Here is a 518,994-nt window from a genome sequence, read left to right as displayed (position 1 = left end):
ATTTCATCTAAAATGTTTTAACTATGTGTAAACATTTGAAATTAAGTATTCTTTTTTCATATTGTTTAATGTAGATAGCAGAAAAGTACACAGAACGGCAATAAAAGTGAAGGGGAAGTGACTGTGTCGCTTTCCAAATCCGTTTAGTAGATCTTGTCCGTCCTCCGTGTGCCCGATCATAATAAAGAAAATTAAAACTGGGACAGAACAGAAAAAAGATTTTCAATTATTTTAGGATGACAATATCCGCTTTTGACGAACTGCACCGACGTCTAAAGGATTCCCTTCAGCGCCAAGACACATTCATGAGAGAACGCATCCAGCCTATCCAAATGTTGGCCGTTGCAATTACTGTTTAATGAATAGAAAGTTTCAATAGTTTTACTTATGATATACAAAGTACAAGAAACGCGTAGGGGATTATAATCTCCAACTATTATTAGCGTAGAAATTTATAATTGCTTGTAATACAAAAAAGGGGCACAGAAAAAGACCAATACAAGAAATATTTAGAAACATTTCGTGAAGTGAAGTCATCAGAGGTTTCTGATGCTGGTGAGAGATGTGGACCAACATTTTCTTAGTTCTGGCTCGCTGTTCTAGCTGGCAAACTTCTCTGCTGGATCGTACCCATCGCATGAACCAGTTGAAGTACTCGGACGCACGTTCTGATAGAGATGGCCTTCAGTTGATGTTGTCGCCTGCCGACTAGTGTTTATGCGCGTAGGATGAATTTCAGCAGAGTACTGATTGTAGGAAACCATTTTTTTCTGTTGTTTCATGGATGCTATTTTTTGTAGCACCGACATTTGGAATTCTAATATCTCGCCGTCATCAAAAGTGTTCAGTGAAGGAATTATCCCTCTGAAAAAAGACAAATGACAATCCGATTGATCCTTAGGAGCTTGAATCATTTCTAGTTCAACATTGTCTAGTGTTTTGAAATCCTTGGCGATTGCTTGAGTAACTTCGTTTTCATGGGTGTTTTGAGGTGTTTGCTTGTTCGCCGCTTCGGGCTGTCCAATATCGGCTGATCGGGTGACTTCTGTTTTCCGTTCCTGGAACAATATCCTTAGGAATGGTAAATGTGCTTTGTAATTGTGCGTTTTTTTAGTTGGCTTTCCAGCTCCCGATCTTGCAGCCTCTTTTCGTTTTTTATTGAATTCTTTAATAGCATCTCGAACATTCACCTGTCTCCGTCTCTTCATCACTTCTTTAGCTGAAAAAAACAACAACACAAGAATAAACCAATGTTCCACATGCTAGATTCATACCAATCAACTAGAATATGCTACAACTATTATTGTCATTATTCTAAGCTTTTTACGTTATTAATGTTTTTGTTTCAGATATCTGGCGAGCGGTTGTACTTTCACAGATATACATTACTCGGCATTTCTACAGCGAGCAAGATTGTCAGAGATGTAAGTTGCAGTATTTGGAATGTATTCCCGTTCCCACTAACAGCACTAGGAAACGATCGCTTCAGATTATGAAAGAAGGGCGAATTTTTCGCACTATTTAGGAGCAGTTGACGGGAAACATATTAGAATAGTCAGCCCATTTGGCTCGATGTACTTCAACTACAAAGGTTATTCTTCCGTTTTGTCTATGTTGATGTTGAAAGTTACGGAAGAGATTGCGATTCTAAAATATTTAAGAACTCCTCGCTGTGGACATCATTAAGACATGAAAAACTGGAGATTCCTCAAGAGAAATGTCTTCAGGATCAATAACTCCTAAAGTACCTTCTCTTTTTGTGGGAGATGAAGCATTTGGGCTACACAAACACCTACTTCGTCCGTGTGGTGGACATTACTTGACAGTAAAACAAAAAGTTTTCAATTGTCGTCTCTTTAGAGCCCGAAGGCACATAGAACGCTCGTTTGGAATATTAAGTAATAAATGGAGGATCTTTCATCGAGCTATAAACTTGCAACCTGATTTTGCTGTAGCCATCGTCAAGGCTTGTGTTGTTTTACACAACTTTGTTCGGGAGAGAGGACTTGATAAAATACGTGGTGAAGACGTAGTGCGCGGGGGAATATCAGCAAACAACGTAAGGAATCTTTTAGCTGATCTCTGAAATGGCAGCTTTCAAATATTTAATTTCATGAACGTTAATCATATCTTTATAGCTATATAGGGGAGTAAGTGGCGGATTTTCTAACAATCAGCGGAGAATTTTCATACAACTAGAGGAGGGCGCTCCTAGGGGATGTTGGTCAAGGTTGTAAAACGCAACCAACCTTGGTTAGTCTCGAAGGGGAGTTAGTTTAGTGTCTCATTCAAGTGTTTTTACCCTTGAGTAAGAAACTAAACTAACCCCCCCCCCCGAATGGGGGGTTTAAACACTTGACCAACCCCCCGAAGGGGGTTGGTTGCGTCTTAAAATCTTCAGTAAGACACTAAACTAACCCCCGTGTATAAACAAATATAAGGTGATATTTTTGATGACGTCATTTTTTGACAACGATGGCTAATCCTTTCGGAGCGCTTCCTGTAACCTGATATTTTACGTCGCTGTTCAGAGGCCAACTGTTCTTGGTCAGTCAACTTTTTACGTCCAGCCCCACCCCTGCAAATCTTCGTCTTAAAATCGATCATAAAGTCAGTTTTCATAATCGTAATATATCGAATGAGTATCAGTTTACCTTGTTGAAGTTGTTGGAGTTGGTACTTCAAATACTTGATAACGTCTTCTTTCACTTTTCTGATGTTTTAGGCCAACTGTCAGTCAATATTCAAGAATACGAATTGCTCCTTCTGGAGCAGTGATCATGCGACTGGCTTGATACTTTTTGATTTCTTTGTTGTGAAGCGTTATATTTGTTTACTCGACATTGTTGTGTTCCACAACAATGCCGAGTAAACAAATATCTGTTGACATTGTTGATGACGTAATTTTTTGACGACGAATTGGTTGACGACGACAAAATCAGAAATTTTTATAGTAAAAAAGATTCTACGATTAAATGGCTGTAACGGTATTATGTTAATGCTGCTATTATGAAGTACTTCATCTAAAGTTTTCCCAGAACTTTGTTCTTTAATACCCTCAAACTATGCCTAAATATTTTTCTACAGAATGGGAAACCAAGCGTTATTGACACACACAAGAAGGAAATATTATTTTATTCTTAGCCTAGTATAGTGTTTATATTTTACTAGAGCAGGGCGCTCCTTTTGGAGCTCCTAGAGAGGGTTGGACAAGTTTGTAAAACGCCACCGACCTTGTGTAAGAAACTGAACTAACCCCCCTTCTGAAGGGTTAGTTTATGTCTCATTCAAGTGTTTTAACCCTTGAGTAAGAAACTAAACTAACTCTCACTTGACCAACTCCCCTTCGGGGGTTGGTTGCATTTTAAAATCTTGAGTAAGACACTAAACTAACCCCCCTTCGGAAGGGTTAATTTAGTGTCTTACTCAAGTGTTTTAACCCTTGAAGAGCAGTATGACTTGTATGAATATTATTATTAGTATCAGATTACCTTTTTGGTGTTGGTATCGTCTTCTTTCACTTTTCTTCATTTCTTAAATAGTTTTATGTCGCTGTTCGGTGACGTTGTGCTGCTTGTAGAGCAGTGATAATGCGACTGGCTTGGAACTAAGCGTTATTTATTTACTCGGCATTGTTGTGGAACAACAATGCCGTGTATAAACAAATATAAGGTGATATTGTTGATGACGTCATTTTTTGACGACAACGACGACTAATCCTTTCGGAGCGCTTCCTGTAATCTGATATTTTACTTCTTTACGTCGCTGTTCAGAGGCCAACAGTTCTTGGTTGGTCAACTACCTACGTCCAACCCCACCCTTGCAAATTTTCGTCTGATTTTTTCCCCTTCTGTTTTTGTTGAATTAGTTTTTTTACGTTTATCAATGTAAATTTACCTTCGCTTTTCTTTATTTGTTAGTTATAGTGATAATGCGACTGGCTTGATATTTTTTGATTTCTTTGTTGTGAAGCGTTATATTTGTTTACTCGACATTGTTGTGTTCCACAACAATGCCGAGTAAACAAATATCTGTTGACATTGTTGATGACGTCATTTTTTGACGACAAATTGGTTGACGACGACGAAATCAGAAATTTTTATAGTATAAGATAACGTGTTTCTTTCAAAACAGATTTTCATAATTCTATTTTTGACGTAAATACTTCTATACGGAAGGTCCATTCGGCAAACACGTGAAAGGAAAACGTGCAAGATCCATATCAACAATGTGTTAATATGGATCGACAACAATGGCCAGCTTGCGTGCATTGTTATGTTACCTAGAAACATCATCTGTTTACTCGGCATTGTTGTTAATATTGTTGTATATTGTATAGACGTACTTACGTCAGATTCTCAGGAACCGTGGTTCCACTGTCAATTTTTAAGCCAAGTTAAGAAATTTCTTCTTATACACAAGTTTTTCATGAAATTTTTAGTAACTTTTTTCAAATCATGCTTGAAAACAAAATTATTTATCTGAACTTTCAATATATTTATTGTTAAGGGTAGGTCATTAAAGAAGTTATTTGACAAAGCATCTGATGTTCCAAGAAACAGTTGAGTAGGTATCTCCAATAGAAGTTGTTTTCTAATTTCCTTTACCTGGTCCAAAAAAGAATGTATCTTTTAGATCTGGTTACGATGGTGGGCTGATCCAGATGGATCATACAGTACAAATGATCCATAGTGCTTAGTTGTAATTCATAAATATGACACCTGGTGACAATTTGAAGAAAGGCTCTTTCTTTATATTGTGAAATGTGAAAGTTGGTTTACATGTGTTGTGTTATATTATAAACAAGTTAAGAAAGTATGCATAATATAACGAGTCTGGCCCCTTTTGCTCTAGTATTGCCTCTAGATGGCTTTACATGCATTTCCTATCAAAAGTAGGTTAACTTCCATGATTTATTACTGAGTTTTACGTTTAAGATTTAACTTCAAGTGTTTGAAACATGTTTTGCTCTCATAACAATGAGTCATGACTGAGATGTAAAGAGTTCATTGTGACTCTTATTTTAACCAAAACTGAATTCTGTCAACAAACTTCAGTAAAAATTCCTCAATATCAAATTTAACTAAAATCAGTTCAGTGGTTCTCCAATTACATGCAGACAAATGGAGAGACAGACATGGAAAAGCTAATAGGCATATTTTTGCAACATTTCGTTGTGAGTATGCCAAATGTCACCTGCAACACTGGTGTTACGGGGAAATATGTCCTTTATCACAAAAATAGTCTCGAAACCCACTTTAAAATCCTACTCTGGAACCATGTCAGCCAATTTTCTGGTTATGATTTGAACTCTCGACCTCTTAAGTATGAAAGAGTAGTAGTTGAGCTGTTGATTCATAGTTATCGGACTTTTAATAAATGTCAGTTTGTCCTTGAACAACAACATGGAAGGACTGCTAGACAGCTTTAATTTTTTTTTGTTATGTTATAGTAATTGGGATGAAGGTCATTTGTAAAGATAAATTAAAACTTGCAGAATCATATGTACATAAAATTGGCATCTCGTAAAGCCCATGTCCTAGGAATGTGGGAGTGATCATCTCCTCGAGCAAAGAGAATGAGACGGGCAATGCATTAGCATGCACGGCAGAGATGAGAAATACATACAGAAATTTAGTCTGTAAAGCTAAAGGCAAATCTATACATGAATGGTAGGATATTATAAAGAAAACTATCACGGAAGGAATTAGTGTAAATGACATTCTAACATCCACGCTCTTCAAATTATATTCGTATTGAAACAACCAATGTGGATGTAGTTCTGGAGGTTATTTATTTTAGAAAAATATAAAATTAATCAATAAATAATTGAGACTCCACAGAGAACATCATTATCATTATACATGAAAAATTACACCCTCGCAATGTTGTAACCACAATATTTCACATAACGGGGAAATGAATTATGAGTCATGGAAAAATCACTCAGGGCGTTAACATCGTCCTACAAATCCTTCTTTGGAATATTTAACCAAATCACATGTTTCTATTTCCTGCTTCAAACATATGTTCAAAATTTTATGGGTTGGCAATTTCTCTGACGTGCGTAATGTATATAGTCTAAAGGGATTTCTGTATTTAGGTACAAATTAAGTCGCCCACAGAAACCTTTTCACCAAGCACATTCACAGTATAAAAAGTAATTTGAATTCTGGTCTGTAGCTCACGTCGTCTGTCCTGCTTTACAAACTAACACAAACTGATGTTGACTTTTCTTTACCCTTTGTAAGAATTTAAAGTACAAATGAATCAGACTATGTTGCAGGAATATCTACAAGTTAGCAAGTTTTCTTCGTAGTGTCTAAGTCGAGTAATCTCCAATTTAAAATTCTCTATTTTGCTAGAGGCCTCTTTCAGGGCAGCAACTTTCGCTGCTAGTTCCTGCTCCTTTACAAGTAATTGTAATAAAATAAAGGGAACAAACATGATAGCAGATTAGCTGATGACTGACAATAATACCTGGAAAAGAAAATCACGTGTAGAATACGGAGTGTTCCTATCGAAGAGGAAAATTAAGTCGACAAAGGCAACGGCGGCGAAATCAAGTCTGCAACAGAAGAAGGTCGCTATCGTAGATGCATTCGATGATGATGTCATCGAAACAGTCATTCATCATTTTCACGTGTCACCTCGCGGCCAAGTGCTGAAAATGCTCTACAGCGTTCTCAGGGGTGACGGCACGCATTTCGTCAGGCGATAAATACAACCACGGCCGTAGGTTTAATTGGCTGCAACGAGAAAACTTTGCCAGACGGAATATTTGTGCTAGATTTCTTTCGCACTTTTGTTTTGCCACATTGAGCAGTAAAAACAATGCAATTAATTAACACGCGTTAGTTTGATCACTGAAAGAGCGCGAATTAAGCACTCGGGGTCGGTCACATCGAAACTCAACGACGAATCAAAAAGTGTCAGTGGAACCACGGTTCCGGAGAATTAGACGTAAATACGTCTATACGGAAAGGAAGTTTATATATTGGCTTTATTCTAAATATTTCCTTTATACATGCTTTACAATTGAGTAAAGTTTGATTAAGACATTGCTTATTTAACTTGAATTAGTAAGGCTTCAGATGGCTCTGTGGTAGATGAATGTAACGTAAGGTAAGTTAATGTAATGTAAGGTAATGTAAGGTAAGGTAATGTAAAGTAAGGTAATGTAAGTTAATGTAATGTAAAGTAATGTAATGTAAGGTAATGTAATGTAATGAAATGTAATGTAACGTAAGGTAAGTTAATGTAAAGTAAGTTAATGTAATGTAAAGTAATGTAATGTAAGGTAATGTAATGTAATGAAATGTAATGTAACGTAAGGTAAGGTAATGTAAAGTAAGGTAATGCAAGGTAATGTAATGTAAGTTAATGTAAGGTAACTATGTAGGTAACCATTGTTGTTTATTTGTTGATAAACAGATGACGTTTCCAAGGTAACATAACAATGAAGTTACACTTTTCGTTACATTTTTGCCGAATGACACTGACCCTAAAATATAGACGTATTTACGTCAAAAAGTTGCTTGAAAGATGTGACGTAATCAACAACGAACGAAAAGTCAAACATGGCCGGGAGAAGAATCATTCATTACTTTTAGTTTAATGCACTCTCCATTTTAAACGGCGTCCAGATGCGTGCATGAAGTCAGCCACGACCCTTGTAATGAAAAGGCTCAACTCCGCTCTGTTCTTGTGCACACAGGAAATTCTGCAAGCCTTTGCTTTCGTCTGTTCACTCAGCTTCCTCCAGGGCGCCTAAGCCATCGCTGTGCACATCGCAACGTCGAAGGCGGATCTGGTTCTAACCAAGTGCTCAGTTAAATGAAACAAGCCCAACTTATGCAATGTCTTCGGTAAAAAAAACAAAACATAAACTGGACTCTGAATGTACAGATTTCATTATAAATGGACAGAGAATATTTGCTAGCACATGTAGTCTGCATGCGACAGAGACTCTCGAATTGCGAAACATACAAATCAAAGTTCCTTTCAAGAATTAACGACGTGGACTTGGGTTTTTTTCGGATTTCTGGAATGTTCTGCCAGCACTCGCTTGTTAAGCAGTGAAAATGCATTGGAGCGAGAAATGACTATTGTACACCCCTGAAACAGAAAGGAACTGAGACCTAGCGTTTTTCAGGAAGTCTAACTAAAAACCATCTGTTCACATCGCTTACAAAAGCCATGTAGTTGATTTGTTTGGACACAGATTCAATGCTTAAAAAGACACTACATCACAATACAAATGAAAGCCATACAATTGCATCTTCGCATTAACACGATTTCCAGCTCAAGTTATGACTCAGACAGGAAATCTCTGGTCCAGATTCCAAGACATCGTTCGAAGGAAACATTAATCATCTTCATTCCCGCGTTTTGAAGTGGGTACTGACACACAGGCGGCAATGCTTCTGGACGTGGCCGATTTAAACCTGTCGCCTACTCCTAGCTGATGGGTTTCATAGTGGGTCTGCCTCGCAGTTCGTAGCCCGCCTTGAAAAGGTCAACGAAGGGACGATTTAAGTCAAAGCCTTTCAATTTCAACGAACGAGATAATGCTCTCTTATTACACGATGTTAAGTAGCTGATTCAGTTGGTACAGGATCGTTATCCCCCTACGACAATACATACCTTGGTGAGAAAACTGATTATTGGAAGAGTAAACAGCGAGACATGACGTCAGAGCATTGTTGTACTACGTTGACTGTTTGTCTCATTGTCGACCGTCTCTTAGTGACTTCCTGTTGACGTCTTGTGTGGCGAGAAACGTGAACAAGCGCTTAATCGTAGACCGTGAATATTTTACTCAGATAAAATAGTTTAACCACCAGGAATAATTTGGTTATAAAGTCTTCGTCGGGATGAACAAGTTTATTCGCCGTATCAAGTCAAAACTTCGTGGCAACGAAAGGCCGGATAAAGTTGGAGCCCACATTCAAGAAGAACTGAAACCCTCTGGACTGCACATCACGGACTTGCCGCCAGAGGCGCTGGCTCGCATTTTCGAAAACTGCTCTTACGATTTCTTGGCTAGACGAGTGAGGCTCGTGTGCAGACGATTCTGCGAAGTCGCCACTTTACTTCTCAATCGGGGGTTCTTGACCTTGGGGCCCAAGATAGATCGAGCTATGGTGGATGCCGTGTCTCGTTTTGAAGAAGGTCGAACACAGGGAGAACTTCTGGTAACGACTCGTCCTTTCAGTTCAGCAATGGTGGATGACTTGCCCCGTATAGGACAAGGTCGTCCAACTGAACAACAACTGCTAATGGATCAACATTGCAACGCGCTGTTGCTTATGAAGCGTCGGGTAAGAGAGCGGGGAAGAACCGAATCTTTGTAACAACTCGCAGGAATGAGACGCGCGCTGTGTCACGAACAAACCCTTAATAGTGTTGACGGGGGTTTAACATTTCTGCTTCAAAAACAAACGCGTAACTCCTGTTCTTTGACGCGGACTGAAAACTTCTGTAGGCCGAGGACTGCTCGTCACATTAGCAACTCGAAGCTAAGAGTGCACGTGGTTTACGACAGCAATCGAAGCGACGTCGTGCGTTTAATCGACCAGAGTAAATTGTCAGCGACCTAGAAACTGGTCGACAATCAGGTTACAGTTCTATTGCTGTTACTACATGCGCGTCTTTACGGAACAGTCAAAAAACAATATTCATGTTTGAGAATTGGGTGTTGAGGAGGATATTTGGGCCTGGGAGAGAAGACGATAGGGTCTGGAGAAAACTACGTAAGGACAAGGTTAAAAATGTGTGTAATATGCCCGGAATATTGTCAGGGTGATGAAGTCGAGAAGAATGAGATGGGTGGGGCACGTAGCGCGCATGGATGGGACAAGAGGTGTGCACCGGGTATTGGTTGGGAAACCTGAGGGCGAAGAGACCTCTGGCGAGACCTAGACGTAGATGGGAGGATAATGTCAGGGGGGATCTATGGGAGATAGGAGTTGAAGGAGACTGGATTTTGTTGGCCCAGAACAGGGACCGGTGGAGGGCTTTGGTTAATTCGGTGATGAACCTTCGAGTTCCGTTAGGCATCTAGTTAGTTAGTTAGCTAGTAAGGAACAGCTAAAGCAAATCACTGATGAAACGGAAGTGATATTTCTCATATTCATCCTCCGAGTTTCCAGATCATCTGCCTAAAAGTGCAACCCAGTTCTAACTAAACAGATGGCTTAAGTAACCCGAAGGTTCGTTACCGAATTAACCAAAGCCCTCCTCCGGTTTCGGTTCTCCTTTCTTTTTCTTGTAAATGAGAGTCGGCTACAAATAGCATAAACAGCAAAACCATCCAAAATAACATCGACTGTTCATTCGGCAATGATTTAAACGACGACATACCAACTGCAGTGTTTGTAAACAGCTACTCATAACTTGAATAGAGGAATCAGAATTTCACACGTGTTAAAATAGTTAAGTTGACAGCCGATGAGGTTACCTGCCCGTCTGATAGTTGCCCCTTTGTTTTGCAGTACCGCGTGTTGAGAGCCGTCACCTGGAGACACATTTACAGCCCTCACTCCGGCTCTGGACATCGGGCGTGCTTCTACGCCGGCAGTTTGCTGGACGGGTTCATCAGGTTCCTGCGACTGGCCCGCCATTCGCCAACCCTCTTGGGGTTCTTCATGCTTAATCCAACTAAGGGAAACGAAGTCATCAAAATGTTTGTTCTGTGCTCGAAATTCATGTACCACTTCTACCAAAGAACTTATAATTTTAGACGCAATTATTCCATCTCTGGGGCAAATCTTATTTACCTTTGCTATCTCTTGACACGGCATCCTTACAGGATGACCCCACATGAAGAGGCGGTGACAGTCAATGGAACGGAATGCCACATCGAGGCTCATTATGGGTAAGGAATTGCACATTAACTTGGGGCCCCGCGATAGGGGAATCCTTTTATCAATAAATATCACGTCACCTCGCCATCTTCAGTTTCTACTGTGAATTAACAGCACTCTGGGTCACCAGACAAGCATGGGGATGGGGGGGCGGGGGACGAACTTGGCGCAGGATCGTGGCCGGTTTCGGACTTTTGTGTCTTCGGCGTTGGACTTGCGGGTTCTCCTACCAGGGAGTTGGGTTAGTTTGTCGGTCTCCAGAGAGCGCAGTGGTGGTGTGTTCTTCTGACAGCGCTCGCAAAATAGGTCCAACGCACTAAGGCTGTGCGATTGTATTCGTACGCTTTCAGTTTGGAATGATTTTGTGAAAAACTTTATGGAAGGCCTCGTTTAAGCATCAGGTCCAATGGCGAAGTCAGAATATTGAAGTTACTCAGAGTCGCTTGTAAAATGCTCGGCTACAAAACTGGAGCCCCTAAACAGATCTGAAGTATAATTATGATATTTTTGGGTGCTTGATATCGTCTTTTGTGTTCAAGGCGGAATGAAAGCATAAACACGAAGTCTTAAATATTTTACAGTATAAATGCGTCTTTCTCGCCGTGCTATAAATTATTGTTCAACTTGAAACTGATGCCGTCAGTCACAGTGACTTCTTTAGTTAGAGTAATCCGGAAACTTAGCACGGAGACTTGATCGAAAATTACGTAAATGCAGATTACTAAAACCTACGTTTATCTCAGCCATACGCCATCGTCTGTTCACTCCCCTGAATCGAGCAATTTTTCCTGTTTGTTCTGAATCAACTTGCTCGTTGCTGAGCGTGAATTTGCATAAGCAAGAAGAAATATCAAATCTGAAACCCGGAGACGGTTATCTTGGTCGACTCTGAATTTCACGTGAGACTCCATGAATGACTGTCCACTGTTTTATGACTTTTGTTTCTTTGTTCGAAGAATCCCAGGCGATTGCTGAGAGGCATAAAGCATAGAACTTCAACGTGAAAACAGGATAAGTTATTGGCAGCGCGTTCCTTTACGTCTGTCTGTCTGTCTGTCGTACGTGATGTTCCGGAAAAATTGAAAAGCGATGTTTGTGTCCCTGTCTAAAACCGTGTGAGGTAAACGGTTGTCAAAATGGGCCGCTGTCCAGCCCCCCCCCCCCCCCCCCCCATTTAAGAGACCAACCCACTGGTCGATAAATTCGAAAGTCTTTAACGGGTACTTCATTTTGTAAATCTGATTCCCCGAAAGGACTTTGGAACATTTGGCATATTAAAAATGTGTCGGAGTGAAAATAACAGAGCACATGGCGCCTTCGCCCCCTTTGACCCCTTCGTGTGACGTAGACGAAAGTCCCTGGAATTTTGCACCCAGTTCAATTCCCTTCAATGAACACGACACAATTGTTTAATCTGTGTTTATGTTTCTTACAGGACGCCTTATACGTGGTTCAATCGCCTGCCTTCATCTCATGCTCAACCTAATCAGTGGAGCGAAGAGCCGAGGCCGATATACCTGCGCATGCGCCAACTAATCGATGGCAGGAACCATTTCTTTCTCGAGAAGATTCACCACGGAAAAGATCTGCAAGTTCGGAAAGGTCCCTCTATGTTAGCATTAAAATACATTGTACCTTCCGTTTATAATCCGATTGATCAGAATTATGGCTATTTATTTTTTTATGGAAGAATGAGTCGGTCTGCAAATGACTTCAATTTCGACATGGAAAGTTCTCCAACTGTTCAGCTTTTCGATTTCTTCAAACTGGATTTCTTTACTTCACGTAACGAAACTGATTCTTCTGACGGCGTAGTTAATGTTCCAGAATCCTCTAACATGGACCTGAATATTGACATAGAAAATCACTCACCGTTGAGACTGGCACCAATAAGATTTTCTGATAACTCTCTAGCATACATTTGGACGCTCCATGTATTCGTGAGCGGTTATCGCCAGATCCACTTCAGGTGAATCAAGGAACTAAATTCCTTTTGAAACTTCATATAAATTGCTCTGCGTCTCTTTCAAAAGGCCTAAATTCTACGTATCAACATTTTACAAGCTACAACAAATATTATTAATACAGAAGATGGATGTCTTCTGGGTTATTGCGCCGTGTAGTCTGGTAGATTGCCACCGACGTTTCAGAGGTCCTTGCTGCCTCCGTCATCAGGGCAATGAATGTGCTAATCGAGCGAAAATGCCCTGGTTTATAGGGACCGGAGAGTAACCGGAGTAGCCTGATGCTAGCCAATGAGAGCAAATCAGGCGTCGTTGTCGGCCGATAGGAGAGCGTGGGCGTGTCTAGCTGTGTAGATTAATCGCTCTGATGATGGAGGCAGCATGGACCTCTGAAACGTCGGTGGAAATCTACCAGACTGCACAGCGCAACAACCCAGAAGACGGCAATGTTGAGACTCACCGCTATGAAAACCTCAAATCCTACAAGATTAATACAGTTTCTTTGCATACATGTATCTCATTACCGATTTCTTTGTTTGATACAAATTTCTGTATGTAACTAGAATTTAAGCAGAGAGCAAATAAACACAAAACATGTTTACAAAAATTTACATTCCATTTTCATTTGTCAGTTTGAATGTATTCCACGAACAGACTTAAATTCCCGTTCTACGTTCATGCAGTGGCCATGGGTGACCTTTTGAAATGTGTCAGCCATATTGTAGTGTTTCTACTTATTTTTGTACAGAGTATGCCTGTATTAGATGCAGTGAGATGCACGTGAATATTAGGCAGTTCTTATGTATCACCCAGTGCTTTGTTTCCATGAGGAATAGGGTTCATTTCCTGGCTCGCCTACCTAATCATCCACGTGTCATTCTTTTCTGAGGCAACCTGGAGCCACTGTTAGCTACGAGGACCAAACTTTGCTGGTGGACGGACGAAGATTTGACCTCGTAGGTACATCGAACTCAGAAGAAGGATTTGTGGAGCATTTGAGGGACGCCTATGATTTTCGACCCCGGTGTATACCTCGGAGATGACGGTCACACCGCCTCTAAGCAAATGCATAGAGAGAGAGGAAAATTATCTGGCCCCATGGACATTCCCCATTGAGAACGTGTAGACCCAGTAGTCTGCAGACGGGAGGTCTCTGTGCCGCGTGTTCTAACTTAAGTTAGACGCACTTTGAAAAACCAAGTACGCACAGACGAAACAAGTCCCCCTGCCCTCGGTTCATCTGCTTGATTGGATGTTATTGTGTTACAGTCTCCACAGAAGAATAACATGTACACCGTGATTTATATGAAATGCAATAATTAACAAGCCTGTGAATTTCGATCTCCGCTTTTATCCATTGTAAACAGATGATAAAGATACGTGTGTGATGACTGTGTTTGTTAAACATCGAATGTCATGTTTATTAGTGTATGTGAAAGCATTATGACTTAATTAGTGTGTTGTTTCCTTAAACTTCTCTCTTTATAGGACGTTTTCTTTTTTAATTTGCAGTTTTGCTGTAAGGAAAATAACACTTCTTTCACGTTGGGTACCTTTTGAGGGGTTTAGACCTCTAGGTCAATCGTTGTACAGTGAAACGTTAGATTGGAGTGTTGGTGAGTCTTTGCTTTATTTTGCCCAGCTTCAGTGTGTAACACTGAGGTTGCAGTTTAATATGGTTAGTACACTACCGTCAGGATTACTTGACGTAGACAGATCACAGTGTCGAAGACCACATCAACGTAGTACAATTCAACAGCTGCTCTGATGCCTACACCAATAGGTGAGACAACCTTCTTTTCTTTAGCAAATCATCAGAATCAATTCATTACACCTTCTCTCATTCCACTTAATTATCTTATGATTCCACTTGGCAGGCTAGACATCGAATTCGTTAAATTAGTTTGGTCATTATTATTTCCATTTCGACCACAAGTGACTTACGTACGACAGTTTGGTTATGTCCGTGGCCTTTTGTTACCTGTGCTTAAGGATTAAGGCTCAGAATCTTTTCTCTCCATTCTGATTAATCTTTGTGTGTTCTATAATCTGTGCTGTGTACATAACGGAAGGTTCTGGTAGTGTGTGCCATTTTTGAGTATGAAACTTGACTTTTCATCAAACGGGAAGCACGAAGATGAAATGCTACGAAAATAATCAGACCTAAACGAGAGGAAGTAGCAGGATGACGGAGAATATTTTTTTCGCACAGTGAAGAACTTTTTGTTGCTGCCTCCATCATCTGCCCTGATGAAGGTAGACTTTTAATGGTTCGCATTTCTGCTTCGTATTCGGGAGGTCTTGGGTTAAAGTCTGGGCCCGGAGACCGGCTATCCTGACTCGGATTTTTCGTGATTTTTCTCAGTCCTTCCATGCAAGTGGCAGAATAGTACTTTTAAATTGTGCCTTGACCACTTCCCTTTCTAACACATTGTTCACTGTCATCTTCAGGATGTAATCTGATATACTGAAAAAGCGCCTTCAAATGGCACTGCAATGTAGAATAGAGCCTTTTTGCTACTTTGAGAACATCAGGTAGTACTTCATACTGTTATATTTTATTCGATATAATCTATTATAAACTTCACAGTTTGTTCACTTCTCCATATGCTCCTAGGGTTGACCAAATGAAGGTCATGTAGTATGAATACGGAAGGTCAAGTAATCTGTAGTAAATTTTAGTTGGGGAAAATTTAAAGAATAGAACACCTGAGAGAGAGGCAGTGATAGAATGATAATAGTAAGGTTAGGTGTCATTAAATATGCTGCAAAGCTGTAATTATCTTATTGATTTTCTAGGAATGTGTTTTGAATATGTAAAGTTCACCCATAAGGATATTTGTGGATTTCACATTTTTTTACCATGTTTTGGTCTGTGGATATGAAATCACTTCTGAGAGTATGTTTTGTTATTGGTTCAGCAAGTACCTTTCCAGTGTGCTTATGTAATGCTCCATAGTAAACCCCCTTATCACTTCAGTTTGTGAGCAACTATAATTTTGTGTTACTTATTCACTGTTATTTTATGGAAGCGGTCTGACTGACCAGACTTCGGTAGTAACATTATTGGTGGTGTCCATGATACAGAATTTTTAAAGGAGAAAGGAAAAAGAAAAGGATCTTCAAATGACTAGATGGTGATATAGGAAGTGGTACAGGTAAATGTGAAGAATATTTTGTTTTAATGACAATGCTTACGTTTCTGAAGCACATGCACCAAATGCTTGTATTTTAAGTTAAGCAATTGGAGATATTTATTTAATATAGGCAGTATTTTTTTCCTTTGTACAGCGTTGTGCAATATTTTTTAAAATATGTGTTGGCCATGAAAGACATGTTGATATGCCACATTGGCCTGTAGATTGAGAACTCTGTTTATAGAGAAACTAGTTATTGCTGGAGATTACAGTGCAGAACTGCTTAATCACATATGAACTTCAGGGATAAATGGAGATCCTGAATCAGGATAAAAAAACTGCAGAGAGAAAAGCACATGACTCACAAGTGAATGGAATAACTTCATACTTGTTTCGTTCAATGAGAGAACCAAAAATTATGGTTTTGAGGGTTGAAGGAATGTTACCTCTGAAGGGTTGAGTGTTCTGTGCTAATGTGCACAGAAATGTGTGTAATTAGCTTGTTCACTTTACAAGTCAAAGAAAGGAAATATTTTGTTACAAACATGTTATTTTTCATTTTCCATCCTCAGAAGTCTGCATGCACATTACAGAGATTCTATTTACATGTTGTGAATTTCATTGAATGTGACAATGCATAAAAAAAGATTTAAATATTTTGCCTTTCTTTGTGATAATTGATTGAATTGGGATTGAATGGGGGCTAATTATGTGTCAGTAATGTTAGTCTAGGTTATGTACTTTCTGCATATGAAGAGTAATTGTAATTGAGGTTATGTGAAACTAATTTTTTTCTCAGTGGCCTTACATTTGTGAAAGAAACTTAGCTGCCTCATTATGTGAGATTTCAGAGCTGTTCTTAAACAGTTGTTAGGTCTCCTTGGATGAGGGGTTAGCCCATTGCAAGGCCTATACCTACACAGGGCTGCACAACATGGAGCGATGAAGACAAACATCAATGCTTTGAGCAGGCTTTGAACCCATGATCCCAGTATCCAAACAATGAAGACCCATGCCTTGAATTACAGTTACTGAGATTGGCTGTATAAACCTGATACCTACCCATAAATTACCTGATTTAGAATTCCATTCAGTATCCAGTTTGTAAATTTTGTGTTCCTGTCTTCCTTAATTACTTGTGGCGAAATCAAAGATTAATGAAGCAAAAGTATCATATGAAGCACTACACAACCTGAGAATTGGCTATTCTATCATAAAAATTCTCATATACATATAAACCCATCAAGAAGTTTGAATACTGAGCATTTTTATATGTGATTCAAAACTTTTAAGACCTGTGAATGCAATTATTCTGGGGTAACCAACCATAGGAGTGTGAAAATAATTTTCAATGTTTCAGACAGTCTCTTCCATCATAATTGGAGTGATGTGATAAGTGAGGTAACAGATATTTATGCATATTCTTGACTTTTCGAGCACAGCGAATGTCGACAGGAATACAGGATTAATTGTTTCATTCCTGAAATTCAGCTACAAAGACACCTTATTGAAGTAGGACCATGAACAAACAGCCATCACCCATGGAAGGAAGTGGGGAATGATAGAACGCACCCCTCTTTGGCCAGGACTTCAGTGACAGAGCACGTGACTGTCTGCTGTTTTCTGTTGGTCATGTCTCAGACAAGGACACTGTCTTGAGTCTTCTTCCAGCACATGACATTGCCACATTTCTTGACTCTAAGTAAGAACTTTTGATGTCAAAATGGTTGCCAGGTGTAGTTTTATCCTAAAAGTATTTGGTGTTAGTGTGTGGACACCATGTGCTCTTTTCTGAAGCCCCGCATTTATGTTTATAATGTTGAATGTGGAATCTGTTTATTCATATTCTGTGTCCTGTCTTGCATTTTTATTTCACATAAGAAATAAACCCATTGGAATTTGTTGTAATGTGTCCTTTGTACAAGGTGCATAGTAAGAACAAATTTTGTTTTTTTAATGTTCTCCATTGTTACTATGGTAATCGTGGTTCCTACTGATTTAAGTAGGAATTACCAAGAGTGTTTGTGTATATGAAGATTGTTTTTTGTTGTGACAGGTTAGTTAGAACAGATATGACACGTTAGGGTAGGCTGTCAGATCCATTTGGGTAAGTGAAGTTATGTTAGGTTATATTTCTTTAATTTCGGTTAAGTAAATTTTAGGTTGGGAAAGGTTTATAAAAGTTTATTTTAAATGTTGGAATTTATAATGTATACACTATAAAATATTCAGACTCACTGCTGTGAAAACCTCAGATCCTACATTTTTAATTCTGGATTTTGAAATTCCAAAAAAGTTTTCAAGTTTTAAAAGTTTAGAAGATTTAGAAACTTTAGAATTTTCAAAATTTGTAAAATATCTTGCGGAAAGACAGACTTAATACCTCTGAATGCATGCTGCAAAGAATTTGTGAAGATAATGTGTGTATTCTGTTACAGAATACACTTTCCTGACTTATTTACAATGTAGAACATGATGTGGGTGTTCCGAGTGAAGAAGGTTCCTCTGGCATGAAAACTGACGAACTTTACGTACCATTACTATTTTTCATAGAAATGGCCGAATCTGAAGTAAGCATTGTTTTTGTATGAGTTTCGTGGTTGGTTGTGTAGCACTCACATGTGTGTTCTTACAGCTCAAGTAATTTGTAATGTAATAGGTATTGGTTGAATTCTGGACATCAGTTCAAGCTGGAAGTAATACATCGTGTTGTGAGCATTCCAGGACTCTGTACTTCCTTCTTCAGGAGCTCTGCCTAGCTGGTCTTTTTATTCTGTTGTTTACTGTCACGGCTTCCATCATGATGGCCTAGACCAGTGTTTTGTTCCTGTGTGCTGGAAATTTTTATAAATAATTGGATATTTTGACATAAAAGTTCAAAAATGTAATATATTATGTTTTGCATTTGGAGAGAGAGACACACACGTGCACAAACACACACACACAAGTTCAAACTGATCAGTGAAGTTAGTTTAGTTATAAATTTAAGGATTTTTCTAGCCATATGTTTCACATGCATACTTTGTGCTATGATTTCATTCTGAATTAATTTTTATGTGTTAATGGTAAATGTTTACCATTAACACATAAAAATAATAAAATTAGGCTATTTAACTTGCTTGAATTATGTAGTTTTCCAAAGTAGGATTTGAGGTTTTCACAACAGTGAGTCTCAAGATGGCTGTCTTCTGGGTTGTAGTGCCATTAGTCTGGTAGAAGTTTACCAATGTAAGGGTGATGATCACATTACTCTGATGATGGAGTCAGCAAGGTCCTCTGAAACAGCAAACTTCTACCAGACTACACGGAGCTACAACCCAGAAGACAGCCATCATGTAACTTTCCTGTTATAAAAATAATGTAATGTTGTGTGTTATATTAAATTGTACATTGAAATTGCATTTTTAAAATGAAGTGTATGTTTTTGAAATTTAATTTATTAGTAATAATTATGATTCATATAAAGAATATAATCTGTATGAAACTGTTGTTATAACTTTGATACTGTGCAAAATTGTTGCATTGAAAATGTATTGTGTGTCGTAATGAGAGTGCACAGTTATTATTGTTTGGTATGTGGTACGTTGTTTTACAGAAGTGCATTGATTATTTGAAAGTTGTACCTGATTTGTGTAGTGAGACATGTCTCACACCTTCTCATGATGGAAATCAGGTCATCAGTATAAAAGCTGAAGATTTCACAGATACAGAAAATGAGGAGGATGATCCTCTGCTAATACAATTTCCAGTAATAAAGCCTGAATTTGAGGTAAGTTGTGTGTCTATGTGTACATAGTTATATTCTAGTTACTTACTGTCTTTCACATCTGCATCTCTCTGTAGTAATTCCACTCTGGTGAATGGATTTTGAAAAATCCTTTCAAAATGTGTCGACTCGATTGTATTTTGTTTCAGATTGTTTTTGGAGTACCATATCTATTTTATCTGAAGTCAGTTTTTAGTCATGGCACAGTGCATTCACCGATAAACTGGAATGCAGCTGTCACTTCGTGGCTTCTGCCTGGAACTGCTGTAAAATCAGTAATTTGATTTTATTGTTCAACTGTAGTGATACTCGACTTATATTAACAAACTTTGTAGTGCTTGGCTGCAAATTGTGTGGTTCCAGCCTGGAGCCAGGAAGAGACGGTTATGTTCTGGTTTATAAATGAACGTACCTTATAAATGTTGTGTAAATTAAAAATATTGTAGCTGTTGGGTAGTTTGTCCAACATTTCTAGTTATCCTCATTTTGATACCACTACCTGTCATTGAATACATTATAAGTTTTCCCATGAACTGTGAATTTTTTAAGGTTGAAGGTTGTCATTTGTTACTTGTGTAATTTTTGTAAAATCTGTATCCATAATATGTGGGGAAGAGTTGTCATTACTGCTAAGGATCTGGAACATTGATGTGAGCATAATGTGTAATTTTTGTCATGTTGGAAATGACGTGTTTCCACATCATGCCTTATCTATAATTACAAAACTGTGGCACTGCAAATGAAAAAAAAAAATCCAGTTCTGAGTAGACATGCTTTCTTATTTGCGTATCTTGTGAACCATTCATTTCCACTTCAAGGAATAGGCCTATTGACCCATTCTGGGATAGTTGCTCAAGGCAACGTGTCCTTATAAGTCTTGTAGGGTGCATTTGAGTAATGAGTGACAAGCCCACTGCCTGTGCACAACTTCTACACAATCCTGATTTGTGTTCTAGAGCCATCTAGTAGAGAATCAGGACAGACATGGGTCAGAAATGGCAGCTGAATTTTGCTTACAGAACATCTCATTCTTGCTTGTAAGATTCTTTTACACGCCTTAAATCTACGACATGGGACCACCGGCTTTACCTCCCCTTCGAAGGAAGTTCTGCTACAGATGTTTATCACCCTTAAAAATCCATTGACCTCAGCCGGGTTTGAACCCGCGAACCTTGGGTCAATTTTGTTTATTGTTTCACTATGGGTCGTTAAAGCACCTCAGAAAATGTTAACCCTTGAATTGAACTATTATAAGGAAAAGTTCACAGTTTCACATAAATAATGACGGATGTTGTTTGTATTTACTGGAACGTTGTGGAGTCAAATGAAAAAGATTTTCGTTAAATCTGATGTTGGGAAGCCGTAACTAAATTATGTCAACACATTGCTATTGTAGTTAAAATTATGCAACAATTGTAGCAATGCTACATGAAGTCCTGCTTGTGTTTCTGTGTGCCAGAATTACTGGGTGGGGTGTCTCCATGCTTGTTTGGTTACCATGGATAATGTGGGTTTCCTTAGTTAAAAATCAAAGATCAAACTCCAATGAATGCTTCCCCCATGTTGTCAGTGTGATTAAGTCAAGAAGAATGAGATGGGCAGGGCATGTGGTGCACATGGATGGGGCAAGAGGTGTACACTGGGTATTAGAAAGCCTGAGTTGGAAGAGACTGTTGGGGAGACCTTGATGTAGATGGGAGGATAATATCAAGCAGGGTCTATGGGAGATAGAGTTGAAGGCGATTGCTGGCCCAGGACAGAGACTGGTGGAGGGCTTTGGTTAATTCGGTGATGAATCTTTGGGTTCCTTAAGCCATGTAGTTTGTTAGTTCACTTCATAACTTTTTTAATGACCATGTTACAAGTTAATGCCAGCACTCTATGTAATAACTGGACTACTGCACATTTTTACAGGCTAATTTATTGATAGAATTATAGCATTTTGCACTGTAATGGCAGCAGATGCATTCACTAAAATACTGTTTTAATTATTCAGCTTTCTACACTGCAGTGTTAAAATATTAATTTAGAGTCAGCTCCACAACAGGCAGTTGTGTTGTAAAAGTAAACATGCAAGGTAGTATGAGAATTCTGCACTGAGTTTGTACTAAAAGCAAGTATTCACCAAAGGAATGGAAAAAAAAATACTGAACATTTTGAAGTATCCCTCACTGTATGTTTATAATTGCATATTCTTATAATTTATCATCAGATGCTGAACTTCTTCAGGAGAAGGGTCTCAAAAGGTTTTATTAAGACAGTGTGCTTTTTCACCCGTAAATATGAAAGGAATATAAATGTCTGAAAATTTATGTTGCGGGTGAGATTTTATAAGATTTGATTCTTCCCAATTCTCTTTAATCTGTCACATTCTGATCCAAAATATGCTGCCACAATGCAGTACAACACAGCACAGGAATGAAATCGATGTTAGTGAGTTGTTTAAGACAGAAAAACTGGAATGGTGCATGCACTATTCCTTTATTCAAAAGGAGGCATGTCTGACTCAAGTCTAACTGGCGTGCGTTTCCCCATAAATGGCAAAGTGTGTACGTGTGAATAAGACTGTCTTGTCTTGACAAAGCAGTGTGCATCCAGCGTAACACAAACTTTATCAATTTTCTTTCCACACAGGATTTTTCCACATTTCTCAACTGCCACAACAATATATGTTTAAATAGGTTGTTGGATACCATCTTGACCTGAAAATGTTTGATGTTAAGACGACGACAGTCTTCTGATATGTTGCACCATTCAATCTGGTAGAAGTTTACTGATGTTTCAGAAGTGCTTGCTGCCCTTGATTATGATATTAGAATTTTAGTAGTGCCAATGTGATGTCTGCTTTTTTACATTCTTTGTTGTTTTGCATTTGTATTTGGCATATGTGCATTGGTTAACAGAATTATCTTTTATTTATAACTTTACAGCAGAACATAGATTTAATCAAAGTAGAAAATGATGTGGATATTCTGAGCGAAGAAGATTCTGTTGGCCTGGGAACTGATGAGGTGTATGTACCATCAGTATATTCCATAAAGAAGCCTGAACTTGAGGTAGGTCTTCTGTTCAGTTTTGTGACCCTCTGTCCGTGTGCCATCTTGTGCGTTCATCTTTACAATTAAAGTCACTTATAATATGACATCCAATTCAGAACATGTTAACAATACGCCTGCCATGCCACTGTAATGATCAAGTCCTGTAAGAACACAATTAAAATACATGATCTGAATTGAATAGCATTTTTTCATTCTGTACCTTTACTCAACATGAGATATATATGTGATTCAGAGTAACAGACTTCCTGTTGCAAGCAGGTAAGGTGCCCCCAAGTTTAAATGTCCAAAAGTATGACAATTTGAAAATCAGCTATGTAATCATAACAGTAGTGATGATGTTCTTTCAAAGGGTGTCTTGTATACAGTAAAATCTTACTATAATGAATTCCAGTTTTCATTGTGATGGAAATATTTTTGTCCACTACCAGAGTACATTAGCAGTAACGGATGTTGGTATAACAGAATTCTTTTGTAGTGCAGCAACAAGTTGGCCATGTTAAGAAAAAAAAAGTTCAGTTGAATGAAATATTGTGTATTGTGTGATTTTGAATGTATTAACACTTCCCGAGTTATATCTGAATATATATATATTCAACCCTGAAATGGTGAACAGAATTGTTCATTTCAGAATTGAGAAACACCATTCTTTCTTTCAAATAGTTTGTTAAATGTGTGCTAGATATTGAGAACATACAGATATGTACATGTCTTCATTGTCTGTTTAATAAACTATAGAATGAACATGTTCTGATGACGATATTTCCTGGGAATGAAGTTTGTCCCAAGAATCTTCCAAATTCTGTAATTTCCCTAGTCTGCAGTGTAGTGCAGAATAGATTGATTAATGATACAATATTGTGTCAGTGATAGTAGAATCTATTGATAAAGAAGCTTATGATTCCAAAAGATAAGTGGCATATCAAACACTGAAGAAACTGATGTGCAAATGGCTTGATTTGAAATGGCTAGTGAAACTATGGCTCTGTGTGTCCCCCGTGGCATAATGTGTAGACTAAATATTATTGAAGTACTTTGGGGTCTGTGTACTTTTCAGAGAATGCACAATAACCTTTATCATAGGGGAATAGGGGATTTAAACCTGCATACAACATGATTTTAACTTTGGAATTACATGTTTACAAGTTTCCTACTGCATTGTGCTGCCATCTGGACTGTGCATAAGTGTTGACACATAGCTATTAAAAAGATCATATATAAAACTGGCTGATAAAGGATAATTACCTCATCACATAAATGTTAAAAAGGTCGTTTTAGTAACAGCAAGGGGTTATTTGTTTTTATGCTCACAAGTATCTGTACAAACCGTTAGTGTGCCACCTATTCAAGACAAGAATTCATTGAACATCATAAAAACAATAAAATTTACTTTATTACTTTGGTTTATTGCTTTTAAGTATTATAAATACAGTTTATAAGTGCATAAAGTTCATTATACTGAAATTTTTGGTGTTCTTAATGCGGTACTGTAAGTGAAGTACGCGTGAACACTTAATGAGTGCTCCCATATCTGACTATTATCTTTTGCGTTTTTCGTAGAAACTATTTAACGTGCTAACGTGAACGGCTCTCCCAAGGGATGAAGCGAGCACAAAGGGGCTACACTCGTAATGGTTCCTCCCACCCCCACTTTTCCCAGGTGGTGGCTTCCACCCCAGCTCTGGTTCTTTCGCCCCAGACTTTCCCTGTATTTGGCCTGCCTTGTTATGGGCGTTACATAACCATGTGCCCACCTTTGCTTTGTTAGAAACCCCTGTGCTGCTACACTCTCTCTTTAGATCACCCAGGCCTTGGATGAATCGGGGCTGCTCCCAAGGTTTTGGTCACCCTCAGGATTAGGCTACTTCTGGGGGTCACATACACTGGAGATAACACCAAATAATACCCACTATGAAGATTGCGGTCTTCAATTGGCATGTTCATCGCCCTGATGACAGAGGCAGTATGACCTCTGAAACATTGGTGGAAATCTACCAGACTACATGGCACAATAACCCAGAAGACAGCAATCTTCAGACTCACCACTGTGAAAACCTCAAATCCTAAATACCCACTGTGCCTGCACAAGCTGGGCTTTTAACTCCTGGGTCTTTAACACCTAGGACTTTCCCAAGTATGCTTGTTCACTGTAGCCTGATCACCTTTGCTTGCTTTCCCAGGGGCTTTGTCCTCTAGATTCCTCTGTGAGTCTCACCTATTATGGCTTTTGAAATTCACTGCTTTGCTTCACCACAACTGCCCACTCTACAGAGGGCTAGGCCACCACCTAAAGGGCCCTCCATTCCCTTCAATAAATCCCAGGGATTTACCCCCTACAATAAGGCAGGCCTCAGAACAACCAGGACAGGTTTCAATCCTCCCATATCCGGTTATGAAATTGTTTTGCATAAGAATAATGTAGCATAGTTGCATGCATGTCTTGCTGTAAATTATGCATTGAAATTTGGGTTTTAATGTTAAATATATATTTCCACGGTTTCTTTTCTTTGTTAAGATTTTGATAGTTGTAAAGAAGAAAATGTGTACATATATTGTCAGTTTGCTGAGTATACAGTGATCCTAAAGGATGTGTACCCTGTTTTGTGCATGAGAGAGCATGTTCATGGTTGGTAATTGTCTGGTGTCTTGCAGAACTGCGTTGAAGTACCTAGTTCGTGCAGTGAGACACGTCTCCCATCTTCTCATGATGGTAATGAGGTCATTGATATAAAAGTTGAAGGTACCACATATGTACAAGAACAGGAGGATAGCTTGCTAAAGAATTTTCCAGCAGTACAGACTGATCACGAGGTGAGTTGTATGTCTGTCTGTACATTGTTAGACATGTTTCTTAGATATATAGAATTGTGCATTATCTTCTCGAGTGTGATGAGCATTACCTGGAACAGAAGTGGCATTGCTGTCAATTCTCTTAAGAACAGTTGTGATCCTCTTGAGGCATTGGATATTTAACCTAAGATTGTAGAATCCCAGGGGTTTGAAACCCAGCAAAAGCAGGGCCAGTGAGGCATTGTCCCTGTGTGTTTGTTAAGGGGGTAGATCCCCACTGAGGTGGCCCAGCTTATGATACGCAGACCTGTTTGTGGACTAGTAACCCGTCATAGTGGAAATCCTGCAAGAGCAAAGCAGTGCAACCTAATATTTTTCTATTTCTATTTACCAGAGTCTTCTGAATGAAGGTAATCTGATACATGGTGAGGAGCGTGCATATTCCTGCAATGTGTGTAATAAATCGTTCAGTTGGAGGAGTCATTTGATGATTCACCAGCGCATACATAGTGGTGAGCGGCCATATACCTGTGATGTGTGTAATAAGTCTTTTGGTCGGAGAAATCATCTGAAGATACATCAAAGCACACACAGTGGGGAGCAGCCATATTCTTGTGATGTGTGTAATAAATCTTTCAGTCGTAGGAGTCTCCTGAAGAGGCATCTACATGTACATAGTGGGGAGCGGCCCTATTCCTGTCATTTATGTAATAAATCATTCAGTCAGAGGAGTCATCTCAAGGTACATCAACGCATACATAGTGGGGAGCGGCCATATTCTTGCAATAAATGTGATAAGTCCTTCAGTAGGAAGAGTATTCTGAAGGGACATATGCTTATACATAGTGGGGAGCGGCCATATACCTGTGATATGTGTAATAAATCATTTGGTAGAAAGAATCAACTGAAGATACATCAACACATACATAGTTGAGTTCATCCATATGCCTGTAAAGTGTGTAATTATAATTACACACTTTACAGGCATAATGATTAAGAAGTGAAAGTATTCAATAGAAGATACATCAGCACATACACGGTGGAGTGTGGACAGTTTCCTGTGTGATGTTTTTAATAAATCATTCAGTAATCACCTGTATATGCAGGCACGTAAATTCCTTAACTTACAGCCATATTGCTTCCTGTTCATATAGCGAGACACTGGCCAGTGGATGGCTTGTTTCATGTAAGACCATAGCAGGCTACCACATGATGTGGTTAGAGGCTCCATCTGCAGTTCAGAAACATTTTTATTAAAGCCACTTACATTATTACAGTAGCTCCCAGAATTCATGTTTAAATTCATTAAAGTATATGGATTATTTCTGCAAACTTCTGTTTCAAGTTTCTTCACACACAGAAGTCATGTATAGATTTGGATCCAGGAAGTGCAGTGTCAGCAGTACTGTATTGATTCATTGAAAACCATCTGTGGAGCCTGGTGCATTGTAATTGGGTATGTTGCACTGTGGCTGCTGTCTTCCTACTGGTTACACATTCATTTTCGTGCAACTTTTTATATTTTTTAACTTTAAAATATACACTTTCTTGGGTTTAGGTGACTACAGATACTACTCATGAAATGTACAAAGATGTTTGTTGTAAGATTTGCATTTTCTGATTAAATTCTTTACGGTAAACATGTTTAGTGCTTTATATCGCCCTGATATGACAAACACAAAGGAAGCTCACATCCACGTGGTCACGAGAACAGATGTGGAACTGTTGATACGTGAATTGTTAATTTCTTTTGATTGTTTATTAACATAATATTGTTACTAACTTACTGTTATGAACAGGTTCAGAAAATACTAGAAAGTTAGAAAATGAAGTTGAATTAATTTTCACACAGAGCTTGACTAGACTACAGTGCAATATCTTCTGAACTGTAATGGAGAGATTTCTAGCTACAGATTTACCCCTTTTTGACTTCCAAATGGGTCCAAGGTGCTTCTCTACTGAGTAATGGACAGTACAAATACTTTGCTTAAGCATTGAAACATGGAGACAGATAGAAGCATTGAAATTAAACTATACACAGTTGAGCCTTAATACCAAACTCATGTCATTGCCCTGATGATGGAGGCAGCAAGGACCTCTGAAACGTTGGTAAACTTCTACCAGACTACATGGCGTTACAACCCAGAAGACAGCCATCTTCACATGTGTCTTAGGTTTTTCTGTTGATTAGGTATGGGCGTCCTGCCAAATGTTCATCAGTAAAATGATTCTTATGTGTTAATTTGACCAATTATGTTATTAATCAGTGACACAGAACTATAAAATGACAAATGTTTCATCAAATTCATATTGCCACCTTCAGGCCTGTGTATAGTTCTATTCTGAAAATGGATCCTTTTTTTTTACATAAATGTCACATTTATTAAAATTTATAGAAAGATATAATTACTCTGGAAAACTAATTTTAACTATTTTCTATAGCTTCCTGAATGATGTTTAATTTTCTGTATAGATGTTGGCCTACTGATTCCAAATCTGACAACAAAAATTCTGTATCTCACAGGGTTTCTGAGAAAGAACCAAATAAATTTTCTAATCTTTAGGAATTCAGTCACTTTTATTTCCTATAATGTTACGCTCATATAAAAAATGTAATAGTAAATATTTATTTACTTTTATTCAGAATATATCAAAGATTTTGAAGGAAAAAATAAACCTATAAAAAGTTGATTCCACTTTTACTTTAGTGTAATTTACTACTCGTATGTAATAGAAATCCAAAATGTGAATGCACATTTTTAGAGAAACTTAATTTTTATCTTATGAGCGACCCATATGTTGGGCTGTAAATTGTGGTTTCTCATCCTACGAGTGAACCATATGCTGAGCTTCACACATTTTGCTACTGTTGCTTTTCAATCAGTGGAACACATTGCAAAATACATTTAATTTTCTTTTACGTCTTTGAAAGCCATCAACACTCCACAATATGCCACATTTAGTCTTTCTTGTACTCTTTAAAATGCCAGTACACCGTCTGACACAACTCTCCTTGCATTTTACTTGCACTTTCTTTCATACTAAATGGTAAGGTATGTAGTTCAACTGTATTGTTTCATTAATGGTGTAAACATGCAAAATCAGCTTTGTTTGAGGAAATGAAGGAATATGAAAACCGAAGATGGATTAGAGCCCTTGTTTATGCCATATTCTGTACTTTGCCAGCTGTGTCCATGGGTTCTTCCCATTCGGACTCACCATGGAATGCAAATGGGGGTGATACCATCATGTTATCATCCTAATCACATTTATCAAGTGGGATATTGATCATATTTTAGACTAACTGATTAGGTCTACAATTAACTTGTAAGCCTTCTTGTCAACTTGCTGCAGATTTCATGAAATTTGCTTCCGGTGATAGAAACAAAGTCTTTCATTCATATTTGTTCTGGCCTCCGACACCAACCAGAGCAGACTGATTCACAGATGAAACAAACTTTTGATGAAGCCTGCACTTCGTGTGATGTGTGCTAAAGGGGTTTATTCCAAATATGGATCTGTATGCCTTTGGCCATTTTTACTTTTCATATTTGAAACTACTCATTGTTGATGAACAAGTCTGTAATCAAATTACCACCAAAGAGAAAGTTTGTATTCATTTCACTATGAGGGTTGGCAAACCAAACAAAATGCTTGTAGTAGTTCAAAGACAAGTACAGTCAACTCCAAGATTTTCTACCATTCTAAATATGCAGTGAGAGGTTAGATTCAAAGAATGATTTATTGAAATATGGAAATAAATCTGAATAACAAAATAAATATAATGTAAGTATGTGTATAAAGACTGATTATTATGAAACCTATGTTATGTACATGGGTTCATTCTAAATAACAGAGTTTTATTGAGTTTTTAGCTAAATAAATGCAATAAATATAGTGTATTTTGTAACATGCAGCAGTCTGAGATCATTCAAATTCCAGTTAAATCCAGAAATGTGCAAAGACCACAGTAATTTAAATGCTGTACCTAAAAGGTCAAGTCATACAAAATCTTTTAATTCTTCTTGGGTTGTAAGACATATTCATTGCCATGATGATGGAGGCAGTATGACCTCTGAAACGTTGGTTAACATCAACCAGACTACACAGCGCAACAACCCAGAAGACGGAAATCTTCTCTTCTTGGGTTGTTTAATAGTTTTTTTAATGTGGTAGTACATACTCTGCGACAATTTCTCTGTTGTCCAAAGCCACCTTGGCATCATTCTCAAGGTGGCAGGGCTCTGGTTTTTCAACTCCTGACAGTGTGGCACCAGTCTCATAGCTAAGGGCAGATTTGGGTATTTGATGGAACACTTGCTTTTAGATGTGTGCCTGGCAACATCAATCATGCAGAAGTAGCAGTCGGAGGTATCGTCTTCTGGTTCTTTCCAAACCACAGGCAGAGCAAATTGTGTAGTGTATTATTTTCCATTAAACCACCCACTGAGATGCATAGCACACGTTCAACGACAAATATGAAGAGCCCAATATCTGTCCTGGTCACTGATTCTGCATCTGAACTATAGTTCATTTACCTTATATATGACAGGCATTATTGTTCCCTTTTAAGACCTGAGAATGAACTGATCACTAATGCACCAAAACACAACAGTAACTTGAGCCAGTCAGATAAACTTAATAACTGAACTACCTCCACCATTCACTCCTGTTTGTGACTTTAATGCAAAGAATATTGTGTTTGTAAAACCCAGTAGCTTGTGGTAAACTCCCAACTTATCTTGATCCTGGAGAGCAAAAATCTTCCTTTGAACGCCCACTGTACCTCTTGGACCCTTTGCAGAAGAGGTCTTGCTTTCCGAGTCTTCTTAGTTACCACTGTGTCATTCATCAGCAGCTCTATAAGAGTGATCAGATTTAAACGTGATGAATATCAAATATCTGTAAGACAAAACCGATGCACATTATGGAGACTTGATATTACTCGTACATACTGACGTCCATTAAGGAGGCCAAGGCTCGACTTCGGGCTGTTGCGTCATAGAAGAAACACAAGAAGATACTGAAGTCCATTTGCTATATAGAGGAAAGTTTTATTCAGGTTCCAAGAGCTGCTTGTAGCAATTGTGGAGTTTCTTTGGGACAGAGGTGATTTACTTACAGAATTAAAAGTTTCTTTGTCGTTGCTAGATCTTGCTTTCCTTACAGAGCTTACTGCTAAGCAAAATGAGGTGGATACTGAGCTACATGGCAAGAATCAACAAAATGATGTCATAGTTCATTCTTTCATTCATGAAAGGTGTGTTAACCCTCTTTCCAAGTGTTCAGAGTTGCACGGATGTGTACATTTGATGCATCTGTCTACGTTCTGTGTATTGATAAACTATTAAGAGTTTGAAAGAAGATTTAAGTACTTTGATTGTATGAAGTTCACAGTGTCCTTTAATTACTGATCATTTCAAGACTCATAAAAATGAGAATCTGAGAATGCTGAACTTATTTTTTCCGTGTTCAAAGAAAATGTGAGCGAACTAGAACTTGGGATTATTAGATCAGAAACAGATGTATGATTGAAAACAAGAGTGAATAACAAATTATTTGAATTTAGTGCCATCTGCACAGTATCCAGTTATAAAATGAGTGCTTTAAAAGTGAATGCATATTTTGGTTCTACAGTTTTCTCAACAGTAAAGATACCGAAGTCAAAATACAGATCATTGTTAATTGATAAACATTCGAATGGCTATAAACAAATACACTCAAAACTAATGAGCTAGCTGAAGAGATGCAGTGTCAAATATTATATTGAATTCAATATTTTTGTTAGGATGGACTCTTTTCCCAAGAAAACATTACATATACTCATATTGCATATTCTTTAAAAAACAAAGTAAACTACATGATTTATTAAATGGATTTGATATCTGTTTATCTGCTATTTTTCATGGGTATTCTGTAGAATTACATTACTAACTCATTTTGTAAAAGTGTTCTAAAAATAAGAACACCCAATCCTAGATTGCGATTTTTTTATAAATTTATCATGTTAATCATAGATTTTATTGTTTAATGTATAGAAAATGTGCTTATTCCACATTTTAATTGTTGAACATTATGTTGCCAGAATACAGACTAAATTTTGCCAAAGTTGCCCACACGACAAAATATTTTGGGCAGGCCTGCAGGGAGGAAGTTGAGGAGTGCATTGGGTATAACAAGGAGAGATAGAGTACGGAATGAGGAAGTTAGGAAACGAATGGTTGTGAGGGGTCTGCTAGAGAGAGTGGAAGAAGCAACAATGAGTTGCTATGGACTACAGATGAGTTAATTTTGTCTAGTGACTAATAGATATTTCCATGGTTTCTGGAAACCAGTGCGGAACATTTTAAGGACACAATTTTTTCTTAAGTCAAGACACACATAAATGGGTAATTGGCATGTGACACTTCTGTTTCACACATCATGTTTCTAGAAATGAATTTGATGTTGTGCATCCCATGTATATCACAGATGCTGTGCTTAAAATGCAGCATCATCTTAATGTAGTGGAATGTGCTTTCTTGGCAACTAATCTGCCTATGTTGGACACCCTTTGATATTGCTGTTTTATTTAGTTTAATTTGAACTTTCATTGCTTTTTTCTGTGTTGTATATCATACTGTCATTTATTATACAAAAATAAAGTCTGGTAGCAAATTGCCAGTTTACTCATCATTAGAGATTTACATGAAAACTAATGATTGTTCAGAATCACATCTTATGTATCTACCATAAATTTTTATTTAGTGTCATCAGTTGAAATCCAAATGATTATTAAAACAGAAAACTGAAGTAAATTAAAAGCATGAGTGAACATAATTATTATCGGTATTCAAACAGCCTCCTTACATGAAGTCTGAATGTTTCTGACAATGGTACATTGGAATCCTTAAAAATTTGTTTTGGTCTTTATCCATTGTCTAGATAATGTTCCAGGTCTGAGGATACCTTAACCAGGGTACCTAACAGGGTGGTTGCCCTCTTCCTGTTTATGTGTTCTTTGAATGAAGCGCAAAAAGAATTTGGTGTAGAGACTGTGCTAATCAGCACAACCTCAAAATCATACTTCTCTACATCATATGAGTGGTGATAACAAAATGATGGACAACAAAAGTTTTGAGGTTGACATTTACTATGCTGCAATCTGGTGTCCATAGTAGGAATTTGTTTTCAATGGTCATCATGGTTACCAGTGATGACCACTGTTATTCATTCAATGAGTGTTTACCAAAGTTACTATGTTAATTATAGTGTATATAGATGTAAGTAGGAATCAGCCAAAGTGTCTGTATATGTTAAGATTGTTCGTGTTGGGACAGGTTACGTTTAAATAGGTTAAGACACGTTAGTCTCAGTTAAGTTAGGTTATGTCATGTCCTTAAGGTTAAATGCTTCATTTTACTCTTTAATACTGGCCTCATTTTTGCTGTTTCGTTGTTTCGAAATTTCTTCGCAATTTCCGTTTCCGTTAACTTCGTTAATTAGAGATTCTGATATCGTCACGTGCTTCGGAATTTCAAGAGGCCCCCGACTTCCATTTGTTAGTTGCAACAATATGTGCCCTGAATTTGCCTTCGTTTCAGTTACTATAGCATTTTCTCTAGCCTGTTGTTGGAAACCCAAACGTGCACTGACACCGCACATAGGCGCAGGGGGACTTGTTTCGTCTGTGCGTACTTGGTTTTTCAATGTGCGTCTAACTTAAGTTAGAACACGCGGCACAGAGACCTCCCGTCTGCAGATCTACTGGGTCTACACGTTCTCAATGGGGAATGTACATGGGGCCAAATCATTTTCCTCTCTCTATGCATTTGCTTAGAGGCGGTGTGACCGTCATCTCCGAGGTATACACCGGGGTCGAAAATCATAGGCGTCCCTCAAATGCTCCACAAATCCTTCTTCTGAGTTCGATGTACCTACGAGGTCAAATCTTCGTCCGTCCACCAGCAAAGTTTGGTCCTCGTAGCTAACAGTGGCTCCAGGTTGCCTCAGAAAATCGCTTGCCCCCACGTCAGTAATTAATTTCTTTTAATTTCGTAGAATATTCGATTCGAGCTGACTTCAAGGGGTTCATCTGATGTCATCGGTTACAAATTGTACGTTTATTAACGACGACTCGCGGTTGTCGATCTTTGCTTTCCCGACTGTACCTCTGTTTGTTGCACTAAATTTTGGGGGTTGCTCCTTTGGTACCAATTCTGTCTCTGCGAGGGCACCCTATTTTCATGTCGATTACGCGAATAGCGACCACGTGTGTTACAATCGTCTGCTCGTGGCTGCCTTCAGTCCCTTGCAAAATGATCGAAACTTCCAGTTACAGCAACCACCAGCGGATGGGGGTTGGTGCTATAGGTGCGCGAGGAAACGCCTGGAAATTACGGGTTTGAAGACTGTGGTTAGCGGACCTCTTGTTATATCCAGCTGTTCGATTGTTATTACAGGCCTTATTTATCGCTGCTCTGACTGTAGGTACCAAAAATATTATCCGACTTATTCTCTGCATTGAAATGTCTGGACGCAAACCAAAGACAAACTTCGACAACTGTCGCTATTCGAGTTCTTTGTTGAACCGCTGGGATACTCGAGGAGGGTAGTGCTTTCTTTGCCAAAGTACGGACACTATTTGAAGAAGTTTGGAGATCCTCGTCTATCTTTTGTTTGACTGTCACTATTTATTGGTAGTGAAACTGATCTGACATTATGTCCTGAAATCTTTGTTTGAAAATTTCACTAAAACGTTCCCACGTTGTATTTTCCACATGGAACTCTGTACTCCCTGTGCAAAATATCTTGGCCACCGCTGTGAGTTTTATCTTTGCTGCATAAATTTTGTCATCTTCTGCCATGACGTCAATAGCTGTGTCCTGCATCCACTCACTTTGGATGTAAACGATCAACTGCCGGTCCTCTAACTTTTGTCGCATCATGATTTTAATTGCAACATTGGTATTAGCTAGCTTTCTAAAGAGAGAAACGCCACGAACTCCAAGCACAGATGTGTCAAAAATGACACGTGTATGATTAGGCAGTGTCAAAATGACACGTGCATAATTAGGCAGTGTCAGAATGACACGTGCATGATTAGGCAGTGTCACAATGACACGTGCATGATTAGGCAGTGTCCGAATGACACGTGCATGATTAGGCAGTGTCAAAATGACACGTGCATGATTAGGCAGTGTCAAAATGACACTGCATGATTAGGCAGTGTCAAAATGACACGTGCATGATTAGGCAGTGTCAAAATGACACGTGCATGATTAGGCAGTGTCAAAATGACACGTGCATGATTATGCAGTGTCAGAATGACACGTGCATGATTAGGCAGTGTCACAATGACACGTGCATGATTAGGCAGTGTCAAAATGACACGTGCATGATTAGGCAGTGCCAAAATGACACGTGCATGATTAGGCAGTGTCAAAATGACACGTGCATGATTATGCAGTGTCAAAATGACACGTGCATGATTATGCAGTGTCAAAATGACACGTGCATGATTATGCAGTGTCAAAATGACACGTGCATGATTATGCAGTGCCAAAATGACACGTGCATGATTAGGCAGTGTCAAAATGACACGTGCATGATTAGACAGTGTCAAAATGACACGTGCATGATTAGGCAGTGTCAAAATGACACGTGCATGATTAGGCAGTGTCAAAATGACACGTGCATGATTAGGCAGTGTCAAAATGACACGTGCATGATTAGGCAGTGTCAAAATGACACGTGCATGATTAGGCAGTGTCAAAATGACACGTGCATGATTATGCAGTGTCAAAATGACACGTGAATGATTAGGCAGTGTCAAAATGACACGTGCATGATTAGGCAGTGCCAAAATGACACGTGCATGATTAGGCAGTGTCAAAATGACACGTGCATGATTAGGCAGTGTCAAAATGACATATGCATGATTAGGCAGTGTCAAAATGACACGTGCATGATTAGGCAGTGTCAAAATGACATGTGAATGATTAGGCAGTGTCAAAATGACACGTGAATGATTAGGCAGTGTCAAAATGACACGTGCATGATTAGGCAGGCGAGCTAGGATATTAACTCTGTTCCACGTGAAAACAAAGCATCGGGTGATACATAGGAAATGCCTAATATTCACGTGCATCTCACTGCATCTAATACGGGCATACTCAGTACAAAAATAAATATAAATACTACAATATGGCTGACACATTTCAAAAGGTCACACATCGCCACTGCATGCACTTATAACGGGAATTTAAGTCTGTTCGTGGAATACATTCAAACTGACAAATGAAAATGGAATGTAAATTTTTGTAAACATGTTTTGTGTTTATTTCCTCTCTGCTTAAATTCTAGTTACATACAGAAATTTGTATCAAACAAAGCAATCGGTAATGAGATACATTTATGCAAAGAAACTGTATTAATCTTGTAGGATTGAGGTTTTCACAGCGGTGAGTCTCAACCTTGCCGTCTTCTGGGTTGTTGCGCTGTGCAGTCTGGTAGATTTCCACCGACGTTTCAGAGGTCCATGCTGCCTCCATCATCAGAGCGATAAATCTACACAGCTAGACCCTCCCACGCTCTCCTATTGGTCCCCACCCACACCTGATTTGCTCTCATTTTCTAGGATCAGGCTACTCCGGTTACTCTCCGGTCCCTATAAACCAGGGCATTTTCGCTCGATTAGCACATTCATTGCCCTGATGACGGAGGCAGCAAGGACCTCTGAAACGTCGGTGGCAATCTACCAGACTACACGGCGCAATAAATCAGAAGACAGCCATCTTCTGTATTAATCATGTTCGTTGTAGCTTATAAAATGTTGAGACGTAGAATTTAGGCCTTTTGAAAGAGACGGAGAGCAATTTATAGAATTTTTCAAAAGGAATTTAGTTCCTTGATTCACCTGAAGTGGATCTGGCGATAACCGCTCACGAATACATTGAGCGTCCAAATGTATGTTAGAGAGTTATCAGAAAATCTTATTGGTGCCAGTCTCAACGATGAGTGAATTTCTATGTCAATATTCAGGTTCATGTTAGAGGATTCTGGAACATTAACTACGCCGTCAGAAGAATCAGTTTCGTTATGTGAAGTAAAGAAATCCAGTTTAAAGAAATCGAAGAGCTGAACGGTTGGAGATCTTTCCTTGTCGAAATTGAAGTCGCCTTTAGACCGTTTCATTCTTCCACAAAAAAATAAATATCCATAATTCTGATCAATCAGATTGTAAAGGGAAGGTACAATGTAATTTAATGTTAAGAAATCACGTCCTTTCTGAATTAGCAGTTATTTTCCGTGGTGAATCTTCTCGAGAAAGAAATGGTTCCTGCCATCGATTAGTTGGCGCATGCGCAGGTATATCGACCTCGGCTCTTCGCTCCACTGATTAGGTTGAGCATGAGATGAAGGCAGGCAATTGAACCACGTGTAAGGCGTCCTGTAAAAATCATTGTGCCGTGTTCAGTGCAGGGAATTGAACTGGGTGTAAGTTTAAAGCGACCTTGGGCTACGTCACACGAAGGGGTCAAAGGGGGCGAAGGCGCCATGTGCTCTGATATTTTCACTCCGACACATTCTTAATATGCCAAATGTTCCAAAGTCCTTTCGGGGAATCAGATTTACAAAATGAAGTACCCGTTAAAGACTTTCGAATTTATCGACCAGTGGGTTGGGCTCTTAAATGGGGGGGGGGGGGGGGCGGCTGGACAGCGGCCCATTTTGACAACCGTTTACCTCACACGGTTTTCGACACGGACACAAACATCGCTTTTCAATTTTTCCGGAACATCACGTACGACAGACAGACAGACGTAAAGGAAGGCGCTGCCAATAACTTATCCTGTTTTCACGTTGAAGTGCTGTGCTTTATGCCTGTCAGCAATCGCCTGGGATTCTTCGAACAAAGAAACAAAAGTCATAAAACAGTGGACAGTCGTTCATGGAGGTGGCGCTTTTTCGGAGTCTCACGAGAAAGTAAGCGAGGAAAACCTCGATCAAGATAACCGTCTCCGGTTTCAGATTTGATATTTCTTCTTGCTTATGCAAATTCACGCTCAGCAACGAGCAAGTTGATTCAGAACAAACAGGAAAAATTGTTGTATTCAGGGAAGTGAACAGACGATGGCGTTCGGCTGGGATAAACGTAGGTTTTAGTAATGTGCGTTTACGTAATTTGCGATCAAGCCTCCGTGATAAGTTTCCGGATTACTCTGTCTAAAGAAGTCGCTGTGACTGACGGCATCAGTTTCAAGTTGAACAATAATTTATAGCACGGCTAGAAAGACGCATTTATACTGTAAAATATTTAAGACTTCGTGTTTATGCTTTCATTCCGCCTTGAACACAGAAGATTTTACAAAGCACCCAAAAATATCATAATTGTACTTCTGATCTCTTTAGGGGCTCCAGTTTTGTAGCTGAGCATTTTACAAGCGACTCTGAGTAACTTCAATATTCTGTCTTCGCCATTGGACCTGACACTTAAACGATGCCTTCCAGAAAGTGTTTTGCAAAATCATTCCAAATTGAAAGCGTACGAATACAATCGCACAGCCTCAGTGCGTTGGACCTATTTTGCGAGCGCTGTCAGAAGAACACACCACCAGTGCGCTCTCTGGAGACCGACAAACTAACCCAACTCCCTGGTAGGAGAACCCGCAAGTCCAACGCCGAAGACACAAAAGTCCGAAACTGGCCACGATCCTGCGCCAAGTTCGTCCCCCCCCCCCCCCACCCATGCGTGTCTGGTGACCCAGAGTGCTGTTAATTCACAGTAGAAACTGAAGATGGCGAGGTGACGTGATATTTATTGATAAAAGGATTTCCCTATCGCGGGGCCAAAAGTTAATGTGCAATTCCTTACCCATAATGAGCCCCGATGTGGCATTCCATTCCATTGACTGTCACCGCCTCTTCATGTGGGGTCATCCTGAAAGGATTCGATGTCAAGAGATAGCAAAGGTCATTAAGCTTTGCCCCAGAGATGGAATAATTGCGTCTAAAATTATAAGTTCTTTGGTAGAAGTGGTACATGAATTTCGAGCAGAGAACACAGTCTGTTCTTTTGGACTTGATGAAACGTGCCAAATCCGTTGAATTATAAAAATTGTCCATCCACACTGTGTGTCCACGACCAAGAAGAGGTTCTAGCAGTTTGACTACAATTGCTGCAGTTTTGTTTGTTTCTGCAGTCGCAAACTGATTCGTCAGTTCCATGTCTTTTCCAGTATAAACCAGAAAAGACCACACATAGCCAGAGCTAGACTCGCAGAGTTCATACGTTTTTATTCCAAATTTTGCAGCCTTGAGGGGTATGTAAAGACAAACGACCTTTCCATAGAGTCAAGGACTCGTCTATCGAAATGATCTGGGATGGAAGATACAAATTTTGAAACTTGTTATTCAGGTGCTGAATAACTGGATAAATTTTTAAAAGTTTCAGAGGTCCTTGATATTCATTTTGCTTACTGTTATCTGTTACTTTACGTGCCAACAGGAAGAATGTACCTCCTTCAGTGAAGAATATGAAATTGAAGAAAGGAGAGCACTGTGGTCAACACTCTGGCGATGTGTCAGTTCTCGCGTGGCAAGATAAGAAGAGAGTCACGATGATTTCTACATACCACAAAGATGATATGTGTGTGACTGTCAACAGAGCCAAGCGAGAAGAGAAAAAGCCTCTGGTAGTTCTTGACTACAATAAACACATGCTGGGAGTTGATCTGAAAGATCAGATGCTCCAGCCGTACTTGCTTGAACGAAAACGAGGGACAAAGTGGTACATGACATTGTTCAAGAGACTGCTGAATGTATCGATACATAACGCGATGGTCATGTATCGGTCTGTTCCACATACCAAAACCTTAGACACCTTGAAATTCAGACTTTCATTAGCCCAAGGCCTCGTAGAAAAACACGGTTCTGGTGTTCCTCGTCCTGTACACGGCCGTCCGACAATTGAGCCGCCACCTAAAAGACTGACAGAAAGACATTTTCCGGAGCGTATTCCTGCCACCGGAAGGAAGGCAAAACCTCAAAGGAAATGTGTGGTGTGCAGGAAACGCGGAAGAAGGAAAGATTCGACTTATTGGTGTAGTGAGTGTGAGGCAGGGTTGTGTATGGATGGCTGTTCCAAGGACTACCACACAAAACTCAACTTCTGATCCACTTGCTCCCATTGGTCACACACAGGGTGCTCATCTTATAAGGTAAGATTACAAAACCATCTTTAAAGAGGATTTCAGTGAAGAATTCATAATTATATCTCATATAGTTCAAAAGTTATAAAAAAAAGTATTTTACAGCAAAATTTAAATGGACATTTAAAAAAACTACCGCCATCACAGCACAACAGCGGTAAATGCGGGGTATTTAAACTTTCCGCGTTAACAGGTTAAGGACCATTACTCTTACTAGATGTCAGCGAATAGTAGTGTATTGCATATTAAATTCGACAAAATGTAAATTTAAAGTGTAGCTCTAAACGTAGTTACAGACTTCAGTTCCTTGCGATTCAGGACCCAAACACCCAGTCGCGGTTCTGTCCCGAATATGAGAGCAGTTCTTTATGTACTCACCCATCACAAGGTTCAGATCAGATTCCGTCTGGAAGGTGTAGTGCGACTTAACCAAGAACGTGCTGTCGCCTACCTCCGCTGACACGCGGCACTCCGTCATCGTGTGCCACAAAGATCCTCTGTCGGCAGTGATTTTCTTCATTTTCATTGTCTTCATCGCGTAATATTGTCCCACATTCAAGCCTCTAATCTGCTTAACCAAGTGAACCTTCCCGAAGCCTGTAAAGTTTCATGTGTTACTAATTGACGCCCTTTCAACAAACGGTTCTCACGTAGAAAACAATCTCCTCATACAGATTAGGATTCAGTACAATTTATATGCAGCGCCTAAACTTCTTGAGTGAAAAAGAATTTTTCAGTATATTCTGTAGTCAGTTTAAAAAAACACTAGAATCACTTGCTGTAAGTGCGAAAGGTTTTGTAGTTTCTAATTATTGGAGCACATAATTTCAAGTAAGGGATATGAATAGCCCTACTAATTGAGAGTAACATAATCAAACTTTAGTTAATCTTATTACAGGTATTCCATAATTAAACTTTTCCTGTTATAATACTTCTGTGCTAAATCTCTTCGAAGGGTTGATTGACCAAGTCACACGAGCTCAATGCCCGAATTCATTACTTGCCATCTTGATTTGAATCTACCCACAAATAAACTTTTATAGGCCATAGGTTGAAAATTATCTAAGTCAGAACAGGCTCTACATAATTCTCAGTTTGTTAAAGCAGTTAAATTAGGCCTAGTTTGAAAATAACTAGATATATCACTCATGCATTAAAATGGTGGTGGCGGGACAGTCAGCAGTGTTACACTCAGCAAGAGCACGTAACAAACACCAAAAGGAAACAAGACACATCGAGCTGTTACCGTTACTTTAATTCTGATTGTGGACAAAACAATGTAATTACGGTAAGACTTGTTTACACCGAGTAGGTGCGATGGCTGAACCTGATGATGACCATATAATGTCGAAACAATACGAACACTCTCAAAACAGTGTAAATTGGCGCGTGTAAAGAACAACATACCGAGAAACTACACTTCAGAATGTTGTCCTGTCACCCTCTAAACGCAAATTTCACTCTCGATTGAGTTGCAGTGCCCGGAGGTAGCGGTGAGATGCTCGTCTCCTCATTGTCTGCTGCTTAAGAATTGCGTTTGTAAAAGTCCGCGGAGATGGCAAAAGATTCATTGCGGTTCCGTCGATGTTAAGAATTCTTCTACCCTGTTATGAAGTAGACCTAGCGTCACATAGAGGATCAGTAAGGAGATGTGATGACAACGAGGAAGCATTAGTAACAGCTCCGATTAGCCAATGTACTTTGCTAGGAAGGCGTTCAATAACTTGTCAGCCATCAGAGAAAAACGTAAAAAGAAATCAGTTTTGTTGCTGATACATTTCCATTGTCTTACAGAAGGGATGAATAAATCGTGAGTTATTTTAAATTATCTGCCGCTTCTAGAAACAAGGAAATATCGCAGATGATTAAGATGCGTTGTTAATTCCGTGGTCCTCGGAACTTTGATAGCGACAGGGATCTGAGTGGAGAAAGAAGGTTGTGCTCAGACAGTTGTTAATAATTGCAATTTTTATATAGTGAAATATTTTGTAACTGATGTTCAGTATCTTTAAATATTCTGTAGTCACGTGCCTATAAAAGTTGTGACTGATTGAAAACTGGGGATGGGCTCCACTTTCCTTGCTTCTGCTGATACTACTACTACTACTACTACTACTACTGCTAATCTGTCCATGAAAGTTCGGGTAATCAGGTTCGCGTTCTATAAGCAGAAAAATCGTCTCAGAATTAACAGAAAGCTGCACTTACCTCCTTTTCCTATCAACTCAGGGGTTCAAAATCGTCTACACTGATATCGCCGGTCCGTGGTTGTTGCTCTGTAACAGAGCATAAGAAGTACAGGTTTAACCGTAGGGAATGAGTCTCTTTGGAAATCTCTTCTGCGACACGAGGGTGCCGCGTTCCTCCCAAAACCCTTTAAATTCAAGAAGCTCTACCCCTTTGCTGACCATAAAGTCATTTCCTAGGTAAGCCAACGTACCTCTGGCACGGGGTAAGGATTACTCATCCCCCGGGCGCAGTAAGAAATTCGACTGAGGTCCCATTGTCAAAAGCACGTCCCAGGCTCCAGCCTGTCGCTGGCCAGACACAAGCCCGCATAGTATCTACGTTACGCTACAATCCTAAAATATAAATCTAACAAATTTCCAATATATTATAGTTATAACTTTTGATTTAGAAAGGTACTATCAAAGGCAAAACCTAACTTAAGCCCCTTTCTTTGCATACTAACCGGATTGACTGCCGGAAGTCAAGTTCCTGTCCATCTTTGGTTGCTTGTCCGGAATAGAACTCATCTCTGGTAGCTTAACAGAGCCACAACATGCGAGGAATTTCTTTATTCGCCGAGTAAATATTAGCTTTCTAAGGAGTCATAACTGACACTGGAATAAAACGAAGGGCACAGAACAGGATATTACTCTATTTTGTATTTAAGTATTGTTACTAACCTAGACTAAACCTTATTACACGCCAATTTCTCTTGTATATAATGTCAGTAGTGTATTTAATAGTGTAACCGAGTATGAGCCTTAATACTGTGGAGGCTAGATCACGTAAAATGTGCCAATTTCAATAACATAGGGCCACATATACAATCAGGAATTCGACTGTTTTCTAGCAAACTGACCGTTCTTAATAATGTAGTACACATAGCAGATAATACAACAATATTAGCTGAAGCGACCACTGAAATGTACGACAAAAGTCCTTATTATTAAATCCATTGGGGTCATAATTGTAATTTGTGTGTTTATTAGGACAATTATAAAATAACTCAAAGTAATGCCCGAATACTCACACCTCCTTTACGTCCGATTCGCTGCCATGCAAAATTCAATGTTGCATAACATCAACAGTTGAAACAGGATGTTGTCTCGGGATAATACTACCACACTGCAAAAATCTTTATTGAAAGTAATTTTACGTAAGCAGAATTGCAATACACAGCTAGAAGCTTATTGTTTGCTTTATCACAGTGACACTACTAACATGTTTGATGACCACTACAGTATTCTGCTATTAATGAGCTATAAATAAAATACAAAATAATCAAAAAGAATGTGGTAACATTATTCTGGAATACTCTCTATTCTAAAAATTCATAAACGATCAATTTCTCAGTCATTTGTGAACGTAGCTTTCACCGATCTTCGCTTACTGGTGATTTAGAGTTACCAAGAAGAGCATCACTACCGAGTAACTACGTACAGTAAAGTAAAGTTTGTCCCACTATACACCATGTAAGCGTTTGGGGGGAGTGGAGGTATAGCTCCTCTCTTCCTTGACATCGGCACTAGATGGAGGTGAGTGGTCAGCATCACGCCCCGGCCGGCTTAACCCCCGGGAAAGAACCCCGGTACCCATTGTAGAGGAGGCTGGGTGGGCCCCAGAGCCGGTCTGGACGCAGAGGCTAGAGGAAAAATCCTCTTCCCCCGTCGGGGATCGAACCCCGGTCGTCCAGCCCGTAGCTAGTCACTATACTGACTGAGCTATCCCGGCTCATGGATTGGTTGGTACTAGCATCGCCGTAGGAAGATTCTCGTTCACACGAAATCTATAAATCACCAGGTCGAAAAGCGATCCAATTAATTTGAAATTCCATGCCGTTTGTAACGTCCTGGAAGATTTTCAACTAACAGAAACCACTGAAATGGTTATACCAACAAACCAGATAAAGTCAACGGTACATTACGAGAGAGAGAGATCGTCTCAATTGAACGTACGATTGTGAAAATGCTAATTTGATACATAATACGACGAAGAAATAGAAGTAGTTCAGACCACTGGAAACTGGAAATGTATCATACAAATATGTATATATGCGGACTATAACAATAAAACGCCCTGATAATGGAGGCAGCAAGCACCATTTACATATATATGACATTTTATTTACTCCTCAAACGATGCAACGTTCAACACATGTTCTAAAGAGATGTGACCTTTGTAAGTAAGTTTTAATTATAATGATACATTAAAATTAAGACATATAATTAGTTTATCTTATCTCTTCACACTTAACAATTTCATACATCAAATAAGCCCACGGGCCTATTTCATTTAATAAGCACTGTTTATAAAGTCTTAAGTTTATTTCAACCACAGAACAAGGTGTTGTTTAAATTGTCTCAATTAAAAATCCTGTTAATGGCTGTAAAGTTTATGAAATTAGTTTACCACACAAGTATCAAATTCAGAGCAACATTCCTTCACTATTTATTGCTATAAACGCTTTAGAACTTTGAAAGAATAATTTGGTACGTCCATTCATTTCAAAATTAAAAATAAGAGATTATTAAACTGAGGCCAGCGTGCTTAGAGTTTTTAATAACCAACCTAACATTTTCTTTTTTAATTTTTAAATATTAAGACAGGGCCTGATGGTGTAGACTGGAGTCACAAGGTGAAGGAACTTTCAGGTTATATGAAAGACGAAATTATTCACCAGCTGAGCTTTACAACGTCTACGCTCCTTGGACTTGCTAAATCTTTTGAAACGTGAAGGACCGTTTCACACACACACTGTGAAACTATTATTTTTCTCCCTTGTTTACAACACATAGAACAATATATATAAACACACCAATTTATCAATAACATTAATAATAAATCATTATCATAAAAGTGTTTTTTCCGACTTACGTAGTATTCTTATACTGAGAACATTTACAGTTCCAAGCACAGAACACAAAATTTGAGACACTTTACAGATTATACTGACTCTGAAGCGTCTATAATAACATCTGACCATGTTGCAACTCATTGGATCACATGACAAAGACAAATACAAACATCCTAATTAGAACCAGCTGTCTCCTACCATTACACAGATTTTTAACTGAGGCGCAGAATGAGAGTGGATGATATTAAGTTTCACTGGCGAATAAAACTGGTGACATTTCAAGATCGACAACTTGACAGATTTATCAAGCGTGAATCAAAACGACACAAGTAGACATTTCTCTTTAGAAATGTTCTTACATGAATAGGTGTTTGCCCATCTTGCATTAAAAGAATTGTATGATACATCCATTAGCTTGGTTGACGACTAAAACCTGCTAAGAAAAGTATTTGGATGTATTTTATAATTTTTTTCTACGTAAGATGGTGTGTGCAGCTTATGGGGATGTCTTCTTGATTGAACTGGAAATGAAGGGATATGATTTTTTTAGATAAAATATGTCGGAGGGACAGAATATACAAGAAAGTTTAAGGGCGAATTTCCTGTATTAGGAGCATTATGATTGAATTAAGGGTAGAGTCGAGAATTTTAAAGAATACATTTTTCACACGACAGTTTAATAAAATCGTATTTTATTAAATCCTAGAAACTCTTAATACAAAAAAGAGAATAATTGAAGTAAATATGATATACACAAATCAATGGGAGCTGTTTAATTGTCATAATTCTCTTAGCTGCAGTAACAGATTCTAGACGATTATTCGCTGATAACTGTCCAATATATTCTAATTAAATTTTCTGAAACACTTTATCTTCACTCACTAGAAACTTTTTCGTAGTAAGAATATATTCAGCAAGGCAGTGCCGAATATCGGTGCCTTATTCCCATATTTGGTACTCAGCACTTAAATTTGAAATTACGAGGTGCGATCGGAAAGTTTCTAGACTGTGTCAATAGAGGGCGAACCAGATGCAGTACGAGCTTCTCGTATGTTAACAGGAAACGTTCTGATAGGAAACAGCAAAACAGAGTTGAGTCATCAAGAAGTGAACTAAGTTACGATTCATTCACGTTTTATAATTACAAAAGGGCAGAATTCATTTACCGTAATACGAGGTGCGATCGGAAAGTTTCTAGACTGCGAACCGGATGTACTACGAGCCTCTGCCGCTAGGGGGTGCGGCCTACATTCATAGTGAATCAGTGTGCCAGCCGGCATCATCGAATTAGCATTTGTTTCTTAGTTTCGGGCGTTTTGGTAGTGCATTACACCGACCCTCCTGCGATTTCGGAATGGCGTGTGCATCAAATTTTGTCAAAGACTCGCCAAAACGGCTACGGAAACCTATGAAATGCTAAAGCAAGCATTTGGGGAGTCCGCAATGGGTCGTGCACAAACATTTGTGTGGAATTCACGTTTTAAAAATGGCCGAACCTCTGTCGATGATGACGAGCGTTCTGGACGACCATCTTCGAGCACAATGCCCGAAAATGTTACGAAGATTCGGCAGGCCATTCACGAAGATCGACGTCGTACCATCAACGACTTGTGCGACATTGTTGGGATAGGTTATGGGACCTGTCAGATGATTCTAAAGGAAGAACTCCACATGCGACGCATCATGACAACGCGCCAGCGCACACCGCCCTCAAAGTTCGGCAGTTTTTGGCCTCAAACACCATGGCCGTCATCCTGCACCCTCCTTATTCGCCGTGTGACTTCTTCCTCTTCCCAAAGATGAAAATTCAGCTAAAGGGAAGGAGATTTGAGATGATAGAAGAGATTCAGGCAGAATCGCAAATGGTGCTTGACAGGCTGACAAAGAAAGATTTCCAGGGATGCTTGCAGGCTTGGCAGCGGCGCTGGGATCGTTGTGTTCACTCCCAGGGGAACTACTTTGAGAGTGATGGATGAATTTAATACCTGAGATAAGTGTACGGGTTTTTATACGCGCAGTCTGGAAACTTTCCGATCGCACCTCGTACAGAACGTTCCGGTTAACTACTACATTCGAACACTTCTTGCACTGGGACAATGGATTGAATGTCAATATTGAATTCCTGTAGCCATATCTCGTTGTTGCACCTAATGTACCGCTTGAAATCGACCTAATTTCATCCGCGTCGCCCCTCGAAAAGCGCTAATAGATTAGCATGCCCTTTCTCCAGAAATGTTAATACCAATGAGGGTATTGCTCATATTCGTTCCTTCCTTATCGGTATACGCATTGATAAATGCTTCACGAACACACGATCTGCTCGTGAACACAAAATGTTTGCTCCTGTTAAGTTCGACACGATGCTGGATGGAAAACGGACGCCAAAATCCAAGAATCCTATCGCCCCAACACCGACAAAAGATTCAATGCCGAAGACCAGTCTCAGGACGTCATGCGACATGACACCAACCAACCGACGACGAGCCTGATTTTTCGCATTTCATCCATTACCTTCGTTTCGTTCGTCTGTTCCTCTGTTTCATAACAACCTAAGCGATCTATTTCGTATTAGTAATACACTTTAAACGTTATTGATATCACTTTCCCACGTACACGGCCCAACCTCCGCGGTCAGTCCATAGAGCTGAACTCTCTTAAATTGGTTTTTAACGTGGTTGTCGCTTAGCAAATCAAAATCACTGTAACAAGCTTGTTTCGAAGCTTTCCACAAAGCGACAGGTTCTGCGCGCACACACACACACAGTTGCCCGATTATCCTTTGACATGCAGAACTGCCTGAAACAGCAACACGTTCCAATCCTTCCTGTCTGAAACTGCAGCTATCGGCCCCGAGAAACTTTCTTCCACCTTACAGAGCAGGTAGCAAACAGGTGACGCGTATGAACACACAAAATTGTAGTAATGGCACGAGGGACTGGCCAATTCAAATTCAATCTGGAAAGATTTCTTCATCCCCTATCCTCAGTCTTTCCCTTCACCCCAATCCTCTCCCAACCCACTGAACGCAGAACAACAAACAAATAGCAGCCCTGCTACATAATATGTTATTTGGACGCATATCAGAAGTACCTTTACCATGAAGTTCGTTCAAATATTACTGCGTTAGTGCTGTATAATTTACATACCAAGGCAATGCGTCTGGAGATATGGTCTTCGGCTATACGTATCTTAGAAAATGAAACACAAACCTGTGCATGCTGTAATTTACAATTTCTGAGTTAAATAAAAATGTGTTATGCACAACACACATATCCCTCCATTATCGCATTCGGTAGAATGTTACACAGTTCAGCCTGATTAATACGCGTTTCGTTAGTCGCATTTATAACATAAACCTCTTTTTTCAACTTAATTTAATACAATCTATAGTTATTGTGATTCCGTAAATATATAACTCAGAGTTATTGGAAATCTCGCAGAAACTTAATCGTGCCGTAAGGTTTCCGAGTGGCTGACCAGTTCAGGACAATCAAATTGGTCACGAAGGGTTTCGTGTGCTTAATGCCTGCTAGCACCGGACACATGAGTGCCACTACAGCAGGCAAGTATAAATGAAGGCGGCCAATGGCTCATCGTCTTTGGTTCCTCGCCGGTCTGCTTTTCAAAACAACCATCGGACTCAATAACAAACAGAAGCACTGGAAAAGAAGAAATCTAATATCTACTCTCCTTCAAATCATTTAACACATTAAAGCCCTCTATGACTCTGCGTTGTCCACAGACTGTATTCAGGGTACCGCATAATTCTCAGAGCAAATAGCGATTATTTCTTTAAACGGTACTAACAATGTAATAATAATTATGTGTGTGTAATCTTTTCTCTGTGGTAGAAACTAGATTTTAAGCATTATTTACATAAGCTTCGGTGTGTATTACGTACGACTCTAACAAGAACTGTCTATTACTTAGCAATTCTACAATTTAGTAATACATCTCTATGCACAGTTTCCATTGGCAGAGATTTTCACTACGTTAAGCGTTTCAGATAAAACCTCACTCTGCTAGCTACTCGGCCAGTCCATCACTTTCTCAGTCAGCCAGTCCCTCTGTCTGCCAATCAGACAATTAATTACTTAAGCAGGTAGTTTAGTCAAATACGAGGAAATGACAAAATAAGGATCTGCTTGTGAAAGCCTAAACCTTGAACTGTGACTCTATACGGAAGCTAAGCTGAAAACATGATTAGAGCAAATACACGTAGAAAGCAAAGATGCGCTTGGATCTACATAAATATTCGCTACTATTCTGCTGCGGTCAGCCCAAAAGACTATCCAGACACTGGGTAACATGACAATTCCGACGCCAGAGCTGTATAATTAAAGCCATTCTCGTTCAGCCATGGAAAATAATTTCCAACAAGTGAAGAAAGGTGAGGTACATAAGACAAGTTTTCCATATGTGTTCTTAGAAATTTTGTACCTTGATACACACTTATTTTATATTTAAATCCACTGATTGAAAAGTGAGTAATAAAAAATAATTAAAATGCACTTAATACAGCCACATATACTGTTGTTGACAAAGATAATTAACAGTAAAGACCCTCACTGCACACAAGCATGAATTATTTTCCTTTTATTTCGTTAAATATAAATCATATCACAGAATGTTTCAAATATAAGCTGTCCATTTTACTACGCTCAACTTTTTATATCATGCAGAACACGTAATTTATTGTACGATGAAATAATTCTGAAAATTTTATAAAGCACTAATTTAGCTGAATATAACGTACGCATTCTACTGAACTGAACAGGACAAAATTAATTTCGCTCAACTTTCAGTGTAGACCATTCATATCGAACTTCATGAATAGCCAGTAATTTGTTGATCATATAAAACTTTCCGGCTGACAGACACACAGACATTGATACTGTGAGTTCAGACACGTAGTGCAAAGAATTTATAACTCCATTGCGCATAATTCTTATCGAGGAAAGAGAAATTCCCAAACGTTCGCTACAGTTTTAGCAAGTGTCCCCCAGCGGATATCTTCATACACTCATACGTTATTTCCTTACGACCAATTTTAATAATATCTTCCTTTATTATCCTAATTCTTACAATTGGTTCTTCCCTTAAGGGTCGTCACCTAATATTTCGTAAAGACTATGAATTATAGAGTTCCCAATTATGCAATTGGTCCCATCGCAAAAGAAATATAGAATACCAATTCTTCATTTGCTTTAACACAATGGGCGCTGTAAACGTTCTCAGAGTTTTATTAAAATTGTTCATTCATGATGAGAAAATTAACTTGGAGACGGAAAATTTTCTAACGTGCATTTATTGAATTCGACGTATCCAAAGCTGGATTTACTGCCATCTTCGGGCGGTCGGATGCCCATGGTCACAAAGTTTCCTGTAGTAGCAGCCCTGAGATCGAACCCAGTTACGGTTTAAACTCAGGCCGCATTTGTTAAGCGACTGACGAAAACCAAGAAATTTTCTGTTCAATCGAATGGAATAGCTCATGAATGAAAGTCAGAGAGTTTAACTACTTGGCAATTATAATGGCCAATAGAGGTCGTCAATAAACATGATTTTTCTCGTGATTGGTATATAGAAATGTCAGGTTCGTTACAAAACCAACTTCTGAGATTAAATCCACATAGAAAAATTGTGATAGTAGGGATATTTTATTGGCAGGTGACTAGATTAGTTGAAAAGTACAATCAATAAAGTAACTCAAACACAGACAATTCTTAACATTTCTCAAGAAAATAAACGTCAAACCTGTGACCCAAAACACAAGACGTTCTTCAATTTTCCAAATACAACTTTCTTTTCTTTAGATTATCGACACGTAAAATTTCTGGGAACATGGTAGTGTCAAAAGATCATCATGAAGTTTTGTCCATATTCACCGTAGTACCACAGAAGAACGCTTAGAATTTTAGGCAGAGAAAAACTGTTACTCTCTTAGACCAGCACCCAATTGTCAAGACCCCAAAGACCCAAGTCCCGAAGACCACCCATTTTCAGTTCTTTTCGTAAAAAGTCTTATATTTATTCGTAGCCACCGTAAGAAGGCTATATTCTGGATCAATAAAGACGTGTGCATTTGTTAAGATAACATTTTACGGTAAAACGTCTCAAGACGAGACGAAATAAGAAACGTAAACATTAGCATACTGATTTTGCCTCGATTTTATATTACATATGTTTATTTTAGAAAAAGCAGAATACAGAATATTGCATATGGGGCCCCGATGACTGAAACACAAAATGTATGAGGTTTGTGTGACTGTATTCCGGAAACCCGATATAAGAGCTGACGGTATCCTAATAAATCGGCACGTAGTCTTCTGAGTTGTCAAGTCTTACATTTTGTAAAAACGTCTACCCACAAGATTGAAGCTGTAGGCTCATCCGTAATATCAGAATCATCTTCTACAGTCCATCGTGTAATATTGTTGTGCATTCTACACAACAGGGAAAGGAAGTAGCGCGTTTCTCCGAAACGTCGAATGCATCTTTCAAGTACACAGAACATAAAAGTACAGGCGTCAACAGTAAAAGTCCACCTTGAAAACGTTCAATATTAAACGAAATAGGAACATCAATGTTTTGATAATTAATATTGGATTAAACTAGCTCCGGAGCATAATGACACGATATTTTGTTGGCAGAAGTGACCTTCTGGGTCAAACTGCATCATAGGTAGCCACTTGTAATTGACGTCAAAAAACATTTCTTGTGAAAACATAAAATGAGTGCGTTATGTCCCTCTTGCAGTATATGTAATTTTAACGATTACGTACAACTGGCATTTGTCACCTGGAAATGACGGATTGCAATAACATTTTGAACGCGACTGTTTGCATGTATATTCATACAGTATCAGATTAAATCACTCTTATAAAATGCGAGACGTCAGGGCACAAAGAAATCAAAGGACGCTTACTGAAAAATGTCCTCTGAAGACAAGAATCCTCGCATATAATATCTGCATTTTTAAGACAATATCATGCAAGGAGAACTGTGTGTCCAAGCAGTTACAAGTTTTTCGTTGTAATAAACAGGCCAAACATATTTACTCAAGATAATCGCATTCATGAACGCTGCAGATACCACCAACTCGCTCCATTCTGACTTAAAACAGTCTACATTACAAATATCAACTGATTATGACTACTTAAGAAAATAATTGCTGTTTATTCTGATAATCGCACAACATCCATAAATACTCTGTGTGTAAAACGCATGATGAAGAAGGTAATGTCACAGAGTTTCTTTCAAAAGGTTCTGGCATAATGTTACATACTTTATCATCTACTGTACATGTCATCAGTTTATTATATGCTTTGTACTTGTCACAAAAGCCCAACTACTACAACAAATTAATAGTCTCCAAGATCAGACGAGTAAAATAAACTTTGTAAGACTTGAGGTTCTCACAGCGGTGAGTATGAAGATTTCTGTCTTCTGGGTTGTTGCGCTATGTAGTCTGGTCGATGTTAACCAACGTTTCAGAGGTCATACTGCCTCCATCATCAGGGCGATGAGTATGAAGATTTCTGTCTTCTGGGTTGTTGCGCCGTGTAGTCTGGTCGATGTTTACCAACGTTTCAGAGGTCATACTGCCTCCGTCATCAGGGCGATGAATATTCATTAACATCGACCAGACTACACAGCGCAACAATCCAGAAGACAGAAATCTTCAAAATCAACTTTGTTACCATAAAACCAAAAATAAATCTTGCAAATTCAAATTGCGGTACATAAATGGATGTCATTTATCATTGCGAATAAGCAAATATAATGAATCAGTTAGTGTAATTACATAAAGAGACGACGTAATGCATTACGTGTACCAGGAGACATGCCTGCAAGAAATCGATACGTTTTTAGTCAAGGATAAATTTGATGTACTCGACATAACATACAGACAATAATACCAATTTGATAACAACACAATTTATTATATTTATATATCAGGTCACTCTGATGATGGAGGCAGTAAGGATCTCTGAAACGTCGATAAACTACCAGACTACACGACGCATATCGTAGAAGGCATTCTTCAGAACAGATACAGCTCTATGCAAGTATCACGTAAATACTGGTGTTTAATAAACAGCTAGTTCCGTGGTTACCATTCTACAGAAACGCAACATTCTTAGTGTCGATAAGTTAAGAACAGTGACAGCTTCGAAAGCTCAGGAATGACGGGACAGAATTGTTTCACGCAGACACAACTAACGTACTTGCAAAACGCATTCAATCTCTAAATGTCTCCTAAGATGAAGAAAACAACGAACAATATAAATGTGTATATTAAATCTTGTCCGTCTAATCACAATAAATTCTTATTAAATATTAAAATATTACAATAATTAACATTTAAAATATTAAAGAACATCGTTTGATATCTGGTGAAAATCTAATAAAAATGCACGCTAGCATAATGTATGAAAATTGTATTTGAATTATTTATCGTTTTGAAGCTTTATATAATTATATACACCTGAGGATGGTTCTTTTAGGAACTGAAACAAGTCGTGAAACATGAAAAATGATGGTCTAATGTAAATCGAATATTTCGATAAAGAACATCATTTAATATTTTAAATGTTAATTATTGTAATATTTTAATATTAATAAGAATTTATTGTGATTAGACGGACAAGATTTAATATATACTTATTATATCACAATATGACGCAACTTTACCATCTAATGAATATAAATGTTCATGTTACAGACTATTACTAAAAGCTTGGAATTTCTTGGACATGCTGTATATTATTACTTACGAACTCGCTGCTAATGCGAAGATTACAAGAAGTCGAACTGCGATAACTGAGTAGTTGAAATACATCCTGTTACTTGTTGAGGTACCAGTAGCCCTGTCTTCAGGTCCGAGAAGAATTCTCTTACAAAATGGTGGCCGAATCACACTGAACGATTGAATTGCACCCCGTCACAAAAAACACGACAGAATATAAAAAAGATTCTTCCGTTTAATTATATCTTGATATCAACACCGTAGCACATGCAAATTCCACTTTTACATCTGTAGTTACTTGTCTGTAAAAAAAATACAACTCCACTACTGTGCGTAATACGAAACTACAGGGAAAACTCTGTTAGAACAGTTCGGACACTGAGAATTGTTAATTAAAACACGTACATATCTTTGTTACAGAAAGAGTTCACTAATATTTCAGATGCGCTTGGCGAGGGAAAGTTGGTTGTATTATACATCCCGCTTTGCAGTAAAAACCACTCACTTTTTACTTGCAAGTAGGCCTAACCATCAATACAGTTCCTGAGTTGCTGAGTTCACCAGGTACGAATGATGTAACAACGATATTACTGAAACTTCATTTTTAATCACTCAAAACACTTACTTCCTTTTAAATTTCTAGATTAACATTGAGAAATTACGAATTATGCAAAACACGGAATAGTATTCACTTTTATACATTGATAAATATTAAATGTTTAATAAAAGAAAACGATTTAATTTACTTTGAAAGTTTAAATTCAAGTACAGTATCATACAACTTAGCACTGAGACACTGACAGAGTATAATGTCATGTCTGTAATTCAAAATGTATTTCTTTACTTCACATCGACAAAACATAACTATTTCATAAGATAGTGTAGTTGCGTCATAGTGTGACTTATTAAATTAAAATTAAATTATTATTTAGTTATTCCGTCAAATCACAATGTATTTAAATTAAGATAATTGATTCAGCAATAAACCTTGATCGGATACGGTAATACTTCTGGATCACCTCCAGACACAACTGAGTTGTCTACTATTTCATCTCTGGTATGTTTATTTTACTTTCCTTATAATATTATATATTTATTTTTTAATTGTTTTCTATATTCATTAATGTTTCTTTGAATCATTTACTTCACAGACCGATATAAACATCAAAAGCATCACTTCAAACAATAAAGTTGATCCATTATATGAAAATATCTCCAAAAAACTGCACTACGAAAAATTGTAAAAAATTGTAATTGAGTTTTAAATTTAATATAATTTTACACCTGATGATGGTTTAATAAAACCGAAACATGTTGTAACTGTTCCAATTGTAAATCGATTATTCGATATAGAACACAGAATGATATTTTAATTATTTTAATTATCTTATTTTAAATACATTGTGATATGACGGAATAACCAAATAATAATTTAATTTTAATAACTATTTCAGTTGACTGCAACATCTATTTTAGCGTGTAGTACGTAAGAATTTGATTTATCACACCTGTTCCTTCAGTCACTTATACACTCACACATCATTTAACCAGATCAGTTATTTAAATACAAATATAAGGTTCTCAGAGTCACACGTCTTGCGTAAAAATATATCCAAAGGTTGAAACTTGCTCGTCAAATGAAACACAGGTTCACACCAGAATACAACAAGTGACGTCATCACTTGTGCTGGCAGCCTCCTCTCGGCAAACTGAGTGCCTGTCCCAGGCACGTCGCGACGCTAACCGAGGCACAACCACTTAGATAACTGGCCGCGCAGCTTTGCGCATGCGTATTCTGCAAACACAAAATAATACATTTATTGTTACTGCTCCGTTTATGTTCTGTAGTTAAAACATCGAATTCTTTTGACGGTAACACAAAGTTACATTTTTAAATAACCTATATTAGCATAAATATTACAAAACGTTTTCGTATTAGCTTATGTCCTACACGCAGAAAATACGACTCTAAAGAAGTTTTCGTATATATTTATAATGATTAATTCTTACTTTTTTTAAACGTCAAAAAAATTCGGAAAAAACAGCTATGTCAAAACCACTATCGCAGTACTGGATCGGTCATAATGGTGCCTGTTACGTGCCTAGAAATTACCACAGACGGCAGTTAATGTTTCCCATGAATGAGCATTGGATGGGATGATGAATGTCCGACAAGGCAGATCTCTTACAGCGCCTCTTCGTTTAGAAAGAACCCCTTTGCGTGGGGACAGTACAAAACGGAGTGATTGAAGACAAATCTCCCGATCTTGGCGAACAGATCTCTAGGTGCGCAGAACCAGAATAAATGTTTATCTGCCTAATGTCAGCAATCCATCACTGTTACCAGAGCGCACTGAAGGAAGAAAGAGATTGCCTCCAAAGAAGAAAATTAAACGATTAAAGGATTACAATGCGACGTACAAAATTGGAAGCCATTTTAACACTGAAAAGTAATCAGAATTAAATGTATTTGTGCCAAAATTGATGCTAATCGGAAAATGCTTACTGTCACTCATTTGAGAACCTTCTATCTACCCGCGTTCTATCTGAAAGCCAAAATTTTAAACCATTATAGACCTGTGTCGATATTTCCGTTGCTCCATCCATGCTGCGTGTACACTCATCACTGGGAATGAAATCTGACAACATTCCATCAAATTTATCACACTAATTAGTCTGGAAAAGCCGCTGAGACTGACTGTTATTCAGAAACGTAATTTCAGCCAATTCATTACGAGAGAGGTTGCAAATCGCGGACCACCACCGCTAGGTGTCGCGCATGTAGTGCGCGCGCGTATAACGAAGCGCCCTGAATATCACGCTCTGTAGTTAGCCAAAACAAACATAACCCATACCATAATGCATTTGTTGCGGTTGAAGAAAAATTATTATTTCGGGCAGTCTATCACTGCGTTTAAAACGTTAGAATTATGCATACAGCAACATCATTACAGGGGCGCGGAATTCAAAGACACGACAATGATATCAAAATGTAACCTGACCCACAAACCCCAGTAGTATCGTTGAAGAATCCAATTAGGGATGGGAATTGTGTGCATTTTGGCGTAAAATTCTATGGGATTCAAAGGAAAATTCCTAATGCCTATGTAAAGAAGAGGTGTTGTTTAATTATAGATTAAGCTCGCAAAGAAAAAAGATGAAAAATGCATACAAAGTTTTAGTCATTAAACCTGAAGGGCACTTGGGAAATCAAGGCATAGTTGAAATTACGCGTTAAATCCGATTTTAAAGACTGCACTGCATAATATTCGGCGAGGGATAGGGCCCACTGACGAGACTTTCGAGGAATGTGACAAGATTTGCGTTTTTAAAAATGCTGTGCTCGCATCTCGCTTGCCCCCATTGGGCCCTCTTCGGTGTTTAATGCGCCCACCAAGTTCTCAAATTACACGCGATGTGCGACCCAGAATGTAACAAGTTTTAACAAATTTAAAGTTTCAAATACCTACTTCTGTAGGCCCTATGGCAGTTTTATACTTCAATTAAATAAAGCGAAAATGTGATTCAATAATATTCACATTTGTGTCTGCTTGCGGGAAAAAGGACGAACGAAAAATATGTGCAGAGCTTAAGCTTAAAATTAGTAAAAGTAGGCGGTTATGATTTTCACGTAAACACGATGGTTCCCAGGACAGTCGCCTGTTTGCCGAGCGGCCCTTATTAGACAAAGAGTTTGACAATCCTCATACAGAGGGATTGTCTTCGTAAACGAACAGCAGCAGATTGCAGACCTACGGAAACTAGGGACCTGTTAGGGACGGCTGTTGAAGCTACTAGAGACCTAAGTTTGGACGGAAAAGGAATTCTCCACCGTCGGATGACGGCGATAATATGAAACGGTTTTGAATTTTCAAAATTAGTGTTCATGTAAGAAAATTTGGCTTGTATTGTTGAAGTCCTAAGTTATTCTTTCAAATATCTTCAGTTTTAGAACTGATACAAATCCAGTACGTCCTTCAGATTCAGTGGAAAACTAATACTGGCATTTGAAGCTCCGGGATCTTTTGGAAATGAATTCTCATCCGTCCCCTTATGTCATCGAAAATCATAAAATAAATTCGGCTATCTTTCGCGAATAAATATCAAGTTATCCCCTGTTGCTTTCGTCTGTACAGCTTCCAGGTTCAATATACTGTTTTGCCTATGTTCCTGTAGAAGCTTAATAAAATTCATTTCAAATGATTTATTCCATATAAAACACAAACAGTTACTAATTAATTATGTGTTCGTCTCATAGGAAATTTGTTACACAAGCGGTGAATGTTTATTTTAATGAAAGTGAAACACGTATGTATGTTTGACTAAGGATTCATATTATGAAAGCTAGTACAATTACAATATTAAATTAAAATGTATACATTGTTAACATTTCAAAAATACTCCGAACCACGCAGAATATAAGAAATAAGGGATGCGAATTATACAACATGCCATAATTAAAGAGAGCGTCTTTTTAATGTAGCAAGAAATATGGAGAATAGTTGAGATGTTCGTTATGAAATGAAGATGCGAACAAACTCGGGTATTCGGTGAATAACCGGATATCAAACCTATCACATTTAAAAATTAGAAATAGATCAATCATAAACCTCCAAGAGAGGTAAGAAAATGCAGACCCTACAAAGACGGGACAAATGTGAATGAAGGAAAAAAGTTGTCAGTGGAACCACGGTTCCGGAGAATTTGACGTAAATACGTCTATACGGAAAGGAAGTTTATATATTGGCTTTATTCTAAATATTTCCTTTATACATACTTTACAATTGAGTAAAGTTTGATTAAGACTTTGCTTATTTAACTTGAATTAGTTACGCTTAAGATGGGTCTGTGGTAGCTGAATGTAATGTAAAGTAATGTAATGTAATGTAATGTTTCCTAGGTAACAAAAATGCCGAGTAAATAGATGTTTCTTAGGTAACCATCTTACTCATTTTCCTTTCACTTTTTTGCGGAATGACACTGACCCTAAAATATAGAAGTATTTACGTCAAAAAAACGACGTCTTGTTAGACAATCGTGTAAGCGACTGCGAAACGCTTGGAGCGTGTTGAACGCCCGGGGCCGCGAGTCACGGATCTTTAAGTTGGTGTCACTGGTTTCATAAATAACTTCGGAATTTCCTCGTAGCTGAAGACAATAAACGTCATTCGCCTCAGGCAAATTTCCGTCAGCCTTTCCAAATACGTCTTGAGGAAGAATAGAAAACACGCAGAAGAGATGAAGGAACACGCTTCTTAGTTTCGTCTTCTCTTTATAATTCCCTTTCTTCCTCTAATTTCCTCTCCTCTGATTCTTTCCCCCATTTTATCTCTTACTTTCTCATATTCTCTTCATTTTTATCCATCCTTTCCCCCTCCTCCTTTTCAATGCCATCTTAATAATAGTTTAAGATGACAGATTGTACAGGCGATAAATGCGAACACACTGTGGTTGGAAAACCAAAACGCAAGACACCACTTGGGAGACATGAACGAAGACAGGAGGATAGTATTAAAAATACCCTTAAAGAAATAAGGTAGGGGTGGGTGGGAACGTCTGAACTGGGTTCGTGGGCCTCAGAATATGGATCGGTTTTGGGCCTTTGTGAATAATAAGCCGTCAAGCTTCGTAAAACGTTATTTTCCATAGCGACGAATTACGTCAAAAACATTTCGATTCTTTTTCAGAACGTTTGTGCACCCCCAAACACCCGAAAGGGTAGAGATAACTCAGTGAGTAAAGATACAGACGAGCTGTATGACCGGGGTTCGCTTCCCGTCACCAGTAGAGAGTTTTCTCCATAGTGCCTCGTAAACAAGTCAAAATGATTAGGAGTTGATTGAAAATAGTAAAAATAGACAAGAAATACTTCAGGATCACTTCAAATCTACTTTATAACTTGTTACAATCAAAATGTCTGGGTTTAAACCAACTTCCGTCATGTTCAGGAAAACGACACAGCTCTCGTCCTGCCAAGATTTGCGGGAATTCTCTCTAAGATGTGTCTCCTTCCTCAAACGTCTCTCATACTACGAAACATTCAGGAGTGTAAGTGGTCTTCACAATTTCACAGAGCTGTTGAGGCGGGCAGACCGCGCTGCAGACTGGAACTGGGGAAACAAGCCAAACAAAGAGGGACTGTCAGTTCTGTTACCATTTTCACTACCACCCGCTCAACGCTCGTGATGCAAGCTAGATACGTGTATACAAACAAACAAACACGCATATATCCAAGAGGTAGAACAGTGTCTCAAACGAGGCTGCTGCAAGCTCGGTAAAGACATTTTCGTCAGTTGATACACACCATCTTTTTTGGGTACGCAGATGGGAATCAGTGAGCAGGTACCCCCAGAGCACCCAACCAGATCCAGAACACAGTCCTCTTCTCGGCCACAGGACATTGGACATGTCGACCGGAACTCGCAGGAAGCCCACTGCGGACACACTTGAAAAAAAGAAAAGAAAAAAGATCATGAACATAGTCGCTTTCTCGGACGTTGCGCGATGTAATCTGGAATGACCGACGTTTCAGAGGTACTCACTGACCACACAATCACAATGATGACTAGCTGGGCTACAATTAGCTTCTCAAGATAACTCTGACATTTCACAGATGTAAGCGTGCGGAACAGTAACGCAGAGTTCAGCCGCCTGTTTCGTTTTCAGCAGTTTTAAAATTTTCGGATTCTGTTTCCAGGTTCTTAGTGCAAAAATAAACTCAGTAAAACGTGACCTCACGCCGTGACCGCGAAATGACATCGACTTGTTTACTTTACTAGCACCTGAGATAACACGACTGTGACAGGAAAACATTGCCTTGTAACATGCTCTGCCATGCCAGTGACCGCTCTCCCCAATTTCAACCGCAGTCGAAACGGGAAGGAGGTGTCAGTTCTAAATGTCGGAGGGTCGCGTGCCCCACGCCCCAGACAATAATGTACTCAAACACAATAAGATACAATTAACAATAAACCAATTTAATTTCTTAACATAAATGTCAAACATGTACACTACCAGGAGCCACTGATAAAATAATTACAAAACCAAAGGCTCTTAATGAAAATATATAAATACAATCAAGGCCCCACAATACGGTGCCCTCTCGGCCTGGACAACCCCCGAGGGACCCAAAATATCTCAACAAATCAGTTGGGGCCCCGTCCTCCAACAAACAGGACGGGCAGCTACTACAATAAAACACATACAACCTGAGGTCACCTCACAGGGCGTACACCCAGCCGGAGAGAGGTTGCAGACAACTACAGATAACTAGAGAGAGAGTGTCGGACTGAGTTCCTTCTTTCTGTGTTCTGGCGAGAAGGGTTGGTCCGCATCAGTTCCCCCTCCAACAAGCTCACCGCACGCATGCGCACCGTCCGCCGTCTCAAACACAAGAGCCAGCTCTAGCTTGGCTCAATTCAATCTAATATAATACAATTAAATCCCGATTCAGATCACAGATCCATACTTACACAAAACAAGGACAAATGCTGAAAGCACCAAAGAAGCAGCAAGCAACTTCATAGTGGCGGTTGTCGTAGAACTCGGAGTGCTCGTAAGTGGCTTCAGCCTCTGTATATATACACTCCGGTTATCGACTCACTTCCCTTGGACGGACTGGTCTTATCTCCAGACTGACCAAGGTAAAAAGAAAAACCCTCTTAATCCCGAATCGTTATCTTAAAAGTTAACTACGTATTCACGGCATAATTTCAGTTTTGCATAAACAAGTTTGGAGGAACGGAATGCCTCGGGAGCGGACGATCGTGGTACGTCTTCATGCCCCGATGACCGCCAAGGCACACACACACGCCATTAATAAGACACTCGGGCTGTTTGCTGCCACGATAAAATAATATAAACCTTTGCAATGCCGGTCCCTCAGTGCGAAACCGCCTAAAGGGTAGTTCAGTGTCGATATAATCGACTATCGATCCTTCAAATTGTAAATTTACCCTTCTTTCCTGTATCCCTTCTGCTTGCTATGTGTTCGGCCAATCCTATTGTTTTCCACCGTCCCAAGAACTCAATCAATAATCAGAAATATCAAGTTATTTGCTTAAAACGCCCCGAGCAACCAAGGGGGACAGACGAGTTTTACAAGAAAAATGGCAGATTTGAATTCAATTTTCTTTCTCTGAAAAAAATAAGAGGAAACAGGAGTTAGTATGGTTGAAAATAAACACAAAGATTGATGCGATGTCATCACCTGATACAATCAACATATCAATGCTGAAGCCAAGAAAAAATTAGGAGGAGAAAATAAAAGCAATGACAAGGAACACGACAAAGCTTTTGTCCGCAAAATATGCAGGGGGCCGATGGACTGCAGCGCCATCGCTTTATCCCGCTGGTATTGTTGTTGTTGTTGGTGTTGTTGTCGAAGCTAAAGACAAATGCATTTATTCGTTTTAGTAGTAGTAGCATTACCAGTAAAACTGTGAGACTCAAAATTTTTCTAAGTTTAATTTACAGTCTCTCTTCTTGTAATTTTTATTGTAATTACAATGAACTTATGTTTTATTTTGTTGGTTCAAGTCGCAATATTAACGACAGTTGAACCGTGACAGAGGATTGCCCATCGCCAAAGAAGTTGATGACACGAAAGTGGATTGAACCTGTGGTTATAGACACACAAACTGCGAGCCGTCTGCAGTCTCCTCGGAAGCAACGTTCCGGTCCACACACAACATCGTCACACGTGGTGCGTGGTCTACGCTCTGCGGACTTAATTGTGGACGTCGTGTGAACTTCGAACTGTACCACACAACACAACGTTACACGTGTCACGGGGAAGACAAGACAACAGGACAGATAAACAGATCAGTGTACATTTAAGACGGGAATTTACGAACCTGGCTGGCAGGTGGGTAGAGGGTAGCATGGCGCGTGGTGAAGCACTCCACCTTTCGCATTCTGCACACCTCACCTGATGGCGGCTGAATTACGGCGGTACAGGAAAGTCTTTCAGGGGCCACAGATTTAGACAACTGTAACGCTTTGAATCCGTGAAGTTCGTATTAACAACATTTAAGAATTCGATCCGTACCGCGAAGAAAACACAACACTTTACCATTGCTAAGATCGATTGGTTAGTGCTATTTAAGGAAGTTATCTCTGTTTGCCGTGAGAATCACATGACACCGAAAAACAATTTTTCTGAAAAAAAAAGTAGAATTACTTAATGAAAAAGTACGTGGAGGAACGTATTAACTCCTTCTTCAGGCTAAAGATATCAGAGCCGATGTTAAAATGAGAGGAGGTATGAAAAATTACCCTCTACTGTGGACAGGTGTGTACAAACCTTGTGTGTACACTCGGAAACAAAACGGTATAAAAATACCGGGTTGCAATGTGTCCCGTAGCAACGAACATGCTGCATATTGCATACTGTACCCAATGGACACCGCGCAGTAGCCCAAGATGCCGGGTGGGTGAGGACTGACCAAATAAAACGGACTGTAGAAATTTTTAACAAGATGAACAGGCCTATTTGCGTTTATCAGCCGATTGTTGTTGTTACTATTAACGCTTCTGCTACTAATAATACTACTAAATTCTAGTAATTAATGCTAAATCGCAAATCGCTTCACTAATGTACGTAACACTGAACTATCTCCGAGCTGAGGGTTCTAATTCACAACCTGTACCCACACTCACCCATCATCACCAAGACGGCTGATACAAACAGAGAAGCAACGGGAAGCGTCATAGTGACGGATGTTCTAGCACCAGTGCAAAGTTTCCACGAAATTTATGTTTTTAAGTCCGGATTATATATACTTACTGCTGACTTCCTGCCCAGCCTTTTATGGATAGTTAGCCTCATAGAATGGCAACATAAACTCCTTCAGATGACTTTTCTGGAGTTTAGAACGATGGTTTATTCCACTTCATAACATTTAGGCTATTGACAGATAAAGAAACTGAAACAACAGAATGTGAATGCCCTTATTTAGTGAGTCCTCCGAAGCCACAAGGAAATGAGGCCCAGCGTTGTCAAGTCAGTGCAAGGCAAGGCAATTAGAAGAAAGGGAAGGGAAGGCAATGTAATGTAATCTAAGTTAATGTAAGGTAATTTAATGTAAGGCAAGGCAAAGCAAGGCAATCCAAAGCAAGGCAAGGCAAGGTTAGGCAAGGCAAGGCAAGGCAAGACAAGGCAAGGCAAGGCAAACCAAGGCAAGGAAACGCAAGGCAAGGCAAGGCTAGGCAAGGCTAGGCAAGACAAAACAAGGCAAGGCAAAGAAAGCAAGGCAAGGCAACGCAAAGCATGGCAAAGCGAGGCAAGTCAAGACAAGGCAAGGCAACACACGGCAAGGCAAGGAAAGGCAAAGCAAGGCAGGGCAAGGCAAGCCAAACAACCAAGGCAAAACAAGGCAAGGCAAAGTGAGGCAAGGCAAGACAAGGCAAGGCAAGGCACGGCACGGCAAGGAATGGCAAAGAAAGGCAAAGCAAGGCAAGGAAAGGCAAGGCAGTGCAAGGCAAGGCAAGGCGAGGAAAGGGAAGAGAAGGCAATGTAATGAATAGTAAGGTTATGTAATGTAATGTAATGTAAGGCAAGTCAAGATAAGGCAAAGCATGGCAAGTAAAGGCAAGGCAAGGCAAGGCAAGGCAAGGCATAGCTAGCAGGGCAAGGCAGGGCAAGTCAGGGCGAGGCAGCGCGAGGCAGGACGAGGCATGGCGAGGCAGGGTGAGGCAAGCCGAGGCAGGGCGATTCAGAGGGAAGCAGGGCGAAGCAGGGCGAGGCAGAGCGAGGCAAGGAGAGGCAGGGCAGGTAATAAAGCATGATATTACTCGAACAATATTATCTTTTTGAAAATACATATAAACTTTAAAATACTAATAGAATTTAGTGGCACAAAGATCAGAACGCAAAAATCAAAGCATTAGACGATCCGTACATTACAGTTAGTACAAAAACTGATAGTAGTTGTGGTTCATAATGTTGAAGGGAAATGTTTCTAATTATTATAATCATGTATATTTAGGATAGATATTAATTGCTTTAAAGTAGCACTTTTGTTCGATTAATATTATGTAAGTTACAAGCAGATTTCTGTGTTGTCATATTATGCGTTTTCAACTCTTTATAGCACACAATTCTGTATCAACGAACATCGGCGTCCAGCGACCTACAGAATTCGTCGGGTTTATCGCAGAAATCAAGATGTGTGTGAATATATATAATGCAATGTTACCTACAGTCAGACTTGAGTTTTGATGGTTGTTTGAAGACGTCATAACATATACATATTTTACATTAAAAACACAATTCATTTGAGCTAATCAAGCATGATGTACCTCGAACAATGTTATCCTTCCAAAATTACATACAAACGTAAAAATACAAACAGTATTTTGTGTACATAACTCTCAACGGAAAATTCAAAACATTAGTCCACACGTATTTTTCATGTCGTCCTAAGACTGTCAGAAATGGAGTTTCATAAAGTTGACGGGAAGTGTTTCTAATTTTTATATACATACACATTAGGGTTAGATATACATTTATTTACATTTATTTAATGTAATTTTTTTTTAATAATATTTAAGTTACAAGAAAATTAGTCTGTTGTCATTCTACTCGTTTTCAGCTCTTAATAACTCACAATACTGTATAAACGAACACCGCCGATCAGCGACCACCATATTTTAAATGGTATATCACGTTATATTAACTCAAAAGAAATGTGATTTTAATATAAAATAAGTATATAATAAGACGTCACCAAGAAACCATCAAAACTCAAATTTGTCTATAAATTTAATAGCATCGTATATAATCACACATATCTTTGTAACTGGAGTTATTCTCAAACGTTTCAAGTGGTCGCTGTTCGGCGGTGTTCGTTTATACAGTATTGTGAGTTATTAAGAGCTGAAAACGAGTAGAATGACTACAGACTAATTTTCCTGTGACTTAAATATAATAAAAAAAAAATTAATTTAATAAATGTATATCTAACCCTAATGTATATGTATATAAAAATTGGAAACATTTCCCGTCAACTTTATGAAAGTCCATTTCTGACAGTTTTAGGACGACATGAAATATACGTGTGGACTAATGTTTTGAATTTTCCGTTGTGAGCTGTGTCCACAAAATTCTGTTTGTATTGTTACGTTTGTATGTAATTTTGAAAGGATAACATTTTTCGAGGTACATCATGCTTGATTAGCTCAAATGTATAGTGTTTTTAATATAAAATATGTATATGATATGACGTCTTCAAACAACCATCAAAACTGAAGTCTGACTGTAGATAACATTGCATCGTATATATACACACATCTTTATTTCTGCGACAAACCCGACGAATTCTGTGGTCACTGGACGCCGATGTTCGTTGATACAGAATTGTGTGCTATATACAGTTCAAAACGCATAGTATGACAACACAGAAATCTGCTTGTAACTTACATAATATTAATCGAACAAAAGTGCTACTTTAAAGTAATTAATATCTATCCTAAATATACATGATTATAATAATTGGAAACATTTCCCTTCAACATTATAAACCACAACTACTATCAGTTTTTGTACTAACTCTAATGTACGGATCGTCTAATGCTTTGATTTTTGAATTCTGATCTTTGAGCCACTAAATTCTATTAGTATTTTAACGTTTATATGTTTTTTTAAAAAGATAACTTTTTTCGAGGTATATCATGCTTTATTACTTGCCCTGCCTCGCCTTGTCTGGCTCTGCCTCGCCCTGCCTCGACCTGCCTCGCCCTGCCTTGCCCTGCCTTGACTTGCCTTGCCTTGCCTTGCCCCGCCTTGCCCTGCCTTGCCCTGCATTGACCTGCATTGTCCTGCCTTTCCCTGCCATGCCCTGACTTGCCCTTCCTTGCCTTGCCTTGCCTTGCCTTGCCATGCCTAGCCTTGCCATGCCTTGCCTTGCCTTGCCTTCCCTTCCTTTTCCTCGCCTTGCCTTGCCTTGCCTTGCACTGACTTGCCTTTCCTTGCCTTGCGATTCCTTCCCGTGCCGTGCCTTTTCTTGCCTTGCCTTGTCTTGCCTTGCCTCGCAAGAATAACAATGTTCGAGGTACATCATGCTTAAAAACCTCATGAGAATAGTGTTTTTAATATAAAATATTTATATGATAACACGTCTTCAAACAAACATCAAAACTAAAGTCTGTCTGTAAATATCATTGCATCATATATATTCACACACATCTTTGTTGCTGCGATGATACCCGACGAACTCCGTGGTCGCTGCACGCCGATGTTCTTTTATTCAAAATTGCGTGCTATTCAGAGCTGAAAACGCGTAACATGACAACACAAACTGTACACATATTTGGTGTACGCAGAGGCATTATATCGAGTAAACAAATATCTGTTGGCATTGTTGATGACGTCATTTTTTGACGACAAATTGGTTGAAGACAACGACTAATCACAAATTTTTATAGTATAAAAGAAGATACGTTTTTCTACTTTTATCAATGTAAGTCTTACTTCGCTTTCCTTCATTTGTTAAATAGTTCTGATGTTTTAGTTCTTTACCTCGCTGTTCAGAGGCTAACTGATCTTGGTCAGCCAACTTTCTACGTCTAACCCAATCCATACATATCTTCGTTTTTTCTCTTCTACTCTTGGTGAATAAGTTTTTCTACGTTTATCATTGTATGTCTTCCTTAGCTTTTCTTTATTTGTTAAATAGTTCTGATGTTTTAGTTCTTTACGTCGCTGTTCAGAGGTCAACAGTTCTTGGTCAGTCAACTATCTACGTAAAACCCCACCCTTTCAAAACTTCGTCTGATTTTTTGTTCTTGTGTTCTTGTTAAATACATTTTCCTGCGTTTATCAATATAGGTCTCCCTTCGCTTTTCTTTATTTGTTAAATAGTTCTGATGTTTTAGTTCTTTACATCGCTGTTCAGAGGCCAAAAGTTCTTGGTCGGTCAACTATCTACGTCCAACCCCACCCTTGCAAATCATCGTTTGTTAGCTTTTTGCTCTTCTGTTCTTGCTGAATAAGTTTTTCTACGTCTATCAATGTAAATCTCCCTTTGCTTTTCTTTACTTGTTAATAGGTCTGATGTTTAAGTTTTTACGTCCCTATTCAGAGGCCAACTCTTCTTGGCCAGTCAAATTTCTACGTCCAATCCCACCCTTGCAAATCTTCCTCTGTTTTTCTACGTGTGTCGTTAATATGATCTCGTTTATCAATGTAAGCGTTCATACGCTTTTGTTTATTTCTTAAATAGGTTTGATGTTGTAGTTCTTTACGTCGCTGTTCAGAGACCAACAGTTCTTGTTCAGTCAACTTTCCACGTCCAGCCCCACCCCTTCAAATCTTCGTCTTAAAATCGATCAAAAGTCAGTTTTCATAATACTTTCTTAATCGTAATATATCGAATGAGTATCAGTTTACCTTATAGGAGTTGTTGGAGTTGGTACTTCAAATAGTTGATAACGTCTTCTTTCACTTTTATGATGTTTTAGGCCAACTGTCAGTCAATATTCAAGAATGCGACGTGCTGCTTCTAGAGCAGAGATCATGCGACTGGCTTGATAGTTTTTGTTGTGAAGCATTATTTGTTTTCTCGGCATTGTTGTGTTCCACAACAATGCAGAGTATAAACAAATATAAGTTGACATTGTTGATTGATGACGTCATTTTTTGACGACAACGAGGAATCACAAATTTTTATAGTACTAGAGCAGGGCGCTCCTTTCGGAGCTCCTTGGGGGGGGGTTGGTCAAGTTTGTAAAACGCAACCAACCATGGTTAGTCCCGAAGGGGAGTTAGTTTAGTGTCTTATTCAAATGTTTTAACCCCTGAGTAAGAAACTAAACTAACCTCCCCGAATGGGGGGTTTAATCCGACCCCCCGAAAGGGGGTTGGTTGCGTTTTAAAATCTTGAGTAAGACGCTAAACTAACCCCCGTGTATAAACAAATATAAGGTGATATTGTTGATGACGTCATTTTTTGACGACAACGATGGCTAATCCTTTCGGATCGCTTCCTGTAATCTGATATTTTACTTCTTTACGTCGCTGATCAGAGGCCAACAGTTCTTGGTTAGTCAACTATCTACGTCCAACCTCACCCTTGCAAATCTTTTTTTTTTCTCTTCTGTTTTTTGTCGAGTAGTTCTGATGTTTTAGTTCTTTACGTCGCTATTCAGGGGCCATCTGTTCTTGATCAGTCAACTTTCTACGTCCAGCAACACCATTGCTAATCTTCGTCTGTTTTTTCTTTTTTTCTCTTCTGTTCTTGTTGTATACGTTTTTCTATATTTATCAATGTAATTCTCCCTTCGTTTTTCTTTCTTTGTTAAATAGGTCTGATGGATTAGTTCTTTACGTCGCTTTTCAGAGGACAACTGTTCTTGGTTAGTCAGCTATCTACTTCCAACCCCACCCTTGCAAATCTTCGTCTGTTTTTCTACGTGTGTTGTTAATATGGTCTCGTTTAACAATGTTAGTCTTCTTTCGCTTATCTTTATTTGTTAAATAGATCTGATGTCTTAGTCCTTTACATCGATATTCAGAGGCCAACTGTTTTTGGTCAGACAACTTTTTACGTCCAACCCCACCCTTGCAAGTCTTCGTTTGTTTTCTTCTGCTCTTCTGTTCTTGTTCAATAAGTTTATCGCTTTTCTTCATTTGTTAAGTATGTCTGATGTTTTAGTACTTTACGTCGCTGTTCAGAGGCCAACTGTTTTTGGTCAGACAACTTTCTACGTCCAATCCCACCCTTTCAAGTCTTTGTTTGTTTTATTCTGATCTTCTGTTCTTGTTGAATAAGTTTTTCTGCGTTTATCAAAGTAAGTCTTCTTTCGCTTATCCTTATTTGATAATAGGTCTGATGTTTTAATTCTTTACGTCGCTGTTCAGAGGCCAACTGTTCTTGGTTAGTCAACTTTCTACGTCCAATCCCACCCTTTCATGTCTTTGTTTTATTCTGATCCGTTTATCAATGTAAGTCTCCCTTCGCTTTTCTTTTTTGTTAAATGTGTCTGATGTATGAGTTTTTACGTCGTTATTCAGAGGCCAATTGTTCTTGGTCACTCAACTTTCTACGTCCAACCCCACCCTTACAAATCTTCGTCTGCTTTTTTCCCTTCTGTTCTTATTGAATACGTTTTTCTACGTTTATCAATGTGTCTTCCTTCGCTTTTCTTTATTTGTTAAATATGTCTGATGTTGTAGTTCTTTACGTCTCTGTTCAGAGGGCAACTGTTCTTGGTCAGTCAACTATCTACTTGCAACCCCACCCTTGCAAATATTCGTCTGTTTTTCTACGTGTGTCGTTAATATGGTTTCGTTTATCAATGTAAGTCTTCTTTCGCTTTTCTTTATTTCTTAAATATGTCTGATGTTTTAGTTCTTTACGTCTCTGTTCAGAGGCCAATTGTTCTTGGTCACTCAACTTTCTACGTCCAACCCCACCCTTACAAATCTTCGTCTGCTTTTTTCCCTTCTGCTCTTATTGAATACGTTTTTCTACGTTTATCAATGTAAGTCTTCCTTCGCTTTTCTTTATTTGTTACATAGGTCTGATGTTTTAGTTCTTTACTTCGCTGTTCAGAGGTAAACAGTTATGGTTCAGTCAACTTTTTACGTCCAGCCCCACCCCTGCAAATCTTCGTCTTAAAATCGATCATAAAGTCAGTTTTCATAATAGTTTTCGTAATCGTAATATATCGAATGAGTATCAGTTTACCTTGTTGGAGTTGGTACTTCAAATACTTGATAACGTCTTCTTTCACTTTTCTGATGCTTTAGGCCAACTGTCAGTAAATATTCAAGAATGCGATGTGCTGCTTCTGGAGCAGTGATCATGCGACTGGCTTGATATTCTTTGATTTCTTTTGTTGTGAAGCGTTATTTGTTTACTCGGCATTGTTGTGTCAACTTCAACAATGCCAACAGATATTTGTTTGGAACACAACAATGCCGAGTAAACAAATATCTGATGGCATTGTTGATGACGTCTTCGTTTGTTTTCATCTGCTCTTCTGTTCCTGTTGAATAAGTTTTATTCGTTAATCAATGTAAATATCCCTTCGCTTTTCTTTACTAGTTAAGTATGTATGATGTTTTAGTTAATTACGTCGCTGTTCAAGGCCAACTGTTCTTAGTTAGTCAACTATCTACTTCCAACCCCACCCTTGCAAGACATCGTTTGTTTTCTTCTGCTCTTCTGTTCTTGTTATATAAGTTTCTCTTCGTTTATCAATGTAAATGTCCCTTCCCTTTATTTTACTTGTTAAGCATGTCTGATGTTTTAGTTCTTTACGTCGCTTTTCAAGGCCAAGTGTTCTTGGTTAGTCAACTATCTATTTCCAACTCCACCCTTGCAAGACATCGTTTGTTTTTTTCTGCTCTTCTGTTCTTGTTGAATATGTTTTACTGCGTTTATTAATATAAATCTCCCTTCGCTTTTTTTTATTTGTTAAATTGATCTGATGTTTTAGTTCTTTACGTCGCTGATCAGAGGCTAACTGTTCTTGAACAGTTAACTTTCTTCGTCCGACCCTACATTTCAAATCTTCGTTTGTTTGTTTTTTGCTCTTCTGTTTATTTTTTGAATAAGTTTTTCTAGATGTGTTCTTAATATGGTTTCGTCTATAAATGTAAGTCTTCTTTCGCTTTTCTTTTTTTCTGAAATAGGTCTGATGTTGTAGTTCTTTACGTCGCTGTTTAGTTGCCAACAGTTTTTGTTCAGTCAACTTTTTACGTGCAGCCTCACCCTAGCAAATCTTCGTCTTAATATCGATCAAATGTCAGTTTTCATAATACTTTCTTAATCGTAATATATCGAATGAGTATCAGTTTACCTTGTTGAAGTTGTTAGAGTTGATAATTGAAATAGTTGATAACGTCTTCTTTCACTTTCCTGATGTTTTAGGCCAACTTTCAGTCAATATTCAAGAATGCGACGTGCTGCTTCTGATGCAGAGATAATGAGACTGGATTGATAGATTTTGTTGTGAATCATTATTTGTTTTCTAGGCATTGTTGTGTTGTACTTGGCATTGTTGTGTTCTATAACAATGCCGAGTATAAAAAAACATAAGTTGACATTGTTGATGACGTCATTTTTTGATGACGAGGAATCACAAATTTTTATAGTAAAAGATAAGAAGACTAGAGCAGGGCGCTCCTTTCGGAGCTCCTAGGGGGGATTGGTCAAGTTTGTAAAGCTCAACCAACCTTGGTTAGTCCCGAAGAGGAGTTAGTTTAGTGTCTCATTCAAGTGTTTAACCCCTGAGTAAGAAACTAAATTAACCACCCCGAATGGGGGGTTTAAACACTTGACCAATCCCCAGAAGAGTTTTGGTTGCGTTTTAAAATCTTAAGTAAGACACTAAACTAACCTCCGTGTATAAACAAATATACCGACCGACATATCCTTTTAAACCTCCAAGAAGGAACAAAAATTAAGACTGATGAAGATGTTGAAAAATTCATTTGCGCTGAACTACCAGACCCCGAAACACAACCAAATCTTTACGACATTGTTACGCGTAACATGATTCATCAATGTAGTCCGCGTTGCATGAAGGGAAATGAGTGTACTAAAAGTTTTCCCAAACAGTATATTCTCCTTGCACAATAATCGTCGAAGACGGTTATCCAATCTACAAACGACAAAATAATGGACGCACTTACTCCGCAAAAAATGGATTTGTTGCAACAAATCAAGACGTTGTTCCATACTGTCCGTATTTGATGAAGGAATTAAACTGTCACATCAATGTTGAGTCTGTATCATCGTTTACTTCAGTAAAGTACCTATTCAAATATGCTTTTAAAGGTGGTGATTTGACAAACTATACAATCATCGAAGGAGATGTGCTTCACTACGACGAGATCACCAGCTACCAAGACAGTCACATAATCACTGATCCAGAAGCAGCACATCGCATTCTTGAAAATGAAATGCACAGGCGCAGTCATGCAATCATACGTCTACCTGTGCATTTGCCGAACGAACAAACCGTCGAATTTGGAGAAGAAGCAACATACGATGACATTCGAAAAGCAATTGCCGGTTCAACAATGCTCCTTGAATATTTCGAATTGATCAAACGGGACCCAAACGCACGAAAGTATTATTATTTCTAAATTCCAAAGCACTATACGTGGAGAGCAGAAATGAAAGATATCGATGATGAAGAAGAAAAAGGAGCTTCCACTGTTGAATACGAACAAAAGACGAACTTGAAGAAACAGAAGTCATGGTTTCCACGAAGAGATGGTAAACACACAATCGGACGCGTTTATAGTGTAAGCCCTAGAGATCAAGAAACATTCCATCTTCGTGTTCTTGTGATGAATGTGAAATGCGCAGAAAACTATGAGGACTTAAAGACTTACGACACTGTCACTTACCAAACATTCACAGAAGCCTGTTTAGCACGTGGACTGATCGAAGATGACTCTAAATGGAAACGTTGCATGCAAGAAGGTGTGATCTACCAAATGCCTTATCAGCTACATGTGTTATTTGTTAAGATTCTAATCCATTGTCACCCATTGCACCCCGAAGAGCTTTTCAATGATTTCATCGATATAATGGCGCAAGACTTTAAAAAACAAGATAAAATTTCTGACTCTGACGCACGTGACAAAGCTCATGCTAATATTAATGAATTGTTAATTATTGAAGGGAGAAGTTTGAAAGACTTTCCAACACTGCCTCAGGAAATTAAAAAATTACAGACAGTAAGTAACAAAGAATTAACTGTTGAGGAACACATTGTAATTGGTGAAGAAATGTACAAATCATTGAACAAGAAACAAAAGGAAATCGTTGACATAATACTTAATCATATAGACGGAAAACCAACTGTCAAAAACCCGTACTTCTACATTGATGGTCCAGGAGGATGCGGTAAAACTTACACATATAAAACGTTGTTACCATTTGTTAGTAGGACGACAAAAGAAAGTCACTACGATGGCTTATACAGGTATCGCAGCAAGTTTGTTGCCTAAAGGAAACACTGTCCACAGAGTAGCCGGGCTGCACGTTCCTGTTTTGCCTGACTCTAACACCAATATTTTGATAACGGATAACAGAGGAAAAGAATTTATAGATACAGAAGTATTTATTTGGGACGAAGCACCAATGGCACCACGGTATTGTATGGATATACTCGATAGAACTTTGCGAGACTTCACACGTTGTAACTTACCCTTTGGAGGTAAAGTTATGTTGCTCGGTGGAGACTTTAGACAGATTTTACCTGTCTTACGCAATTCAAACAAAACGTCAACACTGTATTCAACAATAAAATATTCGCCTTTGTGGAAACACTTTAAGGTCACGTCATTGTCTGAAAACATGCGCGCCACACCTCAAGCTATAAAATGGACTAAATTCTTACTCGACCTCGGCGAAGGACGCCTCAACGACCACGACGACATGGTAAAAGTGCCTGAAAACATGGTTTGTACGGACGATTTAGTCGAAAAAACAATAAAATAAAAGAAGGAAAGCGAAAACTTGAAATTAATCTTGACGAAATTGAAATTGAAACAGTTGAACATGCAGTTAAACGTGTAAAAGTTGAAGGGAAAAGAAGAACAATAACTCATGAAGAAAATGAACAACATATACAGAGAGTGAAGCGGAATGAAACGACGATTACACGTGAATTTGTACCAACTATCGAACACTTGAAACTCGAGAATGCCAATGGATCAGACTGCTTCTTGATTTCCTCAATAAACATGTTGCATTCAGCTACTGCGTTCGTTGAAAGTCTGAAAGATATGATATTAAATGACTACGAGGGCGACAACAATGGTGCACAAATGATCTCTGAGATTGCAAACGGATACAGTCATCCTCAAAACTTACATAGTGTCATTTCAATACGACAAAAACTGAAAGAACATTTGAGAAGAGGTTTTCAGTGTCCGAAACGATCTACAACATTTTCGAGGAATTACCAATTGAAATGCAAAACATGTTTGAGTATGAGACGGTGAATACAAAACCATGTAGAATTGGTCATCAACTTGAAGAACGTTATATAAACCAAATATTGTTCATGAACTTACCACAAACGAACGTGATAAACTTCAGAGACTTATTGGAGTATCAAACCAAAACAGATGTGAACGGAACGTGTACGGAATGTCAACAACACTACATACGTGGAACGACAGATATTGTTGTTGGTGACCGTCAAAAGTACATGATTTTGGAAATAAATAGATTGACTCTAAATGGACTACGCAAATTTGAAATAATGAGAATGAGACAAAACAACCAATTAATGTATGGAAAACATTGGAAATTGCAAAGTGCGGTAGAATTTGTGGACATCAACGGTACTGGAAACGACGGACATTTTAAGGCGTGGCGACGTTATAACGATGAATGGCTTATCTTCGACGATAATCACATTACAAAATCTAGAAAATTTATCGATAAATGTAAAAGTGTAACACTCTTATTATTCGAAAAAATCATAGAATAAAAAATGTTACGTCATTTGTTTACTCTATTTTGTTGTGTTGGTATATTGCCTTCAAAAATTCCCTTCCGTTATATTCTCATAGTATTTTAACAGAAACAATACGTCTTCATCGAATAATATATCGTAGAAAGTTGACTGACCAAGAACATTTGGCCTTTGAATAGCGAAGTAAAAACTTAAACATCAGACCTATCTAACAATTAAAAAAAATCGAAGGGAAAATATTAACAAAAGAAGGAAAGCTAAGTAAGACTTACATTGATAAACGTAGAAAAACTTATTTAACAAGAACAGTAGAGAAATAAAACAAACGAACATTTGCAAGGGTGGAATTGGACGTAGAAATTTGACTTACCAAGAACATTGAGGTAAAGAAGTAACATATCAGATTAGAGAATGCGCTCCGAAAGGAGCGCGTTGCTCTAGTTCATCAAAAACAGAAGGGAAAAAACTCAGACGAAAATTTGCAAGGGTGGGGTTGGACGTAGAAAGCTGACTGACCAAGAACAGTTGGCCTCTGAACAGCGACATAAAGAAGTAAAAAATCAGATTAGAGGAAGTGCTCCGAATAAGACACTAAATTAACACCCCGAAGGGGGAGTTAGTCAAGTGTTTTAACCCGCCCATTCGGGGGTGAGAGTTACTTTAGTTTCTTACTCAAGGGTTAAAACACTTGAATGAGACACTAAACAAACCCTTCCGAAGGGGGTTAGTTTAGTGTCTTACTCAAGATTTTAAAACGCAACCAACCCCCCCATTCGGGGGGTTAGTTTAGTTTCTTACTGAGGGGTTAAAACACTTGAATGAGACACTAAACTAGCGTGTTACTTAAGATTTCAATTGTTTTAACCCTCAATTCGGGGCGGTTAGATTAGTTTCTTACACAAGGTTGGTGGCGTTTTACAAACTTGACCAACCCCGCCGAGGAGCTCCGAAAGGAGCGCCCTACTCTAGTCTACAAAAATATCCTCAGTGTCGTCTCTGGTTGCTTAAGTCAAGAGATTTCGCATCCTCTTACCACCGCCTACCCCGTATATTCCCTGAGAGTTGGGGGCCCTTGCCAAAATTTCCCTACATCCCCTCCACACCTATGAGAAATATTCACAGTTGTAACCGCACGAGTGTGTTTGACCCGTGGCTAAAATATCGAAGAGCGAGTCGCGTGCGGAGTTACCTATTCATTCGCAGATAACTGTGTTACTGTGAAACCAATTTCTAATTAACATCGGGCTTCAGTAGGTTATACCTTCTGATACATTACCGACCTACAAAATTTTCGTTCCAAACGTTACACATCCACTTCCTTATAACTGAATTTGTATGTCTCGGGCCTTCAGAGAAATGATGTTACGATACGCGCTGTACCATGCCGCTCGCTACTTTTGACAAGTTAGCCGCGCTGAAAAATTCTTGCAGCCAACGTAAGGGGCAATATTAACATAATGATATAGAGGAAACAAAGTGTTACAAATTACATAAACACAAAAAATGATTTTTTCAATTTTTGAAAAATTATACGGAGTGCTGCAGCTCTTATGGACGGGCATAAACGGAATCGGGATAAATTGAAAATCTTTTATAATGTAAATCAACGGGAAGTCAATGAAATGCGTTCCCAGCACCAGATCATTGTCGAGTAATATAATGGAATTACATTTAAAGCCATGAAATAACGTAAATAAAATAAAGGGAATTTAAAAAAAAATTCACTTACAATTGGTAATTCGTTTTCCCCGCGATTGACTGCGATTCTTTCATGTGATTGATGTGTACAGTCATCTCTGCAGTTTTGCTATAGTTGCATTCATGCATATAAAATCGCGTAATAAAAATAACCCCGGTACCTCCACAGAGATTAAATCAGTCATTTGAAAGTTTAAAGCGCCAGGAATGAAATTGCATAAGAGCAAACTCGCATATGCAAATGTTTGCATTTCACAAACAGCTTTTACCGTTTCATCGATCTCATTGGAGCAAATTCGCGTTAACGAAACGAATGTAATTGCAGAGATGACTGTATTTATAATTTTATTCAAAATCAGCGATGTAAGAATTACGATAAGAATCAGTACGAGATACATTGTAAAACGTTATAAATAATAGTAAATTTCTTTTTCACTTTTTGACTTTCTGGTTTCAAAATCGGCGTTATTCTGAATCGGCGCAAATCGAGTCTACCTGTATAAAGTAAAATTATAGAATAAACTAAAAGCTAATTCTGTCTTCTTAGTGTCCGTATTATCATGTGGAACAGTAATACAGACAGGCTAAGCCAATCCTAAGCCCCTGGAGCAAATTATAAATTCTAGGTTCTTTCCTCTAGATAGCTCCTTTATTTTCCATTGCCCAACAGACGTTCCAGAACTGGGTTGACAAGAATGGAGAAGTCATTACAAGGTTGTTTACTTTCATATTCAACATCCAGGCAGATTTGGAGAACCAAAGTATCTGCATGACACGCCTCGGAAATTTTGCAATGCTTCTCTCTGGTCTTGTTGCCTGTATTTCTGAAACAATGTGAATACTTTAACTAATAGCAAAAGTGACGATTTTTTGATATGCGGTAAATATCACAAGCAGCTATTTTTGAAAGCAATTTCATACTTAAAGGGAGTGAAGAACATAATTTTGGGAGATCTGGACATAACTTGGGAAAAAATTATTCAAAAAAAATTAGCAGGAAAATAACACTGTCTACAAGATTTAATAAAATATCTTTCATATGCATCTTGGGAAGTCATGTACTGCATTAGGTCATGCTTGTTCTGATTTCATGTAAACTTTATGGATAATATTTTACAGCATTTAATAATAAGGAGAGCACAGCAGTGAAAAGCAACAGACAGGCGAGAAGTATTTTTTCTGATGACTAATTTTTTCCACTTAGGAATAGGGGATTACACACGCACATCACTCGCCTACTGGACAACCTATGCTGCAAACTCATTGATAGTAAATGTGACCTCAATTGTATAATATGTTACTCTCAGCATGCAAGCATAATGTTATTTTCCTTACTTTGTTGAATGTAATGGTGGGAACAAACCCAAGTCCTGAAGGAGCTAGTTTTAACGTCTCTTCTTGCGCCATTAGCTGCAAGGTTGTGCCAACTGGAGACTTCATGCAACTGTCAACAGCGGCCCAACTGATTCCAAATTTCTCTGAACACTGAAAAATAAGTAGTGGGTTGACATCTCTTAGAATTTTCGTAAAGGTTACCAAGTTTATTGGTGATGAGTAAGACAGGATTACAATGGGGCTATTTAGTCCTTTGCAATTTATGTAGAATAAATTTTATCTGCTTGGGCCAGGCAGGCTTACGACTGCAGCCAGTTCCCATAACAGACATAAAACAATACTTGTCTTTACATTGATTCCTTAGATCAGTGGCATTTAACCTGGGGTACGCGTACCCCCGGGGGTACGCGAAGACATCTTTGGATGTACGTGAAATTTAAAAAAAAAATATTATTTTATGATAAACACTGAATAATCATTAATGTAATTTATTTAACTTATTTTAGATGTAGATTATATACTATGTATAATTTGAATTATACACAAACTTTGGGGGTACAAAGTTGAAGAGAAATTAGATATATCTGGGGGTATTCGAACAAAAAAGGTTGAATACCACTGGTTTAGATGATACAGTAAATCAGAGACATATTTCACATCTGTGTTTTGCAAAAGAGTACTAAATTTTATTGACCAAATTCTCTTCTATAATCAGAAATTTTTCATAGATTTTTAAAAGAAAAGTAATGTAGCCTGAGAACATTTTATGTAATTTTGTTGATATTCAATCATAATCACAAGACTTTTTAATTAATTAATTAATTAATTTCATACATATAGAGGGCTCTAGCAGAAAAATCAGGAATGAGTAGAAATTTTGCGGAGGCAGCAGGCTTATCTACTGCTATTCTGAGGCACTTAAAAAGACTAAAAAGACAAGTTGCCTTGTACAACAGTTTGGAACAGGCCAAGGGTCTAATCCTTGACAGGAGAAGATGATTAATTATACTTTTATTTCATTTGCAGGTATTAGACCTGCTGACGGAGGCAGTATGACCTCTGAAACGTTGGCTAACCTCGACCAGACTACACAGCGCAACAACGCAGAAGACAGAAATCTTCATACTCACCGCTGTGAAAACCTCAAATCTTACAAGTAGTAAATGAGTCTGCTACTAGTTTATGACAAAAACATTATTTATTATTTACCTTTATTAGTGGTTCTTCTTTTTATGGATTTTTTACTTGTTTTGTCTTTTTTCACTTTCTAAACAGTTTTAACTTTATGATCAGATTCTTGTGTCTGTTAGTTTAATTCATACATCTACATAAATATCACTGTTTATTCTGGTAATCCTACAAAACCCGTTAACACAGTTTGTGGGCAAGATGAAGTTATTAAATCAAACACTACGTAGTATATTATGTTGGACCAATGGGCTTAGGAGGTAAAGTCATAAAGTAACATCTACATTTTAAAGTGTTAACCATGTTATACTAACGTATATTGTGCTTTCAATCACATATTGGCCTTATTTTTTTTTTTAGGCTTATGGGGCAGAGGAAGAAGTGAAAATGTTGTACACAGATAGAGATGCATTCCTTATATCCTTGGATATCAGTATAACTGTCAAGACAAGTCAGAATATAGTAGATCATCCTCAGAAAACAGACTTACATAGAAATATTATGCAATGAACAAAGAACAAAACATACTGCAATACTAACCAAACCCAATATCCAGTACAATACATTATCATTAACATTAGTAGCATAAAATTGATTGATAGAATGAAATATGTTTTTGTTTTCTTAGAGTTTCTGCACACAGCTTGCAACATGCTTAGACTTACATTCTATAACAAGAAAAATGGAAACCATATAACAAAATACTAAAAATCTTCTCCTTTTGTTTGCAAATATTATAGGTAGTAGATTTCAAAGGTAAGTTCTGTTGAAAAAAGTGATGGCGTAATATTATATACTATGTATAAGCACAGCTAGAAAGCACAAATATCGTGTGTGAGCCATGCCTCGTGGCTTGGAGACCCTGATCAGACTTGGGGCTTGACAAAGAGCCTTCTTAATGGCTTCATAAGCACGTTGTTGGTTCACCTCCCAAACAAACTTAGCGTTTTTTCGCTTCAGGGAATTTAGCGGTTCAGAAAGCCGAGAGAAGTCAGGGATGAAACGACTGTACAATGCAGCCATCCCAAGAAAACGCCGAACTTTCTTCAAGTTTCTCGGTGGCGGAAACCCTTTTATCACGCTTACCCTCTCGGGGTTAACGCGGACGCCTGTACCCGACAATAAATGGCCGAGGAAGCTGATCTCCTGAACTCCTAACATGACCTTGGATGGGTTTAGAGTGAAACCGGCATTTTGTAGTCTAGAAAAGGCCTCACTTAAGGTGCCTGATGTGTTCGGCCCAAGTGCTGGAATAAACCAACAGATCGTCGAGATAATTAAACAGAAATTTAAAATTGATGTCACCAAAGATTCGATACAACTCACGGCTTAAAATCTGCCCGCCTACACAATTCCCCATGAGCAGTTTAACAAACTCATACAAGCCAAACGGGGTGATAAGAGCGGTATATTTCCGAATCTTATGATCGAGAGGTATCTGATAATACGCGCTATTCATGTCTAAAACACTCAAATACTTAGCTCCGGAGAAATGTTGAAATGCTCTTTCAATAGTGGGCAACGGAAAGGAGTCGTAATTCAACTTCCGATAATCGACCACCAAACGAAATTTTCCTTCCTTTTTGGCGACCAGGAAGGCCGGACTCGCGTAGTTTGAAGTGCTAGGTTTAATTACACCATTATTCAGCAAGTCGTTCAAATGCTGCCGGAGGGCGATCAGTCTAGGCGGTGAAAATTGTGCGAGGTGCGATCGGAAAGTTTCAAGACTGTATCAATAGACGGCGAACCGGATGTAGTACGAGCTTCTGCCGCTAGGGGGTGCGGCCTACATTCATAGTGAATCAGTGTGCCAGCCGGCATCATCGAATTACCATTTGTTTCTTAGTTACGGGCGTTTTGGTAGTGCATTATACCGACCCTCCTGCGATTGCGGTTTTTCATGAACAAAGAGTGTGCATCAAATTTTGCCAAAAACTCGCCAAAACGGCTACGGAAACCTATGAAATGCTGAAGAAAGCATTTGGGGAGTCCGCAATGGGTCGTGCACAAACTTTTGTGTGGCATTCACGTTTTAAAAATGGCCGAACCTTTGTCGATGGTGACGAGCGTTCTGGACGACCATCTTCGAGCACAATGCCCGAAAATGTTACGAAGATTCGGCAGGCCATTCACGAAGATCGACGTCGTACCATCAACGACTTGTGCGACATTGTTGGGATAGGCTATGGGACCTGTCAGCTGATTCTAAAGAAAGAACTCCACATGCGACGCATCTCAGCCAAGTTTGTGCCAAGGCTCCTGTCTGACGACCAGAAGCAGAATCGACTTCTCGTTTGTCAGGAGCTCAAAGATCTTGCAAGAACCGACCCCAACTTCCTTTCTAAGGTTATCACAGGTGATTAAAGCTGGGTTTACGGGTACGATCCGGAAACGAAGCAGCAATCTTCACAGTGGAAGAGCCCATCGTCACCACGACCGAAGACGGCAAGACAGGTCAAGAGCAATGTGAAGTCAATGCTGCTCTGTTTTTTCGACCAGTAGGGGATCGTCCATAGGGAGTTTCTTCCTGCAGGTCAGACGGTCAATGCTGAATTTTACTGTGGGGTCCTGAGGCGGTTGCGTGAAGATGTGAGACGGAAGCGGCCGGCAAAGTGGCGCAACCACAACTGGCTGCTGCATCATGACAACGCGCCAGCGCACACCGCCCTCAAAGTTCGGCAGTTTTTGGCCTCAAACACCATGGCCGTCATCCCGCACCCTCCTTATTCGCCAGATTTAGCTCTGTGTGACTTCTTCCTCTTCCCAAAGATGAAAATTCAGCTAAAGGGAAGGAGATTTGAGACGATAGAAGAGATTCAGGCAGAATCGCAGATGGTGCTTGACAGGCTGACAAAGAAAGATTTCCAGGGATGCTTCCAGGCTTGGCAGCGGCGCTGGGATAGTTGTGTTCACTCCCAGGTGAACTACTTCGAGGGTGATGGATGAATTTAATACCTGAGATAAGTGTACGGGTTTTTATACGCGCAGTCTGGAAACTTTCCGATCACACCTCGTACGGTGGCGATCTTACTGGCACATTGTCAGCTAATTCGATGCCACAAGTGCGTCACCTCACCGTGCCCGGTCTATCAGAAAACAGCGCGGGAAATTCTTTAATGAAAGTGGAAATACTACAAGCCGGCCTCTCAACTACAGGCATAGTTGTCTTCCTGGACGTGCTTGTCGAATAAGAGAGAAATTGATACTTCTGCTGGGATCTGAACTGGAAGTGGTATATCCCCCGAGAAGGATTCAGAACCATACCACTATGGCAGACAAAATCTGCTCCCAGAATTACTGCCACTGATAAGCGTCTCGCCACGAGAAAGTCGAAGTCCCACGAGTAGTCGTGGATTTTAAAATGCAGTTTGATTCTCCAGGAGATTTGAATCTCTTGTGACGCAGCCATAACCAAACTGACGCCAGACGGCATTTTCTGAAACGGGACGCCCGATTTCCGTAAATCCTCAACAAAATCCATAGCGACCAGAGAAAAGACAGAGCCCGTATCTACTAAAACTGGTTGATGGAGACTTCTACAAGATACAGTAACCCATGGGCACAACGATCGATATGGTTTAGCCCTAAATCTCGCGCTCGGGAAGGAAAATATTTGGGCCCGCTCACTCCTATCTACGGGTGGGCGGCCGGACCGTTTCCCTGTCCGCGACCATGGCCACGAGTCCCCCTCTTACACTCTGACCGCCTATGCCCGTACTCTTGACAATTCCAGCATCGGGCTCCCTTAAAGTCCCTTATGTTACGACGGGCGAGTGGATAATCTCTTGAACCACTCGCCGTAGACGCGGCGCCGAGGGCGTCCATCCTTTGCCTCCCGGCTACCAGACAGTTAGATAGGTCACGCCCCAACGCATACAGATCCGCAACTGCCCTCGGCCTTTTAGAAAAAACAAAGTGAGTCCTCTGCCCCGAATCCATATTCTGAAGAATAATATTCACAATCTCAACCTCCTAAGAGAAACCTGGTAGAACCTCGGCAGCATTAACCACGAAGTCTATGAAGTCCAGAAAGCTTTCTCCGACGGACTGAAAGCGACGGGTGACGAATTCAAGCTTAAGGTCCTCCAGCAAGCGAGAAAGCAGAAACTCCTCTACGAGCCTTTGCCGGGTCTGACTCCAAGCAAGATTAAGGCTCAAACAATCGCCCATAGTTCTTGTCACCCGCCCTATTAATTACACACTCCTTTTAATCTGTCGATGAATTTCTAATGTTTATAAGTAAGTCGTAATTTATCTATTGTATATAATGGGTGGGTTTATTTGTAACTTATCTCTACTTTATGTGAACCCTTTGTTTGCATTATGTGTAATTTATATAATAGTATGAATTATACTTTATAATATGTATTGTATTATTATGACTTATCCTACATCCTATTGTCATTTGACTAACTTATGGATCCATGGAATGTAATAAAGATGTATGTATGATGTATTGTTTTGGGAATGAGAGCCCAAAGGATTTTGTCCTCCCTGACTAGGCGCAATTTAACCAGCGAATTGGCCTTGATCAGAAAGGTCACCAATGCCTTTGGCGAACTACCATCCACCACGTCTACGGATTTAACCATCCCTAACATCACATGCATATTAATGTTGTGGATGGAGGACGTAGCGGGTGGATTCAGGGGAACCCCCCTCCCCGTGTCGACAGGACGAGTAAAATTCTCCATGGGCATTAGCCCGTCAGCCGAAGGGAGACCTCCAGTTTGGACCTTAGCCGACTTAACATCAACGGGAACTCCAGGTCCCATTACATCCGTGCGAATCGCCGAGATTTCCCGCTCCTCCTGTGTTCGCAAGAACGCGACGAAGCGTCACGAAGCTCGGCAAGAGGGCCAGTGGCATCCACCCGATACCTCTCACAGAGCTTCGTATGGTTCTCCTTACTGTGGTCGTAGACCCAACCAACTGTCGGAGCCATGAGAGAAAGAACAACACCAAAAATAAATAAATAAATAATTCCACCAAACCGCAACACCTAGTGACCTAAAGCAAGGCCCCACCTGACAAACTTGCCCCCTAGCACGGTCAAATACAAACAAGTGCTAGCACCGGCAAGGTCGGCAGGCCACAACAGAACCTGTCTGTGCCACACGGTGTCCTAATAGCGCGTTCACCACAACACACTTAGGAACTTCAAAACCGTCAAAAACCGTTGGAAACCAAGCCAAATTTTCGTTAACCAATTTCCGTTAACCACGCTCTGCTACCATTTTGAGCCCCCGATTGGGGGACTGCCGGAATATGTTACAGAGGCCAAAATCATCCCAGGCCGGGAGGTGGTACGGCTTGCGGATGGTAAAGCGGTGAAGTAAAAAAGAAACAACCAAAAAACCAAATTAAAGTACTCCGATTAATCAAAATGTAATATTTAATAAACTGCAAATTCCTGATTTTCATCTTCCATTAGTGTTGCAATTCGATGCGTCAGACATCGGGGTATCGAGTGTTCTGAATCAAGAGGTAGGTGGGAAGCCAGCGCCCATCGCCTTCTTTAGTCGCCTTTTCTCTCCCGCGGAAAGAAATTACTCGACCTACAAGAAGGAATGTCTTGCCGTCGTACTAGGATGCGAAAGGTTCCGGACATACTTAGAACATAGGAATTTGTTGTGCATTCGGACAATGAGGAGCTCTCGTGGATGCGTCGCCATCCGCGCCAACTAGTGCGCACAGGAGATGGCTATTACGCCTATCGCCGTTCAAATTTAAGGTGATCCATATCCGGGGGAGCGAGAAGTTGTGGCCGATTGCCTATCAAGGATGTTTGAGCCTCCAGATTCGCCGACAGCACAACCTGCCGTGCAGGTTCTATAACCCCTCCCTGCCTCTTTCGAGACCTTAAAGGACCATCGAAGTAAGAACCCCTATTGTGTTGGTTTACACCAACGCATCGCCGCCGGATACACTTCGTGTAAAGACTGGTGATTGCATCGTGGCCTAGTTGTGTTCCTCCCGCGACAAGCCAGACGACCAAGGGTCCTGGTCCCGGAAGCTCTTAGACCCATGATTTTGGATTATTTCCATGATTCTTCCTTGGTTGCTCACTTAGGATCTCTGAAGACATACTATAGGATAAACAAAGATTTTTATTGTCCGGGGATGAAAGGCGAAATTAGGGACTATGTTCGGCGCTGTCCTAAATGCCAAAGGGTAAAGCCTGCTAGGAGCACTCAGGTCGGATTTCATTCGGCCGACGTTGCTGAATGCCCTATGCAACGCATATACATAGACTATTTTGGGCCTATTGTGCGGTCAAAATCCGGTTACCGAGCTATCTTAGTAGTGATTGACGGAATTTTTTCTAAATTTGTCAACATGTATCCGGTCCATGAAATTACTACTAAAACTACTATCACCATGCTCGAGACCCGATTTTTCGGGAATTTTGGGGTTCCAAAAGAGATCGTGTCGGATAACGCTTCTGTTTTTAAATCTCAGGCGTTCAGGTACATGTGTATTAGGCGGGGCGTTACACATTTTACTACCAGCCCCTACAGACGCTATCCCAATCATGTCGAGCGTTTCAACAGAAATCTTAAGGCCGCGTTATCTATTTTCCACGATTATCTGCAGACGACGTGGGATTACAATCTTCCCTACTTCACCATCGCCTTTAATTCGGCCTGGCACGAATCTACGAAACAAACGCCCGCAAAGCTATTCTTAGGGAGAGATGTTAAGGACTCTTTAAACCTTCGTTGGAAAGTTTCTGAGGTGCTGGGGGATCCTGACGGACCTCCTCTTGAGGAGGTCCGGGGAGAGGCTCTTAGAAGCCTGCGTGTTGCCCGCAAAAGGGTAGCGCAAAGATATGACGAGGGGAGGTCACCCAACCCTTTCAAACCGGGGGATCGGGTGTTGGTCAAAGTTTACCCGGCGAGTTCCGCCACTAATCAGACCTCAGCCAAGTTAATGTTAAGGTGGTCCCAGCCTCTGGTGATCTCTTGGTTCCTGACTCCTGTAACGGTTCAGCTTGTGAACCCTGTGACGGGCGCACCTGTAAGGAAAGCCCACGTTTCTCACTTGAAAAGGAATTTATAAATTGTTCTAGGCGCCTTCCTTCTGCGTGTACACTAGCCGGAGAAGACTGCCTGATCGACACACACAGACACCTCTACCCCTTTGCTATGCAAGGGGATAGGTACCACATGGGAATACATATATGGTATTGTATATTGTAAGTAATATATATAGATTTTAAATAGGATGGCCATCCTAGGTGTAATAGATGTAAAATTAAGTTTGAGTATTGGAAAGTGTTGTAAATATGAAAGGAGATAAAATCAAGTGCGGTATTCGTAATGTCTTGGAGATGCAAACATTTGAAACCTGTGGTGTATGTGTTGATTTGCATCAATGAGCAGTAAAGTTTCAATGTGAAATGTTTGTATAACAGATCTTGTATGATCGAAGTTGGTTATAATGTTAAAAACTTCTCTTTCGATCTGTGTAAATGCTAAATGGAGGTAGTCAGATGTTGGTGAAATGTTGTCACAATGTTTTTGTGAAGTTACATTCATGTCTCTTGTTTATGCAGAATATTATTCAGTTGATTGTTACATGTGCCCTTTGTTGTTCAAATAGAGGCTCACGTTTCGGTTGGGTAAAATACGACAAGTTGATTTGCGGTTGTTTTGTTGGGGGGGGGGGGGGGGGTTCTTCTCGGTCGTGACTCTCTGCGTGTCTCTGTACATGCACTTTCAGTGCCCTGCTGTCTGTTGGAGGGTGCCCACAACGAAGCTGAAAGCCAGGGCTTGGGCTCCGACGTGCTGGGAGTGATGGCGCACCCCTGTTAGCCTCCAAGGAGCTGGAAAGACTGAAGGTTGGGAGTTCTGGTGTTCTGTGTCCCACAGCTAAGCTCGGTATCAATATGGACATTCTGGGGGAGCCCGGGGTGGTCAGGTTGGTTTAGGAGGGCTGGACCGAGCCAGAGAGGAAACTCAGCAGCCAGAAAAGTCCCGTGTGGAGCTGTGATGGGATCGCGCATGAAGAGTGGGAGCTGCTTTAGGGCAGACCGGAAGTCAACTGCGATCAGAGCTACCGGCACATTTACCACAACCCCGGCCCAGGGAGCAGTTCTTTTTGGGAGGGGGGGGATGAGGCATGCCTCATGGCTCGAAGTGACTTATCTCGCCTCTCAAAGTTCTTTGGAGTCGGCGGCTTGGAGACCCTGATCAGACAGCAGAGCAGTTAGGCGGTCTGTGTGTGTGTGTGTTTGTGTGTGTCGGGGAGTGAACGACTCAACGAGGAAGGCTGAAGGCAAGTCTGTTTTCGGGGGTTGAGTTTGACGTCTGAGGTCGCATATCCAACCGGAGATTGAGCCCTCGGAGGCTAGGCTGAAAGATGTCTTTGTTCTGTTTATTTCTATGTTTAAATATTTTTATTAAATATTACCTTTTGATTAATCGGAGTACTTTAATTTGGTTTTTTGGGTTTTTTTTTACTTCGCCGCTTTAACATCCTCAATCCGTACCACCTCCCGGCCTGGGATGATTTTGGCCTCAGTAACATAATCCGGCAGTCCCCCAATCGGGGCTCATGTGTCATACACAACGAATGCCATGAAGTAGAGTCCTTGAGACATTGCTTGTACCATCAGGTTTGTGCATTAATTCTCACCTTAAAATCTCAATTGTTGCTGTACATGAGCAGTGGGAGAACACCACTTTCAGAACGAACTTTTAAATGGTCCATAAATCGTATTTAATCTTAAAATAATGGAATCGCTTTTATTATACTGCTATATTTTTTGTTTCTGTTTCTGTTTCATGGTCTCTGCAACAGAAGTGCATAGAAGATTCAAAACGAAGATTTAAAAATCGGCACGTAGAAACTTACACGCTTCCCTTCTTGGCTTCCGTCCGGCCTGCTCATGACGCAGTGCACAAATTCCATTTGTGGTCCCGAAGGGTTGAGCAAGCTGAGTGCGCATGACTGCATTAGATTTCCCTTGCATTCCTGCTCTCCATGTTGACACCTGAACCCACCAGAACCATCTACCTGCAAATAAACAGTACTAACGCGTAGTCTGATAGAAGTTTATCACAGTTTCAGAGGTCCTTGCTGCTTCATCATCAGGGCGACGAGTAAGCAACTCAGAAGTCACACATCTTCATAGTCGCCGCTGTGAGAACTTTAAACTTCACTCAAAACTGAACTGTTGTAACACTGCTCTACTCAGGTGGTAGAGGGAATGTGTTACGGGCTGTGATGTTAATTACTACACTGCACTATGTCGGTCCTGAGACATAATTTCTCGCTTTGAGAAGACGCAGGTCTAAAAATTATTTTAAAAGAATGTTTAAAGGAAAATTATTTGGACTTTATATTTAGAGGTCCTAGGCCTATCTATGTATGGGTTGGATGATACCAAGTGACGGAGAACTTTGTAACTTACAGAGACAAAATATGTATCGTTAATGTAGTAAAGTTAAAGGCTAGTCTGAGTGTGTAGTTTGCATTGGAAAATTACGGAATGCAAATACCTTTTAAAAACAAATATTTTAGAATGTGACAGATTGCTTTAAAAATAGCGATCGATGTAAGAGTTTAATATTAACCTCAAAAAACTGATCCTGAGATTGTGAACTGGATTGACCTGGATCAGTCTTTTGTAGAATGAGCGTTTTTCTTACAAGCGGTGATAAACTTCGATTTCCAGTGAGTTAATACTGAACAGCATAAATACGATATTTTCATTTATACGAAAGCACGCATCTAATTTTAATGAATACTGTGTTTTGATTTATATAACAAACGGGCAGATTTTCTGTTAATATCTGAAAGGGAATTACATAAGCGTATGTACACATGCCAACAGAACAGCACGGACTTTCTCATTGCTGTAAACAGCTGTTTTCAGAACATCTTGATGTACCAGAAATATCTTTACTGTTGCCTCCTTTTGCGTTACCATTTTGTTTTAATTTCCCGCCAGTTGACTGATATTAATTATATTTCAATGACGGAAAATTGAATTTCACCTAGGGAAATAACTTATTCAACAGAGTATTTTTTTATTTCTACTCAAGAATCCCCTAATTTTATCTACAGTCACTATTTTAGCCTCTTTCCGTGTATACCTAATTCTAACTTCCCCGGTTTCTCCGTGGCATCCCAACAATTAATCCATTCACACACACAGAAGAAGGCAATGGCAAACCACTTTTGAATCATCTGCCAAGAATGTATATGAACAGGTCCGTCCGAGAAAAGGATGGAAGGATCCTGTTCATGTGGACCTGTCGTCAGACAGAACATTAAATAAATTATATATAACCTAATTCTGGAATGTATTATTGCTAAGTATTTAGCCGTATTTCTGTGTCCGTTGCCGAAACTGTTGAGTCTCCTATTCGTCGCATCGCACTTCAAGCGTTGCCAATGTACCCCACCATTTTCGAACTTCCTCCAGGATAAAAATATTTCGTCATTTTATTCCTAACCTCTCCTCTGGGCTGAAGAGTTGGTGTTATTAGATCAATGCTTCAAACTTACCTTCAAATTTGTTGTTAAATCTGGCCAAAAACACACAACGATACTATTCATGACAATATTCTCTATAGATCCATGCGCACTACAAACTAAGCTGCTTAGTTTTCTGGGAGTGCTAACAATACAAAAACCATTTTTAAACACCAATCTGACTTAAACCATTACCCTACACACCACAGCTGGCTGAATTGAATTATCAAAGAAAAATTTCTGTTACAGTTAGGAACGGTTAATCAGACATCACATGCGACATTGTCATACGAAATGCAAAATCTAGATTAGCGCATTCATTGTAATAACACGTCTTATTTATTACCTGTAATCATACCTGGTCATTTAAACTCGAAAGTTTATTGAAACTGTCCCCGGCATGGGCTCACGATGTTGGTCGAATAGCGGCATACAGGAAAGCATAATGACTTATTATTTTGAAAGCGGGCACTTGTAAGACCGAGAAACAGATGGGAAAAACAATATTACACACACGTACAGCATCAAAGGACAGTAGAGTGCAGAACCATAGCAAAAATCGGACATTATTGCAGCATCATATATTAATCTGTTTTCGAATTGGTACAGTGTCAGATTCAGACTGCGTTAAGAACTCACTGTTTACGTCAAAATTGCTGTCAGAAGTGTAAGCATGAATCAGGCATTACGATAAATCATGGACCAATACAAAGTGTTTGACACTATTAACATTGATTCTTCCTTGGATTGTTATCTGTTGCTCCACTAATAGAATTGTTTTCTTCAGCATTCATTGCTGTGGTTGTGCACAATTCAGTTCTCTGATGATGTCTCGCGAGTCAACCTTCACACTTCTTTCTTCTGATTTCACTCCAACACTCATTGTCGCCTGCAACTTTTACTCTGTTAAGCTCAGCGCTGCGACACTGTCTTTTATACGACACAGAATTGTTACTTTGTTACATATAACTAGAGAATCGGAGTTTGTTCTGGGACAGTTCACCAGTTTCTGTGTCTCGTAGAAATGGTATTTTCTGGTGACGAAACACCTAAGACGGGAATAAAGTTCTTGAGCATAGCGACACAACGAAAACCGGATGAGTAGAGACTGGAATGTGGACGTAAATTCAGGCTAGCTGTCCTTCCCGTCGTGTTAGGGGGGGTGGGCTTGTGACAATATTACACTAGAAATTTAGGCATGTGCTTCTCTGAAAAGTTAGTATTTACTTAAAACCGGAACACATGAAAGTAACTTAAATTAACTATGTAACTAAAATTATCAGGGACTTCAATTTATTAAAAACTAAATTGCACACTCCTTGTTATATCTACGTCAGCGAACTCATGTTCCCCAAGAGTTTGCTAATTTGTGTAACCAAAAAATTGGTCTACACTTAATAAAATAAATGCATTACGTTAACCTAGAAGCCACGCATGACACTTAGTAGGTATTAAACGCTTTTAAAACTATAAAGAATGAAACAGTCTTCAGATATAAATAACAACGTTTTCGTATTGGAGACAATGGAAGTTGAAGACACTTACCGACGCTTTGCCAAATGGCACGAACTTTAGAACAAGATGATCCTTCAGATCCTTCCAAGCAGGGTAGAGCTGCTGTGTAATGAATCTCTGGCTGTCAGGACACAGAGTTTCGTAGTAGACTGTGACATGGACATTCTGCAAGATACCAGACATCGCAGTTAGAAGGTCCATCATATAACCTAATTTTGTATTTCAAGATGGCGGTCATGTAGATACTGAATATAACAACAAAATTTGTCCTCATTATTTCATATTTCGAATGATTATGAATTGCGAGAACTTCTGCACAGAATATTTTCATTTTTCGTGCTCATTCTCACATTGTTAAACACACTGTGTACAAGGCAATTCAGAAACCCCACTTACCTATGTACTTAAGTAGTGGGGGTTAAATTTACACACAATTCGTTTCTAGAAACACCTGCCTTAATTATGGTGCGCTTCCTTTCTAAGGGAATGTTCTATTCCTCGCAGAATTATCTGAGAAGATTATTTTCTGTCACACCAGACAATATTTTAAATATCTTTCTAGGGTTCATTGATAATAAGAAATAACTGCAGTGACTGATCTTTCGTTTTATAGGTTGATCGAAAAGTCATGCAACACATTAAAATATTTATTGATAGCTGCAATTTAGTATAATTACATTGGATTTATAAACACACGACATCGCTGTGACTACACAAGAGTCCACTCAGGTCACGTCATGTTGTAACCTGCTCGCGCCTGTCCGTCAACTGTCTTCAGTCAAAGAGAAAGGATTTTTTTTTAAAAGAGCAACGAGTGTCCATTGCCAAACATTACCTGGCAACTCGTTATTAATTGAACAGAACAAGTCTAAGGATATATCTCTCGATCATTCCTTGCCAAACAACTTGATTGTGTATTGTCTTGTTAACCGTTTTCTGTCACTTCAGAAACTTTTCACTGACTTGGACCAACTTTTTTATTTCCTGATTTCAATAAAATTTGTCTTTTAACAAAAACAGTACAGTTGTCAAGAGTAGTTGCGTCACTTTTCGATAACTCTGTATAACACTAATAAGTGTAGACTAAGAGTCGTATGCTACACCTTCTTGAACTCACTATATCGTCAGAATATACGTTATGGGCCACGTTCCAAAGCATTTAAAACTACAAAACTTTCTCTTCTGTTTCCAAAAGTCAACGCAAACATTTTACTGGCATTTTTGCCTTTAGAATCCTTAACAAAGTTTTTTCTTAATGTTTAATGATTTACGAAGTATGAAAGATAATAAAATATTTGTACTATGTTAATTTTACTATTAGATACTTAATGATTGTCTTTCATATGTAGCCTTGCTAGTAGACAGATTTTATCTGAAATAAAGTTTGTCGTTAACCAAAACACTGTTGCAGCTCAACTAATGCACTGTTTATGTCTTCACGACTTTCTCACATACAGAATACACAAAAACTGATCGTGTGCGTTCCTTTCTAACCTGCCCAGGGCCACGCGATTGGTCACGCCACCGATGGCGGCGTATGCAGTAACCAAAATGGTCAAAGTTCTTTGCCAGTCCTGTGGATCTTGATCGTACTTCAGTCAACGACAGCACTAAACGCGGGATGAGGTACTTGCCCATGTGTGCATCATTCGGTTGTCTAAGAGAGTTACAACGAAAGCATTTAAATATTCACACTTTTTAACGCAGAATTTAACCCCAAATAACTAACAGAATGTCCTTCAGCTATGTCACCGATTGTTTCATCCCACTGCCTGCTAAAGAAGTGACTGGGCGTTGCCCATGAACATTCAAGACAGTATCACGGTTCCACCTGGCTAACATCTGAACCACGCAATCAAATACGACCCACCTCGCCTTATATTGTTTTTAGAGGCCGTCATGTCAAACACAGATGGTGTACCATAAACATAAGGAGATTTGAGCTCCCGTTACGGTAGCTCGTCCACAAATTAAAAATTCGTGTTGCTGTGTAGTTGTCAGTTCTGTATTTGAAAGAGTAAAGGCTATATGTAACAATTAGAACGGCCTCCTATGACTGATGCCAGTTCCTTTCGAGAAGTGCATAGCAGAGCGTCCCGGAATATTTTATTTTTCCAGTACTACAACCCTGGCGTTAAGGGTTTTGAGAAAGTTTATAACTTTGTAACTTTTCCCAGAAAATGTATGAGCAACAGAGACAATAAAAAGGAGGCTAAGAGTCAGAAACATTTTCAGGAATCTCAATAAAATTCACTAGGATTTGAAGTTTCCATGGTGGTGAGTCCGAAGATTCTGTGTTCTGGGTTGTAGCGCCATTTAGTCTGTAGAAGTTTATCAACTTTTCAGAGGTACTTGCTGCCTCAATGATCAGGGCGATCTTGTAATAAAACTGTCGGATCCCCGAAAATACAAAAGTCTGTTAATATACACTGTCCCATAATTATCTTTACAACTTTAACACTTAATAACCAAATAATGAGAAGGTGATATCACAATGCGGTTTTTTGCATATGAAAGAGTAACTCTCAAAGTTTCTGCTTGTGTTTACTTGCAGGTGATGACACACTTATTGAAAATGGCTACTTCACAGGAAATTATGCAGTGTGTTTCCTGGTTCATACAGACCAGATCAGATACACAGGTTGAACGAAATTTCCGGACTACATATGGAAGAGAACCACCATCAAGCAGCTCAATTCGTCACTGGCACCGGAAGTTTATGGAAAAGAGCGCTTGCCGGCCAAGCACAAGTGCAAAGGATACTGAACGTGTTCGTCAGGTCCCTTCTTTTTCGCTGAAAAAACTATCACAGCCAACGTTTATTTGGACATGATGACACAATTTGTTTCTCCGCAATTGGAGGACCTACAACCACGTATCATCTTCCAGCAGGTGGTGCACCCCTGCACTGGGCTTTATTTTTGTCCGTGATTTCCTGAAAAATTTCCTCATCGATGGATTGGAAGGGATGGTCCAATTTCTTGGCCACCTCGTTCACCCGACATAACCCCTCTGGACTTTTTTATAGGGATATGTTAAGGATATTGTGTACGGAACAGAGGTTCAATTTGGAAGACCTGAGATGAAGGATTACTGCAGCCATCGGAACAATTGATGAAGGGATGCTAGAGCGAACATGGCAAGAAATCGAATTTCGTCTTGACGTGCTACGTGCAACTAATGGTGAGCACGTAGAGGTATATTAAAGTACGAAAACAACTTACAGAGTTTCTCTTTTACATTCAAAAAACCGCATTGTGATATCTCGTCAAATTTTTTGGTTATTAAATGTTAAAGTTGTAAATAATTATGGGACACGGTGTAGATCTCTTTTGTAATATTCTACCATACGTAATGTATGCTGCAATAATAACGATAATAATAATTCAATTCTTTATTTTAATTTGATACATCAACACCAAAATAGCCAATTATAGAAATCCATTATAACCGAAATAACAATTAACAACACATAATAAGATGAAATAAACCTGCAGAAGGGAGAATTATTAAACAGATGATACTGGCACAAATAATTATTACAAACACGCTTAAGCATAACCAGATATTTGCTAAACATGTCAAGATATTTACACATAGCATTTGCGGATGGTTGGAATCTAGCGGAGTTGGACTGACAGCAAACAAAGGTAACTCTCTGAATACTTTGCGAATGTGAGCAGTTTCGACAAGGGAAAAGAACACATGTAGTGGCGCTTGTACGAAAGTTGTGTGTTCTACTGCGTTGTCCTTACTTAATCAATTTGAAGACAAACGATTGTAACAATGAGTTTAAGTTTTTGAACTTAAGCTGTACGCTCAAGCTAAAGCTTGCTGTTGTCAGCAGACGTTAGTGTACTCCATGAAACAGAAGCATACTCAAGTTAAGAACTGACTAGTTCGAAATTCAACATGAAAAGATTGTCCACAAATTAAAATTAAAATTTTATACCCCGAAAAAGACCCAAAAAACTTGATATTGCATAAAGATGTAAATCCCACGTGACAGTGAAAATAAAATTTATTACCAAGAGTAATATCCACATCCTTAACAGAAACTGTACGATTCATAAGAGATCCATAAAGCTTGGACTCATGAGGAAACATATTAGTTGCCCTAGTAAAGGGAATAGCTCTAGTATTGACTCTCATCTATGTGTCAACCACGTTTGTAACCAAACTGGCAACGGTAAGTTTCTATTTAGTGAAACCGTACTGACAAGGGTTTCATTTATCCTTAAAATAATTAGAAACACTGTCATTTATAATAAATTAAAATACTGCGGAAACATTATTAACAAAAGAGACAAGTCTGTAATTGTTAACCGAGGTAGTTATTTTTTTTAATTAAAACAGCTGTCTGCTTCCATAGAGTATAAACGTTTTGCTGTGATAAGCTAGGATTTGAAATAAACTTAAGAACAGAAAAAAATGCTTTAGAAGAATCCTTAATCACAAAAACTAACTACCATCAAATCCAACAGATTTCGACGGCAATAAACGTTATATTGCATAATGAACACCAGAAGCCGAAGTGGATTCTAAATATAAAACATCCATAAATGAATGTTTGGGGATAAGAAAACCGAGCAGTTTTTGCTGTAAACAGATTGAAAACATCTAGAAAAATTATTAGCAATTTCATAAGGCCCAGTAAAGAAGTCACATTAACTTCCAACTGCATCGAATCATCTTACGTCGATACATGTTTTCAAAAATGCTTTGGATGGGTCTCGAGATTTTCGTCAATATGTTCAAGTCCGTGGGTCTGAATTGTTGCTTTGACAAGTTTACGGTACAAAGTGAATTTATCGTAAACATATTCAGCCTTTAAATCGTTTATAAAAACAGCGTTTCTTTCTAATAAAACCTATTAACTTTCTAGAAAACCAATACGGATACTTATTCGTCCTCATCAACCCAAAAGACACTGTTAAATCTATCCCTTCCTTGTTGGTTATATATATATGATTCAGGATATAAAATCCGTTCAATAGCGAAACATTTAACCACGTTTCAGTTAGGCAAATAATTTTAAAATCAGAAAGTCACAGATTTCAGATATCATGCGAAGATCACTAACATTTTGACAAACAATGTAAACACATTTATTAAGAAGTGTCAGATTTAAGTTCCAGTTCTGTGAAACCGTTCATAGAATGTGGCATTTTTAATATTTGTGTACGTGCAGGCCTACGGATACGACGAAACCATCGAATGAATGAGTAAAAGATAAACCTATTCCAAAGTACGTTCTATCGTTAACTTTCTTGCGTTGTATAAGCCACTCACCTGTTTACTCTCGCTAACTGTTATTGGAAACGAAAAGACGGCTACAAAACACATAAATTTCGCAACTGTATCTATTTTCACTCGTCTTTCATAGCGGCGACAAGAAAAAGTACGTCTCAGCGCATCGGACGCGTGTAGTAGAGATGCCATCGGCCTGGTCAGACACTAGACTCGCTTTGCTGCATGGATTCGCCTAACTCTGCTGTCTCTGTGGAGGAGTGCTCGCTTGCACAACAAGGTGCCGGCCTTGAGTACTAAGTGAGTTGTTCGCTTTCATAAGTACAGTCTGGTGCAGTAGTACGTATATGAGCTTGAAACAACGTGGATCTTTGTTCAGGCATTCGGCTTCACCGTAGGTAAAACTCTATTTTCCTTGACAAAACATACGTTATGATTCATAAATTGTTTGTGTCAGACTGTGAGATAATTGTCAAGTGTCCATTTCTTAATACACATTTTAGGGTGTAAAACTTTTCCATAGCAGCTTTGTTCCTGTGCTGGAGCACCTCTGATGTTGCCAGTCACGGGTGCTGTCTCATTGGACCTGTTATAAAATTCTATAAAAATCAATTGGGAGTGGCGGGGTAAAAATGGAATTTATCGAGAAAAGTAATTCAAAATTTCTGTCCCATCCATTGCCAAGGAACGGTCTCATTAAGAAAATTTCAAATTTCGTGTTGTAATGAGTTGGAGTGTTATGTTGATGGATAAATAAACTTTGTAAAAATCTTAAACTAGGGAAAAGGCTATTCTTGCTTCATGCCCAGGTCAGTCTTCGGTTAAGAAAACGAGTAATATAATTGTCAGGACAAAGCACACGAAACGTTCGGTTTACGAGAACCTCGAATAATTTAAAAGGATGAATGTGGGTTTTTACGTCCCCATATTAGCACATTGTGGTGGCTGAAGCATCAAAGCCGGAGCAATGTCGCCGTATCACAGAAAACCGAACACCGGAAGTCTGTTAAGGTTTCTTCTCTGTCATTATTTGCAACACTGTGGAAAAACTGGAGACGGCACTCTTTATCACTCTCTGCAACGCCTTTAATCTGTAGGAATCACTAATCGGCTCCTCAGAATAGGTCACACCACCCTTAAATAGACTGAAAACTTGGTATTGCATGATTCGTGACACCAAAGCACATATTCTCTGTGCTCTGAGGCCATTTTTCTAGGGATGCGATTTAAGCGTCCCTGGTAGCAGCGGACTGCACTAAAACTGCTTGAGCTTTCCTGTAATATGAAAACAGTAATGTGTATATTGCATATACTCTGTTATGTCCCATTTTACATTTTATATTTATTACTCCATTCTGAAAGGCATTTCAAACACGATCATGCTATTAGGATAGAAACTATGCAGTTACGGTAAATATATCTTGGCGCTCTCTTAAATCCATAGATCCGTGGCTCATTTAACTACGATTTTCAAAATTAACGTCTTACGTAATATTTCACGAATAAAAAATTATGGAAGGGAGTGAGAGTGACATACTTTGCATATCAACGTTTGCCCGGAGGCGTTATCTAGTAGATTCACGCCCTCCCTGCCTACGTATGTAGCAACTAAAGTAGCTCCATGGAGAAGTCTTCTCTGTGCGTTAACATTCACGCAACTACTAAAAGAGTTCTCCACCATTTACGGAACCCGAAGGCTTTTACATCCCACACGTGTCCGCACCTTTTCTTTATCCTCTGCCAAATTTATTCACCCCACCCAACATCTTCCCACGATCTATTTAAATATTATCCTGCCACCTTCTCCAAGCGGTCACCGCGGCTCTCAGCCTCCCTAATAATTACTGAAGAACACTAGTTACGATGCACTTTTGCTTACGTCTTTCGTTTTAAATCTAGCTCCCTATCATGTTCTTCCATTCCTTCAAGAGACCAAATTTCACACCCATAGAAGACAACGGGTGAAACCATAGATTTGCGGGCTATACGTCTTCTTTTGCAACAGACGGGAAACTAAATAGTTCTGAATTAAATGGTAATAGCAAAAAGGATAGTCGACAACTGGGCCGAGATTTGAAACCCCGACCTCTCTCGTAAGCAAAAAAGTTAACCTCTATCGGCACACCGTAAAGCTGACGGTTTCTTAGACTTCATTATTAACATCATATGAGCCGGGATAGCTCAGTCAGTATAGTGACTAGCTACGGGCTGGATAGCCGGGGTTCGATCCCCGACGGGGGCAGAGGATTTTTCCTCTAGCCTCTGCGTCCAGACCGGCTCTGGGGCCCACCCAGCCTCCTATCCAATGGGTACCGGGATCCTATCCCGGGGGTAAAGCCGGCCGAGGCGTGATGCTGACTACTCACCCCCATCTAGTGCCGGGGTCAAGGAAGAGAGGAGCTATAGCTCCACTCCCCCCCCCCAAGCGCCTTTACGGCACGTAGCGAGACAAACGCGTACTTAATATCATGTCGCTTATCTGTGCCCGGTAGTTGTTGGTTCTATTAAAACCCAATGAGCAGTACGATTCCATTTCCACGCGGCTTATCGCCCGAGAAGCGTCCCCATGAAAACCTCGAGTCTTCTTATACAGGCTTGTTATATTTTGTGGCACTTCTATTTTTGTTAAGATGTCTGTTGGTCTTAATTTCGAGTTTTCGCTGCATCCTCTCTTCGAGAACTTCGCCGAAAAAGTGTGTGGGGTCCAAGATCAGGCACACTTGTGCTCTGAATTAATACGGTACCTGTCGAGGTTCGGACTAGGGGCTGCTTCTTAGGCTATAGTACGGTAGAAAAGCAGAGTTAACAGAAATTGGCCTAGATGTATGTGAGCTGTGAACCATAAAAAACTTTATGTTAAAACAGACACATATTTCGGTATTTGAGGTTCTCATGGGCGGTAAGTACGAACATAGCTGTCGTTTGGTTTGTATCGCCACGTAGTCTGGTAGATATTTGCCAGCGTTTCACAGGTCCTTGATGCCTCCGTCATCAGGACGATGAATAAAAATTCATTACCCTGGTAATGGAGGCAGCAAAGTCCTCTGACACGCCGGTAAACTTCTGCCAGACTACACGACGCTACGAGCTAGAAGACATATCAGCTTTATATACGTTGTAACCTCCAGCTTTAGTTTCTGTCGACAAGTAAGCTTATTACCAGTCATTATGGAACGCAATCCAAACGTCCTGTTCACATAAATACTGCAATTTACTGCTCCAGTGGGGAAGAATTGGTCCCTACAGCAGCAGTTACAGTAGTTGCATGCGACACTGTGAAGTGCCTTCAGTACAGAAACCAGATATAATATGGTCCGAAATGTACCTACCACGTTTAAATTGTAATTTTCTCCGCAACAAGTGACTATAATTTGAGGAAAATTTGGTAACATACTGTAGTAATCAAATCGTTTGTATGTCTTTCAGTTCGTTCGATTTTGTACAGTACCACGTAGCGTATATTTATTGTCGAAGAACACATTCGATCATCTGAATTTCTAGAATAGATCAGAAGAAAGTTCCAATTAAGCTATGGCGTAGAATTTGGACTGGATGGGCACGTAATTTCAAACCCCGTGAGGAAGTTTCGCAACACAATATCTATTTTGCACAATCACTTTGAAAGTGAGAGGCCTTCAACAGCCAGGACTGAAAACAATATTCAAAAATTTTGGGGGCAAACACAATAATAAGCACGTCGTGATGTAAATGATTTGATATGTTCATGTGAATGAGATTCTTTTTTCATCGTTCAGGTGAAATAAGGCATTAGAAAAATTTTGGGTCATTCTGTACAATGAAACGCAAAGGACAAGTACTGCAGCGGTCATTACCCCCGAAACTACAGCGTCTGTGTGCATCCATTCACTGCACGGTAGTGGAATCTTGCCTTATATCAATGAATGAGCCTCTTTTGTAATCCAGTACTACTAAACATTGCGTTGTCTTTCTGTATAAATGAACTCTCCGCATAATGCAAGGGTAGTTACAGTTAAAAAATAGTTATATGTAAGCCTGGAACAAATGTAACGACGAGTTCTACACACCAAGACAATTAAGGAAGCCTCCTTTCCGATTTACAAACATTTTTCCTTACTAAAATCTCCGCCGAGGTGGAGATTTTCATTACTTCACCTCAGCTCTCGGAGCGGAAATTTAATCGCAAAAGCTCATGACTCCTGTTTTAAATTTGCTGTTGCAGAAAACTTGCTGGCAGAGGCGTATAGTCTCTTACTGTTGCCACTCCCATGCCCATAATTGAGGTAAATATCCGTCATTTCTAGTAATATTTGGAGTTGATTTTCTGACCTTGCTTGAGCGTAAGATTTTAGGTTATGTTCACGTTCGAAAAAAGGTGCTAATAGGGTTGAATTTCTGGGTTTGTTTCAGCCTTTTAGTAGAATGAATTTATAGGATCCGTAGTATATGTTTTGTCCGACTTGTAAGCAAATATAAAATTTAATGAGTAATATTGTCCCAGTTTTCACCAAATTTGATACGGACCCACTTAACAAAGAGGAACTTGCCTATGTTAGAAAGTGTGAAGGCCATAAACCTAAAACGAGTCCTGCAAGTTTCGAAATACGTTGCGACTGCTTTACTCCATGACGAAGGTGAATCTACTGTTAAGAGGACCTGCAGATCTGCAGCCACCTACTTAGCCGTGTACAAGAATAAAGTGCGAAATACGACAAATATAAATAATTCTATACTACAGATGCAATGGCACCCCAGAAGTGAACTATTCTACGAGTGCTGGATTACGTGCCAGAGTAGACCGCGATCATTGATTCACTCACTGAATACGACTGACGAGTAACCTGCTCGTTTGCGTGCACTATACGCTACATTCAAGTTTTCGACTTCCTCGATAGGTTGTAGCAATCGAATTGACCCTCGCTTTTAAATCGATTGCATCCTTGAGTAACTTCCGAGCAATAAATTACGTCATTTATATTTGATGTATTTTTGTGTGGATTAATTTGTATGAGGACGTAAAATGGGAAAATCTTCACGGGACAAACGTGATGTTTTTTACCGACTTGCAAAAGAGGGTAGTTTCAGGGCAAGAAGCGCATATAAATTGATCCAAATAGACGAAGAATTCGATTTGTTTACCGGTGAGTATTCCACTTCAGGATAAGGAGATTGATGTTGACCACTATTTTCCTCACAGACTTACTTTATAAAATATAGATATTGGTGTGACTTTCCTTTGCTATTACCGTTAACGTTCTTTAAGATGGATTGATTCGTGTCTGTTCTAGTGTCGGCAAATTATACACAAATATCAGTGATAGGTTAGGGCAATTGTCTCCAGAATACGTAGGCTATGTTTAGTAATACCGTTATGTTATAATATTTTCAGTTACACTAATAACCACATTTTATCATTAGATACTACTGATAAAGATTTCTGCTCTGCACTTGACACAAGCTGAAAATAAAAATAGCCAGGTATTAAATGTTAACCTTTTGCAGGCGAAGCTCATCAAAATAATATTTAAACATGTAAACTCCACCTCAGAGAAAATACAACACGTATGCATTACAAAGATCTGTTTGTTTTTATTGTTTAAGGAAATGGTCACTATTTACTCTTGAAACCAATAAGTATACTCAGCATGTAAAATGCAGAACTGGTCATTAAAACAGGTGATGCATATCATTACCAGTGGGTTTGAAATGGTTAACCAACATAAAGACCTATTCAAAACTAAACCAAATTTTACTTATAATGAATTCTTCTTGGCTGGTAGCCCGAGAAAAATTTATTATACTTATCGTCCGTGAATGGTTCAGATCATAAAAATTTTACTTCCTTACCTCACTTCACAACCAACGCAACAATGACAGAAAATTGCACCACTATCTGGAATTTTTTTTTGCACTGTTGGTATGTGTGTTCTGAGGCACATGACAGAAGTGAGCACTGAAAACAATTCGTGGTGAATCTGAAAGCATGATGAGACAGTGGGTAAAGTTAAAGTGTTCGGATGACATCTCTATTTTAATTGCCCTTTTATTCATACTGAACTTAGATGTTATATATTCTCTTTTACCTTCAGCGCTGGCATTTTGCGATATGCTATATATAATTTTAGACGTTAGTTGATACAATAATATGAGGGTTGTCAGTTAAGACTGAATGTTACGATGTAGTCATGATCACTACTATAATTGCTATTATTGTAAATCATTTAGTTCAGTTTCATGACCAGTCATGGTTTGTTGAATTCCTTTTTTCAGAGCTCTCTTAGTCCTCTTCTTTTCCAGTTACCCACTGGAATTCCACTAAAATGTCCTTTTTTATAAAAATAAATTCAAATCATGGCTATTCTTAGCCAAATTCCTACCAGATATTAGTGTGGAATGGTAAAATTGATTTGGTGACCCTGCTATTTTGAGTGAGTAACATTTCTCACTTATCAATATGATTAACACTAATTATAACCCATCCAGTTCCTCAGTGCCTAATTGCCAATTCCACCTCTTAAATCAGTAGTAATGCATGTGACATAAGAATGGAGGTTTGAGGAACCTCCAGAAAAGTTCTGATATAATACAATAAAAGGAGGACAAACCATATCTCTTTTTTAAGTGTATGTCATCTAGAAAGTAGCAGCTAACCAGACCTTTTATAGTCTCCTAGAAATAATTAAAGACAATTTATGAGCATTGATGCTGGACAATTTGGGAAAGTTTGTTTCAGACTGACAAAAATTCATTAACGATTTTCTACTTTATAAACTCAAAGGCCTAAGCAGATGATCGATCCCTGTATATACACCAAGATCAGGTAACCTGTTCACGCTGCTCCAGTTGCACCTTGCCTTCTTTAACCTGCTCAGTCATTACTTTAGTTGGTTTATGAATATTTGATTATTCTATATAAAATGTGCATACAAACAACTGTTCACACTATGTATGATATTAATGCCAAACGCGTTTCAACCTCGACACTTGTTTGTATGCACATTTTATATTCTAATACTCTACACAGTATGCAAGGTTCTAAGATTTGATTATTCATTTGATTATTGATTAGAGCTAGACTGTGGGCACAAACTGTACCTGTACCTTAATCTAAGATTTAACCCGTTTTATGCCAGGAAATAAATATAACTTATTTGAAGTTGTCATCTTTGTACTCTGCACTGTGAGAACTTAAATCCTATAACTTATTTGATCAAGGAATGTATGTGGCATTTTTCATGAACTAATATTTATTGTCAAGTAAAATAAGTTGATAAGCTGTACATACAGCTCTCTCTAACCCTTTCCCCTCCAGTCAACCACCCATATACCATTAAGAATGAACTCTAATACCCCAAAGGAAAAGTGCATCCATGCTCAGACAGGTGATATCTGTCTCAGATATTCCTGGTACATTTGCTATAAACAATTATAATATCAATGATAGTAAATTCTGTTGCTATCTGGTATTGACTGATAATATTTGTGACTTCTTGCACTTGAGTTGCAATTTCTGTGACAGTAACAGACCAAAGTGCAATTTTTGGATAATAATTACTGGAATACTTGGTCTGTTGATAAAGTTTGTCGAGATGGTTCTTGCATTCACTTAGAGCTCTGAAAATAAAATTGGTGGGGCTTTTTATTACATGGAAGTTATGAAGTGTCGTAATGAGAAACAAGTAAAGAAAAGAACAAACAAATCTGTGAAGGTGTTACCCATATTGGAACACAGTTTCCATTTGTATAAAGTGAAGCTTTTGTGGTGACTGAAGTTGATAAAAGACTCCCAGGTTACAAACCATGTCAGATGACTGAATGGTGAATGAACCATATCTTCTGCCAGTGTTTCGAGAACAATCTCTGCTCCTGAGGATGAGGGCAGGTGTTGTTCTCAAAACTTTGGCAGAAGATATGGTTCATTCACTGTCCAGTCACCTAACAAGGCTTGTAACCCAGGAGTCTTTCATCAAAGTACATAGTGAAAACTTGGAATCAGTATTATGCAGCCATGATGTAGATTCAAAATTTAACACATTGCTAAACATCTTAAGAACTTATGAAACAAGTTTTCCCACCAAAACAGAAAGAAGATGGTTTATAATAATGAATGGATAACCAAAGGCATCAAAACATCTTGTAAACATGAACAAAATCTTTACCTAAATATCTGATCTAGTAGCAGCATAATAATGAAAATTCACTACACAAAATATTAACTCAGATCAGATGTATGCATTACAACAGACATAGAAGTCTAATAATGAGTAAAAACAGTCTGGAAAATTGTGAAAAATGAAACAGGTAAACTTTCTACAGAAGAAGAAACCCCATCAATAAAGATAAATGATAATGTAATAAAATGTCCTAAACTCACAGCAAAGTCTTTTAATACAGTCGTAGAAACATTAAGCAATGACGCCAGAAACTCGACAGAGGATGCAACAAAATATCTAGCTGAAGCTAATCCTAAAGCCTTCTCAAATGTTAATCTTAAACCCACAACAGCAATTTAAATTAAAAATATAATAAAGTTTCTCAAATCAAATCATTCCTGAGATTATGATGGAATATCAACAAAGTTACTCAAACGCTGTGCAGACTATATTAGTGCTCCCGTAAGTTACATGTGCAATTAATCAATGGCAATAGGAGCTTTCCCAGAATGCCTTACATGTTCAAAAGTGAGACCTCTATATAAAAAAGGGGAAAAACTTGCATATCCAATTACAGACCAATTTCATTACTGAAGCATTTGTTTATGTAAATTGTTAATTACTACTGACAAAAGTAAAGTTTTCATGGAATTCGAGGTATAGCTGGGCAGTGGTTAAATCATACCTTCATGATAGGAAAGAGCAAGTAGAAATAAAATCATCAGATTCATTCCATACCACCAACTCAAACTGGGGTGTTATAAAACATGGAGTTCATCAAGGTTCAATACTTGGTACTAGTTTTCCTCATATGTCAATGATTTGGCAGCAACCATCAACCCTCAGTCTAAACCTGTACTCTTTGCTTATGTTACTAGTATCATTATTTCACATCTAGAAATTAACTACTTTCAAAATTGCATGAATGATGTCTTTGCTAGCTTGAACAAATGGTTTAAAGCCAATAAACTCACATTAAATTTTGACAAAACAAACTTCATGAAATTTTGTATAAACAACAAAACTTGTAATTTAAACATCAGGTATAACAGTAAACAATTGAAGAATCAGAAGCAATTAAATTTATTTGCTTACAAATTGAAGTTGTCTGTCTTCAGACTCACCGATATGAAAACCTCAAATCCTACACGGCATACAAATTTACAATGAATATATTATCCCAAAATTTAGTTCAGGATGTTTTGCTATTAGAACATTAGTTCCAGTTTGGAAAACAGAAACTTTAAGTTAGTCATTGATCTTAGACATAGTGCTGCAACACAAGAATGCCTCCACCTTGAATAGAACAATGACGCAGCTTAGCGCATGTGGGTGATTCAATGGGATAATACACCAGTTCATGTGCAACATAAACCATAAATTGAATAAAAATTTACTTGGATATTATCCAGCGTCTAGTAAATATAAAACGTAAAACGACGTTTCGGAGATGGGACTCTATCTCTGTCTTCAGGTTCCTACACAGTTGGGCCCACTAGATAGAGCTAATCCCCATCTCCGAAACGTCGTTTTACGTTTTTACGTTTTATATTTACTAGACAATGGATAATATCCAAGTAAATTTTTATTCAATTGACTCTTCACCATCGTCAAGAAGTTTTAGATTTGATATAAACCATAAAGTGTGGTTTATAATCATTACATAAAGGAGCAAGACACCATCTATATACACAGTGTTTTGCAACAACACATTGTTGTATGAACTATGTGGATTTGATGGACTGGTTTTAATACACCTCGCCACTGATGATGACCTCATGGTGTATTGTCTGGCACAGTGTGTTTTAAAGTGTAAACAGTTGGTTTGTATACATGTTTTTATTTGTAGTCTACTTTGCTTACTTCCATTCCATTATGTCACATGGAATAATATTCTGGGGAAATTAAGTAGACAGAGAAAAAATATTTTATGTTCAAAAGCAATCATTAGAATTACTTTATGTAAAATCTTTATTTATTCTATGTGAAAAGTTTATTATAGTTTGAATTTCACTTGTATGTATATATTGTATTTTTATTACTTATTCCACATCCTGTTTTCATTTTACATACCTAGGGATCCAAGGAATGTAATAATTTGTATGTATGTATGCACAAATAATAATAATGAGGGCAAGACCTCACTGGTTAGTGCAAGAATATTAAATTTCTCAAATAGTTCTCTACATGAGGCTGTCCTTTTAATGTCTGCCATCATTCCAATGATTTCCTTTTGGATGTAAAATACGTGTTTGCTGTCTGTCTGTCTGTCTGTTTCTTCAGAAAATAATTCCATTTGCCTAGATGGAATGGACGTGAGTAAAGTAGATTAATTTTAAAGTTACTGTTTTCACGAGTGATGTGACAGTTCTCATAGCAAAGCTTGCTCAGCAGTGGTGACACATTTGTCACCAACTTTTTTGTTTGTAGCTAAATTATATTAGAAAAGTAGTTTTCTATTTTCATGAGTGTTTGTACTTGTTTTACAGTCAGAATGTACATAAATTCATTGCCTTTTAGTCCCTTATGCAGTTATGACTTAATGAGTTGTTTGTTTTGTGCACAGGAATATCTCATGTGGTAGATCTGTGTGCAGCTCCAGGGAGCTGGAGTCAAGTTGTGTCACAGAAATTAGTGTAAGTGTTAATAACATATAGTATAGTGACTACAACACTGGCCTTAAGTAGGAGACCCAGATAAAAGTTTCACTTTGTTGGCTAGGAGTGAGAAATTTTACTCACAATAGAAACAAAAACAACATCTGAGTTAAAAATGGCATTTCATTTATTATGGTATGAAATTGGACTTGTCTTATTTTGTTATTCTGCATTTTTGAAATCCTTTTTTGTTAAAGTGCAGATTACAGTTTAGTCTTGCCTCATGCTATATTGAGCATGTTATGAAAAGGATATTTTTTAGGGAAGTAGACATTGTGCAAATGTTACTCCAATGTTTTGTGATCAGTGGACATGGATCTACTTTAGTGAGGTACTGTGTAATACATTTATAGTCCATTTTATCATATATCTGCCCATCTTGAAGCTTTCCTTTCTGACCATATGGCTGCAGTCAACATTATTCTTATCTGTGGTATTGTTTTTTCATGCAATATTAATATGCCTTAAATTGTTCTTGTGTTTTAATAACAGTGAGCAACTTTCTTGCTCAAGTACTTGGCCCCCAGTGTTTAGAGGTGGTTACTATGTTTATATGGAATTTGTGCAAGCCTGCTTGTTGCCCCTTTAACTTGTTTCACTGCCTACTGAAGAAAAAGGTCTGTCTGTAATTCTTAGAAGGATGGTTTTATTTTATAGATCAGACAAAAATGTGGATGAGAAAGATGTGAAAATTGTGGCTGTGGATTTGCAAGCAATGGCTCCTCTGCCAGGAGTTGTGCAAATTCAGGGTGATATCACGAAGAAGGAGACTGCTCAGGCCATTATAGAACACTTTGAGGGAAAGTCTGCCCAGCTTGTTTTGTGTGATGGAGCACCTGATGGTAACCAGTTTGTTTCAAAATGTTACTATATTGTGTTTTACTGAAGTTCAAATTAAGTCTTAAGTGTTATAGATGCTGATATGTCTTGGTTTTTTTGGTGAAAGTATAGAATACAGAGGTAAGTCAGCCTAATGTAACATAACCTAACTTAGCATAGTCTAATTTAATCTAATCTAACCTAGCTGGGCAGAAACACTGGAATAAATATCACCCTGAAAAGTATTGCTTAGCCATTTTGCTTGTAGGTGCCTTTGATACACTGATTAATATTTATGATCCTCTCACCTGAGACATAACAATTAATTAAATATATATTTTTGCACTACTTCACAATTTTTTGAATGTTACAAAATTTGGAAAACAGCTCTGCATGTTAATTCTTCATTAGCATGAAAGAATTGTTAACAAAGCCTTAAAAAGAATAAAAGCAAATTACTAACTGCTGCACATGACTTTGCATTGATGGTTAACCCCTTCCCTGATTATTTTTTCTTAAAATATGATGCCAATGTAATATTTTTTATTTCATGTTTAGAATATACCCACAATAATTAAATTATCGATACGTGTTTTGATGAAAAGTGTTCATCATACTGTATGAAATGTTCATATTATTGTAATCATTATTATCCCAAATTACATTGGGTCGCCTTCTACTGTTTGTAAAAATTAACTTCTTCACAATCACAGCACACCAATGACAGCCAACCTAGCACAGAAACTTATGACACATGGGTCATTTCATGTGAAGTCAACAAATGAATGTGGTAACACTGTCACAGAATTCAGTGACACTTGTCAGTGTTAATTGTGATTGCTTATGAAGTAGTACACAAGCATACTGCTTCTCTGATATCACCATTTTACAGATATCAATTTTCAGGAACTAAGCACAGAAGAAAAACGTCACACATTCTTTTCTCACAAAGTGAACAAGACAGTAACTGGAACCTTTGTTTAAGAAGATGGCTGTCTTCTGGGTTGTTGTGCCATGCAGTCTGGTAGAAGTTTACCAACATTTTAGATGTCCTTGCTGTTTCCATCATCAGGGAAATCATCAACCCAGAAGACAGCTATCTTCATACTCACCACTGTGAAAACCTCAGATACAACCTTTGATTAGTTTCAGATTATTTTACCCTGATATTGTACATGTATGTGAATACTTTTTAGACATTTACTTGACTTTTGATAGCCTATATGAGTATGTATTTTTATTGTAACTTAAAAATGAACATTTATGATGTCACGTATCTCACGACTGTCAACAGATGCAAGTATGAATCTACTGGCACACACATCATCACCTAAATCGTGACTCTTAAGAGTATTAATATTGAAGTTGCAGCTTAAGGCAGTCCTCAGATAATTGAGGTAAACTAAGATGCAGTTTCATTATATTGTCCATTTCCATACCTCATTTACTCTGGTGTGACAGGTCACAAGTATGTCACTTGTGCCAAAGATATGCTGACATGTAGTAAACATTTTGCAGTCTGCCAGAAAAATCCTAACGCAGGTAAGAATTTACGAAGGAAATTGAAACTTGGCAGAATCACCAGTCATGTCTTTGAATGTTCAATACAGGCACCAGCATCAATGTTGCCAGAGTACACAAAATCCTGGCCCACCTATCACTGCTTCCTACACCACCACATCTATCATCCTCATACACTCTATGGTGCAGGAAATTCTTTGAAAAGTCTATTGTTTACTCGGCTTGCATAAGAATAGCCAACTTTCTTTATGGAACCCAAGGTTTATCTCCGTGTTCCCAAAAGCCTGCCACTGAACTCTATCCTGAGCTGGCTGCATCCAGTTCATGTATCATCCTACAAAATTTAATTTTCTTTTGTGAATTCTTGCCTGGATTAAGATTTTTATGGCAACCTGCAAAACAAGGCTGATGTGCCCACATGTTATATTAGAGATAGGGTTATTTCAAAGTAACATAGGAGTGCAGTGCTGAAGTTTGAGTGTATTATTTACTATATGTCAATACATCTCTGGTGTAAATGGAAAGAATGTGTGAGCTCTCAGAACTGTGTAAATGAAGTATAAACATGTTGTATATGCACACAGGTTGGTACACATGTAGATGTAAGGTGTTTTATTTACTGCAAATTATGATATTTTGAACAGAAATGTGTATTGTGTATTGCTAGGACATTCACTTTAAACACTACATTAGTTTAAGCAACACAAGTGCAAGCCAAAAGCAAGAGACATAAGACTCTTCCACATACCTTACTAGCTTAGATATAAAGCAGACAGGCTGATCCCATGATGCAACCCTTGAAGAAAGAGGGAATATAGTACACCCAACAATAAGTGTGGCAAGAAAAAAATGTATTCAGTGTGCTGAAACATTTTAACCACATACTAATGAACCTATAAGCTGTGCTTGGCTCTTGGAAGGGTTTGTCATCCTCCCCTAATAGAAAAACAGTGATTTCAACTTTTAGATTCAAACTGTGAAAATCAATTAAGCCTACCACTCACAGGTAAGGAGTGCAACTGCCATTTCCATCCAGTGTCTCTTTCTTCAATAAATATTACTTAATGTTATAACTGTTGTCACGCCACACCTACATCCCAGAACATGCTACTGCCTGATACCTCACCTGATTGTATTTGCATTAATTATGGGGTTACAACAAAAATAAACATTTTTCACAGAATCAAAAATTTGTTTCTTATATGACCTCAATTATGTGAGGAATGCCTGAAACTGCAGTTTCGGTTTTTATACTGTTGACAGTCCTCCTTTAGGTGGTAAAGTGTTTAAGTTTTGACCAATAATGCACCACGAAATTGGCTCCCTGTAGCAGTAAGACAAATATTCCCTAAAGGTACCCTTATATTTTATGATGTGAGGGTAAAAGCATGCAGATGCAACTAATCATTTTTGAGTTACAGCAGGGATAAATTACATAGCAACTGTTTCTGTGCAGGTGTATCTTCAAAGATAATTAACAAAATGCTTATGGTAACTCTGAAGAACACTACAATTTTGCATACAAAGTTATACAGAATTTGGTGATAATAACCGCCACTTATTTTTCTGAAATTTTTTTCATTGATCTACATGTTAACAGAAGCGTGAATGTCTTTGTTTTCTTGTTTGTATATAGTCCAGCATACATATATATATATATATATATATATATATAAAAACACATAAAAACACATAAAAACACATGGCTTATGAAATCACAGCAGTCTGTCATACATCTAGGGTCTGATATATTTTTATATATTTTATTCATGACCTGAATTAATTTGGTTTAGTAATAACGGACAGAAGACAAATATATTTCCCTAAAAATCATCAACAGAGATGTCTTAAAAAGATAATGGCATCAGTTAAGGAAGGTTTAGACTTTAAATAGGAAAAGTTTTAGCAATGTGGCAGAATCGGCGGCTTCTAGTGGGAAGTCTTTTGTAGCAGAATTTGAGCTGAGCTTACATTTTAAATTAACTTGTATTGAGATAAATACAGGAAGTTGAGGTGAACTGGCCATGTAGCATGCACAAATGCAATATAATTTTGGTTAAGAAACCTTGGCATAAATGCAGCTTTGGAGATAAACTTTCATGGGAGGGTGAGGGATCTCAGGGATACAGATTTTTATCCATTTTTTTACAAAGTGCACACAGATAAATGCATTATAAGGGAGGTTTCATCTATCTGTATACAACTTTCAAAACTGCTGAACATGTTCTCAAGAAGGACTGTACTAAAAGTTTTATGTTGAAATTTATCAGGCAATTTAATTTTTGGTTTGTGTATAGAGCTGAGATTAAACTTTTTCAGTTTTTCAAAAAATGGCTCATATTTTTAAAAAATTGGTACATGGAATAAAATATGGATACCATTAAAATGTACAATGTTTATTGTAAATATGCTGAATACTTAATGAAATAAAGAATAGCAAGGATAAATATTTTTTGACTACATTGTGATGTTTATAGTGCAGTTAGGTTTGCAACAACGAACTTCACATTACAAACTAACCATGAATTTATTTGGAATGTGTGTGTACTCCTTTGGAGCACCTTTTCATTCTTTGTAATATGTACATCACATTGAAGTGTGCCAGAGTCTTAATGGTATGTTCTTATGATGACAATGATCAGCTTTCAGGTTACATATGAGTGGCATATTTCTTGAAGAGTGAATAATTATTGATTGCTTGTGTTACATGGAATTTGTTTCATAGAATGATAATACCGACAGAAGCTGGCAGTAGTCTGACCTCTGTGTTTTGCAGTAACAGGACTGCCTGACTTTGATGAATACATTCAAGCACAGTTACTGCTGGCTGCTTTCAATATTTCGACAAACGTGCTGGTTCCAGGAGGCACATTCCTAGCAAAGTTGTTTTGTGGCAAGGACGTTCTGGTCCTTTTATCTCACCTTCAGACGTTCTTCAAAGAAGTCATTGTCGTTAAGCCACATACTTCACGCAACTCAAGCATAGGTACTGGAATTAATTTACCTAATTTATTGCAACAAAGTGTCTTGAAGATTCAGTTAAAAATTTATGAGTACATGTAATCTGTTGTATTTGCTTTTTGTGTACTGATAATTGTTGCCCCACAATGCACATACAGATTGTCACAAATTATGATAAACAGTATTATTTTGAAACTTACATTTGTTGTTCACCAATATTTTATGTGCATTTTTTGTATAAAGTGCATAAAATGATTTGGTGCGTACAAGTTAATATGAAACCAAAATTGAAAACCAAATTTTTCAAAAATGGCTGTTGCGCAGAATATAACTATATGGCATAAATAAGCTGATCAGAGCTAAAGTGGTGTGTCTAGAAAGGTGTAGGAGTTTTTTAGGTATATGTTTTCATTTTATTTACTGTAATGACTGAAAATATATTTGTGCTGCATGAAATAAAATATCCTAGCAAGCAATACCTAATTACCCTACATTTTTCATTTGGTATTAATGACATACCAAATTCTGTACATCATGAAATGAATTTGACTTACAGCCTTCTAGGTCTGAGGAGTTCAAATATAGTTTCTCTTTTACCCTGTGTTTTATTTATTTTAAAAATTTCTCAGTATGATGGACACATACTGAAGTGCAAAGAAAAATCAATTCTGCAGTATTGGATACAATAGTTGCAACAGCCAATTTACCTCCATAATAAGTTAATATCAAGAGCTTGGGTAGCTTAGTGAGTATCACTATATAGGCTACAGGCTAGATAACTTGGGTTTGATGCCTAGAAGGGGCATGTCATTTTTCCCTTAGCTACTGTGTCCATCCATACCAGGTTCATTGCCCACTCAGCCTCCTATCCAGTAGATACCAGGGGTTGTTTGGCTGGGGATAAAGTGAATGGGGAATAAAGCACGCTACTCTGCTACATAGTGGGGTGGTGCTTAATTAGTATCAAGGACAGCTTTATCTTTATAAATGAACATCAGATCCAGTGAAGTATGCAAGATAAAGAACAAACTGGGAAAATATGTGTACTCAATTAGAATATCCCTTCTTGCTCCTGTTCATAGAGGTTTGGTGGATTTCATTCCTCATTTTACTCTGTGTTGTTATGTTGGCAAGAGGCAAGTAAAGGCTAGTGAAACCAAAATTCTGTTTGTTAAACTTAAATTTCTATTTATTTTTATTTTATAGTAAATCCACTTATGCAGGGCTTTTGTAATGTAGCTGTACAACTTCAACAATTTGTAATTTCTGTATATTCATGAAAATGAAGCAATACTTCAAGTTATTGATAGGCTACAAATTTTCAGCATGGGTGCCAGAGGTTATTTGGCAAACATCCCTCCAAGATTCTAGCTACTGCCACACTTTCTACAGTGTTTCAGGGGTGACTTATGTTACAGTAGCATTGATCCATTGATCCTGGTTTTCAGTTCATCCACATTCCATGGTAATGGTTTTTGATAGACTTGATCTTCCACAAAACCCAATTCTAGTAACCACAGAGGCCAATGAATGGCATGAGCTAGACCAATTCACTTGTCTGGGAAGTGAAGTACTGATCCAGACAGTCCTTCACTCCCCACCAATAATGTGGAGTTGTGTCATGTTCATCATTGCTGACTTGTGGTAGCAGAAAACTCATGAATATATTGAGATAAATCCAGTGATGGTTTCTTCAAAAAATAAAGGACAAACATCACATACTCAACATCCATTATGCACAAAATTAGTTGCCATTCATACACAGTTGTGTTGGAAGGATTTTTGTTGTAATGTAATGTGTGCAAATCTTCTTTGGATATATTGCTGACCGTGTTTCTGCAAACCAAAATACACATTGTGCTCTCTCTGTATTTGTTAATTCTGTCAGTTTTGTTGATGTTACAGCAGAGCCACTGGTGGGCACAGGCTCAAATACGAATGTTAAACAAGGACTTCAGGATTATGTCTGTGTTTCTGTGCCACTATTTTTCCTTTTTACTTTCTATTCAAACTGCTATCAGCATTAAAGTTGTACAACTACTTTATAATAACCCTTTACATTGATAGGAAGAGGGATGACAATAAATATGAAATTTGAAATTGTTGCTAATTTGATGTTCATTTTATCAATACATTACATGTTTATTTGGATGGAGACTAGATAACGTGATTTTTTGGTTTGTGTGGTTTTTCCTGCCAGCTCTAAAGCTATGTACTTGTATCTGTATCTTTTGTTCACATATAAGGTGAAAAATAGTCATGCAATTTCTATTAAAATATTTATTGGTGGTTGCAATTTGATTGGATAAAAAACACACAGTATTACTGTGACTGTACAGTATCTCACACAGGTGACATCTTGTAACCTGCTCATTCTGGGCTGTCATTTGTTTTCAAACAGTCGAATTGCAAAGATGTCTTTTTTACAAGTGCAGCGAATGTTCATTGTTGAGCACTACCTGGCATCTCGTTCTTACTTAACTTGCCAGGGATACATTTCCTTTTCTCCTGTGCCAAAATATGATGGTATCTCATCTGGTGAACCGTTTCCCTGATGTGGGAAGCATTAAGGACAGAAACTGCTTTGATTGACCTTCACTGTTAATGCATGCATTGTTGAATGTGGTGGACATTTCTAATACTTAATATAACATTATGTTTTGTTTTCTTATTTCCCTGTAGTTTATTTCTTGACTAATAAAACATGTGTTTTAGCTAGTGTAGCTAAATCAGTATAGTGACTGACTATGGCCTGGATGACCGGGGTTCAATCCCTGGCAAGGGTGAGGATTTTTCCTCTAATCTCTGCTTCCATACTGGCTCTGGTGCTCACCCGGCCTTCTGTCCAATGGTTACTGGGGTCTTTTCCCAGGCATAAAGCACAAATGGGGCATGACACTGATCACTCACCCCTGTCTAATACTGAGGTTAAGAATGAGTAGGAGCTATACCTCCTCTCCCCCCCAAGCGCATACATGGCATGTAACTCTTTTTATTGGAACACGTGTTAGGAATGAACTTTCCAATGTACAATCTATAAACAGTCCTAATGTACAGTAATATTATTTTATGCTACATTTGACACAACATTCTTAACATAAACTAATATCTATTATAAAGGCATCATTTGGAAGAAATTTAGGGTTTTTTCTCCTATATTCATTTAACGTATTTGAGGGAAGTGGTGCATTCACGGCTTCCATGTTCTTCATGGCATTAGTTGTGGTAATTGATTACTGGAAAAAGATTATAAAAGCTGAAATATATTAATGCCTCATTTCTTTCAATATTGAAATGTTTTAGTTTCCAGTGGTTTATTTTTATGGGCTGTATCATTTCTCTGTTATTCATTGATAGTTGCTTAATGTAATTAGATACAGTTCTTATGGTTTATTTCAGAGTCATTTGTGCTTTGCAAGACTTACTGCCCTCCACCTCAGTATGTGCCAAGTATGGATAAGCCAGTACTGTATTTGACAGATCTTCCTATACAGAAGTATCCACTCGTCCATTTCAAAGCATGTGGAAATGAAATTGGTTATGACTCAGACACTAATTATCCATTGCAGGTATGTAGTAATCATTTACTTATTAAACATGCATTGGAAATGATTAGGCACCATGTATTAATCAAACCGTGAAGATGTGGGTTGTCATGTTGACATTACTTAGGTCTTCTTCCTTCATTCCATGTTCAGTATGGTGAGTGGTTGTGTTAGTATGCTAGTAACATATTTTGCACAATTTACGTGTTCTTATAAATAAACCAATAGTATTTCTTATTAAATTGACAGCATCTGACTTAAAATTATGTAGTTTTAATCTGTAATGTAGGAAAATTCTTCTGAAAGGTTGAGCTAGAACAGTTACTATCTGCGGTAGAAAATGAAATGAAGATAAATCCAGGTAAAAGTAAAACAGTCAGCTTCAATAGAGCTAGGGTGAAGGATAGGCTGAGGTACTTTTTTGGGGATAAATTAATTCCAGAGGCAAATAGCTTTAAGTACTTAGGAATACTTATTTGCAGTGATCTGAGCTGGGCAGATCATGTAAATTATACACTAATTAAAGCATGGAAGGCTCTCCATTTTGTAATGTGTATACTAAAAAAGGGAAATAACAATACGAAACGTTTAGCTTATACGTCGCTAGTGAGACCGATACTTCAATATGGAGCTGTGTGTTGGGACCCTTACAGGGAAGGGCAGGTAAGAGCCCTAAATCGGGTGCAGAAGAGAGCGGCTAAATTTGCAAAATACACTAACGAATCTGGTTGAGAAACATTGGCACAGCGTAGATTGATAGCCCGAATGTGCGCCCTTTTCAAAGCATACACGGGAGGCCGGGCTTGGAAAACGATAGAGGATAGATTACTAAAGCCATGCTACCTGGGCAGGGACGATCATACTCGGAAAATTAGGACTAGGAAACAGAACGGATGTAGGCAAATATTCCTTTGTAAATAGGACCATAAGAAGCTGGAACCAATTACCTCCAGGCGTGTTAGAGTCTTTCCCCTGTAAATTAGGCACCTTTAGAAAGAGGGTCAGAAAAGTAGTTACAAGCAAGAGGTTATTAGGTGGGGATTAGATGGTGATAAGGGAAGTGAAGTGTCTTAGTCTCCAAGTGATGACGGGCTGAAGTTCTTTGGGATAAAATTTTCATGTACTGAGGGTGGACATATTCTACTCTAAGTATTGTGATTAATTAGTGGATGTGTGTTTTTGTATTGTGTGTCAGTTGTTTTATTTTGAGTGTGGTGTGTTGTATTGTTGTGTCTCAATGTTTTGTTGTGTGAGTGCATCATTTCATGATGTATGTAATTCATTACTGTTATTGTCTTATGTCTAGGTGGTATTAATTTTTAAGTTAAGTACTTTAGGTTAGATGGTTTTGTAATCTTATGAGTTGTTTTATTTTGAGTGGGATGTGTTGTTTTGTTGTGTCTTATGTTGTTTTTTGTGTCTTATGGTTTTGTTGTCTCATTGTTTTGTTGTGTCTCATTGTTCTGTTGTGTCTTATTGTAGGTCACTGCCACCGGGTATAAATCCATTTGCAGTCAATAATAAATAATAATAATAATAATAATAATAATGCTTTGTGTGCTGCTTAGGCAGAGAGATTATTATATATTAGCAGCAGGCCATTATGAATGGAAAGAAAATGGTTGTAACATTGGTAGTTTGTGAGTAATTTTTTTATATCCAAGAGGAACTACAACCCTTCATTATAGTCCAAACCCATGTGTCCAGTGTATTCGAATACTTTGCAGAAGGCTTATGCTATCATCTGGTTCATTTTTGTATCCTTCGGAGATTTCCTTTCTGTTTACTGTTTAATATTTTCTCTGTGGCTTACCCCACACTCAGGTGCCAGTTGTACTACCCACTGCCTGTCCATATGCAGCTGTGACTGAATGAAACCCTTTACTTGCTCAGGGTGGTAGATTCTCCTGTGTGCTATTCATCTGTTGTTTATTTAAGGATGCTGTCAGGAACTCAGATTATACGGTAGCAAATGATGGGATGTCTGACAGAGAAATGCAACTGGTTCTGTCTGATCAGTCTGTGTCTAGGGTCTACAGGCTTCTTGGCAAGAACTACAGAAAACTATTCCCACTATGGACAGACAGTGTTCCATGAATTTGAGGTCCCTGTTGTTCCAACACATTTGTACCAGTTGTGTGGAGGGTACCTGTTCAAGCCTCTGTCCCAAGCTCTGTGCAGTGCTTTATATGTAAAAAGAAATGGATATAATTATCATTGCTGTTTGTCAGTTATTGTGTGTGGCCATTTCAGTTACAGTGGTCATGGTGAAGCCTCATGTCTGAAACCTCCTCACTGTGTCAATTGTGGTGGCACCCATTCTTGAGGTGACAGGAAATGCTGGTGATTATAAATGAGAAAGATACACAAAAATTAAAAGTAAACGAAAGCCTTAGTTACATTTCCAGTAGGCCAAGAGCGATATCTTTAACTCATTTTGATGACCACTAATAAATAATGTCTCTACTTTGGCAACCATCTAATTTTGATACAGTTACTCAACTCATGGACTGAGGCTTACATTGATACTAGCTTTTGAAGCTACACGTCTCCAGTCAAGAAAATGGAAGCATTCTATACACTGGAAACCATGCCAACCACCAAAGCTGGTGTCACCTAGTAAGAAAGTACGTTCCTGGTCTTGCTGAGGTACCAGGAGGTGTTCTAGTTCATCTCCCTGAAGTTTAGTATCCACATTGACACGAGGTGGCTTCCGATCCAACAATTTATATTCACTGCAGGAATCAAAGACCCCCCAGCTACCCACCTCATGGTAAACATAGACCAGTGAAGAAACTGTTACCAGTGAAAGTGCTGTTGCCCAACTTTTCTAACTCACAGCTGGGCTTGCTGCAGCAGAATGCTAATGGACTTCATGCTCTAGTTTAGTATTGTAACACTGCTGTAATCTGTCTCTAGGAAGCTCTGTCCTTCCCATACATTTGACCTTTGTGGTTTTATGGTGTGCTATTATAACCCACTTGACACTGAAAGGGCCATTGGAGGGAAGGCAATGTTATATTTAGTTTAGGACTGCATTTGCTCCTCTGCAGTCCATCTCCGGTCTCAGTTACAGGCCTTTGTGGTCTGCGTACATCTACCCATTGTAACATTTACACTTTCTTACATCTGTATCCCACAGAGTACCAATAGTCCAAGTTGACATGACTTATTCCTTATCACAGTTACCTCCACGTTTATTGTACTTGGGGATTTTAATTCCAAAAATGTGCTATTTGGGTCAGTCCTTGGAGATGGAAACAAGATGGTTTTAGATATCTGAACTGGGTTAAATCTAATTATGCTGAACGCAAGCCACCATAGTCTTGGATTAGGGACTATTTCTACTCTAGACTTTACATTCTGTAATCCACCTCATATGGTCCATTTTTCCTGAAAAACATGATAGTAGCCACTATGCTGTAAATATTCATGCTTCCATTTCATGTCCTAATGCACCCTGGCATCTGAAGTGAGTCATCAAACATGTTAACTGGGTGGATTTCTCTGAGTCAATGATTATTGAGGAACATGAATTCATCAGACCTTGTTGCATGTCTGTTCCTCAGGAGTTTGATCTCATCTGCCACACTGTACTCAGAAAATAACTCTTCAGTCCTTCCAGTCCCACCTCACACTAGCATCCTCCTTGTGGAGGAATATTCTCGTCTATGGTTATACTGTAAAATTGGTGACTCAATAACATCGTGCCTCACATGGTGCTGTATTTTACCCCACCCTCTTCAACTGCTCCAAATGAAAGTCTGGTAGAAACTGAGAGATGATCAGAACTGTGGTGATGCAGGCATTAGGCACATCTTAAATGTCAATCAGTTTCTACCAGACTATGCAGTAGAGCATGCCAGAAGACAGGTCATCTCCATACTTGCCACAATGAGAACCTGAAGTAACACATTTTTACGTTTTATCTGACAGGGTGCCAAAATCTTTTTCATTGGTTTTAGTGTCCCCTGTTAGCACTTATTTCTTTACCAGATTTGCCGCTTTACAGCCTGGCATATTTTTTACATAGAAAAATTAATTTTGTAATGTTCTTAGTTTTGACACCAATCCTTCAGTCACGCCTGTACGCAGCTTGGCCTGTGGTCATTTGTGTTTTATTGAACTGTCCGGCTATGTGTACCTTGGGAGGCTGGTGAATCTGATCTCATTTTGTGGCACAAATGTTCATCTTAAGTAGTAGATTGCCACAAATAGCCTTAGAAAGTTATGCTAGCCTAAACTTACAACATTAACTTCTTTTTAACTCTTGTACATGCAGGAATACTTTCCTTAATGCCAGGTAATTTATTATCTTGCCTTATTTTCCAGTGTTTGTTTCTTGGGAGAGTTGACACTGTCAGTTGTTGTTGTTTTTTGGGTTTTTTTGGTGGGGGGGGGGGGGGTTTGTGGTAAAAGCTTGTTTTGTACTCCCTGGCTGTTACCACATATTATTGTATATATTTGTTCATCACCATATATTACTATACTTTCTGTTATTATATTTATTACATATTCAGAATATATATTTTTTGTTTCTGTTAATCAAGCTTCAACTTATTTTGTGCCTTACTTAATGGAGCTGGCCCTATTAGTTACATGTCCTGCTTCTTTGTAATATGGCAAAGTATAATTTTTGTATTTAAGGAATTAAGTGTTCTCAATTTTGTATTTTGTACTGCTCTTTGGGAGCCGGGATAGCTCAGTCAGTATAGTGACTAGCTACGGGCTGGGCTATCGGGGTTCAATCCCCGATGGGGGCAGTGGATTTTTCCTCTAGCCTCTGCATCCAGACCAACTCTGGGGCCCACCCAGCCTCCTGTCCAATGGGTATCGGGGTCCTTTCCTGGGGGTAAAGCACGGCTGGGGCGTGATGCTGACCACTCACCCCATCTGGTGCCAAGGTCAAGAAAGAGTAGGAGCTATACCTCTCCCCCCCCCCCCCCCCCCCCAAGTGCCTGCATAGGCATGTAGTGGGACGCTTTACTTACTGCTCTTTGAAGTTGTTTAAATGTGGATGAAGTTTTACTATTAAGAAAAAATGGCTTGGTTCTGACATGTGAAATAGGTAGAATGATAGTAGGAATTTCTGGCATGTGACTACTTCTTTGTGTCCTGTTGTGAAACTGTGAATTGTTAAACATTTCTTAATTTTATTTTCAGCTTGAAGATTCAAAGACATATGAATACAGGGAACCAGAACAGGCACCCATATCACCTCCATATGCCCACTACTTGTCTCTACAACATGATCACAAAATCCACACTCTCCATTAACATACTTCTTCCAATCGTGTGTTGTACGTGCATTTGGATGGTGTGAAGGTAATGTATTATAGGAAACATTTCAGATGTTTTCACTCTTTGATGTTGAGTGGTCACACTTGTGCTTTGTGTTTTGGAGGTTCTGAGTTCAAATCATGGCAGCTTTTCATGTGGTTTTTCTCAGTCCCTCCAGGAATATTCTAAAATAGTCCCTCAAATTTTTCCATGACTGCTTCTTTCAGTTCATCATTCACTTAACTTTATCATACCATATAATTTAAGATATTGACAGTCATTAAATAAACATGAATAAAATTGAAATTCACTCTGAACCTTCTGTTCATTAAACAATCAGAATATTCTAACTCTTATTTAAAATTATACATTTCTTCTAAGCGTTTCTCCTGTATATAGTCCCTCTTTCCTTCAAGGCACATATAACATCCTGACACAAAACCAAGTCATAGAGTTTCTGATGACAAGGTAAATTATACTGTGGTTACCTTTGAAGAGAAGTGATCTCTCTCCTCCTCCCCCCCCCCCCTCTCAGAGAGTGTATTTATAGATTTTGTATGATTCTCAGAGTAAACAGCAATTATTTACTTATACATGATTGACCAGACTGGTCTTTGTAATGGTGAAGTGTTGTTTTCTTTGAGGTACAAACTGGATTTCTAAGTAATTGTTAGACACACTCCAGCTTAAAAGGGTTAGTGAATGCTGATAGGAAATGTTTTGAATGAACAGTGGACATTTCTGTGTATAAATATGAAATAGCAGCACACAGGATAGTGTATTCTTAATTACTTTCATGTCTTCTGGGTTGTAGCGCTGTGTAGTCTGTATACCTCAAGGCCATCGAGATTGAGCTACATCCGAATAACATGATCAGGGAGTGTAGCCTTTGCCTGAACTGGTCATAGAATTTTTAATATAATGTTTATAAATTTATTTGGTACACAGTATTGTAAATTCACACTGTTATATTATCCACTTAAAATGATGTAAGTTTTCATTACTAATATCATCAGTGGTGTAATGATGCATGAACTATGGATACAGTTGGCATCAGGTATAGTGATAGCACTTGTAAATTATATTTTCATTCTAGTAAACATTGATTCTAATAAATGAAAGTCATTGGACTATTACATATCTTGTACAGTAATGTATGCATTGAAAATAAATGTACAATTTATTACATAATGTAACAGTATATTTATAATTTAAAGTAGTCACTGGTTTATGTGTGCTTTGTACTAACTCAAAGATCATGATCCATGTCCTCCCAGTCATTAAACTCCTGTCATCAGGCTTGTCCACATGATCAATGTTGTAGTCTTTTGAACACTGTCACAACACATTGAACTTAATTTTTAAAGCAGTTGTAGATACAAGTAGCAGTAACGTTAACCCAAGCATTTATCTTCATGTGCAACACATTAATTTCCCATTGTATTGTCTATAGATTGAATAATTCTTTGTCTCTTGTTTAATCTATATAAGGTCTTAAAAGTTTTTATAATTTCCTGATTGACAGTTTGAAGTACAACTTAGTTTTGGGAGATAGAAAGGTTAATTCGATGTTCTCCATGTTAAGCTTTGGATGTGCCAGACACTTGTCCATATTAGTGATTTCTTTTTCTTGTTTAATTGTCTATCCCAGGAGCAAAGATAATCTTCAAATACAGAAGCTGTCACCCAAGCATTGGCATTATGCACATATTTAACAGAAAGATACACCTTTGAAATTTCTAGGAGATTTACTCTTTCCTATTACTAATGGCTTCATCTCTGTTGTTCATGTCATATTGCAAGTTAATAGGACTGTAATTCTGTTCTTAACTTTCTTCCCTGCAGAAGTTGAGTCATTTGTAAACATCATGCAATGATCTGCAGTAGCTCTGTAGAATAGTCATGTTTCATCTGCATTAAAGATTCTTTTCTGTAGGTATTCACAGCTAGATTTCAGCTTATGACTTTTTCTTTCAGGTGAGGGCCGCTTTCAATATTTGGCATTAACTAAATTTTCAGAAAGCCAAAGTTTTACATTGTATTAAAGATATCTTCTGTTTAATACAGTTTTCCAATCAGTTTTTAGCCAGTTGTCACATTTTGAGCCATCAGAATCTTGTTTTTCTCCATGATTTTGTTTAAACAATACCATCTATCTTGTCAGCCATCCATTGGTTGCTTTAAATACTACTTCTAATTTTTCACCAAAATCATTGGCTTTATTCTAATATAATTCTGCATTATCTACAGCATGACATTTTCCTTAATGCTTTCTTCTGTTTTCAATAGTTCTATTAGAATTTAATGTATCATGATATTTTAAAAATGTTGACAAAGTTGACTGAGGCACTCCCAATTTAGCAGCTGCTGCTCTTTGAAATAGAATTCGTAAATTTTGCTATAAGATGTAACTTCTTTGTTACACTCAAATCTTTTCTCGTCTTCAGTGATATTTTTATAATAAACAATTACAATTTATATAGAAAAATCACTCACCAATCAACGAGGACTAACAGTAACACAGGGAAGTAAATAACTGGCTGAAGACACCAGAAAGATGTAAATTTTCTGCCTACTGTGTTTAATGTATAGCAGTGGAAATAATCTGCTCCAAATTGATTTTACCATTCTTGAACTAAAAACATGTTTATGAAATGGCCTTCTAAGAAACAGTGAAATCTGAGCTTACTGTGCAGGTAGGAAAATCCAGTTTTAACAATCATTAGCTGTTCAGTTATTGTTCTGAAGCTGTTTACTTGATACTTGTCTACTGTGTGTGGAGTGATGTCCCCCACCCATTACTTCTGAAAGAAAATCATTCAAGTAGATGGGTTGAGTGGCATTCATTTCTGTATGATGTCTGTCTGCTGTCTAGGTATGTGGCCTGCATTACAGAGTCATGTACATGGCATGGCAACAATAGTGGTAGTTAAATGAGTGTAGTTGTTGCAAGACACAACATATAACTTATTTTATGAATTTCTACAACTCTTACACAATATATTTTCCTCTCAGGTAAATCTTTGGTGATATTTATTTAAAAATATATTTTGTTTATTAACTAGTAGACTGAATGCATGGAGCAGAGTCCTTGATATGTCAATATTGCACTTGTTTAGTTGAGAAATTCTCCACGTTCTGTGGAACGTGAAGGTTTATTACCATGGTCACAAGAACCTGCCACCAGTAAATAAATATGGAAGTTTTCAGATCTTCAAAGTGGACTGACATTCATATTTCTGGATCATAAGGTAATAGGTTATTTAAAGTTCTCATTAGTGGATGTATGACTAATACGGAAGCAGACTTGAATTAAATTCTCTTCCAGCAACAGTGCCTTGTGCAGACTGAGTAGAGTGCAGTGCCAGATGATGTTGGTGCCCTATCCCGATAAGGGTTCAGGGATTTCTGTAAATTGGGTCGCTCAGAGATAGTGGTTCAGATGCTGGTCCAAGGCCAACATTAACAGCCAGGTAATGATGATCCAGGTGGTACTTTAAGTGAGCACATCTTTAAGAGAAAATTTTCTCTCGATTCTGATTCTGCCTCAGATAATTCGTTGATGCGATAATTGTTCCTGTGCCCAAGCGTTATCTTAACGCTTCGGCCTGCTTGACCCTCGGTTGTCAAGGGATACCAGGCTAGGTGGGCCCCAGAAACAAGACTGGTCACAGAGAGGGAGGGAACTTCGCCCCATAGTCCACATAAAACCAGGATCATGATAGACTATGGCCGCCAGATACGGAGTGTTTCGAATAAGTATTCACGTACAGCCGACAATGGGTGATTCCCGGACTTGTGTGTTGGGCTTGGGTCTAACAATTGCCGACTGTTGGATTAATAAATTGTTCCGAAATGTTGTCCGTGTCTTTTGACTGGGACGGTATATTTGCAACGAACTAAGCGCAATCAAAGGTAAAAGACAAATGACTTGTTCTTATGCTCATCTGCTTTTTAACGCGACGCATGCGATATTATCATTTTTGTATGTTGGCTAATATATGATACGTGAGAATTATATTTTTCATATATGCCTACAATTTGTACTTGACATTTTGTCTTATATTAATCCAAAGTTCGTTCCAGAATCTCTATTTTTTTGAGGGGGAATTTTAATAAAGAATATTGTGAATTCTATGTGAATTAGTATGCCGAATTCCGCTGGGCTGACACAAATCTAATTGCTCCTTAAAAAGGCTTGCAGTGCACTCTGTTCACGCCAGATTTAATGAAGAAATGTTGGCTGATTTGGTTACTGGATCAGAGGGACAGGTTCGTATGCAGCTCGTAAAAGTAATGGGTAAAATAAATTTTACCAGCCGTAAATGATCACTCCCCCCTCCCACTTTGGTTTCACTGCCTCATTTCATTCGTGGTCTTGAACTATGTGTTCCATAGAGCGTTCTTTCACGCAGGCGAAACCTAACCAACTAAAATCAATATTATTGTGCGTTAGCGGGTGCACTCTATGGAGTACTCTTGGTACTATGAACAGAGGAGGGTTCTTACTCGTTGTGCCATCTCTCGGGGAAATAAAGAAGTTCAACCGGTTTTGGTAGCTCTATCAATAATGCGAATCAGCATTATGATCTACTTTAATCACAGTTTCCGAAATTTGACATTTTAGACTCCCAGATTCTTTTGACCGTATAATCAGTGAAGTTTTGCCTAGAATTAGAAAGTTTAATCTTGAAACGATATTTAGGGATAGAATGTGCACGCTGATACTCCAGAGACCAAAGCAAGTTGCTTGTGCTTCTAAATGTCGTACAAGGGAATGGTTCAGTTGGTCAAGTCAAAAGGCGCTTGTAAGGCTGTGAAAGACTTGATAAATCACACACCCAATAAATAAAAAATAGGAACCAAGAAGCATAGGACTTAGATCAACGAAACAAGACAAGCTTGGTATTGGTGTTCCACACTTCTGTGACAGTTATAGTCCACAGATTTGTAGGTAGTTTGATGGGTAAAGATACAGGAAAGATGCAGATGGATCTGAACAGTCTGGGGGAGTGGGCGGTTGAAAATGCCGTGAAAATTAACCCAAGTAAAAGTAAGGCAGTTATTTCACGAGAAGTCAGCTGAAGGAACCACTAAACTATTCGTTATGGGACCAACTAATTCCGGAAGTGAGCAGTTTTAAATACTTGGGAATTATCTTAAGCAGCGATTTAAGCTGGGCTGATCAAGTAAATTATACGGTGACGAAAGCCTGGAAGGCACTTCATTTTACAATGCGTGTTCTCAAAAAGGGAAATAGTAACACTAAAATTCTAGCCTACACATAACTAGAGCGTCCGATTCTGGAATATGGGGCGACGTGCTGGGATCCTTATAGGGAGGGACAGAAAAATGAGTTAGAACGGGTCCAAAAGAAAGCATGTAAATTTATATATCATAGGAGCGATTCGAACTGGGAAACCCTGGCACAGCGTAGAAAGATAGCACGTCTATGTGCTCTCTTCAAAGCGTACACGGGAGAACGGGCATGGAAGGCTGTAGGTGAAAGATTGCAAAGGTCATACTATCTGAGCAGGGTTTATCATATTTGGAAAATTAGGAGCAGAAAGCAAAGGACAGATATCGGAAAATATTCCTTTGTAAATAGGACCACCCAACTCTGGAACCAGCTGCATGCGAATGATTTAGGGACTCTCTCCTGTAAACCAAGTACTTTTAGGAAGAAGGTTACAGAAGTGATAAATGAGATGGAGTGAAGGGAATACAAGGGTGGGTGCAGTGAAGGGAGGTAAATCGGGGTGAGGATGGGAAGGCTTCATAAGTGTAGTGAAGGTCCTGATGAAATGTGAGTGCCATCAGTTCATGACGTATGTAATTCATTACTGTTACTGTCCTATGTCTAGTTGGTATTAATTTTTAAGTTATCTACTTTAGGATATCTGTTGTGTTTAAATAATGGTGCCTTATGGTTTTGTAATTTTATGAGTTGTTTTATTTTGTGTGCTGTGTGTTGTTCTGTTGTGTCTTATTGTAGGACCACTGCCACCAGGTAAAAACCCATTTGCAGTTAATAATAAATAATAATAATGTATCACAAGAACATGCACACCCTGCACATGCATTGGATTATCCTATTAACGAATAGATTTAATGTCACTGAAATACAGAGTAGTCAATAATGAGATTACGCTGGTAAAGGAATCATTTATTATATACATCACATAAATGTGGCTGCTATCTACCATGTATAAGTAGATGTTTCTTCAAAGAATCCTTACGAATGAATGATTTTTTACAGATATCACAGGAATATGGCCTTTCTCCACTGTGCGTACGCTGATGTGTCTTCAGATTACTCTTTCAATTGAATGATTTGTTACATTCATCACAGGAAAATGGCATTTCTCCACTGTGTGTACACTGATGTCTCTTCAGACCACTCTGCTGAGTGAATGATTTGTTACATACATCACAGGAAAATGGCCTTTCTCCACTGTGCATACGCTGATGTGTCTTCAGATTACTCTTTCGATTGAATGATTTGTTACATTCATCACAGGAAAATGGCATTTCTCCACTGTGTGTACACTGATGTCTCTTCAGACCACTCTGCTGAGTGAATGATTTGTTACATACATCACAGGAAAATGGCATTTCTCCACTGTGTGTACGCTGATGTGTCTTCAGACTACTCTGCTGAGTGAATGATTTGTTACATACACCACAGGAAAATGGCCTTTCTCCACTGTGTGTATGCTGATGTGTCTTCAGATTACTCTGTTGATTGAATGATTTGTTACATACATCACAGGAAAATGGCCTTTCTCCACTGTGCGTATGCTGATGTCTCTTCAGATTACTCTGATCAATGAATGATTTGTTACATACATCACAGGAAGACGGTCGCTCACCATCATGTAACAAGTTCTGTTCATTCGGAGGACTCTAGCAAACAAATTGAAAAAAATATTAGGACAAACATTATTAGGAAGAAGAATGAGACTGAAAACAATGCTCAATAAATATTCCATTAGGAAAGTTATGTTCTTTCCAGAACAGATTTACTTTCTCAGTGGGATAGAATTATATTTCCTACTTCATTTAGTTCCTGGCTACCTGTGACAAATAGGTTAATTCACTTGCCAAGACCGTTATTTTATACTTAGCAAACAAACTCTTGACTGAGAGCATGCAGCAATGCAAAAGAGTTATATATTCAAACCACATATTTACATTCCATAACATAATGTCCAAGTTCAAGTTTGCTTCACCCAACCAGATTCGCTGTTAGAAAACCCGAATCAAATTGCTTAGCCTGATGGGGAGAGAAAAAAGAGAAATTATCCAATCTATTTGTTGGTATCTACAGAATCAAAAAGCAGAGATACACTGATGTAGTTATAATGGTAACATATAATTTTATGCATTATAATGAATCTTCTGATAAAAATCTTTCAAACAATATAGTTAACCATTAACTGGGTTCAATCTATGGTCAGATAAGAGTGAAAGGAGAATCTAAAATAAATAAACCTCAAGTCCACTCACATCCAACTAAATCAACAATGATTTTCTATTACTACTTGCATCATCTACTTATTAACCTCTTGTAATCCTTGCATCTCTTTATCCTCAGAACAGAATCTCATAAACACTGAACAAGTCGGCTTGGCAAAGAAAAACAAATGCAAATATTCTGACACATTCACAGCAATTTGGCCTCTGAGAATGCTGCCAGTGCCATTAGAGGTGTTTGGGGCAAGAGACCTTAGCTTGAGTAGGGTGCCTGGCCTCTGTTTGGACGGCTGATGATGTCAATATGAAGAATGACAACTTAAGATTTGCTCAGTGTCGTTGCGTAGCTAGCTGGTGATTCTCCACCACTACAACAAAGTCACTTTCACAAGCAAAAGCACATGTAGGCGACAATGTAAAGTACCAAATTTTGCCAATATGACACTGAAAAAAAACTGAAATGTTTATTCAAATAGAAAAATTCCCTAACATAAAACATCTTGAAAATACAATTAGCTGTTTGGTCTCAAGTTCTTACATATGGACAGAGGAATAGGTATAGCAAAGCTAAGAGGTACATTTCTGTAGCCTTCAGTTTCAAATGTGCTTAAAAATAAATCTGAGAAAAGTCTATATTATGCGGGTCCCTAGTAACTACATCACAGAATGTCTTCTGGCTGTGGATTAAAGAGAAGACCTCATGATGTAGGGGTAACTATTTCATTCTAAATACACCAAAGGAATTATTTGGGAACATCACTCAAGAATTTTATGTAATCAGTCAATACTGATCAGACATTCTGCATCTTTCCGGTACTGGAGAAAAATCAGGAGTGCAATGGAAGACATATCACCTATTTATAGCCTTCATGAAATCCTATGATTCAGTTAGGAGGGAAGCATTATGCATTGAGCATTTATAATGCATGTAAAAAACTTTCAGAGTTTTGCTACACAATAAAACAAGATTGGTATTCCTACCTCAATTGTACTACGTGTAGTGATTTTTTAAAACCCCGACAATCTTTTTGAATAGCCCTGTATACGAGGTGCGATCGGAAAGTTTCAAGACTGCGCCTATAAAAACCCGTACACTTATCTCAGGTATTAAATTCATCCATCACCCTCGAAGTAGTTCCCCTGGGAGTGAACACAACAATCCCAGCGCCACTGCCTAGCCTGGAAATCTTTCTTTGTCAGCCTGTCAAGCACCATCTGCGATTCTGGCTGAATCTCTTCTATCGTCTCAAATCTCCTTCCCTTTATCTGAATTTTCATCTTTGGGAAGAGGAAACCTAGAAAGGAAGTTGGGGTCGGTTCTTGCAAGATCTTTGAGCTCCTGACAAACGAGAAGTCGATTCTGCTTCTGGTCCTCAGACAGGATGCGTCGCATGTGGAGTTCTTCCTTTAGAATCAGCTGACAGGTCCCATAGCCTATCCCAACAATGTCGCACAGGTCGTTGATGGTACGACGTCGATCTTCGTGAATGGCCTGCCGAATCTTCGTAACATTTTCGGGCGTTGTGCTCGAAGATGGTCGTCCAGAACGCTCGTCATCATCGACAGAGGTTCGCCCATTTTTAAAACGTGAATGCCACACAAAAGTTTGTGCACGACCCATTGCGGACTCCCCAAATGCTTGCTTTAGCATTTCATAGGTTTCCGTAGCCGTTTTGGCGAGTCTTTGGCAAAATTTGATGCACACTCTTTGTTCCTGAAAATCCGCAATCGCAGGAGGGTCGGTGTAATGCACTACCAAAACGCCCGTAACTAAGAAACAAATGGTAATTCGATGATGCCGGCTGGTACACTGATTCACTATGAATGTCGGCCCAACCCCTTAGCGGCAGAAGCTCGTACTACATCCGGCTCGCCCTATATTGACACAGTCTTGAAACTTTCTGATCGCACCTCGTAGATGGATGAAACTACAGTGTCATGGTCTGTTAAAGGTACAAAGTCAGTAATTGATTATATATTAGATAAAAAAGCAGGAAAATTAATTAAAGATGTTCAGATGATTGGAGGATATGACACATTACTTGAGATTTGAGTTTCTCAAAGCACCTAGTAAGAAGATGGTCGTCTTCCACGTAATCTGACAGAACTTTCCTGATGTTTGAGGTGCTTGCTGCCTCTATCATCGGGGCAATGACTCAACACCCTGATGATGTTATATTATTCTAGTTTACAATATAACAGTGTGATTGTATGAATGACAGTGTTATGCTCACCAATATCATAATAAATGAGTGATGTATCATGTACTTGACAAAAATTCATATCCTTTATAAAGACAATAAATCTTAGCCTTTTTTTGCATTTCATCACAGAAACATTTAATTGTAATGAATATTATTTGATGTCCACAAGCAAAATAATATTTTTTCAGATGTTATTATACAAAGAAAACAACAGAATTTGTAGGGCTAATTATATATAACTAACTAGATGGCTTACGGAACCCGAAGGTTCATCAGGGAATTAACCAAAGCCCTCCACCAGTCCCTGTCCTGGGACAAAAAAATCCAGTCTCCCTCAACTCCTATCTCCCATAGTTCCCACCTGAGGTTATACTCCCATCTACGTCTAGGTCTCCATAGTGGTCTAAAGCCCTCAGGATTCCCGACCAATACCCGGTGAACATACCCTGCCCCATCCATGTGTGCCACATGCCCCACCTATCTCACGCCCCTTGACTTAATCACTCGGATAATACTGGGGGAGGAGTACAAATTTTTAAGCTCATTTTTATGCAATTTTCTCCATGCCCCATCGTGTTCTCTCCTAGGCCTAAATATCCTCCTCAACACCATATTCTCAAACACCTGCAATCTATGCTCCTCCTTCAGAGTGAGAGACCATGTTTCACATGCATACAAAACAAATATATATATAAAAATCACCTGCCAGCGACACGGTAACAAGTTTAATTAAAAATTGCTTATATCGGAAGATTCAGGAGGATCTGTTCATCATTCAGTAATAACCCTAATTATGAATCATGTGAAGGAAGAAGTTTCAGACAGTAATCCAGAGATTCAGCTCATCTTTTCCTTTAAGAAATGAGTAACGTGCACTTAAACCTAAGTGTGTCGTTTACTGGAGAAGACCTCATTTGATTCAAACTGACGCTAATCTAAAATTGTCAGTAAATCACAATGAATTACCCAAAGACAGGAATACTGACAATGCATTTTACATTTGGGGTCTCGGGTTCGATTCCCGGCAGTGCCCGAATTTATAACTTGTGTTGGGCAAGGCCGTGGTCTAGGCAACACGGAGTTTTCCTCCGGGGCCTTCCCCGGTTTCTCCGTGGCATCCCAACAATTACTCCATTCACACACAGAAGAAGGCAATGGCAAACCACTTCTGGATCATCTGCCAAGAACGTATATGAACAGGTCCCAGTCTGAGAAAAGGATGGAAGGTTCCTGTTCATATGGACCTGTCGTCAGACAGAACACTAAATAAAATAGTGTCTAACAATTGATGTAGCATTCCCCCATAAATACCTACCATTAAATCAAGTGTCTTACATTGATGCAGTCTCAATGTCAAGGCAATATAATACTTCAGAAAATTAACAATGTCCAACATAGTCATATAACAAATCAATTAATATTACAATTTTAGAAGGTCATCAATTATCCTGTTAAAGATGCTTAATGGAAATGGCAGTTCTATGCCACAGTAGTGATACACGCTGCAACAAAGTTAAAGAAAGAAAGAAAGAAAGAAAGGGAAATAAAAGACACCACGAGAAAACCTTCAAACATTCAGATGCACAAAAATGTGCATACAATTCAATGGAAAATAATGTAGAAAACTATCAAAGGCTTGTGTGGCTACATCTGTCTAAAACATTTCTTGTATTTCTCAATATTTAGTATCACATGTCTTAAAATAAAACTAACACAAAACAGAAGGGATATTCCACAAACAGCAGGCAACAAATACAATTCCCTTCAACTAGTTTGCAACGGACCCTTCAAGATCTATTCAGCAGTGCGGAATTGCTTCATGTGGACAGACAAATTGAGATGCAACGTGTCTAAAAATGCTCTCACAATTCACCTCATGCTCTGCCTTTATTACTGGAAATGTTATCATGACAGGATCCTCCTCCACTTTCACACATCCATCATCCTCAACTTTGATATCGATGACTTGATTGTCATCATAAGAAGCCTCAAAACTCGTTTCACTATAAGAATCAGGTACAACTTGCTGTAAATTGATGGAGTCCTGTAAAATAATCATATTTATTATGAGTCTTGACTTTGCGCTCTCACTGCATGAAAAGGAATAATTATCAATACACTTGTACTGAATCAAACTAATAGCAGCTGCGGAACATCTTTAATGGAGCCCGACGATGGTGCATTTTATTTACTATTGTTGTATTTCTTTACATGATCTGTCACTTGATATTTTAAAACAAGATCACTACGATCTGGGAACTAGATTTGCTCTGGTCCCATACAAGGGACTAATCCCAAAGAATTAATAAGACTCTTCTATGGGACAAATCAGAATAGGTATTTTCACCTTAAGACAAGAGCAGATCCAGATCTCAAAATATAGCGGATCTATTTTAGAATACCAAACTATGGACAAAGTCCAAAAAAACACCAACATGCTATCATAGTAGCTGTTTCATAAAGATTTTCTTTCTTATAACTATCAAAACCATTACTATGAAAAGGATTTTTCTAATACAAATATCACTTCAATAGTATTGTCTCCATGTAATATGAAATCAAAGACATCCACATCAGTTTACTTGGCATGTTTAAACCAAAACAGTGACAATGGCTCAGCTCATTAACGCTTGGTTTAAGTAATGAGACAGTAAAGCACATATTAAATGGTCACAAAAATTTTGTTACGGGGTTTATTCGATAGTTACATGTACACACTATGAATAAAGTGCACACAATAATGAAATTACATTTTGTATGTTCTGGACAGAAATACTGAGCAGAGTATCACATTAACGCTCCTCCGTCCAAGCCAACTTTATATATGAAGTCAAGTTAACCTCTTAAATATTTGATTCAATTAAAGCTGTGCCAAAACGACAGAGCAAAGGAGAATATTTGGGTCTACAGAAATAAAGTCAAAAACAAAGCACAAAATGTTATGATACAAATTGCTTCTTCATTAAAAGTCTCCATGGCTGCAAATTTATCTCCTGATCAAAGTTTAATATTACATACTCAACGTCAGCTTCCCACATGGAAAGAGTTAACGATGCTTGTCAGAAATGACAACACTGTTCTAATATATCAGTATAAATTGTATCAAGACACAAAAGAAAGAAATGATAATCTTAAAACATTCATAGTTCCTGTGAATTGTAAAAGAGATTCAATAGGAGGCAGTATTTTGAATACGAAGCCCACAAATTATACAAGATTTATGGGCCACATTTGACTAAAATATTTCTCAGTTTGGTCAATGTTTAATTTCACATGTTTTAAAACTGATCCAACAGAAATTTAAAATGGTATTTCATAAACACTGAGCAACAAAATTCAGTCCTCTGGCACCATTTTCCAAAGGACACTTCAAAATCCATTCACCAGAGTGGAATTGCTTCATGTGGAGATGGACAAGAGAAACACAATAGGTAATCCTACAGATTTCTTAAAAGTTAATTATAATGTACAACTCATCGTATGTTCAGACTGTATTAATGGAAGTTTTGCTATACGATCCTCCTCTTCTTGCGTATCAGCAAAATCCTCAATTTTTATATTCATGATCTGCGAAAGAAGACGTTACACATGTGTCATTCTATGAACCAGGTACAACTTTCAGTAATATGAAGTTATGCGGAACCTGCATACCTGATGCTGATCATGACCACGTTTTGTCCACTTACAATTTTCATGTAAAATGTAATCATAACACAATAAGACATGCTTGCAAAATAAAGGGCAAGCGCAAGGATCAATAATCTTTCTTGGGTGATAGGTAACTTGGAGGAGCTGATAATTATATCGAGCATCATAAAAGAGCGTCTATATATATCTGGACTGAAAGAATTAGATTACAACTGTGGTAATGCATGTGCTGTACGAACAGCCTCAAGAATAACTGAACAAATTAAACGTAAAATCGAATGTTTCATTTCTTTACTGAACTAAGTTTGCTAAATAGACTAGTTCTCAGGCAGTCAAGAAATTATCCGCATATACGGAACTCAAAGGTTTACAGAGTGAGTTCAAAGAGCCTGCCACTGGTTGCTATCCTTAGCCACAAGGATCCAGTCCTTGTGATTATATCCTACTTCTTTAAGAACTATTTTAATATTATCCTCCAATCTATGTCTTCAACCACCAAGGGGTCTTATCTATTCAGGTTTTTGAACTGAATTCTTGTATTCATTTCAAATGTTTACATTCCCCACACATCCTCCTTGATTTGATAACCACGATATTTAATATTTGATGTAGACAAATGATTAAGAAGCTCCACATTAAGCGTCTTCTCCAGTCCTCACTATTTCCTTCATTGTTCCAAATAATGTGCTCTGTACCCCAACTGTCAAAAAGCATCAACGAATGTTCTTCCCTTAACCCTTTACAGCTGAAGTCGTCAAAAAAACATAATAATTCAGTCAATACCTGCCTCAAAAGAAAAACCACACATTCGCATTACAAGATCAATTAACTAACACATACTGAAAGCCATCTCTAATAAGTATGACTGTACATCAAACATGTCGTCATTCTACAGAGCACAAAACAGCGACAATTACCTATTCAATCAAATAACAAACATATCCATCATAAAATTAAGAAAGAAAGTAAGAAATTAAATTCCACTTGGCAAATAACCAAAAAAATAATACAAATATAATTTGGAAGAAATTTAACAGTAAACACATAACATCAACATAAAAACAACATAATAGCACAAATAAACAAACAAAGGACATAAAGATAAATGGTTGTATAAACATGCAAACAAACATGGCATATAACAAAATTAAAAAAAATGCTGATAAAAATAGCTTTGCAAACCACTGATATGTTTTAAAAACCACCAAAAACCTAAATCACAAAAAAAATTGATAATGGAGGTGCAAATATACTAAACTGTAGAGACTGCACACTAATTATATAGCACAAAGAGATCACACACTTCAAATGAGGTTTAAAGAACATGTATGTTCAATATCGAACAATAGAGATCATCAGGTAATGCACATCATATCCCAAATACAGGAGAATCCTATGGCCCCACAGAAGATTCTTGGAAATAATAAAAACAGACAGTAAAGAAAGATGTTTAAACTATTAGAGAAACACCACATATACTGCGCCCAAAACCAAACCAACAGCACACATCTTCCCCCCTAACGAGGGGAGTTTGAAAAGTAATGCGACTACTCGCATTACCCACAATCTGAAGATTCCTGAGGCTTGGGCACTTTCTCTGCCAAAGTTTACAGCCTTCACATGCTATACATCTTTTGCAGCTTCTCACCAACTTCTCAAACACGTGCAGTAGCCCATTTCGACATCTTGTGTAGGGCAGCAGCGGTAGCTCGTTTAACTTCAGTGGCATGTTCAAGCGCTGGAAATGCTCAAAAATCAAATGGAGCAAGGTCTGAACTGTAGGGTGCGTGTTCTACAGGTGGTCCATCGATGTCTTGTAGTGCCTCCGTAGCAACATACAGGGCTGTGGAGTCAGTATTGAAGCCTCCGACTCTGGCCCCTTCATTAAAGCTCAATATGTATTAACGATGGAAAACCTACTAAAATTGTAAATGGTACCACAAGAGATTTCATCACCACCACATGGATCATCAGGCTAATTTTTAGACTTATAACATATACTTAAATACACGTACAATGGTTATTGCAGAAATCCGGTGATTTGTAGACAGTTTGCATTCTTAAGGCGCCAGAGCGAAAGTTACAAAGCATTTTTACCGACCCAGCAGCCCTGGCCACATGTGCAATATGTGGTCCTGCATTGCCTTGAAGCAGACACCACCTTTTCTTCAAGAACTCTGACCACTCCTTTCTGAAGTGCATTCCCCAAATAAGTTTCAAGTATATATCCATAGTAAACACCATTCAAAGTTTGCTTCTGAGGTAGCCATTGTGGAAGAATAGTGCCTTTTGGGTCAAAATATAATATCAGCATCACTTTTCCAGATGATAGTGCTTAATCTCCCTCTTCGAGCACCATCAACCACCCTTTTGTTTCCATTTTTAAAATGTTTCAACACCTGAAACATTGTAGCTCGGCTCATTGTTTCTGTTCCATACACATTCTGTAACACCTTTAAAGTCTCTTCACCGCTTTTTCTGAGCTTCACACAAAATTCTATTGCACATCTCTGCCTTAAAACATGAAATGTCGTTCTGTTCCACTAATGCAAAACAGGATTTTCGTGCCAGAGATTTTACACACACACACACCTTGGAAAATGATTATATCTGTATTAATAGCTAAACACACTTGAGGAAACAAAACAGCACAAGTGCCATCTTGATCAAGGCCACTAACAATGAGCAGTGTTGCCAATCTCATTACTCTTCAAATCCCCCTTGTACATAGATCATATAGCATGACATTATACCATGATACACAGTGCAGTACACTCCTCCTCAACAGACGACAGATGAAAGCCACAAGACCTACTGTAAGTGTTAATGCAGTCTTAAATATATTTAAATATATACACAAATATATGAAATGTTATTTATTACACATATTATTGCAGACCTTAATTACTCCACAGACATCCAATATCACAGAAGATTGTATCAACAGAACACACAGCAAGAAGCAAGATACCAAAATGCAGTAAACATATCTACATAGGAGAAACTGCGCCAACCCAACATCATACGAGCATCCAGCCTTAACACGTAAACACGACAAAGCCACAGAAGTTTGGAGTTCAGTGGACATTAACAGTAACAGAAATGTAATATTGTTGTATCCCGGGGGATTGGCCAGTCCCGCAGGAGTGCAATATTCCCGAGCGGCTAGGAACGATGGTCGGCGATAGTAGGTTCCAATACACAGCTTAAGGTTAATGCCTAGTCTGACGAGAAGACGTTCGAAGGTTGATGATTTATTTCGATAATTGCAATGAGTACAGTTCGTATGAAACACAATGTTGAATATATATAGATAGAAATAATTGAGTAGACCAGCAGAGTTTCCCCCTGACGAGTAACGTGAAATGTCCAATGTGTCTTCGAAATTCACTGGTTATAAGCAAATCTCGATATCACCCTTGTGACGTCAGTGACGGCTTTTTACATGCAAGCTGTAACTTTGTCCCAAGGCGTGGTTCTGGATCCAATTAGAGGACATGATAAACCCCTAGGACCGCGACCCCTTGCCCCGTCAATGTTTGGGTGTCCTGACCTCGGCAGGCCTTCTCTATCTGTGAATATAATTGGAACCCTTTTCAATAAACTTATCTGGAGCAGACACCATAATGGCTTCCTGTCACCCCTGTCTACAACAGCTGGAAATGGAAAGTCTTGCTTTCTGTACAAGGTCGACAATATGACTACTACACTTTATTTAGTAACTTAATGATTCTACCTTATAATTAATTACATATGTGCTCTATGTGGTTATTATGATTCCCATAATTAGATTATTCTACATAGGTATACAACAATACGAATATGGAATTGGAAATATATTTTTCACTTATACTAACTCATACAGTAAGAAGAAACACTCAGGCATTTGTATAAATGGACAGGAAAAAAAAGCTCATCTGAAAGGAAGGCTTACCTCAGTTTCATCTTTTTTTATTGAAGTTCCTGATTGTATATGAACCTCATCTGATACCACACAAATGGAATCTTTTTCACTTTGAACATCAACATCATTTTCCATTTTGATTTTACCCATTTTCTGCTGTAAAATTAAAATTAAATTATAGAATTGTGGAAATCGAGGGAAAGAGTTGTACTCTGAATAATGCATATGAGCAATATTCTAGTAACATGACGGCATTCATGCATGCCTGTCATTACTGCTAAACATAAAAGAATATAAGTAATTTAAAATTAAAATTTTATATTTTAATCCAATTTCTGTAAAATGTCAAAATCAAGCAGAAAATTAGTACATTACATAAAATATTTTAAACATTTTTAGTATGTGACTATTTAACATTCATCATATGGGAATTAGGGACTTCAATTCCCATATTACAGGACAGCAGATTAATGGTTTAGTGCAATTTCAAAGTGATTTGTGGCCTAAGCTGTGTCATGTGGACAATAAAACTATATACTTTCCATATTTTACAGGAACAGTTTTTAAGAGTGAAGATTTACGTGAGTTCTCTAATCCTGGAACCTACTGACAGTTTTAATTAATTTCAGATTGAATGCTCACTGAACCAGATGAACTTCACTGTAGACATGCCTTCTGATGCACAGAGAATGGACAAGGCGGTTTCTCTCAATGCGGCTTGCAAAGAAGCCAGAATTCTTTCAGTCATGATATTAACACCAAACAAAGAATGGTAAGGTTTCCTGGTCTGAAAACCAAAATAACTGCTAGCTTCTGGTTTATAAGACTTTCAGGGCTGTCACAAAGATATGTTGCTCTGGAGTTGACAAATGAGACTCATGTTTTTAATTTTCCAGATCAAATTAGGTGGTCAAAGATATTCACATATTTTGAACATCATCTTACAACAGATGAAGACAAAAGGAATCTCTCGGGTGACACCTGACAAGGTTGCAATACAAAATCACAAAACATGGCTTACTTACAGTCAAAAGCACTCAGTTTCTGAGGACCTAAGAATCTGGTGATGATAGAATTATTCCAATTCGAAAATCCTTTGGAAATTAAGTATCATTTTCTTTATTTCAGCAACAGGTATGAAAGAGAAAGGTAAAAGAACTTATCTCTTCAACCTACACTTACTGTTGCTCACACAAGGCAGTGCAGAAGAAAAAAAATTATGACGCTAGTAGCCATCCTGTTTGAAGTGTTTTCCAGCCTGATCACAGTATGTACTAGAAACCCAGTTTCATTACTACTGTTTGGATCCCATTATTATTATGAATATTTTTCATTACTTAATTTCTTACTCAACAAGAGAATACTCGTATACACAGTGCAATGTTGCGAACATTACAAATAAACAGAATGCTTTCCAAATTTGTATATACAAGTAAATCTTGATAGAATGATAATTTTAATCAGGCCACACTAGAAAGTATACAGCGCTTAAGTTTCATGACATGATGCCGCTACTTGCACGCTTCTACAGTTGAGAACTGAATAAAGTGGAAAATAGAAACAGAAACAGTAGAAGTGAGTCTTCCGAGACGTTTCTGGGGATAACCTCAAAGGCCAACTGACCAATACATTTTTTACAACTCTTAAGGCTCTTTTTACATAAATCAAAGAATCTGAGATTACATAGTTACTTGTAATTAACACATTGTTTCCTTAAACGGTATTACAATTTTGACCTTTGTAATGGTGAAGTGTTCTGTTTGTCTTTGAGGTAAGGACTGAATTATTATTCATTCTTTGAATAAGGTCGATTCATCAAATCATTCAATCCTGTACAGACAGAGATCTAAATAATATGTAACAAATCAGTACGCAACACAACACATTACCATTACAACGATGACCTAGTTAATGTTAAGGAGATAATCGCTACAATGAGAATCATGCAAAACACAAATACTTAAAATACATCGTTACTGGTTATTAAAGGAGATGGTACTTACAGACACCACTCGATTTTAAAAGATTAAGTGTGTGTATGCGCATCACTGATGCTAATCATTCTCGAAGATTTGGGAAAACGTAATGTAGTACAGCATTTAATTAATAATAAACAATATTCAAGTTGTCGTTCACAATCACAACGTAACAAAAACTTCGTGGGGAACGCTAAAAATTGCTTAAGACAGGATTTCTGTAGAGTCACAAATCTAGCCAATCCATAATCGAGAGCAGGACACGGAGACGAGGCAGACTTCCGGCTAAAATTCTGCAAAACCAAAAAAAGAGTTTTATTAATCCGATTCTCTTGATGCAAGCAATTCAAACAATTTTTTTGTTTATAATTTTAATTTAATAATGTTTATATTTTCTTCCTTTACGGTTTGCGACTTTTTGTGACGTCATGTCAATCCTATCTGCAGGATTGCGTCACAGGGACGCCATTCTGATTGAGTACGTGATTTGAATTAGATGTGTGTCACACCATTTCACAAAATTAATCAGAATTTTTAAGAAAGACGCTGGAACAAGTTTTCAGCGGATCATCGCAATAAGGATTATGTTTAATAAAGCCAGCAGAATGAGGACTTGTGTTCTTTGTGCCAGAAGTCGTTTACGGGAAACAGAAGAGCTTAAGATGTGGGGACTGTGAAATTCGTTTTCACTGCTCCTGTCTTAAAATTGGTGAAGCTGAGATAGCTCTTTACATGGCTTCGGGAAAATCATCTTATAAGTGCTCAAATTGTACCAGTACAGGGAAATTTACGAGGACAAACGACACACCTGTTAAACAACGGTCCGTGTCGCTGTCTGACTCAACGAAGAAGATCATTTCTCCTGAGAGGCAGCCTGTACTACCTTGCCCAGATATTAATAGTATCGATACACTCAGTGTTCAACTTGAGACGGTCCGTCTTAACAGGCAGACCACCATTGATATGCTACAGATTCTTGTAGACATGGTGGGTAAACTGTCTGAGGAGGTCACTGTACTTAGAAGCGAAAATTTGGATATGAGAAGACAGATTATGGACCTATAGGTGGCATCAGATAGAACTCCTGTTAGGTCATTGCCCCCAGCAGCAAAGTCCTACAGTGAAGTGGCTGCCGCCCGTTTGCCTGTTCAACATTCCGTGTCTGCTAGTGTTTCTGACATCAGCACCTTTCCTGTTAAGTCTACTGCCGGGAAGAATGCTGATGTTGCTGTTCCTACTATGAATTTGTGACAGTCGTCGGCAAAAAGAAAAAGGTATTGTCCGAGAAAGAAGCCCCAACCAGTGTTACGCAGCCACTGCGTAGAAATAGGGTCCCTTTGATTGGGGTTAGAAGCGTTTCACCCTCCCCATCATTGCCAAAAGACCCCGAACTAAATCACTTTTTGTTTCTCGTTTTTCTCCGGACGTCTCCGAAAAAGATGTTGAAAAATCTCTTCTGGAACAACTTAATATAACTTTACTGGTTTGTACCAGGCTTAAGACCAAATTTACGTCTTATGCCTCTTTTTGTGTTTCTGTAAATGAGGAAGACTTTCCTTTAATTAATAATATCGGGGTGTGGCTTAATTGCTCCGTTTTTTGGGAGGCTCAACTCCAACCAAATTTATTCCCCGGATGACCCCGTCCTTTCTGTAGCTAGTTCACGGGTTTTGCCTCTGGATGCAGCGCCCTCTGATGTTGTGTGGAGGAGGCGCTTCTCCCTGTTTAGTTGACCATCTCTCATTGGGGTATCAGTAGAGCCATGCCTTGTGACGGTGATCTTGATATTTTTTATCAAAATTTGCGTGGCTCAGGACTAAATCATCTGTAGTTTAGATAATGTGTGCTCTTCTGGATTTAAAATTATTTGCCTAACCGAAACCTGGTTAAACGATTCATTTGCTACCCATAATTTGTTTCCTGAAACTTACATAGTTCATCGTGCCGACAGAGTCTATGGCTCCATTTTACGTGGCGGCGGCGCATTAATCGCTATCTCTGACTGTTATGGGAGTGAAGCGTCGAGTCGATCTCGAATTTTGTGAAGAAATTGTATGGGTGGAGATCGCAATGTGTGATGGGCATAATTTACTTATTGGTAATCACTATTTCTAGCCCGACACAAAGGTTGACAAGTTAAATAATTATTTTAGATTTTTGGTAAAATCCTTAGATACTTTCAATTATCGCATCTTGTTACTTGGAGACTTTAATGTCCCTGGTTTTGATTGGAATTGTGGTTTGTCATCCGCAAATTCTCACTATTATGCCAAGTTGAAAGGAGATATGATTTACTCTTTTATTTGTTTCCTTGGCTTAAGTCAATACAATCACTCATATGATGGCATCAACTTACCTGACCTTGTTTTTACAATTTTCAAGCTTAATATACCCACGCATTCCACCTGACAGTCTCTCACCCACTGTTCTGGAGTTCACAGGTAAGCCACTATTTATCTTAACACGCAAACTTAAAGTAATGTTTGGAATGGTATATTCTTTGCTGTACACTGATGTTCAAATGTGATCCAAGGCCACTGTTATGTGATGATTTGTCCCATCATTTTGTTGAACTACATGTTTAAAAATGACAGGTCATTCTTGTACTCATGCTCCAACCAGGATCACGGAAACACGAGTGACCAGGCCTGGTTCTCAATGGGGCAAACCTAGAGCTGTTACCTGGGAATAGGCCCTAACAAAGCCAGTATGCTGGGGAAGGACCTGGGTGGCAAAGCCCCACTGTAACGTTAGTATCATACATCTATTCAAATCATAGCTTCCTGGTTACAACACAAAATGCAATGACCTAAAACAAAGTGTTCTGTGTCACTAAAATCTATCTGAACAAAGAAGTGGTCATGTACCTTCCCTACTCTAAACTTATAAAACTCCTGTTCGGAGTACTCTAGTTAATCCCCAATGAATATTTGGTTACTACGTGAAGTAATGCTCACATTTTGAAGTTATTAGGTTCAAGCCATATTTGGAGATAGCTTTTATCACTTTATTTTTTTTATTTCCAGGAGTATTCAAATTTAAAGTAGGTAACTACAACTTCCATGTATCTTTCTATGCAAACTGTAAAATTCAGGCTGCCACATCTTACTTGGCAATACATAAGCAATGCCTGCACATGATGATTCATGAAACAGACCAATGACCATTTCTGATTTGATTCCAGGCAATCCATACACTGCACAGACAAGACGCTTCACAATTTCCTGGGTTCTCTGTTGTTACTGACCTTCTGTTAGTGGTTGTAGGATTGTAAGTTTTAACATCTGGTTTTCAACATTTTATATTTGAAAACTTTGCTTCCAGGTGAACAGTAACGAACTAAGTACAAATGCAAACTGGTTCATCAGTCTCTCTCTCAATATATGTATATAACACACACACACACAAGATAGAGAGAGTGTGTGCATATATATATGGGATGAAATAGGTTAAGTTGCTCCACATGTGACCATATAAACTGCACTATCATAATTGCTATAAAATGGATCCGATTAACCAGAGGTGAGGGAATGGATTAAAATAGAAGAGAACAGAATAATCACAAGTGATGATCCATGCGAAGAAAAGGGCATATACGTAAGAAATGTATCTATGAGTATCATACAAACCTCAACAAAGTATCTTTACCAAATATACAAGAAACTGCAGTATGAATTCAAAGTAGAACAGAATAGAATTTATTTACATTCCACAGATCCTTTATAGACCTCAGCCAAGGATGTAGAACAGGTCATAGCACAAATACAAATATAAATACAAAGATATTATTACAGCTATTTACAGTTTTTGAAACTACAGTATTACAGCAAAATAATTATGATGAAAAACCATCACCATTGTTGCTTACATGCATTTATAATAGTTAAGACTTTTTAAGTGATGTAAATTCTTCTACTGAGTAGGAGTGAGATAGGAGATACTCTTTTAACTCTGGCTTAAACAATTACTGGGTAGTGGAAGAATATTAAAACTTCTTAAATAATTCCCTACAAGAGGTTCTCCTTTAAGTGCCTGCCATTATTCTAAGTATTCTCTTTTCAATGTAATATACTTTTTTGCTGTTCATTGATATTGCCCAGAAAATTATTTCGTATGACACGATGGAATGGTAGCAAGCAAAATAAACTAATTTTAAAGTTTCTGTTTTCATGAGTGCTGCAATTGTCCTCGTAGCAAAACATGCCGAGCTTAGTTTTGGGATAATGTATTGAATATTTTTTTCGGTCAGGCCAATAAATTTAGTTTCTTCTATTTCGATTATTTTATCATCATACCCTATATTTAGATTTACACAAGTTCTGCTGTTACTTTAAAATTTCGTGAAATTTCTTTTGACAAAATTTAATGAGTTTATTGGCTTTAATCCTCTTGTTCAATCTAGCAGACATCATTTATGAAGTAACCAATAACCTATAATTATCTAATTTGAAGCTATTAATTTATGGCATATCTGAACGAAAACAAGGAACATCATAGAATCAAGCCACGACACACCAAAAGTCAACGTAGGAGAGCATTTAAAATCAAATTAATTACCTTATTTTCACCTGTTAATTTGAAACCGAAAATGCTTCCATTCCCTTCGTGACTACTCTCGGCGCAGAGCATACAATCGTCAATGATATACGAAAGAGAAAACCAAAGCGAACATTAGAAACTGTGGAAGTATTCTCCTGCCATCTAGTCACCATTTTTACATAACACATAGATGTAGAGATCTCGGTAGATTGACGAGGTCTTCATCAAACAGTAGAAACTAATGCATGCTATAGGTATTAAAGTCACATAAATTGCATAGGCCGCATTTCTTAGCTGGCTTTTTCACTATATTGTTTTATTCACCACATGATTAAATGCGCAGGGAGGTACATTTTTCTCTACTTTGGGGGTTTTATTTTTGCATAAAGCATTTCACTTTGAGATATGAGCCCCCAACCAGGAAATAATATTAGAATTTTTTGTTTTCAGGAAAAGAAGCCAGATCCACTGAGAATACAAAAAAAAAGGTCATGGAAAAATTTAAGTAATTGAATTTATAACAAAGGAAAGGACAACTTTTCTGATGATTCTGTTGTCTTCCCATTCTTACAGAGGTGAGAGTTATTGAAGCTTACTTCTTATAGAGATTGCTTTAATAGGGATATTTCACCATATAGTCTGGTATAAATTGATTAACATTTCTGAGGTGCTTACTGCCTCTGAAACTTCAGTGAATTTCTAACAGAATACATGATGCAACACTCCAGAAGATAGCAAATTTATCTATTTACCTCCATGACAGCCTGATATATTATTTTGCTTCTTATGGTTCAAAGTAGGCTATGTAGTGCTGTGTTAAATAAACAAGGATATTAGTCACTTCATCGAAAACCTTAGTGGTATGAATTATCAGTGAAACCTGTAGTGACATGAATCTGTCGTTAAGCTAACCGACTGAAGTAAACAGAGAGGAGAAGTATTGTTATTTCTTATATTCTTGAGGTCTGAAGGTTTTAAATCCCTGTCACAGTTGCATGGCACCTATAAGAAACTGTCAACTGTGACCGCTTATACACACTGCTACTAAAGCTAAACTAAACCACATATGTAATGTGCAACCAGATAAATCAGCTGGTAGCAGGAAACGCCTACGTTGAAGGTCTTCAAAAAAGTATTCATGATAATTGCATTAATTACAGACATTACACACACACACACACAGCAATCTGACATGCAGTCTGTCATAACAATCTCAAGTGAAAGTAGACAACGGAGTACTGAAAGCGATGAATTTGTTAAACTTCCCATTGAGGTAAGGATTCTCAACATCTGCAGTGGCATCTAATCAGTTATGCATAAGATTATGTAGTGTATGATCTTGAATATTTTATTGTGACATGTGCTTTAATTTTTCGTTTTTAAAAGTTGAAGCTTATGTGGTCACCTCTTAAAAACATTCTACTAAAACAAATTTTTTTCGTTGCCTTGTTATATTTTAAATGTTTAATGTTATATGTTTTCATATTCCAAATTATAATATACATCCTGGAGTTCCTGCCTTTGTCACACAGAATAAGTGCCGCGCAAGTGTACCATTTGTGGCATATGGCATCAAAATACCTCGAACTGCATAGCAATAAAGTAGTGGTATTGCAAGATGACCTTACTAGACCACTACAAGTCTTCGAAAATAGTCTTGGAACATTTCTGAATTTTGTGTTCAAAAATGTAGAACTAGGAGGAAAATTAACCAAATTTTGGGATAGATTCTGTCCACAAATGCAGTTTCTTTCCATAGATAGTTGTGATATATCAGAAAAGACCTTCGAAGATATTTTATTAAAGTGCTCACATTTGGAAACTCTCAATGTGAGTGCTTGTCCTGATCTTTTAAAGCCAGGAAGGGTTCTGGAGCAGAAATCTGATGTTATTCTGCTTAGGAACACTCTTGTCAAACTTAAGGAGCTAAGTCATGCTTCAAATAAATATTTGTCAGATGCCCTTTTCAATAGATTTGTGGCAATTGCTTCCAATTTGGAAGATCTGCCATTGACAAGATGTCAGATATGTTTCGATTTTGAAAACCATTAGTAGCCATAAATTGTAAGTGAATGTAGAAGTTTGTATTGTACAATAAACCAGTTTGTATGTATGGGCTTGTACACTTTCTCTGATCCTTACTGTCAAAGCTCCTTAGGTTTCCCATATTTTTCATTCAACATTTCAAGCTTTAAAGCATGGATTGTTTTTATGGAAAGATTAGCTTATGTAGGTTATATGCTGTATGTAGAGGCTCTTTAAGGACTCTCATAGTTTCACAGGTTTGATAATTTTGTTGGTTAGTCAGAGCACTTGAAATAAATTGATTCTGTGTTCTAGTACCATAATGTCAGAAGAGGTATAGTGCATTGATCTGAATCATTCGAACATAATTTCTTTGAAACAGAAGTCAGAATGATGTTCATAAGAACATAACACATGCTGATGATAAGAAACTTAAAACTGTTTGTCCATTTGGGCGCGAGCAGTGGTGTCAGCTGACGTGCCGCTGAGAGAAACGGACTCGTCTCCGGGAGACCTGCGCCTAGATGCTACGTGCTTCGAGGGAGCGGGTCCCGGCTGGGAACCGGGGCCCTTAGCTAAAGGCTTTAGCGCCCCACTTTCCTGGTTCAGCGCGGCGGGGTGATCTTTAGTGGGGAGCAGTGCCGAGGAATCCACCCCAGGGTCGCCCCTTTATCCGGTCGACCGGCGCACGCCACGCTGACCTCAGCATAGCTGAAAGATCTGGTAATCACAATGTCACTAAAACAACACCTCTACTATACGCAAACAACAATAATTACGCTTCTAGCTCCCTGGAGACTAATCTTTCTCTGCCCTCCCAGCGCCTTGCCCAGAAGAGGAATGCCTTCTCGACACCAGCACATGATCAATCTGATTGACCACTCCCATACTTGGTACCTTCCAGGTCCCCTTGTGTTCGAAACAAGTGCTTTTGATGATCAGACTATTCATTAGCCTCTTCTGTGGGTGCATAAGCTGAAACAAAGGACAAGTTTCTGAAGAGTCCTTTGAGCCTTATCTAACACATTCTGTCTCCTAAAGTCTCAAAACCTAAATAGCTTCGTTTTTATTCACCCTGCCATGTCCATTCCACCTCACCACCTCCAATGCCACCACGTCCATCCCATACTTCAGCACCTCCATTTTTCCTGCCTTCTTCATGGTTCTAACATTCCATGTGGCCACAGTCAATGTCGCAGTTCGCTTCCGAGTCCGTGAACGTTTGCCAGTTCCATTACCTAATGATCCATCCATCCGAGGCTCTTTTGAGAGTATCCTAACAATACTTGTTTTCTGGGGTGGGGTTAACCCCAAGCCCAAGCTGGAGGACCAGGGTATCACTCTTAGTCTGGCGCATAGCCTTAGACCTGTCCGGCATGGGTGACCCTACCATGAGCCAAAGCTCCAGCCGGCATAGCCCTTTCACACGTGGCTCATGTGAGCTGAAATGACTGCTAGGGATAGAAATCCCAGCAAAACGCATTGAACCCTTTCAGGCGAGAGCCGGTGAACCTGTGTGAGCGGCTCATGAGCCACTATGCAGCTCTCCCCGCTAGTAGCGGCTTATGGCGGGGAGAGTCTTGCCTGCTTTGACATGGAACCCTTTCACACGAGGCTCACTGAGCTGCAGATCAAGGCAGTCTTGCCAACGCATTTATACGGGAGAGGCATTTGTGGGGAAAGAAACTCCAGTAAGTTGTTTGTAATGGGCACTATTTATTAATCATTTACAATATTTATGCTATAAAATATTATTATTACTTCTCTACGAACAAAACAAAGGAACTTGCATTTGTAGGAAAAGAGGTGGTTAGAGCAAAAATTTTAATTTCAAACACCTACGGAACAAGTCAGCGATTTTAAATACTAAGGCTACTTAATTAGCACAGATAGGTCCAAAGATTTATATCATAAATTAAACAAATTTCGACATTTATGTGGCACCATTAGAAGAACTTTATTAGGCAAAGTCAGTACTGAAACCTTCCTTAAATTTCACAATATAATGGCAGTTCCTTCTCAACTTTATGGCGCAGAATGCTGGACCCTAACCAAACTACAAAAGCAATGAACAGAAGTAGCAGAGATGAAATTTCTAAGACCAATTGCAGGGTATAAAAGAACAGATCATATAAGAAATGACGATATTAGATGCGAACTAGGAAATTTTAACTTGCTGGATAAAATATGTGAACATCAAAGGAATTGGCTAATGCATATAGAGAGAATGGAAGCCAACAGAATTCCACAAAAAATAAATAAATACAAACAAGGCAAAGGCCACCCACAAAAACGTTGGAATGACTAATTTTTACTGCAGAGTACTGTATCCTATTTACTCAGAACAGAAAATTCCTTGGAGACGGAACAGTCTATAATAGGCTAAACCATGGAGGTGGTGGTGATGATGATTTGATGAATGCTGCTAATACAATGAAAATGTGTTGTTGGAGGGACTGATTGAAGTTGGTAACTCTAGCAGAGGGTCATGTGAGCCGAACTCTGAATTGCTTATAGCCTCTGCATGAGCTGCATACCGGCTCAGTTGAGCGGCTCACGTGTGAAAGCAGTCTAAGGGTCATTTAAGTATGCAAACGTCCCCACCCGTCAAAATTTATTTGCCTTCCACAAGGTGGTGATACCTTCGGGAGGTATTAAAGTGCTCAAACTTAGAAACTCTAAATGCGAGTGGGTGTTCTCAACTTTTGATATCAGGAGGTAGCTAAGACTTGCTTCAAATTCAGATTTGTCGGATGCCCTTTTCAATAGATTTATGGCTATTGCTTCCAATTTGGAAGATCTCTCATTGACAGGATGTGATATATCTTTCGATTTTGAGCTGTGTAAGAAATATTACCCTGGTGACATGTTAGAATTTGGCTACACAATGGCATCAGAAAGAGTTCTGACATTCATTAATATATTACAACACATTGTGTCAAAAGCAGGGAAGATTAGAAAGTTGAAATTTTGGTATCATGGACATTGATGATGCAGCATTGTCACAACTTGCAGAAATACCAGAACTACATCTTCATTTTTGTGAACAGCTGAACAATGCAGGCATACTCAGAATCACAGAATACCAACCAAGTCTCACTGAATTAGATTTAAGTCACTGTCCTGGCATTGGTGATCCTCTGTAAATCTGCAGTTGCAATGACTTAATCTTGCTGAACTATCCTTACATGAGAGAACTTTGTGTCTTATAGCAGAGAACCTTCCTAGGCTTATATATCTTGACCTTTGAGACTGTTCTAATGCAGTGACAGACATGTCTATTCAGGCCATTTTCCGACACCAAGTGTGGCTTCGATCCCTCAAACTGACAATGTGTGAGACAGTAACTGATGCTGGACTCACAGGGATGGGGTTGAGAAGAAGAGGATCAGAACAAGCAGAAGAGTGGAAATGGAAAAAAGTTTATTGCAGATGTGTGAAGACCAGGACACAGAAGAAGTTGAAAATGGTGCTGGATTCTTGAGCCAAAAATCCAGGGTTTAAGACTGGTTGGACCCAATGTAGCATTTTGACATGCCTTCCTATTTTTCATTTCTGACCAACTCCGTGAAACAGAGTCTTTACTGTAAAACTTATTGTCACCCTGATAGTAAATTCCGTTTCTCACAGAACTCGAACATTCATTATTGTTTTCACAAGAGCCCATCACTGGACTGCGTCCGGAACCAGATGTTTCCAGTCCATACTTCAACACCCTTAATCCAACCTCAAACAAAGTTTTGTAAATGTTGTAAAATCAAGAACTTTCATCATGAATCATTAAGCTGTAAGCCCTCTCTATTGGTCATTATCTTTGCCATCAACCTATCACTAGAAAAACATTTATATTTCACTGACAAATTTTCATTTTCACTTAATAAATGCGGTTACTAGTGTCGCAATAAAGAACAGAATTTCTCTGGTGGAGGTGGAGGTACTAGATTCGTTCCTTTACACTAGATTTATTAAATTTATTCAAAGCAGGTTCCGCCTGTGTAGTCCGTGCAGGGACTGCAGGCATAATTTCAAATGTTCTGACCTTTCTAGAGACATGCCAGAGCAGTTGGTTGTATCCAGGTACTTCAGATTGCTACATCTCTGTCCAATTGCTGTAAGGCTTGCATCTGTCAGCTTGGAGCATCCCTGCAGAGGAGATCGTACCCATTATTTAGCACTTGCAACAGATAACAATCACACTGCTACGTATCAGTTATCCAGAGAAGTTTGAAGAAAATTGTAAACATATCATATGACAGTTGCTTGTGTACTATCCACGATAAATACAATGCCATCACTGAGCAGTAATGAAATGCAAAATTGTAATATTTCACAGAATAACAATCAATTACATATTGTCTTATGATAAACTCCTTCATTTGGAATTCAATGTCACTGGGGACTTCCCACATCACTTAATGGTAATTATTTTTAAATACTTTATTTTTGGCATATATATATATATGGATTTTATTTGGAAGATACTTTTATGGGGAGATTTGTAATGTATCACTGTGAAACTATTACAGTAAAACTTTAATTTGATAAGCCATTAATGATCTATCACAGATTCTACTCTTAAAATGTTTTATTTATTTTATTTATTATGATTGAAAATATTTCGCTTAGTTTCAGATCTGAAGGACTTCTCTATAAAACATATTTTATTAGGATAATTTGATAATCTAAAGTAATCATGAGGAACCACAGAAATACAATCCTGGGTTCTTGCTTATTAACTTTATCAGCATGTGTTATGTACCAAGTTAACTTGCTTGATATAAAGTGACATATACCCGCAATTCAAGATGTTTCAGTCTTGACAAATGCTTCACAGTTCAATAATGCCACTGTCTGTGATTTTGTTACAAACGTTCATTTTAAGGGTTTCAATGCTTGGGTTCCCTGAGGCCAGATCTGAGATTCCTGCATCTGTTACCTGTAAGCAGAATGTAAATTGTAAAAAGAAAAAATAGCATTGAAAATTTTGTAAATGATCCTCTTTAACAAGCCCCTTGTACTTCTGTACAATTTTATCAAAAGGGAAGGACTTGGTGTTTGAGACTAAATTGTAAGATATCGAGAAACCCAATTAGAATCAAGACATATTAAATTTCCTGATGAAATTAACTTGCCAGCAGAGACTCAGATTTAAATGTTGAAGTTCAAGAAAACTAAAGGTTGACATCTGTGATTCCCTGGCAGCCATACAAATCTAGTTCTTGCAAACCTGGGGGGAAAAATAAATAGATTACAATGAATCAGTTTATCTAATGATATCCTTAAATTATATGATCAAAGAAACGTCTGTGTTATTAACATATTCTGCATACCTTTCAATGTAACAACTGAGAAAATGAAGATTTCTGTATTCTGGGTTGTTGCGCTGTGTAGTCTGGTCGATGTTTACCAACGTTTCAGAGGTATACTGCCTCCGTCATCAGGGCAATGAATATGCCAATAGTGTGTGTGGGGCTAGGTTTATAGGTGCTGGAATGTGAATGGAGTAGCCTGCCCCGAGCCAATGGGAGCAGGCGTGGGAGTGGACCAATAGGAGCGCATGGGCGAGTGTGAGAGAAAGGAAAGAGGGGGGGGGGGGCTCGGGAAGTATGTCGGGTGGGACATCAGGAGTTCAGTTGAATGTGATTGGGGCCCTGAAGAGGGCCATGATAGTGGTTTGTTGGTTCTGGTGGTGCACTCTGGAGATGACAAGGTTCTGATATGCCTGTGTTTGTTATGGCATAGCAGGCCTTATTGAGTATCAAAAGGTTCTTTAGGTTGTGACAGATAGCTATGAAAGAAGGATCACCAATGTGTGAACACTTCTTCTTCATCTTCTATGGCTCTCTGGTCCATATTTGGTCCATGGCCTCCTCAATTCTCCTCTTCCATTCAGTCCTATCCTCCGCTCGGATGTTAGGTCCATCTGTCAGAGGCTTTGATTGAGGTTTCAAAACATCTTCCTTTTTATGGTGCAAGGTTGTTAGCCTTGCAACCAACCCCCAACCTGGAGGACCAGGGTACCTGTCTTAGTCTGACCTCTCCCCCTCAACCAATCTGGCTAGGGAGGCCCTACCAGTAGCCATGCTACCGCCAGCATAGCTCTTGGGGTCACTGAGGTACTCAAGCCCCACCACCATGACAAGGTGCAGGTACCATTAAGTGAGGTGTGAACACTCACTTAAATCTAATTCAGTGAGACTCAGTTGGTATTCTGTGATTCTGAGTATGCCTGCATTGTTCAGTCGTTCGCAAGACTGAAGATGTAGTGTTTCACGATGTAGTTCTGGTACTCCTGCAAGTTGTGAAAATGCTGCAACTTCAATGTCCATGATACCAAAATTTCAACTTTCTAATCTTCCCTGCTTGTGACACAATGTGTTGTAATATATTAATGAATGTCAGAATACTTTCTGATGCCATTATGTAGCCAGATTTTAACATGTCTTCCTCATCTTCTTATAGCGTTATAACCCTGTGTATGTCTTAGCTTGTTCGATGATTTTTTTCCATTCTGTCCTATCATTCACAATTCTTCTCCATCCCCTTACTCCCATCGTCCTCACATCCTCCACCACGTCGTCTATCCATCGTTTCCGTGGTCTCCCTCTCATCCTTCTTCCTATCGGTCTCCATTCCATCACTCTTCTAGTTACCGTTTCCTTCCATTCTTGCAACATGGCCAAGCCAGGCTAACCTTTTGCTTTTGATCAGCCTCACAATACCTGCTCCCTGTATGATACAATCTAGTTCATGATTCATCCTAATTCTCCAGGACCATAGATTTTCCATAATATTTTGTGTTCAAATATTCCAAGTTGTTGCTCATCAAAGCTAGATAATGTCCAGGCTTCACATCCATATGTGACTACTGGTCTTATCAGAACTTTATAGATTCTCAGTTTAAATTGCCTCCCCAGTATTTTAGACTTCATTAAGTTCTGATAGGCATAATAACATCTATTACCATTCACACTACGTGCTTTAATTTCATTAGTTACTGAATTTATAGTATTAATCTGTGAACCCAGGTAATTAAAATTCTGCACATGTTCAAAATTATAATGTCCTATTCTCAATTTATTTGTGACATTTCTTGCTGCTCTTGTAACTTTCATATATTTTGTTTTCGATTCATTTATTTTTAGCCCCCTTAATTGCGTTTCTTCTATCAATTTTAGTACTGTTTCTTCCAGTGCAGCTTTATTTCTGCTAATAATAGCTATATCGTCTGCATACACACTCACTTGTATTGATTTTATGCCTATATATCCTGAGATCTCAAGTTTCCGAGTAGATGCTTCGAGCGTCAGGTTAAAAAGCATTGTTGAGAGAGCATCTCCTTGTCTAACTCCCATTAACTGACATTAAATGGTTAGCTCACCATCTACTCTTACTACTGCCTTGGAGTCTTTCAACGTTGCTCTAATGAGCCTGACGTATTTAGATGGTATCCCTAATAGGAGAATATAATTTAACATTTGAGACTATCAAATGCTTGTCTGAAGTCAACATATAAATGATTTAAGTCAATGTTATATTCATAGGCTTTCTCCTGAATCTGTCTCAATACAAATATCTGGTCTATCGTTGATCCATTTGCTCTAAAGCCACACTGATACTCTCCTAACATCTCTTCTACATACACAACCAATCTATTATATAGAATACTTGACAAGATTTTATATATTATATTCAGAAGTGTAATTCCTCTATAATTGGTACACTCCATTTTATCTCCTTTTTTATGTATAGATTGTATTACTCCTAGGGTCCATTCTTCTGGAATCTTTTCTTCTTTCCAGATTAACAATATCAGATTATGTATTCTCTCCCATAACTTGACTCCCCCTTTTTGAGTAGTTCAGCAGTAACCCCATCACTTCCGGGTGCTTTACCATTTTTCAGACATTTGATTACTTTTTGTACTTCTTTGAACGTAGGATCTTCAATGTAATTATCCACAGTATAATATGTCAGCTGCTCTGTCTCAATTACATTTCCGGTCAGGATACAACTAAAATACTCTTTTCATCTATTAACAATATCACGGTTCTCTGTCAATAAATTTCCTTGACTATCTTTACATGCTACAGCTTTAGGTCTGTATTCTTGTGTTACTTCTTTAAGCTCCTTATGAAATTTTCTACTTTCATTTCTACGATGGTGTTTTATCATACTGTCGATCTTTCTTCCTAACGCTTCTCTTTTCTTCTTTCTACATTGTCTGGTGGCCAATATCAGTTCTTCATTATAAAGATTTCTATTAGCTCTCGTATTTCGTTGAACACATTTCATTCTAGCTTGCTTCTTCTGTTCCACGACCGATCTACATTCATCATCATACCAATCTTCATTTCTTGATCTTCTTGTCTCTCCAACAGTTATATGTGCTGTATTTAAAATGGCATTCTTTATGCAGTTCCATTCATCTTCAATATTAGGCCCTTTTTCTATCTTTTGTAATTCTAAGTTCAAATTATATTGATACTCCTGTACTGTGCCACTATCTTCTAATTTCTCTACATTCCATCTTTTAATTCTTTCCATTTTCCCTTTCATAACCATACATATTTTTTGCTTCAAAAAAACCCAACTAAATAATGGTCCAAATCAGAATTTGCCCCTCGGAATGTGCGCACATTTTCCACATCTGTCACCCATCTCCTAGATACCATTATATGATCTATTTGATTAAAATTATTTGTTGCAGGTATTTTCCAAGTACCCTTATGAATATCTTTCGTTGGGAAGTACGTGCTCATGACCCTTAAATTATTTGCAGCTGTAAATTGTGCTACCAGTAGGCCATTATTATTGGTTTCTTCATGTAGACTATTCCTTCCAAATAGTTTGACATAGACATCTTCTTTCCCAAGCTTCACATTATAATCACCAAGTACTATTATCATGTCATGTTTCGAAATTTTATCACATACAGACTGCAATTCATCATAAAAAACATCTACTGCCACCTCTTCTGTCCCCTCGATTGGTGCACAGACATTAACAAGGGTTTTATTAAGGAATTTCCCTTTTACTCTAAGTGTATATATTCTTTCACTTACTGGCATAAAGGCCAGCACAGCCTTACGCATTTGTCTGGTAACGATAAATCCTACTCCACATTCTCCTTGTCTATCGTGTTTCCCAGAATAATATATGGAGAATTTTGCCTTATTAATTATTCCCTTACTTTTCTATCTAATTTATTGTATAGCGACAATTTCCATTCTATATTTTATTATTTCATCAGCTATACCATTCATCGCTCCCACTTGTAACAGAGTGCACACATTCCACGTTCCAATATTTAGTATCATATTTTTATTCTTGTTCCTTGCTAATGTTCGTCTTCGTGAGGACAGTCCGGTTTCATTCATTAAATTATTATAAACTTTATTCTTTTTTACAAGGCTGGGTTGTTAGCCCTGCGCTCAACCCCCAACCTGGAGGACCAGGGACTCTTCTGTCTGGGTTACCATACCATAGCCAGAAAGACTCAGTTTTGAGGCGCTGGGTACTCGCCCTCATCCCCCCTCCTTGAGGGTAGGATTTGATGGTTGTGCTGAAAAATTATCAGCTTGAGCACTTTTCTAGATTTATTGAGGTAGTCAGTCCAGCACTGGCATCCTCCTAGAAGCTCACCAACCATCCATTCACCCTCCTCCTTTATCCGGGCTTGGGACCGGCACTGTGATATATCAAGATACATCACAGAGGCGGAGTTGATTTTAACATGTCACCAGGGTAAAACTTCTTATACAGTTCAAAATCGAAAGAGATCTAACATCCTGTCAATGACAGATCTGACAAATATGTATTTGAAGCATGACTTAGCTCCCTAAGTTTGAAAATAGTGTTACTAAGCAGAATAACATCAGATTTCTGCTCCAGAACCCTTTCTGACTTTAAAAGTTCAGGAACACCCACTCACATTGAGAGTTTCTAAATGTGAGCACTTTAACTAAATATCTACAAAGGTCTTTTGTGATATATCACAACTATTTATGGAAAGAGACTGCATTTGTGGACAGAATCTATCCCAAAATTTGGTTAACATTCCTCCTAGTTCTACTTCTTTGAACACAAAATTCAGAAATGTTCCAAGACTATTTTCAAAGACTTGTAGTGATCTAGTGAAGTCATCTTGCAATATTACTACTTTATTGCTATGCAGTTTGAGGTCTTTTGACAAATGGCACACTTGAGAGGCTCTAATTCTGTCTGACAAAGGCAGGATGTATATTATAATCTGGAATATGAAAACAATTTAGAATAGAACAAGGCAGCGAAAAAAATTTGTTTTAGTAGAATGTTTTTAAGAGGTGGCCACATAAGCTTCAACTTTGTAAAAACGAAAAATTAAAGCACACGTCACAATAAACTATTCTAGATCATACACTACATAATCTTAAGCATAACCGATTCTATTTCAATTCTGTTCTATAAATCAAGCCTATAAAACTGCACAGAAACTATAAATGAATAAGCAAATAACTATCAATTTAAAATAATCATGTAAGTATGAAGGAGTCAAAGTTGTTTCTTCGGCAGAATCAAATTAAGCAGATTTAGCACATAAGAACCAAACTCTAATATGGATAAACATGTAATTTATTTTAAACAAGCTTCCTCCTCCTCATATCTTCCACAATTTTCAGTTCAATTTCTGGACATCCAGTCCTATTATACAGTGTTATATTATTGCCATTTAACATTTAAATTCACTGCCCCACTCCTAGAGAAACATAAAATAAGAATTTCACAATATGACGCAATTACACTATCTTATGAATGACTGTCAAGTAAAATGCGTATACCAATATATAAACTTAAAACGAAAATTATTAAAATGCAACACTAATATTAGATTCAACAAAATATGCCTAAAAAATAAAATAACACCAAATTATGCAAAAATTAAAATCCATGGAAATAACCCAAATATATCTTTAATAAAATACAAAGCTGAAACACTATACATAAAATCAGAAATTAAACAACTATATAAAAAGAAACACCAATTGAATATACTAGCATACCAAAAACACCTTGAAGTTACTAACATATGGAAAGAATTTTGGGATATCATAGAAAGCAAAATAATATATAAATTACAAATTGAACTTACTAAATTATACCAAAAACAAAACAATAAACTTCAAAAACTTAAAGCCAAAATACAAATAAATAATAATAATGATAATAACTACCAACCAGAAGTACTACCGTATCCTTTCTCTTGCCGCATTAAAAATCTTACAAACACCCAATACACCACGAATACACATTACTCAGCAAAGGATTAAAATACAATCTTCACCACAAACAAAAAACATGGATCGAAAACTTGGCATTAGAAGCTGAAACCGCTGTTAACCTAATACCTATACATAAACAAGATCACCTACGTCACCTAATAGCAAACAACATCGAACACTTAATAAAACAAAATAAACTTAATACACAATATAACAAAATACACATGAATGAATGGAAAACAATAAAAAATATAAAACAAAAATTACAACAAAACGAACTAACAATCACACAAGCAGACAAAGGAAAAACTATTATTATACTTTCTACGGAACAATACCAACAATATATATCACAATTCATCAACAAAAATTCTTTTACAAATTTAACACAGAACCCTACACCACAATATCCAAAGGAAATCCAAAAAATAACCCAAAAATGTAAAAACATTTTTAACCCCCCAAAAACTCAATATTATAATTACAGCGCGACTTCACCCACAATTACAGGACTCATAAAATTACACAAAAATCCCTATTCTATTAGACCATTAATAAACTGGACATCAGCTCCGGCATACAAAATTTCATTAAAAACAGCCACTCTCTTAAAAGAATACTGCAATTTACCAAATACATTCAACATAAAAAAATCTATAAATTTAATTAACGAACTTAATGAAATCAATCTCAATAGAAAGTTACATATGTGTTCATTCGATATTACAAACATGTACACTAATATCCCTACAGATATATTACAAGATATCATCCACAATATACTAAATAAACAAAACCTCGATACACAAATAATAAACGAAATTAAAATAATAACAAATCTTATTATTAATCAAAATTATTTTCAATTTAATGACAAATACTGGCAACAAAATACTGGACTACCTATGGGTGCCCCCACGTCAAGCATATTATCTGAAATATTCCTCCAATACTTAGAACATAATAATATATTAAAACCATATCCAATACTATAGCAGATACGTAGATGACATATTAATAATTTACAATACGGAAAAGACAAATATTCAACAAGTACTTAACGAATTTAACAACATAAATCAAAAAATTCAATTTACAATAGAACTTGAACAAAACAATACAATAAACTACCTAGATTTAACTATAATAAGAAAAACAAAAAGATTTGAATTCAAAATTTATAGAAAACCAACTACAACAAGCACCATAATACATGCCTCTTCTTGCCACCCCTTCGAACATAAACAAATGTCCATCAATTACTTACTAAACAGAAAAAATCTATATCCAATATCTACAAAAAACAAACAAATAGAATTAAACATCATCCAACAAATTCTCAATGAAAACGGATATAATAATCACAAAATAAATATAAAACCTAATAAAACAACAAAACCTAACGAAAATGAAAACATACAAGATAAATGGGCCACTTTTACATACATAGGTAAAGAAACCAAATTCATAACAAAACTATTTAAAGAAAACAAAATAAAAATCGCTTTCAAAACAAAAAACACAATAAAAAACCTCCTCAAACAAAAACCACCAATAAACATAAACAATCAATATAACTTACCAGGTATATACAAATTAAAATGTAAAGACTGTCCATTAACATATATAGGACAAACTGGCCGCACTTTCACACATAGATACAAAGAGCACATTGCAGCCATAAGACACAATAAAGACAGTTCTGCATACGCAAAACATATTCTAAATACAGGACATGCATATAATACAATAAATGAAACAATGGACATATTAAAAATAGTACAAAACAAAAAACATAGGAATACAATAGAAAAATATTACATACAACAAACATATAAACAAAACATTTGTCTAAATGACAATAACATATTCCTTAATAACCCCATCTTCAATGCACTACAGATCATTAACCCCAACCCCGACAGCCACCTTTCACTTACTCCTTCCACAAGCAACCACAGTCAGTATTGACCCACACCTATAAGATGACAGTCGTACTTCTGGACATATCGGAACAATCAATCCTACATCTAGGGTATGTTTATTTTAGATTTACTTTTATTTTATTTTATATTATTTTTATTTTTATATTTATATTTATTTTTATTTATATCTTACTGCTACTTTTGTCCATAATTTATATATTTTGCATTTTATTCTCTAAATTCTTTTATAAATTCTTTCAAATTCTTTAGTGTTTCTTTCAATCTTCTACTTACAGACCGATATGTACATCAGATAAAATTAAGAAAAGACAACACCTCACCCAAAATTGAAAAACAAATGGCATAAAACATCACCAAATGGAATAATATTTGAGTTTTAAGTTCGTAAATCTTATACACCTGAAGATGGTTTTATAAAAACTGAAACATGTTGTGTAAAGGATGTTTCAAAATGTAAATCGATCAATCAATATGGAACATCAATATATTTTATTATCTTAATTATAAGAAATTTTAAATATTGTGATAAGACGGATGAAAATAAATAATTTCACTGAAGTCAGCTCCTGAATATTACTCCTCTGAGCTTTTATCCTCGTTATTGCTGTGAACTTATTTTCACGGCAAAACTTTTACCCAGCAGCCCATGACACCTCACCATTATATGCAGTTCACAATTATAGTGAATGAGACATACCTCATATGAGGCGAGAAGTCAGGAGAGCCTCAATACTTGGAGTCCAGCAGTTCTTCTATCAGTGGTATCTGTCTCACTTGACGAGATGCCAGAGACTGTACTAGCATGATTTCACCTTTCAAAAATTCCTTTACGAACATACTTCTTTACACTTACAACTGTGTACTGTTGGAAGTGTAACAAAAAACTGTGTTTTGTAAAGTGTTTTCAGCCTTCGGAGTTCCTGCAGTTACATGTCCTGACCCAGTGTCACATTCACTGTAAATCTTAGCTGAGGACTCTCTGCTGTACTGGTAAATGTGTTTACCACATTCTTCATTTCAGGGTGATCAGGTGCCATGCCAAAGAGTAGAGGACCAAACTGGACTGGCATCAACTTCCGCATGTGGTAGAGTCTGCAAGACAAGATGACAAATCAGCATTCCTACACCCTATAAAGCAATAATATGAAAGATTAACAGCCTAATCAACTAATGTTTACTTAAGTCCATTCAGTTCCTATGGTTATATGTAAAGCTCTAATGACTAAATACACAAAATATCAGAACATGCAAGTTAAAGGCATTCATAAGAACCATGCTAGAGCAGGGGCCAGGTATAGGAATCCTAAGTCTTAACTTTTTAGTCTTCTATGGAGCATATTATACATGTGTATAATCTAGAAATTGTTTTCCTCTTCTTTAAAACAATTAAAAATTTTGGCATGTATGGCTTATTCTACTGCCTGCACAAACATACAGGTCATTGCAGAACCTCCTATGAAATTTCCATACCGAGCAGTAATTTTGGAAAAGGGGTGCTGTAACTCAGAAAGGCAAATTGTCGAAGGCAATCTGCCGAGTGAGGAGGCTTGCGTGCTCAAATGACCCTTAGGGCTATGCCGGCCTGAGCTTTGGCTCATGGTAGGGTCACCCAAGCCGGACAGGTCTAAGGAGATGCGCTAGACTAAGAGTGATACCCTGGTCCTCCAGGTTGGGGGTTGGGTGTAGGGCTAACAACCTTTCACCTTTAAAAAAATATGTGTTACGAAAAAATCAACCAAGCCTCGGATCAGGACGGACTCTTTGGCACGACCACGGCAATTGAAAAAGGACATGAGATTTGGTACTTGGAACATTAGGAGCCTCTATAGGGCTGGAGCACTGAAATCAGTGTGTAGGGAATTAGGAAATTATAAGTTAGACTTAGTGGCAGTGCAGGAAGTGCGATGGGAGGGGGAGGGCACGATCCCAGTGGACAATTTTACATTTTTCTATGGAAAGGGGAATGACAATCATCAGCTAGGGACGGGTTTTTTTGTTCATAGCAGAATTAGGGCAGCAGTTAAGAGAGTAGAATTTATTAGTGACAAGTTGTCTTACGTAATTTTGGAAGGACGTTGGTGCGACATCATTGTCCTTAATATTCATGCCCCAACTGAAGACAAAAGCGATGATATCAAGGATAGCTTTTATGAAGAATTGGAATCAGTATTTGATACATTTGGCAAGTATCACATGAAAATTCTGCTAGGAGATTTCAATGCAAAAATTGGGAGGGAGGACATCTTCAAACCCACAATAGGCAGCGAGAGTCTCCATGCACTTAGTAATGATAACGGTGTTAGAGCAGTAACCTTTGCTACGTCAAAAGATTTAATTGTAAAAAGTACAAAATTTCCACACCGTGATGTTCATAAATACACTTGGACTTCCCCAGATGGCAGAACACACAATCAAATAGATCATGTTTTAGTAGATAAGAGAAGGCAGACAAATGTAATTGATGTGAGATCATTCAGAGGAGCAGATTGCGACACTGATCATTATCTGGTGGTAGCAAAAGTGAGGGAGCGGCTTTCAGTAAGTAGACGAACTAAACAAAATTTTGACACAGAAAGATTTGATTTGAAAAAATTAAGTGAGGGAGAGGCAAAGGAACAATATCAAGTTGAAATTTCGAATAGGTTTCAAATTTTAGAGACAAATGAGGATAATGAAAGTGTGGACATCAACAGGGAGTGGGAAAATGTCAAAAACTGCATCAAAATTTCAGCAAAAGAGAAACTAGGATACTACAGGAGAAAGCAAAATAAACCGTGGTTTGATGAAGAATGTTCAAAATTAATAGATCGAAGGAAGCAAACAAAATTTCAATGGTTGCAGAACCCAAACAAAACAAATGCGGATAATCTATGTAACGTGAGACGTGAGGCTAGTAGAACCTTTAGGACTAAGAAAAGGAAATACCTGAAGGGAAAAATTGCTGAACTTGAGACAAATAATAAGGAAGAAAACATCAGAGACCTGTACAGAGGCATTAATAACTTTAAGAAAGGATATCAACCCCAGACCAATTTGGTAAAGGATGATAGTGGCAATTTGCTTGCAGATCCAATAAAAATTGTGAATAGGTGGAAAAATTTCTTTAGCGAGCTCTTAAATGTTCATGATACTGGTGATATTAGACAGATTAAAATGCATACAGCTGAGCTGTTGGTGCCAGAACCTAACTTAGATGAAGTGGAACTAGCCATTGGGAAGTTGAAAAGTTATAAATCTCCAGGAATTGATCAGATTCCGGCCGAATTAATTAAACCTGGTGGCAAAGGGTTGCATATGAGGATCCATAAGCTTATTCAGTTAATTTGGGATAAGGAAGAGATGCCACAACAATGGAAGGAATCCATAATTATTCCTATTCATAAGAAGGGGGAAGAGACTGAGTGTGGTAATTACCGAGGAATATCGCTGCTATCAACCTCCTACAAAATTCTATCCAACATTCTTTTGGCAAGATTAACCCCATATGCGAATGAAATTATTGGGGATCATCAGTGTGGGTTCAGACGAAACAGATCAACGATTGATCAGATCTTTTGCATTCGTCAGATACTAGAGAAAAAATGGGAGTTCGGTGGGACCATACATCAGCTATTTATAGATTTCAAAAAAGCCTATGACTCTGTGAAGAGAGAAGTGCTATATAATATTCTTATTGAATTTGGTATACCAAAGAAGCTAGTGGGTCTAATAAAAATGTGCTTAAATGAAACCTGTAGCAAAATTCGAGTAGGTAAATATGTATCTGAGACATTCCTCATCAAGAACGGTCTAAAACAAGGAGATGCTTTGTTTCCCTTGCTCTTTAACTTTGCGCTAGAATACGCCATCAGGAAGGTCCAAGGTAGGCAGGAGGGTTTGCAATTGAATGGGACACATCAGCTATTGGCATATGCTGATGATGTTAATTTATTGGGGGACGATATAAATACAATAAAGAGGAACGCAGAAGTTTTACTAGAGGCTGGTAGACAAGTGGGGCTGGAAGTAAATTCAGAAAAAACTAAGTACATGTTAGTATCTCGTCATCAGAAGACAGGCGGGCAAAATTATCTTAGGGTGGCTAATAAATCCTTTGAAAGGGTTACAAAGTTCAAATATTTGGGAACAACAATAACAAATCAAAATGATACTTGTGAGGAAGTTAGGAGGAGACTAAATTCCGGAAATGCTTCCTACTTCTCAGTCCAAAATATTTTGTCTTCCCGTCTGATTTGTAAGAACCTGAAAATTAAAGTATACAGAACAATAATCTTGCCTGTTGTTTTGTATGGGTGCGAAACATGGTCTCTCACTCAGAGGGAGGAACACAGATTGCAGGTGTTTGAGAATCGGGTGTTGAGGAGGATATTTGGGCCTAAGAGGGAAGACGATGGGGCGTGGAGGAAACTGCACAATGATGAGCTTAAAAATCTGTACTGCTCCCCCAGTATTGTGAAGGTGATTAAGTCGAGAAGAGTGAGATGGGCGGGACATGTAGCGCGCATGGATGGGACAAGAGGTGTGCACCGGGTACTGGTTGGGAAACCTGAAGGGAAGAGACCGCTGGGGAGACCTAGACGTAGATGGGAGGATAATCTCAGGTGGGATCTATGGGAGATAGGAGTTGAAGGAAACTGGATTTTGTTGGCCCAGGACAGGGTCCGGTGGAGGGCTTTGGTTAATTCGGTGATGAACCTTCGGGGTCGGTAAGCCATCTAGTTAGTTAGTTAGTTAGTATGTTGCTGATGCAGTACTTTAACAGTTTATGAGGTATTTGAAGTTTATTACTTGTAGATCTGCATTTGCAGCCAGCATTTACAATTCTCATGGGTTCTAGTCTCTCTTCGAATTATATACTTTTTAAGATTATGTAACAGAATGTTTTTCTTTTTTTGTACTGTCGCCACCAAGTTCTGCACCTGGTGTCTCAATTATTGTTATTAACTGTCTACAGCATACATAAAATGTTTAATTAGTTCCAAGACAAACGTACAGTTCAAAGTACATTACTACCTCCTTCAAATGGGCATTTGGGTTATGGAAGTTATTTGTACTCCCACAGCTAAGATACTTCCAAAATACATGCCTATATATGCAGCAACAAGCAATGCGATAAATACTTGTCAAGAAATTCACATCAAATCAAAACTCACGTTACTTTAAATTTTGGGGCAATTATCAGAAAAAACAACCTACCATCCCTTCAAAACACAATGTTTTATACCAATCAATACTTAGAATCGAGTTCTGACTTGCTGGCGACATCTGTCGGATATAGAGAATACTTCGTTACTACAACTCGACTCACAATCGATACCTGTATCGATTGCGGACAAGTATTGCACAACTACCAATCGTCAAATTTTGAAACGTCAACATAACGGTTTGCAACATTTTTCGAAGTAAACGGTGAAAAAAAAGAATACGATAAAAAAACTAATACAATACTTTTATTTTCCGTCGTTTCACAAGCTTATTGTTAAAATCACATAAAATTTCACATAAAATTGTTTCATTTTTAAAATTGACGACATGTTTCGATATACAATTCTATCATCGTCAGGTCTATCAAAATTAAAATTAAAATCTGGTGTATCTGTTGCTCTGCTTATATTGATTTTGTTTTTACCCGTTTTTGATTTTATTACATCTCCAGGCTTCTTCCATTTAATTTTGGAGACTGCGCCTGGGTGCCTATATCTGTAAAATCAATTTTAATTTTCATATCGTGATTCTGGCTACCGACATAGGAAATGGAATAATTTTACTCTAATTTTATATTTATTTTAAGGAATTACTCAAATATATCGTATTACAAGCAAAAGAAATGCAATCACAAAATATAAAGTATTATAACATACCGGGTTGTGTGTGATGTGCGTGTCCGTTGTTATTGAATGGCAGACAGCAACTGAGTTGTGAGTATCGTGTGTGGCTATATATAGGTGAAAGTTGTTTAGGGGGTTGGGTCAATGGACTGTAGAATGTTAAATATCGGATTGTTCGTGTAAATGTTGCTGTCGTTTAATGCAAGGTTTTGTTTATGTGTTCTTTGTATATGATATTTCTCTATGGTGTCTCTATGTCGTTTGTTTTGTATTATTTTTTTTTTTTATAATGTCCATTGTATGTTCTATTTTGTTGTATGAATGTCCTGTGTTTAATATATGCTTTGCATATGCTGAATGGTCTTTATTATGTTTTATTGCTGTAATATGCTCTTTATATCTTTGATTAAAGGTGCGTCCAGTTTGGCCTATATAGGTTAACGGGCAATCATTGCATTTTAACCTATATATGCCTGGTTTTTCGTATTGATTTGTTGTGTCTATTTGTGGTTTTTGTTTCAAGATGTTTTTTATAGTGTTTTTTGTTCTAAATGCTATTTTTATGTTATTTGTTTTAAATGTTTTTGTTATATATTTGGTTTCTTTTCCTATATATGTGAATGTGGCCCATTTGTTTTGTTTATTTTCGTTTCCGTCTTCATTTATGTTGTTTATATTGTTTATTTTATTTTTGGGTTTTAATTCATAATTATTATATCCGTTTTCTATTAGAATTTGTTTTATTGTGTTACATTCAATTTGTTTGTTTACTGTGGTTATGGGATATGTATTTTTTCTGTTTATTAAGTAGTTAATAGCCATCTGTTTATGTTCATTCGGATGGCATGAAGAGGCATGAATTATGGTGCTTGTATTTGTGGGCTTTCTGTATATTTTGAATTCGAAGTTATTTTCGTTTCGTATTATAGTTAGATCTAAATAATTTAATTTGTTATTTTGTTCTTTTTCTAAAGTGAATTGTATATTTTGATTTATGTTGTTAAATTCATTTAAAACATTTTTTATATCTGTATTTTTTCCATCAAAAATCATGAGTATATCGTCAACATATCTACTATAGTATTTAATTTGATATTTATTTAATATATTTACTATGTAATCATGTTCGAGATATTGTAAGAATATTTCAGATAATATGCTCGAGGTGGGAGCTCCCATAGGTAATCCTGTTTCTTGTTTCCAATATTCATTGTTGAATTGGAAATAATTTTGGTTAATAATAATGTTAGTTATATTTGTAATTTCATTTATTAGATCTGTATTTATATTCTGTCTATTTAGAATATCTCTTAAAATATCTCGTAGCATGCTTGTTGGAATATTTGTATACATATTATTGATGTCAAAAGAACAAATTTGTATATTTTTATTATTATGAAAATTTAATTGTTGGATTTCATTTATTAATTTTATAGAATTTGTTATATTAAAGGTATTTGGTAAATTACAATATTCTTTTAAAATGTTTTGTATTTTTATTGCTATTTTATATGCAGGGGCTGATGTCCAATTTATTAATGGTCTGATAGAATATGGGTTCTTATGTAGTTTAATTTGTCCTGTGATGATTGGTGCGGTGGCGCTATGATTATAGTATTGTGTTTTGGGATGGTTAAAAATGTTATTACACTTTTGGGTTATTTTTTGTATTTCTTTTTGATATTTTAGTGTTGGGTTTTGTGTTAGTTGTGTGAATTCATTTTTGTTTATAAATTGAGTAATGTATTTTTGGTATTGCTCTATAGAGAGTATTATGATGGTTTTTCCTTTATCTGCTTGCGTAATTGTTAGTTTATTTTGTTGTAATTTTTGTTTGATATTTTTTATTAATTTCCATTCATTAATATGTGTTTTATTATATTTATCGTTCTTTTTGTTTTGTTTGATTAGGTGTTCAATTTTGTCAGCTATTAAGTGTCGTATATGATCTTGTTTTTGTATAGGAATTAGATTTATTGCAGTTTCTGCTTCCAGTGCTAGGTTTGTGATCCATGTTTTATGTTTTTGATGTAAATTGTATTTTAAGCCTTTGTTTAGTAAATTATATTCATTTGGTGTGAATTGAATATTTGTTAAGTTTTTTACGCGACATGCGAAATGGTGTGATGGTTCATTTTGTTTGTATTCGTTATTATCTTCGTTTCGTGTTTTTTTTATTAATGTTTTTATTTTATTATTTTGTTTCTGATATATTTTAGTCAATTCGGTTTTTAATTTTTGTATTATTTCATTTTCTATGTCCAACCATACATCCTTCCATATGTTTGCAACTTCTAAATGTTTTTTATAGGTTAATATGTTTAACTGATATTTCTTTTTGTATAATTGTTTAATTTCTGCTTTTATATATAATGTTTCTGCCTTTGTATATTAGGATTATTTCCTTGTATTTTTATTTTTACATATTTCGGTGTTATTCTCTCCTTTAAACATAATTTGTTAAACCTAATATTAGCATTGCACTTCAATACCTTACGTTTTAAATTTAACAATTGATATATGCAATTTATTTGACAATTGTACAGCTTATATCTTAATTGCATCCTGCTTGTGTTCCTCAATACAATACTTTTATTTTCCGTCGTTTCACAAGCTTATTGTTAAAATCACATAAAATTTCACATAAAATTGTTACATTTTTAAAATTGACGACATGTTTCGATATACAATTCTATCATCGTCAGGTCTATCAAAATTAAAATTAAAATCTGGTGTATCTGTTGCTCTGCTTATATTGATTTTGTTTTTACCCGTTTTTGATTTTATTACATCTCCAGGCTTCTTCCATTTAATTTTGGAGACTGCGCCTGGGTGCCTATATCTGTAAAATCAATTTTAATTTTCATATCGTGATTCTGGCTACCGACATAGGAAATGGAATAATTTTACTCTAATTTTATATTTATTTTAAGGAATTACTCAAATATATCGTATTACAAGCAAAAGAAATGCAATCACAAAATATAAAGTATTATAACATTATATTATAAATTAAAATTGATTTTACAGATATAGGCACCCAGGCGCAGTCTCCAAAATTAAATGGAAGAAGCCTGGAGATGTAATAAAATCAAAAACGGGTAAAAACAAAATCAATATAAGCAGAGCAACAGATACACCAGATTTTAATTTTAATTTTGATAGACCTGACGATGATAGAATTGTATATCGAAACATGTCGTCAATTTTAAAAATGTAACAATTTTATGTGAAATTTTATGTGATTTTAACAATAAGCTTGTGAAACGACGGAAAATAAAAGTATTGTATTGAGGAACACAAGCAGGATGCAATTAAGATATAAGCTGTACAATTGTCAAATAAATTGCATATATCAATTGTTAAATTTAAAACGTAAGGTATTGAAGTGCAATGCTAATATTAGGTTTAACAAATTATGTTTAAAGGAGAGAATAACACCGAAATATGTAAAAATAAAAATACAAGGAAATAATCCTAATATACAAAGGCAGAAACATTATATATAAAAGCAGAAATTAAACAATTATACAAAAAGAAATATCAGTTAAACATATTAACCTATAAAAAACATTTAGAAGTTGCAAACATATGGAAGGATGTATGGTTGGACATAGAAAATGAAATAATACAAAAATTAAAAACCGAATTGACTAAAATATATCAGAAACAAAATAATAAAATAAAAACATTAATAAAAAAAACACGAAACGAAGATAATAACGAATACAAACAAAATGAACCATCACACCATTTCGCATGTCGCGTAAAAAACTTAACAAATATTCAATTCACACCAAATGAATATAATTTACTAAAAAAAGGCTTAAAATACAATTTACATCAAAAACATAAAACATGGATCACAAACCTAGCACTGGAAGCAGAAACTGCAATAAATCTAATTCCTATACAAAAACAAGATCATATACGACACATAATAGCTGACAAAATTGAACACCTAATCAAACAAAACAAAAAGAACGATAAATATAATAAAACACATATTAATGAATGGAAATTAATAAAAAATATCAAACAAAAATTACAACAAAATAAACTAACAATTACGCAAGCAGATAAAGGAAAAACCATCATAATACTCTCTATAGAGCAATACCAAAAATACATTACTCAATTTATAAACAAAAATGAATTCACACAACTAACACAAAACCCAACACTAAAATATCAAAAAGAAATACAAAAAATAACCCAAAAGTGTAATAACATTTTTAACCATCCCAAAACACAATACTATAATCATAGCGCCACCGCACCAATCATCACAGGACAAATTAAACTACATAAGAACCCATATTCTATCAGACCATTAATAAATTGGACATCAGCCCCTGCATATAAAATAGCAATAAAAATACAAAACATTTTAAAAGAATATTGTAATTTACCAAATACCTTTAATATAACAAATTCTATAAAATTAATAAATGAAATCCAACAATTAAATTTTCATAATAATAAAAATATACAAATTTGTTCTTTTGACATCAATAATATGTATACAAATATTCCAACAAGCATGCTACGAGATATTGTAAGAGATATTCTAAATAGACAGAATATAAATACAGATCTAATAAATGAAATTACAAATATAACTAACATTATTATTAACCAAAATTATTTCCAATTCAACAATGAATATTGGAAACAAGAAACAGGATTACCTATGGGAGCTCCCACCTCGAGCATATTATCTGAAATATTCTTACAATATCTCGAACATGATTACATAGTAAATATATTAAATAAATATCAAATTAAATACTATAGTAGATATGTTGACGATATACTCATGATTTTTGATGGAAAAAATACAGATATAAAAAATGTTTTAAATGAATTTAACAACATAAATCAAAATATACAATTCACTTTAGAAAAAGAACAAAATAACAAATTAAATTATTTAGATCTAACTATAATACGAAACGAAAATAACTTCGAATTCAAAATATACAGAAAGCCCACAAATACAAGCACCATAATTCATGCCTCTTCATGCCATCCGAATGAACATAAACAGATGGCTATTAACTACTTAATAAACAGAAAAAATACATATCCCATAACCACAGTAAACAAACAAATTGAATGTAACACAATAAAACAAATTCTAATAGAAAACGGATATAATAATTATGAATTAAAACCCAAAAATAAAATAAACAATATAAACAACATAAATGAAGACGGAAACGAAAATAAACAAAACAAATGGGCCACATTCACATATATAGGAAAAGAAACCAAATATATAACAAAAACATTTAAAACAAATAACATAAAAATAGCATTTAGAACAAAAAACACTATAAAAAACATCTTGAAACAAAAACCACAAATAGACACAACAAATCAATACGAAAAACCAGGCATATATAGGTTAAAATGCAATGATTGCCCGTTAACCTATATAGGCCAAACTGGACGCACCTTTAATCAAAGATATAAAGAGCATATTACAGCAATAAAACATAATAAAGACCATTCAGCATATGCAAAGCATATATTAAACACAGGACATTCATACAACAAAATAGAACATACAATGGACATTATAAAAAAAAAAATAATACAAAACAAACGACATAGAGACACCATAGAGAAATATCATATACAAAGAACACATAAACAAAACCTTGCATTAAACGACAGCAACATTTACACGAACAATCCGATATTTAACATTCTACAGTCCATTGACCCAACCCCCTAAACAACTTTCACCTATATATAGCCACACACGATACTCACAACTCAGTTGCTGTCTGCCATTCAATAACAACGGACACGCACATCACACACAACCCGGTATGTTATAATACTTTATATTTTGTGATTGCATTTCTTTTGCTTGTAATACGATATATTTGAGTAATTCCTTAAAATAAATATAAAATTAGAGTAAAATTATTCCATTTCCTATGTCGGTAGCCAGAATCACGATATGAAAATTAAAATTGATTTTACAGATATAGGCACCCAGGCGCAGTCTCCAAAATTAAATGGAAGAAGCCTGGAGATGTAATAAAATCAAAAACGGGTAAAAACAAAATCAATATAAGCAGAGCAACAGATACACCAGATTTTAATTTTAATTTTGATAGACCTGACGATGATAGAATTGTATATCGAAACATGTCGTCAATTTTAAAAATGTAACAATTTTATGTGAAATTTTATGTGATTTTAACAATAAGCTTGTGAAACGACGGAAAATAAAAGTATTGTATTGAGGAACACAAGCAGGATGCAATTAAGATATAAAAAAACTAAGTTCCTCACAAGAAGAACAGAGCTCATTTCAATATGTGCAGCATAAAATTCAACTGGCGAAGAAACTGAAAATTAATGAGCTGCATAATTTGTGCTCTTCAATCAGATAGTATAAGAATGATACACCAAGCAGGATGAGTTGGGCAGGAAATACAGAACACACAGGAGAGATTATATTTGCAATGGAGAGGGAAGAATAATTGTGAGATGTAGCACAGACGAGAGGGAAACATTAAAACACATCTTGTATGTGATGTATGGTTACGGACTGGACTGTTTGAGATTAACTGCTAATTTAATAACGTTATGAACCATAAAATGTAGGAGGAGAGTTTTGTGACTTTGTCAGTTTGACAGCCAGACAGTGACTGATTCGCCTGTCATAACCTATCTTTCAAGTATCATCGTAAAAACAATGAATTGGATCAGAACATGGAGTGCCCCTTCAACCGTGGGGATGAGCGTGGCCAATTCTGGAACAACAAACCTGTCTCGGACTGGGACAGGGAAGATCTTTACGATGGGTACAACCAAAATGTAGAAGATTGGGACAAAGCCCCAGAAAACTGGGACGATGACAGTCTCAAGAACTGGGATAAAGACCACATGGAGGACAGACTCTCAGGTATGTGACCAAACCTGTTATCATTTTGTGTTGCTTGCTATTAACAAGGGGGATATTTGGCTCATAAAAGACAGGCAATACTAAGTTTGATACAGGACAATTTTGCTCCTGATGCGAAGAGAACGAATGCAAATGGTACATATCTTAGTTAATAGTCAGTCAGAAGCTCATACAATGTAGCATAGAATATTCACATTCCTGCTTTAAGTTCATGAACATGCTATGTCTTGCATGGTAAATTTTAGAATGCTTACTTTTGACATAGTATCAACAAAATGTGAATGTGTGGATGAATGGAGTAATGTTTTCATATTTGTTAATTTTAATTTCTAATGCATTAGTTTATTACCAGAATAATGGTTAATTGCAAATGTCTGTAAAGAAACTGCTAAGGAAAATATTGTTGCTAGGAACTACGAATGAAGATTTCAGCTGACAATTATTACTCGTATAGCACAAAATTTCTCTGGTTATGTGCATCTCATGTTACTTTTAGGATAATAAAAGGAAGGAAGGTGGCATTTCAATAATATTGATGCACAAGGCATGCATGTACTGTGTTTGAAAGAATAATTATTGTAATTGGCCACTTCAGTGACGTGGGGGAGGTGGCATGGAAATATTACGATGGATTTTAGGGAAATATGTTGTGAACCGCTGAGGTGACTGGAAGTTGCTTCCCATTAGCAGGCATTATTATTACTATGTAAGACTTGAGGTTCTCACAGCAGTGAGTATGAAGATTTCCGTCTTCTGGATTGCGCTGTGTAGTCTGGTTGATGTTAACCAACGTTTCAGAGGTCATACTGCCTCCGTCATCATGGCGATGAATGTGCCAATCGAGCAGAAAGTTCCAGGTTTATAGGGACCGGACAGTAACCGGAATAGCTTGATCCTAGCCAATGAGAGCAAATCTGGAGTGCATGAGGACCAATAGGAGAGCTTTGGCCAGGTCTAGCGGTCTACATTCATAGCCCTGATGATGGAGGCAGCATGGACCTCTGAAACTTCGGTGGAAATCTACCAGACCACACGGCGCAACAACCCAGGAGACAGCAATCTTCAGACTCACTGCTGTGAAAACCTCAAATCCTACATAATTAATAGTTTCTTTGCTTAAGTGTATCTCATTACTGATTTCTGTCTTTAGCCCAATATGATACAAATTTCTGTATGTAACTAGAATTTAAGCAGAGAGTAAATAAACACAAAACATTTTTATAACGATTTACATTGCATTTCCTTGTGTCAGTTTAAATGTATTCCACCAACAGGCTTAAATTCCCATTGTACGTCCATGGAGTGGCAAAGCGTGGCCTTTTGATAAGTGTCAGCCATATTGTAGTGTTTCTACTTATTTTTGTACAGAGTATACCTGTATTAGATGCAAGTGAATAGTAGGCAGTTATTATGGATCACCCGGTGCTTTGTTTCCATGCGAAATAAAGTTAGTTTCCTGGCTCGCCTACCCAATGGCGGCTCGTGAGTCTGAGGAGTGGTAGTTCTGCGCAAGGGGGAAACTCAGAATTGCTTTTCAACACATGACAATATAAATAAATGAAAAGTAAATTTACATCGACAATGTTTTAGTTATTTCTAAGTCCGGAAGAGGGCGGCCATGATTTTTTACATCACTTTTTTCACTCAAAGAATTTGCAAAAAGTAATGTCATGTATATATCATATACTTCCTTTGCTCATTGTCATTATCAGAACAAAAAATAGTCAGCACACAGGATTACTGAACACTCATTAACAATAACCACGAAACAGATTGCAATACAGAAGCCAGGCTAAAACACGTGGTAACGGGCAAGCATGTTTACTATGAGCCGGATGCAGCAACTGCAGCCCCGATGCGCGCTGTACCAGTGAACGGCCCCTCACTCCACCTCACACTGCTCTCTCAACTTTTGACCGGCCAGCCGCGCTGAAATCCTTGCAGCAGATGATAGCCCCGTTCTGCTTCACACTCCTCGCACGCGGACTTACTGTCAGTTCAGCCGATTGGTTGATAATTACAACGTAAGGGGCAATATTAGAATAATGATATAGAGGAAATAAAGTGTTACGAATTATATAAACACAAAAAATATTTTTTTCAAGTTTTGAAAAATTATAGGGGGGTTCTGTAACTCTGCAGCTCTTATGGATGGGCCGCCACTGCCTACACAGTAATACTTAATACTTTCCTTACATGCATTTGTCATTTCCCTGACTTTTCCTACTAACCGTGAGAATCTACCTGTATCTTTGAAGTCCCACCCGTGGCTCAGTTCATGAAAAAGGTAAAGACGGTGGAGTTATTCATGTACTTTATTGGTGGCTAAGGTATGAGGACATATCCATGTGCTTTAAGTAATCACCCTATGATCAGATATGACAAAATGGAGCTGTAGTTCCATACATTCTTACTATTGGCACTACATGGGGTGAGTGATTACCTTCAAGCCCTCAAACTCAACCAAGACACTTGTTGGAAACAAAACACACTTATGTACTTCACATATTCCTAGCATGTATCATCTGAAGTTTCCTGGACAAGGTTAGTATATTATCCTTTTGATAACAAATAGTGATTAGAATATAAAATAAGCAAACAAACAACTATTAACACTATAAAAAAGACACTATTGCCATACACGTTTCAACCTCAAGAGGTCATCATCAGTGGCATCAGGGAAATAAATTCATTTAATCAAATGATATAAACTATATTTAGAAAATAAATAATGAATAGCCTTTTCTTTGTTACACACAACTCAAGTCCTATATTCTGTATTCCCTGACATCCTCAAATTTCCAGATGACGCTCTTTTATCATTTGCACATCTTCTAGCCCCCTGAGTACATGCTTGTGTGTGTACTTTCCTTTCCCACTACTTTTCAGTTCATTGTAAATTACCAGCGACCTGTTTTCTTTCTTACTAAGTCCCATATTGTCTCTCTCAATAAGCGCACAAATTTTGCTTACACAAAATGTTTTTTACAAATCTAATCCAACACTAAAAGAAACTTTTAACCTTTACCATTTGGGAATAAGATATTTAAACCTCCCATTCTACATGACTGCAGGACAAGCATTGACTCTTCTTCTGCTTCTCCTTAAAGTGCCTATCCTTTCCAGATGTTGGCGATCAGCAGAGCAATTTGAACTTTACTAGCTGCTACTTGAAACAGCCCTCCAGTGGACATTGAGAACCAAGATTTTAGGTTCTGAAGCCAGGAGATTCTTAGCCTGCCAGGTCCCCTCATTCCGAATACTTTTCCCTGGATTATCAGCTGAAGCAGCCTGCATGTGTCACTAATTCTTATGATATGACCAAAATATTCCAGCTTTCTCTTTTTTGTGTTTTTAACAACCTCGACATCTTTGCGGAGTTTCTCGAAAACTTTTTTGTTGGTTACACGGTCAATCCAGGAAATTCTGAGAATACGTCAGTACATACATACATCTTTATTACATTCCATGGATCCATAAGTTAGTCAGATGACAATAGGATGTAGGATAAGTCATAATAATACAATACATATTATAAAGTATAATTCATACTATTATATAAATTACACATAATACAAACAAAGGGTCCACATAAAGTAGAGATAAGTTACAAATAAACCCACCCATTATATACAATAGATAAATTATGACTGACTTGTAAACATTAGAAATTCATCGACAGAGTAAAAGAGGTGTGTAATTAAGTAATTTTTTTTAATGCTAGATTAAATTGTGCCTTTTTATTTACAAGACTTGTGAGATTTGATGGTACTGTTGAAAATTTTGATCCCTGCATAATATGCACTCTTCTGAAATCACGAGAGTTTGGCAACTGGTCTATGAAGCTGATTTTTATTGCTTGTGTTGACACTGTGTATAGCAGAATTAGTTTGAAAATGTTCTTGGTTATTTACAATAAAGTTCATTAATGAGAATATGTATTCACATGGAAGAGCTAAGATCTATAATCTCTTAAACAGACTTCTACATGAATTTCTAGGTTTTACACCAGCCAATAATCTAATAATTTTCTTTTGTAAAGTGAATACAACCACATTATGGAGGCCTCCAACTTTTTTGAAGAAGCTTCGGTCAACGTCCACGATTCAGCGCCGTATAAAAGCACAGAGAGAATATAACATCGGAGTAGTCTTAACTTGGTGTTTAAGTTTAAGTCTCTACTCCTGAACATTGACTCTGGTGTTTAATAAATTATGGCAAGCTGCTATGACATATGGCCAGTTAGACCACATAGATTCCATGCCTGGTGAAGGTTAATAACTCTTAATTAAGACAAATACTGTGTTTTGAAACTCAATGCTGCACCCCATCTTAGAATTCTAGAATAGTCTGTTAGTTAAGATACAAGTTTAATATTAAACGGTATTTTGGTATTGAAAGGGCTTCTAACTGCTGCAGCCAATACCCAGTCATCACAAGAAATGAGTAGAACTAACATTCAAATGTATATATGTCAGGCAATGGACAATGTTCAACATAAGTGTGGTGTTGAATTAAACACAAAGACAGCAAGAACTGGTGACAAATGTAAGAGACTTTAAATTGAATGCTAGAACTACATTCGCTTCAGCAGATACAAACTAATTAATGTAAGTAATGTATCAACATCGGCAAACTTATCTTCTCTATGTATGTCTGTCTCCTGAAATGAGAAGGTAAACATAAATGCTGCTGTGCAGTGTCAAACGTCAAAGTTATTTGGCTTCCCCCCCAAATCATTTTGCCGCTGCTCCATACTTATCTGTCATTGTCATATAAAGGGCGTGACAGATGTGACCAAACAACAAATTTTCATTCCCTTGGTAAGAAGTTTGGGCTGCGACCAAGCATTTGGCTGGGATTGTAAAAAGGTAGCTTTTATCATCAGAAATACACATTAAAACAAAATCATTTCTTAAACCATGTTCCAGGTATGTCTAATACAAATTAATCAATTAAGATGTTCACATTTAAATTGTTAATTTCTTAAATTACTTATTAAGAATCTTTTACTCTGTCTTTCACCTTCACTCTATACAGCTAAGAAAAGAAGGGCGTAAGAGACAACCTTGGAACAGTCTGAAAGCTGCTTTTTATGTTCTAAGCATCCCCACCACAGAAAATGTTTGTACCATGGACTGAGGCACTTGAGTATCCGTTAAATGCAAAAGAAATGACAGGAAGTACAAAGTACAGTTTTTCAGAAAGTCAAGAAATTCTCCACCTTTTGCTAAACCCAAATATTCACTAATATGTTCACAATAACATGCCACCTTTCCTTATTCTGAGCCAGATGAATCCAGTTCACAGGCTACCACCCAATTTTCTTAAACCTTTCAAGCAGAATCTAGTCTTAAACACTTCAACATTCAGTCATAACCTCAAATAAATCACAACTCCTAACCACTGCCATGAGCAAGTGGTCAGTGGCAATTAAGGACATAACAGCTGTTAACTGATAAATACATCTGTGGCAAAACGAAGGTTGCATTTTCAGTGCATGTACCTTGAAGCCAAAGTGTCCTGGGCCCAATATGTTATGTTATTAATATTCATTTCATGGCCTAACCTATTGTACAAATTCTTCTGAAGTGCATCAGGAAACACAGTTACTACTGAAATTGGGTTATTTTTTCACACTAGTTGTATCTCCTTAGTTGATATTACTTAATGGGTGATAAAACAGAGATCAACAAGCTTTCAAAATTTGTCATCTTATTTCATCATAACCTCCTAGGATTGATTTTTGGTAATTCATTTTACCTTATCTCAGCTTCAGTAGATGGGATAATTTTAATAACGGGCATTTAGCGGTACTAGAATCTTTTAAATATCAAACTGCATCTTTCTACCCCTTTTAATGTACTGGAAGCATCATCAACTTTTGCAGACTCTTTAATTACTTATTGTTTCCTTGAACATATTTTTCTTCTCTCCTACATTGAGTGTTCCAAGTTACTCATGTATTATGATTGACTTTTGATCTAAATGTACTATAATGCTGTCCTTAGCCACTTTTGTAACTTCACATTACTTCATGTGCAATACCTATCTTAATGGATCGTTACTCTTCCTGCTATACAACTATACATCCCTTGTTATAAGATTGCCTATTCTTTGTGTAAACAGCTATTCTTTATTTTCCGTATAGTTAGTTACATGTTTAATCGCAAAAACTGGATGGGCATCCACATACCTTATTGGTGGTATCACAGTCTTTAATAACAGATAACATACAAACTTTAGTGGCAGTAACGAACTCTTAAGGAAATTTCCTTGCTTTGATTAAATTGTTACACTTTACTGGCAAATACATAATGCACATAAATACAACACAAATAAAAAATAAGAGAATGGGTGTGTATGCTCTTCCTTAGCACCAGATTATGGAAAGAATCAGGCGCGTTTGCAGGTCGAGCAATTTACTCAGGGTGAGAGCTAGTAAACTAACACGAAGTTCGAATACTGCTCTATCACCACGACACGGGAGGGGGAAAAAAAAGGCGAGAGTTTAGCTGAAGCTGTCTTTTATATTCTCTTCAAATTCAAACAGAGAATTAAAGAAGGCAGAAAGACAGCAGAAAATACCTTAAACTTTAACGGTTAGGTTAGAAATCTTCAAAGCACCGTAATGGCTACAGTGAAGCAGCTAAACTAAACGATTGTGTCAAGCAGCAGCTGATTAAAACTGTTCTTGCCACCAGAGTGCTCTCGGAAACAGCCAGCAGTGTGGCAGAATACTATTGCCAACTTAGTTGAGTATTACGATTTCAAAGCGACAGGTTTACCGAGATGTCATATGTCCTTGCTATCCTTATCAACAAGGCGATGATGAGGGCAGGAGGGACGTCTCGAACCTTGGTAAGCTTCTTCCGCACTGCACGGTGCTACAACTCAGAGGAGAGCAACCAAAGCCACCAAGATTTTCGTCTCTGTCCATTACAAAGTCACTAAATATCTCCATGATAGACTCGTACGGACTCTTGACGTACAAATAAGTATTTAGAGTCCTAGTCGACTCCAAGAACGTGTGGGAAGACTCTACCTGATATAGAATATTGTAATAATGTAATTGTAGAACGCCGTGTTGTACAATTTGATACAAATTTGTCTTAAATTGTTTTTTAGCAATGTACAAAGCACCAACATTTGTTAACAAGTTAAACAGCATTATGTACAACCTTTACAACCCGAAAACGGAATTTGTCATCTGTGGGGATATAAATATTGACTATCTCTTTGAAAGCCGCCGTAAGCAATGTCTAGATTCTCCTTTAGCAACTTTTAATATTACACCTACAGTTAGTTTTCCCACAAGAATTCTAAATAGCTACAACTTTGCCATTGATAATATTTTTGTAGATAGTCACTGGTTAGAACACATTTCAATTAAACCGGTAATAAATTGTCTATCTGATCATGATGCTCAGCTATTAGTTATAAAAAAACATAAACCTAATTTCTAACTTTCACGATGATAATAAGGTAACTTAGAGTGATAAATGAAGTAACTTTATAAATTAATTTATACATCTCAGTAGTGAAGACTGGGAACTTATATCTTAATTGCGTCATGCTTGTGTTCTTCAATACAATAATTTTATTCACCGTCTTTACACAAGCTTATAGATTGTTAAAATCACATAAAATTATAACATTTCAACATATGATATTGTTACATTTTAAAATGACGACATGTTTCGATGTTCATTCCATCATCGTCAGGTCTATCAATTAAAATTAAAAACTGTTGCACTTGCTGCCCTGCGTATACTGATTTGTTCTACCCGTTAGATTTTATTTGTTTAACCTCCAGGCTTCTTCCATTTAATTTTTGAAGACTGCGCCTGGATGTCTTAAATCTGCAAAATCAATTTTAATTTTCATATCCTGATCCTGGTTACTGACATAGGAAATGGAATAATTTTAAAGAATTACTCAATATATCGTAATACAAGCAAAAGAAAAGTTATCACAAAATATTTAAAGTATTATAACATACCGGGTTGTGTGTGAGGTGCGTGTCCGATATTACGGAGCTGTAGACTGCAACTAAGCTGTGAGTATCGTGTATGGCTATATATATTGGGTGAAAGTTGTTTAGGGGGTTGGGTCGATGGACTGTAGAATGTTAAATATCGGATTGTTCGTGTAGATGTTACTGTCGTTTAATGCAAGATTTTGTTTATGTGTTCTTTGTATATGATATTTTTCTATGGTGTCTCTATGTCGCTTGTTTTGTATTATTTTTATAATGTCCATTGTTTGTTCTATTTTGTTGTATGTATGTCCTGTGTTTAATATATGCTTTGCATATGCTGAATGATCTTTATTGTGTTTAATTGCTGTAATATGCTCTTTGTATCTTTGACTAAAGGTGCGTCCGGTTTGGCCTATATAGGTTAACGGGCAATCATTGCATTTTAACCTATATATGCCTGGTTTTTCGTATTGATTTGTCGTGTCTATTTGTGGCTTTTGTTTCAAGATGTTTTTTATTGTGTTTTTTGTTCTAAATGCTATTTTTATGTTATTTGTTTTAAATGTTTTTGTTATATATTTGGTTTCTTTTCCTATATATGTGAATGTGGCCCATTTGTTTTGTTTATTTTCGTTTTCGTCTTCATTTATGTTGTTTACATTGTTTATTTTATTTTTGGGCCAAACCGGACGCACCTTTAGTCAAAGATACAAAGAGCATATTACAGCAATTAAACACAATAAAGATCATTCAGCATATGCAAAGCATATATTAAACACAGGACATACATACAACAAAATAGAACAAACAATGGACATTATAAAAATAATACAAAACAAGCGACATAGAGACACCATAGAAAAATATCATATACAAAGAACACATAAACAAAATCTTGCATTAAACGACAGTAACATCTACACGAACAATCCGATATTTAACATTCTACAGTCCATCGACCCAACCCCCTAAACAACTTTCACCCAATATATATAGCCATACACGATACTCACAGCTTAGTTGCAGTCTACAGCTCCGTAATATCGGACACGCACCTCACACACAACCCGGTATGTTATAATACTTTAAATATTTTGTGATAACTTTTCTTTTGCTTGTATTACGTTATATTGAGTAATTCTTTAAAATTATTCCATTTCCTATGTCAGTAACCAGGTTCAGGATATGAAAATTAAAATTGATTTTGCAGATTTAAGACATCCAGGCGCAGTCTTCAAAAATTAAATGGAAGAAGCCTGGAGGTTAAACAAATAAAATCTAACGGGTAGAACAAATCAGTATACGCAGGGCAGCAAGTGCAACAGTTTTTAATTTTAATTGATAGACCTGACGATGATGGAATGAACATCGAAACATGTCGTCATTTTAAAATGTAACAATATCATATGTTGAAATGTTATAATTTTATGTGATTTTAACAATCTATAAGCTTGTGTAAAGACGGTGAATAAAATTATTGTATTGAAGACTGGGAATTATTACTCAGTGGTTGTGATATGGATTCGAAGTTCAATTCTTTTCTAAACATCTTTTTAAGCATATTTGAAAAAAAGTTTTGTTACTAAGAAAAAAATTGTCTGAAATCAATGTATGGATAACTAAAGGCATCAAAACATGCAAATATAAGCAAGCCCTTTACCTAAATAGCGGGACCAGTAATATCAACACAACTAATTATTTTTAAATCAAAATTAACAAAGTTTTAAGCTAAAACTAACCTGACCTAAATTTTATACCATAATAGCATACAGAACAATAGTTATGTCACTGTAAAGTACTCACTAGAGCATTGCAGTGGACCACGTAAAGATGTGTATTTCCCTTTTCAACTCATTAATGTGATTAAAAGTATAACAGCCTTGCAACGAATATACTATATGCCTCTTGTATGAGTATGACCATCACCATCCTTCATTTGCCTCCTATCACTCGTATCCTGCATTCCCGTTTACTTGTTGGTTTATTCCTTTAGCTTTTGAATTTTGGGTCCAAGACAACTTGTAAATATAAAGGGTATGAAAGAAATATAGGAAATATTCTTACAGTTATGACCTCGTTTACCCGTTGTTTTTGAGGTTTATTTACTTCTTATAAGCCCATGAAACTTTTCCATTGAACTAACTCACCTACCCTGCCATGAAGTTGGAATTTCACACATATTGACTTACTAGTAACACACACCATTTTAAGTTACCTCATGCAATTAGTCACCAAATTGTAACTATTTGTCCTCAGTCGTTGGAAGCATCGGAAGAACAAGACAGGCTTGATGAAAATTAGGAAGTTTTAAGGTTAACAATCCACAACTGTTAACCTTGCTCATTCACAAATACCACCCTGGTATTCAACAGGAACACCAGCTTAAATGCAAATTAAATTAAAACACTGACATTTCATCATTAAAAACCAATCGTATCATTCAGAATCGCATAAATCTGTTATTTATTGGAAGAAAGCATGATGAGGTGTTAAGCAGAACAAAAGAGGAGGGCATGACAAAGACATATGTGTACCAATAAAACACATTTTGAAGGTGTTGTGATAAAGCTCCTTGCAATTTTAGCTGCTGAATAAGACAGTAATGCAACTACATGCATGAACCCCCGTTTCTCAATGTACGAGCCTGGATGGAATGGGCATGATGGATAATTGGGATTCCATTCATGAAAAGAGCAGGAATTTTCTCATCAGCAACATCCAGGCTGGCTCTGCAGTCCACCCAATCTCCTACTCAGTCCTTGAGTTCCTTTTCACAATGTATATCACCTGGAGAATGAAGCTGATCACTCACTTCCATCTACTGCTGAGACAGAGTGGATGGAGTGTTACATCCCTTCTTCCAGACACTTTCAAACCATGATTCTTATGCAAAGAGAAATTTACAGTCATGTTGACCTTATGGGTGGGAATGGAACACCAATGTCTAATGGGTAAAAAGAAAAATCTCAATGTCCCATCATGTATTTAAGTTTCAGACGAAACATTTTAAAATGTCTTCCTGGATAGGGCTTTGATTCTACAAATTTGTTTTTAGAGCTCTCATTGTACTAAAGGCAACATCACAGTACAAAATGTTATTTTAAGGTTGTAGAGAGACGTAAAGTCTCAGTTTTAAACTCTGTGTATTAGAATGCTGATTGTTTCTTCCTACTATAAACATCTTTTGGCAATATTCAACATGATTAGGAAAACAACAAAAGCTGCACCTAGAATGTTTGCCGCAGGTTCCAGTCATGTCCCTATTATTCTCCTAATGTAAATGTGATGGAAACAGGCATGTGGGAATTTTCCTTTTTAATTGTCTGCACAAATGGAGAGGAAGAACATTGATTTCAGTTTTAAAGAATATGTCCTCCACTTTTTTGGCTGGAAATAGTGATTTCTCAAATGCACCTTGTATTCTCCAGCACTTGACTGGTTAAGTGGATATATTAACAGGTGGTATTTTAAACGTCTGTAATCTGCAAAGATGCCTCATGCAAGATAATCTGACTACATGAAAGTGATAGAGAGTAGCTCTTTTACGACACGAATTAATTGGCAAGTGCATCATTCAGCAATTATATAATTCTTCTGAAATATAAAAATAGGATGTCTTCTAGATCAGTATTTTGGGTAACATATGCAGATAATTAGAAATGGCCAAATAGTTGGTTCTTCTTAATTGTATGCATCATTCAAAATGATTGTGTTCTATTCTTAAAGCAAACCCAGAAAATTATTATAAACACAGGGTTGCAACCACCTGATAATTGGAAGCATCAGTAAATCAAATGAGACAAGTAAAACAGCTTATTAGAAGCACATTAATTTTTGTACTTAAGCATAGTTTAACAGAATCTTAACTTTCAAAAAGCCCCCCCCCCCAAAAAAAAAAAAAATTCTCAAAATGCTGCTTCTTCCATTGAGTGCATAAATGACCTCTGATGCACCAAGAATTCCTGATAGTAGTGCAATGAAAAATTCCAGTCCATTCCATCAATGTGTGTGATGAGAGGCCAGAAGCTGCTTTATGTTACAGGTAAAATGAACAGGAGCTTAGCCTTGGGTAAACCACACAGTTTTTTACACTGTCAATGGTACAGCCAACAGTATTCAAGGTAATTCTACTGAAACGTACATAAGACACCCTAAGAGTTTAAACACCATCTCTTAATGTGATCACCAATTATTCCTGTCCAAATATTACTTCTGAACTGATGCTTCATTGCTGCAGCCTCTCACAAGGCACTTGTGACCATTTGATTATAGGAGATTCATCTTGGATTGATTTTAGGAGTAGATCACAATCCTTAAATGAAATACATGCAATTAAGAATCACGCACACATATATTATTTATTGCAGAGGTGTCAGGCAATTAATTTGCATTTATTCTTCATATTATTGGTCATGACACTTTATTAATTTCATCGCCTGGCGTATGAAGGCATCTGGAATATGAAAAACTTGGCATCAAGACAAACTCTTTGTTGCCAGTACGAAGACGCACTTAAGGCTCTCAAGGAGGGAACAATTTCAAAGGCCATGTTCACGTTGAAAAAGCAGCAACACAGAGTTAGAACTCTTAGCTGTAAGAGAGTGTAGACTTTTTTTGTTTAATTAAGCTAAAACAGCAGACACATTGCAGCATTATGACACCATTTGCAATGTCCATTCATTATTACCATCAGCATATCAGTCATAGATTTCAGTGCATTTTAGTATCTAATGACCAGAAAGTCTCCACATAATATCGTTATATCAAGTTCCTCCGTCCAGAGGGTCTGCTTCTACCATCAAGACCTTCCAGGAACTATAAAATTGTAACACTTAAGTAAAGTTAAAATTAATACAGAGAGAGATTTACTGTATACCAATATTAATATAAAAAATACCTGTTTACTTAAAGCATCTAAAAGGTAACCCAGAAAGTGATTTGCTGACAGAATGGTAAGTGAGTAGTTAGCAACAAAAGATCACTGGAACTACTGCCCTCTTAATTACATTTCTGCTGTGTTCTGTTTCAGCAAGTATTGTTTGCTTCTCGAGCATTATTACAAGAAGTGTTGAACTCTGCATTCATTTTATGTACAGTGTTCTTTTGTATTAACTCGCATGTTCCTGAGTGTCAGCCTGTTTCCTTGCAGTTATTCAACCCATCAAGTGTCTGCCTCTGCCTGTCAGCATCAGTGCTTCACTACTTATGATTGACGCGACCCGTGCCCCTTTTGATAATCCTTCATACCACGATATATTGGGAACAATTCCTTTTAAAGAATGATTCCCTTAACATTTTAGTTTTGTTTCCAGGTTTTCCACCCATTCCCTTTATGTTCCTGAGAAAGCCAAAACACGGTGCCATAGAAAATAAAGCATGTTGCCTCAACTACAGTAATTTTCCGACAGTTCGAGTGGATTGAAAATTGCAAAGGAACTGTTTCTGAATGTTTTGCGTCTTTGTCTGATGGATGCAGCAGAATTGCCGAGAATTTCCTCTTCAGTGCGATCCATTAGGCATCAAGACTGGAGCGATGTAAGTGCAAGCTTGTAATACCAATAACAAAATCAAAAAATTAGCAAGTAAATTAAAATGTACTGGAACTTACCTAATATGATGTTGATAAGATAATGAAGTATGTCTTATTAAAAGGAGATGATAAAATGTAAAACGAAAGTAACACTGCTCATCTTTCAAGCGCTTAGTACGTAGATACAGTGCTGCCACTGTATATTTGGTGCATTAACACACTAAGAGCCTTTCTAATAACACTGCAACAAGGCTGTCTCGTTCAAAAATCAGGGTGTGGAATAAGGCATGGGATGAAGGAAACAAGAAAGAAATAAAGAAAGGACACCTCCCCTTGTATTAAATAAAAACTGATGTCTTATTTAAGAGATTATGATAATGGCACTGTGTACCAAAAAATTTTAAGGCAATGAAAATTAATTTTGTACATGCTCTGTTCATCTCATTTTGTATTCTGAGTCATCAACCAGAAATTACGTCTTTGGCATGCTGTGATTCAGAAGCAACTTTCAACTCTGTGAACGATTGACATAAAGGTCTACATCTAAAAATTCTTTGAGTTATCTTACTTCAGTGCATTGCAGATGGTGTGCGAGTCATTCATCTGAATGTCCTGCTACTCTATGTTAAAATTTCCCACTTAACTCTGCAGTGTTTGTTGTTACAAGCCTTAAATAAATTTTTGAAATTTAATTTCTGCTCTTTCCTTCTTTCTTTCTGTAGTTTACTATATTCAAAGACACAAACCACTGAACATTTTGGTTCATTCTGTTAACCAATTTTTGTGATCTGAATTGGTAACAATACATGCACTTATATTTGTTTCTAATTTGGCCCATATTAAACTAACTTCGTGGAACAGTCTCCTTCCTGAGAAACTAATATTAGATCAGCTAATAAAATTGCTTTGCTTTTATGAAACCTGAAAATTCTTCATTCTCTTCGTAAGTCAACCACTGGACCCTATCCTCAGCACATGAATTCAATCCACCCCACCCACCCAAACTAAAAGTGACGGGATGTCAAGAGCAAGGAATGTCTTTTGGGAATGTAAAGATGTCAGTTACAATAAAACAATACACATTCACACACGCAAATACTAGCCAAGGCCTTAGGACAAACACAACATCATTACGTTTTAAGACCGTAAAAGCGTTATAGTTGGTATAGTGCAACATTTGGCACTGCTAATAAACCTTATTGCTATGCAAATCATAACAGAACTTCAGACAAATCACTTTCCCTCACCTCGTTGTTGCCACTCTTATCGCCTGGCGACAGAAATGACACCTCGTCCTCTCCAAGATGTTTCAAGTCACTGACGCCCTCCCACTCAAAATCCAGTGCATGTGGCACCACTAACTGCCTTCTGGACACGTTGCCCCAGTTTATGCCCTGTGGGATGAAGCACAAACATTACTAATATGTACTAGAATACTGATTGCAAAGTAAAACTTGATAAAGTAGAAGTGAGAGCACCACAGTTTAAAAGATTCTTTAGTTGTGAAGAAAGTACAAGGATATTGAAATACATCCTTGAGTTTGGCTACTAATTTTAGTCCGCACTTTAATTTATTCAAAAATAAAGCACTTACTGGGAAAGAGGTTTAACACATAGTCATGCAGTCAAGATTTTAAGTAAATTGTTTGCAATTTTATATAAAGTACTGAGAGAGTCCTTCTAAAATGCTGATGAGACAGCAGTACATTATTCACCATATTGGTAAACCTTTTGCTATGCACTCAGTCTTAGGCATGTGGCATCTGTTACAAGCAAGTTGTTTTGCTCTGGATGTACATCACAATTTGCGCTGACTGAAGATTTGAAGAATCAAATTGTCTAGAAACAGCGTCAATAATCTCAAACTGTAGTTGATTTGCTTAGGCACAGTTTAGAACTTAGAAGTGTACATACAGCCTATTTTATATGATAACAGATATGGTAAAAGAACTCACGTCAAAAAATGGATGTTCCTTGATTTCCTGAGCTCCGCATTTCCCCCCACCTAAGCGAAGTCTTGGATTCTTCTTCAACATTTTTTCCATAAGATCAACTTCACAGTCCGAGAACCACGATGGTATGTCCAGCATGTCATGCAATATTTTGCTGCAAGAGAGAGGTTCATTCTTATATTTGCCTTAAAAGAATGTAATTGTTAAACATACATTCACAATTAATGTTTGTAATGCTTCTCAAAGCTGCCATAAGTGGCCTAGTCAATGTATGATTTTCATGTAAATCTCTGATGTACGTCATGCAAGAGATAAGGAAAATAGTCAATGTTAAACGTTGTAAGCTTTCAGCTTCTGAAACCCTTCCTTCTCTGTACCTTACATTCAGTCGCTGTCTAGCACAAATTTCCTTTGTTAAATATTGTGGTCAGAGTTGCAACTGCATTTGGTTCCTCCGCCTATGGTTAATTCTCCAAATTTTTCAAGAAAAAACACCAATTTTACTCTCATTACAACAGACGGTCATCCGTTAACCATGACCTAATTTGTACTGAAATTTGTTCAAAGGAAAATGATGTTCACAGCAAACACATACATCAGAACTCTTTCCAAATGCAAAATACTTACCAACAGAGTGCTGCATGATTTCTATGTTCATCATAATCAAAGGGTCTGTGCCCAATCATCATTACAAATGCGGTGACTCCAACACACCACGAGTCTACCTCCTGCAACAATTAAAATTACAGGTATTAGCTGCAATCAGACATTTCTATTTCACCACACCCAATGTCTTTAAAAACCCATTCAGAGATTATCAAACTGCTATAGAAGAGGACAGACAAAAATAGCAAAGCAAATAGAAACATTTTTCTATAGTTTTGCGATGAAAGCACCTAGAAATGTTCTATGTTCACTTCATATCTTCTAAACTGCCGTGACTCCAACAATACTGCTTACTGCAACAACTTTTCACAAATATTTCTTTGTGTTTCAAGTCAAGACCTTTTTCCATACAGAGAGTGAGCATGTAATGCATCCCAATTCAATGTGAACCGAGAGGCAGGGGAATATGAACTAATTTCATTTGAGAAGTTTATATGATACAGTTTTTAATTTGTGCTGCTTTACTTTCCATATCTTTGCACAAGATGCGCTACATTCATAGTTGTTAAAATGGCATCTCACGCAGAGGAATCCCTTGCGCCCATCTTGGAGGAAGAGTGTCCTATTGACACGCTGTTGCAACAAGACAGAACGCCTCCACATTTTCAAAAGGAACTGATAGACTCAGAATTTTGTGCATGTGCCAACAGTGGCTTCCACTTTGTTAGAATCAACTTCGAATTCCTTGTTGTGTGGACTGAAACTGAATATATTTGTGTTATCTGCCAGGCCACTCACAGCGCCAACATTGAACATGTGAAATGTAGGCTATGAGAACTTGACCACAAAAACTACTCAAATGCATTTAGTTCTCATTCCTGTGCCTTTTAGTTGTTGAGCAATAATATAGTAAAATGGAATATATCTCACGTGTAGACCCAGAATATTTAGTTTTTGAATCTCATCCTTTACACTAGTCATTGAAGTAACCGCCACCAAATTACATACTGCAAGGTCACAGCAAAACTCTACAATATTGCAACATTGAACACTGGAGCCCAGGCAAGTGAAGACAGCTGAGAACTCAATATGTAGCAAAACTAGCAATGCCATACTGGTAACTTGAAGCTGTGAGCCAAAGAACATGAAGTATTTCCATGGCCTTGAGCTTGAAGTTTGGTGATGGCTACACTATTTTTCTTTCTGTTTTTGGGTGTAACACGACACAAGGAGACACTTAAAGCTACTTTCATGCTGAGTCACATAAGAAAAAAAGTCTAAACAACACTTATTTTCAATTTCAGTGACTGGCTAGTACTTGGCTTTCAAATTCACCATGCCAATTCATCATGCCAGATGCCAGGCAGCTGACTGCTCCGCATTCAGTTGAATGCTTCGGCCGCCTGTCATGTATATCGACTAGTTTATGCACGTGTCGTTACAAATTTCATGAAGTTACTGCTTGTGGCTCGAAAACCTCAGATTATTATAATGTGTTTTCTTGTTAGTTTACATTAATCACACCTTAGGTTGAATTACATAAAACCAAGAGCTCATTATTATCATACTGTTAATGGACAAGAAACTTACATCCGGCTTTCTCCTGACAGAACGCCTCTGGGTACGGGGGTTATCCCATATGTCAGAGGTGTCTGAAAAATTTAGAAGAATTGGGAACCGATACAACATCAGGACAATCTTTAAAACCGGACACACTCTCCGTGGTTTATTGAGTTCCATGAGACCAAAAACAGCCGAGAGACAGACTAGGCAGTGTGTGTATGGAATACCGTGTGATTGCGGTAGATGGTATATCGGCGAAACCAGCAGACCTCTGGAGGTACGCTTAAAGGAACACAAATATAATTTCAGACAGGGCCTGCTGGAGAAATCCAGATTGGCCCAACATGCGTACGAAGAAGATCATCATGTCTGTTGGGATGGAGCCAGAGTATTATTAACTGAACCCAATACCATCTACAGAAAATACAAGGAGGCTGCACACATGGCACTACTCGCCAACCCTATCAGCCAGCCTAGTTTGGATTTATCTCCTATTTGGATACCTGTCATCTCTGAAGAAATCCAAGTTGGGCATCGAGTTTTGAATTAATATTCATGTGTATTTATTCCCACCTTTTGTGAGTTTTTGTTTTTTGGCTTTATCGTGTTTATGAATTTTGATTTCTACATACTATTCTTTTACATCCCACGGATGGATGGTGTGGTAATGCCTTTTTATTCCGGGACTTTCACTTTTTTACTTTGTCTGGAGATGGGGATTAGCTCTATCTAGTGGGCCCAACTGTGTAGGAACCTGAAGACGGAGATAGAGTCCCATCTCCGAAACGTCGTTTTACGTTTTATATTTACTAGACGATGGATAATATCAAAGAAAATTTTTATTCAATTGACTCTTCACCATCGTCAAGAAGTTTTAGATTAGAATAACAGAAACTACTTACAAAACTCCAGGAAAGCTTATACACTTCAAGTATATCTCGTAGAAGTCACAGGCCTTGCGACATCTTTTAGTTATACACTGTACCTAACCACACACACTGGTCAAATTTAAGGCACCTGAAAGATGTCAACTCTTCTCGAGTTTTGTACTTTGACTTCCCTCAAATAAAGGGCACTGCCTGATGGACAGTGGTCCACATAGCACTTGCATTCACAGCTCATGTGTCTTTGTACGCACTGAACAGAAGATAAGGTGGATAAAATATTTACCTCTTTAGAGCAGACAAACTGTTTGCATAAGCTGTAATCTGCGACAGCAATGTGGCCTTGAATGTCTACCAATATATGTTCCGGTTTTATGTCTCGGTGTATGACTCTTATCTGAAACGAACAAATTAACAAATAAATTCCATGTACAGAATTGATAAAATATGGTATATTTTGCATTCTTATTGTGGTAGTGAGATGCAGTATCAGTATTTTGCTTTTCTGTTACATGTCACCCAAACTAAGCTATCATATTTATTGCTATTATTGATAAAATCAAATACCACTAACCCTAACCAATCTGAACTGTAACTGTGGCATCAACCATGATTATGAGTGAGGATCTACCTTGTTTCTTATGTGCACAGAGTTGACATGAAGGTGTTTGAGGCGCTAGACAAACCTTCACCTTTACCATCACCACCCAAAACATTTAATTTATTTTCAAAAGTAATATTGTACATTAGTCTGAGTGACGATTGTACATTTTTATTTCTGATTTTGTTTATATTATAAGAGTCAAGAATACAATACTCAATGTAATACATTGGCATTGTCCTGCACTTTACACAAAATATGTACAGAAACAGACACATTAGAATTTGGAGCGTACGAAGGAAACAAGTAGAAAGAGAACAAGAATCTAACAAAAGTGAAACAGAACCTGTTAGAGCATATGCAAATATAAGAACTCGTATGAGTCAAAGGGGGATGTTCTCCAGAATGTTCAATTGTATGCTCCATTTTGATGTTATTAATTTTTAGTTACCAGTTTTTGTTCAGATGATGAACCTGGTCAACTTTCCCTGCTTCAACAGTAGAGTTTACAGACTCTGGGACTTCACAGAAAGGGGTAAATCGAAATGTCAGTATCCAGACGGATAGTACACTATTAAAATAATTCTCGTTTAGTTCCTCAATTCAAGGCGAGGGAGGGGGGTAGGCTCTTCTAGCTTCTAGAGGAGTGGCACAGATGGAGGCTCAGGGAAGGTGAGAACTACCGAACTGCAGCTAATGCGATATTAAACTTTCTGGATTCAAATGCCAAACATCCATCCAGCCAAAGTTCTTTAATTAATGGAAAGACTTCCAGAAATTAGATAATGATGGTCTTTTAGGGTAGAATATGTACCATGGTACCAAAGTTTATGAGTTAAGAAAGTCCTAGTTCACAAATTCTTTACTGTGCGTGGTTGAAGCTAATGGTGTTACAGCCGCTTCTTACCACGAGGTAATTAGCTGAGATAATGAACAAAATGCAGACAGGACTGGTGAAAGACACATAGCTATCAATATGGTGCCTAGTGTGGTCTGTTGCCACACTCCTGTCAGTGATCCAGTTCTTCTCAGGCACACCCCAAGTCACCACAGTTTTCGGAGAGTACAGATTGCCTAATGGGACCACGCAACCGCATACTGTTATGCTAAAAGTCAATAACATACAAGTTCCATGGCCACCAATCAGTACAGAAGAAAATTGTCATTGACTACATAAACATGACAATGCTAATCAAATGTGCCCCTATAAAAGCTGAAAGAATTATTCATAGGAAATAAGCTACAATTACTATCCTCTGCTAGTATTTCATACTTTTCCCACAGACATTGTAAATGATTGGTATGCAGTGATTAAATTACACATTGAATTAAACCAAGAAATTCAGTAGCCACACAATCAATCAAGTACTTTTAGGTTTTGTAGTACCTTGTTACACATTTGATTGCAGAGAACTGCAGTTGGACTGTTTGCCTACCTTACGCAGATACTCCACAGCCTCAATGATTTCTGCCAGGTACAATCTTGTTTCATCAACTGAAAACACTCCTCCCAACTCCCGCAACAGATCGAACAGGTTGCCACCTACATAATAGTCTGGAACAATAATAACAAAACTTAGTTACCATAAGGACACTCACTGCTACCAGAGGACAGTGCAAACTACTCTGCTGTATGTTCAGTTAGAAAACAGTGTTATTGCCAAATGACGCTCTGCACAAGACTGAAAGATAGTTCACCCTTCACATGGTTTTCAGACAAGATAAATATTATCCCTACCCTTCTTCCTATGGTCCACATGGTGGTCATTGTCTGTGCTGTGTTATTAAAACATTTAACTGGCAGTGGAATTTATTTTTACAGGCCTACTATGCACACTGTCCACTCCTCTGTAAACGTGACTCACAGAAAATGAACAGAACAAATATGTGTCAAGACCACGGTACACAGCACTTGTTAGTCGAAATGCATGTAGGACGTGCCAAACATTAGTCAGTGGGAGACTTTCACATGCATACAGCTTGTCTCTCTGAGCAGAGAACTGAACTGACGTAGAAGACGTGACATCTAGCTAAATGCATTCCACAAACTATTGCCTTTAGAAAAAAATATTTCCACTCTTAAAGCAGCCCGTGTGAAATCTGTTATAATGGACTAGTTACAAGTGACTTGACTTACGTACTGAATTCCACATAAGCTAAGCAATACTTAAAACACAATGATGGGGTAGTACACTAGAAAGCTTCAAAAATAATGCAAAACTAAGCATTAGTATCGATTTTTTGACAAAAAATTATTAAAATGTACAATGAAACCACTGTTAATAGGACCACATTAATGACTGTGATGATTAATCATTCATATAAGTACAATAATCTCTAAAAGAATTATCAGTCCTTTTTAATCTCCCCCAACAATTATTCTGTAATTCATAATGGATTGAAAGTGGGTGAAATTGATTTTAGTGTGTCAATACTGACAACCTGAAACATTTATCTGACTGTAATACTTTATATCAGAGTCATTTGATCAGCAGGATTCTTCCTGTTTAGGTCGTTATCAATTTTCAGACTGCAGAATTTTAGTTTTGCCAACTCCTCCACATATTTTCCATATTTTAAGACTCTTCAATTGTGGAGAAAGTGGAAGCGTTTTGAACTGAAGTCTTCCGCATGGTCCATGCTTTAAGTTACTTAACAATACAGCATCTATGAGGACATCTAACTATGCCATAAACATTTTAGTAACTTCCTCACAAACTCAAAGCATGTACTGAAAGGATCTGACAGTACATTTTGCACGTCTTCCTTAACGAGTTATTGTGATCCTACTGCGTACATGACATTTCTTAGACAAAAGTTGTTCTGCTAGGGATGTAAATCACACTTTTTACCTACTGAATTTTTAAAAGAAATCACCTAGAAACAATGTCAAAAGTCTCCAAATGTGTACTTTCACTATGCTTCATTGTCTTAGTACATAACAGGGAAAAGATTGAGTTTAGAACTAAACTACTTAGATACCTTATAGTATTATAACTAGAAGAATGGATGCCTCTTGATTTCCAGAATGCAAACCTTCCCTTTACCTATCTGTTTTATGGGACCCTTCTCTAAAAATCTGTTGACAAAATATGCCACATGCAAGCAAAATCTTTCCTGTCTAAATAAAAACATATCTGTGACAGAGAAGCCAAGCAGATTTGTCATTGTTCCAGATCACATACTTACTTGGCCCCCACAATCCCCTCCCCAAACAGGAATATCCCTCTAAAAGTATATTTATTTTCTCACTGTTGACCAGTTCTATAAGTGCCAGTACTGGCAGGAACAACTGACTAGTCACTTAGCCTTGAAGATGGGAGACATTAGAAATTTTTGAAGCATGAGCAGTGTAACTTACTCACAAATTGTTCCATCAGGCAGAAACAACCCACATTAATTTTACCTGACTTTGTCTTAAATGTATTAGGTGTTGAAAATTACCAGAATGAATAACTGAACTTGAAGACAGAGAACTAAGCCGAGAATTGAATGTATTTTAAACATGTCAGTGTGTCTGTGAGATCTTAGATATGCTTCTTTGCAAAATCAGCTGTGAAATAATTTTGTATTTCAGGCATGTTGACAAAAGTAGTTGGATGAAGGAATCAAAATTAAACAGTGAAGAGGGAGACAGATTAGAGTTTGATTCCTGCCTGTCCTGATACAAGTTCTCAACTCATGCTGATTTTCTGGTTGTATATCATGCTATGGACAGTGGAGCATAATTCAGTTAAAATAATTGAAGATTATGTTTGCAGTAAAGTATTTCTCTTTAATGTGATCTTCAAAGAAATTCCAGCTATAAGAAACGTGTCTTCCAGGTACATAGACAAAATAACAAAAAGTGCAACCCAGAATAGTGTCATATATATTATCATTGTTGTGAAACCTAAAACACTACATTAGCTTCTGTTTCAAATCACTGATAATTTTGAATTTAGTGAGACATTTTCTCCTTCACATGTTTCTGTTCTTTTCATAATCTAGAAACAGGAACTTGGTTTAAACAAAACATTTGTTTTATTCATGTGTATAGCAACTGGATTTTCTGAAAATACTGATCTGCTTTTAAAGTATGGTTTTGCAATTAGTTTATCACATTTTCTTTCCTATCATACTAGTTTTCTGTCAACTGTATTTCTTACATTCTCCATTGTTTTACCAAAAACACTATTATTCATCAATTAAATTTTTTTTCAAAATAATTTGTTGCTGTTTTTCTCATTTCTGTGTTGATGTCAACATATTTTTGAAGCCAAAATTCTAAAACTATGAATTGTAGTAACTTACATTCTAAGTGAAAAATACTGTTTTAAATTTCTGTAATAAGGACATATTTTTCTTTGTTATTCAGTTAGTTTTACGTTCACTGGAGCCAAATATAAATCATTATGTTTATCATGCAAGTCTTTTGGATAGAGTAAATCAACTTCTAATATGTATCCTGTGACTGAATTAATTGGTATTTTAGTAACATCAATATTTACATTATCTAACAATAAACATTTAATTCCTTTATATGGTAAATACTGACTCACAGCCAATCCATATACGTTATTTGCATCAAGGGGTCAATTCCACATACTGACCATTTCATGTATTTATTATTTTGCTTAAACATTTTTCTTGGTACATTGTGATATACCACCTCTTACTCCTGTATCAATCAGAAATCTTATCATATTTGTTACTAATTCTAATTCAATTTCAGTCATTTTTAACATTGCATCCCATGATAAACCAGGTGCCAAAAAATTCCAAGCTTGATCTAATCCATATGCTTTTAGACATGTTTCTCTAAAGTTTTCAAATATATCCGAGCCGTGATAGCTCAGTCAGTACAGTGACTAGCTACGGACTGGATGACTGGGGTTCAATCCCTGACGTGGGCAGAGGATTTTTCCTCTAGCCTCTGCGTCCAGATTACATAGGAGTTGGTGTATTATATTAATCAACGTCCAGTGAGGTGTTACTTAAATATGGTTTTGTAAAGAACTTACCTCTTATGCTCTGTTAAAAACCGTAATCTTTTTGATTTATATTTTAGGAATTAACTTGTTTTCGCCACTGATGATGACCTCTTGAGGTCGAAACGCTTTTGGCAATAGTGTCCTTCAAAGTGTAAACAGTTTTGTTTGTATGGATGTTTTATATCCCAATGCACTACACGGTATGCAAGGTTTTAATATCCTGAAAGTTCATGTTTTTAGTAATTCATTGTATATTTATTTTTGGGATTAGTCTAACAGATATCCATTGCTATAAGCAAGCATTCTAAATCTCAAAAAATTTATGATTGTTAAAATACTAACGTTACTCCTTGGTGTAATTATGATAAAGGAAATTGTTATTTTATGAGATTTTATACAGTTCTGACTGGTTATGTATTCATAACGAAAATTGTTCTCCATATTCTGTGATAATCTTGAGTACCTTGAAACCTTTCAATTTTAATGTTTTTATTCACGACCTTTGAGTTAAAATTAATTATTCCTAATTTCTCCAACTTGTCGATTGTTTGGAAATCTATCGATATATAAACCTGTCGATGATTGCAAACCCTGCAAGCTGGTCTCGATTCGACAAACAGTGGTGTCTTGAAAATATATGGAACTTGATATTCAGAAAACTAAAACAACTTTCATACGTGAGGCCAACAGTTGCCAATGTACTTTCTATTTTAGCGGTGTTTTAATTTTGTGATCTTAGTGCATAAAAGATATTGGTGTTATGTTAGATAGTAAATTGGATTTTTATTGCCATGTTGATTAAGCATATTCTGAGATATTAGGGCTTAATTGTTATACTCGTATTACATAGAGTTTATCTTCTTTAGATGTTTCTTTTCTATGATAATGCTATAATTAGGTCAGAGGTAGAGTACGCCTCGTCAGTACAAAATAACATTACATTGACTGCGCCTAATAAATTAGAAAATATACAAAGAAAATTTGCCATTTTGTGTTATTCACTTCTTTCATTTAGCACTTTATGTAATTATGGTTCGATTTAAAAGATGTTGAATATTAGATCATTTTATTCCAATGATTTTATCAGGGCCCATCGCCTTGATAATGGAAGCAGGCAGCACTTTGAAACGCAGGTAAACTTCTCAGAAGACAGCCATCTTCATATTCTTCATATAATTAAATGACACAATGAGCAATATTAGTGAGAAGTGTCGTAATACTATTTACGATACATTTTCTCAAAAGACGTTAAGTAAAATTTATTAGGCATTTATTATTTCCTGCACGATTCCTATCTATTTATATTCAGCGACCTTCGGTTTGATTGAAGGTTTCCGTGTTTGCGCGACCAATCCGCCGGCACGCTATTGCAGGTTTCCCGCAGCATTTGATTATAGATCCTTTGTCACTGACGCAGTTACGAACCGACATACAGCAGGCTACTCGATGTTGAGATAGATTGAATAAAATAAAACATAAATTATAAAAACTGGATATGGGGACATTTGGAGCGTGACCAAGGGAATATTATAAATTAGTGTGAGAGAGAAAAATCACTGGTAAAAGAATTGACGATTATTTGAAAAACAAATTATACATAGGAGAATGTGCCCAAGAGGCTAGAAGAAATATAGGATGACAGAAAATTAGTGTTTGGAGGCTGAAGGGTGTTAGAGGAATTGATTGATCCAGAAAATATAATTAGGAGCATAGTTAGAAAGAAAAATGATAGACTGCAGAAAATTTGGCTATTATTTAAGCAAACTCAAAGAGAAATGGAAAAGGCTATTGATAGAATATAAGGAGAAATCATTCCCAGATTAGCGAAGAGCGAACATGATTGTGGTACAGTTTAAAATAGAAATACGGGATGTTAAAATTGGTGCAAATAAATATCAGGGAATTACGTGCATGTACCAGATTTCAAAATTTCAGTTTCGATACCAATTTGGTGTTAAAAGCCATTAGGGCTGTTATAGGTAAAGCGAAATAATTCAGGCATTGTATACAATTCTAACTTTAATAAAGTATGGTTTCCATTGCGTAGTTTTAATTTCTCCTAGGTACTGTATGTAAATCCGAGGTATTCTGTGAAGTTTCAGAATTAGGGCAGTAAGAACAAACACAGACATGTTGGTAAGCCAGCTTTTAACATATTACCATCATCGTCTTCCATTGTACAGAATGCACGAGAAATACGTATTTTAAATTACGTTTGTTGGCATTTTATAAAATGGCGGATGTAGTATTTCGACTGCAGCAGGGCCATTGATCTGAGCAATCCATTACAGGCTACTTTATCGGAATACTTTATCGATTGACATCAATCATATTTAACGGGCTACAGGTCCTATCATTGGATTCAGATCTGGTAGAAGATTTAGAATGTGCATGTTAGTAGCTCTTATTATTTCTTCGTCCTTTCTTTGTTTTATGACCTGTGTAACAGAAAGCTATTAAAGCAACTACAGAAAGATCTTATGAAAAATGGGATTTAAATTGGATTGTTCTTACACAGAGTTTATAACAGGATTGTTGTGTAATAATGATATTACATAAAACATCTACATATATGAATCGGCCATTTTCAAAGCCACTTGATGACACAAAATTCACTTTCATGAAACCTAAGGTAGAAAAAGAATCAGGCCAGAAAATATTTTATTTCACCCTTGTTTCATTTTTGGCAAATAATAATTGTTATTGGCCCCAAGAATGGCTAGAAAGTCAGTTTTTGACACGGCTATAATTCGCTAACATCTTTTGTATCTGTTCTTATAGCTGAAGTTACTTTTTTTGGACTTGTGTTGTTTCTGTAAGTACCCATATAATATTTACTCGTGTGGTTATTCTTCTCTTTTCACTTTTGGGGTAAACTATTTAAGTCTCCGTGGTTTTCAGTGGTTTCTTAGTGGTCAAAACCTGATCAAAAAGCCACTAATAAAATAACAAGTGTTCAGGACACATCGTTTTGTTGAAAAATATATTATAAATAAGGCTGCGAGCGCGCATTATGGACATTTACTGGTACAGCGAATATTGCATTTACCCCTGGCGACTGGCATGATACAACTGCTCAGTTATCTCAAGAAAATTAATCAAGTGGTTTTAAAAATTACCTATTAATATATAACAGGCAATAGTCGGTCCATTTGACTGTCCTTTTCCCCTCGGTGGGATAACCTTCGGATAATTACACGCTTTTCACAGTTTTGAAAATTATCCGCTAGGAGTCTACGTAAACCGCATCTTCCTAAAATAATGAAATGGCAGACTAAATAGTTCCTCTTGGACACACAAGACCGACAAAATTATTGTCTTCTTCCTAACTTTAAACTTTGTCACAGATGAATAAAAGAACTTATTGATCGGTGTGATTCATGCGAAAAGAAAACAGGCAAAGAAAATGTTCCCTTAAAAAGAAGCAACCGCGGGAAAATCAAACTTTCGTATATTTTGGAAAATTAGGGTAAATAGTCTAAATAGTTGTATTTCATTATATTCCCATACGTCTCTTCATAGAATAAATGTTAGTACAAAAGATGTTCCTCCGGGAGAGACGACGCTGGAATAATTACAGGTTTTTTACTTCTAAACTTAGTCACAGAGGTGTCGAAAAATATGCAATGACATGTTTGTCCTAAATGGCGAGTCACAGAAATAAATAGTAAAATGACAGTTCTTCTTTTTCTGTATCGTCAAACACACACAAACTTGTTCAAAAAGTTACACACCGCATGTCGCAGGAAAAGTGGAAATGTTAAGTAAAAAATTCATTAACCTACATTTTACCTTCTTTGTATTCATACAAAACTGAAGTGAAAACAGTTACATTAAAAGTGATAAAATGGAGGTCTAATTCTTCATATTTTTTAAATTATTTCCAAGCACATTCACGATCGAGCAGGGTTGTTCTTCAGAAGTTCATAGTCACTCAGCTATTCAAGATACTTCAAGTCTTTTATGGAAATTTAACATCTGTGACCGTGTTCAGAACTGCGCACCACCGGTCCCTATACTCAGCTACAGTCCACGACTGTAATATTGAGACTTGCAAGTCTCAAGATTACAGTCGTGGACTGTAGTTGAATCGTTTCCACGCTCTGTTTATTTATGAATCGTTTTAATATTATCCTCCTATCCATACCTAGATTTCCCACGTGGTATATTCCTTTCAGGTTTTCCAACCAAAACTTTTACGTACGAGTATTGTCAGGTACATCACATCAGAAGAACTTGCTCTGCGGAACTTAACAACGATATTCTTCATAAACATTGCCTCTTAGTGCAACGGACTGTGTTATATGTAAAGTATCACTCATTGAACATGATTCACATTTAACTGCAAACACACTTGCTGCTGTTGTTACAGAATGTACTCACTTTTTAATAATATCAGCTGTAGCCTGAGACAAAATCAGGGCACGTGCAAGAACTACGCCGAACTTAATTATTCGGATTCCTCGTGACGCTGAGATGTTAATTTACTGCAGTTGCGCTAATTATATAAAAGAGTAATAAATAACGCCTCAACTTTAAGTATGAACATATGTTTTGATGATTGAAACGCTTGTGTCACTCACTCTACAATCAAACGTGTTAAATAAAAAATAAATTTCAATAAGATATATTGAAACAGCAATGATTCATAGGTGCATTATCATCGTTACAATTTACATTGTGCTTAGTGTAAGGCTTACACTAATAAACACCTTTAACTATCGGACTTGCTGACTGAAACTGTTTTCGGGCCTTGTTCAAAATTTCACCTCAAGGTGAAACAGTCCGGATCAAAACATGTTAAGAGAGACCTATGTACCAGACGCTCTCGTGACACTATTATTGATAGTCAAATAGTTTTGAATTCCCGACGTTTGATACATTTCAGGAGGAGGTATGCATATATCTAATGGGATAATTTCGGCGTGTTTGTCGTCTGGAGGTAGATTAGGTGGACATCCGTGTGCACGGCGACGAGATGTAGACGTAGAGTTCAGACACTCGTTCGAGTAAGGCAGTCGATGATGGAACTGTGTTCTCAGTCGTGAATCTGTGCAGTGATACGACATTGCCAACCCAAGGCATCCGATCACTAGACCAAGACTGAGGAATCCAACCAGAAGTGCGCCGTGGTAAGTAGCGGGAATATCTTCTGGAGCATCAACATCTTCGATTCCTGGTCCAGGAAAATCCGGAACGACAGGAAGGTCTTTTTCGTCACCATGCCTAGCGGGAATCCCTTGTGCGGCACCATTATCTTCAGCAACTAGATTAGGATGTTTAGAGACCTCTCCCGAGCGTTTGACGCATCGTTTGAGGAAAGGGTTATAGAAACCACGGGACACACAGCGGCAGATTCCAGTCGCTGTTGTTCTCCCTTCATTGACGAACTCGTTTCGGTTTAAAACGCATTGCATGGCGCCTATGCAGTCATCGTGGCTGCTGCATCTGTCGCCATATCTTCGGAGGGTAACGCAGATTCCTGGAGGCGTGCAGCGGCAAGATGTCGGCTGACTGTTGCAAACCGGATACAGAACCGCGCAGTTGACGTCAGTCCAGCATAAACGGTCATGTTCTGTAATGTTTACTGCACTCATAACACTACTCCTCACAAAGACAAAATTGTTTGTATTTTCACTGACACTGCCACTGCTTGCTGTTGGCACCAGTGGGACTCCTGCTGTGATGGGGATGATCAGAAACATGAACTGAAACATGTTTCTCGCACCGCAGTGAGGGCTTGCGAACTGACGCCGCTTTGACAGACAAAGGAATATTTTCACCAGGCCGAGAAAAAGATGTTCAAATAAGCCTTCGCGTGTGTGTGTGGCGACGATAACTTGTGTATCTTCTGCATCTTCGGCTCTTGAATGAGAAACATCTATAAAGGGAGCATATTTTTTGTGTACATAAATGTGGAGTCCGAGGCACTGCTCTAGGGAGGCGTTGTATTGGATATCGAGTTCATAATTCACTTCATTGATTCCCAACCTGCAGATATCAGCGTTCCGGTGTCTACATTTCTTGGCAACCTCACATTTAGTGACGTTTGAATACATTTGGTTGTACGAGCACCTCGCTTTTACGGTGTGGCAAGACCAGAACAGAATAATACAGAATGTGTGATGGTTACACTTTAACACTTTCTCCTGTGACATGAAATCTCTTTGCAGCACTACCACTGATCTGAGTGTTCCATTGGTCAACACTTTCAGCACCAGTGCACTTGTCTTCAGTTTATGACAAAACAAAAAACAAGCGAACAGTATTTTGTGTTCGACTGCTGAAGAATTGCACGTGTCTGTAAGACTTTTGAATGGCATTATGAACTGTACGGACATCTGGATGTAGCCGGCGATAGAGAGGTTAGTGTATGAGTTTGCTCAGACAGAAAACGAGGCCCCTCCCTCCCATCCCTTGTATTCTTCGAGGTCTAGCTTTGGTGGTTCTTGCGTCACACAGCGTGGTTGCGGGAGGTGAGACGAGGAAGCCTGTCTACGTATCTACCTGCCTGCAGGTGGCCACACTGAAGGTTATTCATGAACCAACAGCACGCTATCCGATCTCCTACATTCCCCGTAGGACCTTAACATGTGCTTCCAGGGCACAGATGTGGTTGTGGGAAGAGTCGAAGTTTGACGGGAAAGGATGCAGAGAAAACTCACGGATGAACCAGAATGAGCCAAGTGTCTGAACGGGAAACTGCTCATCATTTCATTTGTATCGAGAGTGAAAATAGTTTTAATGTGTATAAAAACAATTACGACCTCTTATTACACTTTTCCGTCTTCTGACAGTCAAGATTCAGAATCCATTCTGTAACATTGAAACCGACTACATTTCGTACAAATCCTTGGACAGAGGATTTTTTTGCGCATTGCAAAACATCTACTTGCACCGGACTTGAAAGTAAAGAAAAAGGCTCCAGACAGAATTCGAAATCTTGTTTCCATTGCTTTTACAGCCAACTCAAAGCAGAAAAGCAGAACTGATGACAAAAAATGTATGATTTTTCTGTAATGAACACTCGATTGTGTACAGAGGAGAATACTGATCAAAGAAAAGAACATCATCTTGTCTAAATCCGCAACGAAATCCCAGCTATTTATCACTGATCCAAAGAAAGGGCCATGAAAGTTACTGAATAAATTTAAATTATCGAAAATGCGTCCTTAACTTCAAGAACAAGAAAATATATGTAACAACTAAATTCGCGTCTGCTGTTAGGATTTATTCCTGTTCCTTAAACAAAAATAAATAAAATATTGAGTTATGCGAATTCTGGTATTTCCTTTGTGAGATATAAACATTTACATAGATGTTTAACTACAAAACGATCCTGAATCTGTTTTCATGTAAATCTTCTGTAACGTACAGACACACTGATAACCGAGGCGGTGTGTGCATATCTGTGATAAATGTAACAAAACTGAGGGAAGTATTCTAACATCCACTGTAATGAACACGTGTAGAATGTTCGAGAACAAGTCCGGATAAAAGTGAACATCCTTCCAATGGCCTTGAGCCTTTGTTTGTGTGATCGATTTTGTGACGAGAAAAGGTAAAGGGCATGTGACATTTGAAATAAGGTCACGACGTCATGGTATTAATATTATAAATTTTCTGTGCAATCTGTTACTGCTTTTACAGTTTTAAGTTGTTTTGCATCTTGTTAAAGATTATATCACTAAAATCAGTATACATGTGGTTACCTCCCTCAGGCCCCGGAGTAAACTGTTCTTTTCAATTGTTGTGACAAATAAAATAAAATGCCGACGTTTCAGAGGTGTTAGCTACCTCTATCACCATCTTTCAACACAGTATTAGTTCTACTCCAACTTTAGTTTGTTTTAAAAACGTCAAACTTATCGTACTACAGGCACCAGTAACTTTGATGAGTGACATCGAGATAACTGATATCGATGTGTAAGACAGCGACTGTGAAGTTAAGTCGACGAAAGGGCAGTTGGTTTTAAAATCGACTTTTGGTCCTTTCGACTAAGAAGGAAGAGCTATGATTACTGCATCAGCACGCCTACGACATGTTTCTGTTGAACTATATTCCAAAACGACAATCCTTTCGGTAACGAAAAATTACATTGTAATATGCAGAAAGAGGAATTATAGTCCTAATTACAATTTGCAGCTTGAAACAAGAGAAAATGTTTCTTGGTTCCTTGAATTTATACCAGGAATTAAAATTGCCGTTATTTTTACCCAGAAAATGAAAAGATATTTCATAGTTTTTATCACGGAACTTTGAGAATATTATGGCGCGTCCTCAGGTTCAAAATGGTGGAGAAGCCCTCCAGAATATTGAGAGTAGTTACAAATACGTTCAACAAGCACTAGCTGGCAGCTGACAAGGGGAGGTCTTCCAGCTTGGAGGTTGTGAGTGGACATCAGATGACAAACTTGGAAATTCAGGTATCTCTATAGATTTAGCCGTTTGGAATTTCCTTTAGAATATCGAATCAGGAATCCAAGACAACAAGGAAATATTGGGATTTAGCAAGATATAAGTAAAGTAAGTAAAGTTTGTCCCACTATACGCCATGTAGGCGTTTGGGGTGAGTGGAGGTATAGCTCCTACTCATTCTTGACCTCGGCACTAGATGGGGTGAGTGGTCAGCATCACGCCCCGGCCGGCTTTACCCCCGGGAAAGGACCCCGGTACCCATTGTAGAGGAGGCTGGATGGGCCCCAGAGCCGGTCTGGACGCAGAGGCTACAGGAAAAATCCTCTGCCCCCGTTGGGGATCGAACCCCGGTCGTCCAGCCCGTAGCTAGTCACTATACTGACTGAGCTATCCCGGCTCTTTAGCAAGATATTGAGGAGAATAATGGGCTCTAAAAGGAATGAAGCGACAGAAGGCTATAAGAGATTCCAAAGTGAGGAGCTTCTTAATCTGTATCTGCTCTTCAACAAATATGATTAGAATTATCGAATCAGGAAAGAATGAGATGAGCGGGGCATGAAGTACGCATGGGGAGATGCAGAATTTTGGTTGGTTAACCTGAAAGAAAGAGACCACTCGAAGGACATCGGCTTAGATGAGAAAATGACATTAAAATAGGTCTTTGGGAATTAAGAATGGGGGATGTGGATTGGATTTGGCTCTGTATAGGGACCGGTGGCGGGCTCTTTTGGACACGGAAACAAACCTTCGAGTTCCATAAAAAGCGGGGAATTTTTTGACTAGCTGGGCTAAATATTTAGCTTCATAAGGACTCTTCATCATAGAGTCAGTATGATAATAGTCGTGATTGATAAAAGGAACGGAGAGTTGATCTATCGTCGTCTATTGTAATATATCTTGTAATTTATTTGGGTAACGAGTAATTTATCTGCAAATTTCAGTCACAATATCGAGACATAAATCTATTGTGGTTTTGTATACATATTAGCAAGAGTGACGTTATATCTGGCGCACGCAACAGTTTAATTGCATATTTTAACGTTATTTCTTTACCTTATCTCTAATTTTCGAAATGAATGAGTAAGAATCTTATTTCTGATCAAAATAGCCCATTCTCTAAATACTGGTTCTGATGATTTTATGTATGAAGAAACATTAACCTTTAAGACAAGTGACAAAATATTTCCACTGATTTTAAAACTTTTTAGTCTCTGTTCCTGTAGACTGAAATGTTTAAACAGAAAACAGGTCAATGTGTCATGGGCTTTATATTACAAATTTAATTATTTTTAGGACGTCGTATTGTTATTCTAAATCTTAAATGAAATCTGATTAATTTTTGCCAGTGGTTTAAGGCTTACCACATGCCCAGCCCATCTCATTCTTCTCGACATAATCACCCTGGCAATACTGGGGGAGGTTCATTATTATGCAGTTTTCTCCACGCCCCATCGTCTTCTCTCCTAGGCCCAATTATCCTCTTCAACACCAAATTCTCAAACACCTGCAATCTGTGTTCCTCCCTCTGAGTGAGAGACCATGTTTTGCACCCATACAAAAAAACAGAGAAAATTATTGTTTTGTATATTTTAATCCCCAAGTTCTTAGAAATCAGACGGGAAGACAAAATATTCTGAACTGAGAAGTAGGAAGCATTTCTGGAATTTAGTCTCCTCTTAACTTCTTCATGAGTATCATTTTTATTTCTTATTGTTGTTCCCAAATATTTGAACTTTGTCACACTTTTAAAGGATTTGTTAGCCACCCTGACACAACTCTGCCCGCCTGTATGCTGACGAGAAACTACAATGTACTTAGTTTTTTCTGAATTTACTTCTACCTGTCTACTAGCCTCTTAAGACTTCTGTAATGGCTAGTTCAGCTTCATCTAAACTAGGTTCTGGCACCAACAGCTCAGCTGTATGCATTTTAATCTGTCTTACATCAGCAGTCCCATGAACATTTAAGAGCTGGTTGAAGAAATGTTTCCACCTATTTAAAAGTTTTATTGGATCTGCAAGCAAATTGCCACTATCATCCTTTACCAAATTGGTCTGGGGTTGATATCCTTTCTTAAAGTTATTAATGCCCCTGTACAGGTCTCTGATGTTTTCTTCCTTATTATTTGTCTCAAGTTCAGCAATTTTGCCCTTCAGGTATTCCCTTTTCTTAGTCCTAAAGGTTCTACTAGCCTCACGTCTCACGTTACATAGATTATCCGCATTTGTTTTGTTTGGGTTCTGCAACCATTGAAATTTTGTTTGCTTCCTTCGATCTATTAATTTTGAACATTCTTCATCAAACCACGGTTTATTTTGCTTTCTCCTGTAGTATCCTAGTTTCTCTTTTGCTGAAATTTTGATGCAGTTTTTGACATTTTCCCACTCCCTGTTGATGTCCACACTTTCATTATCCTCATTTGTCTCTAAAATTTGAAACCTATTCGAAATTTCAACTTGATATTGTTCCTTTGCCTCTCCCTCACTTAATTTTTTCAAATCAAATCTTTCTGTGTCAAAATTTTGTTTAGTTCGTCTACTTACTGAAAGCCGCTCCCTCACTTTTGCTACCACCAGATAATGATCAGTGTCGCAATCTGCTCCTCTGAATGATCTCACATCAATTACATTTGTCTGCCTTCTCTTATCTACTAAAACATGATCTATTTGATTGTGTGTTCTGCCATCTGGGGAAGTCCAAGTGTATTTATGAACATCACGGTGTGGAAATTTTGTACTTTTTACAATTAAATCTTTTGACGTAGCAAAGGTTACTGCTCTAACACCGTTATCATTACTAAGTGCATGGAGACTCTCGCTGCCTATTGTGGGTTTGAAGATGTCCTCCCTCCCAATTTTTGCATTGAAATCTCCTAGCAGAATTTTCATGTGATACTTGCCAAATGTATCAAATACTGATTCTACTTCTTCTTAAAAGCTATCCTTGATATCATCACTTTTGTCCGTAGTTGGGACATGAACATTAAGGACAATGATGTCGCACCAACGTCCTTCCAAAATTACGTAAGCCAACCTGTCACTAACAAATTCTACTCTCTTAACTGCTGCCCTAATTCTGCTATGAACAAGAAACACCGTCCCTAACTGATGATTGTCATTCCCCTTTCCATAGAAAAATGTAAAATTGTCCACTGGGATCGTGCCCTCCCCCTCCCATCGCACTTCCTGCACTGCCACTAAGTCTAACTTATAATTCTCTAATTCCCTATTCACTGATTTCAGTGCACCAGCCCTATAGAGGCTCCTAATGTTCCAAGTACCAAATCTTATGTCCTTTTTCAATTGCCGTGGTCGTGCCAAAGAGTCCATCCTAATCTGAGGCTTGGTTAATGTGTTCGTAACAATGCTTTTTTTATTCCAGGTAAAAGGTTGTTAGCCTTACACCCAACCCCCAACCTGGAGGACCAGGGTATCACTCTTAGTCTAGCCCATCGCCTTAGACCTGTCCGGCTTGGGTGACCCTACCATGAGCCGAAGCTCCGGCCGGCATAGCCCTAAGGGTCATTTGAGCACGCAAGCCCCTCCCCCTGCACTGACACTAAATACAACTTATTTCAGTGCCCCAGCTCTACAGAGACTCCTAATGTTCCAAGTTTCAATCTCATATCCTCTTCCAATTGCTGTCGTATCCCGACTCCCAACTGATGGCCTGCGGTGTCGTATCATAAATATGGACACCGCTTCAAGCTCGGATGACGATCCTGGACTGGGCACGCATGGGGGAACGGTGAGTTCTCGGGTGGTAGAAGCGAGAAAGAACAGGGGAGTGTACTCGGCAAACGGTTTATTCCTGGCAAGCCTTCTACGACGGCAATCGTACTCAGGATTCAAGGATCGGACCTGGTATGTGTGTGTCGCGACGTCCGTCATAAATAGCATTGCCGTGATTGTGCCAAAGAGTCCGTCAGGTTCCGAGGCTTTGTTAACTTTTACATAACAATACAGTTTTCACGGTGAAAGGTTGTTAGCCTCACGCCCAACCCCCAAGCTAGAGGGCCGCCCCTTTCGGCTGTCCGTGACGCTTATTCAATGAATTCGAACCTAACCTCCATGACTGGAGGCTGTCCCTGAGGACGCGCCATGCCGTGGTGACAGAAACCCACAGACATGGAGTGTTTGGCTGTACCAGTATTATTCAACTGGGTTTGAGTCTACGCGGAAAGAAGCACTCACAGTAAAAGGACATTTTTTTACAAGAATGGTGATGAACGCATACTGAAACCAGAAAAAACCTTTCAGAATAGAATATTTTAACCTAATGGTACATGAAATCAAACAAAATTTAGAAACCCAATTTGAATCCTTTGCAGAATTTGTTAATAAATTCTGCGGTGTTTTTGAAGTGTCGAACGTAATAAGAATGTCGAAAGAGGACATTTTGAACATTAGACATACTTTATTATGGATATTTCGACAACCAACTTAGGTTAACATTTGTTATAATTTGAAGAGCCAGTGTTACTTTCAGGATTTTGAAACATTGATCAATGAATTAAAAACAGTTCATATTATGAATAAGAATTAGACATGCCAGAATTAACTTGGAGAAATGGAGGAAAATCACTATCGATTCCTGAAATGATCTGTGATCGGTAGTTGTTGTGGTAATCAAGCAGAGTCTAAAATATCATCCATAATCACTCTTCCGCCTAACAGTGTGCCCCGTTAGAAAAAGAATTTGACCTGACATAATATTTTACTTGAACTTGAAAGGCCTTGAATAAAATCCCGACGACTGCTAGACCATCCTCGGTTCTTCTCGGTTGCTTCAACGAAAGAGGAGAGATTGCTTAATAATTCGAAAACCTAAAATGAGTTACGGGGATTCATTTTGAATGGAAAACATCAGTTTAAGAATAAACACCAAGATTCTGTGTAAATGATACCCGTTACATTTCTCCTCATTAAAGCAACCGAGAAAACAGGATATAATTTGCTGTTCACTCTGACATAGACGTAACTTGAATTTTAATACTTAATTCATGCACGTAAAATTGTACAAAACATTAATTAAACCCTTGTTGTATTACTTTCGAGTGTTCAAGAACTCCTCTGTGGTTTGTAACATGGAATACAGCCAGTTAAGAATTATAGCTTAGACCACGGTATTTCCCGAACTCACCAAAAACATTAATTTCACACCTTTCGTTTGACGTCACATAATATTAGCAGCCGTTAATAATCAATTTATTGATTGATGAGGGCGTCTGGTTGGTTACTGCTCGCCCCGCAGAACGAACTAATGTTTACACCCTTTCGGCTAGAATTTGTGTGTGATGGGCAACTTCCCCTGAAGTTCATTACAATTGATTCAGAAGGTTATCTGCCTCGCCTTTCTTTAGTGTCGTCACCAGCGTGGAAGGCAGTTGGCGTAAACTTATCAATTAATATGCCACTCTATTTCCCCTATATATATATATAGTATATCACCAGCATACAGATACTGCCGAGAGCCACAAGGTTGCCGTGGTTAGAGTGAGGGGTTCGACCTCCGTCCCTACTGTTATTAGGAAGATACGATCAAAGACACTTTTCGTCTTTGATTAACTTTCACGGTTACAACCTCCGCCAATGAAAAGCTGTGAGGGAACAACTGAAGGTTGTGATATTAGAGGTTCTGACGGCGGTAAATATAAAGATGGCTGTCTTCTGGGTTGTTGCCCCGTGTAGTCTGGTAGAAGTTTACCAAAGTTTCAGAGGAGCTTGCTGGCTCAGTCATCAGGGTTATATAAGTCGCCATGATGATTTAGGCAATACATACGTTAAGGGTATTATTTAAATACTTTAGATGGTCTGACGGTTGAGAAACTTCAACATGTTTCGGGTAAATATGAAACCTTCTTGTGTAGAAGTTGCTCAACCACCAAAAGTGTTTAATAATAATTTAGATGTTATATTAATACATAAATTTTGTTTTGTTAAATGGTCACAAACTTCAACTGTTTCACAAGTCATTTATTTAAGTATAATACAAAAGATAAAGGACAAACGAAGAACTAGCAGAGGTTAAAGAAACTGTTCTAATTGAGGTTTAATTTTCATGTTTAATAAGTCAAATAAAATGTCTGTTTTGTAGAGTGCGGAGTCCGAAGATAATGCTGATATACGAGAGCACGAATATTTCTTGTGCTCTCTGATAATCATCCAAATAGTGATGGATCCATTCGTGATGACGTAATCTGCCTTTTTATGTCATATCAAATAGTTCACCATGACTACTGATAGATGGCAGCAATGATAGTTCATATACTCACTGATAGATGGAATTACTGGTAGTAGCATGTTGGCGAATGATCATTCCCTCCCGCCCTGATGCCTTCACTCATACGTCACGTCGGAAAATCTGAGTGTAGGAAATTAATGTTACTAATACGGAAAAGGTTGTAATGGAATAGACCTCATTAAAAACTTCATGAAACCCCGAGCAGATATTCTGGAGTTACTACATGCAGCAAAATGTGTAGTTTGCACTACAGCAGAGCACGAGCTTGGCTGAATAGTGCGACCGACAGACGGAAACTGAATCATGGTGGACAAACACCTGGAGCAGTAATCTCAGAGGACTAGGCCAAGGACAGCAAGAAAGCATGATGGGAAAACGTCTGGAAAGTGAAACCCCGAGGGACGAACGATGAGGTCGGCTGGAAGCAAGTTTGTGGGAAATTGCCGAGGGTGTTCACAGTGGTACAGGTCACGAAGATACCGTAACCCTGTGCACGGCCAAGCCGCTGGGGCAGTACAGAATTGGCATGCCCTGGGTGTCTAACCTGGGTTCCTGGGATCGCAGTGGTGCCCATAGCCAGCGCAGGCGTAAGTATGAGTTATAAAAACTTGGAGGCGGGCAAAGGTGTGGGAGAGAAAGCTCTAGGAATTACAAGCGCAGGATGCAAGGTCCCATAGAGTAAATATTATGTGGAAATGCGTGGGTGGTAAAATCCCAGTGGTGGAAAGTCGGGTTGGGAACAAATTTGGGGAAGGATTCACAGGCGTGTCCCCAGGGGTTGCAGACCTGGAACATGCACCAGTCTCGAGGGTAAGAAGTCACTCCTGATAGTGGAAACCCATCAATTTTCTGCAAATGAGGGCAAGGCCATGGATTTTGAGAGATTTTTGGGGGGGAGGCAAGCGTGACATAGCCTTGGAAGAACGCCCCGAGTTGGGAAATCGCTGGAAGCCAAACCTTGAAGAAAGCGTAAGGGGAAGACTAATGGAGTGACGCCCACGAAGGTGGTAAAGTTCTAGGGAGTCCAGCTACAAGGAGCAAGTCTTGAGAATTCAGTTCGAAAAGGGGGGGGCGAAACTATGGAGTCAAAGGCGTCGAGAAAACGAGCAGACGCCCCTGGGATTGTTTCAGTCTTTGATAATACAGTGCTCCCTCAATTTGCAAATTCCATCGATTGACGACATTTCATTTAATGACCCGCCTCCCACTTGATCTCATTGTTTACATTGGCGATAAATTTCAGATTAACGACGATTTTATGATATCACACGGCCCCAAACTTCCGTCAGTCCAAGCGATCATAGGTAGATTCGGCAGATCTCAGCCAATCAGCCGCCCCTTTTATGAACAGGTGTCTTGCCTTTCAATGTTTGTTGTGCGTTGTTTGTCTTGGAACTTATTAAGCCATTAACATATATTTTCTGTATTTGATTAGACGTAATTTAAATTAAGAATGGTTTTCGTTGAAGCAATTATTATCGTTGACCAAGGAACGACAAACACCACGTGATGGTGACTTATCCGCTAGGGACGGCCCAGGTTTGGGCTATCTCTAGGACGCGACAAACAAGCAGATGTTCTGTTCACTTGTGCTCCCACGCAGACTTCTCATTACACGTGCTATTCTAGAGCCTTCTTTTTCAGTAAAATACCCAACATTTACTTTCATGTGTCACTATAAACTTCTTTCTTTAAGACACAACACCACTTTGCTGTTGACATTATATCAACTAACTAATAAATCCATATTACAAACCTGAACAAAAAAACAGCCATGTCGCCAGTGTCTGCATGGTACAGAATTGCAGCTACATGGATAATTTTTGAACAATCTGTACATAATATCGCCTGCTGAGAACAATAGTGACGTAACTCAGAAAACACCGATTTTGAGTTATGTCCATAAATAGACTAAATTGGTTTAGAAAACGAAATAATATGTATTACGTCATTATTACCCCACAAAGTCTTTGAAAGTTATGCATCACGTCATGCATTATTGACGTAACTCAAAAAAAATTCTAAAAAATAAGCCAAGAAGCAGAAAACTTACAAATTACAATAATTCAAAGCATATTGTAAATAAAGTAAAAGGAATTACTCGAATAAGTTGTATGGCGGACGAGGAATGAAAGATTGAATTTGCGCCAAAAGTTCGAAGGCATTTCTCTCGAAACTGTGATTTCTGAGTTACGTCACTATTGTTCTCTCTGGACATGGGTTTTGACACCGTTAAACATAACTTTTTCGGTGACATTCCTTAGACTACATTCGATATCGCTTTTAAGAAGCCATCGATAGATACAAGCAAAATCTATTATGACGTTCCAGTACGGAACAATGAGCCCGAACCACGATTTCCATATAAGGGACAAGGCAATAAGCAATGCTATTAATAGAGACATTTTAGTTGTTACCGTGGATTTACAAGCGCCTTCAACGCCTTGCCTGTCAACTAAAATTTTCATCTGCGACAATGGTCCTGCAGTCACGTATGTCTGGCTGGAATCAGTTGGTTCAAAGGAAATGGTGAAATAGCCAGTTGTTTATTACAAGCAAAACAGTTTATAGACTACAGTTAACTCCTGCGTAGGGCAGAAAGAAATTTCCACAGTGATGAAGCTGTGGTTGTTTTCATAAAATAAAGTACAGATTTCTTGCAACTACCACTTCGCGATTCTGACTGATGATATACGGTAATCGGAAAGGTTAAGAGGAAGTTGTTTTTCATCCTTGGCAGTAGAATAAATTAACAAAGAAGGGTAGAATTAAGCATCACTGTAATGCTATTAAAATGGGTAGGTACATTTCAGAGATTTTGGTAATCTGAACAAGACGTTTACCAAAAGGAATATTATTGTTGACAAGCAGATAGTGGAAATAAGGAAATCTTTTCGGTCTGGGTTTGTGAAACATCGACACACGATGATTGTTAAATATTATTTAAATAAAATTGTTCCACAGAGCACAGTAAGTTTGTAGAAAGCGAAAGGTAAAAAGCCTCTACCAGTGAAATAGACAAAATGGCAGAAAGAGACAACGATTGGGAAGACGTAATCTTTACAGCTCACAGGCACACCAAAGGCGTTCTTTACGCAGCATCGCGTAGATCGTTGTTGCACTAATGCAATCCGATTTAATTGTTGCTTCTTCAGTCATTGTACTAAAGCGATCCCGGGGCCATTGTTGAGCAACTTAGTCTTCTAACAAAGGCCTTAGGTAATTCTTGCGCACATGGCCACACAGTTGCACAGCAGTTGGACAGATGTGAACGAGCGCATACATTGTTTCTCGCCCAGGCTATAACGTGACGAACACCCAAAAAGGGTGAATTATGAGACTGTGCAAACTGTAAACCAAAATATTAAGGATTACTGTCAGAATGGAATCCAGAAACCTGCTTTCCGTTCGGTGCACGTGATATGATAACTGGTGTTCTCTGGCGGTGAATATGACAGTTGTGCAGCTCTGCATTATGAATTCGTTTAGTCGTGTTAGCGAGTGCTAACATTTCGCCTTTATCCTCGGGGTAAAAGTGTTCAGTCGAATGATGCTGAGATATACGAACATGGATGAAAGCTGTCTTGTATTTTGTGCTGGTTACCCTTATCGAAACTTTCGTGCACTTAGAAGGGACAATGATAAAATTACCCTTGGATTTGCACTGTCAGTGAAATGAGAGAACATCTCTAACGTTTTACAGCAGATTTAATTTGACACAAGATGTCCTCAATACAGGTAACTTCATTGCACGGTCCAACAGCATAAAAAAATAATTTATAAAAGCACATGCATATGGCATTGTTACCTTCTGAATCTCGTGCCACATTTTGTGCCTCTCTTGGCTTTGCTAGATAATTTTACAGTCATAATAGTCTCTCTGTTTGCTTCACTTATTCATCCTTATTAAAAGAAGTTATTGAAGGTACAGAAATGAGTAAAACACATGCCCAGTTTAAATTTATGCAAATTGAGTTTTGCGTGGCAAACGAATTGGTGAACTTTTCGTTTAGAGCAGATTAAAGGAGCTTTACTGCCGAAAATGCTCTGCTCCGATATGTTTCAGATCCTAACAATCAGTTCTTTGCGACTCCCACTGAGTAGGTATTCTTCTCAGCCGGAAATAACCAGCCTACGCTTACCTCTCTCTTTCTGTCCACACAAAGGGCACCGCCCACATAAAACATATATAGCATGGTGCTCTTTCAGCTCTGCCACAATGTATTATTAGTGTGAATCCTTACATCAAAGAATTTCGTGTTCGGACGACTTGGGATAAAAAATCTCGACACGTTAAAAAACACTGGCGCTGGTCACTAACGCATTTGAACATTCTGCTCTATGTTGAGCCGTGTCGAACTAATGGTTCAGTCCTGATTGCGCATTCTGACTCTCTCTGGTGGGTGTGATGTGAACTGTTTGGCCAGTGTGTAACAAGCGCCAGGGATATTAGGAGTCTGGAGCGGACTTCTTAGAAGACTAGCGTTGGCAACATTCTGGTTTTGGCGCAGGTGCACAGGTTACATTTGCTTACTATTCAGACGCAGTGTATCAGTTGTCAAATTTCAGTACAGTTCAGGTGTGTTAAGGCCGCCATTCACGGTCGCGTCACGCCAGTCGCGGTTTGTTGTCCCTCTGTGAAGTGCGTGGTGTTTGCGATGGACGAAGAATTGGTACTAGCTACGGCAGTATGCCTGTATATTAAAAGGAAAAAACCTAAACGAAAGTGGTCAAAGCAATGGCTCTTAAATAGAAGCAATTTAAGTCCTTATGCTCCTTTCTGAAGCAACTTCTAAGGGAATTTTCTTTGTTGGCGGTAGGATTTTTGGTTTTAAATAAAACCACCAATTCTTCCATTGCTAAGCTTCTTTTAGCTTTATCATGATAGTCTTCATTACTTATCTGCCACAAACATGGCAACTCTCTATATTTCTCAGTCACCTCAATAACAAACTCACGACCCGACATTATACAAGTTTGGACTTCACTGGACGAAGGCTCGTGGCAGACTGGCATGAGAATGGACCACGTTTCCGCCACTCACGAACCGATTTGGAGTGGCTCGATCGCCGATTCCCCCATTCACGATACGATGGCGCGATGGAGTGATGGAACGATCGGATGGATTATGGCTCGACAGAATATCCAAACGAGCCCACCACGCCACGCCAATGGACTTCAGTTTCCGCATTCACGGTACAATTTTGGAGCGACACCGCGCCATTTGGACGAATGGAGCGATCGTGAATGGCGGCCTTTAAAGTTCCACAGATCCAGTGACTGAATCAACACTTACTCGTACATTTAAATCATAGTGCTGCTGTAGCAATCAGGAAAAGATCCACCCTTGTGTATGAATGCATATTGCACACAATTTAAATTTCGAAGTTCGTTAACAATGTCTACTGGTTTAGAAACACGCAATGTCTCAAAAGCTATCTATGATTCTGTAATGAGGTGACGCTATACAGCTTGATCAGCTGGGTTCTTTGGATTAAACTCATCTCGGTCCCAGGACCAGTGAACCCAGACGGAAGCTTTCGAAAAGTGAGCGTTTTTAATTTATTAGATGATGGAAATTAAAAAAAAAAAAAAAAAATATATATATATATATATAATGACACTTTCTGAGAAATACTTCGGTCTAACTGGCGTTGTTCTGCAGGCCGAGAGCCAATGGAGACGTCACTAACCTCTCCTCCACATTATAAGGAAATGGATACTTGAGGATAATCAATACTGAACGTAGGCAGAAAATAAATAGGCGATCTACTGCTGACTGTAACGGACAACCATTGTCTTTTAATATACTGCGGATATTTCTGAAGGTGACAAATAAAGAACAAAGTCCTGAGTTCAAACAAAGTATTGTTTCCTGTAGTTCTACAGAGCAGACCTAGGAGGTCAGAACAGGCAGGGAGCCTCCCTTACAGGCCTACAAAGAGAACCTGTACCCAGCCTCTGATATTATCACCAGGTACTCTGAGGCTTTTTCTTGTTTTGACAATCCTTCCAGACAAAAGCAGGAATAACACCTTCCTTCATATTTAAACTTCTGGCCTAACATGAAACTAAAACTAAAACTAAACAAAAGATTTTCCTCTTGGAGATACAAACCTAGGAAAATTATTGATTGTTTATTTCTTGAAAAATTAGTCACAGAATTGTCCACAATATTTAGGATGTTGTAGGGGAAGAGAGTAATTAAGTTTTCCACATTACAAGAATTTTCATTTCAAACAATTCAAGATTATTAATGGTGCATTGCAGAAAAGAATTGTTTTTAATTTCACTGGGCATTGCTAGTAGAGAAATAAATGGAAGCTGTTGTGGCAAAACAAACATAAATTTTACACATTCAAAGCTGATAATAGTGAATTCTGGATCTGATTTAGGCTGAGGCCACACGACTGTACAAAGTACGTCCGTTGTAACGAACGTCGTGACGTCCTTCATAGAATTATGAAGGGGCATATAGGGCACGGTCATGTGGCCCCAGCCTTAGCCATGTGTGAAGGAAAAGAGGAAGATGATTAAGAATTTCGCTTCACATGGGGTTCATGAAACCAAGGCCACGGGCCATATCACACTTGAAAAGTGGAGGATGTGGAGTACAGACATGTTCCTTGATACCAGACTCTTGTAATATAGGGTGAGTCAGAAGTATGTTTACAAACTTCGTGTGCGTGTTCCAGGATCAAAAATTAGAAAAAATGTTCCTTTGAACATGGGGTCGCAAAGTTTCATTTTCGAAATAATAGCCAAAAATAAATTTCAATGAATGATTTTATGTCAAAGTGAATCAAGCTTCCAGCAAAGATTTTTAACTAAAGTTTGTGCAAGAATTGTTGGCGACATGCTTATTGGTCCACACATGCTTTCACCACGTCTAAGAGGACCTTCATATCCGTGATTCTTAAGAAGACACTTGCCACGTCTCCTTGAAGACGTACCACTGAATACAATAAAACAAATGTGGTTTATGCACGACAGAGCCCCAGCACACTTCTCCCGGCGATTCAGATATTATCTTAATGAACAGTACCCTCAGCCCAGTAGAATGGCCACCGAGGTCACCGGACCTGACTCCATTGCACTTTTATCTGTGGGGGTCACTTGAAGCCCGCCGTTTATTCAACACCTATAGCCAATGATGACTACCTATGGGAACGTGTGCAGAATGCATGGCAGATGATTCGAGGAAACCCTGGAGTGTACGAACGAATTCGTCACTCTTGTGTATATCGTGCTCGTGCATGTGGAGAATGGAGGAGAAACCTTTGAACATCTGTTATATAGAAACATCCCTGTCCTTATACTTGACAATAAAGGCATACGTTGAAAATTATTTTTGGCTATTATTTTGAAAAATAAGCATTTGCGACCGCATGTTCATAGGAACATTTTTTTCTTATTCGTGATCCAGGAACACGCGCACAAAGTTTGTAAACATACTTTTGACTCACCCTATAAATGGTACAGAAGTCAGCTGAATCGTTCTACAGGATCAGTCTTTACCGAAGCCGCAATCCAAACAGAGATCAGACTGGCTACAAACTTTAAGGATTTATTTTACCAGATTTTCCTTCTTTGGGGCACTTTGGGTGACAGGAGATTGACATGAAACGGCTAAAACGGCATGATGGCAGCACTATCAGTGACAATGACAGGATATTTTAATACGCTGTGTTTGAATAAGTATTTCTATTATTTAATACTGTGACGTCGACACCTATCGACTGTTGCAACGGGCACTAAGTAAACCCTGATTTATTAGTAATAAATCAGTTTACAGCGTCTACACATACAGGCAACTCTCCAAAAACAGTTTCTGGGTCACTGTCAGTTGTATAACCAGTGCATTGTTAAACTTTCGAGATCTATAAGAAGATTTTATTGTTCAGTGTCCTCAAACGATGATCTGAAGAATGGTGAGGAATAAGTAAAAATCCCACTGATAAGAATAACATAACAAATGCAACGCTAACACTGATCCAAGGAGGTAAGTTGCAAGAGCTTCTATATGACAGTGTAGTAGAAGCCAAAACACCAAAACAGCGTGGATGTTTGAGCTTCACTTCGTGTCCTGTTAAACAACATTGAGCCTTGCCTGGATAAGATTTTGTCGCGGGAACAAGCACATAGAAAAGAGGCAAACAGTCAAAACTTGCAATTACACAAGTCTGTGCTGTAAACAGAGCTATCATTCATTCTCTTCATTCCAATTGGCTACTGAGACTGATTTTGTTGCCCTCTTTTTTGCCATGAAATCTCATTCTAAGTTTTTTTATTATAATAGTTACTGTAGGAGTGTCTTAATAGGAGTTACAATTGGTTATCTCTGGGGTACAGATATATTGTCAAGTACACAGAATGACTGCTTTGTATTGAATGATGTTAATTTCCTTCTCAATATAGCTGAAAGGACTCTCTGCATAAAAAATTTTCAGCAGAATAATGTTTGCTTGTAAGATTTGAGGTTTTCACAGTGGTGAGTATGAAGATTTCTGTCTTCTGGTTTGTTGCACTGTGTAGTCTGGTCGATGTTTGCCAACGTTTCAGAGGTTATTCATCGACTGATGACAGAGGCAGTATGATCTCTGAAACGTAGGTAAACATTTCCAGACTACACAGTGCAACAACCCAGAAGACAGAATGTATTTAAAATGTATGAGGAGTTGAATGAAAAAGAGGTTATGTTTGAAAAACATTGATAATAAGCTGCTGTTTTTGTAAGCTTAAATAGTCCTAAAATGTTTCCTAGACAATGCTGTATACTTCAGGTATGAGCCTATACTGAACAAGAATGACGGATTTAAATGTCGTGCTACAGATTGCCAGTTATTCTCCAGGATTTGAAGCATATGGCACTACAATTACAATGAGTTGGAAGATATGTATGGCCATTGAAGTCTAAGTAATCCAGGTATTAGAATAGATTCATAAGTTATGACATTTTCTTTAAAAGACCCTTTTCTTTTGTAGGAACGCCTTAAGAGTTAAATGCAAATGGTGCTTATCACAAGTTGTTGAAACTATTTTCCGTTTAACCTATTCTTAGGAATACATAGAAAAATCAAATACAAGACACTGTATGCCAACTGAAATGTATGTTTATTCTGAAACACTTTACTCGCTACAGGGAATAGACCATATACAGAACAACCATGGTGCAAGTGTTGGCAGCAGAGGTACAGATCCTCCTCTTTGCCACTATGGCCAGACCAGTTCTGTAGCCCACGCAGCCTCGTATATGTAATGCACACTCTATCCATCTGGTGGCAAGGTGGTGAAGAGTGTGTGAAGCCATATCTTCACTCCCATAAGTGTACATGGTGTAATGCGTATTAAACAATAGATAAATCTTTATCTTAAGAGGATTTGTCACATTCAGAATTGCCAATTTACAGAGAAGTGATGATCAGGGCAAAAGGCACTGAACATGCCTGATTTCCAAAGGCCCTGTGTATGGGATCAGCCAGATCCAGTTCAGAATTTTTCACATCTCTTCTTTCCATTCTCTCATGCCCAGCTCCTACCATACTTATTGACAAATGTGGTTAAATATATGCACTGATGCCACTATATAAGAACACAAGCATGAACGTGTATATTCACGAAATTATGTTGTTGAGCGAACCATGCCACCTGTGTTATGGGTACATAATATGTATATACATAGATGAGAATACTTGAATTTTTCTGTTATTTCGTACCCCCTGTGTGAATCTGTCTCCTGGAAAACAAGTTATTGTTAAGTTTCCTTCTAAGGACAATTATTGAATTATGACGAAGTATTAGTTGTTTATGAAAATGTCTGTCTTTTGGCAGTAATAACACTACTGCCAGAAATGGAATTCAGTGATTCCAAGTTGCATGAAAGACTGAGAAAAATGTTAAATTGAGATATTCCTGTCCATCCATTTTATTCATCTATGAAATGGGATGAAACCACCAATACAAAATTTTGGTAGCAGAAGACCTTGGTCCAGCTCATGGAACATCAGTGTCCTCTGGGAACCTCTGCTTTAGAATAATCAAGGTCATGATCAGTATTTTAGAAAATTGTTACATTGTTATTATCTTCCTTCTCACTTCCATTGAAAACTGATAGTTTCTTCAGAAATTAATATTTTAATCCAGTGGGAACTGAAAACAGTATGTAAGGAACTATGATTAAAATAAACAGAAATTACAGATGATGATAAGGCAAGAAGCAAATGAGTGAAATAAGAATTACAGCATCAAATTTTTTCTGTATTTATTTATTTTTTAAAGAAATTTATAAATGATTGGAAAGTCATACTGACTCTAAATATATATTATTCATAGATGGACTCACGCATCCACACAAAGGATATTGTTATGTATGTACTGACCTATGAGGCTAACAAGTCATAAAGTAAATGTGTGGTGAATATATGAGGAATTTAATTTTGGAAGAGATGTCCGTTTAATGTCATGAACGGTTCGGAACAAATGTACATGGCAAAACTGGTTCTTAATTACATGCAGCAAGTATAAGGATAATGTCTCACCCATAGAATCAAGCAAAACATTTCATATAAAGATACAGCTGCAGTTTGTTAGAAAGAGTGGAATGCATTATATAATCAAATGAGACACATAATGCTGTAATTTATGCAGACATTACTTATTAGAGTTCAACATAAGAGTGTTATAATGTTTACAGATGCTTCTGAAAATTGCTGTCATTTTTAAAAGCAGTAGAAGAGGTCATTGACACTATAAGTTGTTTTGTACACTAAAAAATTTCAAATATGTGCTGACCTGTTGTTGCAAGCGCTTTAATCAAACACTAAACCTCATACCACATGTTTCCTTTTTTAGTGGTATATGCCCTTCAGATATAACCTCAGCTAATTAAAAAATTAGCACTGTGTAAATGTTCATAACATGCTAGTTCTATTATGGTGAGGAGTTGTTAGCATCCCACCTGATTTCCAGCTTCCATCGATTTCTGGATGCCTTCTCCTCCTGGTACCCCAGGAAGTGCCATGCATTCATAAAACATGACTTAATAAATTTGTATTGGTAATGCAAATTACATTCACCTAACTCAGGGTGAGCTTCACTGACAGACTTTACACATAATGTAGACATAGGTTTAATTTTCATGGGCCAAGTCTACATTCTAAAACAAATATACACTTTAATCATCATGTCTTAATAAGACATACTGTCTTATCATATACACAGCATATCAGGTGAGTTCCAGTACATTTGAATTTACTTACTAATTTTTTTGGTTTTGTTATTGGTATTACAAGCTTGCTCTTACATAGCTCCAGTCCTGATGCCTAATGGATCATACTGGAGAGGAAATTCTCGGCAGTGTTGAAGTTCGGGATGTGATGAATTATATTTCAGCTCCTTCAATGTGTCAGATGTTATGCCTTTGGAATGCAACTTGTAAGATTAACAGTTATTTCCATCCCATGCAATAAATGATATTTATTGAAACATACAAATGAATATAAACAGATTATATGATAAACTGCTACATATTTGTTCATTTTTATCATTTTTAAGTTACTCCAAAATATATTCTTAAGGAATATGTTTTTATATCTGCAGGTGTGTTATCACTTGATTGTCGTGGTATTATGCAGCAATAAGGACAATTATGTGACATTACTAAATACATGTAGGAAAACTAACGCAGTTAGAACTCCATTCTTCACAGGCTGCATCCATCAAAGTAAGACGCAAAATATTCAGAAACACTTCCTTTACAATTTTCAATCCACTTGAACTGTCAGCAAATTACTGTAGTTGAGATAACATGCTTTGTTTTGTATGGCACCATGTTTTGACCTCAGGACTAGAACGAGAAAGGGTGGAAATCCTGGAAACAAAACTAAAATGTTAAGGGAATCATTCTTCAAAAGGAATAGTTGCTGATATATATCTTGGTGTTGAGAAAGGTTAAAAGGGGCAAGAGTATCGCCAATCATAAGTAGCAAAGTGATGATGCTGAGAGGCACAGCAGACAAATGGGTTGAATACTGCAAAGAAACTCTAGCTGACACTCAGGAACATGTGAATTAATTCATAGGATGAATTCACAATGAACACTTGTTAAAATAAACAATGCTTGTAGAAGCAAATAATGCTTGCTGTAACAGAACACAGCAAAAATATAATTAAGAGGCCAGTAGTTAGTGATGGTTTTTTGCTAAATACTCACTCACCATTCAGTCAGCAGATGTCTTTGTGGGTTACCTCTTAGAAGCTTTAAGTGATCAGGTATTTTGAATATTAATATTGGTATATGGTAAATATCTCTCTGTATTCATTTTAACTTTACTTAAGTGTTACAGTTTTATAGTTCTTGGAAGGTCTAGATGGCAGAAGCAGAGACTCTGGATGGAGGAACTTGATTTAAGAATGATAAGTGTTTCACTTTGTTCCCTCTAGAAAGATCTGAAGACTTTTTGGTTATGAGGTACTAAAATGCAGTAAAATCTATGACTGATTTTCTGATGGTAATAATGAATGGACGTTGCAAATGGTGTCATAATGCCGCGTTGTGTCTGTTTATTTATCATAATTGAAGGAATAAAGTTTTGATGAAATTCCAGTACAGTTTACAGTCTCTTACAGCTAAGAGTTCTAACTCTGTGTTGCTGCTTCTCCAACTTTAACATGGCCTTTGCAATTGTTCCCTCCTTGAGAGCCTTAAGTGCATCTTCATACTGACAACAAAGAGTTTGTCTTGATGCCAAGTTTTGCGTAGTCCAGATGCCTTCATACATCAGGCGATGAAATTAATTACATGTCATGACACAAAAATATGAAGAATAAATGCAGATTAATTGCCTGACACCTCCTGCAAAAAATAATATATGTTCTGATGATTCTTAATTGCATGCATTTCATTTAAGGATTGCGTTCTACTCCTAAAGTCAATCCAAGATGAAGCTCTTACAATCAAATGGTCACAATTGCCTTGGTAGTGGCTGGAGTGATGAAACATCAGTTCAAAAGTAATATTTGGACAGGAATAACAGGTGATGTCCTCATATCACCTTATGAGTTAGTGTTTCAACTCTCATTGTGTCTTATTTACATTTTCAATAGAATTACCTCAAATACTGTTCTATGTGCCATTGACAATGTAACAAACTGTGTGGTTTACGAATGGGGAAGCTCTTGTTCATTTTACCTGCAACTTAAAGCAGCTTTTGGACTCTCATCACACATATTGATGGATGAGATGAACCAAATTGACTTTGCAGCCTCTGTGGCCTGATTTTACATCTACCAACTACTACCTCTGGGGGCATCTGAAGGGCATAATTTACTTGGAACAAGTCAACATGAAGGACTAGCTTTGGCATTTGATTCTGTGGCTGTCACAACAGAAATTTTTCAGTGTACCAGTGCCACAGAGCTCAGTTGTGCATTCAAAGTAAAAGACAACATTTTCAGAAACTTTTGTGAATACTTAGCGAGCATTAAAATCCTGTTCAGGTATATAGAGTAAACAAAACCAACAACTATTAACACTATACTAGACACTATTGCCATAGGCGTTTCAACCTCAAGAGGTCATCATCAGTGGCATCAGGGAATTAATACATATAGTCAAATGGTTCGAACTAGATTCAGAATTAAAAATGAAAAGGTATTTGGCAAGAATTTTGAAGTCACACTGCACTAGATGCTGTTATTCACAAGAGTAAAACTTGCACTTAGCTATTGATCCCATTGTGCTGTGGCCTTAGCTGGTCTCGGCAACCTGTAGTTGCATCATCTGTACCTGTGAACTCCAGAACCGTGGGTGTGAGGTGTTCAGGTATTTTTAGTACAAAAATGAATCTGCTTCTAATAAGGTGTTTTACTTGTCTCATTTGATTTACTGATGCTTCCAGTTCTCACTAATGAAGAGTTTGCATCTGTGTGTTTATAGGAACTTTCTGGCTTTGTTTTAGGAATAGAACACAATCATGTTTGATGCATACAATTAAGAAGTAACTTTTATGTGTTTATATGAAGCAATCTACAACCATTGAACAAAGCATTAATCTAGAAAACATCCTATTGTTATATTTCAGCAGAATTACACAATTACTTTGTGATGCACTTGCCAATTACTTCATGTCATAAAGAGTTAACTTTTCCTCATTTTATATTTCTTTTTACAGTACCAATTCATGTACAAACTTTCACATAATATACCCTTCTTCACTTTTATGCAGTCAGGGTATTTTGCATGAGGCATCTTCATAGATTACATCCTTTTAAAATACATTAATATATCCACTCAGCCACTCAAAGTACTGGAGCCTACAAATTGATTTTGAGAAATCACTATTTCCAGGAAAAAGTGGAGAAAATGTGCTTTAACATTGAAATCAATATTTTTCTTCTCCAGTTGTGAAGATAATTAAAAAGCAAAATTTTGACATGCCTTTTTTGGTCACATGTACAGAGGGACATGAGTGGAACCTACTGAAAACATTCCAGACTAACAGTGAACCTTTTGTTGTTTTTGTATTGATGATTTTTCTAAAAGATAGGAGGAAAGAGTCAGCATTCTAATACACAGAGTTAAAACTCTGAGACTCTTCTGTCCCTCTATAACCTTAATATAACATTTTCTACTGTCATGTTTCCTTTGGTACAATGCGAGCTCTGGAAACAAATTTGTAAGCTCAAAACTCTATACAAGAAGAGAGTAGAGTAGATATTCTAATCAGTATTGTCCAAAACTTCAATACATGATGGGACAATGACATTTTTCTTTGTACCTAAAGAGACATTGATGACCCATTCCACTCACTTAAAGGTGAATGTAAAATTGTCTCTTTGCATAAGAATCATGGTTTGAAGGTGTCTGGAAGAAGGGATGTAACACTCCATCCACCCTTTCTCAGCACTGGATGGAGGTGAGTGATTAGCTTTATGCTCCAGGTGATTTACCCTTTGAAAAAGAAATCTAGGAATGACTGGGAGAATGGGTGTACTGCAGAGTCAGTGTGGACGTTGTCGATGATAAAAATTCTTGCACTTATCATTAATTGAATTCCAGCTATCCTTCAAGCCAAACACAATTCTCTCCAGGCTGGAACCTTGTGGCACATTTAAAGGATGTTATCGCGGTAGGTACATGTAGCTGCCCTACTGTTTTGTTCAATATCTGCCATTATGAGGAGCTTCCATGCCCTCCTCTTCTGTTGTGCTTAACACCTCATCATGCGGAGTCATCCAATAAAATAAACATTTATGCGGTTTTGAATGACATGATCATATTTAATATCGAAATGTTGTTTTATTTTAATGTTCATTTAAGTTGGTGTACCTGTTGTAGAGCCTTCCTTATTACCGCTGCCGTCGATCGAAATGGAATGTATTCTTACATAATCAAGGCTGTGCATTAACCTAAAAACACCCTCCTTTTTATCAAGTCTCTCCTTTTCTTCCCTGTGTTTCAGACGATTCTGGACACACCTTCAGAATCTGATGACAAATTGCGTGAGGTAAGTTATAATGGTGTATGTTACTAGTAAGTAAATATATGTGAAATCCGAAGTTTGTGACAGATTAGGTGAGTTAGTTCAATTGAAATAGTTTCGTAGATTTAGAAAAAGAAATAAACCTCACAAACATCAACAGGTAAACGTGGTCATTAACCGCAAGAATATTTCCGATATGTCTTTCATACCCTTTATGATATTTACAAAGTGTCTTGGGCCGGAAATTCAATAGCAAATGAAGGAAGGAAACTGATGGTCATTACTCATACAAGAAGCATATATTATATTCTTGGCAAGGCTGTTGTGCTTTTAGCCGTATTAATGAATTGTAAAGGGAAGGACACATCTTTACATGGTCCACTGCAATGCTCTAGTGAGTAATTTATAGTGACAATTATTGCTCTGTAATAGGAAACATGCTATTATGGTACAAGATTTAGGTTAGGTTAGTTTTAGGTTACATTTTTTAGTTTGCTTTTAAAAATAATTTGATTTGATGATTGTTCCATTCAATATCTGTAGTTGAACTAACTTTAAAGCAGTCAGGCAAGCATCCAATCATACTTAAATATTAGAGGAGGGAAGGATATTTTGTGACATTAGTTAGGCTTGAAAATGTTTATATGTTTCTGGACCTAGATAATGTAGCTTTAGTTCTCTGATTGATATATAGACACACACTGAAATGAGTAGTCATTAACATTCCATATTTGTCATCCAGTACAAAGATGTGATTTGACATACCACTGCTGTGTGCTGCATCTGTGAAATCTGAAAGACATTACAGCCATTTGATGTTAGTTGTCTAGCACATACAGGTGGCCGTTGGTCATAAAACTGCAGCAAATTATGGATGTGGTGACAATTCTACAAACCTGCAAAAAACACCCTTCTTACCATTATGTGTCTAGTTTGAAATGGTTGTTAATATTCCAGTTAGTTATAGAGTAACTAGGATCTGGATGTGCCATGTTTGTTAAGCATAAAAAGGCTTCATTTGCCATATAGAATATTTTCATTCACTTATACACACATCAAATAGGTTATTCCTGCCAGCATCTGTGCAAATAATCTTGCTGACTCTTTGTGTCCTGCATGAAACATACTGTTCACTGTATGTGGAACACTGCGGTCATGAAGAATTAGTTATTAAGAGTTAATTTTTTCTGCATCATGTAGTTGACCAGTTGTCTTCAAATGTATTCTCTGACAGTATACTGGCAGCACACAGCAAAAGTCTGGTTATTTATGTTTGTGTTGCATCTTTAACTAGAAACAATGAACTGTGATAATTTATAGGATTAGTGTGTAATGTTGGTGCCATATATACAGGAAGTCTGAGAATGAGTGTTCTCATTTTAAACATTTTTATTTAGAAAATGAACAGAGCTAGGAGAGTACAGTTCTCACCGCATGAAACAGCAACTCAGGAAGTTCTTTTCCCCACCTTTCTCCACCTCACTGTACTTCGACCTGAGCTCCCTTTGTTGTTCGCACAATATCCATCTAGTATTCAAAAACCTGGAAAGTGTTGCCACACATTTGAGGTGTGATTCATTCCACAGAATGGAAGATTCCATTTTTCCCATCTTGCAAACAAGTGACTCATGTGTGGTACACTTGATCATTTGTGTACCCCCAAATGAAGAAATGCACAGACGCTAATTCCAGCGATCTTGCAGGTCATGCAACAGGTCCAACTCTTCCATTCTGTCTTGCAGGAAACATTGTGAGTTGCTGTTTCATGCCGTGAAGACTATGCTCCTAGCTCTGTTTATTTTCTCAATAAAAATGTTAAAATTGTGTGCACTCTTTCTTGGACAACCTATACATATTGAATAACACCTCTGTTGCTGATAATTTTAACAAAAGATAAAAAAACATATTATTGGTGCATGCATATATTTTGTTAACATGTCATTTGTACAGTGAAGATCCTCATCTTAAGCATATGGCCCTGTTACATGACCAGACAGTTGGTCTGTGATGTGTTAAAGTTATGAGAAGAAAAATATTTTATGACACAGTCAATTAACAGCAGCATGTGAATATTATTTCACAATCCTTCTATCAGAAATTAAATGAAGGGGGAATTGAAGCAGATGCAGTAGTTCTTGGTCACTGAGATAACCTGTTTGAGCAGAGCTACTACTGAGTAATAACACCTTTTCACTTGTCTCATATTCTGACTCCTCACTCATTTGACATTCTCATTACTTTATGATTGATGAGAGTGTGATGTGCTGATATGTTGCGAGGTCTGATCTAACATTTAAATGATCTATTGTCTTTTAAGATGCCATCAACTTAGTCTAGAATACATTCACAAAGACGTCAGAGCTCAGATATTGTTAAAAACTTTTATGAAGTTAGGATGAGAGAAGCAGAAAGGGAAATTAATGAAGTGAATGTCAAAATCATATAATTAATTACAGCAAATGCAAACAGGAGTCCAAGCAGTGGAGATATGTAGAAGGTCCCTTAGAAGGATTATAAAATGAGAAGAACATAAGAAAAAAGGAAATTCATTTGGACTCCTATAAATAATCTTAAAACTTTGCATACTGTGCAGTGTATTAGAATATAAAATAAAATAAGCAAACAAACTATTAACACTATAAAAGAGACACTAGTGTCATATGCGTTTCAAACTCAAGAGGTCATCATCAGTGGCAACAGGGAAATTCATTAATTTAATCAGAATGGTTTAAAATTGGTCTAAATATGGTTTAGAAAAAAAATCATAAAGTGGAGTTATTTTACAAGAGCTTATTAAGCAACACTACATTAGATGTTGGTTTCACAGGAGTTGAACTCTGCACTTAGCTATTGATCCAATGGTCCGGTGGCCATAGCTGGTCTGCGGTGAGCTGTTGTTGCGTAGTCCATACCTGTGAACTCCAATGAAGCGTGGGTGTTACTGCCAGTTCTCAAATGTGTGGGGTATCGAGCTTATATATAGGTTGAAACGCATATGGCACTAGCGTCTTTTTATAGTGTTAATAGTTTGTTTGTTTGCTTATTTTATTTTATATTCCTATAAATAAGCATAATGTCCCAAATATAAAGATAAACAACAAAAATCTAGACACAAAAAATGAGTATATCTACACATGAAATGGAAGTGACCAATTCATACACATTAACTTTCATCACCTGCATTCCTCATTGTTAGGCACATTCCATCTGGACTTGCTTCACACTAGCAAACCTCTGAAGTTGTCCTTTATTTAAAGGCATTTTATAGCAGTTGTAATAGTGCAGTTTTATTAATTTCTCTCCACAACATTCCGTTATTGACCCGATGAAGGTTATTAAAGTCAAGCTGTCCCACTGCGTACCATGGAGGTAGGGGAGGCAAACCAATAGACCGTGAGACCAGCTGCCTCAAGTTCAGTTCTTGGGAATAATGAAAGAATGCTGCGCCACTCTGTATAATGTACAAAATTGCATATACTCTCCAGAGTGCTGAAAAGATAATAACTGTTTCATGCCAGAAATGTATTGAAGTATAAAAGTATATGTCCTTACATTCTGAATTAATTCTTATGTATTAACACTAAAAGGGGTAAATATTGTTCATAGGTAGTGTAAAGAAAATGTTGCATTGACTAGTTATGCTACACAAGCTTTTCAGTTACATTGGCATATTCTATAGTAAAATGGTACCTGAATTCTTAATTCTGGAATTCTGACTAATGTATGTTCTACGTAAAGGATCTTTTAAAGCCAATACATATTTATTTTGTTGTCGTGCTTTGTGAAAATTTGCAATCTTATGCCACTTGGGCCATTTCAGAGGAGCATGTTGCCTCCATCTTCAGGTTTGCAGTAGGATTTTGGTAGGTTTTTTAAAGATGTTACTAATTAATTTCAGACTTAGGAAATTTCAAGTGCCTTACTTTTGTTGCAGTGTGTATAGGCAGTCACAGTTCACAGTTTCTTATACATGCCATGCAACTGTGATGGGGTTGTAAAACCTTCAGACCTCAAGAATATAAGAAAATAACGATGCTGTGCCTCACTGTTTACTTAACAGCGAAATGATGTCACTACATTTTTCACTGATCATTCTATTACTAAGATATTTGATGAAGTGTGGAATATCCTTGTTTATTTAACACAGCATTACATAGCGTACTTTGAACCATAAGAAGCGAAATTAGATATCAGGCTCTCATGGAGATAAATAAAGAAGTATGCTATCTTCTGGAGTGTTGCATCATGTAGTCCGGTAGAAATTCACAGAAGTTTCAGAGGCGGTAAGCACCTCAGATATTTTAATCAGTTTATACCAGATACATGGTGAAACATCCGTATTAACCAATCACCACAAGAAGTAAGCTTCAATAACTCACGCCGTAATAAGAGTGCGAAGACATAACAGAATTACTTAAATGTTTTCATGTCCTCCTGTTTGGTGTTTCTGGCTACTTTGCCTGAAAGCAAATATTCTGATAATATTTCTTGCTTGGCAGCTCATGTCTTAAAGTGAAATGTTTTATGCAAAAATCAAAACCCAAAGCAGGGTGTAATGCCCCTCCACCAATCAAAGTATTTAATCATGTGCTAAATAGAACAATATGGTGACTAAAAGCAACCTAGATCTATGTCCTGTGCACATGATATGAATGTAATACCCGTGGTATTCTTGGTTTTGTGTGTCATAGAGCATGTCCATCTACTGGGACCTGTACAACTTTGCGATATTCCGATGTAGTGTCTAGATGGCAGGAGAAGCACTTCGCCATCTGTGATTTTGTAATTAGCGGCTATTTTGACACTTTTTACTCTGTGCTGAGAATACTTCAGGGATTGCTTTTTTGTGTTTGGAATGAATAGGTTTAAATAAGGTAAGTAATTTGATTTTAAATGTCCACCTACATTGACTGTTCCTTCTTTTGGTTGATATTTGCAATAAATTAGTTGCTTCAAATAAGATGATTATAGGTTATGAGTTACTTTGAATTCGTACTGCTGTTTCTTGTTCATTTGATAAAAACACTTAGGTGAAGTTTGTTTGATACTGATGCTTTTCTTACGTATATGTGGATGAAGTGCCCCTTTCATCGTTCGAGTCACCACTTGTCATTATTCCCTCGCCAATTGAACTCTGTTTAATGAGAGCCATTTTAAAGGAGTTATGATAATTCAGTTTTATTCATTGCTCTGTACAACATTCCATTATGATTTCCAGCTGTATGTATTTACCAGTATTGCCCCTATAAAAGTTGTTTAAGTCAAGTCGTCCTGCTACTTGCTATGGGGTCAGTGGGATTGTAGGGGAGGCAAGGCCTGTGTTTCTATATTTTCCATACAGAGTAAACTTCTAAATCAACCTTTTATTACTTCTAGTACTTGTTGAAGAACCTTTGCCTTCAGTATAGATTATAAATGTTAACATTGACACTTATTTCAGTTTATGTCTTCTAGTTGATTTTATTGACAAATCAATGCTTTAAAAAGTTGCAAAAAACAATATTTCTCTACACAGCAGAGAGAAAAACTGCCACAAATGGCGTAGACCTAGTTATGCAATTAATTACCATGTTGTTTTCACATACTTGTACACAATGCTGCAATACTGTTTGTGCTAATTTGTGAATTGAAAATGTTTATTGATTTTGTATAATGTGAACAGTTACATGATTAATGGGGCTGTATGGTGATATGTGGAGCAACTTAACATATCTCATCCCAAATATATATAATTATAAAGTGAATATACACCCTAAATTTTTTAATTTTCTGAGATTGATGAAGCATCACCTAGAAGGAAATTTTTCACAGCTGAACTGTTAAAGACCAGATGTTATAACTTATGATCCTACAACCACTAACAGATAGTCAGTAACAACAGACTGCCCAGAAAATTTTGAAGCGTCTTGTCTGCGCAGTGCATGGATTGCCTGGAAACAAGTCAAAAGTGGATGTAGGTCTGTTTTATGAATCATCAAGTGCAGGCAGTGCTTGTGTAGTGCCAAATAAGATGTGGCAGCCTGAATTGTACATTTTGCATAGAAAGATACATGGAAGTTGCTGTCGCCTATTTTAAATTTTGTAATATCCTGGAATTCTCCTGGAAATAGAAACAAAATTAAGTGAGAAAAGCTACCTCCAAATATGGTTTGAACAAAATACCTTCTTTATGTGAGTCTGACTTGAAGTAGTAAGCATATGTTCATTGGGGAATAACTGGAATACTCCAAACAGGAGATTTATAATTTTTTAGTGAGAAAGGAATATGATCACTGCTTTATTCAGATAATTTTTACTTACATAGAACACTTTCCTTTAGGTCAGTGCATTTTGTGTTGTAACCAGGAAGCTACGATGTGAATAGACGTATGATACCAATGCTACAGTGGGGCTTTACCACCCAGGTCCTTCCTGAGCCCCTTGTTGGGGCCTGGTCCCTGGCAAATGCTCTGGGAGATTTGCCCCATGGGATCCAGGCCTGGACACTCATGTTTCCATCATCCTGGTTGCAGCATGAGTGCAAGAATGACCTGTCATTGCTGGACATGTTGCTCGACAATATTATTGGACAAATCATCACATAACAATGGCCCATGGAAAACATTGGAGCACCAGTGTACCCCAAAGAGTACACCATTCCAAACATGCTTTTAAGTTTGCTTTTAAAGATAAATAGTAAGCTTATCAGTACATAGTGTGATAAAATCTCAAAGTCATGGGTGGCAGTAATGATTCCATATACTGAAATAACTGCAGATTAACCCTTCAGAATTCACTGAACCAATGGCTGTGACACGCAGTTTCATCTTGTCCAAAATTTAAACACCTGGCCTATAATGTGGCGTTAACATTGATAGAATTTTTAAAAATGAAATAAAAACCAAATCCTGTACCTTTATTTACAGAATTCTTAGAGCAGTTTACAGTTGTGTTAAGAATTTGGTTACCATACTATTATAAAGACATCCCACGGTGGTCTATCGGTTAGAACGCTGGCCTTGTAATCCTGGGGTCTCGGGTTCGATTCCTGGCGGTGCCCGAATTTATAACTTGTGTTGGGCAAGGCCGTGGTCTAGGCAACACGGAGTTTTCCTCCGGGGGCTTACCCGGTTTCTCCGTGGCATCCCAACAATTACTCCATTCACACACAGAAGAAGGCAATGGCAAACCACTTCTGGATTATCTGCCAAGAACGTATATGAACAGGTCCCAGTCCGAGAAAAGGATGGAAGGATCCTGTTCATATGGACCTGTCGTCAGACAGAACACTAAATAAATAATAAACACATAACATCAACATAAAAACAACATAATAGCACAAATAAATAAACTAAATAATAATAATAATAATACTATTATAAAGACCAAGGTTTGATTCCTGGCAAAGGCAGGGATTCCTCTGTTTGTCTTCACATCCAGGCTGACCCTGTAGTTCATTTAGCCTCCTGTAGTGATGGATCAGTATCTTATGCTGTTTCACAACTGGCAAGAGCATAAAGCTGATCACTCATCTACCTAGTTCCAAATTTAGGATTGAGTGGTGCTATTCCTCCATCCCCCATACACAATCATGTGGTGATTAACCTCTTGTATGTCCCATAAATTGTTTTCCCTTTAACCATCAACAGATTGTTATCCTTTAATTTATTGTTTTCTTAAGCATTTGTTACCTTCCGTCTTGCTAGCTTGTAACGTCTCAGATGCTCACTGGTCACGTTCCACGTATTGTTATCCCACCAGGCAATAGACTGGTGCCGAGTGGCCACATCCAAAACACAACAAATAATAAGTGAATCCTCAGAGAGATGGGGGTTTCTGTCCCAAGCAGTTAAGACAAAATAGTGTCTGGAATGAACAATAAGGCCACTGTAAATGTAAGGATCAGAACCTGTGTGAGGGGGTGATGTTAGTTCCCCCTCCCTTCACAGTTTTATCTTATAAAGCTTTGTTTTTGATGCCGAGTCCCGGGACATTTTCTACAACTTCTCTCATGGGCAATCTTTGCCCCACTTTGGACTGAAACCGTGCATCACCTCTCTGGGGGTCTTCTGATCTATACAAGTACTTATCATTCTGTAGCTCTATTCATTAAACTTATTCTTCGAAGATTGTTCTTCAGCTCTCACTTTTGAACGATGTTTCACCCACCATCAACTAGCAACATAAATAGCTGTCCGCTTAGCTATCTACATTATGTCATTTCAACTCCCGGATCAAAGGGCCCATGGTCTGGGATACTACAGAAGTTCATTCCTTTCTTGGACATTGTGTCTTTACTGAAAGATTTTCTAAATTAATTTTTGTTTGAATCATATAGACTCCTTTTAATTTTCTCCTGGATCATTAGTCTACTGTATTCATAATTTCTTGAACTTACATGTATAAAACATTGTTTGCCCCAGTTTAGTGTTTCTCGATCTATGGCCTTCCTGCCATTTGAGGAATTAAATTCAGTTACATGCATGGAATCCGGACTTCAGTTCACTGTACATGTGAACGCAGCATGCACTTTTTGCTGTCACCACCAGTGTGTCTGAAGTTGCAAGAAATCTGTGATGTCTTTTCCTCCCTTGCTATTCTTGGTAAAGCTGTGTGCCCTGATAAGGTGTTATTCTGTCAGTTAATGATGGAGCTGAAAGGTGAAGTATTATTTCAAGGACTAATGCAGCTCCAGTGTATGGATACATGCTTTCTCGTGTTGCAGCTGTACTTTACATTATTTGTTGTAACATACAGTCATATCACACAGATCCTACATTTTGCAAGTATTTTAATTGCCAAAGGTTTCTGTGTCATTTTTATACAAACCCTCTTTATACATTTTCACAAATTAGGGCATAAAATTATTGTTCCCCAGACAAACCTTAATGGGAGTTTGACTGTAACTTAAAAACACATTTATGAATAAGTTTTCTTATTTCTAAAATGACAGAAAGAGAAATGAATCCTCTTGTAATGAAACACTTGCAGTTGGTATGACTGTCTACTTTATTGTGTTAAAATGCATTTTGTTTCGGTGTACCCACCGTTGTCTTCTGAGATGCATCCAGAAGCTTCCCATTGTGTATCCTATCTCAGACAATGCTGATCGTACTTCTAGTAGCATGGAGTATAGAGTATGTCGTCTCAAGAACAGTTTCTAGTAGAAAGCAATATAATGCAGACAGTATGTAACATGTCATGACTCACAAACACATTGTTATATGCAAATTTCTTATCAGACACAATTTACAAGGATGGTAGCAGTGCTGAGAGGGATCTAGGATTGGCAAGTGTGTAATCAAGTATCACTTATATTTATTTGGTAAATTACAAGCGTCAAGGCCAAAGAATGGTGCCTTAGATTTATCACTGCAGTGAGATTATTGTGAGGTGGCCCTTGAATTTCAGAAATAATATTCTGTGTTGTTATGAGCAATAAAGTGGCACATATTTTAATGTTTCTTTGGTTTGACTGCAGTTGTATAAAGCATGGCAGGTAAAACATCTGTACAAATGCACGTGGAATGTGGCCAAGTTTGAAGGTGTGTTCTACACATCAGTTCACCTGGAAAAGCCTCATTTACAAGTTCCAGCTCCCATTTTCTTTCAAGAACTTTTGAGTCATAAAGTCATATGTGTATTGTTTTGTAGCAGTATCGGGCAATGGAGATGCAGGTGGATGCAATGCCAAGGCACAGCTGGACAAACTTTCAGCGATACACGTTTAGTATGTATGTAGTATGTTTTATCTCTTTTATAAATAAATTTAATTTATTTCTCTGTGTTAAATAAGTTTGTTGGAAGATGTTTATTATCCCTGAGGAATGGAAAAGAGGACTGGTATACCCCATATTTAAGAGAGGAAATAGACATGACTGTAAAAATTATAGAGGTATCAGCTTACTAAATGGAGCCTATAAAATATATGCAAAGATAATAACCCGACGACTGAATGTAATCAGCGAACACATATTAAGTGGAGAACAATGTGGCTTTCGGAAAGGACACTCTTGCTCCGATGGCATATTTACCATGGGACAAATAATATAAAAGAGACGGGAGTTTAATTTATCAACGTGCATATTATTTATCGATTACGAAAAAGCTTTCGACAGAGTGTCTCGAGAAAAGCTGTGGGAAATCATGTCAAAAAGACGCTTTCCAGAACATATAGTAAGAGCTGCGCAGAGCCTGTAATATGGAACAAACATATGCATAGATAATGGCGCAGGGATGAGCTGCAAAACCCCGAGAACAAATCAAGGTGTCAAATAAGGATGTCCAATGTCACCAGCTCTTTTTAACATGTACATTGACAATGTCATTGGACTATGGCAGGATACTTTACATAAAAATTTTATAATAGGAAATACCTTTCTAAACACCATTTTATTTGCAGACGATAAGGCTATGTTCAGTGGAACAGAAACAGATCTCCAAATTGCAGCCAATAAACTGAATGAAATTGCAAGACAGCATTATGAAAATCTCTGGGACAAAATCCAAGACAGGGGACTAATGTGTTGTACTGCCAAAAAGGAGACATAGATATTAAATTAAGTAAGTTTTATAGAATGTGCGGAACAATAAGCTGTACATTAAAGGGCAAGACCCTGAAAGAAACACAAATGAAATTTTACAAACTGATGGCAGTACCAGTACTAACATATGGTTGTGAGAACTGGGCAACCAATAGGGCTGATAAGAGGAAAATCAAGACAGCGGAGATGAAATTCTTACGCTTGGTAGCGGATGTAACTCTTCTGGATAAACAGCGTAGCGAAAAAATTAGGACAGAACTGAAGATTTTTAACTTAACAGATAGGATATCTCAAATGAAGCAAAATTGGCATAACCATATCCAAAGGATGCATGAGGAAAGAATCCCGAAGGTGGTACTTCAATACAATCCACAAGGACGAAGAACTGTTGGCCCACCATTAACAAAGTGGCAAGATTCACTTTCTTGATGTAGAAACAGGCGCTATGGCCTAAATCCATGAAAGAAGAAGAAGAAATAAGTTTCAATTAAAATTTACAATTAGAAACTGACTCCCTTTGGATTTCACTTTTACCCATTAGTACTTAATTATAGTTTATTAAGATTATCAGCCTTTGTATAGTCAGATCAGCTGTTTATTGAAGTAGCATAACGTTAAGTAGTGATGTCGAGCTTAAATCCCTTTTCTAACACAATACAGGGAAATACAAACAAGTCACAAGTGACTTGATGATGTTGGTGCATTAATATCTGGATTTCTGAGTTTTTGAACTTACCCATCATCTGGTATTCTAAAAAACATATTTTGAAAATTGGATCTGGTATTGCCCCTCTTCCCTAGAACTGAGGGTCACAAAAAATGAACTTTTTGATACGGTATGTTATTTAGAATGCCAGATGATGGATAAGTCCAAAATGTTGGTAATCCAGATCAACTCTGATTGTCCAGATTTTTATTGTCCAGTCAGAGAATTTGTTCATAGTGTAATAAATCCGTCATCTTTGATACAGTTTGATCTCTGACGTTTGTGAGTGGTGTGGGCTGTCAGAGTCATGCTTGAATTATCAGATTGAGGGGAGAGTGATAATTTTGTCTTACTGAATGAAGATCTAAAGAAGTCAGGGGAAAAGTTGAAACATTTTAATTCTGTAGGCCACAACCCACAAATAAATATATTTATAATTAAAGTGCTCAGAAGTCTGTTTATATGATGTAGGCTTTAAAATATTCTGATCTACATGAAAATTGAAATGCCTCAACAGTCTTTCATAAAACTTTTCTGTGTTACATATCCAAATCAGTTCCTTGCGAAGCTGGCGCACCATCACATTGAAGATAGGACCATGGCTTTGTCTACCTTGCAGGAACACCCCAGTTAGAACCTCGGTGGACTCCAAATGGACAGATACATGGCAGAACACACTCTCCTAAATGGATGTAACTCTGAGGTAAGGGTCAGTCACTAAGAAGTTGGGAAACACCCTTCAATTTGAATGTCAGGAAATTTCCCAGGTACCAGACAAAGGGTTATGAGTACAAAAAGATAATGTCCTCAGAAGATCAAAGCTGTTTTCTGGGAAGTGCTCATGTGTTATTCTTATTGCTTTAAAAATATTCATTTTTGTTGTTCTAATATTGATAAGAAGTAAGGCCCAAGGGGAAGGTGTTTGTTAATAGATAATATAAAATAAAAATCAGCAAAACGTCATTCGTAATTTGTGAAAATACACACCATTGCCATTGCCACAGCAATTTTATTCCACTTGAAATTATCTCTACTGCACTGAGATCTGTGATGTCTGCCCACTCACGAGGCGCGTGCGTTTATGAAGTATGGAGTACTCATTTCTTTGTTTGCGACATAATGAGAGGCTTCCATTTGCCCAGCCCTTCACATATCTTGAACATTCGACACATGAAGCCACCTCTGAAGTGTCTGAATTCCTATGGAAGCCAGTTAGTGCTTTTGAACCCTTCAAGACACTCATTTACTATCTACCCATGCAGAATTTGCTCTTATTAAATCACTGCATCAACCAAAATACAGGATCTTCACCATTGAGGAGTTTCTGCTGGGGCCTACTTCATTCGTAATTAACTGGGCCAGTGTGTCCAAGTAACTTGCTGTCACAGGAGCAAACTTTCCACTAAACATCTAGTACACTGTTCATGTCATTTTACAGTGACTAGAAGCTTTTTTGGGGGGCCCCTCAAATATTTTAAGAAGTATTGAAAAACAGACTAAGTAATTTGAGGCCAGAAGCTGTTACTTGACTGGCATTCCGCGATACTGTTAGATCAGTTTCCACCACATGACAATACACGTATTTTCTAATAGGAATTCAATGGGACACATCAACTTCTGCTGATATTAATTTTTTGGGCTATAATATAAATACTATAAAAGCAAACACAGAAACACTCTTGAGGGCCAGAAGGAGTGTTGGTCTAGAAATAAATGCAGAAAAGAAAAAGTATGTGAAAATGTCTTGGCATCATAATTTCTGGACAGAACCAGAACATAAGGATGGCTAATGAATCGTTAGAAAATGTGAAAAAATTCAAGTACCTGGGGATGACACAAGTCTGAATGACTCATGACGAAATCAAGACCGGATTGAATTCAGGGAATGTTTGCTATCATTCATTCGGAAATGTTTTTTCCACCGCGTCTCATATAAAAGAAACTAAAGATTAAAATATAGAAAAGTATAATTTTGTGAGTTGTGCTGTATGGGTGCAAAACTTGGTCTCTCACTTTGAGGGAGGAACACAAATTGAGGGCCTTTGAGAACAGTGTTGAGGAGGATATTTGGACCTAAAAGGGAGGGGACAGATCATGAAGAAAACTGCATAATAATGAGCTTCATGGCCTGTACTCTTCACCTGATATTGGTAGGGTGATTAGATCGAGGGGGATGAGATGGGCAGGACATGCAGCACTCATGGAGGAGAGGAAGAATGTTTACAGGTTATTGGTTAGGAGGCCTGAGGGAGGAGGCTACTGGGAAGACGTATTTGTTGATGGGAGGATAAGGTTAACCTGCACCTTTGGGAGATTGGAATTGTAACCGTCCTTTCACTCCAAACTCTCCATCAGGACGCCCGGCTGGTTACAAGGGGTTTTGTGTTGGGTTTCGTTTGGTAGCTCAGGGCATGGACTCTTGCCTTCAAGGAATATACGGGTTGGTGAAGAGGGGTTTCGGGATCAACTTGTGAGGCAGTGGAATAAGAGGGGATGTCGTTCAGTTATAAATTGTGTATTCGTTCACTTTCATCAGGCACGTTTATTAATTTCGTACTTTCCCTCGCCGAGTGCAGGACTACTCGCCGCCGAGACTAAAGCGTAAGTGAGTTTTTGGAAGCTCCTTGCTGGACGCACACCGCGTTTAGCAAGTCTCCCCCAAGACTTTTTAATCTGAAGAATGTTTTCATTGGCTGAGTGGTTCATCACCCTAACCTTACAAATTTGCCGCCGATAGCTTATTTTAAACCCATTGGTGGATAGTGACGTGAATTTCCCTAAGTCTTCTAATGGCTAAAACACATCTGGAAGAGCTTACTCATCCCACCAAGTCGAGCCACCGATCATAAAATCACCCATTCATCTGGTCACGTAGCTGGCGCCAGGCAGTCGGCCGGTGGAACAAACAAGTCTCCCAAGATGTGGCCCGAACTAGCGATACTAACCGTCAACTCGGGAAAATTCAATACAATTTGGTTATAAATTCCGATTAAGGAAGGCGCTACCGAAACAAAACTAACTTAGGCCCCTTTCCTTGCATATAAACTGGAGTAATCGCCAAAAGTCCAGTCTAAGTCCATCTCCGGTCTGCCTGCTCGAGAATCGAACTCAGAGTGGGCTGTCACAGAATCGATGGAGTGAACTGGCTCAGGATGGAGTCTGGTAGAGGGCTTTTGTGGACATGGTGATGAACCTTCGGTTTCCATAAAGAAAGTAGGCTATTCCGTGACAGGCCGAGTATACAGTTGACTTTTCAAAGAATTTCCTGCACCATAGAGTGAGTATTTTATGGGCATGAAACTTTGTCTCTTCCACTAAGGGGAGGATGCAGAGTGAGGGTTTTTGAGAACAGGGTGTTGTGGGGAATGTTTGCACTCAAGAGGGTTGAACTAGCAGGAGGTTGGAGAAAGTTGCATAAAGAGGAGCTTCATAAGTTTTATCCCTCGCGAAATATGAGAATGATCAGGTCGAGGAGGATGAGGTGGGCAGGGTATGTAACCTGCATGAGAGAGAAGCTTGTTAAGGCAATTAATACAATCTGAATGCAGGACTGTTCAGACGAGTTAAAGCCTGTGGAACGCTGTATGCCTGTTGAAATCTGAACTAACATAACCAAACTTGGCAGTTGCAGCCTGTCTAGGAGAGTCTAACCCTATCCAAAATGGTCTGCACGTCTTCAATCCTGAATATCATTTAAACTTTAAATTTTAAAGTATTTGTAATTTTTAAAGATGTAAATGTCAAACTGCAAAATGTAGAACATCGTGTTCTATCGAAATTTTGTTAACTAACTAGATGGCTTACCGAATCCGAAGGTTCATCTCCGAATTAACCAAAGCCCTCCAACAAAATCCAGTTTCCTTCATCTCCTATCTCCCATAGATCCCGCCTGACATTATCCTCCCATCTACGTCTAGGTCTCCCCAGCGGTCTCGTCCCCTCAGGCTTCCCAACCAATACGAAATTATGTTAACTTACTGATTTTAAAATTATAAGAATTCTAATAATTTTCAAGCTTCTCATGAGTAATTTCGTGCATTCGACAATACGATTCGATACGGTAAAAGTTGGTTGCGTGTGGGTAATCTTTGCTCTTTAAGTTTCCTACCCTGTCTTAGGGTAGATGTTGTTTGTCATGTGTCCCTGAATTCAGTATTAGCTAGCGTGGGCTAGTGTGTTGATTTAATGCGTTTGCTGGCTGGCAGGTGTTTGTGTTAGTAGAATTTACAGAAACTGTTTTATATTAGGCAGCAGTGTGATCGCAAAAAGCAGTTGCCTCTGAAACATTAGTTAATGAAGGCTTGCGTTTTATTACAGTGCATTCTGCATAAGCTTCTTATAACATTGGTGCGTAAGACATCGATGTCGCGGATTGGTTGAGTTACAATCTACACACACAATTTGATTGAACAAGATTTATTGATCGTTTTTGGAAGATTTTTCCGGTCGGTGTGTATGACGCGCTGAACGGACTGAAACATTTTAACCTTGCTTAATGAACTGCGAACTGTGAAACAGCACGCAATCGATGACGGGGGGGGGGGGGGGGGGGGGTCAGATTAGTCACGTGACACTGGAGAGAGTAACTATTGTGTGCGCGAGCAGAACAGAATGCATTTTAATGGATGTGCATCATTTTCCAGTGTGTGACTGCATAATTTACGAAACGGAAAAAAAGACGTTCACCTGCAAGATATTGTGATGTAAGTAAGCCTTTTTCCTGACATCAGGATTTTCTCATTTGATATCATTTGTGTACTGTAACCATTACCATCCTGCTGGAATCATTTTCAGTTGAGGGGTTTGTGGCCGTATGTGATTTTATTGTAACCGTCGCCATGGATAAATTTCAAAAATAGGCATACTGTGTGCTTGAATTGCAGCGTTGCGCACTTTTTATGACCACGTTGTGATGTACTTGATTTGCATTGTACTAATCGTAACCATTTATTTATTGAAGGGAACTGAATACGGACGTCATATTTTTGTAAACTTTGTTTTTTTCTTTATTCGTGGAGAGAAGAAGTAGACCTCCAATTAATGTTGCTGGGCATTCTTTTACGTTCTATCGCCTCAAGTTTCTTCCAATTATGTAGTGTCATGTGACTTTATATTTTATGGCAGTCTCACTGCCTTTGTGAATAAATGTGCTTCCTTACACAAAGTTGTATCCAACATCATTCTCCTGTTTTCAAGTCCACACGTAGACGAAATTATTGGGGATGATGATGAGTGTTTGTTGTGAATTAGTACATCAACTAGTGACCTCTCTCTCTCTTTTTTTTTTTTTTTCTCCCCATGACAGATACTAGAGAAAAAAGATGTTGGCACAGTGAGACAACACATCAGCTATTCATATACCGGGTCTCCAGTTTATGAGCTTACGGTCGTGCTTACATTGCGTTATCGGCCGCTGCTGTTGACGTAGGCGGGACTTTCACGGGCGAGTCAGTTTCGGTGCCGCTAGTAACAGCGAACTACGAATATTTCTCGTCACTAATACATGTTATTACATTAATTGTTTTTACCTTAAATCACAAAAAGAAAATATTCGACAATTTCCCAAGAAGAACTTCGTCGCGTATTTCGAAACATGTGAACGAGATGTGAAACCTGCTTGCAAGCACAAGGAAGTCACTTTGAACATCTTTTGTGATTTTACTTGGATATTCCATTTTTACTTCGCGTTATTACACCTATATTTTTATTAACTAGGTTATATGCACAAAATGATGCTATAAGAAATCTATTGTCGTTCAATTTAACCACAAACCCTTTGGCATGTTGTGTTTTCTAACCTTTTCATTCGAATGTGCTGTTTGAAAAGTAACTGAGATTGTAAGTAAGAAGCAACAGCCGAGTCTTACAGCATGGTTATGTTTGGCTTCGTTTCCTCACAATAATGCCAGTCCGTATCGGTTTTTAGAACTCAACATGATTTATATCATCTGATGTTAAATGATCTAATCTGATGATGGCATGGGAAAGATAACTGCACACAAATAACTCTTCTGCATTGTTATTTAGAGTACCTACTTACTCACTTGTGTCTGTTAAAAATATTGTCATTGTTTCTGAGGATAGGAGGGATGATAAAATTATTGATAAGCCTGAGACCAACCTCATGGCTCTGCGAAGAACAATCTGTCGGACGATTCATTCAAGTACAGGTGTTGAACAATGTGCCCACAGGCTAATGAAGATAAAGAAGTCTGGACAGGAGGTAGAGATGTGTCAGGCAGTTCTAAATTGCTGTGTGCAAAAAACAGTATGAGAAGTTCTATGGGTTTTTGGCTCAGGTAATGGCCATTTCCAGCACTGTAGAGTAAAACATTAAGTAAGAGGGTGTTGAATTTCTTAGAATCCATTATATTTACTTAGTGACAGAACACATCTACATCATCAACATAAATATGCAGTGCTTAAATGGAAACTGCTGTAACAGTGACATTGATACAGCTGTTGAACACCTCACAGATGTTCTACGAGGGTTGACATTTATTTTGCAGAATGGTGCTTTATCTTTGTTTACAGCGTGATCTTCGGGCTGCAATTGATAGGAGCGCTTTCTCATGCATTGGTGTGTAGCCCTTCGCAGTGCCAGCTCAGTAGCCTACTGCGTGCCTAGTGCTTGCGACAAGAGTGTGTCGTCGGTGTGCAAGTCATTTTGATTTCCTTTGCCATGGATGATCTACAGCAAGAGCAGCATTATGGCATTCGTTACTGCATTAGGCGCGGTTTAAGTGCTTCAGAAACACTTAAGGAAGTGAGTGAAGCTTATGGTGAAGAGTGTGTGAAGAAAACTGCTATATTCAAGTGGCATAAACGATTTGAAGAAGGACGAGAATCTGTTGCAGATGACCCAAGACCAGGTCAGCCAACATCTTCCACAACACCTGAGCAAATTTCATGAGCACAGGATATCTTGGATCAAGACAGATGAATTACGCTTGGACAGCTGGCCGCGAGAATGAACATTTCATAAGGAAGTACACACAAGATTGTCACAGATTATCTGGGAATGTCACAGATCTGTGCCCGTTGGATTCCACACAATCTGACCCCGGAACAGAAACAGAAACAAGAAACATGTTGTTCTGTCAAAGGAGAATCTGCAACAATTTGAGAGGGAGGGTCAAGCCTTTTTGAACCACATAGTCACTGGGGATGAGACGTGGGTGTATCATTATGATCCCTAGATGAAACAACAGTCGAGTGGAAGCATTCTTACTCCCCACAACTGAAAACATTTTGAAGAACTCAGTCTGCCGGTAATCGAATAGTGCTTGTTTTTTTCGATGTGAAAAGCATTCTTGTGACTCATTTCGTGCCACACGCAACAACAATGAACAAAGAGGCCTATGCTCGAGTTCTTAATCAGAAGCTTTGAGAGAAACACCCGGAATTTCGGGAAGGAACGTGACTTCGGCGTCAAGGCCCCACACGGCCCACTGCGCAGCATCGCAAACAACGGGTTCCAGGAAGCTTACGAGGCATGGATAAGACAATGGAAAAAGTGCTTACACTTCAAAGGAGAGCATTTTGAAACGGAAAAAATGTCAGATGAAGATTAAATTTTTTTTAGTTCATTCCGCGAATTAAATGGTCAACCCTCGTATATTCAAGTTTATGACCTACATTTTACAGATGTTCAATGAGGGCACTGTGAGTGACCTGGCACATAACATAATTGTCTTCATTTTCAGTCCACACATTAAGCAAATGGAGGGTGACTGTATCCTCCTACCAATTTCTGACATAATGGATGCCAATGTTGGCACATACACAGCATTCTTTATGTACCCCCAAGAGATATCTTAAAGGGTAGGAAGGTCATGCATACATGGTGGCCAAGTTATAGCCTTGCTCTTGCCAATAATTGTTTCTGGAAACTTGCAGTTTAACACGCCTTCACTTCCTACTGAAAATGTGGAAGCGTTCTGTCTTGCTGAAATAGCATGTCAACAGGACACTCTTCTGAAATAGGCATGAGGAATTCCTCTACTTTAGATGCCATTATAACAACTGTGAGTGTAGTGCTTCTGATGCAAAGATATTGAAAGTACAGCAGCACAAATTATGAACTTGATCATATATCCTTCTCAAATGCATTTAGTTCTCGTTCCCTTGCCTTTAGGTTTGCGTGCTTTATTGCGTTGACTTGGTATACATTTCTATGCACACTCTGTATATAAGCAGATCCTAAACTGAAATAAGGAGAAATATTTGTGAAAACTTGTTGCAGTAAAGTGTATTGATGGAGTCAACAGCAGTTCAGATGATATGAAACAAACATAGAACATTTGTAGGTGCTTTCACCACAAAGCAATAGAAAAATGCTTTTTGCTTTGCCACATTTGTCCGTGCATGTCTGTGGCCTTTAGAGAATCACTGAATGGGTTTTAATGACATTTATTTTTCCTGGCTTGACTCCTGATGTAATTTAATGTAAAAAGAAATGATAGTTTGACTGTGTAATGTCAATGTCAGGCTGATTACAAAAATTGCTGCAACCGGTGTGGACTTGAGGGTAGTGTTAGGCTGATTACAAAAATTGCTGCAACCGGTGTGGACTTGAGGGTAGTGTTATGGGTAAAGGAATTTCTCTTAGGACGTTCGCAAAGAGTAAGAGTGGAAGGACAGCTATCTCATGAAGTCAGGGTAACGTCAGGGGTGCCGCAAGGGAGCGTATTAGGTCCCTTGCTATTCCTAGCTTATGTTAATGATATTTGGAAAAACATTGATTCAAATATACGGCTTTTCGCTGATGATTGTATAGTATACAGGAAAATAATGGATAGTAGTGACATTGATAAGTTACAGACAGATATGAATAGATTATGGGAATGGGCGGTAGAAAATGAAATGAAGATAAATCCAGGTAAAAGTAAAGCAGTCAGCTTCAATAGAGCTAGGGTGAAGGATAAGCTGAGTTACTTTTTTGGGGATCAATTAATTCCAGAGGCAAATAGCTTTAAGTACTTAGGAATACTTATTCGCAGTGATCTGAGCTGGGCAGATCATGTGAATTATACACTAATTAAAGCATGGAAGGCTCTCCATTTCGTAATGCGTATACTAAAAAAGGGAAATAACAATACGAAACGTTTAGCTTATACGTCGCTAGTGAGACCGATACTTGAATATGGAGCTGTGTGTTGGGACCCTTACAGGGAAGGACAGGTAAGAGCACTAAATCGGGTGCAGAAGAGAGCGGCTAAATTTGCTAATTTCACGAACGAATCTGGTTGGGAAACATTGGCACAGCGTAGATTGATAGCCCGAATGTGCGCCCTTTTCAAAGCATACACGGGGGGCCGGGCTTGGAAAATGATAGAGGATAGATTATTAAAGCCATGCTACCTGGGCAGGGACGATCATACTCGGAAAATTAGGACTAGGAAACAAAGAACGGATGTAGGCAAATATTCCTTTGTAAATAGGACCATAAGAAGCTGGAACCAATTACCTCCAGGCGTGCTAGAGTCTTTCCCCTGTAAATTAGGCACCTTTAGAAAGAGGGTCAGAAAAGTAGTTACAAGCTAAGGGTTATTAAGTTGGGAATAAATGGTGATAAGTGAAGTGAAGTGTCTTAGTCTCCAAGTGATGAAGGGCTGTAGTTCTTTGGGATAAAATTTTCATGTACTGAGAGCGGACTTTATATTCCACTCTTAAGTATTGTGATTAATTAGTGGATGTGTGTTTTTTTATTGTGTCAGATGTTTTATTTTGAGTGTGGTATGTTGTATTGTTGTGTCTCATTGTATTGTTGTGTGAGTGCATCAGTTCATGACGTTTGTAATACATTACAGTTATTGTCTTATGTCTAGGTGGTATTAAGTTCTTTTTTTTAAGTTAAGTACTTGAGGTTGGATGGTTTTGTAATTTATGAGTTGGTTGATTTTGAGTGGGATGTGTTGTTTTTGTTGTGTCCTTTTTTATTGTTTTGTTCTGTCTCTGTGTTGATGTATCTCATTGTATGTTGTGTCTTATGGTTTTTGTTGTGTCCTTTGTTTATTGTTTTGTTGTGTCTCATTGTGTTGATGTATCCCATTGTTTGTGTGTCATATTGTTTTTGTTGTGTCCTTTTGTTTATTGTTTTGTTCTGTCTCTGTGTTGATGTATCTCATTGTTTATTGTGTCTTATTGTTTTTGTTGTGTCCTTTGTTTATTGTTTTGTTGTGTCTCATTGTGTTGATGTATCCCATTGTTTGGGTGTCATATTGTTTTTGTTGTGTCCTTTTGTTTATTGTTTTGTTCTGTCTCTGTGTTGATGTATCTCATTGTTTATTGTGTCTTATTGTTTTTGTTGTGTCCTTTTGTTTATTGTTTTGTTCTGTCTCATTGTGTTGATGTATCTCATTGTTCTGTTCTGTCTCATTGTTTTGTATGTTATTGTAGGACACTGCCACCGGGTATAAACCCATTTGCAGTCAATAATAAATAATAAATAATAATAATTGTAAACAATGGTTTTCCTCTCTCTCTCTCTCTCTCTCTCTCTCTCTCTTTTGGCACTACAGTCCTTGGTGGACCCTGGCCTCCTCCAAAATCTTCCTCCGTTGCTCCTTATCCTACGCCTTCTGTCTCCAGCTTCTAATGCCCAGATTCTTCAAGTTGTCTTCTGTGTACTTGTGTTGCAATTAGTGGTTAATAAAGTGATTCTTGTGGTTCTGACTCAAAGGAAATTCAGCACAATGTCTGGCTGGCTAGGAGTCAAACTGATACCTGCATGAAATAGATAAATGAAGAAAAAGCATTATCAAACTTAGGAATGCTCCATGTTAACCTGGTGTCAGTAAAACAACCAGTTCATTCTTGCCACAAATTTTTGATTTATGGAGACCCTTGTGAAAATGTATAGAGTGTGAAGAAATGAAAATGACTGACTGCAGTTATTACCTGTAATTTGAATTGTTGCAGGAAGTGGACTGTTGGAGTGTTTGAAATGATGATCAACCACAGGTCCTTTCAATATAACGAAAATGGAATCGATGCAGCACTCTGTCGGTAAATATTTAGCATTTGGAAAGAGATCTGATATATGTGTTCTGTGAATATAATTTTCCTTTCGAAAAAATTCTATAGGAATTCATCATGGTTAACTCATGACTGTTTTAATGGCAGTAAAATAGGTGTACACGTTTGAAACATTTGGAGAAATAACTTTGGCAAAGAAACAGATTCCACTCTTTAATGAAGCAAGTTTCTGCAGGACAGCATTTTAATGTAAGCGACAGAGAAGTAAAGGGTTCCACAAGCTGGAAAACGTGAAATGTTTAACATGGACAACCTTCTTATCAATTTTGTGACATACCTAGGAGATTTTCATGCAAATTAGACATTCACCAGCCCACTTACAGCAACTTTGGTTAGCATTAAAACATTAATTGTGGATGCATGTTTAGTGATTACTTTCTTTTTATGGCAAATAGAAGAATGAACATTTCCCTTACAGCAACATTTTGCATCATATGCCAGACATTCCACCATAGTTCGTGGTCAATGGGTAGAAAAACTTTGAAGAAGGATCCAAACATTTTCTTGGGTGGGGGTAAAAGGTGGAGCACAGTTTATCAAGAAACATCCATTTTTCGACATGCTTCTTTTACCATATCGTTCATCATATAATAATATGCTATATTACACGTTTCAGTTCTAGGCTGTGTCTTATTCATGTAATGTACTTTTGAAAATCAACTACAGTGAGAAGACTAATACAGTTTTTTTTCTTTTTTGAGATTGTTTGTAGATAATATGATTGTTTAAGTCTTCAGTAAGCAAAAATTGTGATTTACATCACCAGCAGAGCAACTTGTGTGTAACAAATGTCATAGCAACCTCACAGTAATAGGTTCACTAATACAGTGCATAATGTACTGCTGTCAGATCGAAGGACGGTCTCAGTACATTCCATGAAATTGCCAACAACTTTTTCCAAACCTTGAAAGCATGTTAAGTGTCAAATGTCTCCCATTGAAAGTAATATTGTTTAATAAATTAAGGTACAGACCAAAATTATAGCCAAGTGAAGGCATGTGTTTCAAATTCCTTGCATTTTCTGCAGAACTGAAGGTTCTTTTAAATTGAGATGTTCTGACTTCTACCCTGTCATGCTTTACTCTGCAATAAACACTCTGGTACATATTACTAAAGTTTGTGATTCGTCCTACAGGGCATAGAAGATGATGCCACATCCAGTATATTTTGAGGGTGAGCAGCTCGGTTCCATTGAAGAACATTTTGGATTGAGCGAGGTTACGTTTGTGTGGTAACAACAATGAGGTCAGGAAAAACTGTTTTTCTAATTTTTTAGTATGTGGTGCATAGCAACGGTTTATTTCTAATGCGAGGTTTTGGAAGCTAAGAGCTGTGACGCTTTCAAGGTCTTAATGTAATTAAGAATGTTGGTGATGTCCTTATGCCTCAGCTGATGTTTTTTCACTGTAACCGAGACAATGCATGCAGTGGGATTAAATATTCATACTGCCATACTCTTGGGAATGTTTATGGACATAAACTCAATAATGGTCATTGTGGTGATTTACGCAACATGAGGGTTATCATTCACTAGAAATTATGTAATGACCAAGGAAACTGACCACCTTTAGCCTGGTACCTTCTTACAGTAACCTGGCCTGAAATAATGGAATTGCTTGCTTGTTACTGGAAATGTCCATAATCTGCAATCAGTACAAAATTATTCTTGCACCGTTATAAATAGAATATAACTTAAGAATGATTTTTATGCATTAAAGCAAGGGGGAAAAGTTTGTTTACATGACATGGGTTCTCTGTTTCCGAGCTGCAGCAGTCTTTTCATTTCCAGAATTTTCTCTTGGAGTGAAAATTTCATAGCGAGTGCTCAGATGTTCTCTGTGTCTTCCTGTTTGTAGGAAATTTTAATTTACTTGAAGATTGAGACATAATGCATATATCATATCTTATGTTCTAAATGCCAGACTTCATTAAGACTTATTATTCATACCCATAGTAACTGTTCTTGGCCTTTATAGGCTAAACTCTGGAATGATTATTGTTATCACCATATTTCACTATGGACTTCATCATTGCTATTTTCCAATTTTCAGGCTTTTATTCTGAAATGTCATGATGATGGTATATACACTCTGGATTGTTGGGTTTCTGGACACTGCCTATTATCTGATAGCGTAATGTAACATTTTGAGGAGTGAATCTGCCCTTTTCTTGATGTGTAGTGGAGGTGAAGGGAATTTGTAGTCTCCATTAGAATGAGCTAATCACAATCAGTGGTTGAGATTAGGTCTTGTAACATCAGATGATGGACGAGATTCAAATGCCCCAACAATACAGATTTAGGCATCTAGTGTGAAATTCAGCTTATTTTTAAAATATACGTATGCATATTGTTTTATAGTAACTACCATTTTCAGATTTCCAGAAGATATTCATTACTCTAATATCCTCTGCCTCTTTGTTTGGTTAGGGTATGTTGGGGGGCAGGGGGTGGATTGGATTCATCTGGCCCAGGATAGTGTCCAGTTGCTGACAAATGAACACAGTGTTGTATACAAACCTGGGTGGTAGTGATATTGGAGGTGGGTGAGACGAGGGGTTACCGTTGATTAATGAACTATACTTTTAATATGATTATATATTTTACAATTAGTATTTAAATGAGTTTACCGATATGGTTACAAAACTATCATTAATTATCAAGATATACACATATAAACCCTAAAACATAAATCAATATACAGTGAAACCTCTATCCATCGTTCCCGGAACTATCGTTTTCCCGGATGCATCGTCCGTTTTGTTCGGTCCCGAATACATCCCATATAAAATAATGTTACATTTTCCCGCTTCTATCGTTCCTCGAACTATCGTTTTATCGCATCGATCGTTCAAAAAGTCCCGGCCCACAATTTTCCCGCAATGATTGTTTCTGAGAATTTAAAATGCTGGGTTTTGAGATAAATTATTACCGAAAGACGCACAATGTTATAAGTACAAAGGAAAGGCTGGCGGCACTTTTCATTCTTCTGGTTCATCTCGTTTCCAGTGGTTCAGGGTCTTCTACAGCTACGTTTCGTTGAGTTCGGCAGTAATAGTATTTCCATTCTTCCTGTCATTGTCCGCAAAGGGGGTTGGAGTGGTGAGGAAGAAGAAGACGACGAATGCGAGCCCGAAGCTTTGCCGAGTTTTGCCGAAGCGCACGCTGCATTGGCGAAAGTGAAGTCGTTCTTTTATGCGCTTAATATTAGCGAACGTGACGAGGAAAACATTTTGAACGTGGAAAGTGCTCTGTTTGGTCTAAAACGTAAAGTTTCGACAAACCAGTTGTCCATTAAAGACTTTTTTGGTAAAAAGAAGTAACTTTGAAAGAGAAACATTGTTTTTTTTTAAAATTTTAATGCTTTCCCGCATCTATCGTTTTCCCGCATTCATCGTTTTTATTTCCCACCCCCGCCGAAAACGATGCATCGAGGTTTCACTGTACTTATAACCTATATTTAACTATAACATATTCAACTAGAACCAGTACCTAATCTGATACTTCCTTACAATTGTCAGAAGTACTTTACTAACTTTGTAATCATTCTTGAATGACATTAGTGACGTTTAGTGACAGAAACCCAGACAATACTCACATACGATGACCACAGTGCACAGCATGCTTGTTAGTGTTGGCTTCCCAAATACTCATCTCGATGAATACTGCTTGATATTTGCCTTATTTTATACTAATAAAAGTATTACAACTTCCGGGGAGCGGCAGCGTGAAATCTGAATATTAGTCTCTGATTGGTGGATAGTTTGAATGACTTATGCTTTCACCGATAATTACCTCATGTTTTATTATGCATGGAGTGTGACAGTGCGTAGATTTCATAGGTCAACCTTGAGTCATTGTTAGCATTTTATCTCAAGACCACAATGTCCTGTTGGTCATTACAATAATTTACTCATTATACTAGTCATACAAAGAGGTGAAAGTCATACTGTTGAAATTTAAGGCGTGGGACCATGTTGGTCTCCAAACACAACTACCCCAACCTTAAATGAAAATCATAGCTCGTTTGGGCTATAGTTTCATCAGGTCGGTTAAGGCAAGTGCTTTTAGCTGTATTGTGAGCCCAGCCGGTAAATCTGTATGTTTACTTTTTAAGTCGTGCAGTGCAGTCATTGCAAGTGCTGGACTCACTTAACATGTTTCAACTTGTTGCGGAAGTAATTCTTCAGTTATCGGACGAACTTCCTCTGCGATTGTTGAGAGGGCGGTCTGCTTCCGCCGAAGAGGTTTCTGCGCAGATTGTTTCCTGGACGCCTTGCCATTTCACCATGCAAGCATCCTGGTGCAAGTCGCTTTATGAGGTCCTTTGCAATATTTTAATGTAAGCAAAATTATTATTAACAAATGGAGAACAGATTCTGAAGGTTGAATTTGCTTCCTCACGATATGTCTGTAATTGTTGGCTTTCTTCATTCGAGATCAGCTGAGGCAACTTTGGTGCAATCACATGACCAGAAGTTTAGGTAAAATTTGAGTAACTGTCCATAACTGGAAGTAGTATAAAACTTTTGGAAAAATACTACACATGAATATTAACTTGAAACTCGATGCCCACCTTGGATTTCTTGAGAGATGACAGGTATCCAAATAGGAGTTAAATCCAAACTAGGCTGGCTGATGGGATTGGCGAGTAGTGCCATGTGTGCAGCCTCCTTGTATTTTCTGTAGATGGTATTGGGTTCAGTTAATAATACTCTGGCCCCATCCCAACAGACATGATGATCTTCTTCGTACGCATATTGGGCCAATCTGGATTTCTCCAGCAGGCCCTGTCTGGAATTATATTTGTGTTCTTTTAAGCGTACCTCCAGAGGTCTGCTGGTTTCGCCGATATACCATCTACCGCAATCACATGGTATTCCATACACACACTGCCTAGTCTGTCTCTCGGCTGTTTTTGGTCTCATGGAACTTTATAAACCACGGAGAGTGTGTCCGGTTTTAAAGATTGTCCTGATGTTGTATCGGTTCCCAATTCTTCTAAATTTTTCAGAGACACCTCTGACATATGGGATAACCGCCGTACCCAGAGGCGTTTTGTCAGGAGAAGGCCGGATGTTTTTTTCGGACTTAATAACAGATTCAATTAAATGTCGGGGATACCCATTCAGAGATAGATCATGTTTGATGTTCTGAACTTCTCTGTTAAAATTGTTTTTTTCTGGACATATGATGTTAGCTCTATTCACCAGACTATAAACCACTCCCCTTTTAACGTAGAGTGGGTGATTAGATTTGAAATTTAAATATCGACCAGTATGTGTGGGTTTCCTATAAACATCCGTAAGTAAATTAAAACCATTCTTCATGACTAAAACATCCAGGAACGGAATAGTACCATTATTTTCCATCTCCATGGTGAATTGTATTGACGATCTGAGACTGTTAAGATGGTGAAAGAATTCCTGCAATCTCGCTGGACCATGCGGCCAAACCACAAAAGTATCATCCACATATCTCAACCAAGTGGCTGGTTTGTGATCAGTTGTGTCTAAAGCCAGAGTTTCAAAATACTCCATATAAATATTACTAACGACAGGCGACAACGAATTCCCCATCGCCATTCCCTCCTTTTGTTGATAGAATCTTTCTTCAAATTGAAAGTAGGTAGTGGTCAAACATATCTCTAACAGTTCCACCAAGTCATCAACCTGTAATGATGTCCGGTCCGATAAGGTAGAATCCGTACGAAGTTTTTCCTTGATGATACACAGGGCCTCTTCCACTGGTACGTTGGTAAATAGGCTGACTACATCGAAACTAACCAGTATATCTCCACTTTGAATATGGACATCCTTCAATAGTTGTATGAAATGTTCCGAATTTTTAACGAATGATTCCGTGCAAGGACGTAACAAGGTGAACCAATAGCACTCACGATCGGTCTGAGGGGGATATCTGGTTTGTGTATTTTAGGAAGGCCATACAGATAAGGAGGTTTACTGTGGTATGGTGTCAGTCTACGTTTCAGATCGGTAGCAATGACAGATTTATGCTTAGAGAGGATCTTCTGTATCTTCCTCTCCACTTGTGATGTAGGGTCCTTCTTTAGAGGTTCATAGACACCAGACTGTAACAGACTCAAAATCTTTTGTTTATAAGTAGAATTATCCATCACGGGTATTTGATTTCTCCGGTACCACCCATATCTGGGAAGCATTCCCCTATCCGCAACCTGGGGAGGCGCCCGATGGGGGACTAGCAACCTAATAAGGGTAAAAAAAAATACTGAATTAAAAATTAATTATAAGGATAAGTTAATGCTTTATTGCAAAGACAAAAAATTGCTAAACATACAACAATTTTAGTACATCCTCCTTTACTTTACATTATGTAATTTACAAATTTGTGTATTGTCGAGTCCATGAACTATTCTTCTTTTGAAAAGACCTGCGGTGATGTCAGAGCCTTGAATCCTGAGACCAGCCACTGTTAGAAGGAGTGTTTTATTCTTGTTCCTTCAACACTCTATCAACTGATAATGTTGCGTATCCATTGATTAAACATGCCAGGATGGTTATGAATGATAAATTGCGAGACTTCATTCTGTGCTTGGTTTAAAGTAACTGAGAAGAACCAGGAAACTGGAGATAGCCGATACGAACATGTTAGTTTACTGCTATTGGATGAAACTGATATTTTGGGAGTGTTTTAAGAGGGGGCTGGAATTGGATGGAATTCTTTTTAGATTATGGTGCCACAGAGTTTCAATAATCTCACAGGCCGCTTCGAAAGGCGGATGCTAAGGTTGTTATGAATTGTGAATGGGACAGGGTGAATGTGCAAATGGTTTTTATGAGCTGGTAAGGAATTTGCCTTCGACAAGGTGGGGATTGTGTCGTACAAGATTCGAAGTGAATATCGCTTGGATAATTATAACCTGTCTGCTTTGTATTGTGGTTTTACTTTCGTTAAGAGAGAATTTTCTCTCGATTCTGATTCTGTCTCAGATAATTCGTTGAGGCGATAATTGTTCCTGTGCCCAAGCGTGATCTTAACGCTTCAGCCTGCTTGACCCTCGGTTGTCAAGGGATACCAAGCTAGGTGGGCCCCAGAAACAAGACTGGTCACAGAGAGGGAGGGAACTTCGCCCCATAGTCCACATAAAACCAGGATCATGATAGACTATGGCCGCCAGATTCGGAGTATTTCGAAAAAGCATTCACGTACAGGCGACAAGGGGTGATTCCCGGACTTGTGTGTTGGGCGTGGGTCTAACAATTGCTGACTGTTAGATTAATAAATTGTTCCGAAATGTGCGTGTCCTCTGACTGGGACAGAATATTTGCAACGAACTAAGCTGGACTAAGCGCAATCAAAGGTAAAAGACAAATGACTTGCTCTTATGCTCATTTGCTCTTTAACGTGATGCATGCAATATAAGCATATGTCTATGTGGGCTAATAGGATAGGTGAGAATTATATTTTTCATATATGCCTACAATTTGAATGTTATCATCCTGTTTCAGTGGCTGGCTTCTAACTTGTATCTTCTCACTTAGCAGTTCATATCGGGCGTGTCTGCGTAGGTACTGGTTCATTTGTCGTGCAGTGTGTTGTCGAAGTATCCACTCCTCGAAGATGTTAAGTTAACCCTTCAGCGTGGGAGCATTTAAATCCAAAGTCTATACTGTGCTGCTGTGGGAGGAGTTTCTGCTTGGGGATTTAATTTTGAGCTGAAAGTGCATCATTTTACTTATATGGGCACAACTTCCCTAATAATTGATGAATTTTAGTGAAACTTTGAACAAAATGTTCACAACACACTATGCTACAATTGCCGACAAATTGTTCTCTTTGTCCTACATAGTTGTTTATGTTCTCCCATGTAAAAGCAGTAGGACGTGCCACACTCGGTAAACTGCTCCCACTTTGTTCACCGTCATTGTATTCATTTTCAGATTCGTCACATGTAAGAAATTCACGCACAGGTAAATCATCGATTACACTTGATTCATCATCTGAATCGAACACTCTACTTTCGGAATCAGTGAGAGGTTCATCTACACTTCTAGCAATGTCTTGAGGAGACCAAAAACGCCTGCTACTCGAAGCCATATTCACGGCTGACTGACGGCAGATATGTACTTTAGAAGTCTGTTCATACCAAGGGTAAGAACAGAGAATTCATTGTCTAAGGTTGTTGACATCATATACCGTTAGAAAGCTTGGAATGTGTCCTACACAGCCGTCGTAACCTTAACTATATTACTCCATTCGTCTTCCCTAGAGAGAGCCACAAAGCAGAGGCTGAATGCAGTTGAGTACAAAAATCGATCTATATTTCAAAGTCGAAAAACACTGGTAAAATCGATCTGTCTGAGTCATGTTATATATCAATCGATAGCCAGCTTTTTTCTCTACACGGCTACTGGATCCAGAATACATAAAATACAAGGTCAGTCGCTACGAAGAAGGAGAAGTCTTAGCGCGCATTATGCGAGCAGTGCTCGGCACTCCACGCCATGGGATGAATACGTCATGACGAGTAATGTTCGGCACTCCACGCTGAAGGGTTAAGTTAGGTTTGTGTCCACTGTCCAACATAGTCGCTATCCATTCATGTTTGTTTAAAAGTTGAGTGACAACAGTATTGTCACACACATTGTTCACTTTCACTCCACTAACCAATCCTCTTACTTTCTTCATTGAAGTGCACATTTTATTTGTTTTTACTTGCATTTCTACTCTTCAAATCCTGGACCTGCATCTGTTTTTTGATAAGTTTGTTGGGTTTTTTTTTGGTCTTGTATTTCCAGAATGTTTTTTCGTTTCAGGGCTTCCCTGCGTATAATATTGGTTATATGCGTCTGGTGCCAGTCGTCTTTCTACTTGGTTAATAGTTCCTCGTAGATTTGCCAAATCAATGTTTACCACTATCTTCCACTCGTCATTGGTCAAAATCACGTCTTTCTGTTTGATGAAGAGCGTGTTGTACTTTAGGTCAGTGTTTTTTTCTTTTTCTTTCTTTCTCTCTTTCTTCTTCTTCTCTCTTTTCGTTGGTGCCACTGTGGCCTTTCGAGTGACATCATGGCCGACTCCGACAGTCTGCACAGGCGCAGTGTCACTCTGGTTCGTGCCTCCTCCTTCAACTGATGTATTACATGCAACTTACCCTACCTGCTTACTGGTGGAAATTTAACTTTGTGCAAAGATGCTCTACTCGTCAATTGTGTCCTGTCTCTGGACTAATGTTCGTTCACTTAGTTGTTGTTGTGGTCTAGCGCGGCTTCTTGTAAGTGGGGGTCCTTGAGGTGTCGTCTCGAGCGAGGCGAACTAGAAGGTTCATAGTCTGCAGTCTATTTCTTTTGGTCTCATGCTCAATTGCTGGGAGGGGGTTCTTTCTATCTCCCGTCTGAAATTTTGTATTTGCTGGACAATAACAATAAGTTTTTCATTCTGGTATCTTTCTATTAACAAACTACATGCAATATCATAGCCATTTTCATTTAAAGGAATGTGCTGAATTATTCTCTTGGCATCTCCATTAACCGCTGATAACAAATAATGAAATTTTTGTATGTTTGAAATTGTATTATTTCCCACAAGTGACAAAAATGTATCCTTAAAGGTAATCCACTCACTTATATTTCCATTGAAATGTGGCGAGGACAATTGTGGTAGCTTCACTTGAACTACTGGTTCTGTTGGCACAATATTCATTTGTTGAGATTGACTATCTTTCAACCTTCTTTGTATGAAACTCAGTCCTTTCTTTATCACTAGTAACATTCTCTTCTAACAAGTCTAATTCATCCTGGATCTCATTAAATTTGTTCCAGTTTTCCTGTAATAAGGTTAATCTAACTTTGAGTTGTCCACTATCAGTAGCATCTTCCCCTGATTTTACAAAATTTTCTAATCTAATAAATGCTCCCTTGCCTTTTTACTTTACATTCCGCCCCCTCCGTCTGTGCCTTGTTCGGGCCTCCACCGCCTGCAGCCGTGTCTCGAACTCGCTCAGGACCTCGGTCTTCTGATCCACATCCGACAGCACGCCCTTTAGCTGTCCGTCGAAATTGTCGGTGATCCTCTCCTCCACTTCCACCTCAGGGCGCTTAGTTCTTTCGAAAACTGTAGCTTAGATTATCCTGTAGCTGTTGCTGGTTGTTGCTCAGCTCCTGCAATTTTCCCAGTATTTCCTGCAGTACAGACTCCATTGTTGACAATCCCACTTCTGACACCAGTGTGACGTGGATTGGTAATTACGACCTTGATTGTCAACCCTTGAATTTTGGGGTCTGCTGCCTTGAATCTGATCTGACTGTAAAAGCTTTTTACACGCTCAAAACTTTGCTGTCCTGCGGCTCGCCCAGGAATGCGACTTTGTTTATCATCCCCCTCCCAAGATGTTGGCAGATGCAGACCAGGCAGCCTGGAAGTCAAGCGGCCCCACCCCTCCAGGCGACACGTCACATTACATATCATTAATTGACAACATGCATGGAAGTGCACATCACATAGTTTATTTGTGTTTGTACACACTCGCATTTCTGGTCTTCTCATCCTCGATCTCCAGCTGTTTTTTAATAAATTTCTTCATTTTTTCTTGTTTTGCTGTAAATGTGTTTTGTATTATGAATAACGAACACTCAGTTATGCCTACCGTGTAATCTGCTACCTTTAAAACTTCGTAGATATGCGCCTACAACAAAATATTTCAACATAAACAAATGACGGCTGTAAAGGCGGCCATTAACAGCTCTACGCTATTTCTAGGGGATATTAGTGTACATATTAGTAATATCAAATGAACAAATTCGTAAGTCGTTATTAAGGTCGAGTTCTTTAAGTTCATTGATTAAATTTATAGAATTTGTTATTTTAAAAGTGTTTGGTAGGTTGCAGTAATCTTTTAAGAGATTGGCTATTTTTGATGAGATTTTGTAAGCTGGTGCTGATGTCCAGTTTATCAATGGTCTGATGGAATAGGGATTTTTATGTAATTTGAGGAGTCCTGTGATTGTGGGTGAAGTTGCGCTGTGGTTGTAGTATTGGGTTTTTGGTGGATTAAAAATGTTTTTACATTTTTGGGTTACTTTTTGGATTTCTTTTTGATAATTTGGTGTAGGATTATGTGTTAATGTTGTAAATGAATTTTGGTTGATAAATTGTGAAATGTATTGTTGATATTGTTCTATAGAAAGAATGACGATAGTTTTTCCTTTATCTGCTTGTGTGATAGTAATATTTTAATATTTAATAGGAATTTTATTGTGATTATTAGACTGACAAGATTAAACAAATACACAAGAAGATCAACTTAATTATTTAATACACAGAAACATATTTATCTGATGCCATTCGTTTAGGGGGTCTTGCTTGAGGTTTTTTTGGTGTTGATGATCGAATCGAATCTTGTCCAGGTGAATTATATATTCCAAGTGCTGTTGGCTGGATTGTTTTAGATTTTTTAACAGATTGCTCCAAATCTGGATGAGGGTCTTCAACTTCTTCCTTAAAAAACACATGTTTTTTCCCAGTTCCCACAAACTGAAGATGATTGTAAGATTATAGCAAATAATTTTGAAAAGAGGTGGTTTTCCTCATTGTGTTGGTGCTCTGGGCGGTGAACACATTTAAATCATACCTCCACCAGGAAGCAGTTCATATTTCTACAGTTAAAAGCAAAAACACAGCATGGTCCTATTTGCTATTGCGGATGCAAAATATCGGTACTAATGGGAGGGTATCAGACGTAGCGTAGTTAACACCTTCCGGAGGCTTCTGTAGATAACCCGGTAAATTGTCAGCTTGCCCGAACATGAATTCGAACAGCATGTAGTTTGTTGCGTATGTGGCGTGGTGTTGTATGCGAATACAGCATATTTAGTCCAGTCCCAGTTGGATTGATCCTTATCTACTGTTATGATCTACAGGTTAGAATAGTCAGGTGTTTCCCAGTAGGGACCTAATACCTCCTCACTCGTAGTCCCATATTTAAGTCACAATCTTTCCCTTAACTACTTTAATAATATACTAAACAAAATAAAAGGTTTAATTCCCGTTAATACAACATGGGTTCCAAGTACAAAGTTATATAGTCCTTAACACTAATACAACTCTTAAAATTGTACTCGCCCATTATTGACTCGCATCTCTTCTCTACAATTACATCACCAAAGGCTTCTTTCTCCCAGAGTGATGAAAACTCATGAAAAGCTTTCTTAGAGTGTCATTCACAGGTTTAATCAAATCCCTCCATTTGACGCGGTCGTGTGCCTGGTCGGGATCGTTTCAGGTCTATCACAGCCTCGGTCTCCCTTTCGGCCGTTTTCCTTTCGCCTCGCGATTGTTCTGTCTTTGGCTCGGAGCGTGTGACCGTACCATCCGAGTCGACTTTCTCGCATCTTGTCTGCGATCGGCGCGATTCCATGCCTTCTGTGGCGGTCAGCTCGTGTTTGACCGGAGATTCATCTGAGCACCACGGTAATGTTTGTGAATGAGCCCATTACTGCACCATAGAGCAGCGTGTTGTATATCGCTGCAGGACATGACCTGCGCCTGAAGTGTAGCACCAGGTAAAGGCCTCGCTTGGCGCGTATGTAGTCTCTGCTTAGTGATGTCTAGGAATCTCGTTCCGGCTAGAGAATCTTTGGGTTTATTACTAGTTCTTGTCAGTCTCGGCAAGGTTGAGGGAAGAGTATCCTCGTATAGTTACCCTATCCAAGGTTAATGCAGAATATAAGTTACTGCAGGAACAGACTGGGCATGTAAGCAGTGTAACTTTTCTTGAATACAGAAACCTAAGACTACGTGTCACGTACCTGCACAACAAGGCAGAGGCTTAGTAACACAATAATGGCGATGAAAACTTCGTGAACGTCGCCAGCTTTTGCAACGTAGACCAACTGGGCGACAGTCGACGTGAGTACAGAAAGGTCCAGCAATCCTGCTGACGCAATCTGGGGCTTGACAGCATTATTGGGGTCCAGAGGCACCTGTAATGTGTACTGTGGGAAGCATGACAATAAATTTTGAAGAAGGTCCCAAGTCCACGCATAACGCGTTCAATCGGGTTGCTTTGCGGATGCCGAATCGGCGAGAACTTCACTTTTGAGTCCCATGCTCACCCAACACTGCTTTAGGCCGGCGTACCCTAGTAAAATAATGGCCTTTTAACTTGTTAAGGCAAGCCTTGGATGTGGCCGCTCGTAACGGATACAGTTTCACGTGTCTAGAAAACACGTCCAGACGCACCAAGACGCACTTCAGGCCATTTCTGGGATCTGCAAAGGAAATAAACATTTGTATCAGAACAGGAACTGCAATTACGGTAACAAGTATAGAAACACATGCAGCGAAAGATTATGAACGTTTTGTTATTTTTATTCTTAAATATACAATATGTGAACTTTAGCTGTTTAAATAAAACTTTAACTGTTTAAATAAAACAAAGTAACTACTTAACTAAAGGAATTCATCTATTTAACTAAACCTATTTAACCTTTTAATTACAAACTACGTAACTAAAGGGGCAGAATCATTATTTCTTCAATGAAGGACGCAAACACCACGTTGCCCATTTCTGGATTCTGCATAGGAAATAAACATTTGTATCAGAACAGGAACAGCAATTACATTTTGTTATTTTTATTCTTAAATATACAATATGTGAACTTTAACTGTTTAAATAATACAAAGTAACTACTTAACTAAAGGAATTTATCTATTTAACTAAACCTATTTAACCTTTTAATTACAAACTACGTAACTAAAGGGGCAGAATCATTATTTCTTCAATGAAGGACGCAAACACCACGTTGCCCATTTCTGGATTCTGCATATTAAATAAACATTTGTATCAGAACAGGAACAGCAATTACATTTTGTTATTTTTATTCTTAAATATACAATATGTGAACTTTAACTGTTTAAATAAAACAAAGTAACTACTTAACTAAAGGAATTTATCTATTTAACTAAACCTATTTAACCTTTTAATTACAAACTACGTAACTAAAGGGGCAGAATCATTATTTCTTCAATGAAGGACGCAAACACCACGTTGCCCATTTCTGGATTCTGCATATTAAATAAACATTTGTATCAGAACAGGAACAGCAATTACATTTTGTTATTTTTATTCTTAAATATACAATATGTGAACTTTAATTGTTTAAATAATACAAAGTAACTACTTAACTAAAGGGGCAGATTCATTATTTCTTCAATGAAGGACGCAAACACCACGTCGCCCATTTCTAGATTCTGCAATGGAAATAGACATTTGTATCAGAACAGGAACAGCAATTACATTTTGTTATTTTTATTCTTAAATATACAATATGTGAACTTTAACTGTTTAAATAAAACAAAGTAACTACTTAACTAAAGGAATTCATCTATTTAACTAAACCTATTTAACCTTTTAATTACAAACTACTTAACTAAAGAGGCAGAATCATTATTTCTTCAATGAAGGACGCAAATTCAATGTAGTCCATTTCTGGGATCTGCAAAGGAAATAAACATTTGTATCAGAACAGGAACTGCAATTACGGTAACAAGTATAGAAACACGTGCAGCGAAAGATTATGAACGTTTTGTTATTTTTATTCTTAAATATACAATATGTGAACTTTAAATGTTTAAATAAAACAAAGTAACTACTTAACTAAAGGAATTCATCTATTTAACTAAACCTCTTTAACCTGTTATTTACAAACTACGTAACTAAAGGGGCAGATTCATTATTTCTTCAATGAAGTACGCAAATTCAATGTCGGCCATTTCTGGGATCTGGAAAGGAAATAAACATTTGGATAAGAACAGGAACTGGAATTATTAGTAACAAGTATGGAGACACCTGCAGCAAAATATATGAACATTTTTGTTTTTTTTTATTCTTAATATATGTGTGAGCTAAAAACAATTTAACAAATAAAGTATTTAACTTATTTTCTAAAAATAATTTAAACATTTAAGTGAAAACAATTTAACTATTTAAGTGCTTAACATTTCTAAAATGGTATTGTCATGATTTTTACGATGAAGGATGCAAGATGAATATTATCCATTTCTGGGATCTGGAAAGGAAAAAAACATTTGGATCAGAATAGGAACTGGAAATATGGGTGACAAGTATGGAAACACGTACAGCGAATATCTCGTGGTAGGCGATCTCTAAGGATGCAGGTTTTGAAGGAATTTGTGACGAAGCTCATGGTGAAATACACTGAACTTACTCTAGTTACGTGGACTTCTATGTAAATTACACGCTTCAACCTGATTCTTCAGCATTTTTTGGGGTGACTTCTGTTTGACCCACTGTTCCATCTACCTGTCATAACCTGACCTGGTGTTGTAACTTTTATGCCGTGTGATTTTCGTCTGCACGGAATTTACAAGTCGGAGGGCGGGCTGGAAATAGGTCAAATGCAAGAATATAAAAATTACAAAGAGAACTTCAGGCTTATAGTATGCCTTCGTGGCCTATATATCATGTGTTCAGTTTATAATAAGGTAAATATAGATTTATGTAATCCAGCAATAAAAAGCAAATTAGCATACAAGTTAATGTGGCGAGTTTGTGAGTAGAATTGTACAAGAGTCGATATTTTATCAGTTATTAGGGCTCATAGTTTATCATCACCGCCACTATTGGCGCCAACACGAAATAAAAAGAAGAAATATTTAGGTGCGCGTTCTGAATACGAGATATTTCTACAACATAATTTTACACGATTGTACCAGTGCCATGTTTATAATCGATGATCATACGTAATTTTCTGCTATTCTTATAATTTCGCGTGAAACCAAATTAAATATTCTTAGCTCCAGCCGTCCACTAGTTATTGCTTTGAGACCAAAAAAAGTTCAAATGTTTTATGCGGTCGCCATGGTTTTTATTGTTTCATTCTACGAAAAAAAATTCTATAATTATTGCTTTAATAATCAATAACTTTTTTATTTATGGGATTTGCATGATTCTCGGTGTAAATAAGGATTATTTCCTTAAATGACATTTACCAGCTGATATATGGAATTGTGAAGTCTGTTACAGTTTTAGTCCGTAAATATTATTTAGACGAGTTTCGATTTCAAGGTTTCAAACCGTAAATGATTATCTGCGTTGTGCATTTCCTCATAGCAACCACCAGAGTTTACAGAGGAAACGAATGGATTGTGTACATACATATCTCATTTCCATCATTAATATTGTAACTTGCAAGACATATATTTAAGAGAAATATATCATCACTTACTGATCTTGGGTGCCGCTATTGGATGTCTCCGTCATTTGTCTAATTTGGTATAAGTACGGGCGCAATATATGTGAATACCTGCAAAATGAATTACAGAGACAAATATAAGTAAATTCAGTTGTAGTGGAACTTGTTTATTATAGTGTTCATAAGGTACAAACGTTAGGTTATGTTGAAACCTGTTTATAAAGCTGTATCTTAATTGTAGACTCTCTTTATTGCATTTCATTCTTTTAACACTAATTAATTTTTATGCCCATAAGCCATCTCATGTCATGCACCACTCGTGTATTAGCATGGGACTCGGGACAGCCGTAGAATTTTTAATTACTAAAACACCTTCATGGAAACATGGCCTTCAGCTTCCAGGACATGTTCCAAATGCAACAGAATCACCAAGTATAAACCCTGTTGCTATGTAGCACATAATAAAATGTCACACACAGTACATTTACTTACCTCGTAATTGTCTTCACTCCGGTTGAAAATACTGTCTCGTATCTGACTGGACGCAATACAGCCGACTGGTCGTCGTAGTGGGGGGCGCGGCATCTGGTATTTCTTTGCCATCACGTCACTGCACTTGAGTCCCTGTAGGATGAAGCACAAACGTTAGTGACATGGACCAGACTGTTGATTGCAGAGTTAAAGTATGAGGAGGTAGAAGGGAGAATGCTTCAACGTAAAAGACCCTTCAATCACGAAGGAAGTAAAAGGAATTGAATTGCAATCTTCTGCTTGAATATAAACTTTGGACTGCAGTTACAAGGAACTTTGGGACATCCAATCTTGCCTTCAAGGATCAAAGAAAATTGTTGTGTACTGAGAGACACCTTTGAAATTCTTCTCTGGCAATATATTATGTGTCACCTTTCTAAACCTTTTACTGCGGTCTTACTGCTTATGTATTGACGGTGTTAGGCCCATCACATAAGTTATTTTTATTTGATTGGGAATGTAAATTATGCTGAACTTTCCAAACAACGAAATTGTCCAGAATAGTGTCAGAAGCCATGAACTGCACAGAAGTTCCCTCTGGTTGATTTTCTTAGTACATTACATGGACAAAGCATAGTTCAGAACTGAAATATGTGTATATTCTGTATTATTTATTATACCATGTCAGACATGGGATAAGAACTCACGTCAAAGAATGGATGCCACTTTATGTCCAGTGCGCCAAGTCTGCAATGTGGTTTCTTGTCCAGGAGGTTCCAGACAAGGTCTGCCACATCTGGCGACAACCATGTGGGAATGTCTATGGTGTCACATACGATTCTATTGTAAAAGACAGGTCCATTGTATTTACCATTTAGTATTTCTAATGTCTGTGACGGTTCCAGTAAACTGCTTGGTTATGTGTAATTTGCATGGAGAACTCTGATGCAGGTCATACAAGAGTCAAGGAAAATTGTACTTGTCAAAATATGTTACTTCCTAGCTTCTGCAGTCGTTTAGTTTACAGACCCCTTACATTTTATTGATGTCCTGCACAAATTTTCTTTCGTAATGTTTGTGCTTGCATTTTGTTTCCTTGCCTAAGGCTAATTATGCATATGATTAAAATGTGCACCTGCTTTCCTGGCATTGAAATAGACAGTAATGTGTTAACCGCAAAGGTATCGGCATGTAACTGTTGATACAAGACTGATGTTCACAGGGAACACGTTCGTTGGGTCATCGATACTTACGTGTAGAGAATTTGCAAATCTCTTTTGTTGGCATCAAATTCAAAGGGCCTGTGGCCTGCCAACATCTCATATGTGACGACTCCCACGCTCCACCAGTCGACTTCCTGCAACAGTTCAAATTGCAGTTGTTTTCACTTCATAACACGGTCAAACATTTTCATCAGGGTCTCCAGAATCAAGAAAAAAATTGTGGAAGGATCTGCATTGTTCATTTCTTGCCTCCAGTTTTATATTGAACTTTCCCGTGTATGACTTGTACTCTTTCTTCATTTATCTGTTTAATATAGGAAGCGGCTTGATTCCTATCAACATGGAGACTGCTGACTTTTCTTATATTTTCCTATGAATGTGCAATGAGAAACATGGAAATCATTTGGTTAAGCATTGTTTAAATACTCATTATATGTTAAGCAATTCACAAACTATCGCCTGTGGACAGACTTGGTAAAGCTAACAGGAGCATTTTTATAGTGGTTGTGGAAGTGCATAAGATTATTTTACATTTCCTTCATACCTATAAAATTGTGAGTTCACCAAATTTAGTAGAATGTTTCTATATGTCGTGCTGTATACTGATTACTTTGATTATGTATGTGTCATTGCGAGCTCCGTGAAGATTATAGTGCATTGCCTTAATAGTTTACATTAAACTTACTGCTGGTTCAGTGACAAAAAACAATGAGCTCATTATTCTCGCACTATCAGGGTATGAGATACTCACAAAGCTGTATCCATTGCCTCGCAGCATTTCTGGGGCCATGTAGTGGGCTGTCCCACACACGGATTCTGCACGTTTCTCCTGTTAATAGAAAAAGCATTTTATATAACCGTAAAAGAGATATCAGACAGGAAGCAACTAGAAATTAAGTGTTTGGTAACTGGAACAAAGCTCTGAACATCCACTACTTGGCATTGAAAACAGTCAATTCCTTCATCTGCTGCCCTCATAACCTATTTCTCTAAGATCCCTCTTCATGCTGTATTCCCATCTGCTCCCCTCTTTTCCAAGTTAGCAAAGTGCAGGAGTTTCTCCCACCTATATTTTGCGGCATTTCCCCTCTCCCTAGATGACCAGCCCATTCTAAGTTAACTCCATAAGCTTCCTATCATAACAACACTTGGTAAACTGTAAGAAACCACATGTTTTGTATATTTGGATACACTGCACAGTATGCAAGGTTCTAACACATATTTTTTCATTAATGCTAAAACCCCAGTTTGAACTAAATTTTCTATGACTCTGTTAAGAGAGAAGTGTTATACAATATTCAAATTGAATTTGGTATTCCAAAGATGCCAGTGAGTCTAATAAAAATGTGCTTAAATGAAACCTGCAGTAAAATTTGTATAGTTAAATATTTATCTGAGTCATTTTCCACCAAGAATGGTCTGAAACAAGGAGATGCCTTGTCTCCATTGCTCTTTAACTTTGCACTAGAATATGCCATCAGGAAAGTCCAAGACAGGCAGAGGGTTTGCAATTGAACGTGACACATCAGCTGTTGGCATCTGCTGATGATGTTAATTTATTTGGGGACGATATAAATACAATAAAGAGGAACACAGAAGTTCTACCAGAGGCTAGTCGAAAGGTGGGGCTAGAAGTAAATTCACAAAAAACTAAGTATATGTTAGTATCTCATCAGCAGACAGAATTATCTTAGTGTGGCAGTTCAAATACTTGGGAACAAATCAAAATTATGCTCATTAGGAAGTTAGAAGGAGACCAAATACTGGAAATATGTGCTCCTGTTCAGTTCATAGTGTTTTGTCTTCTGGTCTGATTTATAAAAACCTAAAGATTAAAATATACAATACAATAATTTTTCCTGTTTTTTATGGGTGCGAAACATGGTATCTCACTCTGAGGGAGGAACATAGATTGCAGATGTTTGAGAATAGGGTGTTGAGGAGGATGTTCGAGCCTAGGAGAGAAGACGATGGGTCATGGAGAAAACTGCATAATGGTGGGCTTAATAATTTGTGTTCCTCCCCCAATCTCTTCAGGTTGATTAATTCAAGAAGAATGAGAAGGGTGGGGAATGTGGCGCGCATTGATGGGGCAAATGGTGTTCATTGGTTATTGATTGGGAAGCCTGAGGGGAAGGTCCACTAAGGAGACCTAGACGTAGATGGGAGGATAATCTCAGGCAGGATCTTTGGGAGATAGGAGTTGAAGGAGACTGGATTTTGTTTCCCCAGAACAGTGTCCGGTGGAGGGCTTTGGTTAATTTGGTGTTGAACCTTCACGTTCCGTAAGCCATCTAGTTATTTAGTTAGTTGGACTAGCCCCTAGCTCTATCCTCCTTAGCATCCAGTATTGCCCTTTCTTCAAACCACTTGTTAACTGATGTAGTTTCCGCAAAGTAAGAACCAGGCTTATTTATCTAATATATTTCATATCTGGTATAGTAAACAGCATGTTAATGGTGTATGAATTGAATAACAGCAATAATTTATGAAACTCTAATAGAGCTATAGGTATTAGTTCTGAGTTCATCTCCTCCAATTTAAAGACGTTGTGATATTTGTTTACACTTTTTCCATTAAGAATCGCTAGATAAAGATTTTGTCCTCCTGTAAACTATCCAGTCTTAAACAAGGAGTGTGGTCCATGTAGCCTATGTGATCCAGTAAGTAAACCCAACAAAAGATAAGGCGGATTTAACTTTACCTTTGTGTAGCGGTTGAAGATTTTACACAGCCCATAATCAGAGACTGTGATGTGTCCGTGTTCATCAATCAGTATATTTTCTGATTTCAAGTCCCGGTGTATAACACCGATCTGAAAGGAATAAATTAACGTGTTATTTGCACAGTGTGATATGCTGCTTTTTAATGTGGCAGTAAGTTGTAGTACTACTATTTTTCATTTCTGCCTTATAGTGCTTTAACTAAGATGTCATATATACTGTTATTGTTGTTTACCACAGAAAATAAAAATGACATTGGATAGAATAAAAAAGTTATAGCCCCACATTCACTTAAGTAGTTTAATGCAGACAAGTGAAGTGATGTCTGAATACCTGATGCAGGTATTCTACAGCCAGGACTATCTCCGCTAGGTATAGTCTTGCTGCAGTCTCTGTAAACTTGCCCCAGTAAGGCAGCAAATGGTACAAGTCTCCACCAGGATAATAGTCTGGAAAAATAATAATGCATTATTGTTACTGTAAGGACACTTAATGATACTAGGGGTACTAGTGAGTTCTACTGCGTTATCTGTTGAATTTGACAATGGAGTTACTGCAATGTTATCCTCTGCAGAAGACTGGAAACTGAAAGATTGTTTACAAAGAAACATCAGATTTGTTCGTCAGTGGGGGATGGAGCACAATCTGTAGACAGAGACAAAACTCACAGCCCATGCAGGACACTGCACTCGATGTTTGAGAATCAAATAAATAATACGCTGACCCTTCTTCCTAAGGTCCACATGGAGGTTACTCCTTGTGCTACCCATTCTAAAACGATTCAGTTGTTATTGAAACTTATTTTACTGCTATGTACACTATAGGCTACTATAAACAGTTATAAATTCTGAGTAAACATGATTCCTCACACAAAACATGAGTGATAGGACTGTGTGTTAACACCACAGCACGCAACTCGTGTTGACTGGAATCATTCAAACTGATGTACACTCAGTACACCAGACCAACTTGCTCAGCAGGAGGATTTCCTATATCATACATACTGTCTGTCTAAAGTAATAACTATCTCAAACTTGAAGGCATCCTGAATGTGGTCCTAAAAATATTAAACGACACGAAGAACATTCCCTGTGTTGCAGGTGCTGGCAGTGACCATTAAATTAAAAAGAGAAACTAAGAAATGCTGAAACTAGAAAAATGAGGTGGAACACTGGAAAACTAATGAGTGTCAGCTGTTGATTTCTCTTGTGCGTGTTAGGAAGGATCGCAGCTCTGCAGGTGGGCACTTGTGTATGAAGGTCAAGCTAGTTCTTCGCTCAGATAGACAGTACATATATCTGTAAACTTTCCATGGATTCACATTTTAGACTGACTACAGGATGTGGAATAAGGGACATACAGATGTGTACAAATTAAAATAGCAATTAGGTTTCACGGAAGATAGAGGTTTAATAACGATTTTAAGAAGTTGCACGAAAAGCACTGTTATGCAGAAGATAGGCCTAAGTACAGCAAATTTGTCCGTATAATCTTTAATAGTTTTGACACTAATTGACAGACTTTTGAAGGTTTTGATTCCAGCAGAGTACGCATATTCTGAAAACATGGAATGCTAGGAATTTAAGTTTGAACCTGGTTCTTATTCTTTGTGTTATCAGGGTGTTGTACCTCTGCAACTATGTAAATTTTACAGCATTACTTGGCACTACAACGCACTGACACTTCTGTTGTTAAATTGTTCACTTTGCTTCTCAACCATCCTGGAATCAGGAATTGTTTTTTATGTACTCACCAAGTGCGAGACACATCTTGGACTTTGTCTGGAAGGTGTAACAGAGTGCTACCAAAAATGGAAATTGGCAGCAGAGTTGATGGACGTAGCACTCTGTTTGGTATTTGTCTCAGTCGCCTTCAACGGGGACGTCCATGATTTTCATTGCGTATGTCTTGTTGTTATCCATGCCACAGTTCTTCCTCGTCATGTACACCTTTCCAAAACCTGTAACGGTACACGGTTATGATTCTTGTTGCTTTCTGCTCAACAGTGGTCTCAGATATTTGTAGACTGTCCCTGTTATTGTTTATAAACGTTTTGTGAAGTATCAAACATTTATGTGATTGTGCGCATTTAGTGCTAACATTACAAATTTGTGGGTCTTTATCTGTACCAAGATAAAGACACAACGGTTAATAATGGTTACCATTTGTCAGTCCACTCTTTCCACAAGGAAGTAGTCAGCAATGAGAAATAGAATGATGATGTTGGCAAAAATATGGTTTTGGTTTAATTTAAGCATAAAAGAATTTTGAGTTGTTTCCAACTGTTCTCAACCACACCATGACGTCTTGTAGCAAGAAAATATTTCTGATGCTTCATTTTGCTCAAACATTATTAATAATGATTTGGTTCAGAGTTTGTGAAGGTTGTGGTTAGATATATCTATTGATCATAATCACATGGCTGCATACAGTAACAGCTAATCCGTAAAGAGATATCAGACAGGAAGCAACTAGAAATTAAGTGTTTGGTAACTGGAACAAAGCTCTGAGCATCCACTACTTGGCATTAAAATCAGTCAATTCCATCATCCGCTCCCCTCTTTCCAAGTTAGCAACGTGCAGGAGTTTCTCCCACCTATATTTTGCGGCATTTCCTCTCTCCCCAGATGTCCAGCCCATTGTAAGTTAACTCCATAAGCTCTATCACAGGGGTGGCCAACCCAAATGATCTTTCGGGCCACTTTGGAAATGCATCATAACTCCGCGGGCCACATATAAAATTATATATCCCCATATTAGATTTAGATACACTATAGACATTTTTTTGGAGTGAAAAATTGAAACATAATGAGTTATTATTATTGTGTTTACTATTATTCTTACATGTAAACATAGATAATATAATAATAATGATACTAAGCGTACATTGTAAAGAAATATATAGCACTAAAAATTAAATATAAAAAATATATAAATATGAATTAAATAAAAATAATGAAATCATTAAAAAATATTTATTTTACTAGTGCGATATTTGTTTCTCCACTCTTTCACTTAGCTTTTGCAAATCGATCTCAATTTGGGTATTTGCACATCGTAATTGGTGTTGCAGGTTAGCGTCCGTTATGTTTGAGCGTATTTTGTGTTTGGTCAATTTCATTTTCGAAAAAAACGATTCGCAGGTGTAAGTTGAACCAAAAGCGCTAACAACTTTTTGTGCCAGATTTCTCAAATTGGAAAATTTCTCTTTTGTGACGTAAGTGTTATAAAAATCTATTTTTGATTCTGATGTTTAAAAAATGTGTTTTAATTCAATATTGCACTGTCATTTTTAATTTAATAGGAGTTATTACCTGGCTGTTGTTGTTTTAAATATGTTGTTGAAGTACAGGCATATTAAAATAATTATCCTGCAGTCACAGCACACAAAACGAAACCGCGGGTTGGCCACCCCTGCTCTATCACATATTTCAGCATTGCGATATTGGAGGTAAAGAGGGCTGTGTTCAGCAGCCCCTGAGATGCAGTCTCCATGGACACCCTCCAACATCTGTGCAGAGGAATCTGTAATGTGAAAGTGCAAATTTCCCGTTAAGTTTGTCTCATTTATGTACACTGATGTCATTGCTTAGAGCGCATATCAATTCAAAGGTCAAGGCGACGCTGGATCATCGCGTTCTTCTGTAAAGTTAATATCTTATTGCCGATATTTGCTTTGTATCCAAGTGACCAAGTACCGGAAGATACGGGAACTGGTGAACAACTGAATGCATGCTATATTTGTCTTAAGCCATTGTGACTGGTGAGTGTGTTAATGAGAGACAGATACTCACTTGCTGCACAGGAAGAAGGAGGTATGTGCTGGTGCGTGTGCTGTCCTCTTAATAGTACACTGTGTTGTCATTGCCTTCCTCAATCGAGCCTCCATAATGAATGCTTGGATCTCGGTTCTCTTCAGGCACTGCTGCACCGTCGCTTGGGTTGGCGTGGGTTCATGTCCCCTGTGTCATTCCTCCAGAGTTTCCCGCTGATGCGCGGTTCTCGCCATGATTGGTATGGTGTGTAGGTGATCGACTGGAGTCGTACGGCATGGCTTGAGGGTTCAGTCCTCCTCGAGTCTGCTCCCCCTGCGACGTCGTGTGTGGTGTGTGACTCTGTGTTATCGCGTGGTCTGTTGGCTGGCGACGCATATCTCTGATTGAATCGATCATTTTGTCTTGCATGGCAGAAATTTTGGTTTCCCCTGTAACCAAAGTATCTCACGTGGTGTCCGCCTTGTCTGTTCTTGTCGTACCGATTATGAAAATAGCCCGAATTCCTATTATAGTTGGCGCTATTACCTTTGCTATTCTGTGGTCCTGGATTTGACCCCAGGTTCCGTTCTCCGTCTTCCATGACTTCCAACTTGTTCTGTAAGATCAAGGTTTCTTGAATAGTGCTTACATTAGCGGATAATATAGTTCTTTGTACGTGGGAAGGGAGATGGCGTCTATAAGATGTAACTCGGATAAACGCGTCGCCAACACTGAATACCTAAAAACGTGGGCTGACAAGTTACTCTGATCCTTCCCTTCGTCGTATCGATCGTGATACAAAGCGCATCTCGTACGTGACTCTATCTGAGAACTCCATAGTGGCTGTTATGGCTTGTATCTAGCGATGAACCATTGTTTAGCGTAACCATCTGTAACTAACTACCTTCATGGCTAACGGAGGTCTGAGTGGCTCGGGCACGTTTTTCAGAACAAAATACTCGTTCAACTCTGCAAAAATTTGTACCACATTCTGCTTGTGGCAGTCCGCGACTTTAGGTAGTACCAGATCATTCAACACATTACCGTGACATTTGTCAAGCCCCGATTGACAAATTCATATGTCACGTACCTGCAGAATGATGGAGATCCCTAATAATCACATTATGAGTGTAACAAACTCATGCTTTTTCCAAAATTCCAACATCCGCCTAAGCAGAGTGATGTTGGAGGTGAATAGGTCTCTGTCTAGCAGCCCCTGCGGTAAGTCCTCCTTCCACAAAATCCACCTCCTTTGGCGAGGCTCCTGTAATATGAGAGTGTAAACCTCCCTTTAAAATTGTCTCATTGATCATGTACACTGATGTCATTGTCTTCCTCATTCGAGCCTCCATAACGAATGTTTGGAACTCGGTTGGCATGGGTTCATGACCCCTACGTAGAATGACTGTGTCCCTATGTCAATCCTCCTTAGGCAATGTCTTACGTAAGCGATAACAAGCGAGCTATGCGAGCTGCATAAGCAGCCTGGGGTGTCATATGAAGCGAGGTAATCGCTTGTTGTGTTCTACGTGAGAGACGCGTTCAACAACATTAGTATCCACGATGGCTTGGTCAGGTAAACGTGACCTTGCTCGCGGAAAGTGCGTTCTTGGAAATTTTAATAGTTCGGAAAATGAAGGCAGCCAATGGACCATATTTTGGACTTGGCTCCGGAAGTTCAGCTTATTAATAGAAGGAAGTTGCTTTACGTGAGGCATGAGAGATTTGAAGAAGTTCATGTCCTCATCATCTTTACCAGACTTCCCTCGTAGCAACGACAGTTTCTTAGACTCGATATCCAACAATTCCTTCTCAAAATGTGCACAGTTCGTGGTGGGCTGCCCTTTACGTTTTTTGGATCGAGGAGAGGAAGTTGCATTAATTGGTCCAGCAACATCGGGAAAGGAATTCTGAAGCTTCTTTGACAGCATTCCCCCTATCCGCGCGCACAGTAAATCTTGCCTCGAGTGACGGTAAGATCGCGTCTATTGACTCCCGTCTCCAAAGGACAGCGAGTAATCTTTGAATCTAATTTGACCAACAGAATCGAGTGCAGCTGTTTAAAAATGTTATGTAATGTGCAAGCAGGGAAATAGTTTAGTCGCATTCGCCAGAATTTACCTTTTGAGAATGTGCGCAACCATGTTTGTCGTGCGCCTGCGCGTGGTATCCCCTCCCAACCAATCCCACACGTAGAGACTCTTAATATGTCTTCATGTCAGTTATTACTGCCCCACAGATGTTTAAAGAGCACCAATAGAACAGTTCCGTAGTTGTCATATGAGGTCAGACAGACATGGCGAAGCTGTTTTATCTTCTCGATTTATGATCCTGCTTATGACGTAGCAGGCAGAACAATGCAACTTTTCGTATGAAGTCCGATCGTGTAGCACAGCGCGTAACGGTTGACTAGAGACATCCTCTGGTCGGTGACTCCTAGCAAAACAAAGAAACTAAGCAACGCGCCTTGAATTTCTGGAACTTTCAGCCGCGCCTGTTCTATATTGCTCACAGCGCATATCAAATCAAAGGTCACGGCGACGCAGGATCATCGTGACAAAGAATTTCATAGATCGTTCTAGGCTTAGGCGATGCGCTGCAGGCGTGTGAGAAATGAACACGTGTCACGTACCTGGAGAAGCAATGAGGCTGTGAGGAGACACATCATTGCTACATAGAATGTGCCTCTCCCCTTGAGAAGCTGCACATAATGTAACATAGCGATGTTGGACGTGAACAGGGCCGTGTCCACTAGCCCCTGTGATATACGTTCTTTTGACAAAAGCGTCCAACAACGGCCGAGACGCTCGTGTAATGTGGAAGTGAAAATATTTTAATCTTTGTGATCAAGATCTGCAATTGCGTATCTTGATTGGTGATTTATGCACCACTTAAGGACACTTTAGCACCCTGCACGGGATATTTACCTTGGAATAATATTTGTGTCTGACAATAAGAAGTTCTTAAATTATCGAGTTCATAAAAACCGCTTTCTCAGCCTACATCTGGGAATTAGCCTGGAAGAACCGAGCAAAATCCAGATTTCTAGACGGGTTTCTGCCGACATTCAAACCTGAGTCATTTTTATTTGCTAAATTTTCTCTCCGTGTGTGTGTTTTAAGGGCAAATACGCAGTCGAATGCCTACATGCCTCATTCTCGCTTGTAACGAAAATGCCGGACTCTGTAATGTATTTTCAGTAGTTGTAGTTGTTATATTGCCGTTGCCACAGGTAATGTTGTAGTCGTCTATTGTAGTAGAGTTTCTGATCGGTTGTCTATTTGTTGGGATAATTGGATGGTAAGGTTCCTCACGCAGGAAGCCTGGAGGTGAATCAGCGACGTCCGATATCCAAGTCCACGTAGAGTTTATTCAAAGAGTAATCTGACGTTCCAGCGAACAGCAGTGACAGAATAATAATGCTTACCCTTCAGTCCAGATAGTGGTTTATAAAGGGTCAAATATGAATAGTCATATTGTGGTGACGGAAATGAGGCAATACCCAAAACAGACTCTTTTACCTCTGACATCTGTGAGGGCCACATGTCATCCACTAGATAGCACCCAATTTATGTATCCGATGAAAAAGATTTATATATCCTTTGTAAGATTTATGATTCTAATTTATACTGATATAATTTACTGCACTATCTGGTCTGTTGGGTTACATTTTGACAATAAAATAAATACATAATTATTAAGGAGGAATTTCATAGTACAGTACATATCACACGAGCATGCATTTAGCATTCTGTCACAGCTGTGATTCAGCTCATAGCTGCATTGGTACGGTTTTGTTTTGCTATTTTAGCTTTGTCTTGGTCCGCTCCAAAACTCTCGTTTGTAATGCGGTTTTACTTGACGATTAACGTTGTGTTTTAATCATCCTTCGAATCGCATTTGACGTCTGAAGGTCTTGTCGAATTGAGATAGCTCTAAACCTCTCTGTTCCGATAATCTCTGGTATATTCCGTCGCACGTTTCGATTATTATACCAATCATCTGGCATATTCCATGGTGCAGCTCCAATTTGCTAGTTTTCGACTACGACGATTTCATCGGCCGTCTTCTTTGTATAGTTGAAAGCCAAAAACGTATGCTGATCCCATGATCGCAATCGAACTAGTGGCTGCACAGTTCGTGCTCTTCTAGTTCGCTTGGTCTTGTCTTCACTTGTGACTCTCCTCCAGCGAGGCACAAGTTTTTATGAGTAACTTTTTCATTTCGAAACGGCCAACTATGTCTGATATACGTGGTATATATCGCAGTTGAACCTTGTTCCAGGTACGTATTCGTCGGAAGGTTACTGCGGTGATCCCATAGCCTGCAAGTCTCTGTCCTATTTCTGGACGTCGCGGTCCTATTGGGTAGAATTTTCCAACCAAGTTGATCGTAAATTCTGTGTTAGCTGGTTTACCAATGTGGAAATTCGGCACTGGTTCAGCATGCGGAGATGCTAGCGCCATAACCAATCACCAGCGATACCAGGAGACGGTATTTCCTCAAATGCGTTTACCTCGGCTGCGTGATATCCACCAAATCCTTGAACTACAGTGATCGGAAGAGGCGGGACCTCTAGTCTCGTTTACTTTCCCATTTTATCTTTGTATGTTCCAGTTTGGCTAAGATATATGCGGCACATTATATACATCGTCAGCTATTGCCTTTCTGATATCTTTTTCTGCGCTAGTTAGCGCTTTAACTTCGAGTAGTCGTTAATGCAGCATTGCAGTCGCATAATAGGCTATTTCCTCGCGGGCGATTACTCTTTCGAGTTGTTTCTCGTCCACTCGATAACCGCTATATCAACAATTTTACTGTAGTTGGCGGAGAATGGCTGTTTTGGTGCTATTTCCGTGACACTAACGTCTACACCAAAAATAGCCTCAGTTATCAGAGAATCATTTTTCTGTGGGCTCTCCTTAGTTTGTAGATGTGATGGTGGTGGAAGCATGGGAGATTTCGGACCTGCCTTTGATTTTGGAGGTGGCTTTGGAATATTTCTTTTTCCAACTTTAGCTGGATCGAAACTTTCCGGCTTTCCTCTGTAACCGGGACGTTTTTTTATAGAAAGTACACGCACCGAAATTTCACTGAAATCCAAAAATCTCGCTTTGACAATTGTCCTATTAAACACCGCACTTCGCCTTACAAGTGGCTTCAAATAAAACCAACTTAAATAAACCATAGAACCCGTTTGTAGGCATGAGGAAGACTTATCATTTCACGTTTTCTTCATTTGTTTGGGCAGCCCTTAATGTATGCAACAATATTGGCACCCCTGTTCTCCATGTTTTCTTGTTCTCTTTCGATCCTGTGAAATATCCATACATACACAAATATTAATTTTGTTACATTCCATGGATCCCGTATAATTTTAACTTTGTAGCACTTTCAAAGGTTTTATTAGCCACCCTAAGATAATTCTGTCTGCTGAATGAAGACACGTGTGCGGCCGTGGCTTGGCTTTCAGAATCGAGAATAAGGCGGAACAGTTCTGCAGCTGGCTCTGACCTGTATAACGACAAGGTTTTACGGCTTGTGTTTACCAAAATATCACACTCAGTGCACGAAATTTTAAGACAAAAACACACTCTGAATGATGACCACGTAATGTTATAGCCGAGGTTGTTTTTACTGTTTAGGGACGTAGAATGAGGCAGTTGTGCCTTGGCAGAGAGATTTTGATGTTTGGAAGCTAGGCCTATTACTTGCAGGTCTGTCGGAAGTACGTGGCTGGCTTGAAGCTGACACTGGTTCTGAATTCGATGTCTGAATATTAGGCACATCAGAAGGCTGAGAGGAGAGACAGAAGAGGGGTCATCAGGGTCTTCTAAGGAGGGATCCTAAAAGAGGAATTTTACAATTTTAATGCCCGCGTAGGGATTCGAATGCTTACTGCAGGTCTACCTCGTCCCTTTCTCATAATTTGCATAGCCGATGATGAATTTGCTATGGAAATTACACGTGTCCAGGAACTGACGCGTTGCCAACACTGAATATCTAAATAAGTGAGCCGACAACTTACTCTGATCCTTCCCTTCGTCGTATCGATCCTGATACAAAGCGCATCTCTAGAGCTATATCGAAAATGTTCTCAAATGAACTTACGACATCTAGTCCAGCAGTGTCGAACTGTCGGAAACACATTTTCTTTTAAATTCATGGCAACAGCTCTCACTTCCTTCTTCACATTGTCCATTACAGGGTTTCTTTCTTTTTACGGTGCAAGGTTGTTAGCCTCATTACAGAATGCTTCTCTTGAAGGGGTAAATGATTCTATATCTTCCCACACATACTTGTTGGAAACAGAACCCGAATTTGCCTCTAAGATTTCTTCCTCTATTGCGCCACCACTATCACTATTGACGGTAACTCCAGGTGTCACCAACTGTGTATGTCAATGTCTTATTTCACTGTCGGTGTCCGAACTATATTCACAGTCACTTTCATCTAAACCTTCTTCTAGAAGTGCCCTTCGCTCAGCTTCTGTCAGCACACAACTGGTCGAAGGGAAATCCATGTTGACTATGAGGAGGTCAGGCGATTATTTTTAGACTCAAGATATACAGGAACGCATATGTGCTGATCACCATTCACGTAGGCAGCTCGATGGCTCGGCTGTTCCTTTGTTACTGAAGTCGCAGAAGATTGGACCCGGTAGCGACGGGGCTCTTTAAATGCAATTTCGAATACGAGGCTCCGTTTAAATGTGCGTTTTGGGGTTACTCTTGCACGGGTCACGATTTATGAAAATGAAGTGAACAATTCCATGTAAACAATGAATAAAGAAATCGGATTTATTGGGGACATTTGAGGTTCTGACGGCGGTGAAGACGTAGCTTAGTCATCACACTGTTGAGCCGTGTATGGCTCAAGACTCGATCGTACCGGGGAAGTCGTCGTGGCGTTGTTATGATCGGCGGTGGGCTTCAAATGCTGCCAGAAAGCAATGCCTCCGCGAATAGTTGTCACCACGGATAATCCAATGCTCGCCCAAAGGCCGACTTTCTCCATGCTGCAACATAATAGCCCTTTGGACGTGTTGTTGGCTCTTTCATCCTCAGTATATCCTGAAAAGATTTTGGGCTAGCACACTTGACTTTTTTTTTTGAAGGTCCAGCTTCCATGGCGATGACTCAGAAGACCGCAGTCTCTTTTACCATAGCCTGATTTTCCTATACTTTGCTCAATGCTATGCCATGTGAGCAGATTTTTTTCTGATTGGACTACTTGACGGTGTTCCAACTGCAGGCATTATGTAGAATCGAATTCACCTGGAAAATGAATATGAATGGTTGTCGGGAAACTAATTCGCACAGTACTGTAGACTGTAAGGTTGCTGGGGCCGTCTTTAACCCGAAAGGCAATTTCTTGTGGGCCCAGTGACCTTGCTTCGTACTAACAGCGGTTTTTCTCTGTCTTCTTCCCGGAGCTCGATCTGGTGGTGTCCCATTACCATGTCCATGCACGAAAAATACTTGGACTGTCCTAATTGATCCAATATCTCGGATGTGGCAGGAAGTGGGTATGCATTTCCTACCGTTTTCTCATTCAGACGCCGGCCTCCGGGTATTCTCTCCACTCGCGTCTAACTTCTTTGGTCCTATCAAAAGTGGACTATTCCTTCTTCTACCAATCTAGTCACTTGCCTTTCTACCTCCGCCTTTTGGGATTCGGGTAGCCTGTGCGGTTTTGTGTTGATTTGTGCTGTCCCCAGTGCCAGCGTTATGGAGCGTCTTACTGCGTTGGTGCAACTTAATTTGTCCCCCGTTATTATTATTTAGTGTTCTGTCAGACGACAGGTCCATTATTCTGCCCAAAAAGAGTTCTCAGCTTCTCGAACTATTTGTGCACAACGCCTTGACTGTCAGGTCACACGATCAACATCATCTTCACTCTTGATTTTTGGAAGCGCAATTAGGGATCGTACGCAAAACACCAACTCTCGTCACCTGTAATGATCTTGTCCAGAAAGTTCTCTTCCCTGTTAATCATGTTTAACAACTCGCTCGTCCATTTGCTCTCGCGTCAAGGCATGCGGGACAAATCTGGCGCACAGTTTTCGTTTTCGCAAATCTTCGCTTAAAATCCGCAGAGCCACTGTTTTCGGGATGCCAAGTGTGTCTGCTATTAACCGAGACGTCACTTTTCGATCTTGGTGAACCATTTTGGCGACGGCGGTAATGTTTTTATCGGTTCGACTTGTTCGTCGTCCTTCACTGACTCCCTGCCCTCTCGAAACCGTTAGTGCCACTCAAAAATTGTTCGGCTTACCGCTGCATCACCGTAAGCCTTCTGAATCAGCTCCACAGTCTTTGAAGCCGAAATATTGGCTTTACAGCAAAATTATTCGCCACACGTTCCTCCTTCGCGCCCATCTCACGACCTTGACACTGCGCAACAAGAATTGCTCGTACGAGACAACCCTACACTAACGCCACTTTGCACCCTTGTCAGAAAGGGTCTCTACTACGTAGTTCAACCTCGGTCCGGAAGATGGCGATGGTAGAAAAGCGATAAAAAATTCATTATGTAGAACGCGAAATTACACCTCAATTGGACTTGTTTAAAAAAATATGAATTAGCAATTCGTGGTCTGAGTAACCCTTATGGACGCACTGCCCCTCCCTGAAAGTCTTTCTGCGGAAATAATCGCCTTTACAGGAAACAGAATTCATTTTCCACGTCATTTATTTGTGGGAAAGAGTGGTCTACAGCAAAATGTTTTGTAACTGAATTCTTGTCTTCACCATTTTGAATTATCCAACTTGTAACATAGTGGCCGCCACTTTAAGCCACTTCCATACTTTCACTATTATTGCATTAGCATGTAATTGTGTACACTTTCCAGTCCTGTACACAAATGGATTGGACACTACACATTCTCCACTGATTGCAGATTTTCTTTCCTTCATGGTCTTCATGTGCTCACAACGTTTTTCAGTGGTTGTCCATGCATTGGGAACCAAAATTAGATTTGGATATTCTCAGACGTGCCTCTGAAGTTGGCCGATAGGTACCATGAGTTGTACCAAGTACGAGAGTTGCAACTCACCAAAACCATAGGACTGATTCCTACTTTGTCGATATTGTTGATCACACTGTTTCCTAATTTTCTAGTTACAACAGACAGAAATTAAATTTCCTTAGATCACACTAACATAAGCAAATGCAGCGGTGAGGCATAAGCCTCGTGTCCCGCAGATTTTGTTCTTGTTTCAGCCTCCCAGCAGCGCTGTTTCTGAGAAGAAGTGGTGTAGCCATGGAACTTTGCGATTGTCGAAGTCTGGGGGCGCGGTGATCACCAGTCTGGTCCGGGGCACCAGCCAACATTTCTGGATATTTTCTGTTTCAGAGGAATAAAGAAACTTGCAAGTAGTTGCTGAGGAAGTGTCTTGAGAGTACGGACTACTGTGGCAACAGTTTCAGGTACAGGCATTCTCAAAAGTTTGTTGCAGTTGAAAGTCTTTTTCACTGCACTATGGCCTGTTACCAAGGGCTGGGGAAACGTGGGGTAATTTGAAGTTATAAGTTGGCTGTCTTCTGAGTTTAGCACCATGTAACTCATCGCCGTGGTGATGGAGGCAGCAAGGACCTATGAAACACTAGAAAACATCTACCAGACTACACGGTGCTTCAACTCAGAAGACAGCCATCATTGGACTCACCGCTGGGAGTAACTTAAATCGAAGTTCAGGTTACTTTTTATCCTAATACTTATCGACAATCTTCTCAAATTTATTAATATACTTTTGGCTTTAGAGTCAGATAAAGAGTGATAATTTTACATCAACTTATTTATATTGATGGCAGAATTTACTTGTTTTAATTAATAAATTTAAAACAAGTTTTAAAAGTTAGGGAACTTGGTGATGTTTATGTAAGTCTGTGACATATAAACAATTCTGTCATTAGGTAAATTCTTCGGAACAAATTTTAATTGCGTTCTTGAGGAGTCTTGGTAGTGAATGCGAAGAAATGTGGCCTGGTTTAAAAAAAGAGATTGGCCTGTGACCCCGTATTGTTGTTTAGTTTAGCGTAATTTCAAAATCGACATTGCCGCCACTTTTGTGGACGTGCTGTAATTATTCAGTCTTCTGAGTCCTTGCACCCATCACACATGGAGTGAAATTGATCCATCACTATCACTGAATCCATTTGGCGGCATTATTCTTCTTATTGTTGTCCAAATACAATCCACCACATGAATCACAGGGTGATGGAGGTTGCTGGTGTAGGCCCAGTTCGAGAAAATATTTCTGCAGATGGATTGTTTGCAGGCACTTCATGTTGACTTTGGGGTTTTATTCAACTCTTCAACCACCAATACCAACCAGCCATTGACTTTCATTAATAAATGGATGGTTTATCCCTTCAGCTTCAACAACATTGTAGGCTGTTCATCTGACTTGATTGGTGGTTAGTCCAAGGACTGCCTTATGCTTCCACTTCCTACTTTGGAGGGATTAGAAATGGTTTTTCAGGTTCATACTTGCAGGGTCATCCAGTTGCTCTTTTGTAGTCTTTAGAGTGCAACATGGTGTATCATATGACTTTCTTTGTAAGGTTGCCAGCCTTCATTTTTCATCAGTCATACAGCATCCTTCATACTTTGAGCAGTGTATGGGCTTTCATATGCCATAGTCCAAAAACAACGGATCATAATCTTGTGGAAGATAAGAAAACTGCTTCTAAATCTAAGGCTTTTGTAGTGAAAGCTATTGAACCTACTCGCATATCATTTTGACGTGTGTGCAAAACACCTTCAACTGACACAGAAACAAATACAATCCATGCCTCCGCATCCAACTCCAGGACACCTCTATCCTGTCGACAAGATCTGGATACATGGATCGGATGATCAGGGAGGCCATCAAAATTGAATTGCATCCCAACATTGTCAACAGGGAGGATGAACTTCGCCTGAGCCGGTCATGGAAGCCTCTCAGTCACTCCCTCCTAAGGCTCTGGAAGCATCCCAGAGAGCATGGCAATCTGTCCCCACCAAGTGCTCCCTTCCACTCTCCTGCTTCCCCCCGCATCTTGATCACCCAACTCCTGTGTGTCCCACCAGATGGACTCCCTGAGGCCCTCAAAAGGGCTGTCTTTCGGACCTCTCTCTATGTCCTGTTCCTATAAATCTAGCGCTTTCCGCTCACATGGCTTATTCATCGCCGTGATGATGGAGGCAGCATGGACCTCTGAAATATTGGACATCTACCAGATTACACAGTACAACAATCCAGAAGACAGCAATCTTCAGACTCGCCGCCATGAAAACTTCAAATCCCACATAGTCTACTAGTACACTGGCAGAATATTGATATTGATGTATTATGCCTTGACAAACTCACTGCACAACTGTTATCACAATGAATCAGTATCAGCCATCAGTGGATTTCAAAAGATGAATTTTATACACTCAGCAGTTCAATATGACTAATTAATTTGGTGAAAGCTTTATGGGTTTTAGTGAATTTCAGTTTAAAGATGTCAGTGTTGAGGATTTACAAATGAAACTGAAAGCCTTAAACGTCAAGTTCTGGATAAAAGTTTCCATTGCTGATTGGCCTTCATTTTAATGTGTACTGTACCAGTTACCAATCAGTGTTACATAGGAGTGTATAAGTGTAAAGGGAATTGGTGTTTAACCAGACTAGATGGAGGGGTAAAGGCATCAGCACAAGTCAACTTGGATGAGCCAAGCACTCACCTGAGATGAAGAAGCAGCAACTGCTGTGAGCTCCATTCCATAAGCCAAGATGGAACAGAAAAGCCTTTTGTGGGCCATTCATATTTCTTGCCTCAGCCTTGCAGAACAAAACTGTGTGGAACTAAGTCACACTAAGATTGAATGTTTCTTTGGTGTCAAAAGTATTACCTGATGTGTTTATACTTTGGGTTTGAGCAGCTACTGAGAGTGAGATGTAGTTGAGTAATTCATGTGTAATTTTATGTTCAGTTCAGTTTTTTTACTTCTTATGCCACATGATCAAAAATTCACGCAAGAAAACCCACTGAAGTTGTAAGCTCCTTACATACAACAGTCTGTAGTTTTCTAACAGTGTAAGTGCAAAGAGATCTTTTTCATACGTGTAACGAGTGTTTGTCATCAAACACCATATGGCATCTCGCTTGAACTTACCTTTCCTGAATGATACATTTTCTGATTCGCCTGTGCCAAGCAAATCGAGAATATTGTCACATGAACCGTTTCTATAACAAAGTTGCACTTCACTGGCCTTTTCAGACATGATTTAAAGAATGAATGCGTGAATTGCTGAGCACAGTGGATATTTCTGAGACATAATGTGTTTTTTATTTCAATGTAATTAATTTTTTGACGTAAATACGTCTATATGGAAGGGTCATTCGGCAAAAAAGTGTTACGAAAAAGTGACAGAAAAATGTGCAAGATCCCTATCAACAAATCGACAACAATGTGTAAATATGGACCGACAACAATGGTCAGCTTACGTGCATTGTTATGTTACCTAGGAAACATCATCTGTTTACTCGGCATTGTTGTGTTACATTACTGCCGTCAACAATCTGATTTTGTAACAAGATGGATGACATTGAAGATAACATTACATTACATTACAGAGACGTATTTACGTCAAATTCTCCGGAACCGTGGTTCCACTGTAACTTTTTATTTTTAGACCATGTGTCAGGAACAGGTTGCTTGACTTTTTGATCACTCTGTATTTACTAATTTTATTTGTTACTTAGCCTTACAGTTGAATCAATGCCATTTAAAGAAAGTGTGTTAATGTAGGAAGTTGTTTATGATAAAGGAAAAGTGTGTTCACATAAGTGAGAATGTTGACCAGGAGCTGTCAGTGCAAGCTGAATGTTGGCCGTAATTAGAGTTTTGTAGATGCATTAACATTGTAACTTTATCTAAATCTCAAATTATTCTATTTGGTTTAATATTTCCGTACTGAAACCCAAGAGAATGATTCTGAGTGAGTGTGCATGGCCTCTGGCGCGGTGTAAAAAACCCGTAAGCCAAGAAGATATTGTATGGCCTCTGGCGTGGTGTGAAAACCCGTAAGCCAACGAGAGATAAATAGAAAAGACTGTGATGTATCAACTTACAACACAGTGTTGTATCTTGGATGTGTGAAAAAGAGTGTGATACAAAAATCAGACTGTCTGATTTTGTAGTAATTAGATGTATCATGACTTTGTATGGTAAAGGCTATCCACATATTGTATAGTTGGGGATTTGGGGGAAGAGACAGTCCAGTTAGGCATTGTGTTTTGTAGGGGAGTGAGTATTTATTTTGCCCGAAGGAGTCACATTTATTTCAGAACAGGCTGTAGAAGCCACACACCAGGCAGTGCTTCCATGAAGTCCTGGGCTCAGCATTCTCACACCCTGACCAGACTGTTGTCACGTTTGGTGAAGGAATCATTCAGAAATTTTGCATGACCTTTACTCAATTCTTTCTTTTGTGTGAAGACACCGTGTGTGAGGTGAAGTGGGAACTGCACTTGCAGCAGAATCCTAACACCAAAATTTGTGCTGAAGAACCCCATTTCAGTTCAGTCTTATGCCTGGTAAGGTACTTCCTATTGGTTGGCTGACAATTAAGATGTTGCTCTTCATGTTGGAATTGCTAGTCCTCCAAAGAGGGGGCATATATTTAAAGTTGTAAAATACATTATATATCTGTTTCTGTGAATTTGGGGACAACATTAATGGGTGTCTATCAGCACATTCAGTCTACAGAAGGAAACCATTAGTAGCCATAAATTGTAAGTGATTGTAGAAGTTTGTATTGTACAATAAACCAGTTTGTATGTATGGGCTTGTACACTTTCTCTGATCCTTACTGTCAAAGCTCCTTAGGTTTCCCATATTTTTCATTCAACATTTCAAGCTTTAAAGCATGGATTGTTTTTATGGAAAGATTAGCTTATGTAGGTTATATGCTGTATGTAGAGGCTCTTTAAGGACTCTCATAGTTTCACAGGTTTGATAATTTTGTTGGTTAGTCAGAGCACTTGAAATAAATTGTTTCTGTGTTCTAGTACCATAATGTCAGAAGAGGTATAGTGCATTGATCTGAATCATTCGAACATAATTTCTTTGAAACAGAAGTCAGAATGATGTTCATAAGAACATAACACATGCTGATGATAAGAAACTTAAAACTGTTTGTCCATTTGGGCGCGAGCAGTGGTGTCAGCTGACGTGCCGCCGAGAGAAACGGACTCGTCTCCGGGAGACCTGCGCCTAGATGCTACGTGCTTCGAGGGAGTGGGTCCCGGCTGGGAACCGGGGCCCTTAGCTAAAGGCTTTAGCGCCCCACTTTCCTGGTTCAGCGCGGCGGGGTGATCTTTAGTGGGGAGCAGTGCCGAGGAATCCACCCCAGGGTCGCCCCTTTATCCGGTCGACCGGCGCACGCCACGCTGACCTCAGCATAGCTGAAAGATCTGGTAATCACAATGTCACTAAAACAACACCTCTACTATACGCAAACAACAATAATTACGCTTCTAGCTCCCTGGAGACTAATCTTTCTCTGCCCTCCCAGCGCCTTGCCCAGAAGAGGAATGCCTTCTCGACACCAGCACATGATCAATCTGATTGACCACTCCCATACTTGGTACCTTCCAGGTCCCCTTGTGTTCGAAACAAGTGCTTTTGATGATCAGACTATTCATTAGCCTCTTCCGTGGGTGCATAAGCTGAAACAAAAGACAAGTTTCTGAAGAGTCCTTTGAGCCTTATCTTGCACATTCTGTCTCCTAAAGGCTCAAAACCTAAATAGCTTCGTTTTTATCCACCCTGCCATGTCCATTCCACCTCACCACCTCCAATGCCACCACGTCCATCCCATACTTCAGCACCTCCATTTTTCCTGCCTTCTTCATGGTTCTAACATTCCATGTGGCCACAGTCAATGTCGCAGTTCGCTTCCGAATCCGTGAACGTTAGCCAGGTCCATTACCTAATGATCCATCCATCCGAGGCTCTTTTGAGAGTATCCTAACAATACTTGTTTTCTGGGGTGGGGTTAACCCCAAGCCCAAGCTGGAGGACCAGGGTATCACTCTTAGTCTGGCGCATAGCCTTAGACCTGTCCGGCATGGGTGACCCTACCATGAGCCAAAGCTCCAGCCGGCATAGCCCTTTCACACGTGGCTCATGTGAGCTGAAGTGACTGCTAGGGATAGAAATCCCAGCAAAACGCATTGAACCCTTTCAGGCGAGAGCCGGTGAACCTGTGTGAGCGGCTCATGAGCCACTATGCAGCTCTCCCCGCTAGTAGCAGCTTATGGCGGGGAGAGTCTTGCGTGCTTTGACATGGAACCCTTTCACACGAGGCTCACTGAGCTGCAGATCAAGCCAGTCTAGCCAACGCATTTATACGGGAGAGGCGTTTGTGGGGAAAGAAACTCCAGTAAGTTGTTTGTAATGGGCACTATTTATTAATCATTTACAATATTTATGCTATAAAATATTATTATTACTTCTCTACGAACAAAACAAAGGAACTTGCATTTGTAGGAAAAGAGGTGGTTAGAGCAAAAATTTTAATTTCAAACACCTACAGAACAAGTCAGCGATTTTAAATACTAAGGCTACTTAATTAGCACAGATAGGTCCAAAGATTTATATCATAAATTAAACAAATTTCGACATTATGTGGCACCATTAGAAGAACTTTATTAGGCAAAGTCAGTACTGAAACCTTCCTTAAATTTCACAATATAATGGCAGTTCCTTCTCAACTTTATGATGCAGAATGCTGGACCCTAACCAAACTACAAAAGCAATGAACAGAAGTAGCAGAGATGAAATTTCTAAGACCAATTGTAGGGTATAAAAGAACAGATCATATAAGAAATGACGATATTAGATGCAAACTAGGAAATTTTAACTTGCTGGATAAAATATGTGAACATCAAAGGAATTGGCTAATGCATATAGAGAGAATGGAAGCCAACAGAATTCCACAAAAAATATATAAAGGCAAACAAGGCAAAGGCCACCCACAAAAACGTTGGAATTACTAATTTTTACTGCAGAGTACTGTATCCTATTTACTCGGAACAGAATATTCCTTGGAGACGGAACAGTCTATAATAGGCTAAACCATGGAGGTGGTGGTGATGATGATTTGATGAACGCTGCTAATACACTGAAAATGTGTTGTTGGAGGGACTGATTGAAGTTGGTAACTCTAGCAGAGGGTCATGTGAGCCGAACTCTGAATTGCTTATAGCCTCTGCATGAGCTGCATACCGGCTCAGTTGAGCGGCTCACGTGTGAAAGCAGTCTAAGTGTCATTTAAGTACGCAAACGTCCCCACCCGTCAAAATTTATTTGCCTTCCACAAGGTAGTGATACCTTCGGGAGGTATTAAAGTGCTCAAACTTAGAAACTAAATGCGAGTGGGTGTTCTCAACTTTTGATATCAGGAGGGAGCTAAGACTTGCTTCAAATTCAGATTTGTCGGATGCCCTTTTCAATAGATTTATGGCAATTGCTTCCAATTTGGAAGATCTCTCATTGACAGGATGTGATATATCTTTCGATTTTGAGCTGTGTAAGAAATATTACCCTGGTGACATGTTAGAATCTGGCTACACAGTGGCATCAGAAAGAGTTCTGACATTCATTAATATATTACAACACATTGTGTCAAAAGCAGGGAAGATTAGAAAGTTGAAATTTTGGTATCATGGACATTGATGATGCAGCATTGTCACAACTTGCAGAAGTACCAGAACTACATCTTGAAACACTACATCTTCATTTTTGTGAACAGCTGAACAATGCAGGCATACTCAGAATCAGAATACCAACCGAGTCTCACTGAATTAGATTTAAGTCACTGTCCTGGCATTGGTGATCCTCTGTAAATCTGCAGTTGCAATGACTTAATCTTGCTGAACTATCCTTACGTGAGAGAACTTTGTGTCTTATAGCAGAGAACCTTCCTAGGCTTATATATCTTGACCTTTGAGACTGTTCCAATGCAGTGACAGACATGTCTATTCAGGCCATTTTCCAACACCAAGTGTGGCTTCGATCCCTCAAACTGACAATGTGTGAGACAGTAACTGATGCTGGACTCACAGGGATGGGGTTGAGAAGAAGAGGGTCAGAACAAGCAGAAGAGTGGAAATGGAAAAAAGTTTATTGCAGATGTGTGAAGACCAGGACACAGAAGAAGTTGAAAATGGTGCTGGATTCTTGAGCCAAAAATCCAGGGTTTAAGACTGGTTGGACCCAATGTAGCATTTTGACATGCCTTCCTATTTTTCATTTCTGACCAACTCCGTGAAACAGAGTCTTTACTGTAAAACTTATTGTCACCCTGATAGTAAATTCCGTTTCTCACAGAACTCGAACATTCATTATTGTTTTCACAAGAGCCCATCACTGGACTGCGTCCGGAACCAGATGTTTCCAGTCCATACTTCAACACCCTTAATCCAACCTCAAACAAAGTTTTGTAAGTGTTGTAAAATCAAGAACTTTCATCATGAATCATTAAGCTGTAAGCCCTCTCTATTGGTCATTATCTTTGCCATCAACCTATCACTAGAAAAACATTTATATTTCACTGACAAATTTTCATTTTCACTTAATAAATGCGGTTACTAGTGTCGCAATAAAGAACAGAATTTCTCTGGTGGAGGTGGAGGTACTAGATTCGTTCCTTTACACTAGATTTATTAAATTTATTCAAAGCAGGTTCCGCCTGTGTAGTCCGTGCAGGGACTGCAGGCATAATTTCAAATGTTCTGACCTTTCTAGAGACATGCCAGAGCAGTTGGTTGTATCCAGGTACTTCAGATTGCTACATCTCTGTCCAATTGCTGTAAGGCTTGCATCTGTCAGCTTGGAGCATCCCTGCAGAGGAGATCGTACCCATTATTTAGCACTTGCAACAGATAACAATCACACTGCTACGTATCAGTTATCCAGAGAAGTTTGAAGAAAATTGTAAACATATCATATGACAGTTGCTTGTGTACTATCCACGATAAATACAATGCCATCACTGAGCAGTAATGAAATGCAAAATTGTAATATTTCACAGAATAACAATCAATTACATATTGTCTTATGATAAACTCCTTCATTTGGAATTCAATGTCACTGGGGACTTCCCACATCACTTAATGGTAATTATTTTTAAATACTTTATTTTTGGCATATATATATATATATATGGATTTTATTTGGAAGATACTTTTATGGGGAGATTTGTAATGTATCACTGTGAAACTATTACAGTAAAACTTTAATTTGATAAGCCATTAATGATCTATCACAGATTCTACTCTTAAAATGTTTTATTTATTTTATTTATTATGATTGAAAATATTTCGCTTAGTTTCAGATCTGAAGGACTTCTCTATAAAACATATTTTATTAGGATAATTTGATAATCTAAAGTAATCATGAGGAACCACAGAAATACAATCCTGGGTTCTTGCTTATTAACTTTATCAGCATGTGTTATGTACCAAGTTAACTTGCTTGATATAAAGTGACATATACCCGCAATTCAAGATGTTTCAGTCTTGACAAATGCTTCACAAGTTCAATAATGCCACTGTCTGTGATTTTGTTACAAAAGTTCATTTTAAGGGTTTCAATGCTTGGGTTCTTTGAGGCCAGATCTGAGATTCCTGCATCTGTTACCTGTAAGCAGAATGTAAAATGTAAAAAGAAAAAATAGCATTGAAAATTTTGTAAATGATCCTCTTTAACAAGCCCCTTGTACTTCTGTACAATTTTATCAAAATAGAAGGACTTGGTGTTTGAGACTAAAAGGTAAGATATCGAGAAACCCAATTAGAATCAAGACATATTAAATTTCCTGATGAAATTAACTTGCCGGCAGAGACTCAGATTTAAATGTTGAAGTTCAAGAAAACTAAAGGTTGACATCTGTGATTCCCTGGCAGCCATACAAATCTAGTTCTTGCAAACCTGGGGGGAAAAATAAATACGAGGGTCGCTCATTAAGTAATGCCCCACATTTTTTTCCTCGGAACATATTTATTCAAGATGGCTCAAATTTAGTGACAATATAAATCAATGTTTCCTTTACACATACTATTTTTCCACACAGTCCCCATCAACTTGTACGGTTTTACGCCAGCGTGGAACAAGTGCATGCATGCCTTGCCGGTACCAGCTCTTGTCCTGTGCACGTAGCCATGTCCTCACTGCTTGAATCACGCTCTCGTCATCTTCAAATCTTGTTCCGCGGATAGCATCTTTAAGTGGCCCAAAGAGATGGAAGTCGGAGGGTGCCAGATCTGGACTGTAGGGTGGATGGGGTAGCACCATCCAACCCAATTTGGTGATTTCTTCCCGGGTTCTCAGACTTGTGTGAGGGCGTGCATTGTCGTGCAGGAGCAAAATTTCTGCTGGATGCTTGTGAGGCCGAACTCGTCGAAAACGCTTCTTGAGGGTTTTCAGGGTCCTGATGTACGCGTCTGAATTGATGGTCGCACCTCTTGGCATCACATCCACAAGAATGACCCCATCACTGTCCCAAAAGACAGTCATCATGACTTTTCCGGCGGAGGGAGTTGTCTTGAATTTCTTCTTTCTCGGTGATTGAGGATGATGCCACTCCATTGACTGCCTTTTTGTCTCTGGCTCAAAGTGGTGTATCCAGGTTTCGTCACCTGTAATGATCCGGGACAGAAAGACCTCTCCCTCAGCATTAAAACACTCCAACAATTCAGAAGAAATCGTTTTCCTTTGAATCCTGTGGTCTGCTGTGAGACTTCGTGGAACCCATCTTGCGCACACCTTCGAATATGCGAGAGCCTGGATAATTGCAATCACACTTCCATTGCTGACTGAAAGCTGTTGGGCCAATTGTCGAGTTGTGATGCGCCGATCCTCATATTCATCGCCCTGATGACAGAGGCAGTATGACCTCTGAAACGTTGGTTAACATCGACCAGACTACACAGCGCAATAACCCAGAAGACGGATATCTTCAATATGCCAATAGTGTGTGTGGGGCTAGGTTTATAGGTGCTGGAATGTGAATGGAGTAGCCTGCCCCGAGCCAATGGGAGCAGGCGTGAGAGTGGACCAATAGGAGCGCGTGGGCGAGTGTGAGAGAAAGGAAGGGGGTGGGGGCTCGGGAAGTACGTCGGGAGGGACATCAGGAGTTCAGTTGAATGTGATTGGGGCCCTTAAGAGTGCCATGTTAGTGGTTTGGTTGGTTCTGTTGGTGCACTCTGGAGATGACAAGGTTCTGATATGCCTGTGTTTGTTATGGCATAGCAGGCCTTATTGAGTATCAAAAGGTTCTTTAGGTTGTGACAGATAGCTATGAAAGAAGGATCACCAATGTGTGAACACTTCTTCTTCTTCTTCTATGGCTCTCTGGTCCATATTCGGTCCATGGCCTCCTCAATTCTCCTCTTCCATTCAGTCCTATCCTCCGCTCGGATGTTAGGTCCATCTGTCAGAGGCTTTGATTGAGGTTTCAAAACATCTTCCTTTTTATGGTGCAAGGTTGTTAGCCTTGCAACCAACCCCCAACCTGGAGGACCAGGGTACCTGTCTTAGTCTGACCTCTCCCCTCAACCAATCTGGCTAGGGAGGCCCTACCAGTAGCCATGCTACCGCCAGCATAGCTCTTGGGGTCACTGAGGTACTCAAGCCCCACCACCATGACAAGGTGCAGGTACCATTAAGTGAGGTGTGAACACTCACTTAAATCTAATTCAGTGAGACTCAGTTGGTATTCTGTGATTCTGAGTACGCCTGCATTGTTCAGTCGTTCGCAAGAATGAAGATGTAGTGTTTTACGATGTAGTTCTGGTACTCCTGCAAGTTGTGAAAATGCTTCTTCTCCAATGTCCATGATACCAAAATTTCAACTTTCTAATCTTCCCTGCTTGTGACACAATGTGTTGTAATATATTCATGAATGTCAGAATACTTTCTGATGCCATTATGTAGCCAGATTTTAACATGTCTTCCTCTTCTTCTTATAGCGTTATAACCCTGTGTATGTCTTAGCTTGTTCGATGATTTTTTTCCATTCTGTCCTATCATTCACAATTCTTCTCCATCCCCTTACTCCCATCGTCCTCACATCCTCCACCACGTCGTCTATCCATCGTTTCCGTGGTCTCCCTCTCATCCTTCTTCCTATCGGTCTCCATTCCATCACTCTTCTAGTTACCGTTTCCTTCCATTCTTGCAACATGGCCAAGCCAGGCTAACCTTTTGCTTTTGATCAGCCTCACAATACCTGCTCCCTGTATGATACAATCTAGTTCATGATTCATCCTAATTCTCCAGGACCATAGATTTTCCGTAATATTTTGCGTTCAAATATTCCAAGTTGTTGCTCATCAAAGCTAGATAATGTCCAGGCTTCACATCCATATGTGACTACTGGTCTTATCAGAACTTTATAGATTCTCAGTTTAAATTGCCTCCCCAGTATTTTAGACTTCATTAAGTTCTGATAGGCATAATAACATCTATTACCATTCACACTACGTGCTTTAATTTCATTAGTTACTGAATTTATAGTATTAATCTGTGAACCCAGGTAATTAAAATTCTGCACTTGTTCAAAATTATAATGTCCTATTCTCAATTTATTTGTGACATTTCTTGCTGCTCTTGTAACTTTCATATATTTTGTTTTCGATTCATTTATTTTTAGCCCCCTTAATTGCGTTTCTTCTATCAATTTTAATACTGTTTCTTCCAGTGCAGCTTTATTTCTGCTAATAATAACTATATCGCCTGCATACGCACTCACTTGTATTGATTTTATGCCTATATATCCTGAGATCTCAAGTTTCTGAGTAGATGCTTCGAGCGTCAGGTTAAAAAGCATTGTTGAGAGAGCATCTCCTTGTCTAACTCCCATTAACTGACATTAAATGGTTAGCTCACCATCTACTCTTACTACTGCCTTGGAGTCTTTCAACGTTGCTCTAATGAGCCTGACGTATTTAGATGGTATCCCTAATAGGAGAATATCATTTAACATTTGAGACTATCAAATGCTTGTCTGAAGTCCACATATAAGTTATGTAAGTCAATGTTATATTCATAGGCTTTCTCCTGAATCTGTCTCAATACAAATATCTGGTCTATCGTTGATCCATTTGCTCTAAAGCCACACTGATACTCTCCTAACATCTCTTCTTCATATACAACCAATCTATTATATAGAATACTTGACAAGATTTTATATATTATATTCAGAAGTGTAATTCCTCTATAATTGGTACACTCCATTTTATCTCCTTTTTTATGTATAGGTTGTATTACTCCTAGGGTCCATTCTTCTGGAATCTTTTCTTCTTTCCAGATTAACAATATCAGATTATGTATTCTCTCCCATAACTTGACTCCCCCTTTTTTGAGTAGTTCAGCAGTAACCCCATCACTTCCGGGTGCTTTACCATTTTTCAGACATTTGATTACTTTTTGTACTTCTTTGAACGTAGGATCTTCAATGTAATTATCCACAGTATAATATGTCGGCTGCTCTGACTCAATTACATTTCCGGTCAGGATACAACTAAAATACTCTTTCCATCTATTAACAATATCACGGTTCTCTGTCAATAAATTTCCTTGACTATCTTTACATGCTACAGCTTTAGGTCTGTATTCTTGTGTTACTTCTTTAAGCTCCTTATGAAATTTTCTACTTTCATTTCTACGATGGTGTTTTATCATACTGTCGATCTTTCTTCCTAACGCTTCTCTTTTCTTCTTTCTACATTGTCTGGTGGCCAATATCAGTTCTTCATTATAAAGATTTCTATTAGCTCTCGTATTTCGTTGAAAACATTTCATTCTAGCTTGCTTCTTCTGTTCCACGACCGATCTACATTCATCATCATACCAATCTTCATTTCTTGATCTTCTTGTCTCTCCAACAGTTATATGTGCTGTATTTAAAATGGCATTCTTTAGGCAGTTCCATTCATCTTCAATATTAGGCCCTTTTTCTATCTTTTGTAATTCTAAGTTCATGATACTCCTGTACTGTGCCACTATCTTCTAATTTCTCTACATTCCATCTTTTAATTCTTTCCATTTTCCCTTTCATAACCATAGATATTTTTTGCTTCAAAAAAACCAACTAAATAATGGTCGGAATCAGAATTTGCCCCTCGGAATGTGCGCACATTTTCCACATCTGTCACCCATCTTCTAGATACCATTATATGATCTATTTGATTAAAATTATTTGTTGCAGGTATTTTCCAAGTACCCTTATGAATATCTTTCCTTGGGAAGTACGTGCTCATGACCCTTAAATTATTTGCAGCTGTAAATTGTGCTACCAGTAGGCCATTATTATTGGTTTCTTCATGTAGACTATTCCTTCCAAATAGTTTGACATAGACATCTTCTTTCCCAAGCTTCACATTATAATCACCAAGTACTATTATCATGTCATGTTTCGAAATTTTATCACATACAGACTGCAATTCATCATAAAAACCATCTACTGCCACCTCTTCTGTCCCCTTGATTGGTGCATAGACATTAACAAGGGTTTTATTATGGAATTTCCCTTTTACTCTAAGTGTATATATTCTTTCACTTACTGGCATAAAGGCCAGCACAGCCTTACGCATTTGTCTGGTAACGATAAATCCTACTCCACATTCTCCTTGTCTATCGTGTTTCCCAGAATAATATATGGAGAATTTTGCCTTATTAATTATTCCCTTACTTTTCCATCTAATTTCTTGTATAGCGACAATTTCCATTCTATATTTTATGATTTCATCAGCTATACCATTCATCGCTCCCACTTGTAACAGAGTGCACACATTCCACGTTCCAATATTTAGTATCATATTTTTATTCTTGTTCCTTGCTAATGTTCGTCTTCGTGAGGACAGTCCGGTTTCATTCATTAAATTATTATAAACTTTATTCTTTTTTACAAGGCTGGGTTGTTAGCCCTGCGCTCAACCCCCAACCTGGAGGACCAGGGACTCTTCTGTCTGGGTTACCATACCATAGCCAGAAAGACTCAGTTTTGAGGCGCTGGGTACTCGCCCTCATCCCCCCTCCTTGAGGGTAGGATTTGATGGTTGTGCTGAAAAATTATCAGCTTGAGCACTTTTCTAGATTTATTGAGGTAGTCAGTCCGGCACTGGCATCCTCCTAGAAGCTCACCAGCCATCCATTCACCCTCCTCCTTTATCCGGGCTTGGGACCGGCACTGTGATATATCAAGATACATCACAGAGGCGGAGTTGATTTTAACATGTCACCAGGGTAAAACTTCTTATACAGTTCAAAATCGAAAGAGATCTAACATCCTGTCAATGACAGATCTGACAAATATGTATTTGAAGCATGACTTAGCTCCCTAAGTTTGAAAATAGTGTTACTAAGCAGAATAACATCAGATTTCTGCTCCAGAACCCTTTCTGACTTTAAAAGTTCAGGAACACCCACTCACATTGAGAGTTTCTAAATGTGAGCACTTTAACTAAATATCTACAAAGGTCTTTTGTGATATATCACAACTATTTATGGAAAGAGACTGCATTTGTGGACAGAATCTATCCCAAAATTTGGTTAACTTTCCTCCTAGTTCTACTTCTTTGAACACAAAATTCAGAAACGTTTCAAGACTATTTTCAAAGACTTGTAGTGGTCTAGTGAGGTCATCTTGCAATACCACTACTTCATTGCTATGAGGTTTGAGGTCTTTCGATGCCATATGCCACAAATGGCACAATTGAGAGGCACTAATTCTGTGTGACAAAGGCAGGAACTCCAGGATGTATATTATAATCTGGAATATGAAAACATATAACATTAAACATTTAAAATATAACAAGGCAACGAAAAAAATTTGTTTTAGTAGAATGTTTTTAAGAGGTGACCACATAAGCTACAACTTTCTAAAAATGAAAAATTAAAGTACACGTCACAATAAACTATTCTAGATCATACACTACATAATCTTAAGCATAACCGATTAGATGCCACTACAGATGTTGACAATTCTAACCTCAATGGGAAGTTCAACAAATTCATTACTGAAGATATCCGTCTTCCGGGTTATTGCGCTGTGTAGTCTGGTCGATGTTAACCAACGTTTCAGAGGTCATACTGCCTCCGTCATCAGGGCGATGACGGAGGCAGTATGACCTCTGAAACGTTGGTTAACATCGACCAGACTACACAGCGCAATAACCCAGAAGACGGATATCTTCATACTCACTGCTGTGAGAAACTCAAGTCTTACAAATTCATTACTTTTAGTACTTCGATGTCTACTTTCACTTGAGATTTTTATGACGGACTCCATGTCAGATTGCTGTGTATGTGTAATGCCAGTAATTAATACATTTAACAAGAATACTTTTTCATGACCTTCAACATAGGTGTTTCCTACTATTTACCAGCTGATTTATCTAATTCCATATTACATATGTGGTTTAGTTTTATATCATGAGATGGCATGGCGGATGCTATGATACAAACTTTCACCGCTAGATGTCAAGTGCAGGAGACACTGATGAAAGTCTTAGTTTGGTGTTTAACTCCCAGGTTGTGAATTTTCGACTACAACAAAACATCGTTAGAGTTTAAAAATAGTCAAGAAACAAACGGACTTTTTGAGTTATTTTCTGGGTTAATTAATGTCACAAAACATCCTTCCGTCCCCTAATATTTGAATATGATTGGTCCCTTGCCTGACTGCTTTAAAGTTGGTTCAACTCCGGATATTGTATGGATCTATCAACACAACAAATTATTTTTAAATTCAAAACTAAGAAAGTTCTAACCTATAACTAACATAACTTAAATTTTGTACCATAATAGCATGTTTTCTGTTACAGAGCAATAGTTATGTCATTATACATTACTCACTAGAGCATTGCAGTGGACCATTTAAGATGTGTATTTCCCTTTTCAACTCATTAGTACGGTTAAAAGTATACCAGCCTTGCCACGAATATAATATATGCCTCTTGTATGGGTAATGACCATTAGCTTCCTCCCTTCGCTTGCTCACTTGCAGCCTGCATTCCGATTCACTAACTGGTTTCATTCTTTATCAACCATAGCTATTGAATTTTGGGCCCAAAGGCAACTTGTAAATATCATAAAGGGTATGAAAGAAATATTGGAAATATTCTTGTAGTTAATGACCACGTTTAACTGTTGATGTTTTTGAGGTTTATTTACTTTTTGTAATTCTATGAAACTATTTCAAATGAACTAACACACCTAATCTGCCACAAAGTTGGAATTTCACATGATTTACTTACTAGTAACACACACCAAAATTAGGAAGTTTCAAGGTTAACAATCCACAACTCATCACCTTGCTCATTCACCAATACCAACCTGGTATTCAACAGGAACACCAAGTTAAATGCAAATTAAATTAAAATGCTGAAATGTCATTAAAATACAATTGTGGCATTCAGAACCACATGAATACATATTTTATTAGAAGAGTCAGCGTGATGAGGTGGTATGCAGAACAGAAGCGTAGGGCATGACAAAGATATATGTAGCAATGAACCACATTTTAAAGATGCTGTGATAAATCTCCTTGCTATCTTAAGTGCTGAATAATACAGTAATGCAGCTACATGCACCGACCCCCATATCAAAAAGGATGAGCCTGGATGGAATTGTGTTGCGCATGATGGATAACTGGGGTTCAGTTCATGAAATGAGCAAGAATTTTCTCATCAACATCCAGGTTGGCTCTGCAGTCCACCCATTCTCCCACTCAGTCCTGGAGTTCCTTTTCAAAGGATAAATCACCTTGAGCACAAAGCTGATCACTCACTTCCGTCTACTGCTGAGACAGAGTGGATGGAGTGTTACATCCCTTCTTCCAGACACTTTCAAACCATGATTCTTATGCAAAGATAAACTTACATTCATATTGACCTTATGGGTGGGAATGTATCACCAATGTCTAATGGGTAAAAAGACAAAATTCATTCTCCCATCATGTACTTAAGTTTTAGACAAAACAGTTTATAATGTCTTCTTGGATAGAGTTTTGATTCTACAAATTTGTTTATAGAGCTGTACTAAAGGCAACATCACAGTACAAAATGTTGTGTTAAGGTTATAGAGAGATAGAAGAGTCTCAGAGTTTTAAACTCTGTGTATTAGAATGCTGATTGTTTCTTCCTACTGTAATCATCTTTTTGGGAATCTTCAACATGATTAGGAAAACAACAATAGTTGCACTGTTCAACACCTAGAATGTTTGCCGCAGGTTACAGTCATGTCCCTATTATTCTCCCAATGTAAATGTGATGGAAACAGGAATGTGGGAATTTTGCTTTTTAATTGTCTGCACAAATGGAGAAGAAGACCATTGATTTCAGTTTCAAAGCATATTTCCTCCACTTCTTGGCTGTAAATAGTGATTTCTCAAATGCAACTCGTAGTCTCCTGCACTTGACTGGCTAAGTGGATATATTAAAAGGCAGTATTTTAAAAGTCTGTAATCTGCAAAGATGCCTCATGCAAGATAACCCTACTACATAAAAGTGATGGAGGGTACTTTATGTGAAAGATTGTATATGAAATGGTACTATAAATAAGAATTATAAAGGGAGGAAAAAGTAAATGCATTTATGACATGAATTAATTGGCAAGTGTAACAGAGAGCAATTATGTAATTCTTCTGATATATAACAATAGGATGTTTTCTAGATCAGCATTTTTGCATAATAAACGCAGATAATTAGAAATAGACACATAATAGGTACCTCATAATTGTATGCATCAAACATAATTGTGTTCTGTTCCTAAAACAAAGCCAGAAAGTTCCTATAAACATAGGGTTGCAACGTCTTCATTAGTGAGACCTGGAAGCATCAGTAAATCAAATGGGACAAGTAAAACAGCTTATTATAAACACATTCATTTTTGTTCCTAAAAATACCTTAACAGGATTTTAATGTTCATAAAGTATTGACAAAAGTTTCTGAAAATGTCGTCTATTACTTTGAATGCATAGCTGAGCTCTGTGGCACTGGTACACTGAAAAATTTCTGTTGTCACAGCCACTGAATCAAATGCCAAAGCTAGTCCTTCATGTTCACTCTTTCCAAGTAATTTATGCCCCTAGATGCCCATACAGGTAGGATTTGGTAGATGTAAAATCAGACCACAGAATCAATTTGGTTCATCTCATCCATCAGCATGTGTGACAAGAGTCCAGAAGCTGCTTTATGTTGCAGGTAAAATGAACAGCAGCTTCACCATGCATAAACCACAGTTTTTTACATTGTTAATGGTACAGCCAACATTATTTGAGATAATTCTGTTGAAAATGTAAATAAGACACCCTAAGAGTTGAAATACTAACTCATAAGGTGATCACCAGTCATCCTCCTTCATTTGATTAGTTAGTTAGTTATTTCCTGTTACTCCTAGTGGAGCATAGGGCAGCAGTGAAGACCTTCCATCTAAAGAAGATTTCTGTCTTCTGGGTTATTGCACAGCGCAATAACCCAGAAGACAGAAATCTTCATATTCACCGCTGTGAGAACCTCAAGTCTTACCTTCCATCTAGTTCCTTCATTTGATTACCATAATAATATTTGATGAAGGGTACAAATTATGAGACTAATACATTCTTCACATATGACATAAAAAAGTATGCCTGAACTTTCAGTACTCAAAGCAACACATAACCAAGATATAATGCTAACCATTCAAACATGACAGCTTTTAATATCCAGACTGCATATTTACCTGCAATACTCAAAAGAGCAATGATACAACCACAAGTTTTGAAACTTGTTACAGAAAGACCAGTATTATTGTCATAAGCATAAACGAACTCATCATCACCACCAAATAATATCAATGAGCAATCATCAGAAAATATGCAGCTATTTGCAAATCTTCCTGGAGAAGGAACTTGAAATGTCAGTCTTACAATTCCAGTCTCACAGTACCAAACCTGAAAAAAGAATTAACACACATAACAAAAATTTATTAAACATAATCACACCTAACCAGAACCAACCAACCAATGAACCACAAATTTCAGAAGAACAGATTATCTGAATTAATAAGCTTTGTTGGTTTCATAATACAATTCGGACAAGCTACAGCTTAACCAAATATCATACAAAATGCAATCTGAAGAAGTTAAAGCTTTGCCAAGAAACATAAAAATAATTTAAAATCACTTTCAAAGTAGTAAGATTTAGGGAAATAACTGCTGTTTACTCTGATAATTATATAAAATACATTACACTCAATGGGCTGGTATGGCAGAAAGTAACCAACTCAGGGCTGATATGTCTGTCTGCAAGTTTCTACCCGAGAACTGCTGGATAGATCCTGAAGAAATTTTATACATGCCACTAGATGCTACCCCAAATTCATACCTTTAAATTCCTCACCATGTACCATGTTACAGACTGCACATACCCATTCCTGTTAAGGCATGACTTCACCCTGGATTTGGGACACAAGATATGAGAATGCACAGTTTCTTGCAAGATTCATTACTTGACTTTTAAAAGTTTAACAGAAATATATTTCTGTCAGCCAAACCAATTTACTGGAACTTACAAATGCAATCAGAACACTGGTTCATACTTTTCTCCTTACTGGATCATTTACTATTGTGCTACTGTACTGTCACAATCTTCCTAACATCTGGTGATTTTATTGATATCAGCAGTTTTCATTTAGGTCAAAAACAAATCACTGTTTAAAAATTGGTTTAAGACAAACTTGTAAATCACAGGAATATTAAAACCATAAAATTATTTGAAACACATGTCATGTTAAGTATGTATTTATTATTCCAGTCTATACACAAACGTAATTTAATTTAAAATGTTGTTGTTAAAATAACACTATAACATCTGTAATATAAATATCACAGTAAGTTATATTATGTTATAATTTTATAGCGCTTTTCATCGTATTACGATGTTACATTTTTCCGGCGCTTATTATTATTAACGACATGTTTCGATGCTATTATTGCATCATTTTCAGGTTTTTTATTGTCATTTATATTTTAAAACTATTATATATTTCAAATGCAACTATTTATTTGATTCACTGATTTGTTTTGTAGATTTTCTTTTGCAGATGTAAGACACTCCACACAGCACAAAATTGAAAATGAACACCTGACTATGAAAATTACGAAGACTGAAAAATCTGCAAAAGTATGCAAAATAGCAAAAAACATACTATCATTTAGACATGCTATGAAGAAGAATACCTTAACACAGCCATCACTAGAACATGACACCACTCATCACCAGCACTGGAGAATGTGGCATACAGTATGGTACTCTGATGACCACTGAATGTTAAGTAACTTCTGTCACCACCAGTATCACTGCAAAACATATTACTCCAACTGTCCTGCCTTATACGAGGAGATGGAGTCTTCAGAGCACAACCTGTAATGAAAATGACAATTGTAATTATTATTACAGCATTTTAAAACAGAGCAGTTGTAGCTACAAAAAAAAAAGTTATACAAACATTTACTCACTATAGTACTAAAATTTATTTTCCGCAGTTCCTCAAAGCAAATAACAGAATATACTTACCCAATTATAATAAGACAATTTTTACTTTTAGTTTCACTATAAAAACATTTGGTTGCCTTGCACTTGTAAACGAAGAAAGAGACAAATTAGATGAGCAGTTAAGACACAATTTCTTCTGAATTTATCAACTGATATATTCACAGTGAATGACTAACATGCTTTATGTTGAGAGAATGTCAAACTGTTTTATTCATTTTACTTTTTATAACTTCTGTTTTCAAAACACCCTCATCCAACATCGGGATACAGTCCTCATTCCTCCTCATAATTTTAAACAGTTTCACGGCTTCAAGATATATCTGAAGATCAATGTTTTGGTCTGAGCTCAGATATAAGTTTCTGGCTCTAAACTCATAATCACTTCATTTGGTAACAGGAAACAGGCGTCTTTGTATCTTGACCATGCCCTTAATGAATTAAAACCAAACACTTGGGAGCAGTTAGTTCAATGTTTGTTTTGAATAACAGAGCCCTGTTTCATCAAGAGGTTATGAATCCTGCTCACACCCACTAAAACTAGAAGAATGGGTCACAGTTCATCAGTTCACGTCAATAAGGGCAGTTATTTTTCTACAAATTTTTAATATTGGGCCAATACTACTTCCATTACCAGCATGTTGGTGTGACAAACAGACAGATAAGAAGTGTTACATGATCTGATCAAGCCAGTGGCTGTACCAAAATTATTAATGTCACAAAAGTGTAGGTATTGGTGATACAGTCCTTCTTCATTTACCATGTGTTGTTCTACCTTTTAATGCACTGATGTAGCTTGTTTCAATGTGTTATTTGATGAGTGAATGAGAGATGACAATTTTCTATACTTGTCCTTCACATTAAGTTACAAAGCAATCAACTCAACACTAATTATTGCAGCTAAATAAAAGTTCTTATACTTGAACATAAAGCTTGAAGTAATACATCTCTGTGTTGCCCTTGGTGGACTAGAGGTTAGCATGCTCGCCACTGGACCCAAGGTTTGCGGGTTCAAAACCAGCAAAGGTCGATGGATTTTTAAGGATGATAAAAATCCATAGCACAACCTCCTTTAGAGGGGACGTAAAGCTGGCGGTCCTAGTCATAGATTTACAGCATGTAAAAGAACCTTACGAGCATGAACGAGATGTTTCATAAGCAAAATTCAGCGGCAATTTCTCACCCAAGTCTCTCCTGGTTCACTACTAGATGGCTCTAGCAGACAAATCAGGATTGAGTAGAAATGTGCAGAGGCAGTGGGCTTGCCACTCACTACTCATAAATGCACACTTCAAAGACAAGGAAATCTCCCACATGGGAGGAGGCCAAGGCTCAACTTCGGGCTGTTGCACCATAGAAGAAAGAATACATCTCTGTGAAGTTCATGACTTGTCAAAGAATGAAACAGGAAGAGAGCATGGATTGACTTTCTCAACATTACTTATCATTCTGAAAAACAAAGACAAAAATAACAATAACAATTTGTTATATGTGTGTTCCAATCATAGTGTTTAGAACCAGCCTGTTAACACAGCATATGTATATAAAAGTTGGTTTAACTGTATTTCTATTTTGTAAGTTCAGTACAATTCAGTGCATTTATTCTTACACATGTATGCAGGCTTAGTAAATTATGGATGGAATGTGAGTAGAACTTGCGGGCATGCATAAATAGTGGCAGAACATTTGCTTATAATGGACAGTTTAAAGAAGTGGTCAGCTCAAGCGCAACCTAAATGGCCATGTTGCCAGGACCATGCGGCAGAAGAAGAATTATAATTACTGTTCCATGCAAGACAGATTTTTTCTGTTACTTTTAAGTTTTTACCTTGAATACTGAAAGGTATGATTATCCACAGAAAGAAAGCTACAAGACAACAATATAAAATCTATTTTCTTTAAAATATTGCTCATTACTTAATCTGATCTAAGAAGCCATGTCACAAATAAAATCAGTGCCATTTTTGTCACTATCAAAACAAGCATCTGAAAACCCAGACTTCAAGAACTGTCTAAAAATGTACAGCAACAGATATGCTAAGAAGTTGACCAAAGCTGTAACGGAACAATACAGATGGCTGGCAATAGTTTTCATTGGTAACGTATGATATATATCTGGCAGAAGGCAGCAAAAAGGTCCACCACTCTTATTCTACAAACATAATCAAATAACAATTACACATAACTTACAAGAATTCCAGATAAAGTTTATTAGGCCGTTCCTTAGCTATCTTCAATGCTTTCTTGTAAACGTGACTATTTCTATGTTCCTGCAATCCACACTGAACAATATCTGTATTTTGGTACTTGTGTAAATCTAAGCCACGTGACTGTATAAACTGTTCAAAGACTTGTAGCACAGATGTGAGATGTTCATCCTGGAAAGATAACATCTTTATCTATTAAATTTGTTACCAGTTTTTCCCAGCTACCAAATATGACACTATGTCTCATCCAGTTCTTCGATTTGTAACTTAAAATACAAATGAAAAGGGAAACTGACATGCTTTAATTATCCAAGTTCCTCCAATAGTAATACAAGAGCCTAGAGGGTTTACAATAATCCAAGCTGTGCAATAAACAATCATACTGTCATCTATATAGGGATTTTAATGCTGTTATTATAATCATCACTTTCCAATTTACATTTGCATAACTTTATTAAAACATCAAATTAAATACAATCGCAGTGTCAACTGTAAATGATGACAGGCTGAGACATCAGGATGACGTGTGTTGCTTTCCTATTTCCATTAAGGAGTGTGACAACTTCTTATATTTCACTAAAATAATTAACACTTAAAATAAGCATGGTATGCTTCCATGATAAGAGAAAGAATTCAATAAAAATAGCCAAGTGGCTGAGGTAGAGAAATGGTGCTGCGCAGCGGCAAAGATAAGCATGACAGAATGGCTTTAGGTGGCAATAAAAAAACTATAGACTTTTAGACTTAAATCATTGAAGATTTTGTATCTACAAATGATCTAGTGGTCAGGTATTGGATAAGGAACAAAAAGTTACAATAACTGTGTTAAATCTGACAGACATCTAAAATACTTCATCCAAGTATAGAAAGTAATCAAGTACACAACTGAAATAACAATATTAACTGCTTACATGAATATGAAATACATTTTAGTGCAAAACAAAGTATGTCCCTTCAATTTATATTTCACAGAATTTATTACAAACTTTTCTCAACTTACTGCCAGCAGGCAACAATTTTTTATAGTGGCCAGGCTCATCACTGTGTAATATCAGTTGGACTACATTTTTCAGTCCCAAACTTTAGGGACAAACATAAGCAACCTTAGATGAAAATATCCGTATTGTGATAAATACTTCCCCAATATACCTCACAAAGATCAAACTATTTCTCTAGTTACATCTCCAACAATGAATGCACTGTTCTTCCTGTAATCCACTAAAATATCTCCTGGACCTGTAACTTTCAATTTAGCAACAATAAACTCAAGATCCAGGTACAGCTTTGGAAATTCAGACCACATCTGAGCTTCATGCAAATAGTAGCCAATGTAAGAGTAGATGTAGTTGTCATTTGGAAGATTTGAAAAGTTTACACCAGAAATAGATCTGTAAGACTCCAGAAGTTTCTTATGCAGGTCCTAAAATAAGCAAAAACATCATATAATTGCAACATACAACCACATACCCACAAATGCTCAGGTAGAATAGAAGAAATTTAATGAACAAGTTAAAATTATTGTTCTCTGGCCAGAATACATCTGTAATTAATTAGTTTTATGGAAATATTATCTACCTTCTTAATAACAAACTGGTTTTAAATTATACTGCTTCAACTGATTTAATTACTGATTGCTGAATGATAGCTATGAAAATAATTATCAATAGTAAAAAGAAAATTGGAGAAATAGCATGAAAATCCATGTTTAAATAAGCATTTATATTTATATGCAACTTCTATTTTTGTATTATTATCATTCTTATGTCCCACTACACACCATGTAGGCACTTGGGGGGAAGAAGACATATAGCTCCTACTCATTGTTAACCTCAACACTAGATAGGGGCAGGTAGTCAGTGTAATGCCCTGGCAGCCCTCAGGAGAGGACCCTGGTACGCATTGGACAGGAGGCTGGGTGAGTCCCAGGGCCAGTATGAATGCAGAGGCAAGAGGAAAAACCCTTTGATGTTGGGGATCAAACCCCGGCTGTCCAGTCTATAATCAGTCACTATACTGACTCGGCTACCCCAGATCCCCTTTCTATCAATGAAGATTATTAATTATAAACAAGTCTGTAGTGTATCATCCCAGTGAATTATGTTGATTCTGTGTGTGAAAGTGATGGGTAGAAATAAACAATGTCACAGTTCTGACACCACAATTATTGTTCAGGTAAAGGAACTAAAAAAATGTAGGTACCATAATTTCTTCCTAGTAAATCTCATTTCATATATGATGGAAGAACAGACACTGAGGGGAGGGGGTACAGTTACTCAAGAATAGTTGTCTCTAGTATTTTTCACTCTATACATGTGGCAACATTTTCATGCACTTGTACACTTCATGCTATCATGAAGAGTAACAAGTTTCCTCTGCTCATAACTTGTACACCTGCTAGTTTCACACAATTAACCAAAGGGGAGTGATGATACCACTTTATTTGTGTAGGCATTGCAAAATGTGTCTGTAGTCTTAAGTAAATGCCTGGAATTATAGGGTAGCATGCAAAATTTAAATCCAGTTATATTTTTTCCTTAAAATCCATCTGCTAGGTGTGGAGCTGAATCCTACCTTCAATGTGTCTATTCCTCATATTCACGGCTATTCACTTCAAACAGCAATTCAAATTCAGAGATTTAAGAATACACATGTAAAAGTGCCAGTGTAATTACAAACCTTCTTTTCTTCATCTGATAGCTCACATTTTAGGTAGTATAAAAGTAAGTCATGGATCCAATATACATAACTATTCAACAACTCATTCCATTTGGACACTGCAAGCGATTTCTTAATAAACTCACTCATTATATCTTCTACTTCATATTTATTTCGTAACCAAAGAATTCCCAGCACCTGCAATAAGTAAATTTATAAAATGAACAAACATAATTAAATCCACATTTACAGATCACTAATTTGTGTCTGTAAGTGTTGGGGAAAAATGTAGACTGTATTCAAAACAACCAAAATTCAAATTGATTTAATTATTATAATGCAATTTAAATTGTAGTCAATAAATAAACTACAATACTGTAACAAGAGGCAGTAGCAATTATTCATACATATTTTAACTCTTAATGACAAGAAATGCAGTAGAACATAGTAAGAAAATCTGTATGATCTGATATACTTAAATATAAAATAGCTTTAAATCACTGGAAAAAAGTTAAAAATTCAGTTCTGCAAGCAAAGCCTGAAAATTACATGTTAATGACAATAAACAAATGTACATACTTTAAAGAATAATGACTTAACCTCAGGTTTGATATTCACATCCTCAACAAAGAGAGCAAAGTCCTGATAGCAGCATTTTATTTCATCTGGCAAGTTTTCTATACAAAGTCCAATTGCACCTGCTATGCCATTCTCTTGAGAAATACTGCTTTTATTTAAATTTCTGGAACAGAAAATTACACAAACATGAAAATTTGAAATTGTTCCATACATGGGCACCTCTAGTGACATGATACATATTCAAATGTCTGCCAAATACTACATATCACACACACATTAATGAATCTGTTCCTTCATTTCAGTAAATGCTGATGACAATTGTGAAATTGTAGACACATTTCTTGGAATACCCCCAAAAGAAGTATAACAGGGTAAGCCTGAGAGACTTCAGAGACCAAGGACTAGTCCTGCTTGCCTAACCCACCCTTCTGGTGTAACAAAGGAACTGACCCAATGGCACATGGCAGAAGGGTAGAGATCTGACTTGTTGAAACCTAATTCCCTGCAGAATATCCTGAAGAAGCTGTTGCCACAACCAGTTCTCCAAGATAAGAAACAGATAATAGTAATACTGATCCAGGTAGGCAAAGAAAAATGTACCAATAGACCATTTGCTTCAACAAAGAACAGATAACCTTCCTTAATTTGCTTTGAGTACAACTCCTTAATCCTTAGTAGAGTTATTTAGAAGGTGAATCCTTTCAAATTTCATTCTGTATCATCTTCAAACAACTACCAGATATACTGTAGCATCACACCAGAAATAACACATCATATTTTCTTGTGGAGTAACATTCAGTTCAACTTATAGATGCAGCACCAGTCTGGAGTAAGAGAGAGAAGTATTTCTACAGAAACTTTTCATGTGTTCCTGCTGTATGGAATTTGATTTATTACAACTCCTAAATTAGCTTTGGAGATACATTTATTACAAGTCAGGTCTCTATAAAACATTCTACGACACACATTTTTATATATAAAAAACCAAAACAAACAAACCATCTGATCCATTCTCAATTTACAACACACACTGGTTATGTGGACCGTGCAATCACAATGTTTCTATTCAATCTAAGTTAGTCGAGCAAATAAGTACTGAGACAAATCAAAGGAAAACTAATAGCAAAAGTCCAAGTTAACAGTGCAATAAAATTATAAATCATGAAGGTAGAAAATATGAAAACAATTACAGATTCATCTGTTTGCCTGTTTAAAAAATTTCCAACTTTCTTTGCACTGAAAATGTCCTTTACATCACAAAATGCTTATAGCTTCTTTACCCCACTGCAGGCCTACATCTATCAGGAATTCAACATTTTTTGAATTAAAAATGCATAGCACAACTTCCATCGGAGGGGAAGTAAAGTCAGCGATCCCAAGCTGTAGATTTACGACATGTAAAAGAACCTTATGAGCATGAACGAGATGCTTTGTAAGAAAAATTCAGCGGCCATTTCTCACCCAAGTCTCTCCTGATTCACTGCTAGATGGCTCTGGCAGAGGCCAATCACTACTCACAAATGCACACTTCAAAGATTAGTAAACCTCTGAAAGGGGGTAGCAAAGACCCACAACTGGGTTGTATAGCCAAGGAAGAAGAAGAATAAATTATGTGATATGATTTTGGGAGCCCACTTGAGTCAAAATAATATAAATGTTTATAGCTTGATCTCTCTTAATACACACTTGAGAATTTAACTGCATTTTACTGTCACCTAACAAAGAAACTGAAAATTAAATAACCAAATATGTACAAACATTACACAACATACAGTAATACTAAGAAGCACAACTGTGCACACATCCTTCAGCATGACATAATAAATACATTGAAAAATAATTCACATGCATTTTGGAGTTATTAACTAGAATTAGATTAGTGACAATAAAGGTTTAACATACCCATAATCACACCTCACTAGCTTATCAAGGTAATAATCCCATTGTCCAGAATTGCGCAGAACATCATCTCTATTTTCTGCTAATTGTGCTCCAATTAATGCAATCACCATGGGAACCCCTAAAATATTAACATATTTTTATAGAAGATAAGCAATTAAACTTGTTCATGACTATATGTAATTGCACAAGTATTATACTTCTTACCATAACCGAAATCTCTTGTCATCAGTGTGAGTTTTCATTTAGTGTAGTTAATAAGAATATTACAACACATACAGACAAGAAAATGGAGCACAAGAGACAATAAAAGTACAGAGAATGGACTTACCATACTGTTAATACTGTACTACTGCTTATATACATCAATATAGCACCTTTCAATATTGAACTACATACTAAGTATTCACCTGGCAAGAGAACAAATGTAATAGTAATCAATGTCCTGTCCTTTAATTTTTTAAACTGCAACAATTTCACTTCTGCTATTCAATAATTTCCTATCACCAAATTCTTAATTGCATACTGTTAATATTATACAGAGCAGGCTGCTATATCACAGAACTGTCAGCAGCATTCCAATACTTATGTCATATACTAAACGAGGCATATTATTCGAGGACTGTGTCTCTAATGATTTACAATGTTACAGTAACATTTTTATATAATTTTAATAACATTCTCATAGAAATTTTAAGAGCCTGTTCTCCATAGGCAGAGTGTCTAGTATCATACTTTCAAAAGAATTTCTGTGCCTTGCTCACTTTCTCACATAAGTTATCTTACCATGATTCATTTGAGCATTTTCTTATGAAATATTAAAAGATTTTTAAGACTCGTTACTTACTCATTTCCTTATTAAGTATGATAAATGTTACTGACAATATGTCTGTCGCCAATGCTTTCCCCTAATCCTTTTTAATATGTCATATTACAAATATGGCTGTCTTCTTTTAGGTTAATGCACCATGTAGTCTGGCAGAACTTCACTGATGCTTCAGAGGCAGCAAGCACCTCTAAAAAGTTGAACTTCTACCTGACTACAATGTGCAACAACCCAGAAGACAACCATCTTCATACTCACCATTGTCAGACCCTGAAATCATAAGTAATATTACCTTTACATAACCGATGAATGTTCTTGGCTTGAGAAGGCAGCTGAGACACTTCAACTCCAACACATTTCGCTATTAAACACAATGACTCGTGCTCCATAAAGCCCTCACTAATCTGTGAAGGAAGTAAAGATTCTCTTACTACCTATTTATAAGAGTCTCAGACCACAGAAAATGCTTTCCTTCATCCTTTAAAGCATGGGCATTTGAACATCAGGCTGTAGGATGAGGTGTATATAAATTTTCCTCAAGCAAGGGTACAAATTACATGATTTTTGAACTGAAATAATGTCCATGCTTTTTATTTAATTTACATAAAATAAAAATATGAGTTCCCTCTAAACTCTAAAGCTATAAATACACATTTTATGTTACTTCACAAATTATTCTTTGTATAGTAAGCCTTGAAACACCCATCCATGCACAGGGCAACATCAAATTCTTAACACTATATACTATAGAAGTTAAGAAAGTTTCAGCTTCCAGCAACTTTGCTGCATTTACTACAGTGGATGCAAGTGCAATTATCTATCTCATGAAGATATTGCAATGATACTGCTATTAAATATGTTGGATTTTGAAATAGCTTACTCATACGTTATATATCTGTGCACATGTGTGTGAGTGTCATTATTGTGTCATTCTGTCCCCATATTTTTTTTTTATATTCTATGTGCCGTTTTAATAGAAATCTGAATTAAAGTGTGCCGTATAGAGAAACATTTCTCAACAGAATTTTATTATGTAGACTGTACACGTCTATTTTTTCTTTCTCTCTCTCTGTATCTTTTAAGCTCCTAATGAATGTATCGTCAGTAAATAATTTTTAAAAGCAATAATTTATAGAGTTTCTTATTTCCATTGAGGCTTTCTAATGATATATATATGTATATATCATTTGATTACTGTATAATGTATAGTTTAAAGAACATATATTAGTATATATTACAAAACTATATGAGTATGTAGGATGATTCATTAAATACAAAAATTATATTTGCATTTGTTGATGGACAGGAGCATTTTATTTCAGCTACTAGAGTAACACCCATTAAAAATTAAGGGGAAATACTATATATTATAATATTCCTCCTGGAATACAGTATATTGTAGTATATTTCATCATAACGTTTACAAGAATAGTCACAAATTTTCCCAGTCATTACATTCAAAGAATATAATTTTTGATACATATGTTGTCATTACTCTTGGAATTTCAAAATACGCGCCATCAAGACTGGCCAACGAGCTAGCGAAGGCAAAGTTCTTGATGGAAGATCTACGTTACAGACTACTGCTGCCATCTACGGAGAACTCGTCGCGACTACTTGAAGAAAGGAAGTGGAAACATGAAGATTTCTGTCTTCTGGGTTATTGCGCTGTGTAGTCTGGTCGATGTTAACCAACGTTTCAGAGGTCATACTGCCTCCGTCATCAGGGCGATGAATATGCCAATAGGGTGTGAGGAGTTGGATTTTATAGGCAGGGAAGTGAAAGGTGTAGCCTGCCCCGAGCCAATGGGAGCAGGTATGGTAGTGGACCAATGGTAGCACGTGGGCGAGGGTGGGAGAGGGAGAGAAAGTAGAGAGAGAAAGGTGAGTGTAGTTGTATGGATAAAGGCCCTGAAAGGGGCCGAGTTAGTGGTCTGGTTGGTTCTGGCGGCGCACTCTTGCTCGTTCTCGGAGTCCTCGGAGTGTGTGGATAAGAGGCTTCCAGGACCGGCTCAGGTGAAGTCCATCTTCCCTGTTAAAGTTATCAGGATGAAGTTCGATCTCGATGGCTTCCCTGATTAACCGGTCCATGTAGCCGGTTTTTGAGGAGAGGATAGAAGTGTCCTCTAGCTGTATCTTGTGCTCCAAGTTGAAGCGGTGTTCAGCAACCGCAGATTTCTCGGGCTGCCCGAGCCGGATGTGGCGTTCGTGCTCCTTGATCCTGGCCTCAACGGAACGGCCTGTCTGGCCGATGTAGACTTTTCCGCACTCGCAGGGAACTCTGTATACGCCAGGCGTCTTCAGTCCTAGGTCGTCCTTTACCGGCCGGAGAAAACTGGGAATTTTCTTTGGCGGAAGACCAACAGACTTGATGTGCCTGGCCAGCAACCTGCTTATGCGGTTGAAGGTCGTCCCGACGTAGGGCAGGAAGGCAACCGAGGCTGGTTTTTCAGTAGGCGGTGGCAGCCTCGCAGGCGGATTGAGAGCTTTCTGAATCTGACGGTTGCTGTATCCGTTTTTCCTGAAGGTGGTGGTGAGTGCCTCCAGTTCACTCTGTAGGCTGTCGTGGTCGCAAAGGGTTTTAGCCCTGTGTACCAGGGTCGAGAGCACCTACACCTTTCACTTCCCTGCCTATAAAATCCAACTCCTCACACCCTATTGGCATATTCATCGCCCTGATGACGGAGGCACTATGACCTCTGAAACGTTGGTTAACATCGACCAGACTACACAGCGCAATAACCCAGAAGACAGAAATCTTCATATTCACCGCTGTGAGAACCTCAAGTCTTACAAGTGGAAACATGACAGGATTTCTATACCACAAGAGCGATGACCGACCGTGCATGGACAGGCTTACCAACCATGCGTCACGCAATAACAAGCTTGCCAGTTCACGGCTACCATCACAAGATTTATAAAACGAAACTCTACCACCAACCAGGAACCAAATGTGAATGTGATCAACGATGCGACAGATACCACATAACAAAATGTAAAAACAGAACCAAATCCATCAATTAATATAGCAAGGATTATTGCGAACTAGATATAGGAAAACTTTCTTATGCACACCTGTGCGCTTCTCCTATATTATTAGTGGTCATACTTGCAAAAACACGTACGATATCAGCACAGGTAACAAAATTTATTTCTTATAAGTTGGTCACATTGTATAGCGGAAATCGACATAATAGTATCAGATTTGAAATTAGTCTTTGAGAGTTCGTTTTCTGCGTATTGCGGACGTATTCGAAATCTGCAGATCGAAATAGTGTGGTAATGTATATTAACGATACATGGTGATATGATAATATTGTCAGAAGTATAAATTACAATGGAACATGTATTAAAGTATTCGCATTTTTTTTCAGTTGTATCTATACATCCTTCTACCATGTCGCAGTTTGCTTTCGCGAATGATTTAAAGAACAGTGTTAGAATGGATGAACCAATAACCAAAGGTCCGATTCCACGGTGGCAGGAGTGTCTTGAGGCCCCCGATTTAAGGTTTGCTCTTTATGGTATTTAAGTTGGTTTAAACGAATCAGTATAGTTGAAGATTTCAGAAATTTCACATTTAAACTGTTTCTTATGAAGGCATCCTGAATTTAATAATTGCTGAACAGTTGTCATAGGAAGTTGTGATTATATTAAGCCAAGCAAAACTAATAAATTAATGTAAAACTTTTCTGTGAAGTGAATATTTAGGATCAATATATGGCAATATGTTGATTTAAAGTTTGACTCATTATTAAACAAATTAAGAATTTCTGAAGCAAGCTTTCCTGATGACACAGTTAACAGGAACAAATTAATGGAAATTTTAAAGGCATGTAACATACCCAGTCAACTTATTGTAGCAATTTATAACATTTATAAAAATGACCTCATTGCAATAAAAATGTAATCTGATCTCTCAGAATGGGAATTATTAAGATTAACCTTTCAAATGAATGGTAATTTCATGTGGTGTTCAGTTACACATAGAATATGGTGTGAGTGTGCAGTAACATTGTTTGCAGTGCTGATAGCAGTTTTGTTTAATTATTTTTGTGACAGGGCTGAAAGCAATGTTTCTTGTGGTCTGTGGAAATGTTTCAGTATGTTTTATAGCTTAAATGGAACTTTAAAAAATTAATGCTGTTTCTTTCAGTGCCATGCAGTATGAAGATATTCTAAGCTTTATTTTATATTGCGTGAATCCTATGTTTCAACAAATCTGACTATAGTGCAAAACTGATTTAATCTTTATAATTTGTTCATGTAATTCTTAAGAGGGTAAGGAATTTCAGTTTATTAAACTTTGATTATGACACTAATTTTCTTTTAATTAGCAATAAAAGCCTGAATGAATCCAAGAAAACAGCTTCCTCTTCATTTAATGCAACCTTATCGAAGAGTCCAAACAAGTGCAATGTGACAGGGGAATCCATTGCTACAAAGAAAACACCTGGAAAAACACCTAAGAAATCGCCAGGTAAAGTATATATATAAAATATGTTCATTACTTGTAATGTATATGTTTAATTAGGACCAGAAACTTATTTAAGTCTTTGTCCAAATCTGCTTTTTCCTTAGCAATAGTAAAATTTTCTTCGTTCTCTGAATTACTGAGAGAGTGGCCATGAGTTTTGTATGATATGAAATTAAGGTTTTCAGAAGTTTCTAATTGATATCAAAATAATCTCTGTATGCACTACCTTCTAGTCAAGTTACAAGGGAATCTGGTCAGTTGATTCCCACCACTTTTGGCCCCTGTTTTTCGGTATTGCTGTGGCCCCTCCTGTGACTTCTTGGCCAACATATTTGTTGATACTTTACAATTTCTTTGAAAAACACAGTTTTATTTTCATCTTGCTTTACTGTTATTGTAGAAGGCATCCCTGCATTGTCTGCCATAACTCAGTTTGTAGCAGTTGTTTGGCTATGGTGCAGGCAACTCTGGTTTGATTCTCAGTCAGGCTTTTACAATCAAGTCTGTAGTGTAAGATTTGAGGTTTTCACAGCAGTGATATGAAAATTTCTGTCTTCTGGGTTGTTGTGCTGTGTAGTCTGGTCGATGTTTACCGTTTCATCAGGGCAATGAATATGCAATTTGGGTGGATGGGGCTAGGTTTATAGGAGCCGGACCGTGAATATAGTATCAAGTAAAAATAAAGATCATGGAAAATGACATTTTGTATTAGAGAGACTCAGTGGTGATAAAGTCAGAGGAGGGTCCATTGCCATCATTGAATATCTTGGGCAAAACTATGAGGTAAGGTCTGTGCTAACAAGGGATGTCCTGCATGTAGTGGCCAAAGGGTTAATAGTTGTACGACAAATATTATGGTCATGCAGTTGATTGTTGTGTGTTATCTACAAATTGGCAAGCCGGTTTATTGGCTGTGGGTTTTTGTGTGGCCGATAAAAGGTGATTCCTGTATGATTCATAATAGACTACAAATTAAAATAAATATTAAATGTGTCAGTGAAATTTATGCTTCATGTCTTTTCGTATTTTATTTGGGAGTCTATAGTTTATGTGTATATTATTGTTAAATAGTATTTTAACCATTTTCTGTATTTTAATAGGTGCTTGTTCATATTCAAAAACACCATCATCAGGCAAAAGATCCAAGACTCCGATCGGTGGTGATCGATTTATTCCTGTTAGGTGTGCAACCAATTTTGAACTTGCACATTATAAGGTAATAAATTTATTGGTGTTTATGAAACATGCAGGTTGTAATGGTTGTGGACCTTGAGAGATTACGTCATGATATGGGAAATTTTTGAGAACTGTGTTTTTGTGTCTGTGTTGAGTCACTAAACAAGTGATGTTTGCTGGTATTTCTGTAGTATATAGGCACTGTTTAAAATGTTGTCTTGTAGGTGGTTACAAGCAATTTTGAGGAATGTGTCATGATGCATTGCTTTGAGAAGTGGGTAACTACCTACAAAAGTTACTTTCATTATTCATGTCTGTGTGTGTGTCAGAATAACAAATAAAAATTGGGTTCGAACTTGGTGGGGGGGGGTCCAAATTTGCCTGTGGAGAGTTAATTGTTATTTTATATTTATAATGTAACTTTAACTAAATTGAATTTATATGAAGTTGATGTGATTCCTTGTCAGGTGACCCAGGAACAACAACCAGATGATGAATTGATAAACCCTTCACAGAAAGAATTCCAGCGCTTCATGTCAGAGAATCTTTATGGTGGAGATGTTAATAAAATGAGGATTCTGTCATACAAGAACAAAGCACCAGGAGGGCCTGATGTAAGGATTCTATTTTTCTGTTTCATTGTGGTACAACAGGTATATCTTAGTTGATTGCCTCAACACAACGATTGTTAATCTTACTGCTTCCAACTGAGAGAATTAGTGTTACAGTGTGGAACATCAGCACATACAGTAAAACCCAAAGTAACATGTTGGACACTGCAAATAACACATAACATTTTCTTATTTGTATTAGGAATCTCATATTTGTGTGTTGGTTACAGATACTTCAATTCTGAAACATTTTCAGGTGATTTGTTGCTTGTTTTATAGGGCTAGATTGCTCATGTGTTTAGTTTTATCAGTATTTATTTTTAAATCAGTTTTTTGTTAGCCAGAGAACTTCTGCATTCATTAACAAGAATTTAGCACCTACAAGTTAAAATTAAACAACTTAATGTCTTAACATTGAAATATTTTAGAGCTGCATGTGGTTATTATTATTCAGTGTTTTGTCTTACGACAGGTCCATTGCTCTGCCCAAAAAGAGCTCTCCAGTTTTCCCTATTCTCAGCTTCTCATTTTAATTCCTGGAACTTCATCTTCTTTCCTTGTTTCAGATCTTCGGTTAGCTGTATCAGTCTTCTTCCCAGTCCTCGCTTTCCTTCAACCTGGCCTTCGATGATATCACTCAGTAACCCATTCCTTCTCATAATATGTCCCAGCCAGTTAGCTTTCCTTCGTGTAATTGCCTGCAGAATGTTTCTTTGCTGCATGTGGAGAGTAACCAAAAGTATAATTTAGCTTCTATTTAAAAAGTTTTGTTCACCCTGTAATATAAATGTTCCAACTCCTGTGTTTTAAAAGTAGCTGTTATTTGAACAATGTGTTCTGAAAATTAATAGGCATCTTGTAAATCACTTGAGAAGTTCTGCTATAACTACAATTTATAATCTGATTTTAAAACTGTTTCTAAATACAGTCAAACCTCGGATCACGAACAATTCAGTTTCCGAACACAAAGCGTCTCGGATGACGTACTGTGTCTCGAGTCACGAACACGCAAGCCGTCAACATCGTGGAGCGATAAGCTGGGAATATCAGCGTTGGCAGTATTCGTAGAAGAATGATCCAGCATAAAGAAAGACAATGATAGCAGCAAAGTGAAAAGAAAAAATACCAATATCATGATAGATGTTAAGAAAGAAATCATAGCCAAACATGAAAATGGTGTTCGTGTAGCAGTAGCAAGCCGCAGCATAAACATTTTCAATGATAATGCCATGTGTCACTTTAGAAACATTTTAAAACGTATACAAAAACAAATCACACTGGAAAACTTTTTAGTGAGACAGAGGCCCAGTGAGCCTGATGCAGAATCGAGTGGTGCCAAAGAGACAGAAAAAAGAAAAAGAATCCCCTTCCAAACAATAACATTTCACTTCCTCACCACCTTCCACTTACGCCGTCAACTCTCCTCCATACAGGTACGGTAAAACTAAATTAAGTTTTCGTCTATATTTGATCTGCTTAGTGTTGTGTTTATCTTTTTGTGATAGATTTAATGGTTTCCATTGATTTTGTGTTAAAGTACTGTTGTAAAATTTTAAATAAGCAATCATCTGGGGTCCATGAACGGAATAATCTATTTTACATTAATTCCTACGGGGAAAATAGTTTCGGTTTACGAACGACCTTCAGGAACGAATTAAGTTCGTGAACCGAGGTTTGACTGTATTTTATTAGATGTAGTTTTTCCAAGAAATCAATTTGTCTTGATATTCTGTCAATATGTGTGACCAAAATAAAAATTGTTTATGCTGTGCCCATTTTACATTTTGGAGCACACACAACTATTTGAATATTTTTTATGTATTTTTTGTAATCAATTTGTTAAGCTTATAAATAGTTATAATATTGAATTCTGCTTGGAAATTTTTTCATGCCATTGTACTATAAACTCTTTTATGTATGTTCAATGCAGGGATTTTTGAATCCTTTGAAAGTCGTGTATAGCAATTCCAAGGCACCAGCATCAACAAAAAGTTCAACTCGATATATACCACAAACTCCAGACCGAATTCTTGATGCTCCTGAGATTGTGGATGACTATTGTAAGTTGGTGTTGGTATTTATGTATCTTGTAAGAAATCAAATTCAGATGTTTGTAATGATTAAGCCCCTAAATGGGTCAATGGACAAGGTCTGAAAGCCCAACAATCAAGACTCAAACTTTAGGTTTAGAGTGGAACGCAGGCCTCTTTCATGTGCCAAGCGCAAGTGATTTGTTTTGACTATAACACTTAATGGTTGCCTCAAAGAGAAGTTTAAAAACAATTGACTTAGAGCAGGGAGAAGCTGGTAAATTTTTCTTCGCTCATCTCAATTACCTATGTAATAATAAAGCAGACAGCTAATGCTTGTAATTGGTTCATAAATATGATGGAAGCAAGACCAAAGCCTTATCTATGAATGAACATTATTTTATTCTGAGTAATAGCATGATTTTGGTTTTTGGGAATAAATTGTATCGAATGTTGAAGGTGTTCCAGCCTTTCGGCAGTGTTTTTCTGAAAGGTGACATTATACACTGCAGAGTTTGTTTTGTTTGTTGCAGTTATGTTGCTGATTTTAATCCATTGATATTAGGTTATAATTGAAGGCCTTTTTATTTCTGGTTGAAGAGAATATTTTGGAAGTCAGGGTTTGTATAGATTAATCCTTATGTGTCAATTAAGGGCATTTACACAAGATTGAAGGAGTTTCATTATTTCATGCAACTTATTTGAAGAAAACCCTTGGTGCCACTTATGGTGGTTTTAGTGGATATATTTATTTATAATATTACCATAACAAATCAGCACTTCAGTGCAGTTTATTTCAAGAAACCCTAGGCAATAATCTGGCGATTTTATCCACATAGTGAACATTTGTGCAATGCAGTTTTCATTATATTGTATGCACAAACCCTGTATAAATGACTTAAAGTATAATGGACAACACTCATGCAATGTGTTGAATCTGGTTCACCTTACAAGTTTTTGCAGTCAGAGTATATGTACATATTGTTCTTGAATTTTGATCACTTACAGGTCAGAGAAGAAAATATCTTGTTCTGTTACATTTTAAAATGTATTTTACCTCATACATATCTCCATTGTTTTTATTTTTCTCTGTATGTGTGTGTTCATACAGAGAATGTCCTTCAGTGGACATAATTAGTTCTATCTGAATCTGAGATAACCCATTAAAGTTTGAGGCTTTTTGGAAAAAGATAATGTATTTTTACGCTGCACAGTTTCTGGTTATGCATAATATACTGTGCTTTAAAAATTTTGTTCTAATTTGAGTCATAAATTTTATTGTAATTGTCATTATTTCAGATTTGAACCTGATTGATTGGAGTCCTAACAACATTCTGGCAGTTGCTCTTAACACCAGTGTGTATCTGTGGAATGCTGGTACTGGTGATATTCAGAAGTTGCTCAGTCTGGAAGGGAGTGATTTAGTATGTTCTCTGAGTTGGATACAAGATGGAAATTGTCTTGCTGTGGGAACAAGTATGGGAGTTATACAGGTTTGTTATGTTACCCAAAAAGTATATTAGCATGTAAATTGTTAGATGTTACTTCAATTTTAGTGGGAAATGTAGATGAAACACCTATATTCTTTGATATGACTACCAACTTGACATTATTGATGTTAAACATTCAAAATGTGTATTGGTTATGAGAAACTTAGAATAACAGTAATGCTGTCCATTCTAGTTGCTTGGAGAAACTGACACCCTTTGTTTTTCTAAAAAAGAAAAATTACTGGTACCTAAGGGAAAATTAATTTAAAAGTTTTGATGCAGCTTGGAAATTATATCTTATTTAATTTCTTATTGAAAGTCAGGTGTGACTTAGGTATTCATATAGCTTATATTCATATAAATATGGTGGTGTTATTGATAGAAGGAACAATCAGATGGTAAAAATGTATTTTAAATAATGTGGTTGAAGAGCAGAGCAAGGTTCAAAGTGACAGTTATCAAATACCATGTAGCATCTTCTCATTGAACACAGTCACAGTGTGAAGAATACATTTGCTAGTAGTTTATATGGATATTTATTCTTGAAAGTACTTTTCTTTTTCTTAACTATTTATGTGAACGGTATTACTGTAGTAAACAATAAGTTCACACTTCGTGGACTGTGTGAGATCAGTAGTAATTAGAAAACAACAACAGCAACAAGATGATGAGATTTGAGCCTGGTTTGTGGTCATGTGGTTTGAAAATAATAAATAATAATGATAGTGGTAGTCATAGTAGTACAGAAATTGTAAATGTTTGGTGCCCTATGTATTCCTTTATCTGCTGTCCCATTCAAAAAGACTTTTATGTTCTTCTTTCATTTCATGACATTTTAATAAAAAAAATTTTGTTCTCATTGTTTTGTAATGTTAGAATACCCAAAATGATTAATCGAATTGTTTTGCTTTTAAAGTTGTGGGATTGCAGCAACATGACACGAGTGCGTATCATGAGCGGTCACTCAGCACGTGTTAGCTCTCTGTCATGGAATTCCTACATCCTGAGCAGTGGTTCTCGTAGTGGTCGGATCATTCATCATGATGTTCGACAGAGAGATCACAGTGTGGCTGAGTTGTCTTCTCATACACAAGAGGTGAGAAACCATGCATAGAGAACTCCTGGAGGATGGAGCCAATAGTTTGCGCTAACTATGCAGAATCCATTGGCATGTTTACGGACAGATTCATTCCCACAACACTAAATGAAGGTCTACTACCCACCATTTAATCACCTCTGCTGACAAACTACAAACATTATGTAGGCAAGTTTTAACATTACCCTGGTCTGCTGTCCCTCCTTACCACACCATGTGCTTCATCTCTCTACCAAAGGTCATGCCATAACTTACGCAGTTAACTGCAGGGACCTGAGTTTGTGTTCAGGGTAGTGGCAGAATTCACATCAACATACAGGAAAAGATTATAGTATTGGGAAGGAACACTGATGCTACAAATCTTGACACACCTTCCACAAATCAAAAGTTCATTCTTACAGTAACACTTGATATATACACAAGATGAAGATACTTTATTCACTTGGAGTCGCTGCAAGAAACCTTGCACTATACTTCATCTCAAGAAATTAGTAACCTCTCATACCACTTGCAGAGACAGGCCCCTACATATCTGATCATGGGGGTTTTCTGGGCTGTGACAGTGTGAACTTGTAGACAGTTAGCAGTGTTTCAGAGGAACGTACTGTCTCCAACCCAAAGGCTGAAGTGAGAAGTGTTGGGAAGTGGTCAGTTTATATAGGTTCAGGAAAAGGACTGGGCCATGGTGATTGTCCAGTGAGAGACCAGGAATGAAGAAGAGAGATGGAAATGGTCCAGGCCTATTGAAAAGAGCCCTGAAAGGGCTACTTATAATCTCTCTAGCTCCTTGTTTCCTATCAGCCCAGACTGTCCATCTTCCTTCCTCATTCCTTGCAGTTAAAGTGAAGCTGCAAAGCAGTAGTGTTAAAGCATCCCCTGATTTCAGACCACTACAAATAGGCATTGTTTCAGATAAGTGTTACTAAAATGCTATGTCATGTTGACAAATGTGCATTTTTCCCCTCTCCCATCCCTCTTTACCCTCTGGTTTTAGATTAAAATATTTACATGCATGCAGTCTCTTGAGAAAACTCCCACGGCCATAACGTCATTTATATTAGATGTGTTATTGATAACTTCACTGTTTTCAGGTTTGTGGACTAAAGTGGTCTCCAGATGGCAGATACCTAGCCAGTGGAGGAAATGACAATATGCTTTACATATGGCCAGTTGTGGCAGGACAGGCTTTCTCACAACCCCAGCCATTATACTCTCTCAGGTAAGTCAATACTTGATGATGCAGTTTCCTATTTGTGAAATGAGAGGATGTTGTACTCTATCAAATTAATTCCATGAAAAAAATAAAATGTGATTGAAGCCTCTGAGTACCTATATATGTATATTGGATCTTGAAACTGTTCTGATATTGCAAACTTGATTGTATTTTACTCAAGCATTCTTGGGCTGCCAGTCGTATCAGTTGGTTAAAAATCACCAGTGTTTCAGGGACCATCTCCATCATTGCTCTAGTCACAAAAATGATTTTCACAAGGGAATGACAAACACGTTTTCAGTTTAATAGAATTGCACTGCAAAAATTGTGACATTCCATTCCAACAGAGAGATGTTTATTTTCCTGTTGTGTGTTTGTTTGTAGTGCACATCAAGCAGCTGTGAAGGCACTGGCATGGTGCCCATGGCAGCCTAGCATATTGGCAAGCGGTGGTGGAACAGCTGACAGATGCATTCGCTTTTGGAACTGCAATACTGGTCGTTGTTTGAACACCATCGACACTAAGTCTCAGGTAAGACCTGGATACTGTATTTATAACCCCATGACTATAGAAAATACATAACTGCTTAGGCTGATGCACTGTTAAATGTAGGAAGTTAAGTTTTGTGGGTACAGTAGCACATCTATAGTTATTAGTTGAACAATTATTATTCTATTTAAAAATCTAGGCAGCCATGTTAGTGTTGTGTCAAAAACCAGCATGTCAGAGACACTGATAATGGAGACAGAGGTAGTCTCTGAAACATTGATTTTTCACTCCACATTGACATGTCTGATCATTTGAGAAGATTTTATAACAAATAAGTAACGTGACTTGTGTTGTCAATTTACACACATCTGAAATGTGTGGACTGTTGCCTAACTACTGCATGATTATCTTGTTGAAGCTTGTAATAAAATGGCCATTACCTTCATATTCAACTACTGTCTTCTGTTTGTTAGACATTATTACCTGTTAGTTCATAATTGTCTTGAATTTTTAAATCTGTCAGTCATTTGTCTTCTTGGACTGGGTTATTTAGTGGAAGAGTACTACATTTATTTTGTTACTTCCTTGAATCCACTGCAAATATTTGCACTGTAAAAAAATGCTTACAGGTTTGTGGTCTTCAGTGGTCAGCTACATACAAAGAACTCATCTCAGGTCATGGTTTTGCAAATAATCAACTAATTATATGGAAATATCCATCAATGACAAAGGTAAATGATCATAATTTTAGTGAGATGAAATGTTAACTCCTCACCGCCGAGAGGCGTAAAATTACGCCCGGCCTTTAAATGCTCGGGATTGCGGCTGGGCGTAATATTACGCCCGGCTTTAAGCCTAATTTCTTCAGCTCATAACTTTGTAACGATTAATGCCAGCGCAAAGATCCGGCAACCTTGTTGACAATCCCTTGAACGACTACCTGGGAGTCTAAAAATAGACGACTGGCCTCAGTTTTACAATGGAGAACCCTTCAAGCAGTGGTGTGTTATCTGATGCTGAACAAATATCACTTCTAGACGAATTATTGGACGATGAAATTGACAATTATAGTAGCTCGGACACTGAGAGTGTAGACTTTGACTATACACAGTTGGTGACACCGGGAACGTTAGCGATTAGTGATAATGAGAGTGACAATGGTGGTGGCGAAAGCCATGAAGAAATTGTAGAAGCAAATTCAGGTATTGTTTCCGGCAAGTATATGTGGGAAAATATAGACTCATTTCCTGCTTCAAGAGAAGCATTTTGTAATGTATATGGTCCTCGGTTCGACACGGCTGAACTAGATGTCGTGAGTTCATTCGAAAACATTTTCGATACAGCTCTTGTGCAGCTCATTGTAGATGAAACCAACAGATATGCTAAGCAAGAAATTTCTAAAAGTGCCCATCCTCTCACATTTCGATCTAGGATTAGGAAGTGGCAAGATGTCACAGTAGACGAACTTTACGTGGTTTTGGCTCTATTTATGTTGATGGGCATTGTTCAAAAGCCTACAATCAGATCTTATTATGCAAAGAACCAGCTGCTGTACACTCCGTTTTTTTCTGAAACTTTACCTCTGGAAAGACTAGAGCTAATTACCAAATTTATGCATTTTGCAGATAACAGTAAGCAAAATGATTATCAAGGACCTCCCAAACTTTTCAAAATTTATCCAGTCATTCAGCACCTAAATAACAAGTTTCAAAATTTGTATCTTCCGAACCAGAACATTTCGATAGACGAGTCCTTGACTCTATGGAAAGGTCGTTTGTCCTTCAGACAATACATACCCCTCAAGGCTGCAAAATTTGGTATCAAAACGTTTGAACTCTGCGAGTCTAGCTCTGGCTATGTGTGGTCTTTTCTGGTTTATACTGGAAAAGACATGGAACTGTCGAATCAATTTGTGACTGCAGAAACAAACAAAACTGCAGCAATTGTAGTCAAACTGCTAGAACCTCTTCTTGGTCGTGGACACACAGTGTGGATGGACAATTTTTATAATTCACCGGATTTGGCATGTTTTATAAAGTCCAAAAGAACAGACTGTGTTGGAACTTTACGTGCCAACAGGAAGAATGTCCCTCCTTCAGTGAAGAATATGAAATTGAAGAAAGGAGAGCGCTGTGGTCAACACTCTGGCGATATGTCAGTTCTCGCGTGGCAAGATAAGAAGAGAGTCACGATGATTTCTACATACCACAAGGATGATATGTGTGTGACTGTCAACAGAGCCAAGCGAGAAGAGAAAAAGCCTCTGGTAGTTCTTGACTACAATAAACACATGCTGGGAGTTGATCTGAAAGATCAGATGCTCCAGCCGTACTTGCTGGAACGAAAACGAGGAACGAAGTGGTACATGACATTGTTCAAGAGACTGCTGAATGTATCGATACATAACGCAATGGTCATGTACCGGTCTGTTCCACATACCAAAACCTTAGACACCTTGAAATTCAGACTTTCATTAGCCCAAGGCCTCGTAGAAAAACACGGTCCTGGTGTTCCTCGTCCTGTACACGGCCGTCCGACAATTGAGCCGCCACCTAAAAGACTGATAGAAAGACATTTTCCGGAGCGTATTCCTGCCACCGGAAGGAAAGCAACACCTCAAAGAAGATGTGTGGTGTGCAGGAAACGCGGGAGAAGGAAAGATTTGACTTATTGGTGTAGTGAGTGTGAGGCAGGGTTGTGTATGGATGGCTGTTTCAAGGACTACCACACAAAACTCAACTTCTGATCCACTTGCTCCCATTGGTCACACACAGAGTGCTCATCTTATAAGGTAAGATTACAAAACCATATTTTAAGAGGATTTCAGTGAAAAATTCATAATTATATCTCATATAGTTCAAAAGTTATGGAAGAAAACGTATTTTACAGCAAAATTTAAACGGGCATTTAAAAAATACTATCGCCGGAACAGCACAACAGCGGTATATGCTGGGTATTTAAACTTCCGCGTCAACAGGTTAATAGAGAAGTGATTGAAAATGAATTGGTTATTTCTGTACAGTTTGTATTGGGAGATGTTTACAAAAGTTCACTCAGGATATGTCATGTATTTTAAAATTATACATATATAATTGGTTAGTTGGAAGATAGATTTATTTCACATTTTGAGCATCCTGTGGCTGACATTTAATTCTTGTAGAACAGGTTCGTGAAAACAGCAAGTTTTGTCCATTATTGTCTTCCTGTCTGACTTAGTGTTTAGCACCACAAACATGATGTTTCTGATGCCTAGTCAGGCACCCATTAACAAACATTTTGTAACCAAAAGTCATGGGTCAGTATACATACTTATGCCGCAGTACATGGCACCAACATGAGAACCTGAAATCTCAGAAAATGTTTTTCCAATACTGTCATGGCAAACTTTGTAATTTATGGTTATTTTGATATTCTTCCCACCACCTTTACTCTGCAGTGCTTTAGGGAATGAAAGAAGAAAATGGGGTGGTTTTCCTGGCCTCTCAATTTGGTCTCCATTTTGTTTTAGGGGGGAAAGGTACTTCTTCCTCCCAAGATATTTCTGCTCTAAAGTCTGATGGCCATGTCCAGCCATCTGTGTCTCCCTTCCCACAACTTCTATGTTTCTTGCTCTTGACCTTCCTTCTCTCTCCGTTGTGTTTCTTAACCTGTCATTCCCATCAATCACAGCCTCCATTGTGAACATTTACCTTTCACTTTCATGTTCAAAGACTTCTTTGGGATTTGTCTATTATTCATTCTTAATAAACCATTGCCCATACCATCTAATTCTGTTCTTTGTTAGTTTCTCTTCCATGACATTTAACTTAGATTCTCTTTTATTTTTTATTTTTATTTTTTATCCCATCTCTTTTAGTTTATCAGTCTATGCTTCTTAAAAATCACATCTCTGCTGCCATTAATATAGTAGTTCATGATTTTACTATTTAACAAAATAATTATGATCCTTAAATGCCAATTAATTTGGATTGAAACTCTTTGATTTTCATATTTGCACTTTGTGAATATTTTAAATTTGTACAGGGACCACAGAAGTTAATAACTTCTGTGGTCCCTGTACAAATTTATAAAGTACAGTGAAACCTCGATGCATCGTTTTCGGCGGGGGTGGGAAATAAAAACGATGAATGCGGGAAAACGATAGATGCGGGAAAGCATTAAAAATTTAAAAAAAAACAATGTTTATCTTTCAAAGTTACTTCTTTTTACCAAAAAAGTCTTTAATGGACAACTGGTTTGTCGAAACTTTACGTTTTAGACCAAACAGAGCACTTTCCACGTTCAAAATGTTTTCCTCGTCACGTTCGCTAATATTAAGCGCATAAAAGAACGACTTCATTTTCGCCAATGCAGCGTGCGCTTCGGCAAAACTCGGCAAAGCTTCGGGCTCGCATTCGTCGTCTTCTTCTTCCTCACCACTCCAACCCCCTTTGCGGACAATGACAGGAAGAATGGAAATACTATTACTGCCGAACTCAACGAAACGTAGCTGTAGAAGACCCTGAACCGCTGGAAACGAGATGAACCAGAAGAATGAAAAGTGCCGCCAACCTTTCCTTTGTACTTATAATAAAAGCATTTGTGAAGAAATTCACACTGCACATGCCATCTGGCATCGCTGGAACGAAATATGAGTGCACCCAAATTAAAATCGTAAAATTTCTGACAATGGGCACCGCCATTCACTCCAACTATCACCCCTGCACCGCTGACCCTCATTCCAAAAGAATGTCCTGGTTGGGCGATATAACAGGTTACCGCTACTGCGTATTCCAAAAACATTGTGCGTCTTTCGGTAATAATTTATCTCAAAACCCAGCATTTTAAATTCTCAGAAACGATCATTGCGGGAAAATTGTGGGCCGGGACTAAGATTTTTGAACGATCGATGCGATAAAACGATAGTTCGAGGAACGATAGAAGCGGGAAAATGTAACATTATTTTATATGGGATCTATTCGGGACCGAACAAAACGGACGATGCATCCGGGAAACCGATAGTTCCGGGAACGATGGATAGAGGTTTCACTGTATTTCCATAAAATAGTTTTTATCTAAATGCCAGACTGTATCTTGTCGTCCAAACACCATACTAACACAATGCGAATACCAGTACCACCTTCTGCAGCCAGAGTCAGTTTCTATTTTACTATAATAATCCATGGCGAAACAGCCCTCTGAGAGCCAAAGCCGAGTAGCTTGACTGCTGGCCTCACAGTCACATGCCTAAGCAGAGGTGAACGATCATCCTACCACATATAGGGTGACTTGTGGTCAGCACGACGAACCCCCAGCCATTGCTAATTTTCATGACCAGATTATGCTACCCATTGAAGCTCCCCAATTTCCTCACGATGCTGTGTTGCCTCCGGTCCCATACACTGGTCGAAAATCTCATGAGAAATTTCTTTCCCCGAGACTCGAACCAGCACGCATTCCGTATCGCCGGTCCAAAGCATGATGCCTCAGTCGCGCGGCTACTGCAAGAGTTTATTGGCCCCATGCCAAACCCTGAAGCTGAAGAACCAGTCCTTGCATAATTTTATCAATAAAATTAGAGCATTGATTAAGTTAATTAAAACAAGTCTTAAATTAATTTCAGGTTGCTGAATTAACTGGACACACAGCACGGGTCTTGCAGGTTGCTATGTCTCCAGATGGAAGCACAGTGTTGTCTGCTGGTGGAGATGAAACTTTAAGATTGTGGAAATGTTTTGCTCCTGATCCTGCCAAGAAGAAAAAAGACATAAGAGACTCTAAGGCTGCTCCGAGCATGTTTAAGGGAATTAGATAATGGAATTTGTCACCATTGTGAACTGTCTAGTAACTTACATAAGTGTTCAAGAAGCATACTTATGTGGAATGTTATACAGCACTGCCTGTGGTTTTGGTGATGTGTACATTTGTTTTAATGACTATATTTGGCTTCAATTTTATAAATTTATTACGTGGTAAGTAATACAATATGCTGTTTTAACATATCTGAATGTGGTTGTGTGTAGAAGGTGAGGTTTCACTAACATCCATATAACAGAATATCTGAACTGTGAGTAAGAGACATAGTTTTGTGTTTCAGATGACACTACGAATAAAAATATCCAATACCACGGAACAGCATTACATGGTCAGTTTCTGTATCCGTCAGCCATTTGAATACATTTTCTAGTATTATTCCAGTAGTATTCAGTTAATAAAACATGGATTGATGCGCAAAGTTCTCAGAAAAAATTATTCCTTGGAGGACATTTTACAGAAAAAGACCAATTTTCTCTTGCAGTCCTACTGACATTACGTACTGCACTATATGAACATATTTGGTGGATCCCTTTTCACCACATATGACTCCTCCTCTGGTTGAAGATTGAGGAGGATGTGGCCCTCAGATATAAAAGTAGATGCAAATAAACAGTCATAGGCAGCCAAAAATAGCGGTCCTCGACTTTATACTGGATGGGCATTTGTAATCTGTCACTGTAATGATCACACAATGTTTTTACTAGGTGTTTAAGATTATTAGAATTGACTATATTTAATTCCACAGATCAGTTACAACAACCAGATGATTTTGTAGATGTAGAGAAACAGTACAAGGTTCTTCTATGTCTTTAGTGTATGCTCCACAATGTACACGACAAATGGCTAGCGATATTTATATTTCTCCCATGTACTGTGTAGCATTGTTTCATAGATGAGAAGAGCCACATTCATTTGGCCTCGTAGCTCTGGCAAGGACTGGCATTGGTGGTCTGTAGATGCACACATTGATGATAAAGAGGATTAATATATGACAGTTCAGACACTATCCTACTGTAATAATATCTGTGTCTAAATTAGGCCAACTTAATATTAGTAGGTAATGAAATATTAAAGAAGCAGTTAATGGTGTCACAACAGAATTTTTACAAAATTAAATGTTTTCTAGTAGTGCCCATTTATAGTATTGTTTAAAGAACAGAACATAATGGATGTTGGTGTGAGCTAATCATCTTATCATAAGATTTTTTGAATGTATTTTGCCTCATCCTGTCCAAAAATTGATAGTACAGGCAATGGTAGAGATGCGAAATGCACAAATACATGCAATTTTAGTTAGAAAACCTTAAGGAAAGTGACCTCGTTGAAGTCTCAAGCATGCATGGGAGGATAATGAAAATGGATCATAAATAGTATTACTGAATTTGTCTGGCTCACATTACTGTCCAGGGGTGGGCTCTTGGTAAACGGTAACAAACATTTTGATTCCATAAGAGTTAGTTGACCAACTGTTCTTGATTTATAAGAAAGCTTTTCAAGAGTTGTGTAACTAAAATACATTTAATGCAAACATTTACAAATTTGAATCGACATGGTTTTTATATTCCAGTATTTTCTGTCTATCTGATAAGTTATTTCCATAAAGCAACTAACTTATTAGTTTTGCTGTTTCTGATGCAAGTAACAGTGTCCCAACAACAGTTCTTGCTAATTTTTCCTTCCAACTAACTTGTTTTCGTTTCTTGGTAGAAATTTGACCTAAGAGATGAGTGAAATTTTATGTAATAACTTATGGATCAACCCTTCTGTCAAAAGTCTTATGAAAGTCATAAATCATACTTTTATTATACTAATGCAATCTCAACTCATTTTAATTTAAGGTCACATTATGGAGATAGGAGTCCCAAAATATTTAGGGAATAGGCTTATGTATATAGAATGTGAGAAAAAAATTGATGTACAAGTTGCATACCTTGAATAAATTAAACCACTTTAATGCAATCTCCTTCTGAGCACATCTGCCTATAATATTTACATTAACATTAAGTCTCCTGGTGAAAGATAGGAAATTAAGAAGAAGAAAAAATTAAATTGTCATTAAGGGCTCAAATTCACAATAACACTTGAATTAAATCTGAAGCTGACCACAGAGAGCATGTTCACTTTATTGTAAAGCTGCCTTTTAACGTGACCAACCACTAAAGTTGTAAAACTGCTTTCTCATGACTTTTCATAAGCATCTTTTGGAACAGCTGAATGGATCTCCATTAAATTTGATATCAGGGATTTTTCAAATTTTCTGCACATTAAATTTCTTGTAAAAAATAGGCAAATATAATGGATATTTTACAGGATTGAAATTGTTTCTCAGGCAGGATGTTGAACATAAATTGCCAAGTAGTTGTAGAGATAAATGGACCACAAGGTTGACTCATGCTGTCTTTTTATGACTTGGAAACCAATGGAGTAATTTTGATCAACTTTTGTACTGAAGGCACTTGCACAAATTTTCCGAACAATCCAACATGTCCTAAAGAGGAGCCCAAATAATAAAACATTTTCAATAATTGCTGTTTATAAGACAGCAAAGTTAAAATATGAAAATGACAGCAGAGGAAACACATCAAAATCTTCACTTTCTTGGGAGGAGAGAGGTCTTACCTTCATCATCCAGGATGCTGTTGATAAAGGCATCTAAGTTTTCCATTGTCACAGTATCTGTACTAGAACACAAGCAGAACAGAGTCAACGATTAAATTGAGCCAACATACTTCTGTCTGTATTTAAAAAATGACACTTTTGTGAAACTTAGCACCAAATTAACAGAGAACTATTATTTTTGTAATACAAGTTAAGGGTAAATAGACTATATGTGATGAAACTAGTGTTAATGGCAATCGATTAGTTCAGTTTGCCTAAATGAATAACTTAATGGTTATGAGTACCTGGTTTTACCATAAGTTTATTTACAAAGGTACCTGGAAACCATCAGGACAGGAAGGTATTAACCAACTTAATTAAATAGATGGTATTCTCGTGCCCTCTAGATATGGGCTGAGCGTTCTGAAGAACCCTTAAGTAAGAAAGATGTAAATGCAGAAAGAAATAATGAAAATATTAAACATGATGCATCATGACCAAATACTTGTGATGAGGCAAACAATGGAAACACTAGATATGAAAAAGGAGTGACGTTCAATTTACAAATACCAATACTATTGGTGCTACAAGCCTACAAGTAAATCCCTCTCCAAATAATGAGTCAGGCAATAAGGTTATACCATACTTTGATGTAAATTATATAGAAATACTTCTTGTAAATATTACACATTTCTTACATTTCAGTACTGCATAAATTTATAATGTATTTTACCTATAGACCATATTAAAATAATAATCTGCAGCACAATATGTGTGTATTCATTTTGTAGTGTGTTTCCAGGAATCGCCATCTGAAGGATGTCAGCTGTGTGTGTGTATTGTGTTGCAATGGAGACTGTAATGTTGGACGTGTGTCCTGCAGACTGTCTCTCATGCCCAAGAAGACACCAAGAAATGTGTACACACTTATTGTGTCCCAGAGTGCCAACAATTGTGCATGCCTTCATGTGAATACATTTATAATATTGTCACACCACAGATTGCAATTTTAAACTTACTTTTTAAATTATTGTAATGCAAAATTCTAGACAATGGAAAGTTGCATATAACTCTGTTTCACAACAAAAAAATATTTCCATAAGCGCCTGAAGATGATGAGTGTTTGAAATGCGCCCAGATTTAATTTTACATTGTTAATAATACAAAATATATTGCGTACTGGAATCTTTGTTCCTTTACAGACAGAGAAAACTTGTTAGAATCACAGACTCAGTATTTGTTACAAATGGCCTACTACAAATTACATCTGATGTGTATTGAATGTGAAAGTTTAAAATCTATAGTGACATTTATGCAGAATGCAGCAATTTCAAGCCGACATTTTGGAAACGGATAGCATGACCAGATTTTTTTCATTTCTCTTTTTTCCACTCTCCCTTCATTAGACTCAAGAATGCTCCAGTTTTATAGTCTTCTATTTAAAAATTTTCGTGTCAGTATAAATCCATACATGTTTATCCTTCTTGACTAGTTGGCAAGGAAGGTGTGTGGGAATATCTGAACCTCTTCTGTGATGTGCCATATTGTACAAAATAAAATCACAAACAGACTTTCACCTTACAAATTTTTAAGCCCATTATTATGCAGTTTTCACTATGCCCTATCCGTTTCTATCCTAGGCCCAATTATCCTCATCAACACCCTCTTCTCATACACCTGCAATCTATGTTCCTCCCTCCGAGTGAGAGACCATGGTTTTGCACCGATACAAGACAATATATATATATATATATATTAATCTTTATGTTCTTAGAAATAAAACACGAAGACAAAATATTTTGAACTGAGAAGTAGCAAGCATTTCTGGAATCCAATCTCACTCCTAATTTCCTTGTGAATATCATTTTCTTTTGTTATTGCTGATCCCAAATATTTTAACTCTGTCACACTTTCAAAGGGTTAGCTGTTACAGTAGATGTGTGCTTTGGGCGTGGGGGTTTGTCAGAGGCCAGACTGGTGCACATGGCTGTGTCTGAACCTTGAATGATAGAAGAATGTAACTTTCAATCAGGACAGTGTTTTCTTTCATCTGTATTAAATTTCATATTATTTAATGTAACCCTGCAAGAACCACTTTTCTTGTGATTTCACACTGTTTTACAGGACTCTGAATATAAAACACGAAATCTAATCAGCGTCTGAAGTATTCTGGTGATGGTGCATTATAATGTGCAGAATTGCCCTTTCGCACATTGTCCATCTTCTGAATTATTAAATACTAAGACCGGAGTGTCTGGAAGCTGAATTCTTCTCTAATCTTCCAGTAATGAAGAGGGAGGATATAATTCTTTTTTTGCTAGTCTGGAGCAGGTCTTAGGTAGGAGGGCCAACAGATAGGATTTCTATCCCCTTTTGCTTTTGTATCTGATGGCAGAAGCAGAATCCAGTTTCCAAAATTGTTTAGTTTATAATTTTGATGATGGAGTAAGTGAAAAAGAATAATTTTACATATTTTAATACACCATCATCAGGAAACTTCAGACTTTGTTTATATTTTGTGTTTAATTCATAACTTTATATAGCAGTGTAAATTCACAAGAAAAAGGTTCTTGTGGGATTATGTTAACTGAAAAATTGATTATACAATTTTAAGCATGCAGGAGAATATCGTCTTTGCGTGAAATAATATCTGTTCTGCAGAATGAAATAATACAAGATACGCATTTTCAAGTAAAGGAAGTAAATGAAATTGGCTGGCGTTATGCAGCAAAAGGAAATGAGTAAAGAAGGAAACAGGCTACTCAACCGTTTCTAGTTCCAATGAGAAACAAATTTAGTGCACTAAATGAAGTTGCTGATGAGACTCAGTCTAGTAAAGCTTCAAGTTGCCCAAAGGTAAATGCTTTGAAAAATAAAAATAAACTGATGTTCTACAGTGATAGCTACGGTCGTGATATACCAAGTCACTCAGTAAAAACAATGTTGATGTCTCAGTGTATGGTGAAGTGAGGCCTAGTGCTAAGATAAAAGGTGTATTGAAGAATTGTTTAAGAGATTGTTCATCATTAGGCTCTCAGGACCGTGTAGTCATTATGGGAAGTGCCAATGAGATTGCTAGAAATAAGACAAAGAATTGTATAAATACTATAAAGAGAACACTTGCTGCACTAACCAGTACGAATGTTGTGGTTTGTAATATACCAATTAGGCATGATTTAATAAAAGAATCAGTAGTCAATAAGGAAGTTATGAAAGCAAATATGGACATAAACAAGCTATGTAAAAGATTTAGAAATGTAAAAGTGATGGACTTAAGCAATATAAGTAGAGCTTATCATACAAGGCATGGACAGTATGTAAATAGAGTAGGTAAAGAGTATGTCACTCAAGAAATAAGTAAAATAATAGGTAATAATAGAGAAATCAACTCTGAAGTGATAGCCTTAGGTTTTTTAAGTCAGGGAAACTAATAAAAAAGACTGGACCACAATGGTTCCAGTCATTACAAAATAAAAAAAACTACCCAGCCAACAATTTAAAATAATACATCAAAATGCACAGTATCTCAGAAATAAAACTGAGCTATTTACAGCATTCCTCCAAACTACCACACCAGATATCTTGGCCATTTCTGAACATAGAAGAAACAACCTGCTACTGACGGTTTGCTATTATAAAGTTCTAACTTATGTACATATTTATGATAGTCATTTTTATTTCTTGTGTTATATGTATGTACTTGTTTGTTTACAGTGCAGACACACTTTTCTTTTGCATATAAAATGGTTTCTTGAATGTATAACGAGTATACTGTTAATATGTTTAAATTCCTAAAACTATCTCTGCACGATTCCATTGGTTTTAAACCTGCTGTGTACCTTATTGACCTTTTTTGAAGAGTAAAAATTCGTCGAGTGAGTACTTTGGCACTCTGTGCCCATACGACGATTCTGTAAGACAAAAAGGGATAAATCAAACCATAATACAACATTCTTCTTTCATTTAGACTAAGTTTTTTAGAGAGTCTCTTAATTATAAATAGGTTACGACCAATTCTACTACACATTCTTTCAATATGTACTTCCCAACTCAGGGTGCAATCAATCACAACTCCCAGGAAGTTAGTACTTTTTACTTTAATTATTTCCCTGTTCTTTATTAAAAATTTTTGAATACTTTCCTCCCTACATAATACTAATAATCTAATGTGTATAATGCTATATCTCCAATGGGATTATATCATAATCATTATTGTATTTTGATAATGCATCATATAAATTGACATATCCTATATCAATGTATTTTGATCTACAGGAAATAAAGTATTATTATTATTATTGTTAGTGCTTGGCTGTTATTGGCCTTTCTGGCTGTTGTTAAGCACTTTAATAAATGAATTGAATTGAATTATCATGTAAGAACTCAATTCTGATTATCGATTTGAACAGATGGTAGGTTGTTTTTTCTGATAATTGCCCCAAAATTTAAAGTAACGTGAGTTTTGATTTGATGTGAATTTCTTGACAAGTACTTATTGCACTGCTTGTTGCTGCATATATAAGCATGCATTTTGGAAATATCTTGCCTGTGGGAGTACAAATAACTTCCATAACCCAATTACCAAATTGAAGGAGGTAGTAATGTACTTTGAACTTTTCGTTTGCATTAGAACTAATTAAACATTTTATGTATGCTGTAGACAGTTAATATCAATAATTGACACACCATCTGCAAAACTGAGTGGAGACAGTCCAAAAATAAAAAGAAAAACGTTTTGTTGCATAACCTCAAAAAGTGTATCATTCAATGAAAGACACCAAACCATGAGAATTGTAAATGCTGGCTGCTAATGCAGATCTACAAGTCATCAACTTCAAATACCTCATAAACTGTTAAAATACTGCATCAGCAACGTACACATCATTAGATTACTTGCATACATTTTTATTAAATTATGTGGATCTCTAAGTTAGTTGGATGGTAGTACGATGTGTAATAAGTCGGAATAATACAAGTGCAATTCATACTGTTATAATGATATCACATGGTATAATGGCTTACTTAAAATACAAATACATCCACCCATACATTCCATTGATAAATTATAACATCCATTTATAATATATTATGACCAGAATACTTTAAGGAATTATTTATAATGTATTCATAACTGAATAAAGTTATGCAGTTGCAATACCAGGACCTCAAACTTACCATTTATTAAACCATTAAACTCCTGAGACGTTACTACAGCTATTATTTCAGAGTATAGAATGAATGTAATGCTGAATTTTGAGTATATTTTTGCCACATTTCAACATATCTTTGGTTTAGATGACAAGTATCTATGAGAAAATGCGTATGAAAGTTGAAATTTTTTGCAACATAATAAGATTGCATCTTATTTTACCTCAATTATCTGAGTAGTGCCTGAAGCTGCAACTTCAATATTAATACATACCTGTGCCCTCCTTTAGGTAGTAAAGTGTAGAGAGTTTAATACTTGCATCTGTTAACATTTCTGAGATATGTGACAACATATATATACATATATATATATATATATATATATATATATATATATATATGTGTGTGTGTGTGTGTGTGTGTATGTATGTATGTATGGAACATTTTGGATTAAAACTCACCACCAAATTTAATGTTTTTCTTAAGCTAGAAACAAATTTTTATATATATATAAATGTTCCATGAAATTTGCTCCCAAAAGCAGTAAGGTAAATTTGCTCCAGAATTGTTTGAGGGAAAAATAGTGTTAATCTTATCAAAGATTCCAAAATGATTACCATGTTATCTTTGTGAAAATGGCATGTATGCCATTTTTCTTTTGTCTATACTTTCTGAAAATTGGTATTATCTGTAAAATGTTGATACCAGCAACTCATTAGTTGTGCGCTACTCTGTTAGGAGTCGCATATTAAGACTGAGAAGCATCATTAATTCCGTTGCTGTTTTCATTTGTTGACAATGTAGCATAACCCAGATGCAAGAATTGGCTTCTCTTTCACAGATGTGTTCTGATTTAGACAGGAAAGATTTTCCTTGGATGTGGCATATTTTGTCAACAGAGTATTAGAGAAGGATCCCATAAAACGGAGGTAAAGGGGGGGTTTGTGTTCTACAAATCAAGAGACATCCATTCTTCTAGTTATAATACTATAAGGTATCGAAGTATTTTAGTTCTAAACTCAACCTTTTCCCGGTTATGTACTAAGAAAATCAAGCATAGTGAGAGTACACATTTGGAGACTTTTGACAATGTTTCTGGGTGATTTATTTTAAAAATTCAGTAGGTAAAAAGTGTGATTTACATCCCTAGCAGAACAGCTTTTGTGTAGGAAATGTCATAACATTATCAGTAAGTACACAGTAGGATCACAATAACGCGTTAAGGAAGACGTGCAAAATGTACTGTCAGATCCTTTCAGTACATGCTTTGAGTTTGTGAGGAAGTTACTGAAATGTTTATGGCATAAGTGATGATATTTTGGCTGCATTAATTTACCACAAGTTCTCTTAAATATATACAATGCAAGTTACAATATTAATGGGCATTGCTTATATTTTTTTCTTACACATGAAATGATGCTTTATTGGTCAGACCTCAGACATGTACAAGAAGATAAACTTAATTATTTAATACACAGCAACATATTTTGGCACATACTGCCATTTTCAGGTTCTGCAAAAATATTATTATCTAACAGATTGTTGCACGTGCATGTGTGCCATCACTTGTCACAATAATTTACAACAATAAAAAGAATTATATAACTTTATAAATACTAAATTAACATGTTAAGACTACAAGCAAATCTCAGATGATGAAATGTGTTTACATGACAATGTTATATACAATCTTGTACTTACTTATGTTATAACTTTCTATTATTTGTGAGACTGTATAATCAAAATGCTGGACATACTTCATCAATGAAATCATTATTATCACCAGCCAGCAACCATCTACACTTCACTTCTCTACTGTCGGTAAACAGTTAGGCGAGCTGTAGTTATTCTTGCGACAGGTTGAGACTGCGTGTCTGTGGAACTGCAGCCATTTATAGGGCTGTTTTCTATCCCCCAGATTACACACGAGTAATTATGCAGGAGCGGCAGAATGATAATGACAGTGAAAGACTGAAGGGCTCTCAGAAACAAACCTCTCCCCGTTCCACTTCATTTGCCACAAAATCCTCTTGGACTAACCGCCTATATTCTGGCACAGTCGCCAGCTTTAATGCACTCTGAACAGCCTACAAGATACCAAGCATATTTTAAAAGTTTTGTTCTCAGTTGCTAATAAGGTACATTATTTTCAGATTGATCATGACTGAGCGAGAGGCGTCAAATACCCCGAAAATGACCATACTTTAGAATGACCTGTACTCACCAAACCAGTAAAAACAAGGATCCAGACATAAAGACAACAGCTGCGGGTGATGCCCTCAAGTTAAGTGCAGAGGCAACAGTGGACATTGGTCGTACCATCCACTGTGAACCCTGAGAAGGATGAGTTTTGTAAGCATTAGTATATTTTTATTATCAAATTGTTTGTGTTCACATTGATAAGTCAGTGTTCGTGTTCTGTTTTCTAACTTCAAGTGGATTTATATTTACATTAATAAGTGTAATTTCCAGTAACATAACAAATTTAATAAATGTTAATTAGGTATTAGTTACTGCTATAGCCATAACAAATCATTAGAATCATATACATAATCCCAGTACTTTTTTATAATCTAGTTTTTAATATTTTGACATTTAAACACACATTTTGTTAAATGTCATTCAGTTAACGTTTAAAGTTATTGTTCTTGAGTTCTTGTTGTTATTACTATTATTATAAGCAAGCTGATCACAGTCAGATGTTATTAGATCTAAAACTTCATTAACTTAAGAGCCATGTATGTCTCTCTCATTATCATCCACCATCTAAGAACTACACAAACACTTTGTATTCCTGAAGGGACAAAGGGAATCCAGGTGTTTGCGCTAGGAGGTCCCTTACTCAAGTAGCCTTTAATCTTACATCCCCCTCCCCAGAGCATGGCTTTCACCATTAGTCTGTTCCCGTTTCAGCTTGCCTTGGGAAGATCCAGATCATGACCTGAGAGGGCAGCCACGTATGGAGGTTCGTCATCCCCGGGGAATACCTCGCTAATGGCACCCTCAGGAAATAAACAATGATGGTCCCAGCACAGATCCCTGAGCAGCCATTTTCAACCAGAATTCTGTATGTGGTAGCACCAGACTACGCAGTGCCACATCCCACACGACAGCCATCTTCATGTTGCTATACTTACAATACAATTTAGTACTGGAAATACAATTCTGTCGAGCATTATGTAAGCACAAGTTGTTAATATATCTGAAATTGTTCATTTTCTTGGCTTTAAAGAATCTCTGAGTGTTTGACTGTTAGAAATTCACAAGTTATTTTCTAGCCAGCTGAGTTATGGGGAGGGAGGGCAAGCAGTAACGTAAGGCATTTTGCTGCCTCCTTGCCCTTTCCCCTCTTTGTGTGACAGCTCATGCTTACAGATATTTTGCATCCAGTACAGCTGTATTTTCAAGAATATTTAATTCAGCTAATTTCATCTGCATGTTTTTCTTTATGTGAACCTGTAAATTACTGATTTCACCACAAATATTTTATTTAAGGAGATATGCAACGAGCACATGCTGCTGCTCAGGAATGTTAATTACATTTAAAATTAATGTTTAACACATGGGTTACATACAGAGGAGGATGTATGCAACCCACAAACTTAATTTTTCATGGCCTTGCTATAAGGGTAAAGATAAATTTCCCTGTCCCATTTCAGTATGATCACAGTTTGGCAACATGTTAAATAAGTTATCACTTTGTAACGACTAGGTGTTTTAAAATATCCGAGTTTCTTGACTATCATATGGTAGCTACAAACATAATTCATCTTACCCAATCACGTTTACACCATGCCCCGATTTACGCCGGGGTTACATTCCACTTCTTCAGGGTCGTTAGCTGAAGCAGCGTAAATCGAGGAAGAATTAATTGACACTGACACTGGCGCCGCCTGGGTACCAACTTCCTGTGCCGCGTTTACGCTTGCGTTTTCAAATTTTCTCCTTATTTTTATTTTTTTATTTTTTCCATTATTATCTTAAAAGGGTGTAGAAATAGATCATGTTTTAGTAGATAATAGAAGGCACACAAATATAATTAATGTGAGGTCTTTCAGAGGAGCAGATTGTGACACTGATCATTATCTGGTGATAGCGAAAGTGAGGGAGCAGCTTTCAGTAAGTAGACGAACTAAACAAAATTTTGACACAGAAAGATTTAATTTGAAAAAATGAAGTGGGGGAGGGGCAAAGGAACAATATCAAGTTGAAATTTCGAATAGGTTTCAAAATTTAGAGACAAATGAAGATAATGAAAGTGTGGACATCAACAGGGAATGGGAAAATGTCAGAAACTGCATCAGAATTTAAACCAAAGAGAAACTAGGATACTACAGGAGAAAGCAAAATAAACTGTGGTTTGATGAAGAATGTTCAAAAGTAATAGTTCGAAGGAAGCAAACAAAATTTCAAAACAAATGCGGATAATCTATGTAACGTGAGACATGAAGTTAGTAGAACTTTTAGGAATAAGAGAAGCGAATACCTGAAGGGCAAATTTGCTGAACTTGAGACAAATAATAAGGAAAAAAATATCAGAAACCTGTACAGAGGCATTAATAACTTTAAAAAATGATACCAACCTCAGACCAATTTGGTAAAGAATGATAAAGGCAATTTGTTTTCAGATCTAATAGAAATTGTGAATAGGTGGAAAAATTTCTTTGAAAATTTGTTAGGCGAGACTATATGCGAGGAGTGTTTCACCTCACTACCTTCTTTGCTTAATATTTTATTTTATAGAATGTGTCACATCATAGAAGAAGTTCAGAAATTCCTTCACAGCTTCCTTGCCAACTTGACCACAGGGATAAATATGTATGGATTTATACTCACAGGAAAATTGTTAACTAGAAGACTATAAAGCTGGAACATCCTTGGGTCTTTTGGGAGGAGCGTAAAAAAAGAGAAATGCAAAAATCTGTTCACGCTATCCGTTTCCAGAAAGTACGTCGGCTTGAAATTGCTCCATTCTGCATAAATGTCACTGTAGATTTTAAACCTCCACATTAACACCAGATGTAGTTTGTAATAGGCCATTTGTAACACATACTGATTCTGTGATTCTAACAGTTTTCTCCGTCTGTAACCAGAACAAAGATTCCAGCACACAATATATTTTGTATTATTAACAATGTAAAATTAAATCTGGGCGTGTTTCAATCACTCATCACTTCCAGGCCCTTATGCAAACAATTCCTTTTATGAAACAGGGTTATATGTAACTTTCCAATGTGTATAAATTTGCATCACAAATATTTAAAAAGTAAGTTGAAAATTAAAATTAAAAATTGTAATCTGCAGTCTGGCAATTAACATAATATTGTAAAAACTATTCACATGTAGGCATGCACATTTTTTGGCCCTCTGGGACGCGATAAGTGTGTATTCATTTCTTGGTGCCTTCTTGGGTAGGAGTCACAGTCTAAAGGAGACACATCCAACATTACAGTCTCCAATACAATACACACACACACATACACCTGACATCCTTCAGATGATGACGCATGGAGAGACACTACAAAATGAACACACACACATTGTGCTGTACAAAATTATTTTAATATGGTCTATATTTAATTATTTTGAATAACTAAACTTGTGATTACTGATTGATGTGACTAATTATAGGACTGTGTGTTATTTGTTTTATATGCACAACTTGTTGTTTCTATGTAAGATTTGAGGTTTTTTACAGCGGTGATTATGAAGATTTCTGTCTTCTGGGTTGTTGCGGTGTGTAGTCTGATCGATATTAACCAACGTTTCAGAGATCATACTGCCTCCGTCATCAGGGCGATGAATATGCCAATAGGGTATGTGGGGCTAGGTTTATAGGTGCCGGAATGTGAATGGATTTTCTAATTTCTAAATCTAATTTAATTTTAATTTTTCTAATACATAATTTCTGACAGTGGCAAGTAAAGAATAAGAAATGTGTCCATGATGGACCAAAGGCAGTCCACAGTGGCTGAAACTTGATGCCCAGAATTTAATTATACATTGATGAAGATGATGATATATTGTGTGTGATAAAGTTTGTTCCTATATACATAACAGCATAACAACAAGGTGCAAAGAAAAGAATATTTGAGTCTTCTCTGGTGCAAACTTGTACTTTACTAATTCATTTACAAAAATGGAACAAAGGTCCTATATCAGCAATGATATTTACACTTCTATTTGCACTCCAACTGGCATAAGATCTAAATTTAGAAGTATATAAATACACATTATTTTCCTTAATAGCGTATAGTCCACGTGGTCAGATCATAACCTCAAATGATATTTTTATCATTATCAGACACCACACAAAATATGAGCTGCCAACACACCGTACAAGGTTGCACAAAATGTGTCCAACATGACAGCAGCATGTCTAGCAGCATTGTGTCGATTCCAATGAAGTCTGTGGGCCAGATGCTGGTAAGACTGTGAAGGACTTCAGAAACGTCTGATACACAGGCTCATATATATCATAAATCAGACACAGCTCACAAAATGCATATGATAAAACTGTCTACAAATCTGTGCTCTATAATTGTCACAGAAGTGCTTCTTTTTTCCTATATAGTATTTATTGGGTGTGTGATTTATCAAGTCCTTCACAGCCTTACAAGCGCCTTTTGACTTGACCAACTGAACCATTCCCTTGTACGACATTTAGATGCACAAGCAACTTGCCTTGGTCTCCCCTAAATACCGATTCAAGATTAAACTTCCTAATTCTAGGCATAACTGTACTGATTATACGGCCAAAGGAATCTGGTGATACTGGGAACTACCCCTTCTCCAAGTGCCTCAACACTGCGGGTCCCAACTTTTCGTTGGCTTGATGTATAGACATTTGGTAGGACTCCCTGGACGAGGGATCGGCCCTTGGCAAGGCCTCTCTCTACCTGTACACAGGACAGCACAACACAGAAAAACTCGGACAAACATCCATGGCTTGAGTGGGATTCGAACTCACGGTCCTGGCGATCAAGCGGCACAAGTCCCATGCCTCAGACCGCGCGGCTACTGCGGGCCCCAAAAGGAATCTGGGAGTCTAAAATGTCAAATTTCGGAAATTGGGTGTAAATTAGATCATAATGCTAATTCACTTTATTGATAGAGCTACCAAAACCGGTTGAACTTCTTTATATTCCCGAAAGATGGCATAAAAACCATGAACGGTCCTCTGTTCATAGTACCAAGAGTACTCCATAGAGTGCACCCGCTAAAGCACAATAATATTGATTTTAGTTGGTTAGGTTTCGCCTGCGTGAAAGAACGCTCTATGGAACACAGAGTTCAAGACCACGAATGAAATGAGGCAGTGAAACCAAAGAGGGAGGGGGGGAGTGATCATTTACGGCTGGTAAAATTTATTTTACCCATTACTTTTACGAGCTGCATACGAACCTGTCCCTCTGATCCAGTAACCAAATCAGCCAACATTTCTTCATTAAATCTGGTGTGAACAGAGTGCACTGCAAGCCTGTTTAAGGAGCAATTAGATTTGTGTCAGCCCAGCGGAATTCGGCGTACTAATTCACATAGAATTCACAATATTCTTTATTAAAATCCTCCCTCAAAAAAATAGAGATTCTGGAACGAACTTTGGATTAATATAAGACACAAAATGTCAAGTACAAATTGTAGGCATATATGAAAAATATAATTCTCACGTATCATATATTAGCCAACATACAAAAATGATAATATCGCATGCGTCGCGTTAAAAAGCAGATGAGCATAAGAACAAGTCATTTGTCTTTTACCTTTGATTGCGCTTAGTCCAGCTTAGTTCGTTGCAAATATTCCGTCCCAGTCAAAAGACACGGACAACATTTCGGAACAATTTATTAATCCAACAGTTGGAAATTGTTAGACCCAAGCCCAACACATAAGTCCGGGAATCACCCATTGTCGGCTGTACGTGAATACTTATTCGAAACACTCCGTATCTGGCGGCCATAGTCTATCATGATCCTGGTTTTATGTGGACTATGGGGCGAAGTTCCCTCCCTCTCTGTGACCAGTCTTGTTTCTGGGGCCCACCTAGCCTGGTATCCCTTGACCACCGAGGGTAAAGCAGGCCGCAGCGTGAAGAAGACGCTTGAGCACAGGAACAATTATCGTATCAACGAATTATCTGAGGCAGAATCAGAATCAACGCCAGAAAATTCTCAAACTTAACGAAAGTAAAACCACGAAGTACTCAAGACAAAGCTGACAGGTTATCCAAGCGATTTTAAGTTCGAATCTCGTACAACGACACAATCCCCACCTTGTCGAAGGCAAATTCCTTAGCAGTTCCTCAAATCCCTTTACACATTCAGCCTGTCCCATTCACAATTCATAACAACCTTAGCACCCGCCTTTTGAAGCCGCCTGTGAGATTATTGAAATTCTGTGGCACCATAATCTAAAAAAAAATAGATCCAATTCCTGTCCCCTCTTAAAACACGCCCAAAATATCGGCTTCATCCAATCGCAGTAAACTAACATGTTGGCACTGGCTACCCACAGCTTCTTGGTTCTTCTCAGTTACTTTAAAGCAAGCACAGAATGTACTCCCGCGATCCATCATTCATAACATCCTGTCATATTTAAATAATGGATACCCAACATTATCAGTTGATGGAGTGTTGAAGGAACAACAATAAACACTACCTTATAAGTCATGGTGAACGCCTTCTAACAGGTTTACCCATCAAACTACGTGTATCTCAGCCCTCGTGGCCAATGTCCGCAAATGCCTCAAAACGGTCAAGGAGGCCGTGGGGGTAAAAACTTGGAAGTCCTCCCTCTGTAGGCCTTATCTCCGCCTGGACCAACAGCTTCAGGGCTCTGACGTCACCCAAGAGAACAGCCTAATTTCTCGATTTTGCACGCACAGTTCACGCTTGAGGCGAAGAAACCAATTATCGGGAGTTGGCGGTCAGTCTAGTGCTTTAAAAACATTCGTGTGCACAAGCACTTATCAATGGGGCACATTTTCATACACTTTTTATTTCTATCCGCCAAACTACGTGCTTTATTCAGCCGTCGGTCGAATGCGGTAAATTATATTACCACAAAAACTTTTCTGATATTTGGGTAACCCTACAAATTGTACGGCACTTTACTTTTGAGACATCTGGTAGCAGCCGTGTTTGTCAACAGTAATTCAAAATGAAGCTAGTTTTGTGTTTCCAAATAATAAAATTAGTTACGTATGTACGAGGATTTATCAATGGATTTAATGCTCCTATGCTACTCGGAGCTACTGAAAATGCGTCGTTAAATAAACTATGAATAAATAAAAAAACATGGTGTACTATAACCACACAGAATTAGCAGCTTAATTTGGAAACACCCGGTAGCTTACAGGCCTCATCATTAAACGTGCGTCGTTTAATACGCCCGTAAAAAATACCCCAGAAACCAACATCTTAAGAGGGACTCGAACCGAGGACTGTATCTGTCTGTGACCTTAGAACCTGCAATTTCCTCTCCGAAACGAAAGAATTTTGCCTTGGCGTCATTCTTTTATCGCGGTTGCGTTCCTGTCAAGAGAAACCATCGTTGTCGGGAGTCGAACTCAGTGTCGAGGCCTTCGTTTCCGAAATCTCCTCTTCGAAGCAAAAACTCTGATCCTGGCGCCCTTGTTCTACCTCGCTTAGTTTCGGAGCTACAGGAACCGCCCTTGAAGGAAATCGAACTCAGGACACTTCTTCCAGAGTTCTGACCTTCCTCTGGTCTCTCATTGGTGAAAATGAATAATCGGGATTCGAAGGAAGGAAACATTTAGTCTGGGCCAGGTGCGATGGGTTCATCAGTGAGCGGGCCCCTCAAAAATCGTCTTTAAAATTAAACAAGTATAATAAAATACGACGTTATTTTTAAACAACGGAAAATTAATTTTCAAAATTTACTTCAAGCCTCTTTTCATTACTTTTAAATTCATTTCCTTTTACACAGAAAATATTTAATATTAATCATTGACTTTTTACATTTATGATGGAATTTAACCAAATTATAACTTGGAGTAATTCAATTTGTATTTCTTTAACTACAAAGAATGTGTAAATATGAAACGCAGGTGCTCATATAAAATACTAACAGCTGCGCGAAAGATTGGAATTTGTAAAGCATACCTGCGACGGTCGCGTGCAACAATCTCGGCCTGCATGCTATAAGGTTCATTTTTCATTTCTTACGCACGCCTCGTTATTTCGTGTTCATTTGCATTGCTGTGAACCCTTTTTTAAAAGAAGACCGAAAGACTGAATTAAAAATAAGAAATATATAAATTACTCACATGCTGAGTCTCATGTACAATGTAAGTTCTAATAGGAATCGACGAAGGATATGAAGTTTGCCTTAAATACCATTTACAATAAGCGTCCTACATCAACTGTCATGGCAACCTGTCTGCTGATTTTAGATATTAAACGAAGTCATCGTTAGTCGTCAGTGTGGATTTCAACGTAATAAAAGAAGTAGCGAATAATGTCGATGTTGGCCATCTGCGTGGAAACGCCTCGTGAACCTAATTACAATTTCTGATATGCAACTTTTTGGTGATGTTTACTTCCAGATTCATTTTTACATATTTACCCTCCCTACAAGCAACCACGATCAGTAGTGAACCACATCTGTTCGGATACGTTAGTGCTTCCAGACACATCAAGATGTATCTACACTCTCATCTTTGGTATGTTCAATTTTACTTTCCAATATATTATTTTGTTTCTATATTATTTCATATTCATTAATATTTCTTTAAATCATTTGCATTACAGGCCGATGTAGAACATCAAAAAACATTCATTCCAAAAACATTCACTCCAATATGTAAAAATGAATCTGGAAGTAAACATCACCAAAAAGTTGCGTATCAGAAATTGTAATTAGGTTTTAAGTTTATAATTTTAACTTTTACACCTGAAGATGGTTTATATAGAAACCGAAACATGTTGTAAAAAGATGTTCCAAAATGTAAATCGATTGTTCGATGAGGAACATCAAATGATATTTTAATTATCTTAATTGTAAATATTAAATTTTAAATTTGAATTGTGATTAGACGGACCAAAACCGAATAATTAATTAATATATGGTTTCACAATATGACGCAACTATATTATCTTAACTTTAAAAACTTAATTGATTGACAAGTTGTAAAAGTAAGAGTAGGGCAGGTAGAAAAAACTTGGTTGCTGAGTTTGTCAGCACATCCACATTCTGCCTGCGAGTAAGGGATGTGTGTGGTGTGTTGACATTCACTGGCCCTTCACATAAATACCGGGCACACACAATTAATTTTACACTGCCAACCATTCATAGAACATTTGTACAAATGAGCATGTCAGTTCTGTACTAAGGTATTTCTTGCTTCAGGGACATCAGCTGGTCTCCCCACCCATCCAGTCTTCCCCTTTGGCGATACGAAGATGAGGTTACATCCGTAGTTGAAATGTTGTACTGAAGCTGCAACACATTCATTATTAATCTGTGTATTTTTTTTTATTTATTTAGTGTTCTGTCTGACGACAGGTCCATATGAACAGGATCCTTCCATCCTTTTCTCGGACTGGGACCTGTTCATATACGTTCTTGGCAGATGATCCAGAAGTGGTTTGCCATTGCCTTCTTCTGTGTGTGAATGGAGTAATTGTTGGGATGCCACGGAGAAACCGGGGAAGAAGCCCCCGGAGGAAAACTCCGTGTTGCCTAGACCACGGCCTTGTCCGACACAAGTTATAAATTCGGGCACCGCCGGGAATCGAACCCGAGACCCCAGGATGGCTGCATAGAGCATGGAATTCATAGCCTGTGTTCTATGTTAGTGGTAGATTTGGAGACGTAAATGAAAGTTTAATGTAAGAAAATTGGAGATTAAGTTGAGGTCGGTTTATATTCAGTCTTCTACGTACTTATGTAAAATTTTGAATGGGTAGGTGTGTTGATGTCATGGTGGACAGACAGCATGGTGTTTCTTACAAGAATGGAAGTACATACCATGCCCAATGCAGGCAAAGTCGGGCCTGGACTAGGGCTGGCATGATCTGCGCTCAGGCCGACCTGACCTCACGCTCTCCTGAGCTTGGGTTGGCTCAGCTAGGGCGAGGGCCAGGACCCTGCCCCGGTTAAGGCCAACGTGTCCGAGGCTCTAGTTTGACTGGGCTGGAAAATATATTTTTTGTTCTCTTTGTCTGGAATTTCCTTTCTAAGAAACTGAACACCAATTTTAACATCCATATACTCCTTTATTACATTTTTACAAGATACAACAAGAATATGTAATTTCTATCATACACAATGAAGAGCAACGTAAATTGTATTGTCTGTGTTTCTTTCCACCTGAAAAATCACTTTCCTCACCTGTCCTTTTTATGTCTCTGAGAGTTCACTGCTGTGCATATCTTCATTTACAAATCTATCCTGTCTTACCTTCAGTCTGACAGTCTTCCTATAATCCCCATTAGACGTTCTCTTACAAGTTGCTTGATGCCACTAGGTGCATACTCAGGTGACCAGCAAAATCAATGCTTCGACCATGAACTTTATCCAGAGTCTTATTATGTGACTGATGCACTGCTCAATGTTGATTATTCCTTTTTGATTACTATGTTTTTGTAATGCCTTTCTCTTTGTTTATTTTTGTCTTTCTTCACTCTCCTTTTCTCCTTATGTGATTTAATTTCTTCCTTAGATGTTTCACTACTTGAACTGGAGTCACCACTCTCACCATCCTTCAATGTCTGTTTAGACTTCTTCATTTTCCTCTTCTTGGATTTTCTCCTCTTGTTCTTCTTCAAGAGTTTGTCAAGTTTCCTAATAAACAGAGACAAGAAAATTGAATATACATTTACAGAAAGTATGATATAATATATATAATTTCTTTTAATACCGTATAAAAATTGTGGCAAGACATTGGAACAAAGTGGAAAGTAAACAATACCACTTACAACATTCTACACACTGCAACCAAAGAGACAGTACGTGCCAACTCAACAAATGTTTTTTCTAATTTAATTAAACTTGGTCTGATTAGAGGCTGTTACGACCCAAGTAAAATAGCAAAATACTGTGCTTAGTAACAGTTAATTTGAGGACACAGGCTGTTTCTCACTTGATTTCTTGTATCACCAAGACTAATGAGCATATGTCTATGAAATTTGGTTTATATGTAATGCGTAAAAGAACACACTTAACTGCGTAATTACATAACTGATTTCTCAATTTTTTTAAATATATTAATAAGTACACTTTGTAAATCTGTATTAAGAATACATACAACTTCTAGTTATGTAATAAACGCTGGGTAAACAATAACTATTAAAATGTGAAGAGGTAGAAGTCGCTGTCTTCTTTATATACTGCATACATTTCAGCTTATTTTTTCCAACCCATGTCTCAGACATGTATATTTAAAAGAACAATTTCTGTATCATACCAGGAAAGTTTCAGATGACTGAACTACGGATGGAAATTTCTTTCCCATGGTCGATTACACTTGCTGTGCTCATTTTTTTGTACCTACATTAACAGTGCATGGCCCAATTTGACATTATGAAGATGTTGAATTGTGAGTGATGAGCAAATACCTGTGTCAAAGTCAGGACTTTGAACACAACATGCACATCTTATGCTTTACAGAAGATTCAGTGTGTCAAGACACTGGATAACAAAATGAGAAAGATATTCTACTTGAAAGATGCAGCTGCATCACTGTATAAGAAAAATAAAAATGTTACTAATTTTGTAAAACATAACAATGTTGGAATTGCTACCGAGTGGTAATTCTTTGCTGTCAATCATGACAAAAGTCCTTGCAATGCTGTAGGTAAAAAGCAGTCCCGCTACATGCCATATAGGTCGCTTTGGGGGGGGGGGGGGGGGGGGGGGGTCAGCTCCTACTCATTCTTGACAGGGCTAAAGGAACATTTCAGTAATTGCACATTAGTACAGCCTCCATGGAAAGATACAGAAGAGCATAACTGAAAAAACTGATGGCTACTGGATGATAAAAGGCTAGCACATTCATGCAACTCCAAAGGAAAACTATACAAGCCATGATATACTTTACCTAAGCAGCCTTTGTTTCTGCTTCACTGATAAAGACTTCAAGACTTCTATTTCAGACTTTTTTGATTCCTCATCTTCACTTGGAATAAGGTCCTGCAAAAAAACAGTACATGCACTTGTTACATGTTTATTTTAGTCTTAGACCATAATAAAAAGCTGTCAACACAATCATAACCTTGATGCATCAGGATTATTTATTACACATGAACTGACGCTTTCATACCAGAATGAGTGTCTGTCACAATCATCTCAGCTTACATTCATCCACTGTATTTCATTGCACTGAGATGGTAAGTTTCTGAATCTGCTGAGCTTGGGTTTCTTGCTGTACCCTAATTCCAAATGTGCTAAACACTTACAAAACTTGGCACAAGCTATAAACAAAACATTTTAATTACATATCTTACCTGATTTCTAGAGAATCTCGTCTGTTGTGGAATACTAAGAGCACTCCTCTTCATAGCAAGACCGTCCTCTCTCATTTGTTGGACAAGAATCAATGGATCCAATGAAGGACCAGCCTGGTCTGAACTTGATGCCTGATTATACATCGGGCATTCCTTATCTGCAAACAAAAACAATCTCACTTGTACCAAAAATACAAACACAATCTTCAATATTACTTTCTGCAATATACCTCTCTAACCTACTTTATTTTCTTAAAGAAAGGAGCTAGGCTTACGGTGTCAACAAAACAGTTCAAACACAGTCCAACAGCACACTTTTCACATCACTTCATTGTGTCCCTCACAAATACAGTGCACAGCAATATTTTCAGATCAAACTTTGTACTCAACAGCATTCCTACAATGACCAAACAAGCTGGTATAATTCAATTCCTGTATTCTATTCTACCAGACTAATGGACTGAGATGACATGCCTTGCAATGTTCCTTCCAGGATTTCACAAAAACTGCCATAATTTTTCTCACTCATATCTACTGGTATGACAGGCAACTCTGTAACTGTCTCAGTATTCAAATGTCTGCATTATAAATTTCAATGTGGAAGAAACTGTTTCATAGATGGCTCTTCCACAGACTTACAGATATGCCTTGGCCTGGCAGACAATCCTCAAAGTTTTGGAAGGCCATGGTATGAATACTCTCACTATCGGTGAAATGTAGAAACTTATAAATCAACTCCAGACACCATCTTTCAATGATGTCTTCTCACATGACAAGCCATGTTAGCTGTGGTAACAACTCCATTGCCATGAGCAATACTTCACTGCGATAAGTTGCAATGTGAACTTCAGATCTTACACAGGTAACACACTAATCGCAAAACTATCCGACACAATGACTGGCTTATATTACAATCATTATGGCAAGGTCCAGAAAGATCAGTCTGAAAATCACTGCCATATCCAATACATCAGAATTCTGAAATCCTCCAGTCCATTACTCAAAGATGTCACAGACAGAGAGTCAGGTAAGGAAAGGCCCTTATTGTTCTTTCCTCATGTCAGAGCATAAAGAACACCAAAATAGCAGCCATTATAGAGGACCCCATAGTGGTATGGTGGTCACACCCCATGTGGTCAAATGTTAGTGAGGATAGATGCATGGCGCAAACTATATAGTTGGTGCAGCTGTTACTGGCCCTCAGTGGCATCCTGTGTTCCTCAAGTGTTTGGATTGAAGACGCTTGGCTTATACAGTAGCTTTGTGCCACCGTGTCATCAAACTGTATCTGGTGGCCCTGGTTGACCAAGTGTCCTGCCAACAAAGCATAGCAGAGCCAGAGGTCTCTCTGCTGTTCCTTTATCATTCTTCTATTATGTGACCAATCTCACCTATGAACAAAGCCCCATACCAAGGCTGTCATGATAAGATGGATGTAGTATCAAACCAGTATTTTGCCATCATCGATGGACAGATTCTGCACAAATGATAAAAAGCTGTGCTGATGGGTTTGTTTGGATGCTGTTTCACTGAGCCAGTCCCTGGAGCAGAACATTCTGTGGATCTGCTCTCCTTGGAAGTTCTGCGGCAAACCAATTCAGTATGTACGTTTATGTTGCTTGCCCAAAGTATAATGGTTCAGAGAATGCCAAAATTCTGGGCCAGATGGTGATGCAATACAGCATCCATTCAAGTACTTCTTGTAGTTTGTACCCAAGAACCGACTATGACTCTGTAAATGTCACTGTCCAGCCAGGAATGGCAGGTGACCTCACTGTTCCCACTTTATAGTGAACTGAATCTTTGGAGGAATGCTGTTTAGATGGAAGAGAAAATTGTGGAACTTCACAGGATCATGTTGTCAGACAACAAAGGTATTGCCCACAAACCTTAAGAAACACCACCTGTGCCTCAGAATGTGTTATACAGTTGTTGGCTATGATGTGGGATAGTTGAAGACCCCATGCCCACTCCATCCTCCTGCTCACAGAACCATCTTTGCGAAAGTGTTGGTCCAATATTTCCTCAAGAGAAACCTGGCCGAGGAGCAATACAGTACCACATCAAAGCTGACCACCAGTGAGCTGAGGGTATGAATGAAGTGACTGAAGGTCCTGCTTGGTGTCAACACCCATGAGCAAAATCAACAATAACATGAAATCTCCATCAAAGCCTAACATCAGCTAATTTCTCATAAGAAACACATTCTCCGTCATCACAGAGTGCCTAAACACTAAGCCTGCCTCCTTACCTGTATTAATGTGACCCCATTTGTGACACTTGATGCACCGCACATTGCGAACCTGGATGCCAAATGGTTGATCCCTGATTTCTGAATCACCTTTGCAGTAACTGAAAAATGGAAAATATTTACATTTAGCATACTACCAAATACATCTCTCCACAGGTTAATTTTCTAAATGAAGAAGAACACGTCAGAGTTCTGCTTCAGAGCATGGGCAACCCAGCTCTTTGATCTATGATCTACAGTTAAGGGAATTACATACTTATTTTGGGCTGCAAACATGTTAGTCTTACACTTCTTACCTCTCCCATACCTTAAAGTCCATAACTTCTGCAAATAATGCAGTTTGTTTGGTGGACATGATTAGCTTTTGTGTTGGAACAGAAGGTGGGAGGTAAGTGGAGCTTAGTATCCTAAGTGCTGAGACTGAGTCAACATCATGTGTTGACTGGCCCATTTATAATCTGGCTTATGATTTTCTCTGATGTTTCTGTTCAGCACAAACATAATGAAAGATGAGGGCAGAAGTGCAAAGGAAATAGGGAACATAAAGTAATACACAGCTTGAGTAGGGAAATGGTGATTAGTGTTCATACAGTTGACAGCAGCAAGGTGATTAACGTTAAATACTAAACAAAATTTCTGAAGCTACTGGTGTATTTTAGTAGTCTAAAGTTCACTTTAAAATAATATGATCACAACAGATAAGTGGGGGAGGCATTCAACAGACCTCGCAAAAAACAGCCAAGGAAAACTAAAACTAAAACCGAAAAGATAATTTTTACTAGTCTGTAATTCAAGGAACAATTAACAAACATCACGATACAAGAGGTAAGTGTCCTGTTTATAATCATTAACAGCACTCATCAAGAAGGTTAATTTCAGTGGTTAGAATTGGGCTCTGCAAAATAATTAAAGATTTAGGCTTCAGGTTGAAAAATATCAGAAAAGAGAAGTTGCAATCAAAATGGATGGTATTCTTGCAACAAGATTAGCACATTTGAGAAACATAAGTTTTTGGAGAACTGAGGGGCACTCTATCATCTGCACGAAGAAAATGACCACACTCCTGACACATAAAATATATGCCTGGAGTGAAGGTTAAGAATACAGGTCTACTTGCATCTGTCTACAAAGGACAGCAAGTTATCATCACACAAGCTGGCAGTAAAAATGGCTTCATTCCAAAGCTTTGTTAATGTTTAAATCAGGGACAAAATTTGTAAATAATCATCAGGAAATAAATTTTAATATCTAGGAAACATGGCTTAAAATGAAGTAAATTCCAAACATTCTGCCAAATTTGATATTAGTAGTGGACAGTGCAGCTTATCATAATGTAAACTGAATCTGGCTCCAACTCCTTCATCTCAAAAAAGTGCTACGATCAACTGGCTTTCAGATCGCGGCATTCCTTTCAGTGATCGAATGTGTGAGCCTGAATTCTATTCTTTAATTAAATTACATAAACTACAATTCAAGATATTCAAAACTGCCACTCTGCTTGCCAAACATGGTTACTCTGTCCTTTGCTTGCTGCCATATCACCCTGATCGTAATCCAACTGAACTGATATGAGCGTCGGTTAAATAATACTTAGCCAGAAAGAATGTCAGTTTCCATCTAGATGATGCTATGAAACTAGCTGAGGAACAGTTCAATATCATCACAAAGTAAGATCAGAGCTTGAGGTGCAACAACGCCTTCATTACTAACAGAATTACATGTGACTGGAGCCTATTACTGACATTTCAGAATAAATTATACTTGATTTACAAAATAGCAGTGATAACAACAACTGTAGCAGCAGCAAGTACAAAGTTGCAGAAAAGTATGGGGAATTAAATAGAATAGCAGGTTTTGGTAAAATGTTCAGCTGTCACTAAAGGTTCTTCAATCTGTACTTATGTTTTTGTGCTTAGCATTAAAGAGAAAGCCCTTCCCCTATGTGCACCACTACCACTAGCAGACAGCATTGTTACCCTCCCTCTTCAGCATCTTACTGCTTGTGCCCTACCAAACATGTTATACAACACACCACGTAACTGAATCTGGGAGTGGAGGTAAATATCCATGCGTTAACCTTGGTAAATTGATGAAGGTGAGTAAGCAGCTTCTCTCCACATTACACCCCTGAAAAATGCTGCAAGGTACCCAATGTATAGAAAGATGAGTGGGCCCCATTATCAGCCTGGATGTGATAGCAAAGAGAAATATCTCTGACCATACAGGAAATTTAAAGTCTAGTCACTACACCCCATGAAATTTCAATTGCATGAATTACGTTCTCCACCACAGTTTACCAGCTACAAATCATTGATGCATACAGTATGTTCACAATTTTGCATACCCTCCAGGTGATACATACAATAGTTGTTAAGAAAGAGACGTGCATGCACACAGATACCTACGAAGAACCAGTAAGATTAATTCAGGTCCAGTGAACTGCTAAATCTCTTAACTCCTATGTTAGGAATAAGATTAAAAAATACACATACTCCTCTCTTGGTGCATTAAATTTTCGCTGCCATTCAAATTTATATTCGGGTTCATCATCTTCTCTTTCTCGTTCTTTCTTCGTACCAGGTGGCGGCTCATACATGAAATTTACACTCAGCTTATCCTTGCTTTCCTTACTCAGTATTGCCCTAGAAAAGAATCACACTGATTAGTCTCTGCAACTGCGACATGTTTACTTCTTCCTGATGTGAATCATGTTTGTTACTTTGTATCAAAATCTTATTAATTTTTAAACATAAATTAAGCGATAGCTTCCCTATGCAATGATAAAATGTATTAGGTAGACGAAATGGTTTTGGAATAGCCTTACTGATTGGTGACCATATAAACCTGCAGCTGAAAGGAGGCTCTATGTTTATACTTAAGTTATTAGCCCTACCACAAACCATTCAATTTACCTAATGCAATGTGTAATGAGCATATGGCACAAGCCCCAAATTCATGTTGCAATAACCTAGACTGTTATTTTGGACACTGTCCATCATCTTCATTACTTTTTTAACAAATATCCAAGAAAATGGACAAAGTCCAAATAGTTCAGCTTATTGCATCAAAACACTTTAGCTTGCATGTACACTGGCATGTGGTGAGTGTTGTCACAAATAATTCAATCAAGAAATTTTAGAAGTGTGTATACTGACCTTGAGTGCTGAGCAGTAGAGATGTGAGAAAGCATTGGGTTATGTTGTCTTTTTGAGTCACCTTGAATTGTGAGTGACAGCACTATATTGTTTACCATTTCAGTCTCCATACTGGATGTGTCAAGCCAGTAAAAACATGTCCAAACAGAAAGTAAAACTTTCTAGCTCATATCAAGAAATAATGTTTTCTGAAGGGTAAGCAAGACCACTTGTTGCAAATGTACATCAACCATGAACAAAATTTCAAACATAACATGAAAAAGCATCATAGCTGTTACCATTACCAGTTAGTTTGATACTGTTCTTTTACAAACTAAACTGAATGCATAACAGATATGTATAGAAAACCAATCAGGAGCATGAGATGGAACCACTTATACCAGTAGTAGATACAAGAACCTGAAAAAATGCTGCAGCCAATGCCATTTCTAGAACAATATTCACTATTAAACTGACATCACACATCACTAACCGCTCACTACACAATGCTCAACACTCACTGCACGCCAACTTGCAAGCAGCCTTGAACTTACCTGTTCATGTTGTACCTATAAACTAAATCATAACCTTATAAACTGTTTTCATGCAACCATAATCTGACAATTACTTCACATGTGCCAAACTTAAGAATAATGATGAAGCATCACACAATGCCTTTGTATATTACATAAAGGCTTGTGTTCCCTGGCTATCAAATACAATCTCATTAGGAAATAATAGGGAAAAAATTATAACGTCTCTTAATTTTGACTCAATTAAACTTCTCATTTTCTTCGTTAGTGAAAACATTCCCTTTGGTAACTTGGTGTCATGTTCAACACATGTCCTATGAATTCAGACATAACCCCTACATTTACCACAGACCATGCAATTACAATCTACAACTTTCAGAGTGTCGAAAGTGCATCAAGAACATACTTATTTGTGTACAAATCTTGTTCCTTTTCATATTGAACTCGCAATTCTTCTTGCTTCTTTTTATACGACTCTGCCTTTTGCTCTGCCATCCAGACCTACAAACAAAGAGTAGACAATAGTATAGTATAATTTGAATAAGATGATAAAAAAAGGTACTTCGACTTATTCCTATAAAGCTGAATGTTCAACTCTGACAAGATAACCGAACACAAAAGTAACATTTTTAACCATTACCCTTTTCAGATTGTCTCTGGACGCTGGATGAAAAAATTTCTTGCACATATAATTATTAAAGCCCTTCCCCATTTTATGATATTACTTTACACCACAGGTTGCGCTATACAAAATCCTTTAAAGCTATAAAAACAGATTTCTATTTGAATGTAACTTGTTCTTTCACCAACAATCACACACTTCCTATTGCCATCTTGGATAGTATGGACTTGAGATTATCCAATAGCAATAAACAAGATTACAAAATCCGGTCACAGAGTATAGAGTAATACCAACTTTACGCTCAGTGCTCCATGCAATTCGCACTGTAATACCACATTTCCCCTATTGTGAAACTACGAAACGATATGGCGGTAGCAGTAGGTACTAACCCATGTTATCAACCATTGCCAAGAGCACAGCCGGTAACAATATTAACTACCTTCTTACTCTAAAATTAAACCTCCACCTCCCACCCCCCATGTAAAACACAGCAATGGGTAAAGTTGTAAAAGTGAATGGCTGTGTACTGGGGTACTGTGCCGCACATTCTGCCACAATCAACAGGGTGATGCCCAATATCGCAAAATACCTTCATACTTGCAGACATGAGAACCTGAAACCTTACTTTTCAAATCTGATACCTGGTACTGCAGAAGAACCTACTCCAATTTTAAGAAAGAAGGCATGTCAAACCATTTAACCTGCGTCACAGGATATTCACTGGTGTGATGAGCTTCTGTGTCCTTTATTGCTAATGTTGGAGTCACAATTTTATTGTTTTCATCAACAAATCGCACATTAATAGCAAAATAGTTTACTCTATAGCACGTGCAGGCATCCATTTTGAGAAACACAAAGCGTCCCTTGAGGGTTCTTTGAAGTTCTTCTCTTTCAATGTTGGCTTCTTCAACCATATTTTTCTAATGCTGCCTCTTTGCAGAGAAATGCCAAGTTTCTGTGCCATTTCTCCATTCAGACCAACAAAGTCTGGATGATAGAATAATGATAGAGGTAAACCATTCCTTGACACCAGTCCAATGATGTGCTTCTTGAACCTATCTGCTGTCATAGTTATAGTAACTTTGTCACTAGCAAAGTATCTTGTAACTGCTGCCTGAGTATTTTTCTGATCTTTTGTTAGCTTTGAAGTACTTGGGATGGTTTTCTTATTTCTGTCATCTTTCTCATTGACAGTATTTAGAATTTTGGGATGATGTCGCTGAAAGTGTCTTTTTAAATTTGATGCTCTGGTAGGTACGTTTTTATCAGTGCCAGAATATGCACTAATTTTGGCATTGCAGTATTATTCCTCATCAGCTTCTTGTATCGTACACTTGACACAATGTTTTCCATTTGTAATGCTTGTATAGTGTTCAAACACAGCTGATCTTGTTGGGATTCTCTTTGCCACTGTGATGGAGTTTAGAATTAAAACATAATTTTAAAAATAATTTTAAATAAAACTTATGAAGTTATCAGTATTACAATTATAAAAATATTTCCTGAGTTAACACTATCGCTACCGAACCTTGTTTCACCATTCCTCCCCTGTGCACCAAGCTAATTGCTTTGCATCTGTTACCATCTCATTGTTGATTCTTATACCTGGAGAATGCTTATTGGATGCTAAAGCCACCAATGGATGATTTTTACTGGGGCTGTCCTGTTGATGGAAAAAGCATTTTAAATAAGCGTAACAGAAAAATGAGACAGGAAGCTACTAGATAGTAACTGCCTGGTAACTGGAACAAAGCACTGAGCATACCTTGTACTGAAGATCACCACTGGTCATGTAAATTAGTCAACTGCATTATCTCTTGCTCTCATAACCTATTTCTCTAAGATCCATCTTAATGCTGTATTCCAATCTGCTTCCCAGTTTTCTAAGTTAGTAACGTGCAGGAGTTTTTCCCACCTATATTATGTAGCATTTTTCTCTCCTTATATGTCCAGCCCACTGTAAGTAAACTCCATAATTTCCCAATGATAACAATACTTGGTGAGTTGTATGTACCACATATTTTCAATTATTGATAAAAATCTAAACTAGCCCGTTTCAACAAAAATATTTTAATTTTTTATACCTAGACTAGCCCCTTGTTTTATCCCCCTAAGTATTCAGTATTGCCCTTTCTTTAAACCACTTGTTCACTTATGTAGTTTCCTCAAAGTAAGACCCATGTTTATGTATCTAATATATTTCATATCTGGTATAGTAGACAGCATGTTAATGGTGTATGAATTGCATAAGAGCAACTATTTATGAAATTCTAATAGAGCTATTGGTATTACAGTTCTGAGTTCATCCCCTCAAATTGAAATAATTTGTGACATTTTATTTGAATTCTTTCCATTAAGAATCGGTACATAATGATTTTGGGCTCCTGTAACCACTTCTCTCTTGAATAAAGAGTACTGCCAGACAGACAGTGGTAAATGTAGCCTTTACATATGTAGCCTATGTAACCCTGTAGGTAAAAACAACAAAAGATAAGGTGAATATTAAATTTACCTTTGTGTGGCGATTGAAGATTTTGCACAGCCCATAATCAGAGACTGCGGTGTGGCCACGTGCATTGATCTGAATGATTTCTGGTTTTAAATAACGTGCATGACACTGATCTGAAAGGAACAAATTAACAAATTACTTGCACAGTGTGATAAAAGATGGGACATGTTATTTTTAATGTGGTAGTAAGATGTAGTATTACTATTTTACATTTCTGCTAAATATCACTTTAACCAAGGTGCCAAATGTAGTGTTACTGTTGTTTCCCACAGAAAATGAAAGTGACGTGATTTGTACAGAGGAAAAATAAAATAATGGATGGAATAAATAAATGTTACATCCACACAGCCACTTAAGTAGTTTAATGCAGACAAGTGAAGTGAAGTCTGCCTACGTGATGCAGGTATTCCACAACCAGGACTATCTCAGCTAGGCATAGTCCTGCTGCAGTCTCCGTAAATATGCCTCAGTCAAGCAGCAAATTTTAAATGTAGTTCTTCATTTCATGAGCAAACATATTCATGATACTTTCATCTTTAATCGATATCTGAGATGTTTAGTTTCCTAGTTTTATTAAAAAGTGGTTTTCATTCTTAAAAATATCCACTATTTGCATGCTGCATTCCAGCATTCATACCTTGGATAATGATCCAGAACAAGAATAAGGTAGTTACGAAATTACAAGAAGAAAGTTTGAATTTCTCTGCTGAAGTACTGATATGTTTTTTTACTTAGATCTGAAACTTTCAACTGTTATGTGTTCTCTGACACTAAATTTATTAATAACAGTGCATTTCACCAGTAAATATAGGCATTTATAAATTACTGTGTCTTTTTTAAGACCTTGTATATGCCCACAGTTAACACTTCATTGTTATCATAATTTGGTTTTCCTTGAGATATTGAAGTATATTTTGGTGTTAATATATGGAAGAGATTAAGAAAATCAGACTAGCATTGTATTTAGTAGTATTCTGTTTCTTCAGCTGGCACATTAGTGTGGTAAAAAGAATGAATACTGATCTGGAGATCACATTGTGTAAGAAACATGGAATCGATGAAAGACTCTTGGGAAACAAGCCGTGTCAGGTGGCTGAATGGTGAATGAACCATTCAGCCACCAGACGCAGCTGGATTTCTGAGAGTCTTTCATCAACTTTGGTTGCCACGAAAGCTTCACTTTATACAAAATATGTGATCCTTCACTCGCTGCAGAATGCTCCCAAGGAAGAATCCATTCATATTCCAGTTCATCTACACAGTTATTTACCATTAATTCTGCAAGCTCATATTAATCCCTTGTGTCCTAATTCTGAGCATGGACTAAATTTTGCAGTTTTTTGGTTAGTAGTCCTCTTTCATATTTTACAGATCCATTGTTCCAGCTTCCTTTATAGAGATTTTGAGTGTTTCCTCAGTCTCGCTAGGCAAATTCTTGGGTAGGATCTTGAAATAGGTGATAACTGCTTCCTTTCACACGCGTCTCTGTTCATCATTCACAGTCCTCCAATGGCTGAGAACAGTTTGCAGAAAATCCAACAACATAATAGCAATGCGTTGTGTGGCACCACCTTGCACAAACCACTGGGTAAAATTGTGGTAAAAAGTTGTTCTGCATTATGTCCATATGTTGATCCAAGTTTGATGATATATTATATTATACGCAACAGAAGATAAACAAAAGACACAACAATACAAGTGGAGTGCTTATGAGAGGAATGAGAGGAACAAAGGTCAATGTATGATGATTATGTTGAAGTACAGTTACAAATGTACCTTAATCTTTTGTTGAGCCTGGGTATAGCAGTGTTCAACAAGTTCCAACTGATATTTCAGGTTTGTAACATTGACTACTTTCTCCTCAAGTGATTTGATGTAGTATTTTGAGCGATGCTACCTCTTCACTAGAAAGTTTTAACTCCCCCTCCAATTCTGATATTCGCCATTCTCCAGCTGCACATTTCTTATGGGTAAGTTCTACCTGAATCATAATGGTAATGGTAACATGTTATAGCTAGAGCTACATTAGTTAAATGTCTGCTTAAATTTCAAGCATAAACACAATCACTATTATTTATTTTCCTTAATATTAATTTCATCATTTCAGAGGGGAGTCATGTGCATACACCAGAGCCAAATCTTGCTGCTAGACTGAAATTTTACTTCCTGTCGCAGACCATGACGAAACACTTCGTGCAGGGTATAGTTATACCAGCTGTAATTTATGAGTTCCAAACAATGGTAAACTGTTTCTGTGACTCAATATATATGATGGTGGTTGTTCTTGTTATTGTCACTATTACAGTCACTATTATTATAATCAATGTTATTACCATTATCATCAAAATCATACTGCAGCAAAATGGTTATGTTTGATCATTTAAACAAATCATTATCTATATTAAAGATTCATCCATCACCTGTATTACTACCTATTACTGTGTACGTCCATTTACTTGTCACTGCTTAACTCTTTAAAACCCAGTGATAACTATATGTCCATTCAGGGACACACATCAGTGGGTACGGGGAATGGTGCCCCGATGTACCCTAGCTACCTAGTGCCTTGGGGTACAGCTGGGCTGCCCTACCTCCAGGGGCTGTAAATACAAAGGTCTGGTCATCCAGGTTGGGGGTTGGGCATGGGGCTGACAATCCCACCCTGTAAAAAGCAACTGCTGGATGGAAGAAACTTTTGAAGAAGGACTGGGCCCACACAGGGCTGTAGAGCCAATGATGATGATGATGATAATGATAACTATATGTACCACATGCTTTAACAATTAACTGTGCATTTTTCCCACAAAATGAATTTGTGTTTCTCATATGAGTCTCAGAATAAACAGCAATTATTTCCCTAAACAGCAATAAACAACTGTTCTTTATAATAAAGGTGAATGGAATTTTGAACAATAATTAGGTGAACTCTGGCATCACAGAGCTGACATCCACTTCATTCCAATGGAAACTCACACCAATATGTCCAATCCTGTAAGACTTGAGGTTCTCACAGCGGTGAGTATAAAGATTTCCGTCTTCTGGGTTGTTGCGCTGTGTAGTCTGATCGATGTTAACCAACGTTTCAGAGGTCATACTGCCTCCGTCATCGCCCTGATGACGGAGGCAGTATGACCTCTGAAACGTTGGTTAACATTGACCAGACTACACAGCGCAACAACCCAGAAGACGGAAATCTTCAGTTTTTACTTTATTTTCAGACTCTATTATCAATTTATTGTAATGCATGCGTTTAGCTTCTTTAATGATTTGAGATAAAATTTTGTAATATTTTCTGTAGTGGGTTATTACTGGACCCGCTATTTAGGTAACGAGCTTGCTTACATTTGTATGATGTTTTGATACCTTTAGTTATCTATACATTGGTTTCAGACAATTTTTTCTCTGTTTTAGTATGAAAACTTCTTTTCAAATATGCTTAAAAAGATGTTTAGAAAAGAATTGAACTTTGAATCCATATCACCACCACTGAGTAATAATTCCCAGTCTTCATTACTGAGATGTTGTATAAATTCATTTAAAGTGACTTCATTTATCACTCTAGTTACCTTCTTATCATTGTCAAGGTTAGAAATAAGGTTTATGTTATTTATAACTTATAGCTGAGCATCGTGATCAGATAGCTCATTTATTACCGGTTTAATGGAATTGTGTTCTAACCTGTAATTATCTACAAAAATATTATCAATGGCAGAGTTGCAGCTATTTTGAATTCTTGTGGGAAAACTAACTGTAGGTAAGATTAAATGTTGCGAAAAGAGAATTTAGATATTGCCCACAGCAGCTTTGAGAGAGATAGTCAATATTTATATCCCCACAGATGATACGTTCCGTTTTCGGTTTGTAAAGGTAGTCCATAATGTTGTTTAACTTGTTAATAAATGTTTCAGTCACCTGTTGGTGCTCTGTATATTGTTAAAAAACATAATGTAGAAAAATTTGTATCAAATTGTACAGCACAGCATTTTATGTCCTGCTCCATGCAAAATTGCACTGGATCTATCTGCTATATATTAGATTATTTTTAACAAATTTACTCACTCCTGTAGCTAAATTTTTCCTGCAAAAACTACTCCTAGTGTGTAACATGTGTGTCTAAATTTACCTGTAAGATATTTGGTGCTTTCAAATGATGTTCAGTTAGATAAAAAATATGTGGTATTAGGACATTTATAAGGGAAATTATCAATTCTCCAGTTTTGAGAAAAGTACTCTTATGTTGTGATGGAAAACCATGAGACTTTCTTTCTGGGTGGTCTCTAAGTTCTGGGTTCAAAGGCCACTAATGTTCTGATGATATCACATGAAATTTATATTTTGATTGTGATGTAAATTTAGATCTGGCTAATCTACAGTGACTTGGGCATTAACAAAATACCCACAGTATCGATTTTCAATAGATACATAGGTAGCAGAAAAGTATTAAGTGATTTATAATTTGCTAAAGCGCCTACATGGTACATAGAGGGACAGCTGTACTTTTTTAAATCGATGTATAAATTAATTTAGCGCTGAACGTTGTATAACCTGCAACAAGCAAATAGGCAAAGGCTGTGAAACACATGTATTACGGTATTAGGCGTTCTCTGGTCATAACCTCCAAACTCGTAAGATACCTGCACTGTAACGACGTTTACTTCTTATATGTTGGTCACATTGTATAACGGAAATCGACATAAAAGTATCAGATATGAAATTAAGTCTGAGAGAGCTCAAAGTTTTGTGTATATTTTGCATATTACAGACGAATTCGAAATCTGCAGAGAGAAATATAGTGAAATAATTTTTTTTCAGTTGTATCTATACACACTTCTACCGAATCGTACTTTGTTTTCGCGAATGAATTAAAGAACTGTGTTAGAATGGACGAAGCAATAAGCAAAGGTTCGATTCCGCTGTGGCAGAAGGAGTGTCCTGAAGTCTCCAATTTAAGGTTTGCTCCTTATGGCATTTAAGATAGTTTAAAAAAATCTGTATAGTTGAAGGTTTGAGAAATTTCACATTTGAACTGTTTCTTATGAAGGCATCCTTAATTTAATAATTGTTGAACAGTTGTCATAGGAAGTTGTGGTTATATTAAGAAGAAGGAAAAAAAAGGAGAGAAAGAAAGAAAGAAGAGAGTAAAACCTTTCTGTGAAGTGAAAAGTGAGGATCAATATATGGCAATATCATCATGATTTAAAGTTTGACGCATTATTAAACATCTTAGGAATTTTTGAAGCAAGCTTTCCTGCTGACACAGTTAACAGGAACAAACTAATGGAAATTTTAAAGGCATGTAACATACCAAGTCAATTTATTGTAGCTATTTATTATAACAACCTCATTGCAATAAAAATGGAATCTGATCTCTCAGAATGGGAACTGTTAAGATTAACCTTTCAGATGGCTGGTAATTTCATGTGGTGCTCAGTTAAACATAGAGTATGTTGTGAGTGTGCAGTAACATTGTTTGCAGTGCTGATAGCAGTTTTGTTTAATTATTTTTGTGACAGGGCTGAAAGCAATGTTTCTTGTGGTCTGTGGAAATGTTTCAGTATGTTTTATAGCTTAAATGGAACTTTAAAAAATTAATGCTGTTTCTTTCAGTGCCATGCAGTATGAAGATATTCTAAGCTTTATTTCATATTGCATGAATCCTTTGCTTCAACAATTGTGACTATAGTGCAAAGCTGATTTAATTTTTTTCTTGTAATTCTTAAGATGATAAGTAATTTCAGTTTATGAAACTTTGATAATGACACTTATTTTCTTTTAATTAACAATACGAGCCTGAATGTATCCAAGAAAACAGCTTCTTCATTTAATGCAACCTTATCGAAGACTCCAAACAAGTGCAATGTGACAGGGGAATCCATTGCTACAAAGAAAACACCTAAGAAACCGCCAGGTAAAGTATATATATAAAATATGTTCATTACTTGTAATATATATGTTTAATTAGGACCAGAAACTTATTTAAGTCTTTGTCAAAATCTGCTTTTTCCTTAGCTATAGTAAAATTGTCTTCGTTCTCTGAATTACTGAGAGGAAATGAGTTTTGTATAATGTGAAATTAAGGTTTCCAGAAGTTTCTAATTGATATCAAAATAATCTCTGTATGCACTACCTTCTAGTCAAGTTACCATATTCTTACAAGGGAATCTGGTCAGTTGATTCCCACCACTTTTGGCCCGTTTTTCGGTATTGCTGTGGCCCCTCCTGTACTTCTTGGCCAACATATTTGTTGATACTTTACAATTTCTTTGAAAAACACAGTTTTATTTTCCTCTTGCTTTACTGTTATTGCAGAAGGCATCCCTGCATTGTCTGCCATAACTCAGTTTGTAGCAGTTGTTTGGCTATGGTGCAGGCAACTTAGGTTTGATTCTCAGTCAGGCTTTTACAATCATCAAGTCTACAGTGGCTTTGGGGCCTCAAATTTAATTTATTTTCATATGTGTTTGCAAATTTTCTTTCTCTGTTCTTTCATTAAAGTTCAAGAATGAGAGGTGTATACTTGGTTTCTCAGTGTGAAACATCGAAAATACACCAGTATTTTATAACAGTGAAGCTTTATATGATGCATTGTGAGAATAAAATCAAGCATGTTAAGGCCGCCATTCACGATCGCTCCATTCGTCCAATGGCGCGGTGTCGCTCCAAAATTGTACCGTGAATGCGGAAACTGAAGTCCATTGGCGTGGCGTGGTGGGCTCGTTTGGATATTCTGTCGAGCCATAATCCATCCGATCACTCCATCGCGCCATCGTATCGTGAATGGGGGAATCGGCGATCGAGCCACTACAAATCGGTTCGTGAGTGGCGGAAACGTGGTCCATTCTCATGCCAGTCTGCCACGAGCCTTCGTCCAATGAAGTCCAAACTTGTATAATGTCGGGTCATGAGTTTGTTATTGAGGTGATTGAGAAATATAGAGAGTTGCCATGTTTGTGGCAGATAAGTAATGAAGACTATCATGATAAAGCTAAAAGAAGCTTAGCAATGGAAGAATTGGTGGTTTTATTTAAAACCAAAGATCCTACCGCCAACAAAGAAAATTCCCTTAGAAGTTGCTTCAGAAAGGAGCATAAGGACTTAAATTGCTTCTATTTAAGAGCCATTGCTTTGACCACTTTCGTTTTGGTTTTTTCCTTTTAATATACAGGCATACTGCCGTAGCTAGTACCAATTCTTCGTCCATCGCAAACACCACGCACTTCACAGAGGGACAACAAACCGCGACTGGCGTGACGCGACCGTGAATGTAGTACCTCTTTGGACTACATCCGTTTGGACGTCATCCATTCGGATGTCATCCATCTGGAGCGATCATGAATGGCGGCCTTTAGACTAGGATGACATGATTGTGGATGGTGATTATTGTAAATGCAACAAAAACACAAACATCAAACAAATGCTTGCCTGCTTGCTGCGTTTGCATTTTCAGATTGTTACTTCAAATGGAAATATAGAAAAATTCACATAATGTTATTGATTTGGCAGCATACTATGCAGACCTTGTAATTATGGAAACAGGTGCTTGTGATTGGTTTCGTATGAGTGTGTGCGTTTTTATAGTCTTCCTTATTAGATAGTTCATAAATAACTGCAATGAGAACCTGGCAATCCTGAAACACTGCAGTGTAGTTTTTAACTTGTCTATAAAAATACTCATTGTGGTGTACATTTTAGCAGTATTATTTCATTGAACAAGTAGACATAATTTTCTTCAACTAAGTACTTGTCATAATTAGCCTGTTGTCCCCAGGAATCAAGAATTTGCAGAAATTTATGCATCTCCTCTTATGTATTTGTTGTTTTTTAAGAACAATTGTGTTTTTGTTTTTTCAGCTTTCCTAATTTTATTATAGTTACAGAAAGTTTACAAATTTCGATGATAAATGCTTTAATTTATTTTACAGATGCGAGAATTAAATACACTGCCTTTGCATAAGAATATGGAAGCTAGCAGTTAGATTGATAATCAGATATTCTGAAAAGGTGTTACTATGTAATAACTGAATTATGGACTTAACACATTGAGGAACGAACTGCACTCTCGTTCTCAAATGTGAATGAGGAAAGAAAATAAATTAACACAAAGGGTTAAAAAATAAATGACATTTTATAACCTCCAAAACGGTTATAGACGTGATGATTCGAAGGATATTTCGTGGGGAATCTGACCCTGGTCACCTGTACTCTTCAGAAACTTGTCCTTTGTTTCAGCTTATGCACCTACAGAAGAGGCTAATGAATAGTCTGATCATCAGAAGCACTTGTTTCAAACACAAGGGGACCTGGAAGGTATCAAGTATGGGAGTGGTCAATCAGATTGATCATGTCCTGGTGTCGAGAAGGCATTCCTCTTCTGGGCCAGGCGCTGGGAGGGCAGAGAAAGATTAGTCTAGCTAGAAGTGTAATTATTGTTGTTTGCGTATAGTAGAGGTGTTGTTTTAGTGACATTGTGATTACCAGATCTTTCAGCTATGCTGAGGTCAGCGCGGCGTGCGCCGGTCGACCGGATAAAGGGGCGACCCTGGGGTGGATTCCTCGGCACCGCTCCCCACTAAAGATCACCCCGCCGCGCTGAAACAGGAAAGTGGGGCGCTAAAGCCTTTGGCCAAGGGCCCCGGTTTCCAGCCGGGACCCGCTCCCTTGAAGCACGTAGCATCTAGGCGCAGGTCTCCCGGAGACGAGTCCGTTTCTCTCATTAGCACATCAGCTGACACCACTGCTCGCGCCCAAGTGGACAAACAGTTTTAATTTTCTTATCATCAGCATGTGTTATGTTCTTATGAACATCATTCTGACTTCTGTTTCAAAGAAATTATGTTCGAATGATTCAGATCAATGCACTATACCTCTTCTGACATTATGGTACTAGAACACAGAAACAATTTATTTCAAGTGCTCTGACTACCCAACAAAATTATCAAACCTGTGAAACTATGAGAGTCCTTAAAGAGCCTCTACATACAGCATATAACCTACATAAGCTAATCTTTCCATAAAAACAATCCATGCTTTAAAGCTTGAAATGTTGAATGAAAAATATGGGAAACCTAAGGAGCTTTGACAGTAAGGATCAGAGAAAGTGTACAAGCCCATACATACAAACTGGTTTATTGTACAATATAAACTTCTACAATCACTTACAATTTATGGCTACTAATGGTTTCCTTCTGTAGACTGAATGTGCTGATAGACACCCATTAATGTTGTCCCCAAATTCACACAAAACAGATATATAATGTATTTTACAACTTTAAATATATGCCCCCTCTTTGGAGGACTAGCAATTCCAACATGAAGAGCAACATCTTAATTGTCAGCCAACCAATAGGAAGTACCTTACCAGGCATAAGACTGAACTGAAATGGGGTTCTTCAGCACAAATTTTGGTGTTAGGATTCTGCTGCAAGTGCAGTTCCCACTTCACCTCACACACGATGTCTTCACACAAAAGAAATAATTGAGTAAAAGTCATGCAAAATTTCTGAATGATTCCTTCACCAAACGTGACAACAGTCTGGTCAGGGTGTGAGAATGCTGAGCCCAGGACTTCATGGAAGCGCTGCCTGGTGTGTGGCTTCTATAGCCTGTTCTGAAATAAATGTGACTCCTTGGGGCAAAATAAATACTCACTCCCCTACAAAACACAATGCCTAACTGGACTGTCTCTTCCCCCAAATCCCCAACTATACAATATGTGGATAGCCTTTACCATACAAAGTCATGATACATCTAATTACTACAAAATCAGACAGTCTGATTTTTGTATCACACTCTCTTTCACACATCCAAGATACAACACTGTGTTGTAAGTTAATACATCACAGTCTTTTCTATTTATCTCTCGTTGGCTTACGGGTTTTCACACCACGCCAGAGGCCATACAATATCTTCTTGGCTTATGGGTTTTTTACACCGCGCCAGAGGCCATGCACACTCACTCAGAATCATTCTCCTGGGTTTCAGTATGGAAATATTAAACCAAATAGAATAATTTCAGATTTAGATAATGTCACAATGTTAATACATCTCCAAAACTCTAATTACGGCCAACATTCGGCTTGCACTGACAGCTCCTGGTCAACATTCTCACTTATGTGAACACACTTTTCCTTTGTCATAAACAACTTCCTACATTAACACACTTTCTTTAAATGGCATTGATTCAACTATAAGGCTAAGTGACAAATAAAATTAGTAAATACAGAGTGATCAAAAAGTCAAGCAACCTGTTCCTGACACATGGTCTAAAAATAAAAAGTTACAGTGGAACCACGGTTCCGGAGAATTTGACGTAAATATGTCTCTGTAATGTAATGTAATGTTATCTTCAATGTCATCCATGTTGTTACGAAATCGGATTTTTGACGGCAGTAATGTAACACAACAATGCCGAGTAAACAGATGATGTTTCCTAGGTAACATAACAATGCACGTAAGCTGACCATTGTTGTCGATTTGTTGATAGGGATCTTGCACATTTTTCTGTCACTTTTTCGTAACACTTTTTTGCCGAATGACCCTTCCATATAGACGTATTTACGTCAAAAAATTAATTACATTGAAATAAAAAACACATTATGTCTCAGAAATATCCACTGTGCTCAGCAATTCACGCATTCATTCTTTAAATCATGTCTGAAAAGGCCAGTGAAGTGCAACTTTGTTATAGAAACGGTTCATGTGACAATATTCTCAATTTGTTTGGCACAGGGCGAATCAGAAAATGTATCATTCAGGAAAGGTAAGTTCAAGCGAGATGCCATATGGTGTTTGATGACAAACACTCGTTATACGTATGAAAAAGATCTCTTTGCACTTACACTGTTAGAAAACGACAGACTGTTGTATGTAAGGAGCTTACAACTTCAGTGGGTTTTCTTGCGTGAATTTTTGATCACGTGGCATAAGAAGTAAAAAAAAATTAAACTGAACATAAAATTACACATGAATTACTCAACTACATCTCACTCTCAGTAGCTGCTCAAACCCAAAGTATAAACACATCAGGTAATAGTTTTGACACCAAAGAAACATTCAATCTTAGTGTGACTTAGTTCCACACAGTTTTGTTCTGCAAGGCTGAGGCAAGAAATATGAATGGCCCACAAAAGGCTTTTCTGTTCCATCTTGGCTTATGGAATGGAGCTCACAGCGGCTGCTGCTTCTTCATCTCAGGTGAGTGCTTGGCTCATCCAAGTTGAGTTGTGCTGATGCCTTTACCCCTCCATCTAGTCTGGTTAAACACCAATTCCCTTTACACTTATACACTCCTATGTAACACAGATTGGTAACTGGTACAGCACACATTAAAACGATGGACAATCAGCAATGGAAACTTTCATCCAGAACTCGACGGTTTAAGGCTTCCAGTTTCATTTGTAAATCCTCAATACTGACATCTTTAAACTGAAATTCACTAAAATCCATAAAGCTTTCACCAAATTAATTAGTCATATTGAACTGCTGAGTGTATAAAATTCATCTTTTGAAATCCACTGATGGCTGATACTGATTCATTGTGATAACAGTTGTGCAGTGAGTTTGTCAAGGCATAATACATCAATATCAATATTCTGCCAGTGTACTAGTAGACTATGTGGGATTTGAAGTTTTCATGGCGGCGAGTCCAAAGATTGCTGTCTTCTGGATTGTTGTACTGTGTAATCTGGTAGATGTCCAATATTTCAGAGGTCCATGCTGCCTCCATCATCACGGAGATGAATAAGCCATGTGAGCGGAAAGCGCTAGATTTATAGGAACAGGACATGGAGTGAGGTCCAAAAGACAGCCCTTTTGAAGGCCTTAGGGAATCCATCCGGTGGGACACTCAGGAGTTGGGTGATCAAGATGCGGGTGGAAGCAGGAGAGTGGAAGGGAGCACTGGTTGGGGCCAGATTTGTCTGGAAAAGGGCAGAGTATTGGTGGGTGGGATAAGCAATGCTCTCTGGGATGCTTCCAGAGCCTTAGGAGGGAGTGATTGAGAGGCTTCCATGACTGGCTCAGGTGAAGTTCATCCTCCCTGTTGACGTTATTGGGATGCAATTCAATTTTGATGGCCACCCTGATCCATGTATCCAGATCTTGTTGACAGGATAGAGTTGTCCTGGAGTTTGATGCGGTGGCATGGATTGTCTTTGTTTCTGTGTCAGTTGAAGGTGTTTTGTACACACGTCAAAATGATATGCGAGTAGGTGCAATAGCTTTCACTACAAAAGCCTTAGATTTAGAAGCAGTTTTCTTAGCTTCCACAAGATTATGACTATGGCATATAAAAGCCCATACACTGCTTAAAATATGAAGGATGCTGTATGACTGATGAAAAATGAAGGCTGGCAACCTTACAAAAAAAAGTCATGATACACCATGTTGCACTCTAAAGACTACAAAAGAGCAACTGGATGACCCTGCAAGTATGAACCTGGAAAACCATTTCTAATCCCTCCAAAGTAGGAAGTGGAAGCATAAGGCAGTTCTTGAACAGCCTACAATGTTGTTGAAGCTGAATGGATAAACCATCCATTTATTTATGAAAGTCAATGGCTGGTTGGTATTGGTTGTTGAAGAGTTGAATAAAACTCCAAAGTCAACACTGAAGATGTGCAGCCTGTGAGTAAAACAGTGTGAAGTGCCTGGAAACAATCCATCTGCAAAAATATTTTCTCAAACTGGGCCTACACCAGCAACCTCCATCACCCCCCCCCCCCCCCCCCGGTTGTGGATTGTATTAGGACAACAATAAGAATAAGAATGCTGTCAAATGGATTCAGTGATAGTGATGGATCAGTTTCACTTCATGTGTGATGGGTGCGAGGACTCAGAAGACTGAATAATTACAGCACGTCCACAAAAGTGGCGGCAATGTCGATTTTGAAATTGCGCTAAACTAAACAACAATACGGGGTCACAGGCCAATCTCTTTTTTTAAACCAGGCCACATTGCTTCGCATTCACTACCAAGACTCCTCAAGAACGCAATTAAAATTTGTACCGAAGAATTTACCTAATGACAGAATTGTTTATATGTCACAGACTTACATAAACATCACCAAGTTTCCTAATTTTAAAACTTGTTTTAAATTTATTAATTAAAACTACTAATTCTGCTATCAGTATAAATAAGTTGATGTAAAATTATCACTCTTTATCTGACTCTAAAGCCAAAAGTATATTAATAAATTTGAGGAGATTGTCGATAAGTATTAACATAAAAAAGTAACCTCAACTTCGATATAAGGTACTCCCAGCGGTGAGTCCAGTGGCGGCTGTCTTCTGAGTTGCAGCACCGTGTAGTCTGGTAGATGTTTTCTAGTGTTTCAGAGGCCCTTGCCGCCTCCATCACCACGGTGACGAGTTACATGGTGCTAAACTCAGAAGACAGCCATCTCATAACTTCAAATTACCCCACGTTTCCCTAGCCCTTGGTAACAAGCCATAGGGCAGTGTAAAAAGCTTTCAATTGCAACTAACTTTTCAGAATGCCTGTACCTGAAACTGTTGCCACAGTAGTCCGTACTCTCAAGACACTTCCTCAGCAAATCTTTGCAAGTTTCTTTATTCCTCTGAAACACAAAATATCCAGAAATGTTGGCTGGTGACCGCCGCGCCCCCAGACCTCGACGATCGCAAAGTTCCATGGCTACACCACTTCTTCTCAGAAACAGCGCTGCGGGGAGGCTGAAACAAGAACAAAATCTGCGGGACACGAGGCTTATGCCTCACCGCTGCATTTGCTTATGTTAGTGTGATCTAAGAAAATTTAATGTCTGTCTGTGGTAATTACAAAATAAGGAACCAGTGGGATTAACAGCGATCTTCACGTAGGAACCAAAATTTCTCCGTTGTGCACTAATGTAGGTTGGTATGTTGGTGCTCCTGATTCCTTTATCTTCTTTGTGTTTATGCTTTCTGTGATTTACTGAGGGCATGTGTAGTTTTACGCGCCAAGTCCCAGTAATTTTTGATTGTGCAATTTGTGTATGATTTATGTGAAAGTTGTCAAAAATGTATGTAAAAGTTCGTACTATAGATGGTAAAACAAATGTAACTATAACTGTTTCAAAACTGACTAGTGTTCCAGAGTTCAAAGCTATCGTTGAACGGAAATTGGGTATTAGGAGAGACAAGCAGAGGTTTTTCTACCGTGGTAAACAGCTTGAAGATGGCTATAAGATATTTGATTATGATATCAGACTGAATGATGTAATTCAGCTGATGGTTAAGCCCGATGATGAAATTCTGGCATTACCATCAACGACTACCGTTGAAACTGCAGCTCTCATAACAGCAGATAAGCATTCTGGAGGTGGATTTCAGAAAACTGAGAAACTGAATTGTTCCAGCAAATTTTACAAAGTTGGGGATTTTGTTGATGTAAGAAAAGTGGGCTCTGGTGCTTGGTTTGAGGGGAAGATTGTTGGTATTGTGAAATGTGATGACAATGTAAAATTAGGTTCACGATTTGATGGCATATGTAGTGGGAATTTGGAGAATGGTAAGGTTTGTGGAAAGATAACTGCAAGTGCGGAAGAAGTTGCTGGATGTTCTGTTGATACAGAATCATCCAGTATTGTGAAACAAAGCAGTTGTGAAGCTGGCAAGGCACAGGTAGTTGGGAATAAAACTAATGGAAAAGGGAAAGAGGAACTTTCTGGCAGTCATAAAGAGAGGACAGAAGATTACATACTGGGGAGACAAAATTCTGATGAGGAACGTGAGGTTTCACTAAATAAAATTTTAAATGACATGGAAAGTAAATCTACTGATGTCAGAGCTTTGCTGAAAGACAGTAACAATATAAGTATGACAGAAAATGTGGAAGATGATGGGGTCTTGTATCAAGTTGTATTGGAAGAAAGTGAACATGATCCTCCTGTAGAAGTGAACTTTGAACATGTACGACCAAGAGCTAGACAAAAATATGACATAAGTGATCTGAAAATAAATGATATTGTTATGGCAAACTATAATATTGAGAATCCAAGATTTCGAGGATACTGGTATGATGTTCGCATCATCACAGTTAATATAAGAAGAAGAGAGAAGGAAATCATTGGCTGTTTGTATATAGGAAGAGATGCTGTACCATTAGATAACTGCAAGATCGTATTTTGTGATGACATACTAAAGATTGAGAAGCCAATTCCAGTGGCAGATAGGAGCAAAGAAGATGACAAATTGATGCAAACACAAATACCTTTACGTCAGAGCTCTCTAAATTGTCTGAGCTGCCATGACAATCCACATGTAAAGTGCAGGGAGTGCAGTTGTTATGTTTGTGGTGGAAAGGATGATCCTGCTACGCAAATTCTGTGTGATGAATGTAACATGGCTTACCACATCAGATGCCTTAATCCACCTTTGGAAGCTGTTCCAGACAGTGATGATTGGTACTGTCCAGACTGTAAGAATGATGAAAATGAGATTGTGAAAGTAGGTGAAAAGTTGAAGGAGAGTAAGAAGAAAGCAAAGTTACGATGTATGAATCCCAAAAGTTCACGTGACTGGGGGAAGGGAATGGCATGTATGGGGCGCACTAAAGAATGCACATTGGTACGACCAAATCATTATGGCCCAATTCCTGGTGTAGAAGTTGGAACATCTTGGTTATACAGAGTGCAGGTTTCTGAATCTGGTGTGCATCGACCTCATGTCGCCGGTATTCACGGACGTGAGTCTGACGGCGCATATAGTATCGTACTTAGCGGGGGTTACGAGGACGACGTGGACAACGGCGACGAGTTTCTCTACACAGGTTCAGGTGGACGTGACTTATCCGGAAACAAACGCACAGCAGATCAGAGCCGTGATCAGACACTCACACGCCTAAACAAAGCGTTAGCACTCAATTGCAACACTAAACCTTGTGATAAAGGAGCTAAAGCTAACGACTGGAAAGGTGGGAAGCCTGTGAGAGTTATCAGAAACTACAAATTGAGAAAGTATTCTGAATATGCTCCTGAAATTGGGAATAGATATGATGGTATATATAAGGTGGTGGAGTATTACCCAGAGAAGGGAAAGTCTGGTTTCATCGTGTGGCGATATCGTCTTCGCCGTGATGATGATAGTCCAGCCCCCTGGACTCCAGAAGGTAAGAAGCTTATTAAGCTTCATGGTTTGGAAAAGGCAGAAGTACCTGAAGGCTACCTCGAGGCTAAGGAAGAGAAACTGAAAGCTGAAGCGCAACAATCCAAGGAAAAAAGAAGGGAGTCCAAAAAGAGGTCGTGTGAAGCCCTGGAAGATTCTAGCAGCACCATTAAGAGAACCAAGGTTGTGGAATTTAAGTTAGATAACATTTTAAAGAAGCTGATTGAGCGTGATATCAACACAAAGTTATGGAATTTTTGTAGTCAGTACCTCAAAGGTGGGAAACAGAAATACATTGCTAAAGTGGCTGAAACATTTATGTGCATATGTTGCCAGGAGTTGGTCCATAAGCCTGTCACCACTGTTTGCAAACATAACTTCTGCAAACGTTGTTTGCAAAGATCATTTTCAGCTGAGGTTTACACTTGTCCATGTTGCCGGCATGATCTTGGAGAAAAGTACAAGATCACTGTGAATGAAACTCTGTCTTCTATACTGTGCAAACTTTTCCCAGGTTATGATCATGGGCGATGATAGATGGTGATGAAATTCAAAACCAGCGTTCTTCATGTTTGTTGAATGTTGCATGCAACGTCAGAATACCACCAAAGCAGCCTTATTGTCTTCGTCTTATACAGGTTATTCTGATGTTGACATTTTTAAATGAACTCTTCATTGAAAAGGTGCATGAAGTTGGACAGACACTTTGATGCAGCTGCTTCACTTATTATTACACACTGTTCATCAACTTTTTGTATGTTTCTTCATAGGTGTTTGTTTTCCAGTGACTGCAGTGGAACTGTAATTTTATGTCAATGTTATCAGCTTGTTTCAGCCCCTTATGGTTATGTTGAGTTTTATTGTATAACACACATACAGAATGATGCTGAAAACGTTTTTCTCCCAACACATACAAAATTGCCTTTGCACTGGTGTTTGTTGGCAAGTCATGTCACAGCATGCTGGACCCGATAAAAGAGTTTGTGATCCAACACACTGGTGCTTGGAGCCTCTGATACTTGTGGATCATGGTCATCTAGGTTGTGGCACTTTATTCTTGTTGGTAACCCCTACAAGTTTATGGCATCAACCCAGAAAACCACAAATCAAATCTTACTTGCCCCTACTGAAAGTAGAGCTTCAGGAGAGTTTGATAGAATCAAGACTAGATATGATATATATCTCTGAGTGTTACTTTTGCCTAATGTAGCGTTGAATTCTGTTAGCCTGCAAATTTGGTCATAGGATGTTTATTATCTTCCATAATTTGGATGCTGCGGTAGATGGAGCACTGTTTTGATAAGCATTCAATATTCATATTAGACGTATCACTAAATATTGTCTTTACTTGACTGCAAAAGGAAGAAGGGATGCTTTGAATCCTGTACAAATGCTCTCATCTACTCATGTATGACACATGGAAAATTGTGGCCAAAAATTAAAAAAAAATTGTATTTATGTATGATTTGTGTACGCGTTCTTCCATGCCTTTACATGCCTCACCCATTTCATAATCCTTGATTTGATCACCATAATAGTATTTGAGGAGGGGTGCATATTATGAAGCTCCTCATTAGGGGACTTTTATCCTGTTACTGCTTCTGCCTTAAGTTTTTTGTGCCAATTTCCATAAAGTAAGAGACTACACAAAATTAACAGTTAAAATTACAGTTAGTATATTTCAGTTTTCATATATTTGAATACACATGACGACAAAGATTCCATATGTAACCCACCCTTAATTTCTTTTGTGAATTTGATTTTGATCTGTCCATGTAATTTGTAATGTGTCACATTTTCCAAGGATTTATTTGCTACCTGATGATATGATTCTGTTCTGGGTTTTGGTGACAAGACAAGACTTCTCTACTTTTAATTTTATACCAGCCTCCTTACCAGAATGTAATGGAGTACTGTTTTGTCTCACTACTGAAAATAGAATTAAATACTATCATGTAAGTTTGTTTCAGTCTGACTGTTGTGAAATATTTGTATGTTCGCAGAATTTCATGTTTTTATAAATTGTAAAAATGTGAAAAACTTGCCTCCAGAGAATGGAAAGAGGTCATACTATGAACAATTAAAAAATAACAAAGTGGATATTAAAATGTCATATTCTAAAGTCTGGGAAATTGATTTCACTGCAAAAGCAATTTGTCAGGATTGTAGCTCATAGTTTTCTTAATATGCAGACAATAATGTAGAAACCTAGTGTCATCAGCACTTCCTTCAGTGATAATTTATTACATGTGTGCAAACAGTTGTAAAATTAATTAAATCTTCTCAGGCAACAGCCGCGTCAACTGGTTACCGTAGTAAACCACGGTAACCAGTTAACACAGCTGTGGCCTGCCTTAGAAGATTTTATTGATTGTACTCGCCGCAAAAGTCTCAAATCCTGTATCAGTTGTAAAATTGTAATGATACTCAGGAATGAATTTTGTTATGTCTGATTGATCCACTCCCTGGCTAGTCTACTTGCTGAAGGCACTACAGTAGGTGGATTCATTGATAGGTTGAATTGTGTATGGATATTAAGACCTCTTCCATATGCACTGCAATCTTATTAAAGCTTAAAGGATTGTTAAAAGAATTTCTTTAATCTTAAAATTTTAATATTATAATTTGTCAGCAATACTGTCTTATAAAATAAGTGGTTATACTTGATATGTTAATAACATCAGTTAGTAAAGTAAAGCATCCCGCTACACGCCTATGTAGGCGCTTGGGGGAGTGGAGGTATAGCTCCTACTCTTTCTTGACCTCGGCACCAGATGGGGGCGAGTGGTCAGCATCACGCCCCGGCCTCGATTTACCCTGGGAAAGGACCCCGGTACCCACTGGACAGGAGGCTGGGTGGGCCTCAGAGCCAGTTTGGACACAGAGGCTAGAGGTAAAATCCTCTGCCCCGGTCGGGGATTGAACCCTGGTCGTGCAGTCCACAGTTAGTCACTGTACTGACTGAGGTATCCTGGCTCATAGTATCAGTTAGTATTATATCTAATGGATCATAGGGCATTTCACATTAATTTTTTTGCCCCTTTTGTGCAGATATCTAAGTTATAGCTTTGCTTTTTTTTGTTAAAAATGTCAGTGTTACATGAATTAGCAGCAGAGAGCTGTGAACTGCTTTCAGGATATTTACCACCAATTGTCTGTTTTTATTTCCTCATCAAAACTGTGCACAGCTTGAACATTATTTAAATGGCATAACCCTACTTGGGTAAAAGTGTAAATCATTTTTTTAAAGTATTTTGTTTTCACATATGTTCAGTTTGTGTTCTTCCCTCAAAGTGATGTACTTGATATTCGGTGGTGTAACTGAACTCTTTCTAAACCACAAAAAGTCTAAATTAATGACTGTGTGAATATAGGCAACATTAAATGTGCTAAAATTAACTAATGCTTATATGGTTATAAATACCAGTAAGAAAGTGCATGCAATTTTAATCTGTTTGACTTAACTCTGGATATTGCATTCATTGTTTGGTAATAGTTTTGCAATCTGAATATGTCAATGTTTGTTTGGTTTAATTAATTCAGGTGCATAGAGCTTGTTTCTTTTATCTCGTACAATTTGCCTTGTGTCATTTGTAATTGTAAGAAGAAATCTTACATCGCACCGGACAGTAGAGTACTGTAGTTTTGTAGAAGCTTTCTTAGAAAGATGCAGTGTTATTAAAGCCATTTGAGAAAAGAACATCCCTTGTATCCCTTGTTTACTCCTGTTCTAATACCAAGGCAGTCTTGATTACAAATTTTACAAATATAACTGGTGATGGACCGTGCCATAGTTCACGTGATTGCCATCTGACTTCTCACTGCAGAAACCTAGGCTCAGTCCTCCGGAACAGGTTTTTGTCCCAGGTCTTCAGTTATCTGCTGCTGGTCATTCCGTTGTTGCTCCATACTCATCACACTGCCCTTTGAAGAGTGTTATCTCTGACCGGCAGTCCCAAGTTAGGTGCTTTTATCTCTGACCCGGCACATGAGTAGATTGTTTTGTAACTGGATACTGGTCAGTGCCATAGAAAGTCTATCTGTTCTACCTCCATCACTGGGCATTTGGTCCCCACGGGCATTTCAAGCAAGAGATGGTGGGCATCCACTAGCAAAGATCCATTTGGTAAGCATGTGCCATTACTGTTTCTGGTGCCTTGTGTCCACAGCATGTAGCAGCTTCATCATCTTGATCCATGGTGTATTAGCTGCACTAGGGTCTAGAGAATAACTGTACCAAGAGTAATCAGTGCCTGCTGCTTTCTGCCCTTGCGGACTGTCACACAACAGACAGTGGGCTGCACACCTCTCGATATGTTCGGAAAGATGTTGCCAGTCGGCTGTGTCATGAAGTACAGATGTGCTGTCACTCAGGCTCTTTTATAATATAATGGTACCCAGTTGCTTTACTTCTGTAGCTAGTCAGTGACTGCTAGTCCCAGCAGAGTCATACTGCTGCTAGATGTTGCTGTCAGTTCTAAAGTTATTTCAGCATGAACTGTAAGACTTGACATCTTTTCATGTTCTATTGAGTTGCATGGGTGAGAAGATGAAAAATTCTATAAGTGAAACCAAAGTACAAAGTTCAGTTGATGCCTTTTGAGTTTAAGGATGTCCAGAAGACTGAGCTCAGATGATGGATGTATCCTGGGAAATGGAGGTTTTGATGCTTGCTAAGAGGTTTGAGTTGTGTGTTCACCTTTATTAAGAGAGGCTTCCTGTCCATCGAGAGGAGCGGTGGTTTTACCAAAGTCTCAATTAGCAACAGTATTTTTTTCTATTTTAATAATAGATGTAGCATTGTACTAATTATAATTATAATTGCAACCTTTTGCTTTTATTTGAATTCTTTCAATATGTAATGAAATTATGTCATTTTTGTTGGTTGTAATATTTATCACCATATTGATCATTTCAGGTCATCACTTAAACTTAGTGCAATACTTGGAAATTATGTCCCAGTCTAACTTTTGACTGGGTCCACTAATTAATATTTTATTGAATATCAGATAGATGAACAATGAACATTTAAAAGATAAATTACTACCTTCTCCAAAACTAAATCAGGCAGTTTTGAAATTCAAATAAAATGAATTGGTCTTGGTGAGGTGATGATGTTAAAATAAACATCAGAGGATAGAATTGTATGTGAAAAATCTCTTGTGCACTCTCTAAATAAGTGATGCATTGTATGTAAACGTACAACTAAACCTGTAAGCAGTAAAAGTAGAAGACTTCTAATACAGAATATAGATACATAGTGAGAATCCTACAGCAGATAAATATAATGATGTTTTTGTAAGCATTGATTTGTACCAAGTTCTTTTATTGCAGTGCGTGTTCAGCCCAACTGTTCTATTGTTTCAAGTATTGTATTGAGAAAAAGTACAGAAATATGCAGCTTAAATTGTATGTTAATATGGTTAAGATTGTGCAAGGAGTTCATACAGACAGAACTATGCTTTAATATTGTGTTTACAATTTAAAGACCATTTTGTTTATACTTATAGAAAACATAATTTTATAAAACTGAATGCAGAAAGTGCCAACATTCGTAGAAACTGAATATGATACAGTACATTAAATTTAATGTAATTTTATTGTGGATGTGGACAAGTGTTGTCTTTGACATAACGGCGGCAGCAGTAGCATTAAATGTTTAGTTTCAACTGAAAAAAGTAATTTGCTTGTGGAAGTGTGGATGAAGCTGAAGTACTTCCATGGTTATTATTTTACTTAGTTAAAAAAACTGTAGTTATGTTGTATATATCTAGTTACATGGTTTGTATTTCTACCACTCAGAATTCGCTTCATCAGTTTACTGGCTGATCTTAGTGGGTGTGTGGTATTATGGCTCTTGAACACACCACTACACTTTCTTTGTACTAGTTTGCTATTAGAGAGGTCATATGAAGGACTTTGTTCTGTTGACCGTTCGTATTATGTCGAAATGGTGTCTTCTACAAGGAGTTGATTGTTATGGAGGCATTGCAATTTTGAGTAAATAGGTCATTGTTATTTACATTTTCAGAAAAATCCCCTAATTCAAACCTTGTAATGACCTGTCAGAGTGAATTTAAGTGAGAAGTAAAGTACTCCTAATATTCTTATGCCTGTATATGGCAAAGCAACAGGTTGCAACGAAATGAGTTGTGTATTAATAAAATCCTGAATTCGTTTTGTATTTAAAACATTTGATAATTCTGAATGAAGGTTTCATTCCAGTGTATTTTATTTTTCCAAGAGCCAGCATTTAAGCATAACTTGGCTAAATGTACATTTCACTCTCAGGCTGATAAAAAAGCAAAACTCTCGGACTTTACTGCTGTAATTGTGCAAAGAAGATTTTTTTTAAGTATTGTCATGAGGTGCAAGGTGAACTAATTGTCTCTCCTCTTGAATTAAGTGAGGTGTAGGAATTCTGAGTGTAAAATCTCTGGAATAATTTTCTTTAACGTTGTTACTGTGTGGACATTCTGTTTCAATCTGTCCCTGTTCTTGAATTACTATAGCTGCAATATCACCATCTCTACTTCCTGCTTCATCAATAGATCCTTCAAAATCTGTGTCACTCTCAATGGAATCTCGCAGTGAGTTCTCAAAGTTTTCATATATGGAGACTGAGGAAGAATCATTTGGTGACGCATGTTGACCTGTATTAGGGTCATTAATCTTTTAACTACACACAAGCCCCTTTGAGGCTAAGTTAAAATAAAGTATTTTGTAACAGTGGTGGTTACTAAATGATAGTGTGGCATTATGTAATATTTAAGCAACTTTATTTCGGTTCATGATAGCAGTAAAACATATGAAGAGTAACTGCAATGGTACATGAGTAAGTCAAGCCCTCAAACTCAACCAAGACACTTGTTGGAAACAAAAAACACTTACTGTCCACAGACCAGGAGAAAAGCCCTGCGGGGGGGGGGGGGGGGGGGGGGGGAAGTCGTTTATGGTGCGGTGCAGGGGGAATGTTTACTGCCTGGTGGACTAGAGGGCTGCTATTTGTGGGAAGTGTGACACGCCAGAGTTTCACACTACTACACACACTGAAAACATCAAGCAGTTAAGAGTAGCGTGTAGTGAGCGCACCTCTAATGTGTTCTGTGGGTGTTGAGATGATAATCTAGATTAAATCACTGTGCCTCTGTGAGGTATTCTCAAGGCTGTGGCCATTAGAACACATGAAAGCCTGTCGTCTGTTGTTTGTTCAGTGGTTGTGGAACGAATGCTTTTAGGATCGGTCGTCACTCACCGCGAAATCTTGCGTATGCGCGTATATGAAATTCCTTGCAGGGCTTATCTCCTGGTCTGTGGACTGTATGTACTTCACACATTCCTAACATGTATCATCTGAAGTTTCCTGGACAAGGTTAGTATATTATCCTTTGATAACAAATAGTGATTAGATTAGCAGCAAATGTAATATACATGGGAAGAACAATAAATATTCCTGCCACTACGTAGGAATATCTTTGACAAAACACAAAAAAGTTTTCTGCATCTGAAAGCACATATGCCAATCACTGAACTGCTTGTGACATTTCCAAGTACAGCATTCTGAAGGTGGGCTATTTATAACAAAGTCATTACAACTTACACTCTTGTTTGACCTGCAAATAACCTGAAGGTTAGAATGATTATTTTGAACTATCAGTAAAATATGCAACTAAAAATGACAAATGCTAAACACATTTTAAAATTATATAACATTCCCCATACCAATGAAACGGTTATAAAATGTTATGGAAGTAATAAACGGAATTAAATTGTTAAACCAAAAAGACGTCACTGTCACCATTTTGCTTGTTTGAAGAATGGATTTTATACAAATAACACAACACGAGATGAGAGAAGATTTCATTGCATTTAGTTGCCGAGAAACTTCACATCATACATCATGAGATTCTCATCATTTTATTACACAAGAATGTGACTGCCCTTTGCCTCAAATGCACAATTACTATTCCCATCCTGGATAAAGCAAATGTGCACGAGTAGGTATTCATTTGCATTCTGACAGCAGAAAAAGTCTTACATACATCACAGGAATATGGAAGATCCCCATTGTGTATGCACTGATGATTTTTCAGTGTAGTTCAAAGTGTGAATGATTTATTATACACATCAGAGGAATATGGCCTTTCTCCACTGTGCGTACGCTGATGTATCTTCAGATTACCCTGCTGAATGAATGATCTGTTACATATATTACAGGAATATGGACGGTCCCACTGTGTATGCGTTTATGCCGCTTCAGTGTACTTCGGCAAGTGAATGATTTATGACACATATCACAGGAATATGGACGCTGACCATCATGTACTAAGTTCTGTTCATTCGCAGGACTCTAGCGAACAAATTGAAAAAAATATTAGGTCAAATCTTATTAGGAAGAAGAATGAGACTGAAAACAAGACATAAGTAAGCTCAACAAATATTGCATTACAAAAGTTACATTCTTTTCAGAACAGATTTATTTTCTCAGTGGGATAGCATTATATTTCCTATTTCATTTAGTTCCTGGCTACCTGAGACAAATAGGTTAATTCACTCGTCAAGACTGTAACTTTATACATAGCAAACAAACTCTCGACTGACAGCATGCAGAAATGCATATTCACATTCCATAACATGATGTCCAACCCAACCAGATTTGTTGTTAGAAAAACCTACTCACATTGCTTAGCCTGATGGGGAGAGGAAAAAAAAGGGAGGCTAACCAATCTATTTGTTGGTATCTAAAGCATCGAAAAGCAAGGATACACAGTTGCCATTATAATGGTGACACAATTTTATGCATTATAGTGAACCTTCTGATAAAATTTTTTAGAAGCTAAGTAGTTAATCATGTACTGGGTTCAATCTACAGTACAGATAAGACTGAAAGGAGAATCTAAAATAATTAAACCTCAAGTTCACTCATATCTAACTAAAGTAACAATGATTTTGTATTACAACTTGCATCATATACTTAATAACCTCTTGCAATCCTTGCATCTCTTTATCCTGAGAACAGAATCTCATAAACAATGAACAAGTCGGCTTGGCAAATAAAAACAAATGAGGACAAGTGTGCCAAGTGCAGCCATTCTGACACATTCACAGCAATTTGGCCTTTGAGGATGATGCCAGTGACATCAGAGGTGTTTGGGGCAAATGACTTTAGCTCGAGGAGGGTGCTTGGCCTCTGTTTGGATGGCTGATGATGTCAATATGAAGAATGACAACTTAGATTTGCTCAGTGTCATTGCGTAGCTAGCTTGTGATTGTCCACCACTACAACAAAGTCACTTTCACAAGCAAAAGCACATGTAGGCATTAATGTAATGTACCAAATGTTGCCATCATGACACTGAACAAAACTGAAATGTCTCTTCAAATAGAAAAATTCCCTAACATAAAACATCTTCAAAATCCAATTAGCTGTTTGCTCTCAATTTCTTACATATGGACAGATGAATAGGTATAGTGAAGCTAATAGGTACATTTCTGTAGCCTTTAGTTTCAAATCTGCTTAAAAATAAATCAGGGAAAAGTCCATATTATGTGGGTCCCATGTCACATCACAGCATGTATTCAGGCTGTGGATGAAAGAGAATACCCTGTGATGTAGGGGTAACTATTTCATTCTAAATACAACATTCTCTGTCAAGGTTAATTCAATACATCCATGGAATTATTTGGGATCATCACTGAAGATTTTTATATAATCAGTCAGCACTGATCAGACATTCTGAATTTTTCAGGTACTGGAGAAAAATCAGGAGTACAATGGAGTACATATCAGCTATTTACAGCCTTCAAGAAAGCCCATGATTCAGTTAGGAGAGAAGCATTATGCAAGTATAAGGTTCAGTTCATCATCTACCTCTCCAATAATAAATTGCCTATCAGACCATAATATCCAGTAGTTTATGAATGATATAATTTAACGTAATATTTCTTATTGATATAATATTGCTGTAGCAGCTAAGTTCTCTTTTTAAAAAGGTAATAACAACTCATTTTTGTATGTTATTATAAGTATCTATGAAGGTAGTTTTCCAATTAAATATAATAATATAGGCAAAATAAAGAATGATTGGATTATGCAAGGATTAAAAATATCTGGCAAATGTAAGAGGAGTAATATCTACAGCAGGAACAGTTATCACCCAAAAACAAGAGCAATCTACATTAAGTACTGTAAAATCCTGAATGATGTTATAAAATAGGTGGTGTGATGATAACAATATGGAACTTAACATTGAGAAAACCAAAATTATATCGTTCACACGTAAAACCAACAGCATCCATTTTAATTACATTGTTAGTGACTTTTTAATCTTGCGTACTAATTGTATAAAAGATCTTGGTGTTTTGTTAGACAGTAAACTATATTTTCACTGTCATGTAAATTGTGTTCATTCCCAGGCACTAAGGACCTTAGGGCTTATTCGTTTTATTACTTATAATTTTTCCTCCTTAGACAGCCTTGTTGTTTTATATAATGCTTTAATTAGGTCAAAGCTTGAGTATGCCTCGGTCGTGTGGAATAATCTTACACAGACAGATTCTAATAAATTGGAAAATATTCAAAGAAAATTTATGCAATTACCGATTTTTTCAGTTTAATATCCCACACAAATATGAATTGATCCTATCTACTTTAAATTTTAGAACACTTTATTCCAGATGACAACATCTCGATGCGTTATTTCTTGTTAATGTCTTTAAGGCCATTCCATTATGGACGCTGTTGGTTTACGTGTGCCGGCGAAGCAAATAAGAGAATTGTCTACTTTTAATGTGAGCAGTGCACTAAGACATAGTCCTTCAGCCAGGTGCGTCATCGCTGCAAATGACGTATGTAAATCTTTGGACGTATTTAGCATAAACATTGTCTCCCTTGAGGACACGTTCTCAATAAGGGAAATGATCTAGATAGGTGTCTCATAGATTATCTAGCTTCGTTATCTGTTTTTTATATTTGTTTAACGTTTTACAATTATATTAATGTTCCCTAGGTGGATTATTTGTTTTTATTTATATTTCTTCATTTATTTTGCTCTGTGTTAATATTGTTTCTATTTTGGGTTTGCCTGTACTTGGCAGTTATATTTAATACTGTACATGTATAAGTTTAGTTAATCTGTTTGTGTACTATTTTTCATTATTATTTCATTACTATTGTATGTATTATCAGTGTTTGCCTGTTATTGGCTTCTTGCTGTTGGCAAACACGTAAATAAATTAATTGAATTGAATTAAAAATCAGTATTACAGTAGACTAATAATAAAATCTGGTAATAAAATAAAAAGAACATGGTACATAATGAAAAGGGAGAGAGGAAAAATACATTTAACTGAACTGATAACTACTTCTTCAGAAGTATGTGAGGTGTGGTTATGTCATCATATGCACACTGGTCCCAGAAAAATCTGGCTTCAGCAAAGGTGAGTCCACTGAAGACGCAGCCCTCAAACTTACAGACAACCAAAAAATTGCTGGTTAGAGGAATTTACTGTGATTTAGCAAAAGCTTCTGACTGTGTAAATCATTAAATTTTGTTAACCAAATTACATTTTGATGGCATTCCAGGAAAGCTGTAAAATGGCTCAGATCCTATTTAATAGAAAGCAAACAAAAGGTTTGAACAAAATCACCAAAAAACTATCAATTTTTTAAAATTGGGGAACACTTTTTATACTTGAACAGAACCTCCAAATATCTTGTAAGGTACCATGAGTTTCTACAGTGACAAATCCTGCCTACCTATTTGTGTATCTTTTTCCAGAGAGGCAGATTTATGGCCAAAAATTGATATTTAAATGGCTCCATATTTCTCATGCAAGTATGGGAAACTTCATGATACCAAAACACACATTCACACTTTCGTGTTATAATGAGAAGCACATGGCAGCACACCAACATCATGTGACAAATAAAAAGATCTGTACAACTTTAATAATTATTTCTGACATTGCAAATAAATAAATAATTACAATTTTCCAGCCAGATTGTTTGAGTGTGTGGTTCAACAAACCAGAACAAAAGTAAATACAATATTTTCAGAGACCGATAGCCTGTGTTGAAATGCATGGAGGACTTTCCGTTGTGATGGTCTTTATCCATATACGGATAAAACTCAAACAGTGTCATGGTCTGTTAAAGGAACAAAGTCAGTAATTGATTACATATTAGATAATCAGAAAACAGGAACATTAATTAAAGATGTGCAGATGATTGGAGGATATGACACATTACTTTTGATTTGAGATTCTCAAAGCACCTAGTATGAAGATGGTCATCTTCCACGTAATCTGACAGAAGTCTACTGATGTTTCAGAGGTGCTTGCTGCTTCTGTCATCGTGGCAATGACTTATCACACTGATGATGTTATATCATTCTAGTTTACAATGTAACAGTGTGAGTGTATGAATGACAGTTTTATGCTCACCAATATTACAATAAATGAGTGATGTATCATGTACTTGACAAAAATACATTTCCTTTATAAAAACAATAAATCTTGGCCAATTTATTTTTTTGCATTTCATTACAACAATATTTAATTGTAATGAATATTATTTGTCATCCACAAACAAAATAATATTTTTTGAGATGTTACTATACAAAGAAAACAGAACAGAATTTGTTGAAAAAAAGAAAACTTGGGGAGAGATGGGGGGAGTAAGGAGGAAGGAGAAAACCACATATGCAAATGTAGGGACAATTATATATAACTAACTAGATGGCTTATGGAACCCGAAGGTTCATCACCGAATTAATCAAAGCCCTCCACCGGTCCCTGTCCTGGGCCAGCAAAATCCAGTCTCCTTCAACTACTATCTCCCATAGATCCTGCCTGAGATTATCCTCCCATCTACATCTAGGTCTCCCCAGGGGTCTCTTCCCCTCAGGTGCACACCTCTTGTCCCATCCATGCGCGCTACATGTCCCGCCCATCTCATTCTTCTCGACTTAATTACCCTGATAATACTGGGGGAGGAGTACAAATTTTTAAAGTCAACATTATGCAGTTTTCTCCATACCCCATCATCTTCCCTACTAGGCCCAAATATCCTCAACACCCTATTCTCAAATGCCTGCAATCTGTGTTCCTCCCTCAGAGTGAGAGACCATGTTTTACATCCATACAAAACAATTACATATAAAAATCACCTGCCAGTGATACAGAAACATGTTTAATTAAAAATTGCTTATATCTGAAGTTCCAGGTGACTCTGAGGGACATATATCTGTTCATCATTCAGTAATAATCCTAATGAAGAAGGACAGTAATCCAGAGGTTCAGCTTATCTTTTCCTTCTAGTAATGAGTAACGCGTACTTAAACCTAAGTGTGCTGTTTACTAGCGAATACCTCATTTGATCCAAACTGCCGATAATCTAAAATTGTCAGTAAATGACAACAAATTACCCAATGACAGGAATACTGACAAATCATTTTAGATTTGATGGTGTCTAACAATTTATGTAGCATTCCCCCCCCCCAAATACCTACCATTAAATCAAGTGTGTCTTACATTGATGGAGTCTTAAAATCAAGGCAATATAATACTTCAGAAAATTAACAATGTCCAACATATTCATATAACAAATCAACTAATATTACATTTTTAGAGGGTCATATTATTATCCTGCAAAAGGTCTTTAATGGAAATGGCAGGTCTATGCCACTGTAGTGATACACGCTGCAACAAAGTTAAAGAAAGAAAGGGGGGAAAAGGACAGCAGGAGAAAACCTTCAAACATTCACAGATCCACAAAAATGTGCATAGAATTCAATGGGAATTAATAGCATAAAAACAAGGCTTATTGGAAAGTCTGGACAAACTATCAAAGGATTGAGTGGCTACATCTGTTTAAAACACTTCTTGTATTTCTCAAATTTAATATCACACGTCTTAAAATAAATTTAACACAAAACAGAAGCGATATACCACGAACAGTATGCAACAAATGCAATTGCACTAGTTTACAACGGACACTTCAAAATCTATTCAGCAGAGCGGAATTGCTTCATGTGGACAGACAAATGGAGATGCAACGTACCTGACAATACTCACACAACTCACCTCATGCTCCGCCTTTATTACTGGAGATATTATCAGGAGAGGATCCTCCTCTTTCACACCTCCGACATGCTCAACTTTGATATCGATGACTTGATTGTCATCATAAGGAAACCCGAGACTCGTTTCACTATAAGAATCAGGTACAACTTTCTGTAAATTGATGGAGTCCTGTAAAATAACCATACTCATTATCAATCGTGACTGTGCTGTCTCACTGCATGAAATGGAATAATTATCAATACAATTGCACTGCATCAAATTAATAGCAGCTGCAGAACATCTTTAAAGGAGGCTGACGATGGTGCATTTCATTTAATATTCCTGTTTTTCTTGACTTGATATTTTAAAACAAGACCACTATGTTCTGGGATCTAGATCTGCTCTGGTCCCATAGAAGGGACTTAATCCCGAAGAATTAATAACACTCTTCTATGAAAAGGATTTTTCTAATACAAATATGACTTTAATAATACAGTCTCCATGTCGTAACATGGAATCAAAGACATAGACATCAGTTTACTTGGCATGTTCATACCAAAGCAGTGACAATACCTCAGCTGATTATGGCTTGGTTTGTGTAATCAGATGGTAAAGCACATATTCAATGGTCACAAAATATTGTGTTACGGGGGTTTACTCGATAGTTACATGTACACACTACTAATAAAGTGCACACAATAATGAAATTACATTTTGTATGTTCTGGAGAGAAATACTGAGTAGAGTACCACATTAACATTCCTCCCTCTCGGACAACTTTATATATGAAGTCAAGTTAACCTCTTAAATATTTAATTTAATCAAATCTGTGCCAAAACGACAGAGCAAAGGCGAATATTTGGGTCTACAGAAATAAAGTTGAAAACAAGGCAGAAAATGTTATGACACAATAGGTTTCATTATTAAAAGTCTCCATGGCTGCAAATTTATCTCCTGATACACGATTTTAGCTTCCCATATGGAAAAAGTTAAGGATGCTTAACAGAAATGACAACACTGTTCTAATATATCAGTACAATTTGCATCTAGTTACAAAAGAAATAAAAGATAATCTTAAAAAATTCATAGTTCCTGTGAACTGTATAAGAGATTCAATAGGAGGCAGTATTTTGAACACAAAGACCATATATTATACAAGATTTATGGGATATATTTGTCTAAAATATTTCTCAGTTTGGTCAATATTTAATTTCACATGTTTTAAAACTGATGCAACACAAAATTAAAATTGTATTTCATAAACACTGAGCAACAAAATTCAGTCATCTAGCACCATTTTGCAAAGGACACTTCCAAATACATTCACCGGAGTGAAATAGCTTCATGTGGAGATGGACAAGAGAAACACAACAGGTAATCCTACATATTTCTTAAAAGTGCATAAAAATGTGAAACTCACCTCATGTTCAGACTTTATTAATGGAACTTTTGTTAAAGGATTCTCCTCTTCTTGTGTATCTCCAAAATCCTCAACTTCTATATTCATGATCTGCGCAAGAAGACGTTAGACATGTCTCATTCTATGGACCAGGCACAACTTTCAGTAAAATGAAGTTATGCGGAACCTCCACACCTGATGGTGATCATGACCACGTTTTGTCCACTTACAATTCCCATGTAAAATGTAATCATAACACAATAAAACATGCTTGCAAAATAAAGGGCAAGCGCAAGGATCGATAACCTTTCTTGGGTGACAGGTAACTTGGAGGAGCTGATAATTATATCGAGCATCATAAAAGAGCGTCTATATATATCTGGACTGAAAGAATTAGATTACAACTGTGGTAATGCATGTGCTGTACGAACAGCCTCAAGAACAACTGAACAAATCAAACGTAAAATCGAATGTTTCATTTCTTTACTGAACTAAGTTTGCTGAATAGACTAGTTCTCAGGCAGTCAAGAAATTATCCGCATATACGGAACTCAAAGGTTTACAGAGTGAGTTCAAAGAGCCTGCCACTGGTTGCTATCCTTAGCCACAAGGATCCAGTCCTTGTGATTATATCCTACTTCTTTAAGAACTATTTTAATATTATCCTCCTCATTAAGCAGTCTTCTCCATTCCCCATTATTTCCTTCACTGTTCCAAATATTGTACTCTGTACCCAACTGTCAAAAAACATCAACGGATGTTCTTCCCTTAACCCTTTACAGGTGAAGTCGTCTAAATATTATTAAATAATTCAGTCAATACCTGCCAGAAAGGAAACACCACACATTCGAATTACAAGATCAATTAACTAACACATACTGGAAGCCATCTCTAGTATGACTGTACATCAAACATGTCGTCATCCTACAGAGCACAAAACAGAGACAATTACCTGTTCAACCAAGTAGCAAAAATATCCATTATAAAACAAAGAATGAAAGTAAGAAATTAAATTCCACTTGGCAAATAACAGAAAAAAATTATCATAATACAAATATATGGAACAAATTTAACAATAGTAAATACAAAACATCAACATAAAAACAAGATAATAGCACAAATAAACAAAGGACAAAAGGAAAAATAGACCACATTTGCAGACACATGGAAAAACAACCTGGTATATAACAAAATTAAAAAAATACTGATAAAAATAGCTTTGCAAACCACTGATATCTTTAAAAAAACACCAAAAACCTAAATCACAAAAAAACCTGATGATGGAGGTGCAAATAAACTAAACTGCAGAGACTGCACACTAATCATATAGCACAAAGAGATCACACACTTCAAGAGAGGTTTAAAGAACATATATGTTCAATATGGAACAATAGAGATCATCAGGTAATGCACAACATATCCCAAATACAGGGGAATCCTATGGCAACACAGAAGATGCTTGGAAGTAATAAAAACAGTCAGTAAAGAAAGACATTTAAACTATTAGAAAAACACCACATATACTGTACCCAAATACCAAACCAACAGCTGAACTATATCCATACAGTCATAACCTGATCTTTGACGCACTATACGAGCATTATTACCAATAGCACACATCCTCCCCCCTTACGAGGGTAGTTTGAAAAGTAATGCGACTACTTGAATTATGCACCATCTCAGGATTCCTGAGACTTTGGCACTTTCATTGCCGAAGTTAACGGCCTTGATGTGCTATACATTTTTTGCAGCTTCTTACCAACTTCTGAAACGCGTGCAGTAGGCCATTTCCAGATATCTTACATAGGGCAGCGGCAGTAGCTTGTTTAAGTGCTGGAAATGCTCAAATATCAAATGAAGTAAAGTCTGGACTGTAGGGTGGGTGTTCTACCGGTGGTCCATCGATGTCTGGTAGCGCCTCCTTCGCCACATGCAGGGCTGTGGAGTCAGTATTAAAACTTCTGACTCTGGCTCCTTCATAAAAGTTCAATATTTATTAATAATGGTAAACCTACTAAAATGGTAACACAAGACATTTAATCACCACCACGTGGCTCATCAGCCTACTTTTTAGACTTATAAAATATATTTAAATTCACGTCTAATGGTTATTGCAGAAATCAGTTGATTTGTAGACAGTTTGTATTCTTAAGGTGCAGGAGCGAAAGTTACAAAGCATTATTAACACACCATGTGGCTCAATGCGTAGTTGAATCTCGCTAAGCGTGAGGCCGCTGGCGGCTCACATGGTAGCGAAAGTGTTCTTAAGATTTTATATAGAGGTCGTGGTCGGTACATTTTACCGACTTCGCAGGCCTGGCCACATGTGCAATATGTGTTCGTGCATTGTCTTGAAGCAGACACCACATTTTTGTCAAGAACTCCGGTCACTTCTTTCTGAACTACGTTCCCCAAATAAGTTTTAAGTGAATTTGTATAGTAAATACCATTCACAGTTAGCTTCTGAGGTAGCCATTGTGGAAGAATAGTGCCTTTTGGGTCAAAATATAATACCAGCACCACTTTTCCTGATGATGGTGCTTTGTCTCCCGCTTCGAGTGTCGCCAACCACCCTTTTGTTTCCATCTTTAAAATGGTTCAACCACTGAAACATTGTAGCTCGGCTAATTGTTTCTGTTCCATACACGTTCTGTAACACCTTTAACGACTCTTCATCGCTTTTTCTGAGCTTCACACAAAATTCCATTGCACATCTCTGCCTTAAACATATGAAATGCCATTCTGTTCCACAGTCCCGCGCGGTCTGAGGCATCATGCTTCGGACCGGCGATATGGAACGCGTGCTGGTTCGAGTCTCAGGGGAGAAGAAATTTTCTCGTGAGCTTTCGACCAGTGTATGGGACCGGTGCCAACCCAGGATCGTGAGGAAATTGGGGAGCTACAATCCGGTCATGAAAACTAGCAATGACTGGGGGTTCGTCGTGCTGACCACACGTCACCCTGTATCTGGTTGAATGATCGTTCAAATCTGCTTAGGCATGTGAAGATGAGGCCAGCAGTCAAGCTTCTCAGCTTGGGCTCTCTGGAGCTGTTACGCCACGGATTTATTTTTTATTTATTTATTCTGTACCACCACTACAAAACAGGATTTTTGTACAAGAGCTTTTACAGACACATATGCTTTGGAAAATGACGATATTTATATTATTAGCTAAACACATTTGAGGAAACAAAACAGTACATGTGCCATCTCGATCAAGGCCACTGAAGATGAGCAATGTTGCCAATCTCATTACTTTTCAAACTCACAAGTCGTCAAGTGACGATAGCAGATTAGCTGATAAAGACTGACAATAATACAGATGTATGACACGTTAACTGGAAAAGGAAATCACGTGTAGAATAAGGAATGTTCCTATAAAAGAGGGAAAGGAAGTCGACAAAGGCACGTCAGCTTCGTCTTCAAAACCGGCGAAATCACGTCCAAAAAAGAAGAAGGTCGCTGTAGTAGATGCATTTGATGATGAAGTCATCAAAACATTCATTCATCATTTTCACGTGTCGCCTCGCGGCCAAGTGATGAAAATGTTGTACAGCGTTCTCGAGGGTGACGGCACGCATTTCGTCAGGCGATAAATACAACCACGTGGGATATTTGTGCTTGATTTCTTTCGCACTTTTGTTTTGCCACAGAAACCTGGTCGAACAGAGCGAGCAGTAAAAACACTACAATTAATTAACACGCGTTAGTGTGATCACTGAAAGAGCGCGAAGTAAGCACTCAGCGTCGGTCACATCGAAACTCAACGACGAATCAAAAAAGTTGCTTGAAAGATGTGACGTAATCGACAACGAACCAAAACTCAAACATGGCCGGGAAAAGATTCATTCATTACTTTTAGTTTAATGCACTCTCCATTTTAAACGGCGTCCAGAAACGTGCATGAAGCCAACCACGAACGCGTAATAAAAGGGCCCAGCCCCGCTCTGTTCTTGTACACACAGGAAATTCTGCCCGCCTCTGCAAGCCTTTGCTTTGGTGTGTTCACCCAAGAAGATGTGGTCCATGGCTGGGGACGGACTCTTATTCTCCACTCTACGTATTTAACGACGTCTTCTTTGTTTATTCTTGTCAGTCTTGTACTTTTACGTTACATTCCTACTTCCAGGGCGCCTAAGCCATCGCAACGTCGAAGGCGACCCTGGTTCAAAGTGTAAGTAACGAGTACATTTTTAAAAAAATGACTGCTTTGCGTTGCTTGTAGTTAAATGAAACTAGTATAAATTGAACAGAAACAAAAACGTAAACTGGACTCTGAATGTACAGATTTTCATCAGAAAAGGGCAGAGTATGTTTGTTAGAACGTGTAAACTACATGTGGCAGAGACTTTTGAATAAGGAATCAATACAAATCAAAGTTCCGTTCAAGAATTAACGTGGACTTGGGTTTATTCGGATTTCTGGAATGTTCTGCCAGCACTCGCGTGTTCAGCAGTGAAAATGCACCGGTGAGAGAAATGGCTATTGTACACCCCTGAAACAGAAAGGAATTGAGAGAGTCGCGTTTTTCAGGAAGTCTAACTAAAAACCACCTGTTCACGTCGCTTATAAAAGCCATGCAGTTGATACGTTTGGACAGTTTCAATGCTTAAAAAGACACATCATCAAAATACAAATGAAAGCCATGCATTTGCATCTTCGCATGCAAAACCCTGCTCCAGATTCCAAGACGTCGTTCGTAGGAAAGATTAATCACCTTCTGCATTTTTACATTTTGAAGTGGGCGCTGACACACAGACCGCTGGATTTTAAATTCGGCAATGCTTCTGGGTGTGGCCGATTTAAGCCTCGTCTACTCTAAACGACGGGTTTCATAGTGGGTCTACCTCGCAGTACGTAGTCCGCCTTGAATCAGTCAACGAAGGAACGATTTAAGTCAAAGCCTTTCAATTTTACCGAAAGAGATAATATTCTCTTATTATACGATGTTATGTAGCTGATGCAGTTGGTACAGGATCGTTATACCCCTACGACAATACATAACTTGGCGAGCAAACTGATTATTGGAAGTGTAAACAGCGAGACATGACGTCAGTGCATTGTTGTACTACGTTGACTGTTTCACATTGTTTCTGTCTCTCTCATTGTTGACTGTCTCTTAGCAACGGCCAGTTGACGTCTTGTGTGGCGAGAAACGTGAACAAGCGCTTAATCGTAGACCGTGAATATTTTACTCAGATAAAATAATTTAACCACCAGGAATATTTTGGTCATAAAGTCTTCGTCGGGATGAACAAGTTTATTCGACGTATCAAGTCAAAACTTGAACGTGGCAACGAAGGCTCGGATAAAGGTGGAGCCTGCAGTCAACAGGAACAGGAACCCTCTGGACTGCACATCACGGACTTGCCGCCAGAGGCGCTGGCTCTCATTTTCGAACGTTGCTCTTACGACGTCTTGGCTAGACGAGTGAGGCTCGTGTGCAGACGATTCTGCGAAGTCGCCACTTTACTTCTCAACTGCGGGTTCTTGACCTTGGGTCCCAAGATTGATCGAGCTATGTTGGATGCCGTGTCTCGTTTTGAAGAAGGTCGAACATTGGGAGAACTTCTTGTAAAGACGCATCCTTTCACTTTAGCTATGGTGGGTGACTTGCCTCGAGTAGGAAAAGGTCGACCAACTGAACAACAGCTGCTGATGGATCAACATTGCATCGCGCTGATGAATATGAAGTACAAGGTAAGAGGGCGGGGAAGGACCGAATCTTTGTAACTACTCGCAGGAAATTGACGCGCGCTGTCACGAACAAACCCGTAATAGTGTTGACGAGGGTTTAACATTTCTGCTTCTAAAACAAGAGCGTAATTCCTGTTGTTTGACGCGGACTGAGACGGGGCAAATTCAGACGCGTTCCTGAAAACTGCTCTAGGCCGAGGACTGCTCGTCACATTAGCAACACGAAGCTAAGGGTGAAAGTGGTTTACGACAGAAATAATAGCGACGTCGAGCGTTTTGTCGACCAGAGTAAATTGTCAGCGACCTAGAAACTGGTCGACAATCAGGTTACAGTTCTGATTCTGTTACTACATGCGCGTCTTTACGGAACAGTGAAAAAACAATATTCATGTTTGAGAATTGGGTGTTGAGGAGGATATTTGGGCCTAGGAGAGAAGACGATGGGACATGGAGAAAACTGCATAATGACGATCTTAAAAAAATTATACTCCTCCCCCAATATTGTCCAAAAGATGAGATGGGCGGGGCATGTAGCGCGCATGGATGGGACAAGAGGTTGGGAAGCCTGAGGGGAAGAGACCGCTGGGGAGACCTAGACGTAGATGGGAGGAAAATGTCAGGCGGGATCTATGGGAGATAGGAGTTGAAGGAGACTGGATTTTGTTGGCCCTGTACAGGGTCCGGTGGAGGGCTTTGGTTAATTCGGTGATGAACCTTCGGGTTCCCTAAGCCATCTAGTTGGTTGGGTCCACTATTTGGGAAGCCTGAGGGGAAGAGACTGCTGGGGAGACCTATACGTAGATGGGAGGATAATATCAGGCGGGATAGGAGATAGGAGTCGAAGGAGACTGAATTTTGTTAACCCAGGACAGGGACTGGTGGAGGGCTTTGGTTAATTCGGTGACGAACCTTCTTCCGTAAGGCTTCTAGTTAGTTAGTTAGAAACAGAAGTGATATTTCTCATATGAATCCTGCGTGTATCCAGATCGTCTGCTTAAAATATATGGTACCCGGTTCTAACTAAACACTAGGCTTAAGTAACCCGAAGGTTCATCACCGAATTAACCAAAACCCTCCACCGGTCCCCGGTCTCCTTTCATTTTATTGTAAAGTAGAGTCAGCTACAAATGGCATGAACAGAAAACCACCCAAAGCAACATCGACTGTTCATTCGTCAATTATTTAAACGACGACATACCAACTGCAGGGTTTGTAAACAGCTGCTCATTACTTATCAGAAATTCATACTCGTGAATTGAAGGACATCGTTAGTTAAGTTGACAGCCGATGAGGTCAGCTGCCCGTCTGACAGTTGCCCCTTTGTTTTGCAGTACCGCGCAGTCAGAGCCGTCACCTGGAGACACATTCACAGCCCCTACTCCGGCTCTGGACATCGGGCGTGCTTCTACGCCGGCAGTTTGCTGGACGAGTTCCTTAGTTTCCTGCGACTGGCCCGCCATTCGCCAACCCTCTTGGGGTTCTTCATGCTCAGCCCAACTCGGGAAAACGAAATCATCAAACTGCTTATTCGGAGCTCGAAATTCATGAACCACTTCAAGATAAGAACTTATAATTTTGGACGCAATTATTCCATCTCTGATGCAAAGATTAATGATCTTTGCCATGGCATGACAAGGACTCCTGTCAGGACGACCCCACAAGAAGAGGCGGTGACAGTCAATGGAACGGAATGCCACATCGAGGCTCATTATAGGTAATTTGGGGCCCTACGATAGGGATATCCTTTTATCAATAAAGAACTCGCCATCTTCAGTTTCTACTGCGAATTAACAACACTGTCGGACTCCAGACACGCAGGGGGTAGGGGGCAAGGGGTGCATACGGAATTTTGGCAGGGAATCTTTCTGGAAAAAGACCACTGGGCAGACAAGGGAGGAGATGGGGGATAAAATAGAGATGGATCGAAGGGAGGTGGGATGTGAGAATGGCAAATGGACGAAGTTGGCACAGGATCGTGGCCGGTTTCGGACTTTGGTGTTGTCGGCGTTGGACCTGCGGGTTCTCCTACCAGGGAGTTGAGTTAGTTTGTCGGTCTCCAGAGAGCGCAGTGTTCTTCATGCGTGACTGACAGCGCTCGCAAAATAGATCCAACGCACTGTGGCTGTGCGATTGTATTCGTACGCTTTCAGTTTGGAATGATTTTGCAAAATACTTTTGAGAAGGCCTCGTTTAAGCGTCAGGTCCAATGGCGAAGTCAGAATATTGAAGCTACTCAGAGTCGCTTGTAAAATGCTCGGCTACAAAACTGGAGCCCCTAAACAGGTCTGAAGTATTCTTACGATATTTTTTGGGTGTTTGGTACAATCTTCTGTGCTCAAAGTTGAAGGAAAGCACAAAAGGAAGTCTTAAATGTATTACTTTAAAAATGCTTCTTTCTCGCCGTGCTATAAATTATTGTTCAACTTGAAACTGGTGCTGTCAGTCACAGCGAATTCTTTAGTTAGAGTAATCCGGAAACTTAGCAAGGAGGCTTAATCGCAAATTACGTAAACGCACATTACTAAAACCTACGTTTATCCCAGCCGAGATCCATCGTCTGTTCACTTCCTTCAATCGAGCAATTCTTGCTGTTTGTTATGAATTCCCTTGTTCGTTGCTGATCGTGAATTTGCGTTTGCAAGAAGAAATATCAAATCTGAACCCGGAGACGGTTATCTTGATCGAGGTTTTCCTCGCTGACTTTCTTGTGAGACTCCATGAACGACTGTCCACACTGTTGTGGGATTTTTGTTTCTTTGATCAAAGAATCCCAGCCGATTGCTGAGAGGCATTAAGCATAGCACTTCAACGTGAAAACAGGATAAGTTAAGTTATTGGCAGCGCGTTCCTTTTGTCCGTCTGTCTGTCTCTCGTACGTGATGTTACGAAAAAAAGAAAAGCGATGTTTGTGTCCGTGTCGAAAACCGTGTGAGGTAAACGGTTGTTAAAATAGGCCACTGTCCAGCCCCCCCCCAATTTAAGAGCCCCCCACTGGACGATAATTTCGAAATTCTTTAACGGGTACTTCATTTCGTAAATCTGATTCCCCGAAAGGACTTTGGATCAATTGGCAAATTAAGAATCTGTCGGAGTGAAAATCGTTGTTCTTGCACTTTTATGTGCGTTCTTCGGGTATTTTGCGACGCTTTATCAGGTTATGAGGTTCTGTAATCTTGAATAGCTTACGGTGATTGTCTGGGCTTGACACGGAACGATAACCCACTGTCCTCGGGGGTGCAGATTCTGCTAGGTGGGGGCCTCCCGATGACAGAGTGTGGTTACATGAAATCACAACATTTGTCGTTTGAAAATTCTTTGAGGTCAAGTTAGACCACGGACCTCTGACTCATGCATGGCCTGAGCTTGATAGTCGCAAAATATCTCCGAGCTTAGTTGCAGTTACAAACAGACAAAGAAATTTCGGTGGAATCCAGAAATCTGGATAGGGGAGTCGGAGGGAAAGTAACAGAGCACATGGCGCCTTCGTCCCCTTTGACCTCTTCGTGTGACGTAGACGAAGGTCGCTGGAATTTTGCACCCAGTTCAATTCTCTGCACTGAACGCCCCACAATAGTTTAATCTGTGTTAATGTTTCTTACAGGATGCCTTACACGTGGTTGAATTGCCTGCCTTCATCTCATGCTCAACCTAATCAGAGGAGCGAAGAGGTGAGTTCGATATATCTGCGCATGCGCCAACTAATCGATGGCAGAAACCATTTCTTCCTCGAGAAGATTCACAATGGAAAAGAAGTGCTAATTCGGAAAGGACGTGATTTGTTAACATTAAAATACATTGTACCTTCTCTCTACAACGCGTTTCACCAGAATTATGGCTTTTTGTTTTTTTATGGAACCATGAAACAGTCTAAAGGCCACTGCAATTTCGACAAGAAAAGATCTCCAACCGTTCAGCTTTTCGATTATTTCAATCTGGATTTCTTTACTTCACATAACGAAACTGATACGTCAGACGGCGTAATTAATGTTCCAGAATCCTCTAACATGGACCTGAATATTGACATAAAACTTCACTCACCGTTAAGACTCGCACCAATAAGATTTTCTGATAACTCCTTAACATATATTTCGACGTACGATGTAGGCGTTAACGGTTATCGCCAGATTCGCTTCAGGTGAATCATGGAACAAAATTCCTTTTGACAATTTCTATAAATTGCTCTGCGTCACTTGCAAACGGCCTAACTTCTACGTTTCAACATTTTACGAGGTGCAATCAGAAAGTTTCAAGACTGCACCTATAAAAACCCGTACACTTATCTCAGGTATTAAATTCATCCATCACCCTCGAAGTAGTTCCCCTGGGAGTGAACACAACGATCCCAGCGCCGCTGCCAGGCCTGGAAGCATCCCTGGAAATCTTTCTTTGTCAGCCTGTCAAGCACCATCTGCGATTCTGCCTGAATCTCTTCTATCGTCTCAAATCTCCTTCCCTTTAGCTGAATTTTCATCTTTGGGAAGAGGAAGAAGTCACACGGCGAATAAGGAGGGTGCGGGATGACGGCCATGGTGTTTGAGGCCAAAAACTGCCGAACTTTGAGGGCGGTGTGCGCTGGCGCGTTGTCATGATGCGTCGCATGTGGAGTTCTTCCTTTAGAATCAGCTGACAGGGCCCATAGCCTATCCCAACAATGTCGCACAAGTCGTTGATGGTACGACGTCGATCTTCGTAACATTTTCGGGCGTTGTGCTCGAAGATGGTCGTCCAGAACGCTCGTCATCATCGACAGAGGTTCGGCCATTTTTAAAACGTGAATGCCACACAAAAGTTTGTGCACGACCCATTGCGGACTCCCCAAATGCTTGCTTTAGCATTTCATAGGTTTCCGTAGCCGTTTTGGCGAGTCTTTGGCAAAATTTGATTTGTTCATGAAAATCCGCCATTCCGAAATCGCAGGAGGGTCGGTGTAATGCACTACCAAAACGCCCGTAACTAAGAAAGAAATGCTAAATCGATGATGTCGGCTGGCACACTGATTCACTATGAATGTAGGCCGCATCCCCTAGCGGCAGAAACTCGTCCTACTTCCGGTTCGCCCTCTATTGACACAGTCTTGAAACTTTCTGATCGCACCTCGTACAAGCTCTAGTAAAAATGACTAATACAGAAGATGGCTGTCTTCTGGGTTGTTGCGCTGTGTAGTTTGGTAGATTTCCACCGACGTTTCAGAGGTCCTTGCTGCTTCCGTCATCAGGGCGATGAATGTGCCAATCGAGCGGAAAAGGCCAGGCCAATAGGGACCGAAAATTTACCGGTGAGCCTGATCATAGCCAATCAGAGCAAATCAACGGTGGATGGGGACCAATAGGAGAGTGCGGGCGTGTCTAGCGATATACATTCATCGCCCCTGATGATGGAGGCAGCATGGACCTCTGAAACGTCGGTGGATATCTGCCAGACTACACGGCGCAATAGCCCAGAAGACAGCAATCTTCAGACTCACTGCTGTGAAAACCTCAAATCCTAAATGATTAATACAATTTTTTAACTTAAGTGTATCTCATTACCGATTTCTTTGTTTAGTCCATTATGATACAAATTTCTGTATGTAACTAGAATTTAAGCAGAGAGCAGATAAACACAAAACATTTTTACAAAGATTTACATTGTGTCAGTTTGAATGCATTCCACCAACAGGCTTAAATTCCCGTTGTACGTGCATGCAGTGGAGAAGCGTGTCTTTTGGAATGTGTCAGCCATATTGTAGTGATTCTACTTGTTTTTTATAGAGTATATCTGTTTTAGATGTAGTGAGATGCGCGTGAACAGTAGAAAGTTCTCGTGGAACACCCGGTGCTTTGTTTCCACGTGGAGATTCATGGCTCGCCTACCTAAACATGCACGGGTCATTTTTGACTCTGCTTAATTATGCTCGTGTCATTTTTGACATAGCCCATTCATGCACGTGTAAGTTTTGACACTGCCTAATCATGCACGTGTCATTTTTGACACATGCGTGCTTAAAGTTCGTGGCGTTTTTACCTTTAAAAAGCTAGCTTATTCCCAATGTTTTGCAATTAAAATCATAATGCGACAAAAATTAGAGGACAGGCAGTCGTTGTTTGACATCCAAACTGAGTGGATGCAGGACACCACTATCTACGTCACGGCAGCTGCACCTTCGGGTCATTTTCAGGTAGGCTTTGGTATTATCTGAGTTTGTTTGAAGGAAAACCGAGACGGGATGTACTACATTGAGTAGCCAAATTGAAAAGAGTGAATGTTTACAAATTTAGTCTCCCCTGTTGGTGAAAGGGCTTTCTCAATCATTCTACACTTAGAATATCGGAGGAGTTTTAGAATAGAGAATTGTCTGCACCAGTATAATATCTGTAGGTTATATCGTAGTTCGTCTCTTTGTAGATTATGAGTTCTAGTTCGTAAGACATTAAAAGTGTGTGTGCAACTGCTGCTTCTGCATTACGGGGATCATAATAACCACATATAACACACAGTCGACGAAAGACTTCAAGCAAGTAATTAAAAGCAGAGGCAACAGTTGACGAGCTACCGGTCCTGATAGAATCTGATAGACACTGCCGACGACGCTTGAACAAGAAGACATTGATAGCTGGCGTGAATTGCTACTGCCACAGTGGAAGATCGCCTCTCTTGCGTCCTTGTTGCTCAGGGAGACCTCCACTCATCAGGTGGAACGGACCGAGAACCGTGCTTCCCTGAGGGCTGCCAACAACCGCCGCTGCGAGACGCCGCCTCCACTACGAAACCCGGTGCAGGACTTCAGAGTTCCGTCTCTGCTATTCGTCAGAAGCCAGAGGGTGCCGAATACCGCCCATCAACACCCCAGAGGCTCCAGGAAAACGCACATTTCACCATCTTCATTTTTCCAGGAAGAGTACGGGGTCTCCTGTGAATTTATTCACAGCCAAGCACTTCCAGAAAAGGGCAAGCTGAGCTCAAATCCTTTTCCAACGCAAACTGTTTGTTGAATTAAGGGGGAGTTATTAAAATTTTTAGTGAATTGCGATATATGTTAGTTGGGGAAGTAACTTTAAACAATAAAACAGTTTACGTTACCTTCATTAACGTAAGAGTGTAAACCCGAGTGATCTGTTGTATATTGCTGGGTACGGGTGAATAGGAGTATACCATAATGTCTGAGTCAGAGGAGCCTGTAGGAGGAACGGGGAAAATGGCATCTCAAAATTACTGTAGCATTTCAGAGGCAATGAAGCTGATAGGTGCACCATTTTCAGGAGACAAAAGTAAGCTGAAGGAATTATTGATAATGTTGACGCCGCCTTTGAGTTGGTAGATCCAGTAAACCATGGGTTACTTTTGAAGTTCATTAAGGCTAAGATTTCGGGAGACGCGAGATCGAAACTACTCATGAGAGATTTGACCGGCACCTGGGGTCAACTTAAAGCAATATTAGAAGAAAATTATGCAACCCGGAGGACGATAGATTTTTATGCGTGTAAAATGTTCAGTAGCAGGCAAGAAAAACACGAAAGAATTTCAAGTTGGGGGTCAAGAGTAGACCAGATGCAAAGTGAATTGAGATTAGCTACCAGCAAGGTGTGAATTGGCGGGAGCCATTAGTCTGATCAACTATTTGGCGCGAGCTTGTTTCATCCAAGGACTGTCGAATGACAGAATTCAGACGATCGTTTGGAGCAGGGGTGAACAGCTTTTATTGTCTAGGGCAGTGGAGTTAGCATTAAAAGAAGAGAGTGCAGAGAAAGAGGCCTAGGAGCTTATAGGTCGGAGAATGAACAGAGATTTAGTAGCGGCAACTCAGGACCGAGGTGCATGTGATTGCAGAACCTGAGAAAAGAAATGTAGTAATGGGTTACATTGCACGTGATTGTAAGAGAAGTAATAGCGGTTGGAAACCGAAATGTGGAGTATCGAGCCAGGTCGGGGCCTCGGAGAGTTTAAGGGGTTGCAGCATATGTAGTAAGAGTAGCATAAGTGCATTAGACACCGTGTCATTTGAAGTAAGAGATGGAAGGAAACTTAGGTTAGTGTTCCTTATTGATACAGGGGCGCACATATCAACAATCAAGGAGTCCAGTCTACAGGAGGGACTGCGGTATGACAGTACGAACAAGGTGGGAATTCAAGGGATTTCAACAGCTGTCCTTCAGACACTGGGTTCGATTGAGTTACAGTTAGAGATGAAAGATATGTACACAACACACAAATTTCAGGTGGTCAGCGATTGTATTTCCATTCCGTGTGACGCCGTCTTGGGACGAGATTTTTGGGAATCCAAGAGAGCTAAGATAGATTTTGAGACTAGAACTATAGATATGGGCATGTTAAAGGTGAACTTTGACGACAGGCTAGAAAACCGTGCTGGGAACGCACAAATGTGTGTTAAGTTAGCACCACGATCAGAGACCATAGTCGAAGTACCTACATTACATGAGGGGAGTCTGACTGGAATTGCGGCCAAGGAAGAACTGGTACGAGGAGTCTACATGTCAGAATCATTGACGAAATCAGTGAACGGTCGTTGCGTAATTTGTATTGCCAATACACTAGATACGGAAGTCATCATGCAAGCACCCGAGGTACAGTTATAACCATATGAATGCGACTCGGATAACCTGAGGATAATGTATACTGTCAGTAAGAATTATGATTCAGAAAGAGCCAAATTATTGGGTCAACATCTGCGATTGAATCATTTAAATGGGGAGGAACGGAAGGAAATTCTAAATTTATGCATTAGGTACAATGGCATCTTCTACCTGCCGGGAGACAAGCTGTCTTGTACTCAGACCATTCAGCATTCGATCCCGACACCCACAATTGATAAGACTAGGGGAATAAATGTCAGACAGTACAGGATACCTGAAGTTTTGAAAGATGAGGTAGACAAACAGACCGATAAGATGCTGTCCGAAGGGATTATCACTCACAGCATGTCACCGTGGAATTCACCTATAATTATGGTACCCAAACAGATAGATGTTTCAGGAAAACAAAAATGGCGGATGGTCGTGGACTATCGAAATCTGAATGAGGTCACAATAGGGGATAGTTTTCCACTGCCATCGATAACTGATTTGCTAGATTCTTTAGGACAGGCCAAATTCTTCTCGACGCTGGACTGCGCAATGGGGTATTATCAAATTCCTCTTAATCCAGACGACCAGCCTAAAACGGCATTTTCCACACAAAAGGGGCATTTTTAGTATAAAAGAATGCCAATGGGGCTCAAGGGATCGCCTTCGACGTTTCAGAGGTTGATGAATCATATAATGAGTGGTATCCAGGGTGTACGGGCACTGATTTACCTAGATGACATAATTGTATATGGTAGAGATTTGCAGGAGCATAATGATAGACTAATAGAGGTGTTTGACAAATTGAGGGAGCATAATTTAAAATTGCATTTGGACAAGTGCGAATTTTTGAGGGAACAGGTAGTCTACCTAGGTCATGTGATAACGAGAGATGGGGAAAGGCCGGACGAAGCCAAGGTGTCCGCCGTAAGGAACTTTCCCATTCCACAAACACGCAAACAAGTGAAGGGTTTTCTCGGATTGACCGGATACTATAGGCGTTTTATTCCACAGTACAGCCAGATAGCAGAGCCGCTATTTTATCTGACAAAGAAGGAGCCACAACAGGATGCATTTAACAAATTGAAGGAAATTCTAAGTGAACAATTTTTGCAATATCCTGATTTTACAAAGCCATTTGTACTATATACAGACGCAAGTAGCAAGGCATTAGGTGCCATTCTTAGCCAAGGGTCTATTGGGGATGAGAAACCAATAGCTTATGCAAGTAAAGCATTAACAAAAGCCGAAGTAGCATACAGAGTGATAGAGAATGAATTTTACGCAGTAGTATGGGCTTGCACCCATTTTCGACCGTACCTGTGTGGCAGAAAATTTTTGATTATTAGTGACCATCAGCCACTTTCGTGGATATCAAGTGTAAAGAATCCAAATTCCAGGAGATAAAGATTAGAAGAGTTTGATCATCAGATAATATACCGAAAGGGAAGTTTGAATGGAGAGCCCGACGCTCTCAGTAGAATCCAAGTTATGCAACAGCCAGGGGAAGGCGTAGAACCATGCAAGATCACTCAGGAGCAAAAAAACAGAAATATTACGCCACTAGGAGCGCCCATGGGAATGAATAGGACCTATAAGAAATTGAAGTTATACATTGATTGGCCAGGCATGAAGAAAGATGTAAAGGATATATTCAGAAGTGTGAATCCTGTCAAAAGAATAAGATTACTCAACTAAATACCAAATTGCCTTTACAGTTAACCACTACACCCGATTCGATATTGCAGAAGATAAACAAAGATGTAGTTGGACCGATTAATGTTAGTTCCTCACAGAACAGGTACATTTTAACCATGCAGGATGAACTAACCAAGTATTTGATCGCCGTACCTATGAGAAATCAAAAATTGAAAATGTAGTTTTGATATACGGATGCCCTCAGGTCCTACTATCAGATTGCGGAGCCAATTTTTTGAGTGATATGTTTAAGAATGTTTGCAAGTTACTGGATGTGAAGAAAATAAACACCACTGCAGTGCATCCAATGACGAATTGGTCTTTGGAACGCGCCCACCGCGTTTTAATTGAATTTATCAGGCATTTTGTAGATAAGGATCAATCCAACTGGGACGACTGGATCAAATATGCTGTATTCGCATACAACACTACGCCACATAGCGCAACAAACTACACGCCGTTCGAATTCACGTTCGGGCGAGCTGACAATTTACCGGGTTATCTACAGAAGCCGCCGGAAGGTGTTAACTACGCGTTGGACAGCCACATTCAGGAGTTGAAGCAGAGATCGCAAAACAGTTACACAGTAGCCGAGGAGAGGTTAGAAGTCGCAAAAGCCAGGAGTAAGGATTATTACGACAGACAGATAGACATACTTGCACCCAAGTTCAAGGTTTTGTTACAGTACGAGAGTCCGTGGAGAAACCCGTTCTAAGAAATTAGGCCAATATGCAATAAGAGAGACACACGGGGTAAATGCTACCTTACGACTTCGGAGATACAAACAAATCACAGTAAATGCAAATAGAATCAAGCCATTCTTTGTGATTTACAGATGGGGTCAATGATCATCATGGCAGCAGAGACGCTAGATCTTAGACTCCAACAGATTCCGGAATCGCCAGGACTTTACTGCGAACACCTCGGAGGACCAGACGTTTGGAAAATACTAACCTACGCGGATTTCGCTCGTGCTGATTGGACATTTCGAAACCGTTAGAAAATATGCCCCAAGTTCACTAGAGAGTCTTGTCAAACACACGGACGTTCAGATTGGGTGAATTTAACAAAATACAGGTCCTCGATCACGCATGTACACAGAAAATTAAGTAAGATTGAGTCTGTGAAAGTTACGTAATCAGAACTGGCCCAACGAGTTTCGAAATCAGACCGTTTTAAGAGACGCTTATGTGGATCATAGGGACAGTTATCGTTAAGAATGCACTAAACGCATTAAACCGAACCTTGAACGACGTACCTCGCAATGAACAGATTCCTGCAAGGGGAGTGTCAGAGACAGGAAAACGGACAATTAAATACAGTTCAATCACGATACGGGAACACGCATTAAGAGCCTCTGAAGAATGGCAAGACGCCGTACTGCAGACAATATTATACCCGTCATTCAGAACTTCGAGTGGGTAAGCAAGATTTTCCATTCAGTTGCAGACTGTGAAGTAAGACTTTTGCAATTCAGTTCTGGAACCCCAGAATCGTTGAACTGAAGGAGACATTGTGGACGTTTGGTTGTATGTAACACCTCCATACGCCGAACGCATGACAATTATTTGTCCAGAGCCCGATCCTGTAGACGTAACCTCTAACGGGTTGGGAAAAGTTACACTCCTGAAACCTTGTTCAGGGTACGGACATCAAGTTTTAATTCAGGAACAGGCGATCCGAGAAGTAAATTGCACTAATAAAGACTCAATACTTGGAACATGTCAGTTTTGTGAGAAAACAGGTAATAAAGTAAAACTAGATAACATTAAGCTAGATACACCGATCAAAACTATTATAACCCATACAGATGAGCTAAAACTGTCAAGCTACAAAATATCAGAAGTAGAAGCAATGGAAGTTGGAACATTCAGAGAAATCAAGATCTTTATCATTTTTCACCTATGTGGGAATGCGTGTAATTGGAGTAATTGTAAGTATTTTGATGTACGTATGTTGTTGTAGGTGTTGTAAGTGCGGATGGCCAAAGATTAATCGAACTACACATTCCGTTTTTGCTACTCCTCGTCCGTTGTTTATAGAAACCGCTGGAGGCTGACCTGCTAAAAAGTGAGGTTATACGTCCCAGCAAATCTCCGTATGCCAGTCCGGTATTCTTAGTGCCCGTATGGCAGTGGACTATCGTAGAGTCAACGCGAAGGTCGTTTATGATTTTTATCCGTTACGAAAGATAGACCACGCTTTCCAACAGTTTGCTGGTTCGGTGGTATTTTCCGTGTTGGATTTAAATTCCGCATTCTACCAGATTCTTCCTCTAGCCGTCGGGTTACTGCATTTTGCACACCTTTTGGGTTGTATGAATTTAACGAGTTGCCCACGGGGATTAGCGTTGGGTGCAAAGGATTGAGTCGTGTGATTGATGATTTATTTTGGGATCTGAAGGAGAAATACGTGTTCAATTTCATGGATGACCTAGTGGTCTATTCGTCGTCTATCGCCGAGCTTAGTGAAGTTTTTCGCCGTCTCCAGCAGGCTGGGTTTACCCTGAATAAAGACAAGATTACTCTCGGGGCTTGGTTATAGAGGGGCAGAAGACGTCTCAGAGGTTTAACTCTGTGTATTAGAATGCTGATTGTTTCTTCCCATTGGCAAAGTTCAACATGTTCAACACCGAGAATGTTTGCTGCAGGTTCCAGCAATGCCCCTCTGTTATTCTCTCCGTCGGAATTTGACTGAACTAGGCACATGAGAATTTTGATTTTTGTTCTCAGCACTAGTGGGCAAGAAGAACATTGATTTCAATGTTAAAGCAAATTTCCTCCACTCTTTGGCTGGAAATGCAACTCTTAGTCTCCAGCTCTCGACTGGCCGAGTGGATATATTAACAGGTGGTAATTTAAAAGTCCGTAAGCTACAAAGATGCCCCATGCAAGATAACCTGACTACATAAAAGTGATGGAGGTTACTTTATGTGAAAGTTTGTACATGAATTGGTACTGTAAAAATATAGGAATGGAGGAAAAAGTAAACTCTTTTATGACATGAATTGGCAAGTGTAACAGAAAGCAATTATGTAATTCTTCTGAAATTTAATAATAGGATGTTTTCTAGATCAGCATTTTTGCATAATAAACGCAGATAATTACAAATAGCCACACAGTAGGTACTTCTTAAGTGCATGCATCAAACATGATTATGTTTTGTTCCTAAAATAAAGCCAGAAAGTTCCCACAAACATTGAGTTGCAACCTCTTCATTAGTGAGAACTGGAATGAGACGAGTAAAACAGCTTATCAGAAGCACATTTATTTTTGTTCTTAAAAATATGTGAACAGGATTTTAATGTTCATAAAGTATTGGCAAAAGTTTCTGAAAATGTCGTCTGTTACTTTGAATGCGTAATTGAGCTCTGTGCTGGCACTAGTACCCTGAAAATTTACTGTTGTCACAGCCGCTGAATCAAATGCTAAAGCTAGTCGTGGATGTTGACTCTTTCCAAGTAAATTATGCCCTTCAGATATATAGACCTAGGAGGGATGAAATAAGTACGGGAATTTTGAATACTGCAACACAATGAGCTGCATGAATTGTACAGGTCACCTAGCATAGTGAGGGTAGTGAAATCTGGGAGGCAAGGGGTGCATACAGAATATTGGTAGGGACACCTTCTGGAAAATGACCACTGGGCAAACCAAGGAGGAGATGGGAAGATAATATCAAGATGGATCTCAGGGAGGTGGGTTGTGAGGATGGTAAATGGATGGAGTTGGCTCAGGATCGTGGCCGGTGGCAGGATTTGGTGTTGTCAGCGTTGAACCTGCGGGTTCTGCTACCAGGGAGTTATTAGTTTGTTGGTTAGCTTTACTTTCAAGGTTCTTACGAGGCGTGCGTAGAATGTAGTGCGCATGTGAAAAATGGAGAAATGAGTACAGAGTTCTAGTCGAAAGACCTAAATTGAAAATACCACCATGGTGGATAATATTAAAATTGATCTTAAAACACGTAGAATATCAGAATTTATAACTTGTGTTGGGCAAGGCCGTGGTCTAGGCAACACAGTTTTTTCCTCCGGGGGCTTCCCCGGTTTCTCCGTGGCATCCCAACAATTACTCCATTCACACACAGAAGGCAATGGCAAACCACTTCTGGATCATCTGCCAAGAACGTATATGAACAGGTCCCAATCCGAGAAAAGGATGGAAGGATCCTGTTCATATGGACCTGTCGTCAGATAGAAAACTAAATAAATAAAATAAATCCATAAAAGTAGTTTAATTTATGGACCAGATTAATTAATATTAGATCGTAAAAAATGCCTCTTCTTACTGGAGTTTGTTAATTAGGCACATCGGTATTTTGTTATAAAGAGAGTTTGTAAGATCGCGATTAACCTTGCGTCTGCAACTATCAGTTTTCTAGTTGAGAAAATTAATAAATATAGCTTCAGAGCATCTGATGCTGTATAGAAGCCAGCTGTCATTTTATCACCTGCTTTAATTTAATTTATTATGTTTGGTTTAGTTCAGCGAATCTTAACTTCAAATGATCTTCCACTGTTTATAAACACGTAAACTTATTTCAGCTCATAAGTGGTTTCTTCATAACTCACTATTTTCTACCGTCTACAAATGCCAACACTATTAGTGCTCGAAGCCCACAAGTTAATCTCTCTTCAAATAATGAGTCAGTCAACGAGGTTATACCATTCTTTGATGTAAAAATATTTCTTTTAAAATTTCATAATTTCTTCTATTTCATTACCTATTATATATAAATTACATAAATGTATAATGTATTTAGAGACATGTAGTGTGCTTTAATTTACTGCTAAAATACTTTCATAAATGTTTTATGTACTTGATATTAATTTGTATTAAAGTGAACAATATTATTAGATATGAATTCCTTATAATTGGTTTTATGTATTTTATGACGGAGTAAACTTCATATATTTTCAGTTAATATTAGATGCCCCTTTGAATTAGAATTATTGTGATGATAAAATTTAAAACATTATAGTTACGTCATTTTTAACTCGAAACCTTCCTTTTTTCTGTAATTAATTTATTTACCATTTATAGCTGAGTGATGGATGTTACCTTAATAAGGCAAATTATGCATAAAATTACAACTATTTCTCAGAAAATCTTTTGAACGTTTGACTTTAGGTTTTGTTCTTATGTAACTGAAATTGTGTTTATGAAAATTGCAGTTTGTGAGTGATTTTGGCACACTTCATCTCTGCTTCAGTTCATGTTGAGGTCAACCATTTTTATGTTTAAAAGAACGGTAAAGACATTTCTTTTTCCTATATGTCTTATGTTCATTAATTTGTCCAGTTTTGTTTGTATTTTTCTCGTGCAAGTGTTTTGTAGCCATCAATAAGATATTCACCTTTTATAGCTTGAAGTCGCCTAATTAATATCAGAACATTCAGTGCTAAGGCTGCGGTCACACTGCAAGCGTATTCGCGCGAACTGACGGTCGGGCGTTATCGGGCGAACTTATAGTGGTAGTACTGCAAGCGACATCGCGCGAACGTTTGTGGCGCGAGCCTTCAGTATGAAAATGGAGCTTGAGGAAGAAATGTATCTGTCAGAGAACAGTTTGCTTAAGTTTTTAGTAGCTGGAAAGAACAAACGACGATGTTGGGTGAATGATATATACCAAGACAGAAGTGAAAGTAAATTTCACACACTTTTTGATAAATTGTGCTTGCAACCAACCAGATTTCATGACTACTACAGGATGTCGTTGAATACATACCAATACATATTAAATGCTATTGAGGAAACAATAAAAAACAGAGTAATTTCCGAAACTGTATTTCACCATCAGAATGGTTAACAGTGGCACTGAGGTAAGATTTTCCATACTTATTTTATCTTTGTTATATTTTCCTTTTACATTTTTATTTTATTAATTTTCAAAAAAAAATACAAATATTAAGAAACCAAAATATAATCTATTATTAACAATTTACAATACAGCAAAACATTCGTTCATTTTTTCATTGATAATTATTTACTGAAAAGTGCTAAAGTAATTTGGAAGTGATGATGAATGACCAAAATCATTCTGTTGATATGAATCACCACTTTCTGAATTGGCAGTGTGTGAATGAAAGGAGAAGGGTGTGGACGCCACTACTGATGATGATCCTGAAGATAACGCTTCGTCTTCTATGAAAACGTCTTGTAATTTCATGCGGACTCTCATCTTTCTGCTTGGACTGACTTTTTTTTAAAAAAGGCAGTAAACTTACTAAAAATTGATAGTCACTGTCTTCCTCCAGAGAGACTGAAGCTGAATTATCATATTTCATTTTTAAAATCTTCAATTTTTCTTGTTCCAATGTTAGTAATTGTTCTTCAATATTTTGCCTACGTTTCTTCGTTGGCTTTTTATCAGTCGGAATTATATTTTGGGAACCTTGTTCTGCCAACTCCCCGATATCACAGGATTGTTCAGTTGTAGTCTCGCCCGTCTCAATTTCTTTATTATCAGTGCTACTGTCATAAACTGCAGAGACTTCTGGAATATTCCCACAGGATGCCCTTGGAGTCATCTGGTCCGATAAAAAAAGTAAATTTTCGAAATAGGGCCAGGTGCTTGACATCCTTGTACCACCACTGTCACCAGTGTGTTTTCTTTGTTGGAGTTTTTGAAACTCCCGTCTAAACGTATCACGTAGATTCTTCCATTTAGACTTTGCAGTTTCACCTACAAATATACAACCTTATCAGTAAATTATTATAAAGTAATTATTGCAAGCATACAGTTTATTGATTTTAAGGTTTTCTATTGTTTTGACATTGCCTGTAAATGTTTGCCAACATTTCTGTGCTTCTGTATACTCACATTTTTACTTTTTTTAGATTCCTATCAACCGGTCTTGGGTTTCGTTCGCTAAGTTTTCCATTTCGAATGGCACACAATACCGTAAGACAGATTGTATATGAAGTTTGTGAAGCAATATGGAATTCCCTACAGCCATTACATATGCCAATTCCTTCAGAAGAATTACTGAAGAAAAATGCTGCTGAATTCTTTGATAAATGGAATTTTCCTAATTGTGTGGGCTGCATTGATGGGAAACATATCCGTTTGAAATGTCCAGAAAAATCTGGCACGCAGTTTTATAACTACAAACAATTTTTTTCCATTGTTTTGCAAGCTGTTTGTGACGCAAACTATAAATTTGTATGTGTTGATATAGGCAGGTACGGAAAACAGAGTGACGGAGGAACCTTCGCTGCATCAAGTTTTTACAAATCCCTCGAAAATGGATCACTGAAATTACCACAAGATGCAAATCTTCCTCAAACTGATTTGTCACTTCCTCATGTTTTATTAGGTGATGACGCATATCCTTTAAAGACTTATTTGATGAAACCATATTCAAAAAGAGATTTATCAAGGGAAGAACAGATTTATAATTACAGACTCTCCAGAGCACGGAGAACAGTAGAATGTGCCTTCGGTATAATTGCAGCCAAATGGAGGTTACTTAATAAGTGTATTGAAACTGAACCAGACAAAGCTGACGTAATCGTTAAGTGCATATGCTTGTTACATAATATTATTATTGAGAAGGAAGGTATTTATGATCCTTCTGTTACATCGTCGACACCAGAAAATGCAAGCATAATAAATATAAACAAATCATGATCAAATAATAGGTCAGCACAACAGGCTTGTGACATCAGAGATGCATTTAAAAACTATTTCAACAGTAGTGAAGGTAGCATTATCCAACAGTTCAACGTTCCCTAATTATCTGTGTCACACACAATCTACTATTTTAACAAACAGAAATGTAGAATTTGTACTGGTGTAGCAAGGAACAGTTTGTAATAAACTTAAATTGCAATATGTACTTACTTGAAACATTCATGACCTCACTAATTTTCTTCCATAACTTCCTTGAAACCTCTGTTATGATAACTTTTCGTTTTTTTGGTCCCACAAACACCTCTCACTGAACACAAGATGAATTAATTTTTCAGTGTCCATCTCCTCGCGCGAATGAAACAAACCTGTTTGAACGACGAGCGATGTCGAGCGATAACTTCGCTTGCAGTGTGACCGGTTACAGGCCTTGTAACGTGTTTGGTAGTTCGCCCGAACTCGCCCGACCGTCAGTTCGCGCGAATACGCTTGCAGTGTGACCGCAGCCTAACTCAAAGAAGACAGCTCAGCCATTACAAGGGTTTAATTCTGTTGAAGTAAATAATCGCTGTTTGCACTGCCAAACTCTGAATTATTGATTTTTAGAGCAGTGTGTACTGGGCCTGTTTCATTTATGTGTTACCGTGTTGTGATACATGATGTAATTCAATTCAATTAATTTATTAAAGTACTTGACAACAGCCAAAAGGCCAATAACAGCCAAGCACTAACAACAATAATGTTACAAAGTTAACCTGATTTGTGTGTGTTATATACTTCGTTACTGGGAGTGCCATGAATCAAACACGTTAAACAGACCTCTATCTAACATAGGATGCGTCTTTTAAATGAGGTGACTGTTATGCAGAAATTATGCAGTGACAGTGTGCGTTAATTTGATTTTGCGTATTCAAATAACTCGTGTCCTTAATGTCCGCACGGAATAATTAGTCTGTAGTACCATGATGATACTGTAAGTGTAAGTGAAATATTTATTAGTGTTGTCAATTTAGATCTTGGCGTTCATAGTGGCAAGTAAGATAATTATTGTTTTATTACGGTCATTAAATAGAACTAATTGTTTACATGTGTACACACTGTTTCACTCTGAAAAGTATTACAAGTTTAGAATGCACTGCCTCCAATGAGAAGTTAGCAAAAACTGAGCTAGGTTTTCATACTTGTATGATAAAAGAAAAAGTAAAAATTGTTTGCATCATCAAAACCTCAAATCCCGAATAGAAGGAAACATGACTGGTAATAGGACAAATGTGAAGGGATGTGTTGTTAAACTGTGGGAAAAATTAAACAAAAAGTTACTACAATTTTGAGACATTTGGGTTGTTTTGGATCTCCTACTAGGACATACATTCAGAGTCCGACATTTCAGTCGTTTAGCGTAAGTAGCAGCGATCATTTATTATCTTGAGAATGTTGAAATAAAAAATGTTCTCCTACACCAGTATATTATTGCTAAAGGTTTCAGTACACATACTCATGTATTGCAATATCAAGTTAAAACTCTCTCTACTGGTCTTTTTGAAGTGTGCATTTGTGAGTAGTGAGTGACTAGCCCACTGCCTCTGCACAATTTCTACTCGGTCCTGACTTTTGTCTGCTAGAACCATCTAGTAGTGAATCAAGAGATACATGGATGAGAAATGGCAGCCGAATTTTGGTTACAATACATGTCGCTCATGCTCGTTAGGTTCTTTTACGCGCCTCTCTGAAGGAGGTTGTGATATAGATTTTTATCACCCCTTAAAAATCTCTTGACCTTGGGTCCAGTGTTGAGCACATTAACCACTAGTGTACTGAATGCGACAAGTTCAAATATTACTTTGCCAAAACAACAGAAATAAAGTTTATGAAGATTTTTTTATTTTACTGCTGGCCCGCGCGGTGGTGAGGCGTTGCTTCGCTGACTGACATCTTGATCGCTGCAATTTCATCTCGCGGGCCTGGTCTCTAGACGCTTCTATTTTCGGGCCTCCTCGGGGTTGTAGACGTAATCTAAAAACAGAAAGCATGACATTCAGATCACAGCATTCCGTAAACGGTTGTTTCTGATCGCGTGATTTTACATCAGAGAAGGTAAATCATAAATGATTTATTACAGAATGACAGGAACAATAAAATGCCTTTTAATCATATCTAATTGCAAAATTAAATGTTTGAGTTACTCCCATTTTAATAATATAACATCTCGATATCTGGGTTCTGGTGCCGTGACTTGTAAGTAGATGACAAGGTTTTGGAGAAAGTGTCTCCAATTTTTTTGTCCTCTAATATAAATTTCTCCATTTCACCGCATAGGCACTTCAGCCCTGAAGATTGAGAAAGAATCTTTCTCCGAAACGTTGGCATCGAATTAGTCGCCGTGAAAACTCCTGGTAATACAAAATTAATATTTCCATTACGATTATAAAAACAAAGCAAAAATTAATAACTTACCTCACACTGATCTGTTTGTTACTGTCTTCTGGATACTGGAGAGCCATTTTCTTTCTCCATTCATTAGAGAAAAGCATGAAGGCTTTGGTGGTCGAGGGATTTTGTGATGATGTGCTTCAACAGGATGACACTTTGGTGTTTGTTTGCCCCATTTTACTTGTCTCTTCTCCTGAAGGTCCTTTGGCTGCCCTGTAAATTGCAGCTGGTGTTGAGCTTGGTGCAAACGGTCTGAATGCTGTTGCTGACTACTGTCCATAATGTCACAGAAATTTCCTGAAAGAATATTGGAATCCATGTATAAATAACATATAAGAATCAGAATATGGTCAACAGTATAAAAAAATCATGGCTGTCTCCGATGTACCTGACCCTGCAGGACACATAATTCTCTATTTTTTCTGAAGAGTTACAGACATATGAAGCTTAAGTAATAAAATATGCTGTGTTGACTTATCTGAATGTGGTTGTGTACAGAAGGGGGTAGGGTGTCAGTAACATCAGTATAACAGAGAATATGTCATCTGTGAATAGGAAGAGGCACAGTTTTGTGTTTCAAATGACACAGCGAATAAAAATATCTAATACTACGGAACAACATTACATGCATGCTAATGACTGGTCGGTTTCTGTATCCCTCAGACATAAGGAATATATTTCTTAGTATTATTCCGGGAGCATTCAGTTAATAAAACATCCACTGATATGCACATTACTCAGAAAAAAATTACTGCTTGGATGACATTTTAGAGAGAAAGACCAATTTACTCTTGCAGTCCTACTGACATCAATTTTATTTTACAAGCTTCCTCAACTGCAGACATTAAGTAATGCTTGAAATGAACATATTTGGTGGGCTCCTTTCCACCACGTATGGCACCTTCTCCGGTTGCAGATTGAGGACGTGGCCCTCGGATATAAAGGCAGGTGCAAATGGCGGTCCCTGGCGTTGGGTTGGAGGAGCGTTTATAAATAACCTGTCACTGAAAAGAACACACAATGGTTTTTTTACCAGGTGTTTCAAAACAATTAAGTTCATTACAACTGACTATATTTAATCCCACAGAGCAGTTACAATGACCAAATGATTTTGCAGATGCACAGAATCTGTACAATTTCTGTAGAATTGTTTCATATACTAGAGGATCCGCATTTATTTGGCAAGGACTGGCACTGGAGGTCTGTGGATGCACACATCGATAATAACAGGATTAATACATGACATTTCGGACACTCCCACTGTAGTTATGTGTATCTAAATTAGGTACTAACCATGTATAGAGATGAGAAATGCACAAATACATGCCATTTCAGTTGAAAAACCTTAAGGAAAGTGACTTAGTGGAATTTTTAAGAATACATGGGAGGATAATAAAAATTAATCTTAAATAGAATTATTGAATTTGTCTGGCTCTCTTTTCTGTTGAGGGGTGGGGTCTTGGTAAATGACAAAAATTTTGATTCCATAAAAGGTAGTCGACCAACAGTACTTGATTTGAAGGTTGCCATGTTCTGGGTTACTGTACCGTGTAGTCTGGGAGATTTCCACCAACGTTTCAGAGGTCATACTGCCTCCGTCATCAGGGTGATTCACCTTCAGACTCACCGCTGTGAAAACCTCAAATCCTACACAGTACTTGATTTACAAAAAACCTTTCAAGAATTCACTGAATACTGTCTTTGAGCATTACAGTGCCATTCACTAACAGATGGCTCTCTCATTAATACAACAATCGACAAGGTATTTATATTTCAGTATTTTTCTGAATTATCTGATAAGTTATTTCCACAAAGGAACTAACCTATTAGTTTTGCTGTATTTGATGCAAGTAATAGTGCCCCAACAACAGGACTTGCTAATTTTCTCGATCCATCTTCTCTTATTTTCTTGGAAGAAAATTGACCTAAGAATTTAAATGAAATTTTATGTGATAACTTATGAATCAGCATTTCTGTCAGAGTTTTATGAATGCCATAAATGGTACTTTTATTATACTAATTCAGTCTCAACTTATTTTAATGTAAGGTTATGGAGGTAAGAGCCCCAAAATATTTTGGGAACAGGCTTGTGCATAGGATGAGAAACAAGTCTTGAGTATAATTGCAGCTCTCTGTGAAAGAGTCTTACTTACACATGGTCCGTTTTATGAAAAATCTGCATAGGGGTAACTAATTTTGAGGAAATAAATGGTAATAAGCATCCAGAATGGTGCAGAATCCAAGATACAGTGGTCATCCCAAGTCATAAAGTTGTATCAAGGCTGAAGGATGCTGTCCACGTGGTAGCACTAGTGAAAAAACCAACCACAACCAGTACAAAACTGTATTCTCCATACTTTTCCAGGCTGGCCATAAAAAAAACGTACAAGCACTGCCGCCAACATACCAATATCTGCATGAACAGATGTCATTTTGAACATTGAGGTAGAAAGATAATTTATTCATGTATGCACTCATAAAGATATTTGCAAAGACAGACATGAAAATTAATTAATTGTCATGTCATGATTCTTCAACAACATTTCCACTGAAATCTACGAAATTTACAACATATTTCATACACGTGCATTCACATTCCTTGCATAAGTGAAACCATTTTAATGCAATCTCCTTTTGAGTACTTCTGCCATATTGTTTCAGTATTATTAGAAACCAAATTTGGCAATTTCCTTAAATTGTCATTATGGGCTCAAATTAACAATAATACTTCAATTAATTCTGAAACTGACCACACAAAGAGAGTTTCAAATGTAAATAGGCTTGAAAAATAAAATACTATGTAGGCTAATTTAGGAAGAGGCCATAAGTTTACTTTATTGTAAAATTGCCTTTAAACATGGCCATCCACTGAAGTTGTAAAAATGCTTTGTTATGAGCAATGGAACACATTTTTTATTATTCTCTGTGACCAAAGGTAAATCACTTTCTTTCTCTACATCCTCTTTCATCCGTATGTGTCGAGGTTTATTTTCATTCAATTGATCTATTTGGACAATGGTAGGATTCCTTGGATGAGTGATCAGCCCAACGCAGGGCCTCTACCTATATAAACACTGAGACGCCAGATTCTTCGAATTTTGTAAAATTTGGCGTGAGTGTAAATTTTATAAAAAAAGTGTTATTGTAAAATTTTAATTTAACCTTTAAACGACGGGGATTTAAAAGGAACTTTCATAGGGCTGAGTACACAACTTACGTCCCAGACAAGGAACGCTAGTAAGATAAAGGTTGATGGTTTTGTGTTTCAGCAACATCTATACCCAGCACAAAACGACCCAGCAGCCAACTCACCACCACAAAACCCGGTAAGTCCTCACAAATGGGCTCTAGCAACGTGTTGTGATTTCAAAGCGAGATTCTGCAATTTTAGTGAAATTTAGTGTCCGTGCGTACAAAAATTTTCTTCTGTGTGTCTGTCTTGAACTTAACTTCTGAGATTGAGTTTCTCACAAAATGTACTGTTTTCTGCAAAACACAAAAATTTGCTTCATATTGTGTTACATAGATACATATTTTATTACATTCCATGGATCCATAAGACAGTCAGATGACAATAGGATGTGGAAAAAGCCATAATAATACAATACATATTATAAAGTACAATTCATACTATTATATAAATTTCAAATAATGCAAACAAAGGATTCACCTAAAGAAATGATAAGCTACAAATAGATCTGCCCATTACACACAGAAGAAAATTTATCACTTATTTGTAAACAATATAGATTCATTGACAGAGTAAAAGGAGTGTGTAATTAAGTGTCTTTTAAAAGCTACCATAGCTATATATAGCTATAATCATGAAATCTGCCTCACATTTTTATTTGACATACTTTCATATCAAAGGCTGGAAGTCTACAACTGATGTCTTACTATTTTATGGACTATGAATTGGTGTAAATTCTGTACTCTTCTGTCCTGCCAGTCTCATCTCTTGGATAGCAAGAATGTCAATTTTATAATCATTTGTTATTTCAATTAATTGTTTCAGTGCCCCACTTCTACATAATGAAAGCAAATTACACGTTCCTAATCGGAGTTCCATGTTCTTGCTAGGTTGCCACATTTTTTGGGAATTCTCAACAGAATTGCTTTTTGCAAGGTGGGGTCGTCAACCCCCAACCTGGAAATCCAGGTCCCCAAACTTATATCCCCCAGGCACTGGGTAGCTCATGAACCTCGGGAGCGGTGCATATGAAAGTATAGGCAAAATAAAGAATGACTGGATTACACAAGGAATAAAGTATCTTGGAAGCATAGAAGGCTTCTGTCCATCTACATTAGGAACAGTAAAGACCCACACACAAGAGCGTTTTATATTAAGTATTGTAAAATCCTGAATAATGTTATAAAAGAGGCTAAAAAGCAGCATTACAGTAGACTTATAGCAAAATCAGACAATGAAATAAAAACAACATTTAACATAATAAAAAGGGAGAGAGGAAAAATATATTTATCAGAACAGATGCCACATCTTCTAATAAACAATGAAAAAGTAAAGGATCCTGGAACAGTGGCTTAAGTTTTTTCTAACAATTACCGAAAGCTTAAATTTACATCAAGCAGAGACAGAAGATGCTGTTTCATTTTTAAAAGCCGCATTTCTTGTAAAATTTTCTGATCTTAATATTATTGCAGCCACTGAAACTGAGGTGAAAAGTGTAATACAGCCCTTAAATCAAAAAAACTCATCAGGATATGATGAAATAACAACTAAAATTTTGAAAGCTTGTCCAGCCTTAACCTCTCTCTTCTTTGCGCTGCAGTTCAAAGTTGAACCGTGGCCTCTTCAATCTTTCGCCTCCATTCATTTCTTATTTTTCCTTATTCCTAGAATTTTATTGGCATTCTCCCTCACAGCATCTTCCCACCTCTTTCTGGGTTTACCTATTCTTCTCTTTCCATATACATGTATTGTCTCTTGAGACACCTTTTTGGGTACGCGACTATCCTCCATCCTAACCACACGGCCAGCCATGAGCTTAATAAACAGGGAAAATTTTAGGTCCTTGTTTAGTTCACAAATTTCATTATTGTACCTAATTCTCCATCTACCAGGTTTGGACCATAAATTTGTCTTAGTATTTTCCTTTCAAAGACATCCGACATGTCTTCAGATTTCCTTTCCATGGTCCAAGGTCACATCAATAGTTATGTATAATCTCACTTTGTTATTTTGCTGGACTGGAAAAAGGTAGCAGGGTCTATTTTTATTTTTCCCTGGATGTCATTCATGGGCCATTCGATGGCGCCACTGTTCTCCAAAGAGCATAATTATCGGATTCAAGCAGGACTTGGATTAACAATTTGTCGAAGGCTCAAAAAGTAAATCAGTAAAATCTTCTCGGGCAATCAGCAGCGTTAACTGGTTACCGTAGTAAACCGACGTTTCGGGAATACTCTGTCTCCATCTTCAGGGTTCTGATGTGACTGGATCCTCGGAAGTCGCCTATGTAACTGCCTGCTCGTGACCAGGAAAGTCTCAAATCCTAGCTCAAAAAGTGCCTTGGAATTTAAGTAAGATCTAATGCTAATTCTAAATTAACGCGAAGTAAATGAATGTGCGTGGAAAGCAAAAATACGTAGAACAAGGTCAACTTACTGATGCCGTTTCCACCTTGAAGAGGGGGCCAGATTTCAATATCACTTCTGCCCAAACACTTTGTGACTAGTCGTACTTCACAGAGGCGACGGGCTTCAATTTGAGAAAAGAAAACTCCCGTAATATTTGCTACCATTTCCATAAGGTTTCGGCGGATGCCAAGTGGCGACTGTGAACGCAATCGATGAAACAGTCTGTTACCTCTCTGACGATGCAGCAGTGTTGCCAAATGGGTGTCTCATTTGATAAAATCTGCGACCCGCACAGTTGCCAAATTAGTGAAAGAATTTTGCTGCGCGTTGACGAAACCGCGTAGAAATGGATTAAAATTGACTTTTAAACTTTGAAGCCGTTGCGTTTGACGTGCAGTGAAATTTCATTCCTGTTTAAGCGCTATGAAGTAATCAGCCGCGTTAGCTGTTTACCGTAGTAAAGCTACGTTTCGGGAACAAACTGTCCCCATCTTCACGGTTCTGATGTTCTGAACCCTGAAGATGGGGACAGAGCTTCCTCCCAAGAATCGCGAAGGTCCCGGCTAGCCACCAAATAAAAGTGAAATGTAAAGTTTTCTTCTGATGTTGCATTTATAGAAATAATACTTGGAAGTAATTAATGAAACTGATGGGTAGAAATTACGCAGACTGTTCTATCTGATAGCAATAATAAATACAGTAACAGTTCCACGAGATTTGTTGCCTCATTAGGTTATTGCTCTTACATTAGAGCTGTTATCTCCATTTTAATTTTTAAAAACTCTGATCGAGTGTAATTCTAAATTCTGGATAATCCCGTAGATAATCATAGAATATCAGACACTTCGACACGTGTAGTCGACCCGCTCCACGACTTCGCCGACTTGCCTGTCGATTAGTTTCGACCAATGAATAATGCTGAAGGCAGAAACAAAGCAAACACTCGCTGCGTGATAGATAAGGGCAGTGAGAGCGATTCTGTTCTTTGTTTGCAATCGTCTCATGTTTACTTCTCTTCACAAACAAAGACGCACAGTTGCGACTGTCACTGAGTTGAGTGACTGAGGAAAATCTGAGGCGAAGTAGTAGTTGGCGTGACGGGCGGCCGACGCAGTAGGAGGTAACATAACAGTAAGTCAACTGGAGTACAATAGCAGACAACAGTCAAATAGGCCTTCTTTTGCAGCAAAAGAAGCTGCTAATCTTTGTGTCAATGGACGCCAATGAACTTCATTTTCTGGGAGCGGACATTCGTTTTTCTCTGGCGATAACTCACAGGTCGACTACCATAATGGAAAAATTAGCGTAGAATTAAACCAAAATTTGACGAATAAATCAGACACACGTCGACATAAACAAACATTGGGATGCTGTAAATAATTAAGCTTATGTTACTAAATGAACGAAATTATTGGTCAATTAAATTAAAATGATATTTTAGGCTAATTCTAAATCAGTCGGGTAGGTCATGGGTGCAGGTCACGCTATACCGAATTGTTTACAACTAAAATACTTTTGTGTAGGCCCTAGGTCGGTTTCTTACTCTCAACATTACTCGTTATGCGTCACAAGTGGTCCTAATGGCACCGTCACGTGATTTTTGCCAGAGAAATTACTCTCTTTCATTTCGAAGAATGTGCTAGAGGTGGGAGAGTCGTATTTATGCAGAGAAGGTTTTAGTTAATTTTTATTTTACTAAACGCTAAGAAATGCCGTGGAAGCATAAATAAGGGAAACTTTCGATTGTTCGTCCTTGAGAGACTCCACATGCACGGCATTTCCTTTGCAAGCGAGAATGAGGCACGCAGGCATTCGACTGCGTATTTGCCCTTAAAACATTAAATTAAATTAGCAAATCAAAATGACTCGGGTCTGAATGTCGGCAGAAACTCGTCTAGAAAAATGGATTTTCTCGTTCTTCCAGGCTAATTCCCCGATGTAAGCCGAGAAAGCGTTTTTTAAGAACTGAGCCATAGAACATGTCCAATCGATTAAAATAGACAGCTGGGGTTAAGTCTGGTGATAGGCGAAGGGGTACTCACCATCGGTTGGGAAAAAGTTGATGAAACATGGCCTCATCTCAATTCGGCTGCCGAACGGTGGGACCAATGGATTCTTGAAGCATGTGAGGAACGGAACACAAGGACTGTCGCTTCAAAGGACGACGGTCCTGGATGACAGAAATCACCAGACCGATGTCCTGCCTTCAGACGACCATTTCACACGATTGTGCTGGTTCAGCTCAAATGTCGCCACAATAGTCCAAACAATCGCCCAGAAAGTGTTCGTCCTCAATCTCCTTCCTCGGAGTCTATTCAGAAATCTCAAGTCTGCCGTCAGGATCATCATCATCGTATGCAGTGAGTAACCTTGGCACGTGGAAGTTCAATTTCGCTGTTTTGAGAATCCTGCGAACGCTTGACTTGGAAATCGTGATCTAACTAATCCATCGCCTTGAAGAATTCTCTGGCGATCGTGTGAACTGTCGTCACGTGTTGATGCGCGCGGTCCACGAAAACGCTGTTTGCACACGTCGTTCAGAGCCGTGCGTCTCAGATTTAACTCAAATTCTTGTAATTCTTAGTTTGAGGCGTTTCAAATTCACGTGTCCACCGTCCTTACACTTAGGCACATTCTCGAATTCCCAGTACCGCTTCAAAATTAATTTGCACTTCTTGAAACTTATTGGAGAAAGATTAGGCACTGCTTTTAAGAGGATGAGACAGTCTTATTACGCAGAAGTGTAAATTATTTAAAAGAAGGCGAAAGAGGAGCGGAGAAAGTGGGGCCACAAGGAAACCAAAATAAATCAGTGATAAGATAAATGACAGAGAGTGCAGGATCTAACAAGTAGGGAAATTTGCTTTCAAGTACCTAGGATCGGCATTAAGTGAAGGAAATTGGAGTTAGGAAATAAATGCTCTTACGCTCTGGGATCAATAGCGAAGTCAAAACTTACAGTGATTAAACCAATAGTAACAAATGCTTCAGAAATATGGGCGTTAAAGTGGAAGGAAAAATTTTTAAGGAAGATATTTCGAACACAGAAGGAAGGGAACGAACAGGAAATAAGGAATGATCGGGAGCTGAGGAGTTTGGATCGACAACCAGAAATAACTGGAGATGGATTGGATGGCTAGGACATGCGGTAAGGAAGAAGGAAGACTGGTTGACCTAGGAAGCGATGGAAGTGAAATGGTGGAGAATGAGAAGATCCAACTAACTAGAGACATACGCGGGCTGCTGCGCGACGAGCAGTTTGGGTTTCGACCCAGACACAGCTGGCTCGCCTCGTTGAAAGGGTCAACAGGAACTTTGACGAGAGGCGGCTAACCGGCGAGGTTTTCCTGGTAGTGGCAAACGCCTTCGACACGATCTGGGGCGAAGGCCTCCCCTACAAGATAACCGATTCATCCTATGATGGATTATGCAAGCCCGATCTGGAGGTCAGCTGCTAGCACCCTCGTTCGGAAGCTGCATAAGCGAACAACGCGCCTTGTACGTTTGAAATAAGCAAATTCACGAGGATTTGGGGATTTCGTTCATCGCCGACCGCATCAGAGCTGAGACGGAAATTTAGTTGACATGGGGAATCCTTTGGTACGGCAACTTGGAAGGCACTTGTGCCGGCCAAGGGCAACGGAGGGGGCTGTCTCTGACAAGACGGTTAAGTCGGCACAACGAGTGGTCTGACCATTCGACTCCCCTGACTTAGGTTTTCCTCGGTTGTAAGGCGAATGTCAGGATATAATTCAATAGGGGAGCGGCCCGCCGTCCCCAAGCCTACGGGTTCATTCCTTGTGTCACGTGGCCCCATCAAGTTGTGCACACCGTCTAATGCCAAACAAATTGGTAGTGAGCTTCATAAAACAGTTGGTTAGGCTTGCATCTCGTGGAATAATCTACAGCGAATATCAATTTAATATAAATTCAAGAAGCAGACATTAATTTCGCTTACCTGATCACACAATTTAATTAGTGCGCGTGTCATAAAACCTTGCAAACGTCTTGCTGACAGGCCCGAACATTCCGCATTTTTTATAAACTAAATGAACATGTGTGCATTAAGTCAGTCTTCGAATGTGGCTAGATCCCGGAGATCGAAGAAGGTCTCCAAATCACATGTTCTTTCCTGAATTAGGGAAACCCCGATGACTTTTTAAAACTGCTTGTAATAAGTGGACTCCAGTTTAAAATATGAGGACAGGACCAAGGGATCTTTATCTGTTTGACTTAGGCCTGCCATTTTAAGCCGCTAATCAATGCTCGTAAATATCACTTTCGATTGATCTGTTCCTTTGGTCATTCTGATACAATTAATTTGTAAGTACAGTAGCAATAATATAAGAGCTATTGATTACATCTGCATTTTGAGCATAATTTCGTTTCACTTGCGTAACTTGAAATCAACATTTAATTTAATTTCAGATGTGACAGGTATCGTTTTGTTATAAGTTAAGAAATGCCTTATTTTGACTTTTATTTTCTGTTTTCTTTCTGTTTTGTTCCGGGCCTCAGCTTGCTCGGGTAGTCGTTTACGTAAACCGATGTTGGAAGTTGAGCTCGCTGTTGCAAGAAGACTCCGTCAGGGAGAACTTTTATGAATGGACTGTGATTTTCACTGGATGTGTAAATGTGGCAGCAGCAATCATGGCTATATACAAATAACTGCACTTGCAAACATCTGTAAATTATGTTGGAAGGAAAAAGAAGTTCCATTGGCATTGCCGACATTCTAAACTGTGATATATATTTATTTATTTATTTATCATGCCAATATTTATGTAGGATTGGAATAGCAGATCTTTAGTCTCCTTCTTACGCAAGAATAATTAAATCTTATGAGTGTTTAGGTACGTCAGTGCTAGTTGTCAAAACTATAGAGGACAATCCTAATGCAACTATAATGACACAAAGAGACCAAACTTCTCAAAGGAACAAAGTTCAGCTGTATATACTTTTTTATTTATAACTGTGTGATGAGTCTGCTTGTATAATTCAAAAATATCTTTTGAAAACCTATTTCAAATCTTCAGTGTGAAATGATGATAACAATTATTTTATACTTGTACGAGTAAGCGCGTGATGCTCCGTGACAGCATAGCTGTAAAGTTATTGCTCCATATCATTACTGTATTGAATTTAAAGTGTTAGAAAATTTAGCTTTGCAACTCGTTGTTGGATATTATATGGTTACGCCATTCCTAATGGAGGTCAGTTGAGAAGTAGCAGCACAAAAACTGACTCCAATATTGAAATTGAATTGTTTTGTTGATTATGTAATGTATTTATCTTGAATCTCTTGGTTTTACTTGTTCCTTTATTACTGACGTACTTTTCATTACTTCCCATATGGGTAAAGTTGATTTGTTAATGAGATCACAAGTGATATTGGGAACGATGGTAAAGTAAATTCTCTCATGTTGGTGCTTGTGTGTGATTGCATGATAGTGGGAAAAGGGTTCAGTATAACTTACCCTATATATATAGTTATTAGTTTGTTTTATGGTTCACTTGAGTTATTAAGGCAAAGCCTTGATTTTATTTAGTCTCACGTAGTAATTAACTAAAATTTCTGTATTTCTAGGACTGTCAGTGAACTGACACCTTATATGTGTATAACTACAGTTACTTAATTTTCCATTATTTATTATAGTTACCAGTGTATTATTTAGTTTTGAACTTTAATATTGGTTCCATATGAACTGTCTCAGGCAGTATAATGTATTATGTATTTGCAATGACTTAATGGTTGGTTTTTTAGCCAAGGTGCTCCAATGTTTATTTGGGGCTTGCTGAATGTTTTCGCAGAGTTCCTATTCTTGTAAACACTACCATTAGGCTAAGACGTCGTGCCTCTGTTCTCCTAGAGATGCATGCAACGTGTTCTGTTGAAATTCATTCAATTGTATGTGTTGGGTATTCAGTATTATTGATACCCTCGTCCAGATCCTTAAAAATATTTATTCTCTTGGGTCCTGGATAACACAGAATAGGACCTCAGTGTAATAACATTACATATTCCCATTTGCACTCGCGCGATCTCATAACTTATGTGATTATATTTAAAATACCAATTAAATGGGTTGTGATACATTTAATATATTCATTGTGGGTGATATAATAATAAGACAGAATTTATAGATGAATAATAAATTATTCACAGATATTGAACAAAAATATTTCGGTCTAGTGAAGAAACCTATCTTAGTGCCATGACAGGTCAGGACCACATCAGTAAGAGGTGCTCACTGTTTTGTGCTGGAAATTCATAGCAGTAGAATTTTGTCTAATATTAAAATATTAATTAAACTATTAGTGAATATGTTTGAGTACAAAATGTGACTAGTTGAAGCATGTGAAAGTGAGCTGGTTTCTGAGAAAGGAGTGAATGCATTGTGTTGCAAGTTCATTGAGCAAAAATGAAAAGTATTTTGGTCTTCATTTAAAGGGGAAAGAGATTAAGGCTTTTTGTCTGGATAGAAAGGAATAAAGTTTTTTCTTCAGTCAGGTCTGAAATTTGAAGCCGCGGAATTGTGTAAGAAAATGCCAGTTTATATTGTATTCAGGCGATTATCAAATTTATACCAAGAAATTGCAGTCTTGCTGATATTGTGGACATAACTGTAATAATATTATGCTCTTTCACGTGTTTTCTCAGAATCCATATCAAAGTCATATCGAATCACTCCATTCTGGATTCTTATAACTGAGATTTTAGACTATAGATAATTTTATAACACCACTTCTTATGACATCTTTGAGTGAAGATGCTCTTAGCAAGCTGGTGTGATACAAAAAAGCATTTACTGTTTATTTCCATTGTGTTCTTGGCCACTGGCACCAAAACAAATTTGCTGTTAATATATAATAGAAGCATTTGTTTTCTACATTATAAGAAGTGTGAATATTTTACTAAGTTTACTATTATATCAGTTAACAGCTACAGCGAGTTTGGTTTTCTGATTATTCTTGAGAAGCATCGAATCGCAATACAGTCACTGAAATTAGTACTAAATGATTTAATAAGAAGTCTTGATCGAAATAAGTAATTCAGAAATTTTATTGTAATGTACGGGTATTTGGACCAGTCGTTTGGGTGTTCTGTAAGAAAGTACAAGGCATTGAGTGTCCGTACCCATCCAAACATTGGTTGCTAGTGGTCATGTATTGTGCAATTTCCAAATGATACTCATGTTGTATTATTATTAAGTTATTTACCTTGTGTATGTGTTATTTTCTTTGTTTGTTTCTATGTATATAATACAGGTTGTCATTTTATATTTCTCAAGAGCAATGTCAAAGAAGTCAATAGAAACAAGAGAACAATATATTGTATTTTTGTACAAGCATTTCAGTGCTTTTTGCCTTTTTAATACTGTTTCTAACAAAATAAACTTCGTTCTGTGTTTCTTTATTTTCTTGCTCACTGTTCCTTCAACCTACCTATAAGAAATTGTGTAAGTGACAGACTTATCATTTTACTGAAGAAACTTCATTCAGGTGGTCATTGAATTTAGAAATACCTTTCCCCCTGAATCCCTCCAACAGTCAAGTGACATGTTGGTCATAACACACTTTGGAACAACATATCAATACTTGATTAGCTGCATAAAATACGTACCTATAATTTTCAAAGCAAAGAAGCAAATGTTAAAGTAGGGCATGCCTGTGACAAATGCCTGGATCAAATGGTATATTGGAGAACATCATGATTTGCACTCGTCATCAAATATTATCAGAGTGATACAATTAAAGAGAGATATATGGACAGGAAATGTATATATGAGAGAGAAGTGAAATGCGTACGCGGTAGATGATGCTGACCTTTATGAGCTCTGTGGGTTTTATTTCAGGCGCTTCGATAATGATAAAGTTAAAGTATATTTTACTCACGTCTTCATTCTTTATACAGTTTTGTAGAATAACAGTGAGATTTTTACAGACGGCAAAACAAAACGGTATTCCATAAGCATTGAATGCAGAGGGACCAAATCAGTCTTTGTCTATTCCAACATTCAGTAGTTATCTCCATTATTAGTAACCGTACTATAAGTAGTCTATTGTAAGTTCGAGTCAGGTCACATCCAAAATATTTTCCTAGGTTCAATTTTCATGTTTTACATAAACTTGCTTAGAAGACTCCATGAACGACCCTGGATTTTGTATTTCGAATAAGTTAAACTGATTCCTTTCTGACCTCATCTCCGCGCCTCAGTAGACCCAAATGATTGAGTTAAAAATAACAATATTAAAAATTCCAATGTAATGGATTTAGTACGCAACAAACCAAATAAATGTTTCAACCAACGTGAATTTAGATATATCGCTTGTAGTCGGCACGTGATTCATTTTAATCTACCGCCCCATGAAATAAAAACACACACAGGTACAGTAGTTGTAAAATATATAAGCAGACAATAACTTGTTAAAAGAGGCTGAGGGTACCGTTCATTGAGATGATATCTTACGCGATGGGAGAATTGTGCTGGAGCTGTCATGCATAAACCACATTTGTCTTGTATTCAGTGGTGCATCTTCAAGGAGACGTGGCAAGTGTCTTCTTAAGAATCACCGATGTGAAGGTCCTCTTAAGACGCGATGGAAGCATGTGTGGACCAATAAACATGTAGCCAACAATTCCTGCCCAAACGTTAATTGAAAATCTTTGCTGGAAGCTGGATTCACTTTGATATAAAGTCAATTAATTGAAACTCATTTTTGGCTATTATTTCGAAAATGAAACATTTCCAACCCCATGTTCATGGGAAATTTTTATTCTTATTTTTGATCCTGGAACATGCACACGAAGTTTGTAAACATACTTCTGACTCATCCTGTATATTGTTCATGCTGCCCTTAAAAAGACACTGATGAGTCCTCTGAGGAAATTTCTCCAGCACCATGGATTAACAAAATATGGCACAGTAATTTATAACTGGTGTTCTGCAAGGATGAGTCCATAACAGATGTCACATGTTGCCATTAAAAGAAAGTTAAATTGTTTAATATGATATGAAATAATCATTTGTCCTTATTTTGTACGTAAGAAGACAAACTTACTGTTTCTTTTATTTATATCATTTGGCATTCTAATGAATACAGTGACAGATCATAAGGATTATGAAGGATGATCACATGGCAAATGTTAGGCAAATGGGATCATTTTGTGTGTTCACAGGAAGTGAATTTCTGTTCAACAAATTTATTCTCTTCATAATTAATTAACAATACACCAATTTTAGGTCAAAATCAATATACATCTGCCTGAATTATATATGTACATTGCTTTGAAGGAAAGCAACTGTCATTTTGTGTGTGAAGGTATTACTAAAATCCTGCTGAACCATTTTTACATATTGCACTGGCCTACATATGATAATGTAGATAAAGGTATTTTCTTTCTGAAGAGACAGCGGATTTTAAGATCAGTTCTAGAAGTACAGTAATAGTAAAATTATTCAAACCTGAATTTAAGTTCAGTAGTGTTATACATATAGTAAGTTTGAAAATCTGTATTACATCTTCTTTTAACAGATGACATCCACCAATAGTCAAAACAACATACAACAGATATCTCTGTCTATCTCAGTTTCTCTTTTGACCGGTAAAGAAAGTCCCAGCCAGGCTGTTGATTAAAATAATCTGTTAATCTTATTATTTCGGATCACAAGGCACATAAAAACAAATGGCCACTCTAGATCTACAATCTACTTAAAAATGTTTTAGTTGCCAAAAGATATTGAACAACTACATGAGCTGTTATGGGGTATAAATTGTGTTAATGCAGTGTTCTTTTCATTAAGGCTGTCTCTAAATCAAACAGCCTCAGGATTTGTCAATTGCCTGTTGATAACAGTGGCAGCATTGTCACATGGATTCCAGTCACATGTACATCCATGTTCTTCTCACAACACTACAACACAAGACCAAATATGTACACTTACCGTGCCTGCAGCAGGGCAGGTTACTATGTGAACCCATTTCTTTGTAGATAAACAGTAAGCAAGCACACAAATTAATTTAACTTAATTTAATTTAATTCTCACCGTTACTGAAGAATGATATGGTGGCTCATTGCATGGTTCACTGATTTACATACACAGTGTCAAAGTCTGTGTGCACCTGTATCAACTCCAGTTTTATGGTTTATGTCCTTATACAATTAAAAGTTACAATAAAGACGAAATACTTACAAGTTCATAATTATCAAACAAAAATACTAGAGTAAAATCTATTATTGTGTCCTTCCCAGGATCAAGCCTAGTTAGCCTCTTATTAGTTAGTAATTACACTTTCTTATCTTTACTACTACCTTCTTCTTCAGGTTGAATGATCTGATCTTTGGAAGAAGAGAGATTCTATCAGAGCTCTACTATGTATATTTGTTACCGGCAATGCATAGAATGCCTAAAGTCAGTAAGCAAAGTATGAAATAAATCTAAATGTTAATATTGTTTGGTTGTGCACATTAAAATTAATCAAAGCTGATTGGGTAAGCTGTCAAGATGGAGCTTGTGCAAGATAGTCGCGAAAACACCAAGCTACTGAATGTGAACATAACAAAAGTTCTGATAATTAAAAAAAAATTGTTTTATATTAAGTTCTTGCAAACATGAAAGATAAAATAAATCTGTATAAATCTTATTATAGAAACTTCTTTGTTATATATTAATACTTTGCCTAAAGAATCTGAGGCATTTTATAAAATTCCTTGGTATTCTATAGAATACCTATGCAAAGTACAAAATAAACTGTTAGTTTCATACATTGCCTAAAAGTTTTAAGCTTTTTATAAAATGCCTGGGCATTCCATAGAATTCCTGAATTTCATAATTTGCCTGCTGACTTTAGGCATTCTAATCATTGCCAGATTTCATAGTTTACCGTTAACATATTCATTACTCTTCTTTTAAGATCTTTACAATTTTCCTTATGGTATTATATAAAATAAACTTTAAACCATGTAAAACCTAAAATGGAGAAAACTAAAAGGTTTTTAACATTGTCCATGCAGATGCAGGTGGCTAAAACTTTATTCACAATTATTAAAACTTTAATCAGCATGACACAAAAAATTTCCAGCCATGGAGACTTTTATCAGTGTTAATGAAGAAATATTTCTGCTACATGACATTGCTAAAAAAAAGCATCATTTTTGGCATACACAAACTGGATCCACTTTACGCTAATTGTCAGGAATGCAACTGTGATCTGATAATGCAAAATTGATATTTTGAACCTTGTGGACTTGGGTTCAGTGCATTTCAGAAACAGCAATTTCTCTACTAGGGACCTTGGCAATTTATTTGCACAATATTGCTGTAAATTAGATAAATGTTGTTTTACAATTCTAATTGCAAAGAAGAATTTAAGTTGAACTAATTTCATACTGAAAGTTAACATGACTTACTAGAATATACTTATGTGTTTGAAAAATTAAATGTGATATATGAAGCAAAAACAGGGCTACATTACACTGTTTCAATTATAACACAACATATCACTTCAGATTCTTTGTCACTTGAGTACTTTACACTTATTCTTAAATATTAATTCTAGAACAAAATGTAATTAATGATGATTAAGTGGTTATCACTTTTGCCTCATTTTCTCTAGCTCTGATGTTCCGAAAACTTGGTCAGGTATTCTGAGTGAGGTACTTTTGTGGATTTCAATAGTCATTCCAGGCACAGAGTAGTAATATAGTAGTTGGTTTATAGACACATCAGCTACTCTGGCTATTAGCACCTGTGTTTTAATTAAAACATGCTTTTCTACACTGGTAGATTATTCATCTATTGGTCACAGAAATCATAATAATCAATAAAGGTGAATATCATGTAGGAAGGTAAACACTTGTTCTAAAATGTCAGTACTGTTGCCTAGCTGATCTCTGATAGTATTAGGGAGGTAAAACATCTGGTGTCTGATGGTGTATCTTTGGCAGTCCAGGGGGGCATGTCTGATGCTAAGTTAGGCATTACTAGGGGCACACATAGGGGTGGATTGCCAGACAGAAGATGGCTGTGTGAGGTGGGTGTCCAATCCACAGGCAGATTTCCACAACCTCATTATGGCAAATAAGGCAACTAAAAGACCTCAATAGAAGTGTCACTGGTTGAACTCCTCGTAGTTTCAAAATTAGTCCAGTGTATAACTCTGGCTTTCAGATGAGAGCTATGTTGAATGTTTGGTGTCAACCTGCATTTCGGCCGACATTGCAATTGCATTTTCAGGGTGAGTAATGGATGTGGAAATTTCTGGAAGCTTTATATATGGCAGGAAGTGACTGGTGAGATGAATTTCATTGCACCAATTGGTGAAGCAGGGGAGTGGCTGCTGTCCAATGGGACAGGAGCATGTGGTTGAGGGAAGGAGGTGGCAGAATTTTAAGAGAAGGTGAAGAGGAAGGTTCTGGTAAACATTCAATGAGGTTCTCACCTGAAAGCCAAAGTTACAAAGCTGCAAAAACCTACAGGATAGAATCTGTTCAGTCGGTATGCAGATGTTACTTGTGGGAAGACCAACAGACACACATGAAAATTCAACAAGCATGTCCATCATGATATCAAGACCTACCCAAAAAGGTTTTATATGTTATTTTAAATTTAGAAAAAGCAGCTCTTACCTCAGTATGCTGGTTGTTTGCAGCCATCTCCCTGAGGCATCCGAAAGTCAGGCCGCGTATCTTCTGTGGCGTGAGAAACACTTGAAACTCCTGTTCAAGGAACTGCCTAATCTCTACAGCTATCATAGAGTCCATCCCTAACTCTGCCAATGTGGAATTTGGGCTAATGGTGTCCAGGTCATGGATACCTGCCAGAAATTTATTTCATTATAACAAACTAGTCCTTCAATACAGTATCTGATTTGTCATTAAAGGCAATACATTTATGACTTGAAGTGAGGGAGATCAATTTCAATTTGACGGTACATTTCTAGTATGGAGGAGTCTTTGTAAAAGAATTAAATAACAGTGAAGACAGACAGCCTCAAATACATTATCCACATGTTTCATCATATACATAAAGTGCTGTTGTTGAATGTTCTATAGTTTTCTGTCTTTGGTCTGGTTTGTGGGTGACCATAATTGCTGATACATAATGCACAACAATCTATGACTATCCCTGTTTCAGTGCTTTTCAATTGTTTAACCTTTATCACCTGTGCATCAGTGCTTACAGGCAATTCTGTTGGCCATGCAAAACACTAGCATACCACTGTATCACTGAACCTGGAGTTTAAGTCTGGTCAGCAGCCCCATAATATAAGGGTTTAAATCCCTTGTTGCCATATGATAAAGGATTAACATTCTCATAAAAACAAGCAAGCATCAATTAAATACAGTTTATTCAAAGAAATCCACATGAAGAACCAGCACTTTCTGCAACTTCTAATCGTTGTGTGCTCCTGCTACTACTAGTGCCACAACTGCCATCTCTATCATGCTGTTGAAAGTTTACACTGTATTACTATTTATGTTGTTCCATTTCCATAAAATTGTGAGCTGCACAAATGTCTCATTCTGATATACCTGAAGCCACTTTGGACTTACCCATGATGGTGCTGACACACTCCAGCACATTTCCAGGTCCATCACTTCCTGCACGTTTTTCAGCCACAACCATGCTTGCCACTACAGGACACAATTGCCTCATGAATCTGTTGAACACCTCCAGACATGATGCAATCCTCTGCACTACGGTGCCGTCTGCATTGCACAAATGTGAGTACAATAAATCTTCAGCTGTCAACACCCAGTCAAGTACTTGCTTTATAGTGCTGTCTTGTGTCTACTTTTTGAATTTTATGAACAAATCTGATATAGCTACTAATGAGTTCACTGAAGATCCTCTTAGGTATTAGGATCCAAACAAGCCTGTACTTATAACTGGTAAAATATTAATAGTATGGTCCAAAGAGTCCTGAACTGAAAGGTCAAGGTATGTCTCCACTCTTCTGCAAACATTTTCATTGTTGATTCCCCCACATATCCCTGTCACAAACATCCTTATTCAACATTACTATTGTCTTTTTTTTCCCTAAATCAGAACCCTGCAGTCCCAGTGTGTAAGGAGAGAAGGAAATTAGTAGGAGTGGTTCCCAAATTTTGTCACATATGTGTTCCTTCCTTTAAGAATTAGTATATGTGCAACATTGTTTTTCCTATTATATTTGAGAAGTTCTCCTTTCAGACCAAACTCCATCAGACCTGTATCCATAGAATAAAACTTAAAAAGATGTTTACAAATACTTTTAATTTCTGAGAGAAGGGGGGAACTGGTATGCAATTGAACAGAATGAAATGGGGAAAATACTATAAATAAGCATGGCATTAACAGATATATCAGTGGTCATTCCCTAAAATAATACTAATTCCTACTGAATCTACAGTTATGTATTTTATCTTGTATGCCCTCTGAAACACTTCTTACCCACAGAGAATTTGAAAACTGTACAAACTCATGACTGTTTGCCAGAGAAAATACAGAAGGTCAGACACATCAGACAGTTGTAGCAAGCTGAGATAAAACTATACAGAAATTTACGAGATACTTGGCCTCCTAATTAACCGTAAAATTTCCAGATGTATTGCCTATCTGTTATTCTGAATTCATACAATTATTCGGTCGAAGAGGAACCTCCTACTGCTGACTGAAAAATGTCAAATTGTTTTGGTTATATATACACATTATGTAGAATCAGTAAAGGTTACTGGTCATTTTTATTCAAGAGTAAAACTTTTCAAATTGTACTGAAATATCAATGAAAGCTTTTTAGAATGTTACTTGACCTGTTATATAGCAATATTTAGTATTACTATATCAATTACAAAACAAATGATAAACCCCACATTGTGTTAACATAATGTATAATGTATATTCTTAGCCTAAGGTTTGGCAGCAGTTAAAGCTTTCTTCTGTGACTTAGGTGTACAAACAATTTTCAGAGCACAACTGACACATCTGAATGTTTTGATGTTCCTCATGCACCTCTGCAAGCATGCCCACATCTCCCACAGGGCCCCACTGTATGGCAAGACCTGGCAATCCATCTCTGACACGGGCCTCACAGATGCGCTCTGTAATGGAGTTGTTCATGCCATAGCAGGTTTGTCCCACATTACCACGTCCACATGAAAAACTGGAGAAAACCACAAAATGTCGCAGGTACGGGCACATCTGGCGAGACAACACATCCAGGTGATGTGTTGCAAGTGCCTTGGGTCCTGCAGAAGCAGTGAAGTCTGCCTCAGTTTGGTTTTCCAGAAGTCTGTCTCGCAACACCTGTAATAATGCCCAGATGTTTCTTTCAGTATCAAAACAGGTAGTGAAATATTTTCAACAGTCACTCTTACTTATGTTCTTGTGGTACACCCTATGTCCTGGTAAATGAGTCATGGCAGAATAAGGATTTCATTAGCATTGGAACACAAAACTCAGTCTCTCAGAAGGAAACAACCTTTCTACTTATTGGCTATTAGTCAATGGTTAGGAATTTCAATTCTTTACAGAGTATTGTGCAAATAGACCAAGAGTGATGGTAGTCCTATATTTTACTCAGCTATTTACTGACCACCTCTCCAATTGGTAAATTCTGAAGAAAAATATTTATATTACATCCTACAATAAAATTCTTATATACAGAATTTTTCTACACAAACTTAATTTTCTTCTGCTTCTTTATAGTGGCCCATTTTAGGTCTACACAACCTACACATAGTAACTGTCCTTTAACCTTCTTCCATCACTGAATATTTGTCTCATAGATGCTGTATTTCCTTGATGCTCCACAGTTATTAGTCTCCAACATACTTATTAAAGATTAAAACCAACATCACAACCAGTTCATTTGTAAGAAATTTGCATATCTGGAGTTTCTTTTGCTTCCATGCAAGCAAAAGAAACTCTTTCATGATGATGTCATGTGATTTATTAACTTCTGTTTAATATGCAAAATTATTATAAGCACTTAAAAGTAGGCTATCCCCCAACGCTACCAGCTGGATGACCAGAGTTAAATTTGCAGCACCAGTAGAGATTTTTATCTTTGTCACCAAATAAATTATGTCTCTGATGCCCACTCAGCCTCCCAACCAATGGGTAAACAGTTAAGTAAAGTTTGTCCCGCTATGCGCCATGTAGGCGCTTGGGGTGAGAGGCGGTATAGCTCCTCCATTCCTTGACCTCGGCACTAGAGGGGGGTGAGTGGTCAGCATCACGCCCCGGCCGGCTTTACCCCCGGGAAAGGACCCCGGTACCCATTGTAGAGGAGGCTGGGTGGGCCCCAGAGCCGGTCTGGACGCAGAGGCTAGAGGAAAAATCCTCTGCCCCCGTCGGGGATCGAACCCCGGTCGTCCAGCCCGTAGCTAGTCACTATACTGACTGAGCTATCCTGGCTCATCCCAACCAATGGGTAATCAGGCTCTTTTCCTTAGAGACTGAGACCTGAACCTGGCCATTCGCCTCCACATAGTGTGTGGAGCTATGCTTAGTCAAACATCAATCTTCCCTGAAATGGTCAGTGTGTTTGCGTGTTATGCATTTATTTGTTAGCCATTCATTTCTGAATGAAAATAGAAGTAAAATGAAAAAGTAGTGGCCAGATACACAAGGTTGTCCAAAACAATAAACCATATTTAGTGAAATCCAAAAATATAGCTACCTTTTGTGGGATCTTGTAAACACAGTAATGAATCATAAGGTTAAAAAAGTGGGAAACTTTTTGACTAGCTGAGTGTAACATTAGCTTTTCAAAAATTACTCTTCTCCATGAAGACAGCTACATTTTAGTCTTGGTATTTATAAGGTAACAACAAGTGATACAATATGAAGCTGATGACATTCACAGATTTTTTCTCCTGCCTATTTGGTTAATTTTATATGATTTCTTCTTGAGTATGTACAGAATCAGAATCATATACACATAATCTTTGCTTACTGTGCTTTTAAGGTAATATGTAAACAGAATTTGACTGCTGACAAGATTCTGTTTATATTAATAATAGATCAACTTAGTCTGATGCATTAGATTATTCAAAATATGCTAATTTCTTTGGAAGCTTTCAAGTCACATATATATTAGTGCTTGCACATATGAGAAACAGAGTTAACACATGCTTATAAATTTATTCCTAATACTCTAATTGTACCAAATTCTTTCTCAGATCTTTCCTTTCATTTAGAAGCAGCACTCTGAATGCAAAAATAATTACATAATCATCTTACACTTCAGCATAACTGTTCTTGGTTTTAACTGACAGCAATGTGTTAGTTATTCTCTGGTTTATCCAATATGATCTTTTAAAATGTGAAAAATTTCAGCATTCACCACAGCCAGGTTAAATATGGCATCAACTTGTCCCATCTTGTTTGCATCAGACAGTAGAGCTCTTACACCACTCTTTATGGTAATGTCAGCCAGAGAGATGACTACTGTTACACCACAGCTGCGCCATATTCTGACACGCAAATTCTGGTAACCAGTCTTGATACTTTTACGAGATGTCAGTGGTTATTTGAACGTAGATAATTCCTACATACTACTGATAAAGAGATAACTTTTAAAATGAAAATACTGTAAAGATAGAGAATTAGTGTGTATTTGATCAGTTTAGTAGATATCACATGAAGATTCTGCTAGGAGACTTCAATGCCAAAAGTGGTCAGGAGGATATGTTCAAACCAACTATAGGGAGTGAGAGTTTACATGAATTTAGTAATGACACTGAGGTGAGATTAGTGAACTTTGTCACATCCAAAAATCTGATTGTCAATAGCACAACATTCTCACATCTTTATATCCATAAGCACACTTGGATGTCCCCTGATGGGATCACCCATAAATTAATTGATCACGTTTTGATCGATCAGAGGAAACAAACATCGTAGACATGCAATCTTATAGGGGAGCGGACTGTGACACTGACCATTATTTAATGATAGCAAACAGGCGGGGAAGATATACAGGATTGAGAAATTCGGGGTCAAAAGACTGAGTGATGTAGAAACTAAGCAAGAGTATCATTTAAATTTTCTGCAATCCCAGAGAACGTTGAAGAGAATACAGAGAACAGGGAAGTAGACGTCAATAATATACAGGAATTCAACTACACAGTAAATTATCTACTCAAATTAGGAAACTAAAATAAAAAATGTAGTGTTTCAAGAGGGAGCATATTTGTTGAAGATCTATTTATTGCTACACATACTTTCAGGATGCTATATCAAGTGGCGCTACTCCTACCCCATATTTTTGCATTTTGACCATGTTGTTACTGTTAATTATAGGAAACTGGGGTGGCCTCAACTGACATAACATTATTATTGAATTTTGTCAGATTAGTTGCCTGATTCAAAAGTTTAAAAGTGTTAGGAATGGACATATAAAGACAGCATAATAATGTGATGACACCATTAATTTTTTTCTTAAGAAAGTAAAGCAAGCTAACAGTGATAGTGATAACATTTACCTCACTTGACATTAAATTTTAAGTACATTTATTCTGGTCCCTCATCACTATAATGGAACTTTAAAGTAATCACATTACTGTGTACAAGAGTTGATCAGCACCTGTCAGGGTCCAGATTTTCCTCCAGCCACCTGAAGCTGGAGAAATCTCCTCGGGTCATTGAGCTGACATAGGCATGTGGCACAGCTGTCTAGTGGAAGGTGTCGGTATGACCCCCACTTTCCATCACTGTATACATTCATAACAAGATCTTCTTTATTCAGCTGCTGCCGGTAAAACGGTAAGTGCGAATCAAATGGGGGTGCTGATGTATCCAGAATAAAATAACACCTGAAAATATATACAAAATGTTTCAGAGATCTCATACTGAAATATACCTTCTGCTTGTTCACTTATATATTTAAATTATATCCTTTTATTTAGACATGAATAATGCAGTCATTCGAACTGATGAATCTAATATGAATTATTCTAAGGCTCCTTATTATCATCATAAAGTTACTCAATAAGTTTAATAAACATTAATGTTCATTGTCTTCACACAAAAGGCACATATATTTAATTCAACTCCATAATTGAAACTCCATGAAACAGAGTCTTTCTTCCAAGCTTGATGGTCACTCAGCTAGTAAAATAAGTCCTGCCTTTCAAGGAACCCAAAGGTTTGTTGCCAACTGGTCCTTATTGTGAGCCACAAGAATACAGTTCACAGTCTCCTATCCTATTCCAATAAGATGAACTTTAATATTATCATTTCAACCAAGCCTCCATCTCCCATGTGGTCTGACTGATTAAATTTTTTTATCTGGATAAGTTTAAATGAATAACAATGAAGTGCCTGTTTCCATTTGTGATCCTTACAATTACTGATTCAGGATGCTAATCTACAGGTCATCCTCTCAACCACAATGCTGTAAAAGCTGGACCACATAGTATGTAAACACTAAACTCACTTCCAAACAAACATTTATTTTGATCTATCTAAAGAATTAAACAAAATTAAACTAACCAATTATAACTTTAAATTCATTACATAATTTCAGTGCCAATTCACAAAGTCTCTTGTTTTAATTTCATGCCATAAAATCAGCTATCACTCTCAGAAAAGCAAGTAAGCTCTTATGCAACTGGGGAATGACAAAAATCAGCACATATTAAAAATTCTCTCTTTTTGATTCAGACAAAACTAAGTTACATTCATCTACAGGAAAGTTATGAATGGAAAATCCACACTTTAGATCCTACAGCAAGAACAGGATATACAATAACAGAGTCATAGCTCTATACACTTAACATGACAAACGATCAAACATGCAATATTTGAAAATGAATAAGAAAAGAGTGAACCAACTCAAATCAGCTAATCTTCAAGACAAAAATGTACATTATAACATTTTATCTAAACATGAACAATTATGCAAATTTAAGACAGGTTTTATCTCAACAAAAATTCTGATTGTGGACTTTAAATTGTAATAGTGAAACTGGCATAATCTGAGTGCTGACACGATGTTCCAAGAATTTATAAATAAGTAAGAACAATAAATTAAATAAATCACCATCTCAGATGGAAATTTTTATTTTAAAACATAAAATAATATTTATAAGTCAAAGAGATTAAATATTGCACAAATGTTCAAATCTTAGAAATCAGGTGAAAACTTGTTAACATGTGGTACTTTCTTCACTGGCAGTAAAAAGGTTCAAGTAGGAGTCTCTAACCTTACAAAGTTGGTCCCTGGCTCCTTGCGGATACAGTTCATGAGACCCAAAATGCCATTGAGTGGTGTATCCTGAGCTACAAGGATAATGCGATGCTTAGTGTTGCTTTGGATGACAGTCTGCATTTGTGGCAGCCAGTCATAGTTCTGGGCTGCAATGTAGATCACAACTGGATTTTCCACCATCAATCCCTGAAACAGATTCCACATACACTTTCTACCAAAATATATATTATAACAAAAAATCATTTAGTTTACCCAAAGTTTCTTGATGAGCTGATGATCATACTGCCACCTCTGGCTTAACTGGGATTACTTTTTATTAATCATTTTATGGAACAAATCAATGTCATGTATTAACTATATTACTTATACAGCATTAAATAACAGAATAATTACACTGGATGAAGTGAAAAGTATAAAGAAGGATGATTCAGTATGACCTGTACAGTGATTATGTTGTTGTGGGTTGTGATGCCTTGTAGATTTATAGGTAGACTCCAAGATTTCAGAGAAAACTACTGTTTCTACCTTCAGCCTTACATGGTGTCATAACCCAGATGACAATCATCATATTGTCATCTTTACCATAGTGAAAATGTCAGATCTCACAAAGCTGCGCAGTGTTCAATACGTAGAAGGGTAAGCATGCTGCTCAGGTGCATGACTCAAACAAGTTAATTGCAGTTTCAGAGCACAATCATACTCTTAAACAGGTCTCTGATGCTCTTGTCAACCCGAGGTGGTAGATTTCCTCTTATATTATGAAATGGAATTACATAACTTGTAAAATTTACTGTAAAGACATTATCCTTATTTATACAAACTGAAAATCTCAGAATGCCTTTTCAGTAATTTCACTCACATCCATACTTACATACTTATATCTTTTATTGGAGTTTTACTTTTAATCAGTTAAACACATTCAAATCAACTTTCGTTTTTTGCTGCTAGGAACTTGTTCACTTTACAAAACAGCATTACTTGTTATCCAGCAACATACACACTTTGTGACTAAGCCAACAAAGAAAAACTGGACATGTTAACCATATATTTTACACTATGCTGTACTGACTAAGAAGCTATATCACAAATTGATGATGTTACTTTTAGCAAACATGGAAACAATAATCTAAAGAAAGAAATATTTCATTATTAACATTATTAAAGCACATCTGTACTGTCAAGAAAGTATTATTATGGTGAGCACATGCTTGAGAATGAGATGAGTGGGGCATGTAGCATGCATGAGATAGATGATAAACATTCAAATCTTAGGCATGAAAACCTGAAGGTAGGAGGCCACTCTGAAGATTGATACATAGATGGAAGGATAATATTAAAAGAGATAAAAACAGAGTGGCTGGATGGGGATTGGATTCATGCGGCTCAGTAAAAGGAAATGTCATAGGCTTTTGTGATCAACATTATAAACTTTCTGCCTTACCTTCCTGAGCAAGAGTAACTTTTCATCCTTTAGGGTTTTCTCAAACACAATTTCAAGCCTAAAGCCATAGATGAACAGACTGTTTGTTTCAGGTTTCTCACGAGTCAGGATGCATGCCCCATCAGCCAGAGCACTTAAAGCAGTCTGCAGCAATTCTCTATACAGCAGGATGTTTGAAGCAATAACCAGTGTACAGTTGCGCTCATTTTCTAATTTGTGTTTTTTTAAACATAAGCTTAAACAATATTAGTAAAACATTTCAACAAGAGCCTAGAAGCATCTTAATGCTATTCACAAATCTTTAACCTTCATTAGCCATGCATTATGGCTCAAGTGTGGAACAGTTTGACAAGGGCCACAGTAACATACTACAAAACTATTAACCAGCAGACAGCCCCATAGTACACGGGCTTAAATCCCATATTCTCACACAATAAAGGTTAATTTGGTTATATGCACATTTTGCTTTCAGTTATAAAAATTTGGTGCTTTTGGCAGTAAACATGAATATCTTCTGCTTACTCTTTTCCAAAAATTTGGAGTAATGAGGAACATTGGTTACTCTAACACTCAAGTTATTTTCTTGGCACAAATTCTGTGCCTTCCCATGACTCCATCAAGTGCAAACATTACTTCTTGAAGCTTAAGCTAATTAGACATATTAATAATGAACAATGATGAAAACACAGACTATGAACTAGTAGAGATTTCAGTTCAATATAAATTGGCTCAGGACTTGGAACTCAAATAATTCCCAACTTTGCTAACCTAAAATCTAGCACAGTGCAAAAGAAGTACTTCATATTTTATAATTTTGGTTAATGGCTAACTGGGCAGCTTCCAAACTAGAATGTTTGTTGATAGGGGAGTGGGACTTTAATATCCAGTTCACCATTGTAGTTACACTCCTGTACACAGCTGATTATATTGCAGCTCTTATCATAAGTAATGTGTCAGCATGGCACAGTTCGACAAATGATTTCATGATCAACACAGGGCCTAGGTCATATAGGCCATTAATAAGGCACTATATTGGTGTACTTGAATCTGTTCTGAGGTCTGTACCTAGATATGAAATAAGAGAGTCCACTCCACTTTCATAAACACATAAAAATTGTAAGTTGTACCGAAACTGTGGGACAGCCAGATATTGAACTGGCAACCCCACAGTAGTAGCTTATCAATTATAAGTAGGAGAGCTGGTGTAAAACCATAACAAACTCGGTTTGGTTTCAATATTAAGAAACTCAGAAGAAGAAAACACAGAGGTATGCAGAATTATAGATAAATCTCAGAAGATAAATCTCATAATCTCATGAAGTGGCCCAGAAACTAGGTCATATGGAGAGTCAGACAGCCAAATGGTAACAGAAACTAGCTGACACCATCAAACTGCAGGACAGTCCTCTTGATGACACAAAAGCACAGTCAAGAAGGCATGAGCCAGGAGGGAAAACTTGCTGATGGATAGATCAGGCCAAAAGGGAAGGAGCCATAAGCTATGGAATGCCACACACTAATGTTCCAACCATCCAGGATATGGACTGGTCTGGTAACCACCATAAGAATCCTTGGATCTGCAAGTAAATGAGCCAGCTGGCACCGTGTCAGCCATGTTATCGGGAAATCAAGAGCTGTTAGGTACAGGAACATCTAAGGAGTGAACAGACTTTAAGATGGATGGAGAATGCATCATTAATGATATATATCATATATAGTGAACTGGATGTATTCTTTGATCTACCTAACTAACCTTACCTGTACATACAAAGAGACTGTGAAAAGGGTTAGATGCCAGGAGTAAAAACATTCAGAAAGGGGTTCTGCTCCCAATGGAAAACAGGGATAGTGGCAGTATACCACCAAGACAGAGCATAGCAGCAGGGTTCAAATCCTGCTTGCCCACCTCACGCCTCAAAGTGGTGCCAATGTTAAGATAGAGGATTAGTCATGTATTCTAATAGGCCATGGTACTGCACAGGGTGGTCAGTGGTAGTACAGAGGCCACCCAAGTGAACCTATATTGCTATATCTAAGAAATGTGTAAACCTATAAGAAGAAGAATTGTTGTGTTTCACAGACAGATGTGGAAATTCTGGTATGAGAACGATACTGTGGCTGTGAGGATGATGTGGTAGGAGTTGAGCATGCAAAGTTACTAGTAAAGAAGACAAGAGAGATAATTACAGAAATTGTACAGACAACATAAAAATGTCAGGAGGTGAGACAATAGAAAGGAAAAGCTGAAATCCCACTTTGTTTCCTCCTATCAAGACATAGACCAATCAACCTCAAGTGGAATAAAAATAATACTGACTATAAATTAAGTAACTCTGTGTCACACATTGTTACACATGCTTTTATAAGTGGCATGTCCGCAATGATGAGATTCACAGCTGGTGACAGAAGTGTGGTGCCTTGACTGTGCAGCTCCACCACCTTCACATGGGTGACACTCGTGTTCTCCAGAGCTATGTGTGTGCAAACCCTCAGTGCACTGTGCAAGTCATGGTGTGCAGGTTCTACATTAGGTGTGAACACGTATTTCTCGAGCACAGGCTTGGTCGGGGGCACTTGTATTGAGTTACGGCATTAGTTTGGAGTCCTCGCACTTCCACGTCTGCTGACTGGATGATATCCTACTCCTTATACACATGTACTGACAGCACTGTCACAAGAAACAGTAAAAATATTTACTTAAACTCTCTAGTACTAGTGAATTGGTATGTAATAGACACATTTAAGTTATATGTGCACAGAAATTAATGAAGAGAAGGGAGTGTGGATAATACTAACAATTTTAGAGGAACTGCATTGCTTTCAATTACAGGGAAAATGTATTCTAGTATTTTGGGTAAATGAATAAAAATATGGCTGGAGATATATTATGAAAGTTACAGAATGGCTTTAGAAAAGTAGCCAGACCAATAGATAACACTCAACAGTTGTAGATTATTCATATAACCCACCTTTGTAGTTTGAAAATGTTCTTTCACCGATTTTAATTTGTCTGAAAAAATACCTGATTGTAATTAAACATTGTAAATATGTGCTAATGGTTTTTTGATATGATTATACATCAATCAACTACATAGTCTGGTACACCATCAATACCTTCTGAGCATTTGCCCTTACGATTTTTGTTACTTTTTCTACTTTAAACTCAGTTACTTGGAATACAACCATGGTTTTATTACAACTGTGGTAACATGCAACTTGAGAATTTAACAAAATTTTGGTTCAAAAATTTATGGCTATTTCTGTGAAGTAGGAATTGAATATAATGAATTCTTCTTGGGCTACCAGCCATGTCAGGTGGTTAAATGGAGAAAAAACTAGCATTTTTAAAACCGTCTTCATCCTCGTCAACAACCTGACACGGCTGGTAGCCCAAGAAGAATTCATTACACTTAGTCACCATGAATGCTTCAGATAATACACAAATAGAATAATTCTGCTGTCTTCTGTGGATTTGTTATTTTTTCTGTCCCACATTTCATTTTGATTTTTTGATCATTTTGTCCTATAGTGAATAAGAACTGCAATGCTCTGAGATGATGACAATGTAAACATTTATTATAATTTTCAAGTATGGGATAATAAAAATAATATAAAATGGGCTGCACTATTAAAGCCTGAGTTAGATAGCACTGGCTTGAAGTATATTTGAATTCAAAAGGCAAGGAATGAGACAAGTGTAATGAATGTTGTAAAGACAGAAACAATGATACAGAAGTGCAAAATATTTTTAACAGTGTGAATGGGAAGAGTACAATTCACTTTTACAAACTAATGAAAACTGAGTACAGACGGAATTATACTATTATATGCAACTAAACCTTATGAAAAGCTGTACATGCTTACATTAATGTATATGGAGATCAAAGGGTCTGAAAGGTAAAACTGAAAAAGGAGAATGCCCTATGTGTGGCATGAAAATGTTCTGAAACCAAGTTGTAGAATGATGTTTATATTAGGAATGAAAGAGGACATTTTGGTAATGAGATACACACACAAACACATACACACAAAGAAATGCACATATTTACAATTTTATACATACATATATATGTGTGCACGCATACACGTGCACACACACATACTGCTTCAACCAGATTACTTGCTAGCTGGGTTCCCTAGTGCCATAGATAAGTGCACAGAATAACCAGGTAACCTGATAGCTGTTTAAAAACACTGACTCTGTTGTCAGTTGATTGTCCACTGCCCATCAGGATTATAAGTGCTCTGATGATGAAGGCAGCAAGAACCTCTATAATGTTGGTAAATTTCTTCCAGACTACGTGGTGCTACAACCCTGAAGACAGCCATGTACAAAGCAATGTTTTTGGAAGGAACAGAAATATTGTGGAGGTGTGCATGCAGTATGTATCACTACGTTCTTCACTCCATGCTAAGAACTCACAAGCAATCTGGTCCCATCAGTACACACATGCACATAAATATGCATGCATACAAATGACGTCTCATTCAAACTGAAATGAACCAACTCACCAACATCATGGCTCTTGGTGTTCAGTTCATGGACATCAGCTTCATGCCACTTGGCATCTATTGTGATCTTCTGGATATAGGTTGGAACAAGGAGACCTCGCGATTCTTCCTGAAGTATTTTCATCTGCAGCAAGTTGTCCAGGAATGCTACCCAGTTGTCTTTCCAAGAAATCTTTCCTGTTTGACCTAAGGGAGAACAAGAAATCATCTACATTAGACAGTACTGTATATTAGGGAGACTTCTACTCATCTCATACCATGAGGCCCACTGGAGTTTGGATAACAAAAGAAGGATAAGGGCATATTCTAATTTGCAGTATGTATATTTTTTAAATGCAGTCTATAAGAGTTTCATGATGTAAAGCCATTAAATTCTCTGTAAGTTCAAACCAGTATGGAGAATTGAGAGCTGATTAAATGTTTGCTCTAGTTCAATTTAGAACTTCAAATAAACTATAATGGTCAAAGACTCTTTTTCCTGTCATTAACTCATCACCTTCAACTGACTTGGAAATTTTACAATTCTTCCTTGTTGTTAAAGAAACTCCTTTAGCATGTCTGTGATTGGCAGCTTATAAGTCATTACTGGCAGTTAACATTACTGATTGGCCCTTGATAACGTTATACATTTAATGGAATTATATGTCATTTACGGGAGTCAAAAAACGTCACTATTACCAAGACCATTACTATTACCACCACAAGCTACATGTGGCAGACATCACACGATGACAGCCGGAAGATGTTCATTGTCCCAACACCACTCACTCCTAGCCAGTAAGCATTGTTACTCAACATTCCACGTAATATTCCAAATTCATAAGTTTTACTTCTATACTAAATCAAAAAGTGAAATAAGAGAGAAATTCAGTGTTTAATTACTTCTCAGAAATGTGGTGTTGTCTCACTGGTCAGTTTCAGTCAATACCCAGTAAAACGAGAGTTCTAACTAGGTTCCTGTATCTGTCTTCATTATTTTAAATACTGCAAATAAATGGAACATACGAAAACCTCCATACAGTACTTATGGGCCATGCACTAACCTTTATGTTGGTCACCTATTACTACAACCATATCCCCTGCACACACATTCAAATTGGTTAATAATTAACTAACTAACTAACTAGATGGCTTACCGAACCCGAAGGTTCATCACCGAATTAACCAAAGCCCTCCACCGGACCCTGTCCTGGGCCAACAAAATCCAGTTTCCTTCAACTCCTATCTCCCATAGATCCCGCCTGAGATTATCCTCCCATCTACGTCTAGGTCTCCCCAGCGGTCTCTTCCCTTCAGGTTTCCCAACCAGTACCCGGTGCACACCTCTTGTCCCATCCATGCGCGCTACATGTCCCGCCCATCTCACTCTTCTCGACTTAATCACCCTCACAATACTGGGGGAGCAGTACAGATTTTTAAGCTCGTCATTGTGCAGTTTTCTCCACGCCCCATCGTCTTCCCTCTTAGGCCCAAATATCCTCCTCAACACCCGATTCTCAAACACCTGCAATCTGTGTTCCTCCCTCTGAGTGAGAGACCATGTTTCGCACCCATACAAAACAACAGGCAAGATTATTGTTTTGTATACTTTAATTTTCAGGTTCTTAGAAATCAGACGGGAAGACAAAATATTTTGGACTGAGAAGTAGCAAGCATTTCCGGAATTTAGTCTCCTCCTAACTTCCTCACAAGTATCATTTTGATTTGTTATTGTTGTTCCCAAATATTTGAACTTTGTAACCCTTTCAAAGGATTTATTAGCTACCCTAAGATAATTTTGCCCGCCTGTCTTCTGATGACGAGATACTAACATGTACTTAGTTTTTTCTGAATTTACTTCCAGCCCCACTTGTCTACCAGCCTCTAGTAAAACTTCTGCGTTCCTCTTTATTGTATTTATATCGTCCCCCAATAAATTAACATCATCAGCATATGCCAATAGCTGATGTGTCCCGTTCAATTGCAAACCCTCCTGCCTACCTTGGACCTTCCTGATGGCGTATTCTAGCGCAAAGTTAAAGAGCAAGGGAGACAAAGCATCTCCTTGTTTTAGACCGTTCTTGATGAGGAATGTCTCAGATACATATTTACCTACTCGAATTTTGCTGCAGGTTTCATTTAAGCACATTTTTATTAGACCCACTAGCTTCTTTGGTATACCAAATTCAATAAGAATATTATATAGCACTTCTCTCTTCACAGAGTCATAGGCTTTTTTGAAATCTATAAATAACTGATGTACAGTCCCACCGAACTCCCATTTTTTCTCTAGTATCTGACGAATGCAAAAGATCTGATCAATCGTTGATCTGTTTCGTCTGAACCCACACTGATGATCCCCAATAGTTTCATTCGCATATGGGGTTAATCTTGCCAAAAGAATGTTGGATAGAATTTTGTATGAGGTTGATAGCAGCGATATTCCTCGGTAATTACCACACTCAGTCTTGTCCCCCTTCTTATAAATAGGAATAATTATGGATTCCTTCCATTGATGTGGCATCTCTTCCTTATCCCAAATTAACTGAATAAGCTTATGGATCCTCATATGCAACCCTTTGCCACCTGCTTTAATTAATTCGGCCGGAATCTGATCAATTCCTGGAGATTTATAACTTTTCAACTTCCCAATGGCTAGTTCCACTTCATCTAAGCTAGGTTCTGGCACCAACAGTTCAGCTGTATGCATTTTAATCTGTCTAATATCACCAGTATTATGAACATTTAAGAGCTCGCTAAAGAAATTTTTCCACCTATTCACAATTTTTATTGGATCTGCAAGCAAATTGCCACTATCATCCTTTACCAAATTAGTCTGGGGTTGATATCCTTTCTTAAAGTTATTAATGCCTCTGTACAGGTCTCTGATGTTTTTTTCCTTATTATTTGTCTCAAGTTCAGCAATTTTGCCCTTCAGGTATTCCCTTTTCTTAGTCCTAAAGGTTCTACTAGCCTCACGTCTCACGTTACATAGATTATCCGCATTTGTTTTGTTTGGGTTCTGCAACCATTGAAATTTTGTTTGCTTCCTTCGATCTATTAATTTTGAACATTCTTCATCAAACCACGGTTTATTTTGCTTTCTCCTGTAGTATCCTAGTTTCTCTTTTGCTGAAATTTTGATGCAGTTTCTGACATTTTCCCACTCCCTGTTGATGTCCACACTTTCATTATCCTCATTTGTCTCTAAAATTTGAAACCTATTCGAAATTTCAACTTGATATTGTTCCTTTGCCTCTCCCTCACTTAATTTTTTCAAATCAAATCTTTCTGTGTCAAAATTTTGTTTAGTTCGTCTACTTACTGAAAGCCGCTCCCTCACTTTTGCTACCACCAGATAATGATCAGTGTCGCAATCTGCTCCTCTGAATGATCTCACATCAATGGTTAATAATTATTAACCAATTTGAAGGTGAATTATAATTAGTGTTACCCAAAGTGAAGTCAAATTTAGGAAGCGTATTACCCACAATAATTAACTAATGTGCCACTGTTAAATTTAAAAATGGGGTCATTATAATACCTGATGATTAAATGATCTTTAAAATATAATCTGTCCATTATTTATTAAAAAAAGTAAATTAAGAGTGCAAAACTTTCTCCCTCATTCTAAGGGAAAAATTAAGATTGAGGATATCTTCGAACAAAGAATTAAGAATATATTTGGATCTAAGAATTAGTATGATGGAGAAAAATACATGAGCAGCTTCATAATTTGTACACTTTATTAAATATTATTAGACTGATTAAATAAAGGATGATGAGGTAGAATATACATGTACATACATGGTTATTATACCTGAAGAGAATTCTGTGTGGGTTATCTTAGTAATGGAGGGAGGTTTATATTAAAATGGAACTTTTTAAAATAGGGTTCAACTAATTCAGGACAGAACAAGACAACAAATATTCATATTCCACAAAAGCAAGGAATTTCTTTACCAGTTTAGCAGCTATCAACTTTCAAGACCTAGAATCATGACATTAGTAACTCAGAAAATTGGCCATCATTACATCCTATTTGCACATTCATCTGATTTTATAAGAAAGGATTTACACATTTTTGGGTTGAACTTTGATAAATGTATACAAGATGAAGTCATGCTGAAACTAGTCTGTAGTTAAGAGGTGATATCAAAATACAAGAAAAGAGGGAAGAGAACACATGACTTACGATAAGTGATGTGCATAAACACATACCTTTGTAATCCAGGGAGAGAAGAGAAAGGAGAAAAAGTATTGGTTTCATCTGACATATGAATGAGTGGAAAATAAATGGCAAAATATTTGAACATGCCAAAGATGAAACTTTAGTCAGCAAATTAAACATAAAATCAACTGAAAATAGGTGAGATTTGAGCTTTGCATAGTGATGAGAATTAAGAGGGACATCTTTTGGGATATATCATGATGTAATCTGGTAGACACTAACCATACATTTCAGAGGATCTGACTGATTATGTCAAAAGGGTAAGAACCACCTTCAAAGTTGCAAATGTGTTTATAGATCATCAAAAAATGAAACAAAGAAAATTTGCTCCATCCATCTTTATAGCTCTAAATGACAGAAATGTCAGCAAATGTTTCAAGTCTCATAATGTCATAATAAAACTCTTGAGTTCTAAGTACAACCCAGAAATTAAACATCACAGCCACTGATGGAATTCTACCGAAATACTGGAGAAGTGAAAGTTGTGCATGTCAAAATAAAAAATCGAGTCAAGATATTTTTTTTCTGCTTCCAAAGAACTGTTCATTGAGAATTTGTTCCTTAGTAACACACTGTGAACCAAACATTTTATCTGAATGTTTATTGACATATGAGATATGCAGTTCATAGGATGAGGCCAAGTACTTGTCTAATTAACTGCACTACACATGTACACCAAAGACAATGTGCCAACATATACTGTCTATAATGAGGTTTATACCAATTTTGGAACCATTGAGCTATATCAATTCTGACTTAAAATCTGACTCCTTTCTACATGCAAAACACAAGAACTGTAAGAAAGTATATTGTTTTATGTGGGCTGAAAACATTAAATGGAATACATGAAATATAAAGAAAAAACTCATATGATTTCAGAAGCTGCATAACTAGCAAATGTGGAATGTAGATTCAGAAGAAAACAACATTGAAGGATATAATAAATATCTGAAACCCATAATATATTTTTTTTTAAATTAAAAAAATTAATTGTACATTATATATCCATTACATAGGGTCACAACAGTTAGCTCATTTGCAAACAATGTCTACTAATAAACACCATCACATATTACAGCCTATAAGGTACATTAAAACTACTCCTTTAGATTGTAGTGCTACCTACCATGGTTGTCAGCAGAAACAAGGCCCCGAAAGAGTCCTTGGTAATCATAGCCATGTAGTCGTAACTCTTTATATATGTCCTGTGATGAAAGTTCAAGCAACTCATCATTAATGTGTGGGATTGAGGGCTCCAGCAACACCATTTCATAGGACATGTTTGCAGGTACTCGTACCAAACCACTTGCAAGTAATGCATTACCCTCCGTTTCCTCAAACCTCCCACTTGCTTGCTGAACCATGACGGTAAACTGAATGCTTCCTATAACAAAACAACTGAATATTAATGTTATGGGCTGTAGGTTAACCCTTTAAAGATAAAGAGAGTACTGAAGTGTACTAATTTTAAATGTCCTCAAGCAGTTACCTTGATGAAATTAAGTGTCTAGTGTTTTGTTTCTTTGTTTTCCTTATTAAATATAGTCAGCACTGCAACCAAAAGCATTATTAAGATTTTAAAACACATTATTTATTAGCATAATTCCAACATTTCCAGCAGTAACGTGCAGTGTTATTTTCAGTAAGGGAAGCAGTGTTTTCTTTTGATTGTCAAGTTGACAGTCAATTCGAGACTTGTCAAACATCACAATTTGCACTGTTGAAACAATGGGGGTTTGAGAGTTCTCATGTCATTTCAATGCTTTATGAATGTTGTTGGTATCACCAAATCCAGTCTTCTTCCATTTTTTTTCATTCAGAAACAATAGGCACGACCAACAACACAATTTTCCTATGTTACGGCAAAAAGATGGCCACTCTGTTTTCAAATACTGTTCCAAATAAAATTTCTTCACACACGATTTGGTCTGTCCTTCAAGTTCTGGCAACTTGCATGCCTGTCGTCCTCTTTCAATGATTATTTTCTTTTCAGAAAAGCCCCCACTATTAAACCCCCATTTTAAAAGGTGTTCGATTGCAGTCACATGAAGGTTCTCTACCAACATAACACTTTAGCTATGCATGTAGTCTAATCACTCCTCCGCCACTTGTACCACGAGATTGGAAATACTTCCCTTGCACGCAGATCGTTTACTTTCTGGAGTTTAACATGCTTCAAAATACGATTGCAGGAGAGGGACATATTGTTGAAAGGATAGGAAACATAAGCATGTACCACTTAAAACACACATATAGACTATGAATGATGAACTGTCATTATACAAACCTTCCTTGGGTATATCTGTAGTCCTGTGGAACCAAACATCCTCAAATACAACAGGTACATTGGTGTGAATTTTCCCAGTCATCAGACTAACAGATTTCCACACTAGTTCCTGTGCAAGATATAATGAGAATGATAAACAAGTTTTAACCTATCTTTGGAAGAACTGTATAGATGAGCGTACGATGAACAGGTCTCATATCATGTTTAATCTATGAACAAATCAATAATTTTCAATAGAAATCAGCATTGGACGTGAATACACAAGTTTTCTAGGTAATAACTTTTGTTTGAAAAGGTACAATATAACCCCCATTATCTACAGAGCCTAAAACGGAATTTAATATGGTTTCTGAAACTGAGCTGTCACAATTATTGTGTGACAAAATACAGATCTTATTAAGATTTACTTGCTGCACTTTTGATAACATATATAATTATATATAACAGAGAATAATTTATGCCTTACTGCAATATATTTCTCTCACTGATCAATGCTGTCAACAATATATCATATCTGTATATCAAACAGATTAACATGAAGATCAGTGTATACTGTAAAACTGTAGAAGTATCTGAAGCTTTCACGGCAATTAACTACAATAAATTCTTCTTGGGCTACCAGCTGTGTAAGGTGGCTCAATAAAGAAAAGAACCTTTTTAAGAATGTGCATTTTTTCAGTGGCTAACCATTAAATTCTAAATTTAAAAATGCAAAGCTATCATGAAATAACAAACAGAATGACCAAGGACATTTCTTACAACCTTAAGTGTGTGTTAGACTGCTCCAGAACTATTACTTTTAAGACAACAACCCTGATTTCAAGAGAACAGAAGCATGACACAATTACATTTCTCATTGTGTAAAAGTAAGAACCAAGTTTAGTTTTCTAAAAAGTGGTTAAAGACAATCTGTACCTAAAGATCAGAAAATATTCAACAATATAAGCTGATACTGGATTAATGTTTGTGAAATAACCATCCTTATGTAACTACAGTGATGAAAGGTATCAAATAAAAACAATCATCGGCAAGCACGCTACAGAGGACCAGTTTGTTACGCAGCTGCCCTGAAGATGAGAGCAGAGATGGCTCTCAAAACGTTGGCAGAGGATATGGTTTATTCACCATTCAGCCACCTGATGTGGCTTGTAGCCCAAGAATATTTCTACACAAAATCATAAATGAACACTGATTACTAGAATAATGTGATAAGAACATTTTATATAATGAAAAACCTGTATTTATGATAGATTCAAAAGGAAGTCAGATCAGCCAAACTCCTCTTTCTTACTGTGCATGTACAAAAATCATTTCAAAACACGTTTATTATTTCTATTCATTTTCTACGTTGAGTATCCCTTCTGGTCATATGTGTCTCAAGTATTACCTTATTTGTGATTTTGGTTCTGAGCCCTCTATTAAAACAACATGGATCAACTTCTGTTTTACAGTGAATTTAAAAGAAAAATAAGAAGCAAATTTAATCTAACCATGAGGTTGCAAGAGGGAATTTAAATTATCTTATCTTAAAGGTTAATAAAATTAATTATTACAACTCACAAGGTAGCCAGTGGCAGGAAAGAGATTTATGCCATTAATGATATATCCAGATAAATATTTCACTGATTCATCCTCTAAGCTGATAATCACAGATTGTTCACCAGATTTGACACTGGGCTGTAACAGAATCACAGTATGAGCATGCATAAAGAGCAGCAGAAAAACATATCTCAGTAGAGTGGAAATAATGATTAGATGTGACTGGAAGTACACATATCTGGAACAATGAGCAAATAGAAGATACAGATTTTACATGCTTGCTTCAACAGCCACAACCAAAACCCTTTGGATATTGCAGCATAATTTTTTGCAGCTGACCACACCTGCTTTAAGATGATTAAGTAAATAATTGTTTAGCCCTTTCACAACTACTATGTTTGGTACTTTTAAAATAAGACTTGGGTTTACACTGCGTAATAACACCTCCTTTGCAATTAATGTCACACAGAACAAGCACATCTTTCAAGCAAATATATTTATTTATTTGGTTGTATTGATTGTTATATGTCATGTATGAATAGGCTCTTCCTCATTTGTTAGGTAGCTGATATATCTCTTCTTGGTATGATATGGTAGCACAAGGGAGTTGAGTTGCAGCTGTCAGGAGTGCAGTCATGTCTACATGAATGCCAGAATTCGCCTCTACGGTGATAACAGAAATCAATCTGTACTTACAAAAGAAAATAATAGTGGCATAATGGTAGCTGAGATGTGGTTTCTTAGAAAGGTTTTGGCACTGTTACTGGTAGTAAGGATTTTCTACACATGCTTCCTGCAAATAATATATTTGGTTATCACAGAAAGTTGAGTGGGATTTGATAAATTTAATGTTAGATGTAAAGAAGTTATTTTAGAAGTAGTGGCAGGATTACAAAATTTGGTGGAAACCCAGGAGGTTCAATATTTTGTATAAAGAATAGAATTAATAATGGAATTAAGAAAATCCCCAAAATGAATAAGAAGTAATATGGATTGGTTTGAAGGATAAAATAGATTTTGCATGGGTTTTACATCACATGCACTCCAGGGCTGTTGGTGGTATAACCCCAATTTTATTTTGGAACTAGACAAGTAAGTTAATTTAATGTAAGATTTGTATTCTACGACCGAAATGTTAATACTAGAGGATATAAATAGTAGAATAGAAGATACATGAGTGGCTCTACCACATACCTGGGACCTCTATGGTGAAGCATGCAAAGAAGACCATGACTTCTACAACAGGATGACCAGTAAGGAGAAGTTTTGTAACTTCAAAGGCAAGATGTTGACAGAAGTTTCTGAGAGACAAGTTGTTCACATTTTGTATTACAGATATTATAGATATATGGTCAAACACTGCAGGTGAATACACATTTATTAGACAAGTAGGAAGAAGTGTTATTGGCTATTATCAAATGGATTAGCAGGTAAATTTATAGATTTTAAAATAGGAACAACATTAATTAGTAGTCATATGCTATCTGTAGTACTTGGTAATGTGTTATAATAGGATATAGGATAATATAATCATTGAACCTAGAAGGAATGAAAATGATAGCATGTTAGTTAGGTATACAGTGAAACCTCGATGCATCGTTTTCGGCGGGGGTGGGAAATAAAAACGATGAATGCGGGAAAGCATTAAAAATTTAAAAAAAAACAATGTTTCTCTTTCAAAGTTACTTCTTTTTACCAAAAAAGTCTTTAATGGACAACTGGTTTGTCGAAACTTTACGTTTTAGACCAAACAGAGCACTTTCCACGTTCAAAATGTTTTCCTCGTCACGTTCACTAATATTAAGCACATAAAAGAACGACTTCACTTTCGCCAATGCAGCGTGCGCTTCGGCAAAACTCGGCAAAGCTTCGGGCTCGCATTCGTCGTCTTCTTCTTCCTCACCACTCCAACCCCCTTTGCGGACAATAACATGAAGAATGGAAATACTATTACTGCCGAACTCAACGAAACGTAGCTGTAGAAGACACGAGATGAACCAGAAGAATGAAAAGTGTCTCCTGCCTTTCCTTTGTACTTGTAATAAAAGCATTTGTGAAGAAATTCACACTGCACATGCCATCTGGCATCGCTGGAACGAAATATGAGTGCACCCTAATTAAAATCGTAAAATTTCTGACAATGCGCGCCGCCATTCTCTCCAACTATCACCCCTGCACAGCTGACCCTCATTCCAAAAGAATGTGCTGGTTGGGCGACATAACAGGTTACCGCTACTGTGTATTCCAAAAACATTATGCGTCTTTCGGTATTAATTTATCTCTAAACCCAGCATTTTAAATTCTCAGAAACGATCATTGTGGGAAAATTGTGGGCCGGGACTAAGATTTTTGAACGATCGATGCGATAAAACGATAGTTCGAGGAACGATAGAAGCGGGAAAATGTAACATTATTTTATATGGGATGTATTCGGGACCGAACAAAACGGACGATGCATCCGGGAAAACGATAGTTCCGGGAACGATGGATAGAGGTTTCACTGTATATGGAAGGAGAATTTGTTGAAAACTTAAACAGTAATAAAATATGGTTATGTATGGGACGAATAGAATATATTTTGCAAGAGAATAATATTGACAGGAAATCATATAGTCTGTAATTTATGATTATGAAACATTGGTTTAATGAAGAATGGATGTCTAAGAAGTAACTTAATTAAGTAACAATTAGTAATAATTTCAATTTTTATATACTGCTTTGTTATAATTTTAAAGATAAATATGTTTTTAAGTCTTAATTCATATTTTCCCATCATTCATGAGGGCCAATTATTTCGTTTATTCATAATTTATATATTAGCAACTCAACACAGCTGGAAGCATTTAAAGAAATGTTGGTGTAATATCTGTACTCCTCCCCCAGTATTGTCAGGGTGATTAAGTCGAGAAGAATGAGATGGGCTGGGCATGTAGCGCGCATGGATGGTACAAGAGGTGTGCACCGGGTATTGGTTGGGAAACTGAAGGGAAGAGACCGCTGGGGAGACCTAGACGTAGATGGGAGGATAATCTCAGGCGGGATCTATGGGAGATAGGAGTTGAAGGAAACTGGATTTTGTTGGCCCAGGACAGGGTCCGGTGGAGGGCTTTGGTTAATTCGGTGATGAACCTTCGGGTTCGGTAAGCCATCTAGTTAGTTAGTTGATGTAATATATATTTTATCTAAAATGTTTAACCGTATACTGTCTTGTCTTCAAGTCAGGTGTAATAAGATATAGTGTTAGCTGGTGTGCCTACTGCAGGAAATATCTAATTTTCTAAAACTCAAAATGTGGACTTACCTCTGCTGTGAAGCGCATGACATACCAGTCCTCAGAGTGCTCCCACTGGACTAGCGGGGAGATCATTGGGGTTCCCCTGCTTACTGGGTATTTTACTGGTGGATATAAGTTTGCCAACTGTGGCTGTAAACCCAGCTCATACAACCTGCCACAGTAAAAATAATTCCACAGTACTGAGTATCATTGTAAGCAATAAAATATACTACATTATGCAGGATTTAGGGTTTCAATTTAAACATTTCAGTGCCAAGCATGTCACTGCATAGTTGAATTTTGGTCACATCAGTCTCAGAAATATTAATTTTCAGCTTTTGAAATTTGTTTCTCACATGAACATAAAAATGTATGTTTGACTGGAAAGGCTTTCTGATGTGTCTGTGTTTTAATGGCCAGAACTTGTAATTTTACTACTGGAGTTGCATGTGTCTTCAAAGTGTGCTCTGGGCATGATGCTTGGTAATGTTTGGAAAGTGCACATGCTATCAGACATTTTTCCATATTTTTGTATGTTTTCTGTCTTTAGTACTTAGAAATACATGTTTAATAAGGTATTAAAAACTGTATATCAATTTTATAGTTCTACAAATTCTTGTACAGGTCAATGATGCACTTTTTTAACATTACAGATAAAGTAAATGTGCCATAATGTGTCAACCTTATGCAGAATAGCTTGCAAGTCATTACAAATATATACTGCAAGAAATATGAAATTTAATGGATAGAGATTAAACTTGGTGCAAAAGTAACTTTATCAAAGGTGCAAGGTTCCACCAAATGAGTTTATTACAACTTACTGACAAAATATAATTTTGGACCAAATTAAAGAAGATTCACTCAACTTTAGTAGAGTAAAAGTGCAATGCTGAATTTTGAGTATATTTCTTACCATATGACAGTACATCTTTGGCATAAATGACAAAGTAAACATGAGCTGTCAGACATGTATAAATGTGGTATCAAAACAGTCATTATTTCACGATATAAAAAAATTGTATATTATTTTGCTTAAATTCAACGAGAATTGTCTGAAGCTACAATTTCAATATTACTGCTTTTCAGAGTTATCCTTTAGGTGATAATGTGTACAGAACTTCATACTTGCGACTGTTAACAGCCCTGAGATATGTGACATAATAAAAGTAAAATTTTGGCTAGCTTATGAAAATGGACTTATTTTGTGGTATGTTTATTTTAAAATACACTCATATTGGATAACAACAGCAATAAAGTAAATACACCCTAAAAGTATTCTCATAGAAATACAATTTTAGGATAAAATAATGTGAAACTATTCAAAGGTACTGGCATATTAACTTTATGAAAATAGCATGTGTAACATTTTATTTTTGCATAATTCCTAAAATTTAATAATATTTTTGAAACAGTGATATCAGAGAAGCTCAATGCTCATGTACTACTTCATCAGTCACACACAGAAAATGGCAAGTGCCATTAAGATCTGTGACAGTGAAACCACATCCATTTGTTAACTTAACATGGTGTAACCCATATACAACATGCATCAAAAATTAGTTGTGTGACTTTTTTCTATTACCATGTATAAATCACTTCGTAATATGGTGCACGGTTCTCCAATTGTCAACTTAGTCAAATATTGCACATCTAACCTTCATCACTTTATGTGTGGCCAGCTCACTGAGCATTGCCATTGCTTACAGCTAAACCATTACTGCTGGTGTTAAAGTCTCATCAGCAGTTCTGTACTATGGACTTTAAATCTTCTACTTCCAAATTATGAAGATTATTAAAGAGAGTTTATATCATGCTAGAATCTAATGCTGATCAGCTATTTCATTCCCTACTAAGAATATACCCACTTGCCCAATGCAGTGAGCAGCCACCAGGTGCATTCAGGGTGACCTTGCTGAGTAATGGCAATGTGGGTGATGCCTTTGTTGAGTGAACATTCCAGTATGGGCTGCAGGAGACCATGTGGTGCAATCTCAATGGTGATGGCATTATGTGGAATGTGTTGTGATGCCTCCTTGAAAAGCACTGCATTAAGTAGGTTATTGATGTGATACTCAGCTGATGCATGCATTGCCAGTAGTGTGTTCCATTGATATTGTGGCACTGAAGAGCTCACCCAACGGGAAGACCGGGGCTTTGGGCGTGGAATCAACTGCACAAGCACAAATGCAAATTACACAGACTGACACATTAATTAACCTTTAAAGTACCAGGCTTTAAAATCCCTGTATGCTGGCCCGATTGAAATCCCACTGTTATGTTACACTGTGTATGTTTTTCTGATAAAACAATGTATCTTTCTCAATAACCCACATACAATATTAACATAAATTTCACACTGTTAAAGAGTTTACTTTACCACTTGGAACTGTTCCTCAAGCTGTCACTCTGTAAGATTTCTTCTAATTGGAAAGAATATCCCATGTATTTATACTTTCTCTTATAATCAGATTCATATTATGGAAAATATTGTAATGTTATTAATGTATTTATCCCAAAATGTGAACACATTGTGCAAATGTTTCTTTTGCCTCAGATAAATAACAGTAGATTTCTTTGTTCTTGTTATACACTCACACAAAGATAGGTTCATTCAAATTTTCTCCCCCATAAAGCAGTCTACCATTTGAGGGTCAGATTTGCACATAGAAATGAAGAGTACAAAACAAGGGGCCTCACAACAGTATAAACTCATTGCTTGGTGTTTCATGTACTTTTTTTCCAGACAGGACAACGGAGATGATTTTAGCCTTGGTTGGTTGTTGTATCCCCTTTCCATTTACTGCCATGCCTTCCTCTGCAAGGAAAAGTTCACCAAAAATTGTTTCTTGAATTAAAACTAACCAGCAAGTTCATGTTGTCATTATTATCATTTGTAATGGACAGCCCAGATACATTTTCAACAAACTCAGATATCCACAATGTAAGTACAAGACACAGATATAATCTTCATGTACCAAACACTAACCTCAGTAAATATCAAAAAGGAGCTTACTACACTGGAATTAAGCTATTAAATAATCCCCCCTCCCCCCAAGAAAAGTCTGAATCATGATATAAAGAGGCTTTAAGTCAGGACTAAAAGAGCATCTCCTATCTTACTCCTTCGACTACACAGAAGAATTTCTCTCTCTCTCTCTCTCAAGTCACCATAATTATGTAAAATTTGAGGTTTTCACAGCGGTGAGTATGAAGATTGCTGTCTGCCTTTCACACATGACAAACTCTCTCATTCCAAGATGTGTTGGCCACCACACTATGAAGCAGTCTCTTATTAACGCAATGTGATTGCGGCCGACATTTTTACTATTTTACTACACTCCGTAGAACACCCTACACACATAACTAGACATCCACCCCTACAAAAATATCCACACCTTACAAGGACACACACATCCATTTCACATGATTTATATCTAAGTTGGTATCACACTTGCAACACAATTACCACAACAGAGCAAGCCCCTGTGAATGGGTTAAATAACAGAAAACTGCACCACCTCTCCAGAGGCACACAAAATTTACATGCTGCATTCAGTCCTCTTCTCCATGTACGCACTGAGCAACAGGACGGCCAACCATCGGGGACACAAGTGGTCTTCTCTCGGACGTCAGTCTGTCTAGTGTTGGTGCAATCCTGCTGCAATATACCAGGAACAGTGTAAGATACACATGAAATCTAGAATCTCAAGGGGCCACTTTCATAGACATTGGAGGCAAAGTCGTCTGAAATGAAACAATCTCATGCCAACTTATTTTTCTAATGGGTGCCTCCTGCTTATTCAAATATTTAATCTGAAATGGGGGCGGGGGGGAATGCTGTTCATAGACTTACCGGGGATTAGACACGTAAGACCAAACATCCAACATGCAGTCAGCCTCTGTCAGAGCATTACTGTTGCTTGACAGAAAAAGTATTTCTCTTCCAACTTGGTACATATTCCGAATATTCATCCAGTTAATATTCTTTGTGATATGAAGTCAGAAGATGAGTGTCCTTAATGCACTAGTTTCGCACATTAATGACGAGGAATCTTTCTCCAAAGGGTACAAATGTTAGTCCCCGTTCTTTGTTTACTACGCCGACAAGGATGGTAACTTGTAAAGTGATTTATTGACAATGGAGTTTCATATCTGTACTCACTTTTATTGTGGGATTTGAGCACTTTCTTCTGGTTAGAACCTATTTCCAACTACCCTGTATTATTTAGATTATATATTCCTTGTACTGGTGCCTCTTATGAACGAACAGACACACTCACTCACATCCATTTATTGTAGCTCTATACATAAGCTGCATTTTGTGAGCCAATTAATATGCTGTCTCTTTGAGAAATGTTGGTCCATCGCCCTATCTTGTGTCAGGTGCACAACACAGAGGTTTTACGTACCTGTAAGAGGCCATCTAATGGCGGCCAATATCGTTCTGGTACTTCACCCCAGGCTTGTCAAATTGAACACCCAAAGGGATCTGAAGGAGATAACGGTCATGATGGCAGCATGGCCAGTGTCCTAGAACATTAATGAAAATACATACACACATCACATCAGTCCCATGCAATTTCTGTTGCCACTGATTACTTACTGCTAATTATTTTACTTTTACTGTCCATTAAAATCACTTTTTTCTCACAAATATGGCATTATTAGAATTAAGAGCACCACAAAATATAACAAGGTTACAAATGCCACTGTATTCATTTACAGTACCACATATAATATTGGTCAGACTTAAGTCTCTCATAAGACAAACACATCAAATACATCCTAATGCTCATGTACTTACACAACACATGCCAAGTTCAGACAGAGATGAATCCCTTGCGGACACAGGTTCCTCTTCTGATATCAAGTCAGTCTGCCAACTGTTGCCACTGCTTCTATGGCAAGCTGTATGAAGGTCAGGTTACTTACAGCATGCCGCTCAGAAGGATCATTCTATTTCTTGTAATCTGCTACTCCTAGAAAAAAAATACATTCACATTAAAGAAATAAAGATTCCACCATACATGTATCACACTCCTCTAAGAACACACAGTTAACACTTCTACCTTAGACAATGAGCACACACCTTCCATTTTCACAAGACAGATTTTGTCATGTTCACTACCAACCCATTCACAAGTTATCACTTCTAATATACGTCATGACTGTGAAACAAAAAGTAACCTCCCTATCTCACAGATTCATACTGGAACCTTTCTTTTCTCCCCCACTCCCAACTGCAAAAAAAAAACATTAGACATGTGGGCTGACATTATTCCACACCACATCATAAAATTTTCACTAAAAACTCTGCCACTCCTTCCCACACACATACACATCAGTCCTATGCAACTTCTGTTGCCACTGATTTTAGTTTCACTGTGCTTTAAAGCCTTTCTTCTTTCCACAAATATGGTGATATTTGAAATCTGATCACCAGGAAATACAACAACCAAGTTACAAACGGCACTGTAATGATAAATAGTGCCGCATATTCTTGGCAGACTTAACTCTATCACATGACAAGTACATCTAATACATCATATTGCTCATGTACTTACACAATGCACGTCAAGTTGAGACAGATAAATCTGTAGCAGACAGGAGTGACCTTCGTGATCACAGCCAAATTCCTGTTGCGATACCAAGTGCCTCACCCCCACCCCCCGACACAAATGCATAAAGAAACAGCATTCTGATGACGCAGTTGATTGGACATGTACTTTTGTTCTGGGGGGCACACCACTCAGGCACCATTGCTAACTAGCATTCCTTCACGTTACAAGGCAAACATATTGAAGTTCCTCAAGTAACTGTACAACGCACCAAACCCGCAAATAATAAACACTTCTGAGTACATAAATGTCACTTATCAAAGCCGTAAACACCTCATGGCGTTCATTTCTCTGACTCCTCGACAATCATCGACACATAACCTCAACCGACTAACGAGAACACCCCATAATTTCCAGGCTCTTATTCCGTAACCTAATAACAGCCCACAAAGATCACTGTTCGCACACAGAAACTTACAGCAATGATTCTTGCATTATGGCATTTTAAGAGACTGAATATTAGCCATTATGAACTGAAATAAATTTAGCACGCAAGCATCTTCCAAGGCGAAACACTAGCAACTCGCTACACGGCCAGTCATACCACACCTCCGAGACTCACGCAACAAATCTTACCAACTTCTGACTTCCTTTCTATCTCTATCTCTCTATACGAACTTGGCCACAACGAAATCTAGTAGCTAACCAATAAACTACGTACTGCATCGACATAAGTGATCGAACCAGAATCAGAATATACCACACGCCTCGTAGCCGAAGAGGCAACGTACGAAACTGCGGAGGACGACGACGGCAGTTCAAGACCCAGCGGATTCTTACAGTAGTATTAAGTTGTAGAAATAAAAGGAGGGCAGAAACGGGTTTGGTATTGCATACTTTACCTTCCTGATTTCTGCCCTCTAAAAAATTACAGAGGGTCGAAATGGGTGGGTATGGGAGCCCAAGATCAGAGGAAGGAGGGGTTATGTAAAAATATATTTATGAGAGAGCAGCCAAGGTGGTCCACCAACACCAAACAGACATATCATTTCATTTCCAGGTCAACAATCTTTAACCAAAACCCACGTGTTCAAAGCACTTGCGTCGAAAAAGAAAGCATCCAGCCAAATAAATAAACAAATCTGTCATCTACTGGGCATGAGATTTTTGCAAGCAAATCCAAATTCATAACAAACACCACACCCAAAACTTACTAGTTTTGTAACCTATCCCCTTGCTCAACACAGCAAACTCCATCGCCTGCAACTTATTTAACAGGTTCAGCGCCTCCCGTAGTTCTCACGCTTGCCGACAAAAACGATCTATGAACGTACACGGGATAATGGGCTGTCAACGCTTCTATTAAGTCTGCCTCGGACAACGCCGGCGATAGATTCTTTGCTAATAAGGCATATCTCAAGAAGTGTTCCGACATGCTTTCTTTGTTCTTGTAAAACTTGTCCTGGTACAGCGAACATCGCGCGGTTGCTTGTATCTGCTGATTCCACAGCAATTGGGTTATGGCGACCTTGAACGGCTCATAACTCTTCAAATCTTTGTGTATCGCCGTGCACCACTGCTTAGCATAGCCATCCGTTATTGACTTAAAAGCAATCGGGAGCCGAACCGAATCTGTTTAGAACGGTCGCTGTAAGTTAGAAGCACAAGATCTAACAAGTGCGCACATGACACTGCGACGGGCCTTGCTTAACCAATCCGTGCGTAGTAGTTGTGCTGTCGCTGCTACAATCTACAGGCCCATCCGACAACACTGGCAGATTTGTACTTATTCTAACTTCGCGTTCTCTCTACAGATGTTCGGATTCATGGCGGCAAACAGGCGTTACTGATTGGGTTGAGGTCCCGGGAACTAAACCATCTAAATTGTCACTAGAGGGCCTGTCTTTCTCACTGGTAGTTGGCTGGTCCGAACGTCTACGAGCACCTGATAATTTCTCCTACATTTTGCCTAATCTAGACGTTACTTCCTCTATCTTGGATAGACTATCCTTCTCCGCAGGGTCCACACGATCTCGCAGTCTACGTAATTTAGCCTCGTCCTCAATTGCAGTGACGGGGATAATTTCCATCTCCTTTCTAAAATTTTGCAAATCCTGCCGAAAGGTTTCTAACTCACTGTCTACATCTCGCCTATGCTCGACTATTTCTTTGTTCGTTTGTTCATTGATTCGCCTGGTTTCCGCCGTGCTCTCTCGCATCTGCTCATTCACACTGGCAAACTTTTGCTCAACTTTCTCGTTTACAAGTTTCATTTCACGTCGGGTACCTTCTCTAAGACTCGCCATTTCTCTGGATAATCTGTCTGCAGTTGATTCTATACGATTTACAATACCCTCATTCGTATCTCCGTCCTCCTGCCTGAGTCTCTCCCTCTCCTTTCTATCTTCTAGCAAAGCGTCCCAAATTGTAGCTCGCAAGTCTGCTTGTGATTTTTGCAATTCGTTATCATCGTTCTTTCCACTACGGCGTTCTCTCCCCCGGCCAAAGATGCCATTGGCTCCCGGAGTGGGCCTTCTACGTCTGCCGACACACGTGGTCTCTGCGGTTCCCCTGTTCCATACTGCTTGCAGTGCAACCCATAAATACGGAATGCAGCGTTAAAGTTGCTAAAGCTGATGGTTCATGCACGAAGTGTCGTGAAAACTAAGAAGTTGAGTTCAGTGCGTAACAGTAGCCAAAGTCGCTTGTTGCTTTTCTCTTTTAAACGATGAGGAACCAACTGACAAGTATGAAATATTCATATTAACTGCTGGCGTCATATTGAGGGAACGTAAATTCTGTTTCTGGTAATTAAAATCGTAGAAGGTCAATGTTTCTTGATCCTGTTTTGATCAAGAGCGCCGGAAAAACTTTTTGATGGATCCGAGATATTATTTATTTAGACTAGAAACATCTGAAATTTAATTTGGTAACGACTATTTCGATAAAGAAAAAGTTGTCAGTGGAACCACGGTTCCGGAGAATTTGACGTAAATACGTCTTTACGGAAAGGAAGTTTATATTTATTTTATTATTATTTATTTGACTGCAACTGGATTTTTACCCGGTGGCAGTGGTCCTACAATAAGACACAAAAAAATTGGCTTTATTCTAAATATTTCCTTTATACATGCTTTGCTTATTTAACTACATTAGTTACGCTTAAGATGGCTCTGTGGTAGCTGAATGTAATGTAAAGTAATGAAATGTAATGTAAGGTAACTATGTAGGTAACCATTGTTGTTTATTTGTTGATAAAGAGATGACGTTTCCCAGGTAACATAACAATGAAGTTACACTTTTTCGTTTTCCTTTTTCGTTACATTTTTGCCGAATGACACTGACCCTAAAATATAGACGTATTTACGTCAAAACACTGAAGTTTTACTTGGCGCTAGTAGAAATTTGGGGATGATGAGGTTTTCCGAACTTTTCCTCAGTTAAGGCAAATACAAGGGCACAAATCAAAAGGAGGACGGCCCGCCAACCCCAAATCATTGAGTCCTTCAGCTGACGTGAACCTCCCCCCCTAGCCCAATTCGCAGACCATCAAGGCTTTCGCCCTGACCAAACCCTCGTTTAAATTATGAGGCTCTGTTTACCATTTCCAGCAATGCGTTCCTTACGCAGGAATGGTGTTTTCTTAAGAGAGACTCGGGTCTGTGACCTTAGATCCTGTAATTTCCTCTCCGAAACGAAAGAATTTTGCCTTGGCGTCGTTCTCTTACCGCGGTTGCGTTCCTGTCAACAAAAACCATTCTTCTTGTCAGGAGTCGAACCCAGTGTCGAGGCCTTCGTTTCCGTAATCTCCTCTTCGAAGCAGAGAAACTCTGATCCTGGCGCGATAATTGTTGTCCTTCGTGCAAAGCCAGTAATATTTGCGTCTGTTGGTGTTAAAGCGCCAGGAAAGGCCGTTGCTCTTCGGATTCCCGTTCCTGCCCACGAGCGACACCGAGTCCGGCGAAGAAGAAATATTTCTTCCGGCTCCTCCGAGAGAAATGCTGGACTCCGGGAAATTCGCAGCTGTGCCTCTGATTGCGGGGGTCACTTCTCTCGAAGGCTTGTTGGCTCGCCACAGTAAGTCGAGAGACTCTCTTACGTCTGTCTTACTCTTAACGAATGTTTCTACTAGCAGTGGCAGCCAGCACGCTGCACGCGAAGGTTAAATTCTCTCTGTAATGAATGAAGCAGAAAGACATTGCGGCGTATGGAAATCGGAGGAAAACCTCCGCATATTCTTAACCCCGGCATTAGACGAATGTCAGTAGCAAGAGATACACGCTCCGTCCGCCTTACCACCAGGAAACGTCTCGGGTACCCAGTGGATAGAACGGTGGGTTGACTTCAGAGCCAATCTGCGCGCGGTGGAAAGGAGAGTCATGCAGTTTGTACACCGACAATGTACTCAGTGTGTACCAGAGGATATATATATATATATACACAGCGGATAATATTTAATTGGGACACATCGGGACTAGAACACTTGGGCCCAATTAAGCGGCGGCCCCAATTATGCGAAGTTCCACGTAGAGTTAAAATATTTGTTCTTTAAGATTTAAGATACGTCCCAAATAACCGGAATCTACTGTATATATAACTTGTTGTTCTTTTCCCCCATATTCAAGATAATTCTGAACCTGTGCTGCAGTTTTTTAGACACAAGGAATGCAAATTACGTGCCTAAAATTATCTCAAGGCAGATTTGGTAATTTCACAATGAAAAGCAAATTTACACTTATCCAATTATCAGACAGAAATGAACACAGCTTGGAACTAATAAACTCCAGAAAGGAGAAAACTTCTTGACAAGTTAACAGTCGCTCACCTGGCCAAGAACCCGGAGATGCACAAAATGCTGTCAGTGGTTCGTATACTGAGCCAGATTAATCCAGTCCGCACCCACGCGCCATTTCTTCATAAAATATGTGTGCCTGTGTCTGTGCAAGAAGTTGTTCCGTCCAAAATGTTGTATGTATTTGTGGTTTCTCCTATGCTTGCTACATGCTCCGCTCATCTCGACCTCCTTCGCCTGAAGACCCTCATAATATCTGGGGCGCATAACAAAATCTTTTGAGCCTTCTACTTCCTTTATCTTAGTACTTTCCAGAATATTCTCGAAATTGTAATTTAAAACGACGTCTGAGAGACGAATTTGTTCCCGTCCTCAGCCATGAGGAACAATTTCCATGTGTTTCGCTCTTCAGTGTACGTCGTACCTGAGGACGGACGCATTCCAGCCTTGGACACGTCATTTAATAAAGCACGAGTCAGAAACCTCCGGTTCCCGTCTTCTCCTCAGGTACGAGATTCTCACTCAGCCTCAGAAACGAGCGACTGACCCCTCGTCTCTGCGGACGAAGGCCTCAGCAGAGACGAGGCCAAATTTTGCTTCTTTCCGTTTTTAGGTAGAACAGCCTTAACAAATGCGATTTCGTTTGCAGTCTTGCGACAAAACTCATACGGCCTGGACCCGCTGGACAAGAAATTCGAACGAGTTATTCCGGTGGCCAGAAATACAAGCAAATCGCATGAAATTTCTGATATGATCAGGAAGTTTTATTTCGGAGGTCAACATGTATCTGAAGAAACTTTTCTACGTTTCGTTGATGTAAGTAAGAAACAATTACACGTTGAAGTGATGTCATTGCATTAAACATCTCCACGCAGGAGATTCGCTCCTCCGAAGCTAAGAGCTGTTAAATTGGTAAAATAACTTCATCTTTAATAAAAACCGAACATTAAATAACTGCGTTACAGGAGGCGACGAAAATTAAACTTTTACTGAGAATGTTGCCAACATATTAAAAACATATTATCCAGCGTATTCAATTTCTTCAATTAAGGCCCAGAATAACAGAGTTTTTAAATATATTTTCTTTTTCGTAGACTTGTCAGATGAGAAAAGGAAGTGATTTACTGACTAATGAAGTTTCGAGGGGTCACCGCAGTGGCGCCTTGATTCATGTTTCCTGAAGGAAAGATGGCGGCCCTTCGTGACTAACAAGCAAGCAGAAAATCACAATCGAAACTTAATAAGCCTAGAACCCGAACGAAATCACGCGTAACGTCGACATTTCCTCTGTAATATTTTCAAGTGCATCGTACGAGTTTTGTCTCGCTGGAAGTTCGTCGCTCGCAAATAATGACGTTTTAGGTTCTCAATTCGGCGAGTTTAAAGACGGCTTTCTTCCGGGCTATTGTGTGGTACACGCTTATCGACCTGTCAGAAGAGCAATCGCCCTGATGATGGAGGCAGGAAGCGCCTCTGAAACGTCGGTGAACTTCAACCACGGCACAACAGCCCAGAAGACAGCCATCATTTGCACTTTGTTCCGGGGAACCATCACTGCACTTTTTATCTCCAGTGTCTGGCTGAGACTTGTGTTCCATTCGAGATCGAGCTGAATCAGTGTCGCAAGGAAAGTAAACTCCGTGCTCATTGCGCGTTCTTATTTCACAGATGATTTCGGATGTTTGGTTCGTGAAGGATGTCAACGACGCAGTCGAACAGATGGCAGCGGTTTCCACTATTACGAGTTCTCATTCAGCGGGGCTTTCGAGAAAATGAAGAAGCGTCTGGACGTCGAAAATCTACCGGGCAAGTTTCATCGAGTTTTCATTATTCCAAAATGTGTTTTGCTTCTGAAGAAGAGAAAAGATGAGACTACAGAGCGTTCCGAAAACAGCTTCCCAGAAGGCAGTCGTTACCCCTCGTTTCTTCTACTTCTTCAGGGACAACGCTCGGGGAGGAATTGGGGTACCTGTTTAACTACGCGCTGTCACCGAGTCCGAACGTTCTGGGACCCAACGACCCTTCCGTGGTGACTCAGGACAGAATGGTTAAAATGTGGACAAATTTCGCCAAAACTGGGTAAGTAAGAACAGCAAATTTGAGGTTGGACTTGCGCCGGAGACACGTGAAGGAGGTAAACTCTGCGTCCTAGGCAATGAAGAGGGGGGCATCTTCATGCTTCGGCCACTTCGTTGACTGCAGAGCCCTCCCTCGTACTCGGACGAAAAACGCAAGATGCACCACCAGTCTTCAAAACGTCTTTTACACAGTTCATGCTTGTCAGTAGTTTGCACTTTCAGGAACCCCTCGCCAGCCGAAGACCCACTGCTGAATATCACGTGGGCACCGTACCTGAATATTGACCAGGAGCTGAGCTTGCGGCACGACCTCAACAAACATCGACTACAGTTCTGGAAAGATCTGTATAAATGTGCGCGACAGAAAATAGTGATGAGACCATTTCAGTGTTTCTTGTAGTTGCATCTTAAGCATTAAATTGATCTGTGGAGCTACGTAAATACTAGCGAGCAAAACGTGTAACTTGACAACTTTAAACACCGGTCCTGCCACCAGAAGATGCCCATTTACATAATCAGAACTTCCACGCGCTTAATTAATCGGAACGGCATTGAATGAAACCAATAATTTACTTGTCTCTTCTAGCGATGTTAATTTATTAGGCGAATTCTTATGCAGTCAACTCCGCCCTTGCAATAACCCAACAGACCAGTGTTTCATGCCAATTGTTTAGACGCTTCTAATATGTTTATCGGAGTGAGAAAAGGTAAACCTTTACGACTGGAACTGAAGTTCCTGAGTCAGAATCAATCTGGAGGCGGCAGCTAAAAAAATGATCTTGCCCTCCTAGGAATTGTGCCCGGTTGTCTCGGCTGCAACTTGGTCTCTATACAGCGAGAGCTAACTGGCTCCATATCATGGTTAGCACTATTCACTAAACCTGAAAGGGTTATAAAACAAAATCAAATCAAAAGGGTGTGTTCTTAAACTCCATATTAGGTGGAAAAGCAGTGCTTCTGGGGACCAATGAATTGTTAAAAAGGTGTTGATGGCAAGAATACAAACTACCTTACTGGAAATTAAATCTGGGAGTATGGGGAACATCCAGTCATTTCTAAGGAATTACTATCACAAAGACAGTACAGCATCCACACTGAGGAACAGAGGGTAACAAGACATTAGAGGAGCTAAATCCAATCTTTCCTAACAGTTTCCATAATACACCTAATTTTCTGTATCTCTAAAGGTGTGTGAGAACATTATGTCAGGCACTGCCTAATAACTGATCAAATAATTTAATCCCTAAGTCATATTCTCTATGAATAGTAATGTATCTCCTCACTCTAACAAGAATATGTCAGTGTGTTATAACTTGTTCCTAGGTGCACGCAAGAGAGTCAACTTTATGCTCTGAGCAGTGAAGACCTCCGAGCACCACTTGCATAAAAATTAATCTAACCCACATGATGATGAGGTAAGGCATCTGGCTTCCTTCTGTCCATAGCCTTTCATAATTCAGAGCTCAAATGGGTCCACTCATTCTTTGAACTACACCATAATATAAGACAGCTTCTGAGGATTAAAATTGTATGACTGCACTGTAAGTCCTACCTCCAGGACCTTCTTTCTGTGGTGGCCAGAAACAGTTTTAAGTTTCTTACCATCAGCATGAGTTATGTTCTTATTAACATCATTCTGACTTCTGTTTCAAAGAAATTATGTTCGAATGATTCAGATCAATGCACTATACCTCTTCTGACATTATGGTACTAGAACACAGAAACAATTTATTTCAAGTGCTCTGATTAACCAACAAAATTATCAAACCTGTGAAACTATGAGAGTTCTTAAAGAGCCTCTACATATAGCATATAACCTACATAAGTTAATCTTTCCATAAAAACAATCGATGCTTTAAAGTTTGAAATGTTGAATGAAAAATATGGGAAACCTAAGGAGCTTTGACAGTAAGGATCAGAGAAAGTGTACAAGCCCATACAAACAAACTGGTTTATTGTACAATATAAACCTCTACAATCACTTACATTTTACGGCAACTTATGGTTTCCTTCTGCAGACTGAATGTGCTGATAGACACCCATTAATGTTGTCCCCAAATTCACACAAAACAGATATATAATGTATTTTACAACTTTAAATATATGCCCCCTCTTTGGAGGACTAGCAATTCAAACATGAAGAGCAACATCGTAATTGTCAGACAACCAACAGGAAGTACCTTACCAGGCATAAGACTGAACTGAAATGGGGTTCTTCAGCACAAATTTTGGTGTTAGGATTCTGCTGCAAGTGCAGTTCCCACTTCACCTCACACACGGTGTCTTCACACAAAAGAAAGAATTGAGTAAAAGTCGTGCAAAATTTCTGAATGATTCCTTCACCAAACGTGACAACAGTTTGGTCAGGGTGTGAGTGCTGAGCCCAGGACTTCATGGAAGCGCTGCCTGGCGTGTGGCTTCTACAGCCTGTTCTGAAATAAATGTGACTCCTTGGGGCAAAATAAATACCCATTCCCACACATAAAACAAACGCCTTAACATGTGTCTTCCCTCAAAATTCCTAATTTTTCAACAAAATGAAACTATACAATATGTGGATAACCTTTACAATACAAGGTCATCATTATACATCCAATTACTACAAAATCAGACAGTCTGATTTTTGTATCACACTCTCTTTCACACATCCAAGATACATCACAGCCTTTTCTATTTATCTCTCGTTGGCTTACGGGTTTTTACACCGCGCCAGAGGCCATGTAATATCTTCTTGGCTTACGGGTTTTTCACACCACGCCAGAGGCCATGCACACTCATTCAAAATCATTCTCTTGGGTTTCAGTAGGGAAATATTAAACCAAATAGAATAATTTCAGATTTAGATAAAGTCACAGATTTAGATAAAGTCACAATGTTAATGCATCTCCAAAACTCTAATTACAGCCAACATTCGGCTTGCCATGACAGCTCCTGGTCAACATTCTCACGTATGTGAACACACTTTTGTTTTGCCATAAAGAACTTCCTACATTAAGACACTTTCTTTAAATGGCAGATTTAACTGTACGGCTAAGTGACAAATAAAATTAGGAAATACAGAGTGATCAAAAAGTCAAGAAACCTGTTCCTGACACATGGTCTAAAAATAATAAAAAAATAAATTACATTGAAATAAAAAAACACATTATGTCTCAGAAATATCCACTGTGCTCAGCAATTCACGCATTCATTCTTTAAATCATGTCTGAAAAGGCCCGTGAAGTGCAACTTTGTTATAGAAATGGTTCATGTGACAATATTCTCGATTTGTTTGGCACAGGCGAATCAGAAAATGTATCATTCAGGAAAGGTAAGTTCAAGCGAGATGCCATATGGTGTTTGATGACAAACACTCGTTACACGTATGAAAAAGATCTCTTTGCACTTACACTGCTAGAAAACTACAGACTGTTGTATGTAAGGAGCTTACTACATGACGTGACCTCAGTGGGTTTTCTTGCGTGAATTTAGTAAAAAACTAAACTGAACATAAAATTACACATGAATTACTCAACTACATCTCACTCTCAGTGTCTGCTCAAACCCAAAGTATAAACACATCAGGTAATACTTTTGACACCAAAGAAACATTCAATCTTAGTGTGACTTAGTTCCACACAGTTTTGTTCTGCAAGGCTGAGGCAAGAAATATGAATGGCCCACAAAAGGCTTTTCTGTTCCATCTTGGCTTATGGAATGGAGCTCACAGCAGTTGCTGCTTCTTCATCTCAGGTGAGTGCTTGGCTCATCCACGTTGACTTGTGCTGATGCCTTTACCCCTCCATCTAGTCTGGTTAAACACCAATTCCCTTTACACTTATACATCCTATGTAACACAGATTGGTAACTGGTACAGTACACATTAAAACGATGGACAATCAGCAATGGAGACTTTCATCCAGAACTTGACGGTTTAAGGCTTTCAGTTTCATTTGTAAATCCTCAACACTGACATCTTTAAACTGAAAATCACTAAAATCCATAAAGCTTTCACCAAATTAATTAGTCATATTGAACTGCTGAGTGCATAAAATTCCTCTTTTGAAATCCACTGATGGCTGATACTGATTCATTGTGATAACAGTTGTGCAGTGAGTTTGTCAAGGCAAAATACATTCATTTCTACAGTCTGCCAGTGTACTAGTAGACTATGTGGGATTTGAGGTTTTCATGGCGGTGAGTCTGAAGATTGCTGTCTTCTGGATTGTTGTGCTGTGTAATCTGGTAGATGTCCAACATTTCAGAGGTCCATGTAGCCTCCATCATCATGGCGATGAATAAGCCATTTGAGCGGAAAGTGCTAGGTTTATAGGAACAGGACATAGAGAGGTCCGAAAGACAGCCCTTTTGAGGGCCTCAGGGGTCCATCTGGTGGGACACACAGGAGTTGGGTGATCAAGATGCGGGGTGAAGCAGGAGAGTGGAAGGGAGCACTGGTCGGGGCAAGATTTGTCTGGAAAAGGGCAGAGTATTGGTGGGTGGGATGCTTCCAGAGCCTTAGGAGGGAGTGACTGAGAGGCTTCCATGACCGGCTCAGGCGAAGTTCATCCTCCCTGTTGACGTTATTGGGATGCAATTCAATTTTGATGGCTTCCCTGATCATCCGATCCATGTATCCAGATCTTGTCGACAGGATAGAGGTGCCCTGGAGTTTGATGCGGTGGCATGGATTGTCTTTGTTTCTGTCAGCTGAAGGTGTTTTGTACACACGTCAAAATGATATGCGAGTAGGTTCAATAGCTTTCACTACAAAAGCCTTAGATTTAGAAGCAGTTTTCTTAGCTTCCACAAGATTATGTTCCGTTGTTTTTTGGACTATGGCATATAAAAGCCCATACACTGCTTAAAGTATGAAGGATGCTGTATGACTGATGAAAAATGAAGGCTGGCAACCTTACAAAAAAAAGTCATTTGAACCTGGAAAACGATTTCTAATCCCTCCAAAGTAAAAAGTGGAAGCATAAGGCAGTCCTTGGAGTAACCATCAATCAAGTCAGATGGGCAGCCTACAATGTTGTTGAAGTTGAAGGGATAAATTATCAATTTATTTAAGAAAGTCAACGGCTGGTTGGTACTGGTGGTTGAAGAGTTAATGAAACCCCAAAGTCAACACTGAAAATGTGCTGCCTGCAAGTAAAATACAGTGCAAAGTACTTGGAAACAGTCCATCTGGAAAAATATTTTCTCAAACTGGGCCTACACCAGCAACCTCCATTACCCTCCCCCCTCATTGTGGATTGTATTTGGACAACATTAAGAAGAAGAATGCTGTCAAATGGATTCACTGATAGTGATGGATCAATTTCACTTCATGTGTGATGGGTGTAAGGACTCAGAAGACTGAATAATTACAGCACGTCCACAAACGTGGTGGCAACGTCGATTTTGAAATTGCGCTAAACTAAACAACAATATGGGGTTACAGGCCAATCTCATTTTTTAAACCAGGCCACGTTTCTTCACATTTTGCATTCACTACCAAGACTCCTCAAGAACACAATTAAAATTTGTACCGAAGAATTTACCTAATGACAGAATTGTTTATGTCACAAGTCTCCTGATATTAAAATTTAAAACTTGTTTTAAATTTATTAATTAAAGCAACTAATTCTGCTATCAGTATAAATAAGTTGATGTAAAATTACCACTCTTTATCTGACTCTAAAGCCAAAAGTATATTAATAAATTTGAGGAGATTGTCGATAAGTATTAGGATAAAAAGTAACCTGAACTTTGATTTAAGTTACTCCCAGCGGTGAGTCCAATGATGGCTGTCTTCTGAGTTGCAGCACCGTGTAGTCTGGTAGATGTTTTCTAGTGTTTCAGAGGTCCTTGCCGCCTCCATCACCACGGCGATGAGTTACATGGTGCTATACTCAGAAGACAAGTCAACTCATAACTTCAAATTACCGCACGTTTCCCCAGCCCATGGTAACAGGCCATAGTGCAGTGAAAAAGGCTTTCAACTGCAACTAACTTTTCAGAATGCCTGTACCTGAAACTGTTGCCACAGTAGTCCGTACTCTCAAGACACTTCCTCAGCAACTCTTTGCAACTTTCTTTATTCCTCTGAAACAGAAAATATCCAGAAATGTTGGCTGGTGCCCCGTACCAGACTGGTGACCGCCGCGCCCCCAGACCTCGAAGATCGCAAAGTTCCATGGCTACATCACTTCTTCTCAGAAACAGCGCTGCTGGGAGGCTGAAACAAGAACAAAACCTGCGGGACACGAGGCTTATGCCTCACCGCTGCATTTGCTTATGTTAGTGTGATCTAAGGAAATTTAATTTCTGTCTGTTGTAACTAGAAAATCAGGAAACAGTGTGATCAACAATATCGACAAAGTAGGAATCAGTCCTATGGTTTTGGTGAGTTGCAACTCTCGTACTTGGTACAACTCATGGTACCTATCGGCCAACTTCAGAGGCACGTCTGAGAATATCCAAATCTACTTTTGGTTCCCAATGCATGGACAACCACTGAAAAACGTTGTGAGCACATGAAGACCATGAAGGAAAGAAAATCTGCAATCAGTGGAGAATGTGTAGTGCCCAATCCATTTGTGTACAAGATTGGAAAGTGTACACAATTACATGCTAATGCAATAATAGTGAAAGTATGGAAGTCGCTTAAAGTGGCGGCCACTATGTTACATGGGCTACATCACAAGTTGGATAATTCAAAATGGTGAAGACAAGAATTCAGTTACAAAACATTTTGCTGTAGACCACTCTTTCCCACAAATAAATGACGTGGAAAATGAATTCTGTTACCTGTAAAAGCGATTATTTCCGCAGAAAGACTTTCAGGGAGGGGCAGTGCGTCCATAAGGGTTACTCATATCACGAATTGCTAATTCATATTTTTTTAAACAAGTCCAATTGAGGTGTAATTTCGCGTTCTACATAATGGATAATGTGCGGTCCAAAAGTTCCCGGACTGAATTTTTTATCGCTTTTCTACCATCGCCATCTTCCGGACCGAGGTTGAACTACGTAGTAGAGACCCCTTCTGACAAGGGTGCGAGTGGCAGATGTTGTTAAGAAGGGTTGTCTCGTACGAGCAATTCTTGTTGCGCAGTGTCAAGGTCGTGAGATGGGCGCGAAGGAGGAACGTGTGGCGATTAAATTTTGCTGTAAAGCCAATATTTCGGCTTCAAAGACTGTGGAGCTGATTCAGAAGGCTTACGGTGATGCAGCGGTAAGCGGAACAACAATTTTTGAGTGGCACTAACGGTTTCGAGAGGGCAGGGAGTCAGTGAAGGACGACGAACAAGTCGAACCGATAAAAACATTACCGCCGTCGCCAAAATGGTTCAACAAGATCGAAAAGTGACGTCTCGGTTAATAGCAGACACACTTGGCATCCCGAAAACAGTGGCTCTGCGGATTTTAAGCGAAGATTTGCGAAAACGAAAACTGTGCGCCAGATTTGTCCCGCATGCCTTGACGCGAGAGCAAATGGACGAGCGAGTTGTTAAACATGATTAACAGATGAAAGAGAACTTTCTGGACAAGATCATTACAGGTGACGAGAGTTGGTGTTATGCGTACGATCCCGAATTGCGCTTCCAAAAATCAAGAGTGAAGACGATTTTGATCGTGTGACCTGACAGTCAGGGCGTTGTGCAGAAAGAGTTCGAGAAGCTGAGAACTCTTTTTGGGCAGAATAATGGACCTGTCGTCTGACAGAACACTAAATAATAATAACGGGGGACAAATTAAGTTGCACTAACGCAGTTAGACGCTCCATAACGCTGGCACCGGGGACAGCACCAATGAACACAAAACCGCACAGGCTACCCGAATCCCAAAAGGCGGAGGTAGAAAGGCAAGTGACTAGATTGGTAGAAGAAGGAATAGTCAACTTTTGATAGGACCAAAGAAGTTAGACGCGAGTGGAGAGAAAACCTGGAGGCCGGCGTCCGAATGAGAAAACGGTAGGAAATGCATACCCACTTCCTGCCACATCCGAGATATTGGATCAATTAGGACAGTCCAAGTATTTTTCGTGCATGGACATGGTAATGGGGCACCACCGGATCGAGCTCCGGGAAGAAGACAGAGAAAAACCGCAAGGTCACTGGGCCTACTGGAGTCGATGTGCAAGTATCGACACTGGCCAGCGCCTTCTTATGAAGGACTCATGAACGTACAGTGTGGACTGACTTTTTTTACAGCTTTGTGCAAAAACAGTTCGTGGAGGAAGGTTGCACTGTGAATGCAGAGTATTATAAAGGTGATTTAAACCGCCTAATTTTGCGCATTCGACGAATTCGCCGCGCCCTTTACCGCACTCGTGATTTTTTTCTCCTGGACGACAAAGCCCCGGCTCATTCGGCAGCATCTAGCGCAGAGTTGTCAGTGGAACCACGATTCCGGAGAATTTGACGTAAATACGTCTATACGGAAAGGAAGTTTATAAATTGGCTTTATTTTAAATATTTCCTTTATACATGCTTTATAATTGAGTAAAGTTTGATTAAGACATTGCTTAATCAACTTGAATTAGTTACGCTTAAAGTGGGTTTGTGGTAGATGAAAGTAATGTAATGTAATGTTTTATAGGTAACAATTGACGTTTATTATTTATTTTTTTATTTAGTGTTCTGTCTGACGACAGGTCCATATGAACAGGATCCTTCCATCCTTTTCTCGGACTGGGACCTGTTCATATACGTTCTTGGCAGATGATCCAGAAGTGGTTTGCCATTGCCTTCTTCTGTGTGTGAATGGAGTAATTGTTGGGATGCCACGGAGGAAAACTCCGTGTTGCCTAGACCACGGCCTTGCCCAACACAAGTTATAGTTTCGGGCACCGCCGGGAATCGAACCCGAGACCCCAGGATTACAAGGCCAGCGTTCTAACCGCTAGACCACCAGGAAACAATAATGCCGAATAAACAATCGAAGTTTCCAAGGTAACATAACAATGCAGTTACACGTTTTCGTTTCACTTTTTGCCGAATGACACTGACCCGAAAATATAGACGTATTTACGTCAAAAAAATAGTGTTTAGGGAGGAATTTACTGAAGCACTTTACTGGAAGAGAGAATGTACAAATTTGTCAATTAATGTCATAATTTCTAGTATGTACTCATTTAAATCTTAGTGCTTGATCTATGAATTCACACAATACATTTACTTTGTAAGATGTAAATCAGTAAAATGCATGGCGTATAGTGGGACAGCTTTACTTACATCCATAAGAAACTGTGACAGCCCACTCTGAGTTCGATTCTCGAACAGGCAGACCGGAGATGGACTTAGACTGGACTTTTGGCGATTACTCCAGTTTATATGCAAGGAAAGGGGCCTAAGTTAGTTTTGTTTCGGTAGCGCCTTCCTTAATCGGAATTTATAATCAAATTGTATTGAATTTTCCCGAGTTGACGGTTAGTATCGCTAGTTCGGGCCACATCTTGGGAGACTTGTTTGTTCCACCGGGCGACTGCCTGGCACCAGCTACGTGACCAGATGAATGGGTGATTTTATGATCGGTGGCTCGACTTGGTGGGATGAGTAAGCTCTTCCAGATGTGTTTTAGCCGTTAGAAGACTTAGGATAAATCACGTCACTATCCACCAATGGGTTTAAAATAAGCTATCGGCGGCAAATTTGTAAGGTTAGGGTGATGAACCACTCAGCCAATGAGAACACTCTTGAGATTCAAAAGTCTTGGGGGAGTCTTGCGTCCAGCAAGGGACTTCCAAAAACTCACTTACGCTTTAGTCTCGGCGGCGAGTAGTCCTGCACTCGGCGAGGGAAAGTACGAAATTAATAAACGTGCCTGATCAAAGTGAACGAATACACAATTTATAACTGAACGACATCCCCTCTTATTCCACTGCCTCGCAAGTCGATCCCGAAACCCCTCTTCACCAACCCGTATATTCCTTGAAGGCAAGAGTCCATGCCCTGAGTTACCAAAACGAAACCCAACACAAAACCCCTTGCAGTCCTGATGGAGAGTTTGGAGTGAAAGGACGGTTACAAAACGTTTCATAGGAACTTGTCAATGGTGAGCCAAATTGTTACGGTCCCGCCCTCTTTGTGTAATTTTAATATCCCCCAATCTATGCCTATCAAGGAACTTATTTTCGAGGTTACTTGCAACCACATTTTGTAACCCTGTGTCGAGTAGTGCGAAGGTCCAGGGTTGTAGTGGAGCGAAGAATAAACACAAACGTGGATGTTAACAGTCTTTAGTGTAGTCCATCAATGTTTGCTGGATATTTATGCTCTGTGATGTAGTCCATAATATTTCCGTGGAATTTCTAGAAGCTTCCATCATTGAATTAAGTGTGTGATGTGTAACGGTTGCATAAGTATTTTGAAAGAAGTTTTGAGAGTTGTAATTAATAACTTGCTCTTAGTGTCATTTTAGTTTTAACATACGTGGTTAAGTTTGCAACCAACTTCGGTCAATAGAAAACGGAGAGGAAGCAGGAGGTAAGAAAGAGAACAAAGGAAAAAATTTGTCAGTGGAACCACGGTTCCGGAGAATCTGACGTAAATACGTCTATACGGAAAGGAAGTTTATATATTGGCTTTATTCTAAATATTTCCTTTATACATGCTTTACAATTGAGTAAAGTTTGAATAAGACTTTGCTTAGTTAACTTGAATTAGTTACGCTTAAGATGGGTCTGTGGTAGCTGAATGTAAGGTAATGTAATTAAATGTTTTATAGGTAACAACAATGCCGAGTAAACAGATGACGTTTCCAAGGTAACATAACAATGCAGTTACACTTTTTGCCGAATGACACTGACCCGAAAATATAAACGTATTTACGTCAAAACTCTGATTGCAGTGACGTAACAGAAAGTGTTTGGAAGTTTCTTAAGTGTTGATCCACCACGTAACATAAGAACCAGAAAATTATTTAAATATTTTAGATACCTTTCATTGCTTTGAACAACAATTTTACCATATATCAGATGTAAATTCAGTACTTTCAGGTTAACTTTAAAATATTTCTGCCAGTCTGGTTTTCAAACAAGACTTAATTGTTAGGAAGTAAACTTTATCTTGTATTTGCAGGCACCTTCAGAGAATGCTGGCGACAAGCATTTCCATGCTAAAATACGCAATACAGCTGGGGGACAGGCACCCTCATTATACGGCCATGATGTGGCTTGTATCATTGTCCATGGTTCTGCAGGTACGTGACACGTAGGCCGAGGTTTCTGTGTTCATTGCTCACATGCAGTAGAAGGTACCTTATATTCCGCATTAGGAAGATACTTTCTATTTAACCTTGGACGGGGTCTGCATTCAGTCGTGCTCGGGGCAGATTGGGTGAGAGTTGTCCACGGAGAATTCGTCCTCGTGCGGTGAGATTGTGTTCGGATATGGAAGGGAACGAGCTGGCCTTTCTCAAGGCCCACCTCCCTGAGCTGCTCCGGCAGGTCGTGAAGGAGCTGAGGGATGCCATCATCCAGGAGAAGAAGAGGGAGAGAGGAGCCGCGTCAGCAGCCGAGGGTACAGCTTACAAGATTCCTAGTGTTTGTTGCGTTTCTCATTAATAATGTGTTCATCAATATGTAAACACCGCTTTTAATAAAGTGTTCGCCTCGCTCGAGACGACACCTCAAGGACCCCCACTTACGAGAAGCCGCGCTAGACCACAACAACAACAACTAAGTGAAAGAACATTAGTCCAGAGACAGGAGACAACTGACGAGTAGAGCATCTTTGCACAAAGTTAAATTTCCACCAGTAAGCAGGTAGGATAAGTTGCATGCAATTCATCGGTTGGAGGAGGAGTTGGAATTACAAGAGCTTGTTTTGAGCCTGAAAGCCAGATGGTGAGGTGTCACCCAGCAGATGGAAAGTACAGAGCCGGCCTCATGCTCTACAGAGGGGACGTCGTGGCCCGGGATGCCAACGCTTCCGAAGCGACCATCATGAATGAGCGCTCGATCCAATTCGTGGACGGGTTTTCATCTCGCTTTACTGTTGGCATCAACTGTAGTTCCAGGAGACCTGGGAAAGACACCGCGTGCACTCTGCATGCTATCCAATACGACCGCCATTGGCAAGGTCTTTGCTCAGATTAGGGAGGAGGTCTGGCATCCCGATGAACGGGATTGTGACGGAGAAGATTTGCAGATTTAGAGCGTGGCCTTGTCCAACCTATCAAGGTGGACTACGTCAACAACCCAAATTCACCTGTACATGCGTTGTACAGAAACAAAAAGGTTCATCAGAAGACAGGTGAGTCTGAGGCATGTGACCCACTGGGCATACGATGCGCGCTGTTTTTGTGAATGTTTATGCTATCATGTGCTTAGGCATAGCAATAGGTGATGATTTTCTGTGGTCACAGAAAATGGAGTTTTACCAGACCCTCGGAAGGTAGCAGTGATTGAAAACTTTCCAGGACCCACTTCTGTAAAACAGGTAAAGAGTTTTGTGGGAATGGCGTCTTACTACAGGAAATTTATCCCCAGGTTTAGCAAGATCGCAGCACCATTGCACGCCCTGTTAAAAAGGGATGTACAATTCGTTTGGACGCCCGACCTAGAAAATGCCTTCCAGGCACTGAAGGGGAAATTGATTTCAAAACCCATTTTGCAATACCCTGATTACTCTAAGGAATTTAAACTAACAACAGATGCTAGTAATGAGGGCATCGGGACGATTCTGTAACAGGGAACAATAGGAAAGGATTTACCAATCGCCTACATTATTCGACAAGTGAGAAGGAGCTTTTGGCAATCGCATGGGGAGTAAAGCACTTCAGACCCTATCTTTACGGACAGACATTTAAGATATCCAGTGACAACAAACCCTTAACATGGATCATGAACATCAAGGATCCGGGTTCGAGGTTACTGCGATGGCGAATCAAATTGCAGGAGTATGATCATGAAATTGTATATAAGGAAGGAGCTCTGAACACTAACGCAGACGCTCTAAGCAGAATCAATAGTGTAACCCTGGCTGGCAATGAAACGTGGGCGAAAAAGGCACAAATCCTGTACGAATATCACGATGCTCCACTGGGAGGGCACCGGGGTATGAACAAGACACATAGAGCCATAAAATCACAATATGGTTGGCCGAACATGAAACAGAAAGCTGAGGACTACGTAAAACGATGCCAGAGTTGTCAAATCAATAACGTACTAAGTCCAAAGGTAAAAGTCCCCATGGAGATTACCACAACCGCGAGTAAGCCTTTCGAGATAAGTAGCCTTGATATAGTTGGAGTGAGAGTTTGCAAACCTAATCCCAGCGCTGCCCTAAAGGAAATCGCGCACCATATTTCAGACTGTGGCGTATCTGTGCGAAATGCAGCACTGGACTGCTTAGCACGAATACATGTGCAACAACATGTTGATGTTTACGAAATTATTGGAAAGGTAATTTACATTTTTACACTAGACAACAATTGCTTCTTCCATCAACATATTTTTCTTTTGCAATATTACTTTCTCTGGTTAGTTGTCACTTATTAAGGTGAGGAATTGAGACCGTGTTATGTGAGAGGACTCCTGTGAAGGCGCGTACTCTGGTTTTGCCATCGTGAGAAGTGTGTTCATGAACGTCGGATCGCCTGCAAAGTGCACGGGTCTTTTTTAATAACAGAGTAGTACTAACCATTAGACCATTGGGAATACCCAGAAGATGCAGTGGAGCAAACGCCTGAGAACGTGAAAGTCAGCTCAGATTGTGGAAATGCAGAACATAATTTTCTTATAATGGTGAACCATTGTCACAAATTAGTTTTATTTTGTATGTTCTTCTAGTACCAGAGTCTTTATATATTATTTATTTACTGTAGGTGCAATATTGTGACTTGTACTTTTGTAGATGGAAGAGACATATTTGAGTATGCTACGAAGACGTATTGCGACAGTTGTTGAGCAGCAGCACCACCACCACCAACAGCAGCAACAACAACAGCACCACCACCACCAAGAACAAGAATAATCTTGAGCAACAACAAGGTACATCCCTTTACATAATTTATTGAACCATGTGTGTAGTTGCGTCCCGCGCCAGTCTGAGGCATCATGCTTCAGACCGGCAATATGGAATGCGCGCTGGTTCAAGTCTCGGGGGAGAAGAAATTTTCTCGTGAGCTTTCGACCAGTGCCAACCCAGCATCGTGAGGAAATTGGGGAGCGTAACCCGGTCAGGAAAACTAGCAATGGCTGGGGGTTCGTCGTACTGACCACACGTCACCCTATATCTGGCAGGTAAACTTATACCCGACTATGCAGCGTAGCATCCCAGAAGATTCTCTGCCATGAACCCAAAATCTCACCAACACAGAACGTGTTTGGCTCATGTTTTGGACATTGTCCATTGTACCAGTTTTTTTAAATTGTTGAAAATAGTCAATTTCCAAAATCTGTGCATTTTAAAACTATTACAATGGGCACAATCCCAAAGATGAGTCTTACGCCATTATTGGAATTCTTTTGACATAGCTTGATACAAAACGTCAGGAAAGTGAAAGAAAGTAGTTTCAACAGATCTCAAACAATTTTAATTACTTTATATTTGCTACATAACAAAACTTTGTCAAAGTTATTTCTACAGACGCTGACAAAAACTGTCGCTCTGCTGCTTTAGCCATGTTTTCCCGACTCAAGGGGTCGTTTTCCAGGGTAGCGATGTGTCGATTTAGGGCGTCTACATGCTGCATAAACTTTCCTGGGCGAAATTCTGTTGTGAAATCAAACTCCGCTAATCTGAGAGACCATCTCATTAACCGAGAGTTATCTAAGAATTTCATTAGATGCGCCAAAGCTCGATGGTCAGTCTGGATGCAAACCAAAGACACTCCGACAACTGTCGCTTTTCGAGGCTTCTTGAATCGCTGGGATACGCGAGGAGGGTAGTGTTTTCTTTGCCAGAGTGAAGACACTATCTGCAGAAGTTTGGAGAACCTCGTCTTTCTTTTGTTTGACTGTAAATATTTGTTGGTAGTGAAACTGATCCAGCATTATGGCTTGAAATCTTTGTTTGAAAATTTCACGTTGTATTTTCCACATGGAACTCTGTACTTCCTGTGCAAAATGTCTTGGCCACGGCTATGAGTTTTATCTTCGATGCATAAATTTTGTCATCTTCTGCCATGACGTCGATAGAAGTGTCCTGCGTCCACTCAGTTTGGAAGTCACCTTTGGCGTGAAGACGTTGAGAAAGAGACAGTCGTCCTCTCCCGACAGTAATGTCGTCAAGTCGCTCCTCTGAGTGCACGTGCACCCTTCCGAAGTCGCATCACGAGTTCCTGACCATGGTTCCGGCGCTTGAGGGGCCGTCAGCGAGCAAATTTCGAATTAAAACTGAATAGAAATTATTTGCCATCACAGACTTTGCTTCGAGAGGCAGAGCAACGGAGCAGAACTGCCAGCGAATGCGTCGTTAAATTTCTCAAGCTGTTGGACATTTCGTCATTACCAGGAATGGTTAATCAGCATGGAATTTAGTGACGTGTTTGCGTATGTGAATAATTGTGGCTGGTAAACAATTTCAAGTTGTTAGACTCGAAATAGAAAATTTTTACGCATAAGAAAAGCTCCTGCAAAATTCGCGTTTATGCTTCTAACGTGCATCGGGAATTAAATAATCTCATTCCTACAATCTATTTGATGTAGGCCCGAGACCGGTTGTCGTGATTGAAGTTTTTCGTGGTTTTATTTCTTTCTTTCAGGCACATTCTGTGATAGTACCGGAAACTAGGCCGTAGTCCTTTCCTTCAACGTATTTTACAATTTATTATTCATTACTCGTCCCTTCATTCGACGTAATGCACTTTAGATTACAAATATCGTCGTTAAACAGGCCGTAAATACAACATTCGAAGTTAAAGACCGTAATTTCATGATGATCTGCTGGAGTTTTTGTACCGTAGAGGCTGAAGATACGACTTTTAAGATTACGGCGTGTGTATTCGTCTTTTACAGTTCATGCGACACCTTTTTCCCAATTAATAACCTCGTTCGAATTCATGCAATGGCCCTTAAAAGGGTATCAGAAATAATTGCGTACTTTCGCTTAATAAAAGTCTGTTTTTGAATTATATCCTGCTTGAAGTAAATCGCCCGTGGACATCTGAACCCCTACAAATGGATTCCAAATCCTCGCACTCTTTGTGCAAGAGACATTGGATTCAATTTACGTAATTTACCGCTGGTACATTTCCCGTTTTGATCGGCTTTAACAAATTTATTGAAAGTTTTGTAAAAATTAAGACGTCGATATATATCATTCAATTTGTCTCTCACGCAATGTTAGTTACTTTATGTACGATGTGACATTTTAGGTTCTAAGGTTTTTTCGTAATTTTGGCGACACTTTTCCTCTGGACACGGCGATATATTGCGAATGATTTATGTACTTTTCACAAAATACAGACCGCAATGTAGAACTCGCGTTGTTACTTATCATCTTCTCGTTACCTTAAAGTTGAGGTCGCCGACAGGAAGTTTGGCCTACGGAATTCCAAGAAACGCCACGCACTTTTTCTAGTTTCGGATAAATGCTAAAAGATTTCCCTTCAGCAAACCTCGTTGCACTCTTAGAATTGGTTTTCATGAGGTCTGCTCCTCCGACGCGAGGCTGCTACACATGCAGAGCATCTCCAGTGCCAACGCGGAGATCCGTCGGCCCGCCATGTCTCCACGTCTGTGCGCTGGACTCCAGAGATCCAGATCCATTTCAAGTTACTGCATTATTTATCAGAAGCATAAAAAGTCACACTGCTCACAATTATTCAGTTTAATTTGAAAATTTTGAAACACTTTCTTGTATATTAAAAATTTGTGTCTTATGGAAATGCCGGTGAATCAAATAGTAAGTAATTCAGTCTGCACTGATGTTTTTGTGTTTAATAGTACAGAGAAAGCTGTTCTACTCCGTGCCGTACTACCGCTAGAATACAGCGTCAGTACCCTCCCTCACGCGCATTTCACAGCTCATATCTGAGCGAACGACTAATACAGGGCCTCGTAGTATACCCGTAGAAGATTTCAGGTGCATTAGAGGAAGTGGGGGGAATCACGCAGCCACATTAATTATTTTTCAAACGATTTGAATTGAGCGCGCTCTTTTCGCACTGACATCTCTGGTGACGCCATAGAAATGGTCTAGAGCTGTTAATGGCCGCCTAATTTGTTGTTGTTTGTGTGGATGTCTCTTCTAAGTTTTAAAGTTAACAGATTGCACGGTAGGCGTAACTGAGTGTTCGTTATTCATAATACAAAACACATTTACAGACAAGACAAGAAATTTATCAAAAAACCGATGGAGATCGAGGATTTGAAGAGCAGAAATGCAATTGAAAACAAATAATATGTTAACTTCGATGAAGAAAGCAAGAGGATTAGTTGGAAGAGTGAAAGTGGACACAACATGAATGGATAGTGACTGTTGGACAGTGGACAACTTAACAAGTGCACCTTCAGACAGTGGTACTGGGGCAGTCTTCAAAGGATTAGTCAATTACATAATGTAGATATAATAAAATTGTTCTATGTTCATCAATTTTGTCTTAGCAATAAAGCATTAATTTATTATAATAATTAATTATTAATTCAGTACTCAATTATTCTCTCACTATTGAAAAAGAATAATCGGGATTCGAAGGAAGGAAACATTCTCCCTGTCGCAGGGGCGATGGGCTCAACAGCGCCCGGGCCCCACAAAAATCGCCTTTAAAATTAAACAAGTTTCAAAAAATGACGTTATTTATGAACAAGGGCAAATTAAATTGCCGACCACATCAGAGCACTGACCGAGAGATTTGACTCGAGGTTAGCTGGTGTGGGGAACCCCTTAGTCCGGCAACTCGGGAGGCACTCGTGCCGAACGAGGGCTGCCAGAGGTCGCCCAAGGGCAACCGAGGGCGACTGATGTTCAGCAGGCCAGCCGAGGCTGTCCCCAAAAGACTGCCAAGTCGGCACAACGAGTGGTTAGACTACTCGGCTACCCTGAGGTTTTCCGTGCTTTTCCTCAGTTGTAAGGCGAATGCCAGGGTATAACTTAATAGGGGCACGGCCCACCACCCCCCCCCCCACCGATCACGGAGGCCATCAGCTGAAGTGATCTCCCCCCCATGCCGCAGAGGCCTTCAGCCGAAACGGACCCCAACGGAGATCCAACCAAATTCCTTTGGACAACTTGCCTGACGGGATGACCTCCCATCAGCAGCAACAGATCCCAGTTTGAATGGTCGAGGCTCCCGCCACGACGAAACCCTGTTAGCGTTAGCACAATTTCAGTTTTTTATATTAAGACCGTTATCCATTTCCAGCAATACGCCTCGTGCGCAGGAATGGTGTCACCTAGGAAGGGACGACGCTCCGCCCTTAGTTAGCTTTTTGGTTGGTTGGCTTTCGTCAGTCTGGAACGAATTGTGCTGCGAAGAGGTTTTGGATAAAGTGCTTCGAGATACGTTTGTTGCCTTATTTAGCAAAAACATTTCAGAATAACTCGTGGATTTATGTTCTATGAATTAGTAACAATTTTGTGACAGTGTCCCGCACTCGTTCGATTAATATTTAATTTATAATTCAACTTTCGCTGCGTGTGGACATCGAGATCTCCTCCTGTTCACAAAGGGTGAGCCAAGGGTTTCCTATTTATTATTATTGCTCATTACTTTTACAGGTTATCATTTACAATTGTGAGAAGGATTATTGCAGCGATGCGCTGTCTCTTACGAAAGTTTACCGCGGATTTAAATGATGTTCTTCCCTTCAGGAAGCTGTCGGTCTCCGCATTCCTGCTCGGAATCTGAGAGACTCTTCTATGTTCAGTTGCAGCCCTTCGATTAAAAACATTCCCTTTCTGGACGCTCATCAACTGCTGATGTTGTCTCCTGGGGCGTCCATGAATTTGTAAGGAAGATCGCTGTCCCTTAATCGCATTTTACGAAAATCTAATTCACTTGATTTATTTAAATTATTATTACAAACATCTGATGCATTCAGTAGTAATTTTTCTTTGTGCATTAACGTCCTATGCACTCGTGTGTTGTTTTCTTTCCATCTTTATTACTGCGTTCGTCTCGCGTGCTCCATCTCTATTGGCCTTCTGGCTATTGAATTTATTTGTAATTTCCTGTGGCATCGTGAGGATTCGTAAGCAATTGTTAAACATCGTTGTTGTGCTCCAAATACCATCTGCATTTAAGGTAAATATTTCAATTTCTGCAGCAATAGAAAAGATTTCGTAGCTCTTTTAATCCGAAGAATATTTAAGAATCCCGAATAATCGCTGCTTACAGAGTAACCCTTAAACACGGAATGAAGCGTTAACTCGTGTACGAACTAGCACTCGGTTTGAAGTGTCGTGAAAACTGTGAAGTTCTTCTTGAAGTTTAGTACAGAGCAACGAAGTTTAGTAGCTTGTTGCTTTTAAGTTTGAAACGATGATGAACCAACTGACAAGTATGATATCGTCTTATTAACTGAACGAATGTAAATTGTTTCTGGGAATTAAAATCGTAGTAAGTCGATGTGCCTGATCTTGCTTTCATCGAAAGTGCAGGAAACGTTTCTTTAATCCCATTTATCCTGCAGTGCGTCCAAGGATGAATAATACATACAAAATATCTTATCCCTGGAGAGACAACCCAGGAGAAATTATTGCCTTCTTTATGCTACAGAATAGGGGCACAGGGTAGGCCATGAAACTTCCTTCGCCGAAAAATGGCGCATGTAAAGAATCCTCAGACGGATTATTCAGTGCTGTTATTTGTTGATGCCTGAATGATCTTATTGTCATCTGTATCTAAATAAGTTACCAAGTTCTTAAATAACTCTGATCAACATCACACCTACCATTACAATTAGTTTTTAGTATAATAACAGAATAATCGGCCGATCAGAGAGCAAAATATTAGTAATATAAATATAAGCACACGTAGTACAAATTTGTATTCGAATTTCGCGTTGAATTTAAAAGGGCACCGATGCTATAATAGCATTGGAAGGTAATAAGATGTATCTTTTTTGACTGCAGGTGCCTGAGAAGAAAACCGATCTTTGATAACAACCGACAAACGAAGAAACAAATCAGGACATAACGCAGTTTATTAACGACCATGGAGAACGTTAAGAGATTAATAGACGATCTGATATTTGCTGAGAAGAAAGAACAAATATTAGCAGAGAGGGAACATTTATTTATTATATTATCTCATTTTGCTCGCGTGGAGAGAGAGCTGGAGGTCCTTCGTGAGAGAAACAAAGACGTCGAGGATCTGAGAACAAAAATCAAGGACTTACAGAAGCAACACCTGATTAAAATGAGAAAAACACACGAAACCATAAACGGACTGATTCATGTAGTCTCAAGTATCAAGGCCGAAAACGTGAATCTGAAGCAGCAGATTAAGAGCTTTCGTGGCTGCCACTATCAGGAAATGGCGCTAGCCTGCAGCAAGAACGCCTGAGAACGTGAAAGTCAGCTCAGATTGTGGAAATGCAGAACATAATTTTCTTATAATGGTGAACCATTGTCACAAATTAGTTTTATTTTGTATGTTCTTCTAGTACCAGAGTCTTTATATATTATTTATTTAATGTAGGTGCAATATTGTGACTTGTACTTTTGTAGATGGAAGAGACATATTTGAGTATGCTACAAAGACGTATTAGGAGATTTCTTCAGTAGCAGCACCACCACCACCACCACCACCACCACCACCAACAACAACAACAGCAGCAGGATGAAGAACAAGAATAATCTTGAGCAACAACAAGGTACATCCCTCGAGTAAGCCTTTCGAGATAAGTAGCCTTGATATAGTTGGAGTGAGAGTTTGCAAACGCAATCCCAGCGCTGCCCTAAAGGAAATCGCGCGCATTATTTCAGACTGTGGCGTATCTGTGCGAAATGCAGCACTGGACTGCTTAGCACGAATACATGTGCAACAACAAGTTGATGTATACAAAATGATTGGAAAGGTAATTTACATTTTTACACTAGACAACAATTACTTCTTCCATCAACATATTTTTCTTTTGCAATATTACTTTCTCTGGTTAGTTGTCACTTATTAAGGTGAGGAATTGAGACCGTGTTATGTGAGACGACTCCTGTGAAGGCGCGTACTCTGGTTTTGCCATCGTGAGAAGTGTGTTCATGAATGTCGGATCGCCTGCAAAGTGCACGGGTCTTTTTTAATAACAGAGTAGTACTAACCATTAGACCATTGGGAATACCCAGAAGATGCAGTGGAGCAAACGCCTGAGAACGTGAAAGTCAGCTCAGATTGTGGAAATGCAGAACATAATTTTCTTATAATGGTGAACCATTGTCACAAATTAGTTTTATTTTGTATGTTCTTCTAGTACCAGAGTCTTTATATATTATTTATTTAATGTAGGTGCAATATTGTGACTTGTGCTTTTGTAGATTCCAGACGAACATTTGTCTCTACTAAAAAAACGTATCGCACAAGCTGAAAGAGACAGGGATGCACAAGCTGAAAGAGACAGGGGTGCACAACCATCCAGCAGTTCTTAGCAGCAACAGCAGGAAACAGTTGAACAAGTATCTGCACCAACAACGAGGTACATCCCCTTAGATAATTTATTGAACCATGCATATGGTTGCATGTGCCTGTGATTTAATTTCTGCTCGTGTAAAATTGTTTAAAGTGTTCATTTATGTGAATTATAGGTCAGAAGCTGTAAAAGAGGAGGCAGGCAGCGATTCCCAGAATAAAGATGAGAATGTTACGCAAATGTTTACCTTGTAATGAGAATGTATTTTTGGCCGTTCATGGTGCGTTGACAAGGAACTAGGATTGCTCTGAGGGCAGTATTGAAGAGAAAAGGAAGTATGAGAAGAAGCGTAATTCACTTATTAATGGCAATCCTTGTTTCAGACGATCCACTACTGTGGAAGGAGTCTTGAGAGAGATAACTCGTCTCACTGATACTTAAAAGAATGTTTGCGTTCCGACCTCATATAAATCCACTCCAATTAAAAATGAACAATACAGAAAGTGAAGATGACTTCTGGAATGTTGTAATGTAATCTGGTAGTTTACTGGCATTTCAGAGGTGCAGGTAAACTTATACCCGACTATGCAGCGTAGCATCCCAGAAGATTCTCTGCCACGAACACAAAATCTCACCAACACAGAACGTGTTTGGCTCATGTTTTGGACATTGTCCATTGTACCAGTTTTTTTAAATTGTTGAAAATAGTCAATTTCCAAAATCTGTGCATTTTAAAACTGGGACGAGGATTGCAGTGAGAACTTGGACGAGGATTCCAGTGAGGACTGGGACGAGGACTGCAGATTAGACGACGCAGACGAAGTTTCGGCTCGTACCTCTGAAAATGCCGAGGTTGTTCGTTCTCCAAGTACGGTCGAACATTCAGAGACCGGCCTTCCGAGGCTCAAGGACTTCGAGCCGCCCCGACTTCTGGGGACAGGAGGCAAGTACGATTTCTTGCAGTAAAAACTTGGCAAATTAACTGTGGATTTCTCTGCTTATAAAACGTGGCCTTGATCCTGTGAACCGCTCCAGTAGCAGTATATCAGCTGAGACAACAGCAATGTAAGTGAGAAGAGTGGAGCTTAACCTCCGTGTAGGAACACTCACGCGACTTACATTTACGCAAACGAATCTGCAGAAACAATGAATATTTTAGGCTCTACTAAAACATTTCACGATCACCGTTGACAGATGACTAATAGATGGCGATAGATATTGTACCTTTTTTCCTTTAACATTATCAAGCTGAAAATTAGAAATTCCTAAAAATGCTGTAGACCGTACGCCCACGAACAACATTTCTTTATGGTTAATTATTCATTAAACAGCATTCATTGAAGGACTGCGAAAATTAACTTGTGTTTTCAAGTTGCAAATTAATCAGAACGACATTTCCTGGAGCGTATTCCAGGCACAGGTAAGAAGCCAAGGCCTCAAATAAATTGTGTGGTGTGTACAAAACATGGGAAAAGGAGAGAATCTATTTATTGGCGGTGTTGTGTTTTTATGATGTTTCAAGAACACAGGGTGCTCATGTTATAAGGTAAGATTATAAAACCATCTTTTAAGATGATTTCAATGAAGAATTCATAATTATAACTCATATAGTTCAAACTTTATGACAAATAAATTATTTTAGAGCAAAATTTAAATGGGCATTCAGAAAATATTACCGCAGGACAAAGCACAACAGCGGTATTTAAATGACCGCGTTGAACTGAGTCAGCGACCCTCCAAAGAAGATTCAAAGCATAAACATTATAGGAGCGTGTGTTTAACAGAAATAATTCTTATTATATATGATGTATTATTATTACACATAGAAAATATCGCAGAGCTAAGAGGGATTTGTTTCTGTTTGTGTCACCCGACACCGCCATTCATAGAAGCTGCTTAAGATTCCGGCTCTGATCTTTCAGAACGACGACACTCGTGGCGAGTGGTTTAATTGCTTCTTGGATAATGGGCCTGTGCAGAACGTGAATCGAAAAATATTACCTTTAGTCATGAAGGCTTGATATTGCACACACGTTTTACAGAATTCATGTCTTAGTGAAGAGACAGGGTATACAAATATCAGAGCCCTTGTTGAGGACTAGTAACAGGAAACATGACTGCGTGCTGTTCCAGGTTATGGAAAAGTGTACCTAGTGCGGAAGATCGGCGGCGTAGATGATGGCACTAAATATGCTTTAAAGACGCAAGACATTAAAGAAATTATGTCTTGTGAGGCTGGCCGCCAACAATATCGAACCGAACGAGAGTTACTCGAGAAGAGCCCGGAGGCTCCATTCATGGTTGGGCTATACTATTCATTCGAGTCACAACCGAAGTTGTGCCTCGTACAAGGTGAGTACATTTGAGACGTGGAGTGAACAATGGCAACCACCGCGGCCAAAGGGGAGAATCGAGCCACCGCCGGCAAGAGAAAAGCCAACGTGCAGCGACAGACACCAGTGGAGCCAGTAAAATAGTCAACACAAACATAAAAACACGCAATGAGACATTAGCCGTAGCACAGGAAGTGATTCATTCCTCTTCGAAACGACCACGTGCATCTGATAACTGTCTGTCCTTTCATTTGTTACGTCGTCTGACAAGATCCCACTCAACCCCATTGTGGTATTGAAGGAGATGGCCTGCTCCTACTCTTAGAGCGGGACTTACCCAAGAACGTTCCTGCACGTTTTCCTGGGTTCTCATTATGCAAGATAAAGAAATCGTCTTGAAACGTCAAGAAACTGGCGAGTCTGAGGCATGCGACTCACTGGGTCTATGATGAGCGCTGTGTTTGGGAATGTGTATGCTATCATGTGCTTAGGCATAGCAATTGGTGATGATTTTATTCCTTCTAAGGATCGCATCGCTATCCTGTGTCCTCATAAGGAACCAATAGATACCATATTACAAGGCACGGGAAAAATTAACAATCAGAGCGTCGTGATCACAAACAATTAAAACTCAAAGTCACAAACCAATCACGGCATCCAAGCAGAATCACATTTCCGAAATGGAAAATAATACAAAAAAAGAACTTCATAAAGAATTTAACGCGTTAAAACACAAAACCGCATAGGCTACCCGAATCCCAAAAGGCGGAGGTAGAGAGACAAGTGACTAGATTGGTAGAAGAAGGAACAGTCCACTTTTGATAGGACCAAAGAGGTTAGACGCGAGTGGAGAGAAAACCCGGAGGCCGGCGTCTGAATGAGAAAACGGTAGGAAATGCATACCCACTTCCTGACATATCCGAGATATTGGATCAATTAGGACAGTCCAAGTATTTTTCGTGCATGGACATGGTAATGGGACACCACCAGATCGAGCTCCGGGAAGAAGACAGAGAGAAACCGCTGTTAGTACGAAGCAAGGTCACTGGGCCCACAAGAAATTACCTTTCGGGTTAAAGACGGCCCCAGCAACCTTACAGTCTACAGTACTGTACGAATTAGTTTCCAGACAACTATTAATAATCATTTTCCAGGTGAATTCGGTTCTACATAATCCCTGCAGTTGGAACACCGTCAAGTAGTCCACCAGAAAAAAATCTGCTCACATGGCATAGCATTGAGCGAAGTATAGGAAACTCAGGCTATGGTAAAAAAAAAGACCGCGGTCTTCTGAGTCATCGCCACGGAAGCTGGGCCTTCAAAAAAGAAAGTTAAGTGTGCTGGTTCTAAATATACTCAGGATCAGCTGTCTGTTGGCTCACAGGAAGATCCAGCAGCACGTACAAAGGGTAATTGTCCATCATTACTTCTCTCTGATGTACAAGGAATATTTCCTTCAGAACAGGGAACCTGGATTTCAGTCTTATTTATACTTTTGGCATAAAAGTATGAAAGTATCTGAAGTCCCTTTATTTGATAGGAATTGGGTTGTTGAAGGAGGTTTGCACATTTAATCAGTGGCAGGCACCCTCTTTTCAAATGGGGCTTGCCCAAGAATGAACCTTCACATTCAGTCCCTTCATCCGGAAACGGAATGGTGTCTTGGAAGGTAAGTTAACACAGGATAGAACACAGTGGGGTCTCTGTCGCCCTTTGTCCATAGGTAAGCCACCTGGCTTCCTAAGCCAATGAGTACGGCCAGCACGATGAGCCCCCAATCACACCACTGGAGCTTTGAAATCTGTAATATGAAAGTGTAAATATTTATCAAGTCCGGTGACTCAAGGAAAATCGAGTGAACATTTGACCAGTTAATGGTCGTAATCTCCACCTCCTTTATCCAGGTACGTGACACGTGTTCATTGCTCTCTTCCTGCCTAAGGCTTGAACGATCAGTGAAATTCTCTTCTGTGTCGCTGTGACCTTCGATTTGATATGCGCCGTAGAACAAGCTCAGCGTTGAAACTTTATGACAGGATGAGACTGCATTGTTTTTGCTGATGGAGTAGTCTTATTACGCAGAAGCGTAAATTATTTAAAAGAAGGATTGGACGAATTGAGACGAGGAGCGAAGAAAGTGGGGCCAGAAGGAAACAAAAATAAATCAATGATAATGACAAGGAATAAAGATAAATGGCAGAGAGTTCAGGATTTAACAAGTGGGGAAATTTGTTATGAAAGAGAAAATACTTTCAAGTACCTAGGATCGGTATTAAGTGAAGGAAATTAGAGCTAATTATAATTTTGCTTACGTGATCAGCCAATTTACTAATTAATAAAACCTCGGAAAAGAGTCTTCCTGACAGGCCCAAACATTCCGTATTTTTTATAAACTAAATGAACATGTGTCCATTAAGTCGGTCTTCAAATGTGGCTTTCATGAGGTTAGATCCCGGAGATCGAAGGAAGTCTCCAAATCCTTTAATAGGAAAACCCCCATGACTTTTTAAAACTACTCGTAATAAGTAGACTCCAGTTTAAAATTTGAGGAAATGTCCAAGGGATCTTTATCTGTTATCCTCAGGCCTGCCATTTTAAGCCGCTAATCTACTGCACATTAATCGATGCTCGATTGATCTGTTTAGAAATTCCTTTGGTCGCAATTAATTTGTAAGTACAGTAGCAATAATATAAGAGCTATTGATTACATCCGCATTCAAAGTGTTTAAACGTCCAGTTTGAGCATAATTTGGATTCACTTGCGTTCAGATGTGACAGGTGTCGTTTTGTTGTAAGTTACGAAATGCCTTTGTTTTTACTTTCATTCTCTGTTTTGTTCCGTGCCTCAGTTTGTTCGGGGCTACACCTTTGCGTGCTGCCAGTGGAACGTGTGGTGGGGGTTACGCTGCACCAAGGAAAATGTCGGCCTTTGGGACAGCATTTTATTGTCCGTGGTCACCAGTATCGGCGGAGGCATTGCTACGTGGCAACATTTGAAGCCAACCGCCGATCATAACAACGCCACGACTACTTCCCCGGTACGATCGAGTCTTGAGCCATACACGGCTCAACAGTGAGCTACGTCTTCACCGCCGTCAGAACCTCAAATGTCCCCAATAAATCCGATTTCTTTATTCACTGCGACCCGTGCAAGACTAACCCCAAAACGCACGTTTTAACGGAGCCTCGTATTCGAAATTGCATTTGAAGAGCCCCGTCGCTACCGGGTCGTTGTCTTCAAAAAATGACGTCATCAACAATGTCAACAGACATTTGTTTACTCGGCACTGTTGTCGAGTACAACACAACACAAGAGGTATCATCCAGGAGAAGTAAAAAGTACCCAAACGTACCAGGGGACGAGAAAATCAAGATCACAACGGGTCGGGCGACCCACTCACACATCAGCAGTTCCACGCACAACGCAGACCGACATCAGGCGGACACAAGATCGGGGAGTCCTTGTTTAATCTGATGAGGGCCGCGACGAATAGATTAAATAACATGGCTGAGGCTCTAAGATTGGTAACGCCATTTGGAGGGAACAAACGACAAGTGCTTACGTTTATTTCAAAAGTAAATACGGCTTTCGAGGTGATCAATCCCGAACATGAGGACAGGTTGAACAAGTTCGTTCTGACAAGGATATCCGGGGAACAGAGAACGCGCATGGAAATCTCGAAAATTCGGAAGAACTGAAGGAATTTTACGAAACACGTGCATGGAAAACGCACACTAGAGTTCCACGCGAATCAATTGTTCAAGACCAGGCAAAACAAATCAGAAAACGCTTCTGAATGGATTCAGAAAGTACAGACACTAGGCTCAAAATTTAGATAGGCCGCTCTAGCAGACTTCGCCAGTATTGTACTGGAGTCGATGTGCAAGTATCGACACTGGCCAGCTCCTTCTTATCAAGGAGGACTTTCTCAGGAAGGCCTGTACACCTTTTCCTGTGTGGTGACGAAACAGAATCAAAAGGAATTCTTGAGAACATCAAGAAACTGGTTAGTCTGAGTCATGTTACCCACTGGGTATACAAGGGGACTGTCAGAGATAGGAAAACGGACAATTAAATACAGTTCAATCACGATACGGGAACATGCATTAGTTAGACAGAGCCTTTGAAGAAAATATCAATACTCCGTATTGCACGAGGATAGAGGAATATTACAGCCTCAATTAATTCACGAGAACAGATCAAGAAGGCTGTGTTTTAAACCGTACAACATGCAATTGGTGCGAGGAGATGCAGTTGAAAATGGAGGAAGACTGATCTTCTCCGATGAAGCCAAATTTCACATCAGTGGCAAGGTGAACAGACACGATGTCCGTATCTGGGGAACCGAGCACCAGCGTGACTCTCCGTGTCCCGCGAGAAAGTGCTGAAGCAACTGCGACTGGCAACACATTTTTGGACATGTTGGAAAGATGGTTGTTACCCCAACTATGACGATTACATTCTACAACTGGACATTTTAACAGGAATGTACGAGTGCTTCTCAATCGTGTTTTTCCACAGACACAAGGGAGAACGATGATTTATATATTACACACGCCCAATGGGGAACTCTAACAAAATTTGTAAAGTGGCTGAGTAAGGAAAACAAATGTATAGTTGAATCGAGAGGACAATTATATGTACAGTATGTAAGTACACTGGGAAAGGATATCATACACAGAGGCCCGTAAGAGAAAAAAATTTCATGGACAGACACAAACAAGACCTAAAAACACATCTGAGGCGATCTTAATTTAAACCCAGTAACCCAGCATAAGAGTCTCGTGTCTCGTTTACCCAAGAGCAGACTCAAGGATAACGAAGAGAAGGGCATGCAGACGCCTCAACTGTACGCGGATTCGAACTCCGAACACCACTAAGAGCGGGGAGAAACGTCCTCACCAGAACCACCGAAACAACAGGGAACCTACCGCAAGGACTGCACGTGTAGGCAGTAAAGTGAAGTGAGATTTATAAGAGCCACTTAAGTGTTGTAAGAGTGTCCAATCTCCTAACACCAACGCAACACCCCATCAGCAAACTTGCATTTCTTAAGGTTAATGGTAAGTTTGTGTAGGACCGTGTCTAGGTGTTGGATATGTTGGTTGTTGGTCGTAGCTCGATGAGAATGTGCCATGTGAAGCCATGTTTTTTTAAACAAACAAATTACAGACCTTTGTTCCAGACACAAATCAAATTTCCGCCACACTTCATAAGTCAAAAAGGAGTATCTATCCCCTGATCCAGACAGGATTGCCGCTGTAATAAGATATCCAGAAGCGACTTAGGCAATTCCTGGGCACCTTCAACTTCCACCATAGATTTATAATCAATTATACGTAACCCCATTACTTCCGCTGTTAAGGAAAGGCCTAAAGTGGAAGTGGGGCCAAAATATGCAAATTGCATTCGAAGAACCGAGGCAAGGGTTCGCGATGAGCAGCCAGCCGTTCGCTATCCACACGGACGCTAGTGGCTACGCTATCTCTGCCACACTGTCGCAAACAGACAAGGACCAAACTTCGCAAATAGTCCCCACAGCTTCGCGCGTTTTGACGGCGGTACACCGTCTGTGAAAAAGAATTAATAGCAATAGTATACGCCTTGCAGAAGTTATATCTTCGGGAGAAAAGTTAAAATTCATTCCAACAAAGATGTGTGCTGACATGGATCCTGGAACCCCAGGAATATGAATTAGAAATTTGCCATATTAAGGGATCCCAAAACCATTTCGCAGAAGCATTAAGTCGACACCCAGCAAGTCTGACAAAGGAAGAGATCAAAGAAATGACAAGGCCAAATAAATTGATGGTCGCGCCACTAAACCTCCATGCAGACCAGTCCCTAAAACGGGAACTGAAAAACATAGACGACCACCAGACGCATTAAAGAAAAATTACGAATAGGAGTCGTCGATACACCGTTCACAAAGCAGTTGTGTATTGTAAAGGAGGAGGATTTACCTCCCGGAGAGCTTAGAAACAGAAGTCATAACTTCCGGTCATCGAACCCCGGACCAGGCAAGACCTTAAGGGCAATGCGGGTTCATTCCATGTCAAAACCCTTGGTAGGAAAGTGCGGCAAACCTTGGCTCACTGTGAAACCTGCCAACAAGGAAGTCTCCGAACAGAAGACTTGAAGTCGAATCCCAATCACACCTCCCAAAAAATCCAGAGAGCTTCTTAGCGTCGATCTGTATGGCCCCTTTACCGGTCGCACAGATGGGAAATAAATATATTTTTGTCTTCCGCAAGGTCTGATTTGCGAATTGGGTACCGTGATCAGAGAAAATGCATTGGGGGTGCCTCACATTAGGAATGTATTTTGACGTGATTTTATTCAAGCACGCTCTAGTCGTAGCCGATCTAAGTGGATATAGCTTTACATGTTTGGTGGAAGACTCTAGAGTAGCTTAGCATCGAAGTCAGGCATCAAACCCGTCGGAAAGATGCATGCGGGAACTGTCTAACTTTCACCACAAATCATAATTTGTCAGAAATTCAAATAAATGTTCACATTGCTTAATGGACTGCAACCTCAAATACTTCAAATTTAGAAAACTCGTTGCACCACAGCTTCTGAAAACCCTTCCCAATTGGGGGACGATATAATACAATAAAGAACACAGAAGTTTTACTAGAAGCCAGTAGAAAGGTGGGGCTAGAAGTAAATTCGGAAAAAACTAAGTGCACCCCAGTATCTTGTCAGCAGAAAGGAGGGCAGAATCATCTTAAGGCGGCTAATAAATCCCTTGAAAGTGTGACAGAGTTCAAATATTTAAATATTATTAGTGTCCTGTATCAACAGGCAGAAGGCCAATTTGGGAACAATAACAAATCAAAATGACACTCACGAGTAAGTTAGGGGGAGACTAAATTCCGGAAATGGATTTGAAATACCTATTTATTTCAACTTATCCGCCAAACCGAAATACTACCAACATCCAAGGAAGCCGATTACCAACTTTCCCTCAGGCACTTCCAAATGTATTACGTGGTGGCAGCGGAGGGTTTGCTTTCAACGCAGTAGAATAACAAGGAAAGTCAGTTTTATATCTTCAAAATTCAATTATTCAATACGCTATCGTACGAGGACCAGATCAACGCATTTTGGAGGACTCATCTGGCCACATCTCGACTACGGGTATCCAGATACGTGGCACTGACCAAACCATTTCCAGGTGATCCAAAAGAACTGCGTTCTTTTTGTGACAATGTGGAGGCTGCAAACAGTTTTTTAAACTTACAGACCCATGGTTTGCAATTTAATGTAACATATTTTTGTAATAACTGTGTTATAAATTATATTTGTTATTTTTAGGTTTTATGCTTTATTTACTGTACTAATTGCATTACACATCTTTAAGCTACAGATAAATCAAACTAATTTAGGCATAACCTAGAAAATAAATCAATTGATTTTAAGTGCAGTGAAGTGTTCGAGTGTGATACAATAACTTGACATAAGTTAGATCCACATCTCCAATCTGTTCACTGTCATTAATAGTTCTCTTTAGTCTAAGCCTTTGAAACTTACGTAAGTTTTAAGATATGGAAGATGAGTTATCAGGCAAGTGTGGCTCCTGCTAGAAAAAGGTCAGTAAAGGTATATTATGTGACAACTGTAATTGGTGGTTCCACTGGGAATGTGACAACACCACTGTTAATAACGTAGATGTAACTAAGCCATGGTTTTGTTTGATGTGTAACCAGGCCAGGTTAGTTAGGGAACAGGAGGAAACTATTTTGGATCTACGGAGGGAGGTGGCTTTGGCATATGATCGGATTGCTAGTTTGAAAGCTGATAAGAGCTCTAATATTAAATGTAACTATTCGTCCACTCTTTGGACTGAAGTTAAGGCCAAATCGCAACGCAGAAACAAAAGTCTTTGCTCCAGTAAGGGTTCAAAATTTACTGTTAAACTGAGCAACAAATCTGAGGCTTTGACTGTGTCGGAACCTTCAGGTGCTGCTGAGTTGAAGGGAAAAGATGCAAAACAAATTGTTAAGAATAAAAAATGTAAGAAGGTCCTGCTCTTAGGCAGTAGTCATGGTGGGGGACTACGTGAACGTCTTCACTCAGTCCTAGGGGATGAATATATGGTTACAAATATATTCAAACCCAATGCTACACTTCGCAATGTTGTTGGGCAACTAGAAACACTAAGAAAAGATTTCACTACGGATGATAATGTAATTATAGTGGGAGGACCGGGAAATAGCCTTGACAGGGACAGAAATTACAAGATTGAAAATGCCAGGCCTCATATGAGCAAGTGGGTGAGGAGTGCAAATGTGAGACGTGAGGAGTGCAAATGTGAGACTTGAGCGTGCGCTTTGGGATGCGGACAGATCGCACATTAGGTTAACTGATGTGCCATCTGTGAATAGGTATGACCACACCAGACATGGATTGCAACTAAATTCAAGGGGTAAGGAGAAGCTTGTGCAACTCATTGCCAATGAGATTAGGAGCAAAGCAAATACTGGTAAGATTCCTGTAATCACTGGTGTAAGACCTAGGCCTTTTTTAGGTTAAGGCCCAAATGTATCACTAAATTCCTTAAAGATATCCAAGTCAAATGTAAATAAGCCAGTTCTAAATTTAGATCACAATCAAAATAAAAATTTCATGTGTACCATCACAACATTAGAGGCCTTTCAACCAAAAACTTAGAAACCACCCAGAAAGAAAATCTCCTGGTTTTCCATCAGAACATCAGAGGACTTTCCCCCCAAAACTGAAGAATTGATAATTTCTCTTAAAAGTGCCAAATTAACACATATTCTTTGTCTAGCTGAACATCATTTGAAAGCACCAGATATCTTACAGGTCAATTTAGACAATTACACACTAGCGAGTAGTTTTTGCAGGAAAAATTTAGCTAGAGGACGAGTGAGTATATTTGTTAAAAATAATCTGAAATTTAGCCAGATAGAGCCAGTGCAATTTTGCAAGGAACAGAACATTGAATGCTGTGCTGTACAATTTGATATTAATTTTTCTAAATTATGGTTTCTAGCAATATACAGAGCACCAACAGGTGACTTTGAAACATTTATTAACAAGTTAAACAGCATTATGGAGTAACTTTACAAACCGAAAACGTAATTTGTCATCTGTGGGGATATAAATATTGACTATCTCTTTGAAAGCTGCCGTAAGCAATGTCTAAATTCTCTTTTAGCAACGTTTAATCTTACACCTACAGTTAGCTTTCCCACAAGAATTCAAAATAGCTCAAACTCTGCCATTGATAATATTTTTGTAGATAGTTATAGGTTTGAACACATTTCCATTAAACCGGTAATAAATGGGCTATCTGATCATGATGCTCAGCTATTAGTTATAAAAAAACATAAACCTAATTTCTAACTTTCACGATGATAATAAGGTAACTTAGAGTGATAAATGAAGTCACTTTAAATGAATTTATACATCTCAGTAGTGAAGATTGGGAATTATTACTCAGTGGTGGTGATATGGATTCAAAGTTAAATTCTTTTCTAAACATCTTTTTAAGCATATTTGAAAAAAGTTTTCCTACTAAAACAGAGAAAAAATTGTCTGAAACCAATGTATGGATAACTAAAGGAATCAAAACATCATGCAAATGTAAGCAAGCTCGTTACCTAAATAGCGGGTCCAGTAATAACCCACTATTGAAGCAACACTATAGAAAGTTTGTATCTTAAGTGCGTCATGTTTGTGTTGAATCAAATACATATATTTATTTTACAGTCTATACACAAACTTATTTAAAATAATGTTGTTAAAGAGTTACAGTTTATCGTATCCTGCTATCAGACGTAGGATACGTCACAAACACAACTTGATAATGAACGTCTAAATACAGACACCAGATCATTATGAAGATGGAAAATTCTACAAACATACTAAAAGATCAATAAATGCACTGCATCAAAATGTATAATAGTTTTTAAAATAATATAGATTGATAAACCTGAAGATGATGTCATGAAACATCGAAAAATGTCGTCCAAAAACAAAAATAAAAGCTCTGAATAATGTAATGTCGTACTACGATAAAGGAGCGCCATAAATATAACATAATATACTTTATACTGTAAATGTTATATTATTTTAACAACATTATTTTAAAAAAGTTTGTGTATAGACTGTAAAATAAATATATGTATACTATAGAAAGTATTGCAAAATTTTATCTCAAGTCATTAAAGAAGCTAAATGCATGCATTACAACAAATTGATAGTACAGTCGGTAACCAGCCACGATCCGATACAGTATAACTCCAATCTCTCCAAATACTGCTACGATATTACTTCTCGGTCCAATATACACAACATTGGCATCACTACGACATACAATCATATTAGTGACATGTGACACAACAACGGATGAAGATACAATATGAAGGACGAGAAAATGATAAGAAAAATGAAAACTAAAAATCATTAAAAATCAGTAATTCAGTTAAAAAGTTTATAACATAACACCTGATGACGGCTCTATGATAGCCGAAACATGTCGTAAATGTTCCACATTGTAAATCGAGTACTCGATACGGAACGAAAAATGATATTTTAATCTTTTAATTATCTTATATATGAGCCGGGATAGCTCAGTCAGTATAGTGACTAGCTACGGGCTGGACGGCCGGGATTCGATCCCCGACGGGGGCAAAGGATTTTTCCTCTAGCCTCTGCGTCCAGACCGGCTCTGGGGCCCACCCAGCCTCCTCTACAATGGGTACTGGGGTCCTTTCCCGGGGGGTAAAGCCGGCCGGGGCGTGATGCTGACCACTCACCCCCATCTAGTGCCGGGGTCAAGGAAGAGAGGAGCTATACCTCCACTCACCCCAAACGCCTACATGGCGTATAGTGGGACAAACTTTACTTTTACTTTTTACTTTTAATTATCTTATATTGTGATTGACGGCCAATTTTAATATATTTTTAATACTATCTGAAAATAAAGTAAAAACTGTTTGGAAAATTGTAAAAAAAGGAATCTGGCAAACAATCTACAGACATTGAAAGCCCATCAACAATGATAAATAGTAACAGAGTACCTGATCCTAAGCTTATAGCTAACTATTTTAATACCTACTTTTTAACGATTGTAGAAAGAATGAACAGCAGTGATACCATAACTTCAAAAACCGAAGATGCCTTGAAATTCTTGGCTAAGGCAATTCCTAATTCATTTCCAAATATTAATCTTATTCCTACCACACCAAATGAAATTAAAAGTATAATAACTTCTCTCAAGTCAAAAAATTCATGTGGTTATGATGGAATTTCATCTAAAGTACTTAAATCTTGTGTAGATTATATAAATATTCCATTAAGTTATCTCTGTAATCATTCAATGGCTATAGGAATGTTTTCTGAAAGACTTTAATATTCAAAAGTAAAACCACTATATAAAAAGGGTGAAAAATCCTGCATCTCTTATCTACAAACCTATTTCACTGCTGACAACATTTTCTAAAATTTTTGAGAAAGTAAGAGAGCAATTTGGATTTAGAAAAAATCTCTCAACAGAAAAGGCTCTATTTAGTTTCACAAATGAAATTGTATGCGCCCTTAACAATAAAATGCATGTGGGTGGAATATCTTGTGACCTAGCCAAGGCATTTGATTGTGTAAACCATGAAATATTACTAATGAAACTGAAATTTTATGGAATTCGAGGATCTATGGAATGTAAACAAACTCTACTCTACTCTACTCTGTAGTTAAGCTCAATGCAAACGTGAAATTCTTTCCATTTGCAGTGGAAATGTCTTAAACTGCAACTCCAAAGGATCCGCTCGCCTTGCCAACTGTAATCCCAGCCAGGGATATGAACCTGGACTACAAGGAAAGAAGTAAAAGTACTCCAACGTTCCAGGGGACGAGAAAATCAAGATCACAGCGGGTCGGGCGACCCACTTACACATCAGCAGTTCCATGCACAACGCAGACCGACATCAGGACAAAAGATCGGGGAGTCCTTGTTTAATCTGACGAGTGACGGGAGAACGATAAATTATATATTACACACGCCCAATGGGGAATTCTATCAAAATTCGTAAAGTGGCTGGATACGGGAAAAAAATGTATAGTTGAAGAGAGAGGAGGTCAGTTATATGTGAAATACATAAGTGCATTAGGAAAGGAAATCATACACCGAGAAACTTACATTTCTTAAGGTTAATGGTAAGTTTGTGTAGGACCGTGTCTAGGTGTTGGATATGTTGGTTGTCGGTCGTAGCTCGATGAGAATGTGCCGTGTGAAGCCATGTTTTTTAAACAAACAAATTACAGACCTTTGGTCCAGACACAAATCAAATTTCTGGGACACGTCATAAGTCAAAAGGGAGTATCTATCCCCTGATCCAGACGGAATTGCCGCTGTAATAAGATATCCAGAAGCGACTTAGGCAATTCCTGGGCACCTGCAACTTCCACCATAGATTTATAATCAATTATAAGTAAACCCCATTACTTCCGCTTTTAAGGAAGGGCCTAAAGTGGAAGTGGGAACAAAATATGCAAATTGCATTTGAAGAACCGAGGCAAGGGTTCGCGATGAGCAGCCAGCCGTTCGCTATCCACACGGATGCTAGTGAATTTAAGTATCGGTCAAATATAGACTATATCAAACTTTAATAATGAAAGTTTGTTGTAATTTTTGAGTAATAGTATGTAATACAGAAATGTTGTACTGTCCTATAGAATCGAGAATGGTCAGAAAGAATTATTTTCATATAGTCACCTGATTTGATACATTTCACAGATGTCAAACTATCAGCACACAGGTGTACTCTGTGTTAGTAACAAATATAATATATTGCATGTATGTAAACTCTTTTCTTTACGTAGTAATACTTAACTCCTGACGACGTGTTTCTTGAAATACCGTCACAAGAGGAATTTAACAGACCATCTGATGCAGTCGTGAATTGTTACAGACACGGAGCTCCAAAACCTAGTCCTGTTCGAGCGCCGGCAAGGACAGAAACATAAAGTGAGTCTCGCAGCAGTGAGGGAAGAAAACCTCAACCTAAGGAAGGAAAGAAATTTGCAGGCGGAGCAAATCAAGCAGCTGCAAGCAGAAAGTATGTTTGCTCTCATTCTATTTAAGTAACAAGTCAAAGATTACAGGCTGCAAATTGCCTCAGAATGAAATTCTGTTCATTACCATGTTCCTGCATGTCTCTTGAGAAGTCCAGATATTCTCCTAGGCATTTTGTTCTAGTTACCTTCAATATTTTGTCTTCGCCCTGAGTTGCAGACTAATTTATGTAACCAAAGAAGAAGAGAGTTTGCTCTCATATTTTGAACTCGAGCCTTAGGAGATGAAAGGCATTAAGGTTAGAAATTATCCATTTCACAAAAGATTTCGGTTGCAATCTTTGACCTGAAGAAGGCAACTCCATTGTTAGTCGAAATGTGGGATAATTTTCAAAATTATCAGCTGCCACTCTTTACACCTAAGGCCCAAATATTCTCCGCACAATCTTGTTCTAAAACAATCTGTGTCTGCGTTCTGCACTTAAAATGCGAGACAAATTGTACGCCACTGCATTAAAAGAGCCATAATTATTTCTGTGTCACTTAACCTTAATTATATATAGCAGATGAAAGGGCAAAGCAGCAGACTGAATTGTTTGCTAACAAACATTCCTCATATTATTTTTTAGACCGTGGTTCTGATTTGATACGGTCATGTCTCCTTTTCAAAAACCACAAAATTCTTTGTATTTCGGACATTAGTGATGAGGAGCAACTTTGTTTGATTGTTCTCACAATTAGATTCCTCCACTTCTGTGTGAATACCGAAGCAGACGCTGGCTTCGTATTGACATGCGTTTGTTACATAGACAAGAGTTTCCCAATGCGCAGTCTGCGAGTCCTAAACACTGCAAAATCCGATTGGAATTACGTCTAACTGGCAACACTTTTCTTAATTATGGATGTCTATTGGGTGTGGTTACGAGATCTTGCCAGTTTTAATGTCACATTGAAAAATTTGAAAATCATGTTCACGACATTCTAGTCATTTGATAATTTCCTTGTCCAGTTAAATCCAGTCTACACTATCAGTATGCGTTTGTTTTCGATCATCTGAAATTGTCTATTTTGCCCTCTACATCCTACTTCTTAACCATGGATCTTGAATAAAAATTATTGAATTTACCGAACATTTAACATGTGTGTGTGTGTGTATATATATATATATATAATGTTAAATGTTTGGTTATTTAGAGGGAAGTTCTTTTTATGCATTGGTGACACTGTCATAGGTCCGTTAGCTTACGTACAGTGCATATATAGAGCGAGCTTCAGGTTATTGAAACCAATAGGGGTGAAGGTATTTTATGTAAACGACAAATATTCGAGGTTCCTAGATAATCTGTTTTTAGCTGTGTGTGATATAATGTTATGAACATGTCTGGAACGACTTCAAGGTTTAAACATCTTTACAAAAGAAATAATTTAGTGTCTGAGGGTGGTGGAAGGGAAAAGCGAGCCAAGAATAAATTGGAGGAGCGCCATGTTTCGAGAATCGAACATTTCTGCAAGGAACGCAGTTTGACAGGTGTAAATGATGGCATATGTTTTATTAAGCAGATTGATAGCCAGTGAAAATTTAAATTAAAGGAAATTACTTCAGAATTCGTCATAGGTTTTAAATTTGATGTACATTTTGGGTGTTTCGAAGTTCGTATTGCTACATTGCTATCCTTATATTTGAAGGTTTCCAGTTTTTTGGTGCTCAGAAAATGAACAAAAGAGAGCCATTTCTGTCTTTCCTTAGTTAGATTCTGTGGCATAATAAAATAGTAACTTCGTAGCATGGCTGTGAGGGTATTCATGTAAGGAACTTTTGGAATGCCCAGTTTGATGCTAGTTTGTGTTTACTACTGCTTTTGTAAGGAATGTACTCTTTCGAACAAAACTACACAACAACCTCCAATCAAAATTTAATATTTATCTGCCAGCAGTAAAATCATCTTTGGCTGACTCATATATGTGTCATGTTCTTTGCATCTGGCCCCAATGGTTCTGTCAGTCTGCCCCACATAGACCATACAGTCAAAACTGATGGCAACTTTAACCATTTAACATGGCTGATAGCCTGAGAGGATTTTATGAATGTGGTTTACTGTGAAGGCTTTATATCGTACCTCCTTATATAGTAAACCATTTTAGGTGTTGAATACCCTTATTGTGTATAATATATCTTTTGTGGTGAGGCATGTTTTTCTTTTGAAAACCACCAGCTTAGTTGCCCTTCATTTATGTTTGCTTTTTGTACTATGACCTTCTCTCTCTTTCTCACACACACACTCAGGTTTGGATGTCTTTTCAGGAAAATAAGGCATTTCAATTTTCATCTCTCTGCAGTAAATGAGTAAAATTTTCATGTTCTGAATAAACATATTTCAGGATGGAGTTTATAAATACAGTCTCCGACCACTCTTTATGCTGCATGAGACATGGGTTTCTGGTCTCGTCTCTTTCCGTCTTTACATTCGTAACAGTTTCGAAAGACAAACTTTCTTGTTTGTTAACATATAGTCAAAAGAGGAATTTTACTATCTAAAATAATTATCGATTGTTACAGACTTTGCAGCAAGGCAACACATTGAGAAGCTGCAACAGGAGATCTCACTAGCAAGGAAGAATGACAAAAATCAGGTACGTTTAAACTTTCTGTTGCATTGTGGGGCATGGCTCTGAGTTATTCTGTGCATTAATGAATGATTCCTTGAAATCATAAATACTAAACAGTAATTGAAAATTGTCAGATATTGGAAAAATGAAGAGGTAAGTGCTTTCTAAGGCATGTAAATAAAAGTGAGAAGTCAAATCCATTTCGGACTGAATCATTTGTTGAGGAGGAGGGAGAAGGATTTCATATGTAGCTGTCAGAGTGTAGTTTGCAGGACGAAGTATAGCTTAAGGCAGTTACTCGGTGACTCGCGATGTCGATGGGGTCGGACACGAGTATTCTCTGTCAAAACTGAGGGTACCCAAGGCTTTTACGGATGCAATAGCATAATTTGGGTGTATCATCTTTCACTGATGATGCAGTTGTGAACATATAAACTGTGATAGAAAAGAAAGTGAACTGCAGCAGAGGAAATGTTGTATTTTTTGTGAGAGGTGATGAACACAACACCTGCAGCCTAATTTCAGTCATGTACTGTTTAGGGCTTTATACACAGAGGTCTCTTATTATCTGAGATGTAGGAAGCATCGAGTAATGTATTAAATGCATGATTAAAGCCAAAAAATGGAAAAATTGTACGTAATACTGTGATCAAAACAACATTTAAGAGTGAACACTTTCGGTTAATGTTGTGTTGCTTTGGTGTCATTCACAGCAGCCTGCAGCAAGGCCAGAAATTGAAACAAAGAACATCACCACCACCACCAGGCCTGTCATGGAAATAAAACTCAATGACGTAAAACTGTCAAGATCTGAGAACGCCTGGCGACCTGGGCGAAGGAAGCCGGCGACCAACAACGAGCAGGCTGCCCAGACTCAGGTATGTTCCTGGCATTCATTTAAGACAGGATCCTGGAAACAGTCAATAATGCGGAATCTGCCCCAATGCAAGATGGCCGATTGTAACAGTCCTGCACTAAGAAACTTGACAGATAAAAAACCGCTGTTAGTACGAAGTAAGGTCACTGGGCCTACAAGAGACTACCTTTCGGGTTAAAGACGGCCCCAGCAACCTTTCAGTCTATGATGAACAACGTCCTAAGTGGCCTAACAGGTTCTCGTTGTTTTGTGTTCCTAGACGACGTAGTGGTTACGCCAAGTCACTGAACGAACACGACTCAAAATTGAGGGACGTTTTCGGTCAAATTAGAAAGTATAATTTGAAGCCTCAGCCTGACAAGTGCGAATTCCTGCGCACAGAAATAACTTACTTAGGCCAAGGATCACAGAAAACGGAGTTTTACCAGACCCTCGGAAGGTAGCAGTGATTGAAAACTTTCCAGGACCCACAACTGTGAAACAGGTAAAGAGTTTTGTGGGAATGGCGTCTTACTACAGGAAATTTATCCCCGGGTTTAGCAAGATCGCAGCACCATTGCACGCCCTGTTAAAAAAGGATGTACAATTCGTTTGGACGCCCGACCTAGAAAATGCCTTCCAGGCACTGAAGGGGAAATTGATTTCAAAACCCATTTTGCAATACCCTGATTACTCTAAGGAATTTATACTAACAGATTGAGGCGATTCTGTAACAGGGAACAATAGGAAAGGTTTTACCAATTGCCTATATTATTCGACAAGTGAGAAGGAGCTTTTGGCAATTGTATGGGGAGTAAAGCACTTCAGACCCTACCTTTACGGACGGACATTTAAGATATCCAGTGACAAAAACCCTTAACATGGATCATGGATCATGAACATCAAGGATCCGGGTTCGAGGTTACTGCGACGGCGAATCAAATTGCAGGAGTATGATTACGAAACCATCAAAGTGAAAGTAAAGGCGTGACTTTTGCGAGGAGATGCAGTTGAAAATGGAGGAAGACTGATCTTCTCTGATGAGGCCACATTCCACATCAGTGGCAAGGGGAACAGACACGATGTCCGTATCTGGGGAACCGAGCACCAGCGTGACTCTCCGTGCCCCGCGAGAAAGTGCTGAAGCGACTGGCGACTCATTTTTGGACATGTTGGAAAGCTGGTTGTTGCCCCAACTGAATACCAATTATGACGATTACATTCTACAAATGGACATTTTCACAGGAATGTACGAGTGCTTCTCAATCGTGTTTTTCCACACACACAAGGGAGAACGATGATTTATATATTACACACGCCCAATGGGAAACTCTAACAAAATTTGTAAAGTGGCTGAGTAAGGAAAACAGTGCCGTTTCTCACTGTTGCGTCATACGTGATGTCAGCGTTGCAATGTTATAAATATCAGTCGACACTCGGCTTACGTCAGTCTGGAGCGAATGGTGCCGCAGATAGGATATATGTGTACAAGATTCTTTTATATTTAGTAAAATGTTTGCCTTTAATCTTTTGTTTAATTTTATATTTAGTGACGAGTTTGCCTACCAACTTTTATTTAATTTTTTCTTCAGATCTTCACAAAGGGTAAGTCACAGGTTTCCTACTTATTATTTCGTTATCTTGAGGGTTTGTATGTGATTTTTAAATTATGTAATTAATATATAAATGTGTTACAGATGTAGCTTATATTTGTGCTATGACATGTTCTTCATCTGTGGCTTAGCCGTATGAATGATCTGTAGCTTGTAATTAAATTCTGCTTAGCCGTTCATTTGAATTAGACAATTATACACTAGCGAGTAGTTTTTGCAGGAAAAATTTATCTAGAGGAGGAGTTAGTATATTTGTTAAAAATAATCTGAAATTTAGCCAGATAGAGCTAGTGCAATTTTGCAAGGAGCAGGACATTGAATGTTGTGCTGTACAACTTGATATAAATTTTTCTAAATTATGTTTTTTAGCAATATACAGAACACCAACAGGTGACTTTGAAACATTTATTAACAAGTTAAACGGCATTATGGAGTACCTTTACAAACCGAAAACGGAATTTGTCATCTGTGGGGATATAAATATTGACTATCTCTTTGAAAGCTGCCATAAGCAATGTACGAGTGCTTCTCAATCGTGTTTTTCCACAGACACAAGGGAGAACGATGATTTATATATTACACACGCCCAATGGGAAACTCTAACAAAATTTGTAAAATGGCTGAGTAAGGAAAACAAATGTATAGTTGAATAGAGAGGACAATTATATGTACAGTATGTAAGTACACTGGGAAAGGATATCATACACAGAGAGGCCCGTAAGAGAAAAAAAATTCATGGACAGACACAAACAAGACCTAAAAACACATATGAGGCGATCTTAATTTAAACCCAGTAACCCAGCATAAGAGTCACGTGTCTCGTTTACCCAAGAGCAGAATCAAGGACAACGAAGAGAAGGGCATGCAGACACCTCAACTGTACGCCCAACGGTAGCAGTGACATAACTGGATTCGAACTCCGAACACCACTAAAGCGCGGAGAAACGTCCTCACCAGAACCACCGAAACAACAGTAAACCTACCACAAGGACCGCGCGTGTAGTGAGTAAAGTGAAGTGAGAAGGGTGGCGCACGGAATGTCACACCATTTAATTATCGCATTAAAATTATAATATTGTAGTATCGATCATCATCATATGTCGGAATTGGCCATAGCTGTAAGCACACACACACACCTGTCTGTGAGATGGCAGACAATTGGCGTGTAATAAGAGACCTAAGAAAGAATAATTAAAAGTGTAAATTTTATTGTATGATAACATTAATATCCGTTTAATGAATCCTTCTTCAATTGGAGTTGTGTTTTTGGAAGTTAAAAAGTCACCTCTAACTCTCCTTGAGCCGGACTTAGCTCCGCTCCGAACCAACGACTATCCCAACTAAAAGACTTGTTCCGTGATCAACATCCACGGTTGAACAAGTAATTGAAATCGCAAGACATTTTAGTTCCTTGTATGGATGTTAAGGGAGTTGGATGCACGTGGCCACTACAGTGCATCGAAAGAGACACGTGCGTAATGCTGATTCATTGCGCATTGTATCTTCTTGTTATAGCTGGGGGCATTATTAGCATGTGCGTGCATTCTATGATGCCC

The 518,994-nt window shown here is 38.2% G+C and overlaps 13 protein-coding genes, 12 long non-coding RNA genes and 3 pseudogenes across 78 annotated transcripts; 16 read left to right on the top strand and 12 right to left on the bottom strand.

The window, feature by feature from the left end:
* Positions 1 to 8,686: 8,686 nt before the first annotated feature.
* LOC110833621 (uncharacterized) lies at positions 8,687 to 13,415 on the top strand. Of its 2 annotated transcripts, XM_087354191.1 has the most exons (4): positions 8,687 to 9,323; positions 10,497 to 10,879; positions 12,304 to 12,470; positions 13,087 to 13,415. In XM_087354191.1, the coding sequence occupies exons 1-4, from the start codon at positions 8,877 to 8,879 to the stop codon at positions 13,098 to 13,100; spliced, it is 1,011 nt and encodes a 336-aa protein (XP_087210317.1). In that variant the 5' UTR covers positions 8,687 to 8,876; the 3' UTR covers positions 13,101 to 13,415. The 2 variants fall into 2 exon arrangements, with proteins under 2 accessions (XP_087210317.1, XP_087210316.1); XM_087354190.1 differs by having other exon boundaries at positions 12,304 to 13,415.
* A 976-nt stretch (positions 13,416 to 14,391) lies between these two features.
* LOC147872890 (uncharacterized) lies at positions 14,392 to 27,221 on the top strand. 13 transcript variants are annotated; one of them, XM_087354201.1, is made up of 7 exons: positions 14,622 to 15,088; positions 18,026 to 18,076; positions 18,408 to 18,539; positions 19,565 to 19,738; positions 22,666 to 22,791; positions 25,444 to 25,602; positions 25,976 to 27,221. In XM_087354201.1, the coding sequence occupies exons 3-7, from the start codon at positions 18,480 to 18,482 to the stop codon at positions 26,513 to 26,515; spliced, it is 1,059 nt and encodes a 352-aa protein (XP_087210327.1). In that variant the 5' UTR covers positions 14,622 to 15,088; positions 18,026 to 18,076; positions 18,408 to 18,479; the 3' UTR covers positions 26,516 to 27,221. The 13 variants fall into 13 exon arrangements, with proteins under 13 accessions (XP_087210328.1, XP_087210324.1, XP_087210321.1 ...); XM_087354202.1 differs by lacking the exons at positions 14,622 to 15,088; positions 18,026 to 18,076 and adding an exon at positions 14,392 to 14,615; XM_087354198.1 differs by lacking the exon at positions 14,622 to 15,088 and adding an exon at positions 14,392 to 14,615 and having other exon boundaries at positions 17,461 to 18,539.
* Positions 27,222 to 59,477: 32,256 nt separating this feature from the next.
* On the bottom strand, positions 59,478 to 96,774 carry LOC110838381 (GILT-like protein 1). Of its 7 annotated transcripts, none has more exons than XM_087354691.1 (9): positions 96,569 to 96,774; positions 91,307 to 91,441; positions 88,136 to 88,297; positions 78,089 to 78,238; positions 70,297 to 77,577; positions 61,564 to 61,745; positions 61,081 to 61,242; positions 59,913 to 60,053; positions 59,478 to 59,718 (listed from the first exon to the last, which is right to left on the bottom strand). In XM_087354691.1, the coding sequence occupies exons 1-5, from the start codon at positions 96,716 to 96,718 to the stop codon at positions 77,485 to 77,487; spliced, it is 690 nt and encodes a 229-aa protein (XP_087210817.1). In that variant the 5' UTR covers positions 96,719 to 96,774; the 3' UTR covers positions 59,478 to 59,718; positions 59,913 to 60,053; positions 61,081 to 61,242; positions 61,564 to 61,745; positions 70,297 to 77,484. The 7 variants fall into 7 exon arrangements, with proteins under 7 accessions (XP_087210817.1, XP_087210818.1, XP_087210816.1 ...); XM_087354692.1 differs by having other exon boundaries at positions 61,081 to 61,745; positions 70,297 to 70,597; positions 71,414 to 77,577; XM_087354690.1 differs by having other exon boundaries at positions 60,827 to 61,745.
* On the top strand, positions 87,066 to 87,315 carry LOC147872889 (signal recognition particle RNA; annotated as a pseudogene).
* A 4,598-nt stretch (positions 96,775 to 101,372) lies between the features above and the next one.
* LOC110838380 (tRNA (cytidine(32)/guanosine(34)-2'-O)-methyltransferase) lies at positions 101,373 to 122,632 on the top strand. 3 transcript variants are annotated; one of them, XM_087354480.1, is made up of 7 exons: positions 101,375 to 101,646; positions 107,225 to 107,294; positions 107,973 to 108,157; positions 112,432 to 112,641; positions 116,016 to 116,185; positions 121,325 to 121,486; positions 122,256 to 122,632. In XM_087354480.1, exons 1-6 carry the CDS (start codon positions 101,526 to 101,528, stop codon positions 121,436 to 121,438), a joined length of 870 nt encoding a protein of 289 aa, XP_087210606.1. In that variant the 5' UTR covers positions 101,375 to 101,525; the 3' UTR covers positions 121,439 to 121,486; positions 122,256 to 122,632. The 3 variants fall into 3 exon arrangements, with proteins under 3 accessions (XP_087210607.1, XP_087210606.1, XP_087210605.1); XM_087354479.1 differs by having other exon boundaries at positions 121,325 to 122,632; XM_087354481.1 differs by lacking the exon at positions 112,432 to 112,641 and having other exon boundaries at positions 101,373 to 101,646; positions 121,325 to 122,632.
* A 4,954-nt stretch (positions 122,633 to 127,586) lies between these two features.
* Positions 127,587 to 145,306, bottom strand: LOC147872886 (uncharacterized). 2 transcript variants are annotated; one of them, XM_087354478.1, is made up of 6 exons: positions 145,207 to 145,306; positions 140,677 to 140,942; positions 138,704 to 138,829; positions 132,995 to 133,165; positions 128,636 to 128,717; positions 128,207 to 128,347 (listed from the first exon to the last, which is right to left on the bottom strand). In XM_087354478.1, the coding sequence occupies exons 3-5, from the start codon at positions 138,821 to 138,823 to the stop codon at positions 128,670 to 128,672; spliced, it is 339 nt and encodes a 112-aa protein (XP_087210604.1). In that variant the 5' UTR covers positions 138,824 to 138,829; positions 140,677 to 140,942; positions 145,207 to 145,306; the 3' UTR covers positions 128,207 to 128,347; positions 128,636 to 128,669. The 2 variants fall into 2 exon arrangements, with proteins under 2 accessions (XP_087210603.1, XP_087210604.1); XM_087354477.1 differs by lacking the exon at positions 128,636 to 128,717 and having other exon boundaries at positions 127,587 to 128,347; positions 145,207 to 145,304.
* LOC147872888 (uncharacterized) lies at positions 139,309 to 140,811 on the top strand. The gene is made up of 2 exons (XR_015536699.1): positions 139,309 to 139,445; positions 139,570 to 140,811. It is a non-coding gene; the product is annotated as an uncharacterized LOC147872888 (long non-coding RNA).
* LOC147872887 (uncharacterized) lies at positions 140,973 to 144,005 on the top strand. The gene is made up of 2 exons (XR_015536698.1): positions 140,973 to 143,398; positions 143,834 to 144,005. It is a non-coding gene; the product is annotated as an uncharacterized LOC147872887 (long non-coding RNA).
* Positions 145,307 to 148,909: 3,603 nt separating the features above from the next.
* On the bottom strand, positions 148,910 to 156,945 carry LOC110836116 (uncharacterized). The gene is made up of 4 exons (XR_015536696.1): positions 152,544 to 156,945; positions 152,346 to 152,440; positions 152,007 to 152,149; positions 148,910 to 151,356 (listed from the first exon to the last, which is right to left on the bottom strand). It is a non-coding gene; the product is annotated as an uncharacterized LOC110836116 (long non-coding RNA).
* Positions 156,946 to 159,461: 2,516 nt separating this feature from the next.
* Positions 159,462 to 160,496, top strand: LOC147872885 (uncharacterized; the record flags this gene model as incomplete). Its single annotated transcript, XM_087354395.1, has 1 exon — positions 159,462 to 160,496. A coding segment is annotated over one exon (984 nt), but the record flags the coding sequence as incomplete, so codon positions are not given.
* A 5,354-nt stretch (positions 160,497 to 165,850) lies between these two features.
* LOC147872884 (uncharacterized) lies at positions 165,851 to 167,569 on the bottom strand. The gene is made up of 2 exons (XR_015536697.1): positions 166,282 to 167,569; positions 165,851 to 166,120 (listed from the first exon to the last, which is right to left on the bottom strand). It is a non-coding gene; the product is annotated as an uncharacterized LOC147872884 (long non-coding RNA).
* A 12,474-nt stretch (positions 167,570 to 180,043) lies between these two features.
* Positions 180,044 to 183,065, top strand: LOC147872883 (uncharacterized). Its single transcript, XR_015536661.1, has 2 exons — positions 180,044 to 182,227; positions 182,368 to 183,065. It is a non-coding gene; the product is annotated as an uncharacterized LOC147872883 (long non-coding RNA).
* Positions 183,066 to 186,763: 3,698 nt separating this feature from the next.
* Positions 186,764 to 216,150, bottom strand: LOC110831701 (RAC-beta serine/threonine-protein kinase A-like). Its single transcript, XM_087354341.1, has 6 exons — positions 216,071 to 216,150; positions 193,730 to 193,848; positions 191,979 to 192,089; positions 189,267 to 189,367; positions 188,643 to 188,793; positions 186,764 to 188,081 (listed from the first exon to the last, which is right to left on the bottom strand). Exons 4-6 carry the CDS (start codon positions 189,326 to 189,328, stop codon positions 187,899 to 187,901), a joined length of 396 nt encoding a protein of 131 aa, XP_087210467.1. The 5' UTR covers positions 189,329 to 189,367; positions 191,979 to 192,089; positions 193,730 to 193,848; positions 216,071 to 216,150; the 3' UTR covers positions 186,764 to 187,898.
* Positions 216,151 to 217,537: 1,387 nt separating this feature from the next.
* LOC110826771 (uncharacterized) lies at positions 217,538 to 222,710 on the top strand. Of its 2 annotated transcripts, XR_002542144.2 has the most exons (3): positions 217,538 to 219,930; positions 220,693 to 220,854; positions 221,071 to 222,710. It is a non-coding gene; the product is annotated as an uncharacterized LOC110826771 (long non-coding RNA). The 2 variants fall into 2 exon arrangements; XR_015536663.1 differs by having other exon boundaries at positions 217,538 to 220,854.
* A 664-nt stretch (positions 222,711 to 223,374) lies between these two features.
* On the bottom strand, positions 223,375 to 231,783 carry LOC110826770 (uncharacterized). Of its 2 annotated transcripts, XR_002542142.2 has the most exons (4): positions 231,334 to 231,783; positions 230,588 to 230,899; positions 228,176 to 228,306; positions 223,375 to 227,414 (listed from the first exon to the last, which is right to left on the bottom strand). It is a non-coding gene; the product is annotated as an uncharacterized LOC110826770 (long non-coding RNA). The 2 variants fall into 2 exon arrangements; XR_015536662.1 differs by lacking the exons at positions 223,375 to 227,414; positions 228,176 to 228,306 and having other exon boundaries at positions 229,317 to 230,899.
* LOC110826769 (uncharacterized) lies at positions 227,318 to 305,969 on the top strand. 6 transcript variants are annotated; one of them, XR_015536659.1, is made up of 9 exons: positions 227,318 to 227,434; positions 232,102 to 232,284; positions 237,044 to 237,123; positions 239,196 to 239,342; positions 243,283 to 243,342; positions 249,563 to 249,649; positions 250,815 to 250,924; positions 304,159 to 304,512; positions 305,831 to 305,969. It is a non-coding gene; the product is annotated as an uncharacterized LOC110826769 (long non-coding RNA). The 6 variants fall into 6 exon arrangements; XR_015536658.1 differs by lacking the exon at positions 305,831 to 305,969 and having other exon boundaries at positions 304,159 to 304,582; XR_015536657.1 differs by lacking the exons at positions 304,159 to 304,512; positions 305,831 to 305,969 and having other exon boundaries at positions 237,047 to 237,123; positions 250,815 to 287,864.
* Positions 263,276 to 272,180, bottom strand: LOC110840965 (RAC family serine/threonine-protein kinase homolog). 3 transcript variants are annotated; one of them, XR_015536654.1, is made up of 10 exons: positions 272,044 to 272,180; positions 270,624 to 270,739; positions 270,272 to 270,382; positions 268,319 to 268,396; positions 267,598 to 267,701; positions 267,052 to 267,184; positions 266,366 to 266,497; positions 265,907 to 265,984; positions 264,887 to 265,061; positions 263,276 to 264,154 (listed from the first exon to the last, which is right to left on the bottom strand). XR_015536654.1 is itself a non-coding variant. In XM_087354340.1 (9 exons), the coding sequence occupies exons 1-8, from the start codon at positions 272,057 to 272,059 to the stop codon at positions 265,946 to 265,948; spliced, it is 729 nt and encodes a 242-aa protein (XP_087210466.1). In that variant the 5' UTR covers positions 272,060 to 272,180; the 3' UTR covers positions 263,276 to 264,154; positions 265,907 to 265,945. The 3 variants fall into 3 exon arrangements, 1 of the variants encoding a protein (XP_087210466.1); XR_015536655.1 differs by having other exon boundaries at positions 263,276 to 263,909; XM_087354340.1 differs by lacking the exon at positions 264,887 to 265,061.
* On the bottom strand, positions 305,947 to 313,357 carry LOC147872882 (apoptotic protease-activating factor 1-like). 2 transcript variants are annotated; one of them, XM_087354339.1, is made up of 6 exons: positions 313,080 to 313,355; positions 311,965 to 312,082; positions 310,084 to 310,225; positions 309,505 to 309,681; positions 306,812 to 306,999; positions 305,947 to 306,070 (listed from the first exon to the last, which is right to left on the bottom strand). In XM_087354339.1, the coding sequence occupies exons 1-6, from the start codon at positions 313,174 to 313,176 to the stop codon at positions 306,004 to 306,006; spliced, it is 789 nt and encodes a 262-aa protein (XP_087210465.1). In that variant the 5' UTR covers positions 313,177 to 313,355; the 3' UTR covers positions 305,947 to 306,003. The 2 variants fall into 2 exon arrangements, with proteins under 2 accessions (XP_087210465.1, XP_087210464.1); XM_087354338.1 differs by lacking the exons at positions 305,947 to 306,070; positions 306,812 to 306,999 and adding an exon at positions 307,750 to 308,248 and having other exon boundaries at positions 313,080 to 313,357.
* A 2,608-nt stretch (positions 313,358 to 315,965) lies between these two features.
* On the top strand, positions 315,966 to 335,349 carry LOC110839066 (cell division cycle protein 20 homolog). 4 transcript variants are annotated; one of them, XR_015536746.1, is made up of 13 exons: positions 315,966 to 316,066; positions 316,162 to 316,297; positions 317,125 to 317,267; positions 318,365 to 318,480; positions 318,908 to 319,054; positions 320,982 to 321,111; positions 322,381 to 322,574; positions 323,488 to 323,667; positions 324,759 to 324,886; positions 325,265 to 325,412; positions 326,000 to 326,101; positions 330,973 to 331,321; positions 334,567 to 335,349. XR_015536746.1 is itself a non-coding variant. In XM_087354698.1 (12 exons), the coding sequence occupies exons 2-12, from the start codon at positions 316,185 to 316,187 to the stop codon at positions 331,162 to 331,164; spliced, it is 1,593 nt and encodes a 530-aa protein (XP_087210824.1). In that variant the 5' UTR covers positions 315,966 to 316,066; positions 316,162 to 316,184; the 3' UTR covers positions 331,165 to 334,533. The 4 variants fall into 4 exon arrangements, 2 of the variants coding, with proteins under 2 accessions (XP_087210824.1, XP_087210825.1); XR_015536747.1 differs by having other exon boundaries at positions 334,556 to 335,349; XM_087354698.1 differs by lacking the exon at positions 334,567 to 335,349 and having other exon boundaries at positions 330,973 to 334,533.
* Positions 331,981 to 341,251, bottom strand: LOC110839289 (uncharacterized). Of its 3 annotated transcripts, none has more exons than XR_015536749.1 (3): positions 341,137 to 341,251; positions 333,786 to 333,847; positions 331,981 to 332,116 (listed from the first exon to the last, which is right to left on the bottom strand). It is a non-coding gene; the product is annotated as an uncharacterized LOC110839289 (long non-coding RNA). The 3 variants fall into 3 exon arrangements; XR_015536748.1 differs by lacking the exon at positions 341,137 to 341,251 and adding an exon at positions 337,613 to 337,737; XR_015536750.1 differs by lacking the exon at positions 331,981 to 332,116 and adding an exon at positions 337,613 to 337,675 and having other exon boundaries at positions 341,137 to 341,246.
* Positions 341,252 to 349,024: 7,773 nt separating this feature from the next.
* On the top strand, positions 349,025 to 351,225 carry LOC147872881 (uncharacterized). The gene is made up of 2 exons (XR_015536619.1): positions 349,025 to 349,596; positions 350,283 to 351,225. It is a non-coding gene; the product is annotated as an uncharacterized LOC147872881 (long non-coding RNA).
* Positions 351,131 to 365,523, bottom strand: LOC110839287 (corepressor of RBPJ and splicing regulator). 2 transcript variants are annotated; one of them, XM_087354234.1, is made up of 8 exons: positions 365,403 to 365,523; positions 362,433 to 362,542; positions 359,705 to 359,799; positions 358,124 to 358,273; positions 355,632 to 355,732; positions 353,381 to 353,538; positions 352,975 to 353,066; positions 351,131 to 351,719 (listed from the first exon to the last, which is right to left on the bottom strand). In XM_087354234.1, the coding sequence occupies exons 3-8, from the start codon at positions 359,791 to 359,793 to the stop codon at positions 351,494 to 351,496; spliced, it is 816 nt and encodes a 271-aa protein (XP_087210360.1). In that variant the 5' UTR covers positions 359,794 to 359,799; positions 362,433 to 362,542; positions 365,403 to 365,523; the 3' UTR covers positions 351,131 to 351,493. The 2 variants fall into 2 exon arrangements, with proteins under 2 accessions (XP_087210360.1, XP_021939057.2); XM_022083365.2 differs by lacking the exons at positions 362,433 to 362,542; positions 365,403 to 365,523 and adding an exon at positions 359,939 to 360,159.
* A 1,575-nt stretch (positions 365,524 to 367,098) lies between these two features.
* On the top strand, positions 367,099 to 379,995 carry LOC110840400 (E3 ubiquitin-protein ligase UHRF1 pseudogene; annotated as a pseudogene). Of its 4 annotated transcripts, none has more exons than XR_015536735.1 (3): positions 367,099 to 367,380; positions 368,219 to 368,337; positions 370,659 to 379,995. The product of XR_015536735.1 is annotated as an E3 ubiquitin-protein ligase UHRF1 pseudogene, transcript variant X3 (transcript). The 4 variants fall into 4 exon arrangements; XR_015536736.1 differs by having other exon boundaries at positions 367,500 to 368,337; positions 370,908 to 379,995; XR_015536733.1 differs by having other exon boundaries at positions 367,500 to 368,337.
* A 1,676-nt stretch (positions 379,996 to 381,671) lies between these two features.
* On the bottom strand, positions 381,672 to 396,504 carry LOC147872880 (uncharacterized). 5 transcript variants are annotated; one of them, XM_087354673.1, is made up of 4 exons: positions 395,526 to 396,504; positions 394,018 to 394,107; positions 392,619 to 392,786; positions 386,993 to 390,681 (listed from the first exon to the last, which is right to left on the bottom strand). In XM_087354673.1, exons 2-4 carry the CDS (start codon positions 394,102 to 394,104, stop codon positions 390,481 to 390,483), a joined length of 456 nt encoding a protein of 151 aa, XP_087210799.1. In that variant the 5' UTR covers positions 394,105 to 394,107; positions 395,526 to 396,504; the 3' UTR covers positions 386,993 to 390,480. The 5 variants fall into 5 exon arrangements, with proteins under 5 accessions (XP_087210803.1, XP_087210802.1, XP_087210799.1 ...); XM_087354675.1 differs by having other exon boundaries at positions 395,756 to 396,503; XM_087354674.1 differs by having other exon boundaries at positions 394,018 to 394,138; positions 395,756 to 396,501.
* Positions 396,505 to 399,153: 2,649 nt separating this feature from the next.
* Positions 399,154 to 411,670, top strand: LOC110832631 (uncharacterized). 3 transcript variants are annotated; one of them, XM_022069785.2, is made up of 4 exons: positions 399,154 to 399,697; positions 401,026 to 401,408; positions 403,296 to 403,362; positions 410,786 to 411,670. In XM_022069785.2, the coding sequence occupies exons 1-4, from the start codon at positions 399,248 to 399,250 to the stop codon at positions 410,948 to 410,950; spliced, it is 1,065 nt and encodes a 354-aa protein (XP_021925477.1). In that variant the 5' UTR covers positions 399,154 to 399,247; the 3' UTR covers positions 410,951 to 411,670. The 3 variants fall into 3 exon arrangements, with proteins under 3 accessions (XP_021925477.1, XP_021925476.2, XP_021925475.1); XM_022069784.2 differs by lacking the exon at positions 410,786 to 411,670 and adding an exon at positions 406,347 to 406,951; XM_022069783.2 differs by lacking the exon at positions 410,786 to 411,670 and having other exon boundaries at positions 403,296 to 403,833.
* A 1,527-nt stretch (positions 411,671 to 413,197) lies between these two features.
* On the bottom strand, positions 413,198 to 469,294 carry LOC110832629 (fatty acid synthase-like; annotated as a pseudogene). The gene is made up of 20 exons (XR_015536616.1): positions 468,640 to 469,294; positions 467,880 to 468,054; positions 467,485 to 467,605; positions 466,619 to 466,733; positions 464,941 to 465,245; positions 463,103 to 463,247; positions 459,823 to 459,939; positions 458,263 to 458,371; positions 457,102 to 457,359; positions 451,766 to 451,951; positions 449,606 to 449,921; positions 447,254 to 447,496; positions 445,808 to 445,998; positions 444,187 to 444,415; positions 442,945 to 443,062; positions 440,576 to 440,900; positions 439,169 to 439,324; positions 438,242 to 438,429; positions 420,037 to 420,309; positions 413,198 to 419,595 (listed from the first exon to the last, which is right to left on the bottom strand). The product of XR_015536616.1 is annotated as a fatty acid synthase-like (transcript).
* A 6,050-nt stretch (positions 469,295 to 475,344) lies between these two features.
* LOC147872879 (uncharacterized) lies at positions 475,345 to 475,944 on the top strand. Its single transcript, XR_015536640.1, has 2 exons — positions 475,345 to 475,504; positions 475,726 to 475,944. It is a non-coding gene; the product is annotated as an uncharacterized LOC147872879 (long non-coding RNA).
* Positions 475,945 to 486,315: 10,371 nt separating this feature from the next.
* LOC147872878 (uncharacterized) lies at positions 486,316 to 496,170 on the top strand. Of its 5 annotated transcripts, none has more exons than XR_015536645.1 (4): positions 486,316 to 486,992; positions 489,330 to 489,466; positions 495,495 to 495,982; positions 496,092 to 496,170. It is a non-coding gene; the product is annotated as an uncharacterized LOC147872878 (long non-coding RNA). The 5 variants fall into 5 exon arrangements; XR_015536643.1 differs by lacking the exons at positions 495,495 to 495,982; positions 496,092 to 496,170 and adding an exon at positions 492,746 to 493,014 and having other exon boundaries at positions 486,316 to 486,672; positions 486,790 to 486,992; XR_015536641.1 differs by having other exon boundaries at positions 495,495 to 496,119.
* The last annotated feature ends 22,824 nt before the right edge of the window (positions 496,171 to 518,994 follow it).

The sequence above is a fragment of the Zootermopsis nevadensis genome, unplaced genomic scaffold (genome assembly GCF_977971745.1).
Source record: "Zootermopsis nevadensis isolate Lab colony 2312 unplaced genomic scaffold, Znev_1.0 Znev_ptg000023l, whole genome shotgun sequence".
Taxonomy (NCBI): Eukaryota; Metazoa; Arthropoda; class Insecta; order Blattodea; family Termopsidae; genus Zootermopsis; species Zootermopsis nevadensis.
Note: the sequence above shows the minus strand (reverse complement) of the source record. Positions and strands in the feature narration are given on the sequence as shown.

Bases quoted from the DNA above. Each gene is read 5' to 3' on its own strand.
- LOC147872880 (XM_087354673.1), bottom strand. From the start codon at position 394,104: ATGAATATAGAAGTTGAGGATTTTGGAGATACACAAGAAGAGGAGAAT. The intron at 392,787-394,017 runs GTGAGTTTCACA...GTTATTTTACAG, and splicing joins TAATAAAGTCTGAACATGAG to GACTCCATCAATTTACAGAA. The intron at 390,682-392,618 runs GTGAGTTGTGTG...TTCCTTTAACAG, and splicing joins TAATAAAGGCGGAGCATGAG to ACCATGACACTGTTTGAGTT.
- LOC147872882 (XM_087354338.1), bottom strand. From the start codon at position 313,176: ATGGAGCACGAGTCATTGTGTTTAATAGCGAAATGTGTTGGAGTTGAA. The intron at 312,083-313,079 runs GTAATATTACTT...TTAATATTTTAG, and splicing joins CATTCATCGGTTATGTAAAG to GGGTTCCCATGGTGATTGCA. The intron at 308,249-309,504 runs GTTTGTAATTAC...TGCTTATTTTAG, and splicing joins TATCAGATGAAGAAAAGAAG to GACCTGCATAAGAAACTTCT.
- LOC110838381 (XM_022081520.2), bottom strand. From the start codon at position 96,718: ATGGCATCTCTACTACACGCGTCCGATGCGCTGAGACGTACTTTTTCT. The intron at 91,442-96,568 runs GTGAGTGGCTTA...GGTATCTTGCAG, and splicing joins CAGTTAGCGAGAGTAAACAG to AATGTCCATGTCACAGTCTA. The intron at 77,578-78,088 runs GTAAGGAAAATA...ACATTGTTTCAG, and splicing joins CCACCATTACATTCAACAAA to AAATACAGGCAACAAGACCA.
- LOC110831701 (XM_087354341.1), bottom strand. From the start codon at position 189,328: ATGATGATTGGGCACAGACCCTTTGATTATGATGAACATAGAAATCAT. The intron at 188,794-189,266 runs GTAAGTATTTTG...TCTCTCTTGCAG, and splicing joins AATCATGCAGCACTCTGTTG to CAAAATATTGCATGACATGC. The intron at 188,082-188,642 runs GTGAGTTCTTTT...TTCATCCCACAG, and splicing joins AGGAACATCCATTTTTTGAC to GGCATAAACTGGGGCAACGT.
- LOC110840965 (XM_087354340.1), bottom strand. The intron at 267,702-268,318 runs GTGAGTATCTCA...GAACTGTTGCAG, and splicing joins GAGGCAATGGATACAGCTTT to GAAGTCGACTGGTGGAGCGT. The intron at 267,185-267,597 runs GTAAGTATCGAT...CTTTTACAATAG, and splicing joins GATTTGCAAATTCTCTACAC to AATCGTATGTGACACCATAG.
- LOC147872886 (XM_087354477.1), bottom strand. From the start codon at position 138,823: ATGGGTAAAATCAAAATGGAAAATGATGTTGATGTTCAAAGTGAAAAA. The intron at 133,166-138,703 runs GTAAGCCTTCCT...ATTATTTTACAG, and splicing joins TAAAAAAAGATGAAACTGAG to GACTCCATCAATTTACAGCA. The intron at 128,348-132,994 runs GTGAATTGTGAG...TTTGTTTGCTAG, and splicing joins TAATAAAGGCAGAGCATGAG to AGTCCTCCGAATGAACAGAA.
- LOC110839066 (XM_087354698.1), top strand. From the start codon at position 316,185: ATGTCGCAGTTTGCTTTCGCGAATGATTTAAAGAACAGTGTTAGAATG. The intron at 323,668-324,758 runs GTGAGAAACCAT...CACTGTTTTCAG, and splicing joins TGTCTTCTCATACACAAGAG to GTTTGTGGACTAAAGTGGTC. The intron at 325,413-325,999 runs GTAAGACCTGGA...AAATGCTTACAG, and splicing joins CCATCGACACTAAGTCTCAG to GTTTGTGGTCTTCAGTGGTC.
- LOC110839287 (XM_022083365.2), bottom strand. From the start codon at position 360,010: ATGGGGAAGGGCTTTAATAATTATATGTGCAAGAAATTTTTTCATCCA. The intron at 355,733-358,123 runs GTATGTGTATTT...TCCATTTTTCAG, and splicing joins TTTAATGCACCAAGAGAGGA to TTACTGCAAAGGTGATTCAG. The intron at 351,720-352,974 runs GTAAAGTATATC...TCTGTTTATTAG, and splicing joins CAGAAACAAAGGCTGCTTAG to GAAACTTGACAAACTCTTGA.
- LOC110832631 (XM_022069783.2), top strand. From the start codon at position 399,248: ATGAACAAGTTTATTCGACGTATCAAGTCAAAACTTGAACGTGGCAAC. The intron at 399,698-401,025 runs GTAAGAGGGCGG...TTTGTTTTGCAG, and splicing joins TGATGAATATGAAGTACAAG to TACCGCGCAGTCAGAGCCGT. The intron at 401,409-403,295 runs GTAATTTGGGGC...TGTTTCTTACAG, and splicing joins CACATCGAGGCTCATTATAG to GATGCCTTACACGTGGTTGA.
- LOC147872890 (XM_087354202.1), top strand. From the start codon at position 18,480: ATGAAAACTGACGAACTTTACGTACCATTACTATTTTTCATAGAAATG. The intron at 19,739-22,665 runs GTAAGTTGTGTG...ATAACTTTACAG, and splicing joins TAATAAAGCCTGAATTTGAG to CAGAACATAGATTTAATCAA. The intron at 25,603-25,975 runs GTGAGTTGTATG...TCTATTTACCAG, and splicing joins CAGTACAGACTGATCACGAG to AGTCTTCTGAATGAAGGTAA.
- LOC110838380 (XM_087354480.1), top strand. From the start codon at position 101,526: ATGGGAAAATCTTCACGGGACAAACGTGATGTTTTTTACCGACTTGCA. The intron at 101,647-107,224 runs GTGAGTATTCCA...TTTTGTGCACAG, and splicing joins AGAATTCGATTTGTTTACCG to GAATATCTCATGTGGTAGAT. The intron at 112,642-116,015 runs GTACTGGAATTA...GGTTTATTTCAG, and splicing joins TTCACGCAACTCAAGCATAG to AGTCATTTGTGCTTTGCAAG.
- LOC110833621 (XM_087354190.1), top strand. From the start codon at position 8,877: ATGAACAAGTTTATTCGCCGTATCAAGTCAAAACTTCGTGGCAACGAA. The intron at 9,324-10,496 runs GTAAGAGAGCGG...TTTGTTTTGCAG, and splicing joins TGTTGCTTATGAAGCGTCGG to TACCGCGTGTTGAGAGCCGT. The intron at 10,880-12,303 runs GTAAGGAATTGC...TGTTTCTTACAG, and splicing joins CACATCGAGGCTCATTATGG to GACGCCTTATACGTGGTTCA.